This window comes from Girardinichthys multiradiatus, chromosome X (genome assembly GCF_021462225.1).
Source record: "Girardinichthys multiradiatus isolate DD_20200921_A chromosome X, DD_fGirMul_XY1, whole genome shotgun sequence".
In the NCBI taxonomy this organism is placed as follows: domain Eukaryota; kingdom Metazoa; phylum Chordata; class Actinopteri; order Cyprinodontiformes; family Goodeidae; genus Girardinichthys; species Girardinichthys multiradiatus.
Window position 1 is genome coordinate 17,190,611 of NC_061817.1, and position 468,288 is coordinate 17,658,898.

Genomic DNA, 468,288 nt, shown 5'->3' on the forward strand with positions numbered 1-468,288 from the left:
GTGCCAAAGAGCTGCATTGACACAAGCAAGCAGCAGAGCTGTACAAAACCTCCCAGAGCCTGAACACCTGTGCCACGAAGACACCAGAGGAGGCGCTCTAACACCATAAAGAAATTTAAGGCCGGTTCTCTTTCATGTTGAATATGGAAGCACACCACAGTTAAATTTTACCCAATTTTAAATAAAGGACATGTTTTTCCTTAGACTGGAAGAAAATATGTATAAATGTAGTTTTGCCTTCTGTATTGTTGTTAAAACAACAACAACAAAACCTTCACCTATCACCTTCGTTACAGAAAACCAAAATGTCCTCAAAAGTTATCGCTGGAATGGTTTGATTATTCTAATTGCGGAAACATAAAAGTCTTCAACCTAAATGTTGAAGTTAACCAATATTTATGACATTAGTTTCACAAACATTTTGGCAATAATTAAATTTCTAAAATATAGTTTTTTAACAAAACCCAGCAAAAAATATGTGGTTTCAGTTAACAACAGTAATGCAAAAGAAATCAATAGACCTATAATAACCTAATAGTTACCTTTGACAATATTTGTTTACACATCTGCCTCTTTAAATCTAATGCCAATGCAAATTTCCAGAACTCCCAGCGTATGTGTGCCTTCTTCATTAAAGGGAAGAGATTCATTCACACCTTTAGAATTGAGATGAAGGTCAGACCTCTGCCCTCTAGGTTGCATAATTTTCTCACTAGATCAGCTTCTTTTTATTTCTAATCTATCTCTTTTAGTTTCTGGTTCTTTGTCAGGTTTTAACAGCACAGACCTTGGAGTCCAATCCTGCCACCTCAGTAGTGAAAAACCCTCAGGAAGTTGTCAGTCTTTCCTGCTCAGGATCTTTTTTTTTTGGACAGTATGGAATAAACTGAGTGGATGGGTGTCATTTGGGCTGGTGGAGGTAAAAACTTTAACAACAGTGTCCAGGGACATATACAAATTGCCAGAGACAGCAGAAACAGACATCATATTGTATCTGACGATGTCCAACCGGAAACCAGACTCTGTTGTATATCACTTTGCTTTGAGAGTTGTTAAGAGTAGAGCTGATAATATGAGTTCCATTAGCACACATGCAAATAATGAGCATCCTAAAAAAGTAGCTGATGATATTGTTTGTGATTTCCTGTTTGTAAAGTTCTGCCAACATGTAGGTTGTTTTCCTCTTTCATAGGCATATCTGAGAATGTGTATGATCTATGGGTCAGTGGGTCAGTTCTGTTTAAATAATTCAATCAATTAATTGTTACCGGATGAAAGTGAGTTTGTTACGTGTTTGGTATTATCTAGTTTAGTTTGCATTCCTTTAATTTTAGTCTCCGGTTTACTTCACCCTGTTGATTACCTAAGGATGAAGGGATACGTTGTTGTGGTACAGGTGAGCAACAACAGCAGCAGCAGAACTCATCACCTGCTAAATCCTTCCCCCCTGTTGTTTTTCCTCTTCTTTAAGGAGAATCCTGCTGTAGTGTGTCTCTACACCTGCAGGTTTCCACTCATTACGTCTGTTGCCTTCACTGGATTTAGGTTTTAGTAGTTTTAAAAGACAGAATTTTGGCAGCAGGACTTCCATTATATATATACAGGGGTTGGACAATGAAACTGAAACACCTGTCTAACCCTAACCCTAACCCTAACCCTAACCCATAGTGTGGGAGGTTTCATGACTAAATTGGACCAGCCCGGTAGCCAGTCTTCATTGATTGCACATTGCACCAGTAAGAGCAGAGTGTGAAGGTTCAATTAGCAGGTTAAGAGCACAGTTTTGCTCAAAATATTGAAATGCACACAACATTATGGGTGACATACCAGAGTTCAAAAGAGGACAAATTGTTGGTGCACGTCTTGCTGGCGCATCTGTGACCAAGACAGCAAGTCTTTGTGATGTATCAAGAGCCACGGTATCCAGGATAATGTCAGCATACCACCAAGAAGGACGAACCACATTCAACAGGATTAATTGTGGACGCAAGAGGAAGCTGTCTGAAAGGGATGTTCGGGTGCTAACCCAGATTGTATCCAAAAAACATAAAATCACGGCTGCCCAAATCATGGCTGAATTAAATGTGCACCTCAACTCTCCTGTTTCCACCAGAACTGTCCGTCGGGAGCTCCACAGGGTCAATATACACGGCCGGGCTGCTATAGCCAAACCTTTGGTCACTCATGCCAATGCCAAACGTCGGTTTCAATGGTGCAAGGAGCGCAAATCTTGGGCTGTGGACAATGTGAAACATGTATTGTTCTCTGATGAGTCCACCTTTACGGTTTTCCCCACATCCGGGAGAGTTACGGTGTGGAGAAGCCCCAAAGAAACGTACAACCCAGACTGTTGCATGCCCAGAGTGAAGCATGGGGGTGGATCAGTGATGGTTTGGGCTGCCATATCATGGCATTCCCTTGGCCCAATACTTGTGCTAGATGGACTCGTCACTGCCAAGGACTACCGAACCATTCTTGAGGACCATGTGCATCAGTGGTTCAAACATTGTATCCTGAAGGCGGTGCCGTGTATCAGGATGACAATGCACCAATACACACAGCAAGACTGGTGAAAGATTGGTTTGATGAACATGAAAGTGAAGTTGAACATCTCCCATGGCCTGCACAGTCACCAGATCTAAATATTATTGAGCCACTTTGGGGTGTTTTGGAGGAGCGAGTCAGGAAACGTTTTCCTCCACCAGTATCACGTAGTGACCTGGCCACTATCCTGCAAGAAGAATGGCTTAAAATCCCTCTGACCACTGTGCAGGACTTGTATATGCCGCAAAAGGAGGCCCTACACCATACTAATAAATTATTGTGGTCTAAAACCAGGTGTTTCAGTTTCATTGTCCAATCCCTGTATATATATATATATATATATATATATATATATATATATATACATACATAATATATATATATATATATATATATATATATATTTATACGGTATGTATATATATATATATATATATATATATATATATATATATATATATATATATATATGTCTTAATTTAGCTGATAAAAATCTATCTATATTCAAACAATTATCATATCTTATTTGAAAAACTATTAACAGGTCATTGTACATGGTGATGTTGAGTTTTTGGTATTCTTTGTTTTATTTTTTTTTCTCTGCTTCAACAAAAATTATTTAAACGAAATAGTCAACAGCAGACTCCCACAGAGCATGAGGACCTGCACAGAAGATGATTCAGTTATTGGGATCTGGTGTGAGCAGAAAAATACAAATATCAGAAAATACAACTGTCAGGACGGCAGCATTTATGTGATTCCATCCAACAACTAGTTTGTCTGTCATTGCCTTTCAGTTTTTGTCTAATCAGTTTAACAAATACAAAAACGTTCCCCTTTAATTTTAGTTTAGATGCAGTCAGATGTAGTGTCACATCTAAGACCAACCAGTTTGCATTTATTTTCTTCATTATATTCATGTTAATCTTCTATTGAGGCATAGAGTAAAGGCTTCATTCACACTTTCAGTTTCTAGATGATAGTCAGACTGTTTCGATGGCAGAACTGTACTGTCTGCTGTCAAACTGTCAAAACATATTCCTTTTTAATTTTATTGTGTTGTTTGATTCATCATAAACATAATTAGCACCCTATTAAAACAATAACAGATGTTGTGGTTTGTGATTTTGTGTTTCCTAAGATTCTGTAAATTAGCGATTCAAAGAAAAAAAAAGGTTTCATCTTGATTTAAACAGTTTTTTTATAGGTTTTCTAGTGATAATCCACTATTACTGAAACACCACACTCTGCCAGCAAAATACCAGCTTAAATTTGCACAACTAAACACAAAAAGTATCATATTTATGAATCCACATAGAGATATGTACTGTAGCTGTATCCTTTTTGAAAATAAAACCCAAAAAAACAACAACATGGGAAGTTTACAACAATGGGATGGTAAAATACTGTAGAAGCCATTTTTGACTGGTTGGACTGTCATTATGCAAATTCAACATTCACATTTAAGGACTTTATCTCATGCTGTCAGTCACAGAGGAACATAAACTGTGATTGGATCATCTTTTACACCAACATGTTCTCTGTGGCTCTGTTGCTGCTACTGGCTGCTGGATCCTGTGAGTTTCACTGAGACACATTATGATTACGCCACATTCTTACTGACATTACACTTTAAAGTAATGTGATTTTGTCACCAACAGGTGTGAAGTGTGAGCAGCTGACACAACCAGCCTTTATGTCTGTGCAGCCAGGTCAGACTCTGACCATCAGCTGTCAGGTCTCTTATTCTGTCAGTAGTTATCACAACCACTGGATCAGACAACCTGCAGGAAAAGCAATGGAATGGATGGGTGTTATCTGGAGTGGTGGAAGCAATGCATATGCCAGCAGTGTTCAAGGACGTATAGAAATCACCAGAGACAGCAGTAAGAACATTGTGTATCTAACACTGTCCGCCATGAAACCAGAGGAGTCTGCTGTGTATTACTGTGCCAGAGAGAGACACAGTGATCAATGGCTGTACAAAAACTCTTTACAGAGCAGAAGTGACTTTAGCACACATACAAATGCAAAGCATCCTGTTAAAGCAATAAATAATGTTGTGGTTTGTGATTTCCTGTCTTTTAGCTTCTTTCAACAGGTGGTTCAAGAGAAGAAATATTTGTATTTATTATATTCTTGCAGATGTGTAATTTAATCGGTAAATTTGATATGGGCACAAATTCATGAAATGTTTTGACAAGAAGTTTTTTTGCAAGGCATTGCCGTGGTCTTAGTATCATACCTTTAACACCCAATATATGAGTCTGTTAGAGGCATTAAATTATGAAATGTGATGGTAAAAATCACATTTTGCTTTTCAGGTGATTTCCTGCAGATGTTTGCTGGTCTTGTATTCCTGGAACTGTGATTGAGACCAAATAAAGACAGTTTTTAAATAAACAGCTAAATGGCATTTTAATTAGCATACTTGGTGAGATTTCACATCTATTCTCTAAAGGAAAAAACATAATTTAAAACTTAACATGAAATGAGGTTATGAAGTTGGCATATCAAAATAATAAATGATGATTAATTGTACATATATACATACATATGTTTCAAGGAAAACTTACCCTGAACAGTGGCCCAGTTACTCCTGTTTTGATCTTGAACTTAAAAAAATACATTTCATTTTTGTCCAGCTTGCATAAGGGAAATACCAAAAATAAACCACATAAACAATAACTCTGGAATCCAAAAAAAACAACAACAAATCATTATTTATTTCCATTGCATTATGACAAGGTTCATGCCAAAAATAAATAAAATATTCTGTGAAGATCTGCATGATGTTTTAAAGAACTGAAAATGCATACAGTCAGCTGAAATAAACTCATTGCACACCTGAAAATATTCTTTGCAGAAATACATGTCATGTATAATGTAATGTGAGATTGGTTGTTTTTCACTTCGAAGAGGAGGGACTGATGCAAAGAAATTCCTTCTATCTTTACATGTTTATAAGAGAGTTTATCACTCGCAGTAAATCAGTGATAAACACACTCTAGACTGAGCAGAGACAAAAGGCTTCTACAATGACCCGACCTGAGGTTGTCATTGCTTTTTTCATTCTTTCAGCTAACTGGGCTGGTAAGAACTTCAAGTGAGAAATGCAGAATTATTGAGTTCAATTCATAATGATCTGTGTGTCTGCAGGTACTGGTGGTCAAACACTGACTAAGTCTGAACCAGTGGTTAAACGTCCTGGAAAATCCCACAGACTGACACGCACATATTTAGGGTTTAGTGGGAGTCCAAATTTCACTGGTGCTGCTACTCACTCAATAGTAGCTGGTTTGCTTTTCATTCCATTTACTCTCCCCTGATTCAGTTTCGTACTTTTCTTCTTTCGCCTCATATTTAACTTTCTCCTGACAGATATAAGAGGACAGGAGTAAGGGAAATGAGGCGACATTATAGAAATATGACAAACAGGTAGTGTCTTGCAAAGAAAAACATTCATGTGAAATCACACATTGGTGATTAAAGCTGATGCATCACTTGGTTTAGTGCAGTTTAACCTTGTATTTCATGATGTCATACGATTTTGAGACAGACATTAAACATTAGGAAGAATCCCAGTTAACTGAGTTGATGAACAGCACCAAACAGGACTGACTAACCCTAACCACCCCCCTTTTTTTCCCTTACAAACAATTAAAATTTTAAAACAAAATATGAAAAAGGAATATAAAGTGGGTATTAGAATCAAAGTCATATTTACATAATAGGATACATTATATTACATCACATATGGTTTGAATACAGAAAGTATAAAAATAGATAATATTAATATTAAATTAAATAAACATTAAGAATACAATATGTGTGGTATAGGAGCAGATCTGTTAGACCAACATTGTCACATTGAAGGTTTGATCACATACAGATCTGCCCACCTCCTACCTCCTAGTATATAAATGCAACAGTATGGAGTTGATTTCACAGGATGTCTAGTTCATCAGTCAACATGTTTTGTGCTGCTCTGTTCCTGCTCCTTGCAGCTGCTGGTGAGTTTAAAAAAAATATCTCAGTCAGTAATTTATGTTTTAAACATCTTTCATAGTTTCTGACAAAACATGTTCTTCTATCAGGTGTGAAGTGTGAACAGTTGACACAACCAGCTTCTGTGACTGTGCAGCCAGGTCAGACTCTGACCATCAGCTGTCAGGTCTCTTATTCCATTAGCAGCTACTACACAGCTTGGATCAGACAGCCTGCAGGAAAAGGACTGGAGTGGATTGGAAGCGCAGCTAGAGGATCTACAACATACTACAAAGATTCTCTCAGAAACAAATTTAGCCTTTCTACAGATTCTTCCAGCAACACACTGACTCTGAATGGACAGAATATGCAGCCTGAAGACGCTGCTACATATTACTGTGCAAGAGACCCACAGTGACAAAACCAAACAACATAGCTGTACAAAAACTCATCTGAGCTTTAACACATGTATTATTACTTATTAACCAGAGGCGGCGCTCTTAGACCATTGATAAGATAGCTGTTAAAGGTTTCATGATTATTTTAACCAAATGTCTCAACAAACATTTCATAATATTATGGCAAGATTGTAAAAAATAAATATTTCTAACGATTATTTACAAATGAATTTGTTCTGTCCGAAAAGGTTTAATATTTTAATTACACAGCACGGATGTTAATGTTGTTTTGTCTCCTGTCAAATCCAAAGTGGGAAGTCTCTGCCTTGTTCTCAGATAAGATCATGTAATCAGAGGAGTCGTATTGTGTTTATTTAATACATCACAGCCAATTAATACATGTTGCTGCATCTTTCTTATTGTCTCATGTCAGTAACATCTTTCTGTGTAGCAGCAAGAAATCAGAGCGTACTTCTATAGAAAAATACATGTGATGGATGGATGTGCTATGGTGACACTGGTTAATGTATATTTTTCTTTGGTACAGAGACATGTTAATAATAAAAAAAATAGGTTGTACAAGTGCATTAAAATAGTAAAACTAAAATAGTCCTATGATGATAATCCATGTTTTAGATTTTTTTTTTTATCATGTTTTGTTGTTTTTTTTAAGGGAATTTGAAATACAAATTCTATTGTGTTTCTTATGTGGAATTCAAAGGGAAGAATAGGGAGAATATAATAACTTAGTAACAAAACAAAAAAAAAATCTCAGTACATTTGAATGTATTTTTTTCCATATAACATCAGAGAAAAAATATATAACTTTTAGAATTCCATGTAGAGAAATAACCTTAAGCTGTAACCTGTATGAAAAACCATAAAGCCTCCTGATGTGCTGTTAAGAGTGTGGTAGCTACTCATGATTGGCTGGTCTGTCATCAGGCAAATTAAATCTCATGGCTTTTAGACTTGATATCATGCTGCCAGTCACAGAGAAGCTCTCATTGAATCATCTTCAGCACCAACATGCTCTCTGTAGCTCTGCTGCTGTTGGATCCTGTGAGTCTCACACACTGACACACTCACATTGTGATGATATATCACACTTATTGATATTACACTGTAATTCATTTGATTATGTTATCAACAGGTGTGAAGTGTCAGCAGCTGACACAACCAGCCTCTACATCAGTGCAGTCAGGTCAGACTCTGACCATCAGCTGTCAGGTCTCTTATTCTGTCACCAGCTATGGGACACACTGGATCAGACAACCTGCAGGAAAAGCACCAGAATGGATGGGTGTTATTTGGAGTGGTGGAAGCAATGCATATGCCACCAGTGTTCAAGGACGCATAGAAATCACAAGAGACACCAGTAAAAACATTGTGTATCTGAGACTGTCCGCCATGAAACTAGAGGAGTCTGCTGTGTATTACTGTGCTATTAACTCACAGTGATCAATGTGAGCACAGAGGCTGTACAAAAACTCCTCACAGAGCAGAGGAGAGGGGTGACATTAACTCACATATGTGGTTGTTGGTGATTTCCTGCTTTTTCCAACATTCCGCCAACAGTTTATTTTTTAATTTTTAATTTTTTTACCAGAGAACATGTATAAACAGGAAATGTTTAGGCACTATGTTTATCAATTTTAAATAATGTGATTAAATTAAGCTCCAGCAAACTGGTACCGGTATGAAAAAAGCCACGGCCATTTTTAAAGTTCTATAAAACTAGGTAAAACGCTTCCAATTTTTTTTTTTTTTAAATCCATCACAAGAGGAGGCTTTAATGTTAACAAAACAATTCCCCAAATGAGTTTTGGACAAATACTGTTAGTTTTACAGCAACTTAAACACACGTGATGACAAATTAAAGGTCCCTCAGACATGTCTGACTGTGAACAAAACCGTACACAACACACCATTTATTCTTTTGCAGAACCCCCACATGTCTCATATCATAACAAACTAGAGACACTCACCTTTCTAACAAGGCATAATTCGTCTTTCTAGCACTGTCTCCAGTTATATAATTTGGGTGCGTAACTCGTCCATAACTCATGCAATTTGTCCCTGCTGTCATAATTGTTGTTTTGGCTGGACCAAAAGGCAGACAAGCACGGAGAAAAGCAGACAGGGTTCGAAACTCCTTTAATTTAAAGAGAGTCCACTTACATGCAGGCGAGGTACTGGATGACAGGATAAATCCTGATTACAAGGCATCTTCAAACTAGAACTTAACAGGATCCGGAGCAAGAACGAAATCCAAAGAGACATAACGACACCGTGTGGAATAAAGGACGAAGGCAAACTTAAATACAGACAAAGGTGGACAAGAAACAATAGGGCAGGTAATCAGAGGAACAGGGAACAGGTGACACAAGGAGGCTGGGAGGCAGAGGGAGCAGGTGAACCCAATAAAACCAAAGCATGAGGAAAGGGACTAAAGACAAGACAGTAAGCAGACCTAAATGAAACTATAAACCAAGATAAAAATAAAGCATAAGAATCAGGGATAAACATGAACTGAAGGAAACTAAGAAACTGAAAGGAACACAACAACCTAAGCACTTAGAAAAACAGAAACCATAAAGAAACCCAGAGTACAAAAGTAAAGAATCCTAAGTAAACAATAACTAAAGCTAACCTATAAAAGGAGAGGGTGGAAAACAAAGATGAACTAGAGGAACAAAGCTAAGAAGAACTGGAGAATAAAGGGAACTTAAACTGAGTAATAACGAGACGGGGGAAAACAAATGACGAGAGGAGTAACATAAAGGATACTACTAAATGAGAGTGTAAGGGAACCAGAGAATTAAGATAAATAATAATAATAATCATAAGGAAACCATTCTAAGAAAATAAACAGGAAAGCAACGCCAAGGGAAATAGGAGAGCAAACTGGGGGGCAGAATATAACCCAAAACAGAAACAACCACTAACATGAATACAAAACACAAGTAAGAACATCTAACTAAAAGGTAAGCAAAAACACAAAACCACAAACAGAGTCCAAAACATCACATCCTGACACCTGCCCAATCTGCAGCTAGCTTGCGCACTCTGTTTGCTCCCAGTGTTTTGTTATTTCTGAATAATCGGTCACTCATAATGGCACAGAAGAGGATATTCACTGGTTTGGACGTTTTGGACGACATTTAGTGGACCAGTCACATGAAGATGGAATATTCTTCAGACAGACAGATGCTTTGAGAAGAAAACAAAATGTTCAAAATACAACATAGAAAGAAATATGTATAAAACAAGTCTCAAAGTTCCCCCTTATATAGCTTCCTTTCCAGTACTGTCCTAGCTCTGCTTAAGTATTTTCAGAACTTGCCTAATAACTCTCACATCTCATTTCCTCCATCTGTCTCCCTGCCATTAGTTTATTTGTCTTCATTATCTGAAGTTAAGTCAATACAGTAATCCTATCGATATAAAAATGCTATGGAAATGGTTTGATTTCCCTCATGATGCATAATGAAATTGCTCGTGCGTGTGCAATTTCATTATCCTGTTGTTGACTGAGACATAGTTAAAGTTCCAGCTTTGCAGTTCTTTGCGATATTCACATTGTATCAGTAATTTTCTATTGATAATAATACATTCATTTGGAATATGTTGTCCAGCCCAACATATATTTGTTTTCCTTTGAAGAGGGTGAGATGATTAATCACATCTTTAAATGTCATTTACAGAGTTTAAGGGCTTAAGTAAATCAAACATGCTGTTGACTGAACAAAGATAGATGTCTTCTACAGTGCTTTGACATGAGGTTGTGATTGGTTCCTGTCAAGGCTGGTAAATAACATGCTGACTAAAAACAACGAAATTCTTAGAGATCAGTAACCAACATATGCCTTTTTTTCTGCAGGTACTGATGGTTAAACATTGATTAAGATGAAGATCTCGAGAATTCACAGACTGACTTGTACAAATAAAGGGACTGATCAACATTACTGGAATGGTTTGCTCAGACAGGCATGTTGGCATGTAATATATTTAAGTTTGTGTATTTATTAATTAACCAAACAACTTTTCTATCAATACCAGCCCAATATGGCAGTGGTATTAGAACAATAGCTGAAAGAGTGATTCGAGCAATGGCATTGTCAAAACACCAAGCTGCACACATATGGAATAAATTCACAAGAACGTCTCTCCAAAATTTAGGAAATTATTAACAAAACAATTCAACTCCAAGGGAAAGCATTTCAGTCAGGATACTCTTTACCTTGGCCAAAAACAATTAATCTAAACACCAAGCAAAATAAAGGAATAAGGAAAACTAATGAACTATATACAATATAAGGGAAAGGGTACCAATAAAAATGATCCAATGATATCACATTTCAGTATGGATATTTATGTTTAAGAACCATGGTTTATTTTGGAGGAATTTGGAAATGAGTTTTAAAGCAAATTCGGGAACAACTGGTGTGTGTTCAAACAAAAAGTCACAATACAAAATCAGAAGGGTAAGTAAACATTATTTTAATAAAATAATATTTTAAAGAATGTTTAGCCAAATTAGAAATCAATGATATTTTGGACACTTGATCTCATTGTTATTTTAGCTTGCCATTTAAAGGGCGTTGGGTTGTATGGCGAAGGCAATGAACAAGAAAACTGGTCTCGGTAGCAGCTGAGAGGTACGCTACCCGGACCGGCATAGATGGATGATACCGTGCGATGCTGCGGTTCCTTTGCTGTCTCCTCTCAGGAAGTCAGGGGGAAAGCCGCTTCACTCAAAGTGATCAGAGATACCGTCTCTTCTGGGGGAACCTCTGGCTCAGATTCATTCTCTGCAGAAGCTCTGAAAGAAAGGTTTAAGACAGCTTGTCATAATTGCCCCGTGATTTGCTAGGATGCACATAGAGCAGAACATAACTTAACATTTCGTTGTTCTCCCACCAACACATACACTAACATCGGATCGTAATCAACTCTACATACAAGGATTCTTGAAGGTAGAGTCTTAGTCGGCAGCGGGTTTCGAAGATATTCAGGTGGTGGCAACCTGCCTCCCTGAGGTGATTAGCTGTACTGTTAAAGCAGAAAGAGACGTGGCTGGGAGAATGTTGTTAGTGGCTCCATGACATCACTGTGATTCTAGCTTTGACTCCTCCTTCCTGTACTAAAAATGGGTTAATGTGGTGCATTTAGGGATTCAGAATTTTTAGCAGTTTCTGTGCGTGTACAGTTCAGTCCATATTTCGACCCATGGCTGGGGCACAACAGGCATTACTATCACAGGGCAACATAAAAATTATAGCTTTAAGGAACTACTTATGGAACCATAGTTGTCTCAACATTTTCAATTATTAAAAGCCTGTGATTTGGATCAATTAGAGATTTTGTAGAAATATATATGAGAGCTGCATGGTGGTGCAGTTGGTAGCACTGTTGCCTTGCAGCAAGAAGGTCCTGGGTTCAATTCCCGGCTGGGTGTCTTTCTGCATGGAGTTTGCATGTTCTCCCTGTGCATGTGTGGGTTCTCACTGGGTACTCTGGCTTCCTCCCACAGTCCAAAGACATGCCTGTTAGGTTAATTGGTAACTCTAAATTGCCATTAGGTGTATGAATGAGTGTGTGCATGGTTGTTTGTGTGTTGCCCTGCAATGGACTGGTGACCTGTCCAGGGTGTACCCTGCCTCTCGCCCATAGACTGCTCTCCAGCAGTCTATGGGCGAGAGGCAGGGTACACCCTGGAGCACCAGCTCCCCCGTGACCCACTATGGAATAAGTGGTAGAAAATGACTGACTGATTATATATGAGAGCATAACATTAATTTAAAACTATATTACAGAGACATACAGCGTTTAGATTAATGTTGAAAGTGTTATAGTACACAAGGAGTGGCACTGAGAGAGACATAATTGACCCAAACACATAAAGTACTTCTGCTATAAAAACAAGCATAACCATGTGTTTCCTGTGAAACTACTCTATTTACACTGTAAACCAAATTGGTAATATATTCACAAAACACAGAAGTTCCAGTAAAACTTCACAATCACCTGAAGTTGGCAGAATATGCTGTGAGATTGGATTACAGTATGCAGACTAATACACCAGAACAGAAGCATCACCAGGTCATGTTAATGTTGGTGAACTCCTGTTTAATAGTTCCTGAATAAATGAAACATTGGCACAAAGGACAAACAACCAATAAAACACAGAATCATACAAAAGGGCAATTTTGGGTCATGCTTTTGCACTGTGGGAGGATGCAGGAGAAACCAGCAGAGAACCCACAGGGAAAACATGTAAACTCAGTTCAGAAAGAACCAAGGGCCTTCTTGCTGGACTGAAGCAGTCATAACCACCGCACCACCGTGCAGCCCAATTTATGTCTTTCTTTAAATGAACAGCATCCAGCAAAACATTTGATTTAAAAGTTGCACATCAGTGAAAGTATAAAGAGACACACATTGCATGTTTCCTTCAATAAAATAAAACAAAAAAATAATAGTCGATAAAAATGATGAACAATTTTTATTTTAAAAGGTCGGGCATTTTACTGTCTTTGCTCAACTTGAGTAAAAAAAAAAACATCTCAGCAGGACATTCAAGGACTGCTGGTTTGTTTCTAGATGTTTTGTGCCACGTTCCCTTTTAAAACTGTAGGGGGGGGTCTATGCAAAATGTTTCTCCTTTATAAACACACCATCAATTACTCTCATTTTATCCAAGGGAGAAACACTCTGACAGCTGCACAAAGATAACTCTGAACAACATTGTTCATTATGAATTCAAAAGACATGTTAATTTCCTGGAGTTTAGTTTTTGGTTTTGCTATTCATGGTAAAGTATAAATTGTAATGCTACACAGAAAGACTATTATTGTACATGTTAAACAGAATGAGTGTCATCTTTCTGTTTCTTACAGGTGTTTGGAGTGAGATTAAACTACAACAGCCCCCTTCTGAGGTGAAAAGACCAGGAGAAACTGTGAGGATTTCATGTGTTACATCAGGTTACACTATGACAGATTATGGCATGAACTGGATAAGACAGAAACCTGGGAAAGGTCTGGAATGGATTGGCTGGATAAACACAGCCACCACTGTTGCTACTTATGCCAGCTCTTTTCAGAGCCGTTTTAGCTTCACTCAAGATGTTTCCAGCAGCACTCAGTTCATGGAGATCACCAGTCTCACCACAGAGGACTCTGCTGTTTACTTCTGTGCTCGAGAAACACAGTGACTGAAGATAAGGGAGCAGCTGTGCAAAATCTCTCTCGACTGTGGACCTCCAGGTGACAATCTAGCTCACATACACCCACTCAACACAGAAACACACTGTTCAAGATGCTTTCCAAAGTTGCTTGGTAAGTAGAATGTGACGAATGTGACAACCTGCAGTGAAAGACTAGAAAAAACACTGCTTGCAAGCAGAGTGCAATGATTTATTCAACAGCAAGTGTTACATTTCCTCAGATTCCTCAAGTGCACTTATTTTTCATAATCAAACTGAGAATCAGAATAACAAACTATCAGCGGCAACTATAAGCAGATTATAAATACATTCCTAGAACTTCATATTACCCAATAACTAATTACATAAAAAATGGGGGCTTTTCATTTATATTTATACATAAATCTTTATAAATGTGGGTAATCCAAGACAGCACAGAGATGCATATGAATTTCCAGCAGTTTTATTTTAATCCATCACCCCTTGCGAAGACTGAATTAGAAGAACCACTGTATTTATTTTATTAAAATTACTAAGCAAAACAAACTTTTTACTATCATACCCCATTATGTTTTTTATTTATTTATTCTGAGTTACATTCCCAGTTTTGCTTCATGTTGTCACATTTGGTTTTTATATTATTGTTTCTTTAAAAATCTGGGCAGGTGTCTTATATAATGCTGAGGTTCTGTTGGACCAACGTGCAGAACAATGCTCAGGAATGGCAGGGTTACTTGCAGAGCTTTATTTAATAATAATAATAATAGTAAGGTAAAAAACGTACAGACGGGGTAACTGACATGGAAAAGACAGAAGCCAGGAGGACCTAGTGGAGAATAATGAAACCAGAGACTATAAATAATTGGGTAGGGTGGAGAATGGACCAATGAACAATGGCAGTTAATCAGGGGAAAATCAAGAGCAGCTAGTGGGAGAGAGAGAGAAGGAAATACACTAATTAATACTGATGAGCAGGGAGTCCAGGAAAGTAACAAAAACATCTAATGGAAGAGAAATGGAGTTTTGATCTGGAAATCTGGAAGACTCTCCTCCACCACCGGCTCCGTACTATGACTCCATCATGCGTCTCCCCTCCAACCAATCAGTGTCCAGTGTGCATTCCTCCTCAGCCAATCACCCTTCAAGGCTTCGCTTTTAAGGACCTCCAACCATGGATCTCCCTGCTCTCCCGCCGAGCTTCGACCCTCCACCACCCCATCGTCACCGTCTGGCTTCCTAGCTCCTTCCAGCTCTCTTATTATCGGTACCTCCACTCCATCACCAGTATCCGATCCTGGTGGGGAAGACATCTCCAATCCTAATCCTAAATCATTCATTCAAGATCATGTCATTCATAGCATTCATGTCTTCCTCCGGGGTCCGAGCGCCAAAAAAATAAACCTCTGCTATTTAACTTCTCTAATCGGCATCTTTGTGTTTTTATTGTGAGTCTACAGTGAGTTTACAGGATTGAAATAAGTCAACAATAAGACTATCTAAAGAACATAAACAGGGAGGAACCAGATCTACACGGAAATACGAACTAAAACATCTAAACACAGGAATCCAAGAAAAAAATCTAAACAACATGAATGAACTGAAATAACAGCAACTGAGAACAGGGCAGTGCAGAAAAAAGGAGACAGAACTCAAACTCATAACATAGGTAGATTATGACAGCAGGAGCCTCGTCAATTTGGGTTTATTTCATTAGGAGCCAGACCACTTAATTACTGGGCAACAAATTTTCACAGTGACTTTAATTGTGTGTGTACAAAACTACTTCATCCATTTGCCACTTCCTCTGAACACATTCTGCTATCTGATCTTGATTATTTAATCATTTCTTGAAATATAAATGTAGCGTTTAGAAAAACACAAACAGTAATGTTAGACAGGGCATTCAAATCATGGACTCAATTCCTGACCCTTTGAGAGATAGATAGCCATCTGGATTAGGTTAAATCTTAATCAGATAAAGATAACAAACAATTGCTTGCGAGATGAAGATTTTAGTTGAAGCCCTGACCCCACAACTTAAACGTGTTACATTATTTCCTCACATACTACAGCTCATGAACTGTGACTACAACTGTTAACACAACACATACTCACTTTGGAGGACATATCCTGCCATAATTAAGAATATATACAGAAATAAATAAAAGACTCAAAAATAATACTTACTGGGCCAAAAAGAAGATTTAAATAAAAATTAGTTCACCATTAAATGCAACAAAATGATAAAAAGAATAGATTTATTGCATTATTGATCAGTTAATCAGATATAAATATGTGTATTTCTGCTTTAACCCATTATTTTTATTTAAACCACTAATTTCAAATCAAATTTGTTTTCTTGAACTCTATATTTTTCCTTTGTATATTTAACACAAGTGGATTTCTTGCTGTTTTATTTTTTGTACACGTTTTATTTCTTTCATATTTATTATCACTCAAAATTTATTTAAAAAAAGTTTTTTTCCTTAAAAATATATAATTTTATTTTTTTATATTTTATTTTTAATTGTTTTACTGTCCTTTTATTTCTTAACCACTGATATACAGGGGTTGGACAATGAAACTGAAACATCTCGTTTTAGACCACAATAATTTATTAGTATGGTGTAGGGCCTCCTTTTGCGGCCAATACAGCGTCAATTCATCTTGGAATGACATATACAAGTCCTGCACAGTGGTCAGAGGGATTTTAAGCCATTCTTCTTGCAGGATAGTGGCCAGGTCACTACATGATACTGGTGGAGGAAAACGTTTCCTGACTCGCTCCTCCAAAACACCCCAAAGTGGCTCAATAATATTTAGATCTGGTGACTGTGCAGGCCATGGGAGATGTTCAACTTCACTTTCATGTTCATCAAACCAATCTTTCACCAGTCTTGCTGTGTGTATTGGTGCATTGTCATCCTGATACACGGCACCGCCTTCAGGATACAATGTTTGTACCATTGGATGCACATGGTCCTCAAGAATGGTTCGGTAGTCCATGGCAGTGACGCGCCCATCTAGCACAAGTATTGGGCCAAGGGAGTGCCACGATATGGCAGCCCAAACCATCACTGATCCACCCCCATGCTTCACTCTGGGCATGCAACAGTCTGGGTGGTACGCTTTTTTGGGGCTTCTCCACACCGTAACTCTCCCAGATGTGGGGAAAACAGTAAAGGTGGACTCATCAGAGAACAATACATGTTTCACATTGTCCATAGCCCAAGATTTGCGCTCCTTGCACCATTGAAACCGACGTTTGGCATTGGCATGAGTGACCAAAGGTTTGGCTATAGCAGCCCGGCCGTGTATATTGACCCTGTGGAGCTCCCGACGGACAGTTCTGGTGGAAACAGGAGAGTTGAGGTGCACATTTAATTCTGCCGTGATTTGAGCAGCCGTGGTTTTATGTTTTTTGGATACAATCCGGGTTAGCACCCGAAGATCCCTTTCAGACAGCTTCCTCTTGCGTCCACAGTTAATCCTGTTGGATGTGGTTCGTCCTTCTTGGTGGTATGCTGACATTACCCTGGATACCGTGGCTCTTGATACATCACAAAGACTTGCTGTCTTGGTCACAGATGCGCCAGCAAGACGTGCACCAACAATTTGTCTTCTTTTGAACTCTGGTATGTCACCCATAATGTTGTGTGCATTTCAATATTTTGAGAAAAACTGTGTTCTTACCCTGCTAATTGAACCTTCACACTCTGCTCTTACTGGTGCAATGTGCAATCAATGAAGACTGGCTACCAGGCTGGTCCAATTTAGCCATGAAACTTCCCACACTAAAATGACAGGTGTTTCAGTTTCATTGTCCAACCCCTGTATTTTCCCCTCTAATACCCCTGTTGTATTTTTTTTCACAACGGATTTCCCTGAGCCCATTTATTTCGATCTTTCTTTTTTACATTACTCTGTCTCTGTATTTTCTTTTCCTCCTCAAAGATGAGCAAGAAATAAATATGAACTGGGCGGGACTGAGACGGAGAGGGCGATCTTTGGACCAGCGTCACCCCCTCAGCCTCTTTCCTATTGACTGAGGTCTGTCCACACTAACATGAATAGTCAGCAAAATAAGTTAAAAAAAAAAAATTCATACAGAAAAAAAAAGCATTAAAAAACTGACCTGTTCTCTTTTTTAAGCACTGAATTAAAGAGACATTTATGTTCAGATTTGGAGAATCGTAAGGCTTTCTTTACACAGACATGCTTATTTAGTCATTACTATAGTCTGGATCTGACAACCTGCAGTGAACGGACTGGAAAAGCACAGCAGCTCAAGCTCCAAATAAAAATATATGTTTCACATTTCCAGACACCTCTCAAAAATAGTGAATCCAAAGGAGCAGAATCATCATCGTCATATTTTGACAGAATATAAATTATTTTAATGTCACGAAATTATTTCCACATTCATTTTTACAAAATGTGGGTAGCTTTCATTCTGAATGTATACATAAAATAATTTTAAATTTGCAGAAACGGAGACAACAATGTAATGCAATTGATTTGGCAGAAGTCTGCATCAAACATCAGCCTTTGGTTAGAGAAATTCAGAATCTCATTTGCTCCTGTTTAGCTGCTTCAAAGTCATGCAGTGCTTTAGTAGATCAGGTTCTCAGTGCATTAAAAGGAGCTGAGCAGCAGCAAATACTTTTTTTTTTCATCCTAAACATTATTTATTGCATCTTAGCAATTAGTCGCATAACCATTTCCCTTAACACATTTACATTGGTCTTTATGTAATTGGTGTGGGGAGGAGCCAATGCAAATATCTTTATTTATCTTAGTAGAAACCAAACCACCAGAGAGATGTGCAACAACTTTTCACAATGACGTTAGTTGTGTGTATTTCTCTTCTGCTGTTAACAGTTTCTGGTAAATATCAAACTTTTGCACTCTTCTGTTAACGGGTTTTCTGTTTGGGTTATTTCTCATCACACAATTTTTCTTCCAGGTGTTTTCAGTCAGACTCTGACTGAATCTGAAGCAGTGGTAAAAAGACATGGAGAATCTCACACTCTGACCTGTACATATGCAGGAATATCAGATGACAAAGCTTATATCAGCTGGATCAGACAGGCTGAAGGACAAGGACTGGAGTGGGTTGCCCACATTTCTGCTCCCAGTGGAAGCAATAAATATTATTCCACATCTGTCCAGAATCGCTTCACCATCTCCAGAGACAACGATAAAGATCAAGTGTATCTGCACATGAGCAGCTTGAGGACTGAAGACTCTGCAGTTTATTATTGTGCTCGAGAGCCACAGTGATACAGGAAGCATTAGAGCTGTACATAAACTAGCAGCTGCAACTGTGACAGTCTGTTAGAAAATGAGAAAATGACTTTACTGTTTATTATTGTTTTTCATCTGATTTTAAGAACCTCTGAATTTGAAGTATTCTATGTTTTCACAAAACCTGGTGGTTTTGAGACTTACTCTGGTTTTTAGATAATATAAAATCAGCTTTCATTTGATCAAAAAACCAAGTTAATGTGCTTATGAAATATTTTGGTTTGTTGCGCTAAAAATCAGGTTCACAAAACCTTGTGTTTTCAGATGCAAAAAGGGTTAGGGTTGGATGAATATTCACACAAAAAAAAAGGAAAACAAAACTTCAGTTACAAATGCTTACTAAAATGGCCTACTGATAACTGCTGCTTCATACTTTTAGGTTGGCTGAAAAAAAAAATCTTATCTGAATTAAATTTTAAAGCAACTACTTCAACCATTTAAACCAGGATACGATGAGGGTTCATACGATGCTTCATGTGAATTATTGTGAATTATTATTTTGTCTTAACGTTAATTTGCTCCTAATCCCAAAAAACATTTAACATTCACACAGACAAGATGAATAATGAAGGATTTTTTGTCACAATTTTAGAAAAAAAAATCAACATACTGATGTTCTTATTGAATGTGCCTAATTGTTTCACTGCTGCTCTTCTTAAACAATTTTTAAATATGCTGCAATAGACTTGTCTATTTCTCACCATGAACTAGTTTCATTTGAGTTAATCGAACGTCAGCCTAACTGACGGCTCATTATAATAACTCAGGCACATTTGTGCTTATTTTATAACACCAAAAATGTAACATACAATTTATCTCTCCTGTAACAGAAGTATCCACATCATAGATAATCAAAATACCATAAATGGTCTTGTCTCCCATTCAAGCTTTCCAACTTCCCTGATACCTTTACTTTCATTTGACCTGATTTGAATAAAAATTATCAGCATTTACTTGGTGGCACAGAGAAATAAACATAAACCAAACAATAAACTGGGTTTTATTTTCTTAATACATTTACTATTTGTTGACATTTTTTAAAGTAATAAAAACGATCTATTTAGAAAAAAATTTATCTTTGATGTTTATTGGAATTTCAAATAAGAAATGCAAATCCAACAACAACTTTATATCTGTTTCTATAGTTTGGCTCTAACTTTCCCTCTGATGGTAGTTTAGGTTTTTGTAGTAGGGTTTGTCGCTGGACTGGGAGGGACTGGGAGGGCACATACATGTACACCAATCCAATATCTGACATTGGTACATAAGGTAGGAACCCTGTTTACACATTTTAATAAAGTAATGAATATTTCAAATCAGTTATTCTCCTTGTTAAAGTCATACAGTGTATAAATGTATAAGAACCAATTAAATCCTGTAAAGACTCACAATAAAAACACAAAGATGCCGATTAGAGAAGTTAAATTGCAGATGTTTATTTCTTTGGCGTTTGGACCCCTGTTATTACAAAAATAGCTCCTTAAATCCACTAAACACTTTAATTCAGGATCAGTGGTCTTAAAATGCTGATTGTTCACAGCCTGTAATGTGGTGCTGGTGTACTGAGACAGAAAAAGAGAGTCTCTTTTTAAGCACTTAATGGGCTCACTGTACCCCTGACAAATGTTCATATATGGGTGTTTAATCTACTATGCAGGAAACTGCAAACAAAATGTGCATGAACACCTATAAATATTTAATCTTAAAATGATTTAACAGAGCTTTTCACAAAAAATAAACAAAAGAACAAAAATATCTAATATTTTCATTTTTTTATTATTGTGTAAAAAAGTTAGATTTTATTTTCAAATTGAAACTGAGTATTATAAGAGCCACTCCCTCATTAGTGGTATCCTGATGCAAATGTGTGGTCTTTGCAGGGTACAAACTGGTCTTACAATTCGTAGAGCAGCAGAAATCTTGTGGCTTCAGTAAGATGAACATGTTCATTCTTCTTCTGCTTGCTCTCTCTCTGCCTTGTGAGTTATTCCACATACTTACTTGCCAAACAGAATTTTCCTATTAGTCTGTAAAGCTAAACAACCCAAATCATTTCCTCATTTTTAACAGTGCAATCATTTCTGCTTCTGTAATCTGATCAGGTTGTACAGGCCAGAGTATGGAGTCCATTCCTTCCAGTCCAGTGGTGAAAAAGCCTGGAGAGACTCTGAGTCTCTCCTGCAGAGGAGCTGGGTTCTCGTTTGGGTCCTACACCATGCACTGGATCAGACAACCTGTGGGAAAGTCACTGGACTGGATGGGACATGTTTATTACGATGCAAGTGGAACCGACTATTCGAGTGCTTTACAAAGTCGGATAGAAATCACCAGAGATAACAGTAACAGCATAGTGTATCTGAGTCTGTCTGGCTTAAGGCCAGATGATTCTGCTGTGTATTACTGTGCCAGACAAGCACAGTGTTCAAAGTGCATGGAGAGGCTGAACAAAAACCCTTCAAAGAATATTTGTTCTGTCACCAGGTGATGGCAGTGTTGACAGCAGGATGACTGAGTAGTGTATTATGTGCATACTTAAAAGCAACAGAAAATGTATGTTGTAACTTACATTTCAAGGGTCGGTGTTTTAAATTCAATTCAATTCAATTCAGTTTATTTATATAGCGCCAATTCACAACACGTCGTCTCAAGTCGCTTCACAAAAGTCAGGTACATACATTCCAATAAATCCTAATCATTGAACAGTGCAGTTAGATTCAGTTATTTATTCAAATTGGATAAAAAGTTTTTCTGTCAAAGGAAACCCAGCAGATTGCATCCAGTCAGTGACTTCCAGCATTCACTCCTCCTGGATGAGCATGTAGAGACAGTGGACAGTCACTGGCGTTGACCTTGCAGCAATCCCTCATACTGAGCATGCATGTAGCGACAGTGGAGAGGAAAAACTCCCTTTTAACAGGAAGAAACCTCCAGCAGAACCAGGCTCAGTGTGAGCGGCCATCTGCCACAACTGACTGGGGGTTTGAGAGAACAGAGCAGAGACACAAAGAGAACACAGAAGCACTGATCCAGGAGTACTTTCTATTGGAAGGAAAAGTAAATGTTAATGGATGTAGCTCCTTTAATCGTTTCACCTAGAAAGAAAGAACAGATAAACTCTGAGCCAGTTTTCAAGGTTAGAGTCTGAAAGGGAGCACATATAATTAGTTACAGTAAAGCTCAGTCAATTGCCATGTCTAGGAGAGAGAAAGGGTTAAACACTGAAAGACAGGGCTATGTGGATCATTGGTAGAGGGTGAGCATTAAGTTGTTGCAAGCAGAAGCTCGGACGATGCCCCTCTCCAGAAAGGTGTCACAGGTAGACACAGTCAGGCCAGGTGTAGCTTTTAGGAAAAGAAAAGAGAGAACAAAGTTAAAAGCTGAAATAACAGCAAATAATGCAAAATTGGAGAGTAGTGTGAGAATGTAGCGAAGAAGGTGAAAGTGGTCATTATGTCCTCCAGCAGCCTAAGCCTATAGCAGCATAACTACAGAGATACCTCCCTGATAACCTAAGCCACTCTAACTATAAGCTTTATCAAAAAGGAAAGTTTTAAGCCTAGCCTTAAAAGTAGACAGGGTGTCTGCCTCACGGACTAAAACTGGGAGCTGGTTCCAGAGGAGAGGAGCCTGATAACTAAAGGATCTGCCTCCCATTCTACTTCTAGAGACTCTAGGAACCACCAGTAAACCTGCAGTCTGAGAACGAAGTGCTCTGTTAGGAACATATGGACCAATCAGATCTCTGATGTATGATGGAGCTAGATCATTAAGGGCTTTATATGTGAGGAGGAGAATTTTAAATTATATTCTGGATTTAACAGGGAGCCAATGAAGGGAAGCTAAAGTAGGAGAAATATGATCTCTCTTTTTAATTTTCATCAGAACTCTTGCTGCGGCATTTTGAATCAGCTGAAGGCTTTAACTGCATTTTGTGGACATCCTGATAGTAAAGAATTACAATAGTCCAACCTTGAAGTAACAAATGCATGGACTAGTTTTTCAGTGTCACTCCTGGATAGGATATTTCTAATTTTGTCAATGTTCCGGAGATGAAAGAAGGAAATCCTAGAAACCTGTTTAATATGGGATTTAAATGTCATGTCCTGGTCAAAAATGCCACCAAGGTTTTTTACTTTATTATCGGAGGTCAATTTAATGCCGTCCAGGTTAAGTGATTGACTAAGAAGAATTTATTTTTATCTTCCTATAGTTGTTTCATGTTGCAGATGTACCCAAATGAGCACAGTGACGTTTATAGGTTCTGTAACAGGACCGTATCGATGTATACATAATTCACAGACGGTATGGGACGTGAAACTTGTTTTCTGTTTCTCATTAACACACTATGTACATTCATACTATAATTTTCTTTACTGTTGCTTAATATTGTATTCATGATAAGCTTATAAGTCTATAGTTTATCTCTATTTTTTTGTTTTGTATTTGCATGGATTCCGGCTTTTTGGAAACTAAAGTCTTTTCTCTTTAGTCTGACAAAAAGGTCCTGTGTTAAACAACAAAAATGATCATCTATTCAGAGCCCTATCTGTGTTTAGTAGTTTAAGTCGAAGGTCATCATACATTGTCAAGATCAGCTTAATCTTTTTTTTGTTTGCCTGAAGAAGATAATCTGGTTTTAATGTAGCATGTATCACTTTTAAATAAAGACATATAGGCACTGTATAGGTTGTATTTCAAGAAAACCAGCTAAATAGCTTTTAATTTACATAAAAAGGATTTCGGAATATATTTATTATCTAAAAAACTACTAGCAAATTCAGTTAATGTAGATCCCAAAGTAAAAACTCAATAAATAAAAAAATAAAAAAATAAAACTTCTTTGTCCCAACTGTACAATTAGGAGGAGCCATGTAGTGCAGGATATCATCCACAACTATATATTTGACTTCAGGTGGACTGACTGAGTACATCAGAAACATTTTATCAGAATGGACTACAGGACAGGGCTGCTGCTTTTAACAATCTGCTGCGCAGGTGAAATATTCAGCCTTTATCAAAATGTATTTGTTGAATTTCTTCTTTGTGTCTATTTAATACAGACCTTTAAGTTTTTATTGTTCTTAAACACTTGTTTCCTACTTGCAGGTGTTAATAATCAGACCTTGACAGAATCTGAACCAGCCGTTAAAAGACCTGGAGACTCACACAAACTGACCTGTACAGGATCTGGATTCTCATTCAGCAGCTTCTTGATGAGTTGGGTCAGACAGGCTCCAGGGAAAGGACTGGAGTGGGTTTCAACTATTGATGTTACAAGCAAATATTACTCTCAGTTAGTTCAAGGGAGGTTTACCATCTCCAGAGACAATAACAAACAGCAGGTTTACCTGCAGATGAGCAGCCTAAAGACTGAAGACTCCGCTGTTTATTATTGCGCTCGACAACCACAGTGACTAAAGTCAGTTCAGCAGCTGTACAAAATCCCATGACGTAAAGCAGTTATGGAAAAAAAACTTGTGAGAAGTATTTCTTGCAATGTGTAATACATTCAATTGTTTGATAAATTTGTACCTGCAAATATTTTATTTAGTAATTGCTTAATTTTAGTTTTAAAGAAAATAAAAATATATTCCATATGTATATAACGCACAAAAATGTGTAACATGTATAGCTTATATCAATCAGTATATTAAAAAGATTATTTTTTTCATTACAAGAAGTAGAAAGAATGTTGTGAGTTTGACACAATAACAGATAAATTAGTTTTCTTTGTACAGGTTGTTTCTACGTGGAGAAATGTAGCATGAAGAAAAATCGTTTACTGTTAGACATGTTATTAATATTTTACAGTAAAGCTCTTTATGTATAAGCAAATTATTTTATCAAAGTCAAGGATATAACTTTTTAACTCATTAACAATAATAATATTTATAATAATTCCAGTTTTTCCGAAATTGTCACTTTTGTGTTCATTATGTTGCCAGAAATGAGATTCGTGGCTGGTGTGCTTTGCAACTGTTTTACCTCACAAGAAGTGCTAGTTCGTTGATTGCTCTGCTGCTACTTAAAACATAGCATCATTTCTACCATAGACTTGGAGAGTGCTTAATTCCAGCTGCCTTTGCAGTAGGACAGCTGTGACCTCACTGTTTTCATCACTCATGATGTCCTCTATGGCCTTGCTTCTGCTCCGACAGCTTTCAGAAAATGCTAGCTACAATTGTGGAAGGACTACCAAATGTAGCAAACGACCTTGGTGATGTCATCGTCTGGGTCTGCAGTCAAACTGACCATGATGGTGCATTGAGAGCTGGGCTGCAACATTTAAAAGACCATGGATGTCTACATTAGCTTGGACTCACAGTGACAGCAGTGGGAATTCAGCCCAATGAGGATCGCATCTCTGCTGTTCTTCACGTTAAGCTGCAATCATTCCTGAGTATTCCTTGTATAAAAGGTTTATACCCAACTTTCCTACTGCTGTGGAACCTTTATGTGCCTGCATACGCCAAGAGGCTGAGTTCAACTGGTCTGAAAAAGCGGGGCGTAGTTTTGAGAAGATAAAACTGCTTGAAAGTCCAGCTCTTGCACTTTTTGATCCTGACCTTCCCACTACTGTGTCCACTGATGTTTCTGTTTATTATTGGTGCTGTGCTATACCAAATTAATCAAATGGCACAGAACTCACTGTTGCATTTGCATCCAGAACTTTGAGTCCTGCTTAACGCAAATATTCGACAGTCGAGAAAGAGGCTGAAATGGTGAACCTATCTGTGGGAAATGTCAAAGTTAGACACACTGATAAACTCAGAGAAGGTAAACATTGACGATACAAGCGAGTTAAAGTTATCTTTGGCTGGCCAGGGAGAGACAGTCCATTCTCTCAGAGGAGCTGCCCTGTGTCACAGCCTTTTATTAAAGAAAGGAAAAAACAAAACACTCATGTTACAGCATCGTGGGTGTGGCTACACACAGTTTCACAAATACAAGTCCTTCTGAATAAAACTGGTTCTGTCCAGATACTGATACAGTCCACATGTCCACATCTGGCATTCAAGGACACAAAGATTGGCTGGGGTGCGAACAGCCTTCTTCCCAGAAGTCCCACGCACACAGCTTCCTGCTCAGTCTGTATACCAACCACACAAATGCAACTCTAAGGCAAGATGACAATTCTGTTAATAGTTCATAAAAGTACCTCAAAGATAAATATGAGAAGTATTCAAACCACTTCTATTAAGGTTTACCAAACTAAATAAATGAAAATGACTTTTAATGATAAATCATCAAGGATAAAGAACCTTTTTAAACTAAGCAATGATAATTTATGTACAAATTTTCCAACAGACTGGAGATTTACTCTCTTCACAGAGCACCTAGCTCTGACAAATCCCCTGACTTCTAAAGGTTCTGACCGTGCTGGCATGTGTGTTGCACAGTGGCTGCTGTGTTTCACTTATGTTACTTATTTGCCAGGTTCATATAAAAGCACTGCTGACTGCCTCTCTCTTCCATTGCCCACTTCACCTGATCATGCTGTGAATGTTGAATCTGAGTTTGTTGCAATACTGTCTGCCAGCCAGCTGCCTGCTGTTTCTCTTGATGATTTTGTTGCTGCTTCTGCTTCCTGTCCTGAATGCTGTGCATACAGATTGCATAAGGATTGCCTCCCTCTTCTGCAATCCTTGAGCCCTGTTCTTTGCAGATATCCCAAACTTCAAAATAAGCTGTCTGTGCAAGGTGAATCTATTTTTCGAGGCTTTCAAGTCATTGCTCCAGCCTCACTCCGTCATGCCCTGGTTGTTCTCGACAATGATGTCATAATGGAGAACCAGGTGATTCTAGTGTGAGTAACAATTATGGAGGCAGGATCAGAATTAAACAAGTTTATTGAAAAGCAGGGAAACACATTGGAGTCATAAGGGGGTCCGGGTCTCGCAGGTCGGAGTACTATAGAAGAGAGGTTGGTGGGTACGAATGTCAGGTTATAGTGTGCAACTTGGAATGTTTGATGATAGCATTTACTTGAGAATGAAGTGGAGCAGCCGGGAGGTGGTGAGTGATGCCACGCAACAGAAATTGACAGATGAGATTGTGGTGAGGCGGTTGGGGTTTCTCTGGGATTCCTTCCAGATATTTGGTGTAAGATTGGAGGCTGGACAGGCAGGGGTCTTTGTGATTTGAGGATCCAAGAAGGAGAGGCAAGTACCTTTCATACATTACCAGTTTCCAGGAAACTGAAGTAGATTCAGTGCTATGAATCAGAAAAAGGCGGACCCAAGATTCAGCCAGACACAATACTGAAAGTTTAAAAGGTTTACTCAGCCACAGGAAAACGTCACACAGGTAACACTCCTCACAACTTCCAGGAATCACCGAGGCAGAAAGAGATATTAGTGACTTGTAGTCTCTCCAGATTTTGCAGGGATCAGAAAAGTCACTAACCTGCTTTTGTCTTGAGTGGAACTTGAAACCCAGAGGGGAAACCTCAGTGGGCGGCAGGCGGTGATCTCCACAGCACAGGTAAGAAGTGACTCCAGGCTGAATAATCAGAGGGCTAGGCTGGCTCAATAATCCAAGGACAGAAACAGGGTCAACGATCGGAACAAGAGGCGTCAGGCAAGGGGCAAGCAGAGGCATAAACCAGATGCAGGAAACAAGGTCGACAACCAAAATCCAAATAGTCCGACAGGGAGCGAGCAGAGGCATAAATCCTAAAGGCAAGGCAAGGCAAGGTCAAGTACAATGATCAGACAGGAAGGAACGCTGGATATCTACTCACATGATGGCTTTCAAAAATCTGGCACCATCTGCTTCATTATTTTCCATAATGTAATGATGAAAATTTAACATTCATATATTTTAGATTCATTGCACACTAACTGAAATATTTCAGGTCTTTTATTGTCTTAATACGGATGATTTTGGCATACAGGTCATGAAAACCCAAAATTCCTATCTCACAAAATTAGCATATCATTAAAAGGGTCTCTAAACGAGCTATGAACCTAATCATCTGAATCAACGAGTTAACTCTAAACACCTGCAAAAGATTCCTGAGGCCTTTAAAACTCCCAGCCTGGTTCATCACTCAAAACCCCAATCATGGGTAAGACTGCCAACCTGACTGCTGTCCAGAAGGCCACTATTGACACCCTCAAGCAAGAGGGTAAGACACAGAAAGAAATTTCTGAACGAATAGGCTGTTCCCAGAGTGCTGTATCAAAGGACCTCAGTGGGAAGTCTGTGGGAAGGAAAAAGTGTGGCAGAAAACGCTGCACAACGAGAAGAGGTGACCGGACCCTGAGGAAGATTGTGGAGAACTGCCGATTCCAGACCTTGGGGGACCTGCGGAAGCAGTGGACTGAGTCTGGAGTAGAAACATCCAGAGCCACCGTGCACAGGCGTGTGCAGGAAATGGGCTACAGGTGCCGCATTCCCCAGGTCAAGCCACTTTTGAACCACAAACAGCGGCAGAAGTGCCTGACCTGGGCTACAGAGAAGCAGCACTGGACTGTTGCTCAGTGGTCCAAAGTACTTTTTTCGGATGAAAGCAAATTCTGCATGTCATTCGGAAATCAAGGTGCCAGAGTCTGGAGGATGACTGGGGAGAAGGAAATGCCAAAATGCCAGAAGTCCAGTGTCAAGTACCCACAGTCAGTGATGGTCTGGGGTGCCGTGTCAGCTGCTGGTGTTGGTCCACTGTGTTTTATCAAGGGCAGGGTCAATGCAGCTAGCTATCAGGAGATTTTGGAGCACTTCATGCTTCCATCTGCTGAAAATCTTTATGGAGATGAAGATTTCATTTTTCAGCACGACCTGGCACCTGCTCACAGTGCCAAAACCACTGGTAAATGGTTTACTGACCATGGTATCACTGTGCTCAATTGGCCTGCCAACTCTCCTGACCTGAACCCCATAGAGAATCTGTTGGATATTGTGAAGAGAACGTTGAGAGACTCAAGACCCAACACTCTGGATGAGCTAAAGGCCGCTATCGAAGCATCCTGTGCCTCCATAAGACCTCAGCAGTGCCACAGGCTGATTGCCTCCATGCCACGCCGCATTGAAGCAGTCATTTCTGCAAAAGGATTCCCGACCATGCATAACTGTACATGATTATTTGAAGGTTGACGTTTTTTGTATTAAAAACACTTTTCTTTTATTGGTGGGATGAAATATGCAAATTTTGTGAGATAGGAATTTTGGGTTTTCATGAGCTGTATGCCACAATCATCCGTATTAAGACAATAAAAGACCTGAAATATTTCAGTTAGTGTTCAATGAATCTAAAATATATGAATGTTAAATTTTCATCATGACATTATGGAAAATAATGAACTTTATCACAATATGCTAATATTTTGAGAAGGACCTGTACTGTTCTCTCAACTGCTTTGAAGTCGTTTATAGTCTAAGAGCGCCTCCTCTGGTTAATAAGTCATAGGACAAGTATTCAGGCTGTGGGTTTTGTACAGCTCCACTGCTTGATTTTGTCATTATGGTCTCTCACACAGTAATACATAGCAGTCTTTTGGCTTCATATTTATTACATTCAGAGTCACAGTTTTACTGGAAAAAACAAAGGTGACAGTAAACTTCAGTGAATCTTACGTCCTCTATCCCGATCCAGACCATCCAGTAGCTGCTGGCAGAATAAGGGACCTGACATTTGATGGTCAGAAACAGGTTATGTCAGCTGGTTACGCTTTATACCTGTATAATAGTGCATTAAAATAAACAAACTGATATGGGATCCTACTGCGATGTAACAGCCTGACTGCGACTAACGCCATGCAGTAGCAGAGCTACAAACCGCTATCAAAGTATCCTGGGCCTCCATAAGACCTCAGCAGTGCCACAGGCTGATTGCCTCCATGCCACGCCGCATTGAAGCAGTCATTTCTGCCAAAGGATTCCCGACCAAGTATTGAATGCATAACTGTACATGATTATTTGAAGGTTGACGTTTTTTGTATTAAAAACACTTTTCTTTTATTGGTGGGATGAAATATGCCAAAATCATCCGTATTAAGACAATAAAAGACCTGAAATATTTCAGTTAGTGTGCAATGAATCTAAAATATATTAATGTTAAATTTTCATCATTACATTATGGAAAATAATGAACTTTATCACAATATGCTAATATTTTGAGAAGGACATGTACATTTCAGTGGCCAAAATATCACTTTGCGTGGGAGATAATTTACATGGAGACATGTCTATAAATTATTCAGGAAGGACCAACTCAGACACATTTTACTTCTTTTTTGAACCAAAACTCTTCTTGAACACGTCTGAGGAGGCCACCGGAGGGGTAGCCCTGAGGCCAGGGTTACCAAGAAATAGACAGTTCTCCTGGCTGCTCACTGTAATTTAAAAATGCCATTTATTTGCAACTTATATAACTGTTTTAGTGACTTATAAAGTGTTTTCTTCAGAGTTTTTTTTCCTAATTTTACACATTTTTAACACATTGAATTACACAATGTTTATACCTAGCAACAGCAATAATTACTACTCCACCCCATATTTTTCTCTAAAACCTGATTTGAATGTGGCATCTAGATGCTGAAAGTTCATAAATTAGTCTCACACACACACACACGCTGAAGAATACAAGCCTTAACAAGATGGTTTTCCTTTATTTATTAAAGTAGTTTTACATTAAAATCAAGTAAACATTAGAAAAAAAAATGGGTTAAAACCTTTTTAGGTGAGAACCTGTTTCCAGATCACAGTTTTTCACAAAGCAAAATATATAAGCAGCAGACCACCAGGCTGAAACGACTATAATCAAATATGTGTTTGATTTCTACAAATTAGAAATGTTCAACTCTGCTTTTGTTCAGTTTCTTGAACCCAAGATGTTTTCTTACAGGAGCCTGGAGTGAGATCAAACTGGATCAGTCAGCCTCTGTGGTGAAGAGACCTGGAGAGACAGTAAAGATGACTTGTGTCATCTCTGGTTACAGCATGACAAGCTATAATGTCCACTGGATTAGGGAGCCAGCTGGTGACAAGTCTTGTAAAATTTTAAACTGTATCTTTCCCAAGTAAAGACACAGAGGTGTGTCTTTAGTTCAGTTTTCTTTTATGTGTAAATAATTCAATGGTTAAGTCAATTAGGAAAAGCCCCTCCTTGAACCACCACCTTAACGTGGTGGAGGGGTTTGAGTGCTCGAATGATCCTAGAGGCTATGTTGTCTGGGGCTTAAATGCCCCTGGTAGGGTCTCCCATGGCAAACGGGCTCTAGATGACGGGTCAGACAAAGAGCGGTTCAAGAACCCCTCATGACAACTACAAAATTGAGGCACATGACGTCGCCCGGTACGGCGGAGCCGGGGTCCCACCCTGGAGCCAGGCCTGGGGTCGGGACTCATCGGAGAGCACCTGGTGGCTGGGTTGCTCCTCGCGGGACCCGGCGAGACCATCCCCCAGTGGGCCCACCACCTGCAGGGAGAACCGTGAGGGACCGGTGCAAAGAGGATTGGGCGGCGGACGAAGGTGGAGACCTCGGCGGCCCGATCCCCAGATGCTTAGGCTGGCTCTAGGGACATGGAATGTCACCTTGCTGGGGGGCAAGGAGCCTGAGCTGGTGAAATAGTCGGGCTCGCCTCCACACACAGCGTGGGCTCTGGAACCCATCTCCTCGAGAGGGGCTGGACTCTCTTCTACTCTGGAGTGGCCCACGGGGAGAGGCGGCGGGCTGGGGTGGGTTTCCTTGTCGCCCCCCAGCTCAGCCGTCTCGTGTTGGGGTTTACCCCAGTGGATGAGAGGGTCGCTGCGCCTTCGGGTTGGGGAGAGGTCTCTGACTATCATTTCAGCCTACGGGCCGAGTGGTAGTGTGGAGTACCCGGCCTTGTTGGCGTCCCTGTCGGGGGTGCTGGATAGTGCCCCTCCTGCGGACTCCATTATTCTGCTGGGGGACTTCAATGCCCACATGGGAATCGACAGTGACACCTGGAGAGGCGTGATCGGGAGGAATGGCCTCCCCGATCTGAATCCGAGCGGTGTTTTGTTATTGGACTTCTGTGCTAGTCACGGATTGTCCATAATGAACACCATGTTCAAACATAAGGGTGTCCATCAGTGCACTTGGCACCAGGATACCCTAGGCAGGAGGTCAATGATCGACTTTGTTGTCGTATCAACAGACCTTCGGCCGCATGATTTGGACACTCGGGTGAAGAGAGGGGCTGAGCTGTCCACTGATCACCACCTGGTGGTGAGTTGGATCCGCTGGGGGAGGAGAAGGCCGGACAGAGTTGGCAGGCCCAAGCGCATAGTGAGGGTCTGCTGGGAACGTCTGGCGGACCCCTTGGCTAGGGATGTATTCAACTCTCACCTCTGGGAGAGCTTTGACCAGATTCCGAGGGATGTTGGAGAGTCCGAGTGGACCATGTTCTCAGCATCTATTGTCGATGCTGCTGCCCATAGCTGCGGCTGTAAGGTCTGCGGTGCCTGTCGCGTTGGCAATCCCCGAACCCGGTGGTGGACGCCGGCAGTAAGGGACGCTGTCAAGCTGAAGAAGGAGTCCTATCGGCTGTGCTTGGCTTGTGGGACTCCTGAGGCGGCTGACCGGTACTGTGGGGCCAAGCGTGCCGCGGCCCGGGCGGTGGCAGAGGCAAAAACTCGGACCTGGGAGGAGTTCGGTGAGGCTATGGAGAAGGACTACTGGTTGGCCCCGAAGCGATTCTGGCAAACCGTCCGGCGCCTCAGGAGGGGGAAGCATTGCTTCGCCAACACTGTTTACAGTGGGGGTGGGGAGCTGCTGACCTCGACTGGGGACATTATCGGGCGGTGGAAGGAGTACTTTGAGGATCTCCTCAATCCTGCTATCATGCATTCCCTGGTGGAAACAGAGGCTGGGGACTCGGGGTTGGACTCTTTCATCACCCAGGCTGAAGTCACCGAGGTGGTTAAAAAGCTCTGTGGTGGCAGCGCTTCGGGGTTGGATGAGATCCGCCCTGAGTACCTCAAGTCTTTGGATGTTGTGGGGTTGTCATGGTTGACACGCCTCTTCAACATTGCGTGGCGGATGGGGACAGTGCCTTTGGATTGGCAGACTGGGGTGGTGGTCCCCCTACATAAGAAGGGTGACCGGAGGGTGTGTTCCAACTACAGGGGGATCACACTCCTCAGCCTCCCTGGTAAGGCCTACGCCAGGGTATTGGAGAGGAGAGTCCGGCCGATAGTCGAACCCCGGCTTCACGAGGAGCAGTGTGGTTTTCGTCCCGGCCGTGGAACACTGGACCAGCTCTATACCCTTTACAGGGTACTCGAGGGTTCATGGGAGTTTGTCTAACCGGTCCACATGTGTTTTGTGGACCTGGAGAAAGCATTCGACTGTGTCCCTCGTGATGCCCTGTGGGGGGTGCTCCAGGAGTATGGAATCGGGGGCCCTTTACTAGGGGCCATCCGATCTCTGTACAAGCGGAGCAGGAGTTTGGTTTGCATTGCCAGCACTAAGTCGGACCTGTTCCCGGTGCATGTTGGACTCCGGCAGGGCTGCCCTTTGTCACCGGTCTTGTTCATAACTTTTATGGACAGGATTTCTAGGCGCAGCCAAGGGCCGGAGGGGGTCTGGTTTGGGGACCTGTGGATTTCCTCTCTTCTTTTTGCAGATGACGTGGTCCTGCTTGCCCCCTCTAGCCAAGAACTACAGCATGCACTGGGGTGGTTCGCAGCCAAGTGTGTAGCGGCTGGGATGAAGATCAGCTCCTCCAAGTCCGAGGCCATGGTTCTCGACCCGAAAAGGGTGGCTTGTCCTCTTTAGGTTGGAGGGGAGTTCCTGCCTCAAGTGGAGGAGTTTAAGTATCTCGGGGTCTTGTTCACGAGTGAGGGAAGAATGGAGCGGGAGATCGACAGACGGATCGGTGCGGCTGCCGCAGTAATGGGGGCGCTGTGCTGGTCCGTTGTGGTGAAGAGAGAGCTGAGCCGAAAAGTGAAGCTCTCGATTTACCGGTCGGTCTACGTTCCTACCCTCACCTATGGCCATGAACTTTGGGTCATGACTGAAAGAACGAGATCCCGGATACAAGCGGCTGAAATGAGCTTCCTCCGTAGGGTGGCCGGGCACTCCCTTAGAGATAGGGTGAGGAGCTCGGCCATCCGGGAGGGGCTCGGAGTAGAGCCGCTACTCCTCCACATCGAGAGGAGCCAGTTGAGGTGGCTTGGGCATCTATACCGGATGCCTCCTGGACGCCTTCCTCGGGAGGTGTTCCAGGCACGTCCCACCCGGAGGAGGCCCAGGGGATGGCCCAGGACACGCTGGAGGGACTATGTCTCTCGGCTGGCCTGGGAACGCCTTGGGCTCCCCCCGGAGTAGCTGGAGGAGGTGTCTGGGGAGAGGGACGTCTGGGCGTCTCTGCTGAGTCTGCTGCCCCCACGACCCGGTCCCGGATAAAGCGGAAGACGACGAGTACGAGTACAAGGAAAAGCTTTCCTCTGTAAATACTCATGTACTGGACATACAATATCTGGACAAAGAATATCTGGACAGATTAAGTCTTTTTTTTAATTTAGAATACCAGTAAAGTCTACACTCTACTTAAAGACACAAGTCTGCCCTATTGAAATCAAAATAAATACAAAACAAATAAAAACTCATTAGATTAAGGAATCTTGTGGAATTTTTAAAATCAGTCACTGCCTTACCTGAGCTGCCTTACCTGAGCTGGCTTACCTGAGCTGGCTTACTTGGAGGTCACATTAAATGCTACAGTAGATGAGTCTAAAGACGACACTGCAACATAATTTACCCAAACCAGAATAAATTCATATTCTATAGAAACACAAACCAATTTGAGGGGAATAATGTTGCAATTTTGTAAAACAGCTTTTTTGAGAAATAAATCGTTGATGTTAAATAAACAAGCAACCTTAAATAAACAAATAACATTTAATGACAGCCTTAATTATGCTAGTTGGTTATGTTTTATCCTCCCCTCTAATGGTGGTGTAGGTTTTTGTAAAAGAGTCGGTCACAGTGATATCGGGGCACAACGTTACACACCCACACAAAAACCTCAGCGCAAATATATAAGAGAAAAATACATTAATGTGCCTAGAAATATATTGAATATATGATTAATTATTAGTTACTTGTTTTCTTTGACTAGTTTAGCAAGCTGTCTGTGTTTTGAATTATATAATCTGCTCTTTTAATTTTATTGATACAAGATATTAATTCAAGCTCATTTTTGTTTAAGACCTGATTAAGAACTAATACAAAATGGATTTCAATACAATATCAAAAATATGGCACACTAATTAGAATTGCAAGAGTAATTTGAGTTTTTTCCTGTTTTGCTTTTCCTGTTTTTCTGCTGCTTCATGTTTTTGTTCAGGCAGTCAGTGAAGGTGTAGCACTGTGATTATGGGTTTGACTACTGGGGAGATGGAACTACAGTTACTGTTGAGCCAGGTAAAATAATTTAATCACATTCAGTACAATTAGTTTTTCATTTGGATTTGTTTATTATAATGTTTCTGTGGGGTTTATTTATGACATCTCATTCATAATTTACATAAAACTGCAGCCTGAATACTTGGATGATAATTTATAAAACATATTACCTTTAATTGTTGTATTACCATAATGTTCTGCAAGACCTTCTCAGAGCTTGTTGTTAATAGAAATCTCCTCTGAATAATTGTTTTTTATAAAGGTTTGAAGAAAGCATCGATTTATACAGAGATTAATATACGGACAACATAAAAATAACTTAATGTTTAGCGATTTTTTACTTGAATAGCTGCAATTACCAAAAAAAACAAAAGAAGAAATTTTCTCATCAAACATCATTACTTTAAACATTGTTGTTTTAATAATTATAAAAACCCCATGAATTAATTCAGTGTCAGTCTTACAGTGTTGCTCAAATCAACAAAAACAGCCATAAGAGCAAAATGTTCAAAATGGTCTCAAATTCATATTGTGAGAAAATAATCCCGAAATTTTGTACAGACATCAGACTTTAAATGAGTCAAAAAAATTAGAGGCGTAATTTGCGTGAAACAAAAAAATACAGCATTAGTTTATACGTCAATAATAATAAAAAAAAAGTTTTAACAATATGCTGCATTCTGTGGTTGCATTATGGAGGTTCGAAAATGAGGTATTTTGCGGCTCTAGTAGGGCTAACATTTTAAATTGTGCTCATGTCACCGGAGCTGACTTCAGCAGCCACACAAAACCATCCAGTTAAAAAACGTATTTCCAGGATCTACTGCGTGCAAGCTCATGTACGTCAGTGTGTCAGCGTTGGTGACACAGCATGAGTGTGTTTTTGTCCAGCTTTTGTCAAGTTTGGCCATAGAATGTAGAGCGACGTCGCAGAGACAAAAATCAGTCACAACGTGATTTAATAAAATGAATACAATAAACTGTGAAACCCTGCTCTCAGTCAAACGTGTTTAGCCCAAATTAAACATAAAGATAACTTTGTTGTCATGAAAGTGAACAAGTAATCTAAATAAAAACTAAATCAACATAAATAATAAACCTACTTTTGTAAAAAAAAACTGGAGCTGTTTAGAATAAGTCCCCAATAAATCGACATTTAAACCTAAAAAATCAGCAACAGAATACTTAAAAATAATGTTCAGACTCACTATATCAATTTTAATTTGTTTTCATCATTTACCTGAGCTTTAATGAGAACTGAGATTGCTTGTTCTTGATCAATGTTTCCACATACAATGGAATGTGCTCACGTACAACTAGGGGTACGAGTACCCCTGGTTTGGAATCACTGATGTAGAGGATATAAATGCTGAAAGAAAACAATAAGGGAAAAGGGTGGCTTGTCCTCTTCAGGTTGGAGGCGAGTTCCTGCCTCAAGTGGAGGAGTTCAAGTATCTCGGAGTATTGTTCGAGAGTGAGGGAAGAATGGAGCGGGAGATCGACGGACGGATTGGTGCAGCTGCCGCAGTAATGTGGGCGCTGTGCTGGTCCGTTGTGGTGAAGAGAGAGCTGAGCCGAAAAGCGAAGCTCTCAATTTACTGGTCGGTCTACATGCCTACGCTCACCTATGGCCATGAACTTTGGGTCATGACCGAAAGAATAAGATCCCGGATACAAGCAGCTGAAATGAGCTTCCTCCGTAGGGTGGCCGGGCACTCCCTTAGAGATAGGGTGAGGAGCTCGGCCATCCGGGAGGGGCTCGGAGTAGAGCCGCTGCTCCTCCACATTGAGAGGAGCCAGTTGAGGTGGCTCGGGCATCTATACCGGATGCCTCCTGGACGCCTTCCTCGGGAGGTGTTCCAGGCACGTCCCACCAAGAGGAGGCCCAGGGGACAGCCCAGGACATGCTGGAGGGACTATGTCTCTCAGCTGGCCTGGGAACGCCTTGGGCTCCCCCCAGAGGAGGTGTCTGGAGAGAGGGAAGTCTGGGTGTCTCTGCTGAGTCTGCTGCCCCCACGACCCGGTCCCGGATAAGTGGAAGACGACGAGTACGAGTACGAGAAAACAATATGCTGACCTCAACCACATGCAATTTAAACCAAGGAGGTTCTGTATCCATAAATTCTTAGTAGAAATATTACAGTTTTGTCAGTAAACTCAGAGGTATGTACTGTAGCTTTATCCTATTTCAACAAACACATAAAGCTTCATGCAACCTTCTGTGATTGGGTGGTCTGTCATTATGTAAAGTAAACCTGCTATAAAGTTACTCTCATGCTGTCAGTCACAGAGGAACCGAAGCTTTGATTGGATCATCTTTCACACCAACATGTTCTCTGTAGCTCTGCTGCTGCTGGCTGCTGGATCCTGTGAGTCTCACTGACACACTAAAAATATTATCCTTCACACTATAACAATGGTTCTCCTATATTGATTCCACATTTTTATCAACATATGTACAGTGTGAACAGCTGATGCAGCTAGCCTCTTTGTCTGTGCAGCCAGGTCAACGTCTGACCATCAGCTGTCAGGTCTCTTATTCTCTCATCAGCTACTGGACACACTGGATCAGGAAGCCTGCAGGGAAAGGACTGGAGTGGATTGGTGTTATCTGGAACGATGGAAGCAATGCGTATGCCAGCAGTGTTCAAGGACGTACAGGAATCACCAGACACAGCAGTAAGAATATTGTGTATCTAAGACTGCCATGAAACCAGAGGAGTCTGCTGTGTATTACTGTGCCAGAGAGAGACACAGTGATCAATGTGAGCAGAGAGGCTGTACAAAAACTCCTCACAGAGCAGAAGTGACATTAGCACACATACAAATGCAAAGCATCCTGTTAAAGCAATAAATAATGTTGTGGTTTGTGATTTCTTGTCTTTTAGCTTCTGTCAACAGGTGGTTCAAGAGAAGAAATATTTTTATTTATTATATTCTTGCAGATGTGTAATTGAATTGGTAAATGTGATATGGAAATGTTTTTACAGGAGGTTTTTTGCTTATTTTCAAGGCATTGCCGTGGTCTTAGTATTATACCTTAAACACCTATATTAGTCTTTTAGAGGCATTAAATTATGAAATTTGATGGTAAAAATCACATTTTGCTTTTCAGGTGATTTCCTGCAGATGTTTGTTTGTCTTGTATTCCTGGAACTGTGATTGAGACCATGAAATGAGGTTGTGAAGTTGGCATATCCAAATAATAAAATGATGATTAAATGTACATATATACATACATATGTTTTGAGGCAAAACAAACTCGCCCTGAACAGTGTCCCAGTCACTCCTGTTTTGATCTTGAACTTTAAAAAACACATTGTCTCATTTTGTCCAGCTCGCTTAAGGGAATTACCATTCAAAAAAGAAACCACATAAACAATAACTCTGGAATCCAAAAAACAAAAACAAATCATTATTAATTTTTATCGCACTATGACAAGGTTCATGGCGTAATAAATAAAATATCCTGTGGAGATCTGAATGAAGTTTTAAAGAACTGAAAATGCATACTGTCAACTGAAATAAACTCATTATATACCTAAAAATATTCTTTGCAGAAATACATGTAGTGAGATTGGTTGTTTTTCTATTTGAAGAGGAGGAACTGATGCAAAGCAATTCCTTCCATCTTTACATGTTTATAAGAGAGTTTATCACTCGCAGTAAATCAGTGATAAACACACTCTAGACTGAGCAGAGACAAAAGGCTTCTACAATGACCCGACCTGAGGTTGTCATTGCTTTTTTCATTCTTTCAGCTAACTGGGCTGGTAAGAACAAATATCTTTTAACACAACTTCTTCAAGTGAGAAATGCAGAATCATTGAGTTCAATTCATAATGAGCTGTGTTTCTGCAGGTACTGGTGGTCAAACACTGACTGAGTCTGAACCAGTGGTTAAAAGGCCTGGAGAATCCCACAGACTGTCCTGCACATATTCGGGGTTTAGTGGGAATCCCTGGATTGCTTGGATTAGACAGGCAGCTGGAAAAGAACTGGAGTTCATTGCATACACTTGTGATGGATGCACCCCAATCTGCAAGGATTCATTAAAGAACAAGTTCAGTATTACAATACATGCTTCCAGTAAAACAGTGACTCTGAATGGACAGAATCTACAGCCTGAAGACTCAGCTGTGTATTACTGTGCAAGACTCCACAGTGACACAAACAAGTCCCAGGGCTGTACAAAAACCTACAAACCTGTACCAAGAACCACCAGAAGACGGGCTCTAACATCATTAATGACTAATTCCTAATGGACAGCGGCAAACTAAAACTCAATGAGGAACATCTGAAATCAGCATTTTACCCCAATAGGAGGAAAACTCGACAGAATTCTGTTAACCTTTTGAAAATGTTTCCACATGTTTTCCATACTAATAAATCAACACAGAAAACAATACATTAATAAATAACTTAGCTATCATTTGTGAAAAAGGTAAAGAACCTCTCAGATTAATATTACACATTCTTATGATCTTTCTTCTTCAGGGCCATGAGTTTTCACTCTTAACATTTAAGATTACTAACCTAACTTTTTAAATCAGACAAAGATAACATGAGCAAATTCAAAATGTTCACAAATGAGGATTTTTATTTGCGATGTGCATAAAGCTTGATGTGTAGAAATATCCCTCCCCTAATGTTAAAGCTTGAATTGACAAATCCATCTCTAAGGTTTTGGGAGTTCTACAACTGGAAACCACTGCTGACCAAAAATTAAACAAAGACCTGCCTCAAAGCTGGCACACTGATGATTCACCAAGACCTTTGAGATAATATTTTGTGGATTGGGAAGATGTAAGTGGAAATTTTTGCAAGCTATTTTTCCTCTTACAGCTGGGATGAAAGAAAAAGCATTTCATAAAAGAACATCATACTGACATTCACCCCACAGTGTTGGTAGTGTGATGGTCTGGGACTGCTTTACTGCTTCAGGACTTGCTGTAGTTAGAAAACCATGAATTCTGCTCTCTTGCTGAATGATTTAAAGGAGAATATCCAGTAATCGGTTTGTGACCTTAAACTCAAGCACTCTTGGGTTATACAATAAGGTAATGATCTGGAGCCCACAAGCAAGTCCACATGTGAATTATAAAAGGAAGATTTTTGAGCGGCCTAAAAAAAGTCTGGACTTACAACTGATTAAACCTTCACTGCAAAGAAGGAGGCCTAAAATTCCTTCACAGATTTAAAAGACCCATTGCATAATAGAAGTTATTGCCACCAAGAATGTTACAACCAGTTAGTAGGTTTGGGGGGAAATAACTTTTTCAAAAGGACCAGATTGGTTTGGGTTGCTTTTTTCCTTTAATAAACAAAAATATTATTTGAAACTGCATTTTGTATTTGCTCTGTTTATGTCTGTCTTTGTTAGAAACAAGCTGTCATTTCTTTTGATGTTTTGGTTATAACATATAAATTATTTTCAAGTCAAGCAATAACGTCTAGAAAAAATTGTTAATCAGCAATAGCAGAAAGAGTATAACTCTCTTCAGGCCACTTTCATGAATAGAAAGTATTTAAATATTTGTCTGGTGGTGGCTATTATCAAACAATATTAAATATACGTTTGTTATAGAAAACAGCATGGCGTTGCGGTGGTTGTTCCTTCATAGCAAGGACATGGATTTAAATCCCATCCAGACTAGGGGGTCATGCAGAGGTCATGTTCAGGTGCTCCAGTTTTCCCTCAGATGTTAACTGGAACTAACAAAATGTCCTTAGATATGACAGTGTCCTGTAATGGACTGGTGCCCTGTCCAGGGTCAAGGCTGTCTTGGCTTTTCACCTACTGTGCAAAACGTCATGTTAAATTCAATTGCTGAAGGAAATAGTATTTGGTTACAAGTGCTGTTTTAATTAAATTAAACATATAGAAAATAAGATTGTATCAAAATCAGTAAACTACTATAAAACTATTGAAAATAGCAATTGAGGTAGAAATGACATTAAAGTTACATTTAACAATCTTTAATCATTGGGATACGACGTGACCATCAGTTTAAAAAAAGAAGCATTTTTATTTAAATGGAATTTGATGTAATATGAAGTCTTTTTTAATGTTAGGCTACAAAAGAACTGCTAAAACACCCACCAGTGATTAAAGATATGATACATTTTAATACCATGTTCAGTTCACATTAACTCTAAAATGCTAAATGCATAAACCTGCAAATTTCTTCAGAGTTTAACATTTATTTTGAGTACTAATAGGCTGACACTGTAGGTTTGATTGTATGCAAACTTGCACCATCCCCCCACACCATCCTGTCTGCTATAAAATGTCACAGTATGGAGGTAACAGTATGTCTGTTTCATCCGTCAACATGTTTTGTGCAGCCCTGTTCCTGTTCCTAGCAGCTGCCGGTGAGTTTTTAAAATGTATCCTAGGTAATCAATTTCTTTAAAGCCTTACTTTTCATTTCTGAAAATATTTCTTCATCAGGTATGAAATGTGAACAGCTGACACAGCCAGCTTCTGTGACTGTGCAGCCTGGTCAGCCTCTAGCCATCAGATGTCAGGTTTCTTATTCTGTCACCGGCTACTGGACCCACTGGATCAGACACTCTGCAGAAAAAGGACTGGAGTGGATTGGTCAGGTAGCTGGATCTACAACATACTACAAAGATTCACTAAGAAATAAATTTAGCATTTCTACAGATTCTTCCAGCAGCACAGTGACTCTGACTGGGCAGAATGTGCAGCCTAAAGATAATGCAGTGTATTACTGTGCCAGAGAGCCACAGTGGCACAAACAAGCTGCAGAGCTGTACAAAAACACCCAGATGGTTACCTGTCAACCAGAGGAGGCGCTCTTTGTGGGATTAAAAAAACAGATTTGTCAGACACACTGGAGAATAAAACTCAAATGAAATCATAACAGAAATAAGTATAACACACAAATGTCTTCTCTATCTCGCTACCATTTGTTTTGTTCTAACTTGTCATTCTTGATTATTCCACATCTACCCAACAGTCTGTATTGCAATACTACTGAAATAAAGACAACTCAGTATAAGCATTCGGCTGATGGTGTTGTTTCTTACATACTTTAACGGTTAACTTTGCAAAATAATATTTTAATACTCTCAAGAAAACAAGTTTCACATTTCACATTTAAATAAATAAATGAACAGCAGGCTCCCACCGAACGTGGTGACCTGCATGTTTCTGTTCTGCAGTTTCATCAAAAAAACTGCTTATTTTGTAATTCTTGTATGAGTTTATTTGTGACACAGATCTCCAGTTAAAATGAAGTCATGTATTTATTTCTCTGTAAATAGCAAGAACTGCTCTGTCTTATTAACCCAAAATTAAGCTGAGATTTTCTGATTATTTCTGAAATGTAGTGTCAGACCTCAGACCTTCAGCCACATACGTCACAATATATATTTGCCTTAAAAACATGTTATTTTTTGGATGTAGCATGACTTTTAGATTTATGTGTTTTACTATTAAAAGGTTAATGAAATAGTTTAAACTAGTTTGAAGAATTAGTTTTGCATGCAGAATCATTGGTAATTTATTAGATTGGAAGTTTCCCCGGTACCCTTAAGCTAGCTGACAGTTCAAGATATGCAAAAGTAAGGAATATATTTCTGATAAAGAATCTGAGTCATGACTTCATACTTGGTGGGAATTATTTATTAGATTCGAATTTGTAGGATTTATGCATCTGAATTACATTAGATGTCCATTAATCTAAAACGTATCTTCATACAAGACAAATCAGGATGATATGTGACTTATTTCTAAGTGAAATATTGATTAACTGTACGACGACTGAAGGTTGTGTTTTGTTGTTGATGGAACTGAGTTACAGTTAAAAACATCTGGATTTTCTTTATGCTGCTTTTGTTAAATTCATAGAGACACGTAGTTATGTCAGAATTCATTTCTTTTGTTCTATCTAATGTGATCTTGGTTACTAGAACATTCTTGTTTAAACCTTTTGCTGGATTGTCGCATGGGTTGGACCCTGCGCCAGAAGGGGGGAATGTCAGAATAAAGTAACATGGGGATATTTCCAAGATAATTTTTTTCCACATCTTTGTGTGAAGGTAGGATGTTGTTTTACTGTCAAAGCCTGTCCACTGTGTTTTCTCAAGTTTCACAGACGGTGAAGGCTGCATTACCAGAAACAGCCACTTCCACCCTCCAGTCCTTTATTCCTGGCGACTGGATTCTGCTCAGAGAATCTAGGAGAAAACACTGGAAGTCCAGGGCTGGAATGGCCCATATCAGATCCTACTAGACACCCAGGAAAGCTGCAGTCCAGCTCCTCCAGCTTCATCTGGCTTCCAGGACACAAGTCATCTTCCAACTGGTCATCCACGGCCTGAAAGGTGTGAGGACAGCGGACCACCACAAGACAAAGAACTGTAAGCGGATCACTGGCGAGTGATTGAACAGGTGGTTGAAGAACACTGTTCTTACAAGGGCACAATAATCCCTTGGGCAGTGCCACGTTATTTCAGAATCTACTTAAGGCCATCGCATTGCCTGAAAGTTAGAAATCATAAGGTCATTTGCCTCACTGCACACACACCACAGTGAGAGACACATAGGAAACATACAGGGAAGACCTCTACACATTGCACATAACCTTTCTCTGGATGATTGACTGGCGACGTCTGCAACAGAGAGACAGTCAAACATGCGCCATGATGCTTATTTTCCTTAATTTCTTAATATTTGGTGGCTACTAGGGGCTCCTTCGCCTGGACAGCGAGGGTCAGCCAAATTCTTTTCTCCCACTTTGACAGCGAAACTGACTCTGAGGAGGAAATCTTGGATGCTTTTATCTAACTTTCATGTTTATTGCTTGATATCTATCATTATGGCACAAATTTGAAATGTGTTCATTTCCGCCATTGTTATAATTTGTTTTCTTTGAGGAAAAAAACTGTTTGCTTTCAGTATCAGAAGGAAGGAGTTGTAATGGAAATTATTTTATTAAGTGTTCCAAAGTGTATGACCTTTGGGTTGCCTCACTCCCCTGAACATCTTTTAGTGGTGGAAGCTGTAAAAGCCATTATCAGAAGTTTAATGGTTAAGGCCATTTGTTAGGGTGATGCCTTTGGAAGAGCAGATGTTGTTCCTAGGTAACCTTCTCACCTCTGAACCCGAGAACAGTCTAGGGTCACAAAGCACAAACTCTTTTAAGTGGTGATAACAGCCATATACTCTTTAAATATTGTGTGTAAATGTTGACACCACACTAAACCCAAAAGCAGATGATTATGATGACATGTTGTAAATGAATATATCTTCCATGCCTGAGTGTATTCATAATTGTACTTCATAAAATTACCTTATAGCAGAAAATTGAAAGAAGTTGCTGTTTAAGTGAAGTGAGAAAAAGTGCAATGATGATATGAACAAGGCTTGTTTTAATTATTTTATTTTTTATTCTTACATTTTGTTTCTTTGCTTTATTATTGTTTTACTCTGCCATGATTGGTGGTCGCCTGGCGGAGGGACCGTGTAAGTGTTTCCCACAAAATAATCTGTTTTCCGTCCTGTGGGTTTGTGCTTACACAGAGTGTTTCATTTTACATGTATTTACTCATGACTTATTCGTGATAAAACAGGGGGGAACTGTTAGGGTTTTTATGACTTTTTGTATTGTTTATCACTCATCTAAGTGCTTTTCCCTACTAACATGTTGCAGGAGGGGAAATGGTCACAAGAATGAGTTATGGTTTTATTACTAGCAGCATCTGGGGGCTATACACCAGGTGCCCATTTCCCACTTCCTATGTTTGTTTATAATCAAGACAGATGAACCCTAACCTTTCTGACAACACACACACACACATATACAGCCCCACCCCGAATGATGTTTGAACTGTGTGTGAACCAAGCATGTATGAATAAAGAGAGAGGGGGCTAATACTTCGTAGTCTGTAGTGCACAGCTACCCTTGCAAGTAAAACTGACTCGGTGTCTTTCCTTACCTCTGAGTTGATTAAATAATACCTATAAGGTACACTTTGCTCTTTTGTTCTGTTTTTGCATTACAGAACATACAAATTTACAATTTACAATGTACAATATACAATGTACAATGCAATATTCTGCATTACAGAATATACAAATTTACAATTTACAATGTACAATATACACATATATAAATAAAAAGGTGCATTTGCAACATCTGTATGCTGTTGTTTGGTACTCTATTAAATGTACATCAGAGAAACAGCCTGGGGGAAGAAACTGTCTCTGTGGCGGCTGGTTTTAGTGAACAGTGCTCTGTAGCGGCGGCCTGAAGGTAAAACTCTAAACAGTTTATGTGCAGGGTGTGTGGGGTCTGCAGAGATTTTGGCAGCTCTTTTCTTGACCCTAGACCTGTATAAGTCCTGGATAGAGGGAAGGTCAGCTCTGATTATTCTCTCTGCAGACCTGATTATTCGTTGCAGTCTGGACCTGTCCGGTTTTTTGGATGAGCCAAACCACACTGAGATGGATGAAGACAGGACAGACTGAATGATGGCAGTGTAGAAGATGACCAACAGCTCCTGTTGAAGATTGAACTTCTTGAGTTGCCTCAGGAAGTACAGTCTCTGCTGGGCCTTCTTTCGAACAGGGTCTATGTGTGAAGAACATCTCAGGTCCTCAGAGATGGTGGTTCCTAAGAACCTGAAGTGGTCCACGGCCGATACAGTGTTGTTGAGGATGGTGAGGGGGGTGTATGGGGGTGGTGTTCTCCGAAAGTCCACCACCATTGATAAGATAGCAGTTAAAGGTTTCATGACTAGTTTAATCAAATTTCTCAACAAACTTTTCATTAAATTATGGCAAGATTGTAAAAAATAAATATTTATAACAATTATTTACAAATGAATTTGTTCTGTGCGAATCTAAAATGCTTTTATATTTTAATTACACAGCACTGCTGTTAATGTTGTATTGTCCCCTGTCAAATACAAAGTAGGAACTCTCTGTTTTGTTTTCAGATAAGATCATGAAATTACAAGAGTTTTATGGTGTTTATTAAATGCATCACAGTCAATTGATAAATATTGGTGCATCGTTCTTATTGTCCCATGCCTAAATTATACCAGTGACATATGTCTGTGTAGCAGCAAGAAATTACAGTGTACTGTCATGGAAAAATATGTTTGATGGATGAATGTGTCATGTTAACATGGGTTAATGTATATTTTTCTTTTACACAGAAAAACGTTAATAATAAATCAAGAGGTTGTACAAGTGCATTCAATTAGTAACATACAATATTTCCATTATAATAAGCCATGTTGTCATTTATGTTTGTTTTTTTTATAAGGGAATTTGGTTTAAAAAACCTATTGTGTTTCTTATAATGTAGATATCAAAGGGAAGAATATGTACAATATAAGAATATTGTAAAAATCTCACCACATATAAATGTATTTCTTTCCATATAAAATCAGAGAAAAAATATATAATTTGTATCAATCCATTTAGAGTAATAACCATAAGCTGTATCCTGTATGAAAAACTGTAAAGCTTCCTGCTGTGCTGTTAAGAGTATGGTAGCCATTTCTGATTGGCTGGTCTGTCATCAGGCAAATTAAATATCGAGCTTTTTAGACCTGATCTCATGCTGTCAATCACAGAGAAGCTCTCATTGAATCATCTTCAGCACCAACACGTTCTCTGTAGCTCTGCTGCTGCTGGCGACTGGATCCTGTGAGTCTCACTGAGACACTCATATTATACTGACACCACACAAATATTTATATTATATTGTAAGTAATTCGATATTGTCATCTACAGGTGTGAAGTGTAAAGTGTAAAGACATAACAATATTCTCTCATAACCCTGTCCTGTCTGACCATTTCTTAATAACCTTTGAGTTTAATTTAACCGAGTACTCCACACCTGAAAGAAAATTTCATTATAGTAGATCATTATCAGGCGATGCTGTAACAACCTTTAAAGAATCTGTTCCACTTTTAATTTCCTCATTATCACTGAAAATCACAGTGGAGGGCAATAATTATGTTTCTGCCCTTTCACAAATTGATTCTTTTGTTCATAGTGTTTCTTCATCATTGCGTGGTGCATTAGACAATGCAGCCCCCTTGAAAAAGAATGTAATCATTAATAGGAGGCTAGCTCCTTGGTTTAATTCAGAGCTACGTACTTTAAAGCACAATGTTAGAAAATTGGAGAGAAAATGGCGCTCTACACACCTAGAGGATTCCTACTTAATCTGGAACAATAGCCTACTGTTGTATAAAAAGACACCTCACCAAGCTAGAACAGCTTATTTCTCATCATTAATAGAAGAGAACAAGAATAATCCTAGGTTTCTCTTTAGTACAGTTGCTAAACTTACACAGAGTCATAGCTCTGTTGAGCCATCCATTCCCTTAGCTCTTAGCAGCCATGACTTTATGGGATTCTTCTTAAATAAAATTGATTCTATTAAAAATAAAATCTTTGACATACTCCCAAAGATGATTACTTCATCCTCAGCAAGTGAGACAGCATTGGAAATAACTGCAGAACCTGATTTGTGTTTGGACTGTTTTGATCCTGTGAAGCTTCCTGAGTTATCAGAAATATTAGCTTCATCTAAACCTTGTATGTTAGACCCAATCCCAACCAAAATATTTAAGGAAGTGTTCCCTCTGATTACCAGCCCCATTTTAGATATGATTAATCTATCTATAGTAAATGGATATGTACCACAGGCTTTTAAGTTAGCTGTAATTAAACCTTTACTTAAGAAACTTTCGCTTGATCGAGATGACTTGAAAAATTACAGACCTATATCCAATCTTCCATTCTTATCTAAAATTCTTGAGAAAATAGTTACTAATCAAATGTGTGAGCATTTACACAGCAATGACCTGTTTGAAGAGTTTCAGTCAGGTTTCAGAGCTCATCATAGCACTGAAACAGCTCTGCTGAAAGTCACTAATGATATTCTTATGAGAGAATTTAAGTATACCCTTTAGTCAAACGTTTTGACAGGTGGGCGGGACTTCCGGTGAGGGCGGGACTTCCGGTTGGCGCCATGTTGGGGCCATGTGGGCGGGAGGTCACGTGGTCAAACAGGGGGTGTGTCCAAGGGCCATAACCGTGGATGCTGATTGGTTGTCGTCATTAGGGGTGATACCTTAAATGAGCCAATGAAAAACACAGAGGTGTGTTTGTTATAAATAGAACAAGACAAATATGGTATTATCGGAAACTGTTTGGCATCAGCACCAATTAAAAATAGAGGGGGTGTGTTTGTAAGCATCGTTAAACCTTGAATAACCCAATGAAAACAATAGGGCGATAATACAGAATAATACAGAGATAAAACTCTGCACTTTACATGCAGCATTCGTTGGAAAAGAACACCCGTTCAACAATGGCTAGAGTTAAGAGAGTTTATCGTCAAGCGGAGGAGAAACGCAACACGTGCCAAGATTATGATGAACAAGCAACTGCATCATCTACTTCCTCATCTGAGATACCTATCGGAATTCCCGTCATGACATACTCTACCGATGATGAGGATCCAACATCAACTTCAACAACCATGGTTGAAAATCAGACCTCGGGTCGGCCAAGAGGTATGTCAGTTCTGTGAGAAATCCCAGTGACCGTCTACCAGCATTCATCCGGTGAATTGAATGCTCCTAAGAAATCAACATACTACATCTGCAGGGTACAAAGACCCCCGTTCGACACTCTGCAGGAAGAATGGTCTTTGGAGCCATATGGCCTGGTTGGCAGCTGGGGTTATATTTTCATGTATGAAATAGGAGAGCTTTGCCTGTATTAATTGGATCAAGATGAGGTATTTAATGGATCACTGGCTCTGTGTACTCTCACCCACAGCGACTGGGCTGTGTTAAGGCTTGCAATCCCGCACCTTAATGATACCCCTGAAACAGTCTCAAAGCAGGAGAGGGAGGAAGAAGAAGAAGAAGAAAATGAACTGTCTCCTCGACCTGTAAAACGGGCGAGAATGTTTCATATACCATCCGATGTTGAAATAGCTGAGAGAGAACCTCTCTTTAGCGCAGTGTGGGGGTCAAAAACCACAGCAAATGGCCGCTGGTCTTTTCGGGCAAGCAGACGCAGGAACAACCGGACGAGTCCCTCAGATCTGTTTGTGTTGGAGGCTTTCAATCAGGACTGCGGCGTATTCAAGACAATGCTGGCTCTGCCGTTTGAAGCTTGGGCAGAGAAGATGAGTGAAATTGGACATCGTCTTTCCGACCTTTTCAATAAGTCACGAAGTTGGACTGATGTCATGTCAGTGAAAAAAACGCTGACGTTTCCTGTTTTACGTTTAGAACGAACCCTCTTCTGAGGACACGCCCCTTCCTATGATATATATACGGGGGGATAACTGCAAGCTCACAGACACTGAGAATCGTATCATGAGAATGAGTGGACCGACACCATACAGGGATCTCTACAACCACTGAGCAGAGATCCACTTCTCTCCTGAGCACGATGAAAGCTTCAACATTGGACCATATCATCTGCCTTCCCCTGACCTCTTCTCACCATCCACCTCAACGTCCTCGTTCTCAGAGAACCACTTCAGTCCTGCATCACCTACAGGATACAACATGAAATATCTACCGCTTTCTCCAGACCTCTGCTCACCATCGCCGCTATTCATAGCTGAGTCTGTAGACGCGAATGTCCTGCCTGAAGACATGAAGGTGGTCGTGGAGGAGGAGGTAGCCACCGGCTACTCACCCTCTACCGAAGCCCCTACACAAACCCTGGAACCGATGGAGGACCCTCAGCCTTCAGCAGAGGATGAGAGTAACCAGGAGGACGAAATTGACGGTTGGTTCTCAACCACCCTCATCAATACGGTGAAAACAGCGATACTTCATTTATTCAACATAACCTCTTTGAACTATCTCAGAGAAACCTGCTATGGGTGTATAACGAACCACCCGAGCCAGCGTCAGCACCATTGCCTGGAGGTATTGGGGGAGGATTATTACCAAGTCAACTTTCAACGCATCGTACGACGACTCGTAACCCCCAAACTCATTCCTGCTATTCAGAATCTTCTGGTACTTCGAAGCATACAAGCGGATGACTTCAGAGTGAAGACGATTGCCAAGACGGTTTTATATGAACTGAAATCGGTACAAGGCATCCACAGTGCAATAGCGCACGTTTATGATCACATGGTCGATGAGAAACATCTCAAACAACTTAACTCTGTTTCAGAGTGCTATGGACTGACAAACTGATCTCACATGTTTGATGACTTGTTGTATCATTTTTTTTTTTTTTTTAGTATTCCAGTACTTTAATTAATCTGCATTATATGATTTTTCTTCTTTTTTTCTTTTTACTATTAAATACAATTAAAGTAGGTACATATTAACATTTCCCAAAAGTGTTGTTTAAAAGCTAGTAGTGTTTGAATTCATCTGCATTAATCTGCATTTTATCTGATTTTTTTTATTTTTTATATTAAATACAAACAAATAAATAAAAGAAGGATAAATCTACCCTCCTGTGTGTTTTTTCTCATTATTTAACAAGTAATCGGCAGAGTGAGCATAAGGCAGAGATGGCAGGAAGACGGCTGATGAAGAAAGTATATTATAGCCCTTCAAATCCGGGAAGTTTTGGGGGTGTAGATAGGCTGAGGAGGGTTATTTATGCAAGATGAAACGGGAAAGAAGGTTGCGGTTGAAAAAGTTAAAGATTTTTTATCAGGAGAAGATACCTATACTCTACATAAACCTGCAAGAATAAAGTTCCCGAGAAATAGAGTTTTTGTCACCAGACCATTGAGGCAGTTCCAGGCTGATCTCTGTGACATGCAAGCTCTGGCCAAGGAAAATGATGGTTATAATTATTTATTAACAGTCATTGACATCTTTTCAAAAAGGGCGTATGTACGAGTTTTGAAGAGGAAAACAGCCGCTGAGGTGGTAAAGGCATTTGAATCAGTTTTTACAGAAAGTCAGTTCCCCAAAAAACTTCAGACTGATGCCGGTAAATAATTTTTTAACAAGAAATTTAAGGTTTTAATGGAGAAACACGGTATTGAACATTTTGCCACAGCGAGTGAAGCAAAAGCTTCAGTGGTCGAGAGATTTAAAAACAAGGATGTGGAGATATTTTACAGCTAGCAATACCCGGCGGTACGTCGATGTACTGCAAAACCTAGCTAGAAGCTACAACCATTCCTACCACTCCAGCATTAAAATGAGCCCTATGGAAGTGACCTCAGAAAATGCCTTTCAAGTGTTTCAGAATCTGTATGATGTCAAGTCCAACAGATATTGCAAGGACTCAGTGACAACGTTTAAACAAGGGGATCTTGTCAGAATATCCAAGGTCCGTGGAGTGTTTGACAAAAAATACGAACAGAGTTTTACGGATGAAGTGTTTACAGTGTATGAGTGGATACCCCGATCTCCTCTTGTATACAAACTCAAAGATTTGGATGGAGAACCTATCGAGGGTTCCTTTTACGCTGAGGAACTTCAAAATGTAAAAATATTTAACAACAAGATGTATCAAGTGGAAAAAATATTGAAACGACATACGGTCAAGGGAGTCAAACAGGTTTTTGTAAGCTGGATCAAGTTTGATGAACTTCAAAACGTATAAAAAGGTTTGCACTAAACCTCACAGTTGACACAGCATCATGAACCGTCAGGTAGAGGATGATGACTTTTACGTTACTCTTCCATCTAATGCTAGCATGGAAGTGTTTAAAAATAATACCAGTTCAAGTTTCCGTGTAAATTTAGCTCAACATATTGATTTAGAAGGCCAATGGATGGTTGCATTAGCAGATATTTCATACCCTCATACATGGCATAATTTACCGGATTATGATGCCTACTTTGAATGGAGGAAGGTTGGTGATATGGAGATCAATACGCAAAGGATCAGAAGTGGCTACTATAACAGCGTTATTCAACTCGAGACAGAGATGGAAATGTTTTTCAAAAAATTGAAATCGGGTTTACGCATTAAATTCAGCAAAGTTCAAAAGAGATTTGCATTTCAAGCAAACAGTCCGTATGAAATACGCTTCTCCAGCACTCTAGCTTATATGATGGGCGTGAAACCAGGGGAATGGATTCATGTTTTTGAACCAAAACTGGCTCCTTTTCCGGCGGACATAAAGGCTGGTTTCTATCACCTATACTGTTACAGCGACGTGGTCAGCCCTCAAATAGTAGGCGACACTTTTGCACCTTTACTGCAGACCGTCAAAGTACAAGGCAAATTCAGTGATATGATTACTCAGACGTTTAACCCCGCCCACTACCTTCCAGTCTCCAGAAGACATATTGAAAATATCAATATAGAAATTAAATCGGACCAAAACGTTCCTGTAAATTTCGTCTATGGAAAGACCGTCATAAGACTACACTTCAGACCGGTGATATCACAACGTAGCCTGAGATAAATTTTATTTGTATAAACTATTCCAGAGATATGTATATAACCTCTAAGACTGATTGGTTATCATTCATATTACCCTGGTCCTTCAACACTGTGCACCAAGCAGGCAAGAGAGAACATGGCACAGCTAAGTCTGAGACGTGATCCAAATCGCTTTGTAAATTACTATGTAAGTCAACCAGGCGGTAATCTGCCAGGGTTTTATGGGGCTCCGGTCAGGTACGGACGCGGAATTGGATCATTATTTTCAAAATTATTCCGCTTCGTATCCCCTCTGGTTAAAAAAGGATTTGCAATTGCAAAACCCCATCTTAAAACGGCTGCATCAAATATCGCTTCGGATGTCATCGGTAGAGCCGTGAGTAAAATGAGTGGTTCTACACACACCGACGGTCAAGAAGGTTCAGGAATTATGGTTTTATCCAAAAGATCCAGAACAAGACCCCCTGGTGATCGTTTAAGGACGGTTAAAAAACAACGACAAACGCGAAAAAGGAGATCAGTCGGAGCAGACAAACGAAGAGGAAGGAAGTCTTCCGCAAGTTTTGATATATTTAAATAATGGCTCTTTTTCATAACAAATCATCAGAGTGCACGCTGGCAGAGTTGGACTTATTTTCTGCCCCGATGACGCAGCTATCGATCGAAGATAAAATTTACACCAAGATCCAGCCTTTATCAGCAATCACCGATGGAGGCCCGATCGAGTTTTTCCTTCCGGGAGACGGAGAAAAGTATCTGGATCTCAACGATACGCTGTTGCATCTCAGAGTGAAAATTACTAACGAGGATGGAACAAACCTGCCAGATGATGCACCTGTAGGGCTCATCAACTACCCGTTAAATACCATCTTCAGTCAGTGTGATGTCACTCTCGGAGATCGAATGATTTCACAATCCAGCGCTACACATCCATATAGAGCCATGATTGAGACATTGTTAAACTTTTCTGAGGATTCTTTAAAAACCCAGTTTAGCTCTGGTCTTTTTTATAAAGACACTGCAGGTGCTCTGAACTCTATTGTTACAACTAACGGGCTAAATCAAGGTCTTAATAGCAGAGCAGGCTTTACGGCAAATTCCAGGGAGGTACATCTCCTAGGCCCCCTGCATGCAGACATATTTTTCTGTGAGAGACTTCTTTTAAACTCTGTTGACCTCAAAATTAAACTTACAAGAGCCAACGATGTCTTTTGTCTCATGGCAGCAAGAGACTCCACTTACAAACTCAGGATATTAGGAGCATCTCTTTTCATCAAAAAAGTTACCGTCTCTCCAGCTGTACGACTGGGGCACGCTTCAGCTTTAATGAAGGCAAATGGTCTGTATCCACTTTCACGTGTGAATGTAAAAACATATTCCATCCCTGAAAATTCAAGGCTGTGCAACCAAGATAATCTTTTCTTAGGTGTCTTTCCCAAGTATGTGGTGATTGCATTACTGGATCATGATGCTTTTACAGGAACACGCAATCTCAACCCGTTTGACTTTAATCATTTTGATATGGAATATTTAGCTTTGTGTAAGGATGGCAGACAAATTCCTGCTAAAGCCTTCCAGCCCAATTTTAACCAAAGTCATTCAGTGAGAGAGTATTACAACTTGTTTACGGCTACAGGACGACATCTAAAAGATCTTCCGCTGAGTATAACACGTCAGGAATTTAATCAAGGATACTCTCTATTCACATTTAACCTTAACCCGGGCGAGGACACAGATGCTCTATCTCCAGTTTCCAGTGGGAATTTAAGATTGGAAATGCGCTTCAGAAACCCGTTGCCTCATACCACCACGCTGATCATCTACGCTTGTTATGACTCTATTTTAGAGATTGATTCAAAGAGGCGTGTGCTGGTGGATTATTATTAATCTAATCAGACATGAATAATCATGAAATTGAAAACATACTGCATCATCTGCTGGGAGATTTGTTTTGCGGTGTGTGGCCGTGCGACCAGCTGCCGCTGCTAGCTGACAAATTCCCAGGGCCGGCCTACTTTATTGTGAACACACATCCTTCACACATGCCTGGAGAACACTGGTTAGCTCTGCCTTTGGATGAGAATGGTCAATCCAGCTTTTTTGACTCTTATGGATTCTCTCTGGATTTCGAGTTCTACCCGTCAAGCATCGTAACATTTTTAGAAGACAGATCCTCAAAAATATTGTATCATAATAATCAGCTTCAAAACACTCTGTCCACTGTGTGCGGTCACCATTGCATTTTTTATCTATGTCATAGAGCGTGCGGATTATCAATGCAGCAAGTGTTGTCGAAATACACCGGAGATGTGATTAAGAATGATTTAATGGTATCTAACTTTGTGAAAAAATATCAGAAATGTGTCGTTAATCAAAGTTGTACATTTTATACTCACGGAACATGCTCTTTGGAGATATTTATGGATTGTTATGGAATTTAAATTGTCTTATTTCTTTTTTTTTTCATTGTTTGGTTTTTGTTTTTCTTATGATTTAATATTTGTGTAATGATATCATATGTTAGTGTGTGAAGTAGAGAACGAAGTTAGACTTGAAAAATATAATCAATAAATATTTTATTGAATAAAAGAAATAGGCTACATGTTTAATTTTCTTATAACGGTTTATGGTGAAAATGTAATCCATTTAGTGTCGTCTTACGAAGAGACTTTTTTGATCTTACATTAGCATTTTTTGGATCTTCCAGCTCAGATCTCGACCAGTGGGGAGAATGAGTTATCTGCCTTCTTCTTCTTTTTCTTCTCTGCTTAACGCTGGGGGGTGTACCCCCATTTTCAATCGATGTACCCTCTGTTTTGAAACGTCTATATTCTTCACGAGCATAAGGGTTAATGACTGAAGATATAGGGATGTTTACCTCTGACAAGGTGTGTAGAAAGTCAGACCATCCTCGGGTTTGTGATGCTCCAGATTTTTTAAACGGAAGCATGAGATTTTTCAACAAATCAATCATGTGGGACCCTTTTACAACATTTCCTTTAAATACAAATTCATCTCGCGAAGTCCAACTCTCACTTCTTTCGGATAATTTCTTCAAAATGTACTCGGCATTTGTACGGTTGTGTTTAGGTAGGCTTTTCAGTACTTCCGTAAGAATCTGATCCTTAGGGGCCTCGTCCTGCCCTGGGCCTTGTTTTTCTTGGGACCGCTCATGTTCAGGAACCTCCGTGTCACACTGCAGCGTTAAACTTACCCGCTGTTTTTCTTCTTTGACACCTTGCTTAAGTAAAGTCAGATACCTCTGGAGAAGCGCATCGTATCTCTTGATTTTTTCATAAGAAGTCAAACCCGGCTCGTTTAATATCGCTCTCATTTCAGCATCCAAATTTTCCTCCGCCGTCTGTCTGATGGACGTGTCTGACTGGGTCAGACGCTTGAATTGATGAGGGGAAATGAGAAATATCTTCTGCGATGTTCTGAGAGACATTATCTCCTGATTATACCACCCACTAGATCACCGATCAAGGGAGCAAGAGCCGTTAAGATGGGGATAATAAAACCACCTCGTTGCTTTTTGAGAGCCAGCTGTTTAGTTTTTATCCCGGTTCTTTTATCACCCAACAATCTGATGATATTTCTTTGTTTCTTCAATTGTCGGTGTTGAGAGGGTGATAGTTTAATGTTACCTTTTAGGATATTCAGTGCAATCTCGCACAGAGCCTGAATAAAGTCGGGAGAGCAGTGTGCGAGAATATCTTTGCGCTTCTGCGGAGTAGCCTGGTACAATGCTCTGAATAATGGTAAATTCCTTTTTATACGCGCAGACATGATGACTTACTTTGTTCTGGGCACATACACAGCAGGCCACTGCTGAGGAAGTATCCCCGTTCTCAGTCTGAAATGTTCTGGGCAGGTAGGCGTAAAATCGATGACTAAATATCCATGAGCTTCTCTCGTTGCGTCTTCAAAACTCTCCAAGAAGAGACCCTTTTGAGATGGAAACATTTGGCGGGCCAGTATATTCAGCTGGAGTTTATCTCTCGGGTTCTTAAACAACACCATATAATTACAGTTCAAACTAATAGTACGACTGAACTTTCCCTGATGAAAAACATTCTGAGTCAACATCATAACACTCATATTATGATGATGACGAAACTGGGTAAAGACCTTCATCACGTTTTCATCATCTGAGGCTTGAGCAATAACATCGTCTAGAATAATCAGATGATTCTGATCAGGAGGAAACAGGTTTTCATCTTCAAAAGAATGAGGCAATCCTTCCACAAAGGTAATATTTTTATTCATCTTCTGCAATTCAGCATACATGGGTTGAAAAGATGTGTAAATCCATACAATATTTTCTGGAACAACATCCATGACATGATTACAGTTTTGTAAAATACTTATTACAAAGAACGTTTTCCCGCAGCCGCTGGGTCCAACTATCATACATGAGAAAGGCGCTCTAAATCTAGGATCAAAATCAATCTCCTGTAAATCCATGTGACTTTTTATTTTATTTCTTCTTCTTCTTCAACTCTAATAACAAAAAGGCAGAGTTGTCCCGTCAGAAAAAAGACGTCTCTTATCATACACCAATCGAAACTTTTTAAGAAATGTCGCGTTTGTCAAACGGAATCTCTTTTTATCCCTCCTGATCGTGTGCTGAGGGATTTCAATGACACCCTTACTTGACCCCTGTAAGTAGCCCTCGACCAGCCCTTTGATGCTGTCCAAATTGACCATCTCGCTGCATTCATGCGTCTGAGTGATGCCTTTAGCACGTATCACTACTTTTTTACGGTTTTTAGTTTGGTATGAATAACTCTTGGGTCCTGTCGATGCAAACTCCGAAATGCTGTCACCATCTAACTCGTCAGTAAGATCACCCAGATAATTCCCCAATTCCAGAGGAGTTTCACCACTTTTTGTCACATAAATCAAACTGTCCGTGTCAATATAAATCAATCTGTCCTGTAACTTCTCCATGCTGTTGAGAAGTTTTAAACGTGCATAAGCGGTGGTGAATGCTGCAATAAACACATTGTTTGCCTTGCTTGGAGGAGAGATGACACGTTTACTGAAATTCCACTGCACTACACACATTTCAGGGTTGAAAAAATGAAAATAGTTAACCCTGTATTTACTCGAGAACATGAAGCTGAAAAATTCTTCAGGGTTAGTGATGACTGTGGTCTGAGACAGATCACTTCTTTGTGCAACTTTCCCCCAAAAACTGTTTAAACACAATTTTGCAACCTGCCTTTTGGCAGGATTCACCTCGATTTTCTCAGGGTCTAATTGGATGCCCTGATGCAGTTTGTAGTCGCTTATATACTTTGACTTACTCTCCTGATCCACTGCTTCAGACGGATAGCCTGAAGCCTCCTGCTTACCTTTCAGGAAGGTGTTGATATACCCTTTAAAGATTGTGTCACTGCTCTTTTCAAAATGCCACACCTCTGTGATTTTAGCAAGACGATAACCACACTGTAACGCTTTACAGAGCTCTACACTCACCCACACACCCGTCAGAGCTCTGTCCTCATCATTATGCATGCAGGGACCTGACTGGTTATTTAATTCAGCGCATGAGCGGCAGAGAGTGAACACAAGTTTACCTTGGGATGTTCTGTAAGGTAAAACAGGGAACAACAGGTCACTTGGTGGGTAGACCACAGCTTTGATTATCCCGAAGTAGCTGCTGGGGTTATCAAAATCTTTCTAATTGATGGAGGGTTGTCCGAGGGGTTAAACGCAGTTGGCGTTTACATAAGGGTACAAAGATGTGTAATCCACATAGTGTACAGTTTCACCCGGCCCCACTGTGTACCTCAACCTCATAGGACAGGTGCGTCCACCATACAGAGCATCCCGGGGTGATAGCGGTTCGGGTGCATTAACTTTCTCAAGAAAGCTGATCACCCCTGGGTCTGATTTTTTCATTTCGTCTGTAGTCCAGAGGTGATGGAATGGCTAAGGTTTGAGAAGGAAGGAAATTGGTTACAAAAACCTTCATGCAGGCTGATGCTATTGTGATACTTTTAAACGGATCCACACTTGTCTCCTTAAAGAACTCGTCTCTGAATTTTAAGCATCCTTGAGAAAGAATTTCAACGTCATTTTTACAATAACAAATAGCTCCTTTCTTAAAGTCAAAGACCTCTTTGCTCGCTTCTCTGTACCAGCTGCTAAACACCTGTTGTTCTTGAACACTCATGCGTTCTACAGCGTAGCAGGATGGAGGAGGAAAAGGCCCCACATACTGGAGACATTGTTCAGAGGAAAATAGGTGGGGAAAAAAACCCTTGCTTTGATCGGTAAAGCCTAACGCTTTCGGCATGGCACTAAGCTTCATGCACATGAAGGACAGGCTATCAATGTATTTTAACCTGTAATCAGGGTCAGAGACGTGTGCGAGGCTGATTGCAAAACATAACTGATTACCGGTATTGTTTATAATATACAAATGACGCATTTTCTTATTAAACAGTTCACAGTCTAACGTTCCTGCAGCTTTACGCTTAGAACCTCCTGCTGGGTCATTAACAACCTGAAGAACAAATTCCATGTTATTATCTACAGGTATATTTGCATTCGATTGTACTAAATTGTCGAGGAAGTTCTCGAAAGCAGGCAGGATCATATTTCCATCATCTGTAACAGTAAATGTAATGTGACGATTGAGATTTTCACCCACTAATTCCAGCTGCACAACGTCGTTACGTCTGGTTAAAGATCTTGCAGTGTCGGCTAATTCAATGAGAATACGCATGATGTTTGTATAGAATGCGGCTAAATCTGGAACGTTACTTGGACAGGGCGGCGGTATGGTAAAAGGCCTCCTTATTTCATGGTTATTAAAATGTTCACGTTCAACCACGGGTGGAGGATCTCGCCCTATTTGATCAGAACTAACCGCTACCTCCGTATTGAAATGACCCCCGTGCTGATCTGCGGCGTGTGACGTTGAAGGAATTTGATGACTGTCAGGTGAATCATTTTGCTGAATGCTGAGTGGAGACGGTGCTCTATGTAAATCTTCAAGAGCCTGATTGATTACGTTTAAAAAGTCACCGTGCTGATCTTCATTTATTACATTTTCACTGTTAGCAGGAGATGCATTTAAAACGATGTTATCTGCTACTTCTGCATTAACGGGAATTTCGTTAAGTTCAATTACTAAATTTCTTATTTCATCCAGGGCAAGTCTGATTCGGTTATCCATTTCTATGAACATAAGAAAAAATAAATAAATAAAACTAACCTGCAGAAAAAAAACAAAAAAAAACACAGTGATCAGTTCAGTTTAAAATCACCTTGATGTCACCAAAATGCTTCTTTAACAGAATCTGACATGCTGCCAGAAGCGTTAACGATGAGGCCTTATTACGAAGATCCCGTGAGGCTGTAGAGACTGTCTTCCTGCGCTGTCCGTTTCTGTAGCCAATCTGTCCTACCATCAACGTTACCTCTGTAAGGAGAATGAACAAAAATACAAAACAAAATATGTATATGTATATATATATACATATATATATATATGTATATATTGAAATAAACACATTAAAGCTGAAAAAAAAAGGGGAATTCAAATTAATTCAGTATGTATGAATTAACACGTACCGTTCATTAAACCTCTCACTGGCGTAGCTCTGGTTTGTAGCGCAGAGAGTCGCTGTCTTTTGGCCGGGGTTAAATATTCTGTAAAAACAGAAGACGATAAAAGTTATCTTACGCTGCGCAGCACAGCGTTCATAAATAAACGATAATAGTTTTTAAAATACACAAGTTTTTTTTTTTTTTAAGGGGGAAAAAAATATATATATATTTTTTTTTTATTTTACTCCGATTCTGTGCGGTAAAACCTCCAGATTTCGCTTCTTGTTGGACTGAAACGGTGCCTCTCTGCTGAAAGCTGTCTTGATCTTTGAAAAGCGACCTTCTGATGGGTGGATTCAGTGTGGCATCTTTGGATGTATCTGTAAACAGGTTTATATGATATTTTATTGAACTATGCTTAAAATACATATATATTGTTGTTTTTATTTTATTTTTATTTTTTCCTACCTTGCTGCTGCTCGACAGCTATGTCTTCCACAGAGCTCTCTGTCGAATCTGTAAACAGTTTTATCTGAGGTTTAAAACAAAGTCTCTAATAACACATAAATAAAATACATTCACTCTCAAAGAAAAACAGTTAGTTCTTAGGACTTACTTTCTGGAGGTGCCGGTAACTTATCAGGTGTGTCTTCAGGGGAAATGATGATAATTGGCGGAGGAGTATTCAAAGAATCAGTTTTAATTTCTGTGTTAGAAGAAAGTTCAGATGTTGTTGGGGGTTTTTCTTGTTTGGAAATAATTCGCCTTCTCAATTTTGACTGTCAATTCCAGCCGCTGAATCCTCCAACTTGATCATTCGGGTTTACCTCTCTCATCAAATCTATAAATTGAAACATTGTCAAGGGTTAACTATAATATATATATATATATATATATTTTATTGCATTTAACATTTACTTACCATATTCTGATTGTGTCAAGATGAAATCATCAAGGTCATCAGCGGTGGGTTCTATGACAAAGAAACAAATATATATATATATATATATATATATATATATATATATATATAAACAATATATATAAGTTGATTATACCTTTAAAATATAAAAGGATGCATGTCTTTTTGTTTTTAGATGTATTAACGCCTGAAAAACATACAGATTATTAATAACACCCTTAAACACACCCCTGTGTTTTAATTGACTCATTTAAGGTATCGCCCCTAATGACGACAAGCAATCAGCATCCACGGTTACGCCCCTTGGACACACCCCCCTGCTTGACCACGTGACCTCCCGTCCACATGGCCCCCACATGGCGCCAACCGGAAGTCCTGCCCTCACCGGAAGTCCCGCCCACCTGTCAAAAAGGTTGACGAAAGGGTGTACTTAAATTCTCTCTTATGGCCTTAGATAATAGACTTGTGTCTGTTCTGGTTCTGTTAGATCTCAGTGCTGCATTTGATACAGTCGATCACAATATTCTCTTAGAAAGGTTGGAACATGCTGTAGGGATCAGGGGAACAGCGCTACGATGGTTTAAATCTTATCATCAAACTCCAGGGTTAATTGTGGAGTACCACAGGGTTCAGTACTTGGGCCAATTCTCTTTACTATATATATGCTTCCAATAGGTCAAATTATCAGGCAGCATCGGATACATTTTCACTGTTACGCTGATGATACTCAGCTTTACTTATCTATAAATCCTGATGAGCCCAACCAGTTAGATAGACTACAAGCATGTCTTGAAGATATAAAAACTTGGATGACGTTACATTTTTTGCTTCTAAATTCAGACAAGACAGAAGTTGTCGTCTTTGGACCGGAGTCTTTAAAAAATAAACTGCTTAGTCAATCACTTAACCTGGATGGCATTAAATTGACCTCTGATTATAAAGTAAAAAACCTTGGTGTTATTTTTGACCAGGACATGTCATTTAAATCCCATATTAAACAGGTTTCTAGGATTTCCTTCTTTCATCTCCGGAACATTGCCAAAATTAGAAATATCCTATCCAGGAGTGACGCTGAAAAACTAGTTCATGCATTTGTTACTTCAAGGCTGGACTATTGTAATTTGTTAATATCAGGATGTCCACAAAATGCAGTTAAAAGCCTTCAGCTGATTCAAAATGCTGCAGCAAGAGTTCTGATGAAAATTAAAAAGAGAGATCATATTTCTCCTATTTTAGCTTCCCTTCATTGGCTCCCCGTTAAGTCCAGAATATAATTTAAAATTCTCCTCCTCACATATAAAGCCCTTAATGATCTAGCTCCATCATACATCAGAGATCTGATTGTTCCATATGTTCCTAACAGAGCACTTCGTTCTCAGACTGCAGGTTTACTGGTGGTTCCTAGAGTCTCTAGAAGTAGAATGGGAGGCAGATCCTTATCAGGCTCCTCTCCTGTGGAACCAGCTCCCAGCTTTAGTCCGTGAGGCAGACACCCTGTCTACTTTTAAGGCTAGGCTTAAAACTTTCCTTTTTGATAAAGCTTATAGTTAGAGTGGCTTAGGTTATCAGGGAGGGAGCCGTCCTCCCTCCCTGTTGGTTGGAATAAGGGGGAGTCAGGTTTAGCCTAAACCGACTCAGTTATGGTTGAGGTGCAAACACACCCTCCATTTCTGCTACCTGTCTGACCCCTTCTCTTTTCCGATGATTGTGATCAGTCTGACAGAGAGAGGTATCCCAATCCTTGTGGTTTTTAGTATAACAATGACCATCAGTGGGACCCTTTGTGAGGTGCCTTGAGACGACATTGTTGTAAATAAGCGGCGTTTAACTAAATAATCTGAACTGAAACTATCTGTGTAGTTATGCTGCTATAGGCTTAAGCGGCTGGATGACATAACGACCACTTTCACCCTCTTCGCTACATTCTCACACTACTCTCCAATTTTGCATTGTTTGCTGTTATTTCAGCTTTTAACCTTGTTCTCTCTATTCTCTTCCTAGAAGCTACACCTGGCCTGGCTCTGTGTCTGCCTGTGACACCTTTCTGGAGAGGGGAATCGTCCGAGCTGCTGCTGGCAACAACTTAATGCTCACCCTCTACCGATGATCCACATAGCCCTGTCTTTTAGTGTTTAACCCTTTCTCTCTCTTAGACATGGAAATTGACTGAGCTTTTACTGTAACTAATTATATGTGCTCTCTTTCAGACTCTAACCTTGAAAACTGGCTCAGAGTTTATCTGTTCTTTCTTTCTAGGTGAAACGACTAAAGGAGCTACATCCATTAACATTTACTTTTCCTTCCCTTAGAAAATACTTCTGGATCAGTGCTTCTGTGTTCTTTTTGTGTCTCTGCTCTGTTCTCTCAAACCCCCAGTCGGTCGTGGCAGATGGCCGCTCATACTGAGCCTGGTTCTGCTGGAGGTTTCTTCCTGTTAAAAGGGAGTTTTTCCTGTCCACTGTCGCTACATGCATGCTCAGTATGAGGGATTGCTGCAAAGTCAACGCCAGTGACTGTCCACTTTCTCTACATGCTCATCCGGGAGGAGGGAATGCTGCAAGTCACTGACTGGATGCAATCTGCTGGGTTTCCTTAGATAGAAAAACTTTTTATCCAATTTGAATAAAAAGCTAACTCCGACTGCACTGTTCAATTGTTAAGATTAATTGGAATGTATGTACCTGACTGTTGTGAAGTGCCTTGAGACAACATGTGTTGTGAATTGGCGCTATATAAATGAAACTGAATTGAATTGAATTGAAAGTGTGAACAGCTGACACAACTAGCCTCTACATCAGTGCAGCCAGGTCAGACTCTGACCATCAGCTGTCAGGTCTCCTATTCTGTCACCAGCTATGGGACACACTGGATCAGACAACCTGTAGGAAAAGCACTGGAATGGATGGGTGTTATTTGGAGTGGTGGAAGCAAAAACTATGCCAGCAGTGTTCAAGGACGTATAGAAATCACCAGAGACACCAATAAGAACATTGTATATCTTAGACTGTCCACCATGAAACCAGAGGAGTCTGCTGTGTATTACTGTGCTAGAAACTCACAGTGATCAATGTGAGCACAGAGGCTGTACAAAAACTCCTCATTGAGCAGAAGTGACATTAGCACAGATACAAATGCAAAGCATCCTGTTAAAGTGGGGTGACATTAACTCACTATAACTGATGTGGTTGTTGGTGATTTTCAGTATTTCTAATATTTTGCCTACAGTTTCTCATCTTCAATAGATGTTTATCCAAAAACGTGTATCTAATGGTCAGCTTTTTTACCCTATATAACATGTAAGTCTTTAAGTTCCCTCTTGTATAGCCGCTTTTACAGTACTGTCCCAGCTCTGCTTAAGTCCTTGCAGAACTTTACTGATAACTTTCACATCTAATGTCCTTCCTTATGTCTTCTGTCTCTGTTGGATGGGTGCGAGGACTTGTTATCACTCATGTAAAAACTTTGTGCTGTAATGCACCTGCACTCTGCTCTGTATCATGCTCTGGTATGCAGTCCTCCCTGTGTGTGTGGGATTCCGTTATCTATTTGTACACACACACACACACACACACACCAGAGGTCCGTGAGAACCAGCCTCCTTTCAGCCTCACACACACACACCTGTTGAACTGTGCATATAAATAAAGAGATAGGGTGTCAAAACTTTGTAGTTTGCACTGCAAAGTGGGCTACCCTTGCAAGTACAACTGAATTGTATCGTTCTTACCTCTGAGTTGACTTAATTAATACCTAAAATTTACTTGGTCCTTCGTAGCCGGATTAATTCAATGACCTTATTTCTCTTTGCTTTAACAGTGACTCTGGGATCCGTGGGGGAAGCCTGACGTTGAGTGAACTCTGCTGCACGGCCTCCCTTAGCCTGGATGGCTGAAAGTCCCGGTGTATAGATGTGCATCAGGCCGGTGGATTATCGTCTTCCTCGATGCCGGGTGACTCTCACAGGATCCAGAGAGTCACCAAGAAGTCAACTCCGAGGTGAGACAGTTTTAAAATACAGTTCATAAGAAAAGTACTTAACAGTCGTTGGTAGTGTGTCGCCAGTAAGGACACTGCATTGGGAAGGTTTTATTCCACCGTGAAAGGAATAGTGACAAATTTGGTACAATCCCGCCATGAAGGGGATTAAAGAAAACGACTGAGGATTATTCCCCTGCGAGGGAATAGAGTAAGCGCTATATAAATAAAAGAAGAAAACTACTTAAAAGTCGTTGGTAGTGTGTCGCCGGTAAGGACACTGCATTGGGAAGGTTTTATTCCACCGTGAAAGGAATAGCGATAAATTAAGGTAAGGCCCTGCCAAAAAGGGGGCCAAATAAAACAACTAAGGGTTATTCCCCTGCGAGGGAATAGAATAAGCGCTATAAAAGTAAAAAGAACGGAGTAAATTGAGCTCATAAAATAACACCAAGTTAACTTAGAAAAATTACAAGGTACCTGAAACTAACTGTGTGACTGTGTTGTGTGTGTATGGAGGACTAAGCATTTTAATAGAATCATAGCAGGATTCTGCTAGTCCTGTGTTTTATTTTACCCAGATTAAAACTACATACTGGTAACTTTGGAGATTAAGGTCGGATTTCATTCCAGAAAATTAACACCGCTGCTAGTCACGGTAGAAGGCCATGTTAATGTCTTCCCCATAAGTCTCATGTCAGTGACCTTTTATCTGGGACATTCATAGTTTGAAGAAAAATAACAAAGAACAATGGGGAAGGGACAGAGCAAAAGCTCTGATTTAACAGAAATATGTACACAATGGCATAAAAAATACGGATTTTCAGGTAACTTAATTATCACTGAAATCCTAAAACTGCACGGGGATCATAAACTGGAGATTATGCATTCAAAAGATTCAAGAGACAATAAAAAACCTTGCCAGATTATAATTTCAAAGGGGACCTTTCAGTCCCTGAGTGCACACAGTTGATAAACAGATTAAAACAAAAAGATTAATTAAAAAAACACAACAAGAGCAGCCTTTAACTGACATAGCCATAATACTGAGGCCTTAAGAAAAGCACAGAAAAAAAAAAACTTTCAGCTTAACTGAAAACAAATAAGGGGGGCGGACCGCCACCCATCCCAGTTTAGAATACCAAGGTAGTCCCAAATTATAAAGACTAAGAGGTGGTTTAAGAGGACGTGTTAAAGGAAGTTAAAAGAGGAGGTGACAATGTGGACAACATGGACACTGTCCAACTGGACAACCCAGTGAACAATGACTAGAGAAGAGAGAACAGAATGTTGTTAAAGAAGTAATCTGAGAGTAAAAGATTTTGTAGGCAAGCATTAGTGAGAAACAGTTGCTTTAAAAATCATTATATGGTGTTATACTACCAACAATATCATGATACAATGCAAAAGATTCATTTTACAGGGAAATAATTCCATATTTGGCTCAGATTGTGTGCATTCTTCATTTTTCCTCTTTGAGAGAAGTTAAATTTCAGCTCTGTGAAACGACCTTGATAAAGAGATGCAGCTGCCTGAAAACAAAGATAAAACTTCTGCAAACAGCAAAAGCCTGTCTCTGCTGAAAGGTCTGATAAAGATTGTAACTCTACCCTGCATGTGTCAAACCCAAGGTCCGCGAGCTAAAACCGGTCCCCAGAAGTTTAGTGATTCTCTAGAAGTTGAGTCTTTAATATGGTGATTGTGTGCTTCAATGTTATCTTATCAATCAATAAATAGTTTTGTCTACATTCTGCCACAATCTGCCTTTTGAAAATGTTTTGAATCTTGCTCTTTATGTCTAAAAAAAATTGGCTAAAGTCTGCAGACATAAAATTAAACTGAATTGAAGCTCTAACTATGTTTATTTAATCTGAGATCCTCTCCAAATACAACAGTATATGTCAGTCTACATGAGATACTAACAACTTCATCTACTGGTATAATATAAAGATCTGAGTGAATATGTGAAACAAACAATGATGAACGTTTTTCAACAGGTGATGCTCATCCAGTAGGAAGACAGTGTTCCTAGGAAATGCAGCTCATTCATTAACAATCAATTTTTCTCCTATAGGTGGAAGTTTTGCTGACTAATCATGAGTTGGATCTATGAAACATTATGAGCACAGAACAAATGACCAAGGTTCAGACTGACTTGTGAACCTCATTGACCTGACAATGATAACATGACACCCAACAAACAACACCTTTAAGGTGGACCCACTAAGACCACCTTATTGATTCTTGGTGAATAAAAAAGAATTGAAGCATTCAAAACAGACTTAAACAAAAGGGGTTATGAGGAAATGATGTACATTTTAAGAATAATAGAAGTCAAATTATGTTCAAATTTTTGCAAATAAAATTACTCTGACAGAGAAATAAGTAAGTAGTGTGTGAATGTGTGGGAATGGGAATGACTGATTTCATTGTAATGCATCTTTGAGGGACCTTAAAAGCGCTAATAAAGGTCTGATGTTCTGATGATCATTGCCAAACTTATATCTTAATAAGGTTTCCAGAATCTTTTCCGAAAAATCATATAAAGATAGCAAAGGTTCTACCTGTATTGAAAATACTGATAACCATAAGAAAGTTCATAGACGCGTCTTCAATTTTTCACAATTCTTTTAGAAACAGGGTATTTAAACTTTCATGTGGCCAAATGTCTGTATTTGACTGTCTGTTTTTGTGAAATAAATGTCTGTTTCATGTTATGTAAAAATTAGAGTCCTCAACATTACCATAATAATATTAGGTCAGTTCTCTATGGTAAAACAAAAAGATTTTAACAGACGTTTAGACTTTTTCCAGTCAGGTTCAAAATGATCGAATTACACTCGAACTTAACACAAGATGAAATTAACCTTAACATAATTACTGGACTGGACTGAAATAGAGAAAACTTTAGTTAATTGAAACAAACTTTAGTTACTTGAACTAAACACAAAGCTGACTGAAACTGGATGGTGTATCTATAAAACTGGGTAAGACAAACTAAGATTATAAGATATAATATGCCCTTCATTTTTGTGCTCATCAGTGACTGAGTTTTTATTTTTTATTTTTAATAAGAACTAAACCAAGCATTATTTAAAATAATAGCAACTACCAAAAATATTGATCTCATTTTTAAATGTAATAAGGACTTACTTTATAAAAAAAAAAAGATAAAATAAAGTCCCCAATAAAATAAAATATGATAAAAAAGAATCATAAGAATTTTGAAAAAACAGAGGCTTTAAACCTCTGCAGGAACAGCACTGACACTGTCAAAGGTAGATCCTAATACAGAAATCTGGAAGCTCACTCTAGGATGGACAGTCAAAGTCCATCCAAGGACACATTTAGATGAGGCAGAGGGACAAATACAGGGCTTAGCTGAGAGCAAAGAGAGCAACATGCATCCTGCCCTAGCTGCTGTCCCACCTGAACTGTGGTCCCAATCATCAACTGATGTAGGGCTTATAAAGGGGTTCCCACCATAAAAGGTTAAAACTAATATCTGAAAAAAGGCTATTAGTCTGCCAATACCCTTTAAAACCAGAAGCTGAAGAAGGTACTAAGCCAGTAATACTAGATATGTTGAAGTCAGGAATATTAAGAGAAGCACCTGACGCTACATGCAAGGCATATCACACTGACATCGCTATTATTATCACAGCAAAACATAACTCTAAAAAGATGTGCCCTTTAAATCCAAGTACTCTAATACCTACTGCAGAAGATGGAAAACCACATTCTTATGAAGCAAAAGTTGAAGAAGACACAAAACCCAGACAAGATATTTCCCAAACACCATTATCAAACTCACAAACGGTGTTTGTAGATGGCTCAGCATCTAAAGATGAATATGGTAAGAATAGAGTTGGTTATGCAGTAACAACCATCGACAGAATAATAGAAGCTAAATCTCTACCCAATACATGCTCAGCCCAAACAGCAGAATTATGTGCTGTAGTAAGAGCATGTGAATTACATGAGGGACAAATACTTACTATATACACGGACAGCCAATACGTGTTCGGATCAGTACATCACCACGCAAAGATTTGGCAAAATAGAGGTTTTATAACATCATCAGGAACAGAATTAACACATTTTAATCTTTTGATACCTGGTAAAATAGCACTCTGTAAATGTAAGGCTCACCAAACAGATTCTAGCACGGAAACAAAGGGGAAAACATTTGCAGACATAACTGCAAAGTAAGCTGCAACAGAACCCCTGACACTAAAAATGTCTGACCTGCTATTTATAGACATGTCAGTACTGAAAGATGCGCAACAGACAGCACCCAGTACTGAAATAAAGGCCTAGCTAAAGAGAGGAGCATAGAAAAAAGATGACATCTATCAGATAGAAGATAAACCAATCCTCCCAAAACATTTATACAACACAGCAGCTACAGTGATACATTGGGAAGACCCACGTGTCAAGGGGGGAATATGTCACATCTGGTAAAGCATTAATGCAACACTATAAATGTTTCTGCTATTCAAAGAATTTTTGCAGATCATGCATAATTTGTTGCAAACACGGGGGACAAATTATTGCCTAGTTGTAATAGATGAACCTAGTGACACATTTTTTCCCCACATATGGTATCCCACAGATTATAAGGTCAGATAATGGAACTCATTTTGTAAATAAATTAATAGAACTAAGTTCTAATGCATTAGGGTTTCAGTTAAAGATTAAGGAAAACAATGGAAGAAACAGGGAGGCCATGGCCCGAATGCCTATCCCTGGTTAAATTATGGATGAGAATAACTCTAAATCAAACTGGTCTTACTCCATTTGCCACCTACTGTACATCATTGTATAACTCCATCCACTATATTCTGAGCCTGAGATCACATGACACCAAGTTGCTGATATAAATTTGTATTCTCAAAGAAATACTACATGGCAGACCGTTTTCTCTGCCCTCTGACATGAATGAAATAGAGAAAGCACAACAGGAAACTTCATTAGCTGAGTGGATGAATAAAATGTTGCAGACAGAAGAAGAACAAATGTCCAGTGGTCTGCCGATAATCTCTGCTCCTATCCCACAGAATGACCTGAGGCCTGGAGACCTGGTCCTGATTAAGACACTCCACCGGAAGGATTGGAGCACTCCTCGGTGGAAAGGGCCGTTTCAAATACTCCTGACAACGCCCACAGCTCTGAAAATAGCAGAGAGGCCTTCCTGGATCCATAAAAGCCACTGTAAGCCAGTTTTGCCGTTACAGGAGCCAAACCAACCGACGGGGTAGCAGAAGGAAGTCGGGGTTCAAAGGAGTTGGAGGACCCATATGGCCCAGCGTCTCAAACCGGTGAAGAAAACAGCTGATCTGCGCCCAATTATAAAATGGCTCTCTGTAACATGTGGACAGGACTGATAAGCCTGAGCTTAATTCTGGTAGCAGGACTCTTTCTCTATCTAAAGCAGGATCCACAGGAGGTGATACCGAACCAGAAGAGATGGACATCAGACGGGACCCATCTCAGACCACTGACGGAAGGACATGACACACACCCATTTCTGCAAAATTACTGGTATCGTTATGTGTATGACACAGCTAAAACTCAAAATAAAACTGATTATGTGTGTTCTATAATGCCCGTGCATTCCCAAGGCCCCACCATATATGTCAAAGCTATGAACCTCACCGCCATATCAATGGGCCTGATAGGATATACAAATAAAAAGTTCTTTCTTATGCCAGACCAATCTTTCAGTAACCAGAGATTAAATTATAGTTGTGACCCAGAAAACTGCACTTGCGACAGAAAACAATGGCAACCTCTCAACATTACAGGGAAATCAGACCCATTCAAAGCATATGTAAAAGACCCCGGAAACCATCGACACTGCATAAGACAAAATATTACAGGGAATCATACTCATTTTGTAGGGAATACTACGAAATGTAACTACTTCTACACTTACAGGAATAATCCCGGAAACGGCACATACTGGATAGAAGGGGTAGCATGGTTATGTGGTAATAACGCTTATAATGTACTTCCACCCAGTTGGTATGGTGTATGTGCCCCAGTTTTCACATCAGATCACACTGTGGTACTTAGTAAGCAGACTATAGTTATACCACATAGGAGATCAAAAAGGGAAATAGATGTTAAACCACATGACCCCATTTGGGGAACAAATGTCCCAGATGAATTTAAACTTTGGTCTAAAGATGATAAAACATTATTATCTCTCTTACCCTGGTTAGGTGTGGGCAAATTAATGCTGCGCGTGGAAACTTTAAGTTATCGATTTGGATTGTTACTAAATAACTCCATAATAGTAGAAGAGGGTCAAAACACAGAAATGAGCGCTATGCGAGCCATGATAATTCAGAACCGCATGGCTTTGGATATTCTAACAGCATCAACGGGGGGCGTTTGTGTTCTATTGAATAACACCTGTTGCACATATAACCCAGATAATATACACTCTGCAAACATAACGGGAGCATTAAACAACCTACGGAATCTGCAAAATGTCATGACACATGACCACCCAGATCCTAACTCTTCTTGGTTAGATTGGATGTTCACAGGGGGATGGATAAACCTGTTTAAGGTTCTCTTAGTTGCAGTAATAGCATGCATGGGCCTTCTGTGTCTCCTGTCAATATGTATTATCCCATGTTGCAAATGCATGGTACAAAGAATAGTAACTCAGTCACGGTGGCATATGCAACACCGAACCAGGTGGAAATGCACGAAAATGAAGGGGACGATTATGATGACATGTAAATAAATCACATCGAAAGCCTGAGTGTACTCATACATTGTATTTAATAAAATGACCTTACAGCAGAAAATCGAAAGAAGTTGTTACTTAAGTGAAATGAGAAAAAGTGCAATGATGACATAAACAGGGCAGATTTTTAAATTCTTTTATTTTTATGTTTTCAAATATTCTTTTATTTTTATGTTTTCAAATATTATTCTTTTATTTTTATGATTTCAAGTATTATTCTTTTATTTTTATGATTTCAAGTATTATTCTTTTATTTTTATGATTTCAAGTATTAATCAACATTTAACTTTTAATGGTCGCTGAGGGCGGCGGGACCGTATGAGTATTTCCCACAAAATATAATCTGTTTACCGTCCGTGGGTTTTCGCTCATACAAAGTATTTTTCTTACTCGTTTTTATATTAAATGTTTTTACTTGTGATAAAAGGAGGGACTGTTGGATGGGTGCAAAAACTTGTTATCACTCATGTAAAAACTTTGTGTTGCAAGGCACCTGCACTATGCCTTCCTCCCTGTGTGTGTGAATTATATCACAAATATATATATATTTGTGATTGTTGAAACACGTTAATCTTATGTAGAAGGTCATTTTAGTTGCAAAAGTGCTGAAACATTTTTTGCTGATTTAAAGATCTAAACCCAATCTGCATTTTTCTAAGGCAGGATTTTTACTGACTCTGCAGACATTAGTGGCAAAAGCAGACATCAGTGGCATAAATTACACAAATTGTTCTAAACAAAATTCAGAATGATAGACTCACCTTCACCGCCTCCACCTTCCAATGCCTCTCCTGTGCGTCTCCCGGCCTTCCAATCAGCATCCTGTCTGCCTGATTCACCATCCAATCACCTTCCGACGCCTTGCTTTTAAAGAACCTTCAGCGGTGTTCACCCTCGCTTGTCAGCTTAGCTCATTCCTCCTGCGCCCCACCTCAACCATCTTCCTTCCCATCTCCTCCCAGCTTCCTCGCTCCCTGGCTGCCAATCCACCACCAGAGTTGGATCGGGGGAAGACATCCCTAAATCTAAACTTTACAAAAGTTCATATTAACTCATGTCATTCTCAGCATTCAGGTCTTCCTCCCAGGTCCGAATGCCAAAAAAATAACCATGTAATTTCACATCATTAAAACTTTGCCAAAGTCTAAAATGCAAAGCCAGATTTTAAAATATGAAACAAAGATGTAAAAATTTCATGAATTTCTTATATAAACATTGACCACGAATCCAAGTTAGCTTTTCCACTATGAGGCATTTGATAAAATATTTCTGACTGTATTTTTTTAAGATGAAGAAGGAAATTCATCTTCTGTCATTGTGTTTTAGAAACTACAGCGAGGTTGACTATGATTCAACAAAAGTAAGAAGATGTTTTCTATGTTCCCCATATAATACCTGAAATAATTTAATAACAGCATTGAAAATTCAGGAATGCTGTTCCCCCATGCAGGCTGAAAGAACAAAAATATTTTAAACAACAAGCAGACAAAGTATTCAGTGGCTGTTTAACGTTACGCAAATTGAGTTTTCTGGTTTAAAGACTTGATCTGTCAGCTGCAGAAGAAGACATCATCTGATTACCGTCAACACCAACATGTTCACTGTAGCTCTGCTGCTGCTGGCTGATGGATCTTAAGACAGAAACATTTGCCGTATGAACATTTTCTTTATTCAATATATTATAGCTTATAGACAAGAACTCTTAACATTTCTACAGATTATTTGGTTATTGTGATGTCATTCTTCTATTTGTGTGAAGTGGATGATAAAAAGGGAAGAATGTAAAAGAAAGTCTTTCCATTTTGAGATCATAAATAAAGAAAATATAATCACAAAAAATAACTGGATAGTACAATGCAATTATTATACTTTTTTTAAAATCTTGTTTATATTCAGGCCAAAGATTTTATAATCCATAACAAATTGCAGTTACCCTTTTTATGTGAAACCCAAATGTAAGAACACAAAAGAACAAGTTAAAATTAAAGTTTTAATTAAGGATACAATTCTTTGTTAAATGGATCAAACTCTCTCTACATTAAGCCCCTCCCTCATATTAATGCAAATCTCCGCTGTGTATTTCAGTCCTGCTGACTGCTTACTAGTTTGTGTCTCCAGCCTCAGGATGATGAACATGCTCACTGATCTCCTTCTTGTCCTCTGTCTGAACTGTAAGTTCCCCAGCTTATGTTTTATATCATATTACTGGCTAAATGTGAGTACCTTTGTATTTCTGATTGTTGGTTTCTCGTTTTTAACCCATCAGGTTGGACAAGTCAGAATATGGAGTCCATTCCTTCCAGTTCAGTGGTGAAAAGTCCTGGAGAGACTCTCAGTCTGTCCTGCAGAGTATCTGCCATCATAATTAGCAGCTATCAGACAGCCTCCAGGAAAAGGACTGGAATGGATAGGAAGAGGGTTGAATGACTGCAACCGTAACACATATGCCAGCAGTGTGGGGGGAAGAATTGAAGTCAGTCCAACCTGAAACCAGAAGACTCTGCTGTGTATTACTGTGCCAGGGAAGCGCAATGTTTTATGTGAGCACAAAGGCTGTACAAAAACTACATTAACTATATTGTTTGTGAGACCTGAAGAGGGCAGCAAAAAGACTGATGACACCAACAGACAGAGACATGCTATACCTAAGAAGTGTGAACTTTTTTAGTAATTTATAGAAAATAATTAACAAAAACTTTATAAGAGCACGTATAATAGTACTTTCAAATATGTTTGAATTTCATATCAAATGGTATTTCCAAACGGTTGCTGTTTGTAAGAAGCCGTCTTCCTCTTTTATTCTTTTTATAATTACGTCTATGCAAAATAAAGATGTTTAGAGTTTATCATTAAAACGTGTTTGCTAGTAGATAGGTTAGATCTGCAATGAAAATTTAGTGGATTTGAATCACAATCTTGTTTAAATCCCATGTCACAAATATTCACTAAAGAACAAGTTTAGCATCAAAGATACTTCCAGTAAACCAGCAACTCTGACCGGACAGACTGAAGTTGCTGTCAGAGTCACGGTAATACAAACCATCAGTGGACCACTGACAGTCGAATGACGTAAAGCATTAAGAGACTAGAAGATCAGGAGAACTGAAGCCATTAATGATTTCAATGCTGATTTCATAAAAAAAAATATATATAATTTTTAACAAAAGAAATGTTGCGATGGCAGTAATATTAACAGGCTATCCTGAATGTACTCACATGCTTCAGTCTTTCCATATTTTCTTAAATTACAGACTTATTCTCAAACTAACCTTATTATAGTGCTATTTGAAAAACAATCTACACAAAATAGCTTATAATGACAATGTTAAAATACGTTTTCAGCCACTTTTGTATATTCATATAAATGTTACATTTACAGATCAAAGTCTTATAAGCCTTCACAGCCTTGGCTTAATGTTTTGTTAAAGCACTTTGGCAGCAATCACAGTCCTAAAGTCTTTTTGGATATGTCCTTGGCACACCTGTCTTGTGCTATTTTCTACCATTCTTCACTGCAGCCTCTCAAGCTCAGTCTGATTGAATGTGCAGTGTCAGCAGACAGCCATTGTAAGACTTTCCAAAGATGTTTAATTGGATTTAAGTCTGGCTCTAGCTTGGCTACTCAGGGACATTTACAGGCTCCTCCTCAACCCACTACTTTGTTATTTTGGGTGCTGCCATCATACCCTTTATGCGGACTAGTCAATTAATCTGTGCTACATTAAGACATCCTCACAGCATGATACTACCACCACCATGCTCACAGTAGGGTTGGTATTAGCCATGTGATGTCATGCTTGGAGTTCTGAACATAAGGTTCTCTTTTGATGTCATCCTACCAGAAATGTTTCTCTGAGCTGTGTTTTAACAAAAAATAAAATTAAACCATGTTTGTCTGGTCACTGTACCATAAAAACCTGATTGGTAGATAGCATTAGCATTGAATGATGTTCTGGATTGTTTCCCAATCTCCACAAGTTAACACTGGAGCCTGTGACAGTTGGGTTCTTGGTCACCTCTCTGATAAAGACAATTCCTCCCTGATTACTCAGTTTAGTCGGGCAAATAATGAACACAGAGAATTGAACTGAATAAGGCAGGACCTAAAGACCATAACAACGAGGAAATGATCAAAATGCAAACACAAAAGAAAACCAAAATTCAAACATCTGTGGATTAGGACATGGTTTAGGTCTACGGGAACTCTTTAAAATGCTTCCTCACTAAACAAAACAAAAATCAACATGGTGGTCTCTTCAGAACACAGCTCTGATTGAAAGACTAATGACCTTCTTCATTAGCCTGACCTTAAACCTTTTGAACCTCAGATTTTATTTTTTAGTGACACAGGTCGGATTAAAATAGTTTTAAATTGTTCTAAAAAATATTGGGAAGCTTTAGGGCATAAAACAGTGGTTGATGGCTGTGAACTGGCTTTTAGAAAAAGACTAATTATAAATCAGCAGGGAGTCCAAATTGTGTAAGGCAATGATGTTAAAAATTACTAAAACATTCAGGCATTTTATAACTACTCGTTATGAGAAGATCTTATGATAATATGAGAATATTCCTATAAGATGAGCTTTTCTTTTCTAAAGTTTTAAAGAGTTGGTGCAATTTTTTTTAATGATAAAGAGAGAATAATAAAAATAAATCCAGTTTAAACTTTTTTTTTTTTTTTATATCTGTCTTATAATAGACAAAACAATGAGACTTACAGTAGTGTGTCGTCAGAGCTGGCTCAAGACACCAGCAAACTTGGCCCTATTTCATCATAATCAATCCTCTCACGTAATTTATGAGCCTAAATTAACTGAAAGTGGACCCCCAGATGAAACTCTGCTTACAGCCTCATTCAGCCACTGTGCATCATTAAAGAAACCTGCCAACCAGCAGATTTTCTCATCAGTAAGTCATCAGTGAGCAGCAAAATGCCTTTGCTTCCTTATGAGACATAAAACATAAAATTTACTTTTATAGAGTTCTATTTTAGAATGTTTTGCTTTATAAACTCTTAGATGTTCAGTGCTGCTCTAAACATACATCAGTGCCTCTTGTAAAATTGAAATGTAATAACAGTAAGGTAACTCAGCTGCAGTATAATATTGTACTTAGATGTCAATACATTTTTAACTGGTACAATATTACCTGTGAAGTATTTTACAGAATTTATGTTGTATTAATGTAATAAAAATCAAAATAATTTATCATTACCTCATTTTTACATTATAAAAATATGTACAGGACTGTGTAAACTGTTATGTATGGTGGCCGTGGGGTGCAAAACACTTTTACAAGTACCGAAACAAATCTACATTTCAGAAAACACTTTTACATTTCAGAAAACAAATTTACATTTCAGAAAACACTTTTACATTTCAGAAAACAAATTTACATTTCAGAAAACACTTTTACATTTCAGAAAACAAATTTACATTTCAGAAAATCAACCGGAAAGGGAATGTACCAATGCCGAGGCTGACCCGGAAGTCAGCCTCAGGGCTGCATCCTTCGTTACAGCGCGGCAACGAAGGCTGTCCCAATTCATGAATCATTCTGAGCAAATGCTGCCGACAAATGTGTCCTTATTTTGCCCGATTTGAAGGATGCGTTGTGAGTATCCTTCGCGGCCCATCATTTCCCATCATTCATTGCGGGTCGAAGCGGATTGGTCAAGCAGGGGACGCCATGGCGGACCATAGCAACAGAAGCTGTGAGTAAATTGTGGAAAATTACACTTTCTGTGACACAAATTACGTTCTACAATGTTTTTATATAACTATGTAGACGTGAAATATCTGCTTGATTTATCTAGACATCGCTTAATTTCAAACGTGCTCCGACGTGTTCGGAGTTTTCCGTTCCCGGCGTAGTAACCGGCTCGCCTCGCCAGCCCTACCGGCGGTGAGGTGAGCTAGCCCGGTAGAGATCTGACCGGACTATCGGCACTAAGCTCCCGCTGGCAGTCATCACAGTGAACGTTTAACACAAGTGATTTCTAACAGTTTATGTTATTATTTTAATTGTTACTGAAAATCGATTTAACATTTCAGGTGATATTAAGGTTAACCAGAATAAATGGTCAGTTTTATGTAATCCAACTGTATCACTGGAGAGTGTGATTGAGAATAAATAAGCTTTACAATATGAATTTTTAATGAAGAAATGTGCTATATGTTTTAAAAGTTTATTTATAATTCAGTTAGCATTATAATTTCTGATTCCAGGTAAACCTGACAAGGAATACACCACCAAATGTAAGTAAATCTCAGTAAAGAAGTTAAAAGTTTGAAAGAGCTTGTTTTAGACATTTGCATAGAAATATTTTCTTCAAATTAAGACAAATGTGAAATTAAAAAAGGCTTTATTTTTGCTCTGATATTAAGCAAGATATTTTTTTTTTTAGGTACAAAGGAGTAGACGGGCCAGTTTATTAAGCTCAGGGATGAGAACCACCACCTTTTTACTGGAGCTAAATAACAACATTCTTTGCAGTCAGTTTCTGTCCAGTTTCAATAACTCCTATCTTTCTAACTTTCATAAATATCCATCCAGTGATTAACATACTTCTTTTAGTTTTAGCAGGACAAAACAATGTGGGACAATTTGAAAAAAAAAAAAGGATTTAGATTATGTTCAGAAGTTCTCATGTTACACACAAATAAAAAAATATTTCTAAAAGTCTTGTTGATTTCTCTGTTTAGTCAACTCTTTTTTTTTTATTCCATCTAACTTTAGGATTGTAAGTATCCAGGGTCCGGAGAGGGAGTCAGTGAAAAGCCCACTGCTGCTACTTGGCCCTGGTTTGTCTTTATGGATGAGGTGTTGGGACAGAGGTCTTCCACAACACCTCCTGTCCTAATTGCCTCCATCCCTGAGGACACTCCAGGCTAAGCGGAGCGGTGGGCAACCAGATGGAGAAGGAAGACAGTGAGCCAGCAGGAAGGGGTCAGAAAAGAAAGAGGGACAGAGATGATGGATTTGATCAGGGAGGACATGAGGCTACAGAGAATGGACAGACTGTTTTCCAAAGAATGGCACCGAAATATTAAGTTTTGTTCAGATTGTTTCTTAAAATTTTAAGGTGTTCTAATAAATTTCAAAATTGTTTTTGTCACTAGTTATTTACATTTGATCTAACAATACATCAACTTCATTTAAAGTTATAAACAGAATTTATTATGAAAAATACAAACAGCACTTTAAACAGAATGGGGGAAGAAAACATTCAAACAGATCAAGATTACAAGACAAAAGGCATAAAATAAAACTATGTACAAGTATTTACAACGGCGACAGCAGGATCAACCTGAGTGACCAGTTCCTGGAAAAACCTCTTGAACAGAACAAAGAGGCAGATGTCTTTCTGAACAGAAAGTCTGGCGGTGTGGCTAAATCTCTTGCAAGGTCAGAGACATGGATGGGACGCTGCAACTGAGACCTGTGGTTAGTCTTTCTGGATGGTGAGCGAAGCATCACACAGGTGGTGTGCAGATGTTTGTGATGCCTCTCTCCGCTGTCCACGTCATCGTCCATCAAGTGGGTTTAAAGGGCTGGCTGAATTGACGGCTGCCACATCACTAAGAGGTAATCGGAAAAATGCAGAATTAGAAGATGGTGCTCACAAAATATTACAATTAGTTATACCCCTCAAACATTAATCACATCTATGATATTATACGTGGCTGCACACAGTAGTCATGTTCTGGTGGTACCTCCTCCAGGGCGGACACCTCAGCTGAAAGCTGGTCCCGCCAGAGAGCAACGCTGACTGTCTCAGTCCCGACCTCACCCTCATCCTCTTCTACAGCCTCCTCTGGGGCCATGACATCCCCAGCATCAAGGCAGATGTTGTGGCGGATGGCGCATGCTGTTATGACTTGAAAACAATTTAAAAGACGGTGCATATATGTGTATGTGTATATACAGGTCCTTCTCAAAATATTAGCATATTGTGATAAAGTTCATTATTTTCCATAATGTCATGATGAAAATTTAACATTCATATATTTTAGATTCATTGCACACTAACTGAAATATTTCAGGTCTTTTATTGTCTTAATACAGATGATTTTGGCATACAGCTCATGAAAACCCAAAATTCCTATCTCACAAAATTAGCATATCATTAAAAGGGCCTCTAAACGAGCTATGAACCTAATCATCTGAATCAACGAGTTTAAAGCACATTTCAGTAGCAAGATGATTCAAAGTCCTGTACATGAAACAAAAAAGAAAAAGAAACATAATAGGAAAAGTACATTGCAGTGGCATAACGTTTATTAAATAATTAAAGAGAATAAAATGGTTGATAAGAAAATGAAAGGATAGTAGGACTGAAATCTTAACTAATAATGTTTAGATGGCACAGTCAAAGGCCAGTCTAAACAAATAAGTTTTTAATCTTGATTTAAAACAATTTAGGGTTTCAGCGGTTTTACAGTTTTCTGGGACTTTATTCCAGATTAGTGCAGCATAAGAACTAAAAACTGCTTATCCATGCTTGGTTCTGGTTCTGGGTATGCAGAGTAGATTTGAGCCAGAAGACCTGAGAGGTCTGGGTGGTTGATACACTAATACTCTGTTGGTGCTAAGGTATTCAGTGATTTATAGACTAACAGAAGTATTTTAAAGTCTATTAGCCGAGATACGGGTAGCCAGTGTAAGGACTTTAAAACTTGGGTGATGTGTTCCACTTTCTTAGTTCTATTCAGGACGCGGGCAGTAGCGTTCTGGATCAACTGCACCTGTCTAATCGACTTTTTAGGCAGCCCTGTGAAGACACGGTTGCAGTAATCAATTCCACTAAAGATGAACGCATGAATTCGTTTTTCAAGGTCCCGCTGAGACATTAGTCCTTTAATCCTGGAGATGTTCTTTAGGTGATAGAAGGCCAACCTTATTACTGTCTTTATGTGCCTCTGAAGGTTCAGGTCTGAGTCCATCACTACACCTAGATTTCGAGCCTGACTGGTGGTTTCTAGCTGTGTTAACTGAAGCTGTGTGCAACTTTTAAACGCTCTTCCTTTGGTCCAAAAATTATTATTTCTCTTTTTTTTTGATATATCTGAAGAAAATGTTGACACATCCATGCAGTAATTTCCTATATGCATTTACCCAGCGCTTGAATGGGTTCATAGTCACCTGGTTACATCGTAATGTATTACTGTGTTAGGTGTGTCTTCTGCATAGTTATGATAACTTATGTTGTTGTTTATAATAAACCGAGTTAGGGGGGACATGTAGATATTAAATATGAGGGGCCCTAAGATGGACCCTTGGGGAACACCTCGTGATTTTTGTGGTCTCTGATGTAAAGTTACCTACTGACACAAAAAAAGTCCCTGTCCTTCAAGTAGGATTTAAACCAATCGAGTGCTGTACTAGAAAGGCCGACCCAGTTTTCGAGGCACTCTCATAAAATGGAGTGATCAACAGTGTTGAATGCTGCACTAAGGTCCAATAAAACCAGCACTGTGGTCCTTCCACAGTCTGCATTTATACGGATGATACTGAACACCTTGACAATGGCAGTCTCTGTACTGTGATGAGCAGGAAGCCTGACATGAAGACATCAAAGTGGCGGCTCATTGTCACAGGTGGCTGAAAAAGGAGTGGATCGCTGCTATCAGTGATATCAGTGGTACCATCTACTTACCATCGCCACTTTACTGTCCCAAGGGAGAGCAGCAGAAATCAGCTAAATCTGCAGATCAGCAGCTTGACCACTAAGGAGTCTGCTGTTTATTGTTGCGCTCAAAAAATAATGAACAAAAACTCTTCAGTCTGTAAATGCTTTTCACAAGAACCTGCTCCAGGTTGGGCTGCGAGACTAATTAGATTAGTTTATTGTAATGGAAAAAAAATAAAACAAGAAAAGCAGAGAGTTCTCAGGTGTTTTAAGTTATTTTTTTTAACAGTTTCAGCTGCTAGAAAGACATTTTTGTGTTCGTCTGAAAACACCAACAAATCAGTAAAAGACACTCAAAGTTAACATTTTGCAGCGCAAGACTTGTGTTGCAACCATGAAAATATATTTAGTATCCAAATAATTAGCATTTTATTTTTAAATCTAGTTACAGGTCACAGTAAAAGCTGGTGGCACCACAAATTGTATTATAAGCCTTTGATTTCAATCATTTAGAGAGATTTTTAGATATATGTATGAGGGCATAACATTATTGTAAAAATATATTACATAGACATACACCAGCTAGGTTAATGCTAAAAGTCCTGCATTATAGGAAAAGGTACCAAGGGAGACATAAAGGACCCTAAGACATACTTCTGCTACAAGTATAAGGAGTGTAACCATGTGTTTTCTAATGAAACTACTCTGTATTGCTTTAAACCAAACTGGTAATTAATTCACAAACACTTACAAAAGCTCCAGTAAACATTCACAGTCACCTGAAGTTGGCAGAAGGTGCTGTGAATGTGAATTACAGTATGCAGACTAATGCACCAGAGCAGAGGCATAAACACCAGGTCATGTTAATGTTGGTGAATTCCTGTTTTATACTTCCTTTTAATTGAATCTTCATCGGTGAATCCAAATGTCATTACAGGGTGAATCGAGTGTAAAAAAGGTTGCAAGATCCCTGAAAGACAAACTACATCCCTGAATTCTGATTCATTAAAATCCCTCTCTTCTTCCTTCGAAACATATTTTTTCAAAACACAATTCCTCTCATGGTCTGAATTATTTTTAACTATGTGGCCCCATTCTTAATGATCCACGTCCGGAATGCAGGAATTCTGCTTTCAGTATTTCAAACCTTGACATTTGCATATACATACAACTCAAAACAATAAAGAATATAATTATATATATTTATATTTATTAATTACACTAGTTATCTTAACATTTTACTTAAATTTGCCATTAGAATTCATGAAATGTGTTAAAATGTCCATCTGTCTATATAAGAAAAATAAAAAGTATTTTCAAAGTCTAACATTTGTAAGAATTTATCATTAATCCATTAGTGCATCAATGGTTTATACCTGTTTAAGTTGTGTGGTCACAGGGGGGCTGGTGCCTATGTCCAGCGGTCATTGGGCAATTGGTGGGCTAAACCCCGGACAGGTCTCCAGTCCATCACAGTGAGACCAGTTAACCTAACAGTCATGTTTTTGGATGGTTAGAGAACGCTGGAGAAACCAGCAGAGAACCCATGCATGGACAGCGAGAACATGCAAACTCTTTGCAGAAAGAACCAGGGGCCTTCTTGCTGCAATAAAGGAGTGCTAACCACTGTACCACCGTGCAGCCCAATCTGTCTTTAAGTTAACAGCATCCAACACTAAATGAGATTCAAAAGTCACACATCAGTGAAACTAAAAAGAAACACAAAAAGCATGATTTCTTCAATACAATAAAATAAATAAAAGATAATCCATAAGAATAATGATTTTTTATTTTTTTTATTTTAAAAGGTCAGCCATTTTTACTGTCTGTGTTCAACTTGAAGGAAAAAAGCAGCAGGAAAGTCAAGGACTGCTGGTTTATTTCTAGAAGCAGATTTTGTCCCATGTTCCCCTTTAAAAGCTGTAGAGGGCAGTCTATGCAAACTGTTTATCCTTTATAAATACAAAACACACCATTAATTGCTCTCATTTTATCTGAGGGAGAAACACTGACAGCTACACAAAGATAACTCTCCAAAAAACATTGTTCATTATGAATTCAAAATATATGTTAAATGCCTGGAGTTTGGTTGTTGGTTTTGCTATTCATGGTAAAGTATAAATTGTAATGCTACACAGAAAGACTATCATTGTACTTGTTACACATAATGAAAAGTCATGTTTCTAATTCTTACAGGTATTTGGAGTGAGATCAACCTACAACAGCCTCCTTCTGAAGTAATAAGACCAGGAGAAACTGTGAGGATATCATGTGTTACATCAGGTTACACTATGACAGATTATAGCATAAACTGGATAAGACAGAATCCTGGGAAAGGTCTGGAATGGATTGGCTGGATAAACACAGCCACCACTGTTGCTACCTATGCCAGCTCTGAAAAGAGCTGGCATAGGTACTTCTGTGCTCGAGAAACACAGTGACTGAAATCATAAAAATAAAAGAATAATACTTGAAATCATAAAAAATAAAAGAATAATACTTGAAATCATAAAAATAAAAGAATAATACTTGAAATCATAAAAATGAAAGAATAATACTTGAAATCATAAAAATAAAAGAATAATACTTGAAAATAGTGAAACATAATAAAGGAATTTAAAAATCTGCCCTGTTTATGTCATCATTGTACTTTTTCTCATTTCACTTAAGTAACAACTTAAGTAACAACTTTCGATGTGATTTATTTACAACATGTCATCATAATCGTCCCCTTCATTTTCGTGCATTTCCACGTGGTTCAGTGTTGCATATGCCTCCGTGACTGACTGAGTTACTATTCTTTGTACCATGCATTTGCAACATGGGATAATACATATTGACAGGAGACACAGAAGGCCCATGCATGCTATTACTGCAACTAAGAGAACCTTAAACAGATTTATCCATCCCCCTGTGAGCATCCAATCTAACCAAGAAGAGTTAGGATCTGGGTGGTCATGTGCCATGACATTTTGCAGATTCCGTAGGTTGTTTAATGCTCCCGTTATGTTTGCAGAGTGTATATTATCTGGGATATATGTGCAACAGGTGTTATTCAATAGAACACATACGCCCCCCGTTGATGCTGTTAGAATATCCAAAGCCATGCGGTTCTGAATTACCATGGCTCGCATAGTGCTCATTTCTGTGTTTTGACCCTCTTCTACTATTATGGAGTTATTTAGAAACAATCCAAATTGATAACTTAAAGTTTCCACGCGCAGCATTAATTTGCCCACACTTAACCAGGGTAAGAGAGATAATAATGTTTTATCATCTTTAGACCAAAGTTTAAATTCATCTGGGACATTTGTTCCCCAAATGGGGTCATGTGGTTTAACATCTATTTCCGTTTTTGATCTCCTATGTGGTATAACTATATTCTGTTTACTAAGTACCACAGTGTGATCTGATGTGAAAACTGGGGCACATACACCATACCAGCTGGGTGGAAGTACATAATAAGCGTTATTACCACATAACCATGCCACCCCTTCTATCCAGTATGTGCCGTTTCCGGGATTATTCCTGTAAGTGCAGAAGTAGTTACATTTCATAGTATTCCCTACAAAATGAGTATGATTCCCTGTAATATTTTGTCTTATGCAGTGTCGATGGTTTCCGGGGTCTGTTACATATGCTTTCAATGGTTCTGATTTCCCTGTAATGTTGAGAGGTTGCCATTGTTTTCTGTCGCAAGTGCAGTTTTCTGGGTCACAACTATAATTTAATCTCTGGTTACTGAAAGATTGGTCTGGCATAAGAAAGAACTTTTTATTTGTATATCCTATCAGGCCCATTGATATGGCGCAACTTGTCTCGGTGAGGTTCATAGCTTTGACATATATGGTGGGGCCTTGGGAATGCACGGGCATTATAGAACACACATAACAATCCGTTTTATTTTGAGTTTTACCTGTGTCATACACATAACGATACCAGTAATTTTGCAGAAATGGGTGTGTGTCATGTCCTTCCGTCAGTGGTCTGAGATGGGTCCCGTCTGATGTCCATCTCTTCTGGTTCGGTATCACCTCCTGTGGATCCTGCTTTAGATAGAGAAAGAGTCCTGCTACCAGAATTAAGCTCAGGCTTATCAGTCCTGTCCACATGTTACAGAGAGCCATTTTATAATTGGGCGCAGATCAGCTGTTTTCTTCACCGGTTTGAGACGCTGGGCCATATGGGTCCTCCAACTCCTTTGAACCCGGACTTCCTTCTGCTACCCCGTCGGTTGGTTTGGCTCCTGTAACGGCAAAACTGGCTTACAGTGGCTTTTATGGATCCAGGAAGGCCTCTCTGCTATTTTCAGAGCTTTGGGCGTTGTCAGGAGCACTTGAAACGGCCCTTTCCACCAAGGAGTGCTCCAATCCTTCCGGTGGAGTTTCTTAATCAGGACCAGGTCTCCAGGCCTCAGGTCGTTCTGTGGGATAGGAGCAGAGATTATCGGCAGACCACTGGACATTTGTTTTTCTTTTGTCTGCAACATTTTATTCATCCACTCAGCTAATGAAGTTTCCTGTTGTGCTTTCTCTATTTCATTCATGTCAGAGGGCAGAGAAAACGGTCTGCCATGTAGTATTTCTTTGAGAATACAACTTTATATCAGCAACTTGGTGTCACGTGATCTCAGGCTCAAAATATAGTGGGTGGAGTTATACAATTATGTACAGTAGGTGGCAAATGGAGTAAGACCAGTTTGATTTGGAGTTATTCTCATCCATAATTAACCAGGGATAGGCATTCGGGCCATGGCCTCCCTGTTTCTTCCATTGTTTTCCTTAATCTTTAACTGAAACCCTAATGCTTTAGAACTTAGTTCTATTACACTATTTACAAAATGACTTCCATTATCTGACCTTATAATCTGTGGGATACCATATGTGGGGAAGAAATGTGTCACTAGGTTCATCTATTACTAGGCAATATTTCTTCCCCCGTGTTTGCAACAAATTATGCATGATCTGCAAAAATTAAATTGATGCTTTACCAGATGTGACATATTCCCCCCTTTGACACGTGGGTCTTCCCAATGTGTCACTGTAGCCGCTGTGTTGCATAAATTTTTTGGGAGGATTGGTTTATCTTCTATCTGATAGATGTCATCTTTTTTCTGTGCTCCTCTCTTTAGCCAGGCCTTTATTTCTGTCTTGGGTGCTCACTGTTGGGCGTCTTTCAGCACGTCTGTGTCTATAAATAGCAGATCTGACATTTTCTCTATGCCTATGTTGTCTGGGGCCTAAATGCCCCTGGTAGGGTCTCCCATGGCAAACAGGTTCTAGGTGATGGGTCAGACAAAGAATGGTTCAAGAACCCCTCATGAAGAACACAATATCGAGGCACGTGACGTCGCCCGGTACGGCGGAGCCGGTGTCCCACCCTGGAGCCAGGCCTGGGGTCGGGACTCGTCGGAGAGCGCCTGGTGGCCGGGTTGCTCCTCGCGGGACCCGGCCGGGCCAAGCCCGAATGAGAGACGCGAGGCCATCCCCCAGTGGGCACACCACCTGCAGGGGGAACCGTGAGGGACCGGTGCAAAGAGGATAGGGTGGCAGACGAAGGTGGAGACCTCAACGGCCCGATCCCCGGATGCTTAGGCTGGCTCTAGGGATGTGGAATGTCACCTCGCTGGGGGGGAAGGAGCCTGAGCTTGTGCGGGAGGTGGAGAGATATCGACTAGAAATAGTCGGACTCGCCTCCACGCACTCTCTTCTACTCTGGAGTGGCCCACGGGGAGAGGCGGCGGGCTGGTGTGGGTTTGCTTGTTGCCCCCCAGCTCAGCCGTCTCGTGTTGGGGTTTACCCCAGTGGATGAGAGGGTTGTATCCCTGCGCCTTCGGGTTGGGGAGAGGTCTCTGACTATCATTTCAGCCTACAGGCCGAGTGGTAGTGCAGAGTACCCTGCCTTCTTGGCGTCCCTGTCGGGGGTGCTGGATAGTGCCCCTCCCGGGGACTCCATTATTCTGCTGGGGGACTTCAACGCCCACGTGGGGAACGACAGTGACACCTGGAGAGGCGTGATCGGGAGGAATGGCCTCCCCGATCTGAATCCGAGTGGTGTTTTGTTATTGGACTTCTGTGCTAGTCACGGATTGTCCATAACGAACACCATGTTCAAACATAAGGGTGTCCATCAGTGCACTTGGCACCAGGACACCCTAGGCAGGAGGTCGATGATCGACTTTGTTGTCGTATCATCAGACCTTCGGCCGCATGTTTTGGACACTCGGGTGAAGAGAGGGGCTGAGCTGTCCACTGATCATCACCTGGTGGTGAGTTGGATCCGCTGGAGGAGGAGAAAGCCAGACAGACTTGGCAGGCCCAAGCGCATAGTGAGGGTCTGCTGGGAACGCCTGGCGGAGCCCTCGGCCAGGGATGTATTCAACTCCCACCTCCGGGAGAGCTTCGACCAGATCCCGGGGGATGTTGGAGACATAGAGTCCGAGTGGACCATGTTCTCTGCATCTATTGTCGATGCTGCTGCCCATAGCTGCGGCCGTAAGGTCTGCGGTGCCTGTCGTGGCGGCAATCCCAGAACCCGGTGGTGGACACCGGCAGTAAGGGATGCTTTTAAGCTGAAGAAGGAGTCCTATCGGCTGTGGTTGGCTTGTGGGACTCCTGAGGCGGCTGACGGGTACCGTGAGGCCAAGCGTGCTGCGGCCCGGGCTGTGGCAGAGGCAAAAACCTGGGCCTGGGAAGAGTTCGGTGAGGCCATGGAGAAGGACTACCGGTTGGCCTCGAAGCGATTCTGGCAAACCGTCCGGCACCTCAGGAGGGGGAAGCAGTGCTTTGCCAACACTGTTTATAGTGGGGGCGGGAGACTGCTGACCTCGACTGAGGACATTATCGGGCGGTGGAAGGAGTACTTCGAGGATCTCCTCAATCCTGCCATCATGCATTCTGTGGTGGAAACAGAGGCTGGGGACTCGGGGTTGGACTCTTTCATCACCCAGGCTGAAGTCACCGAGGTGGTTAAAAAGCTCCGCGGTGGCAAGGCTTCGGGGGTGGATGAGATCCGCCCTGAGTACCTCAAGTGTCTGGATGTTGTAGGGCTGTCATGGTTGACACGCCTCTTCAACATTGCGTGGCGGTTGGGGACAGTGCCTCTGGACTGGCAGACTGGGGTGGTGGTCCCCCTTTATAAGAAGGGGGACCGGAGGGTGTGTTCCAACTACAGGGGGATCACACTCCTCAGCCTCCCTGGTAAGGCCTACGCCAGGGTATTGGAGAGGAGAGTCCGACCGATAGTCGAACCTCGGCTTCAGGAGGAACATTGTGGTTTTTGTCCCAGCCGTGGAACACTGGACCAGCTCTATACCCTCTACAGGGTGCTCGAGGGTTCATGGGAGTTTGCCCAACCGGTTCACATGTGTTTTGTGGACCTGGAGAAGGCATTCGACTGTGTCCCTCGTGATGCCCTGTGGGGGGTGCTCCAGGAGTATGGAATCGGTGGCCCTTTATTAGGGGCCATCCGGTCCCTGTACGAGCGGAGCAGGAGTTTGGTCCGCATTGCCGGCACTAAGTCGGACCTGTTCCCAGTGCATGTTGGACTCCGGCAGGGCTGCCCTTTGTCGCCGGTCCTGTTCATAACTTTTATGGACAGGATTTCTAGACGCAGCCAAGGGCCGGAGGGGGTCTGGTTTGGGGACCAGTGGATTTCGTCTCTTCTTTTTGCGGATGACGTGGTCCTGCTGGCCCCCTCTAGCCAAGACCTACAGCATGCGCTGTGGCGGTTCGCAGCCGAGTGTGAAGCGGCTGGGATGAGGATCAGCTCCTCCAAGTCCGAGGCCATGGTACTCGACCGGAAAAGGGTGGCTTGTCCTCTTCAGGTTGGAGGGGAGTTCCTGCCTCAAGTGGAGGAGTTTAAGTATCTCGGGGTCTTGTTCACGAGTGAGGGAAGAATGGAGCGGGAGATCGACAGACGGATCGGTGCAGCTGCCACAGTAATGGGGGTACTGTGCTGGTCCATTGTGGTGAAGAGAGAGCTGAGCCGAAAAGCAAAGCTCTCAATTTACTGGTCAGTCTACGTTCCTACCCTCACCTATGGCCATGAACTTTGGGTCATGACCGAAAGAACGAGATCACGGATACAAGCGGCTGAAATGAGCTTCCTCCGTAGGGTGGCCGGGCACTCCCTTAGAGATGGGGTGAGGAGCTCGGCCATCCGGGAGGGGCTCGGAGTAGAGCCGCTACTCCTCCACATCGAGAGGAGCCAGTTGAGGTGGCTCGGGCATCTATACCTTATGCCTCCTGGACGCCTTCCTCGGGAGGTGTTCCAGGCACGTCCCACCAGGAGGAGGCCCAGGGGACGGCCCAGGACACGCTGGAGGGACTATGTCTCTCGGCTGGCCTGGGAACGCCTTGGGCTCCCCCTGGAGGAGCTGGAGGAGGTGTCTGGAGAGAGGGACGTCTGGGCGTCTCTGCTGAGTCTGCTGCCCCCGCGACCCGGTCCTGGATAAGCGGAAGACGACGAACGAACGAACATTTTCTCTTTAATAGGTTGAAATGAGTTAGTTCTGTCCCTGATGATGTTTTAAAACCTCTATTTTGCCAAATCTTAGCATGGTCCGAAAACGCATTGGCTGTCTGTGTATATAGTAAGTATTTGTCCCTCATGTAATTCACATGCTCTTACTACAGCATATAATTCTGCTGTTTGGGCTGAGCATGTATTGGGTAGAGATTTAGCTTCTATTATCCTATCGATGGATGTTACTGCATAACCAACTTTATTCTTTCCATATTCATCTTTAGATGCTGAGCCATCTACAAACACAACACATGAATCTGGTATAAGGGTTTGAGAAATGTCTTGTCTGGGTTTTGTGTCTTCTTCAACTTTTGCTTTATAAGAATGTGGTTTTCCATCTTCTGCAGTAGGTATTAGAGTACTTGGATTTAAAAGGCACATCTTTTTAGAGTTATGTTTGGCTGTGATAATAATAGCGATGTCAGTGTGATATGCCTTGCATGTAGCGTCAGGTGCTTCTCTTAATATTCCTGACTTCAACATATCTTGTATTACTGGCTTAATACCTTCTTCAGCTTCTGGCTTGAAGGGGTGTTGGCGGACTGATAGCCTTTTTTCAGATATTAGTTTAACCTTGTATGGTGGGAACCCCTTTATAAGCCCTACATCCGTTGATAATTGGGACCACAGTTCAGGTGGGACAGCAGCTAGGACAGGATGCATGTTGCTCTCTTTGCTCTCAGCTAAGCCCTGTATTTGTCCCTCTGCCTCATCTAAATGTGTCCTTGGATGGACTTTGACTGTCCACGCCAGAATGAGCTTCCAGATTCCTGTATTAGGATCTACCTTTGACAGTGTCAGTGCTGTTCCTGCAGAGGTTTAAAGCCTCTGTTTTTCCAAATTCGTATTATTCTTTTTTATCATATTTTATAAAGTAAGTCCTTATTACATTTAAAAATGAGATCAATATTTTTGGTAGTTGCTATTATTTTAAATAATGCTTGGTTTAGTTCTTATTAAAAATAAAAAATAAAAACTCACTCACTGATGAACACAAAAAATGAAGGGCATATTATATCTTATAATCTTTTATAATCGTTTGTCTTACCCAGTTTTATAGATACACCATCCAGTTTCAGTCAGCTTTGTATTTAGTTCAAGTAACTAAAGTTTGTTTCAATTAACTCCAGTTTTCTCTATTTCAGTCCAGTCCAGTAATTCTGTTAAGGTTCATTTCATCTTGTGTTAAGTTTGAGTCTAATTCAATCATTTTGAACCTGACTGGAAAAAGTCTAAACGTCTGTTAAAATCTTTTTGTTTTACCATAGAGAACTGACCTAATATTATTATGGTACTGTTGAGGACTCTAATTTTTACATAACATGAAACAGACATTTTTTTCACAAAAACAGAAAGTCAAATATAGACATTTGGCCACATTAAAGTTTAAATACCCTGTTTGTAAAAGAATTATGAAAAATTGAAGACGGATCTATGAACTTTCTTATGGTTATCAGTATTTTCAATACAGGTAGAACCTTTGCTATCTTTATATGATTTTTCGGAAAAGATTCTGGAAACCTTATTAAGATATAAGTTTGGCAATGATCATCAGAACATCAGACCTTTATTGGCGCTTTTAAGGTCCCTCAAAGATGCATTACAATGAAATCAGTCATTCCCATTCACACACATTCACACACTACTTACTTATTTTTCTGTCAGAGTAATTTTATTTGCAAAAATTTGAACATAATTTGACTTCTATTATTCTTAAAATGCACATTGTTTCCTCATAACCCCTTTTGTTTCCACTAGGTCTGTTTTGAACGCTTCAATTCTTTTTTTATTCACCAAGAATCAATAAGGTGGTCTTAGTGGGGTCCACCTTATAGGTATTGTTTGTTGAGTGTCATGTTATCATTGTCAGGTCAGTGAGGTTCATAAGTCAGTCAGAACCTTGGTCATTTGCTCTGTGCACATAATGTGTCATAGATTCAACTCATGATTAGTCAGCAAAACCTCCACCTATAGGAGAAAAATTGATTGTTAATGAATGAGCTGCATTTCCTAGGAACACTGTCTTCCTCCTGGATGAGCATCACCTGTTGAAAAACTTTCATCATTGTTTGTTTCACATATTCAATCAGATCTTTATATTATACCAGTAGGTTAAGTTGTTAGTATCTCATGTAGACTGACATATACTGTTGCATTTGGAGAGGATCTCAGATTAAATAAACATAGTTAGAGCTTCAATCCAGGTTCATTTTGTGTCTGCAGACTTTAGCCAATTTTTATTTTATTTTATTTTTTTATACATAAAGAGCAAGATTCAAAACATTTTCAAAAGGCAGATTGTGGCAGAATGTAAACAAAACTGCTTATTGATTGACAAAATAACATTCAAGCACACAACCACCATATCAAAGGCTCTACTTCTAGAGAATCACTAAACTTCTGGGGTCCAGTTTTGGCCCGCGGACCTTGAGTTTGACACATGCAGGGTAGAGTTACAATTTTTTTCAGACCTTTCAGCAGAGACAGGCTTCTACTGTTTGCAGAAGTTTAATCTTTTGTTTTCAGGCAGCTGCATCTCTTTGTCAAGGTCGTTTCACAGAGCTGAAATTTAACTTCTCTCAAAGAGGAAAAATCAAGAATGCACACAATCTGAGCCAAATATGGAATTATTTCCCAGTAAAATGAATCTTTTGCATTTTATCATGGTATTGTTGGTAGTATAACACCATAGAATGATTTTTAAAGCACCTGTTGTTTTAAATTTTCCTGCTTTGGTGGCTGATAGGCTCCAGGTAAATTATTAGTTTCAGGGCCAAAGCTGCTAATTACTTTAAACCTCTGAAGGAAGTAGAAACAGTGCCCCTCATTCTCAGCTTCCGGACCATATCGGTTTTTCCTGTTGCTTACTATATTTAACCGTCTCAGTGAGCAGTCACATTTTACTGATAACTCACATCCACTTACATCCACCTATGCCCACATGTACACAGACAAGATCTACTTACTGTAACCCTGTGATATCCCTCGACTGTACCTTTGCATTCCACATCCTACATGCCGAGTCTTAAAGGAGCCAGGTTCCCTGACTGCCATTAGAGGTGACACTAGTCTAACATTATGGTTTAACTTTGCACAACACATATAATATAATTCCTAGCTCCTTCCAACCCCCTTATTATCAGCCCTCCACTCCATCACCAGTATCGGATCCCGAGGGGGAAGACATCTCTAATCCTAATCCTAAATCATTCATTCAAGCTCATGTCATTCATAGCATTCATGTCTTCCTCCAGGGTCCGAGCACCAAAGAAATAAACATCTGCTATTTAACTTCTCTAATCGCCATCTTTGTGTTTTTATTGTGAGTCTTTAGAGGATTGAAATGATATTTAACCCAAAAGTAATTCTAAAGGAAGGTATATTATCTGAGAAACAAGCTGTAGTCAATTTGACAAATGACTGAATAAGAGAGATGTATGTATTTTTTTTTAAATGACATTTTCAACAACGTAAACAATGAATCACTTCAAAGTATTCAAATGTGTATGTCTGTAGTTAAAAATTGAGGTCTGTTTTCTGTCGAGTTCTGTTAGACTGAATCTTTTGTAGAGTCAATCCTATACATGCAAAACTGGCCCCCTCCAACCTGCTATAAAAAGGCCACATTGTGGAGTTGAGTCGACAGGATATCTCTTTCATCATCCAACATGTCTTGTGCTGCTCTGTTATTGCTCCTTGTAGTTGGAGGTGAGTTTCTTAAAATTTGTCTTTATCAGCAATTGGTTGCATCAAACAAGATTTTCTTATCTTTTCTGTCTAAATCAATTCTTCTGTCAGCAGGTGTAAAGTGTGAACAGCTGACACAGCTAGCCTCTCTGACTCTGCCGCCAGGTCAGCCTCTGACCATCAGCTGTCAGGTCTCTTATTCTGTTACCAGCTACTGGACAGCTTGGATCAGACAGCCTGCAGGGAAAGGACTGGAATGGATCGGAGATGCAAAAGGATCTTCAGCAGATTACAAAGATTCACTTAGAAACAAGTTCAGCATTTCCACTGAATCCTCCAGTAACACAGTGACTCTGAAGGGACAGAATATGCAGCCTGAAGACACTGCTGTGTATTACTGTGCAAGACTCCACAGTGATGCAAAACATAAACAGACCTGCTCAAAAACCCCCTGTTTCTGAATACTTGCAATACTTGTAAGTCACCAGAGGAGGAGTCATCAGACCAAAAATGATTTTCAACCAATTTATTTCATTATTCCTTCCATTATCTATGTCCACATTATTACATAATCACAGGTCTTTCACAGGGTGACACAGAGATACAGAACAGACAACTGTGCACACACATACTCAAACTAAAGGGCAGCTTAGGGTGGTCAGTAAAGCTATCATGCGTGTAGTCAGACTCCAGTAAGAAGCCTGAGTACCCGGAGACGACCCACACATGCACAGGGAAGAATACACAAACTCCCTGCAAAAAGCCCACAACCCACATTAGGACCCAGCCATAATCTTAGTACTTTTTAAGTTCATATAAACATCTTAAGAAGTTCTTTCAGAAGAACTGATTCTAGTTTAGTAATATAAAAATAAAACAAATATTTATTTTCAAATCTTTTCCCTATAACTCAAGTAGCTTCGATTTTATAAAATCTATTCTGTCAGCGAGAGCTATACATAGGTTTTAAATGATCCACTTCTACTCCTGACATCATTTAACAGGATGTCAGTAGCAGCAAATGCCACTCTTAGTTTATGGGCTTATATCTGGAGATGAGCATTGTGAGAACTACATTTTCAGCATTTTTTTAAAGTACCAGGTTATAATGATGTAAAGAATTGAGGCCTTTTTCCACCTTTAATTTCACAAATATGCTGTTTATTTCAACTAAAAAATAAATATCTTTGAGGGAAATATAGAAAAAAGTATGTAATAACCTGGTAGCATAAGTGTGCACACCTTGAAGCAAAAACTTTGAAATCTGTCTGTTAATTTTATTCAGCATTCAGTCTTTTTGGTTGAACTGCAATCAATTATAGTGAATCTGATTAACCCGAAATTCAACTCAGCTGTTCCTTAGTATCTTCTCACATTTCATCTTATTTGCATCCTTTTCTGCTTAAGCCTTATTTCATAGTTTGCAGAGAGGTTAAAGAGAAGGAGCTTAATGATCTCAATGCACACATGTACCAGTCAAAGAAAATAGCAGAAACAAACTATGGCGCAGTGAAAACAGTCTTCAGTAACTTAACTCTTTCAGGAGATTCTACTATTCTGTACATTTGGGTTGTCCTTATGTGCCCCATTTAGTTTTCCTTTTAAACCAACATTGTTCAACCAAAATGTTACAAACGTCCATGCAGAAACAGCATCACAAACATTTCAAATTCATCTTTTAAGCATTCTTTGTGTTGCACATTACTGAATGGACAGTATTAGGATATTTTACTGATTTCTTAAAAGAAATTGTGCAGTTCAAACCTCAAAAATGAAATTGATCAAATTTAACCAAAAATGTTATATTATATCTTGATATTTGGTCCATTTCTATGTTTATGGTTAAAATAAAAAACATTTTTTAATGCTACAAGGCTTCAGTAAATTGCTGCAATAGATGAGAATGTTCACATAAAAACTGCAACTGTTACAACTGTCTCCTAACTTTCAGTTTCCTCCTTCCCTCTGTTGGCGCTTTAGGTTTTTGTGTCAGATTTTTTCACAGTGATATTTGGGGCACACTGATGTACACCAATACAAAAACCTCAGAAAAAAAGTCTGAATGTTACCCATTATAATTTACAGAAAAACATGTACAATATCACACATATATGGTTGGAATATGAGGTAAGAACACAGTGTTACCAAAACAAAAGCCATTTTAATAAATGGACTGATATTTACAAGTTAAACAATCACAAGTTTTCAGTTCATAGAGTAAAGACAGTATTTTGAATTTTTTATTTTATCACATGATGGAGAATTGACACAAAGTGGCATTCACAGTCATTAAATGAGAATATCCATCTCATCAGATTTCCCCTGTGTAAAAACTCTTTTATGAAACTCTCCAGGTGTTATGCTGTTTTTTTTAGGTGCTTCAGGTTTTTGTTCAAGGAGTGAGTGAAGATGAAGCACTGTGATATTTAGACTACTGGGGGAATGGAACAACTGTAACGGTTCTGCCAGGTAAGATTTTTTATATATTACATTATTATATTTACAGTCCTGTTTATAGTTGTTGTTGTTTAAGTTCATATTGTTAATGTAAAATGTTAGCTTACTTTTACTTAATCATCCTAGTGTTCTATAGTACATTTGTACTTTAAGGGGTTCAAAGACAATATCAACATATCACTAAAATAAAAATGTCCATGAGTTTATATGAATTGAATTATGTGACTCTTGGTTAGTGCTTCTGCAGTTACAATGAATAATTTATTATAAATAATTTCTCAATTCATCTCAGTGTCCCCAGTAAAACGTTTGATTTTGATTAAGTGTAAAATAGTCTCTCACCGATTTGATTGGTGTCCGTTTTTAAACCTGCTGGAAGTTGTTCCTTTTTATCTTCCTTTTTCACGTGTTATATTTCTATTTGTGTTCTGTTATACAGATAAAAAAAAGTAACCTGTTGGAAAAAAAAGTTATTAAGGATTAAGATTCCGGATTGCGGAAATCTAATTGTTCGGAAACCTTTACACTAATGTGTGATTTAGAGTTTGAACAAGGTAAACCAAAAATAGTTTTTTACAATTAATTGTATTAGTGCAGCTCGTTTTTATACGCAATGTTACAACAAATTAACAGTAAGGAAGAAAAAGAAAACATTTTGGCCTTCCGAATCTTTATATGATGATTTATTTGTTAATTTCATTGATCTTTACTTAGAGACTAAAACACTTTTATTACATTTTTATACTTAAAGTTCAACAATTCTTTAGCTTAAAATATGAAGCAATAGAACAACACTAAAACCGATGAATGTTCTTTAAAGATAACATTTCCACAGATTTGGTTTCTTCTGTCTCGGTGTGGCTCTGTGACTGGGACTAGAATAATAGAGTTGATCATAATTTTGACCTGATAAAAGTAGACTCCTGTCAAAGCTGTAAAATATCTTCCAGTTAAGAAAAACAAATTAGACAGGATCAATTTCAGGCAGAGGATGATGAGCTGGACTCGAAATAAACATTCAAATTTCATTGAACTGCAACAAAACCTAAGCGGCTGAAGAAGACATAAAAACACGGTAAAGCCCGCTGAACCGACCTGCAGAGAGACTAGGAGGTTTGAAGCGACTGATCGGAAATAAATGCTCTGCCTTCAAAAGCTCTCAAGGTTCTCACAGATCAGAATCCAGTCAGATAATTTCAGCTTTTAGAGAAAGTTTGTGCATGCTTGAATAAAGAAAATAACCAAAGAATAGCCTCTTATCAGAGTAAAAATATGAAATAAAATGAAATGAAATGAAAGGAACAAAGAAGAAAAGCTCTCACTTACATTGACAGTTATGAGCATCTTTAACATTTATAGCCTTTTTAAGGAAGAATGCATTTTAAAACATGATGAAGACAAAACCTCAATTTAAACGGAAAAAAGCAAAAAACAAAAATAATAAGGAATATAAGAACTAATAATAAGGCTACTAAATTCTTTAAATCCGTGAAGAATCAAATGCATAAAAATTGTTTCTGGCTATTTGAATGTATGACTGTCGCCTTTTAGGAATTTAACCTAAATATATCTTTTTTCACAAAAAAATAAGCTAAATCTGTAACCTTAATGTATTAGAAGTCTAGCAAAGCCCTGGAAAGACGGAGTTAAAGAGGCTTTAGGCAAATAAAAGTGTTTTTTGTTAGAAAATCGTTTATTTTCAGCCAATAAATTACTGCTAATGATAAATATGTTTAATGATTGCTTATATTGAATTCGTTAGTTTTATGCCTGCTTTTTTAGCAGTGTTTTTGACACACCAGCATTAACCTTCCTTAGATACTTAATAATAATTATTAAAAAAATCCTTTTTTGATTGAAAACATAATTAAGTGCATTGACCAACAATATCCACAAATATGAACATCTACATATTGTATAGAATACTTTCATTTAAACTGGTGTATGAAATATGTCTCAAAATTCAAAAAAAATCTTGGGAGCAATATTTTATTTTGTTTAGCTTTATAGTGAAAAAAATTCTGTTTTTCAGCAGCCAACACAATCTGTTTGGTTGAAATAATATATCTATAAATGCTTAATTAAAATAAAAATGGCTTAAAAGCTTTATAAATGTAACAGTCTGACAATTAATAAATTGATCACAAATCAAATAGGAGCCACATAAAGAAACTTTAATGATTAGTTTTTGACTTAAGAAGTTCAAGATGGAGTTTTCTGAAATAGAAAAAAGACAAATCATAATGATGAGGTCCTGAAGTTTGAAAATCGAACTTGTAATTTTGTTTTGTGGACAAACTCAAAGGATGATGGGAAACTTTTGATTTTCAGCTAAATATTGCTTTTTTGAATTATTTAAAACAATGTCAGCATTAAACAAAATTGGTGAAGCTTTAATTCATGTGTTGCAATAACATGGAGCGACCAGTGAGTAATCAAAAACTGTAACATGGGAAGTTTATGTGTCAAAATGAAACAGTCAGCCTTCTGGTGATAAAGTGTTGTTCCTCCTATTCTTAATGAACTGAGATAATCTGCTTTTCTTTGCTCTTGTGCAGATACAAATTCTCCCTCTGTTCCACCGACCCTTTTTGTCCTGAGTCCCCTGCAGAGTCCTGGCTACCCCCTGAAGACAGCAGACGAAGTCGTTCCAAATGTCTGTCTGGTCACAGATTTCCATCCGAAGGGGGATGACGTGGTTCTGAATCTGAGAGGAGGTCCGGTCAACGTGAGCACTGATAAAGTTGTTCTGTCAAAGAACAACACCTACTACTTTGCTGCATTCAGCAATGAAACCATCTACTCATGTAGCATGAACAGGATGATTGGCAACAATGAAGCAGGTACCAAACTTATAAAGTTCTGTTTCAGATCTGATCAAACTGTTTGTTTCAGAGAGCTGGAAACTGTCACATAAATACTAAAGATTACTTTCTAATAAAACATTACACCATGACCAACTTATTAGAGTGTTTACTGACTTTTAAAGTGTTAGTTTGCCCAGGTTAGACATGTTTCCACAGACAGATGATCAGAAAGTCTGTCAGAGTTTTCATGATGTTTGTGTGACTGATGTGTTTTCTGTCTCCTAACAGATGATGCATGTGGGAACATTAATCCAGGTAAGTCTGAACACTTCCTGTCTCAGTTTGGGTCCCCACTGATCCCTGCAGTCAGCTGTTAGCGATCAGTTCAGTCTGAACTCTGTTTCTCTGCCGACCAGAAAAAGCCAAGCTGAACTTCTACCTGCTGCTGATGAACGGAGTCCGAGTGGTGTTCACCAAAGCTCTGGCCTTCAGCACCGTCATCACCATCAGAGGCCTGATATTCTAACACTGACCCTTCAAGGCCACCATGCAGGCTGTCAGTAAAGCACACCAACTTACCTGTAGAGGAAAACTGTTCATGCAATTCAAATTTAAATCCATGATCTTTTAAAAGGCAATACAAAAAACATCACCACTGAGGTGACTAGGGTCACTTATACAGTCTGAAACCTGCATACAAAACACACATAAAAGTCTTATTATTTTTTAATTTAGCAGTTTGTGCCAATGGTGAGAAATATGTCTTTAAAATACCTTATGAACAGAAATGCATTTATTACAAAAATAAATATTCTACAATACTTGGCTTAAAAAACATTTACAAATTGAATTAAAGAATATATGAAATAAATTAAATATATGACTTTGTTGTCAGTTTATAAAAAACATGAACGACTGCTAAAAAGTAAAACAAAGAAATAGCTTTAGAAAAAGGAAGGAATTTGTAATTTGTAACTATTATTTCTTAAATTTAGCTTAGAAATTGCTTTATTTTTTGCTTCAAGTCATCAAGTCATGTTTGTTGGATTTAATTGTGTTCATGTAAACCTTTCCTCTGTACTTTATCTGTTTCATTCTGTGTTTTAGTCCTGCAGATCAGTAAATAAAACTTTAATGCAGCCTATAGTACATATTCCAGCTCTGTTAATTTATTTATGAAATGTTTTCAGTATTTTATTTCTTATGAATAATTTTTTGTTGTGTTGATTTATTTCCTTTATATTTCAAAACCTTTTGTTTTTTGACCCACATTTGAAGGATTTTCTCAGTGATTATGGGTTCATTCACACCCACCCTCAGCCATCTATGCAGGGGTTTTTTTAAGTCACGTACATACATGTTTATAGAATAACCTAAATGATGCAGAGAAACAACAGTAAGAGATATAACTCATCTCCCAGTTTGTAGCACGACAACTTGATCGGTTGAAACCACATATCAACAGGAAGCTGAAATAGAGATGAAAATCCGACAGAAACCAAACAGCAGCTCAGTTTCACATAGAGAGAAATCACTGTGGTTAACCTCAGTTCTGTTTGGTTCCTCTTTTCACACAACCTGCAGAATCTTTTCTCGTCTGTTGACTTCAGTGGCAGCCGGTTTCCTCTGCAATGTCTGGCTTTTAATCAAATATTTTCCATTCATTTAATTCAATTAAAAATACTTCTTTTTATTATTTGTGCAAACATTTCAGATTGAAAGTGAGTCTTTGTTGTTGTTTTTGAGTTTCTTGTAATATTCTATCTCCGTGTCAAATTACAACATCTCCAATGAATGTTTTAATTGACATCCATTAAACATTAAAATTTAAGAAACTTATGAGAGAAATTTATAAGGAAGCTGAGCTAAAATGATTACATGATCTGATCTGCAGCTCTCAAGCTACAGATTTTCTGAAAATAATAAACATCTTAATGAAAGAGTCTGACTTGTCCATTCTTGTCACATGTTATCTTGAAGGTTTTACTAATAAAATTTGATAAGTAAAAATACTTGATCATCAGTTTGAAACATGCACCAACAGAATCATCTCCTTTTATGGTGTCTCCTCTGCTAAAGGAGGAAACACGAGATGCAGTATATCTCCAGTCCTGACTACAATTTTAAAAAGTATGTCATTCATTAGACACTTATCTACTCTTGAAAAGAAAATGATTGCCCTGTTTTCTACTGGAATATGATCAAATGAAATAAATGTCCAGTTACTTGTTGGCAATTTTTAGTCTAATTTAGTCCTGTTTAACTGGACATTTAAGGCTTTAATATTATATATTAATTTTCTCAGAAACAGCTCTTTGCTGGTTTACCTTAATGCTCAAACATGTTTCAATTCTGAATTAAGCTTTACTGATTTGGTTGGGTGGAAGTGTCACTAAGCCAACAGAAACACAGCATGAAACAAGACTTTTGAAGACAGCTGAGAAAAGACTCCTCAGGTCAAACAGATCTCAGGTCAGATAAGTTTTATATTAAACATGCAGTGAGTCAGTGGTTCTTCCAAAAAAAAAACAGTTTCAGAGATGCTGCCACCTAGTGGACAGGCTTGTTTAAGAAAAAAGTAACTAGGGGTGTACAGGTCCTTCTCAAAATATTAGCATATTGTGATAAAGTTCATTATTTTCCATAATGTCATGATGAAAATTTAACATTCATATATTTTAGATTCATTGCACACTAACTGAAATATTTCAGGTCTTTTATTGTCTTAATACGGATGATTTTGGCATACAGCTCATGAAAACCCAAAATTCCTATCTCACAAAATTAGCATATCATTAAAAGGGTCTCTAAACGAGCTATGAACCTAATCATCTGAATCAACGAGTTAACTCTAAACACCTGCAAAAGATTCCTGAGGCCTTTAAAACTCCCAGCCTGGTTCATCACTCAAAACCCCAATCATGGGTAAGACTGCCGACCTGACTGCTGTCCAGAAGGCCACCATTGACACCCTCAAGCAAGAGGGTAAGACACAGAAAGAAATTTCTGAACAAATAGGCTGTTCCCAGAGTGCTGTATCAAGGCACCTCAGTGGGAAGTCTGTGGGAAGGAAAAAGTGTGGCAGAAAACGCTGCACAACGAGAAGAGGTGACCAGACCCCGAGGAAGATTGTGGAGAAGGGCCGATTCCAGACCTTGGGGGACCTGTGGAAGCAGTGGACTGAGTCTGGAGTAGAAACATCCAGAGCCACCGTGCACAGGCGTGTGCAGGAAATGGGCTACAGGTGCCGCATTCCCCAGGTCAAGCCACTTTTGAACCAGAAACAGCGGCAGAAGCGCCTGACCTGGGCTACAGAGAAGCAGCACTGGACTGTTGCTCAGTGGTCCAAAGTACTTTTTTCGGATGAAAGCAAATTCTGCATGTGATTCGGAAATCAAGGTGCCAGAGTCTGGAGGAAGACTGGGGAGAAGGAAATGCCAAAATGCCAGAAGTCCAGTGTCAAGTACCCACAGTCAGTGATGGTCTGGGGTGCCGTGTCAGCTGCTGGTGTTGGTCCACTGTGTTTTTTCAAGGGCAGGGTCAATGCAGCTAGCTATCAGGAGATTTTGGAGCACTTCATGCTTCCATCTGCTGAAAAGCTTTATGGAGATGAAGATTTCATTTTTCAGCACGACCTGGCACCTGCTCACAGTGCCAAAACCACTGGTTTACTGACCATGGTATCACTGTGCTCAATTGGCCTGCCAACTCTCCTGACCTGAACCCCATAGAGAATCTGTGGGAAGAGAACCTTGAGAGACTCAAGACCCAACACTCTGGATGAGCTAAAGGCCGCTATCGAAGCATCCTGGGCCTCCATAAGACCTCAGCAGTGCCACAGGCTGATTGCCTCCATGCCACGCCGCATTGAAGCAGTCATTTCTGCAAAAGGATTCCCGACCAAGTATTGAGTGCATAACTGTACATGATTATTTGAAGGTTGATGTTTTTTGTATTAAAAACACTTTTCTTTTATTGGTCGGATGAAATATGCTAATTTTGTGAGATAGGAATTTTGGGTTTTCATGAGCTGTATGCCAAAATCATCCGTATTAAGACAATAAAAGACCTGAAATATTTCAGTTAGTGTGCAATGAATCTAAAATATATGAATGTTAAATTTTCATCATGACATTATGGAAAATAATGAACTTTATCACAATATGCTAATATTTTGAGAAGGACTTGTATTTGCATCATATTGCATGGGTGAATGTCAGTTGAGACCAGTCGGAGTGTATTTGAACCTTATATGTTGAATTCATAATGTTATTTAGTCAAATATATTCAAGTTATTTCAATTGTTGTTTAAATAGGGTGCTGTCATGGTAAATTTAACTGCTTTGACCTACATGCAGATAACACTCAGGAGACAGAAAAAGGTTTAAAAGTTTATTTTCCTTTAACAGATAACAGACTCGGGACTGGAAGCACACCAGCTGTATGGAGAGGGAGAACAGGTAAGTGGATGAGGGGTACAGAGGTGAATTTAGAAATTTCAAGATCTTGTTTGCTTACGAGTGGAGCTGAAGGAATTCTTCAGAGGGGGAAAAGATGAAGCAGAGCCTGGGAGGTTGGTGGATGTCTGTTGTGCAAGTAGGACTTGAAATCCTCAGATGAATGGTTTTGAGGAACACAAGCTTGGATTGCCTTTCCAGGATAGACGCTGGAGTGAGGTGTGTGCACTTGGTGGTGGATTATGTACTCACGTTGGAGGGTGGACTAGGTTCGCTTGCAGGTTGTTTGGAGCCTGGAAGTCAGGAAGACTTGAGGAAGAGTACAGACAAAAGGTAAGTTCTTGGGAGAAAAAAAACTTTGAGTTTTAAGTAAGCTTAACTTGGCCAGTAAGTTACCACTATTAACAAACACTCAGACAATGAAGTGCTGATTGATGATGATTGACACCTGTTGCACACCTCCACAAGGAGCTCCGGCGCCATCTGGTGAGCAAGCACAGTAAGCAGCAGGCAACAACTTTCCCAGACCCCGACAGGTGCAAGTTAAAAAGATCTTATTGTGTTACCTATAGAATGTTCTAATTTGATGATGAGTGAAGATTTGAGAAAATTCATAGTTTAAGACTGTTAAAAATAATTTCATGGGGAGATTATCTCTCTTTACAAGTTAAAAAGAAGTTAACTTGATGAAGTAATTGGATATAATTTTAATTTACAGTGATTTGAGATGGATTACAGTGATTAAGAAAGTTTTATTTGTTATTTTACACAATATGTGCAGACTGGTTTTTGGAGACCCTTCGAACAAGTGAGTGATGTGATGTGATGGTGAGCCAGATCCACGGACAAAGGTTTGAAGAGTCCTGCCAGTAGATGGCCAGCTGCTGCAGGGATTCTCACTAAAGTCACCTTAGAACAAATCAGGATCTCCCAGCCAGGAGGAGTGGGAACAAATCAGGATTTCCCAGCAAAGGAAATGCACACACACTTATACCTACCTGGGTAGTGTACACGGAAGACAAAGAACATTACAGGAAACATAAAGAACTCTTACTAGTATAAGAAGCACTAAACAAAGAGACTGGAGTTTGGAAACAATTTAATCCCTGTTCTTGTAGTGCACTGTAATTATCATTTTTTTTTTTTTTGAAGGAAAGAGCTCTATTTTATTTCGGTTTATTTCCTTTCGCTGTAATTGTGATAATCTATATATTTTTAAAATTTAGTTTTGTTGTTGTGCATTCATGGTGCTGCAATAAATCGGTCAGTTGTACTACTAATTATACTCCTCCTTACTCCTCAGGACCTAGGTCTTAGTAGCGCAAATCTTTACTAGAATACAGCACAAGTGCTACACATACGTCTTAGGACTTATCAAGCCACCGTAGCAGTGAACGTTATACTGAATTTTTACATGAACCGTGTTTTGTTGCTTAGCAACACTGTTGCTTGCATGTTTTAGCTCGGTGGAGAGCACAGCATGTCCTTCGGCTTGCAGCACACATTCTCCGACAGGGTTCCAAAATTATAAATAGAACATTGCAAAATCTGTGTTGAATGTGTTGCTCTTGACCCTCACAATGATATTGTGGCTGTAATGACAACACAAGTATGCCCAATGCACAACCGCACCAAATGGAAAACATAAAGTCTGCTTTTGGTCTGGACCAAACAAGCGGACCAAACGACGTTCCTCGTATGAATATGCCCTAGAACTCCCATTAGTAGGATTTTAACCCTAGACTAAAAAGATTTACTGAACTGATGGAACGTTTTTTTCTTAATGTTGTGGGGAAAACTGAGACAGTCAAAGTGGGAAAATCATTCATTTCTCTTTCATTTAATTACATTTTCTTAGCATAGGGTTACAAAAAAAAAAAAATAGTAACTGAAACTAATTCAAAGAAATGGAAACTTTGTTAAATTTTCAGGATGGGTTGTAGAAGTGGACCCTAGAATGCAGACGAGCAGACATGGTGGTGAGTACGGGCTTTAATAAAACACAAACTCAAAATATGCAGGCGTGAAACAAGGGCAGGCTAAGCATGGCATGACAAAGGCATGGAAATAAATGGGATGTTTCCGCGAGGATTAAACAGAACAGCAGCGTATAAGTGGACAAGACACACGGTGGAAACAGAAAAACTGACTGGCATTAAACAGGTGGACCAGATGAAGCCAGATGAAGGACACAATCTAACAAAGGGAAAACTCTTACAGATCATAGACTAAAAATCCATCATAAACAGAATACTAGAACTAAACCACAGGAAAGAACTAAAGCACCACCTGGAAAACAATGATCTGAAGCTAGATCCACAACACAACAACTTGGAGAACATAATCAGAATAAGAGAAAAACCCAAAACAAAACCCAAACAACTTTAAAGCATGACATAAATTGTTTTGTCCATGGAAAATATTTGAACGAATTTTCAGTCTAAACTGTTAAGTCAAGAAGTCTGGCTGATCTTTCTAAACAGGAACACTTGAATCAGACAGCAGGTCAAAATTAATTACAAGTTAATACTTCAAAAATCGCATTAAGAACTTTGGTTGCTTTTAGTCCAATGTGGTTTAACCCTTTAAAATGCTGTAAACAAAGAATGCAAAGAGAATCCCAAAGACTAACCTATGCATATTCTGGGTTTAGTATCATAAATGAATCATGAAGGTTATGAAATTAAATATGTGTTCAAAGAAAAACAAATAAAACCTGTTAGAATCACAAGATTATTGTCTAAAATGTGTAATTATATTTTCCAAAACCACAACATTCCTTCTCACATGTTTTTGTTCACTTTGAGATAAGAGTAGAGTGCCTGAGGAAAAGCAGTTAATATCCTGTTAATTTCACAATGACGTCTTCTTACTTTTGTTTTTACTGAAAACGATTGATTTTACATGATATAGAATAAATTCAAAATGATGGACACTTTAATGAGAATATAGTATATTTTCTTTTACTATTTGTAAGTTTTCCTACTTACTGTGATCTTCTGGGCAAAGATTGTCAGGGTCTGGGTGAAGACGTAAAGAAGAAAAGAGCTGATGTTCTTACTCATATCACCACTAGCATCTGTAAGCTAACTAAAACAATGACGTCACATATATCCAGAAGCTACTATGTAGCTAGGTCATATTTAAATACTAAAGTAAATTATAAATTGCTGTCAGGTTTACTCTGCTGTCAGATGTTTTCCCTGTTCCTCTGATTAGTAGTTTACTTTTGTTTAGTTAATATTTGTTTAGATCCTTGTGCTTATGTGTTTGCTTTAAATATATTTTCTTCCCCAAGTTTGTTATTTAGTTTAGTTCTCTTTTGTTCCTTATGTTTATTTCCTTTCTGTCAGGTTTTAGTTAGTTTTGTTTGTCGCTTAGTATTCTTGTGCTTGTTTACTTATTACTTTTACAGTTAAGTTTTTCCCGTGTCCTCAGATTTAGTTGTTGTTTCCTTCTAGATTTAGTTACAATTTATATTCGCTCATTTTTAGGTTTATTATTTAGTCTAGTTTAGTTCCTCATGTCTCTGGCTTCCCAGTTAGTGTTTTGATCCCTGTATTTATGTTTATACTTTTCCTTAGATATGTTCCCTGAGTGTCTTTAGTCTAGTTTCCCCCACGTCTCTCTTCCCCTGCACCAGTATCCACAGTAACCTAATTCCCTCAATACCCTCAGCTGATCCTCACACCTGTCATTACCTGTCATCTGATTACCTACCTGCCTTCCCATTGGTTCACATTGCACTTCCCTTTGTACATTAACTGACCGGTTCTCCTCCCAGTTGGTTCCTCCTGTTATCTTCCTGTGTCTCCTGCTCCGTGTCCTCGTGTAAGTCATTTGTTTATTGTTTATTAAAGAAGAAGATTCCTAAAACTATGTGGCTTCCAAGCTTCTGTCTGCATCCCAGTCCCAACCAACCACAAACCGTGACAATAAATTACAGCGAATACAAAGAATCAATAGATATAACATTGATATAACATTGCAATCAAAGAAACTATAAAATAATTTAAAAATAACGTTTTAATAATTTGAAGTCAAGCTGATCAAATGTGTTCATTAAATAAATAAAATAGTAGATTGTGTGACCACCACTGCTTAATTTCAGTGAAGTTGAATGTAATAGGCTGTCTAGACTAAAAATGTACATGTGCTGCTTTCTTACTGATGCTTCAGAGATAAATGTTTTGCTAATTTATTATTACATGTTACAACAACCAACTAAAAAAGTAAACGTCAGTGGTTTATATTCCAAGTTTGTTTTCAGAGTTGAACTTTTCTGTTATACACATTGTGGGTTTGATCGTATGCAAACTTGGCCTCCACCTATCTGCTATAAAACGTCACACACTGGAGGTGAATTGGCAGGATATCTGTTTCATTAGTCAACATGTTTTGTGCTGCTCTGTTCTTGCTCCTGGCAGCTGCAGGTGAGTTTCTTAAAATTCATCTCAGCCAGTAGTTTGTTTCTTTAAATATTCCCTCATCTTTAGTAATAAAATATGTTGTTTTTTTTTTTTAAACAGGTGTAAACTGTGAACAGCTGACACAGCCAGCTTCTGTGACTGTACAGCCAGGTCAGACTCTGACCATCAGCTGTCAGGTCTCTTATAATTTGGGCACCGCAACACACTGGATCAGGCAGCCTGCAGGGAAAGGACTGGAGTGGATTGGTTACATGTGCACTGGATGCACCGGAGCTAAAAAAGATTATTTAAAGAACAAGTTCAGTATTACAGTACATGCTTCCAGTAAAACAGTGACTCTGGATGGACAGAATATGGAGCCTATAGACACTGCTGTGTATTACTGTGCGAAACAGCCACAGTGAAACAACCAACTGCAGAGCTGTACAAAAACCCCTCAGTCTGAACACCTGTAGTGTGAAACCACCAGAGGAGGAGCTCTAACACCACTGATGAATTAAATACCAGGCCAAAGGCTCTGTCCAAAGGTCTTCAGTACTCAATATGAAACCTTCAAGAATTGTGGTTTAGTCTAATGATAACACATAATATTTTTTCTTTGGCTGGGAGAGAAGATGACATCTTTTACATCGTCTAAATTTAAAACTTGCAGGAATGAAAAACAAATTGAAAAACAGGTACTTTTAAATAACTAACAATATCCCGAGACACCTTTGCCTCAAACAAATGCAAATGTCATATTTCAGATCTCCAACTATGTGTTTAACTTCCTCATTGAAAGGAAACCCTGTATTTACACTTTTAATTTTTCTTTGGTTCACCCTTTTCAGTCTTGCATAATTCCAGGTTGTTTGGCAGGTTCTAACAGCTAGGTTCTGGAGTTTTTCCTTCCACCACTGTAGTGGAAAATTCTCAGAAAGTTCTGAGTCTTTCCTGCAGAGGATCTTAATATAATTTCATTCAGTTAGAAATGGCCTGAATCAGACAACCTGCTGGAAAAGTACTGGACTGGATGGCGTCTTTTTACAATGATGAACACAACAGTTTATGCCAGCAGTGTTGAAGGATGTGTAGAAATCCCGACAGATTACAGTGACAGCATCGGGTATCTGAGACGGTCCATTTTGAAACCAGAGGACACCAGAAGATAAGGATGACATTGTCACACATACAAATACTGTTAACTGATGACATGTTTTTCAACCTACTACCAACAGCTTCTTATCTTCTACTTATACTTTTGGAGAATATTTATCTCCAATATCCGGTTTACTGAATGCACTACAGTTATGTATTATAGATAATGTAATGTTTGTGTTAAAACTAAATGATGAAACAAACGAGAAAAAACAAACACAAAAAAGATAAATCAAGTTCCTCTGCAGTCTAATGGTGTCCTACTTATGTCTGCTTCTATCCTGCCAGGACATAACTTGTAACTCTCACATCCTATACCCTCATTCATTTCCTATCGGTCTCTTTGCCAGTCCTTCTGTAGTCATATGCATTAATGGTACTAATACTGATGAAGAGACTCTAGTAAAACCATTCCACTTTTGATGTATTGTTTGAATTAGATACTTTTAGACAGGCTAAATTCAGAAATTGTTCTTTTACCAATTGAGTAATTTTATCACCTTTCTTGTTTAGAAATACATTGAGATTTGCATGATATGACACTTTAAGAAAGGAAAAAAATAATATTGGCAGTTCAAGATGGTTAACGTTCTAAAGTTAATGTGATATGTAGATGTATAAAAGACAAATGGCTGCCACAATGATCAGACCAGAGGTTGTGACTGCTTTTGTCATCCTTACGATTACCTGGCCTGGTGAGAACAAAATAATGCTTTGAAGAGCTGCATAAGTGATTAATACAATATTGTTAATGTTCGGTAGCTAATGAACTGTCTCTCTGCAGGTACCAAGTGTCAAACAGTGACTGAGTCTGAACCAGTGGTTAAAAGGCCTGGAGAATCCCATAGGCTGACCTACACATATTCTGGATTCAGCGCACATTATGGTAACGTTTGGATCAGACAGGCGGCTGGAAAAGGAATGGAGTGGGTTTCAGCTATCACTGATGGTGGTGTCAGCACCTTCTACTCTCAGTCAGTGAAAGGCAGGTTCACCATCTCCAGAGAGAACAGCAGGAATCAGGTGTATCTGCAGATAAACAGTTTGACAGCTGAGGATTCTGCTGTTTATTATTGTGCTCGATGGTACACGGTGAAACAGAAAACAGGAACACTGTACAAAAACCTTTCAGCACATGAAAGCTTTTAAGATGAGGCCACCACAAAAACAGCCATAACACCACTAAATTGTTGAGCAACACCAAGGTCCTAAACAATCTTTTTTTCTTTATAACCAGAAATATGGATTTTTAGATAATTCCAGTGTGTACATCGAGTTGCCCCAATCTTCACCCGGATCTTCAACAAGTCACTGGAAACGTGTGAGGTCCCCTCCTGCCTCAAACAATCCACCATCATCCCGGTGCCCAAGAAACCCACCATCCTAGGATTAAATGACTACAGGCCTGTAGCCCTGACGTCTGTGATCATGAAATCCTTTGAGCGGCTGGTGTTGAAGCACCTGAAAGACATCACAGGCCCCCTGCGGGACCCCCTGCAGTTTGCTTACCGAGCAAACAGGTCGGCAGATGATGCTGTTAACTTAGGTCTACACTTCATCCTGCAACACCTCGACCACCCAGGGACGTACGCCAGGATCCTGTTTGTACACTTCAGCTCGGCATTCAACACCATCATACCAGACATCCTCCACCAGAAGCTCACCCAGCTCAACGTCCCAGCCTCCACCTGTCAGTGGATCAACAGCTTCCTGACGGACAGACAGCAGCAGGTGAGACTGGGGAGCATCTTCTCCCGCAGCAGATCAATAAGTACTGGTGCCCCCCAGGGGTCTGTTCTATCCCCACTCCTCTTCTCCCTCTATACAAATGACTGCACCTCATCGGACTCGTCTGTGAAACACCTGAAGTTTGCACCACTGTCATTGGTCTTATCCAGGACAGTGATGAGTCTGCATACAGACCGGAGGTGGATCGGCTGATAAACTAGTGTAGTCAGAACTACCTTGAACTCAACCCACTCCAGACTGTGGAAATGGTGGTGGACCTTCGGAGAACACTACCCCCGTACACCATCCTCAACAACATCGTAGCAGCTGTGGACCACTTCAGGTTCCTAGGAACCACCATCTCTGAAGACCTGAGATCGTCCTCGCACATAGACACTGTTCAAAAGAAGGCCCAGCAGAGACTGTACTTCCTGAGGCAACTCAAGAAGTTCAACCTTCCACAGGAGCTGCTGGTCATCTTCTACACTGCCATCATTCAGTCTGTCCTGTCTTCATCCATCTCAGTGTGGTTTGGCTCATCCACAAAACAGGACAGGTCCAGACTGCAACGAATAATCAGGTCTGCAGAGAGAATCATCAGAGCTGACCTTCCCTCCATCCAGGACTTATACAGGTCTAGGGTCAGAAAAAGAGCTGCTAAAATCTCTGCAGACCCCACACACCCTGCACATAAACTGTTCAGAGCTTTACCTTCAGGCCGCCGCTACAGAGCACTGTTCACTAAAACCAACCGCCACAGAGACAGTTTCTTCCCCCAGGCTGTTTCTCTGTTGAACATTCAATAGAGTAAAAAACAACAGCATACAGATGTTGCAAATGTACCTTTTCATCTTTATTTTATTTATATATGTGTATATTTGTACATTGTAAATATGTATATTCTGTAATGCAAAAACAAAACCAAAGAGCAAAGTGTACCGAAGTCAAATTCCTTGTTTGTATGTACAAACTTGGCAATAAAGCTTATTCTGATTCTGTCTCGTTTTTTTTTTTCTTTGCTTTGCTTTCCTACATTTCAGCTGCTATGAAAGTGTCCTAAACATGGACTGAAATTTTACGGTTGATTAAACATAATCTGTGATAAAAACAAAAAAGACCAGAAACAAAACAATGTTAAAACTGTAAACTGTAACTGCTAGTAGGCAGACAGTGAACATTCACAATAGGAAATATGAAAACAAAATGATAATTGAACTTTTGAGATTTACTTGATGACTTTAGAATTGGCAGAATAGGTTGGCCACTCTACTGTAGCTATGTATATTTGCAGTGTTGTCAGGCAGGGCGATGTTCAGCAAACCTTTATGAACACAGTGTATGTCCTTTTGGCCTACATATAGGCAACATCTGTATACAATAATGTCTGTCTACATTATCAGGTTACAGCCAATGAAAGCAGAAAGTTGGGCAGAATTAGGTATAAAATAATTTAAAAAAAATCACTCCTGGACATGTAGATTGATAATTATCTACAAATTGGACTCCAACCCTAAGCTCTGACACATTCCTGTACAAAAGCATAAAAATAAATATTCACAGCATACACATTGAATCTAATTGGACAAATCCTCTGTCTTTTGGCTCTATGCAAATTAAACGTCGAGGCTGTCTACTATAAATCCTTTTTCAGGCCGTCGAATAAGAGAACCTCCCATTAGATCATTTTTAACACCAACATGTTCTCTGTAGCTCTGCTGCTGCTGCTGGCTGCTGGATCCTGTGAGTTTCACTGAGGCACTGACAGCATGTTCACCTTAGACTGTCTGCTCACTGTTTTCACTCTCCTAAACATCATTTTTTTCTTTCACAGGTGTGAAAAGTGAAACGCTTACTCAGCCAGTCTCTCTGACTGTACAGTCAGGTCAGCCTTTAACCCTCAGCTGTCAGGTCTCTTATTCTGTCAGCAGCTACTGGACAGCTTGGATCAGACAGCATGCAGGAAAAGAACTGGAATGGATTGGTGGATCTGGAGAAGGCTCTGGATGGAGTACATACTACAAAGATTCACTGAAAAACAAGTTCAGCATCACCTTTGTTTCTTCCAGCAACACAGCAACTCTACATGGACAGAATATGCAGCCTGAAGACTCTGCTGTGTATTACTGTGCGAGAGAACCACAGTGACTCAGAAAAGCAGCAGAGCTGAACAAAAAAACCCTCAGAGGCTGTGCACATGTACTACTTAACCAGAGGAAGTGCTGTTTTCAGAGACAAAACAGTTTATGTCTGTGATACAATTCAAATGTAAGCCTTGTTTTCCAAGGCTATAGACAGTGAACAACGCTAAGACACTCAGTAACAATAGAGCATATTTAAAATGTATTTTTCAGTCATTTCTGAGCACTTTTGTGGCATCTAAATTGTCACCTCATTAACAAGGTGGAGAACCTGTTCAATTACATAAACAGTTTTCTTGCCTCATATTTAGTTTACATCAATAGTACCTTTCTTTGAGGCAGCAGAACAAGAAAGCACTAATATGAAATAGATATCTGTGAACATATTAGCATTGTTCAGTGGATATTCTTCTTATCCACAGATGCAATACTGATGATAACTAGAATGCTTTTAAAAAGAACATTTTGATAATATATACTAGGGTGATAGCATATCTGCTATCAGTCAGAGAGTAACCATCCTAAAAACTGCTTCCTATGAGATCTGATTAAGTTATTTCTTCATTATTGGGATTCAGCAGTACAGCCTCCACATTTATTTCAGGAAGCCACCAGAAGGAGGAGCCCTGGGACTTTGATGTTTTTTTCTCTATTTTTCACAAAATGTCACAAATACTTCAGAATGGAAAGAGACCACTGTTGAAGATTGGACCAGCAGTTATGATTCAGGAAAGCAAAACAACAGTGTGGCTGAAGACCAGATCACTTTCAACAGGATTCAAACAGGGTCAAAATTACCAGAAGACTAAACAAAGTTGCTGTTTCCCCTTTTTTTTTCAGATTCACAGAAATTGAAAGAAATAAAAACTACCGTCTAACTGTGACTTTTAGCAACGCAGCTAAAGTTTAAATTTATAAAACCAGTTTTACCAAACTGCGTGCTACATTACCCAGCTGTTTTAAACATTTTCATGTTTAAAGTTATTTGCAAATAAATTTCTAAAATAAAAAAAAAAAGCTTCAGCTAAAATTTATGTGAAAGACTTTGCTGAGACTTTTGTTAAAGAAGAATGTGAGACATATTTCCACCTAACGATATAAGCACTGAAATGATCAAGCAAAGAGCTGCATATTTTAAAGATAAAGAAATAAATAAAACAAAAAGCAGGCAATCAGTTCAAGACTATGCATTTTGTTCCTTCAGTTAAGAAACCCTTCATTCAACAGTGTTACAGTCATTACTGCTGTTATCTGCTGCAGGTGTAGGTTCAGTTTTAACCTGTGGAGTCAGGGGAGGATCTATGCTAACTCTTCTTTTAAAGGGATTCAATCAGGAGTTATTGTACAGTTTATGAGGATGTGGAAAAAACGAACAAACAAAAAAAAAACTTTAACATACTTTAATTAAAACATATCACCATTGAACCTTTTCTGTCATAGAATGGATAAATCAGTCATCTGGAGCTTTCTCTTTGTAGTTTTTATTCACAATGAGATTTTCAGACCATTTTTATGATATTCGTTCAGTGATTCATAATTTTGACTGATAATAACCGTAACATGTTTTGTTATAGGAGCCTGGAGTGAGATCAGACTGGATGAATCTGAATAAAAAGACCTGGAAACACAGGGAAGATGTCTTGTGTCATCTCTGGTTACAGCATGACAAGCTATTATATCCACTGGATAAGACAGGGAGCAGGGAGAGCTCTGGAGTGGATGGTAGGATGGATGCTGGTTAAAACGTCGCCATCTATGGAAGTTCCTTTCATAGTCGTTTCATTATGACTGAAAATGTCCCTACCAGCACCCAGTACCTCGAGACCAGCAGCCTGACAGCAGAAGATTCAGTCTTCTGTTTACTTTTATGCTTGAGAAACACAGCAGTAGAGCAGCTGTACAAAAAACCTCGACAGAAATCAAACACTGTAAACACAGAGACATCTGGTTTCTGAGAACTGTTCAATGACTTGAATGAAAGTTAATACTGGTCCTTCTCAAAATATTAGCATATTGTGATAAAGTTCATTATTTTCCATAATGTAATGATGAAAATTTGACATTCATATATTTTAGATTCATTGCACACTAACTGAAATATTTCAGGTCTTTTATTGTCTTAATACGGATGATTTTGGCATACAACTCATGAAAACCCAAAATTCCTATCTCACAAAATTAGCATATCATTAAAAGGGTCTCCAAACGAGCTATGAACCTAATCATCTGAATCAACGAGTTAACTCTAAACACCTGCAAAAGATTCCTGAGGCCTTTAAAACTCCCAGCCTGGTTCATCACTCAAAACCACAATCATGGGTAAGACTGCCGACCTGACTGCTGTCCAGAAGGCCACTATTGACACCCTCAAGCAAGAGGGTAAGACACAGAAAGAAATTTCTGAACAAATAGGCTGTTCCCAGAGTACTGTATCAAGGCACCTCAGTGGGAAGTCTGTGGGAAGGAAAAAGTGTGGAAGAAAACGCTGCATAACGAGAAGAGGTGACCGGACCCTGAGGAAGATTGTGGAGAAGGGCCGATTCCAGACCTTGGAGGACCTGCGGAAGCAGTGGACTGAGTCTGGAGTAGAAACATCCAGAGCCACCGTGCACAGGTGTGTGCAGGAAATGGGCTACAGGTGCCGCATTCCCCAGGTCAAGCCACTTTTGAATCAGAAACAGCAGCAGAAGCGTCTGACCTGGGCTACAGAGAAGCAGCAGTGAAATGTTGCTCAGTGGTCCAAAGTACTTTTTTCGGATGAAAGCAAATTCTGCATGTCATTCGGAAATCAAGGTGCCAGAGTCTGGAGGAAGACTGGGGAGAAGGAAATGCCAAAATGCCAGAAGTCCAGTGTCAAGTACCCACAGTCAGTGATGGTCTGGGGTGCCGTGTCAGCTGCTGGTGTTGGTCCACTGTGTTTTATCAAGGGCAGGGTCAATGCAGCTAGCTATCAGGAGATTTTGGAGCACTTCAGGCTTCCATCTGCTGAAAAGCTTTATGGAGATGAAGATTTCATTTTTCAGCACAACCTGGCACCTGCTCAGTGCCAAAACCACTGGTAAATGGTTTACTGACCATGGTATCACTGTGCTCAATTGGCCTGCCAACTCTCCTGACCTGTACCCCATAGAGAGTCTGTGGGATATTGTGAAGAGAACGTTGAGAGACTCAAGACCCAACACTCTGGATGAGCTAAAGGCCGCTATCGAAGCATCCTGGGCCTCCATAAGACCTCAGCAGTGCCACAGGCTGATTGCCTCCATGCCACGCCGCATTGAAGCAGTCATTTCTGCAAAAGGATTCCCGACCAAGTATTGAGTGCATAACTGTACATGATTATTTGAAGGTTGACGTTTTTTGTATTAAAAACACTTTTCTTTTATTGGTCGGATGAAATATGCTAATTTTGTGAGATAGGAATTTTGGGTTTTCATGAGCTGTATGCCACAATCATCCGTATTAAGACAATAAAAGACCTTAAATATTTCAGTTAGTGTGCAATGAATCTAAAATATATGAATGTTAAATTTTCATCATTACATTATGGAAAATAATGAACTTTATCACAATATGCTAATATTTTGAGAAGGACCTGTATATAAATAATATGCTTATTTTTCAAGGTTTGGCAACATTTTATTGACAATTACTTTTGACAGTGATTGTATTTAGTGAGGTCCTTTTTGTTACAATTTATCAAATTGTTTTATCTGACTAGCTAAAGCAAAATTCAACTAACTGCTTTTGGGACAGACTGCTAAAAAATTCTATTTAAAACTTTTCTTTGCTCTGTCCAAACATTAAAAGTAGTTCAGCTTTTTGATTTAGGAGATCTTTCATGCATAAGGGATTTGTAGCTCAGAGTTAATTTGACTCAGTAAAATCAGTATATAAGTAAATGCGCAGAGTGACCAGTTAGATCATCAACATTATCAGCAAAGCATAAGAAAATGATAAAATGATGTGACTCAAAATTCAACAGCTCCACGACATAAAAAAACAACAGAGGCAACTGTGAGATGAGTTTCGTCACATGAGTGAATGTAGATTGGGAGCAGATAAGGTTTTAAGTCCAGTACAGACAGCAGGTATAAGTCGAAAGATCTTTAATATCTAATCCTGAAAGAATTGGTGGTTAACCTTCCTGGAGGAGTTAATTGAAAACTTCAAAGAAAGGATAAAACAGTGGACAAAAAATAACAAGACAAACTTTAGAGTAGGAATGTTGCTTTTATCATTAGGTACACAAATTTAAAATAAAACATGTCATTTAAAATATACCTGCTTACAACAGGTGGATGCATTCCTTTATTGAGCTAAATGTTTTAGACCGTTTTTTAGCTTGTCTTTTACCTTCTATGTTTGATATGTTTTTTTACATGAAATGTAAAAAAGCAACACATGAACAAGTGATCAAAAAGGTACCTCAGACACTTTGGGTTCTTGGGATCCACATCATTATCTGCTTGCTGACCAAGTTCAGACAGCAGCAGGAAAAGAACAGAAGCAGGTTGCAAGTGTCAACATAAGACAATGCTGAAATCTAATAATCGCAATCAGTTCACTTTTACCATATTATAATACAATAATTGATACAAGTCTAAAAAAGTGTGCATTTCATAATGATCTAAGCTGTTCTTAAGCAGAAAGCCTTGATGAAGCCTGAAAAAGACACAAGTAAAAAAAAGTATTGAATAATGGTGCTAAATCAAATCAGTACAAGCGACCTATTACTCAACAATATGCAAAGTCAGCCTGTTTAAAAGGAAGTGAATTAGTCAGAGGAACAAAGGCCGCCCATCATTTCAGAGGATCAACCATGTTCTCTGTAGCTCTGATACTGCTACTGACAGCTGGTAGCTGTGAGAAGCTTTCTACAGATTCAAGCTAACAATTACAGTGGATGCATTATGTTTAAGATGAATGGTGAGAATAATGCTTTTTTTTCTGTTGCCACAGGTGTGTACTGCATTGATCTGATCCAGCCAGACTCCAAGGTTGTCCAGCCTGGACAGTCTTTGATCATCACCTGTCAGCCCTCTGGTTACTCTGTAAGCGATAACAGCTATGCAACAGGTTGGATCAGACAGCGTCAAGGAAAACCGATGGAATGGATATTTCACATGTGGGGTGCTGGTAACTTTTACCAAAATGATGCTCTGAAGAACAAGTTCAGCTACAGCAGAGACACTTCGGCAGGAACAGTTACAATAACAGGACAGAACCTGCAGACTGAAGACACAGCTGTTTATTACTGTGTGAGATGCCCCACAGTGATACAAACCACAGACAAATCTGTACAAAAACCAATCAGCCAGGAGGAAACACTCACACACAAGGTTCATATGAAAACATGTACAAAGATTCTACAGACAGAGCTTCTGTGGAGCTGCCCCCACTTTATACGAGCATCACAATATGAGCTTAACTTCGAGAGATAACACAAATATGCTTTGCTTTGCAGATTTCATACAATAAACCTTTACAGACGTGAATAAATAGTTGAGTGTTTCAGCATTAATGCAACTGTCTTGTCACCTTCCCTGCAGCTAACAGCAGTGTAGGAGAAACTTTTCAGTTTTTTATTTCAATGAAAAAAAAAAGGTTTCAATATGTTTTTAAATAAAGAACAAAAATGATATGAAGCTGAAACAAGATAAAGTTTAGTCATGGTTGTCATGTGTAGTCAGTTATTCTAATCTATGCTGGGATTTTTGTTCAAAATCATACAAAATACACATACATACAGAGAACACATAATGGACAATAATCAAACCTTTCAGCTATTACAAAAACTGATGAATAAGGTGTAGACAACTTGACCATTCATTGAATCGTCTAGTGTTTATTTTAAGCTTATCAACTCCTGTGCAGGAACCTACGTGGCTGAACATTTACAATACTTATGAGCCACCAATGGAGGCGCCATCACACCAAAAATGATTTGACACCAAATAATTGTTAAAATAAACTGTTAATTTGAAAAAAAGAAGATAAGAAAGAAACATAAATTGCTAAAATGGCCTTTTACTAAATTTTGGTGGAATGAATCCAGCGCAATAAAAATTTACTTATCTTTGAATCTGTACTAATAACTAATAATCTACAGGTAACATGAACAGCATTTGTAGCAACAATAGGCCAATAAATAAACAACAAACAACCAATTGGAGACAGCTAGTATGAAACAAGAAATAATATATGTTTCCCTCTCTTGTTTAGAAATTGTTTATTCAGAATCATTACATAAATCACCAGTCCAGTTTCTTCCTGTATTAGGTTGCTTGCTCTTTTTCAAACTGTGGAGTCAGGGGAGGGTCTATGCAAACTGTTCTTGTCTTAAGACCAAACCATCAGCAAGATCTCAAGCAGTTTGTGGCTGAACACAGAAAATTATTTTCTTGAATATTTTTTTTCAGTTGTTTTTGTGATAGAATGGCAAAATCAGTCATTTGGAGTTTTGCTTTTGTCGTTTTCATTCACAGTGAGACTTTTAGTTCATCACTTTGAAATTTATCCAGTGATTTATAATTTTGATTTCAGATAATGACCACATGATGTTTTCTTACAGGAGCCTGGAGTGAGATCAAACTGGAGCAGTCAGCCTCTGAGGTGAAGGGACCTGGAGAGACAGTGAAGATGTCTTGTGTCATGTCTGGTTTTGACATGACAAGCTACAATATCCACTGGATAAGACAGAGAGCAGGGAGAGCTCTGGAGTGGATTGGGTATATGAACGCTGGTAACAACGATCCCAGCTATGGAAGTTCCTTTCAAGGTCGTTTCGTCATGACTGAAAATGTCCCCAGCAGCACCCAGTTCCTTGAGATCAGCAGCCTAACAGCAGAAGATTCTGCTGTTTACTTCTGTGCTCGAGAAACACAGTGACTGAAAGCAGTGGAGCAGCTGCACAAAAACCTCCTCTGATAAAAAAAAACACATCTGTTTTCTGAAAACTCTCAAAATCACTAAGAATTTAATAATTCAAAATTTGTTTGGATTTCTTTTTCATGATGTTATTCTGAGAACATTTTACTCAGGAGAATTTTGGACAGCGATCATGTTTACTGAAGAAAAAATAAAAACCTGCCGATGTGAGAGACCAACTTAAAACAGTTTTTTGCTAAGTATAGATACAAACATTGGGTCGTTTCCTGAGTTTAAAAAAATAAAAACAATTAAAATTAAACAAAACATCTGCGAGGGAACCTGAAGAAATATTTTTCTTTAGCACAATAAAGATTTAAAAGAACCTGTGGCTCACTGAATACAAAACTAACTACTAGGACGATAAATACTTTATTTCCAACATTGATGTATTTTTTCAAGGTATATCAGATAATACAACATTAAAATTCTGGCAGACTGTTAATTAAGATAAATTTGAATAATTTGGTTAAATGTGGAAGAGCAAAGATGATAAATGAATATGAGAGAATCTTCCAGTTCATCAATCATGGGAAGGATTAGTCTACAGGATACAGTCACACATATGGTGTCATATCTGAATATGTATAAAGAGACTATGAGGAAAAATATGTGGTAATCTTATTCTGTATAGAGAATTGTTCATTGATAAAATGTGTGTGACAAATCATGGTTAACCTTGTCCAAGTCAGTCATGTTTTGTAGTTCCCTTTACAAGAAATGAACCATTAAATGATGCAGATGGCACGTCTCCTTGCTGGTTTTATACTGTTAGGGTTTGAAAACTTTTGTATTGTTTATCACTCATGTCTGCTCTAAGTGGTATTCCCTCCTACATGCCACAGAAAGGAATATGTGGGAGGCGAGTGAGTTATGATTACCAAGTCCTCACTCCCTCTCTGTTTAAAATCAAGACACATGAACCCTAACCTTTCTGACCCAACACACACACACACACACACACCCTGAATATTTGTTGAACTGTGTGTGAACCAGCATGTATAAATAAAGAGGGAGGGGTGCCAACACTTTGTAGTCTGTACTGCAGAGCTACCCTTGCAAGTAAAATTGACTGTATCGTTCTTGCCTCTGAGTTGACTAAATAATACCTAACATATACTATGCATGTTTTTTGCATTATAAGGTAAACTGTAAACTGATTGTTCATCATCAACATTTTCTCTGACCACCACAACAGCCAGCTGTGATGCAGACTTGGGGAGGCTATTTCTTCAATTAAATTAATGATATTCCACATTATCTGTAATTTTTTTGTTTTTTAAATTAAGGTTATTTTATTCCAAAATACAAAAGAAAAATGACTGAGAAATGCATTAACTTCATTCTTTTCGTCCCACCTTGCAACTGCCAACAGTAAAGAATAAGAGGGAAAATGGAAATAACAGGGGAAACGGCCAATATAAATTAACCAATCAATGTTTGTTTGGACGAAATAATTAGACTTTGAACCTCCTACTTACAGTGTGCAGATGAACTCCTCAGATAGTGAAGGTAGATTGATAAAACATCTAAAATTCATCAGTCATGGGAGTGAATGAACCTAGTAAGCAGTAAATTGGAACTCCTTAACCACCATGAGAAGCTGGAGTTCGAATGATAGTAAAGCTAAAACAGGACTCAAATTATATTAATCAGACTGATCAGCTCAAGAGAGTACAAAAGGGACAGAACAGAGCTGATTTAAAACATGTCTGTTTACAACAGTAAATTACAACTTGCTGTAGGGTCTGTTATTCTTTTTTAAAACTTTTGTTTTTTGTCTGACTTCATGACAAAAGGTCAACCAATATCCAAACAAACAATTAAAACCTCTGGAAACTCAGTTTTTGTTTTAGTTTTAACGTTTACATCTTCAGCTAATTGGTGACAGAGATCAAGCAGGATTGTTAAAATTAATAGTTTTTTAGTACCTAAAAGGGTTTAGTGTTTTCAAAGCCTTGATGAATCCTGACACACATTGGTTGGTAAAAAAATATCAAAACACTGATCCCATATGAAGTTAGTACAGACAACGTGGTTCTCAACAATATGCAAGTTTAGCCTGTATAAAGGGAAGTGATGTGCCTGTGTTAGTCAGAGGAACAAAGACCTCCCATCAGTTGAGCTTCAGCATCAATCATGTTCTCTGTGGCTCTGATTCTGCTGCTGACAGCTGGATCCTGTGAGGAGCTTTGTACAGATTCAAACTAATAATTCCAATTGACAATTTGACAATTTGAATTACTCACTGCAGTTGTTCTCTTTATTTCCACAGGTGTGTACTGCATAGATCTGATCCAGCCAGACTCCAAGATTGTGCAGCCTGGACAGTCTCTGACCATCACCTGTCAGCCATCTGGTTACTCTCTGACTGATAGCAGCTATGCAACAGGTTGGATCAGACATCCAAAAGGAAAACCAATGGAATGGATTTTTTACAGGTGGGGTGATGGGGGCTTAACCCAAAATGGTGCTCTGAAGAACAAGTTCATCTGCAACACAGACACTTCTGCTGGAACACAAACAATAACAGGAAAGAACCTGCAGCCTGAAGACACAGCTGTTTGTTATTGTGTGAGATACCCACACAGTGACTCAAACCATGGGAAAACCTGAACAAAATCCCAGCAGTCAGAAATAGACTTCCTAACCATCTGACCAGACTGACTACTGCACAGGCCGCTGCTGACTTTAACAATGCATGTTTGCTTAATTATAGGCAAACTCTGAAATATTAAATATTAAATGCCCAGTCATCCATATAACTTTCATTTCACCTCATTTGTAGCCAACTGTCATGTTCAGAGCTCAAACTGTAGCACTACTTCTACTAACTGCTGATATATTTTTACTAAAGTAGATATAAAAAGTTGTCATTGTAAAAAAATACTCAAGAAAAAGAAAAAAGTATTTGGAAAAAGGCTGCTCAAGTACTTATTAACTGATCACATCTTATTTAATTTGCTAAAATGATGTATTTGGCCTGACAAAAATATGAAGCAAGTAAGGTGTTTTAAAGAATGATAAAAAAAAGTGAGTAAAAATGAATAACATCATTAAAGAATAACAAATATAGGCAACTATATTGCAGTATATACCTTGACCTCAAAATGGCACAGCAGGCTCATCAGATAGAAAATGACAGAACAATAAAGCTCGTGTACAAACAAGAAAAGAATGGCAAGTTGGAATACAACAGAAATACAAAAGCGAAACAATAGTTTTAGCCAATGTCCAGGATACATCTGTTTGTATTGGCTGTTAAATCACTGACTCGAGCTGTGCTCTACTACTAGTTAGTCACTTCTAAACTCTTGTATGGGTTGGGCTTCATAATTCTCTTAAGGATGCAGATGTTCTTGTTGCTTGTACCACAATTTTCCTTCCACCTAAATTTATCAACACACTTGGAACAGCCATCTTTGCAGGAATTATTTTTTGAGAGTTTTCCTTGTGGAAGATGTCACTGACTTTCAAGTAAGCAGACTTTCCAAAGAATGTGTAGGCCAAAACATGAAAGATGATTGTAGATGAACAATACCCAGAAAAAACTTCTCTCCTGTCTGTTTGGAGGGATAAAGTGACAGAGAGGGAGGGTCAATGCCAACTCTTTCTCTAACTAAAACTGCACATTCATCTGGAAGACTCATAGTTTTTGTCTGTAAACATTGAGAAGTTTTAACATTTTGCAATAAAATGGAAAAACATTCAATTAATGTATTTGCTTTTAAGAATAGGTACACAAAGCTTAAATAAAACTTGTCATGTAAAATATACCTGCTTACAACGGGTGAATGCATTCCTTTATTGAGCTAAATGTTTTTAGACTGTTTTTAGCTTCTTTTACTTCTTTGTTTGATATGTTTATTTTTTACATGTAATGTTGGATAACTGCCTTGACAGATGATCAAGCAACACATAGACAAGTGATCAAAAATCCAGGAACCTCAGACACTTTGAGTTCTTGGGATCCACATCATTATCTCCTTGATGACCAAGGTCAGACAGCAGCAGGAAAAGAACAGAAGCAGATTGCAAGTGTCAACATAAGACAATGCTGAAATCTAATAATCGCAGTCAGTTCACTATTACCATATTATAACACAATATTAGATAGAGTCTAAAAAAAGTGTGCATTTCATAATGATCTATGTTGTTCTTAAGCTGGAAGCCTTAATGAAGCCTGAAAAAGACACGAGTATTGAAAAATGGTGCTAAATAAAGTCAGTACAAGCGACCTACTACTCAACAATATGCAAAGTCAGCCTGTTTAAAACGAAGTGAATTAGTCAGAGGAGCAAAGGCCGCCCATCAGTTCAGAGAGGATCAACCATGTTCTTTGTAGCTCTGATACTGCTACTGACAGCTGTAATATAGAATATATTAAACATATATATATATATATATATATATACATATATATATATATATATATATATATATATATATATATGTTTGATCACAAATAAATCAGATATAGTAACAGTTACAATAGTGTTCCCTTGAAAAATACTGTTTCATGTCTTACCTTCACACAGGTACCAGAGGTTTCCATGTAGACCTTAAAACTGTGGAACTATACCTGATTTATTTCAAGTATGTAATTTTAGGCGGAAATCACTCTAAAATCCTTCAGGGCTTAACAGGTCAGAGGAAAATCATCATAATTAACAGAAATAAAGACTTGAAAGCAACAGTCTGTGTTTAATTAATCTATATAATGTGTTTCACTTAGTGAACTCGGTTACTGAAATAATTTAACTTTCTGATAATATTCTCATTTATTTAATGACTATATTTGGTGGTGGTTTTTGAAACGGGTAACATGAACAGCATTTGTAGCAACAATAGGAAAATAAATACATAACAGACAACCAGTTGGAGACAGCTAGTGTGAAACAAGAAAGAAAATATGTTTCCCCCCTCTTGTTTAGAAATTGTTTATTCAGAATCATTACATATTCACCGGTCCAGTTTCTTCCTGTATTAAGTTGCTTGCTCTTTTCAAACTGTGGAGTCAGGGGAGGGTCTATGCAAACTGTTCTTGTCTTAAGACCAAACCATCAGCAAGATCTCATGCAGTTTATGGCTGAACACAGCAAATAATTTCCTTGACACAACAGTACAGCAAAGCATGTTTGATGAGCTTCTCTTCCCCTGCAAACTATTTCTTACGTTATGTTTAGGGAATGAGGCATGACTGCTGGTGATTCAAAATATAATTATGCTCTTAGTGTGCCATATAGTACAGAATTGTAATCCAACTCCTATAATGTATCGCATCCTCTCTGCTCTTTCATGTCTCTTCCTTATGAAATATAAATCTTGAAAAAGTGCAATGTTGTAAAGTGATGGTAATAGTGCAAGCTAAGAAATGAACAAAGAACAATGTAATTGGTGGGCGCGGCTGTGGGCGGTCCAGCTGGTAGTGGTTAGGTTAGTGTTATCAATCATTTATCGTTACCAAGGTGAACTGCTCAATATATCATGATATTCATTTTAGGCCATATCGCCCAGCCCTAATTAACACTCAAATTTGTCCATTCGTTGTCAGTGCAATGTAATGTTTGGCTGTGACAGTCCGTGCACGCACACCAAAAGCTGGACATAGGAGGGGTTAGCGCACCTCAAAAACAAAAAAGGGGGGTGGGGGGGTAAACATTGTATCAGATATACACTCTTATCTTCCTCACTCTTCTTTTTGTGTCTTTCAGCTGCTGCTCGGCAGTTTGATGCAAAGCTGACTGACAGGGACTACAGCGAAACTATCAAGAAGTGGCTTCGTTATGCACCTGAATGGGAAGGAGGTATCCCAAGGAACTAAAGTGACCCAAAACCAAGTCAAGTTAACCAGAGTCAAACTTAGGTTACCCCAACACACACTGTTTCACTGGTTCATACAGTGTTGTGACTATAATTCTGAATGTATTTTTTAATATTTAATATTAATACCTTAATATTTTGGCTGCACGGTGGAGCAGTTGGTAGCACTGTTGCCTTGCAGCAAGAAGGTCCTGGGTTCGATTCCCAGCCTGGGGTCTTTCTGCATGGAGTTTGCATGTTCTCACCGTGCATGTGTGGGTTCTCACCGGGTACTCCAGCTTCCTCCCACAGTCCAAAGACATGCCTGTTAGGTTAATTGGTCACTCTAAATTGACCTTAGGTGTATGAGTGTGTGCATGGTTGTTTGTGTATTGCCCTGCAATGGACTGGCGATCTGTCCAGGGTGTACCCTGCCTCTCGCCCATAGACTGCTGGAGATAGGCACCAGCTCCCCCGCAACCCACTATGGAATAAGCGGTGGAAAATGACTGACTGACCTTAATATTTTATCAAATATTATTTTGGTCTGTTAAGGGTTGTCGTGTGAATACCAGCTCAGTAAGGCGGTAGTATTAGGACAAAATCGAAAAGGGTGAGCCAAGCACTGAGATTATTGAACAGCAAAACTCTGCACACACATGGAATGAATTCACACAATTTCTTAAAATACAATAATTTATTAACAAAAATAAGTCAACTCAAAGTCAAATATATTTCAATCAACAAACTCTTTACTATGCAGAAACAATCCAACTAAACTACCAATCAGAATTAAAGAATAACGAAGACTAATGGGTTATGTAGAATATAAACAAGTTGATTAAAGATGGTTGAAACCATGACCAAAAGAGTGATGCAACATTACCATGCAGTGTTTATGTTTGAGAACCAAGGATTATCTTGAAGAATCTGGAAATTAAGTTAAGTTAGTCTTGGAACTAACTTAGGCAATAATCAGCAAACCTTTAGACAACCATTCACAATGCAAGATCAGATAAAATATTATTTTAAGAAAATAATGTTTTAAGAATGATCTGCTGAATAAAACCAACCTTCTGGATGACTAATTCTCAAAGGTGTCTCATTAGCTGCCTTTACTTATTAAAATAATATTCAAATAAATATTATTAAGGGAATGATAAAATATTTCAGGAAGCATTTTGGAAAATAACCAAATCATTCTGGAGAAATGGGGCTTAATGGTATTTACTTAGTTATCAAATTTAGTAAAATAATGTTAGGGAAATATTATTTACTGGATTAAAAACTAACAGGTCGCACAGCGCATGCTCGCCGACCAGATACTGAGTGTGGAGCGGACCAACCCGGACTCCTTAGTTATCGTCGTTGGCGACTTTAACAAAGGTAATCTCACCCACGAACTCCCCAAATACAGACAGTTTATAAAATGTCCGACCAGAGAGGACAACATTCTGGATCACTGTTACACCACCATCAGAGACGCTTATCACGCCGTCCCACGTGCTGCACTGGGCCAATCCGACCACATCATGGTCCACCTGATTCCTGCATACAGGCAGAAACTAAAGCTCTGCAAACCTGTTGTGAGGACGACAAGGAAGTGGAGCAGTGAGGCTGTGGAGAATCTCCAGGCGTGTTTAGGCTGTACAGACTGGGATGTGTTCAGGACTACTACCAACAGTCTGGACGAGTACACAGAGGCTGTGACTTCCTACATCAGCTTCTGTGAGGACAGCTGTGTACCATCATGCACCAGGGTGAGTTACAACAACGACAAACCCTGGTTCACAGCTAAACTCAGAAGGTTAAGACTGGATAAGGAAAAGGCCTTCAGGAGTGGGGACAAAGACATATACAGAGAGGCAAAGTACAAGTTTGGCAAGGCAGTGAAAGAGGCCAAACGACTGTACTCTGAGAAGCTCCAAAACCAGTTCTCAGCCAACGACTCTGCGTCTGTCTGGAAAGGGCTCAAGCAAATCACCAACTACAAGCCGAAAGCCCCCCACTCCATCAACGACCGACGCCTCGCCAACGACCTGAACGAGTTCTACTGCCGCTTTGAAAGACAAAGGGACAGTCCTGCAACCATCTCCCACGACGCCCCCCAACAGCTGCAGCCACAATCCACCACCCCCATCTCTCCAACCTCAAGAGGGGCCTTGGCACCTCCAACCCCCACCCTGAAGTTCCCCCCCACCAGCCCCCTACCCACGCCGAGGACGGCTCTTTCCATCCAGGAGAGGGACGTCAACAAACTCTTCAGGAGACAGAACCCCCGGAAAGCTGCTGGTCCGGATTCTGTCTCACCAGCCAGCCTGAAGCACTGCGCTGATCAGCTGTCTCCAGTCTTCACAGACATTTTTAACACCTCACTGGAGACATGTCATGTGCCAGCCTGCTTCAAGTCCTCCACCATCGTCCCTGTTCCCAAGAAGCCAAGGACCACAGGGCTTAATGACTTCAGACCCGTCGCCCTGACCTCTGTGGTGATGAAGTCCTTTGAGCGCCTTGTGCTCTCACACCTAAAAGACATCACCGACCCCCTCCTTGACCCCCTGCAGTTTGCCTACAGAGCCAACAGGTCTGTAGATGATGCAGTCAACCTAGCCCTTCACTTCATCCTCCGGCACCTGGACTCCACAGGAACCTACGCCAGGATCCTGTTTGTGGATTTCAGCTCTGCCTTCAACACCATCGTCCCAGTTCTGCTACAGGAGAAGCTCTCCCAGCTGAGTGTGCCCGACTCCACCTGCAGGTGGATCACTGACTTCCTGTCTGACAGGAAGCAGCGCGTGAGGCTGGGGAAGCACGTCTCTGACTCCCTGACCATCAGCACCGGTTCCCCCCAAGGCTGTGTTCTCTCTCCTGTGCTCTTCTCCCTGTACACCAACAGCTGCACCTCCAGTCACCAGTCTGTCAAGCTTCTGAAGTTTGCGGACGACACCACCCTGATCGGACTCATCTCTGATGGTGATGAGTCTGTGTACAGATGGGAGGTGGACCATCTGTTGGACTGGTGCAGCCAGAACAACCTTGAGCTCAACGCTCTAAAGACAGTGGAGATGGTTGTGAACTTCAGGCAGAACCCAGCCCCACCTGCCCCCATCACCCTCTGTGACTCCACAATTGACACTGTGGAATCTTTCCGCTTCCTGGGAACCATCATCTCCCAGGATCTCAAGTGGGAGCCAAACATCAGCTCCCTCATCAAGAAAGCCCAGCAGAGGATGTTCTTCCTGCGGCAGCTGAAGAAATTCAACCTGCCAAAGACTATGATGGTGCACTTCTACACAGCCATCATTGAGTCCATCCTCACCTCCTCCATCACCATCTGGTACGCCGCTGCTACAGCCAAGGATGAGGGCAGGCTGCAGCGTGTCATTCGGTCTGCTGAGAAGGTGATTGGCTGCAGTCTACTGTCGCTCCAGGAACTGTACACCTCCAGGACCCTGAAGCGGGCAGGGAAGATTCTGGCTGATCCCTCCCACCCCGGTCACAGACTCTTTGAGACTCTCCCCTCTGGCAGGAGGCTGCGGTCCATCCGGACCAAAACCTCACGCCACAAGAACAGTTTTTTCCCATCTGCCACCAGCCTGGTTAACAAAGCCCGGAAACCACCCTGACACTGTCCCTTTCCCCCACACCCCCCCTTTTTTTGCTGACAGGACACTTGTAACTTGTAACTCTATGTGTTACATTAACGCTCAGCTTGGACTCCTGCTTTACTTGCACTGCTTTACTTGCACAATGATCACCTGCACTGTTGTATTGCTCTTGCATCTTATACTGCTCTATATTTACTCTCACTCACTTAAAACTGTGCACATATATTTATATTATATTGTAGATATGTTTATACTGTTTAATTTGTACTGTATTGCACCGACTACGCCAAAACAAATTCCTTGTATGTCCAAAAACGTACTTGGCAATAAAGCTTTTCTGATTCTGATTCTGATTCTGATTCAACCTTTCTAGGTAAATATTCTTTAGCAACAAGCACATATCCTTACCTGTTAGCAGTTAAAGCTAACAAAAGAAGCTGATAGCTTAGCACCAGAATCGAACACACACCTTTAAAAATACCGTCAATAAAAGGGTTAAAATGCATAAGCGCGGACGGCGCTTTATGGCCGATCTTCTGTGTTTAAAATCACCCTTTAAATAAAGTTTGTCTTAACTTTAAAAACACACAAACACAGAACACAAAGCTGAGCATGTGTGCTGCAGATAGCCTGCTAGCATCAAGATAGCAGAGTTCAACACAAACAAAACCAAACTTCATAAAATGAAAAACGTTTAGATCATTTCATGCTAAATATCTCTCTATTACTCTGCCCAAACCTAACCTCATGAACCATGCTGAGGAGGAGTTGTCCGGGCAACGACGAAGTTTGAAGAAACATCCACATTCAACAAACTATTAGCTACAGCTGACCTCCTTAGCTGCGGAGAGTGGAGGCTGACCTGTCGATTGGCCAAAACTGCACATTACCACGTTGATGCAGTCCTCCTTCAGATCGGGAAACTCCTCCACTCGGCTTCATAGAGACAGCGTCTCTACAGGGAATTCTCTGGAACACAGTTTGGTCCTGCAGGCCTCAGAGAGAAAGTCAAGCCAGGCTTGTACCTTAATTCCCATTCATGAATGAATCTACCGGATACAAAGACAGTATTTAATTCGTACTTAACTTAACTTAGTGCATATGAGCGATGATCGCATGACACTCTCGGATCCAGTTGAAGAGTTATGTCTTTTTGCCAGCAAAGAGACATTAGCGCGCTGTGTCCCCCCTGTCCAGTCCCTCTGGAGGCCGTGTGGAAGAGAAAGACTTGTGGGAGAAGTGGGGGTTTTATACGGGCAGTGGCATCATGGGAAGTCCGCTGTTACCCCCCCTTTCCTCAGTTGCTGGAAGTCGGTTAAATGCAATTTATTTTAACACTGTTCTTCCATGGACATTGTTGTTTTGTCAGTCAAAAAGGAGTCAAGTCTACTTGAATGACTTGCCACTTCAGCCTGTTCTTGCATTGTTGTCTCCAAAGTTGCCCTATAGTTCTACAAAATTACAGACCCTGTTTGGAATATATATATTTGTTAGGATTGTGTTCTGTTTGGTGGATCTGTTTGTGTTTACTCACCTTCCAGAGTCAGAGTGGCATGGGCACCTGTCCAGGATTCTGCTGATGAGAACAGCTGGCATTTAAGCTCCTGAAAGTGATCCATTCCTCGCCAGATTATTCAGTCACACTGGTACTGATTGAGACAGCCAATAATTTATCTTTGAGACTCACTTGACCCTGCTAACAGATGCAGGTACAGTAATAATTTTGAGAATTATTATTACAATCTTTTGATGTGTCCAAAGTTCAATACACCTGAATCAAACTGAATTATCTCATCATACACTCAAGTTTTACAGAGTCATGCTAATGACCTAATTACGTGATTCAGGTGCTGACAGAGAGACATCTAAAAGTTGCAGGACAGCGGGCCTTGAGGCCTGGAGTTTGACACCTGTGCTCTATGTACGACAAATATTTACTCAGAAACACAGAAACAACAATTTCCAAAGATACTCCTTCAGTAAAACAGTGACTAAATGGACAAAATCTGCAGCCTGAAGACTTGTTATATGACTTGTTATACTTCGAAGCCACCAGAGGAGGCACCTTCAGACCACAAATACAGTAATATGACACCAATTTACTGTTTGAAGGGAAACCTGACTAGTTTGTGTTTACCAACAAAAAATAAATAACTTTTCAGACTTACCTGTCCACATACACTAAAATGTTAAAGGATTATCCTATGAGAAAAGTAACTTTACACTTTTGACAGAGGAGAAAATTTGAAAAAGAGGGTGATTTAAGCAGTTAAAGTTAACAAGAAGGAGTTATTACAAAAGTTTACCTTTGAATTTATCTTACAAAAGTTTACCTTTGAATTTATCTCTTTTACTGCAGTTTTTTTGGAAGTGTTTCTCACAAACACTGGTTTATCTCTTAAGGAGTTATTTTATTGCCTGAATGATGCATAGGTCAGAGTCAAAATGTCATGATCCTTGGGTGTTAGGACAAGAGTGTCCAACGTTGGTCCTCGAGGGCCAGTGTCCTGCTTGTTTAAGATGTTTCCCTGCTTCAGCACACCTGATTTCCACTGATGGCTGATTAACAGTTTTTTTACTGAAGAGCAACCATCTGAATCAGATGTATTAAAGCAGAGAAACATCTAAAACATGCAGGGCACCGGCCCTCAGGTACCGACTTTCTCTTCCTGTCATATTCTGTGTTTATTACTATTTGTTGGATGTTGCCCTTGTGTTCTGCTTCATTCATGTTTATACGTTTATCTTGCCAGTCTCCCTGCTTGTTTTCTGCCCCAGCTGATTCACATATCCTCCTGATTACTCTCACCTGGATTCAGTGCCATGCGCCACTTGTCCCACAGTATACAGGTCCTTCTCAAAATATTAGCATATTGTGATAAAGTTCATTATTTTCCATAATGTCATGATGAAAATTTTACATTCATATATTTTAGATTCATTGCACACTAACTGAAATATTTCAGGTCTTTTATTGTCTTAATACGGATGATTTTGGCATACAGCTCATGAAAACCCAAAATTCCTATCTCACAAAATTAGCATATCATTAAAAGGGTCTCTAAACGAGCTATGAACCTAATCATCTGAATCAACGAGTTAACTCTAAACACCTGCAAAAGATTCCTGAGGCCTTTAAAACTCCCAGCCTGGTTCATCACTCAAAACCCCAATCATGGGTAAGACTGCCAACCTGACTGCTGTCTAGAAGGCCACTATTGACACCTTCAAGCAAGAGGGTAAGACAGAAATACATTTCTGAACAAATAGGCTGTTCCCAGAGTGCTGTATCAAGGCACCTCAGTGGGAAGTCTGTGGGAAGGAAAAAGTGTGGCAGAAAACGCTGCACAATGAGAAGAGGTGACCGGACCCTGAGGAAGATTGTGGAGAAGGGCCGATTCCAGACCTTGGGGGACCTGCGGAAGCAGTGGACTGAGTCTGGAGTAGAAACATCCAGAGCCACCGTGCACAGGCGTGTGCAGGAAATGGGCTACAGGTGCTGCATTCCCCAGGTCAAGCCTCTTTTGAACCAGAAACAGCGGCAGAAGCGCCTGACCTGGGCTACAGAGAAGCAGCACTGGACTGTTGCTCAGTGGTCCAAAGTACTTTTTTCGGATGAAAGCAAATTCTGCATGTCATTCGGAAATCAAGGTGCCAGAGTCTGGAGGAAGACTGGGGAGAAGGAAATGCCAGAAGTCCAATGTCAAGTACCCACAGTCAGTGATGGTCTGGGGTGCCGTGTCAGCTGCTGGTGTTGGTCCACTGTGTTTTATCAAGGGCAGGGTCAATGCAGCTAGCTATCAGGAGATTTTGGAGCACTTCATGCTTCCATCTGCTGAAAAGCTTTATGGAGATGAAGATTTCATTTTTCAGCACGACCTGGCACCTGCTCACAGTGCCAAAACCACTGGTAAATGGTTTACTGACCATGGTATCACTGTGCTCAATTGGCCTGCCAACTCTCCTGACCTGAACCCCATAGAGAATCTGTGGGATATTATGAAGAGAACGTTGAGAGACTCAAGACCCAACACTCTGGATGAGCTAAAGGCCGCTATCGAAGCATCCTGGGCCTCCATAAGACCTCAGCAGTGCCACAGGCTGATTGCCTCCATGCCACGCCGCATTGAAGCCGTTTTGGGTTTTCATGAGCTGTATGCCACAATCATCCATATTAAGACAATAAAAGACCTGAAATATTTCAGTTAGTGTGCAATGAATCTAAAATATATGAATGTTAAATTTTCATCATGACATTATAGAAAATAATGAACTTTATCACAATATGCTAATTTTTTGAGAAGGACCTGTATAGTACATTTCTGGCAGAAGAGATTAATTTGAAAGGACGGGGATCAAAGCAGTTGATGTTAAACAGGAAGAATCATTGCGAAGATGTACTGCGGCATTTTACAAAAGAGATGGCATCTTGAGGAATGATCAGTACATCAAACATTGGTTTAAAGGCCTGAAGAATCCCAAAGACTAACCTACGCATATTCTAAGCTTAGTATCATAAATGAATCATGGACATGAGCTGAGAGTTAAAAAGTTATAAAATTAAATATGTTTTCAAAGAAAAACAAAAAAAACCTGTTAGAATCACAGGATTATTGTCTAACGTTTGTAATTATATTTTCCAAAACCACAACATTCCTTCTCTCATTTTTTTGTTCACTTTGAGACAAGAGTGAAGTGTCTCTCAGGTAAATTAGTTAATATCCTGTTAATTTCACAATGAGGTCTTCTTACTATTGTTTTTACTAAAAACGATGCAAACACGACAGCAGTTTGATATTTTAGTAATCAGCTATTGATCACCAATTGAACCATTTGTTCCCATAATTTATAAAGTATAACATGTTTTGCTCTGTCTGCTGTAATCTTTACTTTGCACAATCACATTTTAAGACTAATGTTACTATTTCTAGACAGACAATTTACATTTTCATTAAATACTTTAAGTCTCTGCAGTAAACAAACCCAATGCTGCAATGCCTTATTTAAGGCCACATGAACTTTCCTGTGTTGCTGAAAGAAAGAATACTGGATTAAACTCCTTTCATTGCCCTTTGAGCTTGATCATAAAAGATACAAAACTAAATGTGAAGATTCATCAAAGTAAATGTTAAAATCATTGTATATTATAATCTTTTCCATAAGATAGTTTATAAGTGCACACTTTAGAGCAAACTTTGGGAACAAATCAAAAATCTTAAAAAAGTTTTAAAATTTTATAATAAAAGTGCTTACACCTTTTTCCTGCAGAGATTAAGTAAAATGTTTGTATGCAGTTACTTTAATATTAGTTTAAATTAGATTTATTTAAATAATAAAAATAAACATCATATCTAAACGGTTAATGAAATCTTATATTACACCACGGATTTTGTCTTGTAAACACCCAAAATAGGCAATATAAAATAACAAATGTCAAGGAGAGATCAAAGATAAAAAGTACAACAGATTTTCTGAATCCTCCCAAAATTAAACAACAAAAGAAAAGCTGAGCAAAAGCATTCTGTGGTTAAAAACAAGAAATTCTCATGATTCAACTCATTTGAACCATGTTTCCCTGTGTGTTTAACAAGACTAAGAGAATACAAGAAAAAAAATAGAAACATTATTCCTTAAAATTAACTCAAAAACTACTACTCCTATCAGTACTTTCGGTACTGTCTTTGTTTTTGTTTTTATAATAAATAACTACATATAATTATGTACAAACATCTACAAACACATAACATCCAGTCCTGGCTTAGTTTTGTTGGGGGCATTTATTTTGGTTGTATTGGTTTGATTTGACCTGATATTGAATATTTTACAGTGCCTTGAGAAAGTATTCGGCCCCCTTGAACTTTTCAACCTCTTGCCACATTTCAGGCTTCAAACATAAAGATATAAAATTCAAAATTTTTGTGAAGAATCAACAGCAAGGGGGACACAATCGTGAAGTGGAATGAAATTTATTGGATGTGTCAAACGTTTTTAACAAATAAAAAACTGAAAAGTGGGGCGTGCAATATTATCCGGTCCCTTTACTTTCAGTGCAGCAAACTCACTCCAGAAGTTCAGTGAGGATCTCTGAATGATCCAATGTTGTCCCAAATGACTGATGATGATAAATAGAATCCACCTGTGTGTAATCAAGTCTCCGTATAAATGCACCTGCTCTGTGATAGTCTCAGGGTTCTGTTCAAAGCGCAGAGAACATCATGAAGACCAAGGAACACACCAGGCAGGTCCGAGATACTGTTGTGGAGAAGTTTAAAGCCGGATTTGGATACAAAAAGATTTCTCAAGCTTTAAACATCCCAAGGAGCACTGTGCAAGTAATCATATTGAAATGGAAGGAGTATCAGACCACTGCAAATCTACCAAGACCCGGCCGTCCCTCTAAACTTTCATCTCGAACAAGGAGAAGACTGATCAGAGATGCAGCCAAGAGGCCCATGATCACTCTGGATGAACTGCAGAGATCTACAGCTGAGGTGGGAGAGTCTGTCCATAGGACAACAACCAGTCGTACACTGCACAAATCTGGCCTTTATGGAAGAGTGCCAAGAAGAAAGCCATTTCTCAAAGATATCCATAAAAAGTGTCGTTTAAAGTTTGCCACAAGCCACCTGGGAGACACACCAAACATATGGAAGAAGGTGCTCTGGTCAGATGAAACCAAAATCAAACTGTTTGGCCACAATGCAAAACGATATGTTTGGCGTAAAAGCAACAAAGCTCATCACCCTGAACACACCATCCCCACTGTCAAACATGGTGGTGGCAGCATCATGGTTTGGGCCTGCTTTTCATCTCAGCTGTTCCACCTTTGACCCCTCATTGCTCACACCATTTTGCTCAGCATTTCTCTACATATTCCTCAGTATTTAAGCTTACAGATTGTCATTGTTTGCTGCTGGCTCCTGTCATTATAATCTCCATTATGCCTGTGACGATGCCCGTGTCTCTCGTCCTGTTTTTCCTGTTGCTAGTTTTCCGGTTTCCTTTATAAAACCGTTTGCATTCTCATTAAATGTTCATCAAACGCTCCCATCTGTGCCTGGGTCTTACACCACAACCACAAAACTTGACAACTCCATTCTATCTACTCCTATTTTACTTTCCTAACAGAAGAGTCAGGATGAGAGGATAATAGTGAAGAAAAATTTGGGTAAAATATGGACGCTTGACAAAAGCACATTCTAACTGTAAATATACTCAATTAAACTTCCAATGTTAAATTGTAAATGGATATTTGATATGTGGGGTGGTGGGACCTTCTACCAAAATGATGCTCTGAAGAACAAGTTCAGCTACAGCAGATACACTTCGGCAGGAACAGTTACAATAACAGGACAGAATCTGCAGACTGAAGACACAGCTGTTTATTACTGTGTGAGATGCTCCACAGTGATACAAACCACATACAAATCTGTACAAAAACCAATCAGCCAGGAGGAAACACTCACACACAAGGTTCATATGTAAACATGTACAAAGATTCTACAGACAGAGCTTCTGTGGAGCAGACACCAGTTTATACGGGCATCACACTATGAGCTTAACCTCGATAGATAACATAAATGTGCCAAATTTTGTAGAAATGTCTCTAATGCACAATAATCCAATAACTTTGCAGATTTTACACAAGAAACCTTTACAGATGTGAATAAATAGTTGGGTGTTTCAGCATGAATGCAACTGTCTTGTCACCTTCCCTGCAGCTAACAGCAGTGTAGGAGAAACTTTTCAGATTTTTCTTTCAATGAAAAAAAAAGGTTTCAATATGTTTTTAAATACAGAACAAAAATGATATGAAGCTGAAACAAGATAAAGTTTAGTCATGGTTGTCATGTGTAGTCAGTTATTCTAATATATGCTGTCTGATTGGTGCAGCATCTTCTTATCTTCATTCTTTCTTATTTTCTCATATTTACTGAAAAATAAAACAGCTGATAACAATGTTTTGGGGATTTTTGTTCAAAATCATACAAAATACACATACATACAGAGAACACATAATGGACAATAATCAAACCTTTCAGCTATTACAAAAACTGATGAATAAGGTGTAGACAACTTGACCATTCATTGAATCGTCTAGTGTTTATTTTAAGCTTATCAACTCCTGTGCAGGAACCTACGTGGCTGAACATTTACAATACTTATGCCCACAGCACATGGGCACACTCCCACAGGGGGGCGGGGTCCGGGCCGGGGTCACTCAGGTTCAGGCACAAGCCCAGGCTAGCCCAGGTTCAGGTGCTGAGGCGGTCTGCTTGTCTCTACCCCCAGAGGGAAGGGGACCACCTCCTGGGTCTGGGGGCTAATTGTCCCTATGGGGTTTTGGCACCTGGACCTGGGAGTATAGAGTATGTATGGGGAGTGTGAGTGAGTGCATAATGTCCACTATTGTTTGTCTTTACTTTGGGTGCGTGGGTGTGAGTGTTTTTATGTGTACGCATGAGGGTGGGAATGTGTGATTGTGATTGTGTGTGCCTGTTTTTTGTGTCAGGTTGGATCTTGGGCTGCTCCCTCTTCTGAATCAGTTTAGGCCCCCATCGAATGTGGGGCCTATTCCCTCCCCGCCACACTATCTGCCGGGGGTTGGTGTCTCTGCCTGGCGGTGTACTTGTGGTTCTCGGTATCTGGGGCTGGGTGCTTTGATGTGTGCTGGCTCCCTCCTGGTGGCTGCTTGTTGGGGCCTGGACCCCTGGGCTTGGTCAGACCTCTGCTTGGGGTCCCGGGGTCCATGGCTGGATCTGCTCGGGCGTAGACGGCTGCCAGCGGGGCCTGTGGGCTTGTCGCTGCAGCTTCCTGGGGCTTCTGCACCGTGGCTGCTGGGCGGTTCCCCTGGGATTCTCCCCTTCTCCTCTCTGTGGGGGTTACGGTAGTTCCTGCGGTGGTTCTCTTGGGATTCCTGTGCTCTGAAGGGCATTTGGATGTCTGTGGCTTGGATCTCCTCCGTATCTGTCCCGGGTCCAGGGGAGCAGGTCTGTGGCTCCTCACGCTCACTATTGCATATTTTTATGGAGAAACCTTGTATGCACATGCGCGCTCACACTCAGACCCACAGGTGTTAGATTCAAGTGTTAACAGATACAAAAATGTTCTCCGTGTCCATAACAATTGAAATAATCCCAAAGAAGCTTCTAATAAAGTTTATTTTTATGAATATCAAGCAGAGCTTTAAAGCGTTAGTGGTCTCCACTTGTGAAAGTAAATCTGTTGGGCTTTTTTCCTGGCACTCAGACAACACTTCTGCTTCTCTGCTGGACAGGACACGGTAAAAAAAACAAAAAAAAACAATGCATGTTTGGTTAATTATAGGTGAACTCTGAAATATTAAATACCCAGTCATCCATATAACTTTCATTTCACCTCATCTGTAGCCAACTGTCATGTTCTGAGGTCAAAACTTGTACTGTAGCACTACTTCTACTAACTACTAATATATTATTACTAAAGTAGATATAAAAAGTTGTCATCCTAAAAAAATTACTCGAGTAAGAGAGAAAAAAGTATTTGGTAAAAAGGTTGCTCAAGTACTGATTAACGGATCACATCTGATTTAATTTGCTAAAATGGTGTATGTGGCCTGACAAAAATATAAAGTAAGTAAGGTGTTTTAAAGAATAATAAAAAAAGTGAGTAAAAATGAATAACATCATTAAAAAAATAACAAATATAAGCAACTCTATTGCAGTATATTTACTTGCCCTCAAAATGGCAGGTTCATCAGATAGAAAATGACAGAACAATAAAGCTCATGTACAAACAAGAATTCTCTCTTTAACTAAGCATCCTCACTAAATTGTGAGGATGCTTGTTTCCTAAACATAAAGAAAATTGAGGAACAAGTTCAGTTACAGCAAACACAGTTGATATGATGGACAGAACATCTGCATATATCAAATTACTGAAATGAAAATGTGTATCTCTGTGGCAGATGTTCCAACTTTGTTCTCAGGTTTCAACCCCTATGTTAAGTTTTCTTAGATAAGAATATTACATTGTAGGTTCAATCATATGCAAACCAGCTCTTATCTGCTGTTTAAATGTCACTGCATGGAGCTGAGTTAACAGGATTCTAGTTTTATTAGGCAACATGCTTTGTGCTAATCTCTTCCTGCTCTTTACAGTTGTAGGTGAGTTTCTTCAGAATTATCAAAGATAGTAATTCAGTTTGTTTTTCTTCATCATTTCTAACAAAATTCCCCTGACAACATAGTGACTCTGAATGGACAGAATCTGCAGCCTGAAGCCTGTGTGAAAGTGTGCAAGATAGTCCTGGTGACACAAAGAAGAAGCAGAGCTGTACGGAAACTGCTTTGTAGCACTTGTCATACTTAAAAGCCACCAGAAGAGAAGCCTTCAGATCACAAATAATATGACATCAATTTGCTGTTGATATGAAAACCTGCTTATTAAACATTCCCTTTTTAGAGACAGAAAAATAGTTGTTTCAAAAGATGAATGTTATGAAGATGAAAATATTCTTTTTAATGATTCTCTAAGTTCAAGAGCCACACTAGGTAAAGAAAATGTTTTGCTGAAGGATGGTGAGGAAAGTTTGGTGCAAGGTTTTAGTGATCCAGTTCATCAAAATCTGAAGTGTTTGAATAGAAGCTAGACAAATAACAACAACTTCTCAGATAAAGACTTAACTGTCCATCTTCATGACATAGATAATATCTCAAAACAACAGGAACATATAGTAAAGCTTCTGTCAGAAGAAAGTAATTTGAAAGGAGGGGGATCAAAGCAGTTGATGTTAAAAAGGAAGAATCATTGCAAAACATGGAGATGACCTTTGAATCCACTTATCCAACATGTGCAATCAGTCTTTATTTTGATAATTTACAAATATATTAATAAAACAGCTTCTAGGAAGTTTGGCGACAGGTCCATCGTAATGAACCAGAATATAATCAAAAAGTTTATTTCTTTTAGTGACCCATTTTAAGAAGTTAAACTCCAACAGTTTCATTACAACAGAGTGATTTATTTTAATCATTTATTCTGAGGTTTCAAGAAAGCCCTGGTGGCTTTAATAACAACCTTCAGCTCGTGGTCATTGATGGCTCCGGTGGCAATACACCAGAGATTCTCTTTGGGGTTTAGGTCAGGCTGGTTTACTGGCCATTCAAGCACAGCACTATGGTTACACAAACAAGCTACTGCTAATTTTAGCATTGTTGTAAGGTGTCACAGCCTCCATTAGTGATAGAGTTAGAAAGCTGATAAACACAGACAAACCCCACACGCACCGCGGGGCCCCGGGCGGCAGATTTCTAGCGATCCGGCTCGAAGGACCAAGAAATGATAGAGTTAGAAAGCTGATAAACACAAACAAGTGTAAAATAAGACACAAGGTGAACCAAGTAAATTTGACTTGCAAGGGTGAGACAGCAACTTCCTTCTCACAAAGGGAAACTCCTTGCACCAGCCTTTTATTTACAACTCACATTCCTACAAGCAAAAAGCGGGAATCGGTTCAGCAAATTCTTACAGAGATTTCAACCTAAAAGAGTAGTCGTTCCCATATATGGTATAAGCTTGTCATGTCAAGCGAGTGATCCACTCCAGACCGCAAACACTTTTTCACACTAAATAAGCAATCATAGGAATTAGATATCATCTTTACTAAAGTAGAACTTCAAACATAAACATGATTTAAACTAAACAATGATAAATGATATATATTTTTCCAACAATTCCCTCCTGTTTATTATTGATTAGTTTAGTATCACATCCATGTATACACTTCCAAAAGGCATTATGCATACACTTCATTAAACTTTAAACTATTGTTAAGTTTAGTGATTCCTCCTCCATAATGTCATCAAAGTTCAGGTCCTCGTCCAGAAGCTGGTAATCCTGGGACAACATTGTATCAACAATTCCTCCAACCATTCTTAATATCATTGCTCTGATACAGGGAACAACACACAGAATAAAAAGGCAAACAACAATAAGACAGGGATGACAGGGGTCATTTTTTTCAAAAACAGTTGCCACCACGATCCTGAAGTAAGCCACGAAAAAAAGGTTGTTCAGCCTGGACAGTCTTTGACCATCACCTGCCGGCCCTCTGGTTACTCTTTGACTGCTGCATATGCAACAGTTTGGATCAGACAGTGTCAAGGAAAACCGATGGAATGGATATATCATATGTAGAGTGGTGGGACGTTTTCCCAAAATGATGCTCTGAAGAACAAGTTCAGCTACAGCAGAGACTCTTCTTCTGGAACCGTAATGATAACAGGACAGAATCTGCAGCCTGAGGACACAGCTGTATATTACTGTGTGAGACGCACCACAGTGATACAAACCACAAACAAGCCTGAACAAAAACTCAGCAGCCAGCAGTCAGACAGGTTTAATAAAAATCTAATCATACTGCACAATCCTTAGCTTATTTGTTACAATAAACATTTGCTTCATTAAAAGTAAACTGAGGAATAATATATGTGAAGTGCTTAAAAATCCACTCAACTCTTACCCTACAACTGTAAAATGGAGATTGTACAGTTGTCTCTGATTCAGAAACAGCTTAAACAAAAGGCATACGACAGTTTTAGCCAAAGTCTAGGATTCATCTGTTTGTATTTGCTGTTAAATCACTGGCTCGAGCTGTACTACTCTACTACTAGTTAGTCTCCTCTAAACTCTTGTATGAGTTGGGCTTCACAATTCTCTTAAGGATGCAGATGTTCTTGTTGCTTGTACCACATTTTTCCTTCCACCAAACTTTTTCAACACTTGGAACAACCATCTTCTGTAGGAATAATAATTTTTTGAGAGTTTTCCTTGTGGAAGGTGTCACTGACTTTCAAGTAAGCAGACTTTGCAAAAAATGTTTATGTCAGATTCTGGACTCTGTCCTAGGCTGCTAGTAACCATCTTCAGCCACTAGGTGCCGCTAGAGACCCTTCCTAGAGAGTGACAGGTGCAGCTTGTTGGGATGATCACCTGGAGAAGTATAAAGAGGATGGATATCCAGTATCTCGTTGCCTGAGTGTTTTGCTGATGCGGTATTACAACCTGGCCAGCTTAAGTCTTGTCTGTTGCAAGTTACCTTTGAAAGAAAATACTAAACCTATGTCTTGATTAGGATCCTGAACCCATCTTGCTCCTTTAAGGGGAGACCAGAACCAGCCTGAACAAAAGAAGGAAACACGGACCACTTACCAGCCGGCAATCCGCCTGAGCCCCGCCTTGCCATGCCTGTCCACCCTCCGACGGTCCTCCAGCTTTCCTCCGGTCTGGATTCAGCTCCCTCTCCCTGGTGGATCTGAACCCAGCTATGTCCGTAAACCTGTCTGTTTATTTATCATTTGTGGTGCAGGCAGATTCTGACCTGTTCTATCTGTTGCAGCTTCCTCTTCAAGGCAGCAGCTGTCCTTCCCTCGCCTTATAGCCTCTCAATAAACTTCCTAAATGGTTCTCTGTTCTCTGGGTGTTTCTGCTGTATGTGGGCCAAGTCGGCCACTAACATTATGACAGTGTAGGCTAAAACATAGAAGATGTTTATAGATGAACAAGACCCAGAAAAACGTTCTCTCCTGTCTGTTTGGTGGGATAAAGTAACAGAGAGGGAGGGTCCATGCCAACTTTTTCTCTACTAAAACTGCACATTCATGGGCAGGGAGAGCTCTGGGGTGGATTGGGAGGATGGACAAAAACCTATACAGAAATCAAACAATGTAAACACAAACATCTGGTTTCTGAAAACTGTCCAGTAACTACTGACAATGTGAATGACATCATTTTACTGACACTTACTTTTGACAGTCATGATTTCAAGTGTTATGTAATTTATCTGACTAACTAAAGTAAAATTCAACAAACTGTGCCTTTGGGACAGACTGCTGAAAAAGTTGTCAGCAGGTCTAACTTACAACTTTGCTCTGTTTAAACACTAACAGTGGTTCAACCATTGGTTTAGGAGATCTTTTCGTGCATGAAGGATTTGTAGCTCAGAGTGAATGTGACTCAGTAAACCTAGGTTCTGGTTATTAAATGATTAGACAGAAAAATACGAATGATTAACATTTAAAATATTTGGAAGAGATTCTTGAAGATTTATATTTCAAGAATATACACATTATTGTGTATTTTGTAAATGAAAATTATTCAAAAGAGTGGAAATATTCTTTAAATCTAAAATGTTAATTTGCAGAGTGACCAGGTAGATCTTCACCATTATCAGCAAAGCAACAGAAAATAATACAGCAACTGCGAGGTATGTTTTGTCACATAAGTGAATGTAGATTGGGAGTAGATAAGATTTTTATTTTAGTAAAAAAAGCAGGTGTGAGTCAAAAGATCTTTAATATCTAATCCTGAGAGAATTCCTGATTATCCTTCCTGGAGGAGTTAATGGAAAACTTAAAAAAAAAAGGATGAAACTGGATAAAAATAACAAGATAAACGTTAGAGTAGGATGTTGCTTTTATGATTAGGTACACAAAGCTTAAATAAAACTTGTCATTTAAAACATACTTGCTTACAACTGGTGGATGCATTCCTTTATTGAGCTACATATTTTTAGACTGTTTTTAGCTTCTTTTAACTTCTATGTTTGATATGTTTTTTTGGGGGTTTTGTTACATGTAATGTTGGATAACTGCCTTGACAGATGATCAAGCAACACATAGACAAGTGATCAAATATCCAGGAACCTCAGACACTTTGAGTTCTTGGGATCCACATTATCATCTCCTTGCTGACCAAGGTCAGACAGCATCAGGAAAAGAATGAAAGCAGGTTGCAAGTGTCAACATAAGACAATGCTGAAATCTAATAATTGCAGTCAGTTCACTATTACCATATTACAACACAATAATAGAGTCTAAAAAACTGTGCATTTCATAATGATCTAAGTTTTTCTTAAGCAGAAAGCCTTGATGAAGCCTGAAAAAGACACAAGTAAAACAAAGAATTGAATAATGGTGCTAAATCAAGTCAGTACAAGCGACCTATTACTCAACAATATGCAAAGTCAGCCTGTTTAAAAGGAAGTGAATTAGTCAGAGGAACAAAGGCCGCCCATCATTTCAGAGGATCAACCATGTTCTCTGTAGCTCTGATACTGCTACTGACAGCTGGTTGCTGTGAGAAGTTTTCTACAAATTCAAGCTAACAATTACAGTGGATGCATTATGTTTAAGATGAATGGTGAGAATATGTTTTTATATAAAGAACAAAGATGATATGAAGCTGAAAAAAGATAAAGTTTAGTTATGGTTGTCATGTGTAGTCAATTATCATTCTAATCTATGCTGTCTGATTGGTGCAGCTTCTTCTCATCTTCTTTCTTTCTTATTTTCTCATATTTACTGAAAAATAAAACAGCTGATAACAATGTTTTGGGGATTTTTGTTCAAAATCATAAATACAGAGAACGCATAATGGACAATAATCAAACCTTTCAGCTTTTACAAAAACTGATGAATAAGGTGTAGACAACTTGACCATTCATTGAATCGCCTAGTGTTTATTTTAAGCTTATCAACTCCTGTGCAGGAACCTACGTGGCTGAACATTTACAATACTTATGAGCCACCAATGGAGGCGCCATCACACCAAAAATGATTTGACACCAAATAATTGTTAAAACAAACTGTTAATTTGAAGAAAAAAAGATAAGAAAGAAACATAAATTGCTAAAATGGCCTTTTACTAAATCTTGGTGGAATGAATCCATTGCAGTAAAAATTTACTTATCTTTGAATCTGTACTAATAACTAATAATCTACAGGTAACATGAACAGCATTTGTAGCAACAATAGGCCAATAAATAAACAACAAACAACCAATTGGAGACAGCTAGTATGAAACAAGAAATAATATATGTTTCCCTCTCTTGTTTAGAAATTGTTTATTCAGAATCATTACATAAATCACCAGTCCAGTTTCTTCCTGTATTAGGTTGCTTGCTCTTTTTCAAACTGTGGAGTCAGGGGAGGGTCTATGCAAACTGTTCTTGTCTTAAGACCAAACCATCAGCAAGATCTCAAGCAGTTTGTGGCTGAACACAAAAAATAATTTTCTTGAATATTTTTTTCAGTTGTTTTTGTGATAGAATGGCAAAATCAGTCATTTGGAGTTTTGCTTTTGTTGTTTTTATTCACAGTGAGAATTTTAGTTCATCACTTTGAAATTTATCCAGTGATTTATAATTTTAACAGATAATGACCACATGATGTTTTCTTACAGGAGCCTGGAGTGAGATCAAACTGGAGCAGTCAGCCTCTGAGGTGAAGGGACCTGGAGAGACAGTGAAGATGTCTTGTGTGATTTCTGGTTACAGCATGACAAGCAATTATATCCACTGGATAAGACAGAGAGCAGGGAGAGCTCTGGAGTGGATTGGGTATATGAACACTGGTAACAACGAACCCAGCTATGGAAGCTCCTTTCAAAGTCGTTTCGTCATGACTGAAAATGTCCCCAGCAGCACCCAGTTCCTTGAGATCAGCAGCCTGACAGCAGAAGATTCTGCTGTTTACTTCTGTGCTCGAGAAACACAGTGACTGAAAGCAGTGGAGCAGCTGCACAAAAACCTCCTCTGAAAAAACAACAACAACAAAAAACAACAATGTAAGCTCATGAACATCTGTTTTCTGAAAACAGTTCACTAAGAAGAAAGTGAATTTAATAATTCAAAATTTGTTTGGATTTCTTTTTTCATGATGTTATTCTGAGAACATTTTAATCAGGAGAAGTTTTGACAGTGATCATGTTTACTGAAGAAAAAATAAAAAGCTGCCGATGTGAGGGACCAACTTAAAACAGTTATTTTTTGCTAAGTATAGACAGAAACCTTGGGATGTTTCCTGAGTTAAAAAAAAACAATCAAAATCAAACAAAAAAGCCAAAGTGCTTCAAAAAATGTGCAGGGGAACCTGAAGAAATATTTTTCTTTAGCACAGTGAAGATTTACAAGAACCTGTGGCTCACTGAATGCAAAAATAATTAGGACGATAAAGATTTAATTTCAAACATTGATTTGTTTTTTCAAGAAGGTATATCAGATAATACAATATGAAAATTTGGCAAAATGTTAATTAAGATAAATTTGAATAATTTGGATTAATGTGGAAGAGCAGATATGATAAATAACGAGAAAATCTTTCTGTTCATCAATCATGGGAAGGATTAGTCTGCAGGATACAGTCTCACATAAGGTGTCATATCTGAATATGTATTGTTGAGGTCACCCCTTTCCTCAAGTGAACCTTGCCAAGTCCGTTGATTGGAGGAATGAAAGGAATGAGGGTCAGTGAATGCATTAGAATTTATTCTCAATCAACAAAGATATCTTTAGAGATCACACTTACAGCAAGCAATGAAGCCTCTCAGATGCCCAGTAAGATCTGAGCTCAAAGTGTCAACACATCTGTCTTATGCTATCTGATCACCCCCCAACATTCTTGTCTCTGTGTTGTTTTATGCAGATTAAATGTCATGCCACATTTTCCATCCAAACACTGAGTGTTTGTCATCTCTGCAGCTGTCGAGCAATGATTGTGAAAGCAGTCATAAGAGCGCAGCTGTGTAACATAGTAGACATAGGGTGAGGAGCTCGCCCATCCGGGAGGGGCTTACAGTAAAGCCACTGCTCCTCCACATCGAGAGGAGCCAGTTGCCGGATGCCTCTTGGACGCCTTCCACGGGAGGTGTTCCAGGCACGTCCCACCGGGAGGAGGCCCAGGGGACGGCCCATGACACGGTGGAGGGACTATGTCTCTCGGCTGGCCTGGGAACACCTTGGGTTCCTCCCCGGGGGAGCTGGAGGAGGTGTCTGGGGAGAGGGACCTCTGGGCATCTCTGCTGAGTCTGCTGCACCCGCGACTCGGTCCCGGAGAAAGCGGAAGATGTCGAGTACGAGGGAAAATAGTCCACAGTATAAAGACGCTATGAGGAAGAATATGTGTGGTCATACTATTCTGTATAGAAAATTGTTCATTGATAAAATGTGTGTGACAAATCATCATTAACCATTTACATGTCAGTCATGTTTCGTAGTTTTTGACAAGAAATTAACCATTAAGTGATGCAGATGGCACGTCCCTTTGCTGGTTTTATACTATGCATGTTTTTTGCATTATAAGGTAAACTGTAAACTGATTGTTCATCATCAACATTTTCTCTGACCACCACAACAGCCAGCTGTGATACAGACTTGGGGAGGCTTTTTCTTTAACTAAATTAATGATATTCCACATTTTTTTTTTTTTTTTGTTATTTTAAAATTAAGGTTATTTTACCAAAATACTAAAGAAAAATGACTGAGAAATGCATGACCTTCATTCTTTTCATCCCACCTTGCAACTGCCAACAGTAAAGAATAAGAGGGAAAATGGAAAAAACAGAGGGGAAACAAGGTCAGTTTAAATGAACCAATCAATGTTTGTTTGGACGAAACAACAAAACTTTGAACCCCCCACAGTCTGCAGATGAACCCCTGTCAGATGTTAAAGGTAAATCGATAAAACATCCTAAATTCATCAGTCATGCGAGTGAATGAACCAAGTAACCAGTAATGTGGAACTCCTTAACCGCCATGAGAAGCTGAAGGTTGAATGACAGTAAAACCAAAACATGTCTCAAATTATATTAATTAAACTGATCAGTTCGAGAAGGTAAGAAAAGGAGAGATGGTTCTTTAAACAGAGCTCTGTCAATAAAAAATGTTTTAAAACTGATGACATGGGAAAATGACTGTGAAGGAGCAGAGAAACCATTACCCTAATGAGAGCTGATGTGAGCAAACCGATCTTTCCAAAGCCAATAACGATGTTTAGGAGAATAAAAGCTTCCCTACCTCTGCAGAGGAGGTGATACAAAACTTTCAGTGTGATGTAGAAGGAAGAGAACGGCTGACAAATATTTTAAAAACATAATTTAGAGTAGGAATATTGTTAATATCATCAGGTACAATGATTACACTTTATATAAAACCTATCTGCTTTCAACAGTAAATTACAGAACACACATTAGTTGGTAAAAAAAAAAAAAACATTGTTCCTTTTTAAAGTTAGAGCACACGATCTGGTTCTCAACAATATGCAAATATAGCTAATTTAAAAGGAAGCGAAGCACCAGAGTTAGTCAGAGGAACAAAGAAGTCTGACCAGACCTCAACCATGTTCTCTCTGTCCCTGATACTGCTGCTGACAGCTGGATCCTGTGAGGGGCTTTTTATAGATTAAAACTAATAATTACAATGACCCTCTGTGTTAATGGTTATCTTTGTTTCCACAGGTGTGTTCTGCATTGATCTGATTCAGCCAGACTCCAAGGTTGTCCAGCCTGGACAGTCTCTGACTATCACCTGTCAGCCCTCTGGTTACTCTCTGACTGATAGCAGCTATGCAACAGCTTGGATCAAACATCGTAAAGGAAAACCAATGGAATGGATTTTTCATATGTGGGGTGATGGGAGCTTAACCCAAAATGATGCTCTGAAGAACAGGTTCAGCTACAGCAGAGACACTTCTGCTGGAACCGTAACGATAACAGGAAATAATCTGCAGCCTGAAGACACAGCTGTTTATTACTGTGCGAGACGCACCACATTGATACAAACCACAGACAAGCCTGAACAAAAACTCAGCAGTCAGAAATAGATTTTATTACAATCTAACCATACTGACTACTGCACAGGCCTCTGCTGACTTTAACAATGCATTTTTCTTAATTATTGGTGAGCTCTGAAATATTAGATATTAAAAGCTCAAACATTCATATAACCTCCTCTGCAGCCAACTAATACGTTGGACATACTTTTTCGTGAATAAATCATATCATACATTTTCACAGTTTTTATGTTGGTTACATAAAATTGGAAAAAAAATAGAGCATAAAATAAAACAAACAAGCAAAAAACAAAAACTCACTATACTATGGTTTTCATTTGCAATTATCAAATAAATCAGAACAATCAGGTTATGAGATATTATTGACAGGAAATCAGCATGTATCACCTTTGTAGAAAAATACTGCTGCAGCTAAAAATATTAAAGAATGCCATTCAGTGCATTCACCCATAATTGTATTCTCATTGTCATCCTAATCTTCATCCCCTCACAATTACTACTAATTATTCAATTTTTTCCAGTTTTTTTCTACATTACTTATTCACAGAGAGATGGCTGCATAGTGGTGGAGTTGGTAGCACTGATGCCTTGTAGCAAAACGGTACGATTCCTGGGCTGGGGATTTTTCTGCATGGAGTTAGCATGTTCTCCCCGTGCATGCGTGGGTTCTCACCGGGTAATCCGGCTTCCTCCCACAGTCCAAAGACATGTTAAGTTAAATGGTCTCCCAAAATTGCCCTTAGGTGCGAGTATGTGCACGGTTGTTTGTGTGTTGCCCTGCAATGGACTGGCGACCTGTCCAGGGTGTACCCTGCCTCTCGCCCGTAGACTTCTGGAGATAGGCACCAGCCTCCCCGTGACCCACTATGGAATAAGTGGTAGAAAATGACTGACTGACTGACTTATTCACAGAGAATGTATAATGTGTCATTAAAACCTCTAAACCTTTCAATAAAACAATTATACTGAAGCCCAAACTAACCATGAAGTTACTTTTTTGTCAACAAGCTTTAGACAACAAAGCAAACAGCAGCAGAAACCAACAGTAGACATTATTCAAGACTTCAATTTTATTTAGTTGTCCACCAACCCATTCAAAATGAAAATGTGTTCATCAGTGGCTGATTTTCCAAATTGTTCTCAGGCTTCAACCTTTCTTTTGAGTCATGTCAGATGGAGAACGTTACATTGTAAGTTTGATTATATGCAAACTTGGTCTCCTCCTATCTGCTATATAAATATCATGGATGCATGGAGCTAAGTTAATAGGATGTTGGTTTCATCAGTAAACATGTTTGTGCTAATCTCTTCCTGCTCCTAACAGATGTTAGTGAGTTTTTTGCTGAATTATCACAGTTTTGAATTCATTTTTTAACATTTCTTCATCATTTCTGATAAATTGCAATTGATCTTTAATTGGCTTAAACTGTGAACAGCTGACACAAGCAGCTTCTTTAAGTGTGCTGTCAGATCTCATACTCTGTTATCAGCTACTGGAAAGCTTGGATCAGACAGTCTATAGGGAAAAGAAGCGAGTGGATATGGAGAGCAATTAGATCCTCTACATCTGGGGTTTCAAACTCCAGTCCTCGAGGGCCGTTTTCTTGTGTTCAAAATTTACTGTTCCAATAAAACAGTGGCTCTGAATGGACAGAATCTGCCGCCTCAAGACTCTGCTGCGTATTATTGAGTGACAGTGACACAAACAAGAGCTGTACAAAGTACTCTCAGTAACACTTGTCATACTTAAAAGCCACCAGAGGAGGAGTCTTTAGACCACAAATACAGTAAAGGACACCAAGTTACTGTTTAAAGTGAAACCTGATTATTCACATTATCCAACAACAACAAAAAACTTCCCAAACTCAACTGTCCAGATACCCCACAAGATGAAAGGATTATCCAATGAGAACATCAACTTTACACTTTTGACAGAGGAGATTAATTTGAAAAAGAGGGTCATTTAAACAGTTGAAAAACATGAAGGTAACCTTTGAATTCATTTAATGCAGCTTCTTTGCAAATTTTTTTCTCACAAACACTTGTTTATCTCTTAAGGAGTTATTTTATTGCCCAAATGATTCTTAGGTCAGAGTTAAGAGTCATGATCATTAGGGTGTCCAAAGTAAGTCCTTGAGGGCCTGTGTCCTGCACGTTTTAGATCCCTACTTCAGCACACCTAATTCTTCTTCTTCTTTTTATTGGCAGTTGGCAAACAATGTTTAGTCTGCATTACCGCCAGCTTCTGTATTGGAGTGTGAACCAGAATGGACAACCTATACTCTACCATACATTCCTGTTTTTATAAGAAACTGTAAAAACACCCTAATTAAATTATGTTCAGAATTTAAACTTAGTAATTTAACTAAACTGTTTTGCTCATGAAACCTGCACTGAGGAGTATGTCTTTTTATATATTTTACAATCTATTAACGCATGCTCAACTCTCTCCTGAGATTGACCACATTCACAAAGTCCTGGAGATGTTTTCCTATTCTGTATAGAGTGCTATTTAAACCAGTATGACCAAATCAAAGCCTTGATAAAAATATATTTTTCTCTCTTTCTCCTTAAAGTTTCCCTCATCTTACCCACTGCTTTTTGAATAATGAAAAAACTGTCTCCCTTTTTGCTCTTTAGTCCATTTATCCTGCCATTGTTTTTTCATTTCTTCCTTCACCATAGATTTTATTTTTGTTTTGCTGTATGAGATAGAAAGAGTGATTTCTGTCTTTTTGGGAGCTTCTTTGGCACATTTATCTGCACATTCATTATCTCTCACTCCTGTATGAGCCAGGACCCAGACTAATCTCACTACAATTCTTACTCTCTTAATTCTATACATTAGCTGTAAAACCTACATAACAGTATCTTGCCTTGATCGAGGGTGAGCAAATTTGATGCTATAGATAGCACTGCTAAAATCTGTAGCAATTACAAACAACTGATGTGTATTGCTTTCTACCCACATCAATGCTGAAAGGATGGCAACTAATTCCCCAGTATAACAGATAAATTATCACAAATTCTTTGACTTGACATATATTGTGTTTCCAACACAAAAAAGCAGCTCCTACCCTATGACCAATTTTTTAAGCATCAGGGTAAATCTTTTCATATTCTAAATATCAGGACTGTAAATGATTTATGATTATGAGTTTTATTGTAAAAGACATGCATCAGTGATTGATTCACCCAGGACCCAAGGAGGAGCTGCTGACAAGGAAACTGTATGATATCTAGTTGAACAACTTTCGCCTTTCTATCATTTTTCCAATAGTCCATCCAAAACTTCTAAATTGACAGTTCTCTTTTTCTTGACTTGGTAGCAGTACCATCTTTGTAGGATTGACATCCCTGTGTCCCTTTAAATTAGACCAGTATACCAGCTCCAGCTGTTCCCCTCTGGGACTCAGCGGCATCCTCCCAACCTCCCAACTCAACTTGTAATGCAGTCACTGGTCTAGATTTAGCTGCACCACAACATGACCTCAATGCTTGGTATTGAATTACATCCAGTTTTTAAGAAGGTAAACCGCTGCTGATTGATACACTAAGCATGCATCCATAATCCAGAACTGATCTCACCAGAGCTATATATAATGTCTTCATTGCACTTCTATTCAGCACACCTGATAGCCATTGATGGCTGATTGAAATTGATTTGCTGAACAGCAATCATCTGAATCAGGTCTGTTAGTCCTCGAGGACCGACTTTGGACACATACAATTTTAAAAAAACAACTCACTTGGCAAGATTTGTTTGCTGAACAGTGTTTTTTGACAATAAAACCTGCTTTGTTTAAAGAACTTTCTCTCCTTTTTTACTCTCTTAAGCTGATCAGTATGATTAATATAATTTGAGACATTTTTTAGTTTTACTATCATTCAAACTCGAGCCTCCCATGGTGGTTAAGGGGTTCCATCTTACTGGTTACTTGGTTCATTCACTCCTGTGACTAATGATGTTTCATCATTTTCCTTCATTATCTGAGAAGGATACACCTACAGACTGTAACTACGAGGTTTAGAGTTTAGTTGCTTCATCCTCACAAACATTAATGGATTAGTTTAATCTGCCCAATTGTTTCCATTTTCCCTCTTTTTCCTTGCTTTCGGTAATTGCAGGATGGGATATGTAGTCAGTCATGTAGTTGGTGTTTAAAATAGTGTATTATGCACTTTACGTGTTTAAATATATTTAAACACATAAGGCAGACAGGCCTTCCACCTTATGGAAGTTAAAAGGAAAGCGTATGAATCTGTCCATTCATCTTTAAATATGTGATTTTCATAGTTCACGTACTTTTGAGTCATCCTTATGAATTTGTCAAGAAGTCATGAAGATGAACCCCCAAGCATGAGCTCCCAAGCTAGTAACTCTGCAGCTACGTATTAACAGTAACCTTAATAGCGTCACATAATACTACACCGACAGCTGGAGGTGTGGCTTCAGCCGCCATAGCTTCTGCAGTCAGTGGGTCAGTTGAAACATAACTGGTATCGTAGAGCGAAACCAAGTGGAGCAGAGCCATGCTGCCTGAAGCAAGCCATTGAACATTAGCGACTCGTGTTCAAAGACCCTGCAGCTTCTTCTTTGTAATTTTCTGGCGGTTGGCATACAAAGATTTGGCTGGAGTGTGGCTGGCTTGTAGTTTGGACTAGAATGTCGCTGTTCAACATAGCTGATTGCCCTGCCTGTTCAAAAGTCAAACACGGCAGCCGACCGGAATAAAATGTCTATATCTATCTATATAGTAAATGGGAAAATGTATTGCGTTCCAGACAAAACCCATTCTGTGGGTCCAGATTTGGACCAGAGTCCAGGGTTTGGGGGACCCCTGACCTAAACATATGACTCACGTGTGTTGACATCTAAAAGTTGCAGGACAACGGCCCTTGAGGACTGGAGTTTGACACCTGTGCTCTACATAAGACAAAGATTCACTCAGAAAAAAGTTCAGCATTTCCACAGATTGTTCCAGCAACACGATGTCTCTGCCTGGACACAATCTGCAGCCTGAAGACTCTGCTGTCTATTATTATGTGAGGAAGTGACAGTGACACAAACAAGAAGCAGAGATGTACAAAAACCTCTCAGTAGCACTTGTCATACTTAAAAGCCACCAGAGGAGGAGCCTTCAGATCACAAATAATATGATTGTATGAGTGTTTAACAAAAAATTATTTCTCTGCATGTACTGAACATAAAGATAATTTAATGGAATTTGTTTGAAAATAAGGTCAAATGTTATTTAAGAAACTGGGGAACCATCAAGAAAGATGACTAGAAACCTGGAAGGAAAATAAAAACAAGAAGGAAATTAAATGTTATAACATGGAGATAGTGAAGGTATGATAAAACACCCTCAGTTCATCAGTCATTGTGGTGAATGAACCAAGTAACTAGTAAGGTGGAACTCCTTTACCACCATGAGAAGCTGGAGTTTGGATGATAGTAAAATTAAAGCAAGTCTCAAAATATATTTATCAGGCTGATTCCCTCAGAAGACTGAAAACGAGCTCTGTCAATAAAAGCTGCTGTGGTTTGAGATTAATCACTTGAAAAAATGTATGTGAAGAGGGAGCAGGGAAACTATTACACAAATAAGAGCAGTTGTTAGCAAACATATTTTTCCAAAGCAAATTATGTTTCATGAGACTTTTTTCAGAAAAGTAAAAGCATCCCTACCTCTGTTTAGGAGTTTATGCAAAACTTTGTGTATGACTTATAAAAGGAAGAGAATGGGGGAAAAAATTGTTTGCAATACATAATTTAGAGTTGAAAACACTTCTCATCATCAAGTACAAAGCTGCATACATTTTGAAAAGAGTTTAATTGAAACATGTCCATTGACAGTACATTAGAAAACGTTTTGTAGGATCTAAAACTTGTTTAAAACATTTTTGTGTTTGACTTCTTAACAAAAGATCAACTGAAATCCAAACAAATAGTTAAAACTTCATAAAACTTTTAGTTTCAGCATTCACCTCTTCAACTAATTGATGACAGACGTCAGGCAGGAGTGCTAAAATAAATTGGTTTTTAGCAGCTAAAGGGCAGAGGGCTGTCAAAGCCTTGATGAATCCTTGGTGTTTTAAAGAATAAAACGAAAAATGAGTAAAAATGAATTACATCATTAAAACATTTATTTTTGTTTTTTTCACAAATCTATACTTAAAGTAGTTAATAAAGTAGTTCATGAATATGTTATAACAGTATTTCTAGTAATAATACATAGTGTTTACTGTATATTCATGACCTCAAAATGGCTCAGCAGATAGAAAATAACATTAGAACAAAGTTCAACAACAAAAAGCTACTACAAATGAGTGTCTGGACCAAAAAGTGGGCAATTCGTGTTCTGATGCACTTCACTGATCTTGTTCTTGTCAACAGCTGGCTTCTGTATCACCAAGATGATCAGGAAAATGGTACCCCCAGAAAAGCCACTATGAAGTTTCTTGAGTTTTGCAAGGTAGTGGCTCAGGTATTCCTCAACAAGCATGACATTTTTAACAAAGATGCTCATGTCACAGATGCAGTGGGAGAGAACATACACCCTCAATAGCCAAGGAAAGGATCTCAGGTCATCCTGGTCCCCCATTTCTCTGTCTGCACATGTTCTGCTACCCATCTCCCAGAGATGGCTGACCGATGCATTGCAGAGGGCAGGGCTGCCCTGAGAAATACACTGCGGGCGGTGTACGAAATGCAATGTGTTCCTCTGCTTCCAGAATCAATGCAACTGCTTTGCAGAATTTCACAAAGGCCTGTAGGGCTGCTCTGGAAGATTGTTTTCTTTAAATGTGTTTTACACTGTATTGTTTGAAAAGCTTGGTTAGAGCTTGATGTTCCAACCTGTTTGCACTTTTGAAAAAATCTCCAAAGACAGTAAATCTGTTCTGGAAGGACAGACTGTTGTTGCTGATGTTTTGCACTTTTATTGTTATAAAGCCACATTTAGGGCCTAAGGTCCAAACCTCTTTGCATTGTTGAAAGTTTCTCAAAGGTCAGGAGGACTGTTCTAGATTGACAGATTGTTCTATAAGTTTTTTGCACTGAAATGTTAGGGGCAGATACACCCATCTGTTTACACTTTTGAAAGTTTCTCAAAAGCCAGTAGGGCTGTTCTGGAAGGGCAGACTGCTTTTTGCAGAGGTTTTCTGATGATTATACCTTTTGGGTAGTACCATACCATTTGCCTGAAATACAACATTTTATTCCTTTGTTTTATGCTCCACTGTCTGAAATAAACTGGTTTTATAAATTTTCAACCAATCATGTCTGAATTATATCCTTCAGGAAGATAGACCCAGTGTCCCCATATTGGGACATAGAGGTTTTTTTTGGAGAATGCTTATTGCAGAAAGCTGAAATTTTGTATTTATAGTGATTTGGACTGTCTGATTCCAATTTGCAAATAAATATTCCAAATACAAAGATAAACTGACTGTCCTCATATGAGGACATATTTTTTTGCAAAAATCACTTCATGACAGAGTCTAGTTATTTAACATATTAGGTCCCACTAATCCCATTTAGCTTGGAAAAACAAAAAATGCACACCAAACAAAATCTTGGGTCTCAGGGGGATACTGAACATCATTTTGTTTCGCTAATTGTGATGGATGACAGCTAATAAAAACGTACACTATATCACTATTTGTATAATACATCTCTCTGAATTCAATTTCTTGAAGTTAATTACTGAACTTTTTCAGTCAATTGTAATTTACTGGGATGCATCTGCATCAAAAAACAACTTGTTTATTCTCAGTTACTTCAAGGCAGGTTCACAATCGACAGAAACAGAAAAATACAGCAGGTGTTTCTGCTCATGGGGAGTTTTAGGACTAAATATTCTGTTGCCTTTTATTGCACTCAAGTAAACTTTTAGCTGAACAAAATACAGATGATCTTCAATTTCTCTCTTGTGTGACTGGTGGAAGACAAATAGAGGGGGAGGGTCTAAGTTGACTCTTCCTCTCTTAAAACTGCACATTCAGTTAGTTGACACTCAGTTTTGTCTGTTAACATTGAGAAGTTTAAACATATTTGGAATAAGTTTGAAAAGTATTCAGTTAATTTTTTATAGAATGGAGAAGACAGTCATCTGGAGTTTGCTTTCAGTAATTTGCATTCATGGTGAGAATTATGCCATATGTATCTTTCAACATTTATGTGAAAGTTTAAGATTTAATGACTAAAAACTTTCATCTTTCAGGAGCCTTTAGTGAGATTAAAATGGAACAGTCTTCCTTTGAGGTGAAGAGACCAGGAGAGACAGTTAAGATGTCTTGTATCATGTCTGGTTTTGACATGACGGAATACTACATTCACTGGATACGACAGAAACCAGGGAAAGCTCTGGAGTGGATTGGGAGGATGGATGCTGGTAAGAACGCCGCCATCTATGGAAGCTCCTTTGAAAGTCGTTTCATCCTGACTGAAAATGTCGGCAGCAGCACCCAGTACCTCGAGATCAGGACTCTAACAGCGGAAGATTCTGCTGTTTACTTTTGTGCTCGAGAGACACAGTGACTGAAGGCACTCGAGCAGCTGCACAAAAACGCCCACAGATAAAATCTAAATGCATGTTGATAATATTCCAAGTTAATTTGTATTTTGAATCATGTATCAGGATTATTACTCTCTATCCACAGATCTTTAAAAAATGGAAACAACATCCGAACTACAAGGGCTGGTTTTAATCAAGTCTCTAAATATGGCGTTTAAAATTGTTTTTATTTTCTTTTATGTATAAAAACTGGACTTGTTCACTGGGGTGAAGCAGAAAGTTAACAGATCAGGAGAAAACAAAGTACAACTTCGGAGTCTATCATTTGCAATGCTGGATGAACAGATCAGGAGGTGAATGAGATCTTCCAGAGACCATGAGGAGGTGGAGTGAACTATAGATACAAGATGAAGTTAAGTGTAAACATTTCAGAAAACAAAGTGATAAAAAACTGCAAGAGAAATTGTTTAGAAACAACAGGAGCAGACATGAGCAGATGGACCACCCTTAAAGCACCAAATGGCAAGTTGAGTAAAACAAAGGTTTGAATTAAGAAAAATACCAGTTTACAAAAGAGGAATGTTTTAATTTTAGGTTTCTTAGGTTTTTAAACTATTTTTAAAATGGTTGTCCTCTGATGTGTTTGCCATTTTTTTCCAGCTATTATTCCAGATAAAATCTGAACAGATGAATAAAAACTATGGAAATTCACATAGATTAAGACACTGGATGAACATCAACAGTATGTGACAAGACGACCTGCAGAGCCTCTGGATTTACATTTAGCAACTGAGGTCGGAAGGGAGCTAGAAAACTACTGAAGAGGTTTGTAAGTTTAAGACATGACAATACTGAAATATTTTATATTTTCACTCATTTGCCTCTGAATATGATTACAATGAACTGATCTATCAGCAAACAGTCTAAAGATGCACAAAATCCAACTGTTTTTCTATTGAGTGGATAAATCCTATGTAAAAATGTTTTGATTTTGAGAGCATAAAATATTGAAAACTGTAACTAAATCGGATCAATGCACTGTGAAAAAAACTTGAAATGAGTGACATCTTTGGCAGTTTTGTTTTTGAAACACTAGAGGGCATTCAATGTTGCTGATTTTACTGCTAAATTGTAATTATTTGATACTTTGATTTTAAAATTACAACTTTGGCTTAACTCATTGTCAACATAGACACTCATTTTTTTTTACTGTGCAACTGTTTTATGGTTCTAAGACAAAATATCAAACTGAATCAGAATAAACGTGTTCAAAAATATGCAAATTATATTGGTTTAAAAGGAAGGTCTCTGTGTTAGTCAGCAGAACAAGGAACTACCACCAGTTCAGCTTCTGTATTAACCATGCTCTCTGTAGCTCTAATACTACTGTTGACAGCTGGATCATGTGAGAAGCTTTGATCCAGCTATATTCAAACATATATTTACACTGGATTCACTTCAAAATCAAATGAATTATGACAATAATGTTGTTTCCACTTTTTTGTTAGGTGTCTTCAGTATTGATCTGATCCAGCCAGACTCTAAGGTTGTCCAGCCTGGACAGTTTTTGACCATCACCTGCCGGCCCTCTAGTTACTGTCTGACTGCTGCATATGCAACAGGTTGGATCAGGCAACGTGAAAGAAAAACAATGGAATGGATTTTTCATATGTGGAGAGAAAGTGGTAGATTTTACCAAAATAATGCTCTGAAGAACAAGTTCAGCTACAGCAGAGACACTTCTGCTGGAACTGTAACGATAACAGGACAGAATCAGCAGCCTGATGACACGGCTGTGTGAGACGCCCCACAGTAATACAAACATACATACGTACACATACAAGCTTGTACAAATACCAGCCAAAAAGCAGGACAAAATCAGCCTTCTGTATGTGGATATCAGGGTATCTGCAGGTTTCAGCAAGTCTAATTTCAGACTTTTTAAGACCATTTTAATCCCATCTTGAGTACAATTTAAGTACTGAAAAAACTGTAAACATAGGGGAAGGTTGGGGGATGCCGCTGTATTACAATCAAGCTTAACATATGTATCAGACAATCAGACACATTCAAGTTTAGCTTTTGTCTTTTCATTCAACATAAAGTGATAAAAGTGCTCTCTGGTTCAATTGTTGTATGAACAAGAGCAAAAAAATGTGCTTGTGATTCGTGAGTCAGAGAACATGAAACAAAATCTCCTATCCCTTCATTGGAGTTGTACGACTGGTGCTTGGCCACTGTGTTCAAAATCGACAAAACCTCAGACTTCAGAGTTTGTGTCGCACCAAATGCTGCTCTTAGATCAGTGCTAGTAGTGGTGACTGTTTTCTAAGGAATTTAGCCAAAACAATGACATTTCTGGGGTTTCTTTTATCCCTTTTCCACTGGCTCGTTTTGCCCTGCTTGACTCCACTCTGCAGTTTTTTCCCTATCGGTACCTACTGTTTTGGTCCCTGCTCCTAAGCAAGTATGACCAGGGTTGAGTAGGAACTACATGTGACATGAACTGAATGTTGTTCACTGATTGCCAATGGGACCAGGAGAAATGAGAAGGTTTTTGAAGAGGTAGTGCAAGGAATAGTTAATAAAATTAAAAAGCCACTACAATAATATTAAGGACCACATTTGCCGGAACGGGTGAAATTGAAATATAATTATACTATTTTCAAATTATAACCCATGCCTGAAGGCTGAAAGAAAAGAAAAAGGACACCATGTCAGCTTTCTGAATTACACGCAGGTGGGGCGCTTTTTTTAATAACATCCTAAACCAGCTGATCACATTTTGTGTCTTTTTGTCCCCCAAAAGACACAAAATAATAAGACCAATAAACAGCGTGTTTGGTTCCGAAGTTTATTGACAGTCATTTAGGGAACCAGGATGAGGGAGCAGGCAGAGAGCAGCTGTCCATAATCTGACTGCCTGCATTGGATGAAACGAGAGGAACCCACTGAATCCACAGAGCATAGATATTCAAAATCCAACCTAAAACTAACTTATCTGCAGTCAGAAGTCCTTGAATTCGTTCTTGCCATGGCCGAGACAAAAACGTAATCATACAAAATTGCAACTTCCTCAGGCAAACTCTGCAGCATTACCAGTTGAGACAGCAACATCTTTCCTCTCCTGCCACTAAGCTGCATTGTCTTTTCTGTGACTTACTCTCCATTATATTCTGTATAGTCTACAAAGCTGTAAGCTGTACAAAAACATCCTTTTTTTGTTCTGTTTTATTTTACTAGCATCGTGGCGCGCAGGTTGGTCATGACATGGGATGCGTTTTTGATTAACAGCTGATGTGGCTCTGTGATGATGACTACAGCTCTGCTTTCTTTGCATTTCAGAAAAGCTCCAGTTTAATAGTTTTTTGACTTATCAGAATTTGACCCAGTCAAATACGGGACATTGTTCTGTTTGAGGGACACTGGGACAGGAGTGAAAAATGCGGCAAGGTTCCTCACAAATCGGGACATTGGGTCACCCTACCTGCCGCACCCCCCTCACATCAGAACCCTTATTTTATAAGTTCTAGCTGGGCTGTGGTCCAGATAATTATTCCAGTGGATCATTTTATACATGAAAAAACATATATAAGTATAAGTGCGTAAATAAAAATCAACATAACAACACATATACATTCACCGACCACTTTCTTAGGTACACCTGTCCAACTGCTCGTTAATGCAAATTTCTAATGAGCCAATCACATGGCAGCAACTCAATGCATTTAGGCATGTAGACATGGTCAAGACGATCTGCTGCAGTTCAAACCGAGGGAAGAAAGGTGGTTTATGGTTGTTGGTGCCTGTAGAATATAAACTATCTATGTGTGTAACCTGTGTGCAGATATAGGGGAGTCAAGCTTAGGGAGTGAAGCATAGAAAGTGCAAGGTCATAAATTGGTGAATGACAAGGGTTTACCGGATGGGGGTGAAAAAGATAGGCGAGGACAAGCTAGAAGAGAATAACCAGAAACACTCCTTATTTGGACATAAGGAACTGTTATATTGTTGCTGGGAAACATCCACAGACAGAATGATTGTGTATGTGTACTGCATAGCAGCGAGGGGTATATGAAGGTATTGTGGCGCACCTCTAAAGGAGACAACACACAGACGTTTCCAGGTACCCGTGTAAGTGTGATGTCTCCTCTCTGAATTCAGATTGGTTTTAATAAACTTGTGGAAACGTACAACTGATCTCTGACTGAGGATTGTCCTTTGGGGTGCCAAATAAAAAGAGTCAATGAGAGGTGAGGAGTAATGTAAGAGTTAACGGACGGCCAGTAAAGTTTTCCTACCTCGACATGCCATTTCAGAAACTGATGGTCTACTGGGATTTTCATGCACTACCATCTCTAGGGTTTACAGAGAATGGTCCAAAAAAGAGAAAATATCCAGTGAGCAGCAGTTCTGTGGGCACAAATGCCGTGTTGATGCCAGAGGTCAGAGGAGAATGGCCAGACTGGTTCGAGCTGATAGAAAGGTGACAGTAACTCAAATAACCACTCATTGCAACCAACCCATCACGTCGAACCTTGAGGCGGATGGGCTAGAGCAGCAGAAGACCACACCGGGTGCCACTCCTGTCAGCTAAGAACAGGAAACTGAGGCTACAATTGGCACAGGCTCACCAAAATTGGACAATAGAAGATAGGAAAAAACATTGCCTGGTCTGATGAGTCTCAATTTCTGCTGCTACATTCGGATGGTAGGGTCAGAATTTGGCATCAACAACGTGAAAGCATGGATCCATCCAGCCTTGTATCAATGGTTCAGGCAAGTGGTGGTGGTGTAATGGTGTGGGGGATAATTTCTTGGCACACTTAGTGGGCCCCTTAGTACCAATTGAGCATCATGTCAATGCCACAACCTACCTGAGTATTGTTGCTGACCATGATGTGTGCATGTTGCATGGGAACATTTCCTTAGAGTTTGTTCAATGTGTTCACTGTTCTATGATTTAAAGCCTGGGAGTACATCAGATTAGTCTGTATTACATCGTCCAGTTGTGTTATTCCATTAATTATGTTTCCTGTGTTTTTATTCTCATGAATTCTTTCTTTTTTTTCCTTTTTATGTTTGATGTCTTGGCTGAATTTTCTTAACCATTTTGGTTAAAATGTTGCTGGCTTGTTTCACATAAATAAAAACAGTCCAACTTTGATTGGGTGTTTGTTGAGCATAAGTTTAATTTTAAATATTTAGACAATAAAAACATATAAATCATGACGAATTACACTAAACCCTTAACCCATAAATGAGATTAGAAAATCATTGGGGCTTACTGTAAATTTCCTAATCAGATACAAGAAAACATTCACAAGACGACACACACAAATGGTCTTCATGTGTTTAAGTAATTGTTATTCTGTCCACTCATTTCACTATGTATGACCAACTGAAAATAATTAACAAAACAATTGGAATAATTAGGTTATAATAAGACTTTAGCAGCCACAAAATGGAGTTTTGACAAAAATTCAACTTGGAAGACTCACCTCCACTTCCAGCTCCGTCTAATTACTCCACCACGTTCTCCGCTCCAACCAATGAGCCCCTGATCTACATTCCTCTTCAGCCAATCATCCCTCCAGGCTTTGCTTTAAAAGACCTTCAGAATCTCCTGATCTTCAGCTGAGCTTCGACCCTCTTCCACCCCATCTTCACCATCAGGCTTCAAGCTCATTCCGACTCCCTTTATCTCCTCAGGCTTCCACTCCACTACCAGTATCAGGATCCCGGGGAGAAGACTTTTCTAATTCTAACGCTAGGATGTTTACTCACGTTCTTGTCATTATCAGCATCCATGTCTTCCACCGGGGTCCGAGAGCCAAAATAAATCAAACATCAGCTAATAAACCCCTCTAATTGCCATCTCTGTGTTTCTCTCATTTGTGAGTGTTTCCAGGTTGAAATAGCTTTTTAATAGCAAAGCTTATATCTAAGCTTCTGTATTTTATGAGATTGCTTTCTTTTAACATTTGCAAACACTTTTCTATGTTTTCTTTAAAACCTAAAGAATGTACAGTGCCTTAGGGTTTCGTCCACAGGCCATTATTGTTTTTTAAGATTTTACTCAAGTTTAAATGGTTTTTTCAGCATTTATGGGCCCCATCCCTATTTGGAGTATTTTTAGGCATCATGATACCTTTTAACATGAGTTAGGAGATGCAAAGACGTTTGACTAAAATCCACGTCTCGCTTTCAGCGTTTTCATCAGTTGAAACCATGTTGCAACAGGAGGTTTAAGCTGGAGATGTAAATCTGACTGAAACTAAACAGTTTCACATCAACAGGCTGATTTGGTTAACCTCAGCTTTGGCTTAATTTTCCTTACTTGTATTAATATATATATATATAGGGTTATAACAAAATTAATGGTTTGGTAAATGACTGGAAGTAAACAAATAATTTTAATTTCTCAATTTCTGAAATTAATTTGTTTTTATCATGTTATAAAAATGTAAAGTATAGCATTGACTGGAGATTTGTTTGGATCCTTTTCAATGAATAAAGTAGTATAAGCAGCTGTAGCCAATACCTGGATTGATACATTATACAATAATATGATCCACTTGAAATTGCCAGTGTTAATGTTCTAATTTTTTTACATGGACTGTGCCCATATTTTTGAATAGAACATGTTTAAATCACTTTGGAGCCGTTTCAATTTGTTGACAATCTTTACCAGCTGTACCTGAATGCAGCATGCGCTGCTGCAGGGAAAATCCATCTCATCAACCGGGATTGGATTTCTCTGACTTACGTCTCATGTAGGCTAATGTACAGCATGTAGTTTAGGCTGAGTGGATGCTACAGTTAGCCATTAGTATGTCAGTTGATTTTTCTCCAGTAACTGTCATGCTTACATTGTGCTTGAGGTTGTTTAGGCTGAGTAACTCAGTTAGGTGCAGACCGACCTCTGTATCTTATTTTTGTTAAAACATGCATATGCTTACATAATGTTTTGGTTCGGTCCACCTTTCTTTCTCCACTGTAGCTGTATGATAAACCTTCCCAAATAGCAGAGTTTAGAGATAGCTGTTGTGATTTGGTGTCATTTTGTTTTTAAGTTGTGCTACAGAAAGTTGTATTATGCACTTTTTTATGTATAAGTATGAACACACCCAAAGATTTTTGATGTGTTCATATATAAAACAACATTGTACTTGTTAGGTATATGTCAGAAACGTTTAACAGAAAGTGGAAGGTTGGGGGGTCATTTCAAGTACTGAAAATCTCTCAAGGTTTACCTGATTTTTTTTCCACTGACTGATCACTATCACATTACTGACTTAGTTGTTTTAAGCAAACCCTAACACCTAAAAACAGAATAAAATAGAATCAGGAACAAAGTCACAGGCAATTGGAAAGCACAAGGATAGACATAAAAATTGGTAATAATAATATGATAAAAATAAAAAAATAGACTGTACAGTAATGTCAAATACACAAAGTAAGAAAAACTACACAAGTATAATGAAACAGAAGAGGCCGATTCTACAAAATACAAAATACATGTGTGATTAGGGGACCACTGGCAATCTGTCCATTCTGCAGCCTGCCTGTTTAATGAAGTGAAAAGAGCGAATCCAACTGTTAAAGGCAGGGGACTTGGCTCATTGAGGAACTTGCAGGCTGAATGCAACATGTGTACGATTTGAAGCAATGGCATACCTACAAGTCTGAGACGATGAGCTTAAAAAGTTTGATTCTGACAGAGTATGTTGGAATTATGAGTCACAGCAACACACTATTTTTTTCTGCTGTTAGAAGTAAACGACAAGGAGGCACAGGGAGGTGACTTAATGAGGGACAGAAAGCAGAGGGAATTTTACCTGGGCCACGGAAAGTGACCAGGCAGGGACAGAGAACAGTAGGGCTCCTCTCCGTCAACTTCTAGCAGTTAACTGGATTTGCCTGATGGGAATGGTCAGAATTTAAAAAAATCAGGTGTCAATCCAATTAAACAAATATTCTTCTCACCACATGTGTAGGAACTGTGCCATTGTTTTACAGTCAGACAGAATCCCATGATGAAGCTGGACCACAAAAAGCACCCAGTGTTTCCACTGTAAGATATGGTAATAAGAGCCAAATACAGCTCCATGTTTAACTAAGGGAGAAACTGAAAAGGTTTTCCATCTGATTGCTGTTTGTTTACCCTTCTGTTGTCTTTTTATATTTCTGTGGTTGGTAGTGGAACTGTTACTTATCCTATAGATGTGTGGGGTGTTTGAATGTCCAATGTGTTAAAGAGGAAAAATGATAAATGTAGATGAGTTGTATACATTTTTGATTGTTCTATAATTTGACAGTTTTCGTATGAACAGTGCATTATTTGACACTCAAGTCTTTAATGAAAATAAACTAGACAAGTTGTTTTCTATAAAGTGACATGTAGAGAAAGTCCAGGACTTTGTCAAATATATGACTTGAAGAAGCCTGGGGCATAAACACCTCAGAGTTTGCATGTTTGTTATTACTGATCCACCAGAGAGGGTGCTCTAGGACAACTAACGATTCATGAGAAATCTAATACAGGTCCTTCTCAAAATATTTGCATATTGTGATAAAGTTCATTATTTTCCATAATGTCATGATGAAAATTTAACATTCATATATTTTAGATTCATTGCACACTAACTGAAATATTTCAGGTCTTTTATTGTCTTAATACGGATGATTTTGGCATACAGCTCATGAAAACCCAAAATTCCTATCTCACAAAATTAGCATATCATTAAAAGGGTCTCTAAACGAGCTATGAACCTAATCATCTGAATTAACGAGTTAACTCTAAACACTTGCAAAAGATTCCTGAGGCCTTTAAAACTCCCAGCCTGGTTCATCACTCAAAACACCAATCATCGGTAAGACTGCCGACCTGACTGCTGTCCAGAAGGCCACTATTGACACCCTCAAGCAAGAGGGTAAGACACAGAAATAAATTTCTGAACAAATAGGCTGTTTCCAGAGTGCTGTATCAAGGCACCTCAGTGGGAAGTCTGTGGGAAGGAAAAAGTGTGGCAGAAAACGCTGCACAACGAGAAGAGGTGACCGGACCCTGAGGAAGATTGCGGAGAAGGGCCGATTCCAGACCTTGGGGGACCTGCGGAAGCAGTGGACTGAGTCTGGAGTAGAAACATCCAGAGCCACCGTGCACAGGCGTGTGCAGGAAATGGGCTACAGGTGCCGCATTCCCCAGGTCAAGCCACTTTTGAACCAGAAACAGCGGCAGAAGCGCCTGACCTGGGCTACAGAGAAGCAGCACTGGACTGTTGCTCAGTGGTCCAAAGTACTTTTTTCGGATGAAAGCAAATTCTGCATGTGATTCGGAAATCAAGGTGCCAGAGTCTGGAGGAAGACTGGGGAGAAGGAAATGCCAAAATGCCAGAAGTCCAGTGTCAAGTACCCACAGTCAGTGATGGTCTGGGGTGCCGTGTCAGCTGCTGGTGTTGGTCCACTGTGTTTTATCAAGGGCAGGGTCAATGCAGCTAGCTATCAGGAGATTTTGGAGCACTTCATGCTTCCATCTGCTGAAAAGCTTTATGGAGATGAAGATTTCATTTTTTCAGCACAACCTGGCACCTGCTCACAGTGCTAAAACCACTGGTAAATGGTTTACTGACCATGGTATCACTGTGCTCAATTGGCCTGCCAACTCTCCTGACCTGAACCCCATAGAGAATCTGTGGGATATTGTGAAGAGAACGTTGAGAGACTCAAGACCCAACACTCTGGATGAGCTAAAGGCTGCTATCGAAGCATCCTGGGCCTCCATAAGACCTCAGCAGTGCCACAGGCTGATTGCGTCCATGCCACGCCGCATTGAAGCAGTCATTTCTGAAAAAGGATTCCCGACCAAGTATTGAGTGCATAACTGTACATGATTATTTGAAGGTTGACGTTTTTTGTATTAAAAACACTTTTCTTTTATTGGTCGGATGAAATATGCTAATTTTGTGAGATAGGAATTTTGGGTTTTCATGAGCTGTATGCCACAATCATCCGTATTAAGACAATAAAAGACCTGAAATATTTCAGTTAGTGTGCAATGAATCTAAAATATATGAATGTTAAATTTTCATCATGACATTATAGAAAATAATGAACTTTATCACAATATGCTAATATTTTGAGAAGGACCTGTATGTAATAAATTATCCCTTATATGTGGCTAAACTTCATTTTATGTAATATCATGTTTAACTTGATTAATGTGATATCCTTTGAAATCCTGATTAACAACAGCAAGTCATTGCATAATAACACTGAAAAACTAAAAAATATAATCATCCACAAACAGTATGTTTCTCTTTCAGTTGAGCAAAAGTTGCAGGAAGTTCTCAGTCTTTCCTGCAGAGGATCTGGATTTGACTTCAAACAGTATGGAATTTGAGAACTGGAAATGGTTAGATTGGATTTAATTTGAGTCAGTACTGAATGCACTGGATTGGAGAAATAGAATGGATAGGTGTTTTTTGGATGGACTTTAGTGTGACCCAAAATCAAAATCAACCCATAAAACAAAAGTCTAACCACATAGTTACTCTCAGTAGCTAAAAACACAAGATTAGGTTTGACACAACATCACATCAACAGAACCTCACATCACAGGTGACCTGGGGGAAGGGGTGTGCTGCTGTAGCTTTGGTGCGGTCCACTGATGAGGAGCATGTGACTTCAGCTGTGCATCAAGTTGTGAAGCAGGGTGTGGCAGGTCTGCAAACAAACAAGAGAAAAAGCTTCTGTAAACAACTAGATAAAATGTTATCCTTAGATTACAGAGATAATAAAAAAATAGACAAAAATCTTCATCTTCCCAAATAATTGAATCTCCATTATTACTTGGTCCCAGGACTGCTTTGGTCCTGCTGCAACTTTTCCTAAATGTAAATGAAGCCCTCATTTGCTCCATGCTGTCAACCTCCAACTTTTTGTTTAGTTTCTAAACCAAATTAAACTCAAGTTAGTCCCTACAGGATACAATGGTATTATGGAAATATATGTTTAAAGTGATCTCTAGATATGTTGTTAATTATTTAGATTTCATAGTATGTTTGTTTTTATGAAATTGTTCTATTGTGTGGAAATATGTGCTTATCAATGAGATATTGCCTAACAAAAATAATTATATTTTTTGGACACTTTTGAGGAGGAGTCAATGCAAAACATGTCTTCCATCAGTATTTATCTGCAGAGGTTGGCAGAAAACAATCAGACACAGTTTATCATGATGGGCTGTTGGGCAGGACTGCTGCTGTTAACTATCTGCCTAGCAGGTCAACATTTGTATGCATCCTAAATATTGTTTCCTTTTATATGTGTCACCAGATTGTTTTATTAGAACTTTTTTTTTTGGCAGGTGTTGCTGGACAGACTCTAACAGAATCTGAACCAGTGGTTAAAAGACCTGGAGAATCCCACAAACTGACCTGTACAGCCTCTGGGTTCACATTCAGCAGCTATCACATGAACTGGGTCAGACAGGCTCCTGGAAAAGGACTGGAGTGGATTGCTTTTGTGCACACAGGCAGTTCTTATATCTATTACTCCCAGTCTGTCCAAGGCAGATTCACCATCTCCAGAGATGACTCCAGCAGTAAAGTCTATCTGCAGATGAACAATCTGAGGACTGAGGACACAGCTGTGTATTATTGTGCAAGACACACAGTCATATACACAACTACTAGAGTCGCACAAAAACTACTTCCTCTATTTGACATCACTACTGGGAACGGGCTCATGTTTTTATTTCTGAATGGCTTCCCTGTATAGAAATGATTGGAGGAAAAGTATTTAAAATATTTAAAGATATCTACAATTCCAAAACAAATCAATAAGATTTAAAAATTGGTTGGTCTTTTCTTTTGAGAATTATTTTATATGTTTGAAGATAAAAATAGTCTATGTTATGTTTTAATTAATATCAAGGGTTTTCAGACGTTTTTAAAAATTGCACAAATAGGGCATTACTGTAGTGTTATTAAAATATTCTGATGTATTTATTGAGCTTTAGATTGGTTGTTACAAAGAAAGAAAGATAGTAAGAAAAGAACAGTTGAACAACAGAAAGACTCCTATGATATGCATTTGAAACGTGAACATTAATTAATTGCTCATTATCGCATTGATTAACTATGTGCAGGAGAATGCAGCCCCAACTTCCTTACAGTTTTCTTTAAACATGTTATGATTTGTCATTTCTCTTTAAATAATTGAATCTTCATTTTTGATCATCTTTTCTTGTACCTCTGTTGCCGCTGCAGGGTGAATTTTGAGAGTGCATGATTACCAAACTGATATTTGTGATGTTTTCCCTCCCCAGGTGTGACTTGTAAACAATTGATCCTGCCAGCCTCTATTACTGTGCAATTGTCACCATCTGACTATCAGCATTCAGGTTCTCCTTCTTGAGGCAGCTGTCATACAGCTTAAACCAGCATATAGGGAAAAGGACTGATGTGGGATGGGATGAAACTTACAGCTGCCTTGTACAGCAAAGACTGACTGAAAAGTTCAGTATCCAGTATAACACTAGTGCTGTTAAGACAGAACATGCAGCCACTGTGTATTACAGTGCAAGATGCCGCAGTAACACGATCTGTACAGATGTAAAACAATTCAAGAGAATAGTCGTTGATTGTTTTTTTCTGATTTGCAGATCACTTAGCAGTTAAAATATGTTTATGCAAAAAACAAAAACGCTACTTCCCCCCCAAAAAATATGTTGAGCAAGGGTGAGAAAAAAAGGATTTTACTTTTGAGTTCAACATGTTAAATTTCAGACTGCTCTGAGTCAATGGAAAACCGATTCATCATCTCCAGGGAGAACAGCAGAAATCCGGTGTATCTGCAGATAAACAGTTCAACAACTAAGGATTTTGCTGTTTATTATTGAGTTCAAGTGTCACAGTGACACAGAAAGCAGCGTGTTTTTTTTTTTTTTTCTTTCGTTTTTTTTACTAGTGAATGTAAGGTATGAGTAATTAATAAAATGTCTATGTACTGCAAAATACAACTGAACTAATAGCCAAATACCAATAAGACTTTGTCATAGTCCATGTATTATGTTCATATAGCTGTTAAACATAGGAAAGAACTTAAGATCAAGATGGCCTTTTTTCCATATTATCTCTTTAATTTGTGACACGTTTTAACGTATGCAGGGATGCTCTATATATCAATCATTCTATGTTCTTCTAGAAAAAACTGCATTAAAAACAATATCTTTCTTCATCTAAAAGAATAATTGTAGGGATGTTTGGATCAGACACATTTGCCTTTTAAATGTAATACAAATACTGATGTCATACTTTAGACCTCCTCCTGTCAGACTATCTTCTTTAGCTGACAGTTCTTCCGTCACAGCTTCAGTTTCAAGATGTCGATCAGGCTGTTTGTTCTGCTAACAGTGATCTGTCTGCCCTGTGAGTTTTTCATACTCTTATACACTAATCAGTCTTTCAGTTGGTCTGATCTCATTTAATTGCTGCTTTTTGTAACAGGTTTTAACAGCCAGGGTCTGGAGTCCATTCCTTCCATCTCAGTAGTGAAAAAGCCTCAGGAAGATCTTAGTCTTTCCTGTAGAGGATCTGGATTTAACTTTGGTCGCTATGGAATGCACTGGATCAGAGAACGTCCAGGAAAACCGCTGGAGCACATAGGTGCAATTTGGTATGATGCAAGTAAAACAGTTTATGAAAACTGCGTTCAAGGACGCATAAAAATCACCAGAGACAACAGTAACAGTATGGTGTATCTGAGACTGTCCAGCCTGAAACCAGAGGACTCTGCTGTGTATTACTGTGCACGAAACACACAGTGGTTAATGTGAGCACAAAGTCTGTACAAAAACTCCTCAAAAAACAGACGTGACAAAAACAGCAACAAAAAGTATTAACATACACACACTAAGCAGACAAGTAAAGCCACAACTGATTTTGAATTTAAGTTTTCCTTTTTTTGTCTGTTATAACATAATGACAGAATACAATTTCAGCTCACCTCAGTAATAGACTACAGATTTTACATTGTTGTACATGTTTTATAAACATATTCAGTTACAGGAAAAAGAACCCATGAAAATTTCATTCAATAATTACAAAGACATAAAACTGACAAATCTTCAGTTTTTAGCATCATATGTCCCCCAAGTTTACATTATTATTAGTTTTTTTAGACCTTCTCTGGTTGTGTCTCATCTTTATCTTCTGCTTTGACAGTGTCAACAGTAATGCTAATGAAGTTATTTCTTTTTAAGTTCCCAGCTTTTTTTTTTTTTTTTTTTTTTTCATTTAGCTGTTGAGTCTCTCAACGTTCTCTTCACAATATCCCACAGATTCTCTATGGGGTTCAGGTCAGGAGAGTTGGCAGGTCAATTGAGCACAGTGATACCATGGTCAGTAAACCATTTACCAGTGGTTTTGGCACTGTGAGCAGGTGCCAGGTTGTGCTGAAAAATGAAATCTTCATCTCCATAAAGCTTTTCAGCAGATGGAAGCATGAAGTGCTCCAAAATCTCCTGATAGCTAGCTGCATTGACCCTGCCCTTGATAAAACACAGTGGACCAACACCAGCAGCTGACACGGCACCCCAGACCATCACTGACTGTGGGTACTTGACACTGGACTTCTGGCATTTTGGCATTTCCTTCTCCCCAGTCTTCCTCCAGACTCTGGCACCTTGATTTCCGAATGACATGCAGAATTTGCTTTCATCTGAAAAAAGTACTTTGGACCACTGAGCAACAGTCCAGTGCTGCTTCTCTGTAGCCCAGGTCAGGCGCTTCTGCCGCTGTTTCTGGTTCAAAAGTGGCTTGACCTGGGGAATGCGGCACCTGTAGCCCATTTCCTGCACATGCCTGTGCACGGTGGCTCTGGATGTTTCTACTCCAGACTCAGTCCACTGCTTCCGCAGGTCCCCCAAGGTCTGGAATCGGCCCTTCTCCACAATCTTCCTCAGGGTCCGGTCACCTCTTCTCGTTGTGCAGCGTTTTCTGCCACACTTTTTCCTTCCCACAGACTTCCCACTGAGGTGCCTTAATACAACACTCTGGGAACAGCCTATTTGTTCAGAAATTTCTTTCTGTGTCTTACCCTCTTGCTTGAGGGTGTCAATAGTGGCCTTCTGGACAGCAGTCAGGTCGGCAGTCTTACCCATGATTGGGGTTTTGAGTGATGAACCAGGCTGGGAGTTTTAAAGGCCTCAGGAATCTTTTGCAGGTGTTTAGAGTTAACTCGTTGATTCAGATGATTAGGTTCATAGCTCGTTTAGAGACCCTTTTAATGATATGCTAATTTTGTGAGATAGGAATTTTGGGTTTTCATGAGCTGTATGCCAAAATCATCTGTATTAAGACAATAAAAGACCTGAAATATTTCAGTTAGTGTGCAATGAATCTAAAATATATGAATGTTAAATTTTCATCATGACATTATGGAAAATAATTAACTTTATCACAATATGCTAATATTTTGAGAAGGACCTGTATAACTGGTAAGAAAAACTGCAGCATCTGTCTGATGGAAAATATGCAAGAAAGTATGAAAAACTCATAAGATCATCTTCAACACCAACATGTTCTTTGCAGCTCACAAAAACAATTACAATTTCAAGTAATGCAACAAAACCTCCCACAAAATATGTTGTCCAAAGAAAACAGCAAATGTTTGGCAAAACCATAAAAAAATATGAATTTATTATCTGAATTTTTAATGGATTGTATATTAGTATCTATTGACAGGTACAGAACATACAGCTGAAGTCAGATGGTTGACATTTTAATTCAAAGTCCCTTCATCATCCCAAATGTAATAACTTGCATTCAGGTTTGAGAAAAAAACAAGCAAAAAAACAAACCATTAATGTTTACTGAAATATGGTTAACAGTCAAGTTAAGCTTCATATATCCTGCACTAAAGAGACAATGATTGAACAACATAAACCTGATTAAACCCTAATGTAATTCATTACATTTACAAGATGTTGTTAGCGGTAGAAGAGTCAAATTCAGGCATAAATGACCTGAGTGAAGATTTTGGACACTTTAAAAAAGCATAAACTACCGTGTTTATTATTTTTACTTTAAGCAACAAAATTATTAATGTGAAATATGTGCAGGTTCAAACACTGACATACAAATACTTACAGCAACAGCTGTCAGGGCTCATGGATTCCTGTTTTGTTAGGGTCTCCATCAACAAGTGTTTTTACTGTTAAGGTTTAACATCTTGAATTTCAATACAACATAACAATAGTTATGTTTCTTTAATCTGATGGGATATTAGCAGCTTGAAACACTCACAGTAAGCCAAGTAGAGTGAATGTACACCTAATAATAACCAGGATGAAAGGAAAAGGGGAGAAAAGACATGTTTAAATGTAAAAGAGTGTAATGTTTGACCTGCTTGAATGATGTTAGAAGTTTTATGCTCTTAGTGCTTTCCTTTGTGTAAAGTGAAGTTCCACCCTCTTCCTATAAAAGCTTAATAGGATGTTATTGTTTGCATCACAGGAAGATAAATTCCCATCAGATCTCCTTTAACAATAACATGTTCTCTCTACCTCTGCTGCAGGCAGCTGGAGGCTGAGTCTCACTGAGATGAAGACCAACCCACAGTGACTGTTTGTGATTCATTACTAATTCATTCTCCTCCACAGGTGTAAAGTGGTAACAGCTGATACAGTCAGACAATATGACTGTGAAGGAAGGTCAGTCTCATCAGCTGTCATGTCTCTTATTCTCTCGACAACCACATCACAGCTTGGATAAGCTAGCCTGCAGAAGAAGTGCTGAAATAGGTGGGAAATGCCAGTTGCATTAGAAATGAATAAATTTAAGGAGACTGCAGTAGAATATTCTAGCCATTTTCAAAACAGAGTATTTACCCAAGACAAAGATGGTAGAGCTTTGTATCCGACATTGTCCATCTTAAGGCTGGAGGACTCTGCTCTGTAATAGACAGAAAAGGTTATCAAAAAAGTGCACAGAAAATGTTTTCACTTTGACCTTAAGGGGGCAGTAGACTAAAACCAGGATGATGAGGTGAGCAGCTTATTGCATGAATTTTAAGAAAACAACTCCTGGTTGAACAATTAGTCCCTGATTCGTACATCAGCCCAACACTAACAGTTGAATTCCACATCACTCTAAGAAATTAGATCAAGTGTTCAACAATTACAAATCATTCTGGAAAGAAAACATGTCTTTCCACATTATTTTGTTTATATAATTGGATTCCGGTGCTCTACTTTAATAGTAGATCATGCAAATATTAAGGGTATAAAATTAACCATAAGAAAAACATGAAACATGAACATGAAATTCATGAGTCATGAGTCTTTGAATCCTAAAATCCCCATTACTTAGACCTTGCCTATGAGATATTTGAGACTTTAGAGCAGCAGTCAGCAACTTTCACAATGCAAAGAACAATTTTTGCCCTCAATCCATCAAAATAAAACTCGTTTAAAGCCGCAAATGACCTCCTTAAACAAACAAACAAAAAAAACGTATTATTTAAAATGTGGAAAATTTGTTTTTATCAAGAAATTACTATTTCGATTTTTAGGTTATAAAATAAAGAAAAAAAAGCTTTTTGAAAAAGAGGATGGATAAACATTCTTCTGTGGGATGTTGATATTTGTGGAAAATTGGTTCTTTATCATTTTTACCCAGTAATTAAGAGCCTCGTGGAAGGTCCAAAGAGCCACTTGAGGCTCCAGAGCCACAGGTTGCAGACCCCTGCTTTAGAGGGTCTGAAAAGGATGCTGTGTATAATTGCGGGAAATACAGACACGATCATATTTTACTGTTAATAGCCTTCACAAACTAACACACACAATATCACACCCCCCAAAGTCAGCAAAGGTACGAAAACAAGACATGGATGAGCAAAGAACATAATATCCTCTAAACGTGAACACCACAAATACAGGTCCTTCTCAAAAAATTAGCATATTGTGATAAAGTTCATTATTTTCCATAATGTCATGATGAAAATTTAACATTCATATATTTTAGATTCATTGCACACTAACTGAAATATTTCAGGTCTTTTATTGTCTTAATACGGATGATTGTGGCATACAGCTCATGAAAACCCAAAATTCCTATCTCACAAAATTAGCATATTATTAAAAGGGTCTCTAAACGAGCTATGAACCTAATCATCTGAATCAACGAGTTAACTCTAAACACCTGCAAAAGATTCCTGAGGCCTTTAAAACTCCCAGCCTGGTTTATCACTCAAAACCCCAATCATGGGTAAGACTGCCGACCTGACTGCTGTCCAGAAGGCCACTATTGACACCCTCAAGCAAGAGGGTAAGACACAGAAAGAAATTTCTGAACAAATAGGCTGTTCCCAGAGTGCTGTATCAAGGCACCTCAGTGGGAAGTCTGTGGGAAGGAAAAAGTGTGGCAGAAAACGCTGCACAACGAGAAGAGGTGACCGGACCCTGAGGAAGATTGTGGAGAAGGGCCGATTCCAGACCTTGGGGGACCTGCGGAAGCAGTGGACTGAATCTGGAGTAGAAACATCCAGAGCCACCGTGCACAGGCGTGTGCAAGAAATGGGCTACAGGTGCCGCATTCCCCAGACCTGGGCTACAGAGAAACAGCACTGGACTGTTGCTCAGTGGTCCAAAGTACTTTTTTCGGATGAAAGCAAATTCTGCATGTCATTCGGAAATCAAGGTGCCAGAGTCTGGAGGAAGACTGGGGAGAAGGAAATGCCAAAATGCCAGAAGTCCAGTGTCAAGTACCCACAGTCAGTGATGGTCTGGGGTGCCATGTCAGCTGCTGGTGTTGGTCCACTGTGTTTTATCAAGGGCAGGGTCAATGCAGCTAGCTATCAGGAGATTTTGGAGCACTTCATGCTTCCATCTGCTGAAAAGCTTTATGGAGATGAAGATTTCATTTTTCAGCACAACCTGGCACCTGCTCACAGTGCTAAAACCACTGGTAAATGGTTTACTGACCATGGTATCACTGTGCTCAATTGACCTGCCAACTCTCCTGACCTGAACCCCATAGAGAATCTGTGGGATATTGTGAAGAGAACGTTGAGAGACTCAAGACCCAACACTCTGGATGAGCTAAAGGCCGCTATCGAAGCATCCTGGGCCTCCATAAGACCTCAGCAGTGCCACAGGTTGATTGCCCCCATGCCACGCCGCATTGAAGCAGTCATTTCTGCAAAAGGATTCCCGACCAAGTATTGAGTGCATAACTGTACATGATTATTTGAAGGTTGACGTTTTTTGTATTAAAAACACTTTTCTTTTATTGGTCGGATGAAATATGCTAATTTTGTGAGATAGGAATTTTGGGTTTTCATGAGCTGTATGCCAAAATCATCCGTTTTAAGACCATAAAAGACCTGAAATATTTCAGTTAGTGTTCAATGAATCTAAAATATATGAATGTAAAATTTTCATCATTACATTATAGAAAATAATGAACTTTATCACAATATGCTAATTTTTTGAGAAGGACCTGTACAGGCGGCACTAATAACAGCTGCTGTTGTGGTTTAGGTCTTGCAGTTTCTCACAGATCAAAAAAACATATTTCACCTGCAACATACAATAATTACTTACAAAATAAGGTTTTAAATATGGTAGGCAGTACAATTAAGCATATTTTTATGATGCATAAGCACCAGTTGTAAACACAGTAAATTGTTCTCGAAACTAATGGTGAGGCTGCAAAAATATAATTTATTTAAATTCAACAAGTACAAAGATGATTTTTAAGGAGGAGCCCATGCAAAACAGATATCTTGTACTTCTTTAAAAGAGTTGCTCAAGACTCATTCTGATACATATGCTGCAAACAGAGAGCAGTAACTTTTACAATGGATAAGCAAATTTATTTGATTGTTCTTATCATTGTTTCTTTCATCACAACCGGTAAGAAGACAGAGCTTTAATTAAAACAAACTAATATGATCTTTATATGGTTGCATTAACAAACTATTTTTGCAGGTACTGATGGTCAAACACTGACTGAGTCTGAACCAGTGGTTAAAAGGCCTGGAGAATCCCACAGACTGACCTGCACATATTCTGGGTTTAGTAGCACTCCTCACATAGCTTGGATCAGACAGGAAGCTGGAAAAGGACTGGAATGGATTGCTTGGATCCACAGTAATGGTGGTAGCAGCTACTACTCTCAGTCAGTGAAAAACAGGTTTACCATCTCCAGAGACAACAACAGGAATCAGGCATATCTGCAGATGAACAGCTTGTCAAGTCAGGATTCTGCTGTTTATTATTGTGCTCGTGAGACACAGTGACACAGAAAGTGGAAACACTGTACAAAAACTCAACACATTTATCAAGTTCTGAAGTTTATTCCTTGAACTTATACGGCTACATTTTAGCATCATCACCAGACTAAATGAGACCAACATTTTCATTATTAGGACATATTATGTAAAGCTGGGTGTTTTTCAATTGCGCAATGTAATTTTGAAATATCTTTTGTTATTTTTTAAGTTCCGCAGCCATTATAATTTATCCAATATATGTTAATTTTATTTGAGTTATATCTTTCTTTTCATGATGTGTTACTTGCCATCGCTTTCAGGCTATCTTCACATCAGTTTTAGAGGAAGTTGAAGTGAAGTGGAGCAAATTTTCTTTGTGTCCCGGTGTGAATTTAAAAATGTGTTGGTAGTAATAACACTGGACTGAATGTGTTATTACACTGTTTCAGTGAAAGTAGAAAAAGAGGGAGATAAATAATATCAAATAAAAAAAAATCATTTTCGAAAGCTTTTTTAATCATCTGAAGTGAAGTCAGTAACCTAGACACACCTTTTAATGTTGGGCTAGTAAACAAGCACAGTTGGGCAATGACAACATTTTCTTTAAAAAAAGATCACATTCAGACATGTCTGATTTTAAACAGTATTACTGGTAAAAGTTTGTAGCAATTCAGTATTCAGTATTTTTATATATTGTTTTTACTTTTGACAATTACATACTTTCTTAAAGTTGAGTGACACTATTCTAGTTGCACAGTCCAAATTGCTAAATCACTTTCATTCTAAACATTATTCTGAAAATCTAACTGCAGCTTGATAATAAAATAAATGCTGTACTTTTAGATGCAAACCCAACATTTACTTTTTTTAAGGGTAAAAGTAAAGTACAATAATTATATTATAATAAGGATAAAAGATCAAATAAACCTGAACATATAAAGCAGCAGGATTTATGGTTAATGTTGAATTTAGAGCTTTTGTTTTGCTGAGAGAACTCCTTGCTAACATAAAGTCACTGCTGATCTTGTAAAAGATAAAATATAAACATGAACACTAAATTGGTTGTGAAAATGTTGTCAAGTAAGTAAATTTTTATTTGTATAGCACCTTTCACAGACAAAATTACAAAGTGCTTCACAAAACTCATAAGAAAAGCAAAGCAAATATAAACATCACATGAATTAATTTGATGTCGGCCCATCCATTGCTGCTTCAACTCTTCAACAGAGATTTTCCACAAGATTTATGAGTGTGTCTATGTAAATTTTTTATTTTCATTTCAGAAGCACAATTGTGAAGTCACACACTGATGTTGACTTAGAAGACTTGGCTTGCAGTTTCCGCTCTCATTCATCCCAAAGGGGTTCTATTGGGTTGATATCAGGACCCTGTATAGGTTAGGCAAGTTCTTTCACTCCAAATTTGTTCATCCATGTATTTATCAATGTTGCTTTGCGCACAGCTGGACAGCCATGTAAATGGTAACCTAATTAAATTTATATAGCGCTTTTCTAGTCAAATTGACAACTCAAGCACTTTACACAAGAGCCACATTCACCCAATCACAAATGGATACACAGATATGCTGAATGGTTGGCAGCTGGAGATTAAGGGCCTTGCTCAGGGGCAGATCAACATGTAGCAGACTGAAGCTAGAGTTGAACCCACAATTGTTGGGTTGCAAGATGACTACGCTGTCTTCTCCTGGCAACTGCTTAACTCAGACTCGTTTATTGGATTACCAAATCAAGAGGCATGATTAATAACTCATTAGAGCTTCTTTTCTCTGCTATAGAGTCCAGTGGTGGTGTGCATTACACCCCTGCATCCAACAGATTGCAGTACACTTGGTGATGTAAAGCTTGATGTAGCTGCTCAACCATAAAAACTTTCACAACTATTTATAGAATCAGTCTACGTGCTTATGTGTTGGATTTTATACACCAGTGGCCACGGATGTGATGAGAACACCTGGATTCAGTAATTTGGGTGGGTGAGTGAATACTTTTGGCAATGTGCATATTTGAAACTGTGAAAAACAAATACTCTGAGAAAGAATGTGTGTTTATGTCTGAAATAACCTGCTTGATTCTATTAGTTTCTTCTTTTGCAAAGTGAAATTCCAGAAAGCTTTCCATAAAGACACCCTGAATCAATATGCTCCTTTGATAATTTGTTCCTCATTCCATGTTAATGCATTTCCTGTCGACTTCAATTTTATGTCCCTAAACAAACCATTTCGTATTTATGTACTTAAACCTCACCACATCAGTTTATTTTTCTTTGCAGTGAAGTGTTTTATGATTTATGCTGATCTATTAATAGGAGTTGGACAATTTCCTTTTAGTAGTAAGGCTGTAACCAAGTCCTTCGAAGGATGCAGCCCCTGAATTTGGACACATCATAGATTATACAAAACCCCAATACATCCTTCATTGCATGGTCAGTATAAAACTACCTTTGATAGACAGTACTCTTTGACACCTGAAAAAGTCTGGTAAGAAAAGACCAAAACCTCTGAGGTATTCAATGGTAAAGGGAAAACATTACCAGGTTCTGACTTCTGTTGATGTTTGCATTAGAAAAAGAAAAGGCAACGTTTACACCAATGTACTCTCACGTGTGAGTTTCCCTGAGAAAATAAATTTTTTTTGTTGTAATCATGCCCTACAGACTACTTACTATTATTATTATTATAACTGATATAATTTTTTATTATTTCGAAATGTTAGAGAATGTGATCTGCTAATACAGATACTCTGTGGCTGTGCAGGCAAGTACATTTCTACCCATCAACTGTCAGGGTGTTTTAGGAAACTACACAGGTTGAAACAGTCAGCCAGCAGAACATTATAGAAGTTTTAAACTGAAAACATTAATCTAAGAAAAGGTTCAGTACTTACTACAACTCTAAATCATTGATTTTAAAAAGAAAATTCTGCAGCCTTAAGACAGCTGTGCACTGTCCAGGTGCAACGATATTCAGAACATCTGTCCAGAAAGAATCACTGCCTGAAGAATCTTTACATAAAACCTACATAGTGATGTCTCTGTCAAGAATGTTTTTGTCTCTATGACTATAAATACAAATGTAGTATTCCAGTAAAATGATGCACACATGAGTAAATGTTTCAATGTTATTTAAGACTTTATTTCAGTCATTTGTCTGAAAAAGAAGTGTGAACATTTATGTTAAAAATAATTTAGGTTTGAATTCTCAGTAACTGTCACACTAGGTTGAGGTACGTTTATTGCACTGGGGCATCAGAACTACTTTCATTATAGTCAGTATATGAATAAAGGTGTTATGGGGAGTGGTACTTGTGCCTATATCCAGTAGTCAATGGGCAAAAGACTGCACTGCGGCAACCACAGTGCCAACACTCAGAGCAGTTAAAAGCTTTAGTTATCCTAACATTCATGTTTCTGAAATGTGAGAGAAAACTTACACATGCACAAGGAGAAGATGGAAACTCCACATTCAAATGACCTGGCAAAGATTTGAAACCACAACCTTTTAACAACTGCCCTGTTTTTTTATCCCATTGTTTTACATCTGGTTGATTTTGACTGGGACGAAATAATTTAATAGATGTGCTGTATATTTTTATTACGCTATACAGAGGAAGACTGGGCATTGTATATTATTTCTATAATTGTTTAGGTTTAATTCAGAATATATCTTTTAACTCAAATGTTGGAGTTTCCAAGAATATTTAGTACTAAACCTTTGAACTTGACAGGTAAAACAAAAATAATAATAAAATAAAATGTCCCATTTCAGAGTTTGTGCTCTCCTAGTTTTATGCAAATCAAGACATTTCTCCATCTCTCAATTATAAAAACCTCCTGAGGCTGTTTTTTTTTTTTTTTTACCACAGACCATCTTCTGTCTAACTCGGCTACAGCTCTTGGATTAATAAACCACCTCATGTTAATTTGCAGACGAATTGATTTTACAAAAATATTTTTCTGTTTTGAACAGGTGTGAAGTGTGAACAGCTGACTCAATCAGCCTCTGTAGCATTGCAGCCAGACCAGCAGAAAGCTATCAGTTGTCAGGTCTCTTATTCTGTAGGTAGACATCACACTCACTGGACCAGGCAGCCATTAGGAAAATGACTGTTGGATATGACACCTACCAGAAAGATTCTCTAAAGAATAAGTTTAGCTTTAGCTTAGACTCTTTCAGCAACACAGTGACACAACAGGGAAAAAATATGCAGTCATTGGTTCATATCAATGACCCAATGACTGCATATTATAAATAAAAGGTGACACGTACTTCGAAGAAAAAACCCCTGAATAATCTGATTTAAATCCAAGTGATGCAAATATGAGTACAATGAAATCTAAATACACAGTGATTTAACAATCAGAGGCAATAGAAAAACACTGATTTAGTAACAAAGTTTCTGCCAATACATTTTCAAGTCATTCACATAAACACAATCACAATAACTTTTAATCACTAATCACAAACAGAAATGTGTTTACATTTTTCCACAGAGGTTGCAGTAACATAAGAGACAAAAAATGCTTAATGCAAAAGTTCAAGAGCATCTCAGCTAAGCTATTTCAACATCTGTATTTAATTAATTTAATTTCCATTTATCTTCTTAAAAATGCCAACAGTTTCATGTGATACAATTTTCATATTTCCTTCATAATGATCTGGATCTTCTTTGTATATAGGAAGTTAATTTTATAACATGCTCCAATATTCTCTGTGAACATCTAAAGACCTTCAAAACCTGGTGGCTCACAGTCCACAGACACTCCCACTGAGGGATATGATGCAAATCTGCAGGCTGATCATAGTATTTCTGTCCTGCTGACTTACTCATCAACTTTGTGAGGACCAGCAGATGTTTATTCTCTAACTAAGGATGAATAGTCTCAGTCTTGCGCTGCTTTTTGTCTTTCTTCCCTGTAAGTTGTCTTGCTTTTTTGAGTTGTGCCAATTTATAATTTATAATATATATTTTAACTTATATTTTATAATTTAATTTATAATCATCAATCACAGAAAACCATTAGTTTTTTTTCTATTTAGGTTGTACAGGTCAAAGTATGGAATCCATTCCTTCCAGTCAAGTGGTGAAAAAGTCTGGGGAGACTCTGAGCCTCTCCTGCAGAGGATCTGGATTCTCATTTGACTGCTGTAGCATGCACTGGATCAGACAACCTGCAGGAAAAGCACTACAATGGATGGGACGTGTGTACAGTCATGGGAGTACAACAGAGTATTCCAGCAGTTTTCAAGATCGAATAGAAATCAGCAGAGATAACAGCAACAGTATGGTTTATCTGAGATTACCCAGCTTAAAGCCAGAGGACTCTGCTGTTTATTACTGTGCCAAAGAGCACAGTGTTAAAAGTAGGTGGAGATGCTTAACAAAAACTTAACAGAAAATGTTCTCAGATTGACCTTATGGTGGCAGTGTTGACTAAGAACAGTATAATGCTGAGTGAGTAGTGTGCTACATGAAAGCAGCAGCTAATTTCATTTATGAGTTATTTAATAGTTTTTCTACTTACAACATTTGCTTATAATTGAATCCCACCAATTCAGCTAATATTTTCTCTTATATTGTTTTTAATAAGAGAAAAAAATTAATGTATGCCTTTAGAATTTGCATTGCTGCAGCCTGTTCATAGAGGACCCTGCCTCTGACACTGGAGAATGTCATCATGCCAAAATATTTATTTAGACACTTTGTGGAGAGTGTGATATCTGCCATCATCTGCTGGGGTAGTAGCATCAGAGCCAGGGGCTTTAAAAAAGCTCAACAAGCTAATAAAAAGGTTGGCTCTGTTCTGGGGACTCCTCTGGAACCTCTGGAAATGATTGTGAAAATAAAGGATTCTTCATGAAATGAAGAACGTAATGGAGAACCCTGAGCATCCTCTTCATGAGACTGTTGTACAACAACAGAGTGTCTTCAGTCAGAGGCTTCTTCAGATCTGCTGTAAGACAGACCGCTACAGGAGAGCCTTCCTGCCCACAGCCATCAGCATCTACAACAGCTCTTTTAAGAAACCTGCAAAATATGAGCTACAACAACATTTAATTTCCCTTTGGAATTAATAAAGTATTTATGAATTTGAACTAAATTAAAGTAACTTACATTAGTATGTTTTCAAATCAATTGTACGTGCATTTTGTCAACTGTCAGAATATGGAAAATTGAGCTAAATCTAAAGAATTATGTCAAACTATGATGACCAATTAAAAGAGAAATCATGTTTTCGCACATAATGAGTGCATGTATTATTAACTTTGATTTTATTTTATTAAAAACCGAGCTGATTTTAGAATTATCCTATGTTTTATGCCTTTCATGTACGTCTCTGCTTGCTCTATGGATTAGTCTTATCACTTTATCTAAGGTTAAGCTACAGCAACTATTTTTATCGATCAATTTCCTATACCTACTTATCGTTATAGCCGGCAGGCTGGGGCCTGTCTTCAGCGGTCATTGGGCAAGAGGTGGGGCACACCTACAAAATAAGACCTGCTAGATATTCTTCAAAACAAGGAAAAACAAAAGAACAAAATCACCATTGATGCAACCCTGAAATGTGTTGATCTGCATGAGTCAAGGAATGACTACAGGAAAGTAGCTACTTACCTAAACCTGCCCATATCTGTGATCAGAACAATATTAAAAACTGATACTCCTAGCAAAGGCTGAACAAGGACCCATTTTTGCCTTGCCACCATAAACAGCATGCAGGATGATACGGGAAGGAGAAAAAGAACTGCAGCAAAGAGTGGCATCCTGGGGGCACCCGAGATCCATAAAAATCATTAGATGACATCTAAATGCCAAATTGTTGTTTGAGAGGCATGCAGAGAAAAAGCCTGTTCCACCTACCTTCACAAAAGTAAACTTCTTAACTGTTACTGGAACTTTGACTGGAGCTATGTACTTTTGGTCAGATTGAGCTATTTGGCAACAAACATTGCAGGTAGGTCTGGCAAAACTTTAAAGGATAATTATGTGGAAAGGCACATCGTGCTCATTGATGGTGGAGGATCTAAGATACTGTTGGCCTGCTTCTCTTCCATGACCCTGTGAGTCTTGTTAATGTGCACAACACCATGACCTCTTTTAAAAGCTAGGACATTTTAAATACATCTGGTGGCCTCGGCCAGAAAAGTGAAAATGGGTCAGAGTTTGGTGTTATAGCATAATGATTCAATACGTATGGGCAGATCCACGCAGAAATTAATCACCAGACACAAATACAACCTTCTACCATCATAATTCCAGTTCAAAACCTGAAACTTACAGAAATGAGAGAAAAGGAAAGGAGCCAGAACAATCTGTGATTGTGCAAAGAGAAATGTTCTCTATCTGATTTAGAGGTGTTGGTTATGGTTTTCTTATGGGTTCATTTTTGTTTTTAGCATTTTTCTTGTTGTGGTGTGCTATCAGATTTTGCCTTATTCCGTAATTTTTTGCCATATCAGTGTTTTTTTTAATGTTTCTATATTTCTTTGTATTTAGTTTTATAGTTTATTCTTGTGTTCTTCATACTTTGAGTTACTTTTGTTAGTATTTTCTGTTAGATTATTCCCACTATCTCTGCTCAGCTCCATTCATGTTTGTTTGGCTTCACTCACTGTCACTTGATGATCAACTTTATTCAGTTTGCCTGTTTCCTTCCAATCAGTCTCCTTGTTTTCACCTGTGCCATCCACTATATGTGCCCTTCTGTTCTGTTTGCTCCTCACTGGAGAATACTGCTCTTTTCATAGCAGCTTTATCCATTGCTCAATATTTCTTCCACCTCATGCCTGCCTATAAGTGTTTGCCTTCTATTTATCAAATTCAAATCGCCGAACCGCTGCTGCCTGCCTGTCTGCGCTTGGGTCCTACTCAAAGATCCCTTTCTGACACAATCTCTATGCTCCAACCTAGTTAAATGTTTGGTCTTTTGGTTTTGTTTAGTGCTGTTTTACAACTCAGTCAATTTTCTCCTGTGTCACAGAATCATGTCATGGAAGTAGTTTTAGTGACCAAAATCAGGTCAAATTTTTGAAGTGACATTAAAGTTTCAGAGTCACATTCTGATTCAAACCATAAAGCACTCTGAACTTCCCATTTAACACTGAACATTATTCTTCTTAGAATTGGCAAAATATTGTTCACTAAGTATTTAGACACCTGAATCACAAAACAGTATTACATCTTTGTATCAAATTTTCAAGTAATGTTAGAAAAATAGTTGTAAATGCATCTGTGAAAAGTTTCCTCCATCCTGTGAGGTGGAGTCAATGCAAATCTTGACGATCTCCTTGTACTTATCTGGCTGCAGAGAGTCTAACAAGGAACAGAGCGCACTCCGGTTAAAACCATGAATTGTAGGACAGGGCTGCTGTTTTTAACTTTGTACCTGGCAGGTAAACGTTTACACTGATTTTGAACTGAAAAAGTCCTTCTGCTAAGGCCAGACAAGCTAAATTACAAGCTTTTTATTCTTGTGTTAACAGGTGCTGCAGGTCAGACTCTGAGAGAATCTGAATCGGTGGTTAAAAGACCTGGAGAGTCCCACAAACTGACCTGTACAGCCTCTGGTTTCACATTTGGGGACTACTGGATGCATTGGATCAGACAGTCTCCAGGGAAAGGGCTGGAATGGGTTTCAGCTATCAGTTATTGGGCTGGAAGTACTAAACACTACACTCAGTCAGTTCAAGGCCGGTTTACCATCACCAGAGACAATAACAAGCAGCAGGTGTTTCTGCAGATGAACAGTCTGAAAACTGAGGATTCAGCTGTTTATTACTGTGCTCGAGATGCACAGTGAAGGAAGCTGGCTTGGTTGATGTACAAAAACCTGCAGCAACAAGTTGATAAACCTTAAACCTTATGTCTAAGTTTGCTTTTGTGAAGATAAAATGTCCTTTACACTCCATTAACTAATAAACATCTGTCACATTGACAAAGGTATATTTCACAAAACTAAATTAAAAAAATAAATGCAACTGAAAAAAAGTTTGCCAGAGTTTGCAAATAAGATTGAGATCTCATTTGCAAGTGGGACCTGGACATACATAAAAATGTTTTGTACATTCAGTTCTTTTCTCCAATCACCTAAACTGACCTCTTGTTCTTACCACATCTGACATGGATAGAGTGACTCTATCTGTAATTATAGGTACATAGACTTCACACATTAACATCAGGAAGCCTTGTCCTGCCTTTTTGTAGTCGTGTGTTTAGAAACTTGAATACAGATTCACACAGAAATAAGCTGTTACCAAATTTGACAACATTCAGCAAGCTGGTTTACTTTTTAGATTTTGAATCACAGTCATGTTTCCTTTTTAAATGTTGACATGATGTTGATTATTTAGATGTATGAAATTAAAGCAAACCTAGTTAAAACACTTTAGTATTCTCTGTAGAACAGAAAGAAAAGATAAAACAAGAAATAATATTTAAGCAATAAATAAATAAATCATCAGAAATTATTTGGCCTATTTAAACACTGGGCTGTTTGACCCTCCCTCTCTGATGCAAATCAGCAGTCTCTTCAAGGTACATCTGTTCCCCCAACAATTGTCACTTCACTGGAAACATCAGAAGCTTTCAGCTTCCAGAAAATGAATACACTCAGTCTTTTGTTCCTTGCTCTCTCTCTGTCACGTAAGATATTTTACTTCTTTACATTATTTCATCATTAATACAATTGTAAATAATGTTATAAGCAAGCTTTTTCCCTTCTTCTCTTTAGATTGTAGAGGTCAAAGTATGAAGTCCATTCCTTCCAGTCAAGTGGTGAAAATGCCGGGAGAGACTTTGAGTCTGTCATGCAGAGGATCTGGGTTCGACTTTGGTTCTTTTGTCATGAATTGGGTCAAACAGTCTGCAGGAAAAGCAATTGAATGGATGGGATACATCTATACACATGGACGCACTACAGTTTATTCCAGCAGTTTTGAAGGTAGAATAGAGATCACCAGAGACAACAGCAACAGCATGGTGCATCTGAAACTGTCCAATCTAAAGCCAGAAGATTCTGCTGTTTATTACTGTGCCAGAGAAGCACAGTGATCGAAGTGGGTGTAGAGGCTGAAGAAAAACTCCACAGAAACGATTTTACCATGGACCACATGGTGGCAGTGTAGAATGAGAAAATGGAAAACTGACTAAATTGAATATTTTATATACAATGAATGTTAAAATTCTATTTAGTTAGAATTTTATCATATTATGTTTTTCAGAATTCCATATTTCTGTTGTTATTTCAAGACATTTCTACATTATGTAAATTGACTAATTTAATTAGAAGTTCTAAGTCCATTCATCCATACATTTCCGATACCTGCTTATCCTATCAGGGTCAGGGGAGGCTGCTGCCTATCTCCAGTGGTCATTGGGCGAGAGGCAGGGTACACCCTCGACCGGTCTCCAGTCTATCACAAACCAACAAAGAGAAGACACATATACAGGTCCTTCTCAAAATATTAGCATATTGTGATAAAGTTAATTATTTTCCATAATATAATGATGAAAATTTAACATTCATATATTTTAGATTCATTGCACACTAACTGAAATATTTCAGGTCTTTTATTGTCTTAATACGGATGATTTTGGCAAACAGCTCATGAAAACCCAACATTCCTATCTCACAAAATTAGCATATTTCATCCGACCAATAAAATAAAAGTGTTTTTTATACAAAAAACATCAACCTTCAAATAATCATGTACAGTTATGCACTCAATACTTGGTCGGGAATCCTTTGGCAGAAATGACTGCTTCAATGCGGTGCGGCATGGAGGCAATCAGCCTGTGGCACTGCTGAGGTCTTATGGAGGCCCAGGATGCTTCGATAGCGGCCTTTAGCTCATCCAGAGTGTTGGGTCTTGAGTCTCTCAACGTTCTCTTCACAATATCCCACAGATTCTCTATGGGGTTCAGGTCAGGAGAGTTGGCAGGCCAATTGAGCACAGTGATACCATGGTCAGTAAACCATTTACCAGTGGTTTTGGCACTGTGAGCAGGTGCCAGGTCGTGCTGAAAAATGAAATCTTCATCTCCATAAAGCTTTTCAGCAGATGGAAGCATGAAGTGCTCCAAAATCTCCTGATAGCTAGCTGCATTGACCCTGCCCTTGATAAAACACAGTGGACCAACACCAGCAGCTGACACGGCACCCCAGACCATTACTGACTGTGGGTACTTGACACTGGACTTCTGGCATTTTGGCATTTCCTTCTCCCCAGTCTTCCTCCAGACTCTGGCACCTTGATTTCCGAATGACATGCAGAATTTGCTTTCATCCGAAAAAAGTACTTTGGACCACTGAGCAACAGTCCAGTGCTGCTTCTCTGTAGCCCAGGTCAGGCGCTTCTGCCGCTGTTTCTGGTTCAAAAGAGGCTTGACCTGGGGAATGTGGCACCTGTAGCCCATTTCCTGCACACGCCTGTGCACGGTGGCTCTGGATGTTTCTACTCCAGACTCAGTCCACTGCTTCCGCAGGTCCCCCAAGGTCTGGAATCGGCCCTTCTCCACAATCTTCCTCAGGGTCTGGTCACCTCTTCTCGTTGTGCAGCGTTTTCTTGGGGTTTTGAGTGATGAACCAGACTGGGAGTTTTAAAGGCCTCAGGAATCTTTTGCAGGTGTTTAGAGTTAACTCGTTGATTCAGATGATTAGGTTCATAACTCGTTTAGAGACCCTTTTAATGATATGCTAATTTTGTGAGATAGGAGTTTTGGGTTTTCATGAGCTGTATGCCAAAATCATCCGTATTAAGACAATAAAAGATCTGAAATATTTCAGTTAGTGTGCAATGAATCTAAAATATATGAATGTTAAATTTTCATCATGACATTATGGAAAATAATGAACTTTATCACAATATGCTAATATTTTGAGAAGGACCTGTACATTTGTTAAAAAAAGAACAATCTGGGTGAGGAGATGGGAACCAGACATTTTTGAGAGAAGTGACAAAACATGAGGCAGTTTAGAAGAAGTGTCCATTAGATGTCCCTCCCCAACCAGTCTGATGCTGTCTCCAAAGGTTTCCACTGTCAGGTTCAGCACTTATCTTTAGAGAATCTTCCCAGATATACCTTCTCACGCTGCAGCTCAAATTTCCCAGAAGTCTCTAGTTGTCCCTACTTAATATATGTTCAGGTTACACTCGTGAATGCCTTAAATCATGGTTCATTCACAAAAAATGTTCTAAACATACATGTGTTTTGTTAAATATTTTTTATGCTGCATATTTGACAACATATTTATGGAAAAACTATAGACATGGGTATATTTAGACATCAGTAACCAGACCAGGGGGAATGTCAAACAACATGCAGCTATTTATAGAGAAAAGAACTTAGCAACAGTTTAATATGATACAAAAATGACACAACATTACAAATATAAAGATGCATTCTTATTGATTTATTTAAAAAACATTGTGAATTAAAATATGAACAAAAATCACCAACCTTTGTTTGATAGGTAGAAAAAAAAAAACAAAGAACTGACAAAAAATACTTTATTGTCTTTTATTGGCACGTTATTTAATTTCCACTTTTTTTGAATAAAACACAAAGGTTTAATGCTTAATTGACAAACAAATTTGAACGAGGACTGTAACTTCATTAACAGTTACATATTTTTTAGTTTTGCTTTTATCTTCCCACCTGAGGGTGGTGTAGGTTTTTGTATTGGGGTTTTTTACGGTGATATACAGGGGTGGCACACAGATACACACCCATACAAAAACCTCAAAGTTAAACCCAGGGACAATAATCCTTCAGTATGCAGAGAAAATCAGATAGAAAACCTCAATTATTAGCAGAACATCAGGTAAATACTGTGTATCTACTTTGAAATTTTGCAGCTGAACAATAAGTTGTTTAAATTAATTATGCAAAGAAAATAAGTTGAAGTCCATCTTAATTTTAGAATCTGATTGAGAGTTAACAAAAAGTTAATTTCAAAACGGTCAGTGAAATATATCACACTCATCAGTAAATTGAGATTTGTTGTAGTAATGTGTTTTACACAAATTGATCTAGTTTTTGTTTCTGCTATTTTGGTGCTTCAGGTTTTTGTTCAAGCAGTCAGTGAAGATGTAGCACTGTGATGGAGCTTTTGACTACTGGGGAGATGGAACTACAGTTACTGTTCGTCCAGGTAAGAAAATCTGAAATAATATTTAAAGCCTGTTGTTTTGCTGATTTCTTTTAAATAATCGTGACTGGAAATATGGGTTTATAGTTTTATTTATAGTTCCATTGACAAACACACTGTTTAAATGAACCTACCCCTGAAATATGCCATCATCAAGATAAATCCTGCATTTATTTATTATTTAAGTTTTACTTTATTATTGTATTTACTTTGTATTTTGCCCAAGAGTATTAAGCAGTTCACTCAGAGAGCTTGTTGACAGCTGAAATCTGGTCCAAATAAATAGTGCACTAATTTGATACAGGTTTGAATACATGATTCATTAGATTTACCAAATAAGAGATTGGTTTGCATTGAATGACCTGTAGCTAATATTTTTTATTTATTGTAAAATAATATTTTATCATTTCTTCCAATGTTAGCTTTAAAAATCTGCTCAGTTTTTTTTTTTTCACTTTGGTCTGTTGTAAGTGTTACACAGATCAACAAAATCATTCTTTAAAAAAAAACCGCTTTAAAGGATGTAGGTCAGAGATTTATATTTCCACATGGAATGTGAAATACAAGTCTGAACATGGTGATGAAATAAGTCAGTTAAGTAAACTTTAATTTATAATGTATAGGACCTTCCAAACGAAGCTCAAAGTAGGTTACACATTGTCACACATAGTAAAATATAATAGCATTGCAGTTACATAAAATCTAACAGTCATGCAATAAAATAATTAAAAACGTAGAGTAATGATAAAAATTGCAAGAATGCATGAAAGCAATCAGTTTCATCGTAAAAAACAAAACACAGCATAGAAAATGACAATATATTGTTTTAAAGACATGAAAGAAAGACAAAGCACTTAAGTAGTATGTTAAATATTTTACACATGACTAATACCAATTACAGTGTAATACCAAATGAAAATGAACATCAGTGAGTTACTTGAAACTTTATTGCATACATGTGCGAGTTGCATCAAAATATATTTTCTTCACTAATACTGACTTATTAATGGTTTTCATGCCATTTTAATTACAGAGGAGAAAACTGTTTTAAAAAAATATTTTGTAGGTTTTGCAAAAAGGAAGATTTAGCAATATTTAAATCTTTAAATATCTGTAATTATAAAGTGTAATAGTCGAGGGAAAAATGGTATCTGCTCATGAAAAATTTGCTGAGTGTGCTTCTTCTGCTTCACTGTGGCCTTTTGAAAAGAAGTGAACAAACACTTGGCTGTTTTCCACATAATTTTTACCAGATGAAACTATGTAACAGAAAGTAAAATGTATCCATGGTCATCGTTCAGGAGCGTAAATATGAAGTATAAATAAAATAGGACAGCTGCATACTGTTAGGAAAATTTAAAAAATGAGATAAAGGCAAAATGGCACTAAGAGAGGAACTTCACCTAAAGGGCAAAATAGAAATAGAAATTAGGAACTTCTATATTCCTTAATTCAGGTAAACAAAATAAAATCAAATCAAATCAAAAACAACAAAAATCCAAGAAAATTGACTAATTCTAAACTATTACATTTATTATTAGTAGTTTTAACCTTTGACTGTTTTAATACATTTTAGTTTATGGACAACAAAATTTGTAATATGCATAATTTATTAAAATAAGTCTATACGTATTTGACCTGAATGCATATAGCATTTTAGAAAATTCCTGCAAAATTAATAATTCAACTAGCTTCATGCATGTAAAGAAACTTTTGTGTCATGTTGGGTCTTGTCATGGTAAAATATGCTATTTACTCATCATATTCATTTGATTATTCAATGGAGCAGTTTAAGTTTTATGGATTTCTGTTGTTTTTCACTGAAAAGACTAATTCTTAGCTAAAAGTTAATTCTCGTTGTTTCCTTTTTCATAAATTCACTGGCACCAAGGTTATTTCATGGAAAATGTAATCTGGCAGAATAAATTCACCCCCTACAAACTACTACACAAATAATACATTTTTATAAAATGTTAGACTTACAAAGAGCTGTAAAAACACCTGTATAAATATAAATTTAAGATAAAAGCAATTCTTAAAAAATGAGAAAGCTTTTGAGTAATGCAGCTGATGATGCATTTTTCTAAAAGAAACATGGCAGAATCAGTTTCTTAGAAAATATGCAGAGAAAATAGCCTGGGTCTTAAATGTTGAAAAAGATATCAGCTGAAATATTTTAAGCCATGGTAAAATGTTTGGGTCTTGAAACTTCTGTTTTCAGTGTATTCTGCTATTTATGAAGTGAGATGAATGTTTATTTTCAAAATGAATTAACTTAATTTTTTTTAAGATTAAATTGTAATTTCTAAAGGTTTAAAACAATTTCTTGCAGTAACATAAAATAATGTAATTGTACTGTATACCAGATATTCATACATTTTAAAGGTTTATTAAAATTGCATTTTTAAATTTAAAATTCTTTAGTCAAAATAAAATATAATAAAAAAACAATTTCAATACAAACATAAAACAATGTTTATCTTGTTTGAGAAACTTTAGTTCGCTTTCTTCTCAACATCTCCTTCCTGTGATGACCATGTGGATCTGGTTTACTTTGTTCCTGTACAGAGGGTTCCTCTGTGGCTCCCTCCCTGTCCGTCCTGAGTCCCCTGCAGAGTCCTGACTACCCCCTGAAGACAGCAGACGAGCTCGGTCCAAATGTCTGTCTGGTCACAGATTTCCGTCCGAAGGGGGACGACGTGGTTCTGAATGTGAAAGGTGGTCCGGTCAACGTGAGCACTGATGATGCTGTTCTGTCAAAGAACAACACCTACTACTTTGCTACATTCATGAACGAAACCATCTACTCCTGCGGGATGAACGGGATGATCGGCAACAATGAAGCTGGTACCAAACTCACAGAGTTCTGATAGAGTTCTGAGCAAACTGTTTGTTTCAGAGAGTTTGAAACTGTCATCTGCAGAAAAATGTTTCTGTTATTAAATAATATCATTCTACTGCTAAACAGCAAAAAAGCTGAGCATTTAAAGAGAGAACGAGAATGATCGTTTTCATCAGACATGTTTCCACAGACAGATGATCAGAAAGTCTGTCAGAGTTTTCATGATGTTTGTGTGACTGATGTGTTTTCTGTCTCCTAACAGATGATGCATGTGGGGACATTTATCCAGGTAAGTCTGAACACTTCTTGTCTCAGTTTGGGTCCACCACTGATCCCTGCAGTCAGCTGTTAGTGTTCAAGTCTTAACTCTGTTTCTCTGCTTTCCAGAAAAAGCCAAGCTGAACTTCTACCTGCTGCTGATGAACGGAATCAGAGTGGTGTTCACCAAAGCTCTGGCCTTCAGCACCGTCCTCACCATCAGAGGCCTGCTCTTCTGAGAACAGATAACATGGAGAATAAACATAAACGGAATGAGATTATAAATATTTGCAATGTGATATTAATTATTCTAAATTTGTTGAAGTTTTGATCTAAACTCAAGCCTAAACACACAAAAATTAAACCAAAATACACAAAATGAAATGTACATTTTTTACATCTGTGTTGAGTTTAGTTTTGTTTACTTTATATATATTTGTCTTTTATTTGTGTAAAGTGCAAAGAATAAATGTGAAAAGGCAAAGTAAAATATAACTAACTCTTTGTCTAAAAAATAAATCAAAACCCCCGAAAATAATTGATTAATAATTGATTAATTGATTAATTTTAAAAGTGTTGAATGATTAAACAGCAAATATATTTGCATTTATGTAGAAATGACTTCAATCATTGAATTTTAAGTATTTATTTAGCATAACAGTCATGGATGAGAATTTCAAATATTTTTTAACAGACTTATTGATTTATTAACTATTTTGTGATGTGTGCATGTTGCATGGAAACGTTCCATCAGAGCTACTTCAATGTGTTCTTCTTCAAGGCAACGAGTACAATATCAGATAAGTCTCTATTTCATCGTCCAGCTGTGTTATTCCATTAATTATGTTTCCTGTGTTTTTATTCTCATGAATTGAGTTTCTTTTTATGTTTGATGTCTTCGCTGAATCTTCTGAACCAATTTGGTAAAACTGTTGCTGGCTTGTTTGACATATATAAAAATCTGCAGCTATGATTAAGTGTTTGTTGAGCATAAGTTTAATTTTAAACATTTAGACAGTAAAAACATATATATCATGACAAATTACACTAAACACCTATAAGTGATATTAAAAAATCTTTAGGGTTTATCGTAAATCTCACTTAAGATTAAATGGTAAACAGATAGAAAATGTCTTAATCAGATACAAGAAAATATACACAACAATACAACATTCACAAATGGTCTTCATGTATTTAAGTAATTGTCATTAATTCATTATTCAAGTGTATACTTTTGATACACTTTTCAATATTTTTTCCTATAAAACCTAAAGAATGTTCAGTTCCTTAGGGTTTGGTCCTCAGGCCATTATTACTATTTTAAATTTTACTCAACTTTAAAAGGCATTTTTCAGTATTTATAGATTAACCCCCACCACCATATTATATGTATTATGTACATGAGTATTTGTATGCATCATGATACCTTTTAATATGAGTTAGATGATGCAAAGATGCTAAAGTAAAATTCACGTCTCACTTTCAGCACAATGGTTTCATCAGTTGAAACCATGTTGCAACAGGAAGTTAAAGCTGGAGATGTAAATCTGACTGAAACCAAACTGTTTCACATCAACAGGAGATGATTTGGTTAACCTCAGCTTTGGCTTCTTTCTTTCACACAGACATTTTACAATCTTAAATATTTGTTTCTTCTTGGTGTTAATTTTATGTTAACTGAAAGACACCCACATATACAGGTCCTTCTCAAAATATTAACATATTGTGATAAAGTTCATTATTTTCCATAATGTCATGATTAAAATTTAACATTCATATATTTTAGATTCATTGCACACTAACTGAAATATTTCAGGTCTTTTATTGTCTTAATACGGATGATTTTGGCATACAGCTCATGAAAGCCCAAAATTCCTATCTCACAAAATTAGCATATCATTAAAAGGGTCTCTAAACGAGCTATGAACCTAATCATCTGAATCAACCAGTTAACTCTAAACACCTGCAAAAGATTCCTGAGGCCTTTAAAACTCCCAGGCTGGTTCATCACTCAAAACCCCAATCATGGGTAAGACTGCCGACCTGACTGCTGTCCAGAAGGCCACTATTGACACCCTCAAGCAAGAGGGTAAGACACAGAAAGAAATTTCTGAACGAATAGGCTGTTCCCAGAGTGCTGTATCAAGGCACCTCAGTGGGAAGTCTGTGGGAAGGAAAAAGTGTGGCAGAAAACGCTGCACAACGAGAAGAGGTGACCGGACCCTGAGGAAGATTGTGGAGAAGGGCCGATTCCAGACCTTGGGGGACCTGCGGAAGCAGTGGACTGAGTCTGGAGTGGGAACATCCAGAGCCACCGTGCACAGGCGTGTGCAGGAAATGGGCTACAGGTGCCGCATTCCCCAGGTCAAGCCACTTTTGAACCAGAAACAGTGACAGAAGCGCCTGACCTGGGCTACAGAGAAGCAGCACTGGACTGTTGCTCAGTGGTCCAAAGTACTTTTTTCGGATGAAAGCAAATTCTGCATGTCATTCGGAAATCAAGGTGCCAGGGTCTGGAGGAAGACTGGGGAGAAGGAAATGCCAAAATGCCAGAAGTCCAGTGTCAAATACCCACAGTCAGTGATGGTCTGGGGTGCCGTGTCAGCTGCTGGTGTTGGTCCACTGTGTTTTATCAAGGGCAGGGTCAATGCAGCTAGCTATCAGGAGATTTTGGAGCACTTCATGCTTCCATCTGCTGAAAAGCTTTATGGAGATGAAGATTTCATTTTTCAGCACGACCTGGCACCTACTCACAGTGCCAAAACCACTGGTAAATGGTTTACTGACCATGGTATCACTGTGCTCAATTGGCCTGCCAACTCTCCTGACCTGAACCCCATAGAGAATCTGTGGGATATTGTGAAGAGAACGTTGAGAGACTCAAGACCCAACACTCTGGATGAGCTAAAGGCCGCTATCGAAGCATCCTGGGCCTCCATAAGACCTCAGCAGTGCCACAGGCTGATTGCCTCCATGCCACGCCGCAATGAAGCAGTCATTTCTGCAAAAGGATTCCCGACCAAGTATTGAGTGCATAACTGTACATGATTATTTGAAGGTTGACGTTTTTTGTATTAAAAACACTTTTCTTTTATTGGTCGGATGAAATATGCTAATTTTGTGAGATAGGAATTTTGGGTTTTCATGAGCTGTATGCCAAAATCATCTGTATTAAGACAATAAAAGACCTGAAATATTTCAGTTAGTGTGCAATGAATCTAAAATATATGAATGTTAAATTTTCATCATGACATTACGGAAAATAATGAACTTTATCACAATATGCTAATATTTTGAGAAGGACCTGTACGTTTTAATGTTTTTTGTCACTGCAATGTACAGCAGCATCATGTAAATCGCTTTGAATTGAATTGTTGATGAAATGTGGTATACAAATAAATTTGCCATGCCTTCCATTTCTGTCTCCTTTTAAATATGGTTGGTAGTGGAACTGATACTTAACTGTTTTCCAGAAAGTAACACAAAGAGAAAGTCCAGGGCTTTCTTTAACATGTGACTTGGAGAAGTCTGGGGCATAAACCCCACAGAGCCTGGATATTGCTGATCCAACAGAGGGGGTGCTGTAGGACAACTAATGATCCATGAGAAATTTCGTGTGGAATACATTGTCTTCAGTATCTGGCTAATAATTTTGCCCTGTTAGGAATAATTTGATTATTGTGATATCTTTAAATTTCTGATTAATAAACAGCAAGTCATTGAATGATAGCACTAAAAAACTCACAATATAGTATCATCTTGAAACAGTAGTTTTCTCTTTTAGTGGCACAAAAGTTCTTGGAAATTCTCAGTATTTATTGCAGAGGATCTGGATTTTTATTTAACTCAGTATGGTATGCACTGGATTGGAGAACTGGAATGGTTAGGTGTTTTTTGGTTGGACTTTAGTGTGACCCAAAATCAATCCTTAAAACAAAAGTCTAACCACATAATTATTCTCACTAGGTCAGTACAAAGGGGTAACTTTAACACAACATCACTTCCACACAACCACCTCATGACAGGTGACCTGGGGGATAGCATTTGTGCAGTCCACTGATGAGTAGCAAATTAACTTCAGTTGTGCATCAAGGTGTGAAAACATATCATTTAATCCTTAGATCACAGAGAAAATATAAAATAGACAAAATGTTACCTTTCAAAATAATTTGATCCCCAGTACCACAGGGGTAAATGTGTATAAATGAAGAAATTGTGAATTTGACCCTTCACTGTAAAGCTCCAGCTTTTTTTAGTTTCTAATCCAAATTTAGCTGAACTTAGTACCTTCAGGATACGATGGTGTTATGAAAATATCATGTATAAAACGATGTCGAGATGTTTTATTTAAAGTATATTAATTACACTTCATATCATGTTAGCTTGTTTTTAAGAAATTGTTCTATTTGTGGGGAGTGTTTTTTTTTCTTTTTATTCTATTACCTGGACATGTACTTAGACATACTTAGTGCAGAAATATATTTTTTTATTAGTTGCATTTGAAAGTACTAAGGTAAACATTTGTTTAAACAACTATTGCTTTACTGAAAATAAAATATCCACAATAAAAAGAAAAAAGAGGCACAATAAAGACAGTTATCAATGGAATAATACCCATGGAAATTTTGCAATTTTTGGCCTCTTTTCAGGAAGAGTCAATGCAAAACATGTCTTCCATCTGTATTTATCTGTGGAGCATGGCAGAAAACATGCAGATACAGTTTAACATGATGGGCTGGACAGGACTGCTGCTGTTAACTATCTGCTTGGCAGGGCATTTGTGTGGATCGTAAATATTGCTTCCTTTTATTTGTACCACCAAATCATATATATATATATATATATATATATATGGAGAATCTCACAAGCTGACCTGTACTGCACATTCAACAGCAATCACATGAACTGGGTCAGACAGGCTCCTGGAAAAGGACTGGAATCTGTCGCTGTTGTGCACACAGGCAGTTCTTATATCTATTACTCCCAGTCTGTCCAAGGCAGATTCACCATCTCCAGAGATGACTCCAGCATCTGCAGAACAACAATCTGAGGACTGAGGACACAGCAGTGTATTACTGTGCAACACACAGGCGTATACACAAACACTAGAGTTGCACAAAAACTACTTCCTGCATTTTCATCACCACTGGGAACGGGCTCATGTTTGTATTTCTGAATGGTTTCCCTGTATAGTAATAATTGAAGGAAAAGTAAAAAAAATATATATATATTTAAAGATGTCACAAGTTACAAAAAACTCAAATAACATGGTTTTATTAACATGGTTTTTATTGTTTTATTTGGATTTAAAAAATGTTGGTCTTTTCTTATCAAGTTTTATCATTTTAATAATACTTCACCATCAGTAACACATTTACAGCAGCTTTAACATTTGAGAAGTACTTTGATTTTGTTGGAAAATGAGCATGTTGTCTGTAGTATGTTTGTGCAAAAAACAAAAGCAGCTGCTTCCCAAAATATGAATTAAAAATGATTGTACTTGTGAGATAAACCTACAAATGTAAATTTGCATTTCACATCATATTTGAAGCAAATATTAGGGCAAACTCCATGCTATGTTCATGCAGCATCACTGATTGAGGAGGAGGAGCAAATGCAAAACAGATACAGTCAATTTCTGCACATGTGTTGCAGAGCAAAGTTCAGGGACTCATTCTGACAAACAAACTGCAAACAGAACTCACACCATTTACAATGACCAGAACAACTTATTTGGTTGTTTTTCTCATTGTGCTTTGTATTATAATTGTAAGAATGTGGACCTTTAGTTAAAAGAAACTAAGAAGATGTGCATGTGGCTACATTAACAAACTGTTTCTATTTCTGCAGGTTCTGATGGTCAAACTCTAACCCAGTCTGAATCAGTGGTTAAAAGGCCAGGAGAATCCCACAGACTGACCTGTACAGCCTCTGGGTTCACATTCACACTAGAGTTGCACAAAAACTACTTAATTTGACATCACCACTGGGAACAAGCTCATATTTGTATTTCTGAATGACTTTCCTATATAGTAATGATTGAAGGAATAGTAAAAAATAAATATTTAAAGATGTCACAAGTTACAAAAAACTCAAATAACACGGTTTTATTAACATGGTTTTTATTGTTTTATTTGGATTTAAAAAACGTTGGTCTTTTCTTATCAAGTTTTATCATTTTAATAATACTTCACCATCAGTAACACATTTACAGCAGCTTTAACATTTGAGAAGTACTTTGATTTTGTTGGAAAATGAGCATGTTGTCTGTATTATGTTTGTGCAAAAAACAAAAGCAGCTGCTTCCCAAAAAATGGATTGAAGATGTTTTACTTGTAAGACAAATGCAAATTCGCATTGCACATCACATGGGAAGCAAATGTTAGGGCAAACTCCATGCTATGTTCATGCAGCATCACTGATTGAGGAGGAGCAAATGCAAAACAGATAGTCAATTTCTCCACATGTGTTGCAGAGCAAAGTTCAGGGACTCATTCTGACAAACAAGCTGCAAACTGAACTCACACCAGGAACATTTACAATGACCAGAACAACTTATTTGGTTTTTCTCATTGTGCTTTGTATTATAACTGGTAAGAACGTGGACCTTTAGTTAAAAGAAACTAAGAAGATGTTCATGTGGCTACATTAACAAAATGTTTCCATTTCTGCAGGTACTGAAGGTCAAACTCTAATCCAGTCTGAATCAGCGGTTAAAAGGCCAGGAGAATCCCACAGACTGACCTGCACATTTTCAGGGTTCAGCAGCACTCCTTACATTCACTGGATCAGACAGGCAGCTGGAGAAAGGCCAGAATGGCTTGGCTGGATCATTGGTTCTGGTGGTAGCAGTGGCTACTCCGAGGCAGTGAAAAATCGGTTCACCATCTCCAGAGACAACAGCAGACAGCAGGTGTATCTGCAGATGAACAGCTTGAAGACAGAGGATTCTGCGGTTTATTACTGTGCCCGTGACACAGTGACACAAAAAAGCAGAAACACTGTACAAAAACTAATAACTTAAACCAAATTCAGCAGTTTAATCCAGTGAAGATTTTAAAATTTATTTTCAAATGATTTATTTTTTCATCACAAAATATTAACTAGTACAGTAACATGAACAAATTACATTTGTGGTTTAACATTGTGAGAACAATAGATATGTGTTGTAAACAGTTTAACAGAAAACTGCTTATAAACTCAGAGACATTTCTTTCCCCTAAATCTATTATACTATTATACTATATAGAGGCATTTTATCTTGTTGCAACAATACAAGTGAAAATACCTTTGGAACTGTCCTTAAAAGTGTTATAAAACAAATGACACATTCTGCAGTACGACATGGCACTAGTATTTGCATCAAATTTCCAAATATCATTAGGTTAACCTTGTGCTATTTATGAGACATAATGGTGTTTTATGACTTATTTCAGTCATTTTCTTATATATGACAATAAATATCGACGTCTACATTTATATTGGCCATTTAGCATTCATTCAACATGCAAAGCAAACTTCCTCACAATCTGATAAAAAGATGTGAAGAAAAAAATTAGAAAAAGAAGACTATGTTTGTATCGTGTACATTTTCTTAATATTTTCAGCAAACGCATCCTGTTTATGGGCTGGGTGCAATTATAATTATTATAATTATTTTTTTCCATTGTTTGGGTAGAAAAAAATATAATGAAGGTGATTCTACCTCAAAATTAATGATTCGCTTATGGCATCTTTTAAACCCAGCAATCATCATTAATGGATAAATGTGTAAATTTAGGGTTACATCTTTTTTTTGTATTTGGGGAGGAGTCGATCGAAACTAAAAAAAAAATTTTTCCAACTTTGCATATCTGTCTCAGAGTTTAAGAGACTCACCAAATCATTCACACATGTTCTGACCAGAAACCAATGGCTGCTACAATGATTATACCTGAGGTTGTAATTGCTTCTGTCATCCTGTTAATAAACTGGGCTGGTAATAATAACATACATAGAATTTAAAAGAAATGATTATAAGATTAGAGTTTAGTTGCTCTATTTGTCTGTCACCAGGTACTAATGGTCAAACAATCTGAACCAGTGGTTAAAAGGCCTGGAAAATCCCATTTTCACATATTCTGGTATCAGTAGCAATGACTGGAACGCTTTGATCAGACAGACAGCAAGAATAGGACTGGAGTGGATCACTACTATCAGTGATAACTGTGGCAGTATCTACTACTCTCAGTCAGTGAAAGGCTGGTTCACCATCTCCAGAGAGAAGAGCAGAAATCAGGTGTATCTGCAGAAGAACAGCTTGACAGCTGATGATTCTGGTGTTTAATACTGTGCTCAAGAGCCACAGTGACACAGAAAGTAGAAACACTGTACAAAAAGTCCTCACTGCATTACCAGCTTTAACAAGAAGCCACTACAAAATGCGCCATCAGACCTTGAAATTATTTAAAAGCATTTTCTGCAACAGCAAGGCCACAAAAAATCCTGTTATACAAAATATCTTTAAAACTGTTTACATTTTTTCTCCCAGTATGTATTTAAACACAAATGACTGACTTACTGATGCAATATGTTTATATGTAAATATTTTTGTTTCTAAAAGTAAGTTTTCAAAATTTACAGAACAATATATGCATATTAATCGACACGTTTATTTCACACTACTGAATTCTTTGCATCAAGTGAAAATGGTAAATAGTGTAGGATAAACATTGATTTTTTTAAATGTTTTGGTCCGAAATAAAACTTTAGTTTAGTTTAGTTTAGTTTAGTTTAGTTTAGCTTAGTTTAGTTTAGTTTAGTTTAGTTTAGTTTAGTTTAGTTTAGTTTAGTTTAGTTTAGTTTAGTTAATTAGGATTTATCTATTTCAATTCAATTTCAATTCAGTTTATTTATATAGCGCCAATTCACAACACATGTTGTCTCAAGGCACTTCACAAAGTCAGGTACATACATTCCAATTAATCCTAACCATTGAACAGTGCAGTGAGATTCAGTTATTTATTCAAACTGGATAAAAAGTTTTTCTATCTAAGAAAACCCAGCAGATTGCATCCAGTCAGAGACTTGCAGCATTCCCTCCTCCTGGATGAGCATGTAGAGACAGTGGACAGTCACTGGCGTTGACTTTGCAGCAATCCCTCATACTGAGCATGCATGTAGCGACAGTGGAGAGGAAAAACTCCCTTTTAACAGGAAGAAACCTCCAGCAGAACCAGGCTCAGGGTGAGCGGCCATCTGCCACGACCGACTGGGGGTTTGAGAGAACAGAGCAGAGACACAAAGAGAACAAAGAAGCACTGATCCAGGAGTACTTTCTATTGGAAGGAAAAGTAAATGTTAATGAATGTAATTCCTTTAGTTGTTTCATCTAGAAAGAAAGAACAGATAAACTCTGAGCCAGTTTTCAAGGTTAGAGTCTGAAAGAGAGCACATATAATTAGTTACAGTAAAAGCTCAGTCAATCGCCATGTCTAGGACAGAGAAAGGGTTAAACACTGAAAGACAGGGCCAAGTGGATCATCTGTAGAAAGTGAGCATTAAGTTGTTGCCAGCAGAAGCTTGGACAATGCCCCTCTCCAGAAAGGTGTCACAGGTAGACACAGAGTCAGGCCAGGTGTAGCTTCTAGGAAGAGAAAAGAGAGAAAACAAGGTTAAAAGCTGAAATAACAGCAAATAATGCAAAATTGGACAGTAGTGTGAGAATGTAGCAAAGAGGGTGAAAGTGGTCATTATAGCCTCCAGCAGCCTAAGCCTATAGCAGCATAACTACAGAGATAGCTCAGGATAACCTAAGCCACTCTAACTATAAGCTTTATCAAAAAGGAAAGTTTTAAGCCTAGCTTTAAAAGTAGACAGTTTGTCCATCTAGAGCCCACTGAAGGCCATTGTTATACTAAAAACCACAGTGATTGGGATACCTCTCTCTGTCAGATTAATTATAACCATTGGAAAACAGAGGGGGTCATACAGGGAGCAGAAATGGAGGGTGTGTTTGCACCTCAACCATAACTGAGTCGGTTTAGGCTAAACCTGACTCCCCCTTACTCCATCCAACAGGGAGGGAAGAAGACGGAGATAAAAAATAAGGAAGATAGCTCAGGATAACCTAAGCCACTCTAACTATAAGCTTTATCAAAAAGGAAAGTTTTAAGGCTAGCCTTAAAAGTAGACAGGGTGTCTGCCTCACGGACTAAAACTGGGAGCTGGTTCCACAGGAGAGGAGCCTGATAACTAAAGGATCTGCCTCCCACTCTACTTCTAGAGACTCTAGGAACCACCAGTAAACCTGCAGTCTGAGAACGAAGTGCTCTGTTAGGAACATATGGAACAAACAGATCTCTGATGTATGATGAGCTAGATCATTAAGGGCTTTATATGTGAGGAGGAGAATTTTAAATTCTATTCTGGATTTGACAGGGAGCCAATGAAGGGAAGCTAAAATAGGAGAAATATGATCTCTCTTTTTAATTTTCATCAGAACTCTTGCGGCAGCATTTTGAATCAGCTGAAGGCTTTTAACTGCTATTATCCTTGAACCGCCACCTTAACGTGGTGGAGGGGTTTGATTCCCCAAATTATCCCAGAGGCTATGTTGTCCGGGACTTAAATGACCCTGGTAGGGTCTCCCATGGCAAACAGGCTCTAGGTGACGGGTCAGACAAAAAGCAGTTCAAGACACCCTCATGAGGACTACACAATCGAGGCATATGACATCGCCCGGTACTGCGGAGCCGGGGTCCCACCCTGTAGCCAGGCCTGGGGTTGGGACCTGTCAGAGAGTGCCTGGAGGCTGGGTTGTTCCTCGCGGGACCTGGCCAAGCCCGAAGAAGAGACGCGAGGCCATCCCCCAGTGGGCCCATCACCTGCAGGGGGAACCGTGAGAGACTGGTGCAAAGAGGATTGGGCGCCAGAAGAATGTGGAGACCTCGGCGGCCCGATCCCCGGATGCGTAGGCTGGCTCTAGGGACATGGAATGTCACCTCACTGGGGGGGAAGGAGCCTGAGCTTGCGCTGGAGGTCGAGAGATATTGACTAGAAATAGTCAGGCTCACCTCCACGCACAGCATGGGCTCTGAAACCCATCTCCTAGAGAGTGCCTGGACTCTTTTCTACTCTGGAATGGCCCATGGGAAGAGGCGGCGGGCTTGAGCATCTCCTAAATCCTGCCATCATGCACAGGTCCTTCTCAAAATATTAGCAAATTGTGATAAAGTTCATTATTTCCCCTATTGTCATGATGAAAATTTAACATTCATGTATTTTAGATTCATTGCACACTAACTGAAATATTTCAGGTCTTTTATTGTATTAATACGGATGATTTTGGCATACAGCTCATGAAAACCCAAAATTCCTATCTCACAAAATTAGCATATTTCATCTGACCAATAAAAGAAAACTGTTTTTAATACAAAAAAAAGTCAACCTTCAAATAATCATGTACAGTTATGCACTCAATACTTGGTCAGGAATCCTTTGGCAGAAATGACTGCTTCAATGCGGCGTGGCATAGAGGCAATCAGCCTGTGGCACTGCTGAGGTCTTATGGAGGCCCAGGATGCTTCGAGAGCGGCCTTTAGCTCATCCAGAGTGTTGGGTCTTGAGTCTCTCAACGTTCTCTTCACAATATCCCACAGATTCTCTATGGGGTTCAGGTCAGGAGAGTTGGCAGGCCAATTGAGCACAGTGATACCATGGTCAGCAAACCATTTACCAGTGGTTTTGGCACTGTGAGCAGGTGCCATGTTGTGCTGAAAAATGAAATCTTCATCTCCATAAAGCTTTTCAGCAGATGGAAGCATGAAGTGCTCCAAAATCTCCTGATAGCTAGCTGCATTGACCCTGCCCTTGATAAAACACAGTGGACCAACACCAGCAGCTGATACGGCACCCCAGACTATCCCTGACTGTGGGTACTTGACACTGGACTTCTGGCATTTTGGCACTTCCTTCTCCCCAGTCTTCCTCCAGACTCTGGCACCTTGATTTCCGAATGACATGCAGAATTTGCTTTCATCCGAAAAAAGTACTTTGGACCACTGAGTCCAGTGCTGCTTCTCTGTAGCCCAGGTCAGGCACTTCTGCCGCTGTTTCTGGTTCAAAAGTGGCTTGACCTGGGAAATGCGGCACTTGTAGCCCATTACCTGCACACGCCTGTGCACGGTGGCTCTGGATGTTTCTACTCCAGACTCAGTCCACTGCTTCCACAGGTCCCCCAAGGTCTGGAATTGGCCCTTCTCCACAATCTTCCTCAGGGTCCGGTCACTTCTTCTCGTTGTGCAGCGTTTTCTGCCACACTTTTTCCTTCCCACAGACTTCCCACTGAGGTGCCTTGATACAGCACTCTGGGAACAGCCTATTCGTTCAGAAATTTATTTCTGTGTCTTACCCTCTTGCTTGAGGGTGTCAATAGTGGCCTTCTGGACAGCAGTCAGGTCGGCAGTCTTACCCATGATTGGGAATTTGAGTGATGAACCAGGCTGGGAGTTTTAAAGGCCTCAGGAGTCTTTTGCAGGTGTTTAGAGTTAACTCGTTGATTCAGATGATTAGGTTCATAGCTCGTTTAGAGACCCTTTTAATGATATGCTAATTTTGTGAGATAGGAATTTTGGGTTTTCATGAGCTGTATGCCAAAATCATCCGTATTAAGACAATAAAAGACCTGAAATATTTCAGTTAGTGTGCAATGAATCTAAAATATATGAATATAAAATTTTTATCACGACATTATGGAAAATAATGAACTTTATCACAATATGCTAATATTTTGAGAAGGACCTGTATTCCCTGGTGGAAACATAGGCTGGGGACTTGGGGGTTAGACTCTTTCATCACCCAGGCTGAAGTCACCAAGGTGGTTAAAAAGCTCTGCGGTGGAAGGGCTTCGGGCGTGGATGAGATTTGCCCTGAGTACTTCAGGTTTCTGGATGTTGTAGGTCCGTCATGGTTGATACATCTCTTCAACACAACATCGGTTTTGAGTACCTCAAGTCTCTGGATGCCGTAGGGCTGTCATGGTTGACACGCCTCTTCAACATTGCATAGCGGTTGGGGACAGTGCCTCTGGACTGGCAGACTGGGGTGGTGGTCCCCCTTCATAAGAAGGGTGACCGGAGGGTGTGTTCCACCTACAGGGGTATCACACTTCTCAGCCTCCCTGGTAAGGCCTACGCCACAGTGTTGGAGAGGAGAGTCCGGCCGATAGTCGAACCTCAGCTTCAGGAGGAGCAGTGTGGTTTTCGTCCTGGCCGTGGAACACTGGACCAGCTCTATACCCTCTACAGGGAAGAGCGGCTGGGATGAAGATCAGCTCCTCCAAGTCTGAGGCCATGATTCTCGACCAGAAAAGGGTCACTTGTCCTCTTCAGGTTGGAGGGGAGTTCCTGCCTCAAGTGGAGGAGTTCAAGTATCTCGGGGTCTTGTTCACGGGTGAGGGAAGAATGGAGCGGGAAATCGACAGACGGATCGGTGCGGCTGCCGCAGTAATGGGGGCACTGTGCCGGTCCGTTGTGGTGAAGAGACGGCTGAGCCGAAAAATGAAGCTCTCGATTTACCGGTCGGTCTACGTTCCTACCCTCACCTAAGGCCATGAACTTTAAAACGAGACTTTGCAAAAAAAATGAAAATTAACTGAAACTGTAAAGAGTGTTCACAAAACTAACTAAAATTAACTGAATTTGTAGAGATAATGTGCTTAGTTTTCGTTTCTGTTCTCATGTATAAGTATGAAGTCTAGTCTCGGGTTGTTGTTTTTCTTTCTCGCTGTGGCGCATTACGCCAGCAGATGGTGGGTACGTCAGTCAAGTCATCTGAGCGGTCCGTCCACACCTAGCGTCATGTCAGCAAAATTTGGGATAAAGCACAACATTCCAAATTGGGATTACTTTGAATAAGACTGCGTTATAGACAAAACCAAGTGTCTTGTAGTGTAGGGTGACCAGCCTTAGTCCTCCAATTTTTACAAAAATGTTTAAAGAGTGGCAGCCATATTGAATTAGAACTTGAGATTAAAATGTCAGAGTCTGTTTTTTTCTGGAATTCCAACTATTCTATGATAAAGAACCCACCAAGAAAATTGGTTTTACTTGGTTGTCTGGTTCAGGATGGTAGAAATATGTCCTTCAAAGGCTTTGGGATTTTGGGCATGATGACCTTGGATTGGAGTTGCTTTGTTCAGGGGTTGTCAGACCCCATCAGACTGTTCTCTGACATGTTCAGAGGTCTGCAGAAATATCTTTCAGTCTTTGTTGTGTTATGTGAGCCTCTATTTATTTTTTTCAGCTATTGCTGTGTTCTCTGGAGAGGGGAGGGTGGAACTCTTGAAATAAAATGTATAATACAAACATGACAGGAAAGATCATATTTTATTGTTAAACTGTTAGAAAACAATATATCTTTCTATTAAACCACATTATTTGTAGGCGTTATTTATAACTTTAGAGGACAGCTACATGTTTCTCTGTCCTCGGTGGGATGACACATTGACAGCAGTCAGCGCACTTATTATAAGCCTCAAAAAAGTTAATTTTGAAAACTAATTTTAGTTGTTAACACATGCAAAAGGTAAGAAACAATGAAAAGTTTCCTGGATTTGTTTGAGTGAAGGACTTCTGATGCAAAACCTTTTATAGTCACAATCAATAAAATAGAATATTATTGAAAACTTCATTAATTACAGTAAATCCATCACTAAGTGAAACACTTTATATAGATTAATTACACACAGACAGATTTTTTCAAGTTTTTATTTCTGTTTATTATGATTTTCTGCTTGCACAAAATAAAAACACATTATATTAAATTAGTCCAATCAATAAATACATTTTTAGTACAGAAACGTGGGTTTAATAAAGAATATGTTTAATACCTTAATGGTTGTTATTTTCTAAAGGTTTAATCTGACAAACGAACCTCATCTGAACCCATATTCTAATTTATTGAATATGATAGTAACTCTAATGTCTTATGTTTAAATGAAAATAAAAATGTACACATTGTAGATTCTTAAACAAAAGAACCTATGTTGGACAGTTTTCTCCATCAGACTTTATGCATATTTTAAAATTCTCCTCCTCACATATAAAGCCCTTAATTATCTAGCTCCATCATACATCAGAGATCTGATTGTTCCATATATTCCCAACAGAGCACTTCGTTCTCAGACTGCAGGTTTACTGGTGGCTCCTAGAGTCTCTAGAAGTAGAATGGGAGGCAGATCCTTTAGTTATCAGGCTCCTCTCCTGTGGAACCAGCTCCCAGTTTTAGTCCGTGAGGCAGACACCCAGTCTACTTTTAAGGCTAGGCTTAAAACTTTGCTTTTTGATAAAGCTTATAGTTAGAGTGGCTGAGTTTATCAGGGAGGGAGCCTTCCTCCCTCCCTGTTGGTTGGAGTAAGGGGGAGTCAGGTTTAGCCTAAACGGGCTCAGTTATGGTTGAGGTGCAAACACATTTCTGCTACCTGTATGACCCCTTCTCTTTTCCAATGGTTATAATCAGTCTGACAGAGGGAGGTATCCCAATCCTTGTGGTTTTTAGTATAACAATGACCATCAGTGGGACCCTTTGTGGGGTGCCTTGAGACGACATTGTTGTAAATAAGCGCCGTTTGACTAAATAATCTGAACTGAAACTATCTGTGTAGTTATGCTGCTATAGGCTTAGGCTGCTAGAGGACATATCGACCCCTTTCACCCTCTTCGCTACATTCTCACACTACTCTCCAATTTTGCATTATTTGCTGTTAATTCAGCTTTTAACTTTGTTCTCTCTATTCTCTTCCTAGAAGCTACACGTGGCCTGGGTCAGACATGCGACTGGGAAAGGACTGGAGCATATTGCAATGATCAAATATGATGCCAATGAAATCTACCACTCTCAGTCAGTTAAAAAACGGTTTTCCATCTCTAGAGACAACAACAGACAGCAGCTATATCTGCAGATGAACAGCCTGAAGAGAGAAGATTCAGCCATTTATTATTGTGCTTGGGATTCACAGTGGCTGAATTCAATGGAATAGCAGTACAAAAAGGCACAACACTTTCTTTTTTCTTGTTATCTTCATAAAGAGTAAGCTATATGAAGATACTGTATTTATAACATTTTTGTTTGTTTTTTAAATATAATAAACTATCTGGGTTAAACAGGTCATCATAAAAAAAAGAAAAATAGTTCAGAAATTCAACCAACACTCCATGCACAATTTCACAATATTGTTGAGCAATCATTGTTACTATTTTATACCAGTATTAAAAATGACTGCAACAACATGACAGCCATCTTAAAAAAACTAAATCCAGCATAACCTACAGACAATTGAAGGAGCTTTATATATTATACAATAGTCATTATTGTATTGTGACTATTTACAATGAACTGTAACTAAATGACATTTTCCAGCAATTTCCAAATGGGATAAAATCTCTTTATTTCACCCCAAAAAGTTGTTCAATGGTATATTTAGCACCTAAATCAATGCAAAGAGAAAACATGATGAGTTTTCTGATGTTTTTAATTGATCTGAATATCATATTCTTCATGCAAATACAAAAAAAAAAAAAAAAGACAATCAGAAAACTTTGATGTAAACTTTGCCATTCTGACAATAATCTAAAGCATCAAATCTCTTTCTAGGAACCTATCATACTTACTTTGATGAACAAAGACAAAAAAAAGAAGATATTTCTTCTAGTAGCAAAAAGTTAACTAGAACTTCACCAGTGATTTTGTTTCAGATCTTCCTTGAATGGATTTTTGCTGCATAAAGTATATAAGTTAATGATAAAGTATTTTAACCCTTTATTGTAAATGGAGTTTGGATGAAAATTCAATCTGGAAGACTTTCTCTCGCACCACATTTCAGGTCTTTTGCAGTCTCCGTCTAACTGCCAATGTTCAACCCACTCCAATTCAACCCCTAGAAGCCCTGAAACTGGATTAATCCCTTTTCGCCATTCTCTGCTCCAATCAGCAAAATACTACTGTAATTCAGGTCTAGCTCCTTCAACATTCAGATCATATTTTTTCGCCTGGCAAACCTCTAAAATTTTGAAGCTACAACTTTCTTACAGCTGCGCTGTTTTTCTATCCCATTGTATTATGTCTGGATGCTATACAGAGGAAGTCTGGGCATATTTTTTTATATTTCAATAAATTTTCAGGTATAATTCAAAATTGATCTTTTTGAAAACTTAGTTACCATATTACCGAAATTATTATATTCTGTCTGTTCCATTTCACAGTGTGTGCTCTACTAGTTTTATGCAAATTCAGGGTGTTTCTCCATCACTCAGCTATAAGAACCTCCTCAGACTGTTTTTTTTTACCACCGACCATGTTCCGTCTAGCTCTGCTGCAGCTGCTCCTGGCAGCAGGATGTGAGTCACTGGGTTTATTAAACAACCTCAGGCTAATTTGCAGACAAACTGATTTTATAAAAATATTTCTCTTTTTTTAACAGGTTTGAAGTGTGAACAGCTGACACAGCCAGCCTCTGTAGCATTGCAGCCAGGCCAGCAGCTCGCTATCGACTGCCAGGTCTCTTATTCTGTAGGTAGCCATCACACTCACTGGATCAGGCAGCCGTCAGGAAAAGGACTGGAGTGGATTGGAGGGGCTCGTGTTGGATATGACACCTACCAGAAAGATTCTCTAAAGAACAAGTTCAGTTTTAGCATAGAATCCTCCAGCAACACAGTTAAACTACATGGAAAAAATATGCAGCCTGAGGATACTGCTGTGTACTATTGTGCGAGACAGTCACAATGATATAAAGCATTAGTGCAGTTGTACAAAAACTTCTCAGAGCCTGAGCAGGTGCATAATGAAGCCAGCAGATAAGGAGCTCTCACCCAAGTTATGATTTTAAGATCTGCTGACAATCAAAAGCCATCTTCTAAATATGCACAGTAAAGGTGGGAAAATGTGACAAATGGTTGTTCTATAACTGGAGATCACTGACATGCATTTTACTAAGTGAAAGCAAAATCAGAACAGCATTTGCAGGAGAAAGAAGACATTGATCTTAAACATAAAGGGAACAATGAAAAGGCCAGTATTGATGCTACCAAACAAGGCAGATGAATTTTATTTATTATTCGCTTGTTTGTATTATTCGCTTATTTTATCGATATGAAGTCAATGACCAATAAATAAAAGGTTACAGGTACTTTGAAGATTTAAAAAAATATATATCTAATTTAAATCCAAGTTAAGCCAATAGGAGTTAATGAAAATCTAAATACAAATTGGTTTAACAGTCAGACCCAATAAAAACATAAAAACACAGAATTTGTAAAAAGTTTCCATATTGACATAGATATGTTTGACCTATTGACCTATGACCTATTTAAAAAGGGAAGACATTTTTAATAACCTGATGGCCTCTGCCAGAAAAGTGAAAATGGGTCATAATTTGGTGTTTTAGCATAATGATTCAAGACATATAGGCAAATCCACACATTAATTATATTGACCAGACAAAAATCCAACCTTGTTAAATGTTTTGCTCTTTTGATTTGGTTTGTTATTTTGTTTGTTATTGTTCTCAGACAAGTTTCTCTTATATTCCATAAATATGTCATGGCTGTGTGATACACAACCATGTCAAAATTTTAAAGTGTCATTAAAGTTTCAGAATCACCTAGGTCTCTGAATCAATCAAAGCACTCTGAGATTCCCATTTAACACTAAAACATTTTTTAATATTACTCTTTTTATGATTAAGTATTTATCACTAAGTATTTAGTGACTTTAAACACAAATCAGTGGTAGATTTTTGTATCAGAATTTTATTTAATGTAGGAAAACATTGATGTGAAGTCATCTGTGAAAAGTTTAATTACTACTCTCTCTACTGTCTTCTACCTCTACTTGTCTGGCTTCAGAGAACATAAGAAAAGAGCACTCCCCGGTTAAAAACATGTAGGATAAGGCTGCTGTTTTTAACTTCGTACCTGGCAGGTAAAGGTTTAAACTGATTTTGATCTGAATAAAGTTCCTCTGCAACAGTCAGACAAGCTGAATGACAAGCATTTTATATTTGCATTTAAATGTGTTGGAGGTCAGACTCCGAGCCAAAATGGTTAAAACACTTGGAGAGTCCCACAAATTGACCCGTACAGCCTCTGGTTTCACATTTGGGGACTACTGGATGAGACGGGCTCCTGAAAAAGGACTCTGAAGGGTTGAAACTATCAGTTATTTGGCTGGAAGTGACAAATGCCCCCAATCAGTTCAAAGCCAGCTTAACATCAGCAGAGAAAATAACAAACAGCAGGTGTTTCTGCAGATAAACAGTCTGAAAACTGAGGATTCTGCTGTTTATTACTGTGCTTAGGTTGTCATGATGAAGTTTGGTCCTTATTCATGATTCATTCTGATTGAAGTGACAGCATGCTACTCCCAGTCAGTTCGAGATCAGGTTACCATCTCCAGAGATAACGGGAAAAAGGAAGTATGTCTGTCTGCAGGCGAACAGTCTGAAAATGGAGGATTTGCTCCAGATGGACCATTTCAAGATTTGCCATTAGTCATTAAAATATTGAAAAAAGAAACATTTTGGACTACTTCGGTCCTGTTTCAGCCGTCATCGTAGCACTGAATCAGTTCAATACAAGGTAACCTGCGGATGGCATTTGACTTTGGTCAGCACACCCCTGCTTCTTGATCTTCTGCATCTTGACACCATCTATATTAAACCGTTTTCTAACAGTCTAAATCACAGTAGTGTTCCCAGTACATAACTCACTGCCTCTCCAGGCACACAGTTTCTACAACATTGAAAAGATTATCCTGATTTTACAGCACTGCAATCCTGCATATTATAGATTGTAGATATTGTGATCATAATCTTTCTTTTATCTGCCTTCTTGACAACAAATACTTTATTTCTAAACTTGCATCTGAATTTTAGGTTCATCCTTGAACCATTCATTAAATATATATATATATATATATATATATATATATATATATATATATATATACAGGGGTTGGACAATGAAACTGAAACACCTGTCATTTTAGTGTGGGAGGTTTCATGGCTAAATTGGACCAGCCTGGTAGCCAGTCTTCATTGATTGCACATTGCACCAGTAAGAGCAGAGTGTGAAGGTTCAATTAGCAGGGTAAGAGCACAGTTTTGCTCAAAATATTGAAATGCACACAACATTATGGGTGACATACCAGAGTTCAAAAGAGGACAAATTGTTGGTGCACGTCTTGCTGGCGCATCTGTGACCAAGACAGCAAGTCTTTGTGATGTATCAAGAGGCACGGTATCCAGGGTAATGTCAGCATACCACCAAGAAGGACGAACCACATCCAACAGGATTAACTGTGGACGCAAGAGGAAGCTGTCTGAAAGGGATGTTTGGGTGCTAGCCCGGATTGTATCCAAAAAACATAAAACCACGGCTGCCCAAATCACGGCAGAATTAAATGTACACCTCAACTCTCCTGTTTCCACCAGAACTGTCCGTCGGGATCTCCACAGGGTCAATATACACGGCCGGGCTGCTATAGCCAAACCTTTGGTCACTCATGCCAATGCCAAACATCTGTTTCAATGGTGCAAGGAGCGCAAATCTTGGGCTGTGGACAATGTGAAACATGTATTGTTCTCTGATGAGTCCACCTTTACTGTTTTCCCCACATCTGGGAGAGTTACGGTGTGGAGAAGCCCCAAAGAAGCGTACCACCCAGACTATTGCATGCCCAGAGTGAAGCATGGGGGTGGATCAGTGATGGTTTGGGCTGCCATATCATGGCATTCCCTTGGCCCAATACTTGTGCTAGATGGGCGTGTCACTGCCAAGGACTACCAAACCATTCTTGAGGACCATGTGCATCCAATGGTTCAAACATTGTATCCTGAAGGCGGTGCCGTGTATCAGGATGACAGTGCACTAATACAAACAGCAAGACTGGTGAAAGATTGGTTTGATGAACATGAAAGTGAAGTTGAACATCTCCCATGGCCTGCACAGTCACCAGATCTAAATATTATTGAGCCACTTTGGGGTGTTTTGGAGGAGCGAGTCAGGAAACGTTTTCCTCCACCAGTATCACGTAGTGACCTGGCCACTATCCTGCAAGAAGAATTGCTTAAAATCCCTCTGACCACTGTGCAGGACTTGTATATGTCATTCCCAAGACGAATTGACGCTGTATTGGCTGAAAAAGGAGGCCCTACACCATACTAATAAATTATTGTGGTCTAAAACCAGGTGTTTCAGTTTCATTGTCCAACCCCTGTATATATATATATTGAAAACTGTCACCTTTTTTGTGTCTGTGGTTGTGACATTTTTTGAGTGAAAAAACGGATTAAAAAGAACAAATCGTATTTCTTCGTAGTTTCCCGGTTGCAATAGTTAACTGTAATATTAATGTAATACATTATTAATATTTTTTTTAGGAATGTAAATCCAACATCTGTTGTAGTTCTGTTGAGTATTGTTATTTTGCCTTATCCTCTAGTGGTTTAGGTTTTTGTATTAGGGGTTGTCACTGTGATGGGCTGGGGGGCACAGAGATTTACACCAATACAAAAACCTCAGCACAAAAACCCTAAAATTAATCCACTTAAATGCTAAGAAAAAACAATAAATCCACCATTTATCATTAGAATATCAAGTAAGAGCTATGTTTAATCGTTTTAACTAGCTAATTTATTTCTAACAGTCAGTTAAGCTATGTTTGTTGTCATACAGTACAGATATTGCAACTAACATCATCATCTGTTTAGCACACAGAAAAGTCAACTCAAAGTATTCTGAAAACTTTCAAACAACACATGCAGGCTTACGAGGATTTACAGAAGGAATACGCATTTTCTTTAATTTTATGAGTTGTTTTATTATGTTTCTTGTGGTTCATGTTTTTGTCGAAGGAGTCGGTTAAGTTGTAGCACTGTGATGCTTTCGATGTCTGGGGTAAAGGAACCACAGTTACCGTTAAACCAGGTAAGATATTTAAGAATACTATATGTTCTACTTTTGTGATATTGGCTGGTGATTCTTTATTTATTTTTTATTGGCCGTGTTTTATATCTTACCGATAATGGAAAGAAAGCGGTCATTTTGTTTTGCTTGCTACTTTAGTGATTCGTAAAATACTTTTGCACTTTTGTTAAATGTACACTATAATGTTCTTAGTTTTTTTTTTTTTTTTTTTTATAATATAAATATACATTGTTCTTAAAACCCACGAATCTATCTATGAATGAAAGTCTGCAGAAAATAAATAGAAAGTACAATGTTGCTGTTGTATAAGCGTTTGTGTCTGAGTTTTATAAATTAAATAAACATCAAAGCAAACTTCATGATTTGATATGTATTCAGAGCAGCTTTAGTAACACAATCATAACTTACTTTAATTTCGTACATCTTTACTGCAGATACAATATGTTAACTGCTAAACAAGAACTAACTGACTAATAATCAGCGGGGAAAATCACAGTGAAGTTTGCCATTTAGTGTTAATTTAAAAAGCTGGTTGAAGCTGAATGTTCTTTGTTTTGTCTATTTCGTTGCACCCATTTTTTTTTTTTTAAATGAACGGAGATATTTGTTTTTCCAAAGGTTTAAGTTTTAGATTATAGAAAAAAGTAAGGGTCCGCAGATTTATGAGTATTTGATATTCACTTTCTCTTTGAAAAATAAATTCGAGGTTAAACGGAGTTCTAATAAAAATAAAAAAAAAAGAAGAAAAAACAAACAATTTTGTTGTCCTGTTTCGTGCGAAATACACAAACGCACAATCAGTGAAAACGTCTAAGAAAAGAAATCTCAGAAAAAAAAGTGCTACAATGATAGATATAGAATCAGATTCTAGGGTTTTGGGTTGAGTTTCAACATTTATTGAATAGGCGGCTTTATCACATGATCGCTTTACATCAGTAGGCCTAATAATTGAACATAAACATGCTGTATGAATTATTGCAGCAATAAACACTGTTCGTTTCTATGTTGTCAACAAAACTTTAGCTGAAAAGTTCAGTTAATCTATACCAGATCAGATGAGAAGCGCCTCTTTTTGTTAGTTTCCTCTGGTTCTCCGCTGCTCTTTAAAACTGAAATAACTAATTTGCTCCGGATTAAACTGGACTCACGTCAGAGGAGCTGACTTTAGAAAACCAAAACAGACACCAGATTTACTCTCGTCGAAATTGGCAGCGCGATCATCGCACAGTAACACAAACTATTATCTCTGTCATTTCATTCCCGAACCCACGGAAACTGTCTGTTTGACAAGCCGCTCTCGCTGATTGAACTCCTGCAGAAAGTGTTTTAAATTTAACCTTGAGCCCAAAGCCTAACTGTGCCATTAATGAACAAACAGCTCTGCATGAAAAACCCTGTTTTTTAATAAGAGCAAAATGCAAAAGATACACAATATTCTCTAAATAGATAGGGACATCTAATTTTATTAAATCAAATAACTGTTCTGAAGTCTTAGAAAGTAACATCTAAACGTGTTAAGAAACTTTTCAGCACAGGAAATAAAATCCTGGTTTTGTCTTTTTTGGAGGTCCCGTTCATTGCAAACACGTCACTCTAAAATGTCCTCAAACACACATTATCGTAACCAAAGCGAATATTTGACAGACAAATTGAAAGGTTCCATTTAAATTAGTTAGACATCTATAACAACTATTATTAAATACAGATTTCCTTAAAAGTTTATCTGTACATGAACAAGAATAAGACAGACATGAAAAAACATCACAATAAATGCTTTTTCATTATTTAAATACAATGTTTTATTTGGGTGATTTTTTTTTTTTTTTAAACAAAAACCTTTGTAAGACACTCATGTTTTCAGAAGAATAACAATTTGAAAAAATTGCAACTTTTTTTTCAAAGTTTTAAAGCAGAGCTCAACATTCTGTACTTTTAACTTTAGTTCCTGTTGCCCAAAAACCCTCTCATGAGAATAATCATGTGGATCTGGTTCTCTTTGTTCCATACAGAGGGTTCCTCTGTGGCTCCCTCCCTGTCCGTCCTGAGTCCCCTGCAGAGTCCTGGCTACCCCCTGAAGACAGCAGACGAGCTCGGTCCAAATGTCTGTCTGGTCACAGATTTCCGTCCGAAGGGGGACGACGTGGTTCTGAATGTGAAAGGTGGTCCGGTCAACGTGAGCACTGATGATGCTGTTCTGTCAAAGAACAACACCTACTACTTTGCTACATTCATGAACGAAACCATCTACTCCTGTGGGATGAACGGGATGATCGGCAACAATGAAGCTGGTACCAAACTCACAGAGTTCTGATAGAGTTCTGAGCAAACTTGTTTGTTTCAGAGAGTTTGAAACCATCACCTGTTAAAAAATGTTTCAATGATTAAATCATCATATTTTAGTACTAAATATAACAATGAGGCTAGATATTTAGACAGATCCGCAGGAACTTTCAGAGTTTTCATGATGTTTGTGTGACTGATGTGTTTTCTGTCTCCTAACAGATGATGCATGTGGGAACATTTATCCAGGTAAGTCTGAACACTTCCTGTCTCAGTTTGGTTCCCCCACTGATACCTGCAGTCAGCTGTTAGCGATCAGTTCAGTCTGAACTCTGTTTCTCTGCCGTCCAGAAAAAGCCAAGCTGAACTTCTACCTGCTGCTGATGAACGGAGTCCGAGTGGTGTTCACCAAAGCTCTGGCCTTCAGCACCGTCCTCACCATCAGAGGCCTGCTCTTCTAACACTGAATAAACTTTAAATAAGCAGAAATTACATTAAAAAAGGGCACAACATAAAGTCTGAAATGTTTCATTTGGGTTGTTTTGTCTTTACCGTAGTTTGTATACATTTTGATTCTAAAATTCAACTGAAATAATGGAATAGGTGACTGTAAAATGGTTTTATTCTAAAAGATGTTCACTGAGTAAATAGTATAAAACATTTGTCTGTATTTTTGCTGTAAACATTTGTTGTAAATACAAATTCTAGGTAGACATTGGTTAAATCTTTCACATTTTTACTTCATAGTTTAATTTAAGACATGTACATGTTGCAGAGAAACATTTCCTCATGAGCTTCTTTAATTATGGGTTCCACGCTTCACTACCTGCAACTGCAGCATCAGATCATCCTGTATTATAATTCAGCAATGACAGTATATACATTTTGTTTTATGTGTTCTAATTGTCCAACATTTTTCATCTTGATTGTGTGGGATTTTTTCTTTAATTCTTTGCTTAACTGTGGCCTTCTTGTTAAAAAATAATAAATAAAAAATGAGCAGGTGTTATTTTGTGTTTATTGTGTCACTTTCAATTTATTTATTGGCATGTTGAAAAACAGAAAGATAATTAGAAATTAGAGAAAAACCTAAATTTACGCAATATTGCAAACGTCAGAGGTTATAATTATCTCACATATGAATGCAAAGGGCCTAGATTAAAAACATATTCATCAGATACAAATTATGATGATTATAATAATTAAATTACATTCAACCTCTGTAAATGGATATACAGCAGTTAACAACAGGACAGACATAAAACCTATAGATATACATTAAGTAAAAATTAAACAGATAAAATGAACATCTAATAATAATCAATTCATGAAAAAGGAGAAAAACTAAATGATATAAAAACATATGTAAAAACATGTTATAAAAATCTAAAATAATTTACGATAAACATACAAAACATAAATGGCAAAAAATAAGATGAATAAAAAGAAATGATGAATAGCAATATATGAAAAGAAAACACATGACAGTTCTAGCAATGGTTATTATTAACTTAAACAGCAACATGATAGCAAAACATAGATAGATAATGCAATAAAATACTTTATTATAATAAATAATAAATAGCCAGAAACTTTGATAACAAAACATAGATAGATAATGCAATTGTTACTGAAGCTGTTAACAACTAAACTACAATAAAATACTTTAGTATAATAAATAATAAATAGCCAGAAACTACAATAACAAAACATAGATAGATAATGCAATTGTTACTGAAGCTGTTGAGAACTAAACTACAATACAATACTATATTATAATAAATAGCAAATAGCCAGAAACTTCAACTTGAAGCCAGACTCAATAAATGTGTCTTTAGTTGGCTTTTTAAATACATCAAAACTCTAATTATAATGATGAACAAACATAAAAAAACAACCGTTTAGGTTGCAACAAACTAACCCCTATAAAAGAAAATGAAAAAATCTATTCTTAATGGAAATAATGGAAAAAACAATTAAGTGTAACTGAAAAAAATCTAATTCAAAAAGAAAATTAAGTTGACTAGATTTCAGCTACAATATTACTATTTACTTCTTGTTCTTGTTATCTGAGCTTCAGTGTTTTAGTTTGGTCACTTTGTTTTGTAAGAGGTAAAACTGTACAAAGTATGTTGTCTTTTAACCCTCCAGAATGAGGAGCTCCTCAGGCTTCAGTGCTATGAAATCATTTTTATTTACCTCAATTATAGTTATTTTGCAGTCTCAATGGGTCTGTTTGGGTTGAGTTTTTTTCAGACAGTTTTTAATATCTATGAAACTGAAATAACAGTGAATTTCCCATCAGCTTTCAGAGCAGCATCAGTTGAAGCCACATTTGAGCAGGAAGTTAAAGCTGTTGATGCAAATCTGACTGAAACCAAACAGCGGCTCGGTTTCACGTCAACAGTGAACGCTTCGGTTAACCTCAGCCTTGGTTGTTTTTTCCTTTCACACATGCTTGATGTACCTGATTAAATCTTTACTTGTAATGAGTCATTGTTCTGTTTAAAGACATTTTCTTGATACACTGTTAAAACAATAGACAGCTGCAATAATCCATATTACATTTGTGAACAAAAGATAATGCAGTCACACAAGGCAGGTGTGAAACAATCAATGTGCAGAAAGTAATGTGTTGTAATGAAAGAATTATGGTTTTGTTGAACTGTTGCACTTCAGAAAGAGGAAAAAACAGTCACAGTGGTCTTTCTTTACGTCTTTTGACTTCAACAAATGCAGGTGTCAGTTATAGTATCTATAAATCACATAACATTCATACTTCTAGATAGGAATCTCAGTTTTGCAAATAAGAAAAGTCATGGTCCTATCTGAAAAAGTTATTTCCCCACATGTTAATTAACTAAATGGAATTATTCAAATTCTTTGTTCAGTATCACTGGCCACAGGTAGGCCTTATTACTCCCAGATTGATGTAGTTTAGTTATTGAAGAAATCACTTAAATTTAACATGTCTGACAACACAAAGAAAGCTTAATAATTTCAAAAAGCAACAAAAAGTGCTCCGATCTAAAGATATTTGGGAACAGATGAGAAAGTCAATCACATTTTTCAGTGTGTATAGTCAAAGTATTTTTTATGACTTTATGGCTAGAGCTTGAACCACAGCGTGAGGCCATGATCCACAAATTCAGAACACAATGGAAAAGAAGTTAACCTTTTTAGGACTGTTTGGCCTATCAAAATAACTCTAAAAGAACATCAGCAACTCATCAAGGAGGACACAAAGAATGCAAGATCAACATCTACAGCACTGCAGATGTCACTTAAGGTCAGCTAAGGTCAGTGTTCATGATTCAATAATAAAAAAGAAACTGGGCGAACATCGATGGGAGAGTCCCAAGGCAAAAAGCACTACTGACGTAAAAAAGCACAAAAGCCTCACTCATAGTTTCCAAAAAGAAACATTTTGATGATCCCCAAATTTCTGGCAAAATCTATGGATTGATGAGACAAAAGTGGAAATTATTGTAAGGCTTACACCCGAGCGCATCTAGTGTAATAATTAGCACAACATTTCAGAATTAGAGCAGCATACCTACAGTATAAAAGACTCCTAAACATTTATCGCAAACACCTGAAGTGGCAGAAGTTGCGGCTAAGGGCGTCACAACATATTTATAATGTGAACTTTGATACAGTGGGACAGGTTGATTTGGCTAGCTGTTTCCATTAAGAAATGGAAACCATCATTGGAAAACTTCTCTATGTATTTATTCAAGTTTTCTTTGTCTGGTATTAAAACATGTTCTATGATCAGAAACATTTAGATATGTTAGTAAGGCGAAAACAGAAAGTCTGTAAGGGAGCAAGTACTTTTTCACAGCACTGTATTAGGGTTAAGTTATAGCTTATGATGAACTGGTTTATTCTTGTAATTAGGCTACCATTCAAATAATCCAATTTGGTTTAATCTACTGTGCGAAGAAGAGAAACTCCCCTCATATCAACATCTACACCAGCATGTTCTCTGTAGCTGCGGCTGGATCCTGTAAGTCTCATCATCATTCAACAATAAATGTTCATTAATGTGATTTAACTGATTCAAACTATATTCAACATTCCATATGTCCCTCCACAGGTGTGAAATGCTGACATGGCGAGGCTCTGTAAACTCTGCAGCCCTCCAGCTGCCAGTTCATATTTCCTCTAGCTTGATTTAGACAAGATCAGACCCCTTGCAGGGAAAGGCCTGAAGTGTATTGGTAGTGCACTAAGTGTATGCACAACTGAAGATTTCCTAAAGAACAAGTTTAATATCAGTGTAGACACCATCTAATTAAACTGCATAGAGAGAAGACTCTGCCACTTCTTACCTGTACCAGATACTAACACAAACAACAGATTTTTTTCCCCAAAAAATCCCTGAAATCTTATGAATAGAAAGATACCAGAGAAAATTTGAAGACTGTAAAAACAGTGATCATAATCCAAGTTGAGCACATGATTTGCCTAAATTAATTGGGATACACATACATTTTCAAAAAAATAAATTAATTGTTCAATATAACATGACATTTTATGACAGTAACTTTTCTAATATCAGAAAACTAAGCTTCATAGACCTAAAAAAAAACATTTAAATTTAATAAGTAAATAAAATATGATGTTTCATATTTTTGCTAATGTTATTTTTATTCATCATTCTGTTCACACTAAAGAAATTATACCTTTTGAAAATGTAATCATAAATTCATATTTATGGTCTTTGACATGACTCTCATTTTGATTCAATACACTTTCTTATTGGCGAAAGTAAATGTTTAAAGAAACAGTGACATTAATATTTGTAAATTTGGTATTACATCATATTACCATCCAGAACAGTGGTGCTGCAGTGGACTTTCATGGATCCTCTTCACCTTTTCCATCAGACACTTCTTACTCTTACTTCTTACTCATTTAAAACTGACCTATTATCAGTCCTGTATGGTGACTCTCCAGATTTATATGATTTATGAATCAGTACGTGAGTAAGACAACAACTAAATAACTTTGTGATATGGTGTTATGTGCGTAAAACCTCATCATGAACGTAAAACTAGAACTGCTGTTTATAAAAATGAACATAGCAGAACCCTTGTTTAAAACAGGTTGATGCATATGCTCATTCACCCCTTCCTGTCAGGAGGAGTAAATGCTTCAGCCTTACCTTTCTGACTGTGAACAGGCTGCCACAGGACATACCGCACATTTTAGCACGATGAAGTACAGATCAGGACTTCTCCTTCACATCATCTGCAGGTGAGAGGAAGCAGACTGAACTTAAATCGAACTTTATGAAAATGTTTGCTAAAAGAAAGTTTATTTAGCATCTTTGGTATTTTCAGGTGCTGAAGGTCAGAAGATGACTAAATCTGAACCAGTGGTTAAAAGACCCAGAGAATCTCACAAACTGACCTGTACATTCATTGGATTCTCATTTAACAGACAGTATATAGCTTGGATCAGACAGGCTCCTGGAAAAGGACTAGAATGGCTTGTTTATATTAATACTGCCAGTAGCACATACTACTCCCAGTCAGTCCAAGGCTGATTTACCATCTCCAGAGACAACAGCAAAGAGCAGGTGTATCTGTAGATTTATAGCCTGAGAACAGAAGATTCTGCTGTTTATTATTGGGCTTGAGAGACACAGTGACTGAGGTTGATTCAGCAGCTGTACAAAACCCCCCAGATATTTAAAATTTGTATGATCGAAGAGTTTAATTCGACTGTGAGGAAGTATTGCTGCACAAGACATTAACAGGGAGATAAGAGCAGTACTGAAAGACTGAAAAAAATGATTTGTTTGTTAACTGGTTCTGAACCACAGTCAGAGATATATTGAAACAGACATATATCACAGATGTCCACAATTCTGAATTTATACATTACTTTCCCAAAACAGGTTTAGAAAGGTTAAAGGAGGAGTTTCCCACACATGTTGTGTAACGATGCATTAAATTGTATTCCTGTAATCATTTTCTCTCAGTAGAATCTGGAGTCAATTCCATCTGGTCCACAAGTGATTAATTAACTTGTGGACACTCTTCAGGGAACCTGCCTTCAAACTTGATTCTAGGTGTATAAGAAACAATTAGAAAACATGCTACAGGTGGATGGGATGTAAATGCAAAATGATGCAGGTGCATGCGGATATCCAAGAAGGCTGCAGTGATCAAAGATTTGTTTAAAAAGTTAATAATCTTAAATAAACATCAAACTAAGTTACCTGAATGACCCATAATATAAACCACATTTTCTTTGTTCCTATTTGTAATAGGAACATTTAAATAAAACTGTTCAGTGTCATCATATACAGTAAGTTAACTGTTTTTACGACAACATTTGGGGCTGTGGGACATAAAGAGCTGTCCAACCAACCGTGTCATTTAAAGCTGTTTGTCACAAGGGATTAGGTTACCAGTACATAAAGCAAAGCTGTTTGATACTCCCTCTTCCTATAATGGATGCAAATCTGCCATGTTTTCAGTGTGTTTCTGTATACGGATCTCACCCATCACTTAGGTCATCAAAAATCTCCAGCTTCAGAAGGAAGCTCTCACATTCCTACCTTCCCTGTTTCAGAATCAGAATCAGAATCAGAATCAGAAAAGCTTTATTGCCAAGTACGTTTTTGGACATACAAGGAATTTGTTTTGGCGTAGTCGGTGCAATACAGTACAAATTAAACAGTATAAACACATCTACAATATAATATAAATATATGTGCACAGTTTTAAGTGTTTGCTTTATGGAATCCATTTCTACCAGTACAAGTGGTGAAACAATGTGAGACGATGCAAATCTGATATCTTCAAGTATTCTAAAGTGCTGCAAAGCAAACCCCGTTGAGTCATTGTGAGAAATAAGCTGCAGAGTACCAAGATGAACGTTTTTTTACAATGACTGGGCCCATTTATGTGTTTTTCTTCCTCATTCTGCTGTCGAACTGTATAACATGTAGTTATGTCCAAAACATACTGATCTAAAGTAATTGTGAATATTTCAATTAAGTATTTTTAATTTAGCAGGTACTGATGATCAAACAAGGAGTAAGAACCAGTTGTTGAAAAGCCTTTAGAATCTCACATACTGACCTGCACGTACCCCTAACATCTGAGCCACTGTCACCGCACTGTTGCTGTTTATTATTGTGCTTGAAGAGCTTCAGTGGATGAAGCTCGTTAAACAGCTGTACAAAATATCACACAATTATTGTCTCATTAAAAGATCCAACCATGAGGAATTTTCTTATTTTTTATTTTGTAGTTGTGGTTTTTTGATTTCTTTATTTAAAATAACACAGTTTGGCATCACCTATTTTATTTTACGATAAACTGTTTTTAAAAGAATTATGAAATTATCGTTTCTGTATTAAAAAGTGAAATATTTGTTTATATAATGAATTAATCAAAGTTTTTATATATTGTGTAATATTTGGGAACTTGTAAGGTTTAAAACAGAATTTGTAATTTATTCAATACAATAAATAAATAAAAATAAACAGTTCTTTAAAATATCATTTACAAATTTTAGAATATTATATTGCTAGGACTGAATTTCATCTTTCAAAATGACATTGCTTTCTGACTTGTATGCAAACTGAGTCAATTTCTCAATCACTCAGCTATAAAAAGTGCCTCAGAAAGTCAGTGGAGCTCATTTAGGTTTTACCTTACAGGATGTGCCTTCTAACTCTCCTGCTGCTGCTGTTGGCAGCTGCATGTGAGTCTCTCTGGGCTTCATAAAGCAAACAGATATTAATTTTTAGCTACAAAGTATTTACAAAGAAATGTTTGCTCTTTCAACAGATGTGAAGTGTCATCAGCTGACACAGCTGTCCTCCTTAACGCTGCAGCCAGGTGACCTTCTGACCCTCAACTGTCAGGTCTCTTATTCTCTGGACGACACCAGAACAAACTGGATCAGACAGCCTGTGGGTAAAGGACTGGAGTGGGTTTGTAGTGCACACATTGGATATGCCACACACTACAAAGAGTCACTGAAGAACAAGTTTAGGATCGACTTGGAGCCATCCAGTAAAACAGTGACTCTAACTGGACCGAATATGCAGCTTGAAGACACAGCTGTGTACTATTGTGCAAGTCAGTCACATTGATATAAAACATCAGTGCAGCTGTACAAAAACCTCCCAAAGCCTGGGCAGATGTATTATGAAGCCAGCAGAGGAGGAGCTCTCACCACACTTGTGATTTCAAGACCTGCTGACAATCAAATGCCGTCTTCTTCAACGTTAGGATTGATTTACAGCCATCACGTAAAACAGTGACTCTAAATGGACAGAATATGCAGCCTGAAGACACAGCTGTATATTACGGTGCTAGAGAGCCATACACCGTGACACAAACTATCAGCAGACCTGAACATACATAAACTCCTCAGTGCCAGAAAAAATGCTGTTTTTGTTTACCTGAAAATGCTAAATTATTTTCTAATAAAAGTTTATATCTTGTTAACTGTCTTCTGTAAGCCTTATGGTAATTTATAATTTCTATCCCTCAAAAGGATCCTAAAAAGAAATAATAAATATCCCAGACAGTCCAAGGCCAGTTTACCAGACAACAACAGAGAACAGGTGTATCTGCAGATGAACAGCCCAATATTTATGTTTATTATTGTTATTGTTTATTATTATTATTATTATTATTATTAATAAATAGTTTTAAATGTAAAGGAAATTTGCTAAAATTTCAGACACAATTTGTTGGTTATGTAGGAGTTTTACTTTATAATTTGTGTTATGTAAATGCTGTGTGTCACAAGTGATTTCATTCATGATAAATATGTTTAAAGGCATTAAGTTACCATTACAAAATTGTTTTTTGTAATAGTATTGGATGCAAATCTGCAGTGTGTTTCTGTATATGGATCTCATCCATCACTTGGGCCATCAGAAATCTCCAGCTTCACAAGAATGAATACACTCTGCTCGCTGTTTCTTTACCCTCGACATTGCTGTACCTCTCTAAAGTTTTTTTTTTTTACATTCATCAGCCAGTGTAACAAAAAGATACTCATCTCCATCTCTCACATACTTACCTTTTCTGTTTGCTTTAGCTTGTCTGAGTTTGACGTTCATTCCTACCAGTACAAGTGATGAAACAATGGAGAAAATGCAAATGTGATTTCTCGAGTGTCTTGTAAAGTGTTGGAATGCACTGAGAAGTAAGCTGCAGAGTACCAAGATAAAAAAAAATTTTTTTTACAATGATTGGGCCCGTGTATTTCTTCCTCATTCTGCTGTCTAACTGTACAGAAAAGAGCATGGAGTTATGCCTAAAACATACTGATCTAAAGGAACTGTGAATATTTCCATAAACAGTTTTTAGGTGTGAAGGTAGTGATGGTCAAACACTGAGTAAAAGCCAGTTGTTCAAAGGCCTGTAGAATCCTACAAACTGACCTGTATATGTTCAGGGTTCAGTATCTCTCCTTATATTGTTTGACCTGACAGGGAGCTGAAAAAAGACTAAAATGAATTGTTTACATGAACCTTAGCACCCTGTTCTCTCAGTCAGGATAAGGATGGTTCTCCACCTTCATAGGGTAACAGCAAACAGGAGGTGTTTCTGCAGATTATCAGTTATCATTACAAGGACTTGTCACATTAATGGAGCAATACTTATGAATATCATCAATCCATTCAGATAAATCATCAGGACATTAATATTATTATTCAGACTGCATAGTAAAAAAAAAATCTCATGGTTTGAGGGTACATGTGAGCATAGATATTTGTTTAAGTTAAGGCACTTTTACCTCTTAAATACATCCCTCTCATTTCATCAAATGTAGATTCAGCATTTCATTTAAAAAATCCCGTACACCATTCCGGTGTATTTGTATTTATGAGTCAGACTTGATTACTTTGGTAAAATAACATATTGTGCAAATATAATTGAATGTTTTAAGGCATGAAGTTTGTAATTATGATGTGATAATTCAAAAAGTTCCCACTAAGTCCAAAAAACTGAAATATTTGGCTTTACTATATAACACCCTAAAGAAAAGCAGATTTCAATTTTTTACAGAGAGGGGGCACTTTACGGTTCAGTGTTTATCAAAGTAAAGTTTGGCATGTGAGCAAAGAGTGAACCTCCAGACGTATGATTAGCAGACAGTTTGTCTCTGGTCCTCATTTATTTGTAAGCCCCTTTTAAACCTGTAGAGGGCAGACAAAGACTGATAAAGCGTGTTTCTCCTCTGTGGGTAAGAAGATTAAAGAGTTTATCTCTAGAGCTGGGGAACAATAGTCTGCCGGGGGGGGGGGAGAAAGGAGAGAAGGGGGAAGAAAAGAGGGGATTTAGTGTGAGCATGTTGTTTATAGAAAATATTTATAACAATTAAAGTGTCCATTTAAAAACCAAAATCATTGTTAAATGCATTATTTTGTGCAAATAAAAATGTCAGCAACTACTTAGCTGTTTAGCTTTGAACTTAACTGAAAATACAGCATTCCTTTGTCAAAATCCTTAATTTTTTAAGGTTCATAGTAACTAAAGTGTTCTTAATTTTATTTTTTTCAATGACATATTTCAGTAAAGCACATTATACACATTCAAGTGTACTTTAATAACATTAATCATATCTAGCTTTTATATTCATTATTTGCTGCAAATTAGCAGTTTAAAGTATAGTATTTTCTGGAAAGATGTCTTTCCTAAAGTACTTTCTGTGTTAAAGACAAGAAACTGAATATTTTTTATAGAACCAAATGTTTATTATTCAACAATTAAAACAGTGAGAACCAGGAAACAGGAGTAACTGTACACAATAAAACTGTTTGTAAAAGTTTTCATATTTAAAACAAGACAAAGAGGAAACAGATTCACATTTATTTTTGCTTTTTTAATGTGTTATAGCCAAAGCTCCTTTGTCATGCTTTCATTGGAGGGACAGTAAATATGTCCTCTATACTGGCTGTGTCCTGTCTCAGCAATTCTAAACTGCCCACATTTTTTGCATGTATTGTGCAAAACCTTGCGGGTCAGTTTTCGAGGTGCTTTAGTGGGAGCCAGAGCAGGAGCCAGAGCAGGACCATGTGGTGGAACACCAGCCCCCGTAAGATGCTTCCCACAAGCTTGGCAGAACACCCTAACTTTCCACTGATGATAGGGCATCCACACCAGAAGCCGGTGGGTAAAAAAACGATCGGGTGTTGGTACCTGGTGGTAGATGAGGGCTGGTACAGGAGGCTCATACCACAACTTGAAATCTGGGCGCACTTTGCCGGCATGAAAGAGGGTATTTCCCATCCATCTCTGGTCCTGTACAGGAATGGTCTTCCTCATCTCACTCGGCAACCAGCCAGGTCCTGCATCACCAGCTGCATCTGACTGTTGCACACATGCTGCAGGCTCCTCCTGGAGAGAACAACAAAAGATGTGGAAATCTGCATACATATATTTCATTAAAGATGACTAAAAACTTAACTGGTTTTATTAATACATATTGCTGTACTCACAGGTGAAACTGTCTGGCAGATGTGTGTCGGTGTTGTGGATGAAGAAGCCAGGCTAGGGGTCCTCACAGAGGATGGAGAGGGGCCAGAGGTCCTCACAGAGGAAGGTGCCAGGCTAGGGGTCCTCACAGAGGATGGAGAGGGGCCAGAGGTCCTCACAGAGGAAGGTGCCAGGCTAGGGGTCCTCACAGAGGATGGAGAGGGGCCAGAGGTTCTCACAGAGGAACGTGCCAGGCTAGGGGTCCTCAAAGAGGGCAGAGAGGGGCCCGGTGGTTTCCGAGCAACCAAGTTGGGCTTCAGTGAATTCGTATGAGACCTCACCTTCATATGCCTCACTACACATACAGGTGAGTAAAACAGTGGGTATGCCTTACCTTCTGATAGAGAGCATGCCACTTCTTCTGCCTCAGGGCAGGTCTATTCCCTGCATTTGACGGCCAAACCCCATCGCTGGCAAATGCCCTAAGCCTTGCCATCCACTCCTCATCTCCCAGGGTTTTTGGTTTGAAGCTCATCTGAAGATAAAATCAACAGATTTTTAAGAATCAAATGTGATAACGCAATTTTACTGCATTCAACAAAAGAAGTAAAATATCTAATAACTCAAAAAATGTATATGACAGCAATTTTCAAAAAATCCAAAGCAAAGCATTATTTTGTGTCACTACTAAATAACAGTTAATAATAACAATAATAATAACAGCACACTTAACTTATAGTGCACTTAATACAAAAAAATATACAAAGTAATGTTAGTGACAATTTTCTACAGTGTCAGTTAGGATTATATATTAAATCACAAGAAGAGGACAATTATCTTTGTACATTTTACATGTGTTGGATATGTCGTTTTTTAAATAAATCTGCCTCAATGTAAAATGAGAACATCTAATCGACTAGTTATGTGAGTAAATTGAACTGAAATACAATGTATTTCATGGTCACAAGAACAACTTTGTTTCACGAACGTAAAACAAAAACAATTAAATATTGGTACTTACAGTAAAGTTGTTTGTTTGCTGTGGGCAGAGGTGACAGAATAATGAAGTGATGTGGAATATGTCTTTAACGGCACTGGACCAACGAATTCTATTTATTCAACCATCCTTGCAACTTAATTTCAAACAAAAATACTTTAAGGTTATTTTGTTAATCTAAAGAGGCCCGTTCACCTTGATTGGCTGAGCTCCATTGTGAGCTCGTACGTGGATTGGCTCGTAGTGCTTCGCCTTGATTGGCTGATGTCCATTGTGAGCTAGGACGTAGATTCGACGGTCCATTGTGAGACGAAGCGAGATTGGCTGATCCGTCCAAAGTGAGAATGGAGAGGCGCGGAGCTCATTGGAGGAGAGTTACAGCAATCGGAAGGTTGTGGGTTCGATTCCAGCTTCCTCCTGCTGTATGTCGATGTGCACTTAACCTCAAGTTGCCTACCGATCTGCGTATCGGTGTATGAATGTGTGAGCGTTAGTGAGTGCGATTGGGTGAATGTAGTGTAAAGTGCTTTGAGCGGTCTGTATGACTGGAAAGGCGCTATATAAAATTCAGTCCATTTACCATTTAACAGCTGCATCTGCAGATGAACAGTCTGAAGACTGAGGACGAGGACACCGCAGTGTACTACTGTGCTCGAACGTCACAGTGACAGTAACAGGAGACCTGCTCTAAACACACTTTCATCCATTAAAACGACAATTGCAAAAACAGTGCCTCTTTTTGTGCATAACGTTTGTAGTTCAATAAAATTAATAATGTCAAATTAATTTGTGCTTTAAATATGGCAACACTGAATAAAGCTTTATTCAAGTCATGGATGTTTCCAGGGAACAAACAACAGAAAACAATATTAGATTCACTAAGAGTCCACGTTAAAGTCATCTACTTAATATTGAGTATCTCAGTGGAAGAGCTTCAGCTACTCAGGTCATGAAGGACTGCAGCATTCAATTTTCCACTGAAGGTTAGAACTGGGATCTTGAAATGACCCTCTCAAGTTATGTTCTAGTTTTACATTGAAAAACAGATTTGCTCATTGTTGTTCTAAGTGACCAGGCTGACTACAATTAGCTCATCAACTAACATTGCTTTTTATTGTATGCACTTTAACACTGGTGGTACCTATTCACAAATAAAGGACTTACCTCAGTATGTGTTTCGTGGGTCAGTAGAATTAAAACCTTTAGATGGGAAAATAAAACATTTATTCCTCCAATTTCCACAACATTTTATAAGAGCAGCAAATATATTGAATTAGAACTTGGACACTTAGGAACGTGTCCTTTAAAGGATTTTAAGGATTTAAAGGATCCCAATTTATTGAATATAATTGTAGCTCTAATGTCTTATGTTTAAAGGAAAATAAAAATGCACACATTATAGATTCTTAAACCAAAGAACCTGTTATGATTCTGGACTGTTTGTCTGCGCCGCCTTTGACTGCCTGCTGCTCATCTTTGTGCTAAAGCCACTGTTCTCCTCCTGATCTCATCAGCTCCATAGAAGAGACCTACCCAGACCTGGCTGAGGTCCCCTTTGAATACCGTGACCTTAAGAAGGTGTTCAATAAGTCTCGGTCCTCAGTGATCCCCCTCACCGGCCCTATGGGGTGCCTACAGGTCCTTCTCAAAATATTAGCATATTGTGATAAAGTTCATTATTTTCCATAATGTCATAATGAAAATTTAACATTCATATATTTTAGATTCATTGCACACTAACTGAAATATTTCAGGTCTTTTATTGTCTTAATACGGATGATTTTGGCATACAGCTCATGAAAACCCAAAATTCCTATCTCACAAAATTAGCATATCATTAAAAGGGTCTCTAAACGAGCTATGAACCTAATCATCTGAATCAACGAGTTAACTCTAAACACCTGCAAAAGATTCCTGAGGCCTTTAAAACTTCCAGCCTGGTTCATCACTCAAAACCCCAATCATGGGTAAGACTGCCGACCTGACTGCTGTCCAGAAGGCCACTATTGACACCCTCAAGCAAGAGGGTAAGACACAGAAAGAAATTTCTGAACGAATAGGCTGTTCCCAGAGTGCTGTATCAAGGCACCTCAGTGGGAAGTCTGTGGGAAGGAAAAAGTGTGGCAGAAAACGCTGCACAATGAGAAGAGGTGACCGGACCCTGAGGAAGATTGTGGAGAAGGGCCGATTCCAGACCTTGGGGGACCTGCGGAAGCAGTGGACTGAGTCTGGAGTAGAAACATCCAGAGCCACCGTGCACAGGCGTGTGCAGGAAATGGGCTACAGGTGCCGCATTCCCCAGGTCAAGCCACTTTTGAACCAGAAACAGCGGCAGAAGCGCCTGACCTGGACTACAGAGAAGCAGCACTGGACTGTTGCTCAGTGGTCCAAAGTACTTTTTTCGGATGAAAGCAAATTCTGCATGTCATTCGGAAATCAAGTCTGCCAGAGTCTGGAGGAAGACTGGGGAGAAGGAAATGCCAAAATGCCAGAAGTCCAGTGTCAAGTACCCACAGTCAGTGATGGTCTGGGGTGCCGTGTCAGCTGCTGGTGTTGGTCCACTGTGTTTTATCAAGGGCAGGGTCAATGCAGCTAGCTATCAGGAGATTTTGGAGCACTTCATGCTTCCATCTGCTGAAAAGCTTTATGGAGATGAAGATTTCATTTTTCAGCACGACCTGGCACCTGCTCACAGTGCCAAAACCACTGGTAAATGGTTTACTGACCATGGTATCACTGTGCTCAATTGGCCTGCCAACTCTCCTGACCTGAACCCCATAGAGAATCTGTGGGATATTGTGAAGAGAACGTTGAGAGACTCAAGACCCAACACTCTGGATGAGCTAAAGGCCGCTATCGAAGCATCCTGGGCCTCCATAAGACCTCAGCAGTCCCACAGGCTGATTGCCTCCATGCCACGCCGCATTGAAGCAGTCATTTCTGCCAAAGGATTCCTGACCAAGTATTGAGTGCATAACTGTACATGATTATGTGAAGGTTGACGTTTTTTGTATTAAAAACACTTTTCTTTTATTGGTCGGATGAAATATGCTAATTTTGTGAGATAGGAATTTTGGGTTTTCATGAGCTGTATGCCAAAATCATCCGTATTAAGACAATAAAAGACCTGAAATATTTCAGTTAGTGTGCAATGAATCTAAAATATATGAATGTTAAATTTTCATCATTACATTATAGAAAATAATGAACTTTATCACAATATGCTAATATTTTGAGAAGAACCTGTATATTCTCTGTCTGTTCCTGAGAGCCTCACCATGAAAGCACTATATGGAGGACTCCTTAAAGGCTGGCATAATCCGCCCTTCATCCTCCCGTGCCGGAGCTGTTTTTTTGGTTTTTTTAGTGGTGAAAATGGACCGCTCTTTCAGACCATGTATTGATTATAAAGGTCTTAGTAACATAACGGTTAAGAACCATTATCCACTCCCTCTCATGAACTCTGCTTTTGACTTTATTCAGGGGGACAAGTACTTCACTAAACTGGATCTCAGGAATGCCTATCTCCATGTCCACAACAGAACCACCTTTTTGTGAAGGCTGAGAAATGTGAGTTCCACACTTCTTCGACCTCTTTTCTAGGCTTTGTTATTTCATCTAACCAAGTCACAATGGCCTCTGCTAAAACCACAAGAGTTTTAGAGTGGCCCACTCCATCTGACTGTAAACAACTCCAAAGGTGGAGCATGCTATCAACTCTCTTCTGTCAAGCACCACTGGTCTTTCCCCTTTCTAAGTTGTCCATGGATTCCAGTCACCAGTGTTCACCATCCAAGAAAGGGAGGCCAAGGTCCCGTCTGCTCATGCTGCTGCCTTGAGGTGCCAACCGGTCTGGAAAAAAGCTAGAAGAACTATGTCTGCCATGTCAGAGGTGCAATCCAGGGCTGCTAATCGCCAACGCACTCCGGCACCAGCATACCAAGTTGGCAAAGGTTTGGCTCTCCACCAAGGATTTTCCCCTGTGAGTGGAGAGCAAGAAGCTAGCACCTAATTTTTTTGGACCTTGCCCAATATGCAAGGTGGTGAACTCGGTGGCACTCCGCCTCCAGTTACCCATGAAAATCCACCCTACGTTCTATGTGTCCCAGGTCAAGCCCCACATACAATCCCATCAGGAGCCAGACCTTGAGGAGGGGGTACTGTCATGATTCTGGATTGTTTGTCTGCACCGTCTCTGTCTGCCTGCTGCTAATCTCTGTGCTAAAGCCATGCTGATGATTGCTTTCACCTGCTCTTCCCCAGCAACCTCCCTAATCCCTCACCCACTCCACCTGGCTTTATAAGCAAAACACTGGCAGACAAACAGCACCAGATTATCGAAAGCCTTGTGTGAGTAAATGTCCAGCGTTTCTTCCTTGCCAGCCTGCCTAATCACAATCTCTTTTTTGCCCCACAGATTTTTCTGCTCTGCCTTGCCCACATCGAATACCTCTCTGGCTTCTGAATTCTGGACATCAACCTTGCTTTTGCCTCCTGGCCACCTCTCTCTGCCTAACCTCGGATCCGCCTGCCTTAATTTGCCCTGTGCATGATAATGTTTCTCTGCCCTGACCACCGATTCAAGGCTCTCCTTCAGATTCTGTTGCCTGAATCAAGTCTTCCCAGCTTTGACCCAGTTTCTGTCCTCTGACTACCACCTTCTGCCTATTCACTGGGTTTGCAAACCTGATAACCTGTGTGTCGTTAACCTGCTGTCACCAGACAATTACACTGAGGAGCCAAAAATCAGTTTCCTTATTCTCTTATGGATTCTGAGAAGGTTAGGTGCTTCATTTCTGAGATCAGTTTTATTCTCAGTTCTCTGCTCAGCAACTAACCCGTCTGTCTGCCCTCATAGGTCCTGAGCTTGCCGCTGGTGATTTCCTGCCAGACGTCACCCTGAGCTTTCAATAAACCTTTTGATTTTGATCTGTTGTGTCCGGCTGAAATTTGGGGTCCTCTGTACAATGCGCTACAGAACACATGTTCACAGTTTTCTCCATTGGACTTTATGCATTTTTTCATAAGATGCAGTTCTATCAGTTTTTATTGCAGTCCAGCCTAATCTATTCTATGAGGAGGAGTCAATGCAAACCAACATGTTCAGCTTCTTCTTAAATTGCACCACAGAAGAGAGAAAATACTAAACACCCATTTCACCATGATGAATCACAGGAAAGGGCTGCTGCTTTTAATTATCTGCTGGGCAGGTGAATATTTTTGCTTTTTTTTTTTTTTCCAACACAATTTAATTGTGTTCTCAAAGCATAGGCTGATTTACATAATATCTTTTTCTTGGCAGGTGTTGATGCCCAGACTCTGACAGAATCTGAATCAGTGGTTAAAATTCCTGGAAGTTCCCACAAACTAACCTGTACAGCCTCTGGATTCACAATCAGCGGCTACTGGATGGCCTGGGTCAGACAGGCCACTGGGAAAGGAATGGAGTGGATTGCAATTATCAGATCTGACAGCAATGAAATCTACTACTCTCAGTCAGTTAAAACCTGGTTTTCCATCTCTAGAGACAACAACAGACAGCAGCTGTATCTGCAGATGAACAGCCTGAAGACAGAAGATTCAGCCGTTTATTATTGTGCTCGGGATTCACAGTGGCTGCATTCAACGGAAGAGCAGTACAAAAAGCCACAACACTTTCTTTTTCCTTGTTATCTTCATAAAGCCTAAGGGTGAGCTTTATGAGGATACTGTATTTATATCATTTTTGTTTCTTGATAAAATATACTAAACCCATTAAACAGGTCATCATAATAAAATACAAAAACCATCAGAGCATAAGGGAAAAAAAACTGAGGTCATGTATCACACCAACACTTGGGAATGGGAAAAAATATAGTTCAGAAATTCCACCAACAATCCATGCAGAATCTCACAATATTGTTAAGCAATCATTATCTTCATATATTATCTTATTATCTATGTTATTATCTTATATTTTTATAACAGTAAATGATTGGAAAGAAAATTGACAGCCATTTTGAACAGACACCAGCAATTATTTCCAAAAGGGATAAAATCTGTTTTTTTCACCCGAAAAAGTTGTTCTATGGTATGTTTAACAACTAAATTTATGCAAACAGAAAATCAACAGTCCCCCCAAACCATTTTGGCTTTGACCTTAAGTAATTCTTTACAGTTTCAGATTAATAACTTTTATTAATGCTTTTTTTCCATTGCACTTCTTTGTCAGCTGAATGAATTCAGAGTAAGAACAAGGAGAGAGGTGAGTCCCTGATTTACAGTCAGCTAGATTACTGTGGCTTAAATATCAGTCTGCTCTTCACAATTAATAAACAACTCTGGTGTATCTTTGTTTAAAATAAAAACATGAAAAGCATACATTTGTTTTATTAGGTTTCAGTCAAAACGGAAATTCTGAGAAAAAACTTCAATCTTAAAATATGTAAGTATGTATTTTGTCATTTCAGATTTACTGTATACAAACATGAACAATTCACACATCAAGTTTAAATTCAGATTTAATTTGTATACTGTGTCTAAATTAAACAGGTTGACAAAAATTACCAGTACATACTTTTATTATTAACTCATTAGAACTATGTATAAAAACAAAAATTACAGCATAGTGAAAAAAAAATGGTTTAAACATCTAAAAAATTTATAATTTATTAAAAAGTAAGCCATTTAAGGACATTCAGAGAGAAGTGTGTGTCTCTACATCCACGACTAAAAAAAACCATCTGCCGGGCAACCCTGATGCTGTTGCTGGCGGCTGCATCCTGTAAGGACTTTCCCCAGAAATCACAGGGAAACAGTAAATGTTCAGATAAATCATGGTGTTAATGTTGCTTCTTGTTTTCCACAGATGTGTACAGCATAGGCCTCGTCCAGCCAGAATTAAACGATTTGCCTCTGGAGGGACCTGTTGGTCCTCTAGTTACTCTTTGACTGATTGCATTGCTGGAACAGGTTGGTTCAGACAGCATGAAAGAAAAAAAACTGTGAAACTCTGACTGTTAAGTATTCATCAGAGAGACAGCCTTGGTGAAGAAACTGTCTCTGTGGTGGCTGGTTTTTGCAAATTGCGCTCTGTAGCACCAACCTGAAGGTAAAAGTCTAAACAGTTTGCGTCCAGGCTGTGTAGGGTCAGCAGAGATGCCAGCTGCCCTTTTCCTGACCCTAGACCAGTACAAGTCCTGGATGGAAGGAATGTGAGCCCTGATTATCCTGATTGCTCATGAAATGAACAAGCATGACTTCAAAGGTAGATTTGATCATCTGCTGAAATTAGCAAACATTGTTCCCTTAAACCACCATTCAGTTAAAAACCAAATAAGTAAAAGAGACATGGTTATACAGTTACAGCAATAAAAAACAGCCATATTCTTTTAAATATGTTGGAAAACACAATGTAGCAGATTTTAAGAAGATCGTCAGAGGGGGGTAACAACCCATGTAACAAGCAGAAACCAAAATTAAAAACCTATGATTTTAGTTAAGATGAAAAACCTCAACAGATAATCTGAAAAAAGTCAGGATTCAGAACTTTCTTCATCAATAAGGTCGGTCATGTTGCTGCATTACAATACTAAAATAATCCATCTGTCCTCATCAATAACTTGTTTGCATACTTAAAGATGGCATCATCCTAATAAATTAAAATGTGTTTAACTTTGACCTAACCCAAATGAAATGGCTGACCACCAAAGCTACCAATAGTCTGGAGTGCTGGCTTGTCCTTGTGAGGAGGAGTTTATGCAAAATGTTCACTGCTATTTAACACAAGAGAAGAAGACAGAGAAATGTGGAGACCCACAGTGTAGTTTAACAGGATGGACTGTAGAATAGGGATAGTGATGGCAGTAGCTGTCTGTTGGACAGGTAAAGAATATCACTGGAAACGTTATCAGCTTGAAGTTAGTCTAATGCCTGCTTTAGTTTTATTTTTTTATTTTTTTAAACTGGGAGCTGAATTTTTAAGCTGTAAACTTCTCATTTAACAATGTCTTTGTGCTTTGGTTTGTTTTTCTCTTCTTGACAGGCATTAATGGTCAGACTCTGACAGAATCTGAAGCAGTTGTTAAACGCCCAGGAAATTCCCACAAACTGACCTGTACAACCTCTGGAATCTCATTCAGCAGCTACTGGATGGCCTGGATCAGACAGCCTCCTGGGGAAGGACTGGAATGGATTGCAATTATCGAAAATGACAGTGATAGAAAATTTTACTCACAGTCAGTCCAAGGGCGGTTTACCGTCTCCAGAGACAACAGTAAAGAGCAGCTGTATTTGCAGATGAACAGTCTGAAGACAGAAGATTCTGCTGTTTATTACTGTGCTCGAAGAAACACAGTGACTGAATTTAACTGCAGATCTGTGCAAAAACCACAGCACTTTTCTTATTATAACTTTCTGTCTGCACTCCAGTAAATAAATAAGTTATTATACAGTATTTTATCTGCTTTATATTTCTCAGTCTTCTATATTTAAATTTATAATGGTGAACAACACAAACTTATCCTTTTTTTAAAAACTCAACATGAGCACCTTTAATGTGGAAAATAGAAGAACCTATACAGTTTCTCATTTTAACATTCCAGAGTGAAATAGTTTACCTCTAATGCATACTAACAGGAAATAAAACGCTGTGGTGTTAATCCACTTTAATAAACTAGAACTCCCTTTTGGCACCATAGGTTTATCTGGAAAGAATACTGATGAAGTTGTAATACTATCACATTTAAGCTTTTGCATTTTTATTTTGAATGTTTACCTCCTTTACAGAACAGATTAAATCTCAGTTCAAATGCTGACAGTGGCATCTCTGTGGGAAATTTGTCTCTGCGCATAATTGAATTGCCCACAGTCCAAAAACAAGCATGTAATATTCAACTTATATGAAACTTAAAAGTGATGGAGAACAGATCAAATCTTCTGACTTACTGAGCTAACCTGATTTAGTTTTGTTTCTCAGACACCCACTACAAATCCTCTAGAACACACTGATGTTTTTTTATTAAAAATATAAAAAACTGAAAGAAAAAACACATTTCTGCTCAGGATCAAACTGAGTATGCATCAATGTAACCCAAAAATTGTGTCGTTTTAAAACTGTTCTCATATAATAAAAAAAAAAAATGTCAGTATCGGCATAGTGAGAAATGAATGTATGTTTTCCTCATGTTTCAAATGATCTCCACCAACAGTAATAAACAATTCTGTCCTGTCATTTGCTAGAACTTCCTCTGAGCTAAATGATTATAAAAATACAACGGGCCATAAATCAGGCAAAGCAAAAACAAAAAAACATTACAATGAGGCAGTAAAAACAAAAAGTCAAAGACAGTACATCTCATTGGATATTTTAAGTGTTTGATATATACATCATCTGGTCTTTATAACATTTATAACACCATGACTGTGCAAATAAACGTGACTCTTTTTTTTTACCTGATATTTGGAAAAATTGATTAACTCACAAGAAAATCTACGATTAGATGTTGACTTGGAGTCAGGGCAGCGGTTGTTGGGTAAACGTCAAATAAAGTTAAGTGGAAACACACACTATGCCTTGACAGAATAAACTGCATTTAACACTCATCCCTCTGTTTGTGATGAAGTCCTAGTTTAGGTCTACAATTCCCCCTCAACCCATCCTGAAAGACTACAGAAAGCTTCACATACTTTTCTTTTTATAATCATCTGTAGGCGGCAGCAGAGTGTTGTAAGACAATGCTAGTAACCCATGAAACTTATGGAAATAAGAGCACACTCAAATAAAAGCTCAAAGATAACAGCTGGTGTTGAGGTTGGTGCCTTTGTGTTTAAATACCTGCCGCATATATTTTTAACCACATGTATAGTTAACATTACAAGTGTTTATGACTGTGGATTATTTTAGCAGACATTTGTTTGTGAAGTATATATTAGTGATGCAACCTACTTTCTTGTAGATGTTAAGAAAAACTATTAAAATATGTCCAATTCCATTATAAGTCAACAACGAGCAATTGGTGGGAACAAAGTCACAAATTTATAAATTCAATAATATCTAAACATTTCTGATGAAATATTGGGTTATCTAAGAATGTGCAATACTTGTTCTGCAGCAAAAAAATTCAACTGCTTATTTAGTAAACTTCTGGCTCTCTTGAAATGCTGAACTTTTAGAGACAGGGTTATTTGTAAATGTTGTTCTACTGTTTCACCAAAGAGACATCTGGTCCTGAATCACAAGAGGCAAACCTCACCACAAAACATAAATCATGACTCTCAGCATCCCATGTTTCACTCAAATTTGTATCACAGCATAATCTGATATATTGTTAATGCAAAGAATTATTGGGCATTGTTCTGTTTTTCCTGCATGAGGAGGAGGGGACCATGCAAATGGGCTAACACCAGTCACTTTTTAAAGTGTGAAGCAAACCTCAGTGACTACTTTTGACAATAAAACTGAAGTAACTTAACTAAGACCAATGACTTTTATAATGATCAGACGTGTGTGTGTGGATTTTTCTCCATTTTCTTTGTACTTTCGCTGGTAAGGATATAAAATTATGTCTGAGATAATGTATGATTTAGATAATCTGATTGTATTGATGAGCTGTTAAAATTTCTGCAGGTACTGATGGTCAAACACTGACGGAGTCTGAACCAGTGGTTAAAAGGCCTGGAGAATCCCACAGACTGACCTGCACATATTCTGGGTTTGGTGGGGATTATGCTAACGCTTGGATCAGACAGGCAGCTGAAAAAGGACTGGAGTGGATTGCTTATATCAGCAGTGGCTGTGTCAGCATCTACTACTCTGACTCAGTGAGAAACCGGTTCACCATCTCCAGACACAACAGCAGAAGTCAGGTGTATCTGCAGATGAACAGTCTGACAGCTGAGGATTCTGCTGTTTATTATTGTGCTCGAGATCCACAGTAACACAGAAAGTAGAAACACTGAACAACAACTCAAATCATTACCCAAAATCAGTAGTTATTTCACAAATCCTACTTAGGCAACACTTTAGTATTATTAACATGCTAAATAAAAACAAATTGCTTTGCAACAAAGATTTTCAGGTAAGCGGTTTGATGTGCATTTGAATGTGATAATTTCCATATGGCAATGTAAAATTTAAACAACCAGAGGAGAGACTACAAATGATTTAAAATCGGCTCCTGCTTTAAGAAAGATTAACAGTAAAATATGTTAAGAAATCTTTATTATATTAATGGATTTTTTTATCCATTTTAATATTGATTGACTTTAAGGGTGTAGTTATCATTAACTGATTAAAGCAATATTTTATATTTTACGTGAGAAATCTTCCTTATTTGAGGAGTCCATGCAAGATTCAAACTCCTTTCACAGCTATTTATCTGATTGCACAGAGATCTTTAGGCAATTATTGTGAAATGATATTCCCTACTCTTGTTTTTACATCAATCATTTTTCCAGAACATAATTTATTTTAGGTGTTGATGGTCAGATGTTGATGCAATCTTACCCAGTCATCAAAACTCCTGGAGATTTCTTAGATTAGCACAGCTAGTGCACCTATCCTACACTCCCAGTCTGCTCAGGGTCGATTCAACATTTCCAAAGACGATTCCACAAGTAAACTCTTCCAACAAATGAACAGCTAAATATCTGAGGACACAGCAGTGTGTTACTGCTCCAGGCGTCCCTCAGTAACATAATTAAGCAATTCAAAAACTGGTTCCTTTATTGGTGTTGTAAACACCTAGCTGTCAAATTCAGATTCAGGTATTTTGTTGTCAGTCCAGCCAGAGACGGCACTGGCCATTTTGGTGCCCCTCACCCAATACCATCAAATCTATTTCATTTCACAACTTTTAATAATATAAGGTTTTAAGAGAATTTTTTGTATGCAAATCTTGTTGGTTTTCTAAAATGGAGTCCTTTGGAGCAGGTCAAATATGTGGCAAAATTGTTTTAAAAGGAAAACTAGAATCCATTTGGAAGTTACAGACCAGATTGCTTCCTGTCTCTATGAAGGTCTATAGGAGTTTAAGCTATTTTTTGGCCACAATAAAAAAAAAAAGACTTTCAGAGTCTTTATATGTGGACAAATGTGGCAAGAATTTCATCAGTGCATCTGTCCAGGACAGATGTAGATTATGTTTATCTGTAGCTGAACAGCACAAGCAGAATATGCAGCTGCAGCAGAGAGACAACTGGATGTGTTCAACATCACTAATTATTTAGTTCAGATTATGGGAATAAAGGAAGTTGCAACACACTTACAGGGTTACACAGCATATGCAATATCTACATTAGCCATATTATGCAAGTGTGCTTTATTTTAATTAAGCTTATTAAGATAATCAGACCCAAAACATGAAGCAGGAGCAGACCTGCAACAAGTTCTACATCCAGTAAGTGCAAGTAACCTCACAAAGAAGGAGACGTTCCTACCAAACAGCATTTAAAGCAGCTATGTTACTCACCAGCAATAAAGAAACGGTCCAATAATTTAATCTGCAACTATTTTCTAGAGAATATTTAAATGGGAGAAAAAACATAAGTATCTTTTATTATAATTACATTTATTTATATTTTCCAGTCATTTAAAGCAGGGATTCCCATTTTACTCAGTGACACACTTATTTCTATATAAAAGTAGAAAATAAAGAATTTTAACTGACAGAAAAACTAAGAGACTCACATTCTGTTCACACTTAACAAGTAAACATCAATTAAAAGTTAAAACAATAAAAAAGTTTGGCTTCTGGGCAACAAGAGGATCTACACTAAGTAATAATGGGTCTGATATGGAGTAAAAATATATTTATGAGTTATTTAAACAAGCATTTACTTTCAACCTGGCCATCTGACTACTACAACAAAATGTTAAAATATGAGTCGATAATGCTAAAATCAACAGCTTTGTTTATGAAATTGCTTATGCATTGCATGTGGCATGTTTTATTTTATTACATGTAGATAGAAGTATGGCTAAATAAAGAAACAAATACTTTTTATTAAATGAAAGACGATCTTCAATAGGATTCTTTAAACAAAAACATATGAGAGAGCCACTACTTTACACAAAGGAAGTGGCCTGCAACATCAACTGTCAGCCACATGCAGTTCAGTTCTTAATAAATAAACCCCTAACCCCTAACCCTATCGTAATGGAACCTTGTGCGACATGAGGCTAATAGGATGTACATTAAAACCATCATATTGGTAAATACACCACAAGAGGTTACGTTTTATTAAAGAAAATGCCCTTCAATTAAGATTTCATAAAGTTTGAAAGGTTTAACCAATGCAGTTACCAACGCTTTTTGCATTTAAATATATTTCTATGATGCTTTAGTGGAGAATCTTGTAAGAATAAACCTCTGCAATCATAATATTATTTACATATCACTGAATAGTCATAAGCATGCAAACAAATGTTGTTTATAAGCAAATAACGTGCCAGTGCTTCCATCAGTTCAGCTTCAACTCCAGCCATGGGCTCTGTAGCTTTGATGATGCTGCTGACAGCTGCATCTGGTGAGGAATTTTTCTCTAATCCAGGAAAGTTAAGTTAGATACGATGGTGTTAATGTTTATATGTCCCCACAGGTGTGTTCTGTATTGATCTCATTCAGCCAGACTCAAAGGTTGTGCAGCCTGGACAGTCTTTGACCATCACCTGTCAGGTCTCTGGTTATTCTTTGACTGACAGCTATGGAACAGGTTGGATCAGACAGCGTGAAGGAAAGTCAATGGACTTTATATTTTACATGTGGGCAAGTGGTGGCACACTTTATCAAAATGATGCTTTGCAGAACAAATTCAGCTGCAGCAGAGACACGTCTGCTAGGACAGTAACAATAACAGGACAGAATCTACAGCCTGAGGACACAGCTGTTTATTACTGTGTGAGATATACCACAGTGCTACAAAACACTAAAAAGCCTGCACAATTACTCAATACAGTCTTTTTAATTCTAAAAATGTATCATGTATAAGCACTAAAGCTTTGGCACTCAGCAGCTTACTCTGGTAAACAAACCACTTTGTTAGTACAGGTGGCCTTGCATTGCTTGCTCTGGACAAGTTTTTCACAAACAAACACAATATTTTATGTCATCTCTGAGTCTGATCAGTGGTTGATGCTTTTATCTCACAGAATTAAGTCTTTGCTTCCCTTGGAACCCCATATGTATTGACGTTAGGGTTTTAAATTGCTCTTGAGTGTGTTCATGTTTGTGCTTTTGTTTTTTTTTTCTTTTAGTTACAAATATAACTCTTTTCCCACATTTCCATGGTTTGATTTTGGTCTTTGGTTTTAATTTTTAGGTTTTAATTTTCTCTGGTTTGATTTTATTGTACTGAAAGCTTTGACAGTTTTTGGTTTATTTGAGTGATGTTACTGTTTTTTGTTACCTGTAATTTGACTAGCCATTAGATGATCAGTTGCTAATTTTCCTGAAGCTTCATTTAAATTATTGTATTTATTTCTAATCTGACCATCTGTTGATATCATTTCAAATTATTTGTCTTGCATTTTTACTCCATTGTTTACCTGGCTCCTTTGGCAGATTTTCCTGGTGCTTTATAAGGGTGTCTGCCTACTGCTGTAACACAGTCCTTGTTGTCTTGGGCGTGTTATTTGAAGTATTTAATCTGAATCCGGAATCTCCTAACATAATGCCATTGATTGGGTTTATTTTTTTAAAACATCACATCACAGCATAAAAATAAAAACAAAATAAAATCATGATGATAAGAAACTACATCTTCCTTTAGTTATAGTGTAGGGTTTTATACTGAAGTAAAGACCACAAAAAGATAAGAAAAAGGAAACAAAATGTTGGAATGTGAGTGATCTAAAAGCAAATGTAAATTTTACAAATCTCATTTAATTAATGTCTGTCCATCTTATTCACGTTTCCTTATATGGGCATGTGCATGCTTTTACTGTAAATATTCTGCAAAGTTGTTTTATTGTCCTTTATGATTCACATTATCATTATCTCCATGTCTCCAAAAATTAAAGAAAACATGAATATGAAGAATGTATCCTTTAGGATGAAATTGAAATAAACGTTTTTTTAATATGAGAAAACATCTATTTTAACTGATTCACTTATGGAAGTTTTGATTAATGTTCATTATTGATGTATTTAGACTTTTTTAGTGTATATACATTACTGAAATTGTAAATTTTTTTAACCCCCTTTATGTTGTTGTTTTCACAATACTTATGATGATTCACCATTAAATACATCCTCACATATTTTCATATGCACACAATACAGGTCCTTCTCAAAATATTAGCATATTGTGATAAAGTTCATTATTTTCCATAATGTCATGATGAAAACTTAACATTCATATATTTTAGATTCATTGCACACTAACTGAAATATTTCAGGTCTTTTATTGTCTTAATACGGATGATTTTGGCATACAGCTCATGAAAACCCAAAATTCCTATCTCACAAAATTAGCATATTTCATCCGACCAATAAAAGAAAAGTGTTTTTAATACAAAAAAATGTCAACCTTCAAATAATCATGTACAGTTATGCACTCAATACTTGGTCGGGAATCCTTTGGCAGAAATGACTGCTTCAATGCAGCGTGGCATGGAGGCAGTCAGCCTGTGGCACTGCTGAGGTCTTATGGAGGCCCAGGATGCTTCAATAGCGGCCTTTAGCTCATCCAGAGTGTTGGGTCTTGAGTCTCTCAACGTTCTCTTCACAATATCCCACAGATTCTCTATGGGGTTCAGGTCAGGAGAGTTGGCAGGCCAATTGAGCACAGTGATACCATGGTCAGTAAACCATTTACCAGTGGTTTTGGCACTGTGAGCAGGTGCCAGGTCGTGCTGAAAAATGAAATCTTCATCTCCATAAAGCTTTTCAGCAGATGGAAGCATGAAGTGCTCCAAAATCTCCTGATAGCTAGCTGCATTGACCCTGCCCTTGATAAACCACAGTGGACCAACACCAGCAGCTGACACGGCAGCCCAGACCATCACTGACTGTGGGTACTTGACACTGGACTTCTGGCATTTTGGCATTTCCTTCTCCCCAGTCTTCCTCCAGACTCTGGCACCTTGATTTCCGAATGACATGCAGAATTTGCTTTCATCCGAAAAAAGTACTTTGGACCACTGAGCAACAGTCCAGTGCTGCTTCTCTGTAGCCCAGGTCAGGCGCTTCTGCCGCTGTTTCTGGTTCAAAACAGCGGCAGAAGCCCATTTCCTGCACACGCCTGTGCACGGTGGCTCTGGATGTTTCTACTCCAGACTCAGTCCACTGCTTCCGCAGGTCCCCCAAGGTCTGGAATCGGCCCTTCTCCATAATCTTCCTCAAGGTCCGGTCACCTCTTCTCGTTGTGCAGCGTTTTCTGCCACACTTTTTCCTTCCCACAGACTTCCCACTGAGGTGCCTTGATACAGCACTCTGGGAACAGCCTATTCGTTCAGAAATTTCTTTCTGTGTCTTACCCTCTTGCTTGAGGGTGTCAATAGTGGCCTTCTGGACAGCAGTCAGGTCGGCAGTCTTACCCATGATTGGGGTTTTGAGTGATGAACCAGGCTGGGAGTTTTAAAGGCCTCAGGAATCTTTTGCAGGTGTTTAGAGTTAACTCGTTGATTCAGATGATTAGGTTCATAGCTCGTTTAGAGACCCTTTTAATGATATGCTAATTTTGTGAGATAGGAATTTTGGGTTTTCATGAGCTGTATGCCAAAATCATCCGTATTAAGACAATAAAAGACCTGAAATATTTCAGTTAGTGTGCAATGAATCTAAAATATATGAATGTTAAATTTTCATCATGACATTATGGAAAATAATGAACTTTATCACAATATGCTAATATTCTTTAGAACATTTTTACGATATAAACATGAACAATAAGGAATTTAGTGTAACTAAGAAAGATGCAGGCAGACTTTTAACAAATCTGTTTTAATGCACATTTAAAGAAAAACCTCGATATAATAGAATAATCTTAATTTAATTTTTGCAGTAGTCAGAATCTACTTTGTCATGTTTAAAAATAAAGAGCAGCGATGTAGAATTGAATATTTTCTATCGTTTATAGTAAACATTAAACAAGTGTTCTTTACAATCCAATTACATATCACAATTAAAAATGTAGATAATCTGAATAAAAATATATGCAAAAAATATCCACATTTTATCTTAAAGGTAGTGAAGAGTGAGTGTGGCAGTAAGAGGAAGAACTTTCATTAGTTTAGTTTTGACATTAACCATGATCTCTGTAGCACAGATACTGCTGTTGATGACTGGATCCTATGAGGAGCTTCTGGTGGATTCAGACTAATAACCCCATTCAGTAGGTTAAATATTAACTCATCCAGTCAGACACCAAACCTTTGCAGCCTGAACAGTCTTTGACCATCAGCTGCCAGGTCTCGGTTATTCTTTAAATGATAGCAACTATGGAGCAGGCTGGACCAGACAGTGGACAGGGAAACTAATGAAGTGGATTCTTTTTATTTGGGGAAGATGTTTTTCAGAGTTAAATTATGTTCTGAGGAGAATGTTTCACATATTCATTGCTATTTCAGATGGAAAGGTAAAAGAAGATAATATGAAGCCCGAGGACACTGGTGTTTAGTACTGTGTACGTGTTAGCTCCTCCGCAGTGACACAAGTCACTGGTAGACCTGTACAAAAACCCACAATGACCAGAAAATGAAATTATCCATATGTCATCTTAAATGAAAATTAAGATCATGGAGTCAGTGCCTTTGCTACATTTTCATTCAAATAGAAATGCATCAATTCGTCTTGGGAATGACATATACAAGTCCTGCAGAGTGGTCAGAGGGATTTTAAGCCATTCTTCTTGCAGGATAGTGGCCAGGTCACTACGTGATACTGGTGGAGGAAAAACGTTTTCTAACTCGCTCCTCCAAAACACCCCAAAGTGGCTCAATAATATTTAGATCTGGTGACTGTGCAGGCCATGGGAGATGTTCAACTTCACTTTCAAGTTCATCAAACCAATCTTTCACCAGTCTTGCTGTGTGTATTGGTGCATTGTCATCCTGATACAGGCACCGCCTTCAGGATACAATGTTTGAACCATTGGATCCACATGGTCCTCAAGAATGGTTCGGTAGTCCTTGGCAGTGACGCGCCCATCTAGCACAAGTATTGGGCTAAGGGAATGCCATGATATGGCAGCCCAAACCATCACTGATCCACCCCCATGCTTCACTCTGGGCATGCAATAGTCTGGGTGGTACGCTTCTTTGGGGCTTCTCCACACCATAACTCTCCCGGATGTGGGAAAACAGTAAAGGTGGACTCATCAGAGAACAATACATGTTTCACATTGTCCACCGCCCAAGATTTGCGCTCCTTGCACCATTAAAACCGACATTTGGCATTGGCATGAGTGACCAAAGGTTTGGCTATAGCAGCCCGGCCGTGTATATTGACCCTGTGGAGCTCCCGATGGACAGTTCTGGTGGAAACAGGAAAGTTGAGGTGCACATTTAATTCTGCCGTGATCTGGGCAGCCGTGGTTTTATGTTTTTTGGATACAATCCGGGTTAGCACCCGAACATCCCTTTCAGACAGCTTCCTCTTGCGTCCACAGTTAATCCTGTTGGATGTGGTTTGTCCTTCTTTGTGGTATGCTGACATTACCCTGGATACCGTGGCTCTTGATACATCACAAAGACTTGCTGTCTTGGTCACAGATGCACCAGCAAGACGTGCACCAACAATTTGTCCTCCTTTGAACTCTGGTATGTCACCCATAATGTTGTGTGCATTTCAATATTTTGAGCAAAACTGTGCTCTTACCCTGCTAATTGAACCTTCACACTCTGCTCTTACTGGTGCAATGTGCAATCAATGAAGACTGGCTACCAGGCTGGTCCAATTTAGCCTTGAAACCTCCCACACTAAAATGACAGGTGTTTCCGTTTCATTGTCCAACCCCTGTAGCTGCTATTGTGCTCATTCTGGAGTTAAATGCTTACAGGATGGTCCTTTGGCTTGCCTTCATTGTGTAATTAACTACTCTTGAAAATCATCCAATTGTTCAAATTCACTTACAGACTATATAAAAAAATAAATTAATAAACCTAAATGCTTGCATCCTTTTTCTCCTCATAAATCAATTTCAAAGCTCTCAGCTGTGATATAGAACACCAGTGGCACACCTATACATTTTGTGTCACACCACTATTTGCAGCTGGATTACAAAACGGGAAAAAAAATACTGATTCTCACAAGACAGGTTGTAAAATGTCTGGACATGTGAGAAAAGTTGGTGTTGGTGTTTGAATTTTCTGTTTTCACATTTTGGGACTTGGTCCAAAAACGTCAGGAGCAGAAACACAAAACGTATGCTTACACTCACTATATCCCACTCAAATAACCTGCATGTAATATACAGGTGCAGAGGGGTGTAGTTATTGAAAACCTTTAGAAGTATACTCTATACAGAAAATGAACCAATGTCAATGATTCTGGGATAGACAAAATTGTCAATTGAGAAAGGGTCCCTCAGACCCAACCCCATTACAAGTGTTAATCAGAAGGTAAATCTTGCCATAAAACTGAATGGAAACTGATTCTGCACATAATTCTCTTCCTTTGGCTTTCCTATTTGATGTGTTCCTGAAGCTGCTCTGAGTTTTTTACCCAAGTTTTTCCCCCACTGCCTCAATTCCCCCTGCCGTTACCAGGGAAATCTTTATTTCACTAAGGTTTTAATCTGTTTTGCTTGTTTTGAGTTTCCTGATCAGGTGATGCTTCAATGTCATCAGAAGAGTCTTCTTGTGCAGGGGAGCTAGAGATACATTCACATCCTACATGGAAAAAATAACAATAATATCAACTCTTCACCTTGTTAGAAAGAATCAAACACAGCAGACCGCCAGAAGCAATATTGTTTTTCTTCTTTATGCATAGAGAAAGGTCACCATTCAAAAACAACTTCAAGTAGTTTTTGAGATCACAAACTTACAGAGAATATCAAGCTATATTTTTGGGGGTAGCCAGAAACACAAGAGTAAATTCAAATAACAAAATAAAAGTTTATTGTGAATAATTTTGAGCTTAACTGTTTATTGTGTAAATGGAAGCATCTCAGGAGGCTTGGAGCAATAGAGGGAGGCTGCACTTGTCATGTTTAGTTTGTTGTAGGACCCAAGTGCAGGTGAACACGGAGGCAGTGGGGTGAAGTTAATAAATAACAAATAAATATTTGTGATGGGCAATGGAGGAAAAACTGATTATCATTATGTATAATGTTTAGGAATGAATATAATATAGTTGTTTTAATGATGTACTGCCATCTAGTGCTAACAAACAGAAAATCAGACTATCTGGAGAGAAAATGAGATCAGAGTAGAAATCTGGAAAAAAAAGAAAATATTTTCTTCAGAGAATGTTTGGAATCCAATGGTAACCTATTTAATCCTGGTTCGAAAGTCCACATAATGGCTTCATCAATTTACAAAAAAAGAGAAGAAATAAAGAGGCTCCACGGTGGTGCAGTTGGTAGCACTGTTGCCTTGCAGCACAAAGGTCCTGGGTTTGACTCCCAGCTGGGGGTCTTTCTGCATGGAGCGTGCATGTTCTCCCCGTGAATGTGTGGGTTCTCACCGGGTACTCTGGCTTCCTCCCACAGTCCAAAGATATGCCTGTTAGGTTAATTTAGACCTTACATGCCTGTTAGGTCTAAATTGCCCTTACAAGTGTGTGCATGGTTGTTTGTGTGTTGTCCTGCAATGAACTGGTGACCATGATAATCAAAACTAATTGAAAAGGAACCTTAACACATAAAACTCAACTGTACACTTACATTTTAAGGAAAAGGGACAGCAATTTATGTGTTCTAGTTGGTAATAAACTTACAGAATGAAGAGATGGGTGACCTACATTAACTTTACCAACTCTCTAATTAAAGTTATAGTAAATATGAATATTCAAACAAGTTTCCAAGCCCAAAAGTCTTAATCGGTCAGTTAAAAAAAGTCTGATTTTTTAAGCAAATCTGTTCCAACTCAATAATTGTAATGGTTCCTAGTTTTGTGGTTTTTTTAAACAAGATTTAGAAGATGTTGCCAATTAACAGATCTAGAGTGATTTCAATATTCTGCTGGAAAAAAATGACAGACCTAATGCAGGTAAAAAGGGAAGATACAGACCACTAATGGACGTTACGTTAAAGTTAAATTAACATGTATATGCAATTAAACATGTAAAGATGTAGCTACAGTTTGTTTAAAGATAAAATAAAGATACATGTGTGTCAAGCTTTCTGATCTCTGTTGCTATAAAGACGACATTCTCACTCAGGTTTGCTAAAAGGCTTTGAATTCAACAAACATTTAGAGTGACTGATAAATGTTGTTTTCACTCTCGAATTCAGAAACATTCATCATCAAAATTATTTTAGGCTTTGAATTACAGAAGAAATGTGTAAAACGTTTTTCTCAAAACAACTGCTTTGCTATTAACATTTACCTCTGCCTTGGTAAAACTACACTTTTTCTTACTGAAATCTAGAATTTATTGTTTATACTGTTTGTCTCCACACACTCACAAGAAAATATGTAAATCCACAGTCTCCACCCGTTTCTACTTGTACTGTATATATTCACCAAACCCGCTTTTGCATTTGCAACCTCAGCTGTAACCATGGCAGTCATAGGAAGTGTCTTCCTCTTAACACTTATTGCAGGTGAGTGAACTCTGTTTCCAATTAAGAAAAAGGCTTCTCTGATGTCTGCAGATCTCAAAACTCTGTTTGTTTCAGCCACCCAGGGTCAGTCCCTCACCTCCTCTGAGCCAGTGGTCCAGAGAGCAGGACAATCAACCACCCTGTCCTGTACAGTACAAGGAATCTCTCTTGCATGGCTGCACTGGATTCGTCAAAGACCAGGAAAAGGACTAGAATGGATTGGCCGCATTGACGGCGGCACTGGCACGATATTTGCCCAAACTTTACAAGGCCAATTTTCTATCACCAAAGATACTTCACAAAATACAGTTTCTCTGACAGTGAAGAGTCTGAAACCAGAAGACTCAGCCGTTTATTATTGTGCTCGAGAACCACAGTGACACAGGAGCCGACAATGCTCTAACAAAAACTGACAAACAATGGTCTATGTGAAAGGCAATGAAGTGTGTCATGCTTTGAAAACAAGTTTTCTATTGACTTAAAAAGAAATTTAAATAAAGGCGGATTTAGTAGAACTTCTGTGTGTTGTATAAAAAATAAACGTTTCTGCAAATATAAAATAAAATCTCTAAAAAATAAACAAATATATATTTCTTCATTCGGTAATCATAATTTCCTGTGTCTTTCCTGTTTTTAAATATAATCCTTCCTTACCATTCCCGATAACACAAAAGTATGCAGGTGTTTCGAATAAAAACTAAATATGCAAAAAACATGCAAAAAATATTACTCAAGGGGCAGAGAGCTGGGTGTGTGGCATTAAGAAGAGCTGCCACGATTTCAGCTTTAGCATCGACAATGTTTTCCTCAGCTCTGTTACTGCTGCTGACAGCTGGATCTAGTGAGGAACATTTACTAATGATCACTTAGAAACACAAAAATGATAAATGATTATGTTAATGTTGATTTGTGTCTCCACAGGTGTGTTTTGTATTGATCTCATCCAGCCAGACTCGAACGTTGTGCAACCTGGACAGACTTTGATCATTACCTGTCCGGTCTCTGGCTGCTCTCTAACTGATAGCAGCAATGGAACAGGTTGGATCAGACAACGGGAAGGAACATTAATAATAATAATACATTTATTTAATGGTGCCTTTCAGGGCACACAAGGTTGCCTTACAATAGTAAAAAAACAAAAGAAGAGTAAAAAAAAAAAATCTGATAAAACAAATCGTGGAAAATAATAAGACCATGGTGCTAATATAATAAAATTGCTTTTTGAATAGATAAGTTTTCAATCTGGATTTGTTTGAAAAAAGATAGAGAGTCAGTGTTGCTGATGTCAGGAGGGAGGGCATTCCAGACGCAGGGGTCAGATCAGCCAAAGTCCTTGAATCCCAGTGGTCAGACAAGCAGGAGGCACAAAGAGGCTGATGGAGGAAGCTGACCTAAGAGACCAGAAGGAGTGTTAATGTGGAGGAGGTCAGAAAGATATGAAGGAGCGAGGTGATAGATGACCTTAAATGTATAGAGCAAGATTTTGAATTCCAGGCGTTTAATTTAATTGGGATCCAGTGGAGTTGTTAAGGTACAGATGAAATCTGACTGGTGGGTGATGTTGGAGTTTATGAGTGATTTGTGGGGGGGACCAGAGAGTAAAGAATTACAGTAGTCCATGTGAGATGTGACAAGACTGTGGACCAGGATTGCGGTGGTGGCAAGAGTGCGGAGGCGGTTAATGTTGCGTAGGTGGAAGTGGGCGCATTGGGTGATGTTAATATGGGAATGAAAAGATTCAAGTTCACACCCAGACTTTTAACCTGAGTTGAAGGATTGGATTTTTTATCACTGGGTTGGTGGTAATTGTTGGCAACATAACGCTTTAAATAACAAGTCCAGCCACAACAGAGACACATCTGCTGGGACACTAACATTAACAGGACAGGATCTGCAGCCTAAAGCCACAGCTGTTTATTACTGTGTGCGTATTAGTGACTCCACAGACCTGCACAAAATGTCTGCTTGCAGAAAAATGTGATATCTATCTCTGCCTTGTTATTAGTAAAGATAGGTTACTTAAAGATCTGGACTGGAAGTAAATCACAGGTTTAATTGATAGTAATATATGACCACGGCCAAAAAAGCACACAAAAAAAGAAAATTAATCAAAACTGTAAATACAAAAAAAAATTTAAATAACAGACTATAAAGTGTATGCTGCATATCCTATAATCACACAATCTCAATTATAGTAGAACTCTACAAACAATTAATAGCTTTTACAAGACAATATTCTGAACTGACTCACCTCCAGTAGCTCAAGTGGGTTTTTTGGACACAAAGATCTGTGTGGTTTCATTATTTCAAGAAGCTTTGGGGGGGTTTATCAGAAGTACACCAGAGGGAAGTCAGGTCATTTCTTTTCATTGTCATTTTAAGCATCAGAAGAATAAAACAATATAATAAAGTGCTATTTAATGTTTAAAGACCACTTTTATGAAGCAGTATTTCCTTTGCATTTTTTCTGTTAACTATTTACACCTTGCATGTCATATCTAGGAAGATACAAAAAAAAAATTAATAAGAAAATGTCATCCCTAAATTGCATTTCTCAAGTTCCAAATTAGGAATATTTTTCTTGAACACCTCCTACTTGAGCAGTATTGTCTGAGTTTGATCTCATTTTTAAATTATAGCACCCAGGAAACTTCCTTTTGGTTGTAACCTGAAATAAATAAAGTTTTAGATTTTGAAAAAGAAGCTGTTAAATTTTGTTTTAAATGTAAATTGAAAGATTCATCTCAATCCCAACATTCCCAACTTTACGAGACATTCACAAAAGAGACCTCTCTTTATGAGTTAATTATACAAGAATCTGTCTTAAACTTTAAATATCATTCATACAAGTAAATATTTACTCATATGCAAATAAATGCTTCTTAAAGGAAGTGAAGCTTGTGTCAGTGAGAGGAAGCAGGTACTCTCAGTTCAGCTCCAGCATCAACCATGTTCTCTGTAGCTCTGGTCCTGCTGCTGATATCCTGTGAGGAGTTTTCACTCATAGTTTGTTTGAAACAATAAACGTTCAGACAGATCATTGTGTTAATGTTTATCTGTGTTTCCACAGGTGTGTTCTGCATCGATCTCACCCAGCCAGCCTCCAAGATTGTGCAGCCTGGACAGTCTTTGACCATCACCTGTCGAGTATCTGGTTACTCTCTGACTGATAGCAGCTATGCAACAGGTTGGATCAGACAGCATAAAGGAAAAACAATTGATTGGATTTTAACCATGTGGAGTGATGGGAGCATAGCCCCAAATAATGCTCTGAAGAACAAGTTCAGCTGCAACAGAGACACTTCTGCTGGAATAATAACAATAACAGGACAGAATCTGCAGCCTGAAGACACAGCTGTTTATTACTGTGCAAGAGTTACACAGTGATACAAACTACAGAGAGAGGTGGAACAAAACAGAGAAGTCAGAAAAACAGTTACACAATTGTTATACAAAAACAAATAAGAAATGGTAGCAGATGAACTTGATAATTATTAAATGATGTATATTGAAGTATCTCATGATCTGTAAAGCAGACTTTAAAAACTCCTGATGTATCTTCGTAACATTGACAAATGTAATAGTCTTACTGTGTACGGTTCTGATCTAAACATTATAACCTATAAATAAAACTGAATTGAATTGAATTGAACCTTCATCATTCGAAGATGTTTAGTTTTTTTGTCTTGACACAGTGAAAAATTAAGCCTGTTGAATGTTTGGGTTATTGTCCACCAAGTGATTATAGATAAATCACGATGGCGATTTCTTTTCTCCTAGGAGTATTCACAGTCTTCCTCAACAATGAAAAGTCCTGTAGAGAGGGTAAAGATGTCTTATGTTATATCTGGTTACAGCATGACAGTCTATTACATACTGTGCACTGGACAGGACAGAGATGTGGACTGGACTGCAAGGAAGAGCAATGGGAACAATGCACCCTACGTTGTAGTTCTTTTTTTATATACATAATGAACATCCTCTGATGATGAAATCTCACTCCTTTGGACAAAGAAAATCAAAAAGTAGGTCTGACTTCTTTGTTATTGATGCCACTCCTGAGTCCTGGTCACAGTGTGATAAAGTGACTGGTATATAATGCAACAGAACTTTTCAGCATTTGGTGTTGATGGAGATCACACTATGTGTGCGGCGGTGCTCATTCTGGATGGTGACCATGTTGAATATTAAAATACATTAAACTTACCAATTAGAAGCAATATACTATGTTTCATAAAAATGCTCTCCATAATGATCCAACCTGCAAACCTGGATTAAAATCTAAGTGAACAACATCAGTGTGTTTCATTTAAGCTCTTTTACAGCAAAGAGTTTTAAAGAGTTTTCTTTATTTTCATGACTATTAATATTGTAGCTTCACACTGAAGGCATTAAAACTATGAATTAACACATGTGGAATTATATACTGAACAAAAAAGTGTGAAACAACTGAAAATATGTCTTATATTCTTGGTTCTTCAAAGTAGCCACCTTTTGCTTTGATTATTGCTCTGCACACTCTTGGCATTCTGTTGATGAGCTTCAAGAGGTCGTCACCTGAAATGGTTTTCCAACAGTCTTGAAGGAGTTCCCAGAGATGCTTAGCACTTGTTGGCCCTTTTGCCTTCACTCTGCGGTCCAGCTCACCCCAAACCATCTCGATTGGGTTCAGGTCCGGTGACTGTGGAGGCCAGGTCATCTGGCGCAGCCCTCCATCACTCTTCTTCTTGGTCAAATAGCCCTTACACAGCCTGGAGGTGTGTTTGGGGTCATTGTCCTGTTGAAAAATAAATGATGGTCCAACCAAACGCAAACCAGATGGAATAGCATGCCGCTGCAAGATGCTGTGGTAGCCATGCTGGTTCAGTATGCTTTCAATTTTGAATAAATCCCCAACAGTGTCACCAGCAAAGCAACCCCACACCATCACACCTCCTCCTCCATGCTTCACGGTGGGAACCAGGCATGTAGAGTCCATCCATTCAACTCTTCTGCGCCGCACAAAGACACGGTGGTTGGAACCAAAGATCTCAAACTTGGACTCATCAGACCAAAGCACAGATTTCCACTGGTCTAATGTCCATTCCTTGTGTTCTTTAGCCCAAACAAGTCTCTCCTGCTTGTTACCTGTCCTCAGCAGTGGTTTCCTAGCAGCTATTTTAACATGAAGGCCTGATTCACACAGTCTCCTCTTAACAGTTGTTCTAGAGATGTGTCTCCTGCTAGAACTCTGTGTGGCATTGACCTGTTCTCTAATCTGAGCTGCTGTTAACCTGCGATTTCTGAGGCTGGTGACTCGGATGAACTTATCGTCCGCAGCAGAGGTGACTCTTGGTCTTCCTTTCCTGGGGCGGTCTTCATGTGAGCCAGTTTCTTTGTAGCGCTTGATGGTTTTTGCGACTGCACTCCGGGACACTTTCAAAGTTCTCCCAATTGTTCGGACTGACTGACCTTCATTTCTTAAAGTAATGATGGACACTCATTTTTCTTTACTTAGCTGCTTTTTTCGTGCCATAATACAAATTCCAACAGTCTATTCAGTAGGACTATCAGCTGTGTACTGTATCCACCTCCTGCACAACACAACTGATGGTCCCAACCCCATTTATAAGGTTTAGAACAACCCTAGAGGTGGTTCTAATCCGTTCTGTTCTGAACTCAAAATCAGTGGTTCAAACTTATTTATTTTTGTCCTAAGGTTGGATGAAAACCTGTAATTACCTTTTTTATGTTCATTTTGTCTGCAAACTGAACCCCAGTACGTTTTTCATGAAAGGCTCTGTGTCATTCAAACAACTGAGCTTAGATAATTACAGCAAAGTACAATGTCAAACTGGAAGTTGTGGTGTGACTTCGTGTGCTGTAATTGTCGATGTTTGAACACTAGAGGGCAGTCAGTGAAACTGTTTTAACTGTTAAAAAAGCAGCACCTGGAGGTTTATACGTAATGACCAATGTGATGAACATTAAAGAGGTATTTATTTTCTCTTAACAGTAACACGACCTTATAAGGCAACCCATTTTAAATAAAACATTTATGTCCAAGAATATTTACTAAGAAAGTCACTTCGGTTAGGATTGATTTTAATTTTACATTTTTTACACAAATGAAAACCAAAGACCAACATCTTCAGTAATCAAGAAGTCCTAAATTCACACTTATATTGTTTAGGAGTAGGAAAAACTCTTTTCCTCAAAGCTATACTTTAAAACAGAAAGGAGTGTACATGCGTGGAACAAGACCTAAAACCTTTATTTTATAGAGATTCAGAAAATGCCTTGGAGTGGATCAGATCTCTGAGCTAAAGTTAGAACTTTGACAGCTGTTTCACTTCTTCACACAGTCAGTTCTTCATGAGTTAAGACGCATACATCTGGAATTTTTCATATATTGTGATATCTCCGTAGTAGTTAAATTAGCAAATATATGACCAGCCATATTATTCAGTTTTTCCTGATTTCAATACTTTGTTTTGCTCTATCTTTCTAGGAGGAGTCAATGCAAAAATTCAATCTCCCTCAACACTTATATGACTGCGGATGGGGACAGAGATCAGTGATCAAAGTTTACATGATGGACAGCAGGTCGGGGCTGGTGGTTGCATCTTTCTGTTTGGCTTGTAAAGACAATTTTCTTTATTTTCAGTGACTTTTGAAATATTTTAAATTTAAGTTTGATGCTTGTGCTAAATGTTTAACCCTGAGAGGTGTTGTTGGTCAGATAAAAAGGCCAGGTGAGAACCACAAAATGAGCTGTACAGGTGATGGATACAGTGCCTGTTGACTATGAAAACACGACCATAAAAAAATACAAAGGGAATTTTCACACCAAACGTTTATGGATTGTCAATTATACGATCACTAACCCAACAGGTAGGCAACATACGTCAATATTTGCATTATGTTAGCATCAATTTTGTTTAATTTTGCATGTGCTTTTTAATTTTATATTTTTAATCTTTGTGTTACAGCATTTGTATTAAAATTCATGATGTTTGGTTTTAGGTTTTTCAACAGAATTGTTTTCACATCCAGTACTGTGCAAAGGTTTTAGGCAGGTGGGAAAAAATGCTGTAAACAAAGAATGCTTTCAAAAATGGAAGTGTTAATCATTTATTTTCATCAATCAACAAAATGCAGTGAATGAACAAAAGAGAAATCTAAATCAAATCAATATTTGGTGTGACCACCCTTTGTCTTCAAAACAGGATCAGTTTTTCTAGGTACACTTGCACATAGTTTTTGCAGGAACTCCGCTAGTAGGTTGTTCCAAACATCTTGGAGAACTAACCACAGATTTTCTGTGGATGGTGGCTTTTCTCACATCCTTCAGTCTCTTCATGTAATCCCAGACACACTCCATGATGTTTATATCAGGGCTCTTTGGGGGCCATACCATCACTTCCAGTAATTCTTGTTCTTCTTTACGCTAAAGATAGTTCTTAATGACTTAATGATTGGATGCGTCTAACAGGTAACAGGTAAGGCTTTTTACTCATTTTTAGATGCCAAATTAAGATTTGTGCCACTAAAAGAAATGCATGCATAAGTTTTGCTTTGTTTGACAGGTCTCAATGGTCAGACATTGACTGAATCTGAGCCAGTGGTCAAAAGACCAGGAGAATCTCATAAGCTGACATGTACAGGCTCCGGATTCACATTCAGCAGCTATGAAATGAACTGGATCAGACAGACTCCTGGGAAAGGACTGGAGTGGATTGCATACATAAGTAGCCCAAGTGGTAGCTCCCAATACTACTCTCCCTCAGTTAAAGGCCGCTTTACCATCACCAGAGACAACAACAAGCAGCAGGTGTATCTGCAGATGAACAGCCTGAAGCCTGAAGATTCTGCAGTTTATTACTGTGCACGAGCAGCACAGTGACTGAAAATGTTTTAGCAGCTGTACAAAAAAACAAAGAAACACATTTTTTCTGTTGTTAAATAGCTGTAAATATCTATGTATGCGTAAAGTCATGGTGGAAAGAAGGAACACAATTAATATAAGGATAAGATCAACATTTAACTGTTCGTTACCAAATAAAGTTATTCAACTTCAAATGTTGAATTAACGACACACAACACTAAGTCATTCATCAGAACAATAGGGTCAAAGTCAAAAAGTGAAATAAGTATGTGATAAAACACTGACTCATGATTTAAAAACAGTGGACAGTCACTGGCGTTGACTTTGCAGCAATCCCTCATACTGAGCATGCATGTAGCGACAGTGGAGAGGAAAAACTCCCTTTTAACAAGAAGAAACCTCCAGCAGAACCAGGCTCAGTGTGAGCGGCCATCTGCCACGACCGCCTGGGGGTTTGAGAGAACAGAGCAGAGACACAAAAAGAACACAGAAGCACTGATCCAGGAGGACTTTCTATGGGAAGGAAAAGTAAATGTTAATGGATGTGGCTCCTTTAGTCGTTTCATGTAGAAAGAACGAACAGATAAACTCTCAGCCAGTTTTCAAGGTTAGAGTCTGAAAGAGAGCACATATAATTAGTTACAGTAAAAGCTCAGTCAATTGCCATGTCTAGGAGAGAGAAAGGGTTAAACACTGAAAGACAGGGCTATGTGGATCATCTGTAGAGGCTGAGCATTAAGTTGTTGCCAGCAGAAGCTTGGATGATGCCCCTCTCCAGAAAGGTGTCACAGGTAGACACAGAGTCAGGCCAGGTGTAGCTTCTAGGAAGAGAAAAGAGAGAGAGCAAGAAGTTAAGAACTGAAATAACAGCAAATAATGCAAAATTGGAGAGTAGTGTGAGAATGTAGCAAAGAGGGTGAATTATGGGTTGTTATGTCCTCCAGCAGCCTAAGCCTATAGTGGCATAACTACAGAGATAGCTCAGGATAACCTAAACCACTCTAACTATAAGCTTTATCAAAAAGGAAAGTTTTAAGCCTAGCCTTAAAAGTAGACAAGATGTCCGCCTCATGGACCCAGTGGTACTCCACAATTAACCCTGAAGTTTAAAGATGATTTATCATTTACATGAACAAACTGGAATCTGTCAGACAAATACGGGTGTATTCACACCAGGAAAGTCCTTTGGTCCGCTTGTTTGGTCCGAACCAAAAGCGAACTTTATTTTTTTCATTTGGTGCAGTTTGTTTTCACATTGTACTTTTTGCAACTATTACTTGTAAACAAACCCATGCGGGTGACGATCATTGTTCCCATTGGACAGAAATGACGGGGTCGGGACAGAGCACAGACCCGAAAATTTAGGAAAACAGCTGTAGACATGCTGCGTGCAGCACCTCTGTTCTGCATATTTATGCCGTTATTACAGCTGCAATATTATTGAGGGTGAAGTTCAGCTCATTAAACACAGACTTTGAGACGTTCCATTTATAATGTTGGAACCCCGTCGGAGAATGCGTGCTGAACGCCGACGTTCTCTACGTGCCTTGCCCCACAACAAGCCAGTAGCGTTGCTAAGCAACACACAGCTTATCAGGTGTGATTACCTTACAACACACACCTTTTCTGCTGGCTACAGTGGCTTGTTATGCCCAAAGAGACGTACACTTTTTGTAGTTGGTTTGGATCGGAGCCGGTTTGTATTCAGAACATAAGTGAACCGCACCAGAGTCCGTTTGGAAGCGGACCGATACCACCTCAAAAAGTGGGTCTCGGTCCGGTTGTTTGGTCCGGGCCAGGGTTCGCTTGAGTGTATTCACACCTGCACCAAGGGGGTAATTGAACTCTGGTCCGTTTAAAGCGGACCAAAAGTGGCAAGTGTGAATACACACTAAGATTTAAACCAGCCTAGTACTGTTTCCCTGATCCCTACAGCATATTCCAGCCTTTCTAAGAGAATATTATGGTCGACTGCATCAAATGCAGCACTGAGATCTAACAGGACAAGTACAGAGGCAAGTCCATTATCTGAGGCCATAAGAATATCATTAGTGACTTTCAGCAGAGCTGTTTCAGTGCTATGATGAGCTCTGAAGTCTGACTGAAACTCTTCAAACAGGTCATTGCTGTGTAAATGCTCACACATTTGATTAACAACTATTTTCTCAAGAATTTAAGATAAGAATGGAAGATTGGATATAGGTCTGTAATTTTTCAAGTCATCTTGATCAAGCGAAGGTTTCTTAAGTAAAGTTTAGCAGCTTGAAGTAATAGGCTACTTTTTGTAAATAAAAATATCAGTCTCTAAGTTCAACATAGAGAAATATTGGCTCAAATTACTATTTTTACAATGCTGCCTCAGAATTTCAGTGTGGTTGAGGTCTTGACTTTGTGTGGCTTGTTGCTAAATCTTGAGTTGTTTCTTTTTTCAGCAATTTTGCTGATTATTTGGTGAACAGCTTTAAAAGATTGTTTTGTTGCATGATCCAATTTTCTGTTTGCGCCAATTTGCTTTAAACAAATGACCACACATTTTTTTTCTAAAATACGTTTACATACACAGTGTGGTCATTATCAACTTAGTATCCAGGTTCTGTGATTGCAAGACCAAATCATTAGCCTCCACTCCTGTACAGGAGTCCCATGAGGTGTTTCTGTTGACATGCTTCGTTTAATTTTCATTAAACATTGTGTATGTGCATGTAATGCCACTGTTTTGTAAAATGTCATCATAACAGTTTTCCATTTCCTTGATCTCATGTTGTGAGAGAGCTGTGAGTTTCATCAGCTGGGACATGACATGTTTCTGCAAATGAACAGTTTTTGTTAAAATACATACATTTAATCATGACATTTTTTCCATCTCATTTGAGAAGTATATATACACACTATAGAGCCATATTTTAAATTTGATGTTTTAGTAAAATGAAAAAACAGATTTCAAACAGTTTTTGGTAAACATTATCATTATAAATTTTCTGACATTGCCATCATTTCTTCCTGCTTGCAAACATAAAAAAGTCCTTAATGGCTAATGACATGGCACCATTTCAGTTTCGATGAAATGTTAACTATCTCTTTTGTTCATAACTTTTATGGACAGGATTTCTAGACGCAGCCAAGGGCCGGAGGGGGTCTGGTTTGGGGACCAGTGGATTTCGTCTCTTCTTTTTGCGGATGACGTGGTCCTGCTGGCCCCCTCTAGCCAAGACCTACAGCATGCGCTGTGGCGGTTCGCAGCCGAGTGTGAAGCGGCTGGGATGAGGATCAGCTCCTCCAAGTCCGAGGCCATGGTACTCGACCGGAAAAGGGTGGCTTGTCCTCTTCAGGTTGGAGGGGAGTTCCTGCCTCAAGTGGAGGAGTTTAAGTATCTCGGGGTCTTGTTCACGAGTGAGGGAAGAATGGAGCGGGAGATCGACAGACGGATCGGTGCAGCTGCCACAGTAATGGGGGCGCTGTGCCGGTCCATTGTGGTGAAGAGAGAGCTGAGCCGAAAAGCAAAGCTCTCAATTTACTGGTCGGTCTACGTTCCTACCCTCACCTATGGCCATGAACTTTGGGTCATGACCGAAAGAACGAGATCACGGATACAAGCGGCTGAAATGAGCTTCCTCCGTAGGGTGGCCGGGCACTCCCTTAGAGATAGGGTGAGGAGCTCGGCCATCCGGGAGGAGCTCGGAGTAGAGCCGCTGCTCCTCCACATTGAGAGGAGCCAGTTGAGGTGGCTCGGGCATCTATACCGGATGCCTCCTGAACGCCTTCCTCGGGAGGTGTTCCAGGCACGTCCCACCGGGAGGAGGCCCAGGGGACGGCCCAGGACACGCTGGAGGGACTATGTCTCTCGGCCTGGGAACGCCTTGGGCTCCCCCTGGAGGAGCTGGAGGAGGTGTCTGGAGAGAGGGACGTCTGGGCGTCTCTGCTGAGTCTGCTGCCCCCGCGACCCGGTCCTGGATAAGCGGAAGATGACGAACGAACGAACAAACTATAGAGCCATATTTTAAATTTGATGTTTTAGTAAAATGAAAAAACAGATTTCAAACAGTTTTTGGTAAACATTATCATTATAAATTTTCTGACATTGCCATCATTTCTTCCTGCTTGCAAACATAAAAAAGTCCTTAATGGCTAATGACATGGCACCATTTCAGTTTCGATGAAATGTTAACTATCTCTTTTGTTCCATGTATATATATATATATATATATATATTTAAATATTGTGGTTAATATGTTATTTTAAAATTCCAGTTAAACGGAGAGTTTACCACATATCTCAGTTCCTCCCTTTTTACAGGAGGAGTCACTGCAAAATGTTCTGCTATATTTAGGCGACTTTGAAGAGGCTCCCACAGAACAAACAGCATAAACAGGATGGATCATAGATTAGAGCTGCTCCTTTTAATTATCAGCATGACAGGTGAGAAAATGCTGATAGAACATGAGTTAGTCTTGAAGAATTTATTTGCCAACAGAGATTTAACTTATTGACTGTGTTTTCAGGTGTTGATAGTCAGATTCTGACAGAGTCTGGATCAGTGAGTAAAAGACCTGGAGAATCCCACAGACTGACCTGTACAGGCTCTGGATTCTCACTCAGCAGCTACTGCATGCATTGGATCAGACAGGCTCCTGGAAAACATCTTGATTGGGTTGCTGGTGACTGTGGTGGCAGTAGCCAGTACTACTCACAGTCAGCCCAAGGCCGGTTCACCATTTCCAGAGACAACGGCAAACAACAGGTGTATCTGCAAATGAACAGTCTGAGGACTGAAGATTCTGCCATTTATTATTGTGCTCGAGACCCACAGTGACAAAAGTTGGTTCAGCAGCTGCACAAAATCATCAAGTATCTCACAAGTCAGTCACATCCCAAATCATTTAATCGTACCTTTATTTTCCAGATGTCTGGAAGTAACAGACTCTGAATATAAGTTAAAAACAAAACAGAGTAATAAAAAACAAACAAAACCAAAACATAAAAGTTGAAAAAAAGCAATTTAAAAGTACAATTTTCTTATAATCAGGAAAAATTAAAAACAAAATTGAGTACATCGTGTCACACACACACAAACCTTTGCCATAGACAGGTGGCCACAGTCTATCATTGACCACCCTAGACAGGTGGTCAGAGATAGAGTGTGACCTACTACATCTTCTGCTGGAGATAGCAGCACCCCCCACCCACCCTCCACACACACACACTGTTAGGGTTTTTATGACTTTTTGTATTGTTTATTACTCATCTAAGTGCTTTTCCCTCCTTACATGTTGCAGGAAGGGAGATGGTCACAAGAATGAGTTATGCTTTTATTATTTTATTATTTTATTATTTTACTAGCAGCATCTGGGGGCTATACACCAGGTGCCCACTTCCCACTTCCTCTGTTTGTTTATAATCAAGACAAATGAACCCTAACCTTTCGGACCCCACACACACACACACACACACACACACCCACCCTGAATGTTTGTTGAACTGTGTGTGACCAAGCATGTGTAAATAAAGAGAGATGGGTGCCAACACTTTGTAGTTTTGCACTGCAGAGTGTGACCTACCCTTGCCGCAAGTATAACTGACTGTGTCGTTTCCTTACCTCTGAGTTGACTAAATAATACCTATCACACACAAATATGGAACATTCCTGGAGTTTGACTCAATTCATAAATATTTAGGCTTGTGTTATTCAAAAATGGTTCAACAATTTTCAGAGTTTTCAAATCAGACTTTGATTGTTTCACTATGCTTCTGTACTGCATGGGTGCAATCATGCACAGACAGAGCCGTACTAACTCAGTGAAATAATTAAACTATTTAATCTCAGTGAGATGATTTTTTTTTTGTTTGTTTTTTTATTTTTTATTATTTGGAATAGATGTAGAACTTTGAGAAACAAGGTCTTTTACCCTTAATTCTTATATTTTTTAAAGGTATTTCAAAACTGAAATAATAAGAAATTGATAATAGAGCTACACACTCAAACAGTGTGTTGATGCAGATACCCTGCATGTGCACGTACTTCTGCTCTGATGACTAATTGTATTATTTGCATGGAGAATCAGAAATTTTAGCTCCACTTGTCACGCATAAAGCTACAGTCTTGAACAAACTCATATCTTGCTCCTGCTGATTATGCTTACAAAAGAATTTAGCCAAGAACATAACAACAACTTTCACTCAGCAGGAGCCTATGTACTATTTCTGTTTCGAAATGACTGATTGAAAGGCTAATATTCATTAATAATTTACCCAGATCAGGTTTGAATAGCCCTAATCACTGTGCACAAACACTTAAGATATCATGACAGCAATTACAGTAATTTTTGAAAAACCCTACAGGTGGCAGTATAGCACTGACATGACAAGTTAAAGAAGAAATTCCTATAACTTCAAAAACATTAAAGAGCAGCTGCTTTTGCAAATTTCTGCTTCCATTGGTGGACAGCATTTTTACAACATTATTTATCACTAATGTCTAAATTGTTTGGAAATTCTATTATTTATTATTTACAGTAACACTTTTAAAAGTACATCCTCTGTCAGTAGATGTTCAGAATATAAATATTCCTGTCTTCATCATATTTCAACACCATTAAAATACACCCTTAAGTGCACAACATCACACGACCCAGATTATAGAATGGTACTATTTATTAAACCAGTATTAAGCCAGTATGCAAAGGTTTGTGAAAAAAAAATAAGAATACCAAAAACACACTAGAACTTACAAGATTTAGAGGTGCTTCTTGACTATAATTGATTAATTACTGGTGAGCAAAATATGTCATTGTTATAAATAAAATAAAATAAAGTAATATCAGATCACCTTCACCACTATCATGTATCTGTGATACCTCTATGAAAACACCTGACAAGGCAAACCTCTGTAACTATCCAATTTGCTTTAAACATGGGGATTTAGGTGCAGTTGTGTGCCTAAAAGTGATCATTTGAATAGCATAAATGAATCCCACTGACCCGCAGGTGGCAGGAAGATGTGGTAAGGCAACACAAATAGAGCATGAAATGCATATAACTATGTGCACAGAAAAGCATTCCTCTGAGAAAACAGCTGCTGCTGTGGTTTTTGACTTCCTGTTCTTGCAGCGGTCATTAATAGGCTTACATTGCAGTTACATTTCATAATTTGTTTAATACATTTAACACAGAAGATGATAAAAGAGCAAACTGTGAGTGGACATTAATATAAGTGGTATATAACAATTTATTTCAATGATGAATCTTGAAAAAAAAATAAAATAAAAAATAAACTTTGACTTTTCCATTTTAAGTTGACGAGGAGAATATACTTGTATAAGTGTAATTTATTATTATTATTACTATTATTACACTTTTTATAACTATTATTGCCTTCAACTCCATGACTTCGAACTTCATCTTTCTTTTACAGCCACTCTGCTCTCCAACACTCCATAGTAACAGCCAGTAGCACACACAATTTCATCATTAAAAAAGGGTGGTCTGCACCTCCTTAACCTATACCTATTATCCATTGTGCTTGCAATCTTTGTAGACCACACACAACATGCCCACCTATTGCACTTGCAACTTTTTTTTTTTTTTGGAACAACCAATTTAGCACTCTGTATTTGGAATTTTTGAAGATCAGGTCCACATATTCTGTTGTTCTATGAAATATGCCAATCTAAGGAGAAATTGCAGCTTTTCATACTGCATTGCTTTGCATCCCTGAGACTGATAAAATCAGATATCAGAAACAGATTTAGCAAATAAAAACGTGCTTTAGTAACTCTAAACCTCATACATTAATTAATTATTAATTCCATCAAATCTTTATTTATCCTCATTCATCTTCTCTTAAGTAAAGCGGTTATATTTAATTTATGTTTATTTAATTATGTTTGAAAATGTATAGTTTTCTTTAAGGAGAAGGAGCCAATGCAAAATGAATATTTCAGTGTGAAAAACTCAGCCAAAATCTCAGCCATTAAACCAAATCTAGATATTAACTCACAAAACCTAATTAGGCTCTGGAAAACATCTCTAACATTTTTTTTTTTTTTTTTTTTACTGAGAGTCCACTTTTTGATGCGGTTTGTTTAACAGTATTCACTTTTAAATTTTAACATTTTTACTTATTGTATTCCAAGATCACATATATACATTTTTAGAATTTTACAATCAAATAACTTGAAATTATTTAATGAATAATTAGTTTTTTTCAAATACAATTTCACCATTACAAACTACAGCTACTGTAAACTCTGTTGTCTGTTCACCCTTTTTATCTGTTCAAAGTGAGATTCCTGGGAGTCTGATATTCCTGTCCTGGGGTGTGAATGTTGAAAGCTATCAAAACCAATAAGCATCTGACTATCAGCTGTTAATTCTCTTATTCCATAACCAGCGACTGGTCCAGTTACTAGGCATAGAAATATTGGCAGACTACAGTAAATGAACCACAGTAGATGGTCAGTTCAGCATCAGCTAACCCTCTTTCAGCAAAACCCACAGTCACGCGGATCTGGTTAAAAGCTCATGGCTGCAAACTTGTAATTTAAAGTTACCAGAGGAGAATCCCTCAGACCACAAATGATTTTTCTGATTCTGATTTTTCATTCAGTAAAGGTGTAACCTTGATACAATCACTGAATTGGATTTTTCTTGTAAAGATGTTGTTTGTAAATATCAACAATGAGGGTCAGAGTGTAGTGGCTAAATAATCATAAAATAAAGTTTTTGTGTTAGAATAGATTTTTAAAGAAATTATTTTTTTTTCCAATTATTGTAAAAATAAAATGCAGCTTCAAATAACTAATTGGGATCCTAAAACAAATATTCCTATAACAATCTTAATTCAGGGGAAATCACATTAATCAGTCATTTTTTCTAAACGTCAAATGTTGCTGAAAATCACTATGCATTGAGGAAAGGGACTGTGTCTTTTGCATTTAACCTGTGCAAACAAGTATTCTCCCTTATTGTGAGGAGGAGTCAATGCAAAACTTGGTCTGGATATCTACTTATCTGACTGCAAAGCATGACAGAGAACAGTGGACTCACATTAAGATGATGGCCTTTCGAACAATACTGTTGCTTTTACTTCTCTGCTGGACTGGTGAGAGAAAGTTTACCTCCTGAGTTGAATCTGACTTGGAGTAAAACTAAATAAAAATATAATTTTCTCCTACTTGTTCCAACAGGTGTTTGTGCCCAAACCCTAACAGAGTCTGAGTCAGTGGTTAAACAACCTGGAGAATCCCATTAACTGACCTGTACAGCTTCTGGTTTGACTCTGAGAAGTAACTACATGGCCTGGATCCGACAGGCTCCTGGAAAAGCCCTGGAGTGGATTGCATGGCATGATAGCGGCAGTGGGCCAAGAAGATTCTACTCTCAGTCAGTTCAAGGCCGATTTACAATCTCTAGAGGTGACAGCAGACAACAGCTGATTCTGCAGATGAGCAGTCTGAAGACTGAAGATTCTGCTGTTTATTATTGTGCACGAGAGACACAGTGACTCAGGTTTTATTAGCAGCTGTGCAAAAACTCACAACACTTCTTTTTTGTTGATAAAAGTGAAGTATAATGCATAGTGCTTTTTTTACATATAGTCTTATTCTTTCGAAAATTCTCAGTTTTTGGACACATTAGAGCCGATATTGTAATTGTTCTGTTTCGGTTACTCAAGTTCTTTTTTACAGGCAAAGAGATTAAATTTACTCTTTAAACTATAAATTACGTAATAAAACTCTGTAATTAAATTTGGAATATTTTATGTAGAAAAGCAGAAAAATATGACAACACTCAATACATTCCTTATACATTCGGCCCATTCCTTCTCCTCTTGTGGATGAATTAGGTGGAACCCCGAACAAAGGAACACACATCATTATATACTCTAGGCCTTGTTACATGAGACCGAACACAAACCTCAGTGAATCAGAAAATGTATGTGTCAGCCTAGAGCGGCTTTAACTGGATTGAGCAGTGTGGTCAGTGGGTGTAATGAAACTTACTTTTGTGTGTATACAGCAGTAAATGTTCTAATAAGAAATTTAATAAGCAAATTACATATTTTCTTTCTATGTTCCTGTAAAGAGACATAGGTAGCTTTAAGAAAACTCTAAAAGTAGTAACAGCAGTGCCTGACATATTGGCAAACCGGGTGCCTTTACAAAGGCTTTCAGTCCTCAATCCAGTGGTCTGTGGTTCGATTCCCAACCCTTTGCTCCATGCCTTTTCCCCTTCTTTCTCTGCTCAATTCTTATCTGAAATAGTGTGGAAAAAGGTCAATAGCACGTCAACTGGGCTAGAGATGAGGCACACCCAGGACAGGTCACCAGTCCATCACAGAGCAACACAGAGACACACAGGAGAAACAACCATGCATGCACACACTCATTACAAATGGTAATTGAGTGTAATCAATTAACCTAAGGTGTAAACTCCAAGCAGAGACACCAGGCTGGGACTCTAACCCAAGACCTTATTACTGAAGGGCAAAATGTCAAGGATCTCAGTGTTGGGTTTGTGTTGTCTTTCACCTCCACTGAGCTGCAGGTTTCCCTGGAGGGCGGGGCTGAGCACACCTGCTATTCATCAAGCTCATCAGCTGAAGCTTAAGAGGTGCTGGCTGCCGGTCATTCAACACCTAAGCGGCAACCCATGTGATACCTCTAGCCCTCTGTGATATTTTTAGTGTTTGATCTCCTTGTGAGATCCTGGCTTGTGCTAACCTCCCAATCTTTGTGTTTCTCGAGGGTTACCTCCCAACATCTCCCCTGGTTCTGCTTCTCAGTAAAGCTTCATGGATTTGCTGTTCAAACCTCCTCGAGGCATAACCTCACGGACAACTACCTTACACGACCCACCTCACCACATGGACGAACACCTCACAGAACCCGTTCACTCCTCCCAGGCTTAAATCATCAACCTCAAACCAGTAATAAAAAACTCACAGATCTCTCCACATTCTCTCGTTATATCATTAAACTCATCTCTGACCCATTTTCTCATAGTGAATCCTCTGCCAGTACTCAATGAATCCTCTGGACCCCGACATCACCATTCGCTTTGTATAAGAATAAATCTTTTAAACTTTGATCATTGTCTCCTTAGAGTTTCTTGCATGTGGCTCAGAGGCTTACCGCAAAACGTGACCCAGAAGTGCTAAGTGCTCATCGTTACTGTCCAACAATGAGCACAATCATATTCAACAAATTAAAATGGCTTTAAAGAGTGTATATCACTTCATCAGAAGCCTCATCTGAACACTTGTTCTAATTTAACAAATGTGATTGTGTCTATTTGTTAGAACAACATTCTAATAAATTGTGAAATTTATTAAACTTGTCATGTCCTGATTGTATTGTTTTGTGTGTTGTACAGGGCACTCTTGAAAAGATATTTTTAATCTTTAACTTTTTCCTGGTTTACAGTTTTCAGCTTTATAACACTCACTGGACTATCAGAAGCTCACCTAGGTTAAATTACCACTGATCCTAAAGGCTTGTTTGATTTTATGCAAACTCACTGAGCCCCTCCTTTCTCTCAGGTATTCATACTTTATGTCAGCTAGGAGTGGAGTCAGTTCCAAAGGACAACATGTCTCCGGTAGCACTTCTGCTTCTGCTGGCAGCCGGATCATGTGAGTAACTGTGCATTTGACCAACGGATCTCTGTTATTGCCATCACTAACAAATACTTTTTTTTTAAACCAAAAGGTGTGATTTGTGAACAGCTGACGCAGCCATACTCTGTGACTGTGCAGCCAGGTCAGAGTCTTACCATCACCTGTCAGGTCTCTTATTCTGTTACGAGCTACTGGACCGGGTGGATCCGACAGGCTGGAGGGAAAGGACTGGAGTGGATAGGATGCAGAGTTGGCTCATCAACATTCTATAAAGATTCACTAAAAAATAAGTTTAGCATTGATTTAGACTCGTCCAGGAACACAGTGACTCTTAATGGACAGAACATGCAGCCTGATGACAATGCCGTGTATTACTGTGCAAGAGACCACAATAACACAAAACATTAGTCAACTAAAGCAAAAAACCCCTAAGGTCCTAAAACCACCAGAGGAGGAGCCCCCACACTACAAATAAACTGTCTTATACACCCACGTATGACAAAAAGAAATGAAACCAAAAATATGTATTTATGAAAGCATTAAATGTATACAGCAGTATCATTTTCTGATAAGAAGAAACATGCAAATAAGTTCTACCTTTCAAACTGTTTGTATTATGATGCTTCTGTGCTTTTTATGTATGTTCTTTTTTTGCAGGGCAGATTTACAGTGGCAGTGCTATAGTGTTAGACAGAAAACAGCCTTTTCTCCTCAAGAATTCTGTAAAAAGTAAGTTAGTTACTTGTGTAATGGAATTATTTGACTTGATAAAGCATTATAGTATCAGAAATGGTTTCAAAATCAAAGGGTGGTCTATGTTTGGTCTCCTGCCATATTAATTTGCCAATGGGAATGTGTGTCTTGTTTTTGTCCAAAACAAATGAACCACAAAAAAATAAAAAATAAAAAACGAAGTGTGAAACTGAGCCTTTGACTTCAGAATCAAAATAACACTTAATATGACTTTGAAGATAATTTATGTTTTGCTTTCAACAAATATTGCTGTCTTAATAAAATGAGGAAGATTTTACACTAGGAATTTTTTCACCATTTTTCCCAGTAAACCCATTTTAATTACTAGAGATAAATTCAGTTGTTTTAAACTTGCTAGTTTACTGATAATACTGAATGCCACTATTTATTCCTCCTAGAAGAGTGATTTAGTTAATCTTGAACCACGAATGAATTAAGTTGCTTTGTAACTTACAGCTAAACTGCATATGAAACAGAAATAAATCAATAAAGAGAACTTACATAAATACATACAACCCTGGGTTTTGTTGTTCATTTTAATAGCATCAAAAAAAGAAGCTGGCTGATGTGTACTTAAATTTAAAATTTACTTATTTTCCAGATCCAGTAACAGATCCAGTAACAATCTCTTTTTTTTAATCTTATCTGATGTTTTTAAACACAACAGGTCAGTCAACAGTTTTGAACTTGTAACCTAGTACGTTTTCTCTATCCTGAGCTCTGTATTATCAGAACGGTTACAGATGTTATTTCTTTTACAATAAATTACTTGAAGTATGATAAGAAAGAAAATATAAAATAGAAAACCCTTGCTTAAATTTGACTTGAACTTATAGTAAGACAGACAATCAAGCTTCTTGATGCTTCAAAGTTATGCAAAATGCTGAATTAAATCCCACACATGGTAAAGATGTACATGCAAGCACAATGTAGTGCTTGGCAGAGTTTTCTCAGCATTATAGTGGAACATACTATACATTTCACAGACTGCTGTAGTAGTACAGCAGATATGTTTGAATCATAAAAGTTATCCACTTTGACCCTACTACTGAGGAGGAGTCAATGCAAATATCAAATATCTTCTACCTTCACTTATTCGAGAGCAGTTAGATGACGATGAATCTAATTAACATAATGGATTACAGTGAATGGCTGCTGTTTCTAATGATCTGTTGGACAGATGAAAATGTTTGCTGATTTTATCTAAAAAAAAAAAAAAGGTAGATTTATGTTTCCAATGTCCAACGACTAAACTTGTCAAAGTTTTTTTCCAGGTTTGACAGATGTTGACGGTCAGACTCTGACAATCTGAGCCAGTGGTTAAAAGACCAGGGAAATCCCACCAAATGACCTGAATAGCCAGTGGATTCAAACTCAGCAGCTACTACATAGTCTAAGTCAGAAAGGACTGGAGTGGATGGTTTACATAGACAAACCTAGTTTTTCTGTTTATTTCTACCAGTAAGTCCAGATCAGGGTATATTTAGCATCTCCAGAGAAGAAGGAGTCAAATCTATCTACAGATAAAAAACATGAAGAGTGACAACACAGCAGTGTACTACTGTGTCATTAACAGGAGAGTCATACAAAAACTACTTTGTCTGCTAAATACCAGTGCTGAAAATCATTCAACTTATCTGAAACAGAGAATCATGATTATCATGTAAATGTAGGTACAGTTTGAATTAGCAATAATATTTCTGACCGAAACTGCAGGTTATTCCATAAACTGGTCAACCTCTTGCCACATTTCAGGCATCAAACCTAAAGATATAAAATTCAAATTTTTTGTGAAGAATCAACAACAAGTGGGACACAATCGTGAAGTGGAATGAAATTTATTGGATGTGTCAAACTGTTTTTAAAAAATAAAAAACTGAAAAGTGGGGCGTGCGATATTATTCCGCCCCTTTACTTTTAGTGCAGCAAACTCACTCCAGAAGTTCAGTGAGGATCTCTGAATGATCCAATGTTGTCCCAAATGACTGATGATGATAAATAGAATCCACCTGTGTGTAATCAAGTCTCCGTATAAATGCACCTGCTCTGTGATAGTTTCAGGGTTCTGTTCAAAGCGCAGAGAGCATCATGAAGACCAAGGAACACACCAGGCAGGTCCGAGATACTGTTGTGGAGAAGTTTAAAGTTGGATTTGGATACAAAAAGATTCCCAAGCTTTAAACATCCCAAGGAGCACTGTGCAAGCAATCATATTAAAGGAGTATCAGACCACTGCAAATCTACTAAGACCCGGCCGTCCCTCTAAACTTTCATCTCGAACAAGGAGAAGACTGATCAGAGATGCAGCCAAGAGGCCCATGATCACTCTGGATGAACTGCAGAGATCTACAGCTGAGGTGGGAGAGTCTGTCCATAGGACAACAATCAGTCGTACACTGCACAAATCTGGCCTTTATGGAAGAGTGGCAAGAAGAAAGCCATTTCTCAAAGATATCCATAAAAGGTCTAGTTTGAAGTTTGCCACAAGACACCTGAGAGACACACCAAACATGTGGAAGAAGATGCTCTGGTCAGATGAAACCAAAATCGAACTGTTTGGCCACAATGCAAAACGATATGTTTGGCGTAAAAGCAACACAGCTCATCACCCTGAACACACCATCCCCACTGTCAAACATGGTGGTGGCCGCATCATGGTTTGGGCCTGCTTTTCGTCAGCAGGGACAGGGAAGATGGTCAAAATTGATGGGATGATGGATGGGGCCAAATACAGGACCCTTCTGGAAGACAACCTGTTGGAGTCTGCAAGAGACCTGAGACTGGGACGGAGATTTATCTTCCAACAAGACAATGATCCAAAACATAAAGCCAAATCTACAATGAAATGGTTCACAAATAAACGTATCCAGGTGTTGGAATGGCCAAGTCAAAGTCCAGACCTGAATCCAATCGAGAATCTGTGGAAAGAGCTGAAGACTGCTGTTCACGAACGCTCTCCATCCAACCTCACTGAGCTTGAGCTGTTTTGCAAGGAAGAATGGGCAAGAATTTCAGTCTCTTGATGTGCAAAACTGATAGAGACAAACCCCAAGCGACTTGCAGCTGTAATTGCAGCAAAGGGTGGCGCTACAAAGTATTAATGCCCCACTTTTCAGTTTTTTATTTGTTAAAAAAGTTTGACACATCCAATAAATTTCATTCCACTTCACGATTGTGTCCCATTTGTTGTTGATTCTTCACAAAAAAATTTGAATTTTATATCTTTATGTTTGAAGCCTGAAATGTGGCAAGAGGTTGAAAAGTTCAAGAGGGCCGAGTACGTTCGCAAGGCACTGTACAGTATTTGCTGTGCCTTCTTCCGTACAATGTTTTTGTGTGAGGTCACGCCACCTCAGGTCTCGAGAAAGGGTGGTTACCCAGGAACCAGAAGTTATTCATAGTAGATACAATGTTGTTGAGGATGGTGAGGGCAGGCAGTTTAGGGGAGGTCCACTATCATCTCCACTGTATTTATGGGTTAGGTTCCAACTGGTTCTGAGCACACCAGTGGACCAGCCGATCCATCTCCTGTCTGTATGCATACTCGTTACTGTTCTGGACCAGACCAATAACAGTGATGTCATCTGCAAACTTCACAGATGGGTCCGTTGAGGTGCAGTCATTTGTGTACGGGGAGAAGAGGAGTGGGGAGAGAACACACCCCTGAGGGGGCCTAGTGCTGATCGTTCAGCTTCATTAAAACTTCACTAGAACTCAAGTGCAGAACTTCTAAGAAGTCTTCATGGGTCACTTCCACTGCAGCACACCCATTTCAAATTTGTTGGACATGACATAAAAGAAAAGCTCTACTTAGAATGTGTCAAGAATCAGATGCAAATCCCCCAAACTAGAGCTGCAAGAACAGAATGAGTACATTTTGTTGGTCCTTGACGCTCTGGGAGAAAGAACAAGCTTCTCTGATCTTTCACAGTATGTCAATCCAGTCAGAAGAAACAACAAATACAAATAATAATTACACTGTCTACTGACCTGCATGATAGAACTTTCTTCGCATGCCTTCGATGCTCATTGAGAAGTAATTTATGAAGTTTGAATTATAAATAGCATGTTTTCCTTCTGAATAGATGCTGAGCTGCGGTATTCGGTGCTGAGCTGCGGCATCTCGCTGTGGTTCTCCAGCTGCACCGCAGCAGAGAGGAAGCAGCTCCAACGGGTCATCAACACCGCCCAGAGACTTACTGGCTGCCCTCTCCCCTCCCTGGAGGAGATTTACTCCACCTGCTGCCTCAGGAGAGCCCCCAGCATCATCAGGGACTCCTCACACCCCGGTCACCATCTTTTTCAACTGCTCCCCTCTACGAGGCGTTTCAGGGCAATAAGGACAAAAACAAACAGACTGAAAAACAGCTTTTTTCCTAGAGGTGTTGTTGCGCTGAACGCCTCATGTACACTGTAACAACTGTTACTATCAATAATGACATTAACAGTAAATACATTCCGTGCAATTTCTTCAACACTAAGTGCAATATGCTACCTCATGTGCAATACTTGAACAACCTGTAAATATTCTTGTATATATATATATATATATTTTTTTTTTCCACCTGCACAGTTCTTTTTTATAACTTTTTATAACTGTATAACTTTTTAAACTTTTTAATATTTATTTTCTTTAATTTGCACTACTTGCCTGCACTGTTTGTTCTGTTTTTGGAAATTTTGTTGCACCCATGTGGAGTAATGACAAATAAAGAATTCTGATTCTGATTCTGATAAATGCGTTAGCTTAAGATACAATAGCTGATCTTTTGCAGAATTGACAAAAGTCTTGAACAATCTATAATTTTTTTTTTTTTTGTAGCTATAATGTCTCAGATTTGAACGTATTTTCAAAGTGGTTAGCAAATGTTTTGTTCAGCTGTTTGCCAGAAAATGTTTAGGTGCAAGGACTGAACTGAAAATCAGTTGGCAAACTATCAATAAGATGGGTGAAAACTAAGGTCAGCTCATCTTAGTTTGCGTTTGAGAGGAGTCAATGCAAAACTTTAATCTGTTGTACCTCTACTTATTTGACCATGAAATGTTCGCAGAGTTAGACATGGTGGACTTGATAGCAGCATTGTTGCTTTTTTATTTTCTGTGAAGGTAAAGAATATAACTGATGTGGTGTGTTTTATGCAGTTTATTAACCTGTATATGAATGTTCCTTGGTTGGGCAGGTGCTGATGGTCGGACTCTGACACAGACTGAATCAGTGATTAAAAGACCTGGGGAATCCCACAAACACAACTGTAAAAGCTTTGGTTTCACACTTAGCAGCTAATGAATGGGCTGGGTAACACAGGATCCTGGGAAAGGGCTGGAGCAGGTCGCTACTGAAACTGGGACAGTTTTACTCTCAGTCAGTCCGAGGCTGACTCTGGCTGAAGCTAGCCAGAGAAAGTCATTAGCCAATGTAAACTTCTAACTTTAAAGAAAACTAATAAAAATGGCCTTGTTTCTGTCATCCTAGCCTTTTGCAAATAGGAATAATTTTGGTAATCATGAAAGCTCCAGTCTGATTTAATGTCATACAGGTTTTTTTAACAATGTGGAAAAACTTTGTTTTCAGTTGTATGTATGTGTATATAATTTTATAACTGTAGATGTATTATTGTTGTATTTTTAAGTTATCTTGAGGTCATACAGAAATAGGTAATTGGTTTAAAATGTTGTATAAAAACTGCCACATTTAAAAGTTTCTACTAAAGGAAACAGCAGCTGAAATAGTGAAAGAGTCTATGCACTGACAATCAGAAAAAAATGGGTAAACTACAAAGTAAGACCCTGGCCTGGATTTGAAATGAGCATGTTCTTGCTGCAGAGCAACAGTCCTATCAATTTTGCCACTGCATCTTAGTAAGAAAATTATATTTTTCAAAAAGACTTTTCAAAAAATCAATTTAGAAAAAATACTTATCCTGGTATTCTTTTCTTACATCTATTCAAACAGTGTGAGGAGGAGCCAATGCAAATTTAGGCCTTATCTATTTCTATTTATCTCATTAGACACCAAGTGAATGAACAGATGCCCAACACATTTCAAGAATGACTTTAACTGAATGTGTTTCACTTCTTTTGTTTTTATCAATGTCTGGTGATTTCTTAAATGTACTTTTGTTCTGTTTAGATTTTTTCTCATCACTCTGTTTTTATTTTCAGGTGTTTTCAGCCAGTCTCTGACTGAATCAGAACCAGTGATGAAACGACATGGAGAATCCCACACACTGACCTGTACATATGCAGGAATAGATGATAGCTCTGCTGTTATCAGCTGGATCAGGCAAGCTCAAGGAAAAGGACTTGAATGGGTTGCCTTTATTTCTGCTCCCAGTGGAAGAGAAAAATATTATTCCACATCCGTCCAAAATCGTTTCACCATTTGACTACAGAAGACTTTGCAGCTTATTATTGTGCTCGAAGAATCACAGTGATACAGAAAGCCTCAGAGCTGCACATAAACTCTGCGGCTGGAACTGTAACATTCTGCTACACATATAATTAATTAGTTTTTCTGTGTTCTAACCTCCTGTGCTTCATTTTGAATACTTGTCACCAAGTCTCCTCTCTCTTGACTGGATTTTAAAGAACAAGTCAAAAAAAAAAATCTACAAACTTAGAAAAAATATTTTAAAATACTCCCCTTTCTAAAGATTACATAATAAACAGCCGTTGTGCAATATCTAAATGTGTTCATTTAAGTTATTAAGTCGGATCCTTTATATAATTTATATGGTTAAATTTGCTTTAATTTTTAAAGACTTTCTTCAGAAAATTTTTAAGAACAGTGACAGAAACCAGAACCAACAATTAATGAATTACATCAATCCAAAGCAAAAAATTACACGTCCTTTATAAGGCGTTCAAACTACCGTAAATAGAAAAAGCAAAAAGCAATTCCTTGAACTTTGAGATTTCAAAATACCAGTGGGTAAAAGCAATCTCATTCTTCAGCAGTTGGATGGCCTGGGTCAGAAAGGAAAGCACTGAAATGGGTTTATACTAAAGCTCGGGGCAGTGGTGCAATTCTGTGTCAGTCGAAGGCCAGTATACCAAACATTCATCCAAGTTTTTTTTTGAAGAATAATTATTCTTCAAACAACATCATTCTTCGTCGACTTTTGGTTAAATCAGCTAAACAAAACACCCATCCATAAAAGTAATCTGACAATGATCGCATTCTAATAATTGATAGCAGAAATCCTAAAGCAGCAACATGTTCTTGTGTTGAGGAAAGTTCATTCATTTGAATGGTTTTCAATGCAGAAATAATACTAACTCCATCAGAATTCACTGTTAGATTCCTGTTGATAAATTCAGATCTCTCCCTCTGTTGATGTCAGTTTGCTTGAAATGACCTGAGTTTGAGCTCTTTTTGTGTCTGAACTCATACGCTTGTAAATCTCATTTCAGGCATTAACGATTAGACTGTGACAGAATCTGAACAACTGGTGAAAAGGCTTGGAGAATCCTACATAAAAAGATTCAGCACTTATACAATGATCTGGGTCAGACAGGCTCCTGGAAAATGGTTGGAGTGGATTGCTAATATGGGCACTCTCTGTGATCTAACATATTACTACCAGTCAGGTGGCATCTCCAGGGATGACTTCAGCAGTAAATTGTATCTACCAATAAACAGTCTGAAGACTGAGGACACAGCAGTTTATTACTGTGCAAGAGATGTGCTGTAAAAGACACAAACAGGAGACTCAAACAAAAACTACCTTCTCTTTTACCACCAGATAGTAAAAAAAAAATAACTGGCCACATTTATTATGTCATCCTTATTATCACATGTCCAGCATCAACTCCCTAAACTGTAAAAAAAATACTATTCTATCAAAAAGCCATTACTCTGGTTGTATGCAATATTAAATGTTAAAATACAACAAAGGTCAACTGTGTAAATATCCCAATGTTTTATCAATAGGTTAGTAATTCTGACCATTTTTTGCAGAAAAATAATTCACTTTAACTAAAAATGTTTAAGTTTTATTCATACCAAGATCAAGCAAGTCTTCCAGGAAAAACAAATCCCCCTAAACAAACAACAATTAAGAATAATTACATACACAAATTACTGAAATAAGACTTTCTTTATGATTACTTGTAAGAAAGGGTGAGAGAAGAATGTGTAGAAGGCAAAGTCTGCTTTTATTTTCATGTACAGATTAAAGTTCCCGGTTAGTGTTGGGTTCAATCACAAATAACCACAAGTTAGAAATCTATTCACCACTATTAAGAGACCTTTTATACAGACATATATGTGCAAGTGTTTATTTGACTTTTTTCATTTTTCAGATTCCATAGTCTCTCTTAACATCTACAGTTAAGTTTAATCAATGAAGACATAACATTCACAAAAACTATTTCCAGAATGTGAAGCAACATATTTTAACATAGAAGAAATGTGTTATGTTGCTTAATGACATGTTAACAAAGATACAGTCATATTCAATAAATTAGAATATGTGTTCCAGTGAGGATTGTCAGATTAAGGTATTTTTTGAAAATAACAACCGTTAAGCATTTATAAAACATACATTTCAAAAAGCCCACATTTCTGCATTTAAAAAGTTGCCTTAATATTGGTCTGATGTAATATTCTAATTTTAGATGTCATATTTACATTAACTGTAGGCATAAAATGATCATAATTAACTGAAATAAAGGCTTGAAAACATCAGTTTGCATTTAAAATATTGTGTTCCACCTCATGAGCTTAGTTACTGAAATAAATAAAATTTTCAACAATATTCTAATTTATCCAATGGATCAATAATTACTTTAAAAAATTTAATTTAAGCAAAACATATGCTTAAGTCATTAACCAGGAGTTAAAATATAACTTTTATATGCTAAATTATTCAAAGATCTATGTGTAGCAGTGAGGGCAGCAATTTCCGCAAGCAGACAATAAAATTTGACATCAAATACACTAACATGTCTATCTAGCTTGAAATCATCTAACCCGAGAATGCTTAAGTGCATTTTGCATATAATATGTATTCAATGTTTACATTGCATGGGAAATATTGAAACATCTTAAGCCTTCCAAACTTATTATTATGCCTTTTCAGATTACTATGCAAAAGTCTAGTTCCTTCAGCAAGACAAGCACCATGCCTTTAACTATTGTTGTATATAAGTTTTAACATATCTGAGATTAGAACGATTCTGGGAATGCTTGAAATAAAACGTTTAACTAAAAAACAAAAACAACTTCAATGTTTGAGTTTTATATATTTTAAGGGTGTTCCAGCTTCACGGAACCAGAAGCCAACGCCCACTCGTTTTGTTTCTTTGCTGAGAGGAAGAGTCAATGCAAATTCAGGCATCTTGTTCCCTTATCTATCCATAGAGGACATAACACAACATGAACACATACTTCAACATGATGGGTTACAGGGCAGGGCTGCTGCTTTTAACTATCTGCTGGACAGGTAAAATTTGTCACTTACCAATCTTTTGAAATTTTAATTATAATTGCAAAATTTGTTCCTTTAGCCAACCGCAGAAATCCTTTGTTTTTCCTTACATTCACAGGTGTTGATGGTCAGACTTTGACACAATCTGGACCAGTGATTAAAAAACCAGGAGAGTCCCACAAACTGACCTGTACAACCTCTGGGATCTCCTTCAGCAGCTGGTGGATGGCCTGGATCAGACAGGCTCCTGGAAAAGGACTGGAATGGATTGCTACTGATGCTAATGGTGGTAGCAACCACTACTCTCAGTCAGTCCAAGGCAGGTTTATTGTCTCCAGGGACAACAGCAGAGAGCAACTGTTTCTGCAGATGAACAGTCTGAAGACAGAAGATTCTGCTGTTTATTTCTGTGCTCGAGACTCACAGTGACTGAAGGCAGCCAAGTAGCTGTACAAAATCCTGCGGTATTACTGTTACAGTTGTTCAGTGTAGTTCCTTAAATATGTCTGAGACAGACTGTTGAGGTTCTGGACGTCAAAATTTATATCTTCTTGTTAGCCAACTTTCTTAACATTCGACAATGCCACAAATGGTTGAATATTCATTCATATTATTGGTAGAATATTTATCTCAAAGTCTTGTTTGGAATTTAGCAAACATGCATTCACATTATTCAACCCCCCACTGAGCAGATGTTTGTTATTATACAATGATGTTTTATATTGTTAAATAAAACTAACCTCAGCGGTATTATACCCTATTTTGACCCTAAATCATAATTTGGAAGACTACTGCTTTCTCAAAATGTCTGAAAACCCCCTGAAGAAAACTCTTCATAAAAGCACACCCTTCCAAATTACATGTGGTAGCAGTTGCATCAGGTGTGTGAAAGAAAACCTGAAATATCTGTACTATTGATGTGATGCTCCATTGCAGGACCTGAATGCCACCAGACTCCTGAATAGGATATATATATATATATATATATATGGTGAGTGGTCTCTGTGGTTAAAGTACCCTTCCACTTGGAACTCCATCATCTACCCAACAGTAAGAATCTGTCTAATCTTTAATATTCAAACGTATTTCGCTCATTTACTACTTGACATAATATCAACTTACCTCTCCTCTTCAGTGAAGCGGTGGACCTCTCATGTAAACCACTCATTCACTATTTTCGATAAACCTTTCAAATTTCTCTTTGTGTCTGTACTCGCTGCCTGTACAAGAGGCTTAGATCTACCCATCATGACATACAGGTCCTTCTCAAAATATTAGCATATTGTGATAAAGTTCATTATTTTCCATAATGTCATGATGAAAATTTAACATTCATATATTTTAGATTCATTGCACACTAACTGAAATATTTCAGGTCTTTTATTGTCTTAATACGGATGATTTTGGCATACAGTTCATGAAAACCCAAAATTCCTATCTCACAAAATTAGCATATCATTAAAAGGGTCTCTAAACGAGCTATGAACCTAATCATCTGAATCAACAAGTTAACTCTAAACACTTGCAAAAGATTCCTGAGGCCTTTAAAACTCCCAGCCTGGTTCATCACTCAAAACCCCAATCATGGGTAAGACTGCCGACCTGACTGCTGTCCAGAAGGCCACTATTGACACCCTCAAGCAAGAGGGTAAGACACAGAAAGAAATTTCTGAACGAATAGGCTGTTCCCAGAGTGCTGTATCAAGGCACCTCAGTGGGAAGTCTGTGGGAAGGAAAAGGTGTGGCAGAAAACGCTGCACAACGAGAAGAGGTGACCGGACCCTGAGGAAGATTGTGGAGAAGGGCCGATTCCAGACCTTGGGGGACCTGCGGAAGCAGTGGACTGAGTCTGGAGTAGAAACATCCAGAGCCACCGTGCACAGGCGTGTGCAGGAAATGGGCTACAGGTGCCGCATTCCCCAGACCTGGGCTACAGAGAAGCAGCACTGGACTGTTGCTCAGTGGTCCAAAGTACTTTTTTCGGATGAAAGCAAATTCTGCATGTCATTCGGAAATCAAGGTGCCAGAATCTGGAGGAAGACTGGGGAGAAGGAAATGCCAAAATGCCAGAAGTCCAGTGTCAAGTACCCACAGTCAGTGATGGTCTGGGGTGCCGTGTCAGCTGCTGGTGTTGGTCCACTGTGTTTTATCAAGGGCAGGGTCAATGCAGCTAGCTATCAGGAGATTTTGGAGCACTTCATGCTTCCATCTGCTGAAAAGCTTTATGGAGATGAAGATTTCATTTTTCAGCACGACCTGGCACCTGCTCACAGTGCCAAAACCACTGGTAAATGGTTTACTGACCATGGTATCACTGTGCTCAATTGGCCTGCCAACTCTCCTGACCTGAACCCCATAGAGAATCTGTGGGATATTGTGAAGAGAACGTTGAGAGACTCAAGACCCAACACTCTGGATGAGCTAAAGGCCGCTATTGAAGCATCCTGGGCCTCCATAAGACCTCAGCAGTGCCACAGGCTGATTGCCTCCATGCCACGCCGCATTGAAGCAGTCATTTCTGCAAAAGGATTCCCGACCAAGTATTGAGTGCATAACTGTACATGATTATTTAAAGGTTGACGTTTTTTGTATTAAAAACACTTTTCTTTTATTGGTCGGATGAAATATGCTAATTTTGTGAGATAGGAATTTTGGGTTTTCATGAGCTGTATGCCAAAATCATCCGTATTAAGACAATAAAAGACCTGAAATATTTCAGTTAGTGTGCAATGAATCTAAAATATATGAATGTTAAATTTTCATCATGACATTATGGAAAATAATGAACTTTATCACAATATACTAATATTTTGAGAAGGACCTGTACATTCCCTTCCTCTTTCCAGTTAGCACCTAGCCCATATAGAACGGCACAGCAATGAAGTAGTTTAATTAATTTTAAAGATATCAATGTGAGAACCTATATTTAATCACATAATGCAAAAATACCTTTCTAGATTATGTTTTCTAGATTAATAAGGAAAAACTAATCTCTGTAATTCTTTTATTTATCTAAGGTTTGAGCTCCTTCACAAAAAAAAAAGAAAACAAACTGTGGCCAAACCTGATAGTAGATATACTGTTGGCTTGAGTCTGGGGTTATTTTGTGTGGAGGTTCTATGTTCTCATTCATGAGTTTCCACCCACAGTCCAAACAAATGCCTATAAAGCTGTCTGCTATCTTTAAAATCAGCCTTAAACGTAAGTATGCTGTGTGTCACTAAAGAAATAATCCTATTAATTCGTGAATTTGTGCAAGGTTTTTAGTCCAGTTGCAAGAATTTTATGTTCTTAGAGAACCGATAAATGTTACTCTAGAGAAGAAGAATCTTACTCTATAGGAAATACAAAAAAGTAAAACATTGCCTTAAAAAGTTCAATTAATTTTCTGCACTTCCCTGTTGCAACACTGAATTCAGTAGCTCAGATAAAAAGGCACAAAGGGGAATTATCCTTTCTATTAGCAGTCCGTGCACATTTTTTTTTTTTTACCTTTAAAGCTACAGCATGGATGACAGGGTGATTGGACAGTTAAGCAAGATGTATATATATATATTATTGATCCATTATTGATCTGTCACCAGGTTGCTCCTTGTCACCTGAGCTTCATACATAATTTTTGTTAGTCCTAGAGGTACAATCCCTACCTCTTTTCTACACTTGAAGAGGAATCTTAGCAATCTTAAGGACCAAGCTACACACACTCATCGGAGTGTCTAACCTGAATACTATAAAGAGAGGCCAACATTGATTGACATTCAAACACAGCGATGGTTCCAATTGTTGAGAATTAAAATCATGTACTTTCATGCTATTAGTTCAGTTTGCATGTATAACCATAAAACTGAGATTTAACAAGTGTGAGCCTTAGGGAGAGAAGTCACAGAGTCACAGCAGGCTTCAGGCTGGAGCAAGGGACAACCTCGGGTCAGGATGTTCGCCAACAGGTGTAAGCAGTAAATGCCGGCTGTATGGGCAGTAAAGCAATAAATGTCGGCTGTTGGGCATGGTATAGATAACAAAGTGCTCACATTGGGGTTGGCTAATTTACAGCGCCGAGACAGACTTCGTAATAATTCTTGGAGGGGAGGGTCAGTCAGTAAGCTTTAAAGCAAAAGGTATAAGAGGTTTTAACATTTATTGTAAGACAGAGAACTCATGATACGGCCTCGCTTTGCTGATCTGAGTCTCTCCCAAAGGCCTTTGGTAAATCTTTCTGTCTTTGTATTATTCTTCTTGTATTCAATTTTTGCATTGGAAATCATTGGACTAATCAGTTACCAAATTAAACTTGCGTTAATCTTAATTTCCTACTCTTCATCTGTTCTTTCTCACGACATCCGGACTGTGGTGTTGAGGCTGTATTATGATATTTGGTGGAATTATTTTACCTCAACACAATAAAAAGGTCAAATATTTATGTATATAAAATATTAGAAAAACACTTGTTACTATATGCTTTTTGTAGCATGCAGAAAATACAAGCACCGCTACAAACCTCCTTACAGATGGCACATCCTATATCAACTGGTGCAAAAAAAACATTTCAAGACCTCCTGCTTTGGTCTAAAAGATTAGCCAACAAAATTACAAAAGTTAAGGTGAAAGATACTCCTTATCTTTATTTAAAGTATGCAATTTCTCTGGTGTTTCAACTAATTGAGTGGAGTCGATAACATACACCACACACCTATTAAATAATGTCGAAAGATAATTTTTTATAATCAGTCTTGTGATTTATGTGTAATACTGTAATTTGTTGACAGCTGACTCTATAATTTTGATAAGACAATATGTGTAAGACATTTTTTTTATGTTCACACACCTGGATTTTAACATTAAAGATTAGGTGAATAAGTAATTGGTGTTAAATTTTAAATACACTGTCATCTACACTCCGTTTTAAGCAACCATGTAACCAATATATAGTTTAACAAGTAAACTGACATGCATACAAAATTTTAACTTAAATTGATGATTACAAAACGTCTTACTGGTTGTTCTGGTATATATATATATCTATATATATATATCTCTATATATATATAGATATATATATATATATATATATATATATATATATATATATATAAACAGTGCTACCAACATATATATATATATATATATATATATATATATATAAATAGATATATATATCTCCAGAGATTAACTTAGTTTACACAATCCTTTATAAGGCAATACTGACACCTATTGGTGGCTTTATCTGTGCTTGATATTTTGTGGTTACGGCTGGCCCACAATATCGTTGGCCAACAGCCAAAGCCTACATTTCCACCCAAAAAGAAGAGAAATGAAAAATTATGGGAGGAGGAGAATTATGTTGTAATCAACCTTGTATCCTTGAATACAAACTATTTATATAACGTATATCAGAAATATAATGATGATTGTTTATTTTTATTAATTTACAAAATGCTAAGTGAGCGATCCCAAACACACACACACATATATATATATATATATATATATATATATATATATATATATATATATATATATATATATATTTTTTTTATTCTGCAGTTTTGTGTAATAAAACCTTGTAACAATCTTATCAGCTTTTTCAGGAGTCTGAGAACACATATACTGTATATGTTTTGTCCTTGTATGACTGCAAATAATGAAAGATAGTAGGGAGAACAATTTTAATGATGTTTTACAACACTGTCTGATGTATAAAACTTTTCTTTTGTCACTGGTGTTGGAAATAAATTCAATCTGATGTTGTGATTAAAAAAAATACTAAAGATCTACGAACTGGCCTCTACTGCCACCAGCCTTGTTAACAAAGCCCAGAAACTACCCTGACCTTTATTTCTGCTCACAGTGGAGGCATTAGAAGTTGTTTCACATCCATCAAGAATCCCTTCAACATTTCCAGAGACAGCAACAGGGATCAAGTGTATTTGCAAATGAACAGCTTGAAAAAAGAAGCCTCTGTCATTTATTTTGTGCTCAAAAAGCCACAGCAACCCAAGAGGCATCAGATCTTTGCATTGTCACTCTGCAGTTGGCGATACACAAACAGTTTAAATTGTCTTGTCAAACATCATCTCCATTTGTCTCAAAGATTCTTTTAAATATTTACACTTTTTAGAAGCGATTATTTGTCATTGAAAAGGAGAGGTACATTTTTATGGCACAGGGATCTGATTATTTCACTGTTAGAACTGCATATACAATATTTTTACAATATCCTAAAAAAATACAGATACAGTGCAGCAGCAATTGAAACCATTATTTTTTATGTTTATTAAATAAATATAATATATTTGTCTCGTTTTAAAAGGTGTGGTGTGAGATAACAAATTGTTCTTGGATGTCCAAAATCTGCTTACAATTGCATACGTAAGTACAGCTTTAGGAAGCATAATATTTATGTTTGATGTTCAACATGAAGAAAATTCCTGTTTTTAATTGAAGTTTTTAGCCAACATGCTTCAAAAAACAGCATGCCCTGCCTGGTCATTTACTGGCATACAATTCTTAAAGAAAAAAGCACAAATATAAACAAACAATATTTTACAGTTCAAATATGACCTTTAATATTAATATGATAGGTAATAACAATATTACTCAACTCAAACGTCACTGCAAAATACGCTGGCTGGTTGGTTAGCACATGCATAACAAATTAAAAAACTCTGACAATTCTGTTTAAAATGTATTAACATTTCTTATTAAAATGAATAAAAAGAAGTTGTTGGTTGTTTCTTCTCCACCTACCTCCTGATTGTGGCAGGTCCCGCTTTCTCTCTGGTGTAACAGAGTGTTATGTTTTTGTGCTAGAGTTATTCATGGTGATCGCTGGGTGGATGGGGCCACAATGAAACACACCCATACAAAAACCTGTGAAGAACAATAGAATTGGATGTTTTAAATTAACTGCCTTTCACACTCACACCATTCACACCTGGTTATCATTTCTGGGAATACCTCTGCATATCAGAATGCATATTTTAATCAATAATCAGTACTTAAAACATACAAAAAAGGGGCTAATTACTGTTTTAAATAGGACCAGTAAAGCTCTCCAGTTTTTATGTTTATAAATTATTATAAATAAATCTATTTAAAATATCTGCATATAGATTTTTAGCTTAATACGAGGAGGACATGAAATATACAAGAGAACTAAAAATAATTTTAATACAGCAAAACATTAACACTCCATCAAAACTGTTACATTGGAAAAGAATATAAGAACTTTCTCATATTATATGACATATTGGTCTTGAGTAATCGGTATTGTTAATGCATGTACCCCAAAGACTCTGGATGTTTTAAAACCTTTAACTCAACTTGTTTTTATTCCGTGTTATCATGTTAGCTAATGTACTGCCTGTACAAGTGGGACAATAAAGAAATAAAGCGAAACATATTGCACAGGTCAAATAAGAAGGAATTAGAAAAATAATGCATTGAAAGGAGATACCCTAATCAGAAAATGCTAAAGTTGATATTAACTGGAAGCCAAGCCAGTTTCATTCACAGTAAATGAAGATCCTGAAAGTTTGTGCCTAATTTTTTTAGATCAAAAGACAACAACACAAGTCTTGTTTAAATTTAAGGGACAATTAAAGCTACTTAGGCCTATAAGGTCTGTCTTAAGACATAATTAAAAAAATATTTTCATTTGTTGTTGCTGGATTAGTGGACCATAAGAAGATAAATACAAAAATTTGAGAAAGACATTAGAATAAAAAAGCAAAAATTCAAATCCTAAGAACCAATGAAACATCCCTAAAACTACAGTAATATAACATTAGTAAACCTACAAATGTTTAGAAATAAACTACAAAGTTGATGTGGAACCAATCCGGCCATTAAAAAAAAAATTTTCCTAGTGTTGTTAAACCATCTTGAAATGAAAACTTTAACAAAATTGGATTTCATAGTTTATGAAATCCCGTTTTGTTAAAGTTTTCAATGAGTTTAAAGTAGTAATACTGCCCTGTAACAAACACTTTTACCTCACAACTCAAAGATAGTTCTGTTAATGAATCACTTGTAGCATAACAACCTGATACATTAACATCAGGATTTACACTACAACGTTATGCCTTGGAGAAAAAGAAAAAAAACACAAATACTGCTTTTGTAATGTATTGTGGATTATGGGGACCCAAATGCAAAAAGGACATCAGTGCTAAACAATGAATATGAAACTGAGGAACTTACAGACTGAAATGAAGAAACCTAATATATGGGAACCAGGGTGAGAACAACAACAAAATCAAGCAATGAAAGAAGGAAACCAGGGAGCTTAAACACTGTACGTGAAGGTGTGATTGTGACATGGAAACCAGATTGGTACAATCAACAGACTGAATTGCAGCTGAGTGGGGAGGAAGAATAAGGAACTGACAGACTAATTACAGTAATCAGAAATAACTAAAAGTATAACTTAACAGAAAAAAAACACAGATAAATATAAAAAATACACAATGAACTCCAAATGCAAAATCAGAATACAGACCTCAAATAAAAGTCCATAGGATAATATCAGGTTTAGACGCATTAAGCTGTAAACAGAACTCTTGGACTATGTTGCAAAAATAGTCAATGAGTTTAAAATGTATTTGTCGTGATTTGAGGGTGTTTGGGTTGTGAGTTCTTTTCTTATGTTCTTCAAGTTGTGTTTTGGATAATTTTTCTGATCATATTCCAGGTTCTGCTTTAGTTATTTAGTTTAGTTGATCATGAGTCTTGTTTTCTTTTTAGAGTGCGTTTAAGTTTATGTTCTGTCCTAGCCCCTTATATTGCATTATGTTTCTTAGGTCTGATTATGTCCTTGTATTCCTGGTTTCGGTTCCAGCCATGTTTTGTGTTCACTGCTGCAACAGCATGTAATCAGCTTCATTTGGTCCACCTGTTTCATGTCAATCACTTATCTGTTTTCACCTGAGTCTTGCCCATATATACTCTGCTGTTCTGTTTAGTCCTCATAGTATCATTCTCACTGATCACTCTGTTGTCATCTGTTCATGCCAAGCATGGCCACTTTTCATGCCTGCCTCTGTTACCACCTGTGAGTTTAGTTATTAAAGCCTTTACTCACCGCTGCTGTTTCCTGCCATCTGCATGATGGGTTCCACCCGTAAACCACAACGTGACAGTTACCAGTCTTAAGACAATTTCACACGATTTTTCTTTTCTTTTTTTTACCGTGTCCTGTCCGGCAGAGAAGCAGTCAGACTTGTTGTCTGAGTGCTGAGAAAAACCCCAACATATTTACTTTCACAAATGGAGCATTACAGCTAACGTTTTAAAGCTCTGCTTGATATTCATAAGAATAAACTTTATTAGAAACTGCTTTGGGATTATTTCAATTGTTACGGACACGGAGACAGAAATGGAAAGAAAAAAAAGAAGCACAAAAGAGAGAAAGGGGGGCAAAAAGAAAGGGGGGAGGAGAATAGAATGGAGGAAAGAAGGATGAAGAGAATACAAGATAACACCCTGCTTGCTTCTACACCTGCAGAAATGTTCGTATTACCAGCCTTTTTACCGAAAGGTGCACGGTACTTATGAATCCAAGATGTATTTAGTGGTAAATGCAGCTCAATGTAGAACATTGTGTATTCGTTAACACCTGAATCTAAACAGATGTGGGTCTGAGTGTGAGCGCGCATGTGCATACAAGGTTTCTCCATAAAAATATGCAATAGTGAGTGTGATGAGCCACAGACCTGCCCCCTGGACCCGGGACAGATACGGAGGAGATCCGAGACACAGACATCCAAAGGCCGCCCAGAGCACAGGAACCCCACGAGAACCATTGCTGGGACTACCGTAACCCCCCCAGAGAGGAGCAGGGGAGAATCCCAGGGGAACCACCCAGTAGCCACTGTGCAGAAACTCCAGGGAGCTGCAGCGATGAGCCCACAGGCCCCGCCGGCAGCCGTCTACGCCCAAGCAGATCCAGCCATGGACCCAGAGACCCCGGGACATATCACTCCCCACGCAGAGGCCCAGGCCCCAGCAAGCAGCCACCAGGAGTGAGCCAGCACACAACAAAGCACCCAGCCCCGGATACCGAGAACCACAAGTACACCGGCGGTCAGAGATTCCAACCACCGGCAGGTAGTGTGGCGGGGAGGGAATAGGCCCCACATTCGATGGGGACCTAAACGGATCCAGGAGAGGGAGCAGCCTAAGACCCAACCTGATACAAAAAACAGGCACACAAAATCACAATCACACATCACCCAACGTAAAGACAAACAACAATGAACGTCATACACTCACTCACACTCCCCATACATACTCTATACTCCCAGGTCCAGGTGCTGATACCCCATAGGGACAACCAGCCCCCAGACCCAGGATGTGGTCCCCTTTCCTCCGGGGGTGGAGACAGGCAGAGCGCACCAGCAGCTGCATCTGGTCTGGGCTAGCCCGGGCTCGTGCCTGAACCTGAGCGACCCCGGCCCCCCACCCCAACCCCAGTCCCCAGTCACCCCCATCCTCTTTTGGGGAGGGGGCCATGTAAAAAAGAGGGATCTACATGGTCCAAGCAAGCCAACTGGAGCCGCCACAGAATAAAATAGTCGCAATCCCCAATGAATCCTGATCCCAACCCCATGAGCCCCCCACCCCCAATGAACCCGACATGAAATCTCCCCACTGGGCCACCCCCAACACACAGCCCCGCTCCAAGCACCCCCGGTGCATCACACCCCAACCACACAGCGTGCCGTGACAGTAAGGCAAGGGCCCCGCACGATGATGTCCCACCCCCCGCCCACAGGAGCAATAGGGCAGACACCATCGAGCACCGAGCTCACAGCGGAGGTGTGGTACGTCCAGGGCCATCGCTTGATTATCTGATAGTTTAGGAATTGTTACTTTATCCAGAAATTGATCAATATCATAATCTGATGGGTCTATATGTGGTGAGTATAAAGCTTTGTAGAAATCTCTGAAAATGCTGTTTATTCTTTCAGGATCATAAACTGTATTCCCTGTCAAGTCTTTAACAGCAAATATAGTTGTTTTTTCTTTATTTATTTTTAACTGGTTAGCTAAAAAGCTACCTGATTAATTGCCATGTTCAAAGTTTTCTAATGGAAGTCTTTGCACTAAAAATTTGTTTTTATTGTCCATAATTTAATTTAATTCTAGTTTGGCTTTACGTAGTTTACTCTGCATTCCTGAGAAGCTTCTAACAGTTTAATGGTTTCTTCTAATTGTTCAATACGTTTGTTTTCATTTTTTTTTCTTATGTGATGAAAATGAGATAATTTTACCTCTCATCACAGCTTTCCTTGCCTCCCAGAGAACAGAAGTTGATGTCCCCAGGAGGTCATTAAACTCCAAATATGAAGTCCACTGTTCTTTAAAATATTTGATAAATTCTTCATCCTTAAGCAGTGATGCATTAAACCTCCGGTATTTGCTTTGTGGGTTTTCCTTCTTATTTACTAGAGTTAAGGAGACAGGAGTATTATCGCTGACAGCTATAGGGTGTATCTCAGTGTCTGAAATGTCAGTCAACAACGAGCTGCTGACTAAGAAATAATTCAGACATGATTAAGAGTGATGTACATGTGAGAAGAAAGTATATTCTCTGTGATTAGGGTGAAGAGATTGCCATGCATTGCAAAGTCCGTAATCACTCATGTACTGTTTAACTATATTTATTGATTGCCAACTGCACTGAGTCCCTGTTGTGGTCATTCTGTCTAATTCTTCATTTAGACCAAAGTTGAGATTCCCCCCAAGAAGAAGTAAGCAATCCTAGTGTTTAGATGCAGAAAATAAAAGAATGGAAGAATGGAGGGTAATCAGCATTTGGGGCATATATACCGACAATACAATCTTTTGGTTATGTATACATATTTCCATCATTATATATCTACCCTCTGGATCTGTGACTGTGTCTAATACTGTAAAATTTAAATTTTTGTGGATTAAGATTGCTACTCCCCTTTGCCTAGAATTATAGCAGGCAAAAAACAAATTAGGAAACTCATGTGATTTAAGATCATTTGCAGTTGTGGCAGATTTATGAATCCCTTGTAATAAGACTACGTCTGCCTGAAGTGTTTTAATGTGATTAATTTTTTACTTTTTCTCTCTGGTACCGACTCCATCCACATTCACAGTGCATGCCACCACAGAAACGGATAGACCCAAGTGAAATCATAGTTAGTGCTTTGGGTTGCCTGATATGAAGTCCAGAAGCAGATACATAGCAGAGAAAGAGACAGAAATTTAAGAAGGTGCTGGGGGTAAGAGGGGGTGAGAGATATAAGGCTATGTTAAGAAATATTTGTTTGTGTTTGAGTTTGCATGTTTGTGTGTGACAGAAAGAAAAAAGAGTGACAGGTAGATGAGAGGAGACAACAATGAGTAGATACCCAAAAGCCCAGCCTTGGCCCAACCCACATCAAATAGTGTAAACAACATGCTGAGCTGTGCTTTACATTAGATTACATTTGCCAGTTATCAACCTCTTATCTAACCAGTGTTACATGTTTTAGATTAACCTGCTGTTGCTCCTAATAAAGCCACAGAGTGATCTCCCCGTCCCTGAACAACTGACCATTGACATAAAGTTTATCTACAGCCACTGTAGCTCTGGTGCCTTCAGTGATATATTTTTTCCTGATTGGGAATAAAACTCGCCTGTGATCGAGGATCTCCTCTGGGAACTGGTCATTAACGCTGAAGTGTGTTCCCTGCATCTCTCTGCCCCAGCTATTTTTGCTTATAGTGCTCGAATCTTGCTACAATTGGCCGAAGTCGGTTGTGATCGGACTTCTTACCTCTGAGCCGGTGAACACGATGGAAAGTGATGATTTTTACCTCATCACTTGGGAGTTTCAGCTGACGTTGGAGAAATTCATGGACCGTGAACTTGACATACAAACAGTCATATTTAATAAATTAGAATATGTTTTTCAATGAGGTTCGTCATTAAAAGCACCTTTTGAAAATAACCTACCAGGGCCGTCAATTTGACTGTTTGGAAAGTTTGACATGCCATGACTCTGGTTTATTAAAACTCTTATCTTCCTGGCATCCTGACTTTTTCTAAACCTGTGTCTTTTGTATTCCTACGTCTCTTTAAAAAAAACAACAAAGTAAATAAAAGATCTAAGCATTTCTACCTCTAACTACCACAGCCACGTATTATTTACATTGATATTTTTTTTCCCACGGCTGAGTATACGCACGAGCGTTGCCTAGCAACCGCCACTCTAGAACGCAGCCTGAGAAGCATCCTACAAATGGCTTCTAGAAGGATATTTTCTGCTCAAGAGGCATTGGAAATGCTTCAAAAATTAGATTTAAATTAGAATTAAATGATTCTGGGGTCGAGAGGGATTATGACCGATCTTGGTCAGTATTCAGTTCCAGTGACAGCGGGTCAGAGAGTGAGCCTCCCCTGGCTAAAAAAACACGAGTTGTCCCATTAGCAGGAGGTTGTGGCGCATTGTTTCAACGTAGTAAAAGACTATAGCCTATGTAACGATTTTATTATTTTAGGCTATAGTTTACAGATTAGTAAACTAATAATATATAAACTATAGCAACAGTGCCACAATCAGCGCAGGTTCAGAGACAAGGAGAGGAGCCTGGTGCCCAGTGCCCAGCTATAAACTCAGCATTCCAGCTCCCTGGAAGGAAATAAACTACAAATCAAGGTACTGATAATGGACAAAGAAATAAACAATGAGTTCGGTCAAAGACATAGCAGCCCAGTAACAACAATCTATTTGGCGCTTTACAGCGTTTTCATCACATGACGAGCGCACACCTGGGATGGAGGAGGAGATAGGAAAGGATGGCAATGTGTGGACAGTGGTAGCGGAGGAAGAAAGTAGAGGGAGGCGTCAGAGCCAGGACGCGTTGACAGAGCGCCAGATCCAAGATGCCCAGACCGCAGTCCTCTGCTCGGTGGACGCCGAAATGCTTATCCACGTTAAGGGCTGCAGTGTCGCTGAGGCCTGCAGAGTTTCAGGAGATGTTTCCTCCTCGGACATGAGTGTGGATGAGCTGAAGGCATTTTTAGCACTAGTTTATGTCCGTGAAGTGAAAGGGGGCGTAATGGACCTGTCCAGCTTTTGGTCAGATTAGTAAAGCTTTTTTTTTTTTTTATGTACCCACTACTCTGTATTATTTTTCAGTACTATTTCTAAATAATAATAAAACATAATAGGATTTGATCAAATACTATTATTATTTCTTGTCAAAACATAAATTTTATAGTGTGCAAGAAAACCTTTAGCATTCTCATCGCATGGTTGCGAGGTTCCTCTCAGGAGCTCAGCGAATTCCAGCATGGTGGGAACCCACCTGTGCAACAAGTCCAGTCGTGAAATTTCCTTGTTCCTAAATATTCCCACGTCAGCTATCAGTGGTATTATAACAATGTGGAAGGTGAAACTCTGCCCCAGTCTCAAGTCTTTTGCAGACTCCAACAGGTTTTCATCCAAGATTTAACAATGATTTTCTTCTTACCATTTCTCCATGAAGACCACATTTGTGCAGTGCACGACTAATAGTTGTTCTGTGGACAGATTCCTCCACCTGAGCTGTGGATCTCTGCAGTTCGTCCGGAGTCACCATGGGCCTCTTGGCTGCATCTCATATCAGTGTTCTCCTTGTTCGGAGTCAGAGTTAGACACGCTGATAAACTCAGAGAAGGTATGCAATGAAGACACAAGCAAGTCAAAGTTATCTTTGGCTGGCCATGGAGAGATAGTCCGCCGCTAATCAGTGACTTTCTGCTTTCTCAGAGGGGCTGCCCGCTGTGCACAGCCTTTTATTGAAGAAAGGAAAAAAAACACTCATGTGACAGCATCGTGGTTGTGATTACGCACAGATTCACAAATACAAGTTCAACTGATTAAAACTGGTTCTATCCAGATACTGGTACAGCACACATGTCCACATCTTGCACTCAAGGACGCGAAGATTGGCTGGGTGCAAACAGTCCTCTTCCCAGAACACCCCCGCACGCACATAAGTTCCTGCTCAGTCTGCATAGCAATAACCCAAATGCAACTCTAAGACAAAATAACAATTCTGTTAATAGTTCATAAAACACTCAAGATAAATGTGAAAAGTATTCAAACCACTTCTATCAAAGTTCACCAAACTAAATAAATGAAAATGTATTTTAATGATAAATCAGAAGGATAGGGAACCTTCTTAAACTAAACAATGACAATTTATGTACAAATCTTCCAACAATTCCAGCAAGTTTAGGTGGACGGCCTTGTCTTGGAAGGTTTATAGTCATGCCATAATCTTTCCATTTCCAGATGATGGATTGAACAGTGCTCTGTGAGATGTTCAAAGCTTGGAAAAATCTTTTTATAGCCTAAGCCTGCTTTAAACTTCTCCACAACCTTATCCCTGACCTGTCTAGTGTGTTCCTTGGACTTCATGGTGCTGTTTGCCCCCCAATATTCTCTTAACCAACCTCTGAGGCCATCACACGTTTTAATGATGCTCTCTATGATATTGCTTGTGTTTTACTACGCTGTCTGACGTTTAAAACTTTTATTTTATTTTGTCACTGGTTAAGATAATAATTAAAATCTGATCTAGTGATTTAATGAACTCCAAAAGACCCATGTCATAGTTATGGAGTTTTAATAAAAATTCAACATGGAAGACTCACCTTCATCACCTCCGCTCCACCTGATGAATCCGCCATAGCGTTCCAATCAGAGACAGATCCACTCTTCTCCTCGTCCAATCAATTCCCAAGACATTATATTTAAAGACCTTCGACTCGGCTCGTTGACACTGCTCGTTGTTAAGCTTCGACCCTCCTACTCAACTTTCTCCTCCATCTGGCTCCTCAATTCCTTCAAACTTCTTCAGGCCACTCCACCACCAGGATCGGATTCCCCGGGGGGAAGACATACCTAATCCTAATCCTAAAATGCTCTTACTAGCTCTCATCATCCTCAGAGCATACGTCTTCCTCCAGGGTCCGAGCACCAAACAGATATTTTATATTAATAAACCTGCTAATCATAATCTCGTTGTTTCCCTCCTTTGTGAGTCTTTCCAGGATGAATTGTTGTTGTCAAAAAATGTAAAGTGCAAATCCGAGCCTCATTAAGCTTTATTTGAGTAATTAAAATCAAAAAACACTACTACTTAGGCCTCTTTGGTCTGTCTTAAGACATAGCTATAATTCAAGAATCTTTTCATCTGTTGTTGGATTAGTGGACCCTAAGAACAGAGTAAGATAAATAAATAAATTAGATCATAATAAACAAAGCAAATATTCATATCCTAAGGACAATTATCAACATAAAAACTAATAAAAGAAGCATCCCTAAAACTATAGTAATATAATATTAATAAACCCACATAGGTTTAGAAATAAAATACAAAGTTAATGTGGTACCAAACCGGCCATCAACAAAACTGCTTAGAGTTGTTAATCTATTAAACTATGGAAGCAAATCATTACCATATTTCAAATGAAAAAGCATTTTCAGAAATGTTTTTTCATTTTAAGAATGTGGCTGCAATGTTTGACTCATAAATGAAATTAGTAATCAATAATCCTATTTGCATTTTAAGTTTCTTCTTCAAGACTGCTCATTCTTTCACTTAATTAAAATGAAAAAGAAAAAGACATTTGAGATTTATTTTTCAAAATGTACCCCAGCAAATAGATACCAAAATTCAATTTGAAATGTAAAATTTTAAAATGAAAACGCATTTCCAGAAACGCTTTTTTCATTTAAAAAATGTGGCTGCATTATTTGACCCATAAATAAAATTAGTAATCATTCATCCTATTTGCATTTTCTTCTTCATGACTGCACATTTTATGCCATAATCAAAAAGAAAACAAAGCAGACATTGCTTTTTCGTTTTCGTGGTCTGCCCGCAAAGTACTGCCCAGAACTCGAAAACGAAAAAGCATTCCGAGCGGCAGGCGCAGCAGAGTGACGTCAGCAGCCGCTCTTCCTCAGCTCCCTGCTGACCGAGCTACCCATCTTGTTCGCTAGGGGGCGCTGTGTACGTCTGCATTGCATTACATTGAAAACGTGCCGAGAAATTGATTGAATTGCAGCAGGGCCGAGCTCAATTTGTGGCAGTGGCAGGCAGAACTGTAGTTCCGGTGGCCGCCACAGCCTGCCACCGAAGCTGCCACCGGAACTGCCACAGCCTGCGGCAGGGTTGCAAAAGACCGGCCATAAAATTTGCCAATGCGGTTGCCGCTGTTTTTATGGAAGCTGATGCTGATTATTGGCAAATGGGATGTCATTGTTGTTGTAGCCTGTTACCTTTAAATAAGGATTTCATTATTGATTATTATTTAATGAACAGCTTTAGACCCATAACATAAGGTGATTGTATTTACTTGACATGGAAAATAAATAGCACTATGTGTATGTGTGACGTGTTGAAAGGATGACGAAGATTTATTGCACAAACAGCCGGTTTATTATAGAGCACGAGCGGCTATTCTGAATTGTCACTCACAGAAAATTATAAATAAATGCTTAAAAACACGCTGGATGTCCCAGGCCATAACGCTGCCACCGGAACTGCCACAGCCTGCCACCGAAACTACCAGTTCTGCCTGCCACTGTCACAAATTGAGCTCGGCCCTGCTGCAATTCAATCAATTTCTCGGCACGTTTGCAATGTAATGCAATGCAGACGTGCACAGCGCCCCCTACCGAACAAGATGGGTAGCTCGGTCAGCAGGGAGCCGAGGAAGAGCGGCTGCTGACGTCACTCTGCTGCGCGCGCCGCTCGGAATGCTTTTTCGTTTTCGAGTTCTGGGCAGTACTTTGCGGACAGACCACGAAAACAAAAAAGCATTGTCTGATTTTTTTCTTTTTGTTTATGGCATAAAATGTGCAGTCGTGAAGAAGAAAATGCAAATGCAAATAGGATGATTGATTACTAATTTTATTTATGGGTCAAATAATGCAGCCACATTCTTAAAATGAAAAAGCATTTCTGAAAATGCTTTTGCATTTGAAATATGGTAACGATTTGCTTCCATATTAAACTATAGGAGTTCAGTTCTCCATCTGGTTCAACCTTTTCAGAAATTGCACACTAACCGAAGGAGCTTGACCTGAGGAGTGTGTTTTATTAAAGTTTTAAATGAGTTTAAATTAGTAATAATACCCTGTAATACATTTACCTCACATATTTCTGTTATTAAAGGACTTGTAGCAAAACAAGCAGATACATTAACATCTGGATTTAAAATAAAACTTTATAACTTGGAGCAAAAAAAAAAACATACATACTTCTTTTGTAATGTATTGTGGATGATGACCACCAGGAAGAGAACAACAACAAAATCAAGCAATGAAACAAAGAAACCAGGGATCTTAAACACTGTATAGTGTAGGTGTAATTGTGACATGGAAGCCAGGTGAGTACAATTAACAGCATGAATGGCACCTGAGTGGGGAGAAAGGCTAAGGAACTAATAAGACTAGACTGAATACAGTAATTTGAAATGATTAAAAGTTTAACTAAACACTAAGAAAACAGATAAATATAGAAAATGCAGTAATAACTCTTTCACTCAAAGTCCTCTGCGCATAAAACAGGTGGGGGCCCATATTCTCATATCACTTAACAGCCACTTCTTTCTGATTTTTTTTAACTGTAAGATTATTTTCATGAGTCCAAAGACAATTATACTCAGAGGTACTTACTGACATTTAAATCACAGATTCATATAGAGATGGATCTGGGTACAGGCCAGAAAAGTGGTCAGTCGCATCCTCATCATCTTCATCATCCTGCTGTTTAAATAACGGATAGAGTTGGATAACTCTGTCTTCCATAGGAGAAATAGCTGTGGTGATGAGACGGTTAAGAAGAGAACTGATAGGTATTATTTAGTCAACTCAGAGGTATGGAAGACACAGAGTCAGTTATACTTGGGCCAAGGGTAGCTGTGCAATACAAACTACGAAGTATTAACACTCCTCCCTCTTTATTTATACATGCTTGGTCACACACAGTTCAAACAACATTCAAGGTGTGTGTGTGTGTGTGTGTGTGTGTGTGTGTGTGTGAAAGGTTAGGGTTCATGTGTCTTGATTTTAAGCAGAGAGAAAGGAGTGAGGATTGGTGCCAGTCCCTAGATGTTGCTGATAATAGCATAACTCACCCTTCTCTCTTATCTCTTTGTCTATGGCATGTGGGGGAAGAAAGCACTTAGAGCAGTGATAAACAATATAAAAATATTAAAAACCCTAACAGTCCCCCCCTTTTTATCACAAATAAGTCATGAGTAAAATACATGTAAAAGAAAACACTCTGTGTGAGCACAAACCCACAGGACAGAAAGCAGATTTAATTGTGGGAAACACTCACACGGTCCCTCCGCCAGGCGACCACCAATCATGGCAGAGTAAAACACTATAATAAAACAAAGAAAACAAAATATAATAAAAGTAAAATAATTAAAACAAGCCTTGTTCATATCATCATTGCACTTTTTCTCATTTCACTTAACAGCAACTTCTTTCGATTTTCTGCTATAAGGTCATTTTATGAAGTACAATTATGAATACACTCAGGCATTGAAGATATATTCATTTACAACATGTCATCATAGTCATCTGTTTTTGGGTTCAGAGATGTGTCAACTTGAATCAATGCTGCATACGCAACTGTGACTGATTGAGTTATTATCCTTTTTACCATGCATTTGCAACCTGGGATAATACATATTGACAAGGTGCACAGGATGATCAGGAATGCTGCTATGGCAAATAAGAAAACCTTAACCCAATCCATCCACCCCCCTCGGAGCATCCAGTCTAGCCAAGAGGAGATGGGAATCGGGCGGTCGTGTGTCATGACATTTTGCAGGTTACGCAGGTTATTCAACGCCTCTGTCATATTTGAGAAAAAATTATATTATCTGGGATATATGTGCAACAGGTGTTGTTCAACAAAACACAAATGCCCCCTGTTGATGCTGTTAGAATATCCAAAGCCATGCGATTCTGAATTATCATAGCTCGCATAGCGCTCATTTCTGTGTTTTGGCCCTCTTCTACTATTATGGAGTTATTCAAAAACAGCCCTAATCGGTAGCTTAAAGTTTCCACACACAGCATTAGTTTCCCCACACCTAGCCAAGGAAAGAGAGATAGTGTCACTTTCTCATCTTTTGGCCAAAGCTTAAATTCATCCGGGACATTAGTTCCCCAGATAGGGTCGTGTGGTTTCATTTCTATGTCTCTCTTTAGCCTTTTGGAGAAGGTGGGTATCATCGTTACCTTACTGAGTATTATAGTGTGATCAAATGTGAAAACTGGGGCACATACACCATACCAGCTGGGTGGAAGTACATAATACGCATTATTACCACATAACCATGCCACCCCTTCTATCCAGTATGTGCCATTTCCGGGATTATTCCGGTTAGTATAGAAGTAGTTACATCTCGTAGTACTCGTACTCGTACTCGTACTCGTCGTCTTCCGCTTCATCCGGGACCGGGTGGCGGGGGCAGCAGACTCAACAGAGACGCCCAGACGTCCCTCTCTCCAGACACCTCCTCCAGTTCCTCCAGGGGGAGCCCAAGGCATTCCCAGGCCAGCCGAGAGACATAGTCCCTCCAGCGTGTCCTGGGCCGTCCCCTGGGCCTCCTCCCGGTGGGACGTGCCTGGAACACCTCCCAAGGAAGGCGTCCAGGAGGCATCCGGTATAGATGCCCGAGCCACCTCAACTGGCTCCTCTCGATGTGGAGGAGCAGCGGCTCTACTCCGAGCCCCTCCCGGATGGCCGAGCTCCTCACCCTATCTCTAAGGGAGTGCCCAGCCACCCTACGGAGGAAGCTCATTTCAGCCGCTTGTATCCGGAATCTCGTTCTTTCGGTCATGACCCAAAGTTCATGGCCATAAGTGAGGGTAGGAACGTAGACTGACCAGTAAATTGAGAGCTTTGCTTTTCGGCTCAGCTCTCTCTTCACCACAACGGACCGGCACAGCGCCCCCATTACTGTGGCAGCCGCACCGATCCGTCTGTCGGTCTCCCGCTCCATTCTTCCCTCACTCGTGAACAAGACCCCAAGATACTTAAACTCCTCCACTTGAGGCAGGAACTCCCCTCCAACCTGAAGAGGACAAGCCACTCTTTTCCGGTCAAGTACCATGGCCTCGGACTTGGAGGAGCTGATCCTCATCCCAGCCGCTTCACACTCGGCTGCGAACCGCCACAGCGCATGCTGTAGGTCTTGGCTAGAGGGGGCCAGCAGGACCACGTCATCTGCGTAGTATTCCCTACAAAATGAGTATGATTCCGTGTAATTTTTTGTCTTATGCAGTGTCGATGGTTTCTGGGGTCTGATACATGTGCTTTGAATGGTTCTGATTGCCCTGTAATGTTGAGAGGTTGCCATTGTTTTGTGTCGCAAGTACAGTTTTCTGGGTCACAACTATGATTTAATATCTGGTTACTGAAAGATTGGTTTGGCATAAGAAAGAACTTTTTATTTGTATATCCTATCAGGCCCATTGATATGGCGCAACTTGTCCCGGTGAGGTTCATAGCTTTGACATATATGGTCGGGCCTTGGGAATGCACGGGCATTATGGAACACACATAACAATCAGTTTTATTTTGAGTTTTAGCTGTGTCATACACATAACAATACCAGTAGTTTTGCAGAACTAGGGTGACCTCCTCCTTCCTTTAGGGGTCTGAGATGAGAGCCGTCCGGTGTCCATCTCTTCTCGTGTGATGTTGCATCCTGTGGATCCTGCCTTAAACAGAAAAAGAGTCCTGCTACCAAGATTAAGCTCAGGCTTATCAGTCCTGTCCACACGTTACAAAAAGCCATGCTAAATTGGGCACAGGTCAGTTGTTTTCTTCGCCCTCCTTCGTTTGAGATGTTGGACCATATGGTTCCAACCCCTTTGTACCCGGTCTTTCCCCTGTTACCCCGTCAGTTGGTTTGGCTCCTGTAACAGTGATATTAGCTTACAGTGGCTCTTGTGGATCCAGGATGGTCTCTCTGCAATTTTCAGAGCTGTCGGTGTGGTCAGGAGAACACGGTATGGCCCTCTCCAGCAGGGCGTGCTCCAGTCCTTTCTGTGAAGTGTCTTAATCAGGACCAGGTTCCCAGGCCTCAAGTTGTTCTGTGATATCGGAGCAGAATTTACTGGCAGACTACTGGACAACTGTACTTCTTTTGTTTGTAACATATTATTCATTCATTCAGCTAATGATGTTTCCTGCTGTGCTTTTCCTATGTCATCCATTTCTGATGGCCATGGAAAAGGTCTGCCATGTACTATTTCAAATGGAGTAAGACCAGTTTGATTTGGAGTTATTCTCATCCATAATTTAACCAGAGATAGACATTCAGGCCATGGCCTCCCTGTTTCTTCCATTGTTTTCCTTAATCTATTTTTTATTGTTCCATTTGTTCGTTCAACCAGCCCAGCAGATTGTGGGTGGTAAGAACAATGGTTTTTTAACTGAAACCCTAATGCTTTAGAGCACAGTTCTATTACATTATTTACAAAATGAGTCCCATTATCTGATCTTATGATTTGTGGGATACCATATGTAGGGAAGAAATGTGTCACTAAACTCTTCGCCACTGTGAGCGCATCACAGTGTTTTGCAGGGTACATCTCAACCCACTTTGAAAATGCATCTATAACCACTAAACAATATTTCTTTCCCCCTGACCATGATAACTCTATGAAATCCATGTGTATCGTGTGAAAGGGATGAATTGCTGCTGGGAACTGGCCTCTTTTGTGTCTCATGTTCCCCTGTGGATTATGTTTGCAGCAAATAATACATGATCTACAAAAGTGTTTTGCATAGTCAGAAAAATTGATGGTATGGAAATGTAGATTTACTAAGTGTATCATTCCCCCTCTCGACACATTGGGAAACCCCGTGTGTCGCATGGGCTGCCGTCTTGTATAAATTCTTTGGTAATATTGGCTTATTTCCCAAATGATAAATGTCATCTTTCTTTATGGCCCCTCTATTCAGCCAAGATTTAACTTCTGTAGCTGGTGCAGATTGTTGTGAATCTTTCAGCACATCTGTATCTATAAATAAGAGATCTGACATTTTCAAAGTGAGGGGAAGCCTCGAAGCTATTTTAGCAGGAATATCAGCAAAGGTGTTCCCCTTCGTTTCCAAGGTTTCATCAGATTGACGCGCTTTACATTTACAAAGTGCTATCTTTGCAGGTAGCTGGATAGCTAACAGCAGTCGTTTTAACAGATTAAAATGTGTCAATTCTGTTCCAGCTGATGTTTTAAACCCTCTATTTTCCCATATTTTAGCAAAATGGTCTGTATAAATGGTTAGGATTTTTCCTTCATATAATTCACACGCTCTGATAACAGCATACAGCTCTGCAGTCTGTGCTGAGCATGTATGGGGCAGGGCCTGTGATTCTATAATTTTAGTTTCAGTGGTTACTGCATAAGCAACTCTGTTTTTTCCATATTCATCTTTTGATGCTGATCCATCTACAAAGATTATTTGTGAGTTTTCCAGAGGTGTCTGAGAGATATCTTACCTAGGTTTTGTATCTTCCTCAACCTTTGTTTTGCAGGAATGTGGTTTCCCATCTTCTGCTGTTGGAATTAGCGTGCTAGGGTTCAGTGGACCACATCTTTGCAGAGTTATATTTGGTTGTGAGAGTAACAATAAGGTCAACGTAATATGCCTTGCATGAGTCAAGAAAGGAAGTGAAGTTTGTAGCAATACAAGTGACACTGAATGAGGAACTTTCAGTGTGAGCGGGTGGCACAGCACAATTTCAGCTGTCTGTTTCACAGCTTCTGCTGCTGCGATGCAGCTCTGCAGACAATTTGGAAATCCAGATGCCACCGAATCCAATTTTTTAGAATAAAATGCTAAAGGCCTGTTTTTGGAGCCAAATGGTTGGGTTAATACAGCTTTCATATAACCCTTACATGCATCTACACAGAGTGTGAAAGGCTGGCTATAATATAGCTAAGGTGACTGTTGTTTGAAGCAGATTTTTTAGCTATTTTTTAGCTCTGTGAATGCTACTTCTCCTTCCTTAGTCCATGTGATTTTGTCTTTTAATGTCATGTGTTTGCCATAGATCATAGATTGCAAGGTTTGTACAATGGCTGCATAGTCCGGTAGCCATTCTCTGCAAAAATTACACAGTCCCAAAAAGGACATCATTTGTTGTTTAGTTCGCAGTTTTGGGGCTTCCTGTATGGCTGTTTTTCTACTACTTAGGAGGGAACGACCATGTTGTGATAACATATGTCCCAAATAAATCACGTTCTCCTTGCAAAACTGCAGTTTATCCCTAGAGGCTTTGTGCCCCGTCTGGTAGAGATGTTTCAAAACTGTTATGGTAGCTTCCTCACAGTGTTGTTGAGTGTCTGAAGCTATAAGAATATCATCTACATACAACAGGACTTGACTATGTTCAGACACCTCACAGGTGCTCATATCTTAAGGCTTGTGTATATACATGTGGGCTTTCACTGAAGCCTTGTGGTAGTCTGGTGTAAGTGTATTTTTTCCCTTTAAACTGAAAACCAAATAAATGCTGTGACTCTTCATGCAGTGGTACTGTAAAGAAAGCATTGCTAAGATCTACCACTGAGAAATATTTTTTATCTGGAGTTAATGAATGCAGTAATGTATGTGGATTTGGGATGTCCGGAATCGCATGTCACACTATTTTATTTATGGGTCTAAGATCCTGAACCATCCTCCACTTTCCTGTGCTGGCTTTCTGCACTGGAAAGATAGGTGTGTTGCATGTAGCATCAGGTGCTTCCCTTAATATTCCTGACTTCAACATGTCCTGTATTACTGGCTTAATACCCTCTGCAGCTTCTGGTTTCAAGGGATACTGGCGAACTACTGGCCGTTCTTCAGATATTAATTTAACCTTATATGGTGGAAACCCCTTTATAAGTCCTACATCAGTCGATGATTGGGACCACAGTTCAGGTGGGACAGCAGCTAAGGCAGGGTGCCTGTTGCTCTCTTTGCTTTCAGCTAGGCCCTGTATCTGTCATTTTGCCTCATCCAAATGTGTCTTTGGATGAACTTTGACTATCCACCCTAGAGTGAGTTTCCAGATTCCTGTGTTAGGATCTACTTTCCAGTCAGAGCTTGTTAATGCCTCATATCTCCCTCTTTCAGCACACTGTATAAAGTTTTCTAATTCTTTCCACTGACCCCCCACAGGTTTAGTTAATGACAGATGAGGTGTACTGCCTTTAAACTGTTGGAGCTGTTTTCCTGACAGTATGATTGAGGCGGAGGATTTCCCTGTTTTGGGGTCAACATACAGATGCTGTATGGTAATAGTCTGATTATTTTCTCTGTGAAAAACAGTATCATACTGATGATCTGGCCCTGCAGTATTTTTATATCTCATGGTTACATGGAGCTCAGTATCTAGCATGTACTGTGCCTCTTGGGAGCTTTGTTTTTCTCTGCTTCTCCTCAGTAGTTATCGAGCTGTTGGTGTGGGGCCTAGATCGAGGGACCAGTAATAATGTGGCTGTGAGAGTTCATTCAGGACTAGGGCCCCTTCTTCCACTACAGCTTTCATACCTGTTTTTGTTGATACTATATTTATATGCAACGTTTGCATAACATCTCTTCCCAACAGGTTTACTGGGCATTTTTGACTTATCAGAACAGGAGCCTGACAAGTAAGTTTTGTCTCAGGTTCTATTATTGTTACTGGTGCACTTAGGTAATGTAGCTCTGATGTGCCAGCTGCTGATCTAACATGCACTGCGATGTTAGAATATTTTACTCCGGGTGGAGGTTTAGTTAGCACAGTTCTACATGCCCCTGTATCACACAAACAGCTATATGCTTTGCCATTTATTATTATGTTTTTATATGGCAAATCCTGCGTCCCATTCAATGCTATGAGTTCCAATGCTGCTTGTATGTCAACTTCCTCCATTTCACTACTGTTTCTCTCTGCTAGTGGGGGAGGAGGTGGGGGCTGTGGCTGTAATTGTCAATTCTGGGTAGAATTGGGGTAATACACCCGCTTTTCATTACATTCTCTCGCAAAATGTCCTGGCTCATTGCAGATCCAGCAATTGTCATCTCTTGTGCCAGGGCTTTTTAAAATTGTCCTACATTCTCTAGCATAATGGCCTATTTTTCCACACCTCAGACACGCATTGCTCTGTGTGTAGGTGTGTCGTGGCCCTCCTCCTCGTCTTCCTCCTCTGTGACCTCTAAATCCCCTCCGTCCTCTTTGTCTGCTTGCCTCTGAGCGATGCAAAGCCATTAAACTGTCTTGCATTCCAAACGTATCTGTCTTCCTATCTCGCTGTGTTTTATGAGCGTGCTGCGCGTATTCCAAAGCTTGTGTAACAGTTTCTGTATTTTGATAAACCCGGTGTTAATCTATATACCGTCTGAGTTCAATTTTAAGGCCTTGCAAAAAGGCTCTCTTCAACTGTTGCTGATAGGCTCCTGCCTCTGCTTCATCATATGGTATAGCAGAGTTTGCTCTAAAAACACGTCTCATCCTATCCAAAAAATCTTGTGGGTCCTCTTCCTCCTTCTGTTTGCATTGTGAGATTTTACCATAATCTGCTGTCTGTATATAAACTCTTCGAATTCTGTCAAAGAGTAAGCGTAAGGCGTCCCTTAAATCTAGTGAATTTTGTGTTATATGTCACCATTATCATCGCATCCAGTGAAACCTCCTGCTACTCTGCACCAGCGGTGGCCAAACAGCTGGGTAAAACACTGGAGCATCTCTCTGCCATTAAGATGGAAGCTTCCTCTGAGTTCTGTAATAGCTTCTAGAAATTCTTCTACGCCTTCTTGTATCGATGGGATACCTTTTAAAGCAGCAGTTCTGTCTTCCTGTGTCCATGGTCTATATGCTAGAATAGTTGGCGGCTGTCGGTGATTAGCGTGCGTCACCTACGTTTGGATTTGCTACCTCAACTAGAGGGAATGTGTCTCCCTCTAAATTTATTTCAGATGGATGAAATTTCTGTTCGTGATCACTGTTTCCTCATGTGGGCGCACCAAGACTGCAGCTGTCAGCTTCTCCTTCTGCTTCTCCTTCTTATCTTGCCTCTGAATGTTTCTTAACTTACTTTGTTCCAGCCATTTGTCTGAGAATTTATACTCGACCTTTCTCTGTTCCTTTTTAGTTGGTTTCTTGGTATTCATTATTTCTAATTTTAAATCCCTTTGCAATTTTAAGATATCGTTAACATTTAGTTTACCCAAGAAACCATGTTTTTTATTCCATCTATGACAGATCATACCTGCTCCTTTTACATAATTCTCCATAAATTTTACATTTCCTTCCAAGTTAATTAGTTTACTTTGTTTCTTCCCCATGATGTTTAATTTTAGTTCACAATACTATAAATGTCCCAAATAGAAATTCACTGGCATGAGATTCAAGGAAAGGACATTAACACACCCTTCTACTGCGACTAATTTGCAGCGGTGTTAATTTTCTGGGATTAAACCCAAACTTTATCTCCAAGAATCACCAATACGTCTTTCTATTCTGGGCAAAAGAAAACACAAGACCAGCAGAATCCTACTAAGATTCTTCCAAAATGCTTAGTCTTCCAAGCACACAAAACAGCACTCACACCGTTAGTATTTTAACATATTTATGTCCCTTCAGCAATATGTATGGTCGACCTAGCTTAGTTTATGAGCTCTCTTTATTATTCAACACTTAAATTCATTCCCTTCCGGCGGAATGTTACCAACCAAATTATCCAGTTCACTTTACGGCGCCTAGTCATTTTTAATCTCTTTACGGCGAGATAACTACCCAAATTTATCACTATTTCTTTGCGGCGAAATAAAACCTTCCCAATGCAGTGTCCTTAACCGGCGACACACTACCAAACGACTTTTAAGTACTTTTCTTCTTTTATTTATATAGCGCTCACTCTTATCTCATGTACTGTATTTTAAAACTGTCTCACCTCGGAGTTGACTTCTAGGTGACTCTGTCGGACCTCCAAAATCACCTGGCACTGAGCAAGACGATAACCCACCGGCCAGATGTGAATGTCACACACCGGGACTTTCAGCCACCAGGCCTAGATGCGGCTGTGCGGCAGCGCTTAACTCGACGTCAGGCTGTTCCCGGAGATCCGCCAGTCACTGCAAAGAAAGATAAAATCAATTTAGTTCTTATAATATCCGGCTCCGAAGGACCAAATCAATGATAGTTATTATTTAGTCAACTCAGAGGTAAGGAACGACACAGAGTCAGTTATACTTGAGCCAAGGGTAGCTGTGCAATACAAACTACGAAGTATTAACACTCCTCCCTCTTTATTTATACATGCTTGGTCACACACAGTTCAAACAACATTCAAGGTGGGTGTGTGTGTGTGTGTGTGTGTGTGTGTGTGTGTGTGTGTGTGTGTGTGTGTGTGTGTGAAAGGTTAGGGTTCATGTGTCTTGATTTTAAGCAGAGAGAAAGGTGTGAGGATTGGTGCCAGTCCCTAGATGTTGCTGATAATAGCATAACTCACCCTTCTCTCTTATCTCTTTGTCTATGGCATGTGGGGGAAGAAAGCACTTAGAGCAGACACAAGTGATAAACAATATAAAAATATTAAAAACCCTAACAAGAACAAAGGCAGGGAATACAACAACATCCACACAATGTCAAAAATTGCAGCAAACACTGCAAAGGAAATTATTACTGATGATACTAAAATGTTATACTTCCCAAACACATCCAGCCAGGAGTCCCACATCGAGGTGTCTACTCCAGAATGCTCCTTCATTTTGCCATTTAGAGATCTCAAACCTCCTATGGCTTTAGTGAGGCAACCATCAGTCAGCACCAGTGTTGTTAGGTATGAATGTGCAACATTTTTCTCCAAAAATAGCACAAACTCCTCCTTTTTCAGCTAACAACATGTCCAAAGCAATTCTATTCTGGAATGCCATCAGGGAAATTGAAGCCAATTGGTCATGGACAGTTTCAAACCCGCTTTGTGTCCAATTTCCTAGTTTTTGAACACTGTAGTGAATATAGTTGATCCTGTCTACGTTTTTGTTCATTGTACACCACTAACAGATACTTGATTCAAATCTTGCAGCTACCTGATCAGTTAATTTATCTTCATCTATAGCATCTATAAATGTAGAGTCTCCATCAGTCTGCCAAGCTACTGCTCTGCACTTTCTATCACGCCAATCGTGTGGTTAACACTAGATAGTCCATCTGTTACTTCATCTACTAACATAGGATATACTGAAACGGGTAACAATAAAGTGACTAGAGCACAGAGTTCTGTTACATTTGAAGGTAATCGATCAACCAACCTGTTGTCACCACACCACCACCAAATGTCTCCTCTAGAGACTGGTTTAAAATACTCATTTACTTTTACACTTGTAGTACACCGTACTGCAGTGAGATTTCCCAATTTATTGCCTCTCTCTGTCATATTTATACATGTGTAGTTTCCAGTGGTGACCCGTTTATGGAATACTGGTTTATCCTTATCTGCTGTAATTACAGGAAAAACAGAATCCCAGTGCTGACACATTTCATTAGGATTAGTTTGATTCATTACTTCCATCACACAGAGTTGTGGTATCAAAGCTGGAATTATTTGTAACAAAAGCCTGGGACCCAAACACACAACACAATCTCTTTTAGTCATGTTAGCTGCTTGCTCTACCATCAATAACCAGTTATTATTTGTTCCTGATACTCCAGTAATAACCTGGAACTAGTCATCTGGTTAAGTTTATTTTTTACTCTCTTCGCTTTATTACCTGGATTGCATTATCAGCTTTATGGAGCTTAAACAACTTCTTTTGATGACTAGCATAAGCAGTGGTGCCCCATTCTGGTGTCCTATTGTTTCCTTCATCAGCTACCATCGTGGACCATGAGGTGTCTCTTCTGTCATTAGTTAAGTACCATTTATAACTTCTATAATCCTGCCCTTTCCTTCCTCGTTTGGTCAAGCTAATGAGTGGGATCAGCACCACAGCTATGGCTTTAGATTTCACGCACACTTGAATACCATAAGTATAAGAAGTTTTTTAGTGCACATAGTTAGGTTATCTTGCCTTCCTTGATTTAGCGCTACTTGTTTCATATGACTCATATTCTAATTCATCTTGACTGGTTCCCAGAAGTACCAGAAAAATAAGAAAATCAATATGAGAAAAAATATAAATTCCCAGCAACGGAAAGCATTGTTCATCCATCTAAGAGTCATTTTGGCTGAAATTTTGACTCTAAGTGGTTCCAGTGTCTTAATTTTCTTCACTGAATTTCGGGTCTCTCCAGCCTCTAAATGTCTGGGTCCACCCTATTATCAGTCTGTAAATCACTTCCCCTGGCGGAGCTTTCAACCAAAATGACCTTTTTACAATGTATAAGGTGTATCCAGGTTGATCTCTCAGCTATTTTACTGCCGTGGCAGTGGTTAATAATACCTAATATGGGTCCTCCCACTTAGGTGAAATACCAATGTTTCTTCTTTACACTCCTTGTTAACACCCAGTCTCCTGTTTCCACTAGTTGGTTTTCCTGCTGGGAAATAAAACATTCCTCATTAGTTTGATTTTGTTTATGTTGCTTTTCTAACATACTCCTCATATAATCAGCTAGGTTAGCTTCTTCATCTAACTTGCACTTATTTTTTAACTGTGGTAATCTGTATGGTCTTCCAAATAACGTTCCATAGGGTGTTAGCCCTGAGGTGCTTGTAATGTTTAGTTGGAAATAGTTCTATCCATTTAGAAAATTCATCTACAGGTCCTTCTCAAAAAATTAGCATATTGTGATAAAGTTCATTATTTTCCATAATGTCATGATGAAAATTTAACAGTCATATATTTTAGATTCATTGCACACTAACTGAAATATTTCAGGTCTTTTATTGTCTTAATACGGATGATTGTTGCATACAGCTCATGAAAACCCAAAATTCCTATCTCACAAAATTAGCATATTTCATCCGACCAATAAAAGAAAAGTGTTTTTAATACAAAAAACATCAACCTTCAAATAATCATGTACAGTTATGCACTCAATACTTGGTCGGGAATCCTTTGGCAGAAATGACTGCTTCAATGCAGCGTGGCATGGAGGCAATCAGCCTGTGGCACTGCTGAGGTCTTATGGAGGCCCAGGATGCTTCGATAGCAGCCTTTAGCTCATCCAGAGTGTTGGGTCTTGAGTCTCTCAACGTTCTCTTCACAATATCCCACAGATTCTCTATGGGGTTCAGGTCAGGAGAGTTGGCAGGCCAATTGAGCACAGTGATACCATGGTCAGTAAACCATTTACCAGTGGTTTTGGCACTGTGAGCAGGTGCCAGGTCGTGCTGAAAAATGAAATCTTCATCTCCATAAAGCTTTTCAGCAGATGGAAGCATGAAGTGCTCCAAAATCTCCTGATAGCTAGCTGCATTGACCCTGCCCTTGATAAAACACAGTGGACCAACACCAGCAGCTGACACGGCACCCCAGACCATCACTGACTGTGGGTACTTGACACTGGACTTCTGGCATTTTGGCATTTCCTTCTCCCCAGTCTTCCTCCAGACTCTGGCACCTTGATTTCCGAATGACATGCAGAATTTGCTTTCATCCGAAAAAAGTACTTTGGACCACTGAGCAACAGTCCAGTGCTGCTTCTCTGTAGCCCAGGTCAGGCGCTTCTGCCGCTGTTTCTGGTTCAAAAGTGGCTTGACCTGGGGAATGCGGCACCTGTAGCCCATTTCCTGTACACGCCTGTGCACGGTGGCTCTGGATGTTTCTACTCCAGACTCAGTTCACTGCTTCCACAGGTCCCCCAAGGTCTGGAATCGGCCCTTCTCCACAATCTTCCTCAGGGTCCGGTCACCTCTTCTCATTGTGCAGCGTTTTCTGCCACACTTTTTCCTTCCCACAGACTTCCCACTGAGGTGCCTTGATACAGCACTCTGGGAACAGCCTATTCGTTCAGAAATTTCTTTCTGTGTCTTACCCTCTTGCTTGAGGGTGTCAATATTTGCCTTCTGGACAGCAGTCAGGTCGGCAGTCTTACCCATAATTGGGGTTTTGAGTGATGAACCAGGCTGGGAGTTTTAAAGGCCTCAGGAATCTTTTGCAGGTGTTTAGAGTTAACTCGTTGATTCAGATGATTAGGTTCATAGCTCGTTTAGAGACCCTTTTCATGATATGCTAATTTTGTGAGATAGAAATTTTGGGTTTTCATGAGCTGTATGCCACAATCATCCATATTAAGACAATAAAAAACCTGAAATATTTCAGTTAGTGTGCAATGAATCTAAAATAGATGAATGTTAAATTTTCATCATGACATTATGGAAAATAATTAACTTTATCACAATATGCTAATATTTTGAGAAGGACCTGTATTTCGTGATCCTGCAAATCACTTCTAGTTTTTGCTTCTTCAGCTTCTACACTCTATTTCAGTTCAGACGTCATTTTCAGCTCTTCCTCATACATTAGTTTGTTTAATGGAGCTACTATTTCTGCATAATTTGGCACCCAGTTTCTACAATAATTAGTTAGTCCAAGGAAGGACATCATTTGCTTTTTTGTTACTGGTTCTGGAACTTGTAATATTGTAGTCTTTCTTTCTTCTACAATTGTGCGTCTCCCTGCGCTAAGATTGTGGCCTAGGTATTGTTGAAGCAACCCCCCAAGGGGTCTTCAGCGTGTTCGTTTATTCACCATAAGCTGAAAGAATTCACAAGACATTAGAATAAATCACACGGAGACAGCTGTATGTTATTCAAGTACCTGGCCCAGGGGAAGCTCTCTGTCATGTGATCACAACACACACCGAGACGACTTCGGAGCATCTAGGTGGGCTCTTTGTTTTTATTAAAACACACAAGAAAATGGGCAGCGCCCTGATTACAGTTTTTTCACACATATGGTTACGTACCAACTTTTCCGGCCTACCATATTTAGAAAGTTATTATCCTGCTTACTTTTCCTGCACCTGCACTGTGCTTTTCTGCTGATATGAGAAGGGAGTACTTGGCCCGTTAATCTTCTCACATCATTCTCCCACCCCTACAGTTCTTCAGTATTTTTCTGCTTCACCACACTCAAGGCCAAGTTTGTGCAACAACAATTCTGCAGGCCACAAACACAGATTATACCTTTTATTTCCCACACTGGTTATGAACATAATAATAACACACTGGTTATGAACATAATAATAATAATGCACACACATATTGATTAATACTTGAAATCATAAAAATAAAGGAATAATACTTGAAATCATAAAAATAAAAGAATAATACTTGAAATCATAAAAATAAAAGAATAATATTTGAAAACATAAAAATAAAAGAATAATATTTGAAAACATAAAAATAAAAGAATTTAAAAATCTGCCCTGTTTATGTCATCATTGCACTTTTTCTCATTTCACTTAAGCAACAACTTCTTTCGATTTTCTGCTGTAAGGTCATTTTATGAAATACAATGTATGAGTACACTCAGGCTTTCGATGTGATTTATTTACAACATGTCATCATAATCGTCCCCTTCATTTTTGTGCATTTCCACCTGGTTCAGTGTTGCATATGCCACTGTGACTGAGTTACTATTCTTTGTACCATGCATTTGCAACATGGGATAATACATATTGACAGGAGACACAGAAGGCCCATGCATGCTATTACTGCAACTAAGAGAACCTTAAACAGATTTATCCATCCCCCTGTGAGCATCCAATCTAACCAAGAAGAGTTAGGATCTGGGTGGTCATGTGTCATGACATTTTGCAGATTCCGTAGGTTGTTTAATGCTCCCGTTATGTTTGCAGAGTGTATATTATCTGGGATATATGTGCAACAGGTGTTATTCAATAGAACACAAACACGTTGATGCTGTTAGAATATCCAAAGCCATGCAGTTCTGAATTATCATGGCTCGCATAGCGCTCATTTCTGTGTTTTGACCCTCTTCTACTATTATGGAGTTATTTAGAAACAATCCAAATCGATAACTTAAAGTTTCCACGCGCAGCATTAATTTGTCCACACCTAATCAGGGTAAGAGAGATAATAATGTTTTATCATCTTTAGACCAAAGTTTAAATTCATCTGGGACATTTGTTCCCCAAATGGGGTCATGTGGTTTAACATCTATTTCCCTTTTTGATCTCCTATGTGGTATAACTATAGTCTGCTTACTAAGTACCACAGTGTGATCTGATGTGAAAACTGGGGCACATACACCATACCAACTGGGTGGAAGTACATTATAAGCGTTATTACCACATAACCATGCCACCCCTTCTATCCAGTATGTGCCGTTTCCGGGATTATTCCTGTAAGTGTAGAAGTAGTTACATTTCGTAGTATTCCCTACAAAATTAGTATGATTCCCTGTAATATTTTGTCTTATGCAGTGTCGATGGTTTCCGGGGTCTGTTACATATGCTTTGAATGGTTCTGATTTCCCTGTAATGTTGAGAGGTTGCCATTGTTTTCTGTCGCAAGTGCAGTTTTCTGGGTCACAACTATAATTTAATCTCTGGTTACTGAAAGATTGGTCTGGCATAAGAAATAACTTTTTATTTGTATATCCTATCAGGCCCATTGATATGGTGCAACTTGACTCGGTGAGGTTCATAGCTTTGACATATATGGTGGGGCCTTGGGAATGCACGGGCATTATAGAACACACATAACAATCAGTTTAATTTTGAGTTTTAGCTGTGTCATACACATAACGATACCAGTAATTTTGCAGAAATGGGTGTGTGTCATGTCCTTCCGTCAGTGGTCTGAGATGGGTCCCATCTGATGTCCATCTCTTCTGGTTCGGTATCACCTCCTGTGGATCCTGCTTTAGATAGAGAAAGAGTCCTGCTACCAGAATTAAGCTCAGGCTTATCAGTCCTGTCCACATGTTACAGAGAGCCATTTTATAATTGGGCGCAGATCAGCTGTTTTCTTCACCGGTTTGAGACGCTGGGCCATATGGGTCCTCCAACTCCTTTGAACCCGGACTTCCTTCTGCTTACCCCGTCGGTTGGTTTGGCTCCTGTAACGGCAAAACTGGCTTACAGTGGCTTTTATGGGTCCAGGAAGGCCTCTCTGCTATTTTCAGAGCTGTGGGCGTTGTCAGGAGCACTTGAAACGGCCCTTTCCACCAAGGAGTGCTCCAATCCTTCCGGTGGAGTGTCTTAATCAGGACCAGGTCTCCAGGCCTCAGGTCGTTCTGTGGGATAGGAGCAGAGATTATCGGCAGACCACTGGACATTTGTTCTTCTTCTGTCTGCAACATTTTATTCATCCACTCAGCTAATGAAGTTTCCTGTTGTGCTTTCTCTATTTCATTCATGTCAGAGGGCAGAGAAAACGGTCCGCCATGTACTATTTCTTTGAGAATACAAATTCACATCAGCAACTTGGTGTCACGTGATCTCAGGCTCAGAATATAGTGGGTGGAGTTATACAATGATGTACAGTAGGTGGCAAATGGAGTAAGACCAGTTTGATTTGGAGTTATTCTCATCCATAATTTAACCAGGGATAGGCATTCGGGCCATGGCCTCCCTGTTTCTTCCATTGTTTTCCTTAATCTTTAGCTGAAACCCTAATGCTGTAGAACTTAGTTCGATTAATTTATTTACAAAATGAGTTCCATTATCTGACCTTATAATCTGTGGGATACCATATGTGGGGAAAAAATGTGTCACTAGGTTCATCTATTACAACTAGGCAATAATTTGTCCCCCGTGTTTGCAACAAATTATGCATGATCTGCAAAAATTCTTTGAATAGCAGAAACATTTATAGTGTAGCATTAATGCTTTACCAGATGTGACATATTCCCCCCTTGACACGTGGGTCTTCCCAATGTGTCACTGTAGCCGCTGTGTTGTATACATTTTTTGGGAGGATTGGTTTATCTTCTATCTGATAGATGTCATCTTTTTTCTGTGCTCCTCTCTTTAGCCAGGCCTTTATTTCTGTCTTGGGTGCTGACCGTTGGGCGTCTTTCAGCACATCTGTGTCTATAAATAGCAGATCTGACATTTTCTCTTTAATAGGTTGAAATGAGTTAGTTCTGTCCCTGATTATGTTTTAAAACCTCTATTTTGCCAAATCTTAGCATGGTGATGTACTGATCCGAAAACGTATTGGCTGTCTGTGTATATAGTAAGTATTTGTCCCTCTTGTAATTCACATGCTCTTACTACAGCATATAATTCTGCTGTTTGGGCTGAGCATGTATTGGGTAGAGATTTAGCTTCTATTATTCTGTCGATGGTTGTTACTGCATAACCAACTCTATTCTTTCCATATTCATCTTTAGATACTGAGCCATCTACAAACACAACACATGGATCTGGTATAAGGGTTTGAGAAATGTCTTGTCTGGGTTTGGTGTCTTCTTCAACTTTTGCTTTATAAGAATGTGGTTTTCCATCTTCTGCAGTAGGTATTAGAGTACTTGGATTTAAAGGGCACATCTTTTTAGAGTTATGTTTGGCTGTGATAATAATAGCAATGTCAGTGTGATATGCCTTGCATGTAGCGTCAGGTGCTTCTCTTAATATTCCTGACTTCAACATATCTTGTATTACTGGCTTAGTACCTTCTTCAGCTTCTGGCTTTAAGGGGTATTGGTGGACTGATAGCCTTTTTTCAGATATTAGTTTAACCTTGTATGGTGGGAACCCCTTTATAAGTCCTACATCAGTTGATGATTGGGACCACAGTTCAGGTGGGACAGCAGCTAGGGCAGGATGCATGTTGCTCTCTTTGCTCTCAGCTAAGCCCTGTATTTGTCCCTCTGCCTCATCTAAATGTGTCCTTGGATAGACTTTTACTGTCCATCCTAGAGTGAGCTTCCAGATTCCTGTATTAGGATCCACTTTCGACAGTGTCAGTGCTGTTCCTGCAGAGGTTTAAAGCCTCTGTTTTTCCAAAATCTTATTATTCTTTTTTATTATATTTTATATGTCCTTATTACATTTAAAAATGAGATCACTATTTTTGGTAGTTGCTATTATTTTAAATAATGCTTGGTTTAGTTCTTATTAAAAATAAAAATAAAAACTCACTCACTGATGAACACAAAAAATGAAGGGCCTATTATATCTTATAATCTTAGTTTATCTTACCCAGTTTTATAGATACACCATACAGTTTCAGACAGCTTTGTATTTAGTTCAAGTAACTAAAGTTTGTTTCAATTAACTCACGTTTTCTCTATTTCAGTCCAGTTCAGTAATTCTGTTAAGGTTCATTTCATCTTATGTTAAGTTTGAGTCTAATTCAATCATTTTGAACCTGACTGGAAAAAGTCTAAACATCTGTTAAAATCTTTTTGTTTTACCATAGAGAACTGACCTAATATTATTATGGTACTGTTGAGGATTCTAATTTTTTACATAACATGAAAGACATTTATTTCACAAAAACAGAAAGTCAAATACAGACATTTGGCCACATGAAAGTTTAAATAACCTGTTTGTAAAAGAATTATGAAAAATTGAAGACAGATCTATGAACTTTCTTATGGTTACCAGTATTTTCAATACAGGTAGAACCTTTGCTATCTTTATATGATTTTTCGAAAAAGATTCTGGAAACCTTATTAAGATATAAATTTGGCAAAGATCATCAGAACATCAGACCTTTATTAGCGCTTTTAAGGTCCCTCAAAGATGCATTACAATGAAATCAGTCATTCCCATTCACACACATTCACACACTACTTACTTATTTCTCTGTCAGTAATTTTCTTTGCAAAAATTTGAACATAATTTGACTTCTATTATTCTTAAAATGCACATTGTTTCCTCATAACCCCTTTTGTTTCCACTAGGTCTGTTTTGAACACTTCAATTCTTTTTTTTTTTTATTCACCAAGAATCAATAAGGTGGTCTTAGTGGGTCCACCTTAAAGGTGTTATCTGTTGGGTGTCATGTTATCATTGTCAGGTCAGTGAGGTTCATAAGTCAGTCAGAACCTTGGTCATTTGGTCTGTGCTCATAATGTTTCATAGATCCAGCCTATGATTAGTCAGCAAAACTTCCACCTATAGGAGAAAAACTGATTGTTAATGAATGAGCTGCATTTCCTAGGAACACTGTCTTCCTTCTGGATGAGCATCACCTGTTGAAAAACTTTCATCATTGTTTGTTTCACATATTCACTCACATCTTTATATTATATCAGTAGGTGAAGTTGTTAGTATCTCATGTAGACTGACATATACTGTTGCATTTGGAGAGGATCTCAGATTAAATAAACTTAGTTAGAGCTTCAATCCAGGTTCATTTTGTGTCTGCAGACTTTAGCCAATTTTTCTTTTCTTTTTTTTTTTTTATACATAAAGAGCAAGATTCAAAACATTTTCAAAAGGCAGATTGTGGCAGAATGTAGACAAAACTGCTTATTGATTGACAAAATAACATTCAAGCACACAATCACCATATTAAAAGGCTCTACTTCTAGAGAATCACTAAACCTCTGAGGTCCGGTTTTGGCCCGCGGATCTTGAGTTTGACACATGCAGGGTAGAGTTACAATTTTTTTCAGACCTTTCAGCAGAGACAGGCTTCTGCTGTTTGCAGGAGTTTTATCTTTGTTTTCAGGCAGCTGCATCTCTTTGTCAAGGTCGTTTCACAGAGCTGAAATTTAACTTCTCTCAAAGAGGAAAAATCAAGAATGCAAACAATCTGAGCCAAATATGGAATTATTTCCCTGTAAAATGAATCTTTTGCATTTTATCATGATATTGTTGGTAGTATAACACCATAGAATGATTTTTAAAGCACCTGTTTCTCACTAATGCTTGCCTACAAAATATTTTACTCTCAGATTACTTCTTTAACAACATTCTGTTCTCCCTTCTCTAGTCATTGTTCACTGGGTTGTCCAGTTGGACAGTTTCCATGTTGTCCACATTGTCACCTGATATTTTAACTTCTTTTACCATGTCCTCTAAAACCATCTCTTAGTCTTTATAATTTGGGGCTACCTTGGTATTCTAACCTGGGATGGGTGGCAGTCCGCCCCCCTTTATTTGTTTTCAGTTAAGCTGAAAGTTTTTCCTGTGCTTTTCTTAAGGCCTCAGTATTATGGCTATGTCAGTTAAAAGCTGCTCTTATTGTTGTTCTTTTAATTAAACTTTTTGTTTTAATCTGTTTATCAACTGTGAGCACTCAGGGACTGAAAAGTCCCCTTTGAATTTATAATCTGGCAAGGTTTTTTATTGTCTCTTGAATCTTTTGAATGCATAATCTCCAGTTTAAGATCCCCGTGTAGTTTTAGGATTTCAGTGATAATTATGTTACCTGAAAATCCGTATTTTTATGCCATCGTGTACATATTTCTGTTAAATCAGAGATTTTTCTCTGTTCTTTCCCCATTGTTCTTTGTTATTTTTCTCTTTTTAGTTTTCATTATTTCTAATTTTAGATCCCCTTGTAATTTTAAGACATCCTTTGAATCTAATTTGCCCAAAAACCCATGTTTTTTTATTTTTTATTCCATCTATGACAGATCATACCTGCTCCTTTTACATAGTTCTCCATAAACTTTACCTCCCCTTCTAAGTCAATTAGTTTACTTTGTTTCTTTCCCATTATGTTTTATGTTAGTTTAATTGTAGTATAAATGTCCCAGATAAAAGGTCACTGGCATGAGACTTTAAGGAGAGGACATTAACACGCCCTTCTACTGCGACTAATTCGCAGCGGTGTTAATTTTCTGGAATGAAATCCGACCTTAATCTCCAAAGTCACCAGTACGTAGTTTTAATCTGGGCAAAAGAAAACACAAGACTAGCAGAATCCTGCTATGATTCTATTAAAATGCTTAGTCCTCCATACACACACAACACAGTCACACAGTTAGTTTCAGGTACCTTGTAATTTTTCTAAGTTAACTTGGTGTTATTTTATGAGCTCAATTTACTCCGTTCTTTTTACTTTTATAGCGCTTATTCTATTCCCTCGCAGGGGAATAACCCTTAGTCGTTTTATTTGGCCCCCTTCTTGGCGGGGCCCTACCTTAATTTGTCACTATTCCTTTCACGGTGGAATAAAACCATCCCAATGCAGCGTCCTTACCGGCGACGCACTACCAACGACTTTTAAGTACTTTTCTTCTTTTATTTATATAGCGCTTACTCTATTCCCTCGCAGGGGAATAATCCTCAGTCGTTTTCTTTAATCCCCTTCACGGCGGGATTGTACCAAATTTGTCACTATTCCTTTCACGGTGGAATAAAACCATCCGAATGCAGCGTCCTTACCGGCGACGCACTACCAACGACTGTTAAGTACTTTTCCTATGAACTGTATTTTAAAACTGTCTCACCTCGGAGTTGACTTCTTGGTGACTCTTTGGACCCTGTGAGAGTCACCCCGCGCCGAGGAAGGCGATAACCCACTGGCCAGGTGTGAATTCACACACACCGAGACTTTCACCCACTCCGGCTAATGGAGGCTGTGCAGCGGTGCTTCGCTCGACGTCAGGCTTTCCCCACGGATCCCAGAGTCACTGTTAAAGCAAAGAGAAATAAGGTTATTGAATTAATCCGGCTTCGAAGGACCAATAAATGTTGGGTACAAAAAAAGATATCCACCTAGAAATTTGTGATATATATATATATATATATATATATATATATATATATATATATTATATATATATATATTTTGTTTTTTTTTTGTTTTTTATTTTCTGGGCAGAATTATTGCTTAAATCATGTTTAACCCACTGGCTAAAAATGATGTCAGGGCACATGTAAAAATATATTTTTTATTGTATTCTTCATTTATTAATTATTTTCATGTTGTCTTACTTAGCAGGATCAAAAACTCAGTTTTCCTAAAGGTTTTTTTCTGTCATTGAAAAGCTTAGCAGAGCATAAGGGAACAATGAGAAATTATCTGTATTTATCATAATGTGAACAGTCAAGTGAAAACGTTTCTTCTTTTACAGACATTTTACAGACTCCGAGTTTGTTTCCTTTGGTTCAGTGTGATTCTGTAAGTGGAGGCGAAATAACTGTTGGCTGTCTTGTGAATAATTTCCACCCACACATGAAGGAGATTAAGTGGACTGATGCCACAAGTGGAGCATTGATAAATTCAGACCAATATCCACCAGTGGAACAAACCAACACATATATTAGAATCAGTACTGTCAAAGTAACGAAATCTGAGTGGGATTCTTGGAAGTCATTTAAATGTGCTGTGGATCATCAAAATGAAGAAAAAAGTGTGCAAGTGGAAAGTATGTTATTTATTTATTTATTTAATAGCTGAGATCACTTATGTCCTTTAGTTTATCTTTTCATAATGTGAAACTCTGCTTTATATTATCTGTATTATTCTTATTGGAAACAATATGACTTTTTAAAATTGTCAGGATTAAGTGGATGGTATATTTTACATTTTTAACATTTTTACATTTGTCAACAAGTGTACAACTCAAGTGTACACTCAAGTGTAACAAAGTGTCATGTTTTTGTGCTAGAGTTATTCAGCGTGATGGCTGGGGGTTGGGGCCACAATGATACACACCCATATAAAAACCTGGGAACAACAATGGAATTGGATGTTTCAAATGAAATTACTGCTGAACATCTTTTCACACCAGTAAGTTATTGGTATTGTTAATGCATGTAGCCCAAAGAATACATGTTTTCAAACCTTTAACTCAAACTCTTTACCATGTTATCATGTTAGCTGATGTACTGTCTGTATAAGTGGAAAAAACATAAAGCACAGGTCAAATAAGAAGGTATTATAAAGTTGATTACATTTTCACTGGTAGCTAAGCTAATATTATTCAAAGTAAATAAAGATATGTCTGTCTTAAGAAATAGTTGCAATTCAAGTATCTTTTTATCTGTTGTCCTTGGTTTACTGGACCCTGAAAATAACCCTAAATAAATTAGATTAGAATGAAGAAAGCAAAAATTATATTCCTAAGAAGAACAATTATCAACATAAAAACGAATCCAAGAAACATCCCTAAATCTATAGTAGTATAGCATTAATAAACCCACATATGTTGAGAAATAAAATGCAAAGTTGATGTGGTACCAAACCGGCCGTCAACAAAACTGCCCGGAGTTGTTAAACCATTTCTTCAAATGGAATTTTAATAAACTATGCAAGTTCAGTTCTCTGTTTGGTTCAACATTTTCAGAAACTGCACACTAACTGATGGAGCTTGACCTGAGGAAGTGTTTTGTTAAAGATTTCAAGAATTTTAAAGCAGTAATACTGTTATGACAAATGCTTTTACCTCACAACCCAAAGATATTTGTGTTAATAAATGACTTGTAGCATAACAACATTAACATCAGGATTTACACTATAACTTTATGAATTGGAAAAAAAAACAAAAAAACATACATACTGCTTTTGTGATGTATTGTGGATCAGTGGTAAATGATGAATAAACTGAGGAACTTACAGACAGACACAAGGAAACTTAATACATGGGAACCAGGGCGAGACAATCAACAGAATGAAGTGGCTAAGGAACTAATGAGACTAGAATAATTACAGTAACTTGAAATGACTAAAACTATAACTAAATATAGCTAAAAACTAAGAAAACAGATATAAACATAGAACATACAGAAATAACTTCAAATACAAAAACCAGAATACAGACCTCAGATAAAAGTAAACAGCAAGTCCATGGGATCATATCAGATTTAGACACATTAAAGCTGCAAGCAGAACTGTTTGACTACATTGCAAAGAGACTCTGAGTTTAAAATTAATTTATCGGTCTTAAGACAATTTTACACATTTTTAGTGAGGTTCATAAAACATGGATAAGTGAGTTTGGTGCAGAGAAACTTGACATATAGAGTACACAGTATACTGCCAAAGGTATTTGCTCAGCCATCCAAATAATTGAAATCAGGTGTTCCAAACACTTTTATGGCCACAGGTGGAATCATGCACCTAGGCATGCAGACTATATCTGCAAATAATTGTGAAAGAATGAGTTTCTTTCAGAAACGCTGGAGTTCACTGAGTTTCTGAAAGAAACTCAGTGAACTCCAGCGTGGTACTACGATAGAATGCCACCTGTGCAACAAGTCCAACCGTGAAATTTTCTTCATTCCTAAATATTCCACCATCAACTGTCAGTGACCACTTGATTGGGTGAAATATCAACAGTTTATAAGCAGGTCTTGATTTTGGCAAAAGACAAGAAACAGGGAAAGGGTTCTGCTGGGTTGCTGATTTACCAAGAAAACAACTGTAAAGTCACAAAGTATAATTCTTCTTCTATTCCACTGATGTATGCCTGATAATTTTGGAATATGTTCTCAAAACAAACAAATTGCCTAAACTGCCAGGAAAATCATGCTGTCTTTGTCACTGATTACTGTAAACAGATAACCATTTTTAGGTAATAAAAGGTAATAAAAAATATCTCAAATGATTAAACTATGTTTTCATCACAGTGTGGCCTGGTGCACTGAAGACAATTTGCCCAGGTCTGTAGTCACACAAAGGGTTACTTCTGATGCACTGGGAGAATAAGTGTAACAAGCAGGCATTTCTCTGCATGAAAAAGGAAGGATTTTTATTTTTTTAGAAAAACATAATGTGGATGTGATGATGTTCTACAAATCAAATGAAAAATATCAGAAATTAGTAAATTGCATAATTCTGTAGGTAGCATATAATATTTGTAAAGTTTAATACAACACAAATGTAATACAATAAAAAATCTTAAAATAAATCAATCAAATGCATGAATCCTTCCACCACATGTTACGGTGCATAACTTGTGGATTAAAAACTTCCACATCTCTTTATGATCTAGACATGCAAACCCCAATTGTTTCCTTAACCTTGTCAGAACCTGGAGCTTTTCAGATTTTTTGCTCCCTTTTCACTTTGTACCTTCCTGTGTTTGTAGAAAAGTTTGTGTCATCATGTAGATAAAGAAAGCTGTTTTGTAACTACGTTGCAGAGATGATATAGAAAGTGCACGAACAATATTGGCAACAATTCAGCTAATCTAGCAGCTTCATGAACATGTTTGCTGTTTTTATGCTGCTTTGTTTATTCAATAATACCATTGGTAAAATTTACTCTACAAAGGTAAATATATATTATCATGAATGATTATAGAAATTCTATTTGTTCAATTTTCTTTTGAATAATAATAAAAGGATAAAAAACTCTTGAATTCAGTAAAACATGAATAGATGATTATTAAATCTTGGATTTCTTTGGTATTTCTAAGCACTGTCTTCAGACAGCCACTTTTCTCTTTTTCACACACCACTCTAACTATAGTTGCAGCTGTAAAACTCCACAGAGACCAATGAAATGGTAAACACATTTCCTTGAAGGTGTTTTGTTTTTGCAGACATCATGTACATGCCACCGAGCCACCAAGTGTGAAAAAAAGAATTTTACATTTCAAAATATACTTTTCAAAATGAACTACAAATGTTTTGTTTCCTGTGCTTTTTTTCACCACAGTAAATGCAAATTAAGTCTGTTATTTAAGTTCTATTCAGTGTATCTATAGGGAAAATTAAAAACAACTATCCGGTCAAGTCACTTCATAATTCAAACAGGTCAAATTTATATTACACTACAATCCAATCATGTAGTAATTTTAAATGGCATTACATACAGTCCAACCCCATCCTACTAGTAAAAAGCATTGATTCCCATATAATTACAGCTAAATGTCCAATGAAGCCAGTCATTGACTGTACAATCTTTAGAATAATTATTTTATAAAGGAAGAAAATTAAACTAGAGAGGAATCGTATTACCATCATAAAAATGAAATAGGTTTAAATGTTTTGAAATTGCAATACAAGCTTTTTATTTGGTGGAAAATAGGTATTTAAAATGACTTCATAAAAAAAAAATCAAAGAAACACCTGTTCCTATTGCAAAATAACTACAATTTAGTGTTTTAATCCGTTGCAATTATTCATACACAGATGATTGCTACACGTCAGCACCCTTGTGATGAAGTTTTTGTCATAGGGTTTATTGTAGTGTATGGTTACGGGGCCACAGTAAAATACACTCATACAAAAACCTGAAGTAAACAAGACCTTTAATTCATACTCTACGGAATTTTCTTTTGTTATTTTAAATTTAAATATAAAATAACTACTCTGTTTACACCTTTTGTAACATAACACATTACACATTTTATGATGGAATAGATTTAAGTTTAGATATCAGTTATCACAATTAGTTTATTAGTGTAATGTTAAAACTGCTTGCTTTATAGATCTTTTAACTTGTTGACAACATATACTCAGATGGTGTGAGTCCTAGTTACTGCAACGTTTAAGGTTTCTACACATTTATAGTTATTTAGTGTCACTAGGTGTTTTTGTAGTGCTTTATGTTTTTGTTCAAACTGTGAGTGAAGATGCAGCACTCTGGTGCTTTTTGACTATTGGGGTTGTGGTACCCCAATGACACAGTATCTTCAGGTAAGTCGCATTTTATACAAAATATTTACTTTGGCTGTTTATTTAGATTTTAATAAAAAAATGTATTCCTGATTTTATTATTATTTGTTTTATTTAGTATATTGATGGTAAGGCTATTTTGACAATTTAATAAAACCTAATGAAAGAGCAGAAAAACTTTAAAACATGATTTTAAAGTGGCATAAATTCATAAAGGTTGTTGTTTGAAAGATTTGTTATGACTATGGGACTGATCAACAAATGAGCAAGGGATTTCTTTAGAATTGAATAGTGGTCTCTTACATGATATTAGTTTTTATTACTTAAATGATGCTTTCCTGCAGTTATTTTGTATCTAAAAAAAAATGCTGTGATGATGTAGAATATGTTTTCTAGAACTTTAAGCAAGTGAAACCTTCAGCCAAAGAATTATTAATTTTTGTTTAATAAACCTGAAAAACGTGTAAAATTAGGATCAGTATATTGTAATTTATTCATATAATATACATATATTATTTAATGTACTCGTATTCGTACTCATCATCTTCCGCCTTTTTTGGGACCGGGTCGCAAAGGCAGCAGACTCAGTAGAGACACCCAGACGTCCCTCTCCCCAGACACCTCCTCCAGCTCCTCCGGGGGGAGCCCAAGACGTTCCTGGGCCAGCTGAGAGACATAGTCCCTCCAGCATGTCCTGGGCCGTCCCCTGGGCCTCCTCCCAGTGGGACGTGCCTGGAACACCTTTCCAAGGGAGGCTTCAGGAGGCATCCGGTATAGATGCCCGAGCCACCTCAACTGGCTCCTCTCGATGTGGAGGAGCAGCAGCTCTACTCCGAGCCCCTCCCGGATGGCCGAGCTCCTCTCCCTATCTCTAAGGGAGTGCCCGGCCACCCTACGGAGGAAGCTCATTTCAGCTGCTTGTATCCGGGATCTCGTTCTTTCGGAACTCCCGTCCCAACTATTTAATATTTCAGGTTTTAAATCATCATTAGTGTTTAACAGCTTTAGGTATTCTGTGACACAACATTACAGTACGCCTGTTTAATAGTTCAGAAATAAATCAGAAAAATGTCTCTTAAACAATTTAATTTTGTGGTTTTCAATAAACCATAGTGTACATTTTTCCCTTGCGAAAAACTAATGTGTTCTAAGCACTTACTCAGACAGTAAGGCCTTTATAAGTTGTAAAAATAGTAAAAAAAATATCAAATGAAAAAAAAAAAAAAAAACAAGCTGTGGAGGATGCTATGTATTCTATCTTGGATTTTTAGACGGTTTGTTGCTTAGGAGTAGCTTTATTTCATTCGGAAAACAATGTAGAAAACTTTGTTGTTTTATATTCAAACAAATAAATAAAAAAGGAGAAAAACAAGTCATAGAAGGTGCATGCTTGTATTTTGTGACAGTCTTGCTGGATATTTCAAAGACAAAATTACCAGATAAGCTGCTGAAAATAATTGCTGCCACAGTTTACCTTCAGTTTATCTAACAAATGCATTCTTCCTGTTGTAGTGATTATTTCTTTAACTGAAAATATACCTATAACAAGTATGTTGCACAATATAGTAGTGATCTCATCACTATTGTCATCACGAAGTCAATAAATGTAAAACAAAAATAATAATAATCGTAGAATGATGTTACTTAAAGTACTTTATTTTGAGACTATTGACTGTGCATAATAGTCTAACTCTTTAAAAAAAGTAATTTAAAACATTTAGCATATGTTTTATATACAAAATCATGGGTGTAAAACTAAAACCATGGAGGGTGTATGTTTGCATTTTGTTGTAGTGTTGCTGTGTATTGCAAAGACAAAATTATAAAACAAGCAGCTGAAAAAGTATCATACACAATGTGCAATGTAGTAGTGTTAAAAATAATAGACTATTGATCATCTTCATTCATTTCTTCAACTGTTTCTTTACAAACTTTACGAGGACAAATATTGTCAATCAAATGGCTAAAATCTTCATTATGATATATAACCTATATTTCTAAGGTAACAAACACTTTGACATAATGTTTTAAAGTAACCTTGCAGTAGTTGTTTCCAACAAGTAGAGACACATATAATGTGATGTCATATGAGATCTAAATTATAGGACACTAAATATACCTGAGTGCAGTGATTGAATAATTGTTTGTTGTTATGTTGCAGCATTTAAGATTTGTTTTTGTAAAATTGATATTTCTTTCTTTCTTTCTTTTTACATAAAACTGTTAAGCCTCAACCTTTCTGTTATTTTACAGACACCAGCCTCTCCAACTCTGTTCCCACTAACTCCATGTAATTCTGAGAGTGGAGAAAAGATCCGCAAATAAAAAGAAAAGGTGATAATATGTTTATTCTCTGTCAGTCAGGTTAGTTAGTTGCCAGAACAAACAGTGGCTTCAATTTTAAAGTCACAGACATGAAGACAGAAATATAATTGTTCCTTCATCGTCTTGTAGTTCTTGTAGTTGTACCATTGGAGTTTACAGCGAATATCTTTATTTACTATTTGGATCCTATTTGTTACCCCCTAGATGAGGGGTGCCCAACTCAGGTCCTCTGCAGAGCTGAATAACTGCTGATGAGGAAATTGAACAATTTGATTCAGGTGTATTGGACATCATACGCAGCATGTTGTATTTGCAGAAGTTTACAGAGTGGTTTAGACTTCCCGTGTCAGTGTGTGTGTGTATGGGACTAAATAGTATTATTTTGGTTTTAATCTGTTTCAGTCTTTTAAATATTCAAGCACACAGATGCTTCTTACGCTTCAGAACTCTGGTGTTTGATGTTTTTGTTATAATGTTTATTGTAGTGTGGGTGGGCCACAGTAAAATACACTCACACAAAAACCTGATGGAAAAAAGTGCCTTCATGCATGACATATTAAAATGTCTAATTCATCTCACATTGAAATTCACAATTTCTATGGTGTCTAGCTTTCATCAGTTAACAGCTCACCCGAAATTTTATATTGAAGCTAGTTTAAGTTAATATTTCAGTCAGAGGAACTGTACGGTTGAAACGTTCAGCTTCATGTAAACTCTGAATTAATTGGGAATTACTGGAAAACAAGTCCTCAGATAACATAAATATGTCTCAGGTATTGCCTTTTTATATTTTTGGAAATGTTACTTTGTTTTGCTGAGTGTTTTCTTAGTGCGTGAGGTTTTTGTTCAAGTAGTCAGTGGAGATGTAGCACTGTGACTACTTCGACTACTGGGGAAAGGGGACCGAAGTCACAGTACATTCAGGTAAGTCATATTTAAATCAAATGTTCCCTATTGCTTTTTTTAATATAACTCTTTTTCTGAAATTTGGACTCTTACTGATCGAGAAATTCTGTCGGTTTACATTACTAAAATCTATACAGACAGAACAAATCAGCAGAAAGCCTATGTCTGTTCATTTAACATTGCTAATAACAACACTTCAAAGTGACAAAGTACTACAGATTGTTGTTTGATTAAATGTTTTAAACAAACTGGAGGCCTGATTAACAAATGAGCATTGGATTTATATGCACTGAATAATAATCTGTTACATATTTGGAATTATTATTATTACTTGTAAATTATGCCATCCAGCAACACTTCTGCAGTATTTCTAAAAATTGCAAAAACTATGCTGTGATAATTTAGAAGACGTTTTATGGATATTAAAGTCACTGAACATGTTCTGTCTGGGGTTTCAATACAACATTAGTTTTCAAGGGTTTAGATATTTTGTGAAATAACATTATTACGTTATTTCATGTTTTTGGTAATCAGAAGAATGAAGCCTAAAAATGTGCTTTTGAATACTTAGATCTAGTGTTAAAGCTGTAAGAAATTTGATATTTCTAAAGATGTGGAAGACACTTGCCATCTTTAATTTGCGAACAAGTTTATTAATGTGATCTAAGCAATATTTGATGCAATCTATCCTTCCTAAAAGTGAAAAAAAAAAGACAGCAAAAATGTAAACTATTTTGGAGAATGTTACACATTTTGTTTTAGATTTTAGATTGTTTGTTGCTTTGGAATAGCTTGTGTCATTTGGAAAACAATGTATAAAATTTTGTCAATACAAATTTTGTTATATTTGAAAAATTCAAAGGTGAAAAACAAGTCATAGAAGGTGCATGTTTGGATTTTGTCACAGTCTTCCTGGATATTGCTAAGACAAAATTACCAGATAAGCTACTGAAAACAATTGCTGCCACAGTTTACCCTCAATTTATCTAACAAATGCATTCTTCCTGTTGTGGTGATTCTTTCTTTTACTAAAAATGTACCTATAACACAAATGTTGCACAATATAGTAGTGATCTCATCACTATTGTCACCAAGAAGTTCATAAATGTAAAAAAAAAAAACAATGGTAGAACAATGTTACTTAAAGTATACTGTTGATTGTGTATAATAATCTAACTCTAAAAAAGAAGTAATTTTAAAAATATTTGCATGCGTTTTATATACAAAATAATGGGTGTAAAACTAAATCTATGTTTGCATTTTGTTGCAGTTTTCCCGGGTATTGTACAGACAAAATTATAAATCAAGCAGCTGAAAAAGGATCTTACATAGTTCAGCCTCTGTAAATATAAAAAAAACATTGCCACGTTTAATTGATGTTTGTAATGTGTTTGCAATTTGTAATGTGTGATGTGGTAATTCTTAAATTAATAGAATATTGATCCTCTTTATAAATTTATTCAACAGTTTGTTTACACATTTTAGAACAAAGAGAATTATTATCAAACAATGAGCTAAAATGTTCATTATGATACTAAACCTAGATTTGTAAGGTAACAAACACTTTGACATAATGTAATAAGTAGAGGCACATATTATGTGGTGTTATTTGAGATCTAAATTATGTGACCCTAAATGTATACTTGAATGCAGTGACTGAATAATTGTTTGTATCTACATTGTAGCATTTAAGATTTGTTTTTGTAAATTGCATATTTAGTTCTGTATATAAAACTGTTAAATCTCAATCTTTCTGTTATTTTATAGGGACACCTAAACTTGCAGTTCTGTTCCCTCTAACTCCATGTAATTCTGGCAGTGGGGATCACATCACTTTTGGCTGTCTGGCCCAAGACTTCTTTCCAAAAAGTGCTACATTCCAGTGGACCAGTGCCAGTAACACCAAAGTGGATTCTGACCAGTATATTTTTTCTCAAAATAACATCGACACATTTACTGGAGTCAGTGTGATCAGTGTGCCAAGATCAAGAGTTTTGTCTTACAATTGTTCTTTCACTCTTTCTGAAAAAAGCAAGACTGTGCAAGTGGAATGTATGTCATTTTTCATTTGAGTACATGTTTTCTTTCTCTTCTTCATTGTATATATTCTCACAGAGGAGGAACTGCAAACATAAAATGTGTAAATCTAATTTTTTCTCTCTTTGTGTTTAGATGCCTCCTCTCCTCCTAATGTAACATTGCTCTCAGGGCCACATGGAGAGAAACAGGTCTTGGTCTGTTCTATTGAAAACTTTGCCCCCAAACAAGTGTCAGTCAGTTGGAAAAAAAACAGCAACACTGTGACTGGCTTCAGTAGTTTTGATCCCCAAAAAAGTGGAAGTGTTTATTCGGCTGTCAGTATGTTAAAAGTCGACCGAATAGACTGGGACAGTAAGGCTGTTTACACCTGTGGGGTGACTCACGAGGGACAAACTTACATAAAAAAGGCTTCAAAAGGTACAGTACACTGTCGTTAATGCTTATTAGAAATCAAACTAGGAATACAGTCTTGATATGTAATTACATAGTATAGAATTTTATCTTTACTTGTTCTAAAAATGTTTTATTTTTCCCCCCTTTCTGATTTAGCACATATTACAGTTACACTGAACCCTCCCAGTCCTAAAGCAATGTTCAGCAATAAACAAGCAGAGCTTAAATGTGTTGTGACTGGACAGGATAGCAGCATTTTATCCAGTATTAAAATCATTTGGAACATTAATGGGCGAGACGTGACCACCAACATTCCTGATACAGAACAACCACAAGAAAAAACCAGCACGCTAACTCAAACCCTCTCTGAATGGAAGAAAGTCAACACAGTGAGCTGTTCTGCCACAACACACGACATGACACCAGTTACTCAGAGTCTGACTGTCACCAGAGGTATGTCATTCAATTTAATGGATGATCTATTGAAAATTATTAATGAGAAAAAATTCATATGTTGTGCATCATAGAAATTATGATTTTAAATCTCCTACTTTAATCTGAAACATGCGTTTCTCAAATAAACTGCAAATCTCTTTCAGGTGTGAAAAACCCCAACATCCAAGTTCTAGCTCCTTCAGGGTACCCAGATGAGAAGGTCACTCTGGTGTGTCTGGTCACCAGTTCAGTGCTGCAAGATTACTACATCGCCTGGTCAGAAAGAATTGGAAATAAGAGTGGATCATTCACTGATGGTATCACCTTGCCTGCACAGAAGATCAACAGTGATTACTTAGTTTCAAGCTTTTACACCATCACCAGGGATGAATGGGAAAAGAAAACACATTTCAGCTGCAACGTGTGGCCTGCTGGTAGTGATGAAGCTATGATGCCCAGAGATGTGTCTAGATTGTCAGGTGAATGTGAACATCCAGAAGTGAATTAACATTTTATGTGCTGTGGTGTTTTTGTGTAAATTTTATGTTGTAAAAACCTGTACTCTGTGATGTCATTGTTGCTGCACCATAAACCTGTTGTTTTTGTCATCTTGTTGATTTGTCCTTGTCATATTGTGAGGAGCTTAATGAATGTGCTATCTGGTTCAAATAAATGTTGCATGGAGACTCCTGTTCTGTGTGTGCATAAATGAAAACAACTGAAAACAAATGAAAAGGAATTCTTATCACTCTGACTCACAAGTTTTCTGAAACATAAATGACATAAATCTGAGATTTAAAAAAATCTAACATGTAGAAACACAAATCTAATCACCTGCACTTTTATTTATTCTTCTTACATTTTTTCCTCAGACTTAAATGAGACAATTGCAGTAAGTTGCATAGATAATGCCAATGAAGGAGATGACTTCAACAGCTTGTGGTCCACAACCTCCTCATTCATCTTCCTCTTCATCTTCTCTGTCTCCTATAACATGATTTTCAGTCTGGTTCAGGTAAACATCAAGGCCTTTTCTCTGCATTTATTTCATACTGAATAGAATGGCCACATATTCACAACCTTGCCTGAGGAATAATCTCTCTGACTTCATTCATGAAAACCTTTTTAATGACGGCATGAAAGGAAAGATAACAGAACAGGAGAAACTTAAGAGTTAAATTCAAAGTTGCTTGTAGCTTAATATTCACATCGCTCTTTTATCAGAACTGTTTTTCTAATGCCTATAATTAATATATTTTTGTTCTCTTTTTACTTCCAGATGAAGAAATAATAAAGGTTCAGGCTGGCACAGCAGAAATGAATAACAGCAGAATATTTACAAGAGCTTCGATGTATTTTATGTACTTATTATAATGTATTAAATATTTGAAAATTATGTATTTTCACAAAATAATAGTTTTAATTAATAATGATGTAGTGAAATAAACCATTTTTAAAATAAATCTTATCCATTAAATTATGTTTGAAGTCATTCTCTGCACTATTTTTTCCTGTAAAGAGAATGTATTTTGTTAAAGCGTATTAATTGATGATGTTGCTGTAATGCAAAGATAGCTTTTTCTTTCTCATAAGTGCATCTCTGCTTATTATGAACCTCTTTTGTCAGTTAAAGGTTGGTGTTTCTGAGGTTTTCTAAACATCAATTTCAGACATAAATTTAAATGTGTTTCTGTACCTCTGGGACCTTAGCTGTAACTTCGCTGAAACTGCCAAAGTTAAACTTCCTGGAAAGAACATCTGTCTTCTGTCGTGTATTTGCATTTTTTTCTGTTCTACTAATTGAGTCTGTCATTTTGTCAAAGAGCCAAAAAAAAAAAAAAAAAAAAGTCGGTAAATTAAAAATTCTGAAAAGAAAATGTAAAGTAAATTATTCTTTCAAGTTATTGAGGATAACCCACTGGTAGAATTTTTGAATATAGATCAATAAAAAAATATATTTTATCATCACTCCTTGCCCCACAAGGAAAAAGAAGACCGTACAAAATCTGCTGAAAAATGCCTGATAGACTTAAAATGTACTTCTGGAACATAAGCGCTGTCTGGCTTGACCCTCCTGGTGCTGTTGGTCATGCTCTGAACATTCAAGTAAAAATCCTTAAAAAACTAAAGATTGAGCATTGTAGTTGTTTATTAACCTTAAAAAACACCCCAGTAAATAACATTGCTGGCATCTCTGTCTTTATTATATTGGTTTCATTCACAGAAAACTGTAGACAATATGAAGAAAAGATGAGACGATGTTCATTCCATGTCAGTCAGGTTATATAGAGTAAGTTGCCACAACAAACAGTGCCTTTAATGTTAGGGTCATAGAAATAAAACTGGAATTTAATAGCTCCTTAGTTATTGTGTAGTTCTTGGGAAACCCACCTGCTACAATGTATTTATTAAACATATTGTTGAACAATTTTAGAAATTTTAGTAGAAAAAATATGAATCTCTTAACTGAAGTCCTGGTCAAACACGAGACTGCGTCGCCTTCTGATCTATAGTAGTGTCTTCATTTTACCAGTGCTAATAATGTATAGAAAGGAGAAGAAATTGGGCTCTATGCAGTAACGTGACAATAAAACTTTCTCTTACTGTCAGTGCATAAAAATGAAAACTTTAAATGTGTATTATTTACTTATGTAGTTTTACATTGGATAATAATTTTCCCTAAAAATTGTATTATCTTTACAAAAGTGACTGTTTCTTTTTTCTTGAAGCTTTCTCTCTCCATGAAATGTTTCAGTTTACTATTTGATTAGTGATTCAGTGATTAGATTAGAAAATATCATCATAATAAACATCACAAAACAAACAAAAAAAACTTTCTGTACTTGTACTGTGGAGTTTTGGGGTTTTAATGGGCAAAATATAACAACCACATAAATATTTAATAAAAAAAGGAATGCCAATAATTACATTTATTTTGAGTATATTTTATTGTTTCTGTGTCAATTCATGGATCCAGTAATATTGAATATAATACAAAATACATTTAACATTCTTTAGTTCCCTGAGGTCTTGAAACACTTTCTTTAAAAAGCTACTTCCTGACTCCTTGCACCCCTGAGACCACACCTGCTGAAGTGTAAACTCTGTAGAAACCATTAGAACTATAAATACATTTCCTTGAAGAAGTACACATCTGTCAGTATCAGAATGTCTTCAGGCATGAAATTATTTAAATACTGTTAGCAAAAATAACAACACAAATGCACTAAAGTCTATCACTAACCCACCGCCAAAAACATCTTTTGTGATCCACACACAATTGCACATAAAGCAAACTTAGTTTTGGTTGCAATCTTTACTGCCTTTCTGTTCTTTAACTAACTAGCCTAATAACAATAGCAGATTATTATGATAATGACAAAGTAATTACGAGCATTTGTATTTCACTCTAGTATTGCGTAATCTGGTGGTAAATTGAGCTTCAAAGTGCCAAAAGAAGAAACAGCAGATAAACAAAAGAAATAATATTTTTTGAAAAATGTGTTTTGAATTGGCGCTATATAAATAAAACTGAATCGATTTGAAAATTTGAACAGTGTTTTTCCAGCTGATTAAAAGTTTGATACTATTTCCCTAAAAAAGTCAAAATTATGTGCCTAAATCTGGCCTTCGGTGTAATGTTCTGTTATGCTGAATGCATGACCACCTAATACCCAAACCAAAAAAAGCTTTCTGTTTTTAAACGTGGCAGGATCTTTGAGCTGAAAAAAATGCAAGTTCTACTGCATCGCCACTGATGTCGAATGCAGCAAATTCATTTTGGCATTTTAAAATTTCTTTAAAGTAAATTTGGTAGAGCCAAAAAATATTCATCTGTGCTGAGCCAGAGGATCCGAGAGGCTCCTGCCACATCGCTACAAATGTGCCTGTTAGGACTTTTGCAGAAGCACCAAACACATGACACTGAAAGGTGGAAGAAAATTTAAATCCCTGAGGAGGCAAAATTGTTATAATGACATTCCTGATGGTTTACAACTTTACTGGCATTTCCACAACATCCCAATGGAGATGTTTTTTAAATGCCATGGAGGAGGAGGTGCTATCATGATCTGAGGAGTCAGGAATAGAGTTTAAGATTTTGCAGGGGCATCAAACTGAGGCAGGTTACATGGCAATGCTGCATCCCTCTTTACTCAGGGCTCTTGACCCTGCAGTGATGCCTGAGCATTTTAACAGGGCAATGCTCCATTTCACAAATGAGTTCTTTGGTGGAAATAATGACCAGGCTCCATATTCCCCCGATCTTAATCCCACTGAAAATGTCTAGGGAGAAATGACAAGGGGGCTATATAAAAAAAAAAATCTCAGTTCCAGACTGTAGATGTCCACCATGAAGTCATCTTTACTATAGGAAACAACATTTCAATCAAGTCTGCAGCAAGAATGTCTAATTGAGGTGACCAGCAGGAACGGTGGTCACTACCATGTCCTTTTTTGATATTTTAAGTTTTATGTTTGGTTTTCGGGTCAGGGTTTTAACCTTTTGATCTACTGATGAAAACTCAGTTTGAGTTTAAATGTGTTTTTTTTATATATAATTACCAACTCTGTTTTCTGTATTTGTTTATGTTTTTGCTCCTTTTTCTTCTTTTTGCGTTTACTGTCTCTACATTGTTTTGGGATCTTTTGAGGGTTTCCTGTCTCGTTTACTATCAGAAACAAACTTCTTGGATGTGGTATGATTAAGTTCGGGATGAATTGTAATACAAACGGTTAGAGCATGAAGGAAATATAGCTTTGGGAGCTATGGGAAATTAGCTGAAAACGTTCAACATTTAAAACACTGATGTTTTTATTCTACACATCCCTTACTGAATCAATTTTATCTTTAGACATTGCAATTTTGAGCTTCTTTTTGGTGGAAGTTCCCAGTTGTCAAAATCTTACTGGTTTTATACAGGACAGAAGAGCATCTGACCTTCATCAGTCTGCACCACTAGAAAATGGGTTAAACCAAACAATACAGCCTAAACAAAGAGGAACATAATTATTAATTTAATTTACAACCCCTTCTACACAACTAAATGGTGTGCAAAATGTCATTTCAAAATGTTATATAGTGCAACTCAAAGTTACTTTTCAAACAGTAAGTCCTGGACTGGCCCCTCCCATACACATGTCCGAAATGCAGGATCTAAACAAAGTGACAAACATGGGTATGTATATACAAAGAAATATTAACAAAGAAATCATTTACCAGAAATTTACCTTTAACAGAAGGAAAATCCAAATTAACTAATGATCCAATAGTGTTTACTGTGACATAATGCCACCACAAATAAACCCGAGGAAATATGTGACGCAAAGTTACAACAGTGATGTCAAACTAAAGCATAATAAATTATAACTATAAAATAACATATATTAATTTATGATTATGTTTAACGGACATGTAATGAATAAATACATACATAATGCATACATACATAATGCATACACAATGCATACAGCATACAGGACATGTTCTTCAGAAAGTTTTGTTAATACCTTTTTAGGCCCAATAACTGTTTTTTTTAAGCCATTTTTCCTTTTTTCCATCAGGATAGAGATGCAGCCTCCCTAGAAAAAATGCTAAAGGTACAGTTGCGTGTGGATTCTATGAGCAAATAAGGCAATCATTTTGTAAAGTTCTTTATTTTCAATTTGAACTGTTTGCACTTTATTTGACCCTGCTTATTGCTTTAATGTCTACATTTACATGTCTTTTAACCTACCTACTTCTATTGTTTTGCAATTTTTTTCTACTAATGTTTTTTTTTTTTTGTTTCACTACCACTGTAAATAAAAATTCCCTTCTGGGGCGATAAAAGTCATCGCCATCTGGATAAGAATTCAAGTGCTCCGTCATGCCACAGGCCTGAAGGAGGTCTGAAGCAACAGCTTAGTTTGCTTATACCTAGGCTGGCTCTGACTTCACTGTCAAGTGTAACAATTCATCTCAAATTTTGGGACTAATAGTGAGGAATAATGTTTAATTCTTTGAATAATGTAACATGTTAATTAAGGCTTTTGAATCCCATAGTTTCATCTGTGGGGTCATTCTAAAGGTGCCATGTGAGGTTTTTATTTCACAGATTTTACACATGTACAAAATGATAAACCATTAAACCATCTGTTAACCAGACAATTGTTGAAACAGCAAAAAAGGAAATAACACAGGGTCCAAACGATGTAAAAAAGGTGTCCGGAACATCTTAAAATTCTGATGCTGTGGACAAATTTCCTCTGATAAGACTTTAACAATCAGATACAAATTCATTAAGAAACACCAGAAGGTGCAAACAAGACACCATCCAAACCATGTCAAACAGTCCGGTGCTGGTATGCATGTGTCATAAAGGAGGCAGCTCAAATGCCCAAATTTGCATAGATAGTCAGCAGTGAATGTTTCCCTGAATAATGCTAAACTCTAATTTACAGAAATACCCTTTCTTTATATCCTGTCCTGCAGCCTTGATGACGTAGAGTATAGGCTGTGTATAAGCTTGGTGACCTTTTACTCATTGACAAATAGAGAATAATTTCCAAAGGGCAGGATGTTAAAACATGTCACATTATCTCCCTCTGTTGGTGATTGTGTCTCAGGTACATTTTAGCTTTTCCTCCTCTGGTGATGGACCAGGGTGGATATCAGAAACTTAAAAATGCAAGCAGAGTCAGGAACTCTCTCTTGCAGCTGTTGTTTGCTAGGATGGCCCGATGTAGTTTCCTTTTTGTTGCTTTATCTCCCTAAAGTTGTTTTTTTTTTTTTTACTGGAACCAGTTGTTATGTTTTCAGGTTTTTCTTTTATTAGGATTGGTTAATTTTGGCTATAGGTTAGACTGATAACACCAGATACTACAGTCCTATGGGGGCTCATCTAAATGACTTCACTTCTTTTTGCCCAGCCCGTGACGTTTTGGATGATAAGTATTGGTGGTTACCTTTCTTGTGCATTTGTTTGTTTGGCATACATTTTAACAGTCATTACAACTGACTGTTGAAAGTTATGCCAAACAAATGCACATTTTGCTTGGTTCACTTTGATTGTAACAAATCAAAGTGAACCAAGAGTTCAGTTTATGTTTTAATGTTCAATTATTTATATTTTTATGTACAAAAACATTGAACTCCTTTCATAATTATCTGTGTGGTTTTTGTGCGTGAAGTTGAGTTAGGGACTAAAAGATAAAATATTTGCTTGTGCTGCCATCTGCAGGTCCCTCTGTGGACATTACAACACAAATACTGTGTGAAGCTGCATGATGTCACTCAATTTAATGTGTAAACACAACAGTAAAGGACTAAAGGACTAGAACATTAGCAGAATGTAAATGATTGATGCTGTAATATAACATGTTAATTCACTAATGGTCAAGAGCTAAACAGAGGAAATATTTTAAACCCCTCCTATAAAGAAAAATGATAAAATCACCCAACCGTCTCCATGTTTCCAGATCAAGAAAATAAAACGTTATCTTTGTTCCCATGTAGCTCAAGTTATTTGATTTTTCTTAGCTTGGTCAAGTAGACATTTGTTTGACTGGACGTGGTTTGATGTTTGTTTATATATATACTACCAGTCAAAAGTTTTAGATACACTTTCTCACTTAATGGGTCTCTTTATTTTCATGACTATTTACATTGTAGATTCCCAACAAGAGCAACAAAACCGTGAATGAACACACATGGAAGTATGTAGTAAACAAAAAGTGTGAAATAACTTTTATACTTTAGATTCTTCAAAATAGCCACTCTTTGCTTTGATTATTGTTTTGCGCTCTTAGCATTCTGTTGATGATCTTCATGAGGTGGTCACCTGAAATGGTTTTCCAAATAGTCTTGAAAGAACTTCCCAGACATTCATTGAGAGACAGCCAGAGGTTAATATTTCAGTCATTACAGCACAGGGCTGCTACTTTAAGGAATCTAAAATATAAAACATAATTAAAGTAATTTTAAATGTTTTTGTTTGCTACATAATTCCATATGTGTTCATTCACAGCTTTGATGCAATGCCTATATATATATATATACAATGCTCAAAAAATAAAGGGAACACTTAAACAACACAATATAACTCCAAGTAAATCAAACTTCTGTGAAATCAAACTGTCCACTTAGGAAGCAACACTGATTGACAATCAATTTCACATGTTGTTGTGCAAATGGAATAGACAACAGGGGGAAATCTTTGATGATTAGCAAGACACTCAATAAAGGAGTGGTTCTGCAGGTGGGGACCACAGACCACTTCTCAGTACCTTTGCTTTCTGGCTGATGTTTTGGTCACTTTTGAATGTTGATGGTGCTTTCACACTCGTGGTAGCATGAGACGGACTCTACAACCCACACAAGTGGCTCAGGTAGTGCAGCTCATCCAGGATGGCACATCAATGCGAGCTGTGGCAAGAAGGTTTGCTGTGTCTGTCAGTGTAGTGTCCAGAGCCTGGAGGCTCTACCAGGAGACAGGCCAGTACACCAGGAGACGTGGAGGAGGCCGTAGGAGGGCAACAACCCAGCAGCAGGACCGCTACCTCCACCTTTGTGCAAGGAGGAACAGGAGGAGCACTGACAGAGCCCTGCAAAATGACTTCCAGCAGGCCACAAATGTGCATGTGTCTGCACAAACGGTTAGAAACCGACTCCATGAGGATGGTATGAGGGCCCGACGTCCACAAATGGGGGTTGTGCTCACAGCCCAACACCGTGCAGGACGCTTGGCATTTGCCAGATAACACCAGGATTGGCAAATTCACCACTGGTGCCCTGTGCTCTTCACAGATGAAAGCAGGTTCACACTGAGCACATGTGACAGACATGACAGAGTCTGGAGACACCGTGGAGAGCGATCTGCTGCCTGCAACATCCTTCAGCATGACCGGTTTGGCAGTGGGTCAGTAATGGTGTGGGGTGGCATTTCTTTGGAGGGCCGCACCACCCTCCATGTCCTTGCCAGAGGTAGCCTGACTGCCATTAGGTACCGAGATGAGATCCTCAGACTCCTTGTGAGACCATATGCTGGTGCGGTTGGCCCTGGGTTGCTCCAAATGCAGGACAATGCTAGACCTGATGTGGCTGGAGTGTGTCAGCAGTTCCTGCAAGATGAAGACATTGAAGTTATGGACTGGCCCGCCCGTTCCCCAGACCTGAATCCGATTGAGCACATCTGGGACATCATGTCTCGCTCCATCCACCAACGTCACGTTGCACCACAGACTGTCCAGGAGTTGGCGGATGCTTTAGTCCAGGTCTGGGAGGATATCCCTCAGGAGACCATCCACCGTCTCATCAGGAGCATGTCCAGGCGTTGTGGGGAGGTCATAGAGGCACATGGAGGCCAGAGAATTTAAGTACACCCTTTCATCAAACTTTTTGACAGGTGGGTGGGACTTCCGGTGAGGGCGGGATTTCCGGTGGGGGCCATATGGGCGCCATGTGGGCAGGAGGTCACGTGGTCAAGCAGGTGGTGTGTCCAAGGGGGCGTAACAGTGGATGCTGATTGGTTGTCGTCATTAGGGGCAATACCTTAAATGAGTCAATTAAAACACAGGGGTGTGTTTGTTATAAATAGAACAAGACAAATATGGTATTATCGGAAACTGTTTGGCATCAGCACCAATTAAAAATAGAGGGGGTGTGTTTGTAAGCATCGTTAAACCTTGAATAACCCAATGAAAACAATAGGGCGTGCCTTAGTGTTTACTTTAAATACAGAGATAAAACTCTGCACTTTACATGCAGCATTCGTTGGAAAAAAAGAACACCCGTTCAACAATGGCTAGAGTTAAGAGAGTTTATCGTCAAGCGGAGGAGAAACGCAACGCGTGCCAAGATGATGATGATGAACAAGCAACTGCATCATATACTTCCTCAACGGAGATACCTATCGGAATTCCCGTCGTGACATACTCTACCGATGATGAGGATCCAAAATCAACTTCAACAACCATGGTTGAAAATCAGACCTCGGTTCGGCCAAGAGGTATGTCAGTTCTGTGCGAAACCCCAGTGACCGTCTACCAGTATTCATCCCGTGAATTGAATGCTCCTAAGAAATCAACATACTACATCTGCAGGGTACAAAGACCCCCGTTCAAGACTCTGCAGGAAGAATGGTCTTTGGAGCCATATGGCCTGGTTGGCAGCTGGGGTTATATTTTCATGTATGAAATAGGAGAGCTTTGCCTGTATCAATTGGATCAAGATGAGGTATTTAATGGATCACTGGCTCTGTGTACACTCACCCACAGCGACTGGGCTGTGTTAAAGCTTGCAATCCCGTACCTTAATGATAGCCCTGAAACAGTCTCAAGGCAGGAGAGGGAGGAAGAAGAAGAAGAAGAAAATGAACTGTCTCCTCGACCTGTAAAACGGGCGAGAATGTTTCATATACCATCCGATGTTGAAATAGCTGAGAGAGAACCTCTCTTTAGCGCAGTGTGGGGGTCAAAAACCACAGCAAATGGCCGCTGGTCTTTTCGGGCAAGCAGACGCAGGAACAACCGGACGAGTCCCTCAGATCTGTTTGTGTTGGAGGCTTTCAATCAAGACTGCGACGTATTCAAGACAATGCTGGCTCTGCCGTTTGAAGCTTGGGCAGAGAAGATGAGTGAAATTGGACATCGTCTTTCCGACCGTTTCCAAAAGTCACGAAGTTGGATCGATGTCATGTCAGTGAAAAAAACGCTGACGTTTCCTGTTTTACGTTTAGAACGAACCCTCTTCTGAGGACACGCCCCTTCCTATGATATATATACGGGGGGATAACTGCAAGCTCACAGACACTGAGAATCGTATCATGAGAATGAGTGGACCGACACCACACAGGGATCTCTACAACCACCGAGCAGAGATCCACTTCTCTCCTGAGCACGATGAAAGCTTCAACATTGGACCATATCATCCGCCTTCCCCTGACCTCTTCTCACCATCCACCTCAACATCCTCATTCTCAGAGAACCACTACAGTCCTGCATCACCTACAGGATACAACATGAAATATCTACCGCTTTCTCCAGACCTCTGCTCACCATCACCGCTATTCATGGCTGAGTCTGTAGACGCGAATGTCCTGCCTGAAGACATGAAGGTGGTCGTGGAGGAGGAGGTAGCCACCGGCTACTCACCCTCTACCGAAGCCCCTACACAAACCCTGGAACCGATGGAGGACCCTCAGCCTTCAGCAGAGGATGAGAGTAACCAGGAGGACGAAATTGACGGTTGGTTCTCAACCACCCTCATCAATACGGTGAAAACAGCGATACTTCATTTATTCAACATAACCTCTTTGAACTATCTCAGAGAAACCTGCTATGGATGTATAACGAACCACCCAAGCCAGCGTCAACACCATTGCCTGGAGGTACTGGGGGAGGATTATTACCAAGTCAACTTTCAACGCATCGTACGACGACTCGTAACCCCCAAACTCATTCCTGCTATTCAGAATCTTCTGGTACTTCGAAGCATACAAGCGGATGACTTCAGAGTGAAGACGATTGCCAAGACGGTTTTATATGAACTGAAATCGGTACAAGGCATCCACAGTGCAATAGCGCACGTTTATGATCGCATGGTCGATGAGAAACATTTCAAACAACTTAACTCTGTTTCAGAGTGCTATGGACTGACAAACTGATCTCACATGTTTGATGACTTGTTGTTGTATCATTTTTTTTTTTTAGTATTCCAGTACTTTAGTTAATCTGCATTATATGATTTTTCTTCTTTTTTCTTTTTACTATTAAATACAATTAAAGTAGGAACATAGTAACCTTTCCCAAAAGTGTTGTTTAAAAAGCTAGTAGTGTTTGAATTCATCTGCATTTTATCTGATTTTGTTTTCTGGTTGTTTTTTTGTTTATATTAAATAAAAAAAATAAAATAAAAAATAAAATAAGGATAAATCTACCCTCCTGTGTGTTTTTTCTCATTATTTAACAAGTAATCGGCAGAGTGAGCATAAGGCAGAGATGGCAGGAAGACGGCTGATGAAGAAAGTATATTATAGCCCTTCAAATCCGGGAAGTTTTGGGGGTGTAGATAGGCTGAGGAGGGTTATGCAAGATGAAACGGGAAAGAAGGTTGCGGTTGAAAAAGTTAAAGATTTTTTATCAGGAGAAGATACCTATACTCTACATAAACCTGCAAGAATAAAGTTCCCGAGAAACAGAGTTTTTGTCACCAGACCATTGAGGCAGTTCCAGGCTGATCTCTGTGACATGCAAGCTCTGGCCATGGAAAATGATGGTTATAATTATTTATTAACAGTCATTGACATCTTTTCAAAAAGGGCGTATGTACGAGTTTTGAAGAGGAAAACAGCCGCTGAGGTGGTAAAGGCATTTGAATCAGTTTTTACAGAAAGTCAGATCCCCAAAAAACTTCAGACTGATGCCGGTAAAGAATTTTTTAACAAGAAATTTAAAGTTTTAATGGAGAAACACGGTATTGAACATTTTGCCACAGCGAGTGAAGCAAAAGCTTCAGTGGTCGAGAGATTTAACCGCACATTAAAAACAAGGATGTGGAGATATTTTACAGCTAACAATACCCGGCGGTACGTCGATGTACTGCAAAACCTAGCTAGAAGCTACAACCATTCCTACCACTCCAGCATTAAAATGAGCCCTATGGAAGTGACCCCAGAAAATGCCTTTCAAGTGTTTCAGAATCTGTATGATGTCAAGTCCAACAGATATTGCAAGGACTCAGTGACAACGTTTAAACAAGGGGATCTTGTCAGAATATCCAAGGTCCGTGGAGTGTTTGACAAAAAATACGAACAGAGTTTTACGGATGAAGTGTTTACAGTCTATGACCGGATACCCCGTTCTCCTCCTGTATACAAACTCAAAGATTTGGATGGAGAACCTATCGAGGGTTCCTTTTACGCTGAGGAACTTCAAAAAGTAAAAATATTTAACGACAAGATGTATCAAGTGGAAAAAATATTAAAACGACGTACGGTCAAGGGAGTCAAACAGGTTTTTGTAAGCTGGAAAAACTGGCCTGAGAAATTCAACAGTTGGATCAAGTTTGATGAACTTCGAAACGTATAAAAAAGGTTTGCACTAAACCTCACAGTTGACACAGCATCATGAACCGTCAGGTAGAGGATGATGGCTTTTACGTTACTCTTCCATCTAATGCTAGCATGGAAGTGTTTAAAAATAATACCAGTTCAAGTTTCCGTGTAAATTTAGCTCAACATATTGATTTAGAAGGCCAATGGATGGTTGCATTAGCCGAGATTTCATACCCTCATACATGGCATAATTTACCGGATTATGATGCCTACTTTGAATGGAGGAAGGTTGGTGATGTGGAGATCAATACGCAAAGGATCAGAAGTGGCTACTATAACAGCGTTGTTCAACTCGAGACAGAGATGGAAATGTTTTTCAAAAAATTGAAATCGGGTTTACGCATTAAATTCAGCAAAGTTCAAAAGAGATTTGCATTTCAAGCAAATAGTCCGTATGAAATACACTTCTTCAGCACTCTAGCTTATATGATGGGCGTGAAACCAGGGGAATGGATTCATGTTTCTGAACCAAAACTGGCTCCTTTTCCGGCGGATATAAAGGCTGGTTTCTATCACCTATACTGTTACAGCGACGTGGTCAGCCCACAAATAGTAGGCGACACTTTTGCACCTTTACTGCGGACCGTCAAAGTACAAGGCACATTCAGTGATATGATTACTCAGACGTTTAACCCCGCCCACTACCTTCCAGTCTCCAGAAGACATATTGAAAATATCAATATAGAAATTAAATCGGACCAAAACGTTCCTGTAAATTTCGTCTATGGAAAGACCGTCATAAGACTACACTTCAGACCGGTGATATCACAACGTAGCCTGAGATAAATTTTATTTGTATAAACTATTCCAGAGATATGTATATAACCTCTAAGATTGATTGGTTATCATTCATATTACGCTGGTCATTCAACACTGCATCAAGCAGGCAAGAGAGAACATGGCACATCTAAGTCTGAGACGTGATCCAAATCGCTTTGTCAATTACTATGTAAGTCAATCAGGCGGTAATCTGCCAGGGTTTTATGGGGCCCCGGTCATGTACGGACGCGGAATTGGATCATTATTTTCAAAATTATTCCGCTTCGTATCCCCTCTGGTTAAAAAAGGATTTGCAATTGCAAAACCCCATCTTAAAACGGCTGCATCAAATATCGCTTCGGATGTCATCGGTAGAGCCGTGAGTAAAATGAGTGGTTCTACACACATCGACGGTCAAGAAGGTTCAGGAATTATGGTTTTATCCAAAAGACCCAGAACAAGACCCCCTGGTGATCGTTTAAGGACGGTTAAAAAACAACGACAAACGCGAAAAAGGAGATCAGTCGCAGCTGACAAATGAAGAGGAAGGAAGTCATCCGCAAGTTTTGATATATTTAAATAATGGCTCTTTTACATAACAAATCATCAGAGTGCACGCTGGCAGAGTTGGACTTATTTTCTGCCCCGATGACGCAGCTATCGATCGAAGATAAAATTTACACCGAGATCCAGCCTTTATCAGCAATCACTGATGGAGGGCCGATCGAGTTTTTCATTCCGGGAGACGGAGAAAAGTATCTGGATCTCAACGATACGCTGTTGCATCTCAGAGTGAAAATTACTAACGAGAATGGAACAAACCTGCCAGATGATGCACCTGTAGGGCTCATCAACTACCCGTTAAACACCATCTTCAGTCAGTGTGACGTCACTCTCGGAGATCGAATGATTTCACAATCCAGCGCTACACATCCATATAGAGCAATGATTGAGACATTGTTAAACTTTTCTGAGGATTCTTTAAAAACCCAGTTTAGCTCCGGTCTTTTTTATAAAGACACTGCAGGTGCTCTGAACTCTATTGTTACAACTAACGGCCCTAACCAAGGTCTTAACAGCAGAGCAGGCTTTACGGCAAATTCCAGGGAGGTACATCTCCTAGGCCCCCTGCATGCAGACATATTTTTCTGCGAGAGACTTCTTTTAAACTCTGTTGACCTTAAAATTAAACTTACAAGAGCCAACGATGCCTTTTGTCTCATGGCTGCAAGAGACTCCACTTACAAACTCAGGATATTAGGAGCATCTCTTTTTATCAAAAAAGTTACTGTCTCTCCAGCTGTACGACTGGGGCACGCTTCAGCTTTAATGAAAGCAAATGCTCTGTATCCACTTTCACGTGTGAATGTAAAAACATATTCCATCCCTGAAAATTCAAGGGTATGCAACCAAGAGAATCTTTTCTTAGGCATCTTTCCCAAGTATGTGGTGATTGCGTTACTGGATCATGACGCTTTTACAGGAACACGCAATCTCAATCCGTTTGACTTTAATCATTTTGATATGGAATATTTAGCTTTGTGACAAATTCCTGCTAAAGCCTTCCAGCCAAATTTTAACCAAGGTCATTCAGTGAGAGAGTATTACAACTTGTTTACGGCTACAGGACGACATCTAAAAGATCTTCCACTGAGTATATCACGTCAGGAATTTAATCAAGGATACTCTCTATTCACATTTAATCTTAACCCGGGTGAGGACACAGATGCTCTATCTCCAGTTTCCAGTGGGAATTTAAGATTGGAAATGCGCTTCAGAAACCCGTTGCCTCATACCACCACGCTGATCATCTACGCTTGTTATGATTCTATTTTAGAAATTGATTCAAAGAGGCGTGTGCTGGTGGATTATTATTAATCTAATCAGGCATGAATAATCATAAAATTGAGAGCCTGATGCGTCATCTGCTGGGAGATTTGTTTTGCGGTGTGTGGCCGTGCGACCAGCTGCCGCTGCTAGCTGACAAATTCCCAGGGCCGGCCTACTTTATCGTGAATACACATCCTTCACACATGCCGGGGGAACACTGGCTAGCTCTGACATTGGATGAGAATGGTCAATCCAGCTTTTTTGACTCTTATGGATTCTCTCCGGATTTCGAGTTCTACCCGTCAAGCATCGTAACATTTTTAGAAGACAGATCCTCAAAAATATTGTATCATAATAATCAGCTTCAAAACACTCTGTCCACTGTGTGCGGTCACCATTGCATTTTTTATCTATGTCATAGAGCGTGCGGATTATCAATGCAGCAAGTGTTGTCGAAATACACCGGAGATGTGATTAAGAATGATTTAATGGTATCTAACTTTGTGAAAAAATATCAGAAATGTGTCATTAATCAAAGTTGTACATTTTATACTCACGGAACATGCTCTTTGGAGATGTTTCTGGATTGTTATGGAATTTAAAATGTCTTATTTTTTTTTTCATTGTTTGTTTTTTTTTTCTTCTTATGATTTAATATTTGTGTAATGATATCATATGTTAGTGTGTGAAGTAGAGAACGAAGTTAGACTTGAAAAATATAATCAATAAATATTTTATTGAATAAAAGAAATAGACTACATGTTTCATTTTTCTTATAACGGTTTATGGTGAAAATGTAATCCATTGGGGTGGTAGTGTCGTCTTACGAAGAGACCTTTTTGATCTCCCATCAGCATTTTTTGGATCTTCCAGCTCAGATCTCAACCAGTAGGGAGAATGAGTTATCTGCCTTCTTCTTCTTTTTCTTCTCTGCTTAACGCTGGGGGGTGTACCCCCATTTTCAATCGATGTACCCTCTGTTTTGAAACGTCTATATTCTTCACGAGCATAAGGGTTAATGACTGAAGATATAGGTATGTTTACTTCTGACATGGAGTGTAGAAAATCAGACCATCCTCGGGTTTGTGATGCTCCAGATTTTTTAAACGGAAGCATGAGATTTTTCAACAAATCAATCATGTGGGACCCCTTTATAATATTTCCGTTAAATACAAATTCACCTCGCGAAGTCCAACTCTCACTTCTTTCGGATAATTTCTTCAAAATGTACTCGGCATTTTTACGATTGTGTTTAGGAAGGCTTTTCAGTACTTCCGTAAGAACCTGATCCTTAGGGGGCTCGTCCTGCCCTGGGCCTTGTTTTTCTTGGGACCGCTCATGTTCAGGAACCTCTGTGTCATGCTGCAGCGTTAAACTGACCCGCTGTTTTTCTTCTTTGACACCTTGCTTAAGTAAAGTCAGATACCTCTGGAGAAGAGCATCGTATCTCTTGATTTTTTCATAAGAAGTCAAACCCGGCTCGTTTAATATCGCTCTCATTTCAGCATCCAAATTCTCCTCCGCCATCTGTCTGATGGACGTGTCTGACTGGGTCAGACGCTTGAATTGATGAGGGGAAATGAGAAACATCTTCTGCGATGTTCTGAGAGACATTATCTCCTGATGATTCCACCCACTAGATCACCGATCAAGGGTGCAAGAGCCGTTAAGATGGGCAGAATAAAACCAACTCGTTGCTTTTTGAGAGCCAACTGTTTAGTTTTTATCCCGGTTCTTTTATCACCCAACAATCTGATGATATTTCTTTGTTTCTTCAATTGTCGGTGTTGAGAGGGTAATGTTACCTTTTAGGATATTCAGTGCAATCTCGCACAGAGCCTGAATAAAGTCGGGAGAGCAGTGTGCGAGAATATCTTTACATTTCTGTGGACAGGCCTGGTACAAAGCTCTGAATAATGGTAAATTCCTTTTTATACGCGCTGACATGATGACTTACTTTGTTCTGGGTACGTACACAGCAGGCCACTGCTGAGGAAGTATCCCCGTTCTCAGTCTGAAATGTTCTGGGCAGGTAGGCGTAAAATCGATGATTAAATATCCATGAGCTTCTCTCGTTGCGTCTTCAAAACTCTCCAAGAAGAGACCCTTTTGAGATGGAAACATTTGGCGGGCCAGTATATTCAGCTGCAGCTTATCTCTCGGGTTCTTAAACAACACCATATAATTACAGTTCAAACTAATAGTGCGACTGAACTTCCCCTGATGAAAAACATTCTGAGTCAACATCATAACACTCATATTACGATGGTGACGAAACTGGGTAAAGACCTTCATCACGTTTTCATCATCTGAGGCTTGAGCAATAACATCGTCTAGAATAATCAGATGATTCTGATCAGGAGGAAACAGGTTTTCATCTTCAAAAGAATGAGGCAATCCTTCCACAAAGGTAATATTTTTATTCATCTTCTGCAATTCAGCATACATGGGTTGAAAAGATGTGTAAATCCATACAATATTTTCTGGAACAATATCCATGACATGATTACAGTTTTGTAAAATACTTTTTACAAAGAAAGTTTTCCCGCAGCCGCTGGGTCCAACTATCATACATGAGAAAGGGGCTCTAAATCTAGGATCAAAATCAATCTCCTGTAAATCCATGTGACTTTTTATTTTATTTCTTCTTCAACTCTAATAACCGAAAGGCAGAGTTGTCCCGTCAGAAAAAGGACGTCTCTTATCATACACCAGTCGAAACCTTTTAAGAAATGTCGCGTTTGTCAAACGGAATCTCTTTTTATCCCTCCTGATCGTGTGCTGAGGGATTTCAATGACACCCTCACTTGACCCCTGTAAGTAGCCCTCGACCAGCCCTTTGATGCTGTCAAAATTGACCCTCTCGCTGCATTCATGCGTCTGAGTGATGCCTTTAGCACGTATCATTACATTTTTACGGTTTTTGGTCTGGTATGCATAACTCTTGGGTCCTGTCGATGCAAACTCCGAAATGCTGTCACCATCTAACTCGTCAGTAAGATCACCCAGATAATTCCCCAATTCCAGAGGAGTTTCACCACTTTTTGTCACATAAATCAAACTGTCCGTGTCAATATAAATCAATCTGTCCTGTAACTTCTCCATGCTGCTGAGAAGTTTTAAACGTGCATAAGCGGTGGTGAATGCTGCAATAAACACATTATTTGTCTTACTTGGTGGATATATGACACGTTTGCTGTAGTTCCACTGCACTACACACATTTCAGGGTTGAAAAAATGAAAATAGTTAACCCTGTATTTACTCGAGAACATGAAGCTGAAAAAGTCTTCAGGGTTAGTGATGACTGTGGTCTGAGACAGATCACTTCTTTGCGCAAATTTCCCCCAGGATTCATCTCGATTTTCTCAGGGTCTAATTGGATGCCCTGATGCAGTTTGTACTCGCTTATATACTTTGACTTACTCTCCTGATCCACTGCTTCAGACGGATAGCCTGAAGCCTCCTGCTTACCCTTTAAAAAGCAATGAATGTAACCTTTAAAGATTGTATCACTTCTCTTTTCAAAATGCCACACCTCTGTGATTTTAGCAAGACGATAACTACACTCCAAAGCTTTACAGAGATCTGCACTCACCCACACTCCCATCAAAGCTCTTTCTTGATCATTATGCATGCAGGGACCTGACTGGTTATTTAATTCAGCGCATGAGCGGCAGAGAGTGAACACAAGTTTACCTTGGGATGTTCTGTAAGGTAAAACAGGGAACAACAGGTCACTTGGTGGGTAGACCACAGCTTTGATTATACCGAAGTAGCTGCTGGGGTCATCAAAATCTTTGTAAATGATGGTGGGGTGTCCGAGGGGAAAAACGCAGTTGGCGTTTACATAAGGGTACAGAGATGTGTAATCCACATAGTGTACAGTTTCATCCGGTTCCGCTGTGTACCTCAACTTCATAGGACAGGTGCGTCCACCATACAGCGCATCCCGGGGGGATAGCGGTTCGGGTGCATTAACTTTCTCAAGAAAGCTGATCACCCCTGGGTCTGATTTTTTCATTTCAATCCACTCATGCTCCCATATGACTTCGAGACGAAGGCCGTACACAGTTTGTAACACCTTGCTTCTCTCAACAGTGGCTGCGTAAAACTGTTCAAATGCGACCCCTCTCAACGGACACTTGTCATGAGGCATGTAACACTTTTTACAGCCGTGGAAAAAACAGCCATAAAATTCAAACGCAACTTTGACACCGTTAATCTCTGCATACCCATCCACTGAATATGGCCCGATTTTCTTTTCACCCCTATTTAATGCATGCTCGATAAATATGGCTCTGCTGTCTGCAATCCAGCCGAGCCATTGAATGGACGCGCTGGAGAACGTTTTACTGCTACGTCTGTAGTCCAGAGGTGATGGAATGGCTAAGGTTTGAGGAGGAAGGAAATTGGTTACAAAAACCTTCATGCAGGCTGATGCTATTGTGATACTTTTAAACGGATCCACACTTGTCTCCTTAAAGAACTCGTCTCTGAATTTTAAGCATCCTTGAAAAAGAATTTCAACGTCATTTTTACAATAACGAATTGCTTCTTTCTTAAAGTCAAAGACCTCTTTGCTCGCTTCTCTGTACCAGCTGCTAAACACCTGTTGTTCTTGAAGACTCATGCGTTCTACAGCGTAGCAGGATGGAGGAGGAAAAGCCCCTACATACTGGAGATGTTGTTCAGAGGAAAATAGGTGGGGAAAAAAACCCTTGCTTTGATCGGTAAAGCCTAACGCTTTCGGCATGGCACTAAGCTTCATGCACATGAAGGACAGGCTATCAATGTATTTTAACCTGTAATCAGGGTCGGTTAAACAGAGAACTTTACTCCCTACCAGGACGATATGTGGTTTAATGCCTAACTGCAGCATTGCTGTGAGAATCAGGTAACCATCGTACCCCCGCGCATTGTGCGCTATTAAGGTGTAACCTTTGTACATTGGCCTCCTGAAATGCAGGATAAATGTTTGGGTGCAATTCAGTCCATAAGCGTACCATTCATCACCTTTCAACGTTTTAGCACAGACCAGAAAGGGGGTATGCACGCCGCTCTCATTGACGAGGCATTCGAAATCATAAAAAATCAGTTTATCATCAAGCTGATTAATTGCACTGCAAGGCAGAATGTAACACTTATGATCATCGCATGTAATGTCTAGGCTGGGGGGTACATTTTCACCGCAAATACTGCATTTTACATTACACACGTGTGGTTTATTCGGTTTACTGATTGGAATAACGTATATCCGTTTGCATACTTTACACAGTTTTACCAACTCACAGTCACTCATAGGCCTTTCAGCACTATTTCTGATGCGCGGTTCCCTGTGTCTGCTGAAACATGAAGAATTACGACAGATTCTTTGACAGCCTGCACAGCTTACAGGATTGCTAATCTCTTGCATACATTTATATGTTCGACACACTGGACAATAACCTTCACAATGGTGTGTATTGGCATTCTGATAGCTGGCGTAACAGTAATTACAAATATATCTGCACCCCATAAAACCTTTGAGATTTTTTATCCCATAGTAATGACCTTGAAATAACAGCAAAAACAGAGGGTTTGAACGATCGGGGAAACTGGTCTCAAATTTACACAGAGCAGTAGAGCCCGTGGTTCTGTGAAACACTACAATTTTTCTCTTCAGAATGGTTTCAAATTTACCAATATCACTAAAAGTAACTGCTGTTTGCTCGTCGAGGCCTGCCTGATGCTGCCATCTCCTCCCCAGTTCTACAGCACGGTGATCCGTGAGCTCAGGATCAGAGACGTGTGCGAGGCTGATTGCAAAACATAACTGATTACCGGTATTGTTTATAATATACAAATGACGCATTTTCTTATTAAACAGTTCACAGTCTAACGTTCCTGCAGCTTTACGCTTAGAACCTCCTGCTGGGTCATTAACAACCTGAAGAACAAATTCCATGTTATTATCTACAGGTATATTTGCATTCGATTGTACTAAATCGTCGAGGAAGTTTTCGAAAGCAGGCAGGATCATATTTCCATCATCTGTAACAGTAAATGTGATGTGACGATTGAGATTTTCACCCACTAATTCCAGCTGCACAACGTCGTTACGTCTGGTTAACGATCTCGCAGCGTCGGCTAATTCAATGATAATACGCATGATGTCTGTATAGAATGCTGCTAAATCTGGAACGTTACTTGGACAGGGCGGCGGTATGGTAAAAGGTCTCCTTATTTCATGGTTATTAAAATGTTCACGTTCAACCACAGCTGGAGGATCTCGCTCTATTTGATCAGAACTAACTGCTACGTCCGTATTGAAATGACCCCCGTGCTGATCTGCGGCGTGTGACGTAGAAAGATTCCGATGACTGTCAGGTGAATCATTTTCCTCAATGCTGCTGTGTGGAGACGGTTCGCTGTTCAAATCGGAAAGAGCCTGATTGATTACGTTTAAAACGTCACCGTGCTGATGTTCATTTATTAAATTTTCACTGTTAGCAGGAGATGCATTAACGGGGATTTCGTTAAGTTCATTAACTAAATTTCTTATTTCATCCAGGGCAAGTCTGATTACTTGATCAGAACTAACTGCTACATCCGTATTAAAATGACCCCCGTGCCGATCTGCGGAGTGTGACGTAGAAGGATTATGATAATTTTGCTCAATGCTGTGTGGAGACGGTGTGCTATTTTCTTCTGCATTAACGGGAATTTCGTTAAGTTCATCAACTAAATTTCTTATTTCATCCAGGGCAAGTCTGATTCGGTTATCCATTTTCTATGAACATAAGAAACAAAATAAAAATAAAACTAACCTACAGAAAAAACAAAAAAACAAAAACACAGTGATCAGTTCAGTTTAAAATCACCTTGATGTCACCAAAATGCTTCTTTAACAGAATCTGACATGCTGCCAGAAGCGTTAACGATGAGGCCTTATTACGAAGATCCCGTGAGGCTGTAGAGACTGTCTTCCTGTGTTGTCCGTTTCTGTATCCAATCTGTCCTACCATCAACGTTACCTCTGTATGGAGAATGAACAAAAAATAAATAAATAAAAATATGTAATAATGAAATAATCACATTAAAGCTGAAAAAAAAAAAAAAAAGGGGAATTCAAATTAATTCAGTATGTATGTATGAATTAAAACGTACCGTTCATTAAACCACTCACTAGCGTTGCTCTGCTTTGTAGCGCAAAGAGTCGCTGTCTTTTGGCCGGGGTTAAATATTCTGTAAAAACAGAAGACAATAAAAGTTATCTTACGCTGCGCAGCACAGCGTTCATAAATAAAACGAAAATAGTTTTTAAAATACACAAGTTTTTTTTTTAATCTTACTCCGATTCTTTGCGGTAAAACCTCCAGATTTCACTTCTTGTTGGACTGAAACGGTGCCGTTCTGCTGAAAGCTGTCTTGATCTTTGAAAAGCGACCTTCTGGTGGGCGGATTCAATGTGGCATCTTTGGATGTATCTGTAAACAGGTTTATATGACATTTTATTGAACTATGCTTAAAATACATATATATATATATATTGTTTTTATTTAATTTTTATTTCCTTACCTTGCTCCTGCTCGACAACTATGTCTTCCACAGAGCTCTCAGTCGAATCTGTAAACAGTTTTTTATCTGAGGTTTAAAATACATTCACTCTCAAAGAAAAAATAGATAGTTCTTAGGACTTACTTACTTTCTGGTGGTGCCGGTAACTTATCCGGTGTGTCTTCAGGGGAAATGATGATAATTGACGGGGGGGTATTCAAAGAATCTGTCGTAATTTCTGTGTTAAAAGAAAGTTCAGTTGTTGCGAGTTTTTCTTGTTTGGAAATAATTCGCCTTCTCAATTTTGACTGTCGATTCCAGCCGCTGAACCCTCCAACTTGATCATTCGGGTTTACCTATCTCATCAAATCTATAAATTGAAACATTGTCAAGGGTTAACTATAATATATATATATATATATATATATATATTTTATTGCATTTAACATTTACTTACCATAATCTGATTGTGTCAAGATGAAATCATCAAGGTCATCAGCGGTGGGTTCTATGACAAAGAAACAAATATATATATATATATATATATATATATATATAAACAATATATATAAACAAAATTTGAGAACATTCACATGCATTTAATGATACTTACTTACTTACTTACGTTTTAAGATGTCATTGTGCTTTTGTGAATTATCAGAAGAAGAAGCCACAATTTCCGGGTTTCCTGAAATATTTACCGACATTTTTTCTTGTCAGTACTGGTATTTTTCAATGTAACAAGTGTTATGGTTCAAAGACATTCAGCATTTGAAGACCCTGACACTGAGGTTAACCAATGAAACAGAGCCCCAACATTTACACACAGTATTTATACCAGAACATGACAGTGTTATCTCAACTGCAAAGACTATGTTTTTAAGACCAAAACCCTTCTTGAGTTCAAAGGTGATATGGTTATCTAATGAACAGACGTAACTGCCCCTTCCTGACATCGCCCCTAACAGTTGTAACCCTGTAACTCTAAGATGAAAAAGTAAAATGTTTTTTAGAAAAGCTACAGGTAACTAAAATTATCATTCCTTTTTTTTTTTTCCTAAAATGGAGTCTCTCATGATTCAAAAACAAACACATCATTGCTAGAGTCAATTTGTAACTTGGAAACAGTATACTGATGTTCTTTTTTTTTTCTGTTAATCTCATATTCGTCTTACCTATTTCAGCTGCTTTTCCAGTATGTTGACGCAGAAGCTGAAGGTTTTTCTCGTTCCATCGATGTAGTGAAGCACAATTTTTTTTTTTTTTTTACTTTTTTTTAGGTCTTTTCTATTTTGAACGGATTTAGACTGGCTCATATATTCAACAAATAGGTCCTGCTGTAAAGCAAAATTAACTTACAATTCTGTCAGGTTACACAGTTCCTTTACAAAACCCTTCTTGAGTTCAAAGGTGATATGTTATCTAAGAAACAGACGTAACTGCCCCTTCCTGACATCGCCCCTAACAGTTGTAACCCTGTAACTCTAAGATGAAAAAGTAAAATGTTTTTTAGAAAAGCTACAGGTAACTAAAATTATCATTCCTTTTTTTTTTTCCTAAAATGGAGTCTCTCATGATTCAAAAACAAACACATCATTGCTAGAGTCAATTTGTAACTTGGAAACAGTATACTGAAGTTCTTTTTTTTTTCTGTTAATCTCATATTCGTCTTACCTATTTCAGCTGCTTTTCCAGTATGTTGACGCAGAAGCTGAAGGTTTTTCTCGTTCCATCGATGTAGTGAAGCACAATTTTTTTTTTTTATTTACTTTTTTTTTAGGTCTTTTCTATTTTGAACGGATTTAGACTGGCTCATATATTCAACAAATAGGTCCTGCTGTAAAGCAAAATTAACTTACAATTCTGTCAGGTTACACAGTTCCTTTATTAGGATTTCATGTGATAGGTCAACATTAAGTTGATTATACCTTTAAAAATATAAAAGGATGCATGTCTTTTTTTTTTTTTTTTTTTTTTTAGATGTATTAACGCCTGAAAAAACATACAGATTATTAATAACACCCTTAAACACACCCCTGTGTGTTTTAATTGGCTCATTTAAGGCCTTCCCCGTAACACCCTTAAACACACCCCTGTGTTTTAATTGACTCATTTAAGGTATCGCCCCTAATGACGACAACCAATCAACATCCACTGTTACGCCCCTTGGACACACCCCCCTGCCCACATGGCAACCACATGGCCCCCACCGGAAGTCCTGCCCTCACCGGAAGTCCCGCCCACCTGTCAAAATGTTTGATGAAAGGGTGCACTTAAATTCTCTGAGGCCACACACAATAGTGAGCCTCATTTTGACTTGTTTTAAGGACATGACATCAAAGTTGGATCAGCCTGTAGTGTGTTTTTCCACTTTAATATATATATATATACAGTAAAAATAATAACAACCAATTACATGTAATGTTATGTAATGTTGAGCTGCTGGTTACACTGTAATAACATGCAGTTGAATCCTGAAGTTTATATATCATTGGTAAAATTGTAAAAATATATGTCCCAAAGGTGAATTTATAGTCAGAAAATAGAATCTAGAACCTAAATAGGTTTAAATGTCACTAATTAAATTTTAACATAAAAAAAATAAAAACTCCATTGGCACTTAATCATTATAAAATGAACAAAATATACCACAAAATGATATTTAAGTGCATAATACTGAACATAAAATGCTGTGAAAAGTGGGCAACGTTTTTGCACTGTGTGAAACAGCCATACAAAATCCAATCAAAAAGCCTGTGATTAATCTATTGGTGTGGAACCTGTATATTTAAATTTGTATTTTGTTTTGAGAATCATTGCAAAAAATAATATTAATCAAAATAAAGATAGAAATAGAAAACTTTTTGTTGTAATGGAATGTAAAGTAACAACAAGGCCATTATAAGAAAGAACAGAGTGTGTGGAGAGAGGTTTTTGTAAGGGGCTTAACCGCAGTGCATACTATAGCAGCCACAGTGACACATGCTGTGACAAAAACCTCCGTCGGCTGAAAAAGAAGATAAGCTGATTATTATCATATGAAACATCCATTAGTATGTTTCTTTTTCATGCTTTGTTTGTAATGTCACAGTCTTTCAGTTTTCTTAACAGTTCATTTTGATTTTGTTTAATTTATTGTTGCCTTGCATTGTTTTCAGTCAGTTTCTTTTGTAAACCAAGCTTATTCTTCCTCCCAACACCTGATCTTAGTTTTCTAACATCCACACCATCATTTATGTAATTTCAATTTATGGATTCACCCTCAGGTATTCAGAGTCTCCATGTCAGATCCTGGTAATTTCTTCTTGATTTTTTCATAAGCAAAGTCAAGTTTTGCATATCTATTATGATGCCATGCCATAGCAATGTCAAATGGCAATACAAAAACATCTGCATTCAAAAACTGAAACGTCTGTTTGATTGTTCAATGTTCAACAGAAAATATTTTAAAAATATGTGTGAACAGAGTTTATTGAAGGTCTGGATTAAGAACATTTAAAGAATAAAAACGCTTAAGGCTTAACAAAACACTGTCTTTTGAAATATGTGTTGAGACATACATTTTTCATGATATAATTTTTTATAACTGAGCATTCTGCCACTGAGGAGGCAACCGTGAATCAGTGGTATTAACAGCTCGCTAAAGAGACAAGATAATTTTACTGTTAATAAAAAGTAAATGTTTTGTGTGGGCAATGATTATTACAATCATCCATCCATCCAAACATCATCTATACCCATTTGTCCTTGCGGGTTGTCCTTGGGGGTTCAGATGCTTATCTCCAGCGGTCGTTGGGCAAGAAGCGAGTATACCCTGCACAGGTCGCCAGTCTATCGCAGGGCAACACAGAGACATTCAAGACAAACAACTATGCACGCACACACTCATACCTAAATGCAATTTAGAAAAACCAATAATCCTAACAGTCATATTTTTGGACTGTGGGAGGAAGCTGGAGTACCTGGAGAGAACCCACAGGAAGAACCCCCTAACCCTATCTACAGAGCAGCGGAACATAAAACACAGACCACAAGAACTTAAAACAGCATTCAATATTTTCAAAAAACACATCATCAACATATAAATAAAACAAACCCAGTCAACTCAAAAAAAGAATTTCAAAAAGTTCCCCAGTTAAAATAATGATTCCAGTTGATTCCAGAGCCTATGTGGGCCCTCACAACCATGTGTTCTCACCTCCTTATAGTTTTCAGTCTCAAGGAAGTCTTGAGGTCATGTGAAGTTACAAAATCAGACATACAACTAGGCCCAAGGCAAGCGAAAGGTTTAGATGTCATGATAATAATATAATCTTAAAATGGTTTTAAACACTAGTACTCCCAGAATTCCAACACTTCTAGAACTCCCAAGCCCGTCAATTTGACGGCGAGCATTCTGGATGCGATGGTAGTGATGATCGCATTACCAGGGCCATGCTAAAGGTTTTCTTGCACGCTATAAAATTATGGTTTTGACAAGAATTAATAATAGTATTTGATCAAAACCTATTAAGTTTTATTATTATTTATAAATAGTACTGAAAAGTAATGCAGAGTAGTGGGTACATTTAAAAAAAAAGCTTTACTAATCTGACCAAAAGCTGGACAGCTCCATGCTACGACCCCTTTCACTTTGCGGACATAAACTAGTGCTAAAAATGCCTTCAGCTCATCCACACTCATGTCCGAGGAGGAATCATCTCCTAAAACTCTGCGGGCCTCAGCCACCCTGCAGCCCTGAACGTGGAAAAGCATTTTGGCATCCACCAAGCAGAGGAACGTGGTCTGGGCATCTTGGATCTGGTGCAATGTCAACACGTTCTGGCTCTGACACCTCCCTCTACTTTCTTCCTCCCCTACCTCAGTCCACACAGTGCCATCCTTTCCTATTTTCTCCTCCTTCCCAGGTGTGCGCTCGTCATGTGATGAAAACGCTGTAAAGCGCAGAATAGATTGTTGTTACTGGGCTACTATGACCCAACTTATTACACAACTTATTGTTTATTTCTTTTTCCATTATTATTACCTTGTTTTGTAGTTTCTCTCCTGCCAGTGAGCTGGAATGCTGGGTTTATAGCTGGGCACTGGGCACCTGGCTCGCCTCCCTGTCTCTGAACCTGCGCTGATTGGGGCACTGTTGCTGTAGTTTATATATTATTAGTTTACTAATCCATAAACTATAGCCTAAAATGATAAAATCGTTACATAGGCTAGTCTTTTACTACCTTGAAATAATGTGCCACAGAGCTGTCAGAATCCCTCTCGACCCCAGAATCACAATCATCTAATTTTTGAAACATTTCTAATGCCTCTTGAGCAGAAAATATCCTTCTAGAAGCCATTTGTAGGATGCCAACAATCTCCTTCTCACACTGCGATCGAGAGTGGCGGTTGCCAGAGTTATGGCATGTCAAACTTTCAAAACCCTCAAATTGACGGCCCTTGGAGTTCTAGTGTTAAAACATGGTCAGATCCAGAGAAATTATGCTAAAAGTGTGGTAATATGATCCCACTTCTTAAATCTGGTTAATCTGGTTTGAAGTCTAGCAGCCTTATCCTGTATTAGCTTGGGTGACAGATTCCCTTATGCTGTTCTGCTCAAAATTTACCTCACTTTCAAACCAAACACCAAGATGCCTGTTAGGAAACTTATCTGTTAATTAGCAGTGCTCCATGTCAGTGATGATACTGAAGATCAGTTGGGTTCCTGCTGGCTTCCACTCCATCACTGGAACTCGAGATCAACCTTAACCCTAATAACCCCAAATGCTTACACTCCCCCTACCAACCCTGTGGGCTAACGAAAGAGTACCAAGAGAAAACCAATGCAGGCACATAAAGATCATAGCAATACTTATGCCAGAGTCTTTTCCCTGCAAAGCAAAAGTGCTTCTTGACTCCCAAATTGATCACGTGTGTCTTTTTAAATCACAATGTGATAACTACTAGGCAAGCACAACTGGCAATGTAAATTATGTTGAACTCACCAAAATACTACTGGTTTATTTGGATTCAATAATAAAGATAGTATAGTATAGTACAGATAATATTAACTGATTTTACTGCATCATTTGTTTTGTTGGTCTTTTTGATATATATGTAAATATTGATCCGAACAATAAAAAAAGAAATGTTACAATGCTTTAAACAAAAAGGCAAAAGTTAAATATTCAGAGTATTCCAGCCAGTGTACAGAGTGGGTTTTTTGTGCAGGGACACAGTGTCGAATAACGGCCACAGTGATGAGCTCTGTGTCACAAACCTCCTGCCAATTCAATTCAGTTCAATTCAGTTTATTTATATAGCGCCAATTCACAACACATGTCGTCTCAAGGCACTTCACAAAAGTCAGGTACATACATTCCAATTAATCCTAACCATTGAACAGTGCAGCCAGATTCAGTTATTTATTTAAATTTGCTAAAACGTTTTTCTATCTAAGGAAAATCAAAAAACCAAACCGTTATTGTTTCTTCCAGCTTAAAATACTTGAATTGATCTTTATTCATGACATTTTTTACCTTTTTTTATTGTTAATGTTTGTTTCACATATGAAAAATATTTTTTAGATATGTTAAAAATTCTAACTTAAGGTTTATGTTTAATAGCATTATTACAGCCAGTGTGAAGGAAGTTTTTGCTTTGGGCTTTGCCACAGTGTACTATGACTACCATATTAATATTCTCTGTGACAAAAACATCCAGTAACTGACAGATAGAGAAAACAATTACTATACCAATGACCCCTACATTAATAATACACTGATAACGTCTATAAAATGACCAACTGGACAGGCAAAGGTTTTTGTATGAGAATCTTATCCACAAATAGAGTTTGTGAGAAATGGAACATAATCAGTCAGTTAATATAACAGGAGAAAATGATAAAGTTGTGGTTGTATTTTGTTGCATTTTGTGGTGAAAGAATCTTTTTCAGCTTTAGGCTAAAAGTTTAAGAATCATATTGATAGACCATTTCTAACCATAATTTGTGTAATGGTTGAAATTACCTGCTTAAAAGTGGAAATCAAACACGGTATGATAGAAAACTTAAGAATGTGTTTTTTTTTGTTTGTTTTTTTTATATAACTGCAAAGAATTGTCTAATACATAACATTTGCAAAACAAAACCATAAAGTTGGACACATTATATAAGTGTAAAATTCAAATAATGAATCCTGCCATTAAACCATTCTCCAAAAAATATTTATACTGCAGATTAAAATCCAATATACCATTTTGAAATGTTTATAAAAATGTTTGTTGATTGCTTATTGAGATAAACGCTGTTTTGTTTATAAAAAAAAAAAAAGAAAAAATAATCTTCACCTTTTTTGGGCTGGTTACCCTCTGGTGTATAATCAAATTTAAATCAATGGTTTATTTTTTGTGTAGTTTTTGTAAAATATATGTATTTTGTCTCATTTTCATAAAATAACTGAAACCATTTAATTTTTAATACTAATTTCAATGTCGTCTTTTTTTTATGTTAAAAAAAATCAAGGAGGTTGTGTTCACATCATCAGTGAAAACAAACTAATGAACAACAACAATAAGCTATAAACAACTGCCAGCACCATGCAACCTGCAAATATGTTTCCAGTTTAATGCATTACATGTCAAACATACAGGTCCTTCTCAAAATATTAGCATATTGTGATAAAGTTAATTATTTTCCATAATGTCATGATGAAAATTTAACATTCATATATTTTAGATTCATTGCACACTAACTGAAATATTTCAGGTCTTTTATTGTCTTAATACGGATGATACAGCTCATGAAAACCCAAAATTCCTATCTCACAAAATTAGCGTATTTCATCCGACCAATAAAAGAAAAGTGTTTTTAATACAAAAAACGTCAACCTTCAAATAATCATGTACAGTTATGCACTCAATACTTGGTCGGGAATCCTTTTGCAGAAATGACTGCTTCAATGCGGCGTGGCATGGAGGCAATCAGCCTGTGGCACTGCTGAGGTCTTATGGAGGCCCAGGATGCTTCAATAGCGGCCTTTAGCTCATCCAGAGTGTTGGGTCTTGAGTCTCTCAACGTTCTCTTCACAATATCCCACAGATTCTCTATGGGGTTCAGGTCAGGAGAGTTGGCAGGCCAATTGAGCACAGTGATACCATGGTCAGTAAACCATTTACCAGTGGTTTTGGCACTGTGAGCAGGTGCCAGGACGTGCTGAAAAATGAAATCTTCATCTCCATAAAGCTTTTCAGCAGATGGAAGCATGAAGTGCTTCAAAATCTCCTGATAGCTAGCTGCATTGACCCTGCCCTTGATAAAACACAGTGGACCAACACCAGCAGCTGACACGGCACCCCAGACCATCACTGACTGTGGGTACTTGACACTGGACTTCTGGCATTTTGACATTTCCTTCTCCCCAGTCTTCCTCCAGACTCTGGCACCTTGATTTCACAATGACATGCAGAATTTGCTTTCATCTGAAAAAAGTACTTTGGACCACTGAGCAACAGTCCAGTGCTGCTTCTCTGTAGCCCAGGTCAGGCGCTTCTGCCACTGTTTCTGGTTCAAAAGTGGCTTGACCTGGGGAATGCGGCACCTGTAGCCCATTTCCTGCACACGCCTGTGCACGGTGGCTCTGGATGTTTCTACTCCAGACTCAGTCCACTGCTTCCGCAGGTCCCCCAAGGTCTGGAATCGGCCCTTCTCCACAATCTTCCTCAGGGTCCGGTCACCTCTTCTCGTTGTGCAGCGTTTTCTGCCACACTTTTTCCTTCCCACAGACTTCCCACTGAGGTGCCTTGATACAGCACTCTGGGAACAGCCTATTTGTTCAGAAATTTCTTTCTGTGTCTTACCCTCTTGCTTGAGGGTGTCAATAGTGGCCTTCTGGACAGCAGTCAGGTCGGCAGTCTTACCCATGATTGGGGTTTTGAGTGATGAACCAGGCTGGGAGTTTTAAAGGCCTCAGGAATCTTTTGCAGGTGTTTAGAGTTAACTCGTTGATTCAGATGATTAAGTTCAGAGCTCGTTTAGAGACCCTTTTAATGAAATGCTAATTTTGTGATATAGGAATTTTGGGTTTTCATGAGCTGTATGCCAAAATCATCCGTATTAAGACAATAAAAGACCTGAAATATTTCAGTTAGTGTGCAATGAATCTAAAATATATGAATGTTAAATTTTCATCATGACATTATGGAAAATAATGAACTTTATCACAATATACTAATATTTTGAGAAGGACCTGTATACAAAGTGAGCTGTCGTTCACCTAATGGATATTTTATATGAAGAGGAATTAACAGAGTACAGTTTAAAAAAAATACAATGATGCAACAAAAACATAGAATTGATGTGTTCTGACATTGTATATTCTGGTGACTTATGTGTTGTGACACATCAGACAGTATCTTCATCAAAATGAAATGGCTTGTAGTTTACATCAGTGGATCATTGGCAACCACAGTCAAATAGTTACAAAAAACTCAGCAGATAAGAGATGATTTTACAATTAATAATGAGTAAATGCATTGAATGTACAATCAATAATCCATCCATCCATCCATCTAGAGATCATCTTGCTGCACAATTGCTATTAACCACATAAAAATGCAGCGTAATGCATAACATGTCGAATATATATACGCATACATCTATATAGACACTTTTGCTATGCGAAACAAACAAATAACCAAAGTCAAAGACTGTGGTTTTCAAAAAAGCACCCACTAGTTTAGATTAAAAATTCATTAAAGTTTCATCACAGTTACAAACAGAACAGCAGTAATTGAGGAGTGCAGAATATCGTGTGAAGGTATTTGAATGGCCACAAGTCACTGTGTGGGGTAGCAGCCACAGCAATAAATAGCAATACAAAAACCTGTTTTAAGCTAAATCTTTAAAAAAAGTGTGTGTCCATGATTTAAACACAAACATAGGTATTAATTAATTAGATAAACAAATTACAACTTGTAAAAGAAATCTGTCTAAACTTTTACAGTGCTTTGCAAAATGCTTTATAAGGCAGAAGGAATAATAAAATAAATAAAACTGATTAAATCCAAAAAAGGTATGTCGAATTCTTATTTTTTAGCTGATGAAAACTCATTACACTAACTCAATAATTTGCTGCTCAAAATGTAACATATTACATGACATTTGGCTTGTTACCATTTGTAAAGTAATTGTGCAATTATTAAGGACTGACAACATAAATGTACATTATTTCAGAGGCAAAACCCAAGCTGTGTTTAAATATTTAAGTGAAATACTTTCCTGTACATGTTAATATTTACCTCCGGCTGGACAGTAAATTCGTATTCATCATTGCTTTCAAAGCAACAACTGGTTTATTATGGATAAAACCTTTTCTCCTTTAATATTTATCGATGTGTGCTGTAAATGTAAGCTATTTGCACATTTGTTGCACTTGTGGTTGACAATCGTCTTTCTTGTCAATAGTTATGTAACACAGGAAACTTTCTTCACCACAACAGGGTCGTCCACATCCATTTTCCAAACTGACAGTGTTGACTGAAAGCCAGATCAGACACAAAACATTGGAACATACATAATTTAAGACAATTATTCTAAAAATATCTGAAATATGTCATGATTTTTTGAGTAATAACCTCTACTAGTCGCTTTTCTGTGTTCAAGAGTGGTAACTAATAACTGTAGTTGCTTGGGGTTGAGACATAAGCTTGATCCTTTGTGCTTTAGAAAGCATCTAAAGTAACAATTCAATTGGTTTACTATTAAATAACAGCAAGAAAGAACACTTTAAATAAAATAATTTAAGTTAATTTGTGGTTTCAGGGTTGGAAGGAGCATGCAATGTTTTTGCACACAGACTACAAAATTTGACTATAAACTCAGGTGGGAGGTGATGTTGCTCTAGCCTGTTCAACATACAAATATAATCTAAACGCAGTTTGCAGGGAGTAAACCTGATGATAAAACATTACTGTAACAAGTAACTTAATGTTCATCTAGTATAGTATGTTTTGTCATTGAAAGAAAACATAACAGTGATCAAAAGAATTTGGATGTAATTTTTAAGTAACACGAAAAATGTAAAGGTTTCAAATAACATTCATATTTCTTGAACTTGTGACTTGTTTGAGTGCAAAAACATTGAGTTTTCTTCATAATTGTGAAAACCATGATTTAGTAAAGTCCTTTACTTCAGTAATAAGTAATATGATGTAATAGAATAAGTAACAAGAAACAGCAATTAAGTTATGGAATTCACAGAGAGCACAAATTAGTTTTAGACTTTCTACGGTTTTCTTACACAACATCCAACAGTCAGAGAATTAGTAAGTCTTCTTGAGTCAAATCTCTAATACAGGTCCTTCTCAAAATATTAGCATATTGTGATAAAGTTCATTATTTTCCATAATGTAATGATGAAAATTTAACATTCATATATTTTAGATTCATTGCACACTAACTGAAATATTTCAGGTCTTTTATTGTCTTAATACAGATGATTTTGGCATACAGCTCATGAAAACCCAAAATTCCTATCTCACAAAATTAGCATATTTCATCCGACCAATAAAAGAAAAGTGTTTTTAATACAAAAAACGTCAACCTTCAAATAATCATGTACAGTTATGCACTCAATACGTGGTCGAGAATCCTTTGGCAGAAATGACTGCTTCAATGCGGCGTGGCATGGAGGCAATCAGCCTGTGGCACTGCTGAGGTCTTATGGAGGCCCAGGATGCTTCGATAGCGGCCTTTAGCTCATCCAGAGTGTTGGGTCTTGAGTCTCTCAACGTTCTCTTCACAATATCCCACAGATTCTCTATGGGGTTCAGGTCAGGAGAGTTGGCAGGCCAATTGAGCACAGTGATACCATGGTCAGTAAACCATTTACCAGTGGTTTTGGCACTGTGAGCAGGTGCCAGGTCGTGCTGAAAAATGAAATCTTCATCTCCATAAAGCTTTTCAGCAGATGGAAGCATGAAGTGCTCCAAAATCTCCTGATAGCTAGCTGCATTGACCCTGCCCTTGATAAAACACAATGGACCAACACCAGCAGCTGACACGGCACCCCAGACCATCACTGACTGTGGGTACTTGACACTGGACTTCTGGCATTTTGGCATTTCCTTCTCCCCAGTCTACCTCCAGACTCTGGCACCTTGATTTCCGAATGACATGCAGAATTTGCTTTCATCCGAAAAAAGTACTTTGGACCACTGAGCAACAGTCCAGTGCTGCTTCTCTGTAGCCCAGGTCAGGCGCTTCTGCCGCTGTTTCTGGTTCAAAAGTGGCTTGACCTGGGGAATGCGGCACCTGTAGCCCATTTCCTGCACACGCCTGTGCACGGTGGCTCTGGATGTTTCTACTCCAGACTCAGTCCACTGCTTCCGCAGGTCCCCCAAGGTCTGGAATCGGCCCTTCTCCACAATCTTCCTCAGGGTCCGGTCACCTCTTCTCGTTGTGCAGCGTTTTCTGCCACACTTTTTCCTTCCCACAGACTTCCCACTGAGGTGCCTTGATACAGCACTCTGGGAACAGCCTATTTGTTCAGAAATTTCTTTCTGTGTCTTACCCTCTTGCTTGAGGATGTCAATAGTGGCCTTCTGGACAGCAGTCAGGTCGGCAGTCTTACCCATGATTGGGGTTTTGAGTGATGAACCAGGCTGGGAGTTTTAAAGGCCTCAGGAATCTTTTGCAGGTGTTTAGAGTTAACTCGTTGATTCAGATGATTAGGTTCATAGCTCGTTTAGAGACCCTTTTAATGATATGCTAATTTTGTGAGATAGGAATTTTGGGTTTTCATGAGCTGTATGCCAAAATCATCCGTATTAAGACAATAAAAGACCTCAAATATTTCAGTTAGTGTGCAATGAAATAAAATATATATAAAATATATGAATGTTAAATTTTCATCATGACATTATGGAAAATAATTAACTTTATCACAATATGCTAATATTTTGAGAAGGACCTGTATGTCGGTAGTCCATGTCCATTTCTCTTATGTTATATCAATCTTTCCCTGCTTTCTGTCTGACAGATGGCATCAGAAGGCATTGGCCCCTAATGATATTTCATACCTGTGAAATACGAGAAACCTCATTTTAGGCTGCTGTTACGAGGAAAAAGAAGCAGAAAATGGGTTGGGCAAAAAAAGAAGTTCAGAGAGAAGTTTTTGTATGGTGCTTAACTACAGTGTATATGGTGGTTACCACAGTGTTATATCCTATAACAAAAATATACTGTACCCTAAGACATAAAATGAGGGATTTGAGGCATTTAGCTCATTTCCTTAGATAGGTAACTTTTAATAGAAGGCAGTTCTGATCAACTGAAATTGGTGTTGTGTCAAAATTAGATGAAATTTAACTTAAATCGGAGGCGAATTGTATGGATCTGAAACAATATCAACAGAATTGGATTCTTTATAATAAACAATTCTCTCCTAAACCTCCCTAGACTCCAAATAACTGCATTTTGTTAAAGTGGAAATGGAGAATGTATTAAATCAATTAATTATATTAAAACGTGCCGAGGTTTCTCCATGCGCTTTTGATTGAACCTTAGCTGAGCGGCCCTAAAACTAAGATCTGGACAGGGTCTCGATTGACTTGTCCATGTTCCAGATGCAGACTGGATTATGGATTTTGAGAGTTGCTAATATGGTCTTTATTGTAAACATTCCAACAAGGCTCTCTTTCACATAAACTATTATTCAGACAAAGCTAAACAACGGTATACAACAGAACTTGTAAACAAGAGTCCCAATCACTTTTAACATACTGACACAAACAAAAATTCTACGAGATAAAGGAACAACAATATCCATAGACACATAATGTTACACAATGTGTGTACACAGCTGATCAAATCATTATGGCAGTATAGTTGGACAATTATTAGCTAATAAAATAAATCCCTTTAGCTCATATGTTTGATAATTAGCTTTTACCAAATAATGGAGGAGAAAAATCTATTGTTTATTACACTTTCAGCTAAATTTGAAAAGATAACACTGAAAATGTTACAACTGGCATAAGGTAAGAAATTTATTCTTTTGATTCTTTCTCTGAATTTTTATTCAGGGTTTCTTTACAAAAACATTGACAAAATACATACATCTGATTTAAATACAATAAATATATCTACAAACCCAGTCCAGATAACAACAATGACAAGATTACACTGTCTTAGCTGCAGCCCTTGTTGATGTTTGTGTAATGTTTCTTCTGAATAATCAGAATCATTTCAATGATTTAAACTCTAAAGGCATATTCAGATTATTATAACCGGAGTACAGGGGTGTGTTTTTGTCAAGGGTTGTGTCACAGTGCAGTATAACGGCCACAATGATGAGCTCTGTGGTGAAAACCACCTGTCACTCAAAAGAAAATAAAACTATCACTTTAAAAAGCAAGCTTAGTTTGTTCCAGCTATAAGAGCAAATATTCCAGTAAACTTACAAACTGCACAAACTGTTTCATTTTCTTTCCAAAAGTCATTTTAGTGCTCTAAACTGTTCATGTAATATTTCTTTTAAAATCTAAAATTGATAAATAAAAAAAGTAAAGTAATGTATTGCCAGTATAGCTCAGGGTGGAGGGAGAAGTTTTTGTATTGGACTTTTTTACAGTGTACTACGGCAACCACAGTGATTTACTCTGTGACAAAAACCTGTCTCTGAAAAAAGGAAAGTATTACACAACCAGTAATTTCTAAATACAGTAGGTACATAAATTAAACTTTACATCTTCAAATTACATGGCATTTTGTACTGCATAACGCACCATCTACAAATTATGGAAGGATAATCTGGCTTTAACTTTTAACCAAAGGGAAAAATAAGTTTTGTGTACTTTTAAATGACTTACACTGTTGTTACTTTGAAAGACGTTTAATGAAAAACTGGGAAATTATTCAGAAAAAAAATCTAATTATCAAAAGACTACTTTCTGTAAAAAAAAATAAAAAAAAAAATTAAACTTAAGTCTTTGGTACATGAAAGCAGCAAAAGAGTCATATAATAAAATAAGTTTTCAGATTGACAACCTTTTACTAAATGCCATTTGTGATCATTTACATCTGGTTGTAATTTGAATTACAAAGCCAATTACGCACAGCCCCTTATTAAATCAGGGGCCGCCCGGTGGCGCCGTTCGTAGCACTGTTGCCTTGCATTAAGAAGGTTCTGGGTTCTTTTTGCACGGAGTTTGCATGTTTTCCCCGTGCATGCATGGGTTCTCTCCAGGTTCTCTGGCTTCCTCCCACAGTCCAAAAACATGAATGTTAATTGGTCTCTCTAAAAATGCCCTTAGGTGTGAATGGTTGTGTGCATGGTTGTTTGTCATGTGTGTTGCCCTGTGATGGAACGACAACCTGTCCAGGGTGTATCCCGCCTCTCGTCCATAGTCTGCTGGAGATAGGCACCAGCTCCCTCGTGACCCACTATGGAAGAAACGAGTATAGAAAATGGATGGATGATTTAATAAGGGGACATTTAATTAGCTTTTTTTTGGTTAAATGAAGACTACTCATACTTGTACTTGTCATCTCCCGCTTTATCCGGAACCAGGTTTCAGGGGTAGCAGACTTAGTAGAGGTGCTGAGACTTCCCTCTCCCAAATTACCTTCTCCATTTCCTCCTAGGGGAGCCCAAGGTGTTCCCAGGCAAGCCAAGAGACATAGTCCCTCCAGCGTGTCCTGGGCGTGTCCTGGGATGTACCTGGAACAGCTCCCGGGGGATCACGTTCTTTCGGTCATGACCCAAAGTTCATGGCCATAGGTCAGGGTAGGACGGTAGGCCGACGGGTAAATCGAGAACTTCGCTTTTCGGCTCAGCTCTCTCTTCACCACAACAGACCAGCACAGTGTCCTTATTACTGCGGCATCCATCTGTCGATCTCCTGCTCCATTCTCCTCCCACTCGTGAACAAGACCCAGTGATACTTGAACTCCTCCACTTGAGGCAGGAGCTCGTCTCCAACTTGAAGAGGTCAAACTACCCTGTTCCAGTCGAGAACCATGGGCTCCGATTTGGAGGAGCTGATCCTCATCCCAGCTGCTTCACAATAGGCTGCGAACCGCCCCAGTGCATGCTATCAGTCTTGGCTAGAGGAGACCAGCCAGACCACATCGTCTGCAAAAAGACTAAATAAATAAAGACTAAATACATCTAATGAGACTTTTTATATGGATTTGTATATATAATTTTAAATAGCTGGACAAAACCTCAACTCATTTTACAAAACTGTGCTTTGAGATGCTGTTAAAAAAATTAATGTAAAAAACTAAATTGAACTTAACTGAACCCAGTTTTAGAAAATGTCTCTTATTTTAAAGCACTAACCTAACCTAAATATTTTTATTGCAATAATTAAGAGTCAATTTTAATTAAAAATTGCAAAAAATAAAAATGTCAATATTAAGAACACAATAAAGACTACAAAATACAACCAGTTCACCAAATCAGGAAGCGGTTTTTGTATGAATATCAATCATTGTGCACAATAGTGGCTACCACAGTGTGAAACACCAATACTAAAACCCCTTCTAAAATGTCCTGGTCTACAAGAAGCTGCAGTTTGTAAAACATATATACAAAGTTCTCTGATCTACTGATAGGGGAATAAATAATACAAGTTTGGTTCTTTGAATATCATTTTGTCTAAACAAAACTTTTTTTCTAATTATGGCACTTATTATTGCAAGTTTTTTGGAATCATAGAATGTAAAATTTGTTCATAATGTTTTGGTGAACTTAAATTAATTCTTTAAAAACTGGAAACTGAACACAGAATGGTGAAATATTCAAGCCTGTTTATTTTTTTTACACAAAGAGCCATCTGATGTCATCATCCTAAACCATGCATACAAGAAATTTAATGGTATTAAAATGCAAATAATGGGCATGACAGTCAGGTCATGGCATTCAACAATGTTAATTCATGAAGAAAAAATAAAATATTTTAACTGATGAAATATCAAAGGAATTTTGTATAGTAGTCAAAATTTTCCTATGTCAGCTTCAAACCCTTAGTTTATTTTGTATTTCTTAGTATTAAAAACAATGTTATTTATTTGCAAAAAAATAAAATGTATTATGTAAATTGTTTTTTTGTTTTAAAACTCATAAATAACTCAACAACAATAAAAAATTACAGGGTTATGTTCACATCACTTGAGAAAACAAACTATTAATGGATATAAATATAACAGACATACAGGGGTTGGACAATGAAACTGAAACACCTGTCATTTTAGTGTGGGAAGTTTCAAGGCTAAATTGGACCAGCCTGGTAGCCAGTCTTCATTGATTGCACATTGCACCAGTAAGAGCAGAGTGTGAAGGTTCAATTAGCAGGGTAAGAGCACAGTTTTGCTCAAAATATTGAAATGCACACAACATTATGGGTGACATACCAGTTCAAAAGAGGACAAATTGTTGGTGCACGTCTTGTTGGCGCATCTGTGACCAAGACAGCAAGTCTTTGTGATGGATCAAGAGCCACGGTATCCAGGGTAATGTCAGCATACCACCAAGAAGGATGAACCACATCCAACAGGATTAACTGTGGACGCAAGAGGAAGCTGTCTGAAAGGGATGTTCGGGTGCTAACCCGAATTGTATCCAAAAAACATAAAACCACGGCTGCCCAAATCACGGCAGAATTAAATGTGCACCTCAACTCTCCTGTTTCCACCAGAACTGTCCGTCGGGAGCTCCACAGGGTCAATATACGAGGCCGGGCTGCTATAGCCAAACGTTTGGTCACTCATACCAATGCCAAACGTCGGTTTCAATGGTGCAAGGAGCGCAAATCTTGGGCTGTGGACAATGTGAAACATGTATTGTTCTCTGATGAGTCCACCTTTACTGTTTTCCCCATATCCGGGAGAGTTACGGTGTGGAGAAGCCCCAAAGAAGCATACCACCCAGACTGCTGCATGCCCAGAGTGAAGCATGGGGGTGGATCAGTGATGGTTTGGGCTGCCATATCATGCCATTCCCTTGACCCAATACTTGTGCGTCACTGCCAAGGACTACCGAACCATTCTTGAGGACCATGTGCATCCAATGGTTCAAACATTGTACACATAGCAAGACTGGTGAAAGATTGGTTTGATGAACATGAAAGTGAAGTTGAACATCTCCCATGGCCTGCACAGTCACCAGATCTAAATATTATTGAGCCACTTTGGGGTGTTTTGGAGGAGCGAGTCAGGAAACGTTTTCCTCCACCAGTATCACGTAGTGACCTGGCCACTATCCTGCAAGAAGAATGGCTTAAAATCCCTCTGATCACTGTGCAGGACTTGTATATGTCATTCCCAAGACGAATTGACGCTGTATTGGCCGCAAAAGGAGGCCCTACACCATACTAATAAATTATTGTGGTCTAAAACCAGGTGTTTCAGTTTCATTGTCCAACCCCTGTATGTCTGAAGTTGTATTACATTACGTGTTGATTAAAGTGGTAGAGTGAAGCAAATCGGAGCTCTCTGGTGCTGCACCAATTTTCCTTATTTCAGAACAAGAGCTATCAAAGAGTTGCTTCATTATTCCATCATTTTCATTTTCTATTTAGAGTAATAAAAAAAATATTTCTGAACATTTTTCACATGTTAACATTACAATCAGGAGCAACACTTATTAAGGTTATACTGTCATTTTATAGTCTGTAACTCAAGGAAACTAAACCATAATATTACAGCTATGTGGAATGCATCAGTTTGGAGGTGGAGTTTTTGCACAAACGTATGTCACAGTGCAGGATGGGGCCACAGCGATACAGCCTGTGACCAAAACCTCTTTGAAGTGGAAGGAAAAGTGCTTTACTTACAAAAATTGATTGTGTCAATTCTTTTTGATTGTTGTGTTATTTATTTTGTTTCTCAGAGATTTTTGTTTGTTTTCAATCATGTTGGTATTTTTCTCTTTTCCTGATACAAACTACATACTTTACAAACTTTATTTTCGGGAGATCCTCTGATGGCTACATTTTTCAGTCATATACTTTCATATTATCACTAATCTAACAACAATTTAAGATGCATGTTTTTAAGTTTTAACCAGAGGCACACAAATCAAGTGACAAACAATTTCAATGACTATAAAAACCCCAAAGTCATCAAAATGTTATCTTAAAAGGCACAAAAAATTAAGGTTCAGAGTAACTTTTTTAAATTTAAAATCTAGGTTAAGAAATTACTTTAGAGCTTTGTGTTTTTGCTGAGCACAACAGTCATCAAAGAGATGTTCTTCATTGAAAAGTACATTATACCTCAGAAAGGTTTATGTATGGCTACATTTCACAGTGTGGGGTGGCAGCCACAGTGATATGTGACCAAACAAAAACCTGACCCAAGCTAAACCGAACCAATCAGCCAATGTTATTTACGTCGTTCTTTCAAAGTCTGAAGACTTATCCCATTTAACAAGAAAATTGAGATTTGACATTATATCTTATAAAAAAAAATAAGATGAATTATTATTCATGAAAGCATACCGTGTACCAAAGTGAAATTCCTTGTTTGTTGTGTGCACAAACTTGGCAATAAAGCTGATTCTGATTTGTGTGAATATAGTAGTTGATCTTTTCCAAAAACAGTCTCAGAGTTATTCAGAGATTAATAAATCCCCCCTATGTATTAAAGTGTCCCATTGCAAGACAATGATACCAGTATGCCTTGGCTGTGAAAAAGCACGTTGGTCATTAGGAAAAGAAAAGTGTTGTATGAATACAGTAAATTAAATTTTTATATTAGGAGCGATGTTTTCTGCTTATAACTAACTAGGGAACACATTTTTTTGCTAGTATCCCATGTTTATATCTTTATACTGTATTCTTAAGATTTCATATAGATGCACCAAAGAAACAAGCAAGAACCATAATATGTCCAAACAACAAAGCGGTATTAATGAATGAAGATATAAGTGAAATTTGGTCTTTTGCTAAGTTCTGGCATGTGTGGACACAACACTTGTTCTTCTCTTTTGCACTATGCAAAATTAAATGCTCATGTGATTCTTGTTAGGTAGCAAAACAAAATATAAAGAAAAACTAAACAAATATTTTCCTATAATAATCAGGTCCAGGGACTGGTTTTAATTACAATAAAGCTATTGTTTAAAAAAAACTAATTTGTTCTTTGTTTTCCTGAAGAAATACTGGGTAAAGCTACTGTAATATAAAGAAAATATAAATAAAACAAACGCTTTCTGCTAAGAGTACAGCGAATGGAGGATGAATCTTCAGTCTCATTCAATGGCTCTCTGACCCCATCATACTAACCAGTAGCCTTGTTGTGCACCCTTATATTATCCATTTTTATTTGCACATTTTTATTTTTAAATATGATGCTATCACAAATTTGAAAAAAATATACGATCAAAAATATAAATGTAAAATATCAGCACACTCTGCACATCATGGACTTGTGGTTATTAACATCCTTCCAGTGGGATATTTATGTAACACACAGGAAACAGTTTTTCACCAGCAGGTGCTTCTACATCTCACTCAGAAACTGAAACTTTAAACTAAAACGTAAAGGGCTCTGACATTAACAAACCATTACACTGAGGCAAAATAAGATGGATTCATGTATAATAAACATAGTAATAAATCTAAAAAAAACTTAAACATCATGAAAGTTCTTAGATCTCTTCATTGTTGGTCACACAACAGGAAGAAACTTTCATTCAAAACATATTTCGTAAGCACATTTTCTCTCCCCCCAGTTAATGTCAAATATAAGGCTTGGACAACATGGCTACATTATTTGAATTAAAGGCTAGTCTAATAGGTTTTCAAATTGATTTGTACATGTTCTAAAGTTTGCCTAAACTGCTCAACAGGAAATATGCTTTGTAAAGGCAAACTAGTTAGTTAAATGTGTTGAAGCTTCTTTCTGAAGTTAAATACATAGGCACTCCTATTGACCCTGTCGTTAACTAGCTGAGTTGATTTGCTAATCTTTCAGCAATTTGACAGCAACTCCACATTTTTTTGAGTTAACTAATTTCATTAATTAACTTAATTTGCTCGTTCTTCAAGAACAAACTCCATAAGCGAGCCACAGGTGATCACAAGACAGTGTACTATAGTGACACTTGCAAATCTGGAAAAACATTGAAGGCTGCATTGTTGAATTATTATGGTTGAATTATTATGTTTTTTTTAAAAAAAGCAGGCGCAGGCACAGCTCTTCCAGGATTTTTTGGGTGATAGAAGATTAACTCATAACCAAACAGTACTTCAAGAAATGGAGTTTTAATGAAAATTCAGACTGAAAGACTCACCCCCCATCATCTGCACGGCCATTAGAACTCCCTTTGCCCTTTCTTCCCCTTTTCATCCAGTGCCTCCTCCAGCACTCAACCTCTCCTTCTAACCGGCTCCCAGTCTCTAGACCACGGAGGGAGGAAAATTGAGGTTCATAATAATCAACCCATCTGTAATAATTTTAACAAAGGTGTCTGTGCTGTGCGTTTTTGCAGGGATGCCCACGCCAAGTTCGTCTGTCCCTGCCGCTCATCTCTCCCCGGACCCCGCCGGGACTTCAAAAATTGATCTTACATTACTTCTAAATTCCTGTCAATGTCTGGTCCTCCTTCTGCAATCCCACCCAGACCACTCATTTGCAGATTTTCTCATCTCTGGCCTCTCTCAGGGTTTCTTTATAGGAGTTTACCTCTCCTTCACTTCTACGCTCGTCTGTCATATCCTTCAGTCAGCGCTGCACGAACCTGAGGTCGTAGCGCAGCTGCTCTTCCAGGAAGCATCTAAGGGCTACATGATGGGCCCGTTTAAGTTCCCCGCCTTTCTCTCTTTCCGCCCCCTGGGAATCACCACCCGAAAGTATTCGGGCAAAAAACGGCTTATCATCAATCGTTCTGCCCCTCACTCTGGCCCCCAGCCTAACATTAATTATATCATTCCCAAGCTCCCTTTCTCTCTCTGTTACGCTACGGTTGACCATGCCATCGCTGTTATTAAGGCTGAAGGGCGCGGAGCTTGGCTCGTGAAATCCAATATCCCAATGGGACCTGCAAGGCGTCAAATGGGATCATCGTTTCTATTTCGCGGTGAGGCTCACCTTCGGTTGTAGGAGTAGTCCCTTGTTGGGACCCACAGCCATGGATTTCAACATGAAAACTCCGGCATGGACTTTTCTGGAACTTTCAAAATAAAGTGTATTTAACCTACTTCCGGCACAGCCAATCAAACTGTAACAGCGGAGTTCCCATGATGCCAATGTACGTATAAAACCCCCACCTTTCCAATGGTCCGATCTTTTCCACTGCTCCTCTGCGGGACCGGGACAGGAGAGGCACAGCGCGCTAATGCCTCTTTGCGGGCAAACAGACATAACTCTTCAACTGGATCCGAGAGTGTCATACGATCATCGATCATCAGAATCAGAATCAGAATCAGAAAAGCTTTATTGCCAAGTACGTTTTTGGACATACAAGGAATTTGTTTTGGCATAGTCGGTGCAATACAATACAAATTAAACAGTATAAACATATCTACAATATAATATAAATATATGTGCACAGTTTAAGTGAGTGAGAGTAAATGTAGAGCAGTATAGGATGCGAGAGCAGTACAACAGTGCAGGTGATCAGTGTGCAAGTACGGCAGTGCCAGTAAAGCAGGAGTCCAAGCTGAGCGTTAATGTAACGCATAGAGTTGCAAGTTACAAGTGTCCTGTCAGCAAAAAAGGGGTTGTGTGGGGGAAAGGGAGAGTGTCAGGGTGGTTTCCGGGCTGAGATTTGCACTAAGTTAAGTTAAGTATGAATGAAATACTGTCTGTGTATCCGGTAGATTCATTCATGAACTACTTTGCCAAATTCTGCTTCGCTCATAACACGACCCCCTATCCGGTCCGTGTGCAGTCTTAGCTTTCTTAATTCACTGTTTTAAACACCGCCGCATCAAGCTCCCCTACATTCAGAACCTTTAGCTGGCATAAATATTTCTCTAACCAGCTCCTTTCAGAACCGGCTCCCAGACTTTTTTCAGATCATTCTATTAAACTCCTCCTTAAAGGCATCGCCAAACATTGCCCTCCTCAGTCCGACAATCGTAGACCCGTTACACTTCCCCTCCTTAAAAATCTAATTTCAGCTCTCCTCTCTGGCCCTCTCTCAGACCACATTAAATCTCTTCTCTCTAGTGCCTTCCTTCTTGCGTTCTATGGTTTCCTTAGGTTAGGCAAGTTCACATCTCCTACCAACCTTTTCAATCCATCTAGGGATTTAGCTTTTGCCGACTTAAAGTTCTACCCAGGCCATTCCTGACTCTACCTCAAACACACCAAAGGAAAAGGTCCCTGTTTTATTTCCATCGCCCGATTCAACAGTTCTTTCTGCCCGTTCCTAGCCATGTTCAACTTCGCACCCAAACATCAGAAACTCGGCCCACCTAACATGCCCCTTTTCCTCACTCCAGAAAAAGCCCCCATGTCTGCTTCCTGGTTCCTCAAATATTTTAGACAGATCCTAGTTCAATGCAACCTGCCCCCAGTCAGTTTTCAGGTCATTCGTTCAGAATAGGAGCAGTCACCTCTGCAGCTGCCCAAGGTCTCTACTCATCCACCCTCCAACAATTAGGCCGCTGGTCTTCTTCATCCTTCTCTTCCTATGTTCGCCCAGATTTCCACTCTGTTCTAGCTGCTCAACATTCTCTCAGTTCTCAGGTAAGAACTCCCCTCATTAACTGCTGAAGGTTGGCCTTCTCTATTCTACGTTAGGCTTTCGTTTCACCCATTTTCATCATTTTCTTCCGACTCGCTAGGGCTCCTCCCTCCAGTGCCTGCCAGACGCAAGCAATCCCTCTCCATCTCTCTAGACTTCACTTCACTTTATGAGGTACATCATCTTCTTCATCCTCGCTTCTCTTCACCATCATCTCTCTAGGCAGGCTGTTTTTCTTTAATTTCTTCTCAGGCTCTTCCTTTTTCTCAATGTCACCTCCGCTCAACTTTTTCCTTTCTCATTGCTTCATGGCCCGATCTATCAGCTCCATTGCCCTCACGGCAGATCTTATGGAGGACCAATCCTGACATAATTAAAAATAAAAGCAGACATATATATATTTTGTTTTTCCATTTCCTTACACATGCATTTTCATGAAGAAATATATATATTTTCATTTTCCTTACACATGCGTTTGCATCAAGAAATGTATATATTTTCTTTTTCCTTTGCCTTACACATGCGTTTTTATCAAGATATGTTTATATTTTCTTTTTCCATATCCTTAGACATGCCTTTGTTGTTTTTACATGTCCTCACCTCTCTTTTTCTTTTACCGTATGCATTTCTCCTTCATTATGCAAATGAGGAGGGCTGCCTTCTTCTCTCCAGCTCCTCTACTATTGGTCAATAAACAGGAAGGAGGAGGATCCATGTGCAGGCCGAGGCTGTGTCCCAATTTAGGGGCTGGATCCTTCCAAGTCCGTACTTGTGGGCCGATTATGTCACAGCGCGGTGCGGAAGGTCTGTCAAATGCGGCTTACAAATGTGTCCTTCTTTCGCCTGATTTGAAGAATGCATTGTGAGCATCCTTCACGGTCCATGTTTTCCCATGATTCATTGCGGGTCGAAGCGGTTTGGTCAAGCAGTGGCAGCCATGGCGGACCACAGTGGCAAAAGTTGTGAGTAAACTGTGAGAAATTACCCTTTCTGTGACACGAATGAACTTTTACAATGTTTTTAGTGCGGGAATATAACTGTGTAGACGTGAAAAATCTGCTTGATTTATCAAGATATTGCTTAATTTCAAATGTGCTCCGACATGTTCGGAGTTTTCCAATCCGATAGTAACTGCCGGCTTGCCTCACCGGACTGTCGGCACTGAGTTCTGTCACGATGTGGTTTTGGATTGGACCAAAGTGCAGACAAGAGCTCGGCAGCCGCATCTTAGTAATTCTTCAATTTATTTACAAAGGTCAAAAGTTGTAGCAAAAACACTGCAGGTACGAATCAGAGTCAGGATACAAGGACTTACAAAGACACTGCAGGTACTCGAGGCAAAAACGTAGCAAAGATTTCCAAAACGAAGCAAAAACAAAGCATAGACATGGTAGGGAACGGGGTTGTGATGAACACAAGGAACCAGCCAAGAGCAGAGACACCAAACCAACTAATATACTGGGGAAAGACAAAGGCAAGAAATCAAGGGAACTGAGAACAGGTGTGACAAGAAGGCAGGGAAGCAGAAGGAACAGGTGAAACAAATACAAAGGCTGAGGAAGAATGAAAGGAATAAACAAACAGAAAACACAAACTAAGCAAGAGAATAAATCAGAGGAGGAAATAAGAACTAGAATAACTAACTAACTACTAAAGTAAACAGAGAAACTAGAGGGAAACAGAAACAAAAACAATAACCTAAGAAATAAACAAGAGCCCATAAGAAAAATCAAAATTACAAAATAAACAAACGTAAACAATAACTAAAGCTGGAATAAGAACAAATACCTAACCAAACACAGATATACTAAATAACAATCCAAAGGTGAATAATAATAATAATAATAATACAAAAACTAATAAGAAAGCAACAACAAAAGGAACTAAGAGTTAAAGGAAGACAATACACACAAGGAGATGGTAGAGGGAGCAAAAGAAACTAATAAACATTATGCAAAAACCACAATAGAAACATCTAGACAAAATAAACCATCACAAGACACCAAAACCAAAGTCCAAAATGTCACACTGTGACAAGTTCCTGCTGCCAGTCATCACAGTGAACGTTATATTACGGATCAGAAACAGGCGGACCCAAGATTCAGCCAGACACAGTACTGAAAATTTAAAAGGTTTATTCAGCCACAGGAAAACGTCATTCAGGTTAAACTCCACACAGCTTCCAGGAATCACTGGGGCAGAAAGAGGGATTAGTGACTTGTAGTTTCTCCAGATATTGCAGGGATCAGAAAAAGTCACTAACCTGCTTTTGTCTTGAGTAGAACTTGAAACCCAGAGGGGAAACCTCAGTGGGCGGCAGGCAGTGATCTCCACAGCACAGGTAAGAAGTGACTCCAGGCTGAATAATCCAAGGGCAAGGCTGGCTCAATAATCCGAGGACAGAAACAGGGTCAATGATCGGAACAAGAGACGTCAGGCAAGGGGCAGGCAGAGGCATAAACCAGATGCAGGAAACAGGGTCGAAAACCAAAATCCAAACAGTCTGACAGGGAGCAGGCAGAGAGGCAAAAATCCAAGAGGCAAGGCAAGGTCAAGAAACAATGATCAGACAGGAAGGAATGCTGGATATCTACTCACACGATGGCTTTCAAAAATCTGGCACCGTCTGCTTGTCAGAGTCAGTATATATCAGGGGAGACACAGGTGCTTGGCATTCCACAGATTGCACAACACTGCAGTAGCCACCAGGTGCATCTCATCTGCTGATTGCAGCCAGGGAGACAGGGTAGAGCAGACGTGCCAGAATCATAACACGTTAAACACAAGTGATTTCTAACAGTTTGTGTTAGTATTATTTTAATGTATTGTGTCATTTGTTCATGTAAGTCGATTTGACATTACAGGTGATATTAAAGTTAACCTGAATAAATGGACAATTTTATGTAATCTTACCGTATTGCTGGAGAGTGTGATTGAGAATAAATAAGCTTTTAAATATTCATTTTTGGTGAAGAAATGTGCTATATGTGTTTTAAAAGTATATTTATAATTCAGCTAGCATTATAATTTGTGATTCCAGGTACAGCTGAAGAGAAATACACTTTCAAATGCAACCAAATCTCAGTAAAGAAGTGAAAAGTTTGAAAGAGTTTGTTTTAGGCAATTGGGGACTGGGGCTCCATTTATGATCTCACCTCGTGGCGTATCAGTGACCCTAGAAAGGTGAGGAATCAGCCCAGAATTACAGGGAGGAGCTGGTCAATGACCTGAAGAGAGCTGGCACCACTGTTTCCAACGTTACTGTGGGTAATACACTAATACGTCTTAGTTTAAAGTCATGAATGGCACGGAAGTTTCCCCTGCTTAAATCGGCACACGTCCAGGCCCGCACTGGGTTTATAGCTGGGCACTGGGGGCCTGGCTCGTCTCCCTCTGAACCTGCGCAGATTGTGGCACTGTTGCTGTAGTTTATATATTATCAGTTTACTAATCTGTAAACTAAAGCCTAAAATGATAAAATCGTTACATAGGCTAGTCTTTTACTACCTTGAAATAATGCGCCACAGAGCCGTCAGAATCCCTCTCGACCTCAGAATCACAATCATGTAATTTTTTAAGCATTTTTAATGCCTCTTGAGCAGAAAATATCCTTCTGGAAGCCATTTGTAGGATGCCAACAATCTCCTTCTCAGACTGCGTTCTATAGTGGTGGTTGCTAGGCAATGTATACTCCGCCGGGGGAAAAGAAATATCAATGTAAATAATAGAGCCGTCAAAATAGCGGCTGTGGTAGTTAGAGGTAGAAATACTTAGATCATTTATTTACTTTGTTATTTCTTTTAAATAGAGACAGGAATACACAAGACACAGGTTCAGAAAAAGTCAGGATGCCAGGAAGATAAGAGTTTTAATAAACCAGAGTTATGGCATGTCAAACTTTCAAAACCGTCAAATTGACGGCCCTGGGAGTTCTAGTGTTAAGGACCTTCGGCCATGGATATCCTCACCCGTCAGCTAAGCTCGTCCCTCCTCCACCCCACCTCCACCCTCTTCCTTCTCATCTCCTCCCGGCTTCCTCACTTCCCCTGGCCTCCAATCCACCACCAGTTTCAGGTCCCGGGGGAAAGACATCTTTAATTCTAAGCCTAAAATGTACATCTAAGCTCACGCCATTCTCAGCATTCATGTCTTCCTCCGGGATCTGAGCGCCAAAGTAATAATCATGTAATCATGTATCAATAAACTTTCCTAATCTTTGTGCTCTTTGTGAGTCTTTTCAAGTTGAAATACCATAATACATGAAGGATTTTATAGTTTTTGCATAAGCAAGACATGTAGAAGCTTTACATTTCAAGCCAATATTTCACAAAAATGCTAATTCTTTTCATAACATGAAACCCCTCAAACTTTGATCAGCCTGACTTTTTGGCTAACAAGCTTAGCACAGTTTGTATTTTAACATTTGGCTTACAAGAAAACTTCCCAGACAACACTTGGCAGACTGCTCACTGTCAATGGAATCATATCACATCTGTTAAAAATAAAGTCGCTTAATCAAATCAGTGACATTTAAACTGTTCTAGCAGCTAATTGTACTCCTTCAAGCCTCTCTTTGAAAGTAAAAATATTCGGAAAAAGCAGACAAGTTAAATGTTTGCTTCATAAAATTAATACAAGTAATAAAGAAAATTACAAAATATGACTCATAGCCAAACTGAGTACATGAAAACGGAACTTTATGTAGCACATTCTAGTGATACAAAGTAGTAGTTGTGTGTATGCAAACATATCTATTAAACAGTAAATAGAAGGTTTTACAAAAATGACTACATGATTGTTGACATCTGTAACAGCCTAATTCCCTGAAATAAGCTGTTCCCCTTCTTCAGTGACCATTGTGTGCTTGCCTCCACAAGCAGATTCTCTTCACTAGTGTGCTACCCACCAAGCCTAACCACACAGGTCTCATACCCAATAAAGAACTATGTGGAAACACTATATAGTGAAATATTGTACATGTAACACTCTCATGATGTTACATCAATGCTCTGTGACCAGGAGAACAAATTTTTTCAGTGGAACTGAATTTGTCACGACACTGCAACATCAAGGGCTGGGTTCTTCATTGTGTTTGCTGCGGTTGTTTCTGACAACATAGATGGATGGCGTACACTGATGCAGCGTATATTGCTAATTGCTGTACGTGGTAACCGCTTTAGTGGTAAACGGTCACAACGTGCACACATCAAAATTTGATGTTGTAAGTTTATTACATCTATGTCGCATAGTGTGTCATGCAATAGTCTTGTAAGATTGTTAATCTCGTACAGTTTAAGAAGGCCATTAGTCTCAATCTTAGTCACTGTGTTAGTTGTAGTTTTAGTCTCCTTCAGCTACACATGCTTGCTTTGTGTACAGTCAAAAAACCTGTCAGCTGTTCTGTAGATTAAAAGGTACTCTACAACCCCCTCCCAGTGGGGTGTCTAACATTCTGACACTTGGCACAAAGCAGGCACAACCAACCCAGCATCACAGGTAGCTACATTTTTAACAGCAGTTTTATTGCTGCTTTATTGTCGCTTCCGAAGATTAGATGCTTTCTCTTACTCAATGCTTAATTGAGTAATAGAGCACAGGTATAAGTAAATAAAATTCCTCATACAAAATACTGTCTGATGGATGAACTATGATTATAAAATTACACAAACAAGAGCAAAGCTGCAGAGGGGTTATCCCCAACACCCCCATCTTATAAGATAAGAAGAGGAAGTACAAGTACAAGTAACCATCATGCTAACCCTAAAACAACAGCATAAATATGGCCTTTAATTTGCATCAGGATCTCATTAAAGAGTAACACTAATTGTATAGTGCTTTAAAAGTGTTTAAAGTCTTTAATGGACAAATTGTTTTATGCTTCTTTTTTTTCTGGCAGCTGAAGCAGATGAATATGTAAATTTGGCCTCTTTGGAAGTTCGGTCTAATTATAATACAGCATGTGTGTGCAAAGAAAACAGAACCAAATCAAAACAAAAGAGGTCCAAACAAGTTGGCAAAGGCCACCTTGCAAATGCTATGCTATTCTATGATCTAAAAGTCTTTCTGCGGTCTAGATTTCCTAAAAGCTCTGAAATAACCCTTTAGTTCAGTGATGATAGGAAGCTCTAAACCAGATGACAACATTAGCATAGTTATTCAGAATCAGAATCAGCTTTATTTCCAAGTTTGGGCACATAAACAAGGAACCTGACTCCAGTACGCTTTGTTCTCAGTGAAAATTAGGTCTTAATGATCAGCCAGTCATGGTGTTCACACAGTGGACACAAATTGTTTGTATCTTTTCTGTCATTCTGTCACTGTTAATGACTTTGCTGAGAACCCAAAAGCCACAGAAATGATTTAAAAGTGTTGGAATCTTCTTCAGTATTTATGTAACAGAATATCGTCAGCTAGCAAAACAACAGGATGCCAAGCTTAAAGAACTAACTTCATATCTTGGTTGTAGAATAAGAGTCTGGACTCAAAGAGCAGCTTAACAATGACAGAAAGACTTGGAGGACTAAAAGTATTTTAAATTCACAGGATATTTAATTATAAGATCACAATACCCCTGAAAGTAATCAGACGTAATCCTGCTTGAGCAAGCTGTAAGTTGCATTGAAAATACCTATTGACTGACTGATGTAAAATCTTTAAAAAAATTGAGTTTTAAGAGCAACATACTAGAATACATTTCTAACGTCAGTTTTTGAAAATGTGACTTTAAGGAAGGTTCTTTTGGTATTTAGTTATTTTAGTGGCTTTAGGTTTCTTGGCTGAAAGGGCTGCAGACTGTAAGAACTGAAGCTGACAATAAGAGCAGGAAGCTACTGTTGAAAAACTGGTATAATTTAATTTAACCCAAACCACAGGCCGTCAGTGTCTCCTGAGAGACGTTGGTAAATAGTACAGATCACATTGCCTTCCAAAAACCTCATGAAAAAACATGAACTAGTTCATGAGTGACTGTGAATTTAATTCACAGTTATTACCTGACGAACTGTAAACATGAATTAATTGTGTTATAACATGTCTTCATTTGTGAAATAGTTTTTGAACAAGTCGTTGTTAAGGGGTCAAAATTCACAACCTAGCAGATTACTGATCACTGATCAATAAACTGAAAATTCCAGAAAACTTGCACAAGGATTTTGCACTTTTTGATTTAGCTATGGATCTACAAATTTTTATTTTGACATCTATTTACATATAATGAAATTTCAAGCGGACTAATTAATGCTGCGTTCCATTAACCTCGGAGTCTACGTCATCTACAAGTTGTAGTGTTCCAGTTTCCTGCTTGCTTTTGTTCATATTGCAAGCAACTGTAACAGCAGTCTTACAACAATAACAATGACAATAAACAAAGTTCTATGCGGTATTTCGTGCATATAAACAGCATTGTTTTACATAAAAACACTAATTATGTCAACAACTGATTTGATTTTGTTTTTTAGCAGCTCCAGAGCAATATCTCCAACTAGATGTACTGTCAGACAGGCAACGAACATAGTTCCATCAAGGTGACAAAGCAGTCGGTCTGCCGGAAAACGTTTATTCTGATGCTGCTGTGAATCTTTAAGTTAAAGCTTAAAGCACTTATTCCCACCAGTTGAACTTTTTCGCATTCTATCATGCTAAATGGTAAATGCCCTGCTCTTGTCCAAGGACTCCAAAGCACTTTACACTACAGTCATCCACCCATTCATACACACATTCACACACTGACAGTGGTGAGCTACATTGTAGCCACAGCTGCCCTGGGGCAGACTGACAGAAGTGAGGCTGCCAAACAATCGGCGCCACCGGGCCCTCTGACCACCATCAGCAAGTAAGGTGCATGAAGTGTCTTGCCTGAGGACACAACAATTGAGACGGACAGAGTGCAGATTTGAATCAGCAACCCACCGGTTACAGGATGTACCCCTACCACTCTCCCCACTATCGCCCACAAACCACTGCATGTTTTGTTGGGATCTTATGTATTATACCAATAAAAAGTAATGTATAGTCCTGAAGTGGAAAGGATATGTGGTTTTAATTTTCTTTTTACGAGTGAAAACCATGGAGGCCATATATTTTCTGACACTCAAGTCAGTATTTAAAAAGCCATCAGTTTTGTAAAGTTACAGCAATTACAGCTGCACAGCTGCAAGTCTTTGGGCTATGTCTCTATCAGTTTTGAACATGGTGATTTTTCCACATGCTTTGCAAAAAATCTCAAGCTCTGTATGAGATGAGGTACATGTGTGAACAATTCAGTTTTGAAGTGTTAATGCCACAAATTCCTAATTGGGTTTGGGTCAGAACTTTGACTTTGTGCTATTTTGTCGCATAAATATACTTTAATCTGGCCATTTCACTATAGCTCTGGCTGTAAGGCCCTGCTGGAAGGTCTCAAATATTTTGCTTTCTCTGATAAACTTCATCTAGTATTGCCATTTCATTAGCCTTGTCCATCTTCCCATCACCTTTGTCCAGCTGCCTTGTTCTTGTTGACAAAACCATCCACACAGAATGATGGTGCACCACCATGTCTCATGGTGACGATGATGTGTCCAGGGTAACATAATGTTCTTTTTCCTCCACAGATAGCAATTTGTATGTAAGCCAAAAACTTTAATTTTTGTCTCATCTGATCAGACCTACATTCTTCCACATGTTTGCTGTGGCCCCCTCACATGGATTATAGATTCATATAGCTTCACATAGCTTTCTCCTCTATTAAAGGTTAGATCTGTAGAGTGCATGACTCGTTATTCAACTAACAGATTCTCCCACCAAAGCTATTGATAAATTCTTATGAGTTGCCATGGGCCTGTTGGCTGCTTCACTGATTAATGCTTTGCTTGGGTCTGTCAGTTTAGGTGCCTGACTATGTCATGGCAGGTTTTCAGTTGTCTTCCTACTCTTCTTCATTTTGGATGAGGGAATTAAACGTTCTCCATGAGGTGTTACCTGCCTGTTACCAGCCTGACCCCATTCAACGATTAACGTCTCTAAATAAATATTTGACTTATTCTTTTTTTGTTTTCATATCTGGTGACTTTTCAATTTAATGAGGACATATAATTAACATGAAATATTTTTTCTCATGTCCTATACATATGATGTATGCATTTGTGTTCTTTGGGGTCAGTTCGACCACAGGCTAAATATATCTGTTTTACACAAATATGTTTTGGATGTTTTGGTTGATATTGATGTTACTATAATATGAAATTTAAAATCCTTCAAAAAACTTTTGGGCCCTAACCCTATGTAATCATAGTTATAGTTGTGTGAGAACCACTGAAAGTTCAAACGACATGGAGAAGGGGAAACACTGCGAGAAGTGTTTGTTTTTTCCCATAATGTGGGGGCAGAAAAAATATCGTTCCTGTGAAGAGATTGATACAACTTGTACAGCAGCCTTCTGAACCATCCCTTTTGGTGCTCTGTGTGCTATACCCTTCTGCTCTCTTCTCAACTGAAAATTACTTCTAAGAAAAGCTTTTGTGTGAGTAAGGGGTTGTCAAACTCTTTGACCACGAAGGTGACATAGATGAGAACGTGTCTGAGACATAGTATAACTTTGGTGGTCTTAGGATTGCATCTCTGCTTTTTGCCGGTGTTGTGGTCCTATTGGCTTCATCAGCTCGTGATCTACAGCTCTCACTGGAGGAGTTTGCAGCCAAGTGTGAAAAGGAAAGGATGAGAATCAGTACCTCTAAGTCCGAGGCCATCGTCTTGAGCCGGGAACTGATGCGGGCACTGTACCGCTCTGTCGTGGTGAAGAGAGAGCTGAATCAAAAAGCAAAGCTCTGGATTTAACGGTCGATCTACGTTCCTACCCTCATCTATGGCCATGAGCTTTGGGTCATGACTGAAAGAAAGTGATCACGGATACAAGGGGCCGAAATGAGTTTCCCCCGCAGGATGTCTGGGCTCTCCCTTAGAGATAGGGTGAGAAGCTCGATCATCCGGGAGGAACTCAGAGTAGAGCCGCTGCTTCTCCATGTTGAGAGGAGCCAGTTGAAGTGGCTTGGGTATCTGATTAGGATGCCTCCTGGACGCTTCCCTGATGAGGTGTTCCTGGCACATCCCACCGGGAGGAGGCCCAGAGGAAGACCCAGGACACGCTGGAGGGAATATGTTTCTTGGCTGACCTGGAAATGCCTTGGGATTCCCCGAGACGAGTTGGCCCAAGTGGCTGGGGAGAGGGAAGTCTGGGTCTCTCTGCTTAGGCTGCTGCCCTCGCGACCCGACCCCGGATAAGCGGATGACGATGGATGTATGGATGAATGGATTCTACATTCTCATTCCATCTCCAATTTTGAGTTATCTGCTGTTATTTCAGCTTTTAACTTTATGTTCTCTCTCTTTTCTCTTCCTAGAAGCTACACCTGGCCTGACTTTGTATCTACCTGTGACACCTCCTGGAGGGGGGAATCGTCCAAGCTTCTGCTGCCAACAACTTAATGCTCATCTTCTATCAATGATACACTTGGCCCTGTCTTTCAGTGTTTAACCCTATTTTTCTCCTAGACATAGCTACTGACTGAGCTTTTACTGTGACTAACTGTATGTGCTCTCTCTCATACTCTAAACTTGAAAACTGGCTCAGAGTTTATCTGTTTTTTCTTCCTGGATGAAACCACTAAAGAGCTACATCCATTAACACCTACTTTTCCTTCCCATAGAATGTACTCCTGGATCAGTGCTTCTGTGCTCTTTTTCCTTCTCTGCTCTGTTCTCTCAAACCCCCAGTCGGACGTGGCAGATGGCCGCTCACACTGAGCCTGGTTCTGCTGGAGGTTTCTTCCTGTTAAAAGGGAGTTTTTCCTCTCCACTGTCGCTACATGCATGCTCAGTATGAGGGATTGCTGCAACGTCAATGCCAGTGACTGTCCACTGTCTCTACATGCTCATCCAGGAGGAGTGAATGCTACAAGTCACTGACTCGATGCAATCTGCTGGGTTTCCTTAGGTAGAAAAACTTTTTATCCAATTTGAAGAAATAACTGAATCTGACTGCACTGTTGAAAATGAAAATTAACTAATGAAAGTCAGACATTGCTTTTCAAACATGCTTAAACAGAATTATATTAAAAAAAAACCTCTTAAAACAGGTCTGGAAACAAATTATGGTACTCCTGAAAATAATGTAACCAAATGGACATGTTAAATCAAGGTGTGTCCATTAATTAGCATCACAGGTGTCTACATTCTTGTAATCAGTCAGTGGGCCTATATATAGGGCTACAGGTAGTCACTGTGCTGTTTGGTGACATGGTGTGTACCACACTCAACATGGACCAGAGGAAGCGAAGGAAAGAGTTGTCTCAGGAGATTAGCAAGAAAATTATAGACAAGCATGTTAAAGGTAAAGGTTAAAAGACCATCTCCAAGCAGCTTCATGTTCCTGAGACTACAGTTGCACATATTCAGAAATTTAAGATCCATGGGACTGTAGCCAACCTCCCTGGACGTGGCCACAGGAGGAAAATTGATAACAAAACAAATAGACGGATAATACGAACGGTAACAGAAGAGCCCAGAAAAACTTCTGAAGAGATTAAAGGTGAACTTCAAGCTCAAGGATCATCAGTGTCAGATTGCACCATCAGACGTTGTTTGAGGCAATGTGGACTTAATGGGAGATGACCAAGGAGACCATTGTTGAAAACAAATCATAAAAAAGCCAAACTGGAATTTGCCAAACTACATGTTGACAAGCCACAAAGCTTCTGGGAGAATGTCCTATGGACAGATGAGACAAAAATTTAACTTTTTGGCAAGGCACATCAGCTCTGTGTTCTCAGACGGAAAAACAAAGCATATGAAGAAAAGAACACTGTCCCTACTGTGAAACATGGAGGAGGCTCTGTTATGTTCTGGGGCTGCTTTGCTGCATCTGGCACAGGGTGTCTTGAATCTGTGCAGGTATAATGAAATCTCAAGACTATCAATGGATTCTACAGAGAAATGTGCTGGCCAGTGTCAGAAAGCTTGGTCTCAGTCGCAGGTCATAGGTCTTGCAACAGGATAATGACCGAAAACACACAGCTAAAAACACCCAAGAATGGCTAAGAGGAAAACATTGGACTATTTTGAAGTGGCCTTCTATGAGCCCTGACCTAAATCCTATTGAGCATCTTTGGAAGGAGCTGAAACATGCCGTCTGGAAAAGACACCCTTCAAACCTGAGACAACTGGAGCAGTTTGCTTATGAGGAGGGGGCCAAAATACCTGCTGAGAGGTGCAGAAGTCCAGTTATAGGAATCGTTTGATTGCAGTGATTGCCTCAAAAGGTTATGCAAGAAAATATTAAGTTAAGGGTACCATCATTTTTGTCCAGGCCTGTTTCATGGGTTTATTTTTTAACATAATTCTGTTGAAGCATATTTGAAAAGCAATGTCTGACTTTAATTTGTTCATTTTCATAGCATTTTTATTCATTATTACCTTTGTCAGATTCAAGTTATTTCTGTGACCATAGTGGGTTTTTCCTTTATTAACCGAGGGGTACCAACAATTATGTCCACGTGTGTATGTAGTCAACAAGCAAACATGTGCCTGACACATAAAGTTGGGTAACAATTTTCATTTTGACTCTTTTTTAAGAAGTTTAAATATCAGGGCTCAAACACAAAAGGTGTTAGTAAATTTGAAGGTAATAGCAGGGGTTAAGTTCTCCAAAACATTCCCCCTGACATGTTTGCGTGTTCCTTGGTCTTCACCATGCTGTTTGTTCACTAATGTTCTCTAATAAACCTCTGAGGCCTTGACAGGAGAGCTAGATTTATACTAAGGTTTAATTACACACAAATGCACTCTGTTTACAAACCAGTGCAATCATCTGAAGTGTATGAAAATGTATGCAAGGCATTGTACCTATGGGTGCCTTGAGGAATTTACAGGAAGAACTACCTTTCTAATATCAGTTAGTGAAAATTTATCTTTAAACAACAACTTTTGATATTAAGTTACATCGGTACCATCAGGTTTCCTGGCTGAGAGAACCCTAGACTGTACAAATGAAAACTGGCAATAAGATCAGGCAAAGAGGAAGTGAGCAACAGCTGTTGATAAACTGGCATCATTTTATATAACCCAGACCACAGGAAATAAATGTCTCCACGGAGATGATAATAAATAGTACAGAGTGAAATGCCCATAAACATTAACTCTTTTCTTGAGATGCACAAACTGTGTATTTGTATTAGAAACACAATGTAGTATATCACTGTGATGGTTACTTTGACTACTGGGGGAAAGGAACACAAGTCACAGTGACTTCTGGTAAGTTCTAACCTAATATGTTTTAAGATGACAGGATTTAATATTTATTTTTTTAATACATTATTTTTCATGGTTTTATTTACCATGAAAACTGATGTAGGTCTATCAAAAGCATAAACTGTGGAGAACAGGTAGGCACTGGTGAAAAAATATAAATTTTTAGATGACACAGATTGTTTTTGCACTAAAGTGCTAGTGAGATTTATCACTGTGACGACTACTTTGACTACTGGGGAAAAGGAACCATGGTCACCGTCACATCAGGTAAAATACAAAGCTTATTATCGACATTCTTGTATTTAATTAATTTCAATAGAATTTTCTTCGTTTTAGCCTGAAAGGCATCCACAGCATCTTAGATGTCTGTTTTTTCTATATTGAATTTACTTAACTGAGACATCCTTTAGTAATGGAAAGAAACAAAGGTCAATGTCAAAGCTGGTTTAAAATTAACCTTTTCTGTTTTAAACTTTCATGTTAAAGTTGTAACTATTAAGGTGTTCAATTAACATATTTTAGATCAGCAGCAACAGCAAACTCTTGCTGCCTCTTTTTGTATGTTGAACATGTTAAGTTGTCACACTGTGACAACGCTTTTGACTATTGGGGAAAAGGAACTATGGTAACAGTAACATCAGGTAAGTCGATGTTATTTGGTCACCCTAATGTCTAAATTTAGCTTTAAAACGATTTTCCGCAAATGTTTGTTAAAATAGAGTTGTGACAGCAGATACTCTACTTATTTCTGGAAAACCTTTATTAATCTATGCATTTATTTGAAGCTTTGGTGGTGTCTTAAACGTTGAGGTTTTATTAGCATTTAAGTTACGTCCTGTCAAGGTAAATCCTTGAACATGTTTTAGTCTGGGACACTTGGAGTTTTGTTTTACTGTGACTACGCTTTTGACTACTGGGGAAAAGGAACAATGGTCACCGTCACCTCAGGTATGAAAAGCTTTGAATTTCCAATTTGGAACGATATTTGAAACAACATGAGAAAAATAGTTTATTTTTTCAGCTTTATTGGATCATGACAATTTGGCATTTAAAAAGACAGTCAACTGTATTTTTCTGTTGAGGGATGAAGTTAGCAAAATTCAAATCTTCTAGTTGTTAAATTCATGTGGAGTGATTACTCAATGGGCAGATGTATACCAAACAGAATGAAAATTGGAAATATTGATGGTATAGGTTTTTGTTACAAGTGTAAGTAGACTGTATTACTGTGACAACTGGGCTTTCGACTACTGGGGAAAAGGAACGATGGTAACAGTAACATCAGGTAAAATTTGTACCTCTAAAAAAAACGTATTGTATTTTGTTTATTATTTTTATAAATGTGTTTCTTTATAATATCAGAATCTGAGGTTAACTGTACTTCGAGAGTATTTACTGTCAAACGGAAATACTCAAGTGCAATATTGACTAAACTGATAATTAGGGATAATCACCTTTAGATAGGGTAAAATGTTACTGAATATCTTGATCAGCATTAGTCCATTTGGCTTTTCATACTGAGACTTAAGTAGATTCATCACTGTGCTACGGTGCTTTTGACTACTGGGGAAAAGGGACAACAGTCACCGTCACTTCAGGTATGAAATTAAGTTGTGTCTAAGTAGCAAAAGAAATTTGTAATTAAATAATTGTTTTTTTGTTAAAATTTTCAACTCGACTGCAATATTAAGGATGGTGAATATAAAATCATTTGGCTTCTTAATTCGGTTAAAGCATGCTGTTCTGCAAATTTCAAATTTTCAAATGATTTTTGACAGATTTTGAAATAAGACTTAAATTCCAGATTTATTTTTAGAGACAGAAAGTTAATCATTCTGTGTGAAGTGCTCAATATTTTTAAAGTGAATGTTGTTAAAACTAATAACTGTTAGGGAACGCAGCAGTTCAGTGACTTTAATTTGAATTTCACAAAGTACTTAAAGTTCACCATCGGCAAATTGGCCTTTTTATGTACAAGAATTAAGTAGTTCATCACTGTGCTACGCTGCTTTCGACTACTGGGGAAAAGGGACAACTGTCACCGTCACTTCAGGTATGAAATGAGTTTGTTTCTAATTAGCAAAAGAATTTTGCAACAGTTTTGTCACTTTTGCGGCTTCTTATTGTAAATAGTTTTTTAAAGGCTCAGTGTGAACTGTTTTTGTGTAGTACTCAATATCATCACACTGAACATTGTTAAAACCAGTATTGGTCATTGTATTGTGGCTCTTTAGGAGGTTAAATAGTATTCCACAAAATAATACGAATATATAGGCGTAAAAGAGTTGGAAATTTACCATCAGTATGTAGGCCTTTTTATGTACACGAGTTAAGGAGATTCATCACTGTATTACGATGCTTTTGACTATTGGGGGAAAGGAACTAAGGTCACCGTCACTTCAGGTATGAAATTACATTTTTTTTTAATTAGACGTTAACATTTTAAATTTTAAAATAATCTAGCCGGTTTATAAGTTAAACTGGTAATTAACTTTATGAACTGGCTCAAATTTTGAAATGATTTTAGACAGATTTTTAAATTCCATGTTTATATGATGATACCAGTTTATAATGTCTCAAAGTAAACATTTGAGGGGTATTTATTGCAGTATCTCAATATCCTCAAACTAGATATTGTAAATTAATCTAATTGGGGTTGTTTAAATGGGTTTTACAAAATAGTGGCAATACTGAAGTGTTAAAAACTTTGAAGTTCACGGTCGGTAAATTACATTTTTATATTAGGAGTTAAGCTGATTAATCACTGTGTTACTATGAAGCTTTTGACTATTGGGGAAAAGGGACAATGGTCACCGTCACTTCAGGTATGAAATTATTTCTTTCTGACTATCAAAAAACAATTGTAATCACAGAAAAAATTTTTGCTGTATTTTATCACCTGATGTTGATTTTATAAATAAAACAATCTTGCGACATGTAATTTAGCTTAGAACATAACTCAGTGAAATGGTTTACATTTTAAAATGATTTCAGACAGATTTCAGATTTTCCGATAACTAGAAATTACATTTTTAAATTACATGTTTATATTATAAATGTGTTTATGATGTCTCAAAGTGAACTGCTGTTAGAAGCTATTTATTGTCTTAAGTTAATACCCTAAAATCAGATATTAGACTGTTAAAATTAATAATGTAGACTCTTGATTTGAGTGGTATTTGTGTGATATATATATATATATATATGTGTGTTTGTGTCTGTATGTTTGTATTCTTAAATGTTTACTATTTTCATTATACAACAATGTTCTCTTAACAGTATTTTGTCAAAAAGTAAAACATTTATTTGTAAGCTAAAAGTAAGTTCCAGAAATGTACTTAGTCTGTGTTAAAAGTTAAAAAAACACTTTTTTTAAATGTGACCGGTTGCCTGTTGAATCGTGTGCAAAGAACACGGTATTACATTTGTAAATAAGGTACAATTTGGGCAGTTTCAAATCTGAAGACATTGTTTTTTTGGTGTTTTTTATGTTTTATATGCTCTTAAAATTGACATCAATGGTAAGCATGTCTTTGGTGGTTTATTTGTATTTTATGAAACAGTGAGATAAATGAAATGTTAAACAGTTTATTACACAAATATTTTGAACAATGTCTTACAAGTTGCTTGTGATTTGTGGGGAAAAGGTATGTTGGTAACTGTTATTTCAGGCAGGTAGAGTGCCTTTAAATTTGGGGACATAACTGTCAAAATTAGCTAAAACCTTAAATTTGTTTTGCATATGGCTATGCCATCAACAAAGGTGATAGATGTTTGTGCACTAACATCTTTTATTTAAAGGGAATTACATATTTAAAAATGCTGGTATTAAAGGTAGGATTTCAAAGCAAAAGAGGACTTTAATATCTGAATGTTGAAACTTTCTCTGTTTTTGTGCTGTACTTTGTCACATTGAAGGCCTTTTTCTCTTAAGTCTTGAGAAAAAATTATGTCATCTAATTTTTATATTGCTTCTTTAAATGTGCTCTTGTTTTTCCTTTTTCAGCTACTCAGAATGCTCCGACTGTGTTTCCTCTGATTCCATGTGGTTCTGGAAGCAGCGACATGGTCTCCCTCGGCTGCCTTGCCACCGGTTTCAACCCCTCTACCATCACTTTCTCATGGCAACAAGGCAGTACTTCTTTGAACAACTTCATCCAGTACCCTCCAATGCAGAAAGGCAGTGAATATGTGGGAATCAGCCAGCTTCAAGTCAGCCGACAGGACTGGGAAGCAAAACAATCTTTCAAATGTCTTGCAGATCACGCTACAGGACAGAAACATGCTTCAATGGTGAAACAAAGTAAGATTAATGCAAAGTGATACATCTTTGTAGTATTTTGTTTTAATTGGATTTGGTTGTCTTGTATTTCAGATTATAGAATAATTGAGCAAATTCCTTAATATTATATTTATTATTTCCTAACTTCCGAACTTGCCCTGTAAGCTATATTATCCAGGACCTATTGTTGAGCAAGGTTTATATAATTACTATGTTAAAGAAACATAGTGGAAAATCACAACTGGTTTGAGTTTATAGAAATGAAAATTATATTTTAATAATGCTTAAATGGGGGATATGCTTACAAACATCTTTACTGATATTTAGTAGAATTAACCAGGCGGAACGAGACGGTAAACCTAAAAGTTTTCCGAGCATCTGACTTAGTTGGTTTTCCTCTTCACTAATATCTTTTCTCTTTTTGTCATAGACTACATTTGCATCTTCTGCTTTTTGATGCCTAAACAATCCAGTTTGTTTCCTGACTTCTGCCTGTGTCTGTTTTTTTGTCTGTTGATTAATAACTTCATTAATGTCCATATTAGTCTGTGCTTGCCAGTCAATGTATATGCAGAAGTGTGTGTAAGTTCTTTGGCATTCATTAATGCCAATTTTTCCCTCTTAGATGACATAGAACAACTTTCTCCTGTAAAAACATAATAAATGTTTACCATACATAAGTTTGATTATGTTTTAGGAACTAGTTAAGGTACATAAGACCTGATTTCATGAACCAAGCAGCACATTGTTTCCCAGGGCTTCTGCATATATATAGATTTTTTTCCTTGCTTCTGCAAACATATATGTGTATCTCTTTGTCTTTCAGACAAGGTTCAGGTTTATGAGCCTCCGACTCTTAAAGTGTGTTCCTCCACTGACGAGAGAACAGAGGAGGCTTACTTCTCCTGCTTTGCCAAAGATTTTTCACCAAATAAATATGAGATCAGATGGCTGAAAGATGATCAAGAAATCGCCGGGAGGATAGATGAGGTCAACACATCGTCTCAGGGAAGAAATGACACAAATGGAACTGTCCTGTACAGTGTTGCAAGTCTGCTCACACTGAAGTCCAGTGAATGGAGTGAAGAATCAAAAGTAACATGTTTATTTACGGGAAGAGGGGAACGAGACACAGTAGTCCAGCGGAATTCAACTGTGTCCAAAAAGGAGTGCACAAGTTGTGAGTTCAATGCTAGTTTTTGTTGAACCAGTTTAATTTCCAATTTTATGCAACCAATTTAACATTTTTTTTTCTTTCTTTTAGCAAAAGTAGGGTGTCCCTTTGCAGATGCAGATGTAAGCATCATACCTCCCAGAGACGAGAAGATGTTTGTGAACGGAAAAGGAACCATAATATGTCAAGTCGCCATCAATGAGGGAGGACCTTACACGGTTGTCTGGGAGGACGAGAGTGGAACTGAACTGTTATCTGAAACTGTGACTAAAGGATCAAAAATACATCAAGCTAAAATTGAAATTACCTATGAGGAATGGACCAATGGTGTTAAGCGTACCTGTATTGTCCAAAGCAACGACTGGTTTGACACAGTGAAGAGAGAGTATCAAAGCAATACTGGTAAGAAAACTGTTCAGAATTTGTCATTTGCCTATCTATATTTCTGCTTCCTATGACAGTAAACATTTTGTTAGACCTATCTTCTCAGGAACATAGATGTCTTTTTCAGATTATAAGGTCATTTAATTTGTTACCCACATTCTGATTTTTCTCTCATATTTGCAGGAGGGGTTTCAAAGCGTCCATCAGTGTTTATGTTGACCCCTGTAGAACAAATTAGAGAAAATACAGTGATCCTGACTTGCTATGTGAAAGACTTCTCTCCTAAGAATATTTATGTGGCTTGGTTGGTGGATGATGAAGACGTAGGCACAAAACATCCATTCAGTACCACAGAACCTGTGGAAAACAATGGATCCTTCTCTGTTTACAGCCAGTTGATCCTCACAAGAGATGACTGGGAGCAGACTGGTGTGGTGTACAGCTGTGCTGTTTATCATGAGTCACTGGCAAAGTCCTCCAGATCCATTGTCAGATCTACTGGATACAGAACCAGTGACAAAACCAACGTGGTCAACCTCAGCATGAACGTCCCTGAAACGTGCAAGGCCTAGTAGATGTTACGTTGTGTCTGTGCGTCTCCTGTTAATTAATTTTTTTTGTTCTTTGATGTTTGTTGTTTGTGATTTAAAATTGTGTTTGTGTGTTTTTAGTGCAAATTTAAAATCAAAATAAAAAAAAAATATTCGCCAATTGAGTTGATGTTCGTCGCTTTCACTTTTTGTGTACTTGACTTGTCTTTTAAACTAAATGTCTCGTCATATCATGTTTTGAGTTAGTTTTGTCCTCATTAAACCCATGTAAGATATCACTGGAGTTCCTCATATTTAAAATTTTAAACCGGTGTGCAATAACAATACAGGAGGCTTTTGAAATCTTATAGTACTTACTAGAATACCATCACCTCAATAATTTAAGTTTCTAAAACACTTGGATCAAATTCCATTTGCTCCTTTAAGTTGCATGGGTAGAGCTTACTGTGTTTCTGTGAAATGTCCTTGTGTGACTATGTTTCATCTACTGGGTCTTGCACCCCAAGCACGTCAGATGACTCCGTAGCTCTGATGAGAGGGGCTTTCACAAGCAAGTCAGTGTCACAATAATAGTAATTTTGCTACTGTAACACTAATAAAATACTTATAGACACACAAAACTAGTATATATCTGAGGGAACAGTAAAGGTTTATATAAGTCAATTAATTAATTTAATTTAATAACTCAAAAACAGCAAATATGGGCAATTTTCTCAGGACATGACAAAATGCACTAATTTCTAACTGTGCACCAGAACCAGAAATCCTGATTGACGATAACAGCTACTCAAGTGGATTCATAGCAGCAGAGGAAGATGACATGACTAACACAGCTATCACCTTCATCCTTCTCTTCCTCCTCACTCTGGTATTCTCCATCGGAACCACTGCTTTTAAGGTAACATGTTAATTCACTGTTGGCACAACTTTTGAATTACTGAGATAAATACTTAAAACCAAATGGAAATTTCCAAAATGACAAAGACTCCAGTGAATGTCAACAAAGCCTTTGGAGTAGAAAGTAGTCACATCCTTAAATAAAGGTTTTATAGCTGCAATGTATTTATGATGCAGCAAATTCTAAAACAAGCATAGTATCCTCCTTTTGTATAATTTTCTTTATATTGAATCACATTCATCTAACAGTATGATGTTAAAATCACAGTGAGATTTAATACACTTATATGAATAGAAAACATACAGGTCCTTCTCAAAATATTAGCATATTGTGATAAAGTTCATTATTTTCCATAATGTCATGATGAAAATTTAACATTCATATATTTTAGATTCATTGCACACTAACTGAAATATTTCAGGTCTTTTATTGTCTTAATACGGATGATTTTGGCATACAGCTCATGAAAACCCAAAATTCCTATCTCACATAATTAGCATATCATTAAAAGGGTCTCTAAACGAGCTATGAACCTAATCATCTGAATCAACGAGTTAACTCTAAACACCTGCAAAAGATTCCTGAGGCCTTTAAAACTCCCAGCCTGGTTCATCACTCAAAACCCCAATCATGGGTAAGACTGCCGACCCGACTGCTGTCCAGAAGGCCACTATTGACACCCTCAAGCAAGAGGGTAAGACACAGAAAGAAATTTCTGAACGAATAGGCTGTTCCCAGAGTGCTGTATCAAGGCACCTCAGTGGGAAGTCTGTGGGAAGGAAAAAGTGTGGCAGAAAACGCTGCACAACGAGAAGAGGTGACCGGACCCTGAGGAAGATTGTGGAGAAGGGCCGATTCCAGACCTTGGGGGACCTGCGGAAGCAGTGGACTGAGTCTGGAGTAGAAACATCCAGAGCCACCGTGCACAGGCGTGTGCAGGAAATGGGCTACAGGTGCCGCATTCCCCAGGTCAAGCCACTTTTGAACCAGAAACAGTGGCAGAAGCGCCTGACCTGGGCTACAGAGAAGCAGCACTGGACTGTTGCTCAGTGGTCCAAAGTACTTTTTTCGGATGAAAGCAAATTCTGCATGTCATTCGGAAATCAAGGTGCCAGAGTCTGGAGGAAGACTGGGGAGAAGGAAATGCCAAAATGCCAGAAGTCCAGTGTCAAGTACCCACAGTCAGTGATGGTCTGGGGTGCCGTGTCAGCTGCTGGTGTTGGTCCACTGTGTTTTATCAAGGGCAGGGTCAATGCAGCTAGCTATCAGGAGATTTTGGAGCACTTCATGCTTCCATCTGCTGAAAAGCTTTATGGAGATGAAGATTTCATTTTTCAGCACGACCTGGCACCTGCTCACAGTGCCAAAACCACTGGTAAATGGTTTACTGACCATGGTATCACTGTGCTCAATTGGCCTGCCAACTCTCCTGACCTGAACCCCATAGAGAATCTGTGGGATATTATGAAGAGAACGTTGAGAGACTCAAGACCCAACACTCTGGATGAGCTAAAGGCCGCTATCGAAGCATCCTGGGCCTCCATAAGACCTCAGCAGTGCCACAGGCTGATTGCCTCCATGCCACGCCGCATTGAAGCAGTCATTTCTGCAAAAGGATTCCCGACCAAGTATTGAGTGCATAACTGTACATGATTATTTGAAGGTTGACGTTTTTTGTATTAAAAACACTTTTCTTTTATTGGTCGGATGAAATATGCTAATTATGTGAGATAGGAATTTTGGGTTTTCATGAGCTGTATGCCACAATCATCTGTATTAAGACAATAAAAGACCTGAAATATTTCAGTTAGTGTGCAATGAATCTAAAATATATGAATGTTAAATTTTCGTCATGACATTACGGAAAATAATGAACTTTATCACAATATGCTAATTTTTTGAGAAGAACCTGTAGACTGGAAAATAATAGGACAGCTTTGTCACAATGTGCAATTTCTATCTCATGTTCTATCTCATGTCTATCTCATCTTATTTCATCGTGTTTTCCCTCTTCCAGTCTCATGAGAACAGGATTTTTGTTTCCAGGACAATCATTTTCTAAAACAGTTTCCTTCTTGAGCAACTTTCTCAACATGGCTTCTCTAGTTCCAAAGCCCAATATTCCAAACCGATTCATTTATATGATTATTCGTGTTTACCAAATGAGTATACTCATGTTCATACTAAATAGGTGTTCTTTCCATTTAAATTGCACATTTGATTCTAACTGGATTAGCAAATTGGCATAAAATGACATACCAGAATGCTTGTTTGGCCTACATTTGAGCAAGATAAAGAATATACTGAAACTGGGATGTTACTCTGATTGTGCCCAAATGTAAAGTGCTTTACAAGTAAGATGTATTCTAATTCTACTTAAAATTATTCTTGTTATTAGCAGTATTATAGAATAGGTGTGGCTTTCTCAGAGCAACAATTTATCCTGCAACTAGAGCTTCCAAATTGTGACATCTGAACAGGTGAAATAAAGCGCCTACATAGTGTTCTCAATGACTCAGAAAATGTACTTCTTCATTGAAAATACAATACATTGTTCAAAATTAAACTTCTTAATTCCTTGTCATTTCATTAATGCACAACATTTTCAGTACCCCGCCTCTCGCCCATAGACTGCTGGAGATAGGCACCAGCTCCCCCGTGACCCACTATGGAATAAGCGGTAGAAAATGACTGACTGATTTTCAGTACTTTAATTTTAATATCACGGAGGCGCTTCTAAACATTTTCTCAGATAAATGTTTCTCAAGTTTTAAAACTAACTGGATAATTGAACTAAAATTATAAAAGAAAAAATATTATTAGGTGGTAAATCTATTAACAATCTGCTGAAGGTTTAGCTTTGAAGACTAAAAAACTAAGTTGTTTATTGAACAACTTCAAAGACCAGAGAGGCACAAACTCCCTGGTTAATGTTTTAGTTATACATGTTTGTGTATTGTTACGCCTAATTTGATTTTACAATTTTATAATGGTTTAATAACCAGAGCTGGTAAATTTTATCATAAAAAAATGCCAAATTTTCTTCTGATATCTTGTCGAGTAAAACATTTGAAGTGCCATGAAAATAAGGATTTCAAGCTTTTCACATTGGAATAACAATTGTACAATACAAAGAATGATGAAATTAGCTCATATTCTATTAATTTAATTTAGCCAAGTAATACTTATGATTAAAAAAAAAATTGCCTCAATGAATTTTACACAATTGTGTAGTTGATCTAATTACTTTAACATTCTAAAAACATTAAATAAAACAATACATAATCTTCACATTTACCACAATACAGTATTTTCACCCATAATAATAATAATAATAATAATAGTATAAGGGATCTTAAAAAACAAACAATTAGCAATCTCTGGTGTTTTAGTGATTAAAAGAATAGCAGTTAAATGCATTAAATTAGTCAAATTTAAGCTGAAATCATGTAAAGATAACATTTGCATTTTATCCTAGTATGACTGCCAGGCAAACAAAAGGTTACTTGATATGAGTACATAGCTTAAGTATTATTAAGTGTAATATGTTGTATAAGTTTTAGAAATAAGGGAACTTTAATAATAGTTTCCTATCTTTTATTGTTATTTTTAGTGTGGAAAAAAGTATCTGAAAAATAATTACCACTTTTGGACAGAAGTAGCTTTTTATCACTGTCGTTGGAGTGTTCATAAAACTTCAGCAAAGCATTATTGTGTCCATTTTCTCCATACATGTTGATACAATAAAATCAGCAACATAGTGATCAAAAGTTATAAGACTGTTTTTCATTAATGTTTACCTTTCTTTTCTTTTCTTTTCAGGTCAAATGAAACAAGAAGAACATAAAAAGGACATTTAATTCAAAAATACAAAAAACATACATACTTTTTTTTTTACTTTCCTCCAACTTTTCATATCATGTATTTCTCCATCATTCCAAATCTAAAAATCTTCACATCACTTTGAGCAAAACATTTTTAAAAGAGCATACTTTAACTGTAGTGTTCTTTAAATTTTTAGTCCTTTACAATATTTTAAAACCGTTCTTGATTTTGTATTTTATGTGTGACATTGTTATTATCATTGTTCTATACTCCACCAGCACCTGGAACCAATGGTCCATGTTCAGCTCTATATGTAAACTTAGTACATTTCACAGTTGGTTACTTTTTTCAGTCTGTTATTACTGGACTTGTAAACTAAAACCTTTGGCAAAGTCATGAGAGATTGCCTGTGTGATATGTTATGTAAACCAACCTGAGATATTTAAATGTGCTCTCTGTTTCTCTTACTGGCATAACTGACCCTCACACCTGCTGTCTGTGCTGCACTGTTGCTCACTGCGCTGTTTCACTTCTGTTTTTTGGTCCCCTTTTGGACCTGGGTGTTACACAAACCTTCCGCTCGTTGCAAGCTCTGGTTGCTCTGCTCTGTCAAGCTCAACATCTGTGAAATAGACTTGTAACCCCATTTTTGCATTTTTGTACAATGTAGAAATTTAAAACTCTGCCATCTAGCATAAATAAAAGCAAACTGCACCTAAGATTCAAAGCTGGTTAGTTAATGACCACAATTTGAAGGTATGTATTAATTAACTCTACTTAGATTTCATCTTTTAAAGAATTAGTGTTAAAACTCATAATGCAGCATTTTCTCACGCATAATCTCCTCTCTTCTCCAGATGATCAGATTGTCTCCCCAAACATCACCTTGTACCCTGTTTGGGACAATGATTTTGGGATTTCACAAGTCAGACTCATCTGTGTTTTGAGCGGTTACTTTCCCATGCAATTGTCTGTGGAGTGGTACAAGAATGACGGTTATCCAACGAACATCATTCCAAATGAGAGAAAGCTTATGAATGCAGAAGGACAGGAGAAAACCATCAGTCTAACCACTGAGATTAAACCAAATATGGACGACTGGAAAACAGGAACAAACTTTACTTGCAAGTCCACTCACAAGGGCAGTGTATTTGTAAAAACAACAGACATTTGCCAGAGTAAGTTTATACATGAATTGTCACAGTTTAAATGGTAAATTAGATCAAATAAAAAGCAATGTAATTGAATCATAGGGTAATACTTTTCACTCAAACACAGTAGGTGAAACTAGGGCACATCAATACTTCTGACGATAAAAAATTTAATTGTATTTGAAATAGGTGGGGGAAAGATGGAGGTCTTGTAGGGTGATGATCTGGTCCAGAGTTAAGTAGGTCAAGTGTTAAAGCAGCTTGTCTTCTGTGAGACATTTCCTGAACATTACCTCTGCATCTATTATGGATTTACAAGCTAAAGGTTAAGTGACATTCAAAGATACAGAAATTTCCCTTGGAACTGATTGCAGTTCTTAGATTTTGTTGGCAGAATCTCTGTAGTTCTATATTTGGTGTGAAGTGTTACCTCCCTGCTGAGCAAAAAGTACTGCAAGGTTTCCGGCAGTGTTGTTCGTAACTGAGGTAATGCTCTTGTTGATGAGTCTGAGTCCTATTTCTTCCTTGTGTATCACTGGGAAACTGCATCCGAACAAAGCAGCCTAATGAGGGCATAATGCTTAATTGATCATTTTGTGACTGTGTTCTTTTAAGTGATTGTTCTTTGTCATGTTTTTTTGTATTTTTCACTTTCAGCTTCTTTAAGTATCCCTCCTACATTTCAAATTGTGATTCCAAGTTTTAAGACTGTGATGACAGAATCTTTGGTGAAGGCAACATGTTTGGTTTATACTACTTTTGATGCCAAAGTTACCTGGCTGTTGGATAAAAGCAACAAACAGAGTGGCATAATGAAGCAGGTTTCAAACACAACTCATATATCCAGTGAAGTGACAGTTTCCTCAAGTGAGTGGAAGCAACTGAAGACCATAACATGCAGAGCACAACATAAGTGTTTTTCATCTATGGAAAAGACAGTAAATGTAGCAGGTGAAGCAGCTCTACAAGTAAAATATTGCACTTCATACAGTGGCTGAGATAAAGAAGTATGAATTAATATTCTGCATTTGTCTTTAATGACCTAGGGCCGTCAGGTACACCTCCACAGATAAAGATCAGGAGATCTTTCCCAGAACTGGTGAAGGAAGATTGTGCTATCTTCCAGTGTGACATCTCACAGGACTCCTCACAGGACCTCTATGTCACATTTCAGTCCAATGGACGTGATATTTTGGAAGGACAGTATGTTGATCTTCCTGAAGGCCCCGGCCCTCATTCAGTCAGTATAAATTTCCTGGTTCCCAGAAATGTTTGGAAAACTAATACAGATTTCACCTGCACGGTGAACCAAGGCTTCTCCAGCAGTTCCATCAAGTCACATACCATCAGTAATATATTTGGTGAGAGTTGTTTGTATTTGCTTGGAAAACACATTGCTTGTTAATGACATTTTCTATCTGTTTAAATGTCTAAACATTTCTTAAAACATTTTAGCGGAACCCTCAATTGAACTTCTTCTGGCTCCCGGAGAAGTACTGGGGCAACAGACACTTGTGTGTTCTGGACGGGGCTTCAACCCACAAATTAAATGGTTGAATGGCTTACATGAGCTACATACATCAAATCATGGCATCAGCATGGATACAAATGCACGTGTTGCAGTAGCAAGTCAGCTGCATGTTGCTGAGACTGAGTGGAAATCAGGAACGGTCTTCATATGTGAAGTCTCTGACAAATCTCTGAATAAAGTTGTCAAAAAGGAAATCAGTTTCTGCTCAGGTAAATCGTAAAACTGAATCCAAGCAAATATCTGATAATAGAGTGCAACATATTTCTTTTTTCCTTTGGTTATGTCTAAATGTACCTTGATAAGTTGAAAATACTTAAGCTATGTACTCATATCAAGTAACCTTTTGTATGCCTGGCAGTCATGTTTTTAATAATCAATGTTCTAAACTTTGTCCAGTTGTGTTAAAAATGCTGTCTCTTGTCTATTTAACTGATGAGTTGGTCATTCATAGTCTAACTAGGTGTCATCCAATATATGACAATTTTAAGTGCTTAATAATAGGTAAGTAGACATAGGGGGAGGGGGTGTTGGGTGGTTGGTGTATAATTTTAGCGGGTTATTTGGCAAGAAGTAAGAGTACTTGGGAGAATCATCAAATTCTTATGCAAGAAGGCCATTTAGGCTCCTCTGGCTGAAAAGCAACAGTTTTTAACAAGTCCGCCACTGCGAAGCCCCCTTTCCTCCTTCTCTGTGTTTACATTTGCCACAGTAGGTGAAACTAGGGCACATCAATACTTCTGACGATAAAAATTTAATTGTATTTGAAATAGGTGGGGGAAAGATGGAGGTCTTGTAGGGTGATGATCTGGTCCAGAGTTAAGTAGGTCAAGTGTTAAAGGAGCTTGTCTTCTGTGAGACATTTCCTGAACATTACCTCTGCATCTATTATGAATTTACAAGCTAAAGGTTAAGTGACATTCAAAGATACAGAAATTTCCCTTGGAACTGATTGCAGTTCTTAGATTTTGTTGGCAGAATCTCTGTAGTTCTATATTTGGTGTGAAGTGTTACCTCCCTGCTGAGCAAAAAGTACTGCAAGGTTTCCGGCAGTGTTGTTCGTAACTGAGGTAATGCTCTTGTTGATGAGTCTGAGTCCTATTTCTTCCTTGTGTATAACTGGGAAACTGCATCCGAACAAAGCAGCCTAATGAGGGCATAATGCTTAATTGATCATTTTGTGACTGTGTTCTTTTAAGTGATTGTTCTTTGTCATGTTTTTTTGTATTTTTCACTTTCAGCTTCTTTAAGTATCCCTCCTACATTTCAAATTGTGATTCCAAGTTTTAAGACTGTGATGACAGAATCTTTGGTGAAGGCAACATGTTTGGTTTATACTACTTTTGATGCCAAAGTTACCTGGCTGTTGGATAAAAGCAACAAACAGAGTGGCATAATGAAGCAGGTTTCAAACACAACTCATATATCCAGTGAAGTGACAGTTTCCTCAAGTGAGTGGAAGCAACTGAAGACCATAACATGCAGAGCACAACATAAGTGTTTTTCATCTATGGAAAAGACAGTAAATGTAGCAGGTGAAGCAACTCTACAAGTAAAATATTGCACTTCATACAGTGGCTGAGATAAAGAAGTATGAATTAATATTCTGCATTTGTCTTTAATGACCTAGGGCCGTCAGGTACACCTCCACAGATAAAGATCAGGAGATCTTTCCCAGAACTGGTGAAGGAAGATTGTGCCATCTTCCAGTGTGACATCTCACAGGACTCCTCACAGGACCTCTATGTCACATTTCAGTCCAATGGACGTGATATTTTGGAAGGACAGTATGTTGATCTTCCTGAAGGCCCCGGCCCTCATTCAGTCAGTATAAATTTCCTGGTTCCCAGAAATGTTTGGAAAACTAATACAGATTTCACCTGCACGGTGAACCAAGGCTTCTCCAGCAGTTCCATCAAGTCACATACCATCAGTAATATATTTGGTGAGAGTTGTTTGTATTTACTTGGAAAACACATTGCTTGTTAATGACATTTTCTATCTGTTTAAATGTCTAAACATTTCTTAAAACATTTTAGCGGAACCCTCAATTGAACTTCTTCTGGCTCCTGAAGAAGTACTGGGGCAACAGACACTTGTGTGTTCTGGACGGGGCTTCAACCCACAAGTCAAATGGTTTAATCGATCAAAACAGATAACCCCATCAACTTATGACATCAGCATGAATAAAAATGGGCATGTTGCTGTAATGAGTCAATTGCATGTCGGTCAGACAGAGTGGAAAAGAGGAATGGTATTTACATGTGAACTGTCTGACAGTTCTCTAGATAAAAAGGTCAAAAAGGAAATCAGTGTATGTTCAGGTAAGATTCAAACAAAAGATACCTGTGCAGATATGAAGGTTTAAATGTGGATCATTAGGTTATATGTTGTACTTAATTATAAATTGTGAAAGTCATCTGCTTCATCATGGAATCTCTTTTTCCCTTAGTCACCCCAAGATCTTCTCATGAGGCCGCCATCTATGTTCATAGACCTGCACTAGAGGAGCTTCAAAACAGGGAACAGGTGACTGTTATGTGTCTTTTTGTTGGCACTAGTCTTAGGGATTTCTCCATAACCTGGAAAGTAGATGGTCACCCATCTTCTTCAAGTCACATCCATACAGAAAAACCTGTAAATCACAGCAACGGGACAGAAACTTTACACAGCTTCCTTAACGTGTCAGCGAAGGACTGGTACTCAAATAAGCAAGTGTCTTGTGAGGGAAAACATCTGTGTTCCAACAAAGGTTATGAAGACCATATCAGCAAAAGTACAGGTTTGATAAACACTGAAAGGATTGTTTGCCATGGTTGTTGTAGATGTAGCTTAACATTCATTTCTGTCTTTTTTGTGTGTACAATTCCAGACCTGTCAAAACCAGTTCTGAGGATAGTGAAACCAACATTGACTGAACTGTATACGTTTGGGACTGTCACGCTTACTTGCTTAGTTTCAGGATTTTTCCCATCTGACATCATAGTTCAGTGGGAAGAGAATGGCCAACGACTCCCAGCATCTCTCTATATTAACAGTCCTTCATGGAAAGAACCAGCAACAAGCTATTTTTCAATGAGTAGCAGAATAAATGTAACTAAGGCTGAGGACAATATGTCGACATACTCTTGTGTTGTTAGACATGAATCATCTGAGACTCCAGTTAAAACCAGCATTAGTGATGTGTTTGGTAAGCTAACAATAACTTTTCAGAATTCATATTTTCTTCTACATTTTATTATAAACAAATAATTATTCTCCCAGCCTCTGTGACCTACACCAAACCTTCAGCCATCTTGCTCCAGGGAGAAAACGAACTAGTGTGTCTGGTCTCAGGCTTCAGCCCACCATCCATTAATATCACTTGGTTCCGCAGTAAAACCACAGAGCCGATGGAATATAACACAACCAAGCCCTACTTAGGTCAGGATGGAAAATTCAGCATTCAAAGTTGCGTTCGCCTGTCCCCAATTGACTCCTTACCAGGCGTGATTCTCACCTGCAAGGTGACGCATGAGGGTGCCACCCTATCAGTGAATATGTCCAAACCAGGTATGTAAGCTACATATTAACGTATTAAAAAGTAAGTGGGTCAGATTTTCTAAAGTCAGTATAATATGAAAACTAATCAAACTAATCAATGTTTTTACAGACACACTGGAGCATTGTAACTTCTTTGATGCTCTCAAGGACACTGACGTGAGTCAAGATGCCCTGAAGGAAACCTGGGCTATGGCGTTAACTTTCCTCTGCTTTTTTCTCTTCACCATCATATTTTCTCTTGTTGTCCTCATCAGTAAGGTAAGATTCAGCAGCAACTACACTGCTGTTGCACCCACTGCTTTTTATAATTTTGAATTAAAATGTAAATCTCTTTCAAAGAAAGTATAACAGTTTTCTTTTCTTGTACTTTCAGACCAAATAATGACAGTCAAAGGACAAATTTCATATTACTGGATGAGGTTTTAATTTTTTGATGTTTTTATTAAATGTATTTTATTTTCTTTGTTTATTTTAGTTTTTTTTTTTAGAATGATTCTTTTTTTCTTTTGCTAATTTGTTTGTTTTTTCTTTTATATTTTCTGGTCTAGTTTATAATAACATTTTCATTATGTTTCTGTTATGTATTTGGTGTGGGATGTATTTAAGTGCCTTAAAGATAAATAAAGCTAATGAGACTGCAGAGGGCTTTAATTAATTTATCTTTACATTTCCTTCTATCTATCTATCTATCTATCTATCTATCTATCTATCTGATCAAATTGTCCACGAGATGGCGACAAAGCTCTACATTCAACTTTGTTTCAACTTTCAACACAGAAGCCATGTAGTTAGAAAATCCTCATAGATCTCATGGATATTTTATTGCACTGAAACACAAGAACAAATGTAAATTTTAAGCTGTCTGTAAACTTACATTGCTCTATAGAAATATATATCAATACAGTAGACCATTCAAAATTGGCTTAAAATATAAGGATGGAAAAAGTCTAAATAATGCTCTTACACTTGTTATTTTCTAATTGCAATATTGGTACTTCTTCAAAACAAACAGGTCTACGAGTTTAACTACAGAGCAGTAATTTGGACTGACATTTTGTCTAAACCCTGTACTTAAAATTCATTGTAACAGAGTCATCTAGTGGTTGTAACATTTATTACAGCTTCATAGGAGCAGAGTGAGAACGCCAAAGATTACCCAATATGCATCATTGGTCAACGTGGGGAAAGAAGTCATGAAAGGAAGGTTAAAATAAATTCTTGATTTGAATACATTTGACCATAGTCTTTTTCCATGTTAAAATGAATAGTCAAGTTTTTTTGAGCAATAACTATTACAACTTTATTATTGTAACAAACAAAGTTGACCAATATTTCTTTTGTCTTAAAATCAATATTTTTTGCACTGAAACACAGCAACAAATGTAAATTTACTAAAAACTAAAAGAAATGTTTTGTTTTCATAGACACATGCACAGTATGTGTTTAAATTTCTAGAATAAAACAGAGGAGAAATACCCTTTTTTGCCCCACAGTGGAGAAATTCAGGTGTCTGCAGTAACATAAAAGGCAAATGGAAGCATACAGGTACACACAAATGTAAAAACACAACTATAAAGATCAAAAAGTCAGAGTAGACTGAGCAGTGAATGAAAACAAATTACAACATAAAAAAAGAAATACTGCACAGCTATTAAAAATAACACTCATATTAATGAAATGTACAGCTGAGTAGGTTGATTTGAAAATTTACAAAAAGGGTAGTTGTAAATGTACATCAGAAAAACAACACCACACTATTTACAAAAAAATAGAAAATCTGTGCAAATAACAGCTGGGATGTGAACACTTATTGAGCTTGTTGGAAACTGTAATGGTTAAAAAGTCTAACAACTGCTGGGAGGAAGGACTTGAGATAATGCTCCTTTGTGCGCCTAGGATGTTGAAGTCTTTCACTGAAGGAGCTCTCCACTTCTATAACAGCATCATGCATGAGGTGGGAGACACTGTCCAACAGTGATGTTATTTTTGCTAGAGTCCTTCTGTCTCCCTCCACCTGCACTGGGTCGAGGGGGCATTCTCTAACTGCTTCCTCTCAGCTGTACAGTGGCTTGTAAGAGTATTCATACTACTACATACTACACCATAGAAGATGGTTGATGCCAGCAGAGAGTCAAAAAGGTCTTAAGGAGTGCCCTCTGTACTCCAAAAGATCTCAGTCTCCTTAGCAGGTTGAGTCTGCTCTGATCCTTCCTGTAAACAGCATCAGTCTTGTGACTCCAGTCCAGTTTAGTGTTTAGGTGAATACCCAGGTATTTATAAGAGTCCACTCTCTCAATGTCAGTTCCCTGGATGTTCACCACTGTCAGTGTGGTGGGTCTGCACCTGCTTAAATCCACCACCAGCTCCTTAGTTTCCCTAGCATTGATCAGGAGGTGGTTCTGCTGGCACCAGTCCAAGAGGTTCTGTTTGCATCGAGGATAAATGACACTAGGAATATCTAGTTTTACTATAGGCTGCTTTATTGATCTGGTAGAGTTTGTGTTCCTGATAGGCTGTGAACGTAGCAAGTATCTTTGCACAAAGGCAACAATGTCAGTCACGTTGTATGAAGAGTATTACCTGAAAGTAAAGCAACACATTGAAAAAAAGGGGACAATGAAGCTTGGTCACTTTAAATGTTCAGATTTTTCACACATCCTCTTAAATGTCTGATGATGTCATAATCTGAAGCACACTGCTGAGCAAAATAAGCTCATACTCATATTATTTTTATCACAGTGCATTCTCTATCTATCTATCTATCTATCTATCTATCTGATCAAATTGTCCACGAGATGGCGACAAAGCTCTACATTCAACTTTGTTTCAACTTTCAACACAGAAGCCATGTAGTTAGAAAATCCTCATAGATCTCATGGATATTTTTTTGCACTGAAACACAAGAACAAATGTAAATTTTAAGCTGTCTGTAAACTTACATTGCTCTATAGAAATATATATCAATACAGTAGACCATTCAAAATTGGCTTAAAATATAAGGATGGAAAAAGTCTAAATAATGCTCTTACACTTGTTATTTTCTAATTGCAATATTGGTACTTCTTCAAAACAAACAGGTCTATGAGTTTAACTACAGAGCAGTAATTTGGACTGACATTTTGTCTAAACCCTGTACTTAAAATTCATTGTAACAGAGTCATCTAGTGGTTGTAACATTTATTACAGCTTCATGGGAGCAGAGTGAGAACGCAAAAGATTACCCCTGCTGGAAATACATTTCTTGCACACTGTTAAAGATTGCTATATACAGGGGTTGGACAATGAAACTGAAACACCTGGTTTTAGACCACAATAATTTATTAGTATGGTGTAGGGCCTCCTTTTGCGGCCAATACAGCGTCAATTTGTCTTGGGAATGACATATACAAGTCCTGCACAGCAGTCAGAGGGATTTTAAGCCATTCTTCTTGCAGGATAGTGACCAGGTCACTACGTGATACAGGTGGAGGAAAACGTTTCCTGACTCGCTCCTCCAAAACACCCCAAAGTGGCTCAATAATATTTAGATCTGGTGACTGTGCAGGCCATGGGAGATGTTCAACTTCACTTTCATGTTCATCAAACCAATCTTTCACCAGTCTTGCTGTGTGTATTGGTGCATTGTCTTCCTGATACACGGCACCGCCTTCAGGATACAATGTTTGAACCACTGATGCACATGGTCCTCAAGAATGGTTCGGTAGTCCTTGGCAGTGACGCGCCCATCTAGCACAAGTATTGGGCCAAGGGAATGCCATGATATGGCAGCCCAAACCATCACTGATCCACCCCCATGCTTCACTCTGGGCATGCAACAGTCTGCGGGATACGCTTCTTTGGGGCTTCTCCACACCGTAACTCTCCCAGATGTGGGGAAAACAGTAAAGGTGGACTCATCAGAGAACAATACATGTTTCACATTGTCCACAGCCCAAGATTTGCGCTCCTTGCACCATTGAAACCGACGTTTGGCATTAGCAGGAGTGACCAAAGGTTTGGCTATAGCAGCCCTCCGTGTATATTGACCCTGTGGAGCTCCCGACGGACAGTTCTGGTGGAAACGGGAGAGTTGAGGTGCACATTTAATTCTGCCGTGATTTGGACAGCCGTGGTTTTATGTTTTTTGGATACAATCTGGGTTAGCACCTGAACATCCCTTTCAGACAGCTTCCTCTTGCGTCCACAGTTAATCCTGTTGGATGTGGTTCGTCCTTCTTGGTGGTATGCTGACATCACCCTGGATACCGTGGCTCTTGATCCATCACAAAGACTTGCTGTCTTGGTCACAGATGCGCCAGCAAGGCGTGTACCAACAATTTGTCCTCTTTTGAACTCTGGTATGTCACCCATAATGTTGTGTGCATTTCAATATTTTGAGCAAAACTGTGCTCTTACCCTGCTAATTGAACCTTCACACTCTGCTCTTACTGGTGCAATGTGCAATCAATGAAGACTGGCTACCAGGCTGGTCCAATTTAGCCTTGAAACCTCCCACACTAAAATGACAGGTGTTTCAGTTTCCCTGTAGATTAGCAATAGTGTCATTTCTATCATGTTAAAAATCTCAATATATTGTCCAGCTCTTCCATGATGCTTGCTTTGTGATTATTTGCATAAGAGATACCCACTTCTTTTGCGAAAAATAGAAAGAGCGGAGAAAAGTATTAGTCTGCAATTTTCCATGCAACACAACATTAATTCTTTTTGTGTACCAAACAAAAATGTTCCATTTATTATTTTACGTGAAATAATACAAGGAAAAACACTGTCAGCCTATAATACAGTTTAATCTTTTGGTCAGATAATGTGAAAAAAATAAAATAGTAAGATTTTGCCAACTGTTTTTTTTAACTTTAAGTAAAGATTAATGCCATTAGCATTGTTTGCATTATTAGTGTGGTTAGTATTATCTCTGTTTATTTTGTAGATTGCAAATATTTCTTCCTTATGCCAAAGTATTCCAAGAGCGTGAAAACATTTCGTAATTGTGTATGATACCAGCAAGAAAGAACTTAAAGCATAAAAAAATAAAGCAAAGCAACTTTCTGTGAAAAGACTACAATTGGGCTTTTCAAACACATTAAAATGCTTTTATCTAAATCATTCCAATGAACATCTGGCTGTATGTTCAGCGATACCCTGCTAAAAGGTGAAGCCATCAGTAGGTTTTGTTCAATGATTACCTTGTGTCTAGCTATATCCAACTTCTTATCAACTTTGACCACTTTCCTTGTTCCTGCCAATGACAAACATCAGCGCAGTATGATGCAGAAATTCAATTTACCGTAGTTTATTTATATAATGCCAATTCACAACCAATGTCTCCTCCAGGCACTTTACAGAAACGAAACATTCAATTTATATACAGAAACATTCACCTCAATCAATCCTGGAGACAGATTCAAAGTCAATTATATTCCAATTTGATTCTAGTTATAAAACAATGCAGTCAAGTTCAGTTCATTATTCATCCATTCATTCACTTTCTATACCAGCTTAAGCTTGAAGGATCTTGCGGTGCTAGAGCCTATCTCTAGCGTTCACTGGGGGAGAGGTGGTGCACACCACGGACAATTCGCCAGTCTATCACAGGGCAACATAGAGACACACAGGACAAACACCCATAAATGGACACACTCATACATAAGGACAATTTAGAGAGACCAATTAACCTGGCGGTCATATTTTGGACTGTGGGAGGAAACCAGAGGATTTATTGTTCAAATTTGTAAAGTAAAAGAAAGTGACCTATTTAAGGAAATCCAGCCAATTGTACTGAGCATGCATGGAACGTCAGTAGAAAGGAGAACTCCCCTTTAACAGGAAGAAATCTCTAGCAGAACCTGGCTCACTGTGAACAGTTTTGAGATGACAGAGCATTCATGTAAAAACTCAGGAGCACTGGCAGCAGTAGTTCATTTAGTGGTTTAGGAAAACCAACAAACATAGACACCCAGGAACTTTTTATCCAGTTTTGAATAAATAACTGAATCTGACTGCACTGTTCAATGGTTATGATTAATTGGAATGTATGTACCTGACTTTGTGAAATGCCTTGAGACAATGTGTGTTGTGAATTGTTGCTATATAAATAAACTGAATTGAATTGAATAAGCTCTGAGGGAGTTTTAAAGTTTATAGGATGAACGCTAGCACACACAGTTAGTCACAACAAAAGCTCATTCTATTGCTCTGTTTCAGAGAGAGACAGGGTTAAACACAAAAAGACAAAGACATACTATACTGTATGTATCATCTAAAGGAAGAAGGCATTTATTTATTGGCAGCAGTAGATCAGCCAAAGCCCCCCTCAGGAAGGCATTTCAGCAAAAGAGAACACCAGGCCTGCTGTAGCTTCAATAAAAAGAGAAAAAAAAGCAAGGAGAAAGTTAGACACTGAAATAACAGATTATGCAAAATCAGAGAGAAGTAGGAGAATTTAGCAGAATAAGAAAGAGTAGTTAGTATGTCATCCAGCAGCCTAATGTCATTGTACACTTGTATAACAGTAAAGGTATTCTATTATATTCTATTCTACTCGTACTCGTCATCTTCCGCTTGATCTGGGACTGGGTCGCGGGGGCAGCAGACGCAGTATAGACACCCAGACTTCCCTCTTCCCAGACACCTCCTCCAGCTCCTCCGGGGGGAGCCCAAGGCATTCCCAGGCCAGCCAAGAGAAATAGTCCCTCCAGCGTGTCCTGGGCCGTCCCCTGGGCCTCCTCCCGGTGGGACATGCCTTGAACACCTCCCGAGGGAGGTGTCTAGGAGGCTTCAGGTACAGACGCCTGTGCCACCTCAACTGGCTCGTCTCGATGTGGAGGAGAGCGGCTCTACTCCGAGCCCTATCTCTAAGGGAGTGCCCAGCCACCCTATGGAAAGAGCTCATTTCAGCTGCTTGTATCCAGGATCTTGTTCTTGACCCAAAGTTCATGCCCATAGGTGAGGGTAGGAACGTAGACCGATCGGTAAATTGAGAGCTTCTCTTTTTGGCTCAGCTCTCTCTTCACCATAATGGACCGGCACAGCGTCCCATTACTGCGGCAGCTGTACCTCTCCGTCTGTCAATCTCCCACTCCTTTCTCCCCTCACTCATGAACAAGACCCCAAAATACTTGAACTCCTCGACTTGAGCCAGGAACTCCCCTCCAACCTGAAGAGGACAAGCCACCCTTTTCTGATCATGAACCATGGCCTCAGACTTGGAGGAGCTGATCTTCATCCCAGCTGCTTCACACTTGGCTGCGAACCCCCCCCAGTGCATGCTGTAGGTCTTGGCTTAAGGGGGCCAGCAGGACCACGTCATCTGCAAAAGAAGAGACGAACTCCACTGGTCCCCAAACCAGACCCCCTCTGGCCCTTGGCTGCGCCTAGAAATCCTGTCCATAAAAGCTATGAACAGGACCGTACAGAGACCAGATGGCCTCAAATAAGGGACACAGTCGAATGCCTTCTCCAGGTCCACAAAACACATGTGGACTAGCTGGGCAAACCTTTATAAACCCTTGAGTACCCTGCAGAGGGTGTAGAGCTGGTCAGGTCTTCCATGGCTGGGATGAAAACCACACTGCTCCTCCTGAAACCGAGGTTCGACAATCTTCTGGACTCCTCTATCCTATACCCTGGCGTAGGCCTTACCAGGGAGGCTGAGGAGTGTGATCCCCCTGTAGTTGGAACACACCCTCCGGTCACCATTCTGAAGGGGGACCACCACCCCAGTCTGCCAGTCCAGAGGCACTGTCCCTGACCGCCACGCAATGTTGAAGAGGCCTGTCAACCATGACAGCCCTACAACATCCAGAGACTTAAGGTACTCAGGGCGGATCTCATCCACCCCTGAAGCCCTGCCACCGCGGAGCTTTTTAACCACCTCGGTGACTTCAGCCTGGGTGATGAAAGAGTCCAACCCCGAGTCGCCAGCCTCTGTTTTCACCAGGGAATGCATGATGGCAGGATTGAGGAGATCCTCGAAGTACTCCTTCCATGTCCCCAGTCGAGGTCAGCAGCCTCCTATCCCCACTGTAAATAGTGTTGACAAAGCACTGCTTCCCCCTCCTGAGGCGCCGGACGGTTTTCCAGAATCGCTTCAATGCCAACCGGTAGTCCTTCTCCATGGCCTCACCGAACTCCTCCCAGGCCCGGGTTTTTGCCACTGCCACAGCCAAGGCCGCGGCACGCTTGGCCTCATGGCACCCGTCAGCCGCCTCAGAAGTGCCACAAGTATAACACAGCCGATGGCAATCCTTCTTCAGCTTGACAGCATCCCTTACTGCCGATTTCCACCACGGGGTTCGGGTATTGCCCCCGGGACAGGCACCGCAGACCTTACAGCCACAGCTATGGGCGGCAGCATCAAAAATAAATGCGGAGAACATGGTCCACTCGGACTCTATGTCTTCAACGCCCCCCTGAATCTGGTCAAAGCTCTCCCACAGGTGGGAGTTGAATCCATCCCTGGACCAGGGCTCCGCCAAATGTTCCCAGCAGAACCTCACTATACGCTTCGGCCTGCCAAGTCTGTGCGGCTTTCTTCTCTTCCAGCGGATCCAACTCACCACCAGGTAATGATCAGTGGATAGCTCGGCCCCTCTCTTCACCCAAGTGTATGAAGACACAAGAACAAAGTCAATCATCGACCTCCTGCCTAGGATACCCTGGTGCCAAGTGCACTGATGAACACCCTTATGCTTAAACATGGTGTTCATTATGTACAATCTGTGACTAGCACAGAAGTCCAATAATGAAACACCACTCGGATTCAGATCGGGGAGGCCATTTCTCCCAATCACGCCCATGGGACCCCGGCTCCGCAGTACAGGGGGAAGTCAAGTGCCTCGATTTTGTGGTGGTCATTTAGCCGGTCTTTGTCTGACCCATCACCCAGAGCTTGTTTGCCATGGGACACCCTACCAGGGGATTTTAAGCCCCAGACAACATAGCCTCTAGGATAATTTGAGCACTCAAACCACGTTAAGGTGGGGGTTTAAGGAGGAGCTATTCTATTATATTCAACTCTAAACCTATAAAAACTACAGATAATTGCTGAAAGTAACCTAAGCCATCCTAAATATGGGCTTTCAAAAAAGAAAGATTTAAGCCTATTTATAAATATAGACAGGGTGTCTGCCTTTGTTCAAAAATGGGAACTGGTTCTACAGAAGAGAACCCTGATAACTAAAAGATCTGCATCATTTACTACTTTTAGAAACTCTAGAAACCTGCAGTCTGAGGCAAAGTGCTCTGTTAGGAACATATCAAATGTCTGACATATGGTGGAGCTAGAATATTAAGGGTTTGATATGTAAGATGGATAACTTTAGATTCTGTTCTGGATTTAACCGGGAGCAAATGAAGAAAGCTAAAAATGGAGAAATATGATGTCTCTTTTTAATTTTTACCAGAACACTGCTGTAGAGTTTTAAAGGCTTTTAACTGCATTTGTTGGACATCCTGATTGTAAAGAAATGCAGCAGTCCTGCCTTGAAGTAACAAATGCATGGATTAGATTTTTTGCATTACTCTTGGACAGGATACTTCTAAACTTGGCAATGTCCGGAGGTGAAAGAATGATGTTCTAGAAACTTGTTTTTATATGGGATTCGAATAACAGTTCATGTTCAGGTTCTTTAGTTTATTACCCGAGACTAAATTAATGCCACCCAGAATAAATGATTCACTCTGGTCCAAAGATGACAGCTGCTGTTTTGACTGAAGTTTAAGGCAGACAATTTAAAGTCATGCAAGATACCCCCATGTTTTGTGATAGAGATTATATGATCTGACTGATTTGCATTGTTAGTGTTCTACTAAATATGTTTTGGATGTGGGGCAAAAAAAACTGTTTTGATCTAATCTGACCAAATCAACTTCTTCCACATGTCTGCTGAACCTCTAAATACTTGTGAAAACAGAAGTTCCTATGGCTTTCTTTTGACAGTGATTTTCCTCTTGCAAAAGATTTGTAGTGCACCACTCATGAAAACCCTGATTTGGTAGGTTTGCAGCTGTACTGTTTGCATTTTCTGTTGATGAATTGAACAGTGCTATGAGAGATGTTTAAAGCATATAGGAAATTGTTATTTATCATATCCCTAACGTAAACTTTTCCACAGCTTTTTCCCAAGTTTAGGTCTGGACTTTGACTGGGCCATTCTAACACATTAATATGTTTTGTTTTAAATCCTTCCATTGAAGCCCTGGCTTTATGTTTAGGGTCGCTGTCCTGCTGGAAGGTGAACCTCTGCCCCAGTCTCAAGTCTTTTGCAGACTCCTATAGATTTTCTTCTAAGATTGTCTTGTATTTGCCTCTATCCATCTTCCCATCAACTCTGACTACCTTCCCTGTCTCTGCTGAAGAGAAGCACACCAGAGCATGATACTGCCACTACCATACTTGACAGTGGGGATGGTGTGTTTAGACTGCTGTGCAGTGTTAGTTCTCCGCCACACATAACGTTTTACATTTTGGGCAAAAAGTTAAATTTTGGTCTCGTCTGACCAAAGCAGCTTCTTCCACATGTTTGCTATGTCCCCAACATAGCTACTGGCAAACTGCAAGTGAGACTTCTTTTGGTTTTATTTTAACAATGGTTTTCTTTTTGCGACTCTTCCATAAAGACCAGATTTATGCAGTGCACAACTAATAGTTGTCCTGTGGACAGATTCCCCCACCTGAGCTGTGGATCTCTGCAGTTCATCCAGAGTCACCATGGGTCTCTTGGCTGCATCTCTGATCAGTCCTCTCCTTGTTCGGCCTGTAAGTTTAGGTTGACGGCCTTGTCTCAGTAGGTTTACAGTTGTGCCATTCTCTTTCCATTTCTGGATGATGGATTGAACAGTGCTCCATGAGATGTTCAAAGTTTGGGAAATCTTTTTATAGCCTAAGTCTGCTTTAAACTTCTCCACAACTTTATCCCTGATCTGTCGGGTGTGCTCCTTGGACTTCATGATGCTGTTTGCTCCCCAATATTTTCTTAACCAACCTCTGAAGCCATCACAGAGCAACTGTATTTGCACTGAGAATAGATTACACACAGGTGAACTCCATTTAGCCATTTGCAATCATCAGGCAACTTCTGAAGGCAATTGGTTCCACTTAGAGTAAAAGGGGCTGAATCTTTGCACACTGCAATTTTTAGTTTTTTATTTGTAAAAAATCTTTTTATTCATGTATAATTTTCTTTCCACTTCACAATTGTATACCACTTTGTGTTTGTCTTTCACATAAAATTTCAATAAAATATATTTATGTTTGTAGCCTGTGGTAGCTGTATAATGTGACAATATGTCACAAAAGCTCAAGTGGTATGAATACTTTTACATTCCTCTGTAGACTGAGTTTATATTAAACATAGGGACTGATTGCATGACTTCTGAAGGCAATTTGTTACACGGGATTTTATTTAGGGGTATCAAAATAAATTGGGCTAAATACATATGCACACCAAGCTTCTCAATTTTTTTTATCTGTAAAACACTTTGAATACTATATGTTTGCTATATGTATACTATACTATATGTACTGTATCATTTTGCTACATCACAATTATGCACTGCTTGTTGTTTGTCTGTCACACAAATCTTAATAATACAGTAAAGTTTGAGATTATAATGTGACAAAATGTTGAAAAAATTCTGAGGGAAAAAATGTAAGGCACTGTATTTTTCTGTGTAATATTGCAGCAGTGGTGACTTCTGATATGGGCCATATTGAGAAGTTGCTCAGGGCAGCATTAGAAGAGGGTGTGGGTATGGGGCAAGAGCACCATATTAAAATGTAGCTCATTTATCTGTCATTTGTACCCACAAACACGTTTCATATTGTTTTTATGCATGTGCAGTCAAAGGTGCAGTTGGACCCCCAGCATGTTAAGAAGGCCCCCCTGGTTGTTGCTGAGGAAAGGGAAATCGGGCTGTTTGCTGTCAATCATACTGAGCTCACCTGGAGTTGGGAACAAATTACAATGTGGCTTCTCTTTTTTTAGTTGGGCAGAACCAAGAAAAAAAAAAAAAAAACAGTTTTCACAAACTGACCTATAGTAGGGTTTCAGGCGGCAAAAGAATGGGCTCGCCCTGGGCACCGTTCCTGCAACCGCCACTGTGATGCAGCATAGGATTAAACCAGTCACAATTAATAAACAAATAAATAAATAAAGGCTTGTCTAAACTGAGAACTGAGTCAGTTTGACCCACACAGTAAGGCCATGGTGGTTTATGCATACTGTTTTACAAGAAAATGCAACTGCATGTCGTGAGAGGGGTCTTGTTACCCGGCATTTAGCTCAAAAGGTTTTTCATTCCTTTATACGCGTGCCCAGAGTTTAATCGAGTTGAAATAAGTACACTCAGTCGGCCAATGTTTCCCGGGCTTCACAGATGACAGGCAGGAGCGGTAGCAGCAGAGAGACAGAGACCAGACTCTCTCGTTGCAGCCTGCTGTTGTGCCAATGCGCAAACAGTCTCCTCCGTTCAGGGATAGGTCTCCCCAAAAATGAGGCTGCGCTTGAAACGATCATGCGATTGAGTGACGAACGCGTCATGCTTGTCTTCCTCCTCCTCTGCTCTGTGCGATCAGTGGCTCTGTGTTCCGCAATCCCCCGGGATACTGTACCGCCCTCGATGGTCCTGCTATCGCCGATCCTTTCGCACTGAATGGCCGGCCCGATCGAGGAAAAACGGGGGGAGAGAGCGCCTCGTCTCCTCCTTTAGACCTTCGCTCTGCCTCAGCTTCCCAGTGACGGGGTGAGTGTTATTAGCCGTTTTGTGGGGGAGTCCTGAGGAGGGGTCTGATGATGATACACCGGCTGTGGCGGAAGTGGGGGTCAAATCGGTCCAGCAGATGGGGGACGATTAAGGTTTCTAAGTTAACCAGGCGAACAACGGGATGGGTCCAGGTTGGCGCTGTTTAAACTTTCGTATGCCTTTTTTCTTAGATCAGGATTTTAATGATTCACTCCGTAGGTTCCACTAAACAAAATGAAAGCAGTCACTCAATCTCTCTCTCTCTCTTTTTATTTGGCCCGGCAGCCTCTTGCGATTGCCGGTTTCGAAGAATTGTGCCTTGTTGTGCTCCCACCGACCCCCCCTCTGCTCCGTGCCGCACTGGTTCCGTCTGGCTCGCCCTCAGCTGCTGCGTGTCCTGGGATGACCTGTTGATGTCGGTATTATGGAGAATGGCAGAGGGGGAGCCGATTTCCCCCATCACCAAAATATCCAAATAAGCTAAACACTAAAAAGAAGACAAAATTGATTGGAGTCTCCGTCAGCTGGCGCACAGCTTAGCACGTCCCAAACCCACGTCCTCTCGGGCAGTAAGTGTTGCTTTGTTTATGTTTTCCAGCGCGGAAATGCCTCGATGTTGTGCACCCAGTGAGGTGTGATGGTGCGCCCAAAATATTTAACTGTAGCGTTAGCTTAGCCGTTAGCCTCCTCCCTTAGGCCTGCTGCAGATGGGAGAGGGCATGGAGCATTAGAGTCTGTTAACGGGGATTAATTAATACCGACTAGTCTATTTAGAACCTAACAATGTGGGCCCACCTGAATACCACTCGAGTGAGCAGAGTGGTATCACCGGGGCTTGCTCCTATACCCTGACTTCCCCATCCACCTTTTAATAGACTGGATTCTTTATCCTTTCTTCATCATAGTGTGACATCTTTTCCACTTCAGTGATATTTACAGAGAGGCATGAGTGAAGAAAGAATCAGCAGAGAGAAGCTTTGGTTATATATGTCTGTGCTGCTTTGATATGACTAATCACAAATCAGTCCTGTAGCTGCATATGTCTTGACATGAGAGGAGCAGCACAGGTATGCACTATCCAGGCATGAACACAAGCAAACCAGGAAATGCCTCTACACAGGGAATGAACTGTGTGCCAGGTGTACCAGTGACTGTATTAATCATCCATGTTGCATTGTCAAAACTTCTGCTGTTTGCGGACACAAAGCTGCATTGTATGTTGTCCATCTTTTCTTTTTCATAAAATTACTTCTATTTTTAATATTCATGTATGTCTTCCTTTCTTGTTGTTCTTTTGGTTTGTTTATTACTGTTGGGTCAGTTCGCCCTTTGCCATTTGGTACCTAAGCAGTGCCTTTCCATCCCGTCTTACTACCGTAATCATAAACAAACCATGATCTATTTAAATCACTGCAAATCAGGTTAGATCTCGTCACAGGTAATCTCATTATTATTTCATTTAATTGCTTATTATTTTCAGAAAGTTTGAATTGGATTCTATCTCTGTTTATTTTGGATTCTGATCCCCAGGCCAGTTCAATCTTGGGAAATATGACAGATTATTACACCTGATCCAAGCAGAATCACTCTAAGTAACTTTCATTTAGTAGATTCATAATTCCACATTTGTTTAGAATACAGTATGAGTAGATTATAGAAAGATACATGAAATTGTCTGTTGTCAATGCGGATATGGAACGTCCTCTTAGCAGTTACAAACTGATTCATGGTTTGTTAGTTAAGGATCAAAATAACAAGGCCCTTAACAGGTTCTTTTGTCCATTTTGTTCCCCAATTTGTATGCCCATTTCCTACCTACACATGGCAATTGTTGCTTCCTAATTTCATTTCATATGCCTAAAAAACTAATCCCCACACCTATACTTAGTTCATTATTTATAGTTTTATTTTTTTGTGATTATTTTTAAGAATTCTATAGAGAAGTAATCATAAAATTGCACAAAAAACATTCCACTGATTTCAATTGCATATTACTTTCTGAAGATTTTAAATGAACCCATCTGAACCCAGTTTTTGCCGTGGGTCCTTTGCAAATTTGTACCCCAATTTTGTACCTCTACATTACAATTTGATCCCTTCTTACTGCCATTTCATACATGCTAACAAACCATTTTGTGCCCATGTAATTCACCCATGGCATTTGAGTTTATTTGTGGTTTTAGTGATTTGTGATTTTTGTATTATGGAGAGAAATGGTCATAAAATGCTCAAATCTCATGTATAATTTAATACAAATGGTATCTTTTCTTGTATGATCCCTTTTCATTGATTGGCGTTATGATGCCTGTTTGAGCCAGTTGACTCTTATAGAATATGACTGTTAAGGACCCCTGTTAAAGCTAATGAACTAAGAGTGGCCTCCATCTGGCTGTTAGTATTTAATGGAGTCATATTGCTATATATTCTTCAGATAGACTTTGAACAGAATATAGAAAATTACTTTGAACTGTCAGCTGCCAAAGTCTTTATTGGGTACAAATTGAGACATGGTCGGTACAAAATGTCTTGTGAAAAAGTCGAGTACAAAAACACCAAAACTCCGAAGGGGCGAAATGACCAGCGCCCCTTGAATTTAGGACAGATTGTAATCAGTCATCACATCAAAATAGCTCTGTGTGATGTCCTTCCTGTAGGTAGTATTTACTAGAGTCAAATCTTCTCATAGAGGACTTTAGAAGTTCCCTTTTGAATTGACAGTTGTATGACTTGTCCCCTGGCGAGTAAAAATGCATGCATGATCTGTACAAAACTTTCCTTGGCAGTTTTATACCTGACCATCTTATGTACATAAATGACCAAAACTGCAAAGGTACAAAATATAGTGGAGAAATGACCCCCACCTTTTAGGTGGGCTAGCAAACTAAAAAAAGAGTTGTATTTCAACTGATAACTCAATGATAAAAGGTCAAGATGCCAATGGCCTTTCAATTGACAAAACTGTGGGGTAATTTTGCCCACACCTATAAAAACCTATGAAAAAAACAATTACTGATGAATTTCCAGTTTTTTTTGTTTTGTTAAACAGCCACCTCCATTTACACAAAATACAACCTTCCCCTCTTGTTTTCAAAGTAAACATAATAAAAATGGAAATTGGAAAACCATAAAAGTCTATACCTGTTTGTCCGTGCACGGTTGCAGGAGGGATGATGCCCATCTCCAGCGATGATTTGGTTGGAGTCAAGGACACCCTGGACAGATCACCAGTATGTTTTTAACAGGATAGCTTTGAATGGCAATAGCAGCAGAAGCAGCAGCCGCAGAGTGACTTATTGTGACATACCTGCTGTTGTTGCGATTTTTGCCTGTTTCATTGACTCCACACGCAATACTTGTCTCCGTAAAATTTCATGTAACACTTCCCCCTTTTGATGAACAAATGTGACCTGACACTTTAGGGTAATTAGATTAGGGATGCACCAATATGAAAATTTGGGCTGCAATTGAGATCCAGTTTTAATATTGCTGTTATAACCGATTGCTGAAATTGACCAATATTATATAAATTTACTTACACTTTCAACACCATAAAAAACAATAGTACTGACCTTGCTTCTCTGCTTTAGTAAATTACCTCACAGTTCTGCTCTGCATCACTATGACCCAAACAAAAACCACATGGCTAACCCTCTCCTCTGCATGCACAAACGGCAGTAAGATGGAAAAACACATACAGTAGGTTAATAATATTGACCCAGTTTTACTTATCGGACTGATATGACAAATAAAAAATGTCAAACATCGGCTGATAACGATGGTAGTGCTGATATATTCTACATCCATAAACCAGACCCACCAGACTTTTTGCCTAAACTGCCTGGAGAGGACCTACAAAAAAACCTGCAAGTTTCTGAAAAAACATCTCTGTGCAGTCCCATTTATATGTGGGCCGAATATTCCTAAAGCTTAGAGTGAAAGTCCTAAGTATGTTGCAAGAATGTTTGACCTACTTTCTTCTCCAAGCTGGATGGTATAAAATTTAAGCCACGATGTGAGATTGACTTGTTCCTATTGCTGTTTTTTTTTATAGATTTAATGTCATAAAGACCTAAGATGATCCCTCTCATCTCTGCAGGCCCCACTATCCCTCCTTAGTACATAAAGGCCCACATGAAGACCAGCACGCATGCACACACACAAACACACACACACTCTCTCTATCACTGCCAGGGCAAACTGAGCAAACACACCCTGCTCTCAGCATGCCGTTTTGTGTGACTTTACGTGCACGCATGTGTATGCTTAGTGCAGCTTGCCAAACTGTAAACAAGCAGTATTGTCTAATGTCCGTGTGTGACTCAGTGTGCCTTTTGTGGGTTTGTTTGAGTTTGTGTGTGTGCATGCATCTGTGTTTTAGTATGAGGGAGAGGGAGCTTGAGAGAGACAGAGACAAAGCAAGCATTTCTCTTTTACCCTGGAGCTTGGCTAAGTTCCAAATGAAGGGCTTTGGATATGATGGGGCTGCTCACTCCAGTCCTTATCAGTCACAGTCACACCAAAATTGGTCGTATACTTCTTACAGGGTGGGTATCAGTCAGTGTGTTCAATTGAAAAGATAATTTATCTCATGTATATCTGTTTCGTCCTGTTTGCGTGAGAGCAGCATACACACAGCATTTTTAAGAGCAAAAGAATCTGTTCAAGGAGGGCTTTGGCTGTTTTCTCTCGAAAGTGTGCTGAGGCATGCTTTGTCTTCAGGATGTAAAAATAGTCACTGTTGGGCTTTTTGCATTAGTGAAAATACAGGTCCTTCTCAAAATATTAGCATATTGTGATAAAGTTCATTATTTTCCATAATGTAATGATGAAAATTTAACATTCATATATTTTAGATTCATTGCACACTAACTGAAATATTTCAGGTCTTTTATTGTCTTAATACGGATGATTTTGGCATACAGCTCATGAAAACCCAAAATTCCTATCTCACAAAATTAGCATATCATTAAAAGGGTCTCTAAACGAGCTATGAACCTAATCATCTGAATCAACAAGTTAACTCTAAACACCTGCAAAAGATTCCTGAGGCCTTTAAAACTCCCAGCCTGGTTCATCACTCAAAACCCCAATCATGGGTAAGACTGTCGACCTGACTGCTGTCCAGAAGGCCACTATTGACACCCTCAAGCAAGAGGGCAAGACACAGAAAGACATTTCTGAACAAATAGGCTGTTCCCAGAGTGCTGTATCAAGGCACCTCAGTGGGAAGTCTGTGGGAAGGAAAAAAGTGTGGCAGAAAACGCTGCACAACGAGAAGAGGTGACCGGACCCTGAGGAAGATTGTGGAGAAGGGCCGATTCCAGACCTTGGGGGACCTGCGGAAGCAGTGGACTGAGTCTGGAGTAGAAACATCCAGAGCCACCGTGCACAGGCGTGTGCAGGAAATGGGCTACAGGTGCCGCATTCCCCAGGTCAAGCCACTTTTGAACCAGAAACAGCAGCAGAAGCACCTGACCTGGGCTACAGAGAAGCAGCACTGGACTGTTGCTCAGTGGTCCAAAGTACTTTTTTCGGATGAAAGCAAATTCTGCATGTCATTCAGAAATCAAGGTGCCAGAGTCTGGAGGAAGACTGGGGAGAAGGAAATGCCAAAATGCCAGAAGTCCAGTGTCAAGTACCCACAGTCAGTGATGGTCTGGGGTGCCGTGTCAGCTGCTGGTGTTGGTCCACTGTGTTTTATCAAGGGCAGGGTCAATGCAGCTAGCTATCAGGAGATTTTGGAGCACTTCATGCTTCCATCTGCTGAAAAGCTTTATGGAGATGAAGATTTCATTTTTCAGCACAACCTGGCACCTGCTCACAGTGCCAAAACCACTGGTAAATGGTTTACTGACCATGGTATCACTGTGCTCAATTGGCCTGCCAACTCTCCTGACCTGAACCCCATAGAGAATCTGTGGGATATTGTGAAGAGAACGTTGAGAGACTCAAGACCCAACACTCTGGATGAGCTAAAGGCCGCTATCGAAGCATCCTGGGCCTCCATAAGACCTCAGCAGTGCCACAGGCTGATTGCCTCCATGCCACGCCGCATTGAAGCAGTCATTTCTGCAAAAGGATTCCCGACCAAGTATTGAGTGCATAACTGTACATGATTATTTGAAGGTTGACGTTTTTTGTATTAAAATCACTTTTCTTTTATTGGTCGGATGAAATATGCTAATTTTGTGAGATAGGAATTTTGGGTTTTCATGAGCTGTATGCCAAAATCATCCGTATTAAGACAATAAAAGACCTGAAATATTTCAGTTAGTGTGCAATGAATCTAAAATATGTGAATGTTAAATTTTCATCATGACATTATGGAAAATAATTAACTTTATCACAATATGCTAATATTTTGAGAAGGACCTGTAGTAACCAATGCTATTTAGCCTAATCAATGGCTCCTTTATAATCTCAACTTTGACAGAGAGCTTGCAAAGTATTTATACACCTTACATTTTTACACATTTAGTCCTGGCACAACCACAAGCTTCTGTCTTTTTAAAGCCGTTTTTTTGTGATAGACCCACACAGACTAGAGCAAAGGGATACTTGGTTTTAATCTTTTTCTTTACAAATCAAAAACCTGATATGTGTGGCATGCATTTTTATTTTTTACCCATGAATACACTTTGATCTAAACATTCTAACTTTGGCTGTATGCTACAGATTCTTGTCCTGATGAAAGGTCAACCTTTAGCCAAGTCTTAAATCTACAGTAGCCCCAGTAGGTTTTCTTCCAGTATTACCCTGTATTTAGCTCTGGCTGACTTTGAACAGCTTTCCTGTCCTTGTTGATCCCATAAGCCTGATGCTGCCCCCACCATGTTTTATAGCTGGGATGATTTGTTCAGGGTGAGTGGCGGCACCGTCTTTGGCCCCTGTGAATTTGCATGTGCTCCAAAAAGTTTTGCTTTGGTTTCATCTGACCAGAGGAGCTTCTTCTACATAGTTGCTGTATCCCCTACATGGCTTGTGCCAAACCTTCAAAGGGACCTTTTATAGCTTTTTTTTAAACAGTGAGTTTCTTCCTGCCAATCTTCCATAAATGTGATTAATGAAGAGCATGACATCTGGCGGTTTAGGACAATAAAATTCTCCCATCTGAGCTGTGGACCTCTGCCATTCCATGCATGCACACGCCCATACCCTAAGACCAGTTTAGAGTACGTACTCCAACCAACAGTCATGTTTTTGGACTGTTGGAGGAAGCTAGAGTACTCAGTGCAGCCAGAGCCCAGGCCAAGGTTTGAACTCAGACCTTTCACCGACCCCGCCACCATGCAGTTCATCTGTTCGCCAGGCTGTCATTTTAGATGGATGGGTCTGCAGTTCTGCCTTTTAATTATTAGATGCACTGTATATTCATAGCTCTGTTTTTTTATTTATAAAAAAGTATTTTTAAAATATGTTCTTTGCCCTACAAAGTTATGAACTACTGTAGCACATAAAATCCCAGTAAAATACATTGAAGTTTGTGGCTATAACATGACGAACTGTAAAAAGGGTCAAGAGTCACAGTAGCTGACATGTTGAGAATGCTGGTACAGTAACTGGACTGAAGTAATGCACTGGAGCAAACCTGATCACGTAACAGTAAACAGATATGTCTTCCCATGGTCCTCACACATTTTCACGTAGTCTGTCATTGGTTCATTTTTAGTTAGCAGACCTTAATGCAGCAGTCTTAAGAGATGGTTCAAGCCGAGGGGGTGTGTAATGCTTTCACTTTTGATTGAGGTGAACTGTAACATGCAATGTGGTTTCTGTTCACGCTACCCGCACTTTCACTCACAGAATAAGAGAACATGACCCACTTATCTGAGGACGTGCAACTTTATAGCTCGCACAAAGCCGAGGATAATAAACAAGGCTTTTAGCAAGCCTGGTCCTGGCAATAAAAGTTCTTGTACAACTGAAGTTATTTATATGCATATTGTGATTATAGAATATATGTTGACATTTAAATAAATCCGTGAAACTGGATAGTAAAGGCCTCCAGGAGAACAAAGAAAACACGTTTTTTTGAATGGCAAAATATACACAGTGCCCTTTACTAGTATTGGCACCTCTGGCAAATACATTGAAATAATATTAATACTATCTAATGAACCTTTTTCTGTCTGTGTGTTTGGATTATTTTTTTCTTTTTGTTTTTTTCTTGACAGAAGCAGCCAGATTTGTACATAGAATCTCCTGGTATCTCAAAAAATGGAAGAGAAACTGGCCCACAGCATCACAGATCATCCACCAATCTAGCCAGTGGGGTGTTTTTCCACAGATTCATCATTTGTTTGCATTCAGACCTACAGGGGTTGGACAATGAAACTGAAACACCTGGTTTTAGACCACAATAATTTATTAGTATGGTGTAGGGCCTCCTTTTGCGGCCAATACAGCGTCATTTCGTCTTGGGAATGACATATACAAGTCCTGCACAGCAGTCAGAGGGATTTTAAGCCATTCTTCTTGCAGGATAGTAGCCAGGTCACTACGTGATACTGGTGGAGGAAAATGTTTCCTGACTCGCTCCTCCAAAACACCCCAAAGTGGCTCAATAATATTTAGATCTGGTGACTGTGCAGGCCATGGGAGATGTTCAACTTCACTTTCATGTTCATCAAACCAATCTTTCACCAGTCTTGCTGTGTGTATTGGTGCATTGTCATCCTGATACACGGCACCGCCTTCAGGATACAATGTTTGAACCACTGATGCACATGGTCTTCAAGAATGGTTTGGTAGTCCTTGGCAGTGAAGTGCCCATCTAGCACAAGTATTGGGCCAAGGAAATGCCATGATATGGCAGCCCAAACCATCACTGATCCACTCCCATGCTTCACTCTGGGCATGCAACAGTCTGGGTGGTACGCTTCTTTGGGGCTTCTCCACACCGTAACTCTCCCGGATGTGGGGAAAACAGTAAAGGTGGACTCATCAGAGAACAATACATGTTTCACATTTTCCACAGCCCAAGATTTGCGCTCCTTGCACCATTGAAACCGACGTTTGGCATTGGCATGAGTGACCAAAGGTTTGGCTATAGCAGACCGTGTATATTGACCCTGTGGAGCTCCTGATGGACAGTTCTGGTGGAAACAGGAGAATTGAGGTGCACATTTAATTCTGCCGTGATTTGGGCGGCCGTGGTTTTATGTTTTTTGGATACAATCCAGGTTAGCACCCAAACATCCCTTTCAGACAGTTTCCGCTTGCATCCACAGTTAATCCTGTTGGATGTGGTTCGTCCTTCTTGGTGGTATGCTGACATTACCCTGGATACCGTGGCTCTTGATACATCACAAAGACTTGCTGTCTTGGTCACAGATGCACCAGCAAGACGTGCACCAACAATTTGTCCTCTTTTGAACTCTGGTATGTCACCCATAATGTTGTGTGCATTTCAATATTTTGAGCAAAACTGTGCTCTTAACCTGCTAATTGAACCTTCACACTCTGCTCTTACTGGTGCAATGTGCAATCAATGAAGACTGGCTACCAGGCTGGTCCAGTTTAGCCATGAAACCTCCCACACTAAAATGACAGGTGTTTCAGTTTCATTATCCAACCCCTGTATATATAGTGGTTGTTGCTGAAAACCTCTGTGTTTGTCTCATCTGCCCAAAGCATTTCTGGTTAGTATGTAGATAGCTTCTAATGGTTATTTTGGAGACCAGGCGACACCAGTTATCTATCTGTGGGACTTGGTGACTTTTTTAACTTCCGTTACTGTGTGTTAGGTGGCAAGATTTTGCCACAGTTTTAGTTGTCTTAGGTGAGTTGCCATTCTCTTGTAGCCATTACCTTAAAGTATTTACAAAGACCAGCATTACTCGAATGATCTTCACTTTAGGTTCTAATACTAGGTGAAGATGAAGAACTGGTCTTTGAAATGAAGTATTTATTGTGTGGATATAATGTGGTTAACAGACTGAGATTAGATTATGTTTATGTTAGATTTATTATTTGCGCTGATAAAATCCTATGAGCCGTTTTCACAGTGTCTTGAGTATCACATTCCTCACCTGTTTTCCTTTCTTTGAGCCTTTTGTCTTTTAACACAGCCTTGTTACATTGCTCCTCCTCCACACATTACCCTCTGAAATGCTTCTCACACCACACAGACATCACAAGAAGAGTTTTTGTCACTGCTGTGAGTGCATCTATCCAAGTTATCCCACTGTGTGGCCTCGATCCTGCTCATAGCTGTGGATAAAGTTGCAGAATCCCATGAATCAAAGTGTTACCCACCAAGCAGCTCTGCAGTTACCATGTGAATAATGTCATAGCCAGCATTGCGGCTCATTAGATTTATTGAGGTCAATTGTAGAGACAGCCTTGTAGCAAATTAAAGACCTGACCTAGTGGTAGCTTAACTTACTCACTTTTTCTCCTTTTTTTTCTTTCCCAGCAAACCCCTTGGTGGTGTGTGTAGGCGCACCATGGCCCAGACCCTCCAGATGGCGATCCCAAACTTTGGTAACAGCATTTTAGAGTGTCTGAACGAGCAGCGGCTGCAGGGGCTGTACTGTGATGTCTCTGTTATGGTCAAGGGCCATGCCTTCAAGGTACTTACCAGGCTTTACGCTACTGTTGTGTTCAGAATTGGAGAAGAGCTTGTATTGGAAATGAAGGATACAATTGAGGAAGTTGGGACTGTTGTGGCTTTGTGGCACCTTTTTAATTCGTTTTATACAGGAGCTGAGTTCCAGTTTGACTTTGTAATACCAGAGTTTTAGTAAGTGGCGGTTCTTGCATGAATGCTGCCCTAGACAAGCCTTTCCTTTTGCGCCTGATATAAAAACACAATACTGGGTTCGCAACAATGAAATTAGATTTTATTTATATCTTAAGAATTTATTTTCTTTTTTCACAAATAGAGTTCACAAATCACAATACCCACCTGAAAAACCATCACTGGTTTTGGTACAAAACTACCAAGTCTAACAGCAGACTTGACGAAACATCTGTCCCTCAATTAATCAGTGCACTAGTCTATATGAAACTACCAAATTCTGAAGGTAGCACTCAGTTTTCCTTGCTGTATCATTTTCTTACTTTAGGCTCATCGAGCTGTTCTGGCCGCCAGCAGTTCTTATTTCCGGGACCTTTTCAGCAGCAGCAATGCTGCGGGTGCTAACAGCAACGAGACGAGCCCCACGGTTGTTGAGCTGCCTCCAGCTGTGCAGCCTCAGTGCTTCCAGCAGATACTGGCTTTCTGCTACACAGGACGCCTCAGCATGACAGTGGGAGACCAATTTCTTCTCATGTACACTGCAGGCTTCCTTCAGATCCAGCAGATCATGGAAAAGGGCACTGAATTCTTCCTCAAGGTAAAGCTACATAAACAATGGGAAATAGATTTAATGATAGTAAAGATCAGGAAAACCTGTTATAGTTTAAAGTAAGCTAAATTTTCAAGATTTTCAAGGTGGGTGTTTAAAACAGAGTAACCAGTTTAACTTTAGTTTCTGTTGGAAAGGCTTACTTTTGCAAATAAAAATACACTTTATTAACTGATCCTTAGAAAGGGGTTCTCCCATTTATTAATTTTTTTATTTAATTCTATTGCTTTTGTTCCAAGCAGAAAATAAGCAGCTATTATGTCCCCTCAATCTGAAAATAGCCATAAGGCAATTTTGTTTTTTTTTTTGTATTTAGGTCATTATTTTACAGCTTAGATTAATTACTATACAAAGTAATTATTACAGTTACCAATCCCTGCGCCCCAGTAAATTAATCCCAATGTCATGTAATGACTTTAGGCTGAACTTAGATATTCAGAAAAAAAATTTGTTTGTAGACCTGATTAAGCTGAACCCAGTTAAAAATGAAAGTTTATTTCTGTGTGGCTAGAATAAGACCCAATAATAAGAGAAAAGTTGACAAAAAGGACACAAAATTTGTTTTAAATAAAAATAACATATTAATAAATCAAATGACCACTGAACCAGGGCCATATTTACAGATGGTACGAAAATAGAGATGTTCGGCCATAATGCGCCACTCCAGCTGTCTTGCACTACGGAAGAAGGTTAACGATTTGAGGTCTGCAGCCACAGGGTCTGAGCAAAATCCTCTGGCTACTAAATAATGTCTGAGCCAAGTAGTAAGTAGATCTGCCCAACAGTAGGCCTGGTGAATAATGGGCCACATAACAGGATAATGTTCTAATACATAGCAACAAATCGACAACAGGATGGACCATAGCAAACATAGACCCCGGATAATGAGGAGTCTATCCAGCTACTGGGGATAAAATGTATTTCATTATTTCTATCTCAACAACATGGTTTTAGTGAAAACTTAGTTGCACATTCTCAATGACTTTACCAAAGCATCTTAATACCTTCTGAAACATTTTCTGTCGCTTTGAGCAACAGGCATCATTAAATACAATATATCATGACCACATAGAGACACAATTTATATTGCAAACAGAAGCACTGCAATAATGATACATTTGTGCAGCCCTAAGTCAAGGTGTTAAATTTAAGACCTCATCAGATCTTAATGGAGTTGCACATTAATGAAGCTTGGAAACCTCCACAAATTGAGTTCATTTTGTAAAAAAGAAAGAGATGAAAGTGCTATGTAATAGAAAGTGAGAAGGTTATATATTGAATGTGTGATATGTCCATCTGAGCAAACATTTCAATATGAATGTTTTTTGAATTACCATAAAGTTTTAGGTCTAAAAGTATGAAAACCAAATGAAGTCACACCAGACTGAACTATGTTGATTTAATGCCAGAAAACTGTGAGTCCATATCTTCATTAAACTGACCATGTATTCTGGCATAAAACTGATAGATGCATTTATTTCTAGGTATCCTCCCCCAGTTGTGACTCTCAGGGTCTTCATGCAGAGGAAGCTCCAACATCAGAGCCCCAGAGCCCCATAACACAGACCACTAACAGTGCACCACGTCCTGCCTCCAGTGTGACGCCGCTCCCTATTGTTTCACGACTAAAGACAGAGCAGCCGTCCAACCAGATGGAAGCGGCCACTCCTTATTCTGTGGTTTGCACTCCTGTTGCCAAGCGGCTGTGGGAGGGTGGCAGCAGCCGCGATGGAGGCGGGTTAGGCTCGGGCGGAGGAGGAGCCAGAAAGGCGGCCCGTTATTCTCAAGAGGCAGTGCGGGGCAGTGCCATCCAGACCCCTGGAGCTCTCGGACTGGCCATGGGTATGAACGCCACCACAACCAGCCTGTCAGGCATGGTGCCCAGTAGTGGGATTAGTGGAAATGTCGGGGCCAATGGGAATTCTGCAACGGGGCTTGGAATGTCAGAGGGTGCTAGCCCCGGCACAATGAGTACCTACGCTAGTGACTCACCCATCAGCTACCATGATGATGAAGAGGAAGAAGAGGGAACAGATGAAAGCGCTGAAGAGCAATACAGGCAAATCTGCAACATGTATACCATGTACAGTATGCTCAACATGGGTGCAGCAGGTAATAGAATTAAAACAAACATTCAACACGCATTAATGTGTGTTTTAAAGTAACAACTCCTTTTTTTTTATCTTTCTGGCTCTAATTCTGAATCTCTACATCAAACTAGGAGGCATACACAGCAAATACAATCAATGTGTGGTTGTAATGTGGGTTTCATTGTACCTCTAGCTGCTGGAGAGCGCGTCGAGGCCCTTCCTGACCACACAGAGACCCGCGGTCGGATGCGAGGCCGAGATCTTACTTGTCTTCCTCCAGAACTTATTGCTCAGATAGGCAACCGCTGCCATCCCAAACTATATGAGGAAGGAGACCCTGCTGAGAAACTAGAGTTAGTCTCAGGTATGTAAGTGCATCAGATTGTGGTTGAATGGTCTTGGTGGGACCAGTTAACACCTACTGGTCCTTCTCAAAATATTAGCATATTGTGATAAAGTTAATTATTTTCCATAATGTCATGATGAAAATTTAACATTCATATATTTTAGATTCATTGCACACTAACTGAAATATTTCAGGTCTTTTATTGTCTTAATACGGATGATTTTGGCATACAGCTCATGAAAACCCAAAATTCCTATCTCACAAAATTAGCATATCATTAAAAGGGTCTCTAAACGAGCTATGAACCTAATCATCTGAATCAACGAGTTAACTCTAAACACCTGCAAAAGATTCCTGAGGCCTTTAAAACTCCCAGCCTGGTTCATCACTCAAAACCCCAATCATGGGTAAAACTGCCGACCTGACTGCTGTCCAGAAGGCCACTATTGACACCCTCAAGCAAGAGGGTAAGACACAGAAAGAAATTTCTGAACGAATAGGCTGTTCCCAGAGTGCTGTATCAAGGCACCTCAGTGGGAAGTCTGTGGGAAGGAAAAAGTGTGGCAGAAAACGCTGCACAACGAGAAGAGGTGACCGGACCCTGAGGAAGATTGTGGAGAAGGGCCGATTCCAGACCTTGGGAGACCTGCGGAAGCAGTGGACTGAGTCTGGAGTAGAAACATCCAGAGCCACCGTGGGCTACAGGTGCCGCATTCCCCAGACCTGGGCTACAGAGAAGCAGCACTGGACTGTTGCTCAGTGGTCCAAAGTACTTTTTACGGATGAAAGCAAATTCTGCATGTCATTCAGAAATCAAGGTGCCAGAGTCTGGAGGAAGACTGGGGAGAAGGAAATGCCAAAATGCCAGAAATCCAGTGTCAAGTACCCACAGTCAGTGATGGTCTGGGGTGCCGTGTCAGCTGCTGGTGTTGGTCCACTGTGTTTTATCAAGGGCAGGGTCAATGCAGCTAGCTATCAGGAGATTTTGGAGCACTTCATGCTTCCATCTGCTGAAAAGCTTTATGGAAATGAAGATTTCATTTTTCAGCACGATCTGGCACCTGCTCACAGTGCCAAAACCACTGGTAAATGGTTTACTGACCATGGTATCACTGTGCTCAATTGGCCTGCCAACTCTCCTGACCTGAACCCCATAGAGAATCTGTGGGATATTGTGAAGATAACGTTGAGAGACTCAAGACCCAACACTTTGGATGAGCTAAAGGCCGCTATCGAAGCATCCTGGGCCTCCATAAGACCTCAGCAGTGCCACAGGCTGATTGCCTCCATGTCACGCCGCATTGAAGCAGTCATTTCTGCAAAAGGATTCCCGACCAAGTATTGAGTGCATAACTGTACATGATTATTTGAAGGTTGACGTTTTTTGTATTAAAAACACTTTTCTTTATTGGTCGGATGAAATATGCTAATTTTGTGAGATAGGAATTTTGGGTTTTCATGAGCTGTATGCCAAAATCATCCGTATTAAGACAATAAAAGACCTGAAATATTTCAGTTAGTGTGCAATGAATCTAAAATATATGAATGTTAAATTTTCATCATTACATTATGGAAAATAATGAACTTTATCACAATATGCTAATATTTTGAGAAGGACCTGTAGATTTATTGATTAGATGTTTGTGTTCCACAAAATAAAGAGTAGACATGCCACCAGGCTTGTTATCAGGAAAGAACAAATCCTGCATGTGCATGTTATGGGTTGGGGATGCATTGAATCAAATATCAGCGCTAACCTGCATATCTATGAAGACCTTTTGATTACTAACATATTTGCAAAGGTTATATGACCAAAAGAGAGAAAATTAATCAATTATAGAGGATGATTCATAAATAAATTGTTTACGACAAAATCTAATATAAATAATTACATTTATTATACTTTGTTAGTTTGAGTGCTTGATCAGCATTACATCGAAATTGTGTAGCAAAGCGGCACATATTCTGTATTAACAGGGAATTCTGCTCCAACAGATAGGTTTAGAAAGCTGCTATATGTTCTGACAATGAGTCCCCTGAATAAACAGTAGCTTTATCAGTTGTTTCTAAAGAAAAGGTCACTACCTGCTCCAGCTTAAATGATTTCATTCAAATCCCTTTGCTGAAGGGCTAGGCTAATGCCTAAATATTTCCTCTCCGTTTTGACATGACCTGTTGATAATTTGGCTTGTAAGATAGTTTAGTAAAGGTTAATCAGGTGCAAAAAACATGTTCTGCCTCGTAATGTTGGTGCTTTAATTTGTTCATCTTAAAATGTAATAAATAATGTTTGACCTGCTCTCTCCATCCTTTTCGAGGACAGCTGGGGATATCTAAGCAAATTACACTGCCAGACTTGGACCTGCAACATGGTCTCTTTCATTTTGGACATTATTATACAGGGTCTAAAACACGTAAGATTGTTAGAGAAAACCCAGATTAGTTAAATTATTAAAATAATGTGCACAGTTCTGTGAGCGTTGCACCCGAATATCTCAGACCTCACTTGAGTTTTCTCAGATACTTTTAACTTAAACAAAAGCTTTGATTGGGATATCAAGCTGGTACCTGGGACCAGACTGGGACATCTTTAGCAATCAGTACACCTGTCCTCAGTCAGAAACCACAGTCCAGTGCTTTACAGTCCCTGGTTTTCTCTTTTCATATTCAGTTTCTCTTTTGTTATCTGTATATAGGTTTGTGGTTTATGCCTGGATGTAGTTCAGTTTATAAAGAACACCTTCAGTCCCTGTCTATCTGTCAACCTTTGGAGGCTTCCTAAGCCCAAGACCAAAAAAGGTTTTTTTTTTTTTAAAGATAGTTAAATACCCTCTTACATTTGAAATTTCACACAACTTTTTAGTTTTTTCTGTAAACTTAAGGTTAATCGCTCAGGTAATTGTATTCTATTCTTTGTTTTATGCTGATCACAGTATCCCAGTCTTTTTTAGAAACCAGACCTGTAATGCTGTAATTTACAGTTGAGCCAAAAACTGTCACATGCATTCAGTTGAGTCCCTGAAAATCCAAGAAGGAAAGACCATACCTCTGCTGTTTAAACTCTTTTGCAGCTGACGGATTTATTTTAATGAGTTACGTGGTTGCCCTTTCATGCTGAAGAAAAACCCAAGCATTTTGAGGCCAAATTAGTTTAGTTTTCAACATTATTTTATTTGAGAGGTAATGAGTGACCAACATATGGCCAGTATTTATTCCGGTGTGTGTGTGTGTGTGTGCGTGTTTAATTACTTTGTTTCTTATTGTGCATACAGTATATTACAGTAGGTAACACTGTTGTCTCAAGGAAAGAAAAGTCCTGCCTCCTGGTTCAAGTCTTGGTTGATTCTGTGGGGTTTCTCCAGTTATCTCCCGTAGCCCAAAGACTTGCATGTTAGGTTAAATACTACTGGAAAATGTTTCGTAATAATCAATGCTCCATTGTTAGTGTACTGTTTGATATTTATTTCCTGTTATATTCTTTCATTGTTTGGATTAAATTTTATCTCAAGCTTAAGAAAAAACACAAAACTAACTTGTGCTTTGCTTGTATTTATTGTTTTATGTATGAAATGAAGACGGAACGTAAAATAATTGTGTGCCTTAGTTTCTTTAATCTGTAGGTCTTATCATAAACTTGCAAGTAGCCATAGTACTGGTATGTACACATTCAGAGGAAGCTGTTCTCAAGATAGCAAGGGCTTGGCACTGAAGTGTAGGACCGTGTTGCACATATGACTCAATTTGTTTGTGTCAAGAACATCCTGTGATGATCTCCACATTAGATGTGGGTGTGGTTGCACTTTTTACTTTTATAGTATACTGGGGGGGTATGAAAGGTGAGAAAAGAACAAGTGCCTGCAACACAGCATGCAAACTACTAAAAGCAGGGGGTTGTGCTGCTGTGAAACATATGGAAAATAGCCAAATAAATTTTAATATGACATGGAAGCAAAAGAGGAGCAAACACAGCCCAGCCTCTTAAGAACAGCTGCAGTCACAGCAATCTGATATGAATCACCGTTGTCACTAAACAAACAATTTCTCTGCTTCTGTCAGAACGTAGCCAGATAAATGTGTCTCTATAAATAATTAGCGTTGAGAACATGGCTTCGTTTGTTCGTGGTTGGTTTTTAACTTTCTGGCATGTACTTCTGTTTGCAGGAACTTCTGTGTATATTTCGAGAGCCCAGCTAATGAACTGTCATGTGAGCGCAGGGACAAGACACAAGGTGCTGCTTAGGAGGCTGCTGGCTGCCTTCTTTGACAGGTTTGTGTCCTCTGCGAGGGTCTATTTCTGTAATGTATTCATGTAAAGGAAGATAAGGCTCAGGTTTTATATGGAAATTATTGTATCTTGTATTTATTTTGGTGCTCAGTTGGGAGAAATAGGACAGCTATTTTAGTTCCCTCTGTTCTGTCTGCCTCATTCTTGGTTTGATGCCTCAGGAATACTCTGGCCAACAGCTGTGGGACAGGGATCCGCTCGTCCACCAACGACCCCAGCCGCAAGCCCCTGGACAACAGAGTTCTCCACGCGGTCAAGTGTGAGCATCCATATTTTGTCTGTGTGCCAAGCATTTGCTTATAATTTTAGTAGGAATGGGAAATGTAAAGAACTGCTCAAATATTTACATCAGTCTTCATTTCTTAATAGTTTTATAGCAGCCAGGTTTTTAAAAAAGTCGAGTAGTGTTTTTTATAGATTCAACTTTGAATGGGAACAAATTATGTCTTTACGGCAGCCTGGTTTAAAAAAGAAAAAATCCTAAATATCCATATTTAAATAGGCTTTTTTGCTAAGTCATTGTGTGTTGTTAAAACACTGCTTAATTTGTTAAATTTGAACCTGTTTATGTCCAAACAATAAACCTTGAATCTTGACCAAAAAAGCTGTAGAGGAAAGAGTCAAGACTAGCAGGTCTTGGCCTATATTGTTTTATGCTTTGAATTTAAAGAAAATAGAAAAATTATCAATTTATGTATGGGTGCATTTGGTTAATTGGGCAAATAGGAGATTGTTTGCACCTTACAATTGCCATAACATAATCATTTGAGTGACCCCCAAATTAGCAACATTGTGACAAAATTAAATATTGAATTCTGGTCATTTTGGGGTATAAATCTGCCAGAATTGCACATCTAGAGACACATCTTTGCCCATTCTTCCTTGCAAAGTATCTAAAACTCAGTCAAATTCAATGGAGACCGTTTGGAAAGAGTAGTTTTTAAGCCTTGCCACAGATTTGCAATATAGGCGTAGGCTTTGACTGAGCCAATTTAACACAGGAAACATGCTAGAGCTCTGGGTATAAATGTTTATATCTACAGCTACATCTCAAACAATCAGAATATCGTGAAAAATGTATCATTTCTTTTGTCACTCATCTCGGAAATATACATAGAATTAAATATTTCAAGTCTTTATTTCTTGTAATTTCGATGATTGGAGTTTACCCACAATTCACTGTCTCAGAAAATTAGAATATTACAAAAATACTCAGTACTCAGTAGGAGATGTGTGCATCTGTCTTCAGGGAATTTTTCATTTATCTTCAGGGAAAGTTTTGTTTATCTTTTAGGGAAAGTTTTATGAGGGGATTTATTTTCATGGCTGTCCAATAACAGTTAGCTAAGTGAATATCTAATACCTGTATGATGACATATTGATAAAATGGGTCGACAAGATTAATGACGCGCTATACAGTCATTTATTTCAAATTGTCAGTTTCAGGATTGAGTCATTTCGGTATTTCTGAGTTCCAGTCATATTCAATGAACTAGAGTTAAAACTGTGACTGAAAAAGTGACTCCTGATTTAGTCACCATAGTTTAATGTATACACACATTTATTGTGTGTTTAAAATTGGAAACAAAAAGGCACCGTTTTCAAAAACATCTGGTGGGAGCGGAAATATGCTTTCAGATTAAAAAGACGATTTCAAGACATTATCTCAAAGCCTTGTTGCAGATAATGGCCTTTCTGAAGCGATGAGCATTCAGAAATCACCTATCTTATAAATGACTGATATTTAGGGGGGAAGAAACTACTTCTGTACTTAGAATCTTTTTTTTTTAAATGAGGTGGGAGTTGAATATTTTATTTGGAGACTTCCCAAGCAGTTAACTGAAATTTTTCAATCTGACTGTTTTATTTCTTCTCAGAAGGTTTGTGGAGAAAAGCAACCATGCAAACTGTCCCACCTTCTTGCACCTTGCATACTGTCGATGTGCCAAAACTGCAGTGGTGGAGAAACAAATCTTTCACATTAGTTGAAAAGTAAAATGACATCTTAAGTAGGGGTGTAAAAAATGTACTTGACTTTGTAATAGTGACAGACTGATAAATGAGTTGTCAGGAGTGTGTTTAAATTCATAAAAGACTCAGTAAGTTAGAAAACTAGACTAAATAATATTCCAGCCTGGTAAAGTTGTGTGAAAAGCATTAAAATGAATCCAACAACTTTTAAAGGGTTAAAGCATGAAGAGCGTGTGATGATAAATCACTTCTCTTTGCACCATCTCTCTAGATTGTCCAGAGGTCTGTGTCCTCTTCGAGAAGGTCATGGAAGAGGGTTGATTTTAGTGTCTAGTGAACCATTTGTGTGTTTGCGAAATGTTCTGGATCAATATCCTGCATATTTAAAAAGGTCCTGGTGTTTCAAAGGGTCTATAATGCTATCTACTCTTACAAGGTTCCCAGTTTCTTTCAAAGAGGAACAGGCCCACAGCATTACAGACCCTCCACCTTATTTAACAGTGGCCATGAGTTTTATTTTTTTTTTACATATTTCTCATTTGTTTCAGGGCAGACCCATCTTTGCTACAAAATGTGACAATTTCGCATGTAGATGGCTTCTAAGTAGTTGCTATGGATAATTGTTGACCCCAAGAGGATTATCTTTGCTTCAGTTGGATCCTGATCCAGCCTTTTTAGTCACAGTCCTTGTGTGGCATGTTCTTTTTTTCTTTCCCATTTGAAAAAAATGCTATAGATCCCTAACTTCGACCTTTCTGTCTCAGTTTATTGCCAGAACTTTGCCACGAGTTTCAAAGAGAGCGAGATGAATGCCATTGCAGCGGACATGTGCACCAATGCCCGCCGTGTGGTGCGAAAGAGCTGGATTCCCAAGCTGAAGCTGCTGATGGCTGAGAGTGATGCCTACTCCTCTTTCCTCCCCGATGGAGTCAAGACAGAGGAAGACACCCTGGGGGCGGATCAGGGCTTCGAGCCTGCCTCACTGGAGACCACCGGCAGTGCCGGCATGGAGTCGGGTGGCTCTTCAGGTGAATCTTTGCCAGGCGTGGGTGGGGATGGAGGATCATTGTTCTGAACGCTCGGCCCCAGGAAAGGTTTAGGTCTGGTGACGCACGTACCAGTTTTCCCCCAGTTGTGCTTGCCTCCTCACTCTTTGGCCCACGCTGATCTCTCTTACATCTCAACTATCTGTACAACACTGCTTGGGGCGACAGCTGTCACTCCGTTCTAACCAGGACATGAAACTTAAAACATTTTTTGCTTTATGAGTGTAAAACAGAGTTAGTGGAGTAAAAGGAGAATGCATGAGGGTTTGGCCTCTGCCTCCCCTGGTCTCATATGGTGAGTAAATGCAGCCATTGTTGCATATTAAATGCATTCCCTGAGGTGCAGGTAGGGGGAGCTACCAGTCCAGCCAGAGGAAGAAGGGAGGGATGTTTTGACAGGCTGGGAGCAGACGGGGCAAAAAATGAATGTAAGTGTTGCTGGCATTTTTCTCTATGCAAGCCTGACAACTTGTGTTCCAGCCTTGGGAAAGGAACTAGATTTAATCATATTAAAACACATTAACACTACTTAGTCCTCCTTGCATCTTCCTCTCAGCCTCCCTCACCTCACAGAGTGTTTCACTGTGGGTTTATTGTATAAATAAGCTCATCTTTCTTTATTTTTACAAAAAAGTGCTTGCATGTTTCTGTCTGTGAACTGAAAAGTAAAAGGGGGAAGCTTTTTACTAAGATGATTGTAAAGATGACTGAGAGGAAACAGGTGAATAAAGATGGTTCTATTTTCAGAAGAAAAACTATATTTATACAGGCGCACATTCCTGAATTGGTATGAGCGATGAGAGCGAGAGGGATTGTTTTAAAATCTCCACGTAAGTAAGCTTTTGTTGAAAGAGTAATTGTCAAATGAGGAAAAGTGTTATTTTTGCAGGAGTATAACAAAGGAGTCTTATGATAGGAATTTGTGTCATTTATTTTTAGCTTTATTTTCAAATGAAAGAGATGGAATGAGCAGTTGGACTGCTAAATTTGACACATTTCATCTTCTGTTCACCAGCCTAAAAGGAGAAAAATGAACATTTTATTTGGATTTCACTGTCTGTTAAAACCCTTTCTTAGGTTGTGGATCTGCAACTTTCATAAAACGTTTACTCGCAATTCTGAAGATTACTTGCAGAAATTTAAAGGTTGTATTGATCTGAAAAAAAAAAAAAACGTTAGCGTTGTTTGTGTACAGAAATTCCAAAAAGTCGTAGTTATTTTCAGACAAAAGAATGTGCCTTTTTAACTGAAAGCAGTAAGAAAACAGTGAGCTATTGCTTGAAGTAAACCGATTTTAATGGTACTATCTATGTGTGCCACATAGTTCTTTGGTGTGGATTGTGCAGACACATGTCAGTATCTCATCTGTTGCACCTCTGCAATGTGGGAACTCGGAAAGGCTTTTGTTTTAAGGTTTGAAATGATTTTGCACCTTCCATGAGATGGGGAAAGAGTTATAGTGGTGGTTTTTGCACCTTTTTATGAGAAGAACCAATGGTTCATGCACCTTTTTGAAATGTGTAGCAATCAAACCCCTGTAGGTGGAAAATGTCATTTTATTTCCCCCCTCCCCATTGCCTGCAGATGACCAAGGAGACTGTTGAGTTAAATCCCAAGTGTTCTTCCTTTCTGCCACCTCATTTGTCTGATTAGAAAAATGTCAACAACCAATCTTTTTGTTTTAAGTTTCAAATGTGAAAGTCGTTCGACTGAAGCCTTTTGATTGCATGTTGACCTGTCAAACATTGGTCAGTACAGGGGACTCACTTTTTCTGTTGCAGGTGATCTGACTTAGAATGTGCCGTTAACCTTTTCTCTTATTTTGAAGGTGAGTAAAGGGGAGTCCATGTTTTCTTTTCAATGCAGGTGAATCTGAAAGTGCTATTTTCTAGCAAAACACACTGCTGGGACTGTCAAAGATGTATAACAACTCAAACAATTTTTGTTATTGTTTAAAACAGAAGACTTAACTTACATAGCCTGACTGGGGTCAGTGTAGAAAATTACATTGCAGTATTCTGTAAGGGTGACAACTTCACTGGAAGTGCCACATGGGCACACCTCCCCCGTGTACCTCTCCACCACCTTTGAAGACTGTTGTGAGCATCCTGTTCTTCATGCTTCAGACTGGTGTCACTTTTCACTTCCACCAACTTAATCATGTGTTTCTAAGAAAGGGCAAAGCAGAAGTTTAATCTGTGTGCAGGCGAAATTAGAAGTTGCATCTCATTTGTTTATTTTAGTTAAAACCAGCACAAAGAAGCCTTTACAGTTAGTTTGTGGCCAGGTTCTTGCTGTAATCATGCAACATAGTGACCTACTGAGCCACTTTTTTAATCTGTTCTGAGTCATAGCAGGTTGACTTCTCGCCAGTGAGTCACCCCTGTTAGTACAACACATGGGCCCAACCCAGTCAGTCCCAAATACACAAAATCCCCACACACATGTCAGTGCATCCTAATGGGTCTATCTAGATTAGACTACTGATAAATATGGGTTTAGGGTCTCAGTTTAAAAAAAACACGTAGAACAAAGTATGATTACATGTCAGCTTTTTTAAAGTCTCTTGCTCACACCCTACTTGCAGTGTGTTATCTGAAGACTTGCTCATTTGAGAATGAAAGCTTTTTTTTTTTTTTTTGGGAGGGGGTTTTCTTGCATAATCAGAGCAAGCTGTAATTTGTGTAGCTTTTTCACATCCCAGTACATCTAGACCTACACACTTGAATGAATAAGATGTGGCACAGCATGAGGAGTCTTTTTGTCTCCAAGCAGTACATATATAAATACGATTCTATACATGTATAGGTACATACTGTATATTATATATAGATGCACACATAGAGATCCGATTGTTTGTTGTGCACTCGCAGCATGAGGTATATATTTACCCAGAAACTAGGCGTGCCCTCGCAGCACCTGCTCTTTGCCCTCTGTAACCCTGTAGCACCAGTGGACCTCCTGCTGCTCATCCTCCTTCCTGTGTTCAAAGTGCCAATAACTTTGTGAAAGCCCTGTAACTGTGACCCAACATTATCGAAGATAATTGCACATTAACAACTGTAAAATAAAGAAATGCAAATTATAGAAATGGAATAAAAAAAACAACTTGTCATGAATTAAAAAACAAACAAACATCCTAATAAAAGATTTGTAACAATTTCTCTGTTTTGTTTCTTCCTCCTACATCTTTATCTAATGCACAACCACAAAGAGATGCAGCTTTATGACACGCTTCACTGCTCTGTCCTGGAAGTTGTCATGCGTGACCAGATTCTCATGCTATATAAAAAAAGTTCATCACAGGTGTTGCTTCCTTTATTTGGTTTAGAGTTTTGTTTTTCCACTTGATAAACTCCACTTTGCATGCCTGAAAAAAACACTATCAGATTGTAGATAACATATTTTTATGTGTTTACACTGAAATAAATTCACTTATTCAATTGTTTTTTTTTTTTTTCCTATTTCTATTACGAGTCTTCACAGATCATTTAGGCACACAAAGCATTCTTAGTTTTGCTCCATCTCTTTTGTCATCCTTGGTAAAGATTTGTAGCAAGCCTTAAAAGAAATTCATCAGACACTTATTTCTTGCATAATCTCATATTGAAAAATATGAATAAAAGCAACCTTTATTTTAGTGTATTTATTCAAGGATGCAAATTTCTGTGTTAGGAAGGAATTTTTGTTTTATAAAATTACTGGTGCAACAGCTAGTGACATGCCCATCCAATCCCGTCACCAGATCTAACTAAAGTATTCTTAGTTTTTATTCTTCATGTTGTTGCATGACTTATTACAAGTTCCTCATGAAAGATGGCAATTTTCCCAAGCTACTCTTAAAAATGGGAAAGACCATAGAACAGGTAATTCAAGTAATGCAGATTTATGCCGATTTTCATCTGTCAGGAAATGACTACTAGAAAATGGATAGCCACGGATCTAAGGAAGCTGTGTTGGACCAACTGTAAACCTAATGAATCAGGATATAATTTAAGTTTTTGTTATTTTATGAGGAGTAGAATAATGATGGGGTAAGGGTAGGATGTACAAAATCAATTCAAGTCACAGCAATGTCTAAGAGTGACTATGTGTCCTGAAGCACTGATCAGCCCACTCACTTCGTTCTAAGGGTGGGTGCATCTCAACAAATTTGAATATTATTCAAAAGTTCCAGTATTTCAATTTAAAAAGTGATATTCATATTGATTCAGTACTCACAAAGGGATTTGTTTCAAGCATTTTGCTTAAAATTGATGATTATAGTTGAGCTACATTTGGACTGTGATTGGAGAAGGGCTCCAAGAGCCATTACACAGATATATCCAGGACATGGGCTAAAACTGTTACATTCCCTGTTTTAAGCCTCTCCTGAACCAGAGACGGTATCAGAAGTGTTTTACTTTGTTTGGGGGGAAAAAGAGCTGGATTGTTAGGTCAGTGGTCCAAAGTACTCTTTTAAGATGAAAGTGAGAATTTGAAAAGAAACAAATTAAGCAACAATAACCCATGATGTGATTAAATTGCCTGTACACAACAACTTGGAGCATACAGACATGAGCACTGCATCATAATCAAGGATTACAGTAAAACCACGAGGGTACTAAATGTGATCAGAATTATTTACACAATTCCTATAATAATAAAAGTAAAAAATCAAGAAACACTTTTACTTTGGAAATTACATTAAAGACTGAGAAGTAAATAAAATTACTGATATTACAAGGCAGAAACATTTGCTGGAGTTACTGTCCCAAACTGGCACTGATGGCTCATATGTTGCTGAATGGATTTTAACTCAATTAAACTGTATAGTATTAATATTACACTACCTACATGAATGTATGCCTAAAGTAAACTTATATTTTTATGTTATTTTTAGTTAATATCCTCCAGGCTCCCTCTCAAAGTGAGACACCAATCATGGTCAATGCAAGACGTGTACTTTGTTACTGCACCACCTAGTGTTCAAATTATTTGGACAACATGCAGCAGGAAACCATGTTCCACAGACTGCATGAGCAACTTCAGCAGGGCTGGCCCAAAGTTCTATGGAGCCTTAAGCAGAGTTTGATTTGGGGCTCATTCTCATTAAACAAATGTAAAACATTTAGATCTATAGTCTTCATTAAAAGGCAAACATTTATGGGAGGGCCAGATGGTTCTTTTAGCATGAAAGGCCAATTAAGTTACAGGAGAGTCATTGAAACTGTGCTTTGTGGTGGATTTGGGCACAGAAATCCATCAGATCATCAGTCATCTGCAGCATCCAAAGAAACATTCAAACAGCTCTACCTCTATCAGGGAGCCCAGAGAGGAAACAGACATTTTCACAGCGATATGAGTAAAGCTGGAAATGTTCTACAAATCCTTGCAAATCCCCACAAACGTTAATGGAAGAATAATATTTTTCTTTGTCCTTTAAGCAGAGCCCAAGCAGAAGAAACTCACCAAGGTCCTAAACCTATAGCCCCCCCACCTCATCTCTTTCAACCAGATGTGTTTCTTTAATCAACATGATCCAACAACTTTGAAACCCTTCTTATTTTTAATCCACTGGTTTGAATTGACATTGTTGGACAATTTATTCATAAGAACATGCTCTTACATTCAATTGAAAATGTTTTTAAAAAACTCTACAACATTACAATACTTTAAACACTTGGCTTTGTGTTTTTGTTTTTTTGATAACTCTGGATTAGATCTAAATCCCCACTTCATTTAAACTATTATCTTAAAGGACTGTATAATTTTATTGTTAAAATAACTGGTTGTGTGTGGAACCTTAGGTGGGGTACTCAAGCTGTGTAACACAAAGAGTCGTAAAAGTTTTGTTTACGAAATTTTCTCTTCAATACAACAGAGGCTATTGGTTTCGGCACGTTAGTGAACATCTGACATCAGTTAGTCCAAAAAAAGGAGGACATATAGGCTGGTTAACATCTATTCTCAACCACATTTCCATGATCAAGTGATTGTTATTCAAAAGGAATATTTTTGACCCAATCATTTATGGTTATGGTTATTCTTTTCGTTATAATGTTTATTGCTCACTTTCAGTCATATTAGCACTAACTTATTGCTGTTTTAATATGTTCCTTTAGCCTCTAGTAGTGGGTGTTTTAAACTTGATATGTCATACAGGTTCTTCTCAAAATATTAGCATATTGTGATAAAGTTCATTATTTTCCATAATGTCATGATAAAAATTTAACATTCATATATTTTAGATTCATTGCACACTAACTGAAATATTTCAGGTCTTTTATTGTCTTAATACGGATGATTTTGGCATACAGCTCATGAAAACCCAAAATTCCTATCTCACAAAATTAGCATATCATTAAAAGGGTCTCTAAACGAGCTATGAACCTAATCATCTGAATCAACGAGTTAACTTTAAACACCTGCAAAAGATTCCTGGGGCCTTTAAAACTCCCAGCCTGGTTCATCACTCAAAACCCCAATCATGGGTAAGACTGCCGACCTGACTGCTGTCTGGAAGGCCACTATTGACACCCTCAAGCAAGAGGGTAAGACACAGAAAGACATTTCTGAACGAATAGGCTGTTCCCAGAGTGCTGTATCAAGGCACCTCAGTGGGAAGTCTGTGGGAAGGAAAAGGTGTGACAGAAAACGCTGCACAACGATAAGAGGTGACCGGACCCTGAGGAAGATTGTGGAGAAGGGCCGATTCCAGACCTTGGGGGACCTGCAGAAGCAGTGGACTGAGTCTGGAGTAGAAACATCCAGAGCCACCGTGCACAGGCGTGTGCAGGAAATGGGCTACAGGTGCCGCATTCCCCAGGTCAAGCCACTTTTGAACCAGAAACAGTGGCAGAAGTGCCTGACCTGGGCTACAGAGAAGCAGCACTGGACTGTTGCTCAGTGGTCCAAAGTACTTTTTTCGGATGAAAGCAAATTCTGCATGTCATTCGGAAATCAAGGTGCCAGAGTCTGGAGGAAGACTGGGGAGAAGGAAATGCCAAAATGCCAGAAGTCCAGTGTCAAGTACCCACAGTCAGTGATGGTCTGGGGTGCCGTGTCAGCTGCTGGTGTTGGTCCACTGTGTTTTATCAAGGGCAGGGTCAATGCAGCTAGCTATCAGGAGATTTTGGAGCACTTCATGCTTCCATCTGCTGAAAAGCTTTATGGAGATGAAGATTTCATTTTTCAGCAAGACCTGGCACCTGCTCACAGTGCCAAAACCACTGGTAAATGGTTTACTGACCATGGTATCACTGTGCTCAATTGGCCTGCCAACTCTCCTGACCTGAACCCCATAGAGAATCTGTGGGATATTGTGAAGAGAACGTTGAGAGACTCAAGACCCAACACTCTGGATGAGCTAAAGGCCGCTATCGAAGCATCCTGGGCCTCCATAAGACCTCAGCAGTGCCACAGGCTGATTGCCTCCATGCCACGCCGCATTGAAGCAGTCATTTCTGCAAAAGGATTCCCGACCAAGTATTGAGTGCATAACTGTACATGATTATTTGAAGGTTGACGTTTTTTGTATTAAAAACACTTTTCTTTTATTGGTCGGATGAAATATGCTAATTTTGTGAGATAGGAATTTTGGGTTTTCATGAGCTGTATGCCAAAATCATCCGTATTAAGACAATAAAAGACCTGAAATATTTCAGTTAGTGTGCAATGAATCTAAAATATATGAATGTTCAATTTTCATCATTACATTATAGAAAATAATGAACTTTATCACAATATGCTAATTTTTTTAGAAGGACCTGTATATTAATAAGGAAAGCTCAGTCTGTATTTAAAGATGAAAGAATGGGGTAATGCTGACACCTGGTGGACAGATGTGACTACAGCAGGTTGTTGTGACAGCTGCTGTGTGTTTTGTGTGCAGATTTACAGTTAACAGATATCCTAGCTCCCTGCAAGCTTTGTCCTTTGCTATTTTGCAACTCTGCAGGTAAAAATGATTTGATGAAAAAATTCTCAGAGTATTTGTTTGTATGTTTAAACTTTGATGTTGCTTTAATGGCGCATGTCTGTGTTTTTGGCTCAGGTAAGGAGAAGTGTGATATTCTGTAACTGAACACTTGTAACTAAAAGTAAATGTACATGGTATGGTATGGATCAAAATAGTCCTTTTTTGCTCTCATGTTGTGTGTCAGCAGATCAGATGCAGAATTATGATGATCAGCCTTTTGCAATTTGATTTGATTTACCTTTTGTTTAAGGATAAGTTTTACTTTCATTTGACAAATCTATTAGTTTTAATGTTCCTCTGTAAAATGCTAGTTTCCTCACAACATATGTTATTTAGTTTGGTCCCTGCAGATAGAGAAAGCATTAAAACCAACAGAAAGGTTTTTGGCTGCAAAGAAGCCACCAAATGCCTTCATGCTCTTTGTGAAGGAGCACAGGGGAAGAGACACAAGTTACTAAAAATGTTTGGAATAGATGATTGCAGACTTTGTCAAGATTTGAGGGTGTTTGGGTTTTGGGGCCATTTCTGATTATGTTCTTTAAGTTGTGTTTTGGATCTTGTTTCTGATCCTATTCCACTTGGTGCTTTAGTTCTTTCCTTAGGTTTAGTTTGTATTCTTGTATTATGTTTTGACTGCATTTAAGTTGATGTTCTGTTATAGCTATGTTTCTTAGGTTTGATGATATCCTTGTATTCATCTTTTAGTTCCAGCAATGTTTTGTGTTCACTCCTGGTTCACAACAGCTTGTAATCAGCTTCATCTGGTCCACCTGTTTCATGCCAGTCAGTTCTCTGTTTTCACCTGTGTCTTGCCCAAATACTCTGCTGTTCTGTTTACTCCTTGTGGAAATATTCTCACTCAGTTCATGCCAAGCCTGTTCTGCCAAAACCGTCCATGTCCTCGCCTGTTTACAAGACCTGTCCATGATTCATGCCTGCCTCTGCTACTACCTGTGAGTCTTGTAAATAAAGCCTTTACTTACCGCTACTGCTTGCTGCTGTCTGCATTCTGGGGTCCACTCTGACATTATATCGTGACAGACCTTGCATCTTTAGGTCATCATTTCTTTAATATGACAGTCTATAGGTAGACTTTTACATTTTTCTACAATTGATAGTAATTCTATTTAAATAATGTGTTTGAATAATTCTCACATCACTAAGTGTCTTCCTAGGTCTTTTGGATTCCTTAAAAACATAACAACACTTTCCTAGTTAATTATAGCAACCTCATTTTTTAAATTATTATCTAAACACAAACAGCTTTACGATAACAACATCAATAATAATAATAATAATAATGTCCAATAGGTGGCAGCATCTCTCTGGGAGTAAGTGCAAAAAAATCTGCATCTCAACAGAATATTTCATTTTGACCCGATCGGATCGGTTCCTGAGTAAAATGTGATTTTCACAGGGAGTCATTCTTGTTTCATGCCGCATTTCTTTTGCCTTGTTAATCCCCCTACCCAACAAACAGTGAGGTTTTAATCCAGAGTAAAGCCGTGAGGGACACATTCTAAGCAAATTGGAGATAAATGTAACTCAAAATCTAACAGAAAATGTGATGCCATGTTTCAACAATCATTCAAATTACCAAACAATTGTATTTGATTATAATCCAGTTTAACTGTCTTTTCGACCCCTTTAAAAGGTTCGTCTCTGAACACGTCTCTCTAAAATAGTTTTCTTGACTAATAGAATAGGTTTTGGTGCCTTCATTTAAAATGTATTTTAGTACAGAATGCACTATAAAAGAATGTGGGCTTGTTTTATAATTTTTGTTGCTGCATCTTTCATGGTTTCATTGTTAGAAATACATTTTGGCACATGATGTAACATTTGTTTTTCCATATGCCTGTATTTGACATCATATCTTTTAAAACAATAAGTTTGGAATAGAAAATAAGTTGATGAGAATGTAAGCATCCGAGTTTAGCACTTCAGGTCCGGCAGCATTGCTATGTGATTTGACTCAGGTAAGATCCGTTTTCAGATTGCAGAGGTGACAGTGAAGCTTGTCTTGGTAGCTATCTGTGTGTAGGTGGCTGAATTTGTTTTTGTTAAATTATCTGTAGAGTAGTCAAATTTCTTCCTTTTTTCCGCTTCGCAAAATTATGCTTTCTGGTATGTCCCTGAGAAACTCTGACTTGTGCTGGACTTGTTACACCTGCACCTACAGAATAATCAGGCAAATCCTAACTTGTGAATTCAGCTGCTGCGTGTTCAATATGAGCCCAAAGTGAAACAAGATTGTTCCATTTCCATCATTAGCCAACAGATGAGGATAAATATATTTGACCACCAAAAACCATGCGTTTGTTCCTCTAATTTGTCAACAAAGACCCTACAGAGGAAAATGCTTGTCTCATTAGACCATCAGAGAAGAAATGCCAGCTTCTGAAAACAATTAACAGCACTGCATAGAGCAGAACAGCTTTGATCTTAAAAAATAAGTAAATGCATCATCTTAATAATAATTCTTCAGTGCATGAAATTCCAGTCTTTTCATACCTAACTGCAGTCCCAACAACATAAAAACGTCATTTAAAAAGTAGTGTAAAACACAATTAACGCACTCACGGGTACATACACACACACACACGCACACATACACACACACACAGATATATATATATATATATATATATATATATACTGCTCAAAAAAATAAAGGGAACACTCAAATAACACAACCTAGATCTGAATGAATGAAATATTCTCATTGAATACTTTGTTCTGTATAAAGCTGAATGTGTCAACAACAAAATCATCAATGGAAATCAAATTTATTAACCAATGGAGGCCTGGATTTGGAGTCACACACAAAATGAAAGTGGAAAAACACACTACAGGCTGATCCAACTTTGATGTAATGTCCTTAAAACAGGTCAAAATGAGGCTCAGTATTGTGTGTGGCCTCCATGTGCCTGAATGACCTCCCTACAACGCCTGGACATGCTCCTGATGAGACGGCGGAGGGTCTCCTGAAAAATCTCCTCCCAGACCTGGACCAAAGCATCCGCCAACTCCTGGACAGTCTGTTGGTGGATGGAGCGAGACATGATGTTCCAGATGTGCTCAATCGGGTTCAAGTCTGGGGAACGGGCGGGCCAGTCCATAACTTCAATGTCTTCATCTTGCAGGAACTACTGACACACTCCAGCCACATGAGGTCTAGCATTGTCCTGCATTAGGAGGAACCCAGGGCCAACCGCACCAGCATATGGTCTCACAAGTGGTCTGAGGATCACATCTCGGTACCTAATGGCAGTCAGGCTACCTCTGGTGAGCACATGGAGGGCCGTGCCGCCCTCCAAAGAAATGCCACCCCACACCATTACTGACCCACTGCCAAACCGGTGATGCTGAAGGATGTCGCTGTTGGAATAATTGAATATAGATTTATCTTATATATTTTCCTTTTCTTTAACGTGACTATTTGATCTTTATAACCTTTCATGATGTATGTGTGAGTATGAGTTTGTCTGCAGGCAAGGATCAAAGGTGGAGCTGGAATGGAAGCAGTCACAGTTGAGGAAGTCATAAAGATGAAGGCTGATTGTGCTGAACAGAAGACACACTGATCTTAAGATGGGGGAGACTGTGGAAGTGTGTTGTTACAAGATAATGATGTTTATGACCTGTTTACGATGCAGCTGTTTTTTCCATCCTTAGAGAGCGACATTCATTGTAACCAGGGACCCCCAAAGATAATAAAAAGAGAGGTGCGGACAGATGGTTTTCAGAGCGGTAGATTTGTAACTGAAAGCACATCTCTGTCCGTTCTCCTTGCAGCGAGTGAAATAACTAATTCTTTGTCTTTCTCTTCTTTTTGTGATGTTATAAGTATTTTAGGTTGTTTGAACCTGACAGTTGCAGGCAGCAGATCGCTCTCCACGGTGTCTCCAGACTCTGTCACGTCTGTCACATGTCTCAGTGTGAACCTGTTTTCATCTGTGAAGATCACAGGGCGCCAGTGGCAAATTTGCCAATCCTGGTGTTCTCTGGCAAATTCCAAGCGTCCTGCACCGTGTTGGGGTGTGACCACAACCCCCATTTGTGGACGTCAGGCCCTCATACCATCCTCATGGAGTCGGTTTCTAACTGTTTGTGCAGAGACATGCACATTTGTGGCCTGCTGGAGGTCATTTTGCAGGGTTCTGGCAGTGCTCCTCCTGTTCCTCCTTGCACAAAGGTGGAGGTAGCAGTCCTGCTGCTGGGTTGTTGCCCTCCTACGGCCTCCTCCACGTCTCCTGGTAGCGCCTCCAGGCTCTGGACACTACGCTGACAGATGCAGCAAACCTCCTTGCCACAGCTCGCATTGATGTGCCATCCTGGATGAGCTGCACTACCTGAGCCACTTGTGTGGGTTGTAGAGTCCGTCTCATGCTACCACGAGTGTGAAAGCACCACCAACATTCAAAAGTGACCAAAACATCAGCCAGAAAGCAGAGGTACTGAGAAGTGGTCTGTGGTCCCCACCTGCAGAACCACTCCTTTATTGAGTGTGTCTTGCTAATCGCCAAAGATTTCCACCCTGTTGTCTATTCCATTTGCACAACAGCTGTGAAACTGATTGTCAATCAGTGTTGCTTCCTAAGAGGACAGTTTGATTTCACAGAAGTTTGATTTACTTGGAGTTATATTGTGTTAAGTGTTCCCATTATTTTTTTGAGCAGTGTACACTACACACACACTACACACAAACCAGTGAATGAACACATATACAATTATGTAGCAAAAAGAAAATTTGTAAAATAACTTTAAATGTGTTATATTTTAGAATCTTTAATGTGGCCACCCTTTGCTGTAATGACTGAAATATTGACCTATAGCTGTCTCTCAATGAACGTCTGGGAAGTTCTTTCAAGACTCTTTGGAAAATCATTTCAGATGACCACTGTCGTGACTATGAATCTGAAAATATTATTTAATATTTAATATTAATATTTTATCAAATAATATTTCGGTCTGTTAAGGGTTGTCCTGTGAATACCAGCCCAGTAAGGCGATGCTAATAGGACAAAATCAAAAGGGTGAGCCAAGCTCTGGCATTATTGAACAGCAAAACTCTGCACACATATGGAATGAATTAACACAATTTCTTAAAATACAAACATTTAACAAAAATTAGTTAACTCATAGTCAAACATATTTCAATCAACAAACTCTTTACTATGCTAAACATTCCAACTAAACTACCAAGCAGAATTAAAGAATAGGGAAGACTAATGGGCTATGTACAATATAAACAAGTTGATTAAAGATGGCTGACAACCATGACCGAAAGAGTGATGCAACATTACCATAAAATGTTTATGTTTGAGAACCAAGGATTATCTTGAAGAACTTGGAACTGAAGTTAAGTTAGTCTTGGAACTAACTTAGGCAATAATCAGCAAATGTTTAGACAACCATTCACAATCCAAGATCAGATAAAATATTATTTTATTAAAATAATGTTTTAAATAATGATCTGCTGAATAAAACCAACCTTCTGGGTGACTAATTCTCAACGGTGTCTCATTAGCTGCCTTTATTTATTGAAATAATATTTAAAGAAATATGATTAAGGAAATAGTAAAATATTTAAGGAGGTATTTTGGAAAAGAACCAAATCTTTCTGGAGAAATGGGCTCAAGTATGCAAGCAAGTGTTCTTAGCTGTTAGCAGTGAAAGCTAACAAAAGAAGCTGACAGCTTAGCACCAGATTCAAACACACACCTTTTAAAATACCGTTAATAAAAGGGTTAACATGCATAAGCGCAGATGGCGCGTTTTGATCAATCTTCTGTGTTTAAAATCACCCTTCAAGTAAAGTTTGTCTTAACTTTAAAAACACACAAACACAGAACACAAAACTGAGCACGTGTGCTACAGATAGCCTGCTAGCACCAAGATAGCTGAGTTTCACACAAACAAAACCAAACTTCATAACATGAAAAACATTTAGATCATTTCATATTAAATCTCTCTGCCCAAACCCTAACCTCATTTGAATCGCGTTGAGGAGGAGTTGTCTGGGGCGATGACGACCTTTGAAGAAAGCTCTGTGAACAAAGGGTTAGCTTCCAGCTAACCTCCGTAGCTGTGGTTGAAAGACGGCTCACTCTGTCCGCCAACCAGCTGCACAGTTACTGTAACCACGGTGATGCGGTGCCGGTGTCCTTCCTTCAGACCGGGAAAACCGCTCCACTCGGCTTTGTAGAGACAGAGTCTCTGCAGGGAATTCTCTGGAACACAGTTTGCTTCTGCAGGCCTCAGAGAGAAAATCAGGCAATGCTTGTACCTTAATTATTCCTGTTCTTGAATGAATACCGGATACACATACAGCAATTCATCCGTACTTAACTTTATGCATATGATCGATGATCTTATGACACTCTTGGATCCAGTTGAAGAGTTATGTCTGTTTGCCAGCAAAGAGACATTAGCGCGCTGGGTCTCTCTGTCCAGGTCCTTGTGTGACCCGCGTAGAAGAGGCAGGATGTAGCAAGAGCGGTGCTTTTATTTGGACAGTGACATCACAGGAAGTCCGCAGTTACCCCCAGTTTTCCTGGCTGTGCCGGAAGTAGGTTAATGCAATTTATTTTGAAAGTTCCAGCAAAGTCTGTACTGCATCTTTATGTTTAATCCATGGCTGTGGGTCCCAACAACACCAAGAGAGCAAAGCAGTCAACAAAGCAAATTGTAAAAATCTAAAATATAAAAATGTTGAGTTCTTTTACACTTTCTGTTTATCACATAATTCCGTGTTCATTCACAGGTTTGTTGTCTCTGAGGAGAATCTACAATTTGAACAAGGCCCATTAAGTGAGAAAGGCGTTCTAAATCTTTCGACCGGTAGTGTGTATATAGACATATCTATCTATCTATCTATCTATCTATCTATCTATCTATCTATCTATCTATCTATCTATCTATCTATCTATCTATCTATCTATCTATCTATCTATCTATCTATCTATCTATCTATCTATCTATCTATCTATCTATCTATCTATCTATCTATCTATCTATCTATCTATCTATCTATCTATCTATCTATCTATCTATCTATCTATCTATCTATCTATCTATCTATCTATCTATCTATCTATCTATCTATCTATCTATCTATCTATCTATCTATCTATCTATCTATCTATCTATCTATCTATCTATCTATCTATCTGTGCAATGGTTTTAGGCAGGTGTAAAAAATGCTGTAAACAAAGAATGCTTTCAAAAATATAAATGAATATTGTTTATTTTTATCAATTTACAAAATGTTAAGTGAGCGAACCCAAACATACAGCCAAAGCCATTAGGAACTATCTTCAGCGTAAAGAAGAACAAGAATTACTGGACGTGATGGTATGCCCCCCACAGAGCCCTGATCTCAACATCATGGAGTGTGTCTGGGATTACATGAAGAGAAAGAAGGCTGTGAGAAAGCCAACATCCACAGAAGATCTGTGGTTAGTTCTCCAAGATGTTTGGAACAACCTACCAGCCGAGTTCCTAAAAACCCTGTGTGCAAGTGTAACTAGAACTGATGCTGTTTTGAAGGCAAAGGATGGTCACACCAAATATTGATTTGATATAGATTTCTCTTTTGTTCATTCACTGCATTTTGTTGATTGATGAAAATAAATGATTAACACTTCAATTTTTGAAAGCATTCTTTCTTTACAGCATTTTTTCTCACCTGCCTAAAACTTTTGCACAGTACTGTATATACAGGGGTTGGACAATGAAACTGAAACACCTGGTTTTAGACCACAATAATTTATTAGTATGAAATTAGCCGTTAGACAATGTTTGTGTACATTTTCAAATGATTAAAATTTTCATTTATGCAGTTTAATACTTGAAATTGAGGAGTGAGAAATGTTTTTGACCTCATAATCTAACTTGATTTTCACTGTGTTCATTTTAATGGTCTCTACAAAACAGAATTATAATTAAATGCGTATTACCATTTAATTCATATATATATATATATATATATAATTTCAAGAGCTTGAGCTGAGACTGTATATATCTATATAAATCTATATATAGAAATAGATATAGGGTTTGGACAATGAAACTGAAACACCTGTCATTTTAGTGTGGGAAGTTTCATGGCTAAATTGGACCAGTCTGGTAGCCAGTCTTCATTGATTGCACATTGCACCAGTAAGAGCAGAGTGTGAAGGTTCAATTAACAGGGTAAGAACACAGTTTTGCTCAAAATATTGAAATGCGCACAACATTATGGGTGACATACCAGAGTTCAAAAGAGGACAAATTGTTGGTGCACGTCTTGCTGGCGCATCTGTGACAAGGACAGCAAGTCTTTGTGATGTATCAAGAGCCACGGTATCCAGGGTAATGTCAGCATACCACCAAGTAGGACGAACCACATCCAACAGGATTAACTGTGGACACAAGAGGAAGCTGTCTGAAAGGGATGTTTGGGTGCTAACCCGGATTGTATCCAAAAAACATAAAACCACGGCTGCCCAAATCACGACAGAATTAAATGTGCACCTCAATTCTCCTGTTTCCACCAGAACTGTCCGTCGGGAGCTCCACAGGGTCAATATACACGGCCGGGCTGCTATAGCCAAACTTTTGGTCACTCCTGCTAATGCCAAACGTCGGTTTCAATGGTGCAAGGAGCGCAAATCTTGGGCTGTGGACAATGTGAAACATGTATTGTTCTCTGATGAGTCCACCTTTACTGTTTTCCCCACATCCGGGAGAGTTACGGTGTGGAGAAGCCCCAAAGAAGCGCATCACCCAGACTGTTGCATGCCCAGAGTGAAGCATGGGGGTGGATCAGTGATGGTTTGGGCTGCCATATCATGGCATTCCCTTGGCCCAATACTTGTGCTAGATGGGCGCGTCACTGCCAAGGACTACCGAACCATTCTTGAGGACCATGTGCATCCAGTGGTTCAAACATTGTATCCTGAAGGTGGTGCCGTGTATCAGGATGACAATGCACCAATACACACAGCAAGACTGGTGAAAGATTGGTTTGATGAATATGAAAGTGAAGTTGAACATCTCCCATGGCCTGCACAGTCACCAGATCTAAATATTATTGAGCCACTTTGGGGTGTTTTGGAGGAGCGAGTCAGGAAACATTTTCCACCACCTAGTATCACGTAGTGACCTGGTCACTATCCTGCAAGAAGAATGGCTTAAAATTCCTCTGACCACTGTGCAGGGCTTGTATATGTCATTCCCAAGATGAATTGATGCTGTATTGGCCGCAAAAGGAGGCCCTACACCATACTAATAAATTATTGTGGTCTAAAACCAGGTGTTTCAGTTTCATTGTCCTGTATATACAGTACTTACCAAAGGTTTGGACACACCTTCTCATTCAAAGAGTTTTCTTTATTTTCATGACTATGAATATTGTTGCTTCACACTGAAGGCATCAAAACTATGAATTAACACATGTGGAATTATATACTGAACAAAAAATTGTGAAACAAATGAAAATATGTCTTATATTCTAGGTTCTTCAAAGTAGCCACCATTTGCTTTGATTACTGCTCCGCACACTCTTGGCATTCTGTTGATGAGTTTCAAGAGGTAGTCACCTGAAATGGTTTTCACTTCACAGGTGTGCCCTGTCAGGTGTGATAAGTGGGATTTCAAGCCTTATAAATGGGGTTGGGACCATCAGTTGTGTTGTGCAGGAGGTGAATACTGTACACAGCTGATAGTCCTATGGAATAGACTGTTAGAATTTGTATTATGGCAAGAAAAAAGTGGCTAAGTAAAGAAACACGAGTGGCCATCATTACTTTAAGAAATGAAGGTCAGTCAGTCCGAACAATTGGGAAAACATTGAAAGTGTCCCCAAGTGCAGTCGCAAAAACCATCAAGCGCTACAACGAAACTGGCTCACATGAGGACCGCCCCAGGAAAGGAAGACCAAGAATCACCTCTGCTGTGGACGATAAGTTCATCCGAGTCACCAGCCTCAGAAATCGCAGGTTAACAGCAGCTCAGATTAGAGAACAGGTCAATGCCACACAGAGTTCTAGCAGCAGACACATCTCTAGAACAACTGTTAAGAGGAGACTGTGTGAATCAGGCCTTCATGGTAAAATAGCTGCTAGGAAACCACTGCTGAGGACAGGCAGCAAGCAGAAGACACTTATTTGGGCTAAAGAACACAAGGAATGGACATTAGACCAGTGGAAATCTGTGCTTTGGTCTGATGAGTCCAAGTTTGAGATCTTTGGTTCCAACCACCGTGTCTTTGTGCAGCGCAGAAGAGGTGAACGGATGGACTCTACATGCCTGGTTCCCACCGTGAAGCATGGAGGAGGAGGTGTGATGGTGTGGGGCTGCTTTGCTGGTGACACTGTTGGGAATTTATTCAAAATTGAAGGCATACTGAACCAGCATGGCTACCACAGCATCTTGCAGTGGCATGCTATTCCATCCAGTTTGCATTTACTTGGACCATCATTTATTTTTCAACAGGACAATGACCCCAAACACACCTCCAGGCTGTGTAAGGGCTATTTGACCAAGAAGGAGAGCGATGGGGTGCTGCGCCAGATGACCTGGCCTCCACAGTCACCGGACCTGAACCCAATCGAGATGGTTTGGGGTGAGCTGGACTGCAGAGTGAAGGCAAAAGGGCCAACAAGTGCTAAGCATCTCTAGGAACTCCTTCAAAAATGTTGGAAAACCATTTCAGGTGACTACCTCTTGAAGCTCATCAACAGAATGCCAAGAGTGTGCGGAGCAGTAATCAAATCAAAAGGTGGCTACTGTTGGAGTTAACCCTAAACTCCTGCATGCTCGTTTGTTTGGTAAAGCTAAGACCTCCTATACTGTTATTAATAAAAAACAAAGTAATAAAAGAAACACGGAGACTGCAGTCTTTAGATGTCTGTACAGGGAGAAGATTGTCCGAATCCTTCTGAAACTTCTGATTACTTCCCCAAGAACAGCAGTCTTTATTCAAAAGCCAGGCGTATACTTGTACATGAAAAAACATACATTTTAATCAACTGTCTGATTTCATATCTGGAGCTGTCTGACACCCATTCAGCTGCTTTTTCATCACTTCCTGTTTTTTCCACTTTTGACCCTTATCTTCAGAGATATGCAGAAGTATACATACAGATATAACTTCTGTTACTGGGCAGATGATACACATACAGAAATAACTGCACTGTTACTGGGCAAATGATATCTAAGTCCAACACACACAGAGAAGCCTGTTTGCAGACCTCTAAGTTACACAATACATTTTATTTCACACATTATTAAACATACTTGAACATAGCAATACAGATCCTTTAAGCATAGCATGAATATTTTCCAACAATTCCCCCCTTTTGAAGTCTTAATAATGACTTCACCCTAAAATGCCCCACAGGTTATTTGTTAAGCAACTTTAAATCTGCAGCATGCTTTCCTGCTCCTCATCATCATTCCTGGTAATACTTGTGAGTAATATAATCTTTGACACCTGTAAAAAAGAAATTAATAGAGATACAAAAGTTTTAGTTCAGTTTTTTTAGTTCAGTTCTGTTCTGGGTGGGAGGGCAGCTCAGCTACAACCACCCTGTGAGAGAGAAGCTCAATCACTTCCGCTTCTTCTGCTGTATGCTGTCCTGGCCTTCAACTCACAGGTGTAGACTGACCTGGAGCCTGGGATTCATACCCGGGGATTATTCTGCCCTTATGTGGGTATGAATACTTTTGCAGATTGTTGAACCCAAGATGTAGACTAACCTATGGGTATGATGACTTCTCCTCACCCCTAGGGGATTATTCTGCCCCTTCTGTAGAGTGAGAAGGTGGCTCTTCTGTTGTCGTGTTCTCTCTCAGGTTTTCCTGGACCTCAGCGAGGGATCTCTGCGGAGTGTCTGTCGCTGTACACTCACTCCAGTGGTACCAGGTGAGGTGTCGCCTTTACCCTTGAATCTCACTGCGTGTGAAGTTCTTTCTGTGACCTGGAATGGACCGGTCCACCTGGGTTCTGACCACTTCCTTTTGATCACCTTCAGCAGGACCCACTCAGCGTCGGACGTGGTTGGCTGGGGTCCCTCGGTTAGTTTCTCTGGAACCTGTTTTGAGAACTCTGTAACAAAACTTAAGTTGGTGACTGAGGTGTCCTGCCAGTCCCCAGCTGCCAGAGAGCGCTTTACCACTCCCCCTAATTCCTTAGCTTGATGCTCAGACGGGAAGCAAAAACAAGGATTCCGATTCCAAACTAAATCAGTTAATTCAAAAATTTTACACTGAAGTTATCGTCCATGTTTTCCAATTTAGATGTATTACAGTAAATATTTATCATGCATTTGTAGTCAAATTGAAGATAGCTACCAGGACTGTGTCTGACAGTTGGAAGCCATTGAAAATGTCACAAATGTTGGTTGAAAACAAAAACTGGTGAGGGATAAAGGCTTAAAAACAGGTCTTCTGATCTGATTATGTTGAAATAGTAAGCATGGGATTCTATGTGCTTTGCTGATTAACAGAAAATACAGATGACACACAAACCAAAATGTAACATTTTTTAACATTTAGTATAGGAATTGAAAGTGTTTCATAAAAACTAGATATTGGAGGGGGTTTATAGGATATTTATTCACATTAAAGATGATTCCTGAATGCATCATAAATGCAAAATTGTGTCAGTCTGAGAAATGAATTTACTATCAATTTGAAAATATCCTCATATTATAATTATTTCTTGCAAACCCTAAGTGGTAAAAAAAAGTTAGCACAACATATGACAGCTTCATTGATCCAAACAAACTTGTTAAAATAGTCTAAATAAATGTTTTTTATCACTTAAGAATAACGTTAACGGGTGTTTACACTTAAGACTTTTAAATATTATTTCAGTTTCAGATGCTCTAAGTAAATGCTTTAAAAAGAAAAATTACTAATCCTGTCCTCTGCTACAGCTGAAGAGTGTACAGACGCATTTATGGATTTACAGTTTGTTAAATCAATTGGTCTAGATACCACATTATGTCCTAATGACTTCCTCTCTTTTTTTAATGACACCTGTTAAGTGATCCTAGTTTCTATTGCCCCTGTTAGGCTCAAGCATTCTAAACCTAAAGCTGAGCCCTGGTTATGTAACAGCATTGTACGTGACCTCAAGAGGAAATGCGGAAAAGCTGAACGACTGGGGAGAAAGGACAAACTTCATACATCTCTGGTTTTATTAATGAACAGTCTTGCTCACTATCAGAGATCCGATAAAGATGCAAACACCCCATTTCTGTCTTCCTTTATCTCTAACAGCTGCCATTGTCCTAGGGTGTTATTTAACACAGTTAACTCTGTCTTGCATCCATCTAAATTTGTTTTGTTAAACGCCTCGACTACTACCTATAAGAATTTATTTTATTTTTTTCTTTAAAAAGTGGCATCTGTTGGACAGGCTTCTGTGTTTAGTTTCCTCTGCTTCTACTGCTGGTTCTGCTGTATTCGAGCAGTTTTAAGCAGTATCTCTTTCTTTACTGACCAATTGTGCAACAATGAAAATCACAAATTGCCCTCTTGATTTTCTTTCAACAAAGTTATTGAAAGAAGTGTTTAATACCATAGATTCAGCAGTTTTGTCCTTCATTAATTCCTGTTTAGATTCATAAATTGTACCAGCTCACTAAGAAGAGGCCTGACTGTTGTGAGGCCTCTTCTTAAGAAACCCCACCTTGATCCTCTGATTTTATCTAATTTTAGACCAATCTCCCACATGCCTTTCTTATCTAAGGTTTTATCCAGCTACAACCATTTTTAGAAGATGAGATCATTGAGAAGTTCCAATCTGGCTTTAGATCGCGACATAGCACATGTCTCCCGATGAAAGGTGTCTGGTTGTTCTGGTGCTGCTGGATCTCACATCAGCCTTTGATACTGTGGATCACTCTGTCCTATTGTCACGACCAAACCACTTTGTTGATGTCCATGGCTTAGCTCTCAAGTGGTTTATATCCTATCTTGCTTGTAGAAATTTTTCTGTTATAATTAATGGCATGTCTTGTGGGTGCCACAGGGCTCCACCCTTGGCCCTCTCCTTTTCTCCCTCTACATTCTGCCACTCGGAGTGATTATCACACGGCACCACCTGTCTTTCCATTGTTACGCAGATGACATCCAGATCTATCTGTCCTTAAAACCAAGTGACAGTAACTCCCAACACTGCTTTCTTGAGTGCACTTCTGCAGTTAAACAATGGTTTAAATTTCTTGTTTTTAAACAAACAAAAGACTAAGCACGTTCTACTTAGTAGTAATGCCAGCAGTGATGTTAGTGCTCTGAATTTAAATTTCAGTAATACTGTAATACCACTGTTAAAAATCTAGGGGTAATTTTTGATAAGGATTTCAAGTTTAGTAAGCAAATTAATTCAGTAGTCAGGTCGAGCTTACGTCTTTTGGCTAAAGTTAATACTGTTTTAAACCACTCAGACCTTGAGAAGACTATACATGCTTTTATCAGCTGAAGAATTGACTACTGGAAAGCTCTTTATGTTAGTTGTCAGTCAGTCAGAACTCAGTCGTCTGCAACTAGTCTGACATGCAGCTGCCCGGCTTCTTATTCAGAATAATAAATATTACTAGATATTATTTAATATCCAGTAGTTTGGTGGCACATTTTTCCAGTGTTCCTATTGTTTTATTGTTGTTTCTGTAGTTGGTTGTTATTCTACCTTTATGAAGTGTTTTTCCTTTTTATTTGTGCTTTGTATAGCACTTTAGTTGCCTAGCCAGCAGTTTTGAAAGGGACTGCAAATAAATAAATAATAATAATGTGCTTGGTAGTGCAACTGCTAGCAAAACGTTCCTGGTTGGGATGGTTGTCACATGGTCCAGTGCATATAGTGCAAGAAGTGAGCACACCATAACTGTACTC

At 38.7% G+C, this 468,288-nt stretch overlaps 3 protein-coding genes, 4 long non-coding RNA genes and 3 gene segments (V, D, J or C); 9 read left to right on the top strand and 1 right to left on the bottom strand.

The window, feature by feature from the left end:
- The first annotated feature begins 6,511 nt into the window (after positions 1-6,511).
- Positions 6,512-6,983, top strand: LOC124862943. The segment is given in 2 exon segments: positions 6,512-6,557; positions 6,642-6,983. Coding segments are annotated over 2 exon segments (348 nt in total).
- A 65,901-nt stretch (positions 6,984-72,884) lies between these two features.
- Positions 72,885-75,299, top strand: LOC124862950. The gene is made up of 2 exons (XR_007037035.1): positions 72,885-74,615; positions 74,711-75,299. It is a non-coding gene; the product is annotated as an uncharacterized LOC124862950 (long non-coding RNA).
- A 21,217-nt stretch (positions 75,300-96,516) lies between these two features.
- Positions 96,517-100,694, top strand: LOC124862945. The gene is made up of 4 exons (XR_007037028.1): positions 96,517-96,757; positions 99,304-99,588; positions 99,841-99,867; positions 99,969-100,694. It is a non-coding gene; the product is annotated as an uncharacterized LOC124862945 (long non-coding RNA).
- Positions 100,695-112,984: 12,290 nt separating this feature from the next.
- On the top strand, positions 112,985-113,449 carry LOC124863104. The segment is given in 2 exon segments: positions 112,985-113,044; positions 113,136-113,449. Coding segments are annotated over 2 exon segments (357 nt in total).
- Positions 113,450-118,195: 4,746 nt separating this feature from the next.
- LOC124862937 lies at positions 118,196-412,249 on the top strand. 3 transcript variants are annotated; one of them, XM_047357154.1, is made up of 16 exons: positions 118,196-118,304; positions 118,402-118,711; positions 137,041-137,048; positions 394,490-394,540; positions 398,280-398,576; positions 406,245-406,565; positions 407,196-407,489; positions 407,585-407,899; positions 407,994-408,278; positions 409,308-409,601; positions 409,697-410,011; positions 410,106-410,390; positions 410,519-410,848; positions 410,939-411,256; positions 411,331-411,618; positions 411,719-411,976. In XM_047357154.1, the coding sequence occupies exons 1-16, from the start codon at positions 118,262-118,264 to the stop codon at positions 411,955-411,957; spliced, it is 3,993 nt and encodes a 1,330-aa protein (XP_047213110.1). In that variant the 5' UTR covers positions 118,196-118,261; the 3' UTR covers positions 411,958-411,976. The 3 variants fall into 3 exon arrangements, with proteins under 3 accessions (XP_047213110.1, XP_047213109.1, XP_047213108.1); XM_047357153.1 differs by lacking the exons at positions 118,196-118,304; positions 118,402-118,711; positions 137,041-137,048; positions 394,490-394,540; positions 398,280-398,576 and adding exons at positions 401,425-401,562; positions 411,983-412,249 and having other exon boundaries at positions 405,385-406,565; positions 411,719-411,867; XM_047357152.1 differs by lacking the exons at positions 118,196-118,304; positions 118,402-118,711; positions 137,041-137,048; positions 394,490-394,540; positions 398,280-398,576 and adding an exon at positions 401,425-401,562 and having other exon boundaries at positions 405,385-406,565.
- On the top strand, positions 190,965-219,712 carry LOC124862946. 2 transcript variants are annotated; one of them, XR_007037030.1, is made up of 5 exons: positions 190,965-191,034; positions 191,276-191,364; positions 218,436-218,714; positions 218,929-218,955; positions 219,058-219,712. It is a non-coding gene; the product is annotated as an uncharacterized LOC124862946 (long non-coding RNA). The 2 variants fall into 2 exon arrangements; XR_007037029.1 differs by lacking the exons at positions 190,965-191,034; positions 191,276-191,364 and adding an exon at positions 216,083-216,426.
- On the top strand, positions 223,855-227,941 carry LOC124862949. Of its 2 annotated transcripts, none has more exons than XR_007037034.1 (2): positions 223,855-223,968; positions 226,521-227,941. It is a non-coding gene; the product is annotated as an uncharacterized LOC124862949 (long non-coding RNA). The 2 variants fall into 2 exon arrangements; XR_007037033.1 differs by lacking the exon at positions 223,855-223,968 and adding an exon at positions 226,319-226,434.
- Positions 229,582-230,597, bottom strand: LOC124862939 (vegetative cell wall protein gp1-like). Of its 3 annotated transcripts, XM_047357158.1 has the most exons (3): positions 230,566-230,597; positions 230,195-230,435; positions 229,582-230,093 (listed from the first exon to the last, which is right to left on the bottom strand). In XM_047357158.1, exons 1-3 carry the CDS (start codon positions 230,580-230,582, stop codon positions 229,587-229,589), a joined length of 765 nt encoding a protein of 254 aa, XP_047213114.1. In that variant the 5' UTR covers positions 230,583-230,597; the 3' UTR covers positions 229,582-229,586. The 3 variants fall into 3 exon arrangements, with proteins under 3 accessions (XP_047213114.1, XP_047213113.1, XP_047213112.1); XM_047357157.1 differs by having other exon boundaries at positions 229,582-230,090; positions 230,195-230,596; XM_047357156.1 differs by having other exon boundaries at positions 230,195-230,592.
- LOC124862942 lies at positions 255,762-256,245 on the top strand. The segment is given in 2 exon segments: positions 255,762-255,844; positions 255,929-256,245. Coding segments are annotated over 2 exon segments (354 nt in total).
- A 10,750-nt stretch (positions 412,250-422,999) lies between the features above and the next one.
- LOC124863019 (nucleus accumbens-associated protein 1-like) lies at positions 423,000-448,601 on the top strand. 4 transcript variants are annotated; one of them, XM_047357254.1, is made up of 9 exons: positions 424,360-424,502; positions 424,636-424,919; positions 434,768-434,924; positions 435,420-435,689; positions 437,186-437,813; positions 437,985-438,155; positions 442,299-442,404; positions 442,584-442,681; positions 445,158-448,601. In XM_047357254.1, exons 3-9 carry the CDS (start codon positions 434,799-434,801, stop codon positions 445,466-445,468), a joined length of 1,710 nt encoding a protein of 569 aa, XP_047213210.1. In that variant the 5' UTR covers positions 424,360-424,502; positions 424,636-424,919; positions 434,768-434,798; the 3' UTR covers positions 445,469-448,601. The 4 variants fall into 4 exon arrangements, with proteins under 4 accessions (XP_047213207.1, XP_047213210.1, XP_047213211.1 ...); XM_047357251.1 differs by lacking the exons at positions 424,360-424,502; positions 424,636-424,919 and adding an exon at positions 423,000-424,350; XM_047357255.1 differs by lacking the exon at positions 424,636-424,919 and having other exon boundaries at positions 424,371-424,502.
- Positions 448,602-468,288: the final 19,687 nt, after the last annotated feature.

Excerpts from the sequence above, each read along its gene's own strand:
- LOC124862937 (XM_047357154.1), top strand. The coding sequence starts at position 118,262 with ATGTTCTCTGTAGCTCTGATACTGCTACTGACAGCTGGTAGCT. Across the intron at positions 407,490-407,584 it reads AAAGACAGTAAATGTAGCAG|GGCCGTCAGGTACACCTCCA; the intron begins GTGAAGCAGCTC and ends TTAATGACCTAG. Across the intron at positions 408,279-409,307 it reads GGAAATCAGTTTCTGCTCAG|CTTCTTTAAGTATCCCTCCT; the intron begins GTAAATCGTAAA and ends TTTCACTTTCAG.
- LOC124862939 (XM_047357156.1), bottom strand. The coding sequence starts at position 230,518 with ATGAAGGTGAGGTCTCATACGAATTCACTGAAGCCCAACTTGGTTGCT. Across the intron at positions 230,094-230,194 it reads TCTGCCAGACAGTTTCACCT|GAGGAGCCTGCAGCATGTGT; the intron begins GTGAGTACAGCA and ends TGTTCTCTCCAG.
- LOC124863019 (XM_047357251.1), top strand. The coding sequence starts at position 434,799 with ATGGCCCAGACCCTCCAGATGGCGATCCCAAACTTTGGTAACAGCATT. Across the intron at positions 437,814-437,984 it reads GCTCAACATGGGTGCAGCAG|CTGCTGGAGAGCGCGTCGAG; the intron begins GTAATAGAATTA and ends TTGTACCTCTAG. Across the intron at positions 438,156-442,298 it reads GAAACTAGAGTTAGTCTCAG|GAACTTCTGTGTATATTTCG; the intron begins GTATGTAAGTGC and ends TTCTGTTTGCAG.